Genomic DNA, 462,955 nt, shown 5'->3' with positions numbered 1-462,955 from the left:
AACCTGTGCCCTGCATGAGGGAGTGAGAGTGCAGCCTTTGGGCTTGCCAGGGCAGGGATGTCATGGATCTAGCAGGGATATCATGGATCTAGCAGGGATATCACAGCTCCAGAGCCCCCAGTTCTTGCTGTGGGTTTCCTCAGGCAGGTCCCTGCCTCTCCCCTGCTCACTCCTCTCCCCCACAGCACGTTCCTCTGCAGGAGTCGATGGCACAGCAGTGACAAGGACAAACGTGACCCCAGAGCGAGCAGGGTCCCCTCTCACCCCGTCCCCACGGTCCTCTGAGAGGTTAAAACACTCCACAGCACACGAAAGGCACGAGGTGCCCACATCCTGCCCGGTGGGAGCTGCAGGAACAGCACAGAGAGGAGCTCCAATCTAATCTCGCATCTATAAACAGCTTGTGTTGCTTTTTATGAGCAGCTGAATCCAAGAGTGGGAATTGAAAGCAGCTGCTGCTCGGGGACTGCGCAGGAACGAGCGAGTGGCGGCTGAAGCCGAAGAACCATCCAGGCAGCCCATCCTGCCCGGGCTCCATCCCAACCAAGTCACCCCCTGCCCCCCAGGGACCGCTCACCCCGTGCCATGAGGGTGGAGGTGGCACCTGGCCCAGCAATACCTGTTCTTTGCCCGTTTTCCTCCTCCCTTGCTGAGTCACCAAGCCTCAACTTCCAGGAAACCTTCAACACTAGACCTTTGGATCTGTCCGTGATCCAGAATGTTTTTGATGTTCTATCTGATGTTTTGGGGTTTTTCTGATGACCCTCACCCCCAAGTCTGAGCTCTTGCCTCACATTCCCTGCCTTTTCCCCTTTCTCCATGGGAATATCCTGTTACCCCCCCAGAGCTGGGGGGGACCGAGGGGGTCTCCTCCGGCCACCTCGTCGATGAATTGCCCGGAGCCAAAGCAGACAAAGCACGCCAGGGAGGAAGGACTTCATTTAATGAGCCAGAAAAACTGAAAACAATAACTTAAGGTTTCAAAGCAGGTTGCAGATGCCTTGGGCACACACACACACACACACACACGGAGAGCAAGGAGTGGTGGCTCATGTGGAGCGTCTTGTGGAGAAGGACACGGATGGAGGGACCTCGCTCATCGTGGTGGTGCTCAGGTGGCTCCAAACATTCCCAAGAGCCTGGGAGACAAGCAGGAGAGGGCCCAATGCAGTGAGTCTGCTCTCCTCCCCAGATAAACCCAAAATGTCAATGGCTGTCATTCCATACCAGTAAAAAATGGGGTTTTATGCAAATAGTTTGGTGAAGGATTAAATCTCCCGGCAGCGTTGGCCACCCAACCACCTCTGTGGCTGAGCTGATGAGCAGGAGAGAAATGGATTAAAAAGAAAATAAAAAGGATGCTGAACATTCCAAGTTCAGACTTCTGTCTGTGTCCATTTTAATCTTCTGATGTTTAAAGAGATTTGGGGGCGGGGAGAGATTTTTAAATGTTTCATTTGTGTATTTAGTAGTATCTGAAGGTCATTTTTATGTCTCTTTTTTTTTTCCCCTGCTGCTTCACACAGCTGAGGGGAGGAGAAACATTTAAGGAAAGTAAATAGATAACAAACCATAACAAATTGGGAAGGGGGGGGCTGGGGCCAACCAGCAATTTGGATTTTCCTGAAAATTGAATAGATCTCAGAGGGATAATTCACCCTAAAAGAAACCTGTTTTCCTCAAGGCAGACTTAAAACTGGCAGGAGTTACGAATGAGACTCCTTCTCATCAGCACAGCTTTTTGTGCCTCCAGAGCTGAGGCTGTTCCACTGCAGCTTTGGGGTTTGGTTCCTCTCTGCCCCTGCCTGTTCCGTACAGGAGCTCCAATTTCCGAGGAGTGAGACCCCAGGAACTCACCTTTCAGCCAGACATGATGTGCTTGACAAAAGCTGAGGAGAGATGAGAGTGTGAGAGGTCAGGGGACGGTGGGAGCTGGGGGTGCAGCAGGGGGGACCCCCAGCTGGGACACCCCAAGGATGCCAGGACTGGCATCTTCCCATTTTTTGTGTGCCACCCCCAACCTGGTTAAAGGGACGCCAACCCTGACAGATGAGCTGGTAGAATTATCCCCAGTTCTCTGAGGCCAAGGGAAATGGGTCCCCTCTTTTCCTCAACACTCTCCAATTTTAGTGATTCCCAAATTTACACCCCCCCCCTTCCAGATTTTCACCCTCTTGGAGCCGTGAGCGATCCAGGTCTCCAAATGTTCCCAATTAGCCTCTGCTGGGAAAGGTGCTGGCTTTGTTTATTTTTGAGAGCTTACAACAAAACAGTGCCAAAACCAGGGACAAAACCATCCTGAAACCCTTGGAAACGTGCTGGCTTCAGCTGCTTTTCCTGGAAATCCCTGGCAGGATTGCTTTGTTCCTGCCTTGTTCCCACCCCAGCTGACTTGTCTCAGGAAGGGCCATCCACACCTCCCTCCTGGTGATCAGCAATGTCACAGAACCATGGAATCATTCAGGCTGGAAAAGACTTCTAAGATCATTGATTCCAACCGGGATTTTTCATCCCAAGACAAGACAGTCGTGTCTGAGATGGCCCCAGTGGGAATCTCTCACTCTCACCTTCATAGTTGATACAGCCATTGGCATCTTCCTGCCCTGCCATCAGCTGCTCCACCTCGCTCTCCGTCATCTTCTCCCCTGCCAGAGGAGGATGGGGAGGGGTGAGGGGAAGGGTTCTGGGCCTGCCAGGACCTTCCAGTCCTTATCCCAGAAAGCCAAAGCCACCAGAGGAAAGGAAACAATGGGATTAGAGAGGGAGCTGTGTGCCCACAGAGATCGTGGGGAGAGGATCAAGCTGTCTGATAAGTTGAGGATGGTCTGGACTCTCCACCTCCCCCAGGTTACACCTGAAGCTGCAGCACGAGAAGAGGCCACACAGTCAGAAGGGTCTCTGTGACACAAGCCCAGCCCCTTGCCCAGGGTGGTGGCCCTTGCCCAGGGTGGTGGCCCTTGCCCAGGGTGGTGGCCCTTGCCCTGCTGCCCCCCTGGGCCAGCCCGTACCCAGCGTGACCAGCACGTGGCGCAGCTCGGCCCCCATCACCATCCCGTTGCCCTCCTTGTCGAAGACCCGCAGCCCCTCCACGAAGTCCTCGAAGGTGCCCTGCTCCTTGTTGCGGGTGAAGTGCTGCAGGATGGGCAGGAAGGTCTCGAAGTCCAGCATCTTTGTGTTCATCTCTGGAAGGGAAGGCGGGGTCGGGGGTGCGTTTTGTGTCACGGGATGTTCCGAGCGGGAAGGGACCCCCCGAGGATCGTTGAGTCTGACTGGGATGTGAATGTGGATCAAAGCCTACAGCCTTGGCTTTACAAGCACCAGGCTCTGGGGCTGAACTCAGCCTCTGGGAGCCTCCTGCTCACGAGGAGATGGGACTGTTCTATTACACTTGAGACTGGAAGATCCATATGAGGAATCAGATATTAACATCAGGGGACTGCACAGACACCCCTGATATCAGCCCAAAAATTAAAGCAGCGGGTGGGTCCTCTGGCCCCAGGGCTATGTGGCTGTGCTGGGACTGGTCAGGTCACACCAGCTTGTACCAGTTCAGGTACAAAGCATCATTTGCCGCCATCCCTGGGCGAGCACCGCCTATCCCTTCTGTCAGCCGTGGTATGGAGAAGGGGAGTGAAGGAATTATCCAGGAATGAAGCCCGTCTGCATAATTTCCCTCCCCATTCCTTCACCTTGCCGGGTTGTTCCTACAGGGATCATACCCTCTGCTGGCAGCCAGGGAGCTCAGGGATTCCTTGTCCCACCCTGCCCCCCGGTTTGCTCGTCACCTTCTGGTTTGGGCTTGCCCAGCACCTTCAGGACCTCGGCGTTGGTGGGGTTGTGGCCGAGTGCCCGCAGGACGTCCCCGCACTGCCCGTAGCTGATCTGCATCGTCCCCGCCGCCGTCCGGTCAAACAGCCCGAAGGCTTCTCTGAACTCTGCGCGGAGGAAGCGCTCGGATGGCCCCGGCCGTGCCCACCCCATCTCCCACTCCAGCGAAGAGGGCGACACGCGTGTGTGTGTGGGGTGGGTGCCCTCTGAACGCTGTGCGGGCTTGGAGGCTGCCGGGCTCCTTGCAGGAGCCGCTCAGCTGCCCGAGCAGGTTTTGTCACCTGTGAGGAGGTGGCCGGGTGACCTCCTGGATCCCTGCAGGAGGACATCCCTGCTCATCCCCTTTCCCACCGGGATCTCCCCTCTCTGGAGCTATCCCTGCATCGCCAGAGGCTGCTCCTCCCACCAGAACCCCCGACTTTGACCCAGGGGCTGCATCTCGCCCCGTGAATGAAAAATTCCCTTTCCCTGCCAGGCTCTGGATCCCGCTGGGCTTTCCCTCGGGAGGGGATTTGATGTGCGGGGCCTCGGCTCTCATGTCTGTGGTTGAAAAACTACCTGGAAAAAGGGATTGCCCGTTTCTAAGGGAGAAACTGAGCTCGGCACTTACCTTCGATCTGCTCTGCTGTGAATTCAATCTGCGAAGAGAAGGCGACAGAGCTGGGCGTGAGGGGGGTGTTACTGCCCGGGGGAACGAAGGGGCTCTCCCATCCCTTTGGATCTCCCCCTCCCCTGGCTCGGGGCAGGAGCCGTATCCATGCCCAGATCCCTGTGGAAAGCACCGCCAGCAGCAGAGCAGGGATGCTCAGACCACAGTCAGGGCTATTTTTTGAGTGGAAAGGATGTTATTTTAAGGCCTGATCCCCAGTTCAAGTGATTAAACAGCCCCCGTGCTGAGCCTGCTCTTAATGGCTCTCCTGCCACAGCTCCGGCTCAAAAATGTGACTATCCCGGGGAATCACGGAAAAAAAGCGAGATCCCGTTGTGGATCTTGGATAAAAGAGGCTCTTTTATGTGGAGGAGGCAACACAGGCAACAAAATACTTCAGGACGCAGACGGTGGGTGGCAGGGAAGGGTTTTATCGCTGCTGGGGCCCCGACACGGAGTCTCAGCGGGAGCTGTGGGGGTTCCACTGCACACCCGGAGCTCTGGGCTGGATGGAGAAGCTGGGCTGGGTGGAGAAGAATAAAACATCTTCCCCCCAACCACCACCAAGTGAGGAGAGCATCGCTCCCAGCCTGCTGCATCCACACCGTCCAGCAGCTTTCCCCTCCCGAGCCTGGCTCCCAGCCTGGCTCCCAAGCCTGGCTCCCAGCCTGGCTGATGCCTTTTGTGCGGCGCTTTGCACCGCCCGCGCCCGGCAGATGACGGGCACGGAGGAAGACGGTGACGTCTTCGTTCCTCACTCACCTTCACGCTCTTGGGATCGAAGGCGGGCTCCCGGCATGGCTCCGAGCCCGCTTTGCCCGATTCCTTCTTGGGGTCGGGTTTCTTGAGCGGCATCGCCGGGATTTGTGGAGGTGCTGGGGAGGGGGGGAGCTCCTGGCGCCCGGCGAGGGAAGGGAACGGAGGGATGAAAGGCAAAGGCTGCTCCTTCCCTTATATACGGAGCCCAGTCCTCAGCCCGGAGGGGCAGGCCAGCTGCTGGAGCAACTGCTACTTACTATAAAAGGAAGAAAACTCAAACGAGAGGGGCCCCAATTTGACAATTGCCCATTGTCATCGCCTCCTGGCTCCGAGGAGCCACCCCCACCCCCTCCTCAGCTGCAACAGGGGGGACGTGTCCCCCTCCAGCACCTGCAGCGGGTGGGCTGCTCGCTAATGACCACTGAAAACCTAAACTCAGACGGCCACGGGGGCCTGGCAAGGAAACAGCAACGTGATGGCTGAGAAACCTGCCGGGATACCCATGGGGAAAGTGTCTCTTTCCAGAGGGGGCTGGGGCTGCAGAGCCCTTTTAAGTCCAGGATTCATGAACTGCTCCTCCAAAGGAGCTCAAAACTCTCTGAATGATCCCCCCCCTCGTTCTTAGAGTCTGGTTTGCCCCATTGTCTTCCCAGGGTTGGATTGTGCCCTGGAAAAGGCCACGCTGTAGGTGCTCACCTCCCTTGGGGTGGGTGATGAGGTCATGCAAATGATGGCCAAAGCCAGCACTGAATTCACCAGTTCGGGGCCTTTCCCAGCCCTGCACCACCCATCCCAAGCGTCCCCAAAACCTGCAGGGCAGATGGGATCCCCTTTTGGCTCCCCTCCAGTCACAGGGCAGGCTCCAGTGGGAGCTATTCCTGCTCTCACCCTCCCCTCCCAACTGTTTGAAGACCCATGGAATGGGCAGGAGAACTCATCCCAGGAAATGGGGCTCCAGCCATCCCAAACCATCAACTGAAACATGGCCAGGCTGTACCAGGGCACAGGAGGAGGAAAATGCTCTCAGGCACACGGTGGGATTGTTCAGGTGTCCTGTGCAGGGACTTGAGGATGTTTGTGGCTCCCTTCCAACTCGGGATATTCTGGGAAAACCCATCCCAAGTTTGCACTGGGATCCAAGAGCTGATGTTCTGGTAACAGGAGCAAATGGACAAGAAGTGATTTACAGCAGATGAGAGTGTCCTCTGTGCTGTGGAGGTGCTGCTCAGCCTCGTCTCCCTGAGCAGCACGGGCTTGAGTTGGGCTCAGGGATGGTTGGAAGCCTCTGGGTGGAACAGAATCCTGGGGGATGTTGTTAGTCCTGGTGCCAGAGCTACGAGGTCTCGGTGCTGGCTGGAGCCTGAGCCGTTATATTTTTACATCAACATACATAAACACATTCTATATGTGTGTATTTAAGTGCTGTTTATACACAGCTATAGAAAATGCCATTATATTTGTATTTTTAGTGGCTCAGTCTTGGCACGAGCAGGCAGATCTAATCCTGCTGCTCGGGAGCTGACACAGGGCCAGGAGAGATGGGAATGGGGGTGTCACCAGCTCAGCCCTGTGCTCAGAACTCCCCCCAGTCTCTTCCTCGCTGAAGGCAGAGGCTGAGCCATCACCAGCCGGGTTAGGAGGGTCACTCAGGAGGAGGAGGAGCAGCCACAGATAGCTGGGATTCGCTGCTGTCACCTCCTGATTGCTGTGGGGGCTCGGGGAGCTGAGGGGGCTGGATGGGTGTCATTTGCAATCATTGCTTTCCAGAGCTCTCTAGAATATAACAAGTTCATTTAGCAAAAAAAAACCAAACACAACAACCCAGCCTGGTTTTTTTTGCTAAGTGTGAACTCGGAGCCTGGGTCGGGTTTCGCCTGGGAAATCAAGGGAATCAAATTGCCCCCGAGCTGCCTCCCCCTCAGCATCCGTCTGTGACTCCGAAATAACCTCGCCCCAGCTCCATCCTCCCTCCTCGGCAGCCCCTGGGTCAGAAACGAGACCCAGCAAAGCCTTCAGGAAACGTTCATCCCGCCGTTTGGCTGCTCATCCCTCCGTGCCCGAGCAGCATCCCGAGGATCCCAGAGCGGTGCCCTGGGCCGTGTCACACCCACGCCGTGGGCCGGCCCGTGGCTAAATTGGGCTGGGGAGACGGGCAGCTGCCCGAGATGCCCCTAATCCCTGCTTGGTTTCCACGGCAGGGCTTGTTTTCCCGTCTGAATGGATCAGCGGGAGCCCCTCCCGTGCCCTGTCCTTTGGATTTTCCCTGCTCCCTCGGCCGCTGACGCTCCTTCCCCTGCCACGGGAGCCCAGCAGAGCCCTGACCCTCCACGCAGCCACAGGGGCTCGTGGCAGGGACCAGGAAAGGCCCGAGGAGGCTCCGGGGGCTCTGCTGCTCCCTGCGGGATTGTGGCGCTCACGGATCCCACGGAGGGAGAGGCCCGGGCTGGGAGCTGCTCCCCCTGGGATTTGACACCGGGCTGTGGAATTTCAGCCTCATCCCGCCAAGGATGACCTGCCCAGGGAACGAGGACCCCCCTCTTTGTGCCCCATTTCCCCCGGGGGGCTGCTGGGGGGGTCACAAGGTGTGGGAGCTGGCGGGGTGGTGGGAGCTGGCTGGGAATCGGCGTGACCCCAAAAGGCAGGGGACGGCCCTGGGCCTCCGTGGGGGGATGCAGGGACAAGGGATGGCTCTGACAAGGGGGACCAGCTCTGACACGAGGCCCAAGGACCCCCCAGCTGGGTGGGACCCCATGCAGGTGGCAGCTCCCTCCGTGTCCCTGCTCAGCTGATGGAGCCTCCAGCCCCTCTCTGCAGGAGCCCCAGTGCAGACGAGCAGTGAGGTCACAGCAGGGACCTGGGGGAGCAGGACTGACACCAGCACATCTCCCCAGCACACCCCCCAAGCCCTAGAGAAGGAAAAGGGTTAAACTGGTGCCTGCCTGGAAGACATCCCATCTCACGAGCATCAGCTCGAGGTGCTCTCACGTGCTTGCACCCTCTGCCTCCAGTCACCTCCCCGGGATATTCCCCACCTTCCCCGGGCTCCTCGGGACCACTCCTGGGCTGGAGGGGACCGGGGAGTGTGGGGGCAAGGGGAGGATGCTGTGACAGCTGAAAAATGAGCCACCAGGCAGTGAGAGAAGTTTCTGAAAAGAGAAGAGGAATCTGCCCTGAATGAAGAGGATTTTAGCACCTAGGGCTAAGCCAATAAACCTCTGCCGTCCCCATCCGAACGGGAATTGTTTGCACACGCTCCAGGAGCTGCTTAAAGCTGGCGAGACACGGAGAGGGAATAGGATCAAGCGCTGTGGGGGGGAGAAACCCCCCCTGCCCGGAGAGCCTGCGAGCAGATCCCGAAAGTGCTGCCAGGGCAGTGCCCACCGGGACAGGGGGCTCGCCCCGGGGCTCCCAGGGACGGGCTGTGCCCCCGCTGCCACCTCACCTCGGCGGGGCCAGGGAGGCGCTCCCAGAGGATGCTCTGTCCTGCTGAACGCACCAGCCCTCTCCGTCACCCACGGCCTGGGGCTGGCAGCGGTCCCTGAGGTCCCCGTCGAGTGGCACGGTGGCACTATGGAGGCGTCCGTCCCCGTGGGAGGTGTCACGGTGGCTCTCCTCTGCTGCTGCCTGCTGAGCTCTGCGTGGGCTCTGGTAAGTCTGCGTGGCCCCGTGGGCTGCTCCGGTCCCGTCTCCCGGCTCTGAACGTCGCTGGTTGTGCCGCCCTCCCCCGTCGGGGCTGGGTGTGCTCCGGGCTGCACGTCCCGCTCCGCGGAGCTGCAGGGCAGGGAGGGGAGGGGAGGGCAGAGCATCTCCACTCCCGCTAAAAGCTTTCCAGCAGCCGTGGAAGCACCGTGGAGTGATGGCTCATCCATTTCTTGGACGCTCCCAGGGCAGGGGTCAGCGCCTCGCGGGTGTTGGGGAACGGAGCGGGCGTTTACGGTCAGAGCAGGGGGGGTGAGGCCAGGGCAGAGCTGGGCACAGCCAGGGTGACTCCCAAAGCCAGGCCCTCACCTTGCTGGGGCACCCCCAGGACCCCAACTCCTGCTCTACACCCCTCACGAGTCTCCCATCCACCCACCCAGAACGTGGATGGGGGTCCAGGTCTCCTCTCCGGGTCTGGAGCTGGAAGTGTTCCCATTGACAGTGGGCAGACCAGGCAGAGCAAACCCCCTCCATTCTCGCTCCTTCTCACTCCCAAAACTGTTTCCTCGTCCCAGCTCCAAATTCCTTGGAGCATCTCAGCCCAGAACATCCCAAAAGACGTGTGGTGTGACCAGGAGGCTGAAGGTGTCCCAGGCAGCACCATCTGCCCCACCCAGCTCCAGGCACTGGGCACCCACTGCCTTGCACCCACTTTGACCGAGGGGTCACTTGGGTTTTGCTCGGGGCAGGTGGACCCTGACGACGTTCTCACCAAAGAAGAGCAGATCTATCTGCTGGTGGAAGCCAAGGAGAAGTGTCAGAGGGACATCAAGGCCCAGCTGGAGAAGAGCAGAGGTATTGTCCCTCCCTGGGCACGGTCAGCCAGCCCTGGCAGAGCGGGTCACACCCCGGGAAATGCTGTCCCCTGCAGGGGAGTGGGATGGGGCCAGGGACATGTGGCTGCTGAGGGTTTGTGGAGCTCCTGGCTGCTCTGGGTGCAATCAGGTGCTAATCAAGCCATCACCCTGAGGAGCCAGCACTGGCTGCAGCGTTTTCCAGACAGCCCCAGGTACACAGCAAATGAGAGCTGTGGAGGAGCTTCCACCCTGGAAGAGGTGGGATGGGATGGGATGGGATGGGATGGGATGTGTCCCCCTCCCTGGCTCCCCCAGCTCTGCAGCCCAGGGCTGACGTGTGGCAGCGTTTTCCTCTCCCTGGGGAAGGCGGAGGTTGCTCTGAGGCCCCCATGGGAGATGTGAGATGTGTCTTTTTGGCCAGACACCAGCTGCCCTCCGGAGTGGGACGGGATCATCTGCTGGCCACGGGGCTCCCCCAGCCAGGAGGTGTCGGTGCCCTGCCCCGACTACATCTACGACTTCAACCATAAAGGTGAGTGCTTGAACCTCACCTCGGGGACGATCCAGGGAGCAGGGACGTGTCAGGGCATCCCCCGGGTGGGTCCTGCCGCTGTCCCAGCGCCCTTTGCCGTCCCCAGGTCACGCCTACAGGTACTGCAGTGCCTACGGCACCTGGGCCATGGCCCTCAGCATCAACAAGACCTGGGCCAACTACACTGAGTGCGCTCTGCTCTTCTCCTCCGAGGGCCGGAGCCGTGAGAAGGTGACCTCGCCTGACAAAGGGGTGGGAGGGGGACTGAGCCTGCCCCAAAGGCCAGGGGGATTGCTGGGAGAGGGGGGCTCTTCCCGCTCCACTCCCCAAACCAGCCCTGCCCCACCCTGCACTCCCAGCCCGGGGGTGGGGGGTCCTGGCTGTGAGGGGGTCGTGGAGCTCATCCCTTCTCCTGCAGGAGGTGTTTGACCGCCTGCACCTGATGTACACGGTGGGCTACTCCATCTCCCTGGCCTCCCTCATCGTCGCCGTCTGCATCCTCTCCTACTTCAAGTAAGGATGGGCCAAAGCCCCAAACCCCTGTGGGGAGAACCCTCCTGGCTCCCACTGCCCCCACACACAGCCCCTGAGGAGGGGGGGCAGCCCTACGGGAATGGGAAGTGACCCCAGGCCCAGCACAGACACCACACAATTTCCCAGCTCCATCTGCTCCACCCTGCTCTTGGAAGGGATGGACAACCCCACCTGCCCACACAGCTGGTTTCTGTGCCCACTGCAGGGCTGACACCCTGGGCCCACCCCTGGGACCCCCCATTGCTGAGCCCGGGTGTGATGAGTTTGCTGGGCTCGTGTCACGTCCCCCTCCGCAGGCGCCTGCACTGCACCCGGAATTACATCCACGTCCACCTCTTCACCTCCTTCATCTGCCGGGCCCTCAGCATCTTCGTGAAGGACGTGGTGCTCTACTCAGGCCCCCTGGCCAGCGAGACCGACAGGATGAGGGAGGACGACTTCAAGGCTGGAATGGGACCCTCGCAGGGACAACGGAGCCACCTGGCAAGTGGGACCTGCCCTGGGACCGCAGGCAGGATGGGGGGAAAGGGGATTTTGGAGCTCTGGTGCAAGGGATGTGCGTGGGACCCTCCCAGCTCGGGGCTGTGCTGCTCAGGGGGAGGGGATGAAGGGCCACCTTTGGCTCTGCCCGGCTCCTCCCCATCCTGGTTGGTGCCACTGTTGGTCTGGAGTTTGTGTCCTGGTACAGGGGATGCCTGTGCTGTGGGAGGTACTGGAATTTCCCAGGGTGGATGGAGGTCTCTGCAAGGGGAACACGGGGCACAGCTGAGTCAGAGAGCAAAAGCCATCAGGTTTTGCTCTTGGGGACCAGCCTGACACGGGCACCTCTCTGTCTGCATTCACAGGTTGGCTGCAAGGTGGTGGTGACTCTCTTCCTCTACTTTCTGGCCACCAACCACTACTGGATCCTGGTGGAAGGTCTCTACCTGCACAGCCTCATCTTCATGGCCTTCCTCTCCAACAAGAGCTACCTGTGGGTGCTCATCATCATCGGCTGGGGTGAGCACAGGGCCCAGCCCGGGAGCGTGAGAGCCCGGGGAAGGGCAGTGGGATGCAGGAACCACTTTGATCTGCAAATGTGACGCTTCATCCCTCACTCCTCACTCTGGTCCTGCCCCTCCAGGTCTCCCTGCTGTGTTTGTGTCCGTCTGGGCCAGCGTCAGGGCCTCGCTGGCCGACACTCAGTACGTAACAGCCCCCTTCTGGGGGGGGAAAGGGGGGTTCCCGGTGCCAGCAAAGTGTCTGTGGGCACCAGGTGTTCAGCAGGAATTTGGGGATGAGGTGGGTGTTGGCTGGGGGAACAGGGAGCCATCAGCCAGCCGATGTCAGGTTTCTCCAAGGTGTTTCTTTACTGGTCTTCTCAGGTGCTGGGACCTCAGTGCGGGCAACATGAAGTGGATTTATCAGGTGCCCATCTTGGCTGCCATCGTGGTAAGAATCACAGAATCACAGCAACACTTGGGTTGGGAAACACCCCTGAGTGCAACCTTTGAGCGATCCCCACCTGGTCAGCGAGTGCCACGTCCAGTCCTTCCTCGGACACCTCCAGGGCTGGGGACTCCAAACCTCCCTGGGGCTGTGTGGGCAGACCCAAGGGTGCTGTGGGCAACACCCACACCGGGTGTCTGTTGGCAGGTGAACTTCTTCCTCTTCCTCAACATCGTCCGGGTTTTGGCCTCCAAGCTCTGGGAGACCCCCACGGGCAAGCTGGACCCCCGGCAGCAGTACAGGCAAGTGCTGGCAGCAGCAACCCCTGCCTGGCTCCTGTCCTGCCTGCTCGGCCCCACCAGCTCCCAGAGGGCTGTGAATGAGCAGCAGAGGTGTGGGAAGGGCTGGACGAGGGAAGGGGAGCAGCAGGGGGGTTGAAACCCAGCTCAGGAGCCCAAGCTCTGCCTGCTCCCATCTCCAAGCCCTCCAGCAGGTCCCAGCTAACGCCTCCCACGTTTGCTCCTCCCAGGAAGCTGCTCAAGTCCACGCTGGTGCTGATGCCGCTTTTTGGAGTCCACTACGTGGTGTTCATGGCCATGCCCTACACCGAGGTCTCCGGGGTCCTGTGGCAGATCCAGATGCACTACGAGATGCTCTTTAACTCCTCTCAGGTGCGTGGCCCTCTCCAAGCCCCCCCCGGTGCTGCTCCTCCAGGGAGAACATCCCAGCTCAAGGCCTCAAACTCCACCTCTTTGGGTCTCTTGGCAGGGTTTCTTCGTGGCTTTCATCTACTGCTTTTGCAACGGGGAGGTGAGTGAGAAGTGCGGGCAGCTGAGCTCCCTCTTTCAACCCCTGCAGGGCTGGGGATGTTCACACGTAGCCCCGGGATGGGATAACCACCAAAAAACTGGATCCGTCCCTCTCAGTAGGAGTTGGAGGGAAGGGGAAGGGGAAGAGGAAGGAGAAGGGGAAAGGCTGTTTCGCTGTGTCTGGGCACAGCAGCCCTCTCCCCTCTCTCCCTCAGGTGCAGGCAGAGATCAAGAAAGCCCATTTTCGGAGGCTCCTGGCGCTGGACGTGGGGCAGAAGGGCCGTGCCGGGCGCTGCTGCTGCTCCAGGCCGATCCCCCACGGCCCCCCGAGCTGCAGCTCCAGCCTGGCGGGGCAGGGGCTGGGGGGGAACCGGCGGGGGCTGCTGCTCCCGGCCCGCCCCAGCCTGCCGGGATTCATCCCCAGCTCGGGATACACCCCCGGCTCCTGCCCCTCCCATCACCTCCCGCACTGCCCCACCCAGGAGATGAGCCAGAAAACCCGGGGGGAAAACACGGTGGATCTGACGGACCTGACTCAGTGCCACCCAAACCTCACCAAGGAGCTGGAGACGATGCTGTGAAGGGGACGGGGGTGACCCCAAGCGCCTTTCCCAGCTGTGCCTGGAGAGATGAAGATGCTGATCCTCACGCTTCGGGCTCCTTCTTGCATGGAGAGCCAGGGTAGGGAGAGCAGCTGGAACATCCCAGCTCTTTCTCCCTCGCAGCCAAGGGACCTCGTGCTCTCACTCCTCCCTTCCTACCTGGCTCCCAAAAACGAGCCATAAACCCCTCCTTTCCCTCCACTGATGCGATGTCTGTGCGTGCAAAGTCTGAGTCTTCAGCAGGAAACACCCCTGCTCCCTCTCCTGGGTGTGGAAAGCCCAAATTCCATGAGCCCACAGTCCTGCCTCTGGAGCACCAGCCCCGGTGTTTTCCAGCCTGGGAGAGCACAGAGTGCAGCCCAGCCTGTGGATGGGGAGAACAGGGAGCAGGAATCACTGGGATAAGGTGGGCTGAGGGAGGCAGGACAGGTTTCATGGCCTGGAAGGGTGCAGGAAATGCCTGGATCCCCTTCACACTTCATCCATGAACTCATCACAGGCCCCTGCATGCAAGAGTTGTGGCCCTGTCACCTCCCTGCAGGCTAAAAATGAATAAAGAGAGTCTGTCTGGCTTGTTCCCATCCTTGTGTTCCATCATGGACTCGGCAACAGATGAATTAAACACATTTATGGGTTTATACCATGGGTGGGAAGAGACCTCAAAGCCCATCTTGTTCCAACCCAAATCACAGGATCCCAGAATTGTTTGGGTTGGATGGGACCCTGCAGATCCTCCATTCCTACCCCCTGCCACAGGCAGAGACACCTTCCACCAGCCCAGGTTGCTCCAAGCCCCATCCAACCTGGCTTTGGACACTTCCAGGGCTTCCCCACCCTCCCAGGGGGACAAGAGGCAGAGAGGGGACTGATGTGTGGGCACAGAGCCCCAGGATGGCATTTACAAGGGATTTGCTCAGCTGGGTGCGTGCCCTGGTCTCTCTGGAAGACACCAGCAGAGCTGCCACTGCAAGGAGAAAATTCCCTCTGGAATGCTGCTCACACTGCTCCCTTGTTCTGTGGGGATGGGATCAACCCTCCTGTGGATCTAACACAGCCCTGAGAGCTGACACTGGTAGCTCTCTGTCACTGCTCACTATTTACTCACTCGACTCCCAGGAGCCTCCTGGCAGCTGAGAGAGGGGTGAGGAATTTCAGCAATCCTACAAAGAGCAGAGGGAAGTGTTAAAAAGAAGGGGAGAAGCCCAAGCATAGCCCCCCCGTCCCCAGGACCAGTTCCCAGTGGCAGGGAGCTGGGAAGGGAGGGAGCAGATGGCACCTTCAGACTACGCAGCTATTTTTAAATTTTGTTTTGAGGGGGCCCAAATCATCACTTGGGGTCAGTTCCCATGAAAATCAGATCTTTCCAGGTCTTGCCAGAGACCCCATGAAGAGCTGGGATGAGTCCCCATGTCCTGGGCTGTTATCCCTCCCTCTCATAAAGGGGAGAAAAAAATCTATTTCCCCTGGAAGCTTTGGAGCCAAAACAGGGCTTGTGAAACAATTTGGGGTGAAAGATACTGAGAAAACCCACAGGAAGTCTTTTATCAGCTACAACCCACAACTCCTGGTGGAAGAGAGACACACACAGAGTCAAATCCCCAGGCAGTCAAATTCCCAGTTCTCCATCCACAAGCCAGAGCAGCCAGAGGAGGTGGAGGATAAAAAGCACATGCTTTTTGTATTTTTGTACCAGTAATAAAACATTTACTAGAGCAAGCAGAAAGTAAATGCACAGCTGATAAAGAAAACATCACAATGTCACAAAACCCCTGACAGCTTCTGATACTTCTTCCAAGTGGAAACGAGCCAGCAGTGGGTGCTGACAACGTTCCAAACAGAAAAGTTCTTCCCTACCTCGTGGCAAAAAAAAAAACCAAACAAACAAAAAACCCCCCCAAAAAACAAACAACAAAACCAAAAACAACCAAGTTAAAAAACGGAGAATAATACACACAACGAGTTAAAAATGGGCAAGCAAGATTTGACAGATTTCCTACACGTGTTCAACGTGGGGCCAGATCTGAGCTGGTTCATTTCATTCATTGCTTTTTTGGGCTCTCCCCAAAGGCTTCTGAGCAGCAGATCCCTGAATTTCTGAGTGAAGCCTCTGCCTTCAGCAACACTTCCTGGGGGGCTCCAGCCTCTGATTGTTGGGGGGTGTGTACATTGTTTTCCCTTTTTTTTTTTCTGCTTTTAATCTGAAGAAAGCACTCAGCCCTCTCAGAACAGAGGGTGCATAGGCACAGCAGAGGGACAGGTTTGCTATGCAGGCTTCCAGCAGAATGAAGGATATCAGGGAAGAAGAGGCTGTTTGAAAGATAAAAAAAATAGCTGGGCAATGGGAGTGGGACTGATGTACTGACCACAAACAAGCCAGGGAGTCCAACCTACACTGCAGGTGAATTTGTGGTTTGCTGGGTTGGAGAAGGATCCCTTGAACAGCTTCATAAAAAATAAAACAAAGGGAAAGAAAAATTCAACTTGCTCCAATCCCACCTTCAGCAACGCAAATCGACGCGTTCTTAGTTGATGGGGAGAGGGAGAAAGGGCACCCAGGAGGCCAAATTGTTTGGGAATCAGAGCAAATGTGAAGAGGAGATGGGGGAAGAACTCACCATACTGACCAAACTGCCGAGGGATTAATGTCTAACAGGCAGGTCCTGAGCATCTCTAGGTGGACTGCACTGGTTTGTAAATGCGAACGCTGGTTAAGAGAAGACTGATTTATACTTGTATGCACAGCAGTTTCTCGACGTTCCCAGGGGCTGAAACAGCTTCCTTTGGTCGAGAAGATCTGTTGGAATCCAGCAGAGTCACTGGAGCACTGACTGTCTGAAGCAGAACCCAGGGAGCTTTGCCAAAACGACTTCTCTGACTGCGCGTCGTGTGTGCACGTCACGAGTGGGTCTGTCCGCAGATGAACCGGCCCGGGGTGTGGGTGAACCTCACGGTTTCCTCCTCCTCCCCCAGCTGCTCAACAATCAGTTCCCAAAAAAAAAAAAAAAAAAACCCAAACAAAAACCCCTAAGAAATCCTCTGGGAAAAGACAACACTACCTGCCGAGATTCCAGGCTGTGAAACCGCAGCTTTTAACTGTCCCACCGGCTCTTCTTGCGTTTGGGGGGCTCCGGCACCGCGAAACCGTCTGTCTTGCTGTCCCGGCTGTTGGCGTCCTTCCTGCTCTCGCCATTCCTGCCCTCGCTGCTGTTCCTGCTGTCCCCGTTGTTGCGGCCTCCCGGGAAGTCGCTGAAGTGCCGGCCGCCCTCTCCGTGGCGATGGATGACGTCGCCGTGCCGGCCGCCCTCGCCGTGCCGGGGAGCGTCGCCCCCGTGCCGGCCACCGCCCTCGCCGTGGCGCTGGACGTCGTTGTAGCGGCCGCCACCGCCCTCGGCACGGCCACCACCGCCCTCGGCACGGCCACCACCGCCACCACCACCGCCTTCCCCGCGCCGCGGGCCCTCGTTGTGGCGACTGTTCCGGTTGTCGTTGTACCGTTCTCTGGCGACGCCGCCACCGATTCCGCCTTCCCGGCTGTTGGCGCTGGCACTCGCGCTGTTGTTGAAGCCCTGAGCTCCACTGGGGAAGGTGGGCACGCTGCTCAAGGTCCCCGTGCTGGTGAAGCCCGGGACGCCCTTGGTGGCCGCCGCGGCGGGGCCGTCGGGGGTGGGCGCGTTCTGCTGCGCCGAGCCGGTGGGGACGGAGTTGAGGCTCCCGGCGCTGGTCCAGCCGCTGGCACCGGCGGCAGAGCTCCCGGTCTTTTGGTTGTTCAGACTGGCAGCCACGAAGTGGCTCTTGTACTGGGACTGCAGGACAGGGGAGGGAGAGGAAAGAGAGCAGGTTTGCCTTTGTGCTGCACTGCAGAGTGGGGAGCGGTCGCGGGTTCATGGGCCTGGCTTGGGTGGTGGGGATCCCCCAGGAAACACAGTTCCTGGAAAAATCCTGGAGTGATTACAATCCTGCTGTGCTTATGAATATAGAATTAGTAATGGGCATCTGCTACCACACCACAGAAAGAAGGGAGCTAATTTAAAGAAGTGTTAATCTTCACACGGAAGAGAAGGAGTTTCTCTGTCCCCCCTTTCTTTGACTGCACTTACACTATTGCTGCTAAGCAACCTCAGCAAGAGCAAGCCAAGCAGCAGAACCCAGGAGGGAAAAAGAGCAAAGAGGCAGCAGAAAACAAAGCAAGTTTGGCAAATCTGTGCAAGTTTGTTCAGTCCAGCCTGCTCACCATCCCACCATTCTCACTGCAACGCTCCAAGTGACACGGTCACAACCTGCCAAGCTCAACTGCCCTGAAATCCCTACTGCGTTTTCAGGGGAGAAAACGAGCCCAAGGGATGGAACCAACCTGGAAAGCTGCTTTCATTGCTGTCAGCCTGTCCCCCATGGCCCCCGTGGATGGCTTGTAGGCCTCGTAGTTACTCATCACGCTGTTGTTGTTTCCACGGTCCTGTGGGAAACAGAGGGAAAGTGCAGAGGTTTATCCCACACAAGACACTCAATCCAAATCTACCTTGACCCTGCACCCAGGGAATTCATCCACTAAGGATGAGAGAATTCTGGGAGGCCTGACAGCAGGACCATGACCTCGAGGACCACAAAGTGAGGGAGCCCTGAGTCTTAAGAGACTCACAGGTAACAGTGGAACTGCAGTTTCCAGCCCCTACAGCCCAACTAAAAGTAAAATGGAATCAAATGGGAGGTTTTCATCCAGGTCCCAGCCAGGACAAAGTGTGAACGAGGCTCCAGCTGTGGCTTTTGGGGAGATGCTGGACATGGAAGTGTCCAAGGCCACGCTGGATGGAACCCTGAGCAACCCAGCCCAGTGGAAGGTGTCCCTGCCCATGGCAGGGGTGGGACTGGATGAGCTTGAAGGTCCCTTCCCACCCAAGCCATTGTGGGATTCTGTGCCATGTTTTCAACAGCTCTGCCCCTGCACACACTGGCAATGAGCTCGTTTCCTGGCACAGATGTGCCTTAATGAGCATCCCCAGTGCTGCAAGATTTTTTTCCTGCCAAGAATCAGCCTGGAAATGGCTTTTCAAGTCATTTATTAGCATTTCTTTTGCAGCAACAGCCTATTTTGGGAAGAACCTCCAAACCTTGTGGATTCACTCTGGCCCTAAGGAGGGCAGCTCTTGGCAAGGGGAGAACAGCACAGGGGAGTTTCACTGGAGATATTTGATACCAACCCCGAAAGATGCTGAGCTGTGAGAGCCTGGAAAGCACGGGCTGTAAATCCAGCACCGAGACTTTTTAAATTAAAGAGGAATCAATACCAAGTGTAACAATTCCAAGAGTCTGCAAAACAACCTCTTCAGCATCTCTACTTACAGCATTTTCTGAGCCCAGCCCGGGGCGTTCCCGGTAGCCCAAGCCACCACCACCAATATTCAGCTTCTTGCCCTTCCCTCCTTTGAACCGGGATTTTCGGAACCAGGGGTTCTGCAACCAAAAAAAAAAAGGACAAATGCATGTAATGAGGCTCAGAAAAGAAGGATTTGGAGCATTCCAAAATAAAATTTAAAAAAAAATATAAATACTGTTTTCTGTTCAACCACACAGCTGCTGGAGACAGTTCTGTCAAGTGGCTCTGAAGATTTTTGCTACAAATGCTTTCCATGAAAACTGATTTTATGCCCTCCACTTTCATTCATGCTCTGCCTCACAAATTCTGTCCCTTCTGCTGCTTCTGTACCTCAGAAAAAGTATTTCTTCTGGCAGCTGCTGTCCAAGCTGCTTGGCAATGCAGCCACAGGCATGCTAATCCATCTCTGAATTTGGGAATTACCAAAAAGCCTTTGCTCTCTTGCAGTTATACACAGGCAGCAAAAGACAAGAAATTAAAGAGCTGATGAGTTCAGTGGCACAAGCACAACTGCTCTGCAGCTACCTGTCATCCCTATATATAGCAAACCTGCCAGAGGGCACTGCCAAGCACATGGAATGATCAAGCAACAAGAGGGAACGGCCCTGTAATTGTTTTCTAGCTTAGCTTTCAACTCAGCTGCATCTCCCAGGTGCCTGAATAAAAGCACATCGAAAATCTGATTGGAATGAGACACTGGCATCAGCCAGATTACAGCTCCTAACTTCCCAGGCAGTGCCTGGCCCCAAAATAGATCACCTACCGTGCTCCAAAATATCCATGGATTCTTCCAAAGGCCATTAACCCCCCCAGGAAGCCATTCCTTTAAAACAGGACACTGCCAGCACACGACGGAGCCAGAAACAAGGCCCCCATCTCCTGATTTTGCGCCGGTCACGGAACGAACCTTCCTCTAACTCCTCCATACCTGCATTGCCAGGTCCAACAGCTCTTTGGAGACGTGCTGATTGGCACCTTCCAGGTTTCTGACGAGGTCCCCAGCGAAGTTGCTGTCCTTGGGGGTCAGCAGAGTGTAGGCCACGCCCTTCTCACCGGCGCGGCCGGTGCGGCCGATCCTGTGGGTGTGGGTGTCGATGTCCCGAGCCACGTCGTAGTTGATGACGGTCTTGATGGAAGGGATGTCCAACCCTCGAGCTGGTGACATAAGGGTAAGTGGGGTTATCTCCAGTTAACTCACAGCAATCCCACTCACACCAGTTTGTCACCTCGTTCTGCTCCAGCACAACAAAGGAGTTCCCACAGGAACCCACCTCGGTTGATAAACCTTTCCCTGGCTTCAAGGTCAGGCTGGAAGGGGCTTGGAGCAACCTGGGCTAGTGGAAGGTGTCCCTGCCCGTGGCAGGGAGTGGAATGAGATGAGTTTTAAGGTTCCTTCCAACCCAAACCATTCTGTGGTTCTAAAACTCTGAAGTGCAGCAATGCCTTCTCTAACTTTCACATAAATTACACCAATCCCCAAATTCCCAGGGCTGGAAAAGGAAGGGATCTCTTTATATGGCTGTTTTTCCAAGGAAGGCAGAGGGCTGTATCAAAGGACACCAACATTCACTCTTTGTTCAGCAAACATCTGGGTACAGAAGCTGCTCTGGTGCAGGTTTCAGGTGTGTTCAGCTCTTCATTTAAACTTGTATAACGTCAGCTAATGAACAAATAGCAACAACTTCCTTGAGACACAGCTCATTTTCCTTCTGTATATTAAAAAATATACAGACTAATTCAGGCCTCATTAGGAGACTGACGCTGTGTAATTCACAGGCTCGTGGTGTCACTCCTGGGGGTGTCCTGTGCAGCACAGGACAGGAGTTGGATTTGATGATCCTCCCAGCTCAGGATATTTTATGATTCTGAAAAGCACCCAGAACACAATACCCTGAAAATGCAGAAGCCAACCCAGTTGCCTCCCACCGAAAAACACTTTCACTGCCTTTCCCCCCCCCCGATCCCCATGGCTCGTCCGTCCCCAGCGCGTCACCCACCTGCCACGTCGGTGGCCACCAGGATGGGGATGCCCTTTTTCTTGAACTCTGAGATGACTTTGTTCCTCTCGCTCTGGTCCATGTCCCCGTGGAGCAGCCCCAGGTTGTGATCCTCCTGCTTGAGGTTGTTGGCCAGTTCTTCGGCGTTGGCCTTCTTGGTGACGAACAGGAGGACGCTGCCCGAGGACGTGAACTCCACGAGGCGCCGGGTCAGCCAGTTCCACTTGCTGGGGCCAGAGGGGAAGATCTCCACGATCTGAGTGACGTCTTCGTTTGCCTGGAGGGGAGAAATGTCCCCTCAGAGTCAGGGAGAGGGGGAGGGACAAGCTCTGAGTTGGATTTTTCTGGGAAGGGTTTAATTTTTATGCAGGTCGGTATTATTTAATTCAAGGATGATGCTCCCATGATACAGCAATGATTTAGAGCTAAGAATTAAAACCCCTGTGACTGAGCTGGGAAAGCTGTTTCTTTTCATAAGCAAAATTTCCCAGGAAGAAGGGGTTTTGGGCAGCCATTATTTTTTTATTATTAAAAAAAAAAATATCATCATATTCCTGAGGGAAAAAATAAAAAATACAGAGAACTGGTTAAAAGAGAAATGTTCTGAAGGCATCCTGTGAAATTTCTCAACAGTTTTCATATACAATAGGCAAAGTTTCTCTAGAGCAAGTTTCTCTCTGCCCACTTCATCAGCTTCCCACCAAATCCTCAGCCTGCTGATAGTTCAGCTGCTACTGTCAAGCAAGTCCAGCATCAACATTCCCACTGAAAGACATTACAACTTAAGCATCAAATCCTTAACTGCAAAATAAAGCTTCCACCACTACATTTGTTGGAAGAAAGGTCAATAAAATAAAATAAAAAAAAAACACCCACAAAACTTCAGTGTTTTGTTTTTGTTAAGCACGAAGTATTAACTCTTAACTATAAGTGGTGATTACTGCAGTTTGACTTCAATCTCAGAGAAGAGAAATGGAGCAATTCACTGCTCTGATTGTCTCACAGGTGCCATGGAATTACCTCTCCAATGTCTCCCTGCACAACCCGGATGGGGTCGATCAGAATATCCCGGGCCAACTTCTCGATCTTCTTACGGAACGTGGCACTGAACAGGAGAGCTGGAATGGAAAAACAAGCTCTGAAACAGAAGCTTGCCCTCAGAACTGTGAAAACACAGCTCAGGGGTTGTGAGCAGGGACCTGGATTCCTGAGGAATCTGGAGGTTGAGCTCTGTTTTCCAGGTTATCAATCGCTACCACAACGCCTCAAAGCGTGGGAAGGCGTTTCCTGGCGTCTGGAACGCTGATAATTCATGGCACTGCTGGGAACTTTCCCCCCCTGGCAGCTCAGAACACTGAATTTCCAGGCATAGGGTGAGGAATTCAGCTCATCTTTCCTCTGTGTGCAGTCAGTGGAGCAGTTGAATGCCCACCAGTCACGAGTGCTCCCTCCCCACGCTCAGAGTCACACCAGGGGACTTTGGCAAGAGTGGTGTCCAGAACTGGAAATCCACGCTCTGCTCCAGGCTCTGAACTGCTACCCCAGGCACCCCAGAGCCTCCTTTGCCTCTCAGGAAGGTTATTTTGAGCCATTTACTCACTCTGTCTGTCGGGGCGCACGTGGCTCGCGATTGATCTGACCTGATACTCTGGAAGGGAGAAGAAACGATGCTCTAATCACCAACATCACTGGTTAATTAGAATAACTCAAAAGGCAGCTTCACTGCCTGATTGAACAGACAGCCACAGGATGGAGGAGTGCCTCTCACTCAGGATTTCACTTCCCAGTCCCACTAAGATGGGACTGGACAGCCCTGCTCTCCAAAAGCTCGGTTCAGTACGTACCAAAGCCCATATCAAACATCCTGTCAGCTTCATCAAACACCAGGTAAGTGACTCTTTGAAGGTTCGTGGCTTTCTTCTTCACATGATCAATCAAACGACCCTGTTAAGGAAAAAAAAACACCCCAAACGACAAGTTTTTAAAGTGTATTTTTTAAAATGTTGTTGGAGCACTTCACTGCTTTTCACCCTCACTTACCAGAGACTTAGAACAGAAAATATCTCAAGGCTTCAGTTTAGAAATGTCAGTATTCAAATCATAGAAAGATTCCTAAAACTCTCATCAACTATGCCTGACAAGCTGAACTTACAGCTGTTTTTTCAAGGTTAACAGTTTAACAATTTTCCATTCTTCCTTATAATTAAATTTCAAATGTGAACCACCTACTTAACCCCCCAAGTTTGGGTGAGGGAGTTTCCCATACTTTTCTTTTCTTGCCTGGCACCAAATAAACAGCCACAACAAAACTTTCTCCAACCATTTTTTGCTCAGTTGTGCCCAAATTCATAACAGTGTCTGCAATAAGCAGAACCAGCTGCCAGTGGTGCTTGTTTATACCCCTTGCTCAGCACCAACACCCACCCTGACTCAACGTTTCAACCCCGCAGCGTTACTGCCACTGGCCCCACACGGATTCAGGAAGATGGCACTCAAGTTCATGACATATTGGGAATTCTCTTTGTGAATTTTAAGGCAATCAGCAGCTGGCATTTTGCCCAATTGACACAAGTAGACCTCGCTGTAACCTCTTCAGCTTCTCTTGGGAGAAGATTAAACCCGACGCATTTGCACCTCAACACCTCGTTGATCAGAGAACAAATTCTGCATCACCATGGAACCAAAGATCTGCCTCAGCTTCGGGTAAGCAGGAAAAGCTGCCCTGTGTGCACACAGGTACTTACAGGGGTGCAGACCACGATCTCTGCCCCCTCCTGCAGGGCTTTGGCTTGTTCCCACATGCTGCCCCCTCCGTACACGGCCACGGAGCGCAGGTTGTAGGCCTTGCCGAAGCGCTTGCACTCCGAGTGGATCTGGGAATGGGCAACAAACACACCACAGTCAGCTCTGAGAAAACACACACTCCACCTCCTGAAATACACCTTGCAGCTAAGAACTTGACCAAATTGTTCTGAAATCCTCAGGGCTCAATATTTGAACACGTGGGGATCATTTGTAGTCATCAGAGAAACCTCTTTGTGGGCATCCAACTGCAGGCTCTATCTTTTTGCACGTTCAGTTTGTAGCAATGGATCCACAGCATCCTTATCCTCGAAAATAACATGGGAGCACCGTGCAAAAATTCAGAATTTCAGATTTGCCCTGATCCTTCAAGACAAAGGTGCAGGGAAGAGCTGCCAGCTGGAGCCAACGCTACTCACGCTCAGAGCAGTAGTTTTTTTAAAACACTTTTAAAACAGCTTCTCTGATAATTTTTTTTTTTTTTTTTGCCCAGAATTTTGCCTTCTCCTCCAAGGACTCTGGATGGCACACACACACCCAGGAATGCCACACACCTACCTGTTGGCAGAGCTCTCTGGTGGGGCAGACGATGACTGCGATGGGGCCGTCCCCTGGCTCCAGCTCCTTCTGATCCATGATGTGAATCAGCATGGGCCAGATGAAAGCTGCCGTCTTCCCACTCCCAGTCTTAGCTATCCCAATCATGTCCCTGCCACTCAGTGCAACTGGAACACCCTAAAAAGGAGGAGATTCTCAGCCCATATCATGCCTAGCTCGGCATTTCCTCGTGCTGGACTTGCCATGAAATCTCTGGGAACCAGAGGAAAGCACAGCATGGAGGGAGGGCAGCAACAACACGTCGATGCTTACACAATTTTACTGCCAAGTTTTAGGGGTTGGAAGCCATTTCCATGTTGGACTGTTGGTGCCCTGTCTGAAATCAATGTTTGGGCCCAGGGACACAGTCACAGGTACACAAATGCACCTTGTGCAGTTCTAAGGACACTAAAAGTTCTCAGAGCCTGTTCTTTCTGCAGCCACTCTGAGTGCTGAAGGCCTCACTTCACCCCCACTGCTGCTCCAAGGACCTCTCCACCACAGGTTTTTACAAATATTAAGGCCTAAGGTCCTGAAATGCATCCCTTGGACACAGCATCACACCCTTTTGTTTGCAGGGCTCTTCAAGGAATGAATTTGTCAGTGGATGGCTCTTTATTCAGCTACTGCTATGGTTATTTTGAATATAATTTCTAAAGAAAACCAAAACACAAACCCCTCCCAAAGCTTTCATACATTTCTGTATAGTTTTCTTTAGATGTTAGAGCTGTAGCAACACTCACCTGACACTGTATTGGAGTGGGTTGGGTATACTCTGATTTCCTAATTTGATGCATAAGTTGCTCATCAAACCCAAAATGAGCAAAACTACTGCCAGGCCTTGGAGGAGCAGCACCAGAGACCTTGGAAACACAAGCAGAGCTTTGTTTATGGGACAGCAAGAGAAAAAACAAAGAGCAATCTGCACAAAGAATAAAAAATAAAATGGCATCTCTGCCTCTGAAAATGGATTTTTACTTTATAAACGAATGCAAATTCCAGAGGAGTTGTGTAAATAGGACTTGCAGGTATGAAAATTTAGACTAAGTATCAATCAACACGAGCTACTAAACATCACAATTACCTCCTTGTATAATTGGTGTTCTTCCCCAAATAATTCCCTTCATAGAAAGTCACCCCAGTAACATGTCATAAATGGTAAAAGAACTCATTTTTGCCTATCATTTTTCCAGTTTTAATTCCTGCCTCTGGAGTTCTTTATTCCCAGTGCAACCACACACCTGGCAATCCTCACTGCCCACCAACCCAGAGGAGACTTTCAAGAAATCAGAGTCACTGCAGGTGTGTGAGAGGCTTGGAGTTCCCTGTGCAAACCCCCATTAAAACTAAGATTATCCAGAAGAAATGGGAGGGAAAAGCTGGTGGGAGGACAGTTTTGTGAGCAGCTCACCCGGAGGTTCAGCTTGTGCCGCAGCTCCACCACCTGCTGGGGGGTGAGGCTGGTGATCTCCTCGTGCTCATCGTAGAAATTCTTCTCAAAGGGGGGGTATTCAATCTGCAAGGGAATTAATTACTGAGTTAGTCCAGATTCAAGATTCCTTTCTTTCTGAAGCTCTTAATTGTCTGCAAGTGCATTCCTTTAACAGGAAGCCATTTCAAGCACCTCTGATGTGATGTGCCTACGACAGCACCGAACTGTCACGGGACCCTCTCAGCTCCCGCTTTCTGGAACGCCTCAAACAGGACAAAAGGGAGTAAAACCCCTTCCTACCTCGGAGTGGTCAATAGGTGGAAGAGGATCAATGATTTTTTTGGAGGGTGCAATGGGGTTGCCATCACTGTCATACTCCAGGTTGTCCTCCTCCTCCTCCTGCACCACGCCAGCAGTGGGGTTCTCGGCCATGTAGCGAAAATAGGCTTCCTGCAGCGAAACAGATCAGCACAATCACCCACAGTGGCACGGAAAAATCACTGCTGTTTGGTTAGAGTGATGTAAATGCTACGTGGCTGTTTGCTTTCACACCCACCACTGAGGAAAAAAAAACAATTTCACTAGAACTGATTCTTTCAACAAGCACCAAGAGATCTGTCCAGAAGGACAGCAAAGTACCAACGAGAACAACTCTGGTGTCAGCCAGGCCACAAAGTGCTTCTAAAAAAACCCAAGCTACTCTTACATGTGTGCTTAACAACTCCTTCCACTGAGTCTTGTTATGTTTACAAGGGAATCTACTCTTATTTCCCATGAACAAAGCTCAAACGCTGCAGGTTTCTAACCAGAGAACACAACGTTACCAACACATGATCCTTGTGTTTTTTGAACACACCATGGCAGTTTCTTCACTTCCCCTGTCTCGACTCTAAGAAATGGAAATGTATCTATTTTTCATTGAGGCAGTCAGCAACAAACGTGAAAGAAACTATTTCAGAAGAGTCCTTCAACACACGCCCAAGTTCAGTCCCTGTCACCACTGTCACACGCCACCCTCACGGCTCACAAAGATGTCTCTGTGTCTCAGAATCCTCCTGGCACACCAGGACTTTCTCCTGGAGAAAACACCAGTCTCACTTGACTTGAAGCAAACACTTAAGATCAGATTTTTAAAGCGAGGTTCAATTAAAAATATAGGCATTTACTCCTCTGGCTTTTCCCTTTTCCTGGCTGATTATCCCTCAGCTATTCCCACAACAGACTGGAACAACAGCTGTCTCCAAGTGGAAGTCACCTCTGCTCCAACTCTGGCACAGCCACACTCCCTTTGGAAGCAAAGGCCTTGAGGTCACACAGCCCTGCCAAGCTCTGCATTAACGCCAGGAGCACAGGAATTACGTGTCAGCAGTAAGGTATGTTTTGAAATGAAGTCTTTCCTCTTCACTAATTCTATTGGTTACAATCCTCAGGAAGAACTGGAGCTCCTCTGGGAACGAAGAGCAAAAAGCCTGATTCTTGCCCTTAACAGACACTAAATTCCACTGCAAGTCACCTCCACACTCCAACAGCCTCTCCCTGTGTCAAACAGTAGGTGACTGTGCTCTGGGTGAAACCCTCAGATACTGAAAAACCTGTACAGGAAGCTGAAGTTCAAACTGACTGAAAGAAAATCTTCTTAAATGAATGCAATTGTCCCCTAATATTCTTCTTGAAACACCTAGAAGGGTGGAGAGGCACAGGGTGACCACTAGAGCTTGAATTGTCCGGGTACTGTGAGTGATAACTGGAGTTTTGTTTGTGCCTTGCAGTTGTGTGTTTGGAGAGGGAAAGTAAAAGAAAACAAAACAACAACAACCAAAAAAAAAAAAAAAAAAAAAAAGAAAAGATAGAAAGACTGCATAGGAACTCACTTGGTCATCTTCCTCTTCAATGTCATCTCGAATACCCCTGGAAAAACAAGCGGAGAAAAAAAAACTTCCCTGCAAGTGTTCCACAGACTCAGCTGCACAAGTTGCATCTGATTTTAGTGCTGAGCTCCAGATTCCGTGGAAGACACAACACTAACAACATTTATAACCCCAACCCCTGGAGTTCTGGCATCTGGTGCCAACCATAACAGCGACCCTGCAAAGGCTTCTCTTTAATTCTAGCAAGGAGACCGAAAGGTTGGGGCTCCGTCTTCCCAGCAGAGGCCACAGCAAAGATCATCCTGGTCTAAAGCTCTTGAGGCTACAGAAGTCCCATAACTGAAGAGGAATAGGAGCCAGGAAGTGCAAATCCAGTTCAGAACTTCCCCAGGTGGTGATTTGGAGCCAGTGTTGTGTTTCAGGACCGTGTGTGATCTGATCAACCCCATGCAATGCAAGATCTACCAATCTATCTGACATTTCTATCAAAAAAAAATCAACAGCATAACTATCTCCCTTGCTGAAAACAGCTGCAAAAAATTTAAAACTGCTTTTGAACTCCAAATTTAGTGTCCCAATTATCACCTGCTACCTAATATATCAGCTCTAAATGTCTTAAAACCCAGTTGAAGTTTGGAAGAATCTCCAGGACTCAGGCACGGCAGCACCGAGTTCCTCTGCTCACATAACTGCAATTTTTAAGCTGAACCATCCTGATCTTTCCAAGGGTGTGGGAAGAAGAAGAGCTATCCAGGCTGCTCTGGGAGGTGGCAGGAGGACAATGTGCTGCCCCAATTTCTGTGGCCTAGAAAGGCTTCTTGTGTAGGATAACTGAGCGTTGTTGCAGTTTACCCCGGGATGCTGCCGTGGATCCTTCCCTCCTGTCATCCCATTTTTACAGCACAAAAAGCTTTGCCCACAGGGAATATCATGCACTGTTTAATGCTGTTTATTTATTAGGTGTGTGTTGTGCTGTCTAAAGAACAACCATCAGCAACAGAAGGCATCAGAATTCTGTCAGCACCGCATGAGACAGGCAGGGATGGGAATGAGAAAACAGGACTTACTTAACGTTCTTTTTTTCTTTGTCTTTATCTTCCAGCCTCTTCATGTCTCGAGCAGCTTGATCCTAACAGGTCATAAAATTATCATATGTTAAAAAGACCGAGATGATAAAACGTGGAAGGGAAAAATGTTCCTACATAACTAGACCATTATGGCACGGAGATGACACCTTTTGGGTTAAACTTGCCTGTGTTTCAGATCTGATTATCCTAAATTGATTCTCCTGCTAATACCTTTGAATTTATATACTCCTTAAGTTTGTGGCAGTGCTGTTGAAAAAATACATTCCCCATATTCCTCCTGAAAACACTGGGCTAAAAACAGACCCACAGCTAAGAAACAGCCCGTGATGAATACAAATAATTAACATTCTGGTGGTGGAAAAGGCAGAAAACCTCAATCTGATATCCAGAGACAGGCACAGCTCTGCATTGCATTGCTCTGACGTGCTCAGAGCAGTCAAGTTGTTGTAAATCACATCCCCCCCCTCCCTGCCTAACCCACCTAACACCTAAAAACCGAATTTAAACGAGGTGTTTCCAGCTGCCAAAGCCCCTGAGTGGCATTTGCTGCTCCTGATTTTGTGGCCACACCAACGAACAAACATTTCCCCAGCCGGGTCTTGCCTCCACTTCAGCCATGAAAGCCTCCAGAGGGTCATCATCGCTGTCAGAGTCCGCTGACTTGGAATGGAACTGCTGCCGGGTGGGGGAATTCTCGGCGGGAATGTAGGGCAATTCCACATTGCTGGAATCTTCCTCCTCATCCTCAAAGTACCTGAAAAGAAACGACCAACAGCCCACTCAGCACGCAGTTCACAGCACTGTGCTGCCTTTCGTGGCTTCTGGGTGAGTCAAGGTTCCCACAGGGATAACAAAAGTCAGGATGGACAGCTGAGATTTATTCATTTATTTACAATTATTTATGTCATAAGCTCGAAGTGGTTGCAGGACAAAGAGAAAAACTGATCTTCTTGAGTGACTCTCCTATGTTGGTGGACATGGGATGCTTTTCTGACCCCACTCCCTTCCAGATTTCATGGAATGGTTTCAGTTGGAAGAGACCTTAAAGTCCATCCAGTCTCACCCCCTGCCATGGGCAGGGACACCTTCCACCAGCCCAGGTTGCTCCAACCTGGCCTTGGACACTTCCAGGGATCCAGGGGCAGCCACAGCTTCTCTGGGCAACCTGTGCCAGGGCCTGCCCACCCTCCCAGCCAGGAATTCCTTCCCAATATCCTTGGCTCCAACTCTGAACATACCACAGAGTGAATAAGCTTGAGCAGACTGGGGCTCAGCTGGGATACGTTCTAGAGAGGGGAAAGCTTTGCTAAATCCAAGGAATGATTGTACTCACGCATTCTCTTCATCAAAATTCGCTCTCTTTGACCCAATTTTGTAGAAGGAAGGCAGCTGAGGAGGCCCTGACTTGGCAAAGGCTGCCGAGGACCCGGCTGTGCCGAAAGCGCTGTGGGACTGCTGGGACAGCTTGGGCTCCTCTTTCTTCCCAGGGGTTATGGCAAATCCACCAAACCCAAAGCCTCTCTTAGTGCCAGGCCCACCTTTGTTCCAATTCATGATGCCCCCAGTGGACCTGGTCAAACGAGGAAAGACAAAAATCAATGCCCTTTGTGCTCCAGGAAGTTAGAGATGATTTTCACCATTTTCCTTGTTAGTGGATCACGCCAGCTCTGGAAAAGGGAGTGACAAGTTTGATCTGTTTCCCACAAAGGATTTGGCTCTGTACTTGCCAGTGGGAAAACATCCACAATTCCAGAGACAAAAAAAAAACAACCAAGTGCTTGTCTTCTGAAAAGAAAGGTCACGTCCCTCAAGGCTTTCTTCAGCATATTGAAGATGTTACCTGTCCTGTCTGTTTGCAGCCCAAGACAAACAACCCCAGGGCCAAAACTTTGAACACCATGAGGAATGAGAGATGAAAAGTCAGCTCCTGTTTTGCACGGCCACCCAGTCCCATCCTTGAGTGTAAACATCCTCTCCTACCTACGTTTTTCAAACCATATTTTAAATGCTCCACATAACAATCTGCCCAGAGATTGATTTTCTAAGGTGAAGACTGAACTGATATATTAAGATTTAGAGTTTCCATTCTGTATAACTTAATTATCTGCCTGGTCTAGTAAATCATACCTGTAAGGCACTAAACAGCAAGGCACCCACAGCTTTGCAGTGCAATAGAATCAGCTGTCCAAAGGCTACAAGTCTCTTTAAACAACAAATCCTCTCACTGAGAATCCTCGGTGAGATCAGAACTCGTGGGCAAGAGAAACAACTTCCCAATAATCCAAAGGTAAACAGTGCTGCTGCTCCCTGTGCTGAACATTTACCAGCTTGGGACTTGCTCAATAAACCCCGAGCCTAGAGCAGAGCTCAGGAGCGGATTTTGGGGCAGAATTCTGCAGTTCAGCTCGGCACGACAGGGGCTGACCCTGGAGCCCTGACACACCCTGTGGCCTTCCCACCTGCGGGTCTGCGGCAGCTCCAAATGTGCCCCAGAAGGGTGAGAGGCGGAGCTGCACTCCTGCTGCTGACAGGAGAACCTTTCACGTTAAAACTCTCGAGTTAAAGCCTGCCTGCAAGGATCCTTCCTCACCGTACTCATCAACCTTCTTTCCCCCCTCCCGCCACTGCGGAAAATAAGGAAAACCACCTTTTTTACGGCCGTGGAGCCGCGAAAGCACAAGACTCGCTCAGCCTGCCCGCGGAGCCAGCGGCGAGCGAGCACAGGGACCACGGGCCAGCTCCCGAGGCTCCTCTTCCCCGCGGCCGCCGCTCCGCGGGAGGAGCTCCCAAGGCGCGGACCCTTCCCCGGAGCCCTCCCCGGGGCCGCGCCGCGCCCGAGTGGCGGTGGGCCGAGCGCGCAGGCAGGGCCGGGAGGCGCTGGACCGGGCGCTGCGCGGGGCCCTTCCCGCCCGCGGGGCCGCGGCGCGGGGCGGGCCCTTTGTGCGGGGCAGGCCCGGGCCGCCCGCGCCCGCTGCCAGGCCGCGGTACCGGCAGCTCCGGCGCGGGGTGGGGCCCGGCGGGGACGGCTTTGCGGCCCCGCTGCCCTCGGTGCCCGCCCGGGGCCCCCTCACTCACCCGCCGGCCCCGCAGCCGCCGCCGCCACTGCCCCGGTTACCGGGGCGGGGGGTGGAGTCGCGACGCGCCGACGCGCCCACGCACGGCACGCGGGGTGACGCGCGCGGCGCGTGCGCGCTGCCCGCGGGTGAAGCCGCGCCCAAGTGTGGGCGCCCGGAGCGGGCAAAGGCGGGAGCGGGGAGAACTGGGAGAAAAGCGGGGGGTAACCGGCACCGGCGGCCCCCTGGCCGCGCCGCCCACCCGGTGCTTCCCGCGTGGTTCTGCCGCCCGCGGGGCTGGGGCTCCCCTGCCCGCCCTCCCCGCGCCCACGCGGGTGTGTCCGCGCAGCCCCGCACATGCGGCGGGGGCCGTGCCGCGCATGCGCCGCGGGCCGGCGGGCGCGGAGCGGCGGGCGGGGGCCGGGCCCGTGACTCAGGTGAGGCGGCCCCGCGGCCCGGCCGGGGGCGCTCGGGGTTGTTGGGGTCGGGCCCTGCGGGGATGGCACACCCCGCTCCCGCATCCCTGGGCCGCGTTCGCCCCCTCCCCGGGTGCCCGCGGTGCCCGCGGCAGGCGCAGCCCGGCGCGGAGGGCACGGCCTGTGCCGAGCCCCGGGGGTGCAGGGAAGGCAGGGCGCTGGTTTTGTGTCGTTTAACCGTGACTCGTGTCCCGGGAAGGAGCCGGGAGCTGTGCTGGGAGCGGCGGGATCACGGGCGGCACCTGTGGGGGTCACGGTGAGGGCCCGGCCCTTCTGCTGAGCCGGGTCTGGACTCGAGATTTATTTACAGGCGGGTGAATGTTCTGCTCGGGGAGCAGCAGCAGCAGCAGCGCTGTTTATTTACCTGCGGGTTATGGTGAAGTTGTTTCTGTCGGCAGTGAGTCCCGGGCAGCCCGTGTGGACATCGCGGAGGGAACCCGTCCCTCGGTGGGGTGTGGAGCGTGCAGGGCCCGCCAGGGCATTTTCTGCTTCCTGGAGTTTGTGCTTGGAACCTGTTCTGAGGGAATGCTGAGCTGGGGGGGGGTGCTCCAGCTTCCAGCCGCCTCCAGCTCAAACGTGTCCTTGGAATGGGCCGCAGTTTATTTTCCGGGAAGCTGCTTGGAGCTGTGGGGTCTTCTGAAAGTGGTTGTGCTCGGACAGTCTCGAAATTCTCCCTGTGAAACTGGTGTGGTTTGGTCGAGCAGGTGGCTCCGTTGTCCAGGTGGTTTTTAACCTCTGAGTGCAAATTCTGTCCTATTTAAATTGTGGTTTGGTTTTTTTTTCTGTTTAAATTCACATCGGATTGCGAGGTGTCCACACAATGGTCTTGGGCTCTGCCTCGTGCTTTTTGCATCTTGTTTGAACGTTCTGTGAACGTGTTCTGTGCAGGTTTGGCTGGATGAGGAGCCTTTGACAGAGGGGTTTATTTTAGCTGTCCTTGTCATCCTCATCACACAGCGGGTTCCCTGTGTGAGAGCTGGTCAAATTTAGAAACCATTCCGAGTTTGGAAGAGCACACTCTCATTAACATTCGGGTTCCCGCTCGGCTCTGGTTGCTGGAGGGAGTAAATTGAGCCTCCCAGCCCAGCCTGGTGCAGCTGATCCTCCTGGTGCAGCAGCAGGGTCAGAGCTGCCTTTTGGGGCTCCTTTTTCAGACCCTGGAGAAACTCCTCGTTGTGGGGCTGGGATTGTTTTGAGATCAAGCAGAAAAGATAGGAAGCTGAGGGGAAAAAAAGGTGGTGGCTGATCCGGGGAGAGCTTTGGGCTCGTGAGTCCCAGTTTACTCTGTTGGTTTAGGGACTGTTTTTTTTTTAATTATGGTTGTGAACTCCCAACAAAAGGTCTTTGTTTCTAAGCAGAGCTCGTGCTGGGACAGTTTGGGACCTGGTTCTGAGCAGGCAGCCTAGAAAAATCACAGATGGGCACTTTGCAACTAAGAGGCTATCAGAGCATCACTGAAATTAATCTTAAGTGCAGTTCAGGGTTTACTGCTGCTCTGACACACTGGTTGAGCTGCCTGTGTCTAATTGCTAATTAATAACAACTGTAGGCACAGAGTGTGCTCTCAGAAGTGAGCTGGCAGTGCTGGCTGGGAGATGCTAATGGAGAGGCAGTTTTAGAGTGGAACATTTCTGCTTCCAAACTTGCTCATCTGAGCAGCGTGGCCAGATGGGAATTTGCTGCTGCCACAAGCAATCCCTCCTTCAAAGTTAGCTTTTCTTTTAGCAGTAGTCACTTTATAGAGAAAATGGCAAGATCAGACAGGGGTTTATTTTCTCTCTCTGGTCTGACCCTGGTAGTGTTTTCAGATAGCTCATGGGAGTTGGGGATTGTAATGGTGTGATGTAACAAAACTGATAAGGGCTCTATGCAGTGATTGATTTGATTTTTTATTTTTTTTTCCAGTGAAAATGAAGAATTTCTATCTTTTTCTTGCTGTCCTGTTCATCCCGTGGAGCTTTACTTTGGCAAAGTACGATGAATTCGAGGATGGGGATGACATCATGGAATATGATGATAACGACTTCGCCGAATTTGAGGATGTGAATGAAGATGCAGTCACAGAGTCTCCCCAGAGGATCATCACTACAGAAGATGATGAAGAAGAAGCCACTGTAGAGCTGGAAGGTCAGGATGAGAATCAGGAAGACTTTGATGATGCAGACACGCAGGTAAGGCCTCATCTCCTGTCTCTGTGTTTCCTGATAGTGTCTCTCCCTTTCTCACCTTGTCTTTCTGGATTTTACTTCCTGGGCTTGGGATTTTCACGCTGTTTGTGTTTTTGTCCTTTAGGAAGGTGACACTGAGAGTGAACCATATGATGATGAGGAGTTTGAAGGCTATGAAGAGAAACCAGATGCATCTCATAGCAAAAACAAAGACCCCATAACGATAGTTAACGTAGGTACAACTGTTGATCTGCTTTATAGATGGAGTTGCATCAGTTATTTTCTCAAGGCAGTGTGCCAGGAGCGTCACTGGGGTACTGATGTGCACTTGCAGTGGTGGTACAGTGATAACAGAACGGTCAATTAATCTCTGAGGTGCCAAGGTCAGGAAGGCTTCCCTGCTGTTTCTGTTGCCTCACACAGGTCCCTGCTCACCTTCAGAACAGCTGGGAGAGTTACTACATGGAGATCCTGATGGTCACAGGGCTCCTGGCTTACATCATGAACTACATCATCGGCAAGAACAAAAACAACCGGCTGGCTCATGCCTGGTTCAACACCCACAGGGAGCTGCTGGAAAGTAACTTTGCTCTTGTGGGTGAGTTCCATAATGACAAAGTTCTGGTATTTGGGTTTAGACCATGTGGGCTGTAGCAAATCCTTTTCTGTGATGTGGTGTGAGCTTCCAAGCCTTCTGGTGAGCTTTTAGGTTGCAGTTCTGTCTCACTGCTCTTTTTTCCTCCAGGGGATGATGGCACTAATAAAGAAGCTACAAGCACTGGGAAGCTAAATCAAGAAAATGAACACATATATAACCTGTGGTGCTCTGGGAGGGTGTGCTGTGAAGGAATGCTCATCCAGCTGAAGGTAAGGATGGGGGAGTTGGTGGGGCTGTTTCCCTGTCACCAGTTATCAGGTTCTAGAGGCTTTTCCATTCCGGTGTGAGCAACAAGCCCAGCCTGGCTCTTGTGCTCCCGTTCAGACACAGAGCTCTGAACGTGCAAACACCGAAGCCAAACTGCATAATTAAATACCTGCACAGGCCCATATTGTGCCCACCAAAGTAGGTGAGAGTGAGTGCTGTTCTGTGCGTTTACCAAGCTGTGTTTTTAGTTCCTCAAGAGGCAAGACCTGCTGAACGTGCTGGCGCGCATGATGAGGCCGGCGTCGGACCAAGTGGTACGTACCGAGCCCTGCAGGTCAGCTGGGATGAACCTGCAGTCCTTGGGTTCTGCCCCTGCTGCTTTCGGTTGTTCCAGGTGATTTCTGGGGTGTTCCACGTCTTCCAGGTCAGCAGCTCTTGAAACAATCTGGAAAGGATTGGTTGTGTTTCTTTCCTGCCCGTGAAATGCAGATTGCTGATGGCTGGAAATCTGGTTTGCCTGCGGGCTTTATCTTTTGAGTGGTTTGGTGAGCAGTCAGTTGTGACTCGAGGCCTCAGCTTGATAAAAAGTGGTTTTACAATCTGAAATACTTAATGATTGTTCTTCTCTCTGCTCAGTGTTTAATCCATGTGTTGGTCTGGATATTACATCCTGCAGTGTTACTCTTTACTTTCTCCCCTGCTCTTGGAGAGCATAAATGCCAGGAGAGGTTCCATTTGGAAGAGCAGTGGCTGTGTGCACTGTGAATTCTCTTTGCATTTATCTATAGCTGTATTTACTTCTATCTATTGAGAATATTTAATTGCAAATTACTTGTACAGCTCTGCTGTTCTAGTCCCTGTCATTACACCACAGCACTGAACTAAGTGCTCAATCTGATTAATAAGCTCCCTTACTTTAAGACACTCTGGGAAGCTTTGGATCAGCCACCTCCCTCTTAGCTGTGCCTGACCTTGCTTAGTGTTTGCTCTTAGGAATCAGTGTCAGACCCTGCAATCTGCTCAGGGCTAATAACCTCCTGTTTCCCCAGCAAATAAAAGTGACAATGAACGATGAGGACATGGACACGTACGTGTTTGCTGTTGGAACCAGAAAAGCACTGGTGAGACTTCAGAAGGAGATGCAGGACCTGGTATGTACCTGCATGTTGATAAATAACAGCATGTAAGAACCAACAACCTGCAGATTCATTGTTTTCTTGGGAACAGCTGGAAACTTGTGACTGACCTGTTGGAATCTGTGGGGGAAAGACATTTTCATCTGCTGGATGAAAGTCTCATGGAATGAGAGGTTGGAAGTGTGAGAGCTGCAGTGGAAAGCAGCTCGTTTAGGAGGGGGCTGTGGTGTATTGGCAGGACACACAAATGTCACTTCACCTCATTTAATCTGCACAAACGGCTTTTTCAGGGCTTGAAAAGTAAACTTCATTAGGGATCTGTGAAGTGGAAAATGTGGGTCATCTGTTTTTATGTGATCTGAAATGGAAGCTTTCCATATGTTCCACCCCTGAAGCTTGCAAAGAATCCAGTGATAACAAGCAGTGCTTTGCAAATCTTTTCTCTCAAGTAACAGCAGCTGGAGTGTGGTTGGGAGGATGCCAGCTTTTGTTATCAGTGTGAGCAAAAATGCCTTAATCCAACTTGGAGCATTCCAGCGTGGCTGGATTGGAATTGGTTTATCTTTTTTTTTCCTGAAAGTGCTGACTGCTGAAGGGAAATACCAACTTAAAGGCTGTCGATGCTTCGTGCTTTGCTTTGTTTGAAATGTCCCCAGCCAGGCTCGGTGACTGAGTGTATTTTTTATTATTCCTTTTCTGATACTTTCAGGGGTCGGTCTGATAAGATGCTTTTACAGGCTTTGGGTTTATTTTGCTTTCTCATTGTTCTCTTGGAAACAGAGCGAGTTCTGCAGTGATAAACCCAAGTCTGGTGCAAAATATGGGCTTCCAGATTCACTGGCCATCTTGTCGGAGATGGGAGAGGTCACGGAGGGAATGATGGACGCCAAGGTAAACTGGAATGAATTCATGCAGATATTCCTTGGAAACCCTGGCACTTACAGCCTGTGGGACAAGGTTCTGACCTCTGTGTCCTGTGAGCATCACAGGAAAGCCAAATGGCCCTGGTGGGGGGAAATCAAGACCCTAGTGAAGCATGAGGGCTGGGACAGGGATGTAATTCTCTTTATTCCTTTCTTACATCACAGCTGTTAATCTGTCCTGAATTGCAGACTGAAAACTGCCTTTCAAAGCCTGGGAGCAGCTTCACCAGCCAGCTGAAGTTGCAACCCCCTGGGGTGGGCAGACAGGCTGGCAGACCCCTGTGGAGTGGGGAGGCTGCAGATGGATTGGGGTTGGGCAAAACTGACCCCGCTTTCTCTTTCAGATGATACATTTCCTCACACACTACGCCGACAAGATCGAGTCCGTCCAATTCTCGGACCAGTTCTCCGGTCCAAAACTTATGCAAGAGTAGGTACAAAGCCAGATCTCTGCCCCCCAGTAGGTTTTGTAACCCCAAATAAAACAGAGGCCACCTAACTCGTTTGCATTTTGAAAGCTGCTGGCCTGCCCACCTCTGCTGTTTCTCTGAGCCTCCCGTTCCAGAGGTGTTTTCCTGCTGCTTCCCGATTGCCAAGTGGTGGGAGATCTAATCTGAATTATCACGTGGGTTTGTGCAAGGGTGTGTTATGCTCACAGGCATATAAATAACTGATCTCTATCCAAACTTGAGACTCTCCTCCAAAAAAAGGAACAGATTTTGATTTAATTGTCAGACAGCAGCGTGTGCACCTTGTGCTGAAATTGGGGAGGATCTGTGAAATGTAGGCCTGAGTTTCTCACACGAGAAGACTGTGGGATTTTGGGCAGTGAAGGCTTGAATTCTTTACAAGATGTTTTGTTTTCCTAGCACGTTTTATGGATCTCTAGTGGTATAAACAACAGGATGTGTAAAAGTGAGTGTAATTCAAAATGTGCAGGCCTCCTCAGTACTCCCCTGACAGTCAGATGGGCTGGTGCTGCATGTTCTTCCATTCATGCCTTTTCCCTGCACACCTGGGAGTAAAACACTTCAGCAATCTGAAGAGTTTGAAATTTAACTTTCCAAGTGTCTCTTGGTTCTTGATGAGGTTTTCCCTAACGATGTCAATTATGGTTTTTTTGCCACTCATTCCAAACACTTTTTTCTCTCCTCCAGGGAGGGCCAGCTCACAAAACTGCCCGAAACTAAAAAGACACTTTTGTTTACATTTAACGGTAAGAGAACTGGGGTCTGTGTGTGTGTGTGTCTGGGGGAGTGCTGGGCTCTATTTGTGCAAGTCACCTGCTCCAGTTCTGTCATCTGTGGAGCAATAAGGAGGGAGCGTTACAGCAGGTAGAAAAGTGCTGCCAGTCTCTCTGAACAAGTAACTCTTTCTTGCAGTGCCTGGTTCAGGCAACACTTCCCCAAAGGACATGGAGTCTTTGCTGCCTCTGATGAGCATGGTCATCTACTCCATTGACAAAGCCAAGAAGTTCCGGCTGAACAGAGAAGTGAGTCTCGTCTTTTTGTGTCTGCTGAATGCTGTGGGAAATTGCAGCCTTTACCACTGGATCCTTCGGATCAGGAGCGTCACGTTTCACGTGGGACTGCTGGAGATGCTGCTGGTGGGGAAATCTGTGTAAACTATTATTTATTTATTTATTTATTTATTTATTTTCTCCACGGAAAGGGCAAACAGAAAGCTGACAAGAACAGGGCACGTGTGGAGGAGAACTTCCTGAAGCTGACCCACGTGCAGAGACAGGAGGCTGCCCAGTCCCGCCGCGAGGAGAAGAAACGGGCGGAGAAGGAGCGGATCATGAACGAGGAGGATCCCGAGAAGCAGCGGCGGCTGGAGGTGAGGGGGGTGCTCAGGCTGGCACAGGCTGCTGCCACACTCCTGTGGGCACAGCAGCAGGGCACACTGTGATTTGTTTGCTGGAGGGCAGGCAGCTGTCAGGGGATTCACTGCTGCTCTCTGAAACAGGGCAGCCCCTCACTCTGAAACCAGCTGGAAGGGGAACATCTCCCAGCTTCCTTGGGCATGCAGTGACAGGACAAGGGGAAAGGCTTTAAGCTGAAGGAGGGTAGATTTACACTGGATATTGGGCAGGAATTCTTCCCTTTGAGGGTGAGCAGGCCCTGGCACAGGTTGCCCAGAGAAGCTGTGGCTGCCCCAGCCCTGGCAGTGCCCAAGGCCAGGTTGGACAGGGCTTGGAGCAACCTGGGCTGGTGGAAGGTGTCCCTGCCCTTTCTGGGATTCTGTGACTTCCCTGCTGGTTAAACATGGGGAGACTGAGGCACAGCTGCAGTGTGACTTGTCTGAACCAAAGGCAGGATGGTGGAGCCTGTGCTGGCTGGAGCATCAAAGAGGGCTGTGCTTCCCCTTAGACTTGGGGGAAAGGTTTTGTCTTTGTGGGGACCCTGCCCTGCCCCTGAGGAGCCAGGCAGGGAGGTGAACCCAGAACTGGGAGCTTTGTTTGGCTCTGAAATGCTCCACTTGCTCTTTGAGGAGATCCCTGATGTTTCTTCCCCCCTCTGTCCTTGCCCACAGGAAGCTGCTCTGCGGCGGGAGCAGAAGAAGCTGGAGAAGAAGCAGATGAAGATGAAGCAAATCAAAGTGAAAGCCATGTGAGGAGGAGCCACCTGGGGAACTGTAATTCACGGGTACCAAGAGCTCTGTAACTCCATAATCCTCTGCTTCTTTGAGCACTCGTAGCCATTGAGAGAAAAGTCCTTGCATTGGTGTTACTTATTTAAGTATTACAGCAACATGCAGGTGTGTGTGGGAGAGCTTTGTCTCGGCACTCCTTATTCCAGGGGGTAAAAAAGTTTTGCTATTTGTCCGTTTAAAAAACAAACAAACAAACAAACAAAAATTTGCGATATTCTTGAATGCTCTTTTGTCATTTGTTCTTTAAAAAAAAAAAAACCAGAAGGTTGTAAACCTGTCCAACGTGTGCCGGTAACATAATTCATGCTTTGGTTTTAAAACTTTGGGGTTTGGTGAAGTGGGAGGGGAGAATGGGGGGGGAAAAAACTTTAAAAGGGGAGGAAAACTGCACAATAAACACTTACTGTGCATTTATTTGCATCAAGGCACAAAACTTAGAGCCTTCCATACACAGTATGGATTCTTCAGGGATTTAAGCCCAGTAGAAGTGATTTTTTTATTTTCCTTTTTTTTGTACAAACAAGGGCCTGAAGCAGTACTGGGTCACCTGTGGGCATGACTGGCTTATGGATAGAACACAGGGATGGGCAGAACCGAGGGAGTGGAATACAGGGATAGTTTCCAGCCAGCTTTCCTTGGCTGTTTTCAGCTGTTCAGACACTTCTCTGCTCAGTGGTCACTGGAAGGCTTTGAATCCAAAGGGGGAGAAGGAGGTGAATGCCCCGTGCAGGCACTTTGCTGGGAGAGCTCTGCATTTTATAAATGCTGCCTATCCAGAAGGCATTTTAATCGTTGCTTGTGCCAGGCTTTGAACAGCTGTGTGGGGAAACAGTGTCTTGGCATTTTCCTGTTCAATACCTGGTGCAAACTTGGTTCTGAGGCAGTAAGAAAGAGCTGCTGTTGAAACAGCAACTGTTCAAACTTGTTCCACCATGGGATGCTTCACCCTGATTGAAATGCAAATGTCTGTGACCTGATACATGCAAATACAGTCATTTTATAAGGGTTGGTGAAAATATTTAAAACCAAAACTCATGTAGAGTGTGTGGAATTTTAGCACTATTTAGCTTGAAAGATTAATTACAGTGTTGTTTCACAGAGTTCTCGGAAAGGAATTAACTACTTTGTGCTCTTCTGAGTAAGTGGACAGCTCTCCTGAAGTCCCATCCACTTGTGGGCCGTGGCAGCTAATTTTGTAATATGAACATTCAAATGAACAATCTAAAGAGTAAAATATAATTGAAACACTGCACTTGCCTACTTTACTTGGCTCGACTCAGCGGTCCTTTTATTTGGCAGGAGCTCAAAAGCCTCGTTTGTCCTGGGTAGGTTTTGGTGCAGGTTTTGCCCATCCAGGAAGGTTTCTCTCCCCTGAGGCAGGGATGGTGGAGATGGAGGATTTGCCCCTGGGGGTTTAAGGATGGGGTTTGTGGGTTCCCTGTGCCTGAGGACTGAGGGGGACAGAGCTTGGGCCACTGAGGGACCCGCAGAATCTGAGAGGCTGAAAAAGACCCCCAAGATCCTCGAGCCCACCTTGTCCCTCAGCCCAGAGCACTGAGTGCCACAGCCCGTCCTTCCTCCTCCAGGGGTGGGGACTCCAAACCTCCCAAGGCCTAACAGCCCTTTGCAGGAAGAAATTCCTCCTGATGTCCAACCTGCCCCTCCCCTGGCACAGCTGGAGGCCGTTCCCTCTCCTCCTGTCCCTTGTTCCCTGGGAGCAGAGCCCGGCTCCCCCTCCTGTCGAGGGAGTTGCAGAGCCAGCAGGTCCCCCCTGCGCCTCCTCCTCCCCTCCCCTCAGGGACCCAACATGGCGGCGGCCCCCCTCTCCTTCGAGCGCGGGAGGCGCGGACGCGGCGTCACGCTCGCGGGCCGGCGCGGTGACGTCACGCGCAGCGCGTCCCGCCGGTGAGCGGCGGCCGCAGCCTGAGGGGTCCGTGAGGGGCCCGGGGGGGGCACCGGGGAGGGGTCGGGACTTGGGGAGGGGTCGGACCTTTCTGAGGGCTCCGCGCGGCCCTTACCGGGATCACCGCTCCCCTGGGGCCCCTCCCGCGCTGGGGCCGGCTGAGGGGCTCAGGGGGACGTAGCGGGGTGTCGGTGATTAGTGTGGGCGCCGGGCACCGGGCGGGTGAGGGGCCCCGGGGGAGGGGTTCAGGGTGTGGGTGCTTTGTGAGGGCACCGGGCGGTGCTTACCGGGGTCACCGCTCCCCTGAGGGGCGGGTGAGGGGCCCAAGGGTGCGTGCTCGGGGTGCCGGTGCTTTGTGAGGGCTCCTGAGCGGTGCGGGTCACTCCGAGGCGTGTAACGGGCCCTGGGTGCGTGCTCGGGGTGCCGGTGCTTTGTGAGGGCTCCTGAGGGTGCTCACCGGGGTTACCGCTCCCCTGGGTGGGTGTTCGGGGTGGGGGTGCTTTGTGAGGGCTCCTGACGGTGCTCACCGGTGTTAACGCTCCCCTGGGTGGGTGTTCGGGGTGGGGGTGCTTTGTGAGGGCTCCTGACGGTGCTCACCGGGATCACCGCTCCCCTGAGGGGCGGGGGCTGCTGGGCAAGGCGGGCGAGGGGCCTTGAGGGTATTCGGGGGTCTCGCTACTTCATGAGGGCTCCGGGCGGTTCCTGCCGGGGCTGTGGGTCTGTGAGGGGCCGGGGGGTGCCCGGGGGTGACACTTGGACGCCGCGCTGTGTTCCCCGCAGGTTTCCCACCCTTTCTGCTGCTCGCGGTGCCACAGCGGCGGCCCCCATGTCTTTCCTTGTAAGTAAACCCGAGCGCATACGGGTGAGTGTTTGAAGACCTTCCAGCTTTCCCCGCGGGTCGGTGGGACGAGCTTTGCGCGGAGGGGGCCGGGCCTGGAGAGCACCGGGAGAGGCGCAGGGATGGGTGTTAAAAAAACACCGTGCTAAAGGGTTTATTGCTGCGCACGGATCTCCTTGGTGTGCAGTGGGGCCTTGTAGTGAAGAAAAAAAAGCGCTGCAATGCTGTTGATTTTCAGCTTTTCTTTAAGAAGTGGCCGCCTCACCTGTGTCACCTGTTTGAGTTTGGTTTTTCCCTTCACTTCGCTTGCAAAGTTAAACTCAAAGTTAAGCTTTGTTTGATCCTGCTTTTTTTAAGTGAGGAGGTTTCCTGCAGCAAAGCCACTTTTAATGCCTTAAAATGACACAAGTTTTGAGCTGTTATCACCTAAAGACTCCTTGGTGCTTTCTAGGACTGGCTTCCCTTGTGCTAAAAAAGCATGAACTGTTTTTGAAATTATTTTGCCAAGTAGACAGATTCTGCCCTGGGAGTGTTTGTGATTTATTGCTTAACACTAACATCACGATCAACACTCTGCAAGCTTAAAATTGCATATTTTATTATATATTATGTGTCTAGATAATTTTTTTTCTTTGAATTACAGCCTTGGGTAGTGGTAGAAACGTTCCTAATGCTGTGAATTGCAAACACGAATTCTGGGAGAGAGCAACAGCTTTAAAATCTTTATGTTCTAATTTTACATTCAATCAGTAGACATGTAACCAAGATATTTAAATCCTCTGAGATAATCACCTCGTTGAACTTGTCTGAATGATTAAAATGGCGTTAATTTTATTGCATTTTAAGTGCATGTTGGTTGGCAGTAACTGATTCTCTTATGGTGGTTTTTTTTTTGGTGGGGAAGGGGGAAAAGAAATTTGTCTGCAGATGGAATAACTGCTGATGTGGAGGGTTTTTCTCTCTTTCAGCGGTGGGTGTCTGAGAAGTTCATTGTTGAGGGTTTAAGAGAGTTTGAGCTGTTTGGAGGTAAGTTTTCTACCCTCCTTAGATTACCTTGTTAGAAATGTTTCATTTTAGCTGTTCATTTGGTAGCAAAGATGTGTCTTAAGACTAAAAGAGGTGATTAAAGCTGGTTGTAGCACCAAGTCTGGTTGTTCAAGCTGGCCAAGCACAGAAATTTAGTGTGGAAGTGCCCTTTGGAAATCAGTTCCATGTTGATGACTGGGCTATTTTTATTCTGTATTTCTTAGCATAACCACTTTTTTTTTTTTTTTTTTCCTCATGCAAAAGGTGGACTTGGAGTTTGGGAAAGTTAATTATGATTTTCTGAGTAAAAGTGGATTTTGAAACTGCTGATGGCTCCCCAGTGTGCCTGCAGAGAGCTGATGGGTTTGTGCTCTGCCTTTGTGCATAAAACCCCAAAATTGCCAGGAGGCAGAACTCCTGATCAATGGGCATGGAAAAAAAAATCAGCATAGGAAATATGTCTAGACCTTGAGCTTTCAGGAGGAGTGGAAGAATTTTTATTACTTGGAATAATTTTCGATAGTTTCTTCTGTATTTAAAGTGTCATCTTTGAACGTGTTTAAAATCATAAGGAGTTTAGGTTGGAAGAGACCTTTAAAGATCATGAGCAGGGACATGGCAGGGGGATATTTAGGGCTATAATTAAAAAAAAAAAAAAGCCACATTTCTGTCAAATAGATGAACAAGTAGCACTGCTTGACCCTCTCTGATTCCCACACGTGTATTGAAATTCTACATGTAAATTAAATGTCTGTGTATAAAACAAAAGCGCTGTGTCTGTTTGGTATCAGCAAGTGTCGTGGAGGGTTGTTTACTGAGTTTTCCAGCTATATTTGAATGGGTATCTGCTGAACACAACATGGTGAACAATTAATTTCTTTACTCCAGAGCAGCCTCCGGGTGACTCTCGGAGAAAAGTAAGTGACTTGTGCAGGCTGTGGTGCTGTGGTTCATTGCATGGAGATTATTCCTTGTGGAAGTTTGATTTTTTTTTTTCCTTAAATTTTATTTTTCTTAGTTGTATATCTCATCTCTGTATTTAGCTCTACGAGTGTGGACACAGGTTTCACCCTGGAGTGCAGATTTTGGTGTGTGGTTTTTCAAGCTCTCTGTGACGTGCCAAAAAAAATTGGAACTCGGGCTCTCGGATTTGTGTTGTCATCCCCTCTCCCCCCTCAGCCCCTGAAGGGTCTCTTTTTGAGGTGATTTAGATCTGATTCTTCAGAGAACGAAGGAAGGGGTTAGTTTGGTGGTCATTTTCAGGGACAATTCCATGCCTGATTTGCCTCCTAAAAAGTAAAATCACTCCCAGACAGGGGGTGTTCAAAAACGTAGAGCCACAAAAACGTGGCAGTGGAAAGCTTTGCCTTGGTGGTGTTTGTTCTCCAGGCCCTGATCACTCTCTGCTTCATAATGAGCACATAAAATAGCACAACTGACAATGCAATATTTTTGTCTAAATGATTCCCCACCTCCCCACACCACACTGAAACATCTCCCTGTGTAGGTGTTGCTCCAGTTGAAGTTAATTACAAAACACGAATTAAGTGTGATTTGATTAGAACTCTGTCAGTTCAAGCTTCTTATAAGCCATTTTTGTGCCAGTGCCAGTAATTTACTGGCACAAACAAAGCTGAAAATAGGAGATGTATTTGGAGTGCTCTGTATAAAATTGAGTGAATTCACACCTTTTTTAAATGGCTGAGTGTTACACATATGCTGGGCTGGAAGCAAGTTGAGATTAGCATCTGTTTTGGGTTTGTTAAAGTGTTCACTTGGGGTTTGGACACTTGTGCTGATTCTCATTTTGAATTTTATATCTAAATAAAAGCCTTTTTTTTTTTTTCCCCAGCAGGGCTGTAGAAAAAAGCAAATAATTTTTTGTTGCTTGTGCTGAAAGCGAGCGAGGGAATGAGGAGGTGGAGAGGAAGGCAGCAGAACAACCCCGATGTTCCCTCTTCCTAACTCAGGGCAATGCCATTTGGCAAATGCAGGTCCTTGCAAGCATCACATAACACCGAGATTGTGCTGTGGCATTTATACCAGTGGTTGCCTTCCAAAGATTAATTTCCTTTAAATCCATCTCAAATTCAGATCAGCTCCAGGAGCTGTAAAAGCCAGCTGTGACTGAATGCTGTGCCATAAAGCTGCTTCATGTTGCAGCTGCTTTTGCCTTTGACCATACACCAAAAGTTCTCCTGTGTGAAACCACCGAAGAGCTTTTTGCAGTATCTCATAAATGACATTTCAGTTTAACTTCCTTTTGTTTTGAAAACTCTTGTATGGTGTGGATAAGTTTCTGGTAGAGCTCCTTTTGCATTAACTCTGTTGTTGGTCACTGCTAACACGAGGAGAGGTGAGTGAAGACCTCCTGCTGGAAGACTTAAAAAGAGAATTTACAGCATTTTCCCATGACTGTACAGCCTACACCATTAATAAGATTCAATTTCTTTAATTCTCTGCATCTGTTTTGTTGGCTTATGCTCTACCTGGAGTGGACTTTAATCAAGCAAACCATTTACATGTCGCTCAAGTGTCTCACCCGCTGTCACCGCTCCATAACTGCTTCCAACAGCCCCCTGCTTCCATCATCCCCTTGGTGGTGCCTTTTCTTGCTTCAGAGGTTTCCATCTGCCTGTGTGCCTCTCCTGGCAGTCTTGCTGCTGACAGGACTGTGTGAAATTGCTGCAAGGAGTCGTGGATGATAGCAGTTGAGATCAGAACTGACTCTTTTAGCAGCAGTTTGAAATCCTGAGTGGGAAGTTGCTGCCTGTTCTGAGCCAAGGGGGCAGCACTGCAGTCTTAGGGCTAGGAGAAAGGATTTGGGAGTGCTGGTGCTGAGACAGGAGTGAGTTGTTTGAGCTGAAATTATACCCTAGCACTGGTCACAAATCTTAATTTCTGCAGCTGGGGACCCAGAGGGAATTTGCAGCAAATTCCTGTCTGTGCTCTTTGCATGTACCCCTTGTTAGGTAGAACAGCCAGTTCCTTGTTTTCCAGCTGTCACTGTGTTGTTTCCATCTTTGAGTGGTGGAAATAAAAAAAAAGGGAGTTTGCTGTGGCACCAGGAAAAGGCACAAACCTTTTCTGCTTCATGTACCACGAGGAAAGGTCTGATAAAGGGCACTTGCAGTTGATGAAGAATGAGGTGGAAAAATTGAGCTGGCGTTCCAAATGTCAGGAGGAGTTAATGTGCTGGAAATTGGAGATAACTAAACACGATTTTTTAGACCCCAAATAAATTCTAATCCCCATTTGGATGCATTCCTGGGGACTTTGGAATTTGAGGGAGTTGGAAGGCATAAAGGAACTTGGTAAGAATGTCGGGAGTTTATCATCTGCAAAATCCTGCTTGGGAGGATTTATGTGTGTGTAAATGAGGCAGAAAGCTTTCTGTCAGATGGAGTGAGGGAAAGCTGACAGGAATGCTGCTTCCCCATGTGCTGGGGGGGCTTTTTTTATCCCTTTTTCCCCCCTCCAAACCTTTTTTTTTTTGTCTGTAAGCACTAAATGCTTTGCAATTTTTGCTTTCATTTGGAGCTTCTCTTTCCACACGTGTCTGATTTTCTTCATCCCTTGTGCCATTCAAGCAGCTTCAGCTCTGCTGGGCTTATCCCAGGTGAAAACCAGGAGCTCCAGCATCCACCAGGAACTGCCACGAGGAAGGGAAGTGCTGGGAAGAAGCTTCCCTTTGGCTCTTGCCCAGGCAACAGGATGGTGGCACAGCAGTTTGTAATTAATGGGAAAAAAAGGCAGTTATACCTTAAAGCAGCACTCAGGCTCTCCTGGGAAATAATAATTGGCTTTATCCAAATATCCTGGAATAAATTCTGGCTTACAGTGATTAACAACCAACCTGCTACTTGTTTTGTAACATAGCTGTCTGGATCTTCTGAAATGAGGCATCTCCTGAATTCCAATTGATAAATGACTATTAAAGAGTATTGTAACAGCAATTAAATCCTCTTCTGCATTCAGTACTGCCACTGTTTTGAGGTGTGTGGTGACATAAGGCACAGATGATTTTTCCAGCAGGTGATCTTTCTTTCTTTTGACCTGACTTCCTTCTTTTTTTGCCCCCAGACCAATGAGGCGAGCTCCGAGTCGATAGCTCCTTCCCCTAAAAGGGACACCATGAGCAACTTCCTGCCAGACAGCAGCTGCTACGAGTTGCTCACTATCATAGGTAAAACCAACCTGGACAGATTGTTGGCCTTTTCTTGACTGATTGCTTATTTTTGACGTTGGGTGTCTGTCATCTTTGGTTTTTGAACTCACTGGTTGAAAACCAGTCCTAAAGGTTTTCAACTGGGAGGCGGGTTAGTGATACTGGGGGTGCAGTTCAGTCAGCAAAACCAGCCTGAAACCTGTCCTTGGTGGTCTTAAATCACTTTATTTCTACCTCAGTCTTGACTTTGAAGGACAGGATAATATTACTGGCTGGGAGGATTCCTCTCGGTGGGGTGCCTGCCAAGGAAAGTGGTATCTGATGGAACCATTACTCCTTTTCATGAGGCCAGAAATAGCTTCGGTAAATGAGTGTAAATGTGATTGAAGGGTCAATGGCCGGAGGAGTTGTGCAGAGGGCTGTGGTTCCAGCAGTGCTGCTGAAGCTTTAATGCCTTTCCTTTCAGGCAGAGGCTTTGAAGACCTGATGGTTGTGAACCTGGCCAGGTACAAACCCACCGGAGAGTACGTCACCGTCAGGAGGGTGAACCTGGAGGCCTGCACCAACGAGATGGTCACGTTCCTGCAGGTAACCCCAAGCTGAGGAGAGGACAGAGACAGCCAGAGCTGTGCTTATCACTACTGCAGTCACGTTTCTGCATTTACTAAACCTAATCTAAACATATTTTTTTTATTTTTTATTATTATTTCAGGGGGAACTTCACGTTTCCAAGCTCTTCAACCACCCGAACATCGTGCCATACAAAGCAACTTTCATAGCTGACAACGAGCTGTGGGTTGTGACATCTTTCATGGCCTATGGTAGGTGGAGAGGGGGTACCTTTGCCTGACTGTGTGAAATGAAAAGAAATGGAAGAGAGGAGGGATCCTTGGGGCTTTTGTTCTGACAGGTGGTGTTTTGTTTCTTTTCAGGCTCTGCAAAGGATTTAATCTGTACCCATTTTATGGATGGGATGAGTGAACTGGCCATTGCATATATCCTCCAAGGTGTACTGAAAGCACTTGACTACATCCACCACATGGGCTATGTACACAGGTATTAAAAAAAATAAATTGATCCATTTCCCTTCTTTTGGAATGTCTTGGAAATAACTGCTCAGAGTAGAGCAGAGAGGATGATTCAGGAGGCACTGGACACATTCAGCTTTGTATTACTTTGCTGTTGGAGCAGATCAGTTGGATACTCATGGGAGGTGATATCACTGGCCTTACCAAGCTGCAGGGAAGTGTCACTGTGGAACAGACTTATCCTGAAATCCCAATCCATAAGCTTTAGTCCTGCATTTCTCCCTGCCACAGAAACATTCTTTGGGAACGTGCAGAGGAGGTGAAGAGAGTCCTGTTAATGTTTGTAGAAGTGGTGCCAGGTGGTGGTTTAGGAGTCTCAGTGTCCTGGGAGGGGGCTGATCAGCTGTTGTCCTGTGAATTCCCTGCCCAGTGAATAAAGGCAGGGAACCTGACTGTTCTTCCCTTCTTTTCCCAGGAGTGTTAAAGCCAGCCACATCCTGATCTCTGTGGATGGGAAGGTGTACCTGTCTGGCCTGAGGAGTAACCTGAGTATGATCAACCACGGGCAGCGACTCAAAGTCGTTCATGACTTCCCCAAATACAGCATCAAAGTGCTGCCTTGGCTCAGCCCTGAGGTCTTGCAGCAGGTGTGTTTAAAAAACCCTGCTTGTGTTTAGTGATCTGTGGTATCTGTGTGATGTTCTGAGTTCTTAGGGCACCTTCAGGAGGTGTGAGGGGGGGGACATGACAAAACCCCCAGAGTCACTTTTTCTTGGGATGAGCTCTATCCTTTTTTTTCTGTCCTTTTTGCCTCAAAACAAGTGGTTTATTTTAGGTACCTCTACAGATTGTCTCATTAGCAAAGTGTCACATCAGGTGCCAGTTACCCCAAGGCAGATGCCATCCCTACTGGCTGGCTGGTTGCAGTTGCACAAATGTTGCCCTTAACTGTGTGCCTTAACAATCCAAACCACCCCACCACAGCCCACCAGTCTATCTGTGGGCTGTCCTATTCCTGCTGATCCTCTGGGTTTGCTGCCTTGCACACCAAATCACGGGGACTGCCCAGTCAAGTCCCCAGGGCTGATTTTCCTTTTCCCCTTTTCACGCAGAACCTCCAGGGTTACGATGCAAAATCCGACATTTACAGCGTGGGGATAACGGCCTGTGAGCTGGCAAACGGCCACGTCCCGTTCAAAGACATGCCTTCCACTCAGGTAAGGTTTGCTTTGGCAGCTGCTCCTTTCCCATCCTGTATCCTGGCACGTGGAGTGCTCGGCTGGGCTGTGAAGAGTGATGGGTGCTGTGCCTGTGGGAGTGGGGGAGTCTCAGCTGTCTCGCTTCCTGCGTGTGTGACAGTTGCTTGTGCCCCGCTCTTCCAGATGCTCTTGGAAAAGCTGAACGGAACCGTCCCCTGCCTGCTGGACACCACCACAATCCCTGCTGATGAGTTGACTATGAAGACCTCCCGTTCCAGCGCTAATTACGGGATGGGCGAGAGCACGGCCGTGGGCAACGCGCGAGCGGCCAACGGGGAGCCGGCCCTGCACCCCTATCTGCGCACCTTCTCCACCTACTTCCATAACTTTGTGGAGCAGTGCCTGCAGAGGAACCCCGACTTCAGGTAAAGCCAGGGCAAAGCTGCTCTTCACACCTGCTTGAGCTGTGGGAGGCAGCAAAGTTCAGAGGGTTATTTCCCAAAGTTGTGCTCTGTCCACCGAGGAGAGCAGTCCAAGTACATAAAACAGAGCAGTGTTAACACTTGGAGCACTTTCTAGGAGAAAGGATTCCTTGACACCCTTCTTTGGGGACTGGAATGGTGCTGCACATCAAGAAAACAAAGTGAACAACTTGAGTTTCTGGCCCCTGTAAGACCATTTTTACCCAGTTCCCATCACTCTGCTCTTCAGCCAGCAGAGAATAATGATAGGAAGGGATCAAGAGCTGCATTTTCCTCTGTAGTGAGGGCAGGGTGATCTGTAGCCATGACAGACTTCTCTGGCATGTCCCACTGCTCAGAAACTGTCCTTGGCCAGAGGTCAGGGGGAGCAAGTAGGTAACTGGAAGGTTAGAAAGAAGGTTGAACTCACCTCACATAATCCATTATGTGATATTAAATACTTAATAACTGTGCTACTGGTGCCAAAAGAAATAGAAGTGGGAGAGGCAGGAAGGACTGGTCTGTTCTTTTTTCTACTCCCTGATCAAAGACTGCCACATTTTCTTGTGTGCTTACTTGATTGTCCCTCCCTTCTGCAGGCCAAGCGCAGGCACCCTGCTCAGTCACCCCTTCTTCAAGCAGGTAAGGAACTAATTTATCTGCAGTTGTCTTGCTGTGCCACTGAACCCGAGGGTGGGCCTGTTGAGTTGCTGGATTCTCTGATCTGAAGGACTCAGGTTGGTGGCTGCAGTGCAGGGTGGTGATCCCTGGGGCACGCACGGGCTGTTGCTGAAGCGTCTCTTACCTAACAGGGCTTGTCCATCTGCCTGTCCCACGTGCTACATCAGCACTTCCCCCACAGGCTGTTGAGTTCTGGGGTGTGGGCAGTTCTGAGCTGGTCCAGATGAGCGAGGGATGCGTTTCCTGGCGGGTGTTGCTGCCTGGGTGAGGAGCAGCACCCGAGCAGGGGGGTTCTCTCCGCTCTGTGCAGATCAAGCGCCGCGCGTCCGAAGCACTCCCCGAACTCCTGCGCCCCGTCACCCCCATCACCAACCTGGAAGGGACACAGCCCCAGGATCCCAGTGGCATCTTTGGGTTGGTGTCAAATCTGGAGCAGCTGGATGTGGATGACTGGGAGTTCTAGAAGAACAGGGACGACACTCGAGTTCTGGAGGAGCTCTCTGGGCACTGTTATTTATTGGTCCTGCTCATAAAAGCTGAGGAATGTTACACACAGGAGTTTACAGGTCCTTGGGAAGGAACTTCATCTGCCTGTTTACTTGAGAAGTAGCCTGGAAACATGGACAGACCTGAGCTGGGAAAGCATCAACCCAGGGAACTGTGGAGTATTCCAGATGGTGCAGTGCCCAGAGCCCCCAGCCTTGTGGCTGAGCACCGGTAGATCACTTGAGGGGGTTGAGTTTGTGTAGTCTCTATTTATGTGTTTCTAAAAATCACTGGCTTCCTCTTATCACAGCTGAGGCTGCATGTCCCTACCCTCTGTGGTTCTTTCTCTTTCAAGGGTGCCTTAGAGTTGAGGGGAGGTGGGCAGCTCTTAGTTTTGGGCATTCTCTTAGAACTAGTCAGATTCCTGTTGCCACAGGACAAGTTTTGATGGGGACACAAAGGGATTATGTTCTTAAGTTACTGCTTTGTGATGGAAAATGGGAGATCAAAGCCAAGCCGGTGCCATTCCAGGCACTCTTGCTGCACTGGGCATTCCTCTGCAGCACTGAGCTGTGCCAGTTCTGGACAGGGCTTTTGAAGACCCCTCTCTCAATGGTGAGCACTCTGAACTCCAGGTCAGACAGGACCTTCCAGCCTCCCCTCCCAGCTGCCCATGTCACCAGAGCAGTGGATGCCTGGACCACGAACCAGCCGTTTTATCCCCAGCCAGTTGAACCTCATGCTATCTGGGCTGGTTTCACAGCACACAGCCCTCTTACCAGCTTGTTCTCAGTGATTTACCCTGGCAGAGAGGAAAAGTAAGTTGATTTTCCTGCTAAATCCTCTTGCTGATGACTCCTGTACAGCACTGAACTTCACCCTTCCCTTACCACTGCTCTTCTGCCTTCCCTGACTGACTGACAGGTCAGAGCTGCTCACGTGGCTCCCTGTGATTCCTGCCTGTGTGACTCTGCCCTTCCCCCATCCCACAGCATTTGGGGGGTGTTTTTTTTGGAGGTGTATTTAAAGCTTTTAGTTTGACTTTTCCAAGGACCACCGGTGCTGGAGGTCGTCTGCTCTTCACTGCAGCACTGAGAATCCCCGTGGAGGTGCCGTCGATGGCAGGAGTGGTGCTGGCAACAGGTCCTCCTTGTGTTTATAAACTGTACTTGAACCCAGAAAAAAGTTTGTTACTCTAGTTTTTTTGCCAAAAAACAAATAAAACATTTCTGATGTTGTTTTGTTTTTTTAAGTCTGCTGTTTCTGCAGGATGATGGGAGTGAATCAGAGGGTGGCACAGGCTGGCTGTGCATACTTGCTCTTATCTTCATACAGGTCACCAGTTCACTGCAGCTGCCTTCATGTTTCAGAGACATAATTCAGCGAAATCAAGAAGCTGCAAACACCTGCACTTGCTCTTTTCTGAAACCTTCAGTGAAACCCTTCTCCCAGCACAGGGGTGTTTGTAAGCTCAGGCCATTTCCTCCCCAGGATCAGGTTTGTCTCCTGATTTAATCTTGTTAGGGTAAGTGGATCTTCATTTCTTGGTTTGCTATGAAGTCTGCAGTTTGTAAAACTCCTTAGCAGGACTGAAGCCCTGCTACTTAAAGTCAGAAAAAGCACAGTATCACTTGCCAGGAAACCTTTTGGGGCTGAGTGAATGATGGTTGGGGCTGGGTTTTCTCACAAACAGGGCTGATTCAAGAGGTGTGTTCCATCCCTCATGAGCTCTAATAACCAAGACAGGAGGGCATAAATCCCCAATAGCTGCAGTGCTGCAGCCTCTTTTCCCCTGAGCTGGCATTTTTAGGGTGAAGGATGAACTTCATGCCAGTTCATATTTCTCCTCCCTGTCCCTGTTTGCAGCTTTGCTCCATGCTCAGAGATTATGGATTTAAACTAACTTGGGTAGTTTTATGCTTACACAGCAGCAGGATCACCACAGCTCTGAGTCTGACCTTACCTGTTCTGCCAGAGCAGTGAACAAGAGGTCCAGTACAGGTGGACACTGTTGGATACACAACCCCTGGCTCCACCTGGGAGGGTGTTTAGTTTTTTTTCTCCTACAAAAACTTTATTCAATTATTTACAAAACAGGCTGCTCTGCTACTGCGGATCCTCGCTGTGGTCCGACTGCTGCTCCTCCTCTTCCTCCCCTTTGTGTTTTTCCAGTTTTGCCATGAGCTCTGGAAAACAGGAACAGGCAGGATGAGCTGTTAGTCCATCACTGCATTACTGATGGCACAAGCTGCTCCCCTGGCACATCCCCTTCTCTGCAGAACTCACTCCCTGAATTCCCCCCAGACCCTCCCAGGCCAGGATTTAATCTCTCCTGGCACTAACAAAGCTCTGCTGGCAGCCAAGAGCTCTGAGCTCCAGGCCCAGCACCAGGAAGGTCCCTGAGGAGCTGGTGTCTCTCCCTCCCCAGGTGGGTGGTACCTTTTGCAGGGTTGAAGACCCCGTTGGTTTGTTTGTCACAGACGTAGCAGCGCTGGGATTTGCGGTAGTGCTGGAGGGCACAGCTCTCACAGAAGTAGTGCCTGCACCTGGAGGGACACACAGGGCTCACTGCAAGCCATCACCACACACAGTCACCCGGGGCTGGAGGCAGGAATTAGACTGCTGGTGCCCAGGGGAGGCAAAAGGGAGCTGCAGGCAGAGCTTCCCCTGCACACAGACACCAGTGACCTGTTCTGACACAGGCACCGGGACAGCCAGCAGTGTGGGAGAGGGCTGCCCTCAGCCTCCTCCTCCTCCTCACCAAGCTCTTGGCTTCCCCATGCCCCCATTTCTCTGCCATTCCAGGAGGAATGAAGGCATGACAAAATCCCAAGGCTGAGGGGAAATACTGTGTAACGAGTCAGCATCTGTGAAAATCTAAAAGTGCCTGAACAGGGGCTTGAGATCCCTTCCAAGGGGATGCTCCAGATGCAGCTGAGGCTCCCTGGTTCTCAGAGGACTCCCCACCCACCAGAAAGCCATGGCAGACAACAAGCAGGTTCCACCCCCAGCCTGTGGGCAGTGTTTGCCTCAACTCATGGGGCTGAATCCACAGCAGACACAGCTCCAAACCACCACTCACTTGGTGACCACGGGGTTCTTGAAGGAACCTCTGCAGATGAAGCATTTGAAAGGCATGTCCTCCTCATCGCTGCTCACCTCGTAGTTCTCCTCGTCTGCAGAAGAGAGAGTGAACCAGAGCAGAGCAAGAGCAGCCAGCCCAGCCCAGCCCATGTGTGGGGCATGGAATATTAAAGATGGGGATGGCACAGCAGGTGGGACTGAATCTGTGCTGGAAACAATGGAGTTCTGGCATCTGGGAGTTGCTGATGGCAGTCACACATGTGGGCCTGGGCTATAATTAGGACTAATGAGCCAGCGGGCCTGGTGCTCATCTCACAAGAGCAAATTCTTTTCTCCCTCACCCACTCACTGCTATAAAGAGAAACATCCTCCAGCCCCCTCATGGTTTTCAGACTTTCTTCCAAACCAGCTGCCACCAAAACTCTGGCTCCAACTGAAGAGAGAGCACCCTCCTCCCCCCCAGCTGCACAACAACCCTCACCAACCTGGGCCACTGAGTGAGAAAAGGGAACAGTCACAGCCCCTGGGCATCTGTGGGACAGCTCCAGCTCCACAAACCCACTCAACAGCAGGGCTCTCCTGTCACAGAGCCACAGGGGAAATCCCCCTCCTGAGTGGGGTCAGTGGCTGTCCGAAAGCAGCAAAGCCAAGCTTATCCCGCAGCAGGGAGTTCCACAGCTTGGGAATAACGAGCCCTTTGCTGTCCACACTGCACACCCCCCGGGCTGGATTAATACTGGCCAGAAATCCATGATAAAAGGCAGGATGTGGTGTCCTCCTCCCCCCAGGGGTGCCGTACCGTTGACCCCGTAGCGCCCCTCGTCCAGCTCCCGCTCGATCTGCCAGCCGTGCTTGTAGTCCGAGCGGTCGTGCAGGAACTTGCAGCTGTCTGAGCAGCACAGGGAGAAGAGAAATTACCAGCCAGGCTGGGAGGGCATAGTTTGTTACCAGCACACCTCATTCCTGAGCTCTGCCCAGCAGGTGAACCTCGGTTATTCCCTGCTCCAGGGCAGTGCCAAGCTCCTGGAGCAGGTATGGGATCACCCTCCGTGTGCCACAGGGACAGTGCCAGCAGTCACACACGTGGGAAGTGGGATAAGGAACGGGAAACCCCATCCCTCCCGTGGCCTCAGTGGACCCACATACCTGTGGGAATCCCAGGACTCCCACTGTGGGTCTCAGCACCACAAAAGGGGCTCACAGCTGGACTGGATCCCTTTGCAGACCTGCTGCAGCACTGTTCCAGCTGCAGGGACGACCCACTCACCCCCAAAGCCACAGAACCCCGTCTCCTTGTAGTCCTTGCAGATATCAGGCTGGTAGTCCCACCGCACCGTGGCCCGAAGGTGCTCCGGAGCACGGATGGGGCCTTTCCTGGAAGGAGGGAGAGGGCTCAGGGTCCCTGCACAGCAGCCCTGGAGCAGGGCCTGGCCAGAACCAGACACCAGCCCTGCCAGACAGACAGAAACCGGCAGTGACAGCAAAGTTGAAGCCCCAAAGAGGTGCCTTTGGGATGGTCCCAGTTCCCCCAGGCTCATCCCAACCCACCTGACCATTCCTGAAGAGGCATTTCCCATGGACGTGTCCTTGGGCTTCACGTACTTCTGGTAGTTGTTAATGCCACGGTAAATTTTATCATCTTCCTTTCCTCTCAGCTCCTGGGAGAGCAAAAAGATAAAGGATCAGGAGAGCTTCATGGCACTCATCAGCTTTCCTCACTCTCCCTTCCCGCCCTACCCTCCTTAACACCAAGATGCCAACAAAACCACAGAACTCCCCTCTTTGCAAGGGTTGCACTCCTGGTTTTTCAACTTCCCGGGGAAGCAGAGACTCCAACTCTTGCTGGTGTGCAGAAGGGGATGAGTAAAAGTCCTGCTGCAGAGCACCAGCCCCTCAGAGCAAGGCTGACTCACCTCCTGGATTTTCTGGCTGCGCTCGAAGATGGCCTGGGCGTCCTTCTCCTTCTCCGTGTCCAGCTCGTACACTGCTGTGGCTCCCATGTCTTCTGGGCCCACAGGTTTCTGAAAAGCAAGGAAAACTTGGGACAAGAGCGGAGGGAAAACCTGGCCAAGTCTGGGAGCTCCCTGGCTACCTGCAGGGATGTCAAGGAGCAAGAACTGCACACACCTGATTTACCTTCTATCGGTTTCTGCCATCCCTGGGCACCTGCCCAGGAGAATCCCCCATGGGCTGGAGGCCAATTCCCCACTGCTCCCAAACTTTAGGCTGCAGTCAGGAAACACTTGGCCTCATTTTACTCCTTTTGCAGCCCCAGCTCAGCTGGAAGCTGCACTCAGCTCTGCCACGTCCAACCCTTCAACCATGGGACCATCCTACCCACACAGGGGATGGCACATCTGAACTTCTGACCCGGCTGGGGGCGGCCCAAATTCACTTTTAACGCAGTGATCTGGTTTAGATTCCTCTTTAATGGACTGAACCAGACACCTCCTCCTAGGTCTTATCAGATCTTCAGGAACAGCTGCACAGAAACCAAAGAATAATTACAGCCAGCCTCCATTAAACACAAATCCAACCCTCCAGAAGCTTCTGGAGATCAAAGCTGTCACCTCCTCTTGTGCCTTCCCATTCTCTCCAGCAAGGAGGGCAAACAAGGAGCCCTCTGGGAGCAGCTAAAGCAGTGAATAATCACAGCAGGAGGTTATTTTCATATTTGCCTCTAATGTGACAAGGAGACCTGAGGACAGCCAGGAATTATTCCCATTTACACAGAGAACACACAGTAAGGAAAGAGCTGTGAGGAGGAACATATATGGATACCTTCTTCTAATCCTGCTGATACCCTGCCCAGGCTGATGCTGATGGGCAAAACGTCACTGGATCAAGAGGGAACCAAGAGTAAAATCTACTGAGGAGGGCAATTTGTGCCCAAACTTCAGAGCTGATTTCTCTCCAGCCCCGCTGGAGACCAGGATACCTCACCCATCAACCCCAAGAAAGCAGTGACCTCTCTGCAGCTCTTACTCCACCAGGAGTCACAGGGACAAAGATGGGAGCACCTCCTACGTCACCTCGAGTTCCCTGGGAAGGAAGGAGGCCCAACACTGAACACACAAACCCAACAGCTGGGCAAAGCTGAGCCAAGTGCTCCCTCTCCTGAAAATTCCGTGCAACGTTGGGCAAGTCCAGTGGCATCCTGGGGTTTCAATTCCCACCTCCAGGAGGGAAGGGCCGACCTCTGATGGCCCCCAGTGGAAGGAGGGACTGTCAGAACAAACCCACCACGCTGTGCTTGGCTGCTGAGATAAAGATATCCAGAGGTAAAAAAAGAGGGAATGGCTGCTCCCACGCTCCCAAATCCTCTCTCTCAAGTGTGAGGTGACAGCCCAGCACCCCCTCAGCCCGTCCTTACCGCCGACCTGGTGGATCTGTAGGTGACCCCGATGTCCTTGGCAGGGTCCTCGTCCTCGCTGCTGCTCGGGGCGTACTCCGGCCTGTCCCTGGGGCACCTGCGGGTCTGAGGGGCGACAGGGCAGGCACTGGGGGTGGAAGGGCCCAGCACTGGGTCTGGCAGGCCCTGCCGTGCCCCCTGGGCGCTCCCCTTACCTTCTGGATCATGGGGTTGGGCGTCTCCCGCCGCCGCTCCTTCCTCACCACCGCGCTGGCCTCCTCGTCCCCGCTGCTCCCTGCGGGCACAGCCCGGCCTCAGGCTCTGCCTCCCCCAGGCAGGGCCCTTCACCCCCCCGGCACCAGAACCACACCGAATAAACGTCCTGAGCTGGGGGGACCCACAAGGATCGTCCAGTCCAACTTCGGGCTCTGCACAGACACCCCAACAATCCCCCCCTGTCCCTCAGAGCGTTGTCCAAACCCTCCTGGAGCTCTGGCAGCCTTGGGGCTGTGCCCATCACCCTGGGGAGCCTGTTCAGTGCCAACCACCCTCTGGGGAAGAACCTTTCCCTGAGATCCAACCTGACCTGCCCTGACACAGCCCCAGGGGTCCTTTTCTCCCCCTGTTCCACACGGACACAGACTGAGGAGGGCGGCCGGGCCCCTCCGTGTGGGCAGCGCTGGGGGCGGCACCAGGCTCTGCCTCGCCTCCCCAGCGCACCGGCGCTGCCCGGCCCGGCTCCCCGCGCCCCCGGGGTGCCCCCAGCGCTCACCCTGCTCCTGGTCGCTGCCGGGCCGCTTCCTCCGTCCCCTGCCCGCGGCCCGGACCCGCTTCTTGAACACGAAGCTGCAGACTCCGCTCTCCTCCGCCATCATGTGCCACCGACACTGCGGGCTGGCGGATAGAGCGGCACGGGGGGTGACCGGCGCGGGCAGCGCCCCCTGCGGGCCCGGAGGGCGCAGGGCCCCGGGGGGCGCCAGGCTGGGCCGGGGTCCTTGGACCGCTCCCCGATCCCAATCCTCGATCCCCGATCCCTCCTTGCACCCCCCCTGCTCCTCCCCGTGGCCCCCGAGCCCGGCAGCCGGGGTGGTTTTTCCGCATTTCCCCGCCGGCTCCCGCGGGCCCGGCGGGTTTCCATGGCAACGGGGACGCCGCCGGGTCCCAGCGCCCCCCGGACCCCTCGGGTGGGCACGGGGGGGACCCCGGACCAGGGGCCTGCACAGGACAGGGGGTGTGCCCTGGCACGGCCCATCCGGGGGGGTGAGTGTGCACGTGTGTGTGTGAACATGTGTGTGAACATGTGTATGTGTACATGTGTGTGTATGTGCGTGTGCGTGTGTGTCCGACACGTGTGTGTGCTATTTGGGCAATGCAGAGTGACGGAGCTGGTAAATCACATCCCTGCTGCCTCCTTGCCCGGTAAACACTGCCAGAAATTCCCCAATTGTGCTTTTTTTTTTTGTACGGGGAGTTGCAGGCAAAGCGCACACGGAGCACCTGGCTCTGCCCCTGGGCTCAGACTTTGGGCCACCTCCAGCCGGCGTTTGGCTCTTTCCACACTGTGTCCCGGAGCCAAACAGGAATATTTGCTCCTGCATCATCATTATCAAAGCTGTTCCCACCTCTCCACCGCGTATTTTCCTTCTTGGATCCCCCTCTGAGGGGGGTTGGGAGGTTTAAGGTGAAGCCCTCAAGGTTCCTGCTGCCTCAGGTCCATCCTGGCTTCCTTACCTCCCTGAAACCACCTCTGAGTTCCCTCCAGGATTTAACTATTAATATTTAACTTATTTATTCCTGATGTTTTACCTCGTTCCCGGGGAAATCCCAGCCCTCCAAACCCCGGGGGAAGCCTCCTTCACTGTCCGAGCAGCGCTTTTGCTCGCCCCGTGAGCCCCTGCCCTGGCAGATCCATCACCCACAGCTCCCACGCCCCGCTCACCGGCGATCCGTGGAATAAAACCTGGATTTCTGGAGCTATCACCGCCCAGCTCTGCTCCCCCCGGGAGGTGAAGAGTGGGGAGCAACGGGATTCCCCTTTCTGCAGCTGCCTGATAAGATTCTCCCTCTGCAAACAGTTTGTTGAGGAGCGTGTGTTGGGGAGGGGAAATTCGGCTTTCACCGACCCCTGAGGGGACGGATCCTTTGGGATGCTTGGGGGAAACCTTCCATGAGCGGGTGGGTGAGCCCGAGGCCGCTTCCAAAGTCTGGAGCGAAGCCAGTCAGGAGGGAGGGGGAGAGGATGGAAAAGCTAATTACGATGTGTGTGTGTGGGGTAATTACACCCACTCCGCCAGAGAGCGGGAAGAGACCCTCGTGGGGTCGGCAGCGCTGAGCCGGGGAGGGGCTGCGGGGGTCGGGGCAGGGGGAGCTGGGGGGAGGAGGAGGAGGAGGAGAGAGGGGCTGGGGAAGGTTTGGGGTTCGAGCTTGGCTGCACACAAAGGAGCGAGCGGCTGAAGACGCTTGGGCGCCGGGAGCCAATCGCTGGCGCGGCCCCGCGATAAAAAGCGCTGCGAGGCGGCGGAGGCAGCGCAGGAAGCGGCTCCCGCTCCCACAGCCCCGGCCCCTGAGGCGGGAGAGGGGCGGCCAAAGATCCGGCACCGGCACGGACCCTCCCTGAGCCCCCCGCTCGGCATCCCCCCAAGGCGCATGGTGAGCTGCGGGAGAACAACGGGATGGGCAGGCGGCGGCGGGAGAGACAATGATGGTCCCTGGAAATGTGGGGGGTTCATCCATCCATCCATCCATCCATCCATCCCCACCGCGGGGGGTTCGGGGGGTGGGAGAGCTGGCGGGGGATAAGAACGATGGGCGGGAGGCCGGGGAGAAAGGGATGGAGAGGAGGGAGGGAGGGATGCAAAGGCAGCGAGAGAACCCCGGGAAGCGGCACCGCTGGAGCCAAGCGGGAGACGGGGGGTTCATCCCCCCCTCCCCTCGACCCCCGGGAGGAGGAGGAACCATCCGGGCGCACCGGGAACTTTCCGCTCTGGGAGGAGGCTCGGCCGAGGTGGTCGCTGGAGGAAGGTTTGATGGGGGGGTCTCAAGGTGGGGGGGGCTGTTCTAGGCCGGGGTCAGGTGGGGGCAAAGAGGCGCTGCCGGAGCTCCTGTTGGGGGGCGATGCTGTGGGAGGGGGGGCGAGCCCCCCGTGCCCGGTGTGAGCCGGGGGGGCGAGGGGCTGGTCCCCTCCGGATCGAGCACAGGCCTGTGCTGGCTGGATCCGCTGCCAGGGGTGTCCGGGGGTGCAAATCTGGGGGCTTCCCCTCCCCATTCGGGCTGTAATTCGCTCTTTGTTGTGCGCTGCAGTACGGGCTGGACAGATCCATTTTATTAAGCTGATCAGAAAGAGTAGAGATGGAAGAAAAACCTGTTAGATCCCGACTGCCTCATCCCCCCCTTGGTTAATGCCTGCTAATTCCCGGTGGTGTGTCTCCTACCGCCTCCTCCAGCCTGGATTTAAACCTTTCCAGCGACAGGTCTTTCATCACTTCCCTGGGGAGGCTGTTGCATGACTGTGAGATTTAATAACAACACAAATGCCCCAAGCTCTGACATAACCCTTAACAGGCAGGGATCTCCCAGGGCTTCACAAAGGAGAGCAGCTCTGTTTTCACTGGGGAGGGGAGAGGGGAGGGAGAAAAGGGAACAGAAAAAATGAAATTAATTGTCCACTGCCACCCAAAAAATTAGCAGCAGAGTTGGGAATCAAGCCCAGTTTGGTGCTGTAACTATCGTGTTTTGAGCCTTAATCCCCTTGGATCACTTGAAACCAGCTAAGCTACCTTGTAGATCCCATTTTCTGCTGATTTTTGTTCGGGGGGGTGGCCACCAGTTTCCAAAAAAAAACCAAACGTGATAATTCAGCCTTGAAAACTGCGCTTTGTCCACCGAAGGCGTCGTGTGAGGGCTCTCGCAGGGCAGACATCTGGTGCCTCAGCTGAGCCCTCGTGCATTTAGGGCCAGGAGCAGCAAGCACATCTGCAGAATTATTAACACAGATCACAAAACAATTGCGGGGCAAGAGACCAAGCTTGGTCTGAGGCAGCCCCAGTGCCGATGTCCTTTTTAAACGGGAGAGGCAAATTCCCGGTTCTGAAGCGAGGGCCGGTCAGAACCAACCCCTTGGGCTTTGCAAAGGGACTGGATGCATCTTCTTCTTCTTTTTCTTTTTTATTTTTGGCAGCTCAAAACTAGGTTCCTGACCTTTTTTGGTCAACAAAAATCCCACGAGACTTCTCATCAGGGAAGGGAGTTCCTCTTCTGGTTTCCTTCTGGTGGGTCAGTCCTGTGAGGCTTCCACTCCCCGTCAGGTCCCGTGTGGGGATGGAGTTCTTATGTTCCTTTTCTCTCCCTCTCAGGGTTGTTGGCCATCACCAGACAGCTGCTTTTCCCCCCAGAGGTGCCTTCTGCCTTTCCCTTCCCAGTTAAATCATTTTTATGAGCCATCTGGGGTGGGTTGCAGCGCTTACCTCGCTGTTGGCCAGAGCTCTGAGGTGGAGAAGGTTCAATCTGGGGGAAGGGATTACTGCAACATCGATGTTAAGCACACTTTAGACGTATTTCTCGCTCCTCTGGGGCGCCCATAACCCTCTCCATGTGGCCAGCTCGGGGTTTTCAGGCCCTGGATGCTCGAAGGGGAAGGATGGAGGGGAAGGCTGGAAAGAGGGCAGCTCACAAAGAGAGGTCTTCGGAGAGATTTAACTGCAATTACGATTTTTGGTGGCTTTTTTAATTGCACACTCTGCATTTGGACAGCAAACAGCGGCTCTTGTAGGGGTTGTGTGGAGGCAGGGACTGTGGAAAGGGGCTGTGCTGTGTTTTGGGGTGCCTGGAACGGGGTTCACTCTTGCTCTTGCTGCACCTGCAGGTGGTGAAACAGCAAAAACTCTTGGGGGGAGTCTCAGGGTTGGCTCAACCCCAAAATCAAGGTTGGAAAAGCCCTCTGAGATCACAGAGTCCAACCATTCCCCCAGCACTGACCCACGTCCCCAGTGCTTTAAAATCCCTCCAGGGATGGGGACCCCACCCTAGGAAGTGCCAGTGCAAGGTGTGGTGGATAACAGGTGATATTCCACGAGAGGAAATCGGCCAAAGTCACATTTACAGGTTTGTGTGTGAGGAAAGAGGAGATTACAGGCAATTCCAGACCCATTAATTGGAGCACAAGGAAAGGTTGGTTCCTAGAACAGGTCTTGGAAGAGCAGTCAAAGATGTGCTGTTGGGAAGCAGAATAAAGTGCTGGGTGGTTTTTTAACACAGATCATGTCAGGTTGGCTCAGTGCCTTCCTCAGAGATGAAAAATGACTTGTGAAACAACAGGACCTCGTGGGGCAGAGCCCCAAGGAAATGATTATTTTAGGTGGAGAGAGGACAGGGAAAAGAGAGAGCAAAATGGAAGGAGGACACCTGGCTCCAGATGTTTTCAGGGGGAGTTTTGTACCAGAATTCCAAGCTCTGAGATCCCCTGCAGTGTGGAGAGGCCAGGTCAGCTCACCTGCCCATATCAGGCCACCAGAGCAGGGACAGGGAACAGTTTGAAAGGGATTGGCTTCTCCTGCTAAAAGCAAGGCTGATGAGGAATGTGATTTATCCTCGTGAATCCCACCGAGAGGCAAATCTGTGGTGGAAGAAGAACTGGGGGCTTGATGTGTGATGGTAAATGGATGTGCACTTATGGGGGAAACCAGGTGGAGAGTGGTTTATGGGAGAGATAATGGGAAAGCTGGAAAGGGGAGGGGAAGAAGCAGGAACTGCTGTTTGCCTGCTGTGTTTATGTGCAGCAGGTCTGTCCTGCCCCTCATCAGTGCCACCCTGCAGAGCTTCCAAGGTTTCTTCTGCCTCATGTCCAGCCTGAACCTCCCAACCTGCAGTTTTTGTTCTGGCACTACTGAGGATTTGTCTCTGCCTGGAAAAGGCTCTTCATATCCCCCCCAGCAGTGTTTTCTGCTCCATCTGAGCTCCTAGAGAGACAGGAGCTCCCAGGGAGCAGGCACTCCCATCAGACCGTGATTTTTAATGGATGCCATTAAACATGGCCAGGATCCCAGGAATGGCCTGCCCTGTGCCTCAATTTCTGCTCCTGGAGAGCCAGTGAATCCCTGGAGCACCCTCCTGGTCCATCTTCCAGCCCAGTCCCTCTGGCCCTGTTCCTTCCAGCTCCTCCCCAGGGGAGAGCAGCCGAGGCAGGGGTGAAGGTGGGTGGGCAGGGGCTTCCCTCGGGCTCCCCCATTGTTGCCCTGACAAAGGCAGGCCTGTTCCTCCCCACAACTGTTCCTTGTCAGCATCCCTCAGCATTTGGGCTGCAGATTTCCTGCCCACTGGCAGCCTTTCAACAGGCAGCCCGGGCACGGGACGTGGCTGGAAAGGGGATTAGAGGAGCGGGGTGGTGGAAGGGTGTGCTGGGCCCAGGGGTGCAGGGACAGGGCCACCCCCCCAGGAGTGGGATGAGCAGGGTAGTGATATTCATGATATTCCCAGAATATCCAGATATTCCTCCCTTGGCTGTCCTCCACCCTGTGCCAACCCAGCAGGGACCTGCCCTGGCTCCCAAATATTGGGGAGGTCAAGTGGGTTGGCTCAAAGCCAAGAGCTGGAGATGAATGAAGGGCTTGCAGGGCTAAACCCAGAGCTGTGACCGCTGGGCTGGCTCCATCATCCCCCTGTGCCCCTTCCCTGGCACTGCTGGGCTGGTTCTGGCTCTCTCCTGTTCCGTGCTGGCTCTTCACACTCTTTTGTTTCATAGTGTGGGTCAACCGTGAGACCCCTCAGGCTGCAGAAACAGGGGCAGATGGGCAGTGAGCTGGGTGATTCCCAGGCTCTGGAGAAAGGTTTTTCCCTCTCCTCTTCCCCTCCTGCTCACCCTGTCCTGCTGACAGGGACCACGGGCTGGGCTGGCCGTGGAGCTGCAGGGTCGGTGCTTGTCCTGGGTGAGTGGGTTTTGCTAATCCTGCCCGTGATCTTGGGCACATCCAGCCCCACATCCAGCCCCACATCCAGCCCCACTGCCCACATTTCCTGGGGGGAAGCCCCCCTGGCAGCCCCTCCAAGGTGTGGAGCCCCTGGGGATACTCCGTGTCCTGGGGGGGATGGAGGAGGAAGGAGCCCGGATCCCCCCCCCACGCCAGGCTGTGCCTTTGGGAAAGCCCCTGCCGTGGTGGAGTGATCCCTGCAGGAAACACACCCTTCCCAGGGCTGGAATGGGAACCAGATGGCAGAGAGGGGCCTCTGGCAGTCCCGCTGCTTCCCCAGGCAGGAAACGCGGCGGCTGCCGGAGAGCCACGGCCAGCGCCGGGCTGGGGCCCACTGGGAGCTGCTGGGTGGGCACTGGGGGCACTGGGAGCTGCTGGGTGGGCACTGGGAGCTGCTGGGTGGGCAGTGGGGGCAGCCAGGGTGACCCCACTGGAGAGGGGAAGGGGGGAGAGGCTCCCTGCACCCGTCCTGGCCGTGGGAAACGCGATCCTTGGGAGGCACGTGGTGATGGGGGAGTTTCCTTGAGAGGCCACACCAGATGTTCCCTGTCCCTGCATCTGCCCCGGTGTCAGGCAGGGAGGTGAGAGGGGATGGGGCTGTTAGGGAAAAGCTCTGTGATGGAGAGGCTTCTGGGAGGAATGTTGGCCTTCCTCCCTCCAAACTGTTCCCTGCTCAGGGCTGAAAGGCAGCCGAGCGCTGCTCCAGCTGCTCCACATGGCAGCAGGCACGTGTGCCCTCTGGATGCTGGACAAATTCCAACCCCAGCTCAAACACCAGCTCACTGAGATCACCCAGAAAGCCCCCAGAGCAGGAGCAGCAGCTGCTGGTGGTGACCTGGGCAGCAGAACTGGTAGGTCAAGCACCAAGTGCATCCCGCTGGCTGTGGTGCCACACCGAGATCCACCTCCCTGTGCTGCCATCAGCGCTCCCAGCAGGAGCTGCTCCATCTCCCTGGGTGGATGGCAGGAGCCCAGATCCCCTGGAGAAAGGTCTTATTGTCCCCACCAGCCGTCAGTCGCTCCCAGGAGGGGCAGAAAGGACGGAGGTTGGAAGGCAAAGGGGTTTTCACCTTGCCCTGAGCAGGTGGAAGAAACCGAGTGTTTATCACAGAGTCACAGCTGGTTTGGGCTGGGGAAGGGACCTCAAAGCTCATCTGGATCCAACCCCCTGCCCTGGGCAGGGACACCTTCCACTAGGCCAGGTTATGGGGGATGATGGAAGGAGTGGGAAAACCGAGGGCAGAGCGTGGCTGGGGTTGGGGAGGAGAGGGAGGGGAGCAGGGGGTGGACAAACATTCGTGTCACGGGTCGGGGTGGAGGTGAAAGGCAGGTGGGAAGGAGGAGGGTTGTGCATCCGTGTCAGAGGCGTGTGTGGGACGGGCACAGCGGGTTTTTGTGGGTTCCTCAGGTGCCCCTCTGGCCTGAGCTGGGCTGTAGGCACCTGGCAGACCCCGGGGGAGTGGAGGGAAGGTCCTGCCCCAGGGAACGGGGGGCAGAGAGGGGCTGTGGGTTTGGGGAGCGGCCCCAGCAGGCTCTGGGCTCGGCAGCAGCTGCCTGAGAGCGAGCTGGGAGAGCAGGAAATAACAAGCAAACCGCAGAGGGACGGGAAATGAGCTGGGTAAAACAGAGCAGTGCCTCAGATGAGCTGCAAAGTGTTGGTGATGAGGGCTCTGCAGCCCCCCGGGGACCTGGCACACAAAGGTCCATCAACTCCGAGAGCAGCCGCGAATTTTGGGTGCTTTGCAAGCCTGCTGTGGGTTGTTTGGCAGCCAAAGAGCCCTCCAAAACCCAGGGCGTGTTTGCAAATGTCCCAGTGAGGTGGGCATTGAGGAGACACCCCCAGCCCTCCACCCCGGCCCTCGGGGCTCTCTCGGGGTCTGTCCCAGCCCTTGGGAGGTTTTGGAGATGAGGATATGAGGCCGAGGGGGGTCAGCAGGAGATGAGAGCAGCCTCAGGCAGGAGAGGGGGTGCTGGTTTTCCATCCCCCAGCTCCTCCCCATCATTGCAGAGCTGCACCTTCCCCCTCCTCCTCCCTGCTCTGCCCCTACCTTCGCACAACCCCACACCTTGTGTGTGCAAACCAGGGCTGATCTCCCACGGGTGTTTGTTTTGAAGGTAAAGTGTGGCGGGGGGGGAAAAACCCCTGAGTGCCTTTTCAGCTATTTTTTTTTTTACCAGAAGGGGCGATTTGCAGTGCTGGTGGTTTTCTTTCAGTGCTGGTCCCTGTCAGCCCCATCCTCAGGGCACTCAGCACATCACACGAGGCTCACAGGGCTCAGCCTGAAGGTGACGTGGGTTCCCCAGGGAAGAGACAAAATCCCCATCCCTCGCTCTGCTGAGCTGTGATCAGCGAGACTGTTCTGGGCTAAAATTAGACTGAAATCACAGTCCTTCCTCCAGCAACACCAGTCATTTAGTGGCTGCTTTAGTGAAACAGGGGGCATGGGTTTTGCTGCCTCCACGTGTGGGGTTGGGGCAGAAGCCATCCCATCACCTCCTGCTCACGTTCCCAGCAGTCCTCTCCCATCCCAGCCCAAAATCTTTGTATGGCATTACCTTTGTATGGGATTAGAGGACTGGTGCTACTGAGCTCAGGGCCCCAGATTGCAGAATCCCAGGCTGGTTTGGGTTGGAAGGAACCTTAAAGTCCATCTCATTCCACCCTCCTGCCATGGGCAGGGACACCTTCCACTAGGCCAGGGTGCTCAGAGTCCCAAACTCTCCAGCTTCCCATCACAGCATTCCAGACTCTCATCTCCTGTCTGTTGGTCCATTCTGGTGTTCCTGAACAACCTCTTGGCTCCCTCCAGAACCCCCCCAGACCGACGAGGCCGCTCTGAGCCTGCAGAGAAAGCCGAGCACCCGCCCCGTCCTGCAGAGCTTTGGGGTGATGAAACCAACCCCGCTGCTGTCAACATTTCCTTCCAGGTGTTGCAAGAAGACCGTCTTAGACACCTCCCCGGGGGAACATCGACCCACAGACTTCAAGCTCAGGCCTAGAGAGACGGAGGAGGGGAAGGAGCCATGTTCCAGGCCGCGGGAGCCGCCAGCCCACCCCCCACCCACGTATGTAGATCCCGCGGCTCGGGTGGGAATCTCAGCCCGGTTTTGGTTCTCAGGGAGGGAGGGCTGTGAACAGGAGCTGTGCTGCTGGCCTGACACCTCGGGGTGACCAAAGGCACGGCCACTGCTGCTCAAACAGCAGAGCTGGGGACAGGGACGTTCCAGCAGAAGGTGCTGTTCGCTGAGCACGCTCAGGCTCGGGGCCATCCGCAGCTCTCACCCCGCTCTCATCTCCAGTTGCCTCTGTTTGTTTGTGTTTCCATGGCTTTCCGTGAGCACAACTGAGAGCATTCGAGCTGCTTAGGACTGCAGCGAGATGGAAAAACATAAAGGCTCAAGAACATCTCCTGCTGGGACAGGATACGGCCCTTCCCCCGAGGGGAGATCGATCAGATAGGGAAGAGATGTTGAGCCTGCTCCGGGCCAGGAGGCTGCCGAGAAGAGAAGTGCCGAGCCAGAGCCGAGGTGGTTTGCTGCAGCCTTGGGAACGGATGTGTCCCAGCTCCAGAGGGGCAGCGCCTTCCTTAGCTCTGCCTCAGCTGAGCCTGGAGTTTAAAGCTGAGGGTGTTTAAATCCCGGCCCCGGGAGAGCCCCCGCGGTTGTTCCGCCGCTCCCGGGGGATGCAACCAGTGTTACACGGCCTGGCTGCCCCTGTCCCACTGCTGACTTTGGCTCCTGCCCCCAGCCTCGTGGGAGGGAGAGGAAAATCACGTCCCTGACCTCAGTCGGGGAGAGCAGCTGGGAAACGTCTGAGGAGGCAGCTGGGCCAGGGGAGAGCTTCCTGCGCGGCTCTCTCGGACAAACTGTTGCCAAAAATACGGAGGAGGAACGGCGGGAAGGGCAGAGGAGGAGGAACAGGGAGTGGGGGATCAGCCTGGGGGCAGACAGGGGCACCACTGGTCAGGCAGAGCCAAGCAGCAGTGAGGGGAAGGACGAGGACAGTGGGGTGACAGTGCCCCAACCCTGGCAACAAGCAGTGCAGAGGGTGAGCCAGCTCTGTGATGGCCTCTTTGATCCCAGCAGTTTGAAGGAAGGAGGGAGAATTTCCACCAGTGCAAAGGTGGGGGAAACACTCCCAGGTGCAGTCGGTGCGGGGAGGGTGAGGAGGGGAGCAGGGTGGGGGATTTGGGAAGAGAGGAGCTGTTGCAGCTGCAGACGAAGGAGCATTTACCAAGGCCCTGCCCTGAAATCCTGGGGCACAGGTAGAGCCACCTCAGCCTTTGGACGTGCACGGGGGTGGCACTGGGCAGTCCAGGACAGTGATCACTGCCTGCAGGTGGTGAGGGGCAGGGGACAGTTCTTACCCTGCAGTGCCCATGCTGCGACATCTGGATCCATGTGTGGGTGCTGCTGCCACCACAAAACAGCTCTGCCATGGAACACACAGAGCTGTGCCGTGATCCTGTTGGATAAGAGAACAGGCTGCTGTGCCCCTGGAGGTTCCACAGCTGCTGGTGCTCCATTCCTTCTCTGCAAAATGTCCGTGGTTTTCCCTCTTTCTGCATTTCCCTCTCTTCCATCTCTCTTTGGGAGGAGCAGCACAGCACAGGCAGCAACTCACACACCAGGACCTGACAGATGTCGTGGCCCCTGGGCAAGCGAGTTCAGGGACGGTCACAGTGCTGTGACAGGGGCTGGTGTGCCCCGGGGTCCTGCAGAGCAGCTGCCTGTGCCACTCCTCCTCCCCTCCTCCAGCACAGCTCAGTGTAAGGCCAAGCTCTCATTTTGATTTCTCTTCTTCCCTTTTCAGGAGGCAAAGAGCAGCTCAGGAGGCAGCACAGTGCAGCGCTCCAAGGTACCCGGGATTTTATCACATCATATACAGTGGGTTGGGTTGGGAAGGGACCTTAAAGATCACCCAGTTCCACCCCCTGCCATGGGAAAAGCACGTTCCACTATCCCAGGTTGCTCCAAGCCCCGTCCAACCTGGCCTGGGACACTTCCAGGGATGGGGCAGCCACAGCTCCTCTGTGTCAGTGCCTCATCCTACTGATTCATGGCAGGGGAGAAGGACCAAAAACTCCAGGCCCAAGCACCAACCCAGCCCAGCATCAGTGGGGTGGCCTGGGGAGGGGGACACGAGGCTGCTTCACTCTCACCAACGCTCCAGGAGTGCCAGCGCAAACAGCAGGGCAGAGAGCTGTGATGGGAGCCAGGCACGGGAATCCCACACCCCTTCCTGATCCCGTTGTCTCCCTCTGGTGTCCCCCTGGCCAGTCGTTCAGCCTGAAGGCTCAGGTGAAGGAGATGTGCTCTGCCTGCCAGAAAACCGTGTACCCCATGGAGCGGCTGGTGGCCGACAAGTTCGTCTTCCACAACTCCTGCTTCTGCTGCAAGCACTGCCACACCAAGCTCAGGTGAGCCGGGCTGTGCTGGGCCTGGCTGGGGGAAACCCTTCCAAACACTGCACCTCCTCTTCCCTCTCCCATATCAGAGCTCCTCTCTGGTGCCTAAAGAAAGGTTTCTCTGCCCCCCTGCTCCCAAGCCTCAGCTAAATCCCAGCTGGCATGGAAGGGGAGATGCTTTTCCCCCCGAGAGCAGCCCCAGGGTAACACGGAGCTGAGGCAGAGCCCCCTCCCAGAGGGGGATCCCCCCTCTTTACAGACCTGCTCACAGCAGCCCCCACCATCCCGCACTGGGGTTTGCCCTAAGGGTCTCCTCCTGCGCTTTCCCTCCTGTTCCCTGCCCCATCCTGGTGTCCCCAAGCCCCAGATCCCCTGTTCCTGTCTAACCCTGCCCTCCCCCCGCAGCCTGGGCAGCTACGCCGCCCTCCACGGCGAGTTCTACTGCAAGCCCCACTTCCAGCAGCTCTTCAAGAGTAAAGGCAACTACGACGAGGGCTTCGGGCGCAAGCAGCACAAGGAGCTGTGGGTGCACAAGGAGGTGGAGAGCGGCACCAAGACGGCCTGAGCGGGGCCAGCCCCGCCCCGCTGGATCCCAGCAGAGCCCGAGCGAGCTGAGCTGCACGAACTGAGCTGATGGGAAGCAGGACCTGGGGGAGGGCAGGGCAGGGAAGGGAAGGGAAGGGAGGGTAAGGGGGCAGCCACCCAGCTTTGGGGGTGCTCAGAGGGGTCCTGCAGGTCGCCAGGACAGGGCAGAAGTGACGGGGTGCAGCCCCCTGAGCTGAAGCCTTCTCTCTTCAGGCCCCTCTGCCCCTTGAGATCAGACCAGAAAAGCACTTGTCCCATCCCATCCTCCCCACCCTGGGACCCCCCAACCCTGTTCATGGAAAAGGAGATGATCTGGGGGCTTAACCAGCAGAGCTCCTGCCATCCCCCCCATCCTGCCTTGCTGGGGGCTCTTTGCTTTGCATCAGCTCAGTTCAGCTGGGGTGGCTCAGCCTCCTGCCCTGCGACTGTGTAACAGTGTCTGTCTTTTTTATATTTGCCTTCCACTGGTACGTCGTGCTCCGGGGCCTCCCTCGGCGGCTCCGCCTCGCACCGCGCCCGTGCGCTCTTTTATTTTTGTAATACAAGGTTTCCCAGGCTTCCCGGCCTTGTCCTGTGCTCCCAGGGTGTCTGGGGAGGGTGGGGAGGTGTGGTCAGGCCCCCCTCTGGCTGCCCAGGTGATGTGGAAGGAGCCTCTGTCCGTGCAGGATCAAGGAATTATTGCTGGGTGTTTGGGAGTAATAATAGGACTGAGGTGGTGAGGGAAGGGAGGGAAGGAGGGAATCCACCTCTTTTCAGAGGGGTCCTGCAGGCCACAAGGGGCAGAGGTAACAGGGTTGCAGCCCCCAGACCAAAACCATTCTCTCTTCATGCCCCTCTCCCCCCTGAGATCAGAGCAGAAGCTCCTGCCCCCCACGGGACCCCCAGGTCTTTGGGGAGCAAACCCAGGATTTCAAACTGCACCCCCCTGGATCCACCCCATAGCCAATTTTTGGACAGCACAGTCCACACAAATTGATGAGCCCAGCAAGGCCTGCCAGGTGGGAGAGCCAAATGCAGGAAAACCAGGGAAAGTGGGTGAGTCTGGTTTTAATGATTTACCTCCTTCCTCCACCCACGGGTTTGTAAGATCAGATTGAACGAGAAAGTGTTTCCATGTCTTTCAAATTCTACAGAAATTTGGCTTTTCAGAGTGCCCCAGCAGAGCCAACAGCCCATGACAGCCCCTGTTCCATCACTGACTGATGCCATCAGCTCCAGAGAGCACGTCCTGTCTGGGAAAACCCAGACACAGCCACGGAAAGGGGAGATGAGGATGGAAGAGGGAGAGGGATGGGGATGGTTCATCCACAGGAGAAAGGGATGGCACACAGGAGCCTGATGTTGGACATGTTTTTCCCCTTTTTTTTTGTACTTAAGGGCTTTTTAAAGGGCTCCTGGGTGGGATTCACACGACCAGCACAGTCGGGCTGGTGATGCCGCCAGGTTGGGGCCCCTTCCTCGGCCCCTTCCTTCCTAAGCCGGCCCCGAAAATGAAAGCAGAGCTCTCTGTTCCTCTTCCTGCCTCTCAGGACCAGCAGCATTTCCTGCTTCCCGAGGGACTGCCCACAGGGAAACCCCAGTGGTGACACACTCAGGGAGATGCTTTGAGCTCATCTTACCTCCCCTACATTCCAGAGGTGCCGTGTAGATTTCCTCGGAGGGATCAGAAGCAGCACTACAGAAAGTCCAGCTTAAAATGCCTCCAACTGGGAGGTTTTGGCAAGACAAGTTTAAAAAAAAAAAATAATCCCAGAACATTGTTCCTTTGTCTCTAAAGTTGAGCTAAAATCCAGCTGATTTTATGATGAGAGCAGAACCCTCCTTTCCAAATTCCACCCCCCCAGCAAACTTCTGGATAACACTCACAGAAAACCTTCTGAGCACTCACAGGGACTTCTCACTGCACTTTCTCCCTTCAAATCTCCATCTCTAAGCACAAGGTCCACGTTTTGTCCCTTCAGCCTCCCCTGACCAGCAGTTCAATCTGCAGGGATGGAGTCACCGGGATTTGGGATGTTCTGACTCCACATCTGGGGTAAGATTGGCAGAGCACAAGAATTCCAGCCAGCAGGTTCATGTAAAAAATGCTGTTTGAAGGGGAAAAAAAAATGAATCAGTAAGAATCCATATAAATCCATAAACACCCATACCATCCAGATGTCCAAGAGCACCAGGCAGGGATCAGAACCAGTGACACAAGAGAGGATCGTGCCAGCATTTCCTGGATAAAATATAATGCAACTCTCCCCCCACCCTGCCAATATTAAACCCAGAAGTCATCATTCCTGGTTCAGACTTTGCTATCCCAACACAGAGAGCCCCAGCAGTGCAGCACAGCCAAGCTCTGCAGAGATTATTTGAATTCCATTTGCCTCAGAAGTGGATTTGGAGAGAGGGAACTCACCTTAAGTCCTTCCCTTGGGCCACAAATCACAAGAAATAAAAAGGCAATCGAGGGGTTTTGCTGCATTTCTTCTGTGCTTTAGGCAGTGTTTTGGGGCTGATCATTTCTACCTTTGAGACTCCAGGTGTTTTTTTTCCCCCTCCCAGTCCCTGCTCAACCACCACAGGACAGGTGGGATTCTTGGGGTGTCCCGTGCAGGGCCTCGATGATCCCCGTGGGTCCCTTCCAGCTCAGGAGATTCTGTGGGGAAGATTCCAGCCAGGAATGCACACTCTGGATTCTGTGGGGAAGATTCCAGCCAGGAATGCACACTCTGGATTCTGTGGGAAGCAGAATTACTTGTGGAGCTTCTTATTTTTGAGGGGGGTGAGCAGGAGGGGAGTCCAGGACAAAACCAGACCATCAGACAAGGCTGAGAGGTGAATCCCACACCAGTGAACAGCCCAGGTGGAAAAGAGGGAAGAACCTCCTCAGGTGAAGGTAACAAAGAAGTCCCAAGTTCCTCCTTCAGCAAAGGCAGGGTTTGGGGGTTCTTACACACAGGGAGGGTGTCAGGAGGTGGTTTATTTCTGGTTCCACCAGACATTTTCCTTCTGGGATGACTCCACTTGATGGTTCTCATCTGTCCTGGCACAGCCCCAAGCCCCACACACGTGCTTGGCTCATTGAAGGGTTTCTGTTGCATCAGCTGGTCAAGCCCTTAATCCTGATTTGTTCACATTTCACATGGACAAACATTTCAGGATTTAACTGACAACAACCATGGCCTGGGAAAAGGATCAGTGGTCAGGGCTGGGGAGGCCAGTTCCTCCAGGGACCCTGGTGACACTCAGGCACTGCTCAAGTGGTGGTGACATCAAAGAGCAAAAAAACCCAGCTGGAAAAAAAACCAGAGCCTGAAAATCTCTGGAGATGTGGTTCCCCATTCTCTTGCCTTTCTCAGGGACAGCAAAGCTTCTCCTGCCCCAAATGACTGGTATAGTCAATGCAAGACCATCCAGATTGCTCAGGGACAGCCCTGGGGAGGGCACACACTCACCTGACCCAAGAGGTGACATCACAAACAGGACATTTCTCCATCTGTCCCACGGGAGAAACTCCAGAAAGGAAAAACTTCCTCCTTCATTTAAGGTCCCTGGTGGGAAGGAAAACCAGTTAATGGCTTTGTTGACTTACCCTGAGGGGCACCACTTCCACAGAAGTAAGAGACACCGGACTGCAACAACCACCAGCAGCACAGGCTTTCATATAAATGATAATTTTATTGTAAATAAAACGATACATTGGCCTGGCTTTGCACTGCAAGCCCCCGGTCGGAATATAGAGACTACTGGGTCAGGGTCTTCTGCACAATCCAGGTTAAAGCCATTTCTCCCTGCTCTGCACCGTTGATGGGGAGGATAAAATCCCCTTTTCTCCACCTCTGACCTCACTCAGCTCCCCTTTGCCCACCCAAATCCATGCTTACACAACAGGAATGTTGGTGTTTATGGGGCAAGTTATGCCAGCTCTGGGCACTTGGAAACATTGTGTGTCACCTGAGCAGGTACCAGCTTCCCCCTTGGGCAATTTGTGTTGGTAATTAAATTAATTAACGGCAGCAGGAGCTGTTTGGAGCATCAAGTCCTTTGGAATATGGCTCCAAAAATGAAATAAATCCAGATTGCTGCAGCCTCCTGCCACAAGAACGGGCAAAGCTCAGATCTTCTGGAGAGCAAGCAGATAACCTGGAATGCACAGAATCGTCACACCAAGCCCCAAATGCCACCAGTTTGTTTCCTAACAAACTCAGGGACAACCAAATCCCCCGAGTTCCTCTCTGATGGGAGTCTCAGACACTTTTCTGCCCAGTTTCAACCGTTTCAGGACACTGGGACTCTGTGTCAAACAGAATATCCTCCATTTCTGCAGCACCTTCCATCAAGGATCCCAAAACTCAACATTCCCTGGATTATCCCTCCCTGGGAGGAACAGCAGGAATCTCCACGTGACATTTGGAGTGGACACAACAGCTTATTGTCAGCCTGGCACTCCTCCCTCCACCCTCCCCTGAACGAGTTTTATTCCCAGTTTTTCCCAATTCTGCCAGCATAAAGAGGCCAGATGTAATTCAGGTTTGAGGTAGAATTACATTTTCTGTCCACTTGCAACTCTTTTGCTGCCCATGGGATCAATCAGTCCCAAGTCATTCACCGGAGCAGAGCACTCAGGACTCCAGATCTTCCTTTTCCAGAGGGCTGTGAGGAAACAAAGGAGCATTTGGGGGCTTGGCTTCTACTCGTTATAAACCATCAGCAAATTCTCTGCAAAACCAGCTGCTTTTTTTTCCTTTTTAAATTCATAAAGGCGTCAAAATTTATTTCCCCTCCTCCTCCCTCCCTCCCCACCCCCCTTTCCCCCCCTTTCCCCGTAACAGTCGATATATATAAAAATCATCAAATATGATCTTTTTTTTTTTAAACGATATAAATAAAAAAAAAAAAAAAAGTATGAGGCATCACCGTTTACATGATGTAAAAAGAGCTAAAAAAGAGCGATATAAACTACATTCATAAAAGTGCATCTCCAAACAGACAAGGGAATGCTTTGGCTTCTTCCTGTGCCCAACGCTGGGCTGGAGGGGGGTTCCAAACACAAGTCCAAGCTGGCACCCCGTTGTTCTCTGTCACTGGACAGCTATTTCATTCCATTTACTACAGGCTGGAATATAGGTGGGACACACAGAGTAGGCACATCTCAGCACAGGGAAGGGCCATCAGTCCCTGGGGGCTCTTTGCTCTGCTCTGGAACAGCCTCCCGTTGAGGCGGATGAGGTAAAAGAGCCACGGCGGGTCCTGAGGATTGAGCTGCTCTGAAAAGGTTTAAAAAGGTGACACCATTTCCTCATGCCCTGTCCTCTCCCAGAACACAGCCTGGTGGGATAACAGGGAAAAAATCATGGGAGGAGGTGTCAGTTTGGTGAGGAAAAGCCAAGGAGAGAGAGAGAGAGAGAGAAACCCCCCCAGACGTCCCCATCACCGCAGGGTGGAGGGTGGCGAGTCAAGATCCCAATCTTTGGTATATTCAGGTGCTGGAAAAACACTTCAGACTCTTAAATCCTTTCAGGACTTTTGGTTGTTTGGGGTTTTTAGGGTTTTTTCCTTTTTTTTTTTTTTTTTTAAATTCAACACAGTATTTATCGTGTGTTCAAGGAGCTTGGTTTCATTAAAAGTTTGCCTTATCCTGCCATCAGCATTCACTTAAAAACTTAATTTTACTGCATTATGAAGCAATTTTCAAGTTTTTATGGGGGAGAGGAGTGGAGGTGTGTGGAGCCTTAATGTGGTTCCCAATACAAGAGCAGAACACCTTGATTGTTGCCTTATAAAGCAACATTTTAGCTAATTAACATTTGCTTTTCTCAGTTTCATTTCTCAGAGGTAACTTAGAATTACTCCACGAATCCTCAGCACTTAAAAACTGATGGTCTTTTATGAGTGACACACAGATTATTGGTGCCCAAACCAACTGAGAGGGTTTGAGGGCATCAGGAACTCACTCCTCAGACTCGTGGTACCTCTCAAAAGCAAAATCACTTGGGTATGTTTTGCTGGCACCTCTGTGGGGATCTCCAGGTAATTTTAGATATTCTCTCTGGTTCCTTGTTTGACTAAACTCCTAAAAAGCTTATTTAAATTGGGCATTTATGGAAGTCTTAAAATAACCACTTGCATACCCATAAAACAAACCCCACCGAAGGGCTGAGCTCGATCCCAACTTCCTGTGCACAAAAAAAACAACCGAGTGTCCAGCTAATTTACCCACGAAAAAACCTCCATTTTCCATTAGTCAGGTGCTCAAAGAAAGGCTGAAGGAAATTCCTGGGCACCAGATGGACTATCTTTGGTTTAAAGGATGGCACAACGTCACCAGGCAGAAAGAGGGATGGATGCAGCAGGAAACTCCTCTGCACAACTCCCTCCCCAGAGGGGTTTTGTTTGGACCCAGCAGCCCCAGGGAGAGAAGCAGGAGCACAGATTTGCTGGCTATGAGGACACAAACTGACACTGCCTCAATGCTGGGGCAGATCAAGCCTTGGAAATCGAGCTCTGGATTTTCCAGCATCAGCAGGAGAGTCCTTCCCTCAGGCCCCGGAGCGATTGCACTCTGCTGAAACTTTTCTGATTATCCTGACATTTGGCTAGAAAGACCTCCCTCACCCCCACCCCAAAAATCCATGGGCTCATTATAAAACATCACTATTCACATACTTCTGAATCAGTATTTTCTGTGAACACCTTCAGATGCTGAATACTTAAGAAGAAAAATATATCCTACTATAGCGAGTGCATGCTCCATGACACATGGCTTTGGGCTGGATCCAGGGACTGGAGACACCTCTGGAGCCCCTGGCTGGAAAGCAGGGATTCAAACAGACAAGAGCTGCTCTGGAGGCTGTTGGTTGTTTCTGTTCTGCAGAGTGGAGCTCTCCCAGTTCCCACCTGGGTTCAGATTTCTTCCCCTTCCCCTTCCCGGGCCTGCAGGAGGTCACATCCAGCTGCAAGGTCAGGGCAAAAAAAAAAAAAAATCCAGCCGTTGGCAGGATGAACATCAGTCCAGCACACTTAAGGAATCAGGCACGAGAGCAGACCCCCAAGTTCCTTGGCATGACTTCCCCAAAGGACTAGGCCAGCCGAGTCGGCGTTTCGAAGACGCGGCACCGCGACGGGCGGTGGCGACGAGACCGGACGGGGCCCGGAGAGCGAGGGAGGTAATTCAGTACTGGAGCTGTGCAAACTGGTGTCTGAGCAGCTCTTCAGCAGAGGGTCTGTGCCTGGCTTCCACAAAGATCTGCTTTAGGAAGTCCCGGCAGTGTTCTGATATGTGGGAGGGCAGCTGGGGGTTGGTGGGTTGGGTGGCGATTTTGAAGATGGCGGCCATGGCTTCGTACTCGGCCCAGGGGGGTTTCTCCGTCAGCATTTCCACCACGGTGCAGCCCAGGCTCCTGGGAAAGCAGGCAGGACAAACACAAGTGAGGATTGAGTCAGGGAGAGCTCCCAAGCAGCCAACAGCGAGGTGCAGCTCTGGGAGCGGCTCTGAAATGGGGTGGGTGCTCAGCAAACCCCCACGGGTGCTCCAGCTCAGAGCCAGAGCTGCCAGCACTGCTGCCCTCCCTGCTGCCAGGAGAGCAGGGAAGTGCTGAGCCAGGGGGACTGGTCCTACTGGGGCTCTGGGAGGTGCCATCTGTCCTGCTCCCCTCTGCTCAAACTCTCAGGAAACATTTGTGTTAGCAGGAGACAGGACATCAAAAGCATTTACAGAATCGGAGAATGCTTTGGGTTGGAAGGGACCTTAAATCTCACCTTGTTCCACACCCCTCCACTAGATAAGGTTGCTCAGGTGCTCGACTTGCTGAGTTTTTAACCAAGGTGAAGCAAATCAGAGCTCACAAAGCCATTTCAGCAAAAGCCCTTCCTCAGTCACAACCTTGGAATGCCCACGTGGGGGAAAAAAAAAAACCACCCAACCTAATAATACCTTCACAAGAAACCAAGCATCAGTCAAAAAATAATTAAAGCTGTAACAGCTCCTAACTGGGAAGGTTGTAAGTCAAGTCCCAGTGGGACAGATGCATCATTACCTTAAAGGAAAAATTCCTTGGAAAGTTAATGGGGCTCTGCAGGCTCCTTCAAGGCAAGAACACGATTCTGGGGACATGGCTGAGCCACCTTTCTGAGGCAAACGTGACACCAATCCCTTCCCAGGGAAGATGGTCCTGCAGCACTGCAGTGATTGGGTTTTATTCCAAAAGGATTAATTGCTTCCTCCAGGCCATGGATGAAGCAAAAGCAGTCAGGGAACTTTTAATATCCAGTGCTGTGTTTTTATCACATCTTCCCGTTCAAAAGGCAAAACTGCCTCCTCTACCTTTAAACTAAACCCTCTATTTTGAGGTGAAAAACAAGGAAAAGACATTTTCAGAGGCAGGCTCGCCTCAACTGCCAAGGCAAGGAAGGGAAGGAATTAATACAAGAGGAATATGCAAGAACCGATTTCTTGACAAGGTTTAAAAAAATCCAACGTGAAAATTTTACGCCGTTTTTCAGCCATTTCAGACTTACTCGAGGAGAGAGTACAGCAAATGCAAACCATGTGTGCTGAAGTGCTGGGGGTTTGCTCAAAAAGCAAGCAGGGATATATTATTGTTTAGACTGATTTATACCGTTTAAGCAGATCCGGTTTCTTTAAGACATTCAGCAAACAGCAGGAATGTTTTTCATGTCAAGTCACTCCAGCAATAACAAATAGCTCACATATTCTGCTGTTTAGGAAAAAAGAAGACTGGAGAGGGGGCCTGCAGCGGTGGCTCAGAGCCAGGTGGATGGATCTGTTACGTTTCTGAGCCCCTGGGCCATCCACATCCACCCTGGGACCGACTGAGCTGGAAAATTCTGCCCCCCCGAAATAATGGTTGGGATTGTAGGGACTGGAGCCTGGCCAACGGCAGCGACTCTTTGATGGGAATGGACCAATGTCAGCAGCAAGAGGAAATCCACAACTGCATCAGCCCAGGGGGAAGGGCACGTGCTCCACTCTCTCCCCAAGCATCCCAACTGGAGGAGTCTGCAGAGCTTAACTCTTTCCACACGAGACATTTCCACTCCCTGCTCGTTCAGGGAACAGGCCTTGCTTTACTGTGGAGGCACAAACAGACCTTTTGTCGCTGTTGCTCAGTTTAGTTTTCTAATCCCACCTTTTTAAGGCCTCCAAACCCAACATTTTGGCACAGGACCATTCTGCTCTTCCGATAGAGGCTGTTTCTTGGCTGTGCCAATAATAGCACAGCCACAGTTTCCATTCATGCAGATCATCCCTGATCTGACCTGGATCTTTTGTGTTATTGCAGGTTTGGGCATCTTTCCTTTTAAGCTCAAATTCTATTCATTTCCAGTACTTTTTAAGCATAACTTATTTTAGAACTAAATGAATGGGCTCTCCCTAAACAACCTTCAGTTGTTCTTCTAAGGGATATCACAGAATCCCCTACATCAGAAGGGACCTACAAAAATCATCAACCCCACTCCTGGCCCTGCACAAGACACCTCGAGAAGGCATAAGAAGGATAACAATGCTGCACCAGTCAGAGAGCAAAAAACCAGCTGTCAGTTCAAGGGAGGAACGAGTGGAAGCTGTTCCTGAAAAGCTAAAGGAGTAGCTGGGTGCTGGCACCGCAAAGCACAGCCTCGAGTTCAAACCAACAACTTCACTTTGGCTTTCCGCTTCTGATCCAGCCAAAAGAGTGAGATTGGATTTAGGGATGGCAGAATTGACCTGGTTCCAGATAAAGTGATCTACCAAAGGCTCACCAAACGTCCGCTTTCCTGCCGTAGCCTTCCCCGCTGATCACCTCCGGGCTCATCCAGTACGGGGTGCCGGTGACGGAGCGGATGCCTGTCCCAGACATGCAGATTGTCTGCAGCCGTTTGCTGGCCCCAAAGTCCCCCAGCTTCACGTTGCCAGCAGAGTCCCGGAGAATATTGGCTCCTGCACAAAAACAAAAGCCGAGGAGCAGCTGTTTCCACGCGATCCAAGCTGTTGGATCCGCTTATCCGACCCGAGACACCCCTGCTCGTGGGATGGTTCCTTCCCCGTTAAGCCTCAGGTGAACTGCTGAACATCATTTTCTTTAGTTCAGGCTGCGGACAAGCCAATTGCTAATGGTTGTAAATGGGAAAAAAAAAACTTCAGGGAAAAACACGAGGAAGTGAAGGGGGGGAGGGAAATGAAAGCTGAGTCAGCACCGGCATTGTTACAGCGCCTGTAAACAGCTCGGGCAGCCTTGCAGGGCCCCCCAGGCCACAGGCTGAGAGAGAACAGAGCTGTGGAGAGAAGGATTTTATTGGGATGCTGCTTTGGTGAGTGCAAGCATCGCTCTCTGGTCAGCTGGGTAACAGATGTAGCCAATTAAACCACTTTGAACTCCTACAATAAACAAGTCAATCTTCACTTTACTTGGTCAGAGGTCCTGGACATGAAGCACCAGGGAAAAAAGAAAACTTTAGAGCTTAGGTTTGTATGTGGACACAAACTGAGGTTTAGACACCAAAACCAATTCTTCCTTTCAAAGCTATTATGAGATCAAGGACCCCATGTTGGCATTATCTGGTGTATGCCTGCATGAAACCTGCAGCCACCAACCCTCCTGGTCCCTCCAGGGCACAGAAAAGTCTGTGTGGTGTCTGCCACATCTGCTGACAGTCACTCCTAAGGAGACTGGCTGGCTCCAGGGGGTTATACTGGGAAGAGGAAGATGAAGGACTAATCAGAGGCTTTATGTGGAAGATTGGAGGTTTCTCACCCAGAGGAGGCAGGAGAGCCACAAGGGCCTGAGGTCAGCAGGACTGCTAAGAGCAGGCATGGAGCCCTTATGGCAGCTGGAATGCCAACCACCAAGCTGGGATGAAATCAGATGGGAATCTACAAGTGGATGTAAGACCGAAATGGGATAAACTGAGCAAAGCCACATTCAGAAGCCCCAGCCAGGATACCAAATTCTTAACCCTTGGTCTCTTTACAAGAGTTTCTTTAGCACGTGGCACATCTCAATCAGCAGCTGATCTCACCCTTTATGTCCCTGTGCACAATCATGTTGCTGTGAAGGTAGGAGACCCCCTCGAGGATCTGCCGGGTGTATTTGCGGGTGACGTTTTCCGTGAGGGCTCCGTACGCCTTCAGCTGGTCCTTCACCGACCCCTGCACCGAAAGCAAACAGAAAAAGTTGGCAAAGAAATGACAGACCCACTGATCTTTGCAGCCTCCATTCAATTCCCACGAGCCATGGGTGTGTTATACACCCAACCAGCCCAGGAATGAGTTCTGGCCTCTTCTAAAGCCTTCTCGCCCTAAGGAGTCCTTTTAGAGAAAGGCAAGGACAGGTTTTATGGCAAAAATAGCTCAAGGAGGTTCTGTCTGCTTCCTCCATGCTGGTACAACTGGTTGTGAAGACAAGCAATAAAACAGTTCAGCAGATTGATCCAGGTCCAAAGTCTCTTTTTTTTTTTGCAGGGTCAGTTTTAGCCTCATTTGCTGGACCACGACTGTAATTCAGTTATTATGATTTACAAGCTGGTCCAAGTCCTCTGGAGTACTTTGGTAGGACAAATTTAGACTGAACAAAAGAACTGGCTTTAGTGATTAATAAAGAGAATGTATTTCAAGTACAAGACACTGAAGGGAAAAAAAAAAAACCAAACCAAAGAGGTTGCTTGGGCATAAATAAAATTAAAGTGGTGGCATTATAACCCACGATGAGAAGGAGCAGCCCTGAGAGGGTTTAAGGTGGATGACACAGTCAGGGGGATCACAGTAACTAATAAACCAACTACCAAACTCCACAAATCTCCCTCTGTGATCCATGAGCGTGCTGCTTGTGCCAGCTCTTACCCCTGGCATGTACTCCATGAAGATGGTCAAGGTCTTCTCTGCCCGGTCCCGTAAGCAGCCGTAATATTGGACGATGCGCTCGTGCTGGAGGTTCTTCAGCAGCTGAATTTCACACTCCAGGGCACTCACTTCCTATGGATGTTGCAGGAGAAAATAAGGTTGCAGTCCCAGGAAATAGCCCATCCTAATAAATTTGTCATGCCACCGGCAGGATGAAACTACCACTGCCCTGAAAAGTCTGATCCACGGCACTGGAAAAGGCAAACAATGCCAGTGGTTCACGATGAATCCTCACTGTAGCATCAGCAGCTAAGGACAGGTGTAAAACAAAGGCAGTATCATATATGGATTTAGTACCAGAAAAACTTTGTTCCTTGTCTTGATTTTCTTCACCCACAACACAGCTATAACCTCACTTCTCACACAGCAATTTCAGATGGAATCACAGACGTTTGTTGCCCAGGAAAAGTCTCAAGTTCTTGCTGAATCTTCCTGGATCAGTTATTCCAGCTCAGAGTGAATTTGTTCAGTAGTGGGAAACTGGTACATTGTTGAAACACAAGCAAGAACCCAACAGCCATTCCAGCTATCCCATAACTTCAAGGTGCCCTTTCCCATCTCCACTGTTTCTAATGGGTTGTCACATCCCTCTTCTTGATTAATTTACACAGCACAGCTCAATTTGTTTTAAGGACAGGGAGAATTCAGAAGTGAAAACTGGTAATTCACACACTTGATACAGGGTGTACCATATAAACCCAGAAGTGGGTTTTGCAAGTGCAAGCAGCTTTTTTTGCTCAAAAAATTGAAAAAAAAAACAACTAGTCTTTTTGGGTTTAGTTTCATTCACATCCATGTCTAACCAGGAACACAGGGTAGTCTACCATTCCTCAAGTAACCTGGCAACAAACCAGAAAGCTGAGAAGGGAGAGCCAAAAAACGAAGCCAGAAAATGGATTTTAGTTTCAGGCTGAAGTTAATAACACAAAAAAGTAACTTTTTTTAAATGGCTCCTATTCCTCTCCACGTGACTCGAAACCCTCGCAGGAACTAAAAGAAGCCTCCAGTTTTTAAGGACAAGCAGATGAGGGCATTTTGCAGGATTTTAGAAGGTGAGATGAGTGTTACCTTGCTCGTTTCAGGGCTCTCTGGATCGAACTGGACCTGCTTGGCTGCGAGTTCCCTGCCCGTGTCCACGTCATAGCACAAATACACGCGGCCGAAGGCGCCCTGGCCCAGCAGCTTCCCTCGGCGCCAGTTTATGGGAGCACTTGGAGCTAAAAGAGAACAGCAGGTGGATTCTATTAACCCACTACTTTAAGAGATGGTTCAGCACTTAAAGAGCATCTTCCAGCTGCTGGATCAGCCTTGGTAAATCAATCCCGCCCAGCCGGGAATGGTTTTACACTTCTGGGACAACCTGAAGGACGTTGTTCTGAGGTCTTTGCCAAGGTGGCCCGAGGTTCCTTCTCCTGTGGGAAGGATCTCACTGCAAAGCTCCCTCTACAGCAGAAAAATTAAAGTCATAATTCCCTACCAGACAGTGATAAAGCTGGGGCTGTAAGGTTAGCACAGCCTGTGCACCTTCTTTAGCTGCTCAACGATCAGATTCCAATAAAAATACACACCAGACCCAGCTAAAGCAGCCACCTCCAACCCCAGCAGGAGGTTACATCCACAGGGAATTAGGACTCCTCACATTCCATGGGCAGCAGTCTCCTGACCCCAGAGATCAATACCCGAGGCCAGTTTTCCAGACTGCCCCAAATCCCCAAGCACATCACTCAAAAACCGGTGCTTCAGCCCCAACTTGGAAAGCAACACTCCCAGTCTCCTGCAGTGCAATGCATCCAATTCTGTTGTATCTCACAAGAAACTCTCAAAAACAAAGACAGGAACCAGCCATCTGGACAGTGTGAAAATACAGAAGAGCTGCGAGATTAGCTTTGCCACGTCTAATTTAATCAGATTTCCTGCCAGTCGGTATTTTAGTGTTGCAAGCACACTCCTCATTCTGATCCCTAAATTATTGGATGGGATATCTCAAGTTCATTAGTAAAGACTTATGTTCCATTTCTTTTTTTTTAATAATAGAAAGTTGTCCAAAGAACCAACTCAGGGATGCTATTAAAACAGGAGGAAATCTTTCTACTAAAGAGCAAGTGAAATATATACAGTATTACACAGTAAAGTAAGTGTAGCCTGACTACAAATGTTAATGTATCAAGAAAATAAACAAGCCTGTCTGGCTGTTTTAAAGAGCCCTGAAAAGACTGAATGTAGGGGTTTTTTTTAACTTTCTGAGCTGAATTTCTGAGGCTTCCTAAAGCAAAAACCACCTCCCCGTGGAGAAGAAAACAGAGAAGAAAAAGACGACACGTCCTGCAGGTGACACAAACCGGCCTCAAAACCACAACGAAGGTAACGATGTGGGAACCACGGTCATCTGTAGGGTCTGGAGCTGGCTGAGGGGGGTCAGGGAGCGCTCACATTTGGTGGGGATGTTCCTCTCCTGCACCCCCAGGGCGTTCTCGCTGTCGGCGCTGCGCAGGCGGCCCCGCGGGTCCAGGTACTGCAGGGCCAGGCCCAGGTTCTCCCCGTTGGTGCTCAGGGAGCGGCTGGAAGGGACCAAGGTGAACAAATTCCCCTGGTGACGCCGTATCCTGGGAAAAGTCCTCCGGCCTAAGGGGGAAAAAGGCATTTTAAATAGAAGCTTGCAAGTGGAAGGTGGTGGTTGGAGAGCAAGGAGAAGGGAGGAAAAAAAAAAAACCCCCACGAGATGCAAAAATGTAACAGTTCGGGGCTGACGCTGCCTGAGTTCAGTTTGGCTCTGGATCATTCCCAAAGCAGAAGGCAGAGAACACTTTGTGATGTCCTCAGTGCTGTGGTGCAAAGATGTGAACTTGCCTTCCAAAGCACAAATGTGAGGTTTACAGGGTACCACACAAGATCTGACGACTCCCAGAATGACTTTCTAGATAACGTGCCCGGACTTGGAAATAAAAACCATAAACAGAGATTATGGTGACTTGCACCTCATGAAATTTCGAGAGGGCAATTTGCATAAAGCCATCTGAGGAGCAGAGATGTCATTCTTTAAGTCCCTGCTATATTTAAAAGACCCAGAAAGAAGTCTGTGTTGTGAATTAGCAAAGAATAATGAATCCCTGAGGTAGGAACCTGCTACATATGGCCAAGGAAACAACCCTGTGCACTGCCCCAGCCCACCCTGGATACTCCCAGAAAGCACAAAGTCAACAGAGAATTACAAAGTAAACCAAGAATTACAAAGTAAACCAAGAATTACAAAGTAAACCAAGAATTACAAAGTAAACCAAGAATTACAAACAAACCATAGAGTGTCTCCATGAAGATGAGGCATCATGCACAGCACCATCAACTCCAGCACTCACTGCAAGGCCCAGGGCTCTTCCAGGCTCTTCAGCTGGGAATTACACTCATCCCTAGAGGATGCCATCGCCTCACCTTGTATTTCCAGCCTGGAATGGGAGGTCTGAGAACAACAACTCACCATCGTTGTAGTCCTTGTGCTGCATGGAGACGTTGTAGCGCCGAGGGTAAGTCCCACCCTTCCCTGCCTTGTCGTAGATCTGATTCTCCCGGTCTGCAGGGAGAGGCAAGGACACAAGATAAGTTTACCCTCCCATGCCAACATTTTCCTGGAGCAGCAGGGTTTTAGGAAGAGGTAACAAACAACTCTATGGCTTTTCAGAGCAACCCTTGCAGCAGGACGTACCTGAGAACTCCTGTCTGTTATCAGGAAAGCTTTGGGCCCTCGACATCCGGGACTTCCGAAAAGAGGGACTGGTAAAGAAAGAAGGCAAGAGTAAGTTTGGCATAAAAGCACACATTACCTCCAGGAATTAGCTTGGAGGAATTCTAAAAACATGCTGAAGCCCAGTGTTGCATGTGCTGGGAAGCCACATTTGCTATTCAAGTTAAGAGAACCTCTGGCTGCCCATCAAGCCACACCAACAGCACAGAAAGGGAAGAGAAAGACCCAGAGCATCAAACTGTGACAAATTCTTCATCAGAGAAAGAGCCTCCCTTATTTACCTCTGGAATTAATTCTGTATCTTGCAGGACATAGCAATCTAGTTCAATGATCTATTTGGGGTATTTTTTTGTCATTTTATTTTTTAAGTGAACCAGTAAAGCCTTGTCTAAAAGAGTTTTGAATCCTCTGCAGCCAGATGTTCTCAGAGTGTTGGCTCCACACAGACTGCTCACTTTAGAACTCAATATTTAACACAGAAAGCCACTGAAGCACCAGTTTTGTTGGTCTGTGGTTTTGCCAGAAAATAAAACAGCCTGAAGACAGAGTTAATTCTCTTTAAGAAATATATTGGGATATGTAGGAAATAAGTTCTTGTTTTCTCCAAGAAAAATTATGAGATGGAAAGCAGACTTTTGCCTGAGTACAACTGGTATTTTTAATCAGAGCACACACATCCCTACCAGTCTGTACATTTGTACCTGTCTGCTGACCTGTCCAAGGACTGGCAGCTTCCTGACACCGAGTTTTCAGCACTGCTTAGAGGGTCCAGCATCTGCAAGACAGAAGAAATCACAAGGCAACATCAGTGCAGTCCAGTGCAAGAGCAAGAGGAGCCCACTGCTGCTTGTCTGGAGGAAGTCCAGCTGAAGAGGGGAGTTTAAGCCTTTTTAAATGCACATTTTTCCCTTATATCCAATGGAAATTGAGTTCCTATCAAATCTGAGACACTGCTTTAAGTGTTGAAAGGACTCTGGTGTGACAAATGGAAGTTTAGGTCAGCCTTGTGCTGCATTTTGGTCCCAGCTGCCTCCAGGAACAGGCTGTGCTGCTGCATTGCTGCCTCCACCTGCGAGCTGCCCTTTGGCCTCACTTCCTACTTTTCTGAATGGAGAGCAGACTTTCAAAAGCAAGAGGGTCACACAAAGCTGGCAATAGGAAAACCTGAGCACATGTGTGTGACAGCCCTAAAACTGCTCAGTCAGTGGAGAGGCAATGCCCAGCACACGCAGCAACTGCTTCTGGCAACCCGAAGGCTCTGGATTTACACAGCTGCAATCTGAAGCAGTTTAAATGCACAAAGCAGAATCCCAGAATGGTTTGGGTTGGAAAAAGGACCTCAGAGATCATCCACTTCCACCTCCTGCTGTGGGCAGGGACACCTTCCACTAGTGCAGGTTGCTCAGAGCTCCATCCAACCTGGATTTGAACGCTTCCAGGGACGGGGCGGCCACAACTCTCAGGGCAATGTGTTCCAGTGTGCAGATGCTGGTGAATATTGGGGAGTGAAAAAAGAGGGCCCAGATCCCAGTAGAGCTCCTTAACAAGCTAGACTTGTTTTTTTCCCCCCCCTCTCATGCTGATACTCACACACTGCTCGTTGGTCTCTGGGATGAACTCCCCCTCGCTGTTGATGCTGGTGTAGGAGCCCTGGCGAGCGATTCGCTGCTGCCTCTCGGGAACGTACCCCGGAGGGGGGGAACTCCTGCCCGTGTTCTGGGAGCCTGGGAGAAGGAGATTCCCTTTAGATTCCTGCTGCTGGAATGAGACTGCACGTGCACACACACAAAATCTAAGTATCTCTTCTAACAGCAGGCCTCCAGCTCCACGACCACACGGTAGGTCTGGAGCGATCCCGAGAGCCTGGACAGGAACCAGGAGGGGTCACATCGAAAACAAACTGTTTGATGAGCACCTCTACTGACAGTTCAGACACTACATGATTACTGGTGGAGCTCCTAACCTCTTCTGCTCCACTTTCTGAGGGTGATTTCAGTACCTCAGGGAAGGTAGAGGATTCCAGGAATCCCTGGCTTTTGAGTATGAACTTCGTTGCCGATCTCCACTAAACAAAGCACTTGTCAGGGTAACCAACCTTTGTGTCTTTGTTCTAAGTTTGCATCAGTCAGGATAATTTCTGAGTGACAGCACACTCCTGCTAGTCAGCATCAGCTGAGCAACTTCAGTGGCACGTGGGAGCACTGTTACCTTTGGAAATAACCCCCAAATTTCTGGTTTACTGCGAGAAAAACCAAACTGTGCGGTCGGTTTGGGCGAAACCACGTGGAGGTCAACTCTGCAATTCCTGTTAACTGGATAACTGGATGGACAGAGAGTATGTTTAGGGGCCAAAGGATGAGGAAAACAGTTTAATCATCTATTAATGGCACTACCTAAAGCGTTTCTGTTGTGCTACCTACTGAGAGAAGCTTCAGCCCTAGGATTTACTTTTTCCTTGCAGATCTCAAAGAAGATGAAACTTTAGACACGGGAAGAAACAAAACCCCCTTTCTGCAGTGACTTCTCCACCTGCAGCTCCCACTGTGAGCTCCTAGAACTGCTGTGGTCCAGCCAATCTACTCGAGGTCACCCATGAAGTCAGGGACAGCAGCTGAGGATCAGCTCTCAAGCTGTGCCTTTTTTTTACAGCGCTGCCTTTAATTAACTGTGTGTACTCAGGTGCTGGGAAAGATGGGTGAAGATCAGCAGATATCCTCCCAAGGAAAATATTTTCTACTGGAGTTGCTGTAATAAAGGGGGAAGGCAGGAGAGATCTGGAAAGCAGAGATCATTTTAGAGGGTTGAAAAGCAGAGCACACACTTTTGGGAGGACTGCACAAAGAACAACAGTGCTGGCACGACTTAGGAGAGCGTGGGGAGTGAACCACGTGGGAAAAAGGGATTTACAGAGCTGTGGAACCATTAAGGGTGGTGAAGAGCTCTGAGATCACCACCCTGAGACCACAACCTGCCCTTCAAGAGCTGCCACCCGGTTTTCCAAGCAGCTCCACGGGCCTCCTGGAGTGGTGTGGAGATAAAGCCGGGAGCACTTTCACTCCTTCCGCCACAATCCAGGGCTGGCCCCGAGCGAGCCCAGGCCCTGCTGGCACCGGCCCAGCCGCTCTTGTGGAAAGGCCCCCAGCCCTGGGCAGGAAAAGGAAGTCGGCACTAAATCCATGGATATCAAAGGAAGTGAGTGGAAAAAACACAAGCGCTGCCAGAATGCTTAGCAACTTTTTTTTTTTTTTGGTTTTCTTCATCCCCCTCACTCCCCCTTTTAAATCAAAGTTATCTTTACTTCCAAACCTCTGAACTGGGGACAGCAGGCTCGAGGCCTGGGCACCCTGGAGCACAGGAACTGCATGGATCTCTGGGAAAAGCTTTTGCTGGGCACTGCTTTGCACTCTCACTGCACCACGTGGTAAGAACAGGAGAGTTGCTGTGCCTGAAAATCCGGGAAAAGGGGCCCATCCCTCTCCCAAATCAAAGACAGGGAAAGAGGAGGAAGAAGAAATCGATGCAAGACCGAGCTGTTGCCAAATGACCAGCAGACCTCTGACAGGAATGGAACTCTCCATAAGGAGCAGGCTGGTTCTTTGAGACCTCCAGAAAACTAAACTAATGCTTTCTTGAGTGATGAATGACAGAGAGCATCCACCAGCTGGGATGAGAGGAAAGAGTCTGTACAACTGGGACACAGAAGGGGCCTCTTGTTACTACACAGTTTACCCATGACAGACACTCACTGCAGTCTATTGGCTTTGGCACCATGATCTGGATACCTCAGGATGCCAATAAAGGAGAAATACATGTATTAAATAAAATATTTTTGGCACTGAAATTGTCTGTGTAAAAGGAACCGTGGTGTTCAGACGTGCGTGGCCAGCACTGCTCTCTTCACAGGACCCAGGAACGCTGCTCTTTTTTAGGCACATTCACTTCAAACCAGGGAGGATGGGAAAACTCTCTTTGTCCCTGTTTCAGTCACGTCCTTCACTCAGCACTTCTTTGTTTGTTTGCTGCTTCAGAAAAGCAAACTCTACAAAAGGGGACCAGCAGATTCCTGGCAGGACAAACTCATCCTCTGCTTCTCTTCCCAGCAAAATGTACCTCTTCTCACTTGCAAAGCAGCAGCAATTTACACAGAACACCATCTTCATGCTCTCTCACCTTCCTCCTGCTCTTTCACTGCTCGCTGATCTTCACTCCAAGGAGTTAAATCCTAAATCACAGATTTCTTTTGGTTTTGGACCTGTGTACCTTTGAAGCTGCTTCAGATGTTTTGGTTTTTGATATAATAAGTTATATTTTTGAGCGTCCCTCAAGCACAGGTTTGAGTAGTGCTGCTCAGACAAATCTACCAGAGGTAGAAGTAAAAATTACAGGAGTCTTACATGGATCTTTCCACTGAAGAGTTCACTGAGCTCAGAGAAACCCAAATGAGACAAAGGTACGCAATAACCTGACTTATCTTATTATCTTTTGTTATTACACCTCTGATATTCACCTTGTGCTCTACTCATCTGCTAATTCCAGGAGTGAAAGGTTAGGGAAGTCAGGATGTAGGAGACACTGGTTGGATATGTAGGAGTAATTCCTTGATTCCAAGTAAAATGTTTGATTACAGGAGTCAGGAGAGATTCCAGAGCCCAACATTAAAAAAAAAAAAAATCCTATCTAGGTTTCATGAACTGAAATTGCCAAGGTAAATAAAAACTTTCATGGACTCACTCCAGCTTTCCAAATTTCTAACCACAATGGATCTGGCTTTGGGACATCCCTTTAGCAGCTCCTCAGCTGTTCAACAGCTCAGTAAGGAACTGAAAAATTCCACTGTAAACACACGAAAAGCTTTTGCAAACCAACTGCCCCGTCCTGGAATGACCTTTTGATTTCTCCTGGCTCTCACAAACGCCATCCCATAAACATTAGTGCCCCAAATGACACATTTCACCAAACAAAACCCTGCAGAGGTGGCACAAATACTCACTGACAGACAGATGCCTACTTCTGGGTTCTGGCTGCTGGTAGGGTGTGCTCACATCCCCCACAGACTGGGAAGTTTTAATCCTGACTTGTTTGGGCAGTCCAGAATGGGGTGAAGAACTGGTCTGTTGGGGAAAATGAGAAGAGGAAAATAAAATGAGACTGAGGAGTTCAAGTAGCCTGGTCACAGTTCTAAAAGCATCATCATGTTTAGGAGTAAGAAAGAAGCTGAGCAAAAGTTCCAGAGCCTGAAATCTTATTAACTTCAGAAATCACCAAGGCAGTAAAAGAGCAAGGTTTATAATTCTGGTCCAACAACTGGAGCAAGGCACTGTGCAGCCTCAGGGGCAGGATTTGGAAGTCTCAGTGTCTGCCTGCCATTAACAGGTACCTGTGGGACACACACAGGGCTCACATCACCCCCCGAGATCAGAACACAGAGGAATCTGCAATTTCCATCAGCCATCCTCACCAGCAGAGAGAAATTCTGAATCCTGCACTCTTTCAGAATCAACCTGACTCCCCACAACCCTCACAATTCAGACCATCCAAGTGATGTTCAATTCTGCAGATTTAAGAGCACCAAGAGTTTGGAGAGGCCAAGATGAATTTATTCATCCTTCCATGAAATTGCCTAGGTATTATCTAATTAATGATCATTTTTCCACAGTGCCTTCACCTCATTCAAAGCAGGAAGAGGAATGAGACACTCAAACCTCCCCCAGCCAATGAGATCCTGTGTCAATACCTGGAGACACTTTCAATTTTAATCTTGACCCAACACACCGAGTTTTACAAGAGGATATGATAATATTCCCTTCCTCTGGTGTTCCAGAATTCATCTTAACTTCTTTAACTGAGATGAACAGAACCAAGAAACACCCTGAGGAAATTAATCCTGGCCCGTGAAAATGATTTCAACATGACTTGGTCAAACAAGGTGTGAGGCCACACAACCCAAAATTAAAAGTATTGAATAGCTGCTCATTTAATAAGCACATCCACTTGCATGAGTAAGGATTTAAATCACATCAACTCCACCATGAAAAGGTTTATGGGAGCTGAATAAAGGGTGCTGATGTGGACAGAGTGGCTTTAGGTGTTCAACTTTACCAGCTCTCCCCATTGGATTCCAAACAGGAGGAAAGGATTGACAACAGGATGAGCTGCTTGATGAAAAAAAAAAAACAAAACACAAAAGAACCACAGAAAGAGGCACAAGAAAATGAATCTGAACACTGTTCACTTGGTACAAGTGAAACAGTTACTGCTGTAAAGTTAATTTGTGCCAAAGTCACGGCATTACCTTTCCATCCTCAGAAGAAGAAGAAAAGAGAGCACAACCAAAACAAAAAATCTGCATCCTGTACTTCAGGAAAAATAATGCTTCCCCCCTGCCCTTCAGTGGGATGAGATCATGCAGCCAAGAAACCTCCTCCAGCCTTGTGGGCTCTCCTGTCAGGCCACCCTGAGCTGCAGAGGAAGCTGGAGGAGAGGGGGTGGAAACAGTGGCACTCACTGAAGGCTTTGCTGTTTGTTTGTACTTGGAGCCAAAGAGGAAAAAAAGCAGCTCATTAAAAGGGTTAATTAAAAGGGCAACACCACAGGAGTAGCTGGGGTGGGATGGGGGATGCAAAGGTAGGTTGGTTATCATTTAACACCTGCTTTTGTGGCCTGACAGAGGGTTGGGAAAGGGGGGTTGTTTGACTGTGTGACACCAAAAGCTGAGGTCACCTTTCCCAGGCTGTTTCCTGACAGCACAGAACCAATTCTGGCTCCACCAGGTCACATCAAAGGCCTTCTTGCCAAGTATTGTCTTCAGGACAGGCAGCAGTAAATGCTCAGCACAAGGAACAGCATCATCCCCTCCTACCCCTTCCCAGTCCTTTGGGAAAGGGCTGTTAACACTCCTGAAGGCCCCTGTATTTCCATGAACATGGATTATCACATTAAAAACTAGCAAGAAGTGTATTTGAGTCCCCCTGACAGTTCCAAGAATCCTAGGTGGGATTATTTCTCAAGCCTGAGCTGCTCCCCAGCCTGCAGAACTTGAATAGGGATGAACATCTGAGATCCACAAGCTGTTCCCAACAGAGCAGCTTTTTGTGTCACACTCTTCAGAGAATTTGGTTCATTTGCAAATCAAATATCTGAGCTATCAAGGTTTTTTTTGGTTTGAAAAGCTGTGTGACCTTAATTCTGAAAAAGGAAAAAAAAAAAAAAGAGAGATATTGGATGAGGGAAAACTTTTCCAGTCCCAGATCAGGACTAAGGGAAACTTCAGGCTCTTTTTGCACTCCTCAGCTTGCAGATAAATTCACTGTCCAAAAGGGGCATCTTTGGGAGCCTGGTTTAAAGATTTACTTCTCATGACATCATCTTTTCTGCTGAAAAAAAAAAAAGGTAAAAAAGCAAACTACATTGACACTCACTCCTGTGGTACAGGAGAGTGAACCAGGACAATCAACCCCAAAAATTGGGTGGGAATACACCATTATTAATCAAAGGTAACTTGGTTTCCACAGGGTAAGGCTGGATTTAATGGAATTAGGCTGCTGAAAAATCCCTGGGAGCTGTCCCCAAGCTAAAGGGAAGAAAGGCTAAAGAGTGATTTTACTGATCATTGTTACTGCCACTGTGTTTCAGAAACTTAAAGGTAAAAAAAACCCCTTCCTTTTGCTGCAGTCACAGGGGTTGGTACCTACATGGTTTCTGTCCTGGGACAGCAATAATATTCTAAGGCTTTTCACATTAGAGCTTCTGTCTAAGAGATCCACAGCTTTATCCAGGTCATCTTGGTTTTTCAGAGGGATAGAGAGCTGCAAAAGAAAGACAAGGGAAAAAAAAATCATTAGAAAAGTCAGAAAAAATTAAGTTTATTTCCACAACAGGTGTTTCAGAAAAATATCAGAATATAAGCCAGGACTCTGAATGCCCACAAATTTTCATTCCAGTACTGTCTCACTGTCCCCTTTCTAATGAGCTTTTTCCTCCCATGCTGACCCTGTGCAAATTTCTCTAAAGCACCAGCCACAAAAAATATTAATTGCTACCTGAATTTGCTGTTTGCAAAGAACAAGTCAGGGACTTGTCAGTCCCTGACTCCCTGATGAGAACGTGGTCTCAGAGCACTTATGAATTCAGACCTACTGATCAAGTGAAAATTGGGTTTCAGAGAGAAAGAAGAAGACTTTGAAAGAGGGAATCAAATTAGAATTTGAAACTTGTAAGAAATCAGGCTCAGACACCCTCTGTTCTACAGCCCAAAATGGGAATGTTATTAACCCTGGAGAACTCTCATTTCTGTCCCACTCTCACTGGTGAATGGGGGGTCTGCATCTCCCTCATTAGGGATGCAGTTCCAAACAGTGGCAGGGCAACACCACAACAATAAAAACAAAGGGAAAACCAGCGTGCCCAGGGTGAGAAGGCCACCAAAATACTTTGGATTATTAACATGGACTACCCAAGTTCCTGAGAGACAAATGCTGTTCCCTGTGTCACTTCATTTCACCAGTGACAGCCCCCCTGAAACTCCCTCTGCTCTTGGACTCCCCTTGTTCTCTGGGCAACAAGATCTCCCTGCAAGAGTTGCTTTCAACCATAAAATACTTTAAATAACCACTTTGACTTCCCCAAAGGAGTCTCTCAACCACCACCAGTGCCAGGGAGCAAGAGCTGCTGTCGGTACAACACACACAGCACGGTGATGCTCTATCAGTGCTGCATTGAAGGGAGAACTGAAAATTCAATTTACAGGCACAGAGTTTGGGAGGGGGAGGTGTGATCCTGAGGCCCTGGGGGCTCTGTACCTCGTTGTTCATGTAGTGGAGGTCCAGGGGCTGCCCAAAGGCTGTTTTCACTTTCTGCTGCACGTCCTCGTAGCGCACGGGCCGGACAAACGGGATAATCCTGGAATGACAGAGAATCCCCGGCTGAAATCAGAAATACACCTCACACACTGCCATCAAACCAGGGGGCTGAGCCATTCAAAACACATCTGAATGCTCTCCTTTCATCCTCAGGCAGGTAAGTGAGGCTCTCAAATTTAAATTTACGTGTGCTGTTTCGGTCAGGAATTATTGATCCCTGGCCCGTTTCCAGTGGTTCGTCAAAATGCAATTTTCAGCTGAAGATTTCAAATAGAAACCCTTTGTCCCTGGGCAGAGAAATATTCTTTGCTGAATTAGTGGCTTTCCCAAAATAGGATACAAATGTCCTGTGCACCTTGGCTTAAAAAATACTGCCTTGGGCAACAAAACACGCTCAGGGAGAGTTGAATTAAAAGCTGCAGAGGCCAAAAGAATAAAAAATTTAAGTATCCGAGTACCTGAACTCAAAATTCACTCCCTAATCATCTCCAAAATGCATTTGATATTAAAAGTTTCAACAAATATTCCCACAGTAAAGTTAGTCCTGAACTCCTGAGGGAAGATAACAGCAGCAAATCCTCTGTCCCAAAGGTGGGCTGTGCCCTGAGCTCCACGTCTGCTCCCTGCATGCTCAGGTCAGACATCTGCAAACATCTGAATCATGGACTCACTACACTGGCTTGCCAGTTTTCCATCAAATCATGGCATGGTTTGGGTTGTTCCATCAGCCCTGGGTATCCTTTCAGGAGATGCAGCTGTTGTTTTTAATAGCCCTTGTGTTAATTGGCTTCCTCAGCTCCTTCCTAGGAAAAGCTCATCTTGCTACCAGTCCTCCAACACCCAGCTATTTGGGAATAATTGTGCTTGTTAAAAAGCAGCCCCCACAACAACATTTTCTACATATCCCTAAGAAACCCATCCATGAAATCACAGTGCCCCTGGCAGCACACAAATGTCATTTAGCTCTCAGGGCCTTACAAAGGCTCCCATTCTGCACTCAGGGCATTCCAAAGCAGAGCTGTTCTCAGGTGCCACAAACCCCGTTAACTGCGAAACTCCTCCAGCACAAAATCCTGGACTGCAGGGTTTGAGGAGCCCATTCCTGCCTGACCACCTTAAATATTTGTGGTCAGCTCTGGCAGCTGCTGGGAAGCCAAGCACACACACTCACATTCTGGTGCAGGCTCCCTGTCTGTAACTGCACACCGTGCTGGGAGCGGGGAATTGGGCTGAGGGGAACTGCATAATTACAGCAACACACAATCAACCTTTTCATTTTCATGGCACTTCAGAGAAAAAAAAACCAAAAAAACCAAACCTTTCTTCCCCCAACTCTTGGTGCCACCTGAAATGCACCCAGGGTTGAAGATGGGCAAGATGAGAAGCTCGTGGGGACAGATTTTGGTGCTGAGTTCCTTCATCCCGGCACGGGGTGACCCAAAATTGTGACGTGTCCCACTGTGCCTCTGCTCTGTCCACACAAACCCCCAGCCCACCAGGGTGCTGAGAAGATCTCTGACAAAGGAGGCAGCAGATCCCAGTGAGGATGAGTTTTAAAACTTTCTCCCCAGGCACCAAAAGTCAGGGTTGTTTTAGGGACGGGATTCACAGCGTAGGGTTTTGGTGAAAGAAACAACTTCGAGGTTTGAGGAAGATCACAAATTACTCTCCACTGCCTGCTTTGCCAACGAAGAATGCTTCTGCTTTCCTAACAGAAATCCCAAAATGTTTTGAGAGTTCCTCTCAGTGCTATGGCAAAGTAAGAGGCTTCATGAGACCTACTTTTAATTATCCAGGCAATTTTAATCCACGGCAAACAACGCTGTGAAAACTGAAAACTGCCATTTCGGTTGTTTCCGCCTTTTTCTTGTAAAAGAATGTCTCTCCAAACCAAAACAACAAAAACTTTTACACCAATGAAAAAAAATAAAATAAAAAAATCTTCCCTTGCTCTGTATCTGTTGCTCAATCACAGCAGGACAGTGATAGCAACAGGGCATCAGGAAGTGAGAAACTAGAAAAGAATGACCCTGATTTGATCAGCTTCATTTGGTTTGAGTTAAATAAACCGAAATGGGAACGTGTAGGAAGTTTCAGGCTGAATTTATTTCAGGCTGGGCAGCTGCAGTTCACTGGCAGATAGGTATTATGGAAATAAATCAGTGTTTTATGACACGCTGATCTCTAAAAATAACCAAGCTGTGTGTGACCTGTTTGTTAAAGGCCTTCACTGGGTGATTTTCATTCAGGAAAAAGAAAAGTGAAGCCAACAAAATATTCCACCTAAATTGCTGGTGACTGAACCATTCCCTTAAGAGAAGAATCAAAGCAGTGAGGGCCAACTTACCTTCGCTCCCCATTGTGCTCAAACTTTATCCTGACGTCATTCTGCAGGAGAAGGAACAAGAGGTGAGTTCACAACCACACTCTGCCACTCAAAAGCATCAGAACAGGATTTCAATATGATTTGAATTTCTTCATGGAAGTTGAAGTAGACTGTGGGAACGAGTGGCTGGTGTATTTTTCAGAGAAAGGGAAGGAAAGGGGTAAAAACTAAGCTGTAATTTTTGTTAACTGTCACTGAAACAGAGGACACTTTAAGGAAAATTAAAACACCCTTAACACTGTGTGGGAAAAAATATGAAATTGAGTCCTAACTGCTGATTCATCTCAACTGAAGTTAATTTTTTTTGAGCACTCAAAGCAAAGATGGGAAAGAAGAGAGATAAAGGGAATGTGTACATTCTCTATTCTTATTCCTACTTTTTATTCTTATACCTATTTCTTATCCTATTTGCTATTCTTCATTCTTAACACACGGCCCAAATCTCTTCTGTCAACATGCTCAACTTTCAACTCTGGACATCGAAGTTCAAATCCCAATTTAGGTCAGAAAGATAAAAATAAAAGGGGAAAAAATAAAATAAAATAAATAAATCTGCTCTGATAAGGCTCCATAATTCCTGCTGCACAATTTCTGTGGTTGGAATAGATGAAGCCATCTGTGAAAGCCTCAGACAATAGGCAATCATACATCTAGGAACTTCCAAAAAAAAAAAAAAAAAAAAAAAAAAAAAAAAAGGTCAGGAAATGCTCTTTAGCTGGAGGAAGTTTCTGGCAGGCCCAGTGGTCAAGAATTCAGTTCAAAGGGCTGGGATTCCTGCAGGGAATGGATCAGGGAGAAGGAGCTTCCCAGTGCCAGCAACGACCCCCTGCAGGTGGGTAATTCACAGGTAACTTTAAAAAGTGATGTTTTTTAGATGTGGGAAGGGAAAGAACTTACTCTAGAATGACTCCAAAATGAAAGAATCTCATGAGAATTGAGCAGTAAGGGAAAAATGCAGCAAACAGCACAATAATATCCTATAAAAGATGCCCCACCAGCCAATTCCTGATGGAACAGTTGTTTTAGGCATATTGGATGGAGGAATGATCCCTTTTTATCAGGATTTCAGGGAAGGAAGGCTCTAGATTAGGTTGGTTGTTTTTTTAATGTTAGACTGTTCTAAGTAGCCCAGTCTGAGGGAACTAAACAGGACTGTTTGGATGAAATGGGAATTTAAGTCATCCTTCAGATTAAATTTCTGACCTCAAGATGTGGTTTAGGTCCTGGAACAGCCAAGTAACACAGCTCTCATTAATTAAAATTACACAACAATTAAAAAGATCTTCAGGGCTCTTTGGAGACTTGCTGGTACCTAAACAAACTAAAATCACTCCAGAACCTGTAATCTAGAAGAAAGGGAAGGGGGGGATGGAATTTGGCATTCACCTCCCGCTGGTTTTTCCACAAGGATCAGACACTGGTCATTCGTGTCTTATTTTTTAAAGATCTAAGAAAAAGGTGTTCAAAGTGATCTTCAAAAGGTGTTCAAAGTGATCTGAGTGTTCACATTCCAGAAACTCGAGGAGTGAAGCTTTCCAGTGCTTTCCCTGGAAAGCAGGGAGCCCATCAATTTTTAAATTAAGACATATAAACTCTCCTAAGAGACGAGTAAAAAGGCCAATCCGAGTTTAGTACCTCAGCTCAGCTCCAGTTTTGTGTCATAAATCACAGTTACAGGGTTTGATTTAAGACATCCCCCGAATTCAAAGCGATTTTGGGGAGGGTTTTGTTCTCCTCCATCCATGGATTTGTCCAGCCCATTCTGGGAAATCCCAGAGTCCAGCTGAACAAGCAGATTACGAGCAGGTAAAACATAAGGAAGACAACCAAAACCTCCAGGGATCCAGGGGCAACCTGGCACCCTGCCAGGCAGGAATTCCTTCCCATTATCCCATCCATCCCTGCCCTCTGGGAATTTAAAGCCAGTCCTGGCACTACACTAAGCCAGGCACCCCCTGTGACATCAGGATGTAGAAATTAAGGCAGTTTTCTCACCGGAATTTTTTTTTCTTCCACGGCAGAGGCACACTGGGTCGTTATTGCAGGGCTGCCCAGGAGGGGGGGGCTGCTGGCGTTGTGTTTTTTCTTGGAGAGGAATAAAATAATTTAAAAAAAAAAAAAAAAGGCAATTTTAAAATTTTTACACTCGGTACATTTTTTTTTTTTAGCTGATCAGACCAAACAGCAGCACAAACACATGCAGGGGGAAGGGAGGATACTCAGATGTTGCAAATTATCAAAAATATATAAAAATATTAAAAATACATAATATTACATATATATCATTATATATAGCTTTTAATTTTATATAGCTAAACCAACACAAAATACACAATTTTAATATAATTTCTATATTATATAAAATCGTATTTATTCTAGCACATATTTAGATTGCAATATTAATTAGTATCATTATATTATAATGTTATTTAGTAATTTTTATTGTATTTCTACTATATCAGAAAATTATTTTTATATAATAGACAATACATATACTATGTCTAATATAATATATTTTATATATATAAAATCTATATTTTATATATATTATAGATTTATATATATAAATATATATTTATATATTTTTATATATTATAGATTTAAATATATATAAATATATATTTAGATATTTTTATATATATTATAGATTTAAATATATATAAATAAATATATATTTATATATTTTTATATATATTATAGATTTAAATATATTTTATATATTTTAATAGCATAGATAATATATTTTAATAAAACCTTATACATTATAATAATTTCAATATACATTATGAAAATACACTATTAATATCTATTATTAACATACGTTATCACTATATATTCTATATTATATTCTAATATAACATAGAAAATGAAAATTTCATGAAAATGAAATTTTCCCCTCTTTCCCCCCCAGCCTGAGCAGGATGAGGGAGTTACTCCTGTCAGCAGATCCTCTGTCCCTTCTTTCCCCATTTCCCCACTCCAGGTGCTCCCTGGAGGGTGCCATCACCTGTTTGTTGGGGTGAGCAGTGTCCTTGTTCTTCATGGTGTCATACCCAGGCAGCCTGTGACGTCTGCTCATCTGGAGAGCCACCAGGTCCTTCATGATGGATTTCAAGGCCTCCTGTTCATCTGCCAGGCACAAGAAGTTCCAGGAATAAGCGCTCACAGAACAACAAAGCTTTTCAGGACTAAAACGTCCCTCTAATTGTGTTTAAAAAGCTTCACAACAAACAGTCCCACCTGAGCAGACACCATTTTTTCTTGGATGTACTACTGGTTAAAAATTACTTTCTAGAGTGAAGATTCCTGATCTAACCAATTTCATGTGTCCTCTCCCACTGCCTGTTAGTTTTGAGAGAGAAGTGGATTTATTTAGCAGAACTTTGAAATCTAGAGGGCAAAAAAAGACATGAAAGGAGGGGAATGCTCAGTAACTGTGATGGATGGTGCAAAAAGGCCTAAAAGCCACGGAAAAGAATCTTTTGCTTTAGCAGGGATAATGATCCCCAAATTCTTTGAAACTGGAAAAGGTAAAAGAAGATTCCATGTGAAGTTTTGTCCAAAGTGGGACCGCCCTGGCCACTCTGCCCCAGGCACTGCCACAACCCAACAAAGCAGCATCAGATGCCTCACTTTGCTCCTGGATTGCCCAGCTGGTGTCTCACCCAGCAAGAGGTTTTTGGGGATAAAGTGTTGTCTCCTTGGCAAATACACCCAGGGAAACCCTTCCTGATTCACTTCCAGTGACTCCATCAGCTCTCAACGCCCCCAGCAGAACCTGCCCTTTCTAAACGAGTCTGGGTGGATTTGGCCACTAGTTCTGAATGTAAAGCTGTTTGTTTTCTTTTTTTTTATTATTTTTGGAGGTGATGAGAGCCCCCATCAGTTATCACAGCCCCAATCATGACAGCGTGTCAGGTGTGCAGTGCTTGGAATTCACAATTCCTCCCAAAATCCCGATCGCTTTGAGGAGTTTGACTCGAAAAGAGCCATTTTTGGAAGCTGACTTGTAAACAACTGAAACGTCATTTTTAACAATCCACCACTCACTCACTCACTCCTGACTCTGGTTTGATGGGTAATGGTTTGCATTTGGAAGAGCTGTCCTGGGAACAGCTGCTGAACATTAAATGATGGACTGAGTCGCATCTGCATTTCCCTGTGCAAGGCACTCACTGGGACTATTTGTTTCTGCAGTTTCATGGCGTGTGTTTGTTGGTGAGTGTCTCCAAAGCAGCCAGGGGATGTTTTATGCACAGATTGGCTTCATAATTCATCAATGTCTGAATAACAAAGCGGATTTTCGCAATGCTTAAAGATGACAGATGTGGGATGTGCACACAGCCCGTGGAGCAGCCAGGGAGCAAATGCTCCTAAAAGGAAAAATGGGGGAAAAAATATACCTATTTGTGAGGAAGAATCATCCAAAGAAGTCCCAGGGAGAAGTCACACTGACAATATCTTTGCTACAACAAGTAGTTTCTGCCCAGGTGTGCTTTAACTTTCATAGGATCACAGAATCATAGGGGAGTTTGGGTGGGAAGGGACCTCAAAGCCCATCCAGTTCCACCTTCCAGGGACACCTTCCATTAGCCCAGGGTGCTCCAAGCCCCGTCCAACCTGGCCTTGGACACTTCCAGGGATCCAGGGGCAGCCACAGCTTCTCTGGGCAACCTGTGCCAGGGCCTGCCCACCTTCCCAGCCAGGAATTCCTTCCCAGTATCCCATCTATCCCCCCTAGTCCTGTGACTCCAGGCCTTTGTAAATATTCTCTCTCCATCTTTCCTGTTGTCTCCCTTCAGGTCCTCACAATTAGGTGAGTCCTAACTCAGTCCAGAGACTACCCAAGTTCTGAGGTCCATCCTGTGTGGACTTCACACTCTCCTACCAAAGCCCAGAAACATCCCCCATGGAGGGGAACAAACCTCCCAGTGCATCTGCAGAAGGTGTAAATTAGAGTAAAACTCTTAAAAAAAAAAAACCAAAGCAGAGCAGACAAAGTTAAAAAAAAAATAATAAAAAAATCAGAATCAAACCCCATCAAATCTCTGCTGTCCAAGACAAGCCAAATGAGACAATAAGCACATTGTGGCAGTGGAGAAGGGAGAGCACTCCTTGAAATTCCAACTGCACGGAAAAGGAGCGAGGAGTGTCATAACACAACCAGAGCAGGAGGCTGCTTTTGGAGGAGCACATGGGCCAAAGGAAATAATTGCTGGGATCTATCTCAGCACCAAGTAACCCCTTGTGGGAGGAAAACGTGAAAAAAACAGTTGTGAATGAAGCTAAAGTTCCAGGTAGGTAAAGCACAACTTTTTCTTTTTTTAAAAAAATACTGTTTCCAGCTTCCCATTTAACCTCTTACCTCACTGGAGTGTCTCCAACTCACTTGTGTTCTTTGATTTGGATTGATATTGAGCACAGCCTTGGAGTCACCTGGCAGACAAAGGCTGTAACTGTGCACAACAAAACACTCCAGCCTACGGATTGGCACATCCCTGGAGTTCCCACCACCCAAAACACACCGGGAAGAGCCGGGGGACAAGTTTTCCACTCCGGTGCAGTTTGGGTTTGGCCACATCCCAGGAGGAGGAAGAAGAGCTTGTGTTGGCAGCACTCCTTTGGGCAAGAAGAAAACCAGCTATGAAAGCAGTTTGGAACTGAGGGCTCCTGACAAGAAATCAGCTCAAAGGGTATGTCTGTGAATAAGAGTTCCCCTCGAAACGGGAGCATCACTGGAAAATCAGGATAAACGCTGACAATGGTTGCCTACAGGTGTTTGATCCCAAATTCCAGGCTGGGTGAGACTCATTTGTGTGAGGACCTGGGCACAGAGGACAGGCATCCAACCAACTCTGTGTGTCTCTTAATACAGATTGTAGCTTGGGACGTGGAGAATTTATTTATGAGCTGAATTTACAACCTATTGAACTCCTAAGGGCAGCACCTGGGAGCAGCAGAGCTCCAGGAGGGTTTGGACAACGCTCTCAGGCACAGGGTGGGATTGTGGGGGTGCCCTGTGCAGGGCCAGGGGTTGGACTGGATGATCCTTGTGGGTCCCTCCTGGTTCAGGATATTCTAGAATTCTATAAACCCCAGGCAGTGCCCTGTAAGGTCACTGCAAACTCACTTTTCTCTGTGCCAAAGCTGAAATGTGACCTATTTCCACAAAACTGGAACAGTCAACGTTCTCTCAAAGGCGATGGAACAACTTCAGGTGAGTTTGAATCTTATTATACATTTTCTAGCAGCTTTTAGTACCAAACCATCTATCCTATAATTCACCCCTGTGTTGACGAGGTAGGAAACGACGGAGCATTTATCTTTTAAAAACATCCAGTCAAACACTGATCTGAGGTTGTGAGGGGAAAAATCACCTCCAGTTTAGGACAGCACCGTGCTGGATTTAATGCTGAGGAGCATGAATGCTCCTTTATTTCCCTCAAAACAGAGGATTGCCACAGATTGACTCGGAAAAGCACACGGGGCAGCATCACATTAATCACACAATGCAGAAGTTGCTACAAACCAAAACGAAGCAATTCTTGGGAGGGCACTGAGAGCCCCTGTTTTGCCTGGTCTCCAGCAGGTCTGGGAAACACAAGTTCTGCTTTGTGCGGCAAAGATGTTGTCCAGGAAATGCTTTTCATGTTTGAAAAACTCCGCTCCAGGATTTTTCTGACATCGATAAAAGCGAATTGCTGCTCCCAGAGAAAGCTGTTCCCTCCCCCCACGAGGCATTTATTTCAACGAGTCCCTGGCTTCTGACACGGGTCTGAGCGAGTCAGAAAACGGAAAGTCTTTCGAAAAGAATAAAAAATGAAATAATAATAATAAAAAAACAGAGAAAGCATCTGCACATGGGTAAAAACAGGAAGTCTGTGAACCCCTCTAACCCAGGATGGTGTTTTCTTTAGTGTGATAATGATGCCACGTTAGTTTAGGAGAGAAAAAAGGGAATAAATCTCTGTTATCTTCCCCCACAACAGCAAAGCTGGTTGGGTCGAGCCACCGGCAGATCCAGGGGGCAACGAGGAAATTTTAGACAAGAACTCTTGGAAAGTTTCATTTTGAGCCCTTTGCTGTGGGTGGTTTTAGTGGCACCAAAGTGCTGTTCTGCCTGGTTTTTAGGAAATCACAAGTGACTGGTGTGCAGAGTGAGATGAAAAATCAGACTACTACGGACACGGTAAATGTGGGATGTATTTAGGGTCCCTCTTCTCCCCAAGAAGTTCAAAGGAAAAGACTGGGATTTGGGATTTGAGCTGGTCCTGAGCTGCAGGCTCAGCTCTGTCCCTCCCCCCGGGTGTCACGGAGCTGTGGCCGTGGGTGAAGCCAAGGGAAGGAAGTGACACAGGCAGGAAAACCGAGCGGGACCGAGGGAACGCCGGGATGGGGACGGAGCGGGGCCTGCCCAGAGCGCCCACCCCTCACTGCCCAGCCCTGCCAGCACGGGGAGCTCGTGTTTCCACCCACCAGAACAAGATATCTGCATGTGAAAGCCTGCCAAGGAGGTGTCTGGAGGGAAATAATCCTCAGGCATTGCCCTGGGAGGGCAAGGTTGGAGAATGGCTGCAGGTGAGTTCTAGCGACACCAACCACTCCACGTGCCCCTCAGAGTGGGCCGTGAAGCACAAGATGCAAGGAAAGCAGAGCCCATTATCCATTATTAATTGGATTATCTGAGCCCAGCTGCCCAATAAACTCAGGTTTTTCCCACGGTAAGGGGTGTGCAGCTGTCCCAGGGCACACACGATGCTGTAAGTCCATGAAACTGGGCCTGTTCATTCTGCACTCGCGTGTTTACAAACACACACTGGCAAATGGAAATCCAGCCTCTTCCCTCCCAACAATTTTAAGCTCATGAACCACCTGCCTTGGTTCTGTAGAGGAGGTACAGAGAGATAATCCTGTACCTCAGAGAATTCTAGTGATGGACCTGCACGGATTCGTTGTATTTACCAAATCAAACCAGAGCAGAGGGACCAAAGCTGCTGTAGCTTAGCTCTGAGCAACATTTATGGGATATCCCATAAAGCAATGCTTTATGAATTAAAAATATAAGAACTACTTATGCATACAGACTAAATGAAGGACAGGCTCAGAAAACTCAACTTGGTTGTAGGGAAGAAACACTGAAGTTGTACCCATGAAGCCAAGAAACTCCAGACTTACAACAGGAGTAACTCCCTTGCCCATCCATATGCAGATATGAGTAAGTTCTGGTTCAGAGCAATTAAGAATTTAATTCCAGCACATGAAACCTCTCTTTAAACTGAAAAGGGAATTAGAAGACACCCCCTCCTCCATAAGCAGTTTTTTACAAAGGACATACAGTCCCAATCCAAATTAACTTGAGTTAATCAACCAATTTCAGTCATAGCAACTCCTCGCAGCAACATTTTCCCCTTAAAAAAAAAAAAAAACACACAAAAACGAGTTCCTCCAGACTTCTGTGCTTGTTTTTACGTGTGGAAGCTCCATAAAGAAAATACTGCTCTGATGGACTCCCGAGCCTCAATTAACACCAAAAACTCCCTCGATTAATCCGAAGCCCATCAACTCCCGTGCCAGGGAGAGCCAACCTGACTCAGGGGGGCTGCAGGAGCTCCCCGAGCCCGAGCGGGCCAAGTTTAGCAAAGCAAGCCCCGGGGCAGCAGCCTCGACCCCGGAGCGCGGGGTGGGTTGAAAGGGGTGGCACGGTGCTCCCCGCAAACACGCGATTTTTTTAAAAACCATTTTAACCAAATCCTTGGAAAAAAATAAAACACAAACCCACCATTTCCCGGCGGCGCTGCGGGTGCCGCGGTAGGTCCCGGCCCGGGCCGGGCCGCAGCGGAGCCGCGGGGACCCCCCCACCCCGGCCCATCCATGGCGGAGGGCGCATCGCCCCCTCCCCTCCCTTCCCTGCCCTCCTGCCCCGCTCCCCCGGCCGGTTGCTCACCCATGTCTGCGGGCGGCGGGCGCTGCGGGTCGGCGCTGTCACCGCCGCGGCTCCATGGCGGCCGGGCCGATGGCGGCGGGGAAGGAGGGAGGGAGGGAGGGCTCAGAGCCGCCGCGGCCGCCACATTCCCAGGCCCCGCCGCGCCGCCGCCGCCGCCTCCTCCTCCTCCTCTTCCCGGGGCGGGGCGCGGGGGGCCCGCGGTGCCTCCCGGCCCGTCGCGGGGTCCCCTCACGGGGCTCCCCTCACGGTCGGTGTCCCCCGCCCGCCCCCCGGCCCCGCACAAACAAACCCGCTCGGCGCCCGCCGCGCACCCGCGGCCGCCTCCTGCCAATCACGGCGCCACGCGCCGCCCGCCCGCCAATCGGCGCCCGCCCGGCGGCGCCGCGGGCCAATGGGAGCGCGGGGAGGTGCATGCCCCGCCCCTTCGACTGTCAATCACCCGGTGCGTTGAGGGCAAGGACACGCCCCCTTTGTCCTCTCGCCACGCCCACTGGGCTGTCAATCAAAATGATTGACAGAAAGACCACGCCCCCTCGGCCGGGTCCTAAAGCCCGGTGTCAAACGCACCTTAATTAGGGACTCGTTAACGGAGCTTAATTAATCCTTTCCCAGCCTCAGAATATTCACCGCTGGCGCACCGAGTGATTTAGCAATGGTAATTCCGAATCTGTGATTTCTGTCTGGTTTTGAGCTTTGGGGTAAGAATAAGCTATTTCTGACTTTGGGAAACTGAATATTCTGGGAGAGACTCTGAACATCAAATCCGGGCTCCTGAGGCCACAACTTGCAGGTGTCCCGGAGGAGGGACAGGTCCCGAGCTCTCTGACCCTGCTGGTTTCTCTCCTCTCAAGCACAGCTTGGCAATGAGTTTAATTGGAAGCCTTCAAACCCCCTCATTTCATTTTCTCCCCAGTCCTGTTTCTAAGCCCTGCAATCACACACTGTGTTAAAATCAAGCTCTGGCTCCAACCTGCAGCAGTGACCTCCAGCCTGGTGTGTCTGGAGTTCAGCATTTCCTCCCCTTTCATTCAGGGGTTGATCTTAATAAGAAAGTGTTTTTGCTCTCAGGAGTGGAACTACTGACCTGCCACAATTTCACTCACTTGATGATGATTTTCTTTCAGCTTCAGCATTTTGCTTTGCCCAGCCAGTTTGAACACAGAGACCACAAGCAGGGTGGATTATTGCTGAAAAAGTGACACTAAATACAAACAACCTCCAAGAGAAACCTCAAACAAACCAATCAACCAACCAAACACAACAGATTTTTCACAGATTTTAGGGCAAAGGGTTGATTGTCCAACCTAACCCAGGAATTCTACTCGAAATTCATAGAAATCAGGAATGATTTGGGCTGGAAGGGACCTTAAAGATCCTTCCAAAGTGACATCCAGCCTCCAGCTGCTCTCTCCCACCTCCTGCTCCCATTCCACCTGTGGGTTGATGTTTTTCCCAGTGCCTTTTCCACCCGAGGAGCAGCAGAAGAGGGGGGGTTTGTTGTTTTAAAGAAGAAGCCCAGCCCCTCTTCCCGGGGGCCACCCTGCTGCTGGGAAAGCCACCTGGAGCAGATGTTCCAGCAGCTGCTTTTCAATCTGACACTGGATAAGCTGCATTTCTTCTCCCAGCCAGGAGGGGAGAAGCAGATTGGAGGGGGAAATCGCTCAAAGGTGTGGGCAAGTGGAGGAATCTGAACCCACACAGCAGGAGGAATTTGGGATTTAGCCAAGGGATGACAACATTACGTGTGATATCATTGTTTTTTTGGTTGTTTTTTTTTTTAAGTGTCTAGATGGGGGAATAAAAAGATCTTGTGGTGACACAGAAATAGGTGAAGGAATGTTTTGATCCACAGATTCAGCCTCGGAGAGGAAGAGGCTGTGGGAAAAGCCAATAACCTGACTTTGAATCAAGGAATATCCTGAGCTGGGACCCACAAGGATCATCCAGTCCAATCCTGCACAGACACCCCAACAATCCCCCCCTGTCCCTCAGAGCGTTGTCCAAACCTTCCTGGAGCTCTGGCAGCCTTTTAATTAAGTAATAGTGCCCTCTTCCCTGGAATTGTCTCTGTAAATACATCACAGAGATAATCATATCTCCTTCCAGTCTTCATTGCGATAGAAATCCAGCCACTCTCCCTTCCTAACACAAGCTCTGTATTTGTGGTGTCTTCCCTGTTCCAAGCTGACCTCCTCTCTCCTTTGACAGCATCATTGCTGACCTTGGAACCACTCTTGGACATTCTTTGTTTCACAGCTTCGTGGTGGCTCCTCACTATCCTTAATCAACCCCTAAACTAAACCCCAGTTTCCTCTCCTCACTGGTTTCCAAGTAAAAACACTCCCAAATTCCTCCTCGTCCCTAAATTTCCCCTCCTGGCACTCTCTGCTGTTACATTTAATCTCCTCTCATCTCCACTTCTCACTCTTTCAAAGCCATCAAATCTCCAGGATATTCCAGTTCCTCCTCATTATCGAAGCCTGGCACTTTTATTCATCACCATTGATTTGATTTTAATTCTCACTCTTTGTGCCAAGGTCATTATAAAAAAAGGCTTTTCCTAAGAGAGGGAAGAGCCTCTACAAATTCTCCACTGATTCCAAACCACTCCATCATCACCTCCCCAGCTGATATTCCTGTCCATCTCTTGCAGTTCTTACATGTTTGCACATAAAACTCTCAGCTGAAGTTCCTGTTGAGTGGGACTGATTCCATGTCCCTCGTGGAGAAACTCGGTTTATTTAAGTCCAAGAGATATTAGAGCAGGAGCTGCAGTTTGGGACAGGAGCCAGGAGCTCCCAGCAGATGGTAGGAGACACCCACTCCAGAAAAACTTACTCTTCCCATCTCCAACTGCCCAGGGAGTCTGGATTTCACTGAAGCTTTTCCCTTCCTCCCCCCCTTCAGCAAATTGAAAATAGAGTGATTTGTCCTTAACAGCTCATCACTTCACCCACCTGTCAAGGCTAATGTGTAAAGCAACAATTTTATCTGCTGGTTTCCCCATTTTCCAGACATTCTCACATCACTATCTACATGAGGTGCCATCAGGACTTTTTTTGGACCACTACAGACCCTCACACCCTTTTTTTTCCCCCCCCTGTCTTACAAGCTGGTAGATCCTTCCTGAACAGGAATCCAAGTTTCTACCAAAATAGACACCCCTATTTTGTATAACTGGAGAAGAAAAGTGTAATTCTTTTTTTTTCACCTTAATGCTGTGCTAGTTTTGTGCATAACCAGAGAATCCTAGAACGGTTTGGGATGGAAGGGAGCTTAAAGATCACCCAGTGCCACCCCCTGCCATGGGTAGGGACACCTCCCACTAGCCCAGGTTGCTCCAACCTGGCCTTGACCTTCCAAAACTGCAAAAAACCAAAGTTTCACTCCTCCAAACACACTCAAACTCTATTTATTCAGATTGTTTGAGGCCATTTAATGTAGAATCATCAGCACAGATGTGCATGGACACTGTCCAGGAGCTCCTACATTTCCAGGCAGCCCCATTTTGTTTTAAAAGAACTTTTAAAACAGAGGCCTGATGGTTTAATGCTGGAGGGAGAAAAGGAAGTGTAATCCCTATTTTGGGGATTTAAGGGCACTGCCCACAGAGACAGCGACTCGTTAAAAGTTACTCAGGAAGTCTGGAGCGGACCTTTGGGATTTACCTCCTGGCATCTTCCCCCAGTGTCTTAATCACTCTGCCATCGTCTTATTTTCTATTTTGGTGGTGTTTCCATTTGCTGATGCGTACCTGACTCAAGGAGCCTCTTTTCCTTGCTATCAGATGAGCTATTTCTCCTTTCCTTCCTGTTTCCCTTCTTGTTTAGGTAGACACATCCTTCCTGGGGAGCTGAGCAGGCTCCCTGTCCCAAGCCAAAACTTCCTTGTTCTACATCTTGGACTCCCCAGCCAGAAAAAAGTGGGGGAGGAGGAGAAACGCTGTAAATAGAATAAGAGAAGCCCAGAATGGTTTGGGTTGGGAGGGAACTTAAAAAGCTCATCCAGTGCCCACGGGCAGGGACGTTTCCCACCAGCCCAGGTTGCTCCAATCCCTGTCCCATTCCCGAGGAACGTGCCTGGCTGTGGACACATTCCAGCAGAGGGGGCTCTGAAGCTGGATAAAAACCAGGAGCCTTTCTGCTCGAGGAGTGGTAAAATGAAGGAGGAAGGCTGTTAAAAATATTGGATATTTTCGAGAGCAGCACTGATGAAAAAGCACACAATGAAATGCTCGGTAGAGTCACAAGCCCCCAAATCATTTCAGGCACCACTTTTTCCTCCACCACCTCTTGCTGTGTTACCATGGAGGTTTTCTTTCATTTTTAAGCATTTTCAAGCCATCATTTACTGCTCAGTGATTAAGGATGTGCTTTTCACCTAACATTTGGTGTCAGAGCAGTGACTTTCCCAAGGTCCCAGAGCACCCCAGCTGTGCCAGATGTTGGTTTCCCTCAATCCTCACAGAAGAGAGAACCTCTGCTTGTCTCTTTTTCTACCCACACACCTCTGCAGGGCTTTTTGGCACCTGTTTTGCCTCCCCATCACCTACCAGTCCACGACTTCTTTCCACCAGCAGCTCCAATTTCCACAGGTCGTCTCCTCCCCCCAGAGTGGAAGCTGAGAAGGTTTCTCTGGAGAATTCCACAGATCCAAGGGGAAAAATAATCTAGGAGGATGCAACTACAATTCTAGGGTAAAGGACAAACAGTTCTTAGAAGAAAAGCATCTTTTCCAAACAGGGATTATCAGAACAAAGTCCATATATAGCTGAAAACCCACTGCAGCATCTTCACAGGCAACTCTTTCCACTGTGGACATGAAGCTTAATAAGCTTTTATTTCCAAGCCCAGTACACAAAGAATTAGAAAGAAACCCAACAATTTAGTTGAGCTAGAGTTAATCTAAATACTCAGTGAAGTCATCAGTCCTGCCTGCCAAAGCCTAAGGTACAAATTTCCAAGCTTTGCCACCCCCTTTTCCACCTCAGTCCCAGTTCCAGCTACGACACCAGTGAGGAAAAACACCCTTTAACAGAGGTCACCCTGCACAGGAGAGGCTTAAAAGCTACACAAGTGTCCACTTGCTTTGTCTTCAATTTGCCTGTATTCAAAACCCCCTCAGAGACCAATTATTTGAATTTAAAAAACACCCCTCACCTCCAAAATGAAAACATGCAAGCAGGTAATTCCCACTTGTTGTGCAGGGAACAAGCAAAGGAGTGGGAAAACATCAGCACGAACAACACTGGGGTACAGCAGGTTTTTAAGAGGGTAAATGTTTAAAGTGCAGCTGCATCACCCACTCTGCTGAGCTCTTAATAATATCATTATTTGGGGTAATTTGCAACTTAAGAGCAGCTGGAATTGTGGAGTTTGTCGGGGTGCTGATGGCAGATCAGCACATTTCAGCTTTGCAGAGGCAAGACAGAGCTCCTTTTTTGGAGCAGCAAACTCCACCCAGAGCAAAGGCAGCTCCTTTTCAGGGCCCTTTTCAGCTCCCCGGGGTTCAATTCACCACACAGCGAACTGCAGTCGGTCTACAAATGTTCTGTTTTTATTACAAAGTATGAAAGGCAAGAAAATACCGTACCTAATACACAGGAGGCTGGAACTTCGAAAAGGGGTTAAAAAATCCGAATAAAACTACATTAAGGAAGCGGGGAAAACAGCATAAAAGGATGCAACATTCCACTTTTCAAGCGAGGTCAGAAAATTGCCTTAAAATTTACAGTTTTAACAACGCAGTTCCATAAACTCAGGTGTTCAAATCCACTGTAACAAACCCTTTTGTGTTCTCTCCATAAAAATAAAGGGATATGGGGTGGGGGATGACACTGCAGTTATCCATGTCAATGAGTAGCAGGATAATAGGATTCCTCTAGGACAGGAGAGGAGCGAAGTTGCAGGTGGAGGAAAGAAGGACAGGAGTAAAAACTACTATTGCTTGAACATACTCGAGCGAGGACGAGAAGTCAGGGATCTCAGATGGGTGTTTGTACAATCATGCTACAAAGATTACACCTTCAGGAAGTTACCACGGGGGGAGAGAGAGCAGAAGGGAGAACACACAGAAAAAAGTAAAACATCTCCTACTCAGCTACTGGTAACGAAAAAATGCTTAAATTACATTTTACACCGCTAGCAACCCAAGTGGGGAATAAAATAATAATAAAAAAAAAAAACAAAACAAAACCAAACAAAACAACAACAAAGGTTCCTTGTAAATAGTAGATTTCTCAGTTCCTGTTTCCCAGGTTTGTCAGGAAAAGCAAGACATCTCTGCTCAGCTGCTCTGTCCTTCCCTGGGTCTTGCCTTTGTGCCTCGTTCAGATCCATCCTCAGCTCTAAGAGGGGGCTGCACTCCCACCTTTTGCCAGCAGGATCCGAGGGATCAGAGCTGGACCACGGGCTTCCAGCTGCTCATGGCCACACTATTTAGTCAGGAAATAGCTGGTTTTTTTCTTAATTTCATCAGGTTTTCTGAAAAGAAATAACTCCATGGGGTTTTTTTTGTTTTGTTTTGTTTACTTTAAATCAGTTTTATGACTGTGGAAGTTCTCGCTTGATGCTGAGTATCAGAGGCTGCACAAAAGGCCACCATGGCAGACACACAACTGTCACCTAAAACAGGCAGCAGCAACTCTCAGTGTTTTCATTTTTGCCTCTGGTGTCTGCCATGAATCACCAGGTGAGCCTCCAGTGACTGCTATTTAGTTGTAATTTTAATTACTGCTTTTTTTCCAGAGCTGGTGAAAGGTGCTAATCAGAAGTTCTGAACATCTCTTCCTTAAAAAAAAAACCAAAAAGAGTCAGGGGCATCCCAAACTCCCCTCAATACCCTTGAGAATGAGACATTTCTGACCCCTCTCAGGTAAGCAGGGGATGTGCAGCTGCATCACCAAGTGCTCTTAAAGTGCCCCAGACAACGAATTCCCTGCATTCTCTGCAAAGATCAAGAGGAAACTGGGGCAGAGTTGACAGCACCTGCCCCTTCCACGACTGATTTTTGGGCACCTCTGGACAATAAAGAAGACAGGGCTGCTCTGGAATATTGCTGGGAGAGCAGAAGGCAGGGAATCCACGGCAGAGAGAACCTGTGCTCACTGGCAGGGATTTCAGTTTTCTGAATTTTTAGGCAGCAGCTGCAGATTTTTGCTCTCACAAAAATAAGTTATCCAAAGAATCCAGCGACATCCTTCCACAGCCAACCTGTCACTGCTGCCACCGTGTTCAGGTGGTGGAAGAGGAGATTCCCAAGGAGAAGGGGCTCTGGGGGTGACACCAGCACTGCATCCCTTGGGTTGGTCTTACAGGGTGGTGTCAGGCTTAGAGCACGAAGCTTCAGTTTAACATTTACAGTCTTGTCAAGCGCTCATGTTTTTGGTTTTTCAGTAGAAACAAAGGAGGGTCCACTCTGACCACAGCCCAGGATTTTGGTGGCTGTTGTATTGAATGTTTTCTACGCAACACAGACAAACTCCTACCATAAAAGGGCTGAGGAAAAGATGACTCTCCTCCTAAAATCTCACCAAAAATATACTTGTTAAAGTGCCATCTGCAAGAGGACGAAACTGACACGCTCAGCTCTTCATTTCCATCTCAAACAAGGCCCGAGCACATCTGTGAGTTCCGTGCATGGGACCCCTCCCCTCACCTGGGCTCTGCACTCATCGACGCTCGAGGCTGATGCAGCTTCCCCACTGCACCACCAGGCAAAAATAGAGCTTTTTTACTATTATCCAGAACATTCAGGAGAGTAATTACAGCTAAGTTTTGAAAGGATCATTAAGTCTGACTTATGAGAGGCGATGCCTCCCCCGTTCAGCACCTCTCAAGGTTCCACAAGGAACAACCTGCATTATCGATCTCCTTTCGCATCTGAAGCCACCGTGTCTTCCCTCCAAACAGATTGTCAAAGCACTCAAATCCTCGCCTCTCAAATCCCTGCACACACAAGTACAATTCCCAGAGATGGAGGCTCCCAAAGCCCACCTCATGCAGATAATTAACAGAGCTGCCACCACACTACACACGGTTCAACATCCACCCCTGTTGGCTGCGGGTTTTCACCTCACTGACGAGTTTTACATCATCAAGATCCCCCCCCCCACCTTAGCAGAGCCAACAGGTTGCCCAGATCAGAGCAGGAACCTGTGGAAAGCTTGGTTTCAAAAAGAATATAACAACCAAACAATAGTTTAGTGCCTTGGATTAATTAACAGAACTACTGAAGTCACAGAGAAGAATTTCTGTCCCAGATCAGGCAGGCCTGGACCAACATCAGCAGGTGCTTTTCTGCTGGGCTCGCTCTTTCCTTAATGTTACTTGAGACTCAAAAGATAGGAGGCATTTTGCAAGCAGTTGTTCTACATTCTCTGCTCCTGCACCAAATAATCGAAATGAAATATAGAATTATTTCTTTTTATAAACTTTGAGGGGGAAAATGATGATTATGGGGGGTTTATACACCCAATCTACTCGATTGTTGGTAAGTCTCAGGGTTTATTTTATCTGGCAGATGAACCTGAACCAGAGCATTCCCTACCCTGCCACTGTCAGCAGGTGCTGGCAAGAGGGCACCAAAGTCTCTCCCTTCCTTGCCTATCTGGAAGTGCCATTTACACTACAGAACATCTCCCCCACGGGGATTTTCACGTCTTTTCAGTCATTAACCTTTCAAGTGACTTCTTTGAAGCTATTTTAAGTATCATTTCCCTGTGCCCAAACAGTCTCCAGTGATTTCAAATGTAATTTCATGTGAAGAATGACAATGGATGACGATGCCCAAAGCAATATGCTGGAGATCCAGAAGGTATCAAACAAACAGGATCCAGGCTTTATTTAGAACCCACTGGAGCCCACAAGATTCCTTCACTTGCCTTTGACAAGTCTGGAATAAGCACCCAATTCCACAAATAAGACTTCAAGCAGTTTTGTTGTGGATGGAGGACTGACAGTGGATCCTCTTCAGGTCCATAACAGGATTGTTTTCCAACAGAAGGACAATCTACCTGGCTGTTCAGACTGAGTCCCTTCTCATCCTCTTAGTGTAACACATTTTATTCCTCTGGGAATAAACTGCCTTTGTCCTTCAGTGTAACCTATGGAGTCTTTTAATGACTTCAACTAAATTATCTGATACCTTTTTTAAAGCACAACACAATTACAAAAGATGCATTTTTCAGCTAAGCAAGGGAAACATTCATCTCTGACTCGTGCAGAAAGGGGGCACAGAAAGCCCTAATGCTGCAGGTACTTCCCTCTTGGTAACACAGCACGTTATCCCTACCACTTGTAATTAAACAATGCATGACAAGCCTGTATTTCAGATGAGGCCTAAAGCTGTGAATGCCATCAGATGCTCCCGCTAAGAACATCCCAATTTTCACTTCAGATTTTTTTTCCAGATTCTGAGGAAGTTCTGCTGCAAACAGTGGTAATTCAGTGTTTGGGTAACACTGCTCTGACATCTTGCTGAAACCTGTCTGTGGAACACACCACTCCCAGCACTGCTTGCTGGTAAAAAAGACTGACCTTCAAGTCCAAAGCAGCTCTGTCAGAAATCCCCTGACTGAACACAGAGCGTGGCTGACAAAGCATCAGCTGGAGCCGGGGAAGAGTCTCTTGGTTCTCTGAGATCAAAAGGCGTGATGGGCTAAAGCTGTCCCTAATGAATTCCTATCAAATTCCTGAGGCAATGCTTTCCTGCTGCCTGCAGAAGGAGTATTTCTGGATGGCCAGGATGACAAACCCTCGCAGGTTCTGTTCTGTGTTTGACAGCGTTCCCAGTGCCAGCCTCCCAACTCAACTCTGCATCAACTGACAGGATCCAGCTTTGCCAGTGTCCTGCTATTTATAAACTGCCTCCAGCTGCAGGTGAATACTCATTAGGTGGAAAGACAATGCTGATAGTTTCTGACATTTACATGCAAACTGGGCTGCACACCCTTCCAGAGCAGCTCTGGCTGTCATGTCTTCATTTGGAGAGCACTGCAGAGCTTTTATCCCAGTTATCTGTGGTACATTAAGACTTCAACAAAAGATTTTTATCTGGCCTAATCCACTCAGCTCTGATTGAGAAGTATTAATGTAGAGCAATCCACTCTTCCAAAGAGCAGCTCTCGGGCACAGCCCCGAAAGTCAGGAGAGGGTGACAAGTGCCAAACCTTGGTCTCACAATGGCTCAGTTTCTTTCCTTCTAAATCCACCTTTGTGCACTCCATTAGGGAATAATTCCTTTCAGAGGGAGCTTTCTGCTGGAGAGCAGACCAGCTTTTCTGACCCACCTCAGTCATTCAACCAGACCTGACAGTTCAAAGTGAAAAAGAAAACACTCGATAAAACATCGCTCTGCACTCCCTTCAAGACCTCCCAGAACACAACAGGCCAAGCACAAAGCAAGCTCCAAGGTCCAGGCTAACCACAAAATCCTGCTCAGGTTGTTTGCCAAGCAAGCAAGCTACAAAGTGTGGAACCATTTTATTTTGGTTTAGATGATAATAAGTTTTCCGAGGGGAAATCATTTGACTGGAAGTTCCAACCCCAAGTCCATCACAAATATATATATATTTTTTTTTTCCCCCAGGAATTGTTACCTCCTGGGAGCTTTATGTCATGCATGGATCTTCTTTCTGCCACCTCCCACCGTTCTGTTTGCTACCACAACTGCAGGGGGACACACACACAAACTCAGCTCTACATTTAAAAATAAGGCCTTACCATAGTAACAACTGCCTTGAGCGTCGGGAAAAGTGTAAAGAAAATTGTGCAACAAGTTACTTGTACTTCACAGCACCAGGAAATTCTGCCCAGCTTCACCAGGTACAGGGTGAACAGTTAGTTCTGGCAGGCCTTTACTGCCAGGGAGCCTGAAGTGTCACTGTGGTTTGTGTCCGTGAACAGGTCCTGCTGTGGGCGTGTGCAAGTGGCTCACATATCAAAAGTAAGAATCAGGGAGAAAAAAACCACCTTACTCAATAGAAAGTTAGCCCAATATATAAAAAACATACAAACGTTTAAACAGTGTAGAGGCAGCGACAACAGGAATGAGAAAGATTCCTGCCAAGGTGGCTGTTACATCAATGTCTTTTTTTTTTCTTTCCCCCCCCCCCTTGTTTTGCACCTGCAAATCTATTTTAAACTGGTTGATGTGCTGCCCCAGCTGGCTGACAAACACATGGACATATGCAGCAACTTAAAAGCCTGCAAGCTTATTAATACAGTCAACAAACAAATATACAGAACTTTTACTGAGGGAGGGGGGGAAAAAGAATTCAACAAGAAAACCAGAACCCAGAAGGTCCAAGAGGCTCAGCACGTCTCTGCATTTTTAGAGTCTTGAGAGGCAGGAGACACCTGCCATGATCCTTGTAACAGTTCCTTGTAACAGCAGATGCAAAGCAACAACAGATACTGGCCACTTGACTGGTGGTGTTCTTACTTGAGAGGGGAGGGGAATGATACAGCCCTGCCTCAGGGGGGCACAGCAGCAGAGTTAGACCCTCAGGATCTCCAGGCAGTTGTTGTAGCAGATGGCTATCCAGTCTGGCTGGGTGGATGCCCACTGTACGTTGTTGATCTCTCCCTCTGCTGTGTAGGCCAGGATGGGGTCCTCAATGGCACGAGGCATCTGCTGGATGTCCCAGATGAGAGCCTGGTGATCGTCAGCTGCACGGGGAGGAGAAGGTTGGAGGTGGAGTCACAGCGTAACAACATCCCCACCTGTGGCTACAAACAGGCTCAAGGGGCCAGGCAGGATAAGGCTGTTGCAGCCCTGGTCCATATTCCAGCCAGAAACACAGCACCCAAGCTCCAACAAATAAACTGGGATCCTAACAAATTATCCAGGACAGAGCTGACAAACAAAAGACCAGTGGGACTCAGCTGAAAATGTTTAAGAACTGGACTAAAAAAAAAAACCTAAGGAGCATTAAATAAGGCTTAGCCAGAGCAGATGCACAGTTTGGGCACTGGGCTTGTGATTTCCACACAATAAACTCCAGTAGGTGTCTATTTCCATAAAAATTTAGGAAAGTCACTAATAAACAGCTTCTAAAGTATAAGTATTCTTTAACCAAAGGCAGGCAGAGAACTGCATAACCTTTTGGAGGGAGAGGATTTTGCAAATGCAGTGAAAGAATCGACTGGCCCAGTAAGATGACGCTCACCTGCTGTGCAGATGTGGCAGGAGGAATGAGGTGCCCAAGCAATTCCATTTACACACGCTCTGTGGTTGTTTAACCTGGCTACAGGAGTGCAGGGAACTCTCACATCTAGAATCACAACCTTCAGAAACAAAACACAACTGAATTAATAAACTGCACAGTTAAATAATTTAAAAATATGTTTAAATACATTTAAAATATTTTTAATATTTACAAATCATTTTAATAGCCTTAAGGCCATTTTTAATATTGAAAAAAAAATTTGTTAGTAATTTTTTTCAAAAAACTAAGTATTTTGAGCTCAGGTTTTAAATATGGCTCTGAAAGAGGAAGGGTATCACTCTTCCTGAAGGATGCAGCTGGCAAGGAAATATTGCTCCCAAAGAACAGCTTCTGGAGGGTCAGTGTGTGGTGTGTCCCAAAAGGACTCAGATCTCCCAGGGGGTTTGTGAGTTATGCCACAAATTGTGGTAAACAACTTGTTCTTCCCTTCAGCAGCCCGGGTGACAAACTGAACACTGAGCTGGGAAACAACAAGGTGACTGAAATTTGATGTGAAAATTATTGCCCAGCTGCTCACCTCTTACCAAGCAGCTGAAATACAAATGAGCCAAATAATGCCAAAGTCACTTCTACAACTCCTCAGTGCACCAAGAACCGGTCCTCAATCCCAGCCCGGGCACTGCCACCACCACCTTGTTGTAAACAACGATGAAATAACACCGAGCCACAAAATTCCCAACTCCAGCAGAGGAGCTGGGCCCTCACCTCCATCCCATCCATGGCCATGGTGGCCAGGTAGTTGGGATCCTGCTTATTCCAGCAGAGGCGCAGCAGGGGGTGGTGCTGGGGGTCCTCGTAGATGATGGTGCTGTGCTCCAGGTGGCGCAGGTCGAACATCCGCACCGAGCCGTCCGCTCCCACCGAGGCAAACATGTCCCTGCCGCCCCCGGCGCGGCTGAAGGCGATGTCATACACCTGCACACACACACAGCACCCAGCTCCAGACCCCAGCAGAAATTATGGGATGTTTGGTATATTACTGGATGTGAGTGTTAATAGGTTAACATGGGGGAGAATTTTGCAAGTTGTTTATTGCAAGTTGGTTTCAAGTCCAGTTCTGTCTCATTTGCCTAAAATATTCCAGAGCACAACCTGGTAAAACGAGAGTCTATGAGGAGTAAAAAGAGTAGTTTCAATTGCCAACAGCATTTAAGTATTCAAAACTGTATCTTAACATTAAATAAGTGATCTTTTCGGATCATTACATTTTTCACTGTTCCTTTTCTGTTCCTTTTCTACTGCTTTAAGAAGAGTCAATGCCAACAATCCAAACCCCCCATCACCTCTTTGTCGTGTGCAATCAGCTGGGTCTTCACGTGGCCAGAGACCAAATTTACTCTTCCCAGAACCTGTCCTGTCTCCAGACCCCAAATAGTGCAGGTTGTGTCAATACTTGAGGTACCTGGAACAACAACAACAAAAAAAACACCCAACCTTCTGTTAGCAAAATTAATATTATCCCAAATGATTTAATCACTTCCTGGATTAATGTAATATCCCCCAACATCTACAGATCAAAATAGCCACGAGAATAGAATTAAACCCAAGAATGTCAAACAGCCAACAGCCCTCCATGCATTTCAATGACCCAAACCTTTTAGCTGCAGAAATAGCCTTCCACACAGGAATAAAGGGTAAATAGCTCATGTCTGCTTCTTCCATCTATTCAGAAGCCTGATATGCAAGTCTGAGATGAACTTTCCCATCCTGCCCATCTCCTGTGCACGCCAAACCCAAAATTCAATCAGCATCGTGATAGCGTGTTATTATTAATTGACTGTTGCCCTGGACTGAAGGTGGGGTTTGCAGTAAAGCTCTTAAGAGATGAGAGATGTTAACACACACAAAAAAATAAATCATGTAGTAAATAATTACTAAGACATATTATCACTGTTAATCTCTGGGCAAATCCCCCTGACATAAATGGCTGTTCTCTTCTGGGAAACAAAAACCTCTGGATCACTCATCTTGGATTCACAATTTGGCCCGCAGGCTATAATTAAAGCTCAAGTGTTCAGCCCCCTCCTCCAACTGAATTAAGGGCTCCTGGCTCTCCTGCTGCTGATGAAATGGTTTCACTAACCACAGAGTCTCTCCACCCCAGAACATGCTGAAATAAGTCACAGGAGTTGATGCACATCCTTACTCAGCACTGCAATGGCCCTGAGGGGCAAGACTCCCTGTCCCCAAACAGGGAACATCCCTAGCCCAACCTGAGTGACCCATCTGTCGTGGAGAGGGCACCTTCCAATCCAACCCAAAATAAAAAGCCTCCATGAGGTGATAATTGTAATTTTTTAGACATTTTTAAGCTGAGACAATGGCAGTGTCTGTGATGCAGCAGCTGGCCCACTGGTTAGTTACCAGAATAACCAGTCACAATGTCAGGCACGGCCCAGACTCCACCAGCCTAAATTCAGTGGGGTGCTGAAAGAGCAGCCTCACCCAGCAGGTAAGGATCCACTTCATTCCAGTCAAATGAAGTCAGGGGAGCACAGAAATCCGAGTTCTTGTTGTTGTTCAGCAAACATTCCAGCCGGGTCTCGGTTTCACCCACCTTTGAGAGAAAACGAAACACATCTGACTTCACCAGCAACATCACCTGACTCGCTCCACTGGCACAAAACACAGGGCAGTTAATCCTGGGTTTTTAACTCTCAGCTTTACATCCTAAAGCTCTGGAAAACACAACCCTCATCTCCAACTTCAGTAAGCTGATTAAAGCAGCAACCACCGTGGTACTTTTGCTTCTCCCACAGGCTTGGTATTTGGCCACGTTATTGCAGCAAAGAAAATCTTGAAATGAATGAATGAGAACGAGATCAACGTGCAGCACAACTGATGCCATGGTTCATCTTCTCCCAGGGAGGATTTACTCACCCTCCACACCCGCAGGTAGTCCCCACTAGTGGCCAACAGGTCAGGATAGACCCCCTTGGTGTCTGGGATCCACATCAGCTTTGTGGTGGGGTAGGGGTGATCAAAGGTGTTCCTGCAGATGAATTCCGAGCTCTCTTCGTCCAAACCAACGAGCTGCACCTGTGAGAAACCAGATTTCGAAGAGGGCATTTTATCAAAACATTAATTTTTTAAGACTGAGAAAGTCAAGAAAGTAAAATAGAACCCAAACCTTAAAAAAAAAAAAAAAAAAAAAATCAGGAAGCTAAAATAGTTACTTAATTCAAGTGTTTTGTATGAAAAGACCAACAGACAAGAAACCATCTCCACGCAGCCCGGTCATGACAACACCTGAAGTGACGCCTGAGGTCCCAGACATGACGTTATTAGAAAAATATTGACAGGCCAGAAGGTGCTCAGAGAACAAGGGGTGCTGGGAGGATGAGTGGAAGCTGCAGTGATGCTGCCCAAACACAAACACCGTGGGGACAACTCACTGCAATTAACTCTGTAAGCTGCTCACAGTGGGAACTTCCCAGGACTTTCCACACAGCAGCTTCCTCCTGCCTTAATGGGCTTTTTAAAGAGATGTTTCTCTGGGAAAACCCTAAATATTCTGGGATAAGCAACGGTGGTTAATGGAGGACGTATTTAACTAGATTGGAAATCTACCATATTTTTTCCCCCCACCTAACAAAATAACCAGTGTTTCAGTGGATCTTTAATATCTGCAGCTTTATGAGCCCATTTAGAGATGCCCCCACCACAATGAGAAGCTCCATCCTTTCCATCCCAGAACAAACACTAAAAGACACATCCTCCTAAAAGCCGTGCTTTCTGCCTTGCCCTCTCTTTATTACAACTACTCCTTGTTATCCTTCACACACCCCCAGTATAAATCAGTCCAAAAAAATCTGCCTGTCTTCTGAAGTGATTGACAAATAGCTTTCTAACTCCTTCAGGGATCAGAAATACTAAGAGGATTTGACAAAGGAAGCAAATTGTCCTTGGTGATAGAAAAATCTGGTGGCAAGGTCGGGATCAGAAGACAAATGACCTCTAATCATTTCTCCTCTGCTTATGCTGTTTGCAGCTCAGCACCAGTGCTTTAAGCCCACACAAAGCAATCAACGTGCTCATCACCAGAAGCAAATCTCGAACCAGCAAAGGGCCCCCACTTTTCACTGGGGGTGATGGAGATGTTCCTGAGCTGCAGATTCACGTTTAACCCTTCCAGATAATCCAAGTCTTTATCCACAGAAAGCTTAATTGCAAATGAATCTCAGCAATAAAGTGCCTTTAATCAGCATTCCTTAACTTCTGAAAAAAATCACCAACACGAATCAGGCTCGGAACTAAACAGTGCAGAATTTGGGAACAGCTTCTTTGTCTCACATGGTTTGAGGAACAGTGAAGTAAGTTCTCAGTATTTAAAAAAAAAAAAAAAACCAAACTACAACTCTTTAATCCAATTAGTAACTACCAAGAGCGACATTTCACCATTACTTCAGGGTCATGTACAATCAGAAAGATGTCACTGCAACCAATTAATCTTTGAAGTGCAATCAATCTTTCTCTGCAATGCTAAATCTTAACAGCAGAAATGACCTCCTGGCAAAACGAACCCCCCTGAACCCTCTTTGGTCTTGCAGATAAATCCCAAAATCAGCCTTTCCCAATGTTTTCCACAGGTCGTTCCTGATCCATGAAGCCACAGCACTTCCCTAATCCAAGAAGTTTAGGAAACACCACTTCAAATAGTTTAATTCTTCCACCTGGAGCATCTCCCTTCTCGTGCCAGTGATTCCATCAGCAAAGGTGCACAAGCTGGAACAAAACTCCTTTGGGGTTCAAACAGTTCTTGGAAGGGCTCACAGGGGCTGGAGGTGTCTGGGAATTGGGGATAGCAGGGAATTAGGCTTTGGCAGCCAACAGATCCGAGTTCTCCACAAAGCAAGAGGTGTAAACCAGCCATTTTATGTAACTTGTGGGTACTTCAAACTCTGGTAATTACAACACAAACAGAAAATCAGAGACAAACAAGAAAAAAAAAAAATTCTCTTTCTTTCCCTGTAATTCCCTCCCAGCGAGCACTTCTGCTGCAACAAACACTTGGGTATTAAAGTCTTTTTAAAAGCAACTCTAAATCAGAAGAGTAATTTGGTTAGATTTTAAGCAAGCTAGGCTGTTCCAGACTGTTTTTGTTAATAAGGAAGAAAGGCAGGTATTTGGAACAAACCATTGCAACACCAGGAACAGAAATGCAACTGGGGCCCTGTCAGTGCAAAGAGAAAGCTGAGAGGAAAATCACTTTTCATTATCCTTTTAATTAGTGCCAACTGCACCTATAAAGTGTGTTTTGATGTCAGAAGCTGCAATATAAACCATCTCAACCGTGAAGGGCAAACGATGTGCAGAAGGACAAAACTTCACACCCACTCTGTAAAAAATCTTAAGATTCCTGTTAAGCCCAGAAGTGAGGCTGTAAAACCAGCTGCTCCTTTGGAGCACGGTGGAATATTTATTGAAATTGGGAAGCTTCAGTTCCTTCCCTTTGCTCCTTTAGTTATAGCACTAACACAGAGAGAAGCTGAAAGGGTTTAAAACTCCTGTGCAGGACCTGCCCAAGAGTTCCCAGTGTGGAGCATCAAACCATTCCCTGAATGTTCCATCACCCTCTGAAGGGCTCAGCAATTTCCATTGGGCAGGGAAATCCCACTCCCAGGAGCGTTCTGGTCCCCAAAGGAAAGCAGAAACAACATCAAAACACCCAGCAATAACAACACTTTCAATTAGCCAAGACAGCTCCCTGTTAACTGTCTCCATATAAAAAAAGCATCAAACAAGAAAACCACCATAGAAAGACAGGAGGAAAAAAAAAAATCACTCTGAAGTATCAGAGACACAGCAAAGTGAAGGTTGTGTTCCACTGCATTTATTGTACAGGTTTAATTTTTAATCACATCCCACCCCTGCTTCTCCAGGAGCAGCATCCAGACCCATCTCATCCCCACACAGGGAGTTTTCCAGCTCTTTACACCACTCGGACCTCCCAGCATGTGGTGCCTCTGTGGACTGAAGGCAACAGAATCGTTATTGCTGGAGCTCGGAGGTCAAGAGGAGCCCTGGGGAATATTTACAGGCAGCAATAATTTACATAGTCCTACACAGTTTCTGCCTGCTACAGCTGCGAGTGTGAAGGGCAGGAGGGAGGGGTTGACTCAGCTGCTTTACACTCGAAGCCTGAGCTGAAAAGCAGATCTGACCTCACTGAAACCGAGGGCAACCCCGGGGAACGCTCCAAACTTCAAGAGGAGAAGGCAGCATAAAAATATAAATCCCCTCATTAACCAGCGCTGCCACCTCCAAGCAACAAACTGTTGGCAGGTTTGCTGCTTCAGCTCCTCAGAGCACAGGCTACAGGAACGTTTTCAAGCTGGTCTTCAAACAAAAGGCACCTAAGAGGTGTCACCCCTGTCCCTCCCTCACCCCAGCCCTGCCCAGGGCCCAGTCCCCAACTTTCTGACAGCATTTTCCACGACAAAGCCACGTGATGTCAACACACAAACCCCTCAGTTTCACACAAATTTCTGCATGCCCTGTGACTTCATCCATCTCCCCATCCCTCTTTTATTTCTCAGCTCAGCACCTCAAAGTCTGCTCAGAAGTGGCTGCGTTGAGCTGGCTGAGAGGAAGGCACAGCCTCTGTCACCTGTGTGAGGTGAAACGCTGAAGATAAAATCTCACGCCTCATTACACCCTCCTGCTCAGGGAAAACGGCTGAGGAGAGCACTGGAAGTGGGTTATATACTTTGGAAAAAAAAAAAAAGTTATCGCACGGGAGTCCCCGACAGCGGGGAAATACAACCAGAAAAAGCACATTCCCAACACAGTCTGAGGAGGGCTGGGGTTGGAAGGGACCTCTGGAGATCATCCAGGCCAAGCCCACTGCCCAGGCAGGGTCACCTGGAGCAGGTGACACAGGGAAGTGTCCTGGGGGAAGCTGGAATATCTCCAGACAGGGGGATTCACACCCTCCCTGAGCATCCCATCCTGTTCCAGCGCTCTGCCACCCTCCATGGGAAGGAGTTCTTCCACATGGCAGAAGTCGAACTTCCTTAAATATATATATATATATATATATTTATGCACAAACTTTAGTCCCGGCCACGAGCTCCTCGCCTCACCCTCACTCACCCCTTCCCCCCTCGCAGCCCTTTGCACCGCACAGCCCTCGCAGCACGCCGTGCCTGCGTGACCCAAACATCACCATCACCATCATCATCATCACCATCATCATCATCACCATCACCATCACCATCATCACCACCGCCGTTCCCGGAGCTCAGGGGCCAACCCCAGCCCCGTAGCAAGCGGCGTTACCCCCAAAAAAACCCAGCAGCGGGGAGGAGACCCCCGGGTCTGCCGCACCCCCTGCACCTCGGGGGGCTCTGGGGGTGCCCAGCCGCCCCCTCCCCACGACCCTGGGGCCCCCCACCTTGTTGTTGTACTCCTCCACGAAGCTGCCCAGCGCCAGGCGGAACCGCTTGTCGGGCCGGACGCTCCAGTTCATGGCGTACACGGTCCATGGCGCCTCGTACTTGTAGATCTCCTTCCGCTTGCCGTGCAGCGACATGGCTGGGCCGGGGGGCCGCCCGCGGGCTGGGGGAGCGGGGCGGCGGCGGCGGCGGCGGCGCGGGGGCTCAGCGGGGCAGGCCCGGCCCGGCCCCCGCGGCGGCGGCGGCGGCGGGGCAGGCTGTGCTGGGCTGTGCTGGGTTGGGTTGGGCTGTGCTGGGCTGGGCTGTGCTGGGCTCGGCCCCCCGAGCCGGTCCCGCTGCGGCCCCGCCGGCGCTGAGCCCGTCCGGGACTCGGCCCCTCACACAACGGGAGCGGAAGCCACGCGGGGAGCCCCGCCCGCCGCGCGCCGGTTGGTTGCTCTGCCTGTCACTCAGAGCCAATAGGACGCCCATTGGTCGATTCGCCCGCCCGTTCGGCCCGCCCCGGTTCGCTATTGGTCCGTTTGCCCTTCATTCAGAACAGGGGCTCACGCTCCGGCCGGGGTGAGCTATGGCTGCCCTTGGCTCCGCCCTCTGAGGGCGGGGCCGAGCATTCTCGACATCTTATTGGCTGCCGTGGGTCGCAGTGGGTGGAGGCGGGATCTTGAGCCCGTATCGGCGGTTGATTGGCTGAGAGCGATGTCAGTCACGCCAGCCCGCGGCGGGCGGGGCCACTCTGGGACCCGGGTTCGAGTCCCGCCCCCGCCCGGTGGCGGACGGGGCAGGGCTCGGCCCTAATTAACCGGAGCTTAATTACGGCGGTTATTTTTGGAAGCGGCGGCAGCAGCATCACTGGCGCGTGCCCGACGCCTTATTGGGGGAAGGGGGACTCCTTGCTGGGGTTCAGCACCCCGGGATGGATCAGCCCGGGGGTGGGGACGGGGAGGGCTGGTTTAACCCACGATGGGGTTCCTCGCCTCTCGGGGGCCATGTGGGATCCGTGGTCGACGATCCTGGGTCCATCCCCCTAAAGGAGCGGTCCCAGCCTCCCAGGAGCCGTGCCCGCTCACAGGGGATGCCAGGGGAGGTTGGGTCTTTGGGAAGGGCTGTGCCCATCGAAGCCCCACTCGCTGCAAGGACCCTTGATGTGATCTTTGCCGAGTAATTCCTTCTCAATGGGACGCAGCCGAGGCTCGGCAGAGCTTTGGAACAGCTTTTCTACACCAGCAGCCAGCTGTGCATGAGAAATGGTCTTGCAAACACACCTCAGGCAAAGCCCCCCACCACGGCTCCCTCCTTGACCTGTCAGAGCTGCACATGTGCTCCTTCAGCCCCACACTCCCTGGATGAAGCACCGGGGTTTGAACATAACCTTTTTTTGGGGAGGTCTTGCCAGATTTATCCCTTTACACCGCCAGGAACGAACAACGAATTCCCAGGCGCTCCCACCGAGCAGAACCCTCACCCCGGCGTCAGGTGCCAAAAACATCTTTATTAGCAAAGTGTACACTAAAACTCCAGAGAAAGAGCTGCTCACAGTTTGACTACTCTCGAGGGGAGCTCGATACATGACTTGAGCTGGCGGCCTAGGACTGTCACAGCATCTACCCGAGCGGCAGAGGAGGCGGCGGCGCTATGGGGGCTGCTCCTACGGGAATGCTGCCGGGAGAGAGGGGCTGGCCGGGAGGGGGAAAGCACCTATCAAACCTTTTATCAAAAGAGAGAAGCTGGCAGGGAGGGCTGGACAGGAGGAGGTGTCCAGGGGGGCTTTTCAGCTCTCTTGGGATTGTGCTTTTGAGTGTTGTGCTTTACGCCCGGGCCGGTCGGTGACCGGTTGGATTCGTCCGGGGGAGGTGTGGGGAGGTGTCGGTGGGGTTTGCTGGAGGAGTCAGTGCCCCGGTGGGGCTCGTGCTGAAGCATTGCAGTGGCAGGGGCTGTTGGCCCTTAGTTTCTCAGTGGCAGTCAAGTAGGACAAGCTCCTGCCCCCTGTCCTTGCCCTGGGCTTCCCGCCTGCAGCTCCCCACGGAGCACCCCGTGGAGATCTCCCCCTCCTCCTGTGCTGACCACCCTTCCTGCAGCGCCCACGGGCTCTGCTGGGCTAAGCCTGCTACCAACCCACGGTCCCTGCTCCACAGAGCTCCCAGCACAGCTGAGAGCCGTGGATTCGCCCTCCTGTGGTCGCTGTGGTCACTTGGCTCGTGCCATTCTGGAGAGGAAGCCTTGGCAAGGACGAGGCGGTGGGTACCTTTCGGCCTAACCAGCTCCTTGGTGGCTGGAAGAGCTGTTCTGGGTTGGCTATAATGTGCAAATGAAACCTACTCTATTTGGGAACCGCTGGAAAACGTCGACCTCGGGATCCGGCCACGCTACGCTTCCTTTCACGGTGGCAGAAGACAGCTACAAATGATACCCCTGAGCCAATGGCATCGTCCAACGTCTTACCCTTGCAGTCAAAATCGACATCAACTGACCCAGCTCGCAGTTGAGGTTCCTCCTGACCTGCCCTGCAGTCTCTAACTTCCAGGAAGCACCGGGTCGGAGAGGTGTCTCTGAATGTCCTGGTGCTCGGAAGGTGCCTCCAAGTGCTCGGGGAGGGAAGGGAAGCGAGAGCCCCTCAAGAGTCCCTGGGTGCTTGGTGCCCTTTGGTGGGGGGGCTCTGGGCTGGGGAGAGGCGGCGAGTGCTGCTCCTGCTCCGAGTGGGCTGGCATGGTTTTGTCGGATGAGCCGGAGAGGTGCATCCCGCTCGACAAGGAGTCCCTGGATTTCAAGTGGAACTTTTCTACCTCCGTGTAGCTCGGGCTCTGGTGGGAAAGGAGGGAATCCAGTGGGTTATGGTAGAAGCAAAACAAAGCAGCCACGCTTTCTGTTCATCAGCCTCGGAGCCTCACCAAGCTCCGAGCCCCAAAATGTCATTTGTCGCTTGAGGCTCAGAGTAGAGGAACCCCCTCCCCTCCCTGCTGGTGGGGCAGCCTGGCAGTGCTGGGGGTGGCAGCTGTGCCCAAAATCAGCCATGCACTGGGAAAATCTACTCCCACATCAAGTCCAGCGGGCTTTGCCTGGGCCCCTGTGAGCGTTTGGCTGTGCTTTGCCTGCAGGGAGCTCAGATCCAGCTGCCCAGGGGGCTGAGCCAGGAGGGGTGACCTTACCTGCTCCTGGGGCGCCGTCTCCTCGTCCTCCAGAGGCGCACAGGGGGTGAGGGGCTCCAGGCTCCGCGGGAGGATCCCGTACATGGCCAGGTTTTGGGAGGACGGCGAGATGGGGCTGTAGGCGGGGGGCACTTGGGACAGCTGGCGCTGCAGGAGCTGCAGGATTATACTGATGTCTGATGACATCCTGGACTCCAGCCTGGGGACAGAGCAGCCCAGTGTCAGTGCAGTGCATCCCCCTGCATCCCTGGGCCGGGCAGGGGAGGCACTGGGGAGGAGGTGCCCGCCCTGCTGCCCGAGGGGGGGATGATGCTTTGCCTGCTGCTCGCTGAGGTTTTTAGAGAGAGCTTCAAACCAGAGAGATCAATCCTGCCCTCACTCTCCTGCCATCCTCAATCATCCTCTGCCCAGTTCTGTGTGGAGCCAAAGTGGGATCTGGAGTGGGGATTTGAAAAAGGCTAAAACTACCCTGGAGGGGGGAAAAAAATTGCAATGGTTTGTTTTAATCTGGATCAATTGTCCAGGCCAGGAGCTTGTGCTGACAGATGGAGCGGGGCAGGTTGGTGCCAACCATTTTTAACTGAGGAATAGAAGGAAATGGAAAAGTAGGAATGTTTTCCTTCTGCTTGGACCCTCACTGACACGAGCAGCTCTGGCAGGAGCGGGCACAGCCCCCCTTGCAGGGCATGGTCATGACATCACTTCCAGAGGGGCAGATCTGTCCCCCAGTGCTGGGCTGGTGCATTGGTGAGTCACCTAAACATGGGTGTGTGAGCTCAACACGGGCAGCAGAGCCCACAGAGCTCACATGGGTTCTGCCTGGGGACCTTAAACCTGCACCTTCAGTGTGGGCTCTTCCCCCTTGTTCAAAAATCACAGAACAGTTGGGGTTGGAAGGGACCTTAAAGGTCACCCAGTCCCACCTCCTGCCATGGGCAGGGACACCTTCCACCAGACCAGGTTGCTCCAACTTGCCCTTGGACACTTCCAGGGATCCAGGGGCAGCCACAGCTTCTCTGGGCAACCTGTGCCAGGGCATCCCCACCCTCACAGTAAGGAATATTTTCTAATATTTAATCTAAACCTCCTCTCTGTCAGTTTGAAAAATCCTGTGTTTTTTCTTATTTAGAGAGCAACAATGTGCATGAGGCTTGTTTGCTCGAGCAGGAGGACGCCTGTAGCTCTCTGCAGCAGGAAGGGGAGGCCTGCAGAGGGCTCAGGCCATGCCTGTGGGTGGTTTTATGTCCCTGACTGCGCTGAGTTTGGAAGCAGCGGCAAAGTGACAGATCCCAGGGGTGGTGACGCTGCGGCAGATCCCAGGGATGGTGACAGATCCCAGGGGTGGTGACGCTGTGGCAGATCCCAGGGGTGGTGACAGATCCCAGGGGTGGTGGCACAGGGGCAGACAAGGGGCTGGGCTGCAGTCAGGGCCAGGACTTGCCCTTTGAGAAGCTGCTGCATTCGCAAAGCGCTCCCACCACCTCCATTGGCATTGCTGCCACCACACAGCCCGCTGTGGCCACTCAGAGAAAGCAGAAGGTGATGGCCCTGAGTCCCCCTGGGTCCTCCGTGACCCTGCTCCCCGTGGAGCTGCCCACCTGCTGAGCTGGGCCTGCAGGAGCTCCAGCCTGGACTCGATCTGCCCTGCTCTGCAGTCTCCGGGCAGGGGCCCGTCCCGTGAGCTCTGCACCAGCGAGATGTGCTGCAGGGGCTCCGGGGCAGGGTTGGGCCGCCGGTCCTCCCAGAAGGTGAACATGTTGGGGATGTCCAGGGGGGTGGCTGGAAGGAGAGGAGACACCTCAGCGCTTCTGCTTCTGTCTTGCATCCTCCAGCCCCGCTGGCGTGGAGGTGCTCCAGAGTCCATCACCCTGACACACGTGGAGAGCCATCCCCTGACACACGTGGTGCTCAGGGAGACTCCACCACCCTGACACCTGAGGGGCTTATGGGGATCCATCCCCCCCTGGCACCCAAGGTGCTCATTGACAGGCCATCGCACCGGCACACCACACAACCATGGAAGTCATTTGGCCCCTTGGAGCAGCCCCAAAGGGGTGCTGGGAGAAGCTACAGGGCACAGGAGGGACAGAGCAGATGCAGCTGGGGACAAAAGGCAGCAAAAACCCTCGGTACCAGCGTGGCTCCCCTCAGATCCGTGTCCCACCCTTGGCTCTGCCCCCAGACAAGGCCCCCCCACGCCCAAACCTCTCTGAGCAGCCTCCTGCCAGCTTTGGCTGCAGCCAGGGGTACCTGCATAGGACTGGCTGCTCTCTGCCCTTTGCTTCCCAACCTCCGCGTCGTCCGCTCTGGTGGTGACGAGGCTGAGGGAGGGCAGAGCGAGCTCGTCCTTTTTGGGCGTGGGGAAGGGCTCAGCTTTCACAGGGCTGCCGGTCTTGGCCTCGTCGTCGCTGGCCTGGGAGCAGGGAGAGGTGCTGCTGCCCACGTCGTCCCACTGGTCCTTCCCCAGCGGGTCCTGCGGGTTGGTGAGCTCTGAGTAGGTGTGATACTGCTCTGCATCAGAGATGCCCGTGTCTGGGTCTGTGGGACAGCACAACAGGTTAATTTGGGCAGTGCCAGCATCAGCCCCCATCCCTTGCGGGGTGCCTGTAGGGCCGGGGGCATCCTAAGGGGAGAGACAGCAGGGAGGGAAAGTTTGGGTGGTCTGCAGGGCACCAGCCAGAGCAGTGATTGAAGGATGATCCCACTGCCCAGCCCTCCCTGTGCTGATCCCGTGGACTCACCGGGCTTGCTGGGCGGGCAGGGCGAGTGCTTGCGGCGCCGGGCCCGGCGGTGGGTGCAGTCGAAGTCCTCGCTGAGGGGGGAGCGGGGAACGCTGTCTGCCTGAGGGAGGAGAGGGGCTGGTCACCAGGGAAAGGCTGGGGACTTGCCCAGGCTGGAGCAGTCCCGGGGATGATTGACAAGTGCTGCAGAGCAGAATATCACTGGCATGGCTTGTGGGGCCACCTCTTCCGAAGAAGGTGCAGTATGCACCTGCTGGGCTATGGGGGATGGGATCATAACCACGCAGACAGTGCCTTGGGAAATGTGGCTGCTGGCCAATCCACCCCCCAAAGTGAGTGAGGAGCACCTGTGGACATCCCTGTTTCTGCCCTCCCACTCGCCAAACTCCAGGCATTGCCCACACTCCTGGCCGGGGCAGCCCTGGCACTCACGTCTCGCAGGTTGAAGGTGATCTCCAGGTTGCTCCAGAAGTTGTCAGAGAAGGCTGGGTACATGTCCAAGACCTCCAGCAGGTCCTCACGCTGGATCTTGTGCAGGTCGCAGTAGGTCAGGGCCCTCACGTCGGCGTTGGACTTGCCTGGGCGGGCGTAGAGGCTGATGGGCTCCCCAAAGATGTCGTTCTTCCCTGTGCCAAGAGGCAGCTCGTTAGGGACAAGTGGGCACCCCCCTCCCCAGCCCGAGCAGCCCCTCACTTTGGGATTCACAAACAAGGGGATACCCAGTAACCCTGACCCTCACTGGGGACACTGGGGATAACGCTGTGAAAGCCATCGCTGATGGGGACACCAACCAGGGCAGTGGGTCATCAGTGATGGCTGGGCCATGCCTTGATCTCCTCACTCCTTTGTGGCCTCTCCCTGGTGTCTCCTAGGGGTCCCTCATTCCCTGTCCACTGGTGTGGTGACCAGGACGAGTAGAAGTCCCTTGACTTGATCTCTTCTCTGTGGTGACAAGGGATAGGGCCCATGGGAATGGCCTGAAGTTGTGTCAGGGGAGGTTTAGGTTGGATATTAAAAAAGTTCTTCCCCCAGAGGGTGGTTGGCACTGAAGAGGCTCCCCAGGGCAGTGGGCACAGCCCCAAGGCTGCCAGAGCTCCAGGAGGGTTTGGACAACGCTCTGGGGGACAGGGTGGGATTGTTGGGATGTCTGTGCAGGGCCTGGAGTTGGACTGGATGATCCTTGGGGGTCCCTTCACACTCAGCATATTCTGTCATTCTGTGACCCTCACCTGCCACTCTTTTTCTACTGCTCCCTGCCCACCCCCCTTTGCCCCTCGCCCACCACCCCTCGCCCTCTCGGCAAGGAAAGGACTTCTCCACCTAGGATGGCCACCACGATGTCTTCCCGGAGGATCTCGATGGAACCCCTGGAGATGAAGTAGAGCGTGGTCAGGACGTCCCCGTAGTGCACCAGGGTGTCCCCGGGCGGGGCGTGGGTCGTCTTGAACTTCATGGCCAGGGCTCTCAGGCAGCCCTTGCTGGCTCCTCGGAAAGCCTTGCAGTTCTGGAGCAGCGTGCGGTTGAGGTGCAGGCAGATGTCGGCCTGCAGGCAGTCGGGGAAGCCCTTCAGCACCTGTGGAGAGCGAGGGGGAGATGCCATCACACCACTGTCCACTGTCCCCGGGCAGGAACAGCCCACGGGACACGCAGGGTGACAGCGCACAAAGCTGGGGACAAGACAGGTTGGACAGGGCTTGGAGCAACCTGGTCTAGTGGAAGCTGCCTGAGTGGAACAAGACGAGCTTTAAGGTCCCTTTAAGGTCCCCTTCCAACCCAAACCATCCTATGATCTTTTGATCTTCCCCTGGTGGATCCCTGCCTGCCTGTCACTGGCTTTTACTGCTCGTGGCTGGGGACAAAAACACTCCCAAGCAATAAATAACAGTAACCAGATCAATCTCTTTATACCCACTGGTGGCATATCCCCCTTTTCATCTTTACACCCACTAATCTTGGCTGAACAAGAGCACAAACTGGCACAAGGAGCACAAAAACCTTAATTAAACAGCACCTGCCTGAATGCCAAGAAGCAGCAGCAGCAGCAACAGCACAGGACAGTTGTGTGCAGCAACAGCTAAATATACCTGTGCAAATACCTCGTGGTGAACAAAAGCTGAACCTGAAGGTGAAATCAAGGGAAAACTCGCAATATGGACAAAGCTGCTGCCACCAATGACTCATGGTGCCACGGTGAAATCCACCTGGGATGGGGTTTTTTTAAGGAGAGCAGCATATGGCTCTGGGGTCCCCCCTCGCTGTCCTCTCCACTGGTGGCCAAATCTGGAAAAACCATGCTGGGGCTGCTGAGCACGACTTGTTCTTGGCTCCATCCTGCTCTCCCGGGCTGGCAGCAGTGCCTTGGTTTCCCTACTGGGAAATCAGGGGCGGCTGGATTGATCGAGCTGGGGGGTGATTGATTAGGTCGTGTTGTGTCTCAGCAGCAGCCGGCAGGAATTGGTGCGAGCGGTGGCACGTCAGGCACAGCTCTCACAGGGGATTTGTGTCCTGAGTTTGCACTGTTCTTGATAGGGTGCCATGGCTTTGCTTCTAATTATTGCCACTGATGTCCAGCCCGTGTTGTCTCCTCTGGGGGAAAAGACCTCAAAGCTCTCCCAGCAGCAAACCCCCAGATGCTGCCCAGTTGTTTAATGTGGCAGCAGCAGCTTAAGATGGAGAGGTTGAATTCATACAAATCTACATCCTGATGGTGCTCACGGATGGAGGAGAATCAAATCTTATGAAAAAAAGGAGCATGAACCGGGAACGAGTGGGCTAATGACCTGCCCAGGGCCAAGAGAAGGGAAACACCAGGTCTCATCTCTCTCCTTGCCTCATCCTTTCTCATTCCTCTGCCTTCCTGCACTGAATCCTGTGGCCATGAGCCAAGTCCAGCCACCTCGGCCCCAGCCCAGGACTCCTTGGCCAAGCCCCCTCCCCAGTCCTGTGGAAGCCCGGGCGCCGTCGGCACGAGCCTTCCCGCCAGGCCGGGAGCCACGGCGCCTCTCCAGCGCAGCTCCGCCATTGATCCCCCCCTTTGCTAACAAACAGCTGCCTCTCTGGGCTCTAATTAAAATGGATCGAGGTTTATTTAAATGCCCTCCTTTCCCTGCTGCGAGAGCAGGATGCACTTTGCTTAGCAACCGGCGGTGTGGAGAGGAGCTGGATCGATACCTGCTCCGCGGCTCTGACACCGACAGGCACCGGCCTGAAAGTGCTCGGCGCCGATGGGGCCTCCGAGCTCCTCGCCAAACCCGCTCTCTGGCCAAGAAGTGACCTCATGCAACCTCTGGGTAGGTGTGGAGGAGTGGGCAGAAAAAGGGGAGAAGGAGAAAGGGAGGTGCAGGAGGTGGGTGATCAAAGAGCCTGCCTCCAGCCTCCCAAGCCTTCTAACTCCTCTCTACCCTGGTTGAAAGGTTGGAAGTGTTTGGGCGGACCCACATCCAGACTCCAGGTTGTTCAGGGCGAGGCGCCGTGAGGACACGTGGCCTCCCTGCCCCGCACTCACCGCGTTCATGTCGATGCCGTTGGTGTAGGACCAGGCGTGTTGGAAATACTCCTCCAGGCGCTGGCGCAGCGGGTTGGGGATCTGGTGGAAGCGGATGAACTCCTTGACCCGCAGCATCTGCGTGTGGTAGCGGGCAGTGCCCGAGTACAGGCGCTGGATGATGGCAGAGACGTTTCCAAAGATGCTGGCGTACATCAGAGCTGCAAGGAGAGGGCAGGACTCAGTGGGGGGATGCACGTCCAGCTGCATCAGACCCGGAACAGCAGATTTCCACACCCCCTATCTCCCACGGGCCCAGAACCGGGAGGTTTCTGCAAACCCGCATTTCTATCACGCCATCCATTTGTCTGCGCAGAAGAGGCACAGGTGGAGGGAGATGCTCTGCTTGAACCCCCCATGCTCTCCCCATTTCCCCTTGAGCAGCCCCTCCAAACTCCAAACCGGGGACGGGCACAGCGGGACACGCGCAGGCACTCACAGCCAATGAGCATGACGCAGATGGAGAAGATCTTCTCGGAGTTGGTGTTGGGCGACACGTTGCCGAACCCCACGCTGGTGAGGCTGCTGAAGGTGAAGTAGAGGGCGGTGACGTATTTGTCCTTGATGGACGGGCCGGAGGAGAGGTCGCTGTCGTTGTAGCGCTTGCCGATCTGGTCGCCCAGGTTGTCCAGCCAGCCGATCTTGTGCTCCATGTAGGGCCTCTCCACGTTGCCGATGGCGTACCAGATGCAGGCGAGCCAGTGGGCGATGAGGGCGAAGGTGCACATGAGCAGGAAGAGCACGGCCGCTCCGTACTCGGAGTAGCGGTCCAGCTTGCGGGCCACGCGCACCAGGCGCAGCAACCGGGCGGTCTTCAGGAGGCCAATGAGGGTGGTGGTCTGCAGGGGAGGGGGGAGAAGCCTCAGGGGCAAGGGAAAGGGTAAATCTGGCCATATATCCTTCCTTTGAAGGATATAAATGCATTTCTAGAGCGTGAATCACCTTGTCCTGGAGGTGACCTCTGAACGAGGTCAGGTGAGTCATGCCACGTCCTGAGCGTAAAGGCAACAAGCTCTGGGATTACAGGTGAGCAAGTGAGAGCAGCCAAGGCCAGCCCCATGTTTCCTCCTGCGCCCTCACCTTGCCAACCATTGCTCCCAAAGCAGCTGCCTTTCACTCCCAGATGTGGGGCCTCCAGGTAGTGCAGTAGCCACAGGGCCATTCCACTGCCAGCACTTTGAGTCTGGCTGGCAATGCAACCTCAAATTCAGCCTCACTGGAGTGTGGGACCAGTCCCTAAACAATCCCCCAGCCTGCTCTGCTGGCTCAGCCCCAGCAAGGGGAGAGGGTCCAGTTAGACACTGTCTAGGTCCCAGCTGCCTAATAAAAACCTGTCATGACATTCTTGTCCATCCTCCAACTAAAGCACCCCCGCCCCTCCTGGGTTTAGCCACCCACCAGTTGCATCAGTAACCATCCACATCCCTCTCTTTCTCTCCCTGTCCACCCAGGGGCCCCCTCAGACCGTACCTCGTCGGAGCCGGAGCGGAAGATGAGCAGGTCAAAGGGGATGGCGGCGACCATGTCGATGAGGAACCACCCCTTGAAGTAGTGGATGGCGATCTTGCCAGGGTGGCTCACCACCTCGTCGTTGATGTTGACGTAGGTGGTGCGGAAGTTGATGACGATGTCCACGATGAACATGATGTCCACGATGAGGTCAATGATGTTGAGCGGGTCGCAGGTGTAGCTGCAGTCCCAGCGCTTCTCCTCCACCTGCTCCTCGTTGAGCAGGAAGGCGGCCGAGTAGGGGGTGAAGACGGCTGTGTAGATGACCAGCAGGAGGATGAGCCAGTCCCACACGGCCTTGAAGGGGCTGTAGTGCAGGATGGTCCATCGGTGGATGCGCGGCGCCTGCAGCTTGTACTCGGGGAGCACGTCAGCACCCAGGGACAGCACCTGCCAGGAGACGGGTGTGAGAAGGATGGGAGACCTGGAGAGAGGCTGGATAAGGCCAGGAACCAGGCAAAGGGCTCCCACATGCTGGCAGAGCAGCCAGGAGCACACAGTACATTTCCTACACCCTTTTCACCTTTGTTGGCTTCATATGTTTGTCCAGGGGGCCACAGGGTGAGTTGCCCACTGTGGCTGACACCGAGGTGTGCCCGGCTCCTTGTCTGTCTCTGATGGTCAGAGCACCCTTGGGGCAGCTGTTTCTCTGCTCTGTGCCCTTCTGAGCCTTCCATGCCAGCAGAGAGCAAAGTGCCTCCTGCCGTGCCTCACTGCCCTCGGCTCAGTGCCACCACCTCGGGAGCTGCTGGATGTCCCTGGCACGGGGTTACAGGGATGGGCAGCTTGGAGATGCAGCTTGGAGATCCCATGGCTGTGCCATGGCCTGGCCTCGAGGGTTACAGCACGTCAGGCATCCCCCAAGCCTTGCACCGTGCCTTTCTTGGTCCCAGCATGGACCTTTCTCCTGGATGTCCCTCTGGTACAGTCATCCTCGGAGCAGAGGGGGCAGCTTGGGCCACCCACAGCACAAACTCAGGCGGTGCCCATTTCCCATCTGAACATGCCCAGGGAAGGGGTCACCTGTGGCCACCAACGTGCAAACACCACCTCAAGCGTGCAGGCACCCCCCTCTCCATGCTGCCACGTGCCCCCAGGTGTCTCTGATCTCATGGGGACACACTCACAGCTCCAGTGAGTCCCCCACACGTCCCAGGCCTGTCCCAGCTCCCCCCTCCAGGGCCAGTGCCAGCTTCTGAAGCCTGGGGACACCACACAAGGCCCTGGGGACAGGAAAGCTGGGGCTACTTTGGGTGCTGAGGGGTGGGTGGTGGCATGAAGGGGCTTATCTAGGGGGTAGCCAGATCCCCCCTGCCTGCCTCTGCTGCTCTATTGTGCCCTGGTGTCCCTGTGGTGCCGGGCACCAGTGCCAGCTGCAGAGGAGGGTGAGGGGCACCTCAGGGCTGTCTCCCAGCACCGAGCCCTAAACGGGACCTCCTTGCCTGGCTGTGAAGGAGAGGAGAGAGAGGAGAGAGGAGAGAGGAGAGAGGAGAGAGGAGAGAGGAGAGAGGAGGATCCACGTGTCCCGAGGCAACGGTGGTGGGCACCACCGCTGACGGGCATCACCACGGCTCTGACAACAAACAGACCTGCAAGAAGGCTCCGACCCTTCCCGCGCTGCCAGGAAGGATCCTGCATCTCGCTCAAGCGCTTCCCGAGGGCTCCAGGCGCTGCGAGCTGGAGCGGATCCACCCCTGGCAGCCCCGTCCCCGGCGGGGGTCCCGCGTCCCGGGGGTGTCCCCCCTGCCCCTCTCCTACCTGCCTGCAGCTCGCCCGGCGCCCCAGGCGGCAGCTGACCCTCGGGCTCCGGGTGTCCACCATGGGGGCCCCCACGCCCACGCACCCGGGCAGCGACCGGCACGGCGGGCGCAGCGCTCGGGCCGTGGCATCGCCCACGCAGGCACGCAGGCACTCGGCCAGGCGGGCGGGAGACATGCGGCTGCGAAGGGCATTCGGGAGCCCGGCGTGGATTAATCAAACCCGGTCGATGGCGGGGCCCCCGTGGGGGACAGGGAGCGCCAATGGAGCGGCGGGAGCCGTCGACGTCCGCCGGCGGACGGAGAGGGGAGGGATTGGAAAAAGTGACCCGAGCGCAATCGTTGGAGGGCGGAGGGGAGCGAGGCGCTGGATGGGCTCGGGGACCGCGCTCCCGTGGGGATGGCGGGGAAAGGGGGCGAGGAGGCACCGGTGAAACCGTGATCCCCAAACTAAGGTGCACCCAGAAGACCTGGGATAGACTCCTACACCTTGTGTCTGGGAAAACCAGCAACGCTCACACCCTCAGCAGCTGAATCCTCACCTGCCTGACTGGGGGCAGCTCTATGAGGCTAGTTGTGAGTTCAGGCCCCCAAATGCTGCTCTCTTGTGCTGGGGGCACCTGCCCTGCCCCTCATCCCTGCTCCTGGCACACACATCTCGTGGCAGAAGCAAGAGCAGGTCAAGACCTGTTGTTTTCCAGGCAGGAATTAATTCAAATTAAAAAAACTCACAACCCCAAAGATCCGAGACAGAAAAGGGTAAAGAAACAACCTGCAAAAGAGCATCCAAACCAACGCAGAGCCAGGGAGGGAGCCGCTGCAGCCTTGTCCCTCTCTGCCCATGGGTGGGGGTTTGGGAGGGCTGTGGGTGTCACCCTTGGGTGGCCTGGGTGGCCCCGGGAGTCTCCATAGGTGGCAGTGCCAGCTGCCCCCCATGGTGATCCCGTGGATGCCCCTTTCCACTCCTCCTTCCCCCTACACTTACCGGCTTGAGCCGCAGCCGCAGGCTCATGGTGCTGGGTCTGGGTGCTGGGTGCTGGGTCTGGGTGCTGGGTGCTGGGTGCTGGGTCTGGGTGCTGGGTGCTGGGCAGTGAGCGAGGGAGCTGCAGCACGGAGGAGGAGGAGGAGGAGGAGGAGGAGGGAGGAGGGAGCAGGGTGTGTGAGGGCTGCGGGTGACAGAGGGGGGGAGGCTCCCATGACCCGGGCTGACCCAGGCCATGTGCCCCGTGGTGCCCGGCACCCATGTGCCTTCCTTGTGCCTTGCCCTCTGCTGGGGACGGGGACACTGGGCTGGAGAGAGGGGGGGCACTGCAGAGTCGCCAGGAGACCCTCAAGCACGAGGGGCTGGGCAGGATCAGGCCCACGGTGCTGGCTGCAGAGCAGGCAGGCACTGACCTGGCGTCCCTCCCAGCCCGTATCCTGACACAGCTCAGCCCCCCATCCCTGCCCAGCTCCACCAGCACCCTTGGGGCAGTTCAGGGGCACTGGGACACACACCATCTGCAACAGGAGCCCAGCCTGGTGACACCGACCCCACAGCATCCCCATGTGCCTCCAGCTGTGCCCCAGAGACACAGCCCCGACAGGCTGAGCCCAGCACATTCACTGCACTCATGACCTGCTGAGGGGCCAGAGCACCCCAAACAGCCCCTGTCTCCTCTCCCTGTCCCCACCAGCAGGTATTTTTAGACTCTGTTAGTGCTGTCTCGCTGCTGTTTCTGCCTCACCATGAATTATTTATCAGCCAGGAGAGGGGAGCTCTGGCTTGGTGGGAGGTGCAGGGGATGTTGGGGTGAGAACAGGGAGGATGCCTGGGTCCCCCGTGGAAGGGGGAGATATGGAGGGGAGAAGAGGTCCATCCTGTCCTGTCCTGTCCCATCCCATCCTATCCCATCCCATCTGGAGACTGAAGGTGAAGGGAAGATCAGCCTTTGTGCACTGTGGGGTCCTGCAGGGAGCCGTCAGCTGCAATCCTGTCACACCACAACCAGCTACTGTCCCCACACCGAGTGGCCACCACCACCGTGGCACTGTCACCCCAGTGTGGACAGCGGTCCTTGTTGGGGGGGGTGTCCCGTGTGGTGGGGACAGGGCGTGGAGGCTTTTCTGTGGTCACACGGGCTGCGTTAGCATCAGATTTGCCCTGGGCTTGCTGCTGGCAGCAGTGGGAGTTGCCCTTGGATGTATTTCCCGCCGTGCCTCAGTTTCCCCGCAGGTCGGAGCTCCCTGCTGGGCACTGCGGGACACAGCGGCGCCTTTCCCGCACTCCCGCACACGTCAGTGCAGTGCCGGGCGCGCCCCTTTCGGTGACACCGCACGGCCACGCGTGTCGCCGGCAGCGACAGGCAGTGCCACACGTGTCGGTGACGGTGCAGTGCCACCTGCTGTCTCCCGGGGGATCTGGTGGCCCTCGGCGTGGCCACCTTTGCTCCCGGCGTGGGGTGCCCAGGCAAGCACCTCAGGACCAGCAGTGCCCTGAGGGCTCCATCCCTGGCTCTGGGGGCAGGAAGAGAGGCCAGAGCCTCCCCCCTCCAAACGAAGCCACGCAAACATTCACACACGTGTCCCCTTCAAGGCCACCATCACACCACGAGCAGTCCGTGCTGGTGTTCCCCCAGCCACAAATTACCAGAAATATTCATTAAAGGGAATAAAAAGAGCATTTCAGCCATTCAGAAGAGAGAAAAACCCAGACACAGGGGTGCTGGCATTTCCTAGGGCGGAATCTCCAGGTATCGACTCCACTCTCCGCTCCTTTTCTCTGAAAGCCACAGGAGCGGTTGTGACCGTCCCCCAGCAGCAACACCACGACCCCCACCACTGCCCTGGTGGCCTCCCAGTGCCCACGTTACCTGCGTGACCTTCTCGGTGACGTTCTGGGTGCGCTCCATCACCTTGTGGGGAGCGATGATCTCGATCTCCGTGGTGGAGCCCGAGCGGTGCTTCTCCAGGTTGAACTCCACGAAGTTGAGGGTGAACTGGGGGATCTGGCTGATGGTCCGGTACTTCATGAGGTCCGAGTCCGAGGTGGAGTTCGGGGGGTTGGGTTTGACGTGGGAAGCCTCTGCAAAGAGGATGGAGAGGAGCGTTGAGGAGGAGCGGTGTGAGCAGGAGCTGACCGACCTGCAGAGCCCCCCACCTCACTCTGGGACCTCCAGGAACTGGGGACCACCACAAGGTGCCACCAGAAGGTGCCAATGTCTGCCTGGCCATGAAGGCTTGGCTTCCTCAGGGTGGCTCAGGCGTGGGATGCCTGACCCGAGACGCCTGAGAGGGGGCTGCTTTTCTGACACATCACCCGTCCTTCTACCATCAAATGTCCTTCAGGGGGTCCTTCAGGCATCCAATACCCTTTGCTATCCCTGAAAACTCTGGCAGGTTAGGGACCAGCCCCAAAGAGACCTATCAGGGAGGGATGCCACAACTGGCAAGAAAACAGATGAAGGAGGAGGTTATTGTCCTCCACCCCTGCCTGACCAACACAGCTCCTGAGCTGCTGCCTTGGTTTTTGGCCACCAAACTGAGTAGGAGTTGGATGATGTCCCCACTCAGGTGTATCCTCCACCCCCATGCTCCAGGTAGGGAGGTCAGAGCTTTGTCTGGAAGAAGGGCTGTCATGGGGCTGGATCCTGACAGTTTTCCCTGGGGACCTGCCTCTCTGGGTCACCCCAGGGCAGGACCAGGAAGGAAGCCCTGGAGGTTCATGGCCATTGTCACGGATGGGAGCACTTACCCACACCCAGGGCTCCAGGATCATCCCCAAGCACCGTACCCAGAGTGTCCCCACCTTTCCATCTCCTACAGGCAGGGCAGGGTTGTGTTTTCAGTTTTCTACCCCTTGTGCTCTGACATTGACCCAAGTGGTGTTGTGGGCAGGAGGTGTCTGAAGACATTGTGAAGGTGCTGGTGAGCAGCAGCTGCCACCCTTCTCCCTGCTCATTCCCCTGCCCTTCCTCTACGTTGTGTCCCCTCCTGAGGGGCCATAACCTGTGACTATTTGAGGATCATGATCCTCCACCCCGTTTTCTCATGCCAGACACCACAGACCGATCTCTGTCCATCCCCAGTTACTGAAGCTTCTCTTTCCTGACCTTAACCTAACTTGTCATCATCACTCTCATCAGAACAAGAGGTCTGGAGGTCAACACCATGATGGAGGAAAGCTCCCTCCATCCCTCCAGACTGGCCTGGCCAGTGTCTCATCCACCTCCAACACATGGACACAGCTGACACTGCACATGCCTGCAGATCCCTTCCCTCCCTCCCAGGGAGGTGGGATGGTGTCAGGATTCCCCTCATGTGGGGCAGCCCAACGCAACCTCACACGGTCTCACATCTCACACGCAGCGCCGTGGACGGCTCCACCCGCAGAGCAGCACCTGCCTACGCAGGGAATCGCCTGGAGTCCAGTGGATCTGGGGGAGAAGACCCCATCTCACCTCCTCTTTGCAGAGGAAAAGCAGGTGCAGGGCAAGAGACCAAGACCAAGACCTCCCCCCCCAACAAGACGTGCCGGGGCCATCGCCCAGGGCCCGCAGAAAACCGACAGCTCCGGGGGTTTTCCCCTACCTGAGTTTGCCCTCCTTTCCCTGAATTTTCTCTGGAACTCAGACCTCGCAGCCTCAAAGTTGTCCAAGGAGGAGACCCTGCGGAGGCTGTGGAAGCTGCCCCCGGGGCGAGACCGAAAGAAACCCCACGCGGGGTACGACCCTTGTGGGCCCGGCACGGGAGGCTCTTGTTTCGGGGACGAGTGTTGTAGGGTGGGGTCGGCCTCCAGGCTCGGCCTCCGCTCCTTTTCCAGGAGGGATTCGGTCTCTGACTGCATACAGTTCTCCTTGGGCGATGTCTTCAAGTCCCTCAAAATCAGGGAGTCACCACCAGGCTTTAAGACAGCCAGGAGAAAGCGTTGTATTAGAAGGAGTCCCCGCGTGCTGGGGGAGGAAGGAGAGGGAGCCGGGGAGGTGAGAGGAGGGGCAGAGGGCTGGGAAGCGCTGCAGTTCCCGGGGTCACCTCCAACCGGGACCAGGACCCGCTTTGGAGTGGGGACACCGAGTCCCTGGGGGCCTCCTTCCAGCTCCCACCGGAGGCTGGGGTGGCCACGGGGTGTTCGCAAGGCGATGCTGCACAGCTGGGAAGCAGAGCAAGAGAAGAGCAGAGCCCAGGGACAGGCTTGCCTGGAGTTCCTGCCTGGCCATGCGCTTCTCTGAGGTGTCCCTACGACCCACACTGGGCCTGCCCTCCCCTCACCTGCTGCGAGAGCTGAGGCCACCCCCGAGGGTCAGTGCCCAGGGTCCTGTGCTGGTGTCTATGGGAGAGGATGTGCTCTGCACCAGGAGGCACTGCAGGAGCTGCTGGGTTTGCAAATCTGGCCATATTGGTCCTCCTCCTCCTCCAGCCACCCTTAGCCATGGCTAAACCTTTTTTCCCTGGAGACCTAAAGAGTTTCCAGCCTTTAATGGCTTCTGCGGTGGGGTGCACCCAGCAAACACCTTCTGGAGCAGAACCCCCTGGGACTGTGCCCCTCCAATCACACCCGTGGGAGGGACTGTGGCACTTCTCACCACCCCTAAGGACTTTAGGGCGGGTTTTAGGAGGGGCTGGCTGCCCCTGGAGCTGCAGGGCTACCCCTACTTGATCATCGGGTTGTCCTCAATCCACATCTTCCATGTGTATGTGTGTGCACCTGGAACACCCCAGTGCACTGCACAGCTTCAGCCTGGGGGTACCCAGAGCCTTCAGCAGCGCTGCTGTCTGTAGGAGTGACATACCCACAGTATCTGACAACATGACACGCTTTCAACCTGCCACAAGCACAGCCTCTGAGAAGACAGGCACCTTTTGTCCCTCGGATCTGTAATTTTGGGAAGCAGCTTTACCCAGGCTGTCTGGATGCACCCAGCACGGTGAGAACCTGGCACATGAAGCCTCCTGCCCACAGCCTCAAGCTGCAGCATTGCAGAAACAACACTTTGACTGGAGGTACCCGGAGCACTTGTGGCAGTCAAGAAGCCACCGAGAACAACAGTCTCTAAAGAGGTCCCACCAACAGTTTTTCAGCGTCAGCAGTGACAGCATCACCCTCCGTCACGGGAAGCACAGTCTTTGCTGCAGGGCTGAGAAGCCGGATCTGCCTGCACTGCCAGGAAAGCCACGGGGAAATGAGCCTGCCAGTCCCTGCTCAGAGCACACCTGCTCCTCTCTCCTACAGCCACCAGCACGTCCCCTCCTCGAGGCGAGGGACAGCTCCCTGGAGCTCCGCCATCCACCGTGGAGCCAGGCCTTTTCCTCCCAGCTTCGGCAGCTCGGCACATCTCCCGCTCCCCCCGCCAGCCACGGCCCGGCAGAGCAGCACCAGCTCCATCCCACGCCGCCAAAGCACCGCGCTCACCACCAGCCCTCGCCGGGGCCAGCGCTCGGCACTGACCCGGCACCGGGGCCCTACCGCCGGATACGGCCCGAGCCAGAGCAGCCGAGGGACAGCGGGATGGGGAGAGCGAGGAGAAGCGCTGGGACCTGGCCTGAGGCGTGGGCTGATATCAGACAAAGGCTACGGTTACCTTTCCATAGTCAATGGCTACTCCATCAAACTCACTGGTGGGCAGAGAGTCCCGCTGGATTTTGAGTCGCCGCAGGGACGGGAGACTAAACTTCAAACTCCTACTTTGACCTTGTTAGAAAGAAAAAAAAAAAAAAAAAACAAAACACAAGAGAGAAAGATGTAACCTATCTGCACGTGACGGCTGGAGCGAGGCGGGGCAGGGGGAGAGGGGCTACGGAGAGCTCGGGGTGGCTTTGGGGGATGCACATGCCATGAGGCCCTTCCTCCTGCAACACGCCTGCTATTCCCACGCCATCACATCACCGTGTGCTCGAGGCAGACCCTGACCTGGCAGAAAGCACCACTGAGCCGGAGGAGAGTCCCCTACAACCGCAGATGCAAGACAGGAAAGGTGCAGAGCATCCCTAAGCCAATTAGAGAGGTTAAAGCCACTTAAGGGATTTCGGACCCGGAGGAAATCGAGCCCCTAAATCTCCTTGGTGGAACTTAAGGAGGAAAAAGACCACACAGTAGAGGCTGTAAGTTAGAAAGGCATTGAAAAAAAGCAGTTCTAGCAATTTTGTTCTTGGAGTTGTTCTGGATTTTCACCACACAAGAGGGACCAGGAGACCACCTCGCCGGGGACTGGGGCTGGGGCAAGGTCAGCCAGGGCTGCAAGGAGCTGTGAGAGAGGTTCAGGAGGGGAAGGGCCCAGACGTGGAGAGGGACTGGCAGTGCCCACAGTTGTGACACCCAATGCAAAGTCACTTCTCTAATGACACAGAGGAGACCGTGGCCTCCTGCTGCTCAGAGCTGGTGTGAGCACCACCCTCAGGGCCTGGGTCAGCCCTGGGGCTCTTCTGACCCCCAGCAGCACCAACTGTGCTCACTAACCCCACCAAAAGCGGCCAGAACCCCGAGGCACGCGACACGAGCTCCACAAGCACATTTTCCTCTGGGCAAAAAGCGGCACACGGAGGAGCTGTTTGGTTTTGGCAGGATCAGCTCCCCACGCTGAGCCCCAACACACCACCGAGCCACCCTGACGGGCTCCCAACCTGCCAGCTCCCCGAAAATGCCTCCACTGGTGGCACTGCTCACCCCATCCCCACTGCCCAGAGCAAAGCATCCGCCTTTCCCTGTGCACCAGTGAACCAGGGACCGGCAATGCAGCCGCCTGTGGCCGTGTAATTAAAGACTGAGTCACAGAACCCGTTCTTGAGAGCATGGCCTGGGCTGCAGCCAGCAGCTCTGGCCTCTCCACACTCCCCATCACCAGAGTGGGAAACCCAAGAAACCCCCCTCAGGATGCACGGCACAACCTCCAGTGCAGGGAAAAGACAGGTACCCTTTATTTGGGTGCCTTCTGCCAAAGGGGGATGGAGTGTGGATGCATCATGTGTTGGGATGTACACAGAGGTAAGGGGGCTGCAAAGCAACGCTGGTGCTGGGATTCAGGATTTCCTCAGCAGTTCATGCATAGAGGCCAACTGGTACTAAAGCAACACACCAAAAGTATGGATCTCATCACTCGAGAGACGTAGGGACACACGCAGAGGTGATCTGAGCATTCACACTCGCGTGTCCCATGTGTGCATGTCTGGCCTGAGCACACACAAACCCACATAAAACTCCACTGGCACCCACTGCCACGCACACAGACACCTGAGTGGCTCTGGGGTGCAGAGATGCCCCGAGTGGGAATGCACTGAAACTCACATCACTGCACCAGTACAAGGGGCACTTGTCCCCATCAATCAATCCTAGCTCTGATCCCGGTCCCTCTGTGCCACCCCACGAGCCATGGGGGCACAGACCCACAGCTTTACTTTGAGGCCTGCCCAAAGCATCCCCACAGCACCCCACATCCCCAGGGAGTGTTGGCATGAAGGTGGATGTGGGATTATTTCCCTGACTCTCTGAGGTGACGAGCACCAGGGGCCCTACAGCGGCTGGAGATTTGGATGCTACAGCTTCTTGTCGCCAGGTCTAACAGCTGCATCTGCATCCCCTCGAGAGCCTCACCACGGCGTCCCTTTGATCCAGCCTTCCCAAAAAAGGAATCTGAGTTTTCCGCTGCCTCCTGAAAGCCTCACAAAACCCTGGAATGAGCCTGGCACGGCCGGGAACAGCCCCAAGCCGGGGCAGGCTGAGCCATCACAGTGCAACCATCCTTGTGCCACCGGCCTGCGGTGACATCCCCAGAGCACAGCCACGCTGGTGGTGACATCGAGTGCCCCCTGGCCCTCCTGGTGACCCTGCACACAGGCCCTGTCCCACACCAGCACCAGCCAGCGTGGAATATGGAAAGGATGCAGCAAGACAGGCGGTTCACAGAGGGTCTCTATGGTTCCACTTGCAGCAAGAGACACCCACTCCTTAAAAATGCACCATCCCACGCAGGGCGTCAGTCCCCAACCCTGGTCCCATGTCCCCCAGCTTTCAGGAGGTCTGTGTGGGCACGTGTGAGTGAGGGGAGCACAGCTGGCCCAAACAGCCTTTTCCCACCCAGCTGGTGCTTGGCAGGACCGGTCCCTGAGCGGGCAGAGCTGTGGCTGTGCCCAAACACGATCCTCTTCCCACGCACGATCCTACCCAGCTGTGGCCGCATCCTTCAGCCCCCCACGAGCTCCCGAGAAAACCACGGGATGGGGGTAGCCCTGAGGATGCTGGGCTGCCTCTCCCACATCCCCAGCACCCCTGGTGCCACCCACCTTTGCTCCAGGTCTGCGACAGGCGGTGGTGCAGGCTCCGGCCGCCGCTCTTGGCGACGAGCTGGGCCAGGTCCTCGAAGTTGAGGATGAACATGATGACGACGCCTTCCTCGTTCTTCACCGGCACCACGTCCACCAGGCAGCGGAAACACGAGGCTGCCGAGCAGAGACAGGGCTCAGGAGGGGCTGCACGGGGCTTGCTGCCCACCCACCACCCCAGCACAAAACACTTTTGGCAGAAGGGTGTTTTTTAAGCCCTGCCATGGGTGTAATCCCTGCTGGTGGGAGGCGGAGGATCTGGAAGGGGATCTGAGCCCTGGGAAAGGGCAGAATCCCTGAAAGCATCTCAGCTCACACTGATCACATCTCTTTTTTTCTGTTCCAGACAGTCATTTATATTAATGTACTTGTGAGCAGCAATTAAAGAGTGAGTAATTAAGAACTCAGGAAGTCCCAGGTAGTGGTTTAACCTCATTAAGCATCCTGCTTGTAATCATGCTGCAGCTAATTGCCCTGCAATCATCAGGCAGTTTTTGGGGACTGGATAGGGGGTGGGCCGCAGGTCTTTCCCAAAGCACAAGCGGAGGATACAGCGGAGCTCCCACCTCCTTTGCCAGTTTTATTCCCCTAAAACCCTTCAAAACCCCTACCCAAGGGTATAATCACTACACCTCCCTTCCTTGAGCTGTCTCCTGCTGCTTTGCCACTGGTGGGAGCGGGACCCCCTGAGCCACAGCCCCTCTGGCAAACCCCCTGACCATTCCCAGGCTCCGATCCCCAAACCTCCTAGAGATGTCGGAGCACCCAGGCACCGCTCGGGCCGGCACGGAGCAGAGCCACCTCCTCCCACGGCGCTTTTTGCCCCGTGCAGATCCCTGCCCTGGCCTTTCCCCCTGGCTCTGCTCCCCAGGGATTAGCGGCTCGGGCAGGGATGCGCTGCCAGCCCGATCCGAGCGCTCTCCCGCTCCGGCCGTGGCCACGCTCCAGCCGGGAGGGGGATGTCGGCTTCTGTGCGTATAATTTTAAGGAGCTCAGGGCCTCCCGTAATCAGCAGCAGATGGCCGGCATCGGGCAACTTCAAAATCTGCCGTGACGTCAGGGATGTGCACATCCACGGACACACACGCGCGGGCACAAGAACGGGCAAGAAACGGATACGGTGAAATCTGTTTAAAGAGCCCGGGATTATTTCTTTCTCCTTGTCTTTATTTCGCCCGTCGTTCCCCCTCGGGGGAGGGGAAATCCACTTAAACGTGTGAGCTGGGCGGGAGGGAGGGGCTTTCTGGCAGATGAAGCCGTTTGGAAGGGCCGTGCGGGCTCGTTACCTGTGTGTGTGTGTGTGGTGAGGGGGACAGGAAGAAAGGAGCCCTTTTCCCTCCCTTTGTCGGGATTTTTGGGGATCTGAAGATCAGTGGTGTCCCAGAGGTGATGCTGAGTGAGTGAGGTGTCCCACGTGGTGTTAAGGTGGCACCCACGGGGATGCCACAGCTCTGGTGGTGTGTGCACAGGTTGAACCTTCTCACCTGTGCTCGTGATGCCCAGTGGCACTGGATACTTCCTCCTTTGCTGTGTTAGGAAATGAGTTGTTTTTTGTGGTTTTTTTTTTCCCCACAGGTGATTTTGAAGCATCACCGACTTCCCAGAACCCTCACTGTTCACTGGTGTGGGTAGCCATGAGCTCCATGGTTCCCCAGTGCACCAGGAATCCTGATCCAAAAGGCCTGATCCTGGCTCAGGTGCTCTGCCCTCCTGCATCCCTTCACTGCTTCACTTTTCCTTCCTGAGCTCCTCCGTGGCAGGCCCTGTGTGGCGTGGGAAGGGTTAATCCCACGGCCAATGCTGAACAGCTGAAAACTGGGCCCAGTTACATCCAGTTGGAGGAATAGAAGGAGCAGCTGGGAGGTGGTTGGGGCTGGGTTGGAGAGGCAGCTGGTGCCTGGTTTGATCCTACAAATCTGGGAGGTGCTGAGCCTGAGCAGCCCTGGCCAATGTCGCTGTGAGCCCCTCGCTGATCCCTTATTAAATTAAATAAAACAGACTATTTCTGTTGGAAGGGACCTACAGTGATCATATAGTCCAACTGCCTGGCCAATTCAGGGCTGAACAAAAGTTAATTGGGTGTGGGACCCTCCAAAACCAGGGGAACCACCCCAAAACCAGCCCTGCCAGGCTCGGCCCCAGGAGGGACCCCAACCCCACTCCCATCCTCGTTCCTCGATCGACTGTCCCCATCCATCTGCCTGTCTCTTCCCCTCAGCTGTTCAGCTAATCTGTCTCCATCCATCTAATTTTATCCAGCCACCAAATGATCTCTTGGAGGAGCCCTGGGGGCATTCACAACCTGCCTGTGCTCCGTGGTCACCTCCGTGGGGGTGTCTGTGCCAACCGGGGGTGAAACCCAGAGTGGGCGCCGCAGGGTGGGCTCGATGTGTGAGATAAGGCTTGGGTGGTGGTTTGGAGGGTCCCACAGCCAACGTGGTGGGTCTGTATGAGCTGGGAGAACCCCCTTCATCCCTTAAACCCCTGGCTTTGATCTTCCCAACAACCCAGCCCACCTCCCCCGGGTTGAGGTTTGCGCTTTGCTGACCCACCGCGTGTCTCCCGACCTTGATAAAAGGGAGCACTTAATAACATTAAAAATGTCATCGTTGGGGGCCCTCCCTCCCCTCCCCTCCCTTCCCCATCCCTCTTTATCCCCCTCAGCCGCCGGTGGTTAATGCCTGTGTCGGTATCATCGGTATTAAACTAATCAACAGGACACGGGGGGTTTCCGAGAGCTGGACACGAACCAGTATTGTTATGAATATTAAAAAAGCAGGTTATTAATCTGCCCTCCGAGCTCTTACCCGAGGCCTGCCCTGCCCTCCCCCCCGGGCCGGGAGATTTAATCTGCGGGGTCTCATGGCCGAGTGGCTAAATCTATAGTGGTATTATATAAAGGAGCAGAGGAGAGGGGCTGGGAAGGGCACGGAGGGGACGGGGACAGGGGTGGGGGCAGAGCCACGCTCTGGGGCTGGCTGGCTTGCCCTGGGAGATGCTTGGAGATGCTTGGAGGGGCCAGGCTGTGCTCCCGTCCTGTCCTGGGATAAATCAGTGTCAGGGCTGCGTGGAACTTCAAAGGGAAGCGCAGATTGCTGGGAGGCCCCAAAGCCAATCCCTGAGGTGGGGTGGAAAATAATGGAGGTGGGGGCTGAGCCAGAGGGAGATGGGTCACCCTTGGGGTCTGGGGGGAGCCCCCACACCGGGGTCTGCACCCTCCCTGTGCTGGGAGGGGATGTGCACCACGGGGTCTGCTCCAGCCCCTCATCCCACACCCAGACAGGGCACTTGGGAGACTGAAACCCGCTGGGACAGCAGACCAGTGAAAATGACCTTATTAAGTAACGGCAGAGGGATGGAGGTTCCCTGTGTGTGGTGAGGAAGGGCAGGGATTCCTGCACTTACAGGACTCGCCGGTTGGAAGCAGCACTGGAGGAGGAAAACCAGGAGTGTCAGGAGGCTGAGGGTACCCACCAACAGCACGGCCATAGGATGGATCCAGGCCCAGAGAGGATGGTTTGGGTGCAGGTGGAAGGATGCTCTGATCCCCAGGAGCCAAAAGGGGTCCTGGATCAATGCAGGGGTTTGGCAAAACGCAGCTTAACCTCCTCTGCAAGCCCAGTGAGTGGCCACACCCAGGCCCTCGGTCCTTCCCCTGCTAAATCCCTGCTGGCTGCAGGAATTAGTCCAGCTCAGAGCAGGGCTCTGTGGCCAAAGCTGCAGCACTGACAGCATTTCCTGGGGCTATCCGGCCATCCCAAGGGCCCTGTATCCATGGGACATGGGGACACCTCCCACTGGGGGTACCACAGTTGGTGAGGATGAGGATGGAGTGCCAGGGCAAGGATTTCAGGAAAAAGCCTCCTGGGCAGCATCCCTGGGGGCGCTGGGGATGCTCTGGACCTGCCCTTCCATTCATGGGACATCAGGTCCAAGCAAAAAAGCATCTGAGGAGCAGCAGAGGATGGAAAATGTGCCTCTTCCAGCTTTGTGCCCAAGTCACACCATCCCCAGGGCGCAAGAGTGGCATTATTGCCCCAGGGCAACCACAGTGGCTGGAGCTGTGGCACAGCCGTGCTGAGGACGGAGGAGTTGGCTCCTCAGAGCGGGACCTCCAGGACCAGTGTTTGCCACTGTGAGGAGGGATGTTTACAAGTCCCCATCTGGATTTGGGCCATGGTGTCCGTCCCTTTTTTGAGGTCACAGCCTGACCCTTCAAGGCACACAAAGCAAACAGCCCCAGCTCGGCGTAAACCGCAGGGCTTTGTGCAAGCCAAGAGCTCAAGTTGGGGCTGGGGTTTGTCAGCTGGTTGTGCTTCCCTGCTCCTCCACCACCCAGGAATTCCCATCTGTCCTGCCTTGTCCAGCAGAGGCTCCCTAGGGATGCCAGCACCACCAAATCCCAGCCCTGACAGTGCCAGGACCCAGCAGCTGCTGGTGGGATTTGTCCTCCCGCTCCCAGTGCAGCCACTGGGTGCGTCACACGTTGCTGTTTACAGAGCTGTACCGAGGAACCCTGGCTGGATCCATCCCCCCTGCCTCAGCCAGGCTTCCTGGCTGCTGGAGAGGTGACTGCTGCACCAGGGGTGTGCCCTGGGCTGGGAACATGTCACATGAGTCCCCTGTCCTCTTGGGGTGCAGTGACACCCCCCAGCCCATGTCTGCCTGATCCCAGGCCCTAATCCCCATTCCCAAGGGCCTGATCCAAACTGCTCCTGCTGGAGGGGACAAGCAGTGGGCTCTGCCCGGGAGGGGATGGGATGGAGGGGCTGGGGCTGCCCCACCAGCAGCTCTGTCTGTCTCAGCCACATCTCCCCTTTCATATTCATCAGCATCACATTCATGCAGATTAACTGGAGCGGGTGCCACCAGCTGCCGCTGCTCAGGCCATGCCAGCACCGTGGTGCCTGGCACCTGTGGCCACTGGCACCGCTCTGAGGACCCTGGGAGCTCTTACCAGTGGCTTTGCTCCAAAGCACATCACCCCTGGGCAGAAAAACCTCAGGCCTGGATGCAGCTCGACTCCACCAGCCCTTCAGCATCACCCCCAGGGGATGCTGGGGGTGTTTCAGCTCCCCCTGGCCACAGTGGCAGTGTGTCCCCAGGGCTGGCAGCTGTGGCTGCTCGAGCTGATCCCGTGCTGACCCTCCTGTCTGGGGCAGCCCCAGCTGTGGAGCATCTTGTAAGGAAATTAACTTTCCACTGATCTCTCAGCTTTGAGCTGGGGATTAGAGCCCACATGCACTGCGGACAGGCTCTCCCCTTGTTCCAAGGCCTTTTTGGGGCTGCTGTGGCAGGGAGGGACAGCTGCCCTGGCTGGGCTGGGCCCATCTTCCCTAACTTGATTCTTGGCTCCATTTCGTCCACCCAGAGGTGGGCTTGCCATTGGCACCCCTGGATCTTTTGGCTCTGTTTATAATTAGCTGACAACAGCATGGGCACCCAGGTGGGGCCCGAGCAGCCAGGCTGTCCATGGGGACACACACATCACCCCATCGCTCAGCATCCTCCTGGCCATGGGCAGAGCCACCCACTTGGGCACCCTATTCCCACCTCCCTCCCTCCATCCCATCCATCCATCCATCCATCCATCCATCCATCCATCCATCCATCCATCCCTCCACCCACCCATCCCACCCCAGCCCTGCCACGGGGTGGGGGTAGGAGGCTCCGAAGGGCAGATTTGGGGGATATAATTTTGCCTCTTGTCAACCAGAGAGGCGAGGAAACAACCCCGGGAAGCCGCAGAGCCGGGAGTACCGCAGTAATAAACAGCAGGTCGAGGCTGGAGATTGGTGCTGCCGGTCTGAAAAGGAGGACAGGCGGGTTCGGAGCCTCCGCCGGCTAATTAAGCAGCAGCTCCTGTAATGCAAAGGCCTTTTCTTTGCCGATAAGACCCATTTATAATGGGCTGAGCGGTTGCAGGCTGAGTGCTGGGGGGAAACAATTGGAAAGCGTATTGCTGGTGGGGCCGGGTTTTAAAAATAGACATGAAGGGTTTGCTTCTGGGCTTTTTTTTTTTTTTTTTAACCACCCCCCCTCTTCCCTCTTTTTTAATAAAAAAGAGAAGAAAGCAGCTCAGAGCTCCAATGAGAGTTCCCCGTGGCCTAGGGGAAGAGCAGGGCTCCGAGGACAGCACCGAGCATCCCGTGAGCCCAGCAGGAATGCTTCAAAGCAGGGAGGATGGTGATGGATCAGGCTCGCAGCCAAGGAGTCCCCGGGGACGGATGGGGAAACTATCCCGAGGGAGGGAGGGGGGACAGGGCTGCACACGCTGTCCTTGCCACGGCCACGCACTGGCGCTGGGGTGGGAGCAGGGGGACAGCGTGTGCCGCCTCTCCTGGGCTGTGCTGGGCTCCAGCCAGGCCCTGAAACCGCAGCGGCCAAGGGGGGACTCGCACCCAGCCCTGGCACCGCTCCCGGCCCCGCTCCACCCGGGAACGGCCCCGCGGGAAGAGCCTCGAGGAGCGGCCCCATCCTGACACGGTGCAGGGTCCGGCCCTGCCGGGATAACACGCAGGGGTGCTGCCAGCGGATAACTCCGGGGCTGATAGGCTGGCACCTGGATGCCAGCCCGGCAGATAGGGTCTGGGAGGGAGGCCAGGACACACCACGGGTCCCGGCCCCCAAGATAGGGTGCTGGGCTGGCAGCCAGGGCTCCCTGCCTGCTCCTTCCCCTTGCTTCCAGCTGGTTCTCCTCCGGGAGCTGCCGGCAGGGCGGTGCTCAGGGCCAAGTCCCCGTCAATACGATCTGAAGCCACGGGAAAGCTCCACAGGTCAAAAAAAAAAAAAAGGAGGAAACACTTCATATTTTTAACCTCCCGTGAGCACCCGACCTGCGTTCCCCCCGCCCCTGGGAGCCCTGGCCACTGCTGTTTTGCGGCATCGAGCACTAAATATTTATTTAACTTCCTGCCGTATTAGAACTAATCACTCGCATTTTCCATCAAAGCTTCATTTTCATCTTAACGTAATTCCATCTGTGCACGCACAGCCGCATCCTGCCCGCTGGAAAGGCAGCTCCAAGGCCGGCGGCCGCACCGGCTCTCGGCAGAGATGGGGGTTCTGTCTCACCTCATCTTGGAGCACAGACTGGGAGATGCATGTCCCTGCCTGGCTCCTCCGTGGGCTTCCCATGGGATCCTCGTTCGTGACGCAGGGATCCCACCAGCAATGCCGTTTCTTGCCCTGGGAGCCCTGAGCTGTCACCAAGGGCCTGAAGACAGCCTGATTCCCAAATAACCTGGCAGTGTCATCCATCCCTCAAGGTCCCAGTGCCCACTGTGCTCCATCACAGCAGAGTTGGCTCCATCCCACCATGGATTCGCCCTCAGCAAAGCCCCGAGTCCGAGTGCAATCCCGGTAGCATCACACCCCACCTGCCTCCCACCACCGACAGCCCCAAACCCAGGGCAGGTGACACCTCCCACCACGGGATCACCCCGAAGAGCGGCTCTTACTGTCTTTGCGGTAGTAGAGGATCTCCAGCTTGCACTCCTCGGAGCCGAGCAGGGCCTGGGTGAGCTGGGCGATGGAGCTCTTGGTGGTGTCGGGGCCGGTGAGGAAGTCGCAGGTGCAGGGGCGCTGCATCACCTCCACGCGGGAGTACCCGAACATCTCGCAGAAGCCGTCGTTGCAGTAGATGATGGCGCAGTTCTCCATCTGGGCGTTGGCGATGAGGAACTTGCGGTCTGCGGGGAGGCAGGAGAGCACACCAGGCTTGGGGTGGGGGGGTGGTGGTGGTGGTGGTGGTGGGGACCCACGGGGACTGGGGACAGCCTGGGAGGATGGGGGAGGTGGTGGTGGGGGGGGTGCTTGGGATTTTTGGTGCCACCCACTGTGGGGCTTGTGCAGGGCCAGGCTCCCCGGGGACACCGGTGACAGGTCTGGGGGGAGGATGGCTGACGTCATCCCACACCGCCCCGGGTGCTGCTCAGCTCTTCAGAGAGAGACAATGTCCCCAGCTTCGTGTGAATTGCTGACTGTGGGGATGGGAGGGGTTCCCAGCAGAGGCAGTTTTTGCTGGGGTTGGCCAATCCATCCAGCCTTGACATCTCACCGCTGGCATGTGGGGACTCTCTGCTGTCTCAAACATGGGCAATCTGTCCCTGACCAGCACTGCAGCCTCTGTCCCTTCCCAGGAGCTTATCAGGGACCTGAGTTATCTCAGAGACTTTCCACCCTTGCTCAGATTTGACTGAAGTCAGGCAAGGGGCAAGAGGAGGAGTGAGTGTGAGGCTTGGTTTCGTGGGAAGCCAGGTGAAACCCATCAGTAATGATTCTCCCAGTGTGAAATCCAGACCCTGCTGGTCTGCACAACCCCAGTGCTCAAAAAGAAAAGGTTCAGGTGGATAAGAGGGGAAACTGAGGCAGGGAGTGGTGCTGCCCCATCCCCTCCTGGTGCTGCAGCCACCTGGGCTGGGGCTGGACTCGCTGCCGTGCCAGGATATGTGGCAGTGCTGTGCAGCCCACGTCATCCAGCCCATATGGAGCCACTTCCATCCTTATCCTGCAGGAGACCCAGCCTGGAGCTGTGATTTGGTTGGATTTTGGGGCTTTTTTCAAGGATATCAGGGGGTGCTGAGCTGGGAAGGACCTTCTCTGGGACAGGTTTGCCGGGGAGACAGGGGGCTGTGGATGCTGATGCGATGGATGCCATGCCCCCGCCCAGCAGCATCTCCCTCAGTGTTTGGCATCAACTCTGGGCTGGAGCCAGAGGCAGGTCAGAGCAGAGGGTCCATTTGGAGGCTGCCTCCCAGTCCAGACCCCAATTAATCTCCTGGATTACCCAGGAATGGCATCTGCAGCCTGCATGTTCCAGAGCCCTGCTGTGCTCCAGCCTCACCAGGAATTTCACCCAAATGCAGGAGAAACCTCTGCACGGCTGTGGCACCCAGAGCTGGGACACAGTAGGGTGGGGAGACCCCTCTCAGGCACATCAGGGCTCTCCCCACATCACCTACAGAGTCCCAGCTCCGGAGGACACCTCCCGGTAAAACTGGTGTCCCCAGGGATGCTGCACGGGTCTCCTGCTTCATCCCACCCTGTGACAGCCCTTGGTGGCCCTTTGTGGGGGACTCCCACTCCGGCACCTTTCCCTTTCCCACACAGGGCTGACGCCGGCGCCGACGCTGCAAACACCACAAAGCACCACACACAAACGTTCCCCAGCTCTCTCTTCCCGATCCTTCTCTATCCAAATCGCTTTGCCGGCTGGGAGGCGGCACAAGGAGGGGACCTTCCCCTAAAGCCCCACTCCTGGGGCACGCTCCTCATCTGTGATGAACAGTTCCCCCATCCAGTGTCAGCCCCATGGGCCGGATCCAGGCTGGATCCAGGCTGGGCTGGTGCAGGACAGGATTTACGGGGCTGGCAGGGCGCCGGAGCAAGCTGAGCTCAGCTCAGGGATGTGACCAAGGCCGGGATGGGAAGGAGCTGCAGAGCCAGGTCTCCTTGGGGGTGTTTTCACCCCCACTTTGCCCTCTGCCTTGCCCTCAGCTGAAGATTTGCCCTTGGTCCTACAGGGGCTCTGGACTCACCAGGTGCCGCTGCGCCCTGGGAGCTGCAGTGGAGGGGGTGAGGGCACCCACAAGCAGGGAAGGACCTGCTGCCTGTGGCAGTGTCGGGTGTGCTGGTTTTGTGTCTCCCCACACCTGTCACAGCACGAAACTGCCGCGGGGGAGCGTGGGGTGATGTTTCGGCAGAACCCAGCCGGTGCCCGACATGGCTGGCAGGGAGCGGGCAGGGAGCGGGGCAGGGATGAGGGGGCCTGGCTCCATCCCCACTGGCACACCTCGGCGCCTGCCCCCGCTGCTCCCCAGCCGCCGCTTCCTGGGGAGGGGAACTGATAGGAACCAGGGACAGTTTTTCTCACTTTCCTTCCCCAGGGTCACGTCAGTCACAGCCAGGGCAGGCAGTGCAGATCCGGCAGGGATGGCAGCGCCGGGGACGTTTGCCCACCCGGGAAACTCAGACGGGGGAGAAAACCCACAGCGAGCCGGGGCAGTGGGAGGTGCGCAGCCCCAGCACCCCACAGCAGCCCCCCGAGCTCAGCTTCTGGGGGGACCCCAGTCCCTCGGTCCCCTCCCCTCATCCCCAGCAGTGTGGGGGGGACCCAGCCCCGTCGGGGTGCCCAGACAGCTCTGCCGCCCGGCAGAGCCCCCGCAGCCCCCACCCAGGCACACGCAAACCCCAGCGCTCCCCGATGTGCGCGGGCTCTTCGCTGTATTTGACACGAAAACCAGCCCAAAAATTCATATAAAGGGATTACTCGGAGCAACAGCAAATGGCAACATTTCACCAGGGACGGCGGCCGCCGAGAGCGCGGAGTTGAAGGCAAACAGGCAGCGAGCCCGGCTGCGCTGGGGTACACCCCGTCCCCCCAGCACAGCCGGCCGGGACCCCCTCCCCGCCACCCCGGGGACCCCCTCCCAGCCCGGGGGCTGCGGGGGTCGCGGTGTCCCCGGCTCCCGAGGGAACACCGGCGCCGGGATCGCTCGTCCCCTTGCGTCGCGCTGTCTATAAATACCCGCGGGGACACTGCCTGGCTGTCGCCCACCCCTCTCCCCGCTCCGGGAGGTCACAGGGGGCCCCTCCGTGCCCTGCGGGACACCCTCCCGCCTTCCTCCCCTGCTTCTCCCGCTGCTCTCCGAAGTTGGAGGCCGCCCCGGCCGCGGTGGGAGGAAGCGTGGGGGCGGGGAGCGGAGCGGGACCGGGGCGGGGGGAGGGAAGAGGGTGCGGTACTCACTTTGTCCTTCAAATTTGCGGATGATGGTGTCCAGGTAGGTGTTTTGCGGGGCCACATGGCCCCGGCGCACCGGCATCGCTCCGCTGCGCTCTGCGCGCTGCCGGGAGCGGCGGAACTTGCCGCGGGCGCGGCGGGGAGAGCGCGGCCCGGCCCCGGGGCGGCTCGGCACGGCCCGGCACGGCGCGGCCCTGCTCCGCCTCACCCCAGGGCTGGCCGAGCTCTGGAGCCCAGCCGGCCCGGGGCTCCCATGCTCCCGGTGGCCGGAAGGGGAACCTCCGCCTGCCCTGTCGCACCAGCCCCGGGCGGGGGCGGCCGGGGAGGATGAGGATGGGAGGGGGAAGCGGGGGAGGGGGGGAAAGAAGGGGGAGGACCTGCTGGAGAGGGGAGAAAATAATAGAATAAAATAATAAGAGTAGAAATCCCCCAAAGTGCTTAGTCACTGCTGCCCCGGCCTCTGCCGGAGGCTCTGGGAGCCCGTCAGCAGCAACAGCTGCCGGCTGGGGCGCACTCCCGGCGCCCCCTGGCTCCCCTGGGCCCTCGGCATCCCCGGCACTCGGCACGGCCCCACCCGGCCCTGGGGGCGGGGGTGCCCTGGGCGGGGCGGGGGAGCAGGTGGGTGCTGGGGTGCTGGAGGTGGGGGTCCCTGGGGGCTGGGATGGGGTGATGGGGGTTCTGGAGGGCTGGGGGTGGAGGAAGATTTGGGGTAGCGGGGACAGGGAGTGATGGGGAGGTGGAGGAAGAGTCCTTGGCAGGAGGGTGGGATGGGGGTTGGGGTGGGTGTAGATGGGGTCCTTGGGGGCTGGGATGGGGTGTGTTTGGGGAGGGTGGAGGTGAGGTCTTCGGGGGGCTTGGTCAGGGAGTGATAAGAGAGTGGAAAAGGAGTCCTTGGGAGGCTGGGACAGGGGATGATGAGGGGATGTAGGTGGGGTCCTTGGGGTGCTGGTTTAGGGAATGGGGGTGATATGGTGAGGAAATGGGCGTGGGAGCTTTGGGATGCTGGGACAAGGGGTGATGGGGAGTGGAGGGAGGGTCCTTGGGGGTGAGGGGTGCTGGGGGTGGAGATGGGGTCCTTGGGGTGCTGGGACAGGGGATGCTGAAGGGTTGGGGTTCTGGGACAGAAGATTGTGCTGGGAGGAGGGAAGTTGGTGGGAGTGCAGGTGAAGGGTACTGGGGGCACTGGGGAAAGGGGTGGTGAGGAAAGGGTGCTGGGGGTGCCGGGGGCTGAGGAATGGGGCTGGGGAGGAGGGTGGTGGAGGAGAGGGTGGTGGGGGGCCCTGGATGCCGGGGGTGGCAGAGGAGGGATGCCGGGGTGCAGGGGTGGTGGGTAGAGGGGGCGTGCAGGTGGTGCTGAGGTGCAGGGGGTGGTGCGGGGGAGGAGGAGATGCAGAGGTGCAGAGGCAGAGGAGGGTGTGCCGACGGGGGAAGGTGTTGGAGGGGGGGATGTCTGTGGCTGCACGGGTGCAGAAGCAGAGGAAGAGGGTGCTGAGGGGTGCGGGGTGCAGAGGAGGGGGTGCAGAAGCGCGGGTCGGCAGAGAAGGGGGGTGCTGGGGGGTGAAAAAGAGGAGGCAGAGGGGCAGAAGCGTGGGTGCAGGGCCGGGGGGGGTTGGGAATGCCGAGGGGTGCTGGGTGCCGGTCAAGGTGTTCCTGGGGGTCCCGGGGTGCCGGGAAGGAGGTCAGGGTGTTCCCGGGGTGCCGGGGTATCGGGTGCCGTGGGTCGGGCGGGGCCCGCACCCGGCGCTGTCCACTCCCGATGGTGCTGAAGGGGCGGGCGGGGCGGGCGGGAGGGGGGGCTGGCTGCTAGTTTTGGGAGGGGGTTGGCATGGGGGGACCCGGACTGGCACAGGACTCTGTGGGCACGAAGTGTCCTTGAGGGACATGGAGCATCCCGGGGGTCCTGAGAACTCTGGAGGGTCCGAGGGGTCCTAGGAGCTCTGGTGGACATGGAGAATCCAGGAGGTCCCAGGGTTCTGGGGCCACAGAGATTCCCACGGGCTCTGTAAGGCACAGGGGTCCTGGTGGGTCTCCAGGTCTCGGTGGGACATCGGGGTCCCACAGCGATGCTGCCCTGCTAGACCAGATGTTCAGACCTAGCCCCAAGTTCAGCTCTTCTCCTGCCCACCTCTCTGTGTCCCTCTGGGGTGGAGGCCAAGGGGACCAGGTCCTTTTCCCTCCTAAGAAATCCCCTCTGGACAAACCCCTTCTCCTGTGCCCACTGCTGTGGGCAGTGTCCACTGAGGGGCTTTCTATTATTATTTTGTTATGCATGATTTTTCAGGCATGAAATTGGTCTAAGAGGATTACGGTCCATTATCATCAGCAGGAGTGTTTTGCGGGGATTTTCAATTAATAAATATTCCAGTGCACCTCAGCAATGCCCATGGGGACCAGGCCATGCCCGTGGGGCTCTTGACCCTGCCCGGGTTCCTCCTGTCCCTGGGCCAGCAAAGCAAGCGGATGAGCAGAGCCAGGTGCCCTTTCAGGCCCATTTCAGAGCCTCAGCACTGCTTTTATCTCTGTCTCTCAGAGAAGTCAGCCTTCCCCAGCGGAGAAAAACTTGTTCTATTGTTGAAGAGGGTGAAAAACCCATTATCTCCCCCCATCCACTCTGCACACTGCCTCTGCCGTGATTTACTGCGAGTCGTGGAGGATGTTTTGCTCTATATTACACAGATGCAGCTTAATAGCATGGGGGAGGGAGAGGGACACAGAGTCCAGACTCCTGCCTTCTCTGTTTTCTTGTTGATATACTGTGTGACTCAAGGGAGACAGCTCTGTGCCGCAATTTCCTCGCTGGAAAATGGGGACATTGGTCACTCGGCCCGGCGAAACCTTGCCGAGATTCCTGGATGCCCAGTCCTGCAGGGGGAAAGCAAACTATTATTACTACAGCTAATATGATAATAATTATGATTATTAATCACCAGGCAGCCAGGATTTAAGGTTGGCCTCCTGCCCTCCTCTCATCCCATTAATCAGTCCGGGATGTTCGTGGGCGCGTCACGTGGACGCGGATGTGTCTGACGACAAGGGCACATGAGGGCTCACCCCTGGGGAGGGGGTCTGCAGAGTGGGGGGCTCTGGGCATAGGGCAGGACACAACCCCCAACCTCTCAGCCCCTCAGCCAGGGCTGGGCCTGTGCACTGACCCCTGGAAGGCTTGTCCTGCTCTGGGCCTGCCACTTTTGATCCCCCTTTCTCTTGCCAGGGAGCCTCATCCCATCACGTGGCTGATGGAAGAGCCTCTCTTACCACCCCTCTTCCCCACACAGCCCTCGCAGATGGAGTTGAGTCATGTCATTCCCTTTCAGGCTATTATTCACTAAGCTCCAGGAGCCTCCTGGTGCACCCATGGCTCTTCCAGTCCCCCCCCCCTCCTCCTCCTGGCTCTCCCAGTTCCCTCAGTACATCCTTCCAGAGCCAGGTCATCCACCCGGCTGCTGGTCCATGCCCTGCCTCCCTGCCCTCTTCAGAGCACTTTATGCCCAGACTTCTTTCAATTCCCTGGGTTTTAAGCATATGCTTGCAGTTAATCCCGTGCTTACATTTTGTCCCAAATAGGAAAAATTGGGGTTTTCGGGCAAATTCTCCTGCTGTTCAAGACAGCTGAAGGGCTCCCTGTAATTCAACTGAGCAGTAATCCTCTCTCCCTGCCCTGCCTCCTCCTCCTCCCTCACTCAGTTCTTCCCTTACCTCCTCCTCCTCTTCTTCCTCCTTCTTGAGCGTTTTTGAGGTTTTGCTCCTTTCACCTTCTTTTCTTCCTTCCCACACCCCGGGGAATCAGTGGGAAACCACTCAGTCTCCAAGGGCAAAGGAGACCGGGGTGCTTCCCAAGGGTGTCCTCCCATTCCCTGCTCCTGCAGCACAAGTGCCTAAGGAACCACCTGGGAGTGCAGGGAATTAGAATCTGTGCAGGAATCATCACCCACCCAGCAAGGGGCTGCCCTGGGCAGGCACTGGCACATCGGGCAAGGGGGCACAGCCGTGAAATGGGGGGTGGATTTAGGGTGGGAGGTGTGGGGATGGAGGGGATGGGAGCCCACTGGAATCCCAGCACGGCAGCTGTCGCCTGGTGCTTGCCAGGAGAAGTGTTTGCCAACTGAGAGACGACATTTCTCCACATTTCTGTAATTAGAGCCACACTGCAAACACAGCTGGGAAGGGAGAGACGGGGCTCTCGTGGTCCCCAAAGCTCCTTGCAGCCACCAGGGCTGTCCCCAGGCACGCTCGGGTGTCCGGCTGCCTGGCACTGCTCACGCCCCTGCTTTGCCCTTCACTTTTGGAAGATGCTCCAGGGATGTGACAGGGGAGGGAGGAATCGGGGCTGTAAATTTATTTCGCAGGGGGAAGGATGCTCCTCGTCCTGGCTCCCTCCTCTACCCCACCACTCCAAACCCTGATGTGTTTTTCCAGGCTCTCAGCTCCACGCTGTTTGTTTGCTGAGTACAAAACCTGAAAAAAAAAAAAAACCCACCCAAACCAAACAAAGCTAAAATGTGAGGCCAAAATGAACCTTTACAGCAGCTCGGGCCTTCCACCACACCAACCCTGGGGGTGGGGGGAGCTGCAAACCTGGGAAGGACTCAGTGACATTAAAATAAGTCATAGGTGTTGTTTCCTGACAAGAGCCACTTCCTGCTCTCTTGGAAGTGGCAGGGAAAAACTACGGAGATTCTGCTCTGGGATGGGGCCCACCTGGCTCAGAGCAGCCACCCTGGCATCCTGCCTGTCCTCACTGCACAGGGGGGGAAACTGAGGCACGGGGCAGGCTCGTGACTCACCTGCCAGGAGGATGGATGGGGCACTCGGGCTGCAATAACTCACGGGGATGCTGCAGGGACAACATCGGGAGTGTGGGGGGGGTCATTTGGGCTGGATCTGGCCCTGTCCCCCTTGGTGGGGAATTCTAACCAAGCCATGGGACTGGGGGGAGTCTGAACCTGCTCAGAGAGGGCAATATGGGGTCTCCCACTTGCCCCTCACCCCCAAATCCACCTCTACCCCCCTCAGCCCTGCTCCAGCAGCAGGGAGGGAAGGATGGTGCCAGTCAGGTTTTGCAGGGGCTGAAGCCACGAGCTGCAGGGATGGGGCATCCCCAGACCCTACCACAGCTCACCCCATCCCTCCCACACTTCTGCTGTCCCCTGGGACTCCCCCAGCACCACCTCCTCCCTCTCCCCTGCCCGGGGTGGCCCCCGCTGATGGCCCCCAGCTGCTGCCAAGCTGTGGCTGCATATTTCCAGGCGCTCCTTGTCCCTGGGGAAGGGGAATGTGAGGAACGCGGCCCCACTCACCCTGTCTGCTCCTGCCCGGCCACCCGCCGGCTAAGAATAGACCTGACTTGGCCAGGCCCTGCCAGCACCGAGGGGCAGAGGGGAGTTGAGACCCCCCCCCACCCAGCCACCTTCCTGTGGTGGATAATAAACCTAAAAACCACCAGAAAATGGGTTTGTGTGGTGCCCAAAGGGTGCCTCAGCTGGTGAAGGGAACCCCAGAGTGTTCCTTGCTTTGAATTCATGTGATCTTCCAGCAAATCTCCTCCCTGGGAGCTTCAAGTACAGGCAGGGGGTGCAGAGCAGCCCCCCCAAGCCTGAGGACCCAGTGCTTCCTGAGCTCCCCTCCAGGAGTTCTGTGGATCGAGGGGGAATCTCTTCCTTTTTTTTTCCTGCTTTTACGTTTCTTCTTCTCTCCTCAGGGAGTGATTTCGCTGAGCCTCCTAATTTCGGCAGCAAGCATGATGCAGGAGCCAGAAGGCAGCAAAATCTCTCCAGATGTTATCGCAGCGGGGAAGGGAAATCATCCTGGGTTTAAAGGTATCTTGTAAAACATTGCTGCCGGCTTGGCAGAGCCCTGGGGCCACCAGCCGGCCCTCACTGCCCTCAAAAGCATCACCCAGACCCCCCACCCAGCCCAGCTGAGCTCAAGGTGGGACCTTCAGCCTCCCCTCGGGCTGGACTTGGTGTCCAGCCCCATCTCCTGGGCGGACTTTGGACCCGTGTTGGAGGTAACCCGGTGTCCAACCCCATCCCATCTGCCGCGTGGACCTTGGACCCGTGCTGAGGGTTGGCCGGTGGCCAATCCCACCTGCAGCACGGACCTTGGACCTGTGCTGAGGGCAACCCGCTGTCTGCCCCTGTCTTCTGCGAGGAGGGTGGGCCTGGGTTGTCTGCCTGCCTGGGAGCAGGGGGTCACAGCTCAGGGCACCCATCACTCATCCCTGCAGCTGCACCCTGTCCACTGCAGGACAGACCCGGCTCCTCTGTGGATTCTCTGGTGTGTAACGAGGGCTGAGCCTGCTCTGCAGTCCCTGAGTGACAATGTTCCGTGTGGCTCTTTTCTATTTTTTTTCTTTTTTTTCCCCAATCCTCTCCTCCAGAAAGCAATTTTCATGAAACTTGCAGGATCTTGATGATCTCGGAGACCTCTTTTCCTCCACTAACGGGGCAGAAAGGAGCCGGGGAGCTCCAAAATTACCGGCGAAGGAGCTGAGCTGGATGGAGCACACCTGCACCAGCCTGCTTTCCCAGGCTCAAAATACACTTGGCTCCAAACCCAGCCCTCACCGTGCCAGGTCTCTGCTCTGTGAGCATCGCCCTGGTGGGAAGGGGGGAGAGGAGGGAGCCTGGTGTGCCGGGACATAAAGCAGACGCAGCAGGACGTGGCTGTGGGAAGGACACGGCGGGGAGAGCCGGCGGCTGGGGCTGCTGCTCCCCGGCTGTCACCTCGGGGTGTCACCTCCCCGTGGGCATCCTGAGCTCGGAGGAGGACGCGAAGCAAACAAACACCCGAGCGTGGGCGGGCAGGCACCTGCCTCCTGCTCCTCTGCCAGGTGATGGGAGCCGCTCCCAGGCCTCCCATTCCCGGCGTGAGGCATGACCGAGGGCAGAGGCCATCGGATGGGAGCGGGGAGGGCGGCGGGTGGATCATCCCAGATCCCCTCATTTCCCCTGCCGCTCCGGGCTGCAGCAGATCGCAGCTCTTTAAGGCTGCAATAATCCCCGGCCTGGGATTAGTTTTGCACCTAATCACCGCAGAACAAATACGAAGTTTTATTTACAGAAGCAGAAGAAAGTCGGGCCCGGGGCCGGGGAGGGGGAGCTGGAGGGGGGGGCCTCAGGCGCGGCTGATCCCAAGATAATCAGGAGCTGGAGGGCGGGAGGCGATCGCTGACCTTGGACCCCCCTCCCGGGCTCTTACGTAAATGAGTGTCATCGAGTGCCGGAGTCACAGCAGTCCTGAGCTCCAGCCCTGTCCCAGCTCGGGCTTGGTGACCCCTCCCAACCCTTTGAACAGTTCATGCCTGGACTTTGGGGGTTTCTGGCCCTGATCCAGCCCCTTCCTTAGGCATGTGCTTCACAGGGAACCCACGAGCTGTCAGCTGTGATGGGAGCCACGAATCTGGGGGGAGGGGGGATGGAGATGCTGTGAGGGGATGCTGAGCTTTCACTCTGGGGATGGGGGAAGTTGGGTGCTGAGGGTGTATTGCCCCAAAACTGGGCTGGTTCCACGGGGATTTGTGTTTGCACCAGGTTGGGGTGGCAGCTGGAGAGCCCCTGCCCCACTGAGATCCCAGCCCACCCGCAAGAAGGAGCTGAGCTGCCGCTCGGAGGGTGCCAAGACATGGGTTTATTTTTCATCCATGCAAACGAACAGCCTGGCAGAGGCAAACCAGGGGGAAGAACATACTCTGTCCCTCCCCAAACTGTCCTCTTTGACTCAAGTCTCTGTGTCTTTGCCCACAGGTCAGAGTTGGCTGGTGGGTGAGCAGGCTGGGCCAGCTCCTGCCCTGGGCACAGGGGCAGCTCGTGACGGCTCCGTGCCTGCCGGCGCCGGAATTTCTCTTTCCCCCGATGCAGACATCGACAAATAAATAGCTCTTCTCTGCTTTGGCTCTTGCATAGTGGAAAGAAATGTCTGACCTGATAGGAGAGAGGAGTCCTGGGCTGTGGAAACCCATGGCTTTGTTGGCAAGTGTGCCCGTGGCGTGGCTGCCAGCCTGGCCAAGCGCCCGTGCTTGCACCCTGCCCGTGCTGCCCCGCTGGTGGCTGCCTTATTTCAGTTCCATTTCTGAGCTGGATTTGAAGGCCTTTCTCCTGGACAAGGAGAACTTGACGCCGAAGAAGATGGTGGTGATCAGGAAGACGAGTGCCAGGGCCAGCAGGACCCAGGCGCCTGCCGAGGCTTGACTTTTGGTCAGGGACATTCCCAGGAAATCAGTTTTGCTGGAGCCATCTGTGGCTGGAGTGGCTGGAAAAGGGAGAAATGAGAGATGTGGTGAGTGTGGTGGCTTTGGGCTGTGGTATGTTGGGTCACCAGCTCTGCCTTGCTGGTGTTTTGGATGCCCTTTAGACTCAGCTCCAGGAGGAATCAAGGAGAAACATCCAAACGCCCTGTGGGTTTTGGGGTGGCCAGGGGGGTCACCAAGACAGGTCCATCTCATCCTGGCCCTGGTGAGGGCCGAGCTCTGCCCCATCATGGGCCTGCTGTGCTTGGCATACCTGAGTAAGGAGTCCAGCTGTACTCAGGCCAGCCCAGGACCTCCCCGTTCTTCTCATTCTCCTTCTCCAGCCATGTCATGAGCGGCTCGAAGTAGCTCATCAGGGCCTCTGCTGACATGTTGGGCTGCCCCGTGATGAGCTGCATGGCCTCAGGCCATGGCTTGCTGAAGCCCAGCTTCAGGGCATCCCTGTGGCAGGAGAAACGAGCTCCAGTGGGTTCCCCATCACCCTCTTGGCCACCAGCCCTTCCCTTTTCCCCGGGGGCTCTTGGTGTCAGCAGCCCTGGGTACAGTCTGTACCCTCAGGACCGCAGGGCTGCCAGCCCAAGGCACAAGGAGGGAGGTTTAGCTTGTGGGTAAAGGGGGGATGGCAGGGATTAGAAGCCCAGCCTGATGCAGAGCAGTTCCTGGGTGAAAGGGTTAATTTTGCAGGTGCTTCTCCTGAAGCAAGGGGGTTGTTTTCCCTAAGGAAATGGGGGCTGGGAGGAGGAGGAGGAGGAGGAGGAGGAGGAGGAGGAGGAGGAGGAGGAGGAGGAGGGAGGGAGCCTTCCACCTGCCAGGGGCCCAGCTACCATCTAGTGGCTGCTTTTGCAATCACAGCCCCAGTGCCCAGCCCAAGGTGCCCCCTGCCCCAGGCACCCCCTGCCCACACCCCAGGGGCTGGAGCATCCCACGCTTGGGCGGGGGTGGGAGGGATGAGCAGGGGCTGCGCTGCCTCCTGACTTTCTGGGCTGGGTTGAAGGTATCTGGGAACATAAACCCCTTGGCTCTGCCCTGCCCACACACATACCCCAGGATCTTCCCAGCCTCCTGGGACTGGTAGATGTCACAGGTGTGCAGGGGACCCATGTGCCCCGCTGCGCTACAGAGAGCCTGGTGGAATTGGAACTGGATCACGAAGCTGACAAAGTACCTGGTGGAGAGGGATGAGGAGATGGGAATAGACCCTGCTGGTGCCCAGCACCCTCAGGATGGTGCCACCAGGTATCCCACCAGCCAGGAAAAAAGGTGCTACTGCTGGCACCTGAACTGGAGGCCCTGCCTCTGTGTCCCAAGTGGTGTCCCTCGAGCCCCAGCCCTGCTTGCTCACCTGATGTAGGGGACGTTGGCAGGGATGTGAAACTTTGAGCCGGGGTCAAAGTCATCTTCAGACCTCACTGCTGGTGGGCACAAGCCCTGGTATTTTATCCTGGGCCAGAGAGGGAGAGTTAGCCCAGCATGGGGAGAAGAGGGTGAAGTAAAATGGGAGGGGACACCACGGGACAGTGTGAGGGGTTGTGAATCCCAGGGTGTCCCATTGCAGCCAACTGGACCACAGGGAAAAAACACCCAGTGGGACGAAGGCCAAGGCCTTGCCCTAGAGATGGCTGTGAATTCAGTCATACCTGAGGTTCCACCACTCCTTGTTGTACTCGTCGTCCTTGATCCGCCCATCAAACACCTTCCAGCGCCACTGGTCCATGAGGTACCCGAAGGGCAGGAAGGCGATTTTGTCCAGGGCGATGCTCATCAGGTAGTTAATGTCACTCTCTGCCCAGGGCGTGGAGGTGTGAGCAGGGCAGTGCTGCACCCATCCCTCCACCCTGGATGGGTCATTCTGCCCCACAGCAGGGTGTCCCCAGCAGGTCCTGAGCCCTCCATGCACACAAAGCCACCATGTATGTCCCTGACCCCTTCCACCCTGCCCAGGCCCTCCTGACCCTCTGCATTTCTGGCTGTTCCCACCAGCGTGTGGTGCCTCCCTCCCAGCTCACCTTGGTTTTCCATGACTTCATCCAGCAGGTTGATGCTGTGCAGGTGTTTGGGGGTGGAGACGGACAAGGCCATGACGTCCCCGACGGCCTCGTGGAAGCCAGGATTGGCCCCATCCCGGAAGGAGATGGGCTGGTCCTTGTACTGCAGGAAGTACTGGACGTGGCCCATCTCGTGGTGCACCGTGATCAGGTCGTCCATGTTCACCACCGTGCACTGCTTGATCCTGCACCAGGACAGGGGGGTCAGGGGAGAAGGGAGGGCAGTGCTGCTGTGAAGATCTCCGGGATACATCACGTCCCCTTGAGCTGTTTTTCCCTTTGGCCTCCCTTTCCATGCGCCCCCACCCCACGTGTGATGCCAGGCTGGGCTGGTCCTGCTCCGTGGGTTTGGTCTCTCTCTTCTCCTGCATCTCCTGCTGACCCTACCCCTTCCCTGTCCCTTTCCATTGGGTTTTTCGTTCTCCAGGGTAGGGAAGGCAGTGACTGCCCTCCATCCACCGCGGGGGCCCCCGCCAGCAGTGCCAGCACTTTGGGTGGCAGAGGCAGTGCCATAGCGGGGGTGCCACAGCCACAGGGCAGGAGACGCTGCAGTGGCATCAGCCCACGTGCCCTTGTTCTACAGAGATGCCTCTCCCTGCCCCAGCACCACACGAGGCGTGGCCACCACCTGCTCCCCACGGGCACCTGAAGTCCTTGCGGTTGTAGAAGTCCCAGGCCGAGGCGTGACACACGACCTCCCGCCCGTCCGACGGCTTCTCGATCATGGACTTGTCCCAGAACTCCTGGGGCATGGGGATGAGGCCCAGGGAGGTAAAGAAACGATCTGACTCTTCAAACATCCTCTTGGGTGTCCAGCCCTGGGGAGAGAGCAGGACCTGGTGAGGGGTGATGGGAGTTCCAGGGGCTGTGGGAAGGATGGGAAGCCAGGGATAACCTTGTTGTTCTGGGCAGAGGGATCTTTGGGAACCAACTGGAGCTGGATCCAGCCACTACACATCCAGGTGGGGAGAGAATACAGTTGAGGCGTGGATTTTTTTTTTTGGCAACAGCCAAAAGGTGCTGGGTCCCAAGGGGCTTCCCCAGAGCAGCCTGGAAAAGCACTGACCTGGTTTTTCATGGCTGGGGTGGCATCCACCTTGGTGGCATCCGGGAAAGGTATCACCAGGTCGAAAATGTTGGACCACGACTGAGCCCACATGTTGCCTGGGAAATGCAGGAGGATGACAGGAGGAAGACAGGGAGAGGAGAGCAAAAGGAACCAGTTATTCCTTTCTCCTGCACAGCTGGACCACCCTGCCTGGTCCCTGCCCTGTCAGGATCCCTGCCCTGCCTGCACATCCATGCTGCCCTTCCCTGGGGCGGACTGCCTTCTGCACACCCATTCCGTGGGACCTCGGCCCTTCAGCCAGAGCTGAACAGACACCAGCCCCAGCTCTTGGCATGAGCCAGAGCCACCCATTCCTGGTGGGAGACACGGCCCATCCTCACCTAGCAGATGAGCAGGGATGGGCCCCCTCAGGTTTACGTGCTCTGCACCGTACTTCTTGTAGAGGGCCCGGCGTACGTAGGCGTGCAGGTGGAGGTACAGGGGCTGCAGCTGCAGGTACAGCCTCTCCAGGTCTTCCTCGAAGGTGGGTGTCTCATACAGGGATCTCCAGTAGGCCCCATTGTCTGTGTAACCTGTGTAACCAGGGCAAGAGCAGAAGCTGTCAGACACCGCCCTTCTGGGGCAAAGTCTTGTTTTGCTGCTCAGGCACCCCAGGTCCCTCCATATCTACGAGACAACAAAGCTCATGGGATTAAGTGGGACCTCCACACTTTTAGGATTACGACCCCCAGCTGGGTGAAGAGCCCAGTCCTCTGCTCACAGGGGGTTAGGACCGTGGGGTGGGCTCCGAGGGAGCGGGGCACTGACCGTTGAGCATGGCTGCCTTGTTGCTCAGCTCCACGTATCGCTTGTAGCTGTTCCTCATCTTCTTCCCAGAGGCATCCCTCCAGCCCTTCCAGGCAAAGAGGAGCTCGTCATAGTCCCGAGAGGTGGCCATGATGTCTGTGAGGTCTGAGGAGAGAGCAACGAGGCTGAAGTGGTGCTCTCAGCTGAGCTGGGCTGACACAGTGGAGCAAGAGCCAATGTGCTGCTCATGGGCCATCACAGAGGAGGTGGAAGGACCCTTCATGCCCTTTCTTCATGCCCTCATTAAAAAATCCCCCTTTCTGGGCCTGGGCAGGTGCCTCCCAGGACACCCTGCCAGATCTTACCAGGATCCAGTGGGAGGCAGGTTTTGTCGTCTCTGCAGACCTTGGCCACGCTGTACGTGGTCTCCATGTCTGAGAGGAGGGTGTTATACTGCAAAGGAAATCATGTAAACAGGTTATCCTTGCTCCTGACATTGGACAATGCCACAGCCCACTGAGGGGTGCTCAGGTGTTGTCCTCTGGTCCCTTCCAAGGCCAAGTGTGACCCCAAACAGAGGCAACAAGGGGACCTTGGGGCCAACAAGCAAAGTGCCGTTGTCCCCCAAACATCCAGGCCCCACTGAAGCCTGGGAAAGGCAAACTTTGGGTGGGAAAACCTGGAGATGAGGCTCTTGGCTTTGTGTAGAAGGCACCAAGCTGTCACCTTTTTCAAGGGCAGGGCGTGGCTGCCCAATGGAACCTCCTAAATTTTGGGGGGAGCCTGTGTCTCCACACAGGGCAGTGGCAAGGGACACCCCAACCCACTCTGTCCCCTTGCTGCTCACCTCCCTCAGCTCATCCTCAGGCAGGGCTGCCCTCTCGATGACACTCAGCTTCTTGAGGATGCGGGTGACGCTTTGGTCCTGGAAGTCGGAGGTGTCAAACTGCCTGGCCCTCATGCCGTAATCAAGGGTGTGCTTGGACATGGCCAAGTTCTTCTCCAGCTACGAGGACAGCAGAGGAGTTACTCTGAGATCCCCAAGACCCAGGCCATCACCAGAAACGTCACCTGGCACCCCACGAGTGACACCCTCCCCATGGAGGAGGTGGTTCCGTGGTACCCCATGGAACGCTGAGGGTGCTCATGGAAAAGGGTGAGAATGTTCCCCCTGGGCGAGGGGCAGAGGCTGCCCTGGTTTTCAGAGCAACTCCTGGGGCTCCAGCTGCCTGCCCTGGCTGTTGGCTTTCCCTGCACAGCCCCGGGGTCGTTCCCATACCATGACCTCCTTGTTGTGGTCGGTGATGTTGGTGTTGTAGGCCCAGGATGCCTCGGTGTAGGCGTTCCACACCACCTCGGCCGTGCTGTTGTACTCGGCCAGGAACTCTTTGGCTTGTGCTTCATCTGTTATTTTGTCTAGAGGAGGAGATAAATGGGGGAGGAGAGGTGGGGGAAGGTCAGGAGAAGCAAGAGAACTATCCCGTGGAGAAGCTGATGGCATTGCCACAGTGGTACGTCAGTGGCACCTGCTTCCTGGGAAGCAACACCCTGTAAGACTCTGCCAGAGCTGGTTATTCCTGCCATGACAACCACCCCACCCACTGCAGAGACCTCTGTCAGCACTTAGGATTAGTGGTGTCCCTTAGGGACATCTTCCTGCCCCTCCCCAGCCCCGGGATGGAGCTGCAGCCTTACCGATGCCTTCGGGGTAGCCTTCAGGGAGAGGGGGTTGCCAATCAAAGTCAGGCCAGCCCAGCACCTCGTTGGTCTTGTTGTTCTGCTCCTGAAGCCACTTGGTGACAGGGCTGAAGTACTCCAGGAGGGGCCCAGCATCCATCTTATTCGTGCCAGTGAGGTTGTACAGGATGTCCTGCCACGACTGGGAAGACCCAGCTTTCAACACTTCCCTGCAGAGCAGTGGGACAGCGAGAGCCAACATGAGGCCAGGGGATGGAGGGGAGAGAAGCAGTGATGGTATCTCAGCATCACAAGGGTTGAAGGTGCTATTCCTTCAGGAGTGGGACATGAATGTGGGAACTGCCTCTGGAGCCACCACCTGCGTGTGGGGACTGAGGGCTGACTCCTCATCACAAACTCCTGCATTTAACACCCAGGGAGTCATCAGGGACCAAATGTGCTTTAGTGGCCTCTTGTCTGGGTGGGAGCTCATGGCAGGGACAAGAGTAGTACTCTGGTGAGGACCACTCACCCCACCATGAGTGGGGATGCTTCCATGTATTTCCATCCACTCATCCATCCATCCATCCATCCATCCATCCATCCATCCATCCATCCATCCATCCATCCACAAAGCTGTTTCTCCAGCCATCTCCACAGCCACTTTTTGCTTCCTTCCTTTCTTCTTCCCTGCCTTTGCACTCCACCAGCTTCCACGCACACATCTACCCACGGGGAGCATCCTGACCCCCTTCTGTCCCCACCTGAGCTTGTCTCCAGCCTCTCTGGACTCGTAGATGTCGCAGGTGTGCAGGGGACCGCTGTGGCCGGCCGCCTGGCACAGCGCCTTGTGAAACTGGAACTGCAGGATGAAGCTCACAAAGTACCTGCCAAGGGAGCCCAGGAAGGTCAGGACTGGGGGGGCAAAGGGAAGCAGGCGAGATCCCAGAGCTCAAGGCCATCACTCGTGGTCTCAAGCGCTGAGTGATCTCCGTGTCTCGAGCCGGAGCAGCATGTCCCAGTCCCTTCCCCCACAGAGCTGAGCCCCCACCCACTGCACCCCAAAACTCAGTCCCCCTTGCCAACACTTCCTCTACCTGATGTAAGGGGTGTTCCCAGGGATGTGGTACTTTGCTCCAGGGTCAAAGTTGCTCTCATTCCTTGAGACTGGGGCACAGATACCCTGGTATTTGGTTCTGCAGACAACAGAGGACAGCAGCATGAGCATGCAAATAATAAGGGATCAGAAGAATCGAGGCAGGCAATGGGAAGGGATGGTACAATGCTGAGGAAATCTGGCCAATTAGAGTGTGATTCCATGTATTTCTATCCATCCATCCACTCATCTACCCATCCGTCCCACCCACCCATCTATCCGTTGTTCTCCAGCCATCTCCACTGCTACTTTTCCCTTTTTTTCCTTCCTTTCCTCTTTCCTGCCCACCTTCCTTGCACACCCCCACCCCCCTGGGTGGCTGTCCTCTACCTCAGGTACCACCAGTCGTAGTTGTAGCGGCTGGGGGGCGTGTGGCCACTGAACACGTTCCAGCGCCACTGGTCGATGAGGTAGCCGAAGGGTAGGAAGGCAATCTTCTCCAGGGCCATCTTCAGCAGGTAGTTGATGTCGCTCTCTGTGGAAAACAGAGCCTGAACCAGGCTGGGAAGGAGCCTGGATAGACAAGGCTACGGCCACCAGGTGGGTAAGAAGGCGAGCAGGTCTGGGTGAGAACTGGGCACGGCGTCTCAACATTTCCCCCCCGAGAAAACCTGGGGAAGGAAGGTTGGGGAAGGATCTGCTGGAGGAGACTCAGCTGAAGCTGTGGGGTCAGAGAGGGGTTGGCAGCGCTGCCTGAGGGGCCACTGGCTGCCACCACTATGGTAGCCCGCCTGCCAAGGGCTGGCTGGCCGGGCAGCCGTGGCTCGAGGCGGGGACCATCTGCTCCGTGGTGTTTGTGCAGCGCTGGCCCAACTCTCTTGGCTGCTGAGATGTCTTTCTCATCATAAAACGCATTTAATGACGCGGCAGGAGGATCCCAGCACCGTCCCTCTTCCGCCAAGCAGAGCCTGGGGCAGCTCAGGTTCCTCTGCCGCCGTCTGCTCCGATGTGGCGGCTGAGAGACGTCGGGAGGGGGCACAGGCTCCTGCCAAGGCAGGCAGTGCCCTGCAGGGACAAGTCCTGCTCTGCCTCTGCCCCTGACTGTCCCCGTGACTGTGCATGGAAGCGCTCGGTGCCACCTCCGCAGAGCCGCACCGGGAGCTCCCGCGGTGGATGTTTCTTGGTGAGGGAGGGAGGGAGGAATGCTGGAAAGGTCAAAGCCAATCGAGCACAAAGATGTTGTTTGCAGGTTTGGGGGCTCTGATGGAGAAGGGAAAGGCACAGATGAGCTCTGGAGAGCATCCTCCCTGTCCTCAGGGGTGAAGAGGATGGAGCCAAGAAGGGTTTTCTACAAAGGCCCACGGAGACAGGAAGAGGTTGTGGATGGGCCCATGGAGACAAAATAGGTCCTGCATGGACCCATGGAGACAAAATAGGTCCTAGAAGGACCCATGGAGATAAGAAGGGCTTGTGCATGGACCTATGGATACAAAATAGGTCCTACATGGACCTATGCAGACAAAATAGGTCCTGCAAGGACCTATGGAGATGAGAAGGGGTTTTGCCTGCTCTGGACTGTATTGCCAGACTGCAGCCCACCCTGGCATCTCCCAAACCCTTCCTGGTGCCACAGGCAGTGCCTGAGCCCTCCCAGGCCACACAGTTCCGTGGGGTGGCTGCTGTACCTTCGTCCTGAGTGACACTGCTGAGGAGACCGATTTTCTGGAGGTGGCTGGGGGTGGAGACAGACAGGGACAGGACATCACCGATGGCCTCGTGGAAGCCAGGGTTGGCCCCGCTGCGGAAGGAGACGGGCTGGTCCTTGTACTGCAGGTAGTACTGGATGTGGCCCATCTCGTGGTGCACCGTGAACAGCTGCTCCATGGTCACCGACGTGCACTGCTTGATCCTGCCGGGTGAAAACAGCACTGCCTGAGCTGGGTGAGGGACCATGGCTGTCTGTGCTCACCCTCCACAGCAAGGACCCTCCACAGTCCTGGAGCAGGTGACAGTAGCCCATGGATTAAGGGAAAGACCCAGTGGAGGGGAAGGCAGGACAGTGTGGTCACCCAAGACCTTGTCTCAGGCTGGGCTGCAGGGCCAGGCTGCGGGTCCCCAAAGAGGTGACCACCAAGGGGGATGGAGGAGGGTCTTACTCTACAGCCCTGTGCCCTGGTGCCCCCTCAGACCTGAAGTCCTTGCGGTTGTAGAAGTCCCAGGCCGAGGCGTGACACACCACCTCCCGCCCATCCGTCGGCTTCTCCAGCATGGACTTGTCCCAGAATTCGGGGGGCATCTCCAGCAGCCCCAGGGAGGTGAAGAACTCCTCCGAGACCCGGAACATGTGGGTGGCATTCCAGCCCTGGTGGGCAGCAGGCAGGGGGTTATGGCTGAGGAAGGGGCTGCCCATGCCCAGGGCACTGCCCCTGGTGCTCTCCCAGCACCACAGGGATGAATTGAATCATTCCAAGGGATCAAGGTCCAGCCCCTCTCACTGTGATGGGGAGTCCCAGTCCCAGCACTGGTGTGGACCCCTAAGAAGCACCGAGCAATGGTGCTGGTGCCCAGCAGGGACAGGAGAAGGGAGCAGGGCTGATGCCTCAGGGGTACTCAGAGCTGTGTGATGGTGTGGACACAGCCCCCAACACTGGGACTGGCACCCATCCCACTGCACTGCCCTTCCTCTTTGCCCACCCACTTCCAGGGACAAAGTGAGGTTATTTCTTTGTCCCTTCCCCTCTGGACGTGGCTTTTCTGCTGTCCCCTATGCAGGTAAACCACTCCCATGGGGTCAATGTCATGGGCCAGCCTTGGGCAACACCCCCATTTTTTTGCCCCTGCTGTCCCCAGTGAGTCCCTCAGCCCATCACCTGCTGCACCATGGTGCTCGTGACATCAAGGTTGGGCTTCTCAGGGTAGGGCACCATCAGGTCATAGATGTTGTTCCACTGCTGAGCCCACATGTTCCCTGAGAAGAGAAAACAGCTGGAGCAGAGCTGGTGGTAGCTCTGTGTGCCCCTCCGGCCCCACCAGCACCTCTGGGCAGAGGCTGGGGGTGGTCCCGTCTCTTACCCAGGAGGTGAGCAGGGATGGGACCCCTCAGGTTGATGTATTTGGGGCCGTAGCGGTCATAGAGCTTCCTCCGGACGAAGGCGTGCAGGTTGAGGTAGAGCGGCTCCAGCTGCGTGTAGATACTCTCCAGGTCCTCCTCAAAGGTGTCTGAGTCGTACCAGGAGCGCCAGTAGCTGCCTGTGTCCTTGAATCCTACCAGGGAGATAGGGATGGCCTCTGGCTCCAGCCCCCCAGAGGCTGCCCCAAAATCTGGGCTCAGGGACCATCAGTAGGATTTTTGCCCCTTTCCCCGTAGTGCCGGCACCAGGGAAAATGGAAACTGGATCTGCGGCTGTGTGCAGGGTGAGGGAGAGCAGCAGGGCATTGTCCCAGCCCCAGTTCCCACCCCTGACCCCTGACCACCCCCCGTGTGCCCCCCTGGGTTTGTACCATCTGCCGAATAGGCCTCGTTGCTCAGGTTCACGAAGGCCTCGTACTTGGCGCGCAGCGGGTTCCCCGCGGCGTTGTGCCACCCCTCCCAGGCATAGAGCAGCTTCCTGTAGCTGCGGGACGTGGCCATGATGTCCGAGAGGTCTGGGACAGAGGGGACAAGCAGGACATGAGAGAGGGATGGGAGGAGAGGGCACATCCCGCAGTGGCTCTGCAGAGATGCCACCACCACCATCAGCACATCGGACCAGTCCTCACCCTGGGACAACCCCGATGAACGTGGGGGGGATCTGCCAATCCCAACCCACCGAGGGTGTGGGGACCATGGGGTGCTCTGCACCCTGCAGGGTCGAGGGGAACAGGGGCCATACCTGGCTCCAGATCCCAGCAGGTGCCGTTGGGCAGGCACACCTTGGCCGTGGAGTAGATCTTGTCCATGTCGCTGAGGATGGTGTTGTACTGTGGGAAAGGAAAAGGTGTTGGGGTTGGAAGGGGGGACGGGAATGAGCCTTCAGGAGGGATCCACAGGCTGTGTGTGCCCGGAGGGATGCAGAGAAGGATGGCTGTGTTTACACAGCACGGTTTCGGTGAGATAAGTGTGTTATCACTCCGGGTTTTTGCACCCATGGCAGGGTGGGAGCAGGGAGGCTCTCTGGGACAGACAATCCCTGCAGAGTGGTGTTCTGGAGAGGGGCTGTTTATAAAGCTGTTTGTCAGCGGGGCCACGGCACAGCCTGTTTATCTAAACGGGTTAAAAAAAACAGCAGAAGAAAAGCAGGAGGAGGAGGAGGAGGAGGGGGATTTATTTCTGTTGTGAACTTCAACAACAGCAAACAATAGCAACAGGAGGTTTCCTGGAACATGCCCGGGAAACCCATTCCCAGGGAAGGAAATTCCTCTGCTCTCTCTCTCTCTCTCTCTGCTCCCATCCCTCTGCTCCAGCTGGGCGGAGGGGACGGGGATGGGGACGGTGGCGGCTGTGGGATGGAGCTGCCCAGGGATGGGCGAGACATGACTGATGGGCAGGGAGGAGACACGATGCTCTCTGTTATTTGGGAGAAGGCAGGGATGGGTTTCCCGGAAGGAACCGGCGCCGACAGTTCTCCGGAAAGGATTGTATCCCTGGGCTTTGCCAGGGCTTCGGTGGGAACGGCTGTCGGGGAGCCACGGGTCGGGACGGAGGGGACGGTCCCTGCGCTGGTGCAGAGGTGGGTGCCCGCCAGCCTCAGCCCGGGCAATATTTTCGTGCACAGAAATGAAAATTCAGGGCAAACTGCCCTGAAAGCTCGGGACCGAGACGGGGAAGTCTCGGGGTGTCCCGATGTCCCTCGCACGGAACTGTGTCACCAAGGCATTCCTTGCCTCGCTGGCGGCTCAGCAGCCGGGTGGCTGCAGCAGCCCTGCTTTTCAGGGGGCTGCATCCCTAAGGAGCGCCGAGGGGTCGGCAGAGCTGGCCCTGGCGGTGGGCACAGCCTGGCTGGTCTCCAGGTGACGCCCAAGGCTCTCTGTGTAAGCAGGAAATCTCCAGTTCCCGCCGGGATAGCTCCAAGATGAGGTTAGGGCTGGCACCCCACAGCCCTGGGTGATATCACCCCATCTCCCCCCTCCCTCACTGTCTTCCCTGTGCAGAGGGCAGTGACACCCTCTAAAATACAGCAGAGTCTGGGTGCTTGATAAAAATCCCCCCAAGGGGTTTCACAGCACCCAGCAACACCCCCAGAGCTTCACTGACACCTCACCTACCTGCTCTCTCTTTTCCAGGGGCAGGTTGGAGGGTCCCAGGGTCTGGATGGAGCCGATGATTTTCCTCAGCTGTGGGTCTGTGAAGTTGGTCCAGATGTTGCCATAGAGCTCCTTGGCTTTCTTCCCCCACAGCTCCGTGAAGTTCTGCTCCTTCAGCGACGCCTGGACCTGCAGGGCAGGAGGGGACATAGGGGCTCAGGACCAGCCCTGGGACTTGCCAACCACCCAGGCCGTGGTTTGGGGAGCTGGGTCAGAGCCACAAGGGTCTGTGGGAGTCAGAAGTGATGGGATGTGAGGTGACAGGCAGGGCTGTCCCCAGTCCATGGCATCCACAGATAGAGACATCGCTTCCAGCCCACACGGCAGAGTCTGCAGCCCCTGCTCGCCTGCAGCGCTCCTGATGAACACCCACTAATGTGGCCTTTGAGGATCTTTTGGAGGCAGCTCTGGGGTCTTGTGGCCCAGATGGGGTGGGAATGCTGGGATTGGGTGTCCAGGCCATGTGGGCAGGGTGTCCAGGTGCTCCTGGGCTGGCTCTGGCAGCTGCCAGACCCCGGTTGCAGAAGGAGCTCTGAGGTCTGCCTTCAATTTATTCCTATTCCTGCTTGTTTCTCACCTTTGCAGGAGCCCAAATGAAAACTGCCAAGATGCCCTATTTGCTTTTCTCCCTCCTGTACCTCCTTCCTGAGTCTGTACATTTTTATTTCTATACATTTCTCTTTGGGGTGTCTGCACCCTGTGCCCTGTAAGTGCCTTATCTGGGCTTCCCCTTGCAGAGGGGCACCCCATTCCTTCTGAGCCCTGAGTTTTGGGTCCCTCTGCCACCCATCTGCCTGTCCCAACCTCTCTTCTCAGGCCTGTGGGGCGTCAGGGAGCTCCCTGGGGGGTTATTTAGGCAGCTGGAGCTGTGGCCATGATTTTGGGACAGGGTGAATTGCAGATGGTCACATCCCAGTGTCAGCTGTATTTTTGGGAAATGGAGTTTTTGAGAGTGTCCCGGCCCAGGCAGTGCACAGGCCGGAGTGAGACCGTGCAGAGCTCCTGGTTGGTGTCCGTGTGCCAGCCCGGTGTGATTTATGGAGCTCATTAGCTGTGACTCGTGGCATTTTTAGCCCGGCTCCAACACGCCTGGTTTGTTTTATTTTAATCTCCACATTCCCTCAGCTGGCAGCGGGGAGGGAAGGGAGTCGTGGAGCAGCAGGGTTGGAGCTGCCCGGGGCAGACACACCCACGCAGCCCTAGGACAGGGTGGTGGGAATGCCAGAGGTGCCAGGTGCAGCCCAGCAGCAGGCTCCCACCCTTCCCTTGGGCATCCCAGTGCCCACAGCATCACTCCAGGTACCAACCACCCCCAATCCCTCAGCATGCCAGGATGTGCCAGCCCCACGGACACCCTGCTCTTGCATCACCCCACTGAACAGGGGACATCTTTACCCCTCCCCAGACCCTGCACAGAGCTGGGGGAGCAGGAGGAAGCAGAGTCCAGCTGTGTTTTGTCTTCTCCTTGAACAGGCGCCTGCGTTTGGTCGAGTGAATCACACCCTAAACTCTCCTGACAGCTTCGGTGGAGCGAGTTGAGCCCAGCGGTGCTGCCCAAGACCCCCTCACTGTGGCCATGCCCTCCAGCCCTGGCCCTTTGCCTCCACAGCTGGGACCTCTCTCTTGGGGGGCTGCCCCTGTGCATGGCTCACAGGCCCCTGGACATCAGCAGACCCCCAAATCTCCCACCCTACTCTCTCCCTGCTCCTGGTGAAGACTCAGGATGCAGCCCAGGAAACTGGGACTGCCCTGCCCCAGACACCAAGAGAAACTCTGCACCCATGAGCAGCTCACAAACCCCAAACACCATCACCAGCCTCTCGCCCAGAGCCCCAGCTTGCAGGAGATGGTTCATCTGTCTGTCCAGAATCCCTCCATCCATCCCTGCCCCTTGCCTTCAGCCTCCTTCCTGCCATGTCACTTTGTCCCAGGGCCACCCTTCATGGCAGGTCCTGGAGCTGCCCATGCCATGTTGGTCTGACTCAGCCCCTCTTGTGTTATAGCCCAAGGCTTCCCCAAATCTCCTAAATTCAGCCTTTTGGGTGCTGCTGCCCAGCTGTTCATCCTTTAGCAGTCAGTGCCTCCCCATCCCACCACACTCCCTTCTGCCCCATCGTGGCCTGACCTCAGGAGTTTGGATCCCCACCTCGACCTGGGCTGGCTTAGGAGCCTTGACATCACAGGCAGCTCCTGGATGATCCTCACACATTGAATAGCACAGAAAAGGGTGAAAGCTGGCCTGGAAATACCTTTTGAGAAAAGCCTTTTTGAGAAAAGGTGCTCTCCTGGCCCTAACCTTGGACTCAGCACGGCTGGGATGCTCCTGCTCTGCCCCAGGGTCCCTGACCCCACCACACCTGGAGCCAAGGCTGGGTGCCTGCCCAGACATCACATCAGCTCGCCAAAAAAAAAGGGCTGAAGGGGAACATGGGCCCTCTCGGGTGTCCTGCCAAGTTGGCAGTGGCTGGAGCTGGCAGCGATCTTTCCCCCTGAGCAGGAAGACGTGTTTCCTTCCTGCACGGGGCACACTGTGCTCCCGTCCCCACAGACCTGGGGGGTTCAGGGCTGTGTGGTGGCCCTCGGGTGACACTGGGGTCCCTGAACACACCTATGGGTGTGTGAGCTGCACCTATAGCTGTAGGGGTGGCAGGTGTATCCCTGAGCTACACGTGGTGACACGTCCATGACCCCGTGCCGGGGCCACCAGCAGCTCCTTGGGCACAGCAGGATCCAGGGAAACCTCCACAGCCTGCCCGGGCACTGCCATCCCCTGGCCTGGTCTGAGGTGCAGCTTGCCCAAGTGAGAGTAACCCCTGGGTCTCTCCAGCTCCCTGACCCACTAAATCCAGCCTGAACACACGGAAAACCCCTGGGAAAACACGCACATGGCCTGTGGGATGCACATACAGTTGGTCCCCACAGGGACTCTGCCTGCACGTAGCTGGGCTGATGTCTCATTCCCAGCAGCCTGGAGTGCTTTCCCAAAGCTGGTTTCGTCCCCATGGGCTGGGGACACATGCACAAGGGATGGCAGCCTCAGTCACGATGCCACCCAGTTGCCTGTGTGCTTTGGGCTCCTGGACTCTGCCCCAGACTGCAACCCCCGGCACCGGGACGTGGTGACAGCAGGCAGGGATGGGGACAGGGACACTTGACACCTGACCCTGGTCTGGGAAGGAGTGGGGGGAAGGAAAGTGGAAGGTGCTGGGAGTAAGGAATCATCTCTAAAAATAACCTGGACTCCGTTTCGGGACCAGAGCTGTCACTCTGGGGCACAGCCTCTCCAAGAGCCAATCTGTGGCAAACCCCTGCGATCCCCGGACTACAAGTCCCAGCCCTGGTTTGCCATCCCGAGGCGCCGAGGCAGGAGCCCCGCAGGGAGGGAGGAAGGGAAGCGCAGCAAGTGCCTCCACACCCCGCCCCAACCCCCGCCAGCCCCCCGGCTCTGGGGGTCGCCCCTGTTGGTGGCATCGCCCCCTCCCACCCCCGTCCCGCCACCCACCTGCAGAGCAGCGTTTTCCTCCGTCAGGTTGGTGTTGTAATTCCAGCTGGCCGAGACGCTCTCGAAGAAGACGAGCTCGGCCGTGCTGTTGTAGTCCCCGGCGAAGACCACGGCCCCGTCCTCGGTGCTGGGACGGTTGGGGGGCTCGGGCTGGGCCCGAAGGGTACCTGCCAGGCTGAGCCAGAGCAGCAGCCCCAGCGCTGGGGGCATCGCGGCGGGAGCGCTGCACGGAGCGCGGGGAAGGGGGGCCCGTTCGGTGCCTTCCGAGACAGCTTTGCCTCCGCTGCCGGCTGCTTATAAGCCAGCAGCCTTCGCGCAAACCCTGCCCACCGAGCCTGCCTCCCCTCGCAGATAAGACCGGAGCATTCTGCTTTCCCTTCGGCGGCTCCGAGGCTTGCAGGGAAGGAGCGGGGAGCGAGCGCTGCCTTGGGGTGCAAAGTCCCTTTGGCTCCCGGCCCTGCCGGGAGGGAAGGGGAAGGGGCTGGGACAGGAGGGAGGGAAGGAGATGGAGGAGAATCGAGAGGAGAATCAAGGGAAAGGCAGAAAAAAAAAAAAAGGGGGGGAAGGCTGGGGTGGAGGGGGTGGGTGGGAGGCAGCTCCATCCCTGCAGGGTCCCGGTCCCCTCCCGGTTTGACGCGGGGGGATCCAGCTCAACTGGTCCACGGGGCTTGGCAGGACACCTCCCCCCCTCACACTGGCATCACGCGGCCGGTGCCCCTTGGCAGCACCTCGGCCACCCACCACAGGGCACAAGGACAAGGGAAGGAGGGAAAACACTCCTGTGGGACACAGCCAAGGTCCACCTCACGCTGCTTCCTGCCGGAGTGACCCCCTTCCCGGCACAGCCTCGTTTTTCCAAGGAACTGAGTGTTTCTCCTGGCTGTGAGGGGAATCACATCTCATCACACCAAGTGTTGTGGACTTGGAGGAATTAGGCTGATGAGAAAGAAGTAACAAAGAGTTCCTTCAAAATGAAAACCAGACCCATGTCGGTGGGCTTGATAGTTCCTTTCTCTTTTTTTTTGTTTTGTTTTGTTTTGTTTTCTGTTTAATACACTAAATCCCTTTTCCCCAGGGCCTGACCTCAGCCCTGGGAACTGTGCCTGGGCTGAGCTTAGGCCCTGGGTTGGCTGAGCCCATCACTCCTTGTTGGGACAAGCACCCCATAAGGACACAGCAGACACCTGCCACGGAGGGGGAGCTTCTTTTGGGGGCAGAGAGGGAAGCCCCTTGACTTTTTGACCCTGCTGGGAGCTGTGAAGCAGCTGAGCACCCCCATGACCCCTTAGGGTGAGCCCAGGGGGTGACTCCATGGGGACAGCATGGTCCCTTGACAAGAGGCAAGTCCTCCTGCCAGGACTGGGGACTCTGCAGGGTGTGCAGGGCCATTTCCAGAAAAAAAGGGACTTAGGAGACTGCAACACTGATGTCTATTAAACCTCCTGCCAAAAATCACGACTTCCCACCCTGCCCTACCACCCACCACCTGCACAGGCCGACCTGGACACCCAAAAATCCTTCATCCCCCTGACCCCAATCCCATAGGGGAACACCAACAACACTGGCACCACCTGTGAGCCTGGACACCATGGAGCTGGGGGCAAAGACAGCCTCTACCTGCAGTCCCCCCTTGCTGGCCCCTTTCCCCACCAGTCACAGCTCTGTGGAAATTCCAGTCTACTGGGAAGCTGGAAAAAAAAATGGTTGGTTTGGCTCCAGTTTGGCTGGAGCCCAAGCGCCGATGAATGGAGATTTCCTGAGCCCCTCCAGCCTCCGTTTCCAGCTGCGCCAGGGAGGGGTTTTCCCGGCTCTGGGTCACTGTGGTGGAGTCTCCAGCACCAGTGGGGGTTTTGGGACAGCAGCGAGGCTGAAACAGTCTGTGCAGTGTCACTGGTGTCTCCCAGCCAGGGAGGCCTTTTCCAAGGTGGATGTGTCCAGTGGGTGATTCTGCAGGGGAAGGGCAGCTCTCTGTCTCTTCACACGTGAACATCAACCAGGGTTGGTGTGAGAGGGGCTGAAGCTGCTGCTGCTGCTGCTGCTGCTGCAGGACTTTGTTCTGGGGAAGAGGTGCCTCTTCAAGGGCTGCATCTCCAAGGGTGCCCACGGCTCTGTGTCATCCATGCTACAAAACTCCAGCTGGGATCAGGCAGAAAAATATCCCGCACGAAGGAGAGCGCTGGCAGGTGATGTGATTGTTGGCCCAGGAAGGCAGAGCTGGCAGATGCCCGTTGGTGCCTCTGTGCTGCCCCAAATCCATCCTGGGGCACCAAGAATGGGCTCAGAGACCCCCGTGGGCACCCTGCAGGAGCAGGAGGATCTATCCCTGCTCCCCTCACCCCTCTCAGGGGTGCTGGGATGGGTCATGGGCACCCATCTGCTCCCAGCACGCAGGGTACCCAGGGCTGCCAGCACCACGGACCAGAGGGACAGGAATACCGAGGGATGTGAGAAATGCGTTGCCACGGAGACGGATGCCGAACCGCTCGGGGGGACGCGGGCTCGGGGGACGATGCCGGGCGAGACGTGGCGTCCCCTGCGACTGCCCTAGCCCGGGAGGAGGCTCCCCATCGTTTTTCATCGCCATCATCCCTGCCCGCAGACTTTGCCCTCCCCCTGCCCGGGTGCGTGTGCGTGGACACGCGTGCCATGGCCGGACTGTCACACGACGAGGAGCACGACTTGCTCTCAGCGTTTCTGATCAGCTCCTTGGCTTGCCAGACCTGCAAAATCTCCCTGCCCACAGTGCTGCGAGGGGCACTCGCTGGTGCAAGCCAGAATCCCCAAAATAAGGAAATAGGGAGTTTTGACAGTGTTTCTTAGGGGAGGTGCAAGGTGTTGTCCGTGAGTGTGGTGTGATGGGAGAGGGGGAGCAGGAGTGGTGGAGCAAAGGTGAGGGGATCTGGGGATGGTCCAGGTGCTGGCTGGGAAGATTTTGTGATTTATCTGCTTATATCCCAGCCCTAAGACACCTACATGGTGATGCTTAAGATGATTTTCCCCTTCTTTTATTATAAACCACATTTTTGGCTTCCCCACCCCATTTCTCAGAGGGTTCAAGGGTGCTTCAAGACTTCTGATTGAGGAACCAAGGAGCTTCTGGAGGGGAGAGAAAGGATTGCCTTTTGGTGAGAAAGGATTCCTTCCTGATTTAAACCTAAAAAGAGGTTTTTTTTAAATGGGATGTGCAGCTTTGTGTGTCACTTTTCCCAGTGGCTGTGGTTTCGTGGGCACGGCCACTCCTGCCCCCGCTGGTACAAATCACTGCATGGAGAATTTTCTCCTCCCTCTCCAGACCCCGAGTTTAAAGGCTGTTGCTTTATTTACTGATGAATTCAATCAATTATCATGGTGTATAATTCACTAAGCCGCTTTCCCAGCTGTGGTGACGCTGCCACGAGGGAGACGGGAAAAATCACCTCTCCAGTCCAAATTTTTCATCTAAACAAACAGCTTTTATTCTGATCTTCCAAAAAAAAAAAAAAGAAAAGAAAAAAAAAAAAAAAAAGCAACGGGATTTTTGCCATTTATTTCAGACCTGTGCTTGCTAAAATAATTTTGAACCTTTACAGTAACTACTGAGGCCTCGATGTCACCTGGATTTGGGGACTGCGACAGCAGGAGGGGTCCAGGAGTCCTCACTCCTGCTGTCTGACTGCAAAAGGTCTGCAAAAAGCAGAGGGGTTTTGCAATGTTGTGGGGCTGTTTCCAGCCTTTCCCTGGATGAGGGATGTGTTTAAAGCCTGGCATGTCCCCTTTTGCCTGGGGATGGGGGACAATGGGAGCTCACCCCGGCCCCGGAGCAGTGAGTGCTGCTTTATCACCAGAAGTGCACACTCAGTGTGATGAAGAAAAGCTTTTCAGCAGAAAGTTCCTTATCATCACAGTTTCCACCCCACCCCTAAAAAAAAACAAACAAACAACAACCCCATGCTTTCCAGCACAGTTCTGCCCTAGGACAAGGGTTTATTGTCCCGGGAAAGCTGGTCCTGGTGCAGGTGTGGGGACACACGTGAGCTGGGCTGGCAGTACGGGCACCCCACAGGGGGACCAGGTGTTTTGCCCAGCTGGGCAGCTCCGTGGGGCCAGAGGTGGATGGGAAGGGGATGGAGACGTGGTTTCCACCATCAGATCTCTTCAGCCTTAATCCCCAGACTGGGACCAGTGCCAGTAGCCCAGGCACGTGCCCACTGCAAGGGGGGCCCCGAGGATGTGCAATGACGCTACAAGGTCCTGGATACGTGGTGTGCCAGGGGCAGTGGTGGGCTCAGGGTCCCTAAATGATGCCCATGTTTTGGGAGAGTCCTAAATAAAGGCAAGACCCTGATAGTCCAGCCCCTGGGGAGCCGCCAGCCACAGCGCAGGAGATGTGCAGAGTGCCGGGCACGCGGCCAGGAGCATCACAGGGTGAGAAGTAAAAACCCGGCCAGAAACCATCCTTAGTTCTTTGTCCTTCATCCTTCATCTGTCCTCCTTCATCCCTCCTCACTCCTCCTTCATCTCTCATCCTTCATCCCCCCTCCTTCATCCTTCAACCCTCCATCCTCACCAGCCAGCCAGAGCCGGGCACTGATACCAGGTGAGCAAAGAGGACAAAGAGTTCCCTTCCCTCTGCAACCATCAGCCCAATAAAACATGGCAAAGTCCATTATTCCCCTAGTTGTTCCTTTTTTTTTTTTTTTTTTTTTTTTTTTCCCCTCAGTTCTTTAATAACCGAAAACAATCCCGGCCCCGAGGCGAGCGAGCGTGACTGTTCCGGGAGCATTAATCATCCCCCGGGAGCCCGGCGCGGGTTATCGCCGCTGTTTATCCAGCCTGCTATTAAAAAACCACCATAAACGCGCCTTCAGCCTCTCCTGAAAGAGATTAAGTGTTCGCACGGGCTGCGCCGCGATCGTATCGCCCGCCCCGCTCAGCAAAGTTCTGCTCCCGGCAAGGAGGAGGATGGGGTGGCTTTAATTGCTGCCAGGAGGAGAACCAGAGCCTCTTCCAGCTGGGAAGGAGCCAAGTTCTTCGTCCCAGCAGGGAATCACCTATTTTTCAGCCTTCCCAGCGCCCTGGGGAATTGGGGATCAATCGCCCTTCATGTGACACAGTGCTTAGTCCCGAGCCACCCCTCAGCCACCCTCTTGGCGGCCACGGGGCCTTCCAACACGACTGCTATTTATTTTCTCTCTTATATTTAGTGAAAACCTGTCTATTTTGCCTCAGGTTTGGGGTTTCTCACGGAACAGCAGCAGCTGAGGTTGTTTCAGGCAGCAGCTCGGCTCCTCCGAGGCAGCTGGGCTCTGGAATCGCAATCCTCCAGAGAGACATCTTGCAGATTAGCATTTCTTAGCAATAAAAATTCGATTTAGGATGGAGAAAAAAAAAAAAAAAAACAAACGACAAAAACACCAAAAACACACCAACAACTCAAAACCAACCAACCAAAAAAAGTTAGATCAGCAAAATGTTTATTTGATAATCTGTGGTGGAGGGAGGGGAAGACACCTGCACCAGGGTAGGGGGGAGCAGCTGGGGAAGGACAGGAACTGCTGGTTTTACCATGAATTATCAGTTAATGGTGCTCCTGCCAATCCCTGGGTGCTTCATGACAAACCTGGAGCAGGTGCCAGGCTGATAACTGGGTAGCTGGAGCAGCACCCTCTGAGCCACTTCAGCTCACTGACTCTGGAGGAAGCTGTGCCAGCCCAGAGCAACCCTGAGCATCCCACAGCATTCCTGAGCAGCCCTGAGCAGCCCCAAGCATCCCTGGGCATGCCTGAGCATCCCTGAACATTCCTGAACAGTCTCAAGCATCCCTGAGCACCCCTGAGCAGCACCAAGGAGTCCTGAGCATTCCTGGCCATCCCTGAGCATCCCTGACCATCCCTGAGTTGCCCCAAGCACCCCCTGGTCCTGAAGATCCACACCAGGGCATCCAGCACTGCCTCTGCTCCCCGACTGGCACGTTCCCATCCCAGCAGGATTTCATTACCACCAGCACGGGGAAAGCTCAGGCAGATTTAATAAAGCCTTTATGCCCCTGGCAATGCCTTTAATTAAAGAGCTGGTTACAAATGGCTGCTGCTCCCTGGTGAGGAACTCAGCAGTGAAGGGGCTCGTTTGTCCTTAGATTGGCTGCCACTGAGGCCCCTCAGCAAACACAGCCATTGTCCCTGCAGTGTGGATGGGACAAGATCCATGTCCATGTGATCCTGAAGGACTGAGGGCTGCTCTGTCTCTTTGGCTGCTGGAAGTTGAGATGGTTCAGCTGGACGCAGTTATAAACATTTCTAAAGCTGTTTGGTATTGGGTTACACAGGGCTGCTCTCAGCAGGGCCAAGCTTTATGTCTTGCCAAGTATCCTAGAGGATGAACCCCCAAATCTCATCCCCTTTGAGGCTCTTCCCAAGGCTCTCAGCTGGGCTGTGGTGGAGGGAATTCTGCCCCTGCCCTGCCCAGCCACTGCCATCCCATCCCAGCCACAGCCAGCCCGCCCCAACCACGGCACAGCCTGAGGGATCCAGATCTGCAGTTTATGGTGGCTTTTATGGCTTTAGCAGATTAACTCTGGTAATTCATTTCCCAGCCAGTGATAAAGCCTGAGGAGAGGCCGGAATTTGATAGCGGGTCCTCTGGTAGGGCCGTATCCCACGTACCACACCCCACCTCCCGCTGCCACCCGTGGGCAAAGCTCCAGGGTGGTGGCTCCAGGACTCTGCCCTGGGGCTGCAGCAGGGCCTGGACTTTGCTGTTGATGTGTCAGGTCTCCATCCATCAGGCTCTGGAGATTTCAGCTCTGCTGAATCACACCCCTGGTGGTGAGCTTGCAGCTCCTGAGGTTTGTGCCCCGTGAAACAGGTCCCTGGTGGAGGTGGGGGAGAAGGAGAATGTGATGGGGATGTTGGGAGGAACCCCAGCAGGGGTTTTGGGGTGTCTTTGCTCAGGGGGGTCTGGGTGGGTGAGAGCAGCCCAAGGGAAGGGTTGGGGGAGCAGCGCTGCACCCCAACAGAGGAGGTTACACCTGATCTCCTGCATCAGGGGAGCACCAGATCCCACCAGCCGTTCCAGGTCCCAGGATGCTCTGACACCCGTGGGTGGTCTGGGGCAGAGGGTACTCCGGTCCCTTTGGGGATCCAGCCTCAAGGATGCTGCCGATCCCACCCGGTCCGTACCTGGTCCCTCTGGCTCCCACGGGTGATCCAGGGCCGAGGATGCTCCAGGTTCTCCGGGCGGGCGGTCCCTCCCTCCCCAGGGCGCTGCGCGCCGCGGGCTCCTGCTGACATCTAGTGGTGTCACACACGGGGACAGACACAGGGACACAGGGACACACGGACAGACACAGGGACACGGACACCAGACGGACACAGACACGGTCGGGGGGACGGGGGCGGTCCGGGGGTGATCCTCACCCCGGCGCTCAGCGCTGCATCCCCCGGGGGTCCCTGCCCGCAGCCGGGTCAGGAGGAGCCGGGATGGAGACGCTCCCCATCTCCCCCCATCTCGCCCCATTTCCCCTTATATCCCTTCTCCAGGCTTTTCTCCCGCAGGAATATCCCATGGGGAGCACAGGATGTGCCCGGTTGTGCTGGGGGGTCTCCTATGGGGCAGATCGGGGTGGATGGGGGGTCCCTGGGAGACATGTGCCCCCTCTGCCATGCCCTGAGCCACAGACCCATCCAAGAAGGGGATGTCTCCCAGTATGTCCCCAGTATGTGCTGCTGGGGGTGCAGGGACGAGCCAGACCCACACAAGGTTCAAACACAAATTAAATGGTGGCAAAGCCCCTGTTCAGGGGACAGACCCCGGGGTTGATCCAGTGGGGTTTGGGGGGTCCTGATTTGGAGATGGGGTGTCACAGGGTGCAGGGGCTCAGGTGGATGCCTGGCACAGATTAAGCGGGGGTCACACGCACTGCACTCAGTTCCTTGGGGACTGTCCCTGGAATACACAGATCCCCCTTTCATGGTGACCCCCCCCTCTGTTTTGCAGCCCCTCCTGCAGTGACACCCTCCCTCTGCAGCCATGCTGGGGGTGCAGCCCCCCCTCGCTTTGCCATCACTCCGTTGCCTTGCCAACACCGTGGCCCTGTCCCTGCTCAGACACTGTCACCGCTGGGCCTGGCGCAGGCGGCACCACCCGGCACCCACAGGTAGGGTTGGGGGCCCGGGGGGGCTGCGTGGGTGTCTGTCTCCAACCCCCTCCCCAATACATCACTCAACCCCCCCCCGATATGAACTGGAGTGAGCCCTCTCTCCTGCATGAGCCCACAGCCCCCCTCGAGAGCAGAGACACCCCCTGAGACCCCCCCACCGGGATTTTGGAGGGCTATGGGATGTGCCCACAGCATCCCCCTCCCCAGGTCACCAGGGGGGGTGGTTTAAGCAGAAAAAACCAACCCTCCCCACCCAAAAAAGGGCAGCACTTGGGAGAGGGGGACAGGGTTTGTGTTTGGGGATGCAGCTGTGGGTGGGAGGGGACAGGCAGGTCCCCATCCTGGGATGGGCTGCAGAACGAGTTTGGTCACTTCCAGCTTTCCTGGCGCTCAGCTGTGGCTAACGGGCAACTCAGAAGATCCCACTCCCAACAGACACTCCCCGTGTCCCCCTGCCAATCCCAGTGGTTGGGGGGGGTGTCATTCCCTGCCCCTCCATCCTCAGTGCTGCTGGGGACGGGGTTGACCCCCTGTGTGAGTGCCAGCAGGGCCAGATGTTTGCATCTGGTGGTGGGAGGACGTGTGGGCAGGACAAGGGCAAGCTTTTGGGACCCCCGCGGGTACCAACAGCCCCACGGCGGCGTGGTGAGGGTTTGGGGGTGGCTGTTGTGCTGCGAGAGGAGCCTGTGCCTGTGCCCTCTCCCCAGCCTGGTCCCCCTGCCCGTCCCACAGAGCAGCCCATGGCCCCGGGCGGTGAGGCTGGACACGGGCAGGCAGCCTTTGCAGTGCAACTTAATGGGATAAACCAATTCCCTTAACCCACTTATCTGGCTGATCCAATAAAGGTGGCTGGGAATAAAGTGTGTGCGTGGTCTTAATGCATCCCACCCCACCCACCCCACCTCCGCTCTCCCCCCAGTCCTGGCAGCACCGTGGCTCGGTCTGCCCGGTGCTCCTCCCCAGAGGCAGCAGGGCTGGGGCACAGGGGGGGACCCTGGGGCTGGGACCTGCTGGCCCTGGGTGACAAGAACCAGGAGAGGTGGCTGTGGCAGTGGTGGAGGTGGCTCTGATCCATCGGGGGATAACCCAGCACAAAGCTGGACGCAGGTGCAGGTGGGTTGTGGGGGCCATGGGATGGGTGTCTGGTGTGGCTGTGGTTGGGTAGCACGTCTGTCCTTTCCCCCCTAGCACGGGGGTTCGCTCAGCCCCCAGGGGCCATTGCTTTTGTCACAGAGGGGGTCCCCAGCAGCCTTGCTCATCCTTGCACTGCCTTCCTCTGTGTCAGGGTTTGGGGGTTGTTGTGGGGCTCTGGGGCTGGGTGAGCTGGGGAGGGGGCGAGGGTGGGACATGGGATAGGCATGGAGTGGGAGGGATGGAGATGGAGGGACGGGGATGGAGAAAAAGGGATAGAGGAACAAGAACGGAGGGACAGGCATGGAGGGACCAGGATGGAGGGCTGGGGATGGGGGGGCTGGTGCGGTTGGAGGGCTGGGGCAGGAGAAATGGGGCAGGCAGGGCACAGGTAGGTGCAGGAGGGTTGGGAGGAAGGACGGGAGCAGGTTGACGGGGCAGGAGGGTTGGGCAGGGGAGCAGGAGCAGGCAGGAGGGTTGGGAGGAAGGACAGGAGCAGGAACAGGGGCAGGAGCACAGGGACGGGTGTGCCGTGGCTGCCGGGAGCCACTTCCAGGTGCGGGTGACGCAGCCACACCAGGAAGCTCCGGCTCCTCGGCAGGTGAGGGCGGGGCGGAGGTGCCGGACAGTGCCCACGGCTGGACCCTCCCTGCCCCAGGTCCGGCCGGCCGGGACCCCGCGGGGCCACCGCGGCTCCGCTGCCCGCCGGCCGCTCTGTGTCCCCGCAGGCTCCATGGACGGGGCGCCGCCGCCCGCCAGCCCCGCCGGGCTCTCGGCGTTCGTGGCCGTGTCGCAGCTGCTCGGCTTGACCCTCCTGGCCACCACGGGCGCCTGGCTGGGCCGGTACCGGGGCGGCGTGGCCTGGCACAGCCCCCTGCAGTTCAACGCCCACCCCCTGTGCATGGTGCTGGGCATGGTGTTCCTCCAAGGTGACGGTGAGCAGCCCCTGTCCCGCCTGCAGCGTCTAAAAACGCCCTGGAGATGCGGCTGGGCAGGGAGAGAAGGGGGCAAATCGGTGGTAAATGACACAGGGAAGATGCTCCGGGACTCCCTCCCCACCCGTGTGTGGCCCCCCCGGGGCGATGGGGGGAGGCGGGGGGCGGCAGGGGATGCTCATGTGTGGTTCTCTCCGCAGCTCTCCTGGTGTACCGGGTGTTCAGGCACGAAGCCAAGCGCTCCACCAAGGCCCTGCACGCTCTGCTGCACGGCCTGGCCCTGGTCATCGCCCTCGTGGGTGAGCGTGGGGCTGGGGGAGGCCGGGTGGGGCAGGATGTGACTGACCCCCGTGTGGTGACGGGCTCCTCTCCGCAGGCATCATCGCCGTCTTCGAGTCCCACCGGGCCAAGGGCATCCCCGACATGTACAGCCTACACTCCTGGTGTGGGATGGCTGCCTTCGTGCTCTACCTCCTGCAGGTGAGGGCTGGGGAGCCCCCCATCCGGGGGATAAAGGGACACTGCAGCACCCTGTGACATCCCTGTGTCCCCACAGTGGCTCTTGGGCTGTGGTTTCTTCCTGTTCCCCGGTGCCTCCTTCTCGCTGCGAGGCCGGTACAAGCCCCAGCACATCTTCTTTGGTGTCACCCTCTTCGTCCTCTCCATCGCCTGCTGCTTGCTGGGCATCACTGAGATGCTCCTCTTCAAAATCAGGTGGGTGACCAAGCTGGGGGGGGGGAGGGTGGCCCCCCAGACCATCCTGACCCTCAGCAATTGGCTGCTCCAGCCCCCTGGGGCAGAGTCTGGCCCCTGCTCAGGCTGTGGCTCTTAAATCTCCCCTGGAGGCCTTTAGTTCTGCTGCTGCTGAGTCACTTCCCAGATGATGTTTAACAAGGGCTGGATCCTGTGACAGCTTTCTGTGGGGATGGGAATACGTTACCAGTGACACCTCCCTGCAGCTGGCTGTTTGCAGAACCTTCCTGGGACGCTCATGTCCCCAAGGCCTCTGCCCTCACAGCTGGAGGGCACAGTGATGTCCCCAATGGCAGACTGGGGTCCCCCCCAGCCCCAGGACTGTGGGGACAGGGCTATGGGGCACCCCAGGAGTCATTTCCCTCTGGCTGGGGCAGCACATCTGGCAGGGAAGGTGCTGAGCCACCACTGTAGGACTGTGCTGTCACCGAGAGCGTGAAGGATGAGGATGAGGATGGGGTCCCAGCCAGGGGAGGGACAGACCACTCAAACCCTGAGGCTTGAGCATCCCCCTCCATCCCTGCAGCGATTCTTACAGCCACTTTGTGCCTGAGGGCGTCCTGGCCAACACCCTGGGGGTGATGTTGGTGGCCTTTGGGCTGGTGGTGGGCTACGTGGTGACACGGGAGGAGTGGAAGCGCCCGCCGCTGGCCGAGGAGCTGGCCCTCTCCATGGACTTCAAGACCCTGACGGAGGGAGACAGCCCAGGTGGCGGCAGCCAGTGACACCCCCAGCTCCCTGATCCCTGGCACAGGCTCCTCACGGTGTCAGGGTGACGAGGACAGCTGGGGAAGGACACGCTCTCGGTGCAGCGCTGCCCACTGGACTCAGCCTTGCTTGGCCTTAGCTCTGCCCTGCGCAGCCCCCGGTGCCCCCCGAGCCTGCCCCAGCCCTGTGGGGATGGCAGTGCCACAGGGAGGGCCAGGGGCAGGGGCTGGAAGCAGTGCTGGGGCACGAATTTTGGGGGTCTCCAGGCTCTGCCCTGCTCCGGGGACAGGGGGTGGGAGCGCAGATTGCCCCGCTGTGAGCAGCCCAATCCCACAGCCCGCCCCACTCCCGATGGGCAGAGGGGATGTTTGGGATTTCCCACTCCCTGGGGATTTCCCATGCCCTCCAGCACAGCCACAGCCACACATAGGGGCTGCTCCCCACAAAGAGCTCCCAGGGGGTTTGGAGTGACCCGGTGTCTGCGCAGGTTCAGCAGCTTCGTGTCCGAAATGTTTTCCCCTCGTGTGAGGTGTGTTGTCTGCTCAGTGGATGCTCCCATTGTAATAAATGTTTGCAGCTAACCTGTCCTTCTCCTGTCTGTATCCCCAGATCGTTGTTTTGGGGGACACCAGAGTTCCCACATGGGAGCTGGGAGAGGGTGGCTGGGAGAGGAGCCGCCTAAGGGGCTGGGGAAGGTGGGTGGCTCAGAGTTTGGAGTGGCATTGTCAATTGGTGGCTGTGTGAGGGACCCCGTGGGGACATCTCCAGGATCTGGCTGTGCACTGATGTGCCCATGGAAGAGGAGGAGACCCACTGCAACAAGGAGGTGCATCCCTGAGATGGGAGCTCGCCTCTGTGGAAAGCAGCCCCCTTCTGGGTTACAGCACAGGCAGCTGTGGGGGTGAAGCTCCAACATCCCAGTGCTCCAAAGCAGAGACCCCAGCAAAGCCCAGACTGGGGGATTTTGCTCCCCATAGGCCACATCCTTGCAGCGTGGTGTGTCCAGCCCAGCCCAGCACTGAGGACTGGATGGTCACAGCTGTGAGGGGTGTTTGGGTGCAAAACCCGGCCCTGGGCTCGGGCAGGGATGAAGTGAGGGGACCCTCAGAGAGAGCTGCAGGGCTCCAGTGTCCACAGCACCAGGCTGTGCTTTCCCAACTTAACCCAGAAATCTTGGGAGGGTGGGCAGGCCCTGGCACAGATTGCCCAGAGAAGCTGTGGCTGCCCCTGGATCCCTGGAAGTGTCCAAGGCCAGGTTGGACAGGGCTTGGAACAACCTGGGCTGGTGGAAGGTGTCCCTGCCCATGGCTGGGGGTGGAACTGGATGGGCTTTAAGGTCCCTTCCAATACGAACCATTCTGTGATTCTATGATGATGAAAACTCTCTGATGGAGACCCAACCCTTGGACCATCATTTCCACACCAAGAAGCATCAGAACACTCCTCCACTCAGCCCTGTGTGGGAAAAACAGCAGCCCAGACACCATTTCCAAGTGTTAACCATTTATAAATAAGTACATTTTTTCATACATACAGTTTTCATTGTACAGATTACAATCTGTATACATTGGGGGGGGGGGGAATGCATTCTTTTGAACTTTTCACATCTATCTCACAGCTCACATGTACAGACAAGAAAACTCTGCTCAAGCAAATACAGCAAAGGAAAAAATATGTTTTCTTCTTTCCTTAGAGATGAGAGGCAAAGGCCTCCGCTGTCGGCAGGGGCTGCTCTTCCCACTGCACAATATCACAACTGTGTGGTGTTCAATATATCAGTAGAGAGAACAGAACATGCATTGGATAATATACTGTACAGAGAGAAAGTCCTTTACATCAGAATTATAGAAAAGCTAAAGGAAAATTTTTTAAGTGTCTTAAAGATCTTCCCAGCAAGTGTCTCGGAGGATGGCAAACCGGGGAATCGTACAAAGCACAAGGCGGGTGTACTGGACGTGTTTGTACCCAACTCAGATCCTCTCGGATGTGAAGACAGAAGGGAGACTGGACGCTGAATGCAACACCATGGCAAAGAAAAGGCTGGACAGGGTGAGCCCCGGCAGCACTGGCAGAGTCCACACGAGTCTCTGGGTTAGCGGTGGGGCGACAGAAGGGGCTGCACGTAGCACACAGTGCTGCTCTCAGTGCCTGGCTGAGCAGTGCACAGCCAGGCACACCCGTGGTGACCCAGTTCCCACCCACCCATCCCGACCCCACCGCAGGAGACGCCTCACCGCCGTCCCCGACAGCGTCACCCGAAGGGACAAAGTCTTTTGGCAGAGCAGCCCCTCTGTTTTCACGCCCACACGATGCGATCCCGTCGGATGGGACCCGGCTGCTGACTCCCCAGTACCGTGACAGCTGGAAAACAGGCAGGAGGAAGGATACAGCGGGCGGGCTGGGGGTCTGTTGGCTTTCCCGGTGACGCCGTGCTCCTCTCGGGGCCGGTCTGTCCCAGCTGCACGTCAGGAGTTGGACACGAACGCATCTTTGCTAAAGAATTGAGCCCTTAGTGGTTTATATTAGAAAAAAAGGAGTTTGACTGAATGAAAATCCAGCAATTATTCACACAAAGCTGAAAAAAAAAAAAAAAAAACAACCGAAAACGCAGATTCACTTTCGAACCATTGTGCTTTGTGTCCAACACACACACCGCCGGACTGCGCGGGGCGAAGGCATCGATCCACAGAGGTCCCAGCGGGTCCAGCAGCTCTTCCCCTAAGCCCTTGGTTAGACACTGATATCCTGGTAGAAGAGTTCTCTTGAATTCCCAAGCCTAAAGCAAAAGCACAACCACCAAGGAGCTCCCGACAGCTCACCACGGGCCGCCCCCCAGGCGAGGAAGGCGGAGGACGAGCAGGCACGACGGCTTGCTTGGTTCTCTAGATAAGGCGGAGCTGGCACTTCGGTTTTAGCTAAACTTCTCCTGGGTAACCCTGAATACACAGCAACCTTTGTGAAGGGGACTGAATCGCTCCCAGTTTAGTACCCACCCTGCTTTCCGCACCTGATCCCAGCGTGCTCCCCCGTTCGCACCAGCCACGCGGTTTCCTCACAGCCACGTCAAAGGAAAATAACCAAAAAAAAAGTTCAGTGCTCCAACAGCCCCAGCTGGGCACTGGTGCCACAGCAGATGGACAGACAGACAGACAGATAAATGCCTCGGGTCGTCGGAGCCGGCACAGCCCCCCCCAAACAGCAACACAGAGAAGGCAGCTCAGGCTGTGCCTTCTTTGGAGATGGATCCCAAAGGATCTGCCTGTAAAACCCTCCCTTTCCTAAGCACTTCAATGCCCTCTCAAGACTGTGTTCAAAGCCCTACACTACCACTCCCAGCCTGGCTGGAGGGGACCCTGCAGAGCTCCCCACCAGGTGGGTGTCCCCTCCCCTGGGACCACAGCATCCTCCTGACCTGGGAGACAAAGAAAGAGCCGATGAATTCCCACTGAGGGATGGCACAGACACCCAGAGCTGATGCTGGGAGAGATGACTCCAGCTCTGCGGAGGCACACCTGGCTCTTGGAGCGGCCACAGGTGAGGATGAGAGACACTTGGTGGGAAGGTTGTCTGAAGAAAGGGGTTGACCTCAGCATCACCTTTGGCATCACCTTCCCTGTGCACCCCAAGAACTGAACCCGGAGTTTCAATGTCATCAAGAACCTGCTTTAACTCGGTGCATCCAAGAATCCTGCACTCACTTGAAGATGGGGCTCGCCAGCCCTGCCACTGAAGCCAGAAGGGGATGGAGGCACCAGCTGGCAGCACTGTCCTGCATCTTAATTACCCAAAGAGTAATTAAATACATAGCATGGACAGACAGGACAGCACCATGTCTGAAACTCTGGATGTGATCCCCCAACGCAGCCCAGGCCTGTCAGACCTGGATCCAAGAGCAGAGGATGAAAGGCCCTTGGGTGAGATCCAACCTCATGCTCCTCCGAGTGTAACAGGACCATGGCAGCACCAGACAGAACAACCTGCTTCTCCTCCTGCCAAGCCCAAATCATGACTCTGAAGACACAGGGGAGTGTGTAAGAACAGCTTTTCCAGGGAGAGATGTGCTCCTTACCCACCCGGCGACCACAGCAGCCATCCTGCCTCGACTGTCCCCTAAGGGAATTGCTGGGGAAGTGCTTTAAAACCGCTGCAAATAATTTCGTATTCAAAAATTACTCAATCTGTTGATGCTTATATACAGGAGTCAGTTCTTGTGCTATAAATGTTATGATTCATTGCTTCGTTTCTTTTCTTTTTTCTCCTTTCTTTTTTTGAAAAATACACTTAAGAGACAAGAGCTGTTTTTGCTATTTTTCTAATGAAGACACTACTCACGCTTAAATATCCAGTATTTATCATAGTAACAAATTCAAACAGTAAAGTGCACCCATTTACAGAGAGAACAGATGGAAAACCATTAGTGCAAGAATTCTGTGAAAAATGTTAACACGTGGAATTGTGAAAAAAACCTGCACGCCGCAGTGTTTTAAGCCTTCTTCAGCTTGGTGTTCGTGTTGGAAAGTGTGAGCTGTTTTCATCTTCCCTTAAAACATCTTCATAAACCCAAAAGTTACACACAAGAAGTGCCGTGAGGGGACGTTTTGAAGGACAGGACTGGGAGCACAAGGCAGTGAGCGGTGAAAGCAAAGCATGGGCAGCTCTCCCATCGCTGCTCTCGGACCATCCCGCCGGCACCTCGGCGGGGAGAACCGGAGCGCGGCCGCAGCGCGCCTCGCTCGGCCGGAAAAAAAACAGGGATGGGGCTGAATTTGGTTACTTTTTCCTTTCAAAGGAGCAACTGAAGGTAGGAAGCCACTCTGGCAGAAAGCTGGAGGGCGGGAGGCGCTGAGCAAAGCGACTGGTGCAGCTCCAGACCCAGGGAAACGTGTGCCAGCCACGGGCGCACGGCAAGCGGAGGAGAAACCGGCTATTCCTTACAAAGCAGGACGTGCTGCTTCAAAAAAGAGAGGGAGAAAGAAAACCATCGCACCCCCTTTGCAAGGAGAGGAACAGTGCAGGGAGCTGGGTGTCCCCACGGCCGTGGGGGACTCGCCCCACCGAGGGGGTCCCAGTCTGGCTTTACAGAGCCCTGTGGTAAAGCAAAGAGTCAGCGCTGGGTCGCACCTCAAGGAAGAAAACACCAACCTCAATCCAAATACCGGCTTGGACAAAGACCAAATAGCCCAAAATCGCCAAAACTCATCGAGGAAACACTCCCCTGAACGCTCTCCATGTGTCTATGAGACACAAGCCCCCATCACCCCCAAGGTCTGCACGTCCCAGCTCGCTCTGAGCGAATTAGGCAACAAAACAGCAACGAGATGCGCTGAGCCACACACAGGGGAAAAAACAAAAAGCCCCATCAAAGCCAGGGTTTGCTTAAGGAGTTTGGGACCCAGTCCTGAGCTGGTGGGAATGGCTGCAGCTGCAGTGAAGTGGCGCTGGGATGTGCTCACCGACACCAGCCGAGGTTGGAGCCCGTGATTTGGTTCAAGAAGTCTTGCAATCGATTCACATTTAGCCCTTTGGAGACCCCGGAAGGTGTCGCTCCCCTGCTCAGCACTGAGATCGCTCCCAAGAGTTTGATATGAGTGAGGTTCGGCATCGGGCAACAGGCACTAAAGTTTGCTTTAAAACAAGCTACAGGGTTATCGCTCTCCCCCTCCCCGGCATCCCACCCTTCGCCCTCAGGAACGGAAAAGGCGGATTAGAAACCCACCAGGAACAAGGGAATCGGTAAAAGGAAGTTCTTCCCCACCACTCCCCCCCCGAACCCAAAAGAAATTTTCGCTGAGTAACGGAAAAATGACTGAAAATACTATAAAAAGGATCTTGGAACCGGCCCCTGCTTTTCACATTGTCCTGATGTGATTTGCATTTGGTTAAAAACCCCAGGAATAACAGAAAAAAAAACCCAACAAAATGAAGAATGTCCTGAAATAGGTAACATAAATAAATTATAAATAGGTCTCTTTTAACTACAGCTCCTCTAAAAGCAAAACATGGTTTTCTACCATGTCCCGCTCTGGAACACAGCACTGCTTTCCAGGATTTTGGGAAGGGATCTTAGAGAGGTGCAGCCCTTGCTACAGCCCTGGCTCTCTGGTGGGAGCGAGCTGGAGGGAAGGGATGCTGCAGGGCTGCGATTGCAGAGGGACCCTTTCTCTTTTGGGGCCCACTGTGCCATGTTCTGCATCCTCATCATTACAAAATTAAAAAATTAATTAAAAATTGCAATTTTCTTTCTCCTTGAATACCATTTTTTTGTTTTTCCTCACAAGTGATGAATCACCCCCACCAAATGAAGGCCCCAGCACTGAACCGCCCCGGTGCAAACGCTGCGTGTGAGGTGCAAGTTTGCCAGTGGTGTGAGGAAGTTGGTGCAACCCCGGTTCACACACAAGAGGTTCCTGGGCAATTCTCCTGGCTGATCAAAACATGTTAACAAAGGGCCAACCTTAAGCCCTCAATGCTTGTAGAACGTCCCAGAGCAACGAAATCAGTGTAGGGGGCACCCGGCGGGCACTTGGAAAGCAGCAAAGTGATCCCCACCCCAGCACCGATGACGAGGTTAAGGAAGGAGGGAATCCAACTGGGATTAAAATGCTGGAAATCAGCGGAATCGGGACGGGTGTCGTGCATAGCTACTGGTGTTACATCACATCACCCTCAGCCCTTGCTCGCCGAGGGTAATTTTGCTCTTTGGGGCAAAGAGCCAAACGGCCTGGCTGGCACGGGGAGCCGCGGACGCAGCCTTGGGAAAGGCTCCTGTGATCCCTAGGAAATCCCGTCAGAATTGAGTAAGAGCTCATCGAGACAAAAGAAAACCGGATTTAAATCGAAGGCGATTGTCTCTTGAAAAAGAGCTGGTTACCTCCCGCTGCGTAGGGATATCTCTGGGCCACCCCGCGCCACGGACTAAGATATCCTGGTTGGAACTTTGCTGGAATTGGGCAAACGATACTGGCTCGGCTGATGTTGGCTTCACGGTCAGCTGGGGAACGAAAGGGCTGGAGCACGTGCATGGCTGTCTGACCACCACACAAAGTACCGGAGAAACTTGGTCATGTAGCTACCAGAGAGAAATAAAAATAATAATAATAATAATAATAATTATAATAATTAATAATAATAATAATAATAATATGCATGGAAATCAAGCTTGGAAGTGTGTGCTGAAAACATGAGGGTCTTACTCCAACAAGCGTCTTTTACACATTAGACTCCACAAATGGTCTCTTTGGTTTGATTGGGGACGTCTGCCCTTGCCTGGAGTCCCTGGAGAGCTGCCTGTACAGGTTATCCTGGTAGGCCTGCGCCACGGGCAGCGTCCTTGCCACCTTGACGTCGGGGTACGAGGAGGCTTGGGTGACTCTCTCCAGGAGGTCTCCCCGGGACCCATTGGCCAGCATCCCATGGGGGCTGTAATAGTCTTCCTCTAGCAAATGGCCATTCTGTGCATTGTTGGTTTTGTTATAAAAGGCAATGTTGCTGATTGAAGAGGGCGGGCTAAAGGATTCCGGCTGGGGCAGATTGCCAGGAGACGTGGGGCTAATGACAGTGTCCACTGACGACACGGCCCAGGTCCGGTTCTGCTGATGGAGGTGGGGGTACTGCTGAGTCCGAGCGGTTTTATCTATGATTCCCATGAAGGGCGTGGTCCGGGAGCGGGCCGGCTCGCTGGGATAACCCCCCTGCGTGGGGGACACCGGAGAGAGCTCGTCGCACGATCTGTCGTAGGCCGGCTTGAGGGGAATCTCCATTTGCTGAATCGAGGCAGAAGGGCGGAAGTTGGGCGTCAGGTTGGAGGTGGAGGAGATGCTATTGCTGGAGGGGGAGAAGCGCAGGCCCACGCTCTGAGAGTGGAGTAGCGGCCTGGGAGTCGGCGGGTGAGGCTTGATTTCGCTGGGATTCACTGAGATGGGCCTTCTTATGAGATGGGACACATCTGGAGAGCCCAGCTGGTTGGCGGGGAGGGGCGAGCGCTCCAGGTCGAGCTTGGAGTGGCACACGGGATAGTAGGAAGCGGACTGGCTCCGCCCGATCTGAGGTGTCTGGCTGTACCTCATCCCCCCTCTGTAGGCCGAGGACGGTCTCTGGGGAAGGTCTTCCTTGGCCAGCCCTCCGTGCTGGCAGATGGCCCCGGCGCTGAGGCTCGCCTGCACGTGCTGCACGGGCCTGCTGTCGCCCACGATGCCCCCGATGGAGCCCTGGTAGACCAGCCTGCTCTGGGTGACCCCCATGTCCCCCGACGACGACTGGTACTTGCTGGCCATCGAGTGGGCCACCTGGCTGTAGGCCCCGGTGGGGATGACGGTGCTGGAGTGGACGGCGGAGCTGGGCTGGTTGCTCCTCACGATCTGCGCCTTGGCCGGCTGCAGCCTCAGCCCCTGCTGCGGCACGGCCACGGGGAGCTGCGGCATCTGGAAGGATCTCTGCGTCATCTTGGAGAGCGGAGACTTGGGCCTGCCGGGGAGCTGGGTGACCCCGCTGGGCTCCTGCTGGTAGCGCACCGGGGAGCCCGACTGTGACCTGTAGACGCTCATGCTCTCTGCCGGGGGGCTGGCACGGTACTGGGGGCCTCTGCGGAGAGGAGAGGGCGGTGGGCTCTGATATTCCTTCCCTTGGCTCCCCACGGGAGGTGGGCTGAAGCGGTACGTGGAGCCCTGGTGAGCCGGGGACGTGTGTGGAGGACTGGGCCTGTAATGTGAGTTTTGGTGCGTCGGAGACAGAGCAGGGGACGTGGACTGGTAGCCCTGCCTGGTCGGGGACCCCACGGAGCTGTTGGACCTGAAATCAAAGACCTGATGAGAGCCAAGAGGTGAGCCGGAGATATAGGCCGAGTCCCTGTGAGCTGGGGACGGGGGTGGGCTCTGGATGATGGGCAGCCCTTGGTTTGGCCTGGACTCTGTCTGCAGGCCAATGGAAACGTTTTCTACGTCCTGCTCGAGGTACTCCTCCTCGAAGATGTCCTGCACAGAGTACAGCTCTTCGTGCTGGGCTTCGGGTTCCGGCTCTGCCGAGAGCGGCGGCGGCTGCTGCTGCTGCTGCTGCACCTGCCTGCACTCCTCCTCCACCCGCAGCAGCAGCCGCTGGATCTCACGGTTGTTGGGACACAGCTTGATGGCCTCGTTCAGGTCCTCCAGGGCTGCTGAAAACTGCCTGCTCGACAAAGGGACAGAAATGAGAACTGAAGTTACTCTGGATTGGAATGGAGCCGCTTTCAGAGGCTCCAGAGGAGGGTAAGTGGCTTGTCTGTGCTAGCGAGGGAGATGTTTGTCATTGCTGCCGCTTGCTGTGCCTCTCACACTCTGCCATATGTGCCTCCCTCGGGTTTAGTTTATCCAAACTGAAGGAAAATTCTGGAGAAGAGGGGAACACAGTCCTGAGAGGGCACAACCCAGCCTAGAAAACACACCTGCACTCTGTGATGTGCATTAGGACTGATGAATTACTGCCCTCAGCACCTCCCTGAGCTTCACCTCAGCGTGAGCAAAGGGGACACCAACATGTCGCTCACCACGAGCTCGGCTCAGCGCTGCTGTAAACAAGCTCTGACAGAGCTGCAACCACTCACGCCAGTGAAAATCCAACTTCTGCCTGATGCCAAGACCACACAGCGTCAGGGCTGGCTCCAGAGCTCAGGGGCTCCCACGGGTCAGCGCTCTGGGCATGGCTTGTCTCTCCAATTTTGCAATGGATTTGTCCAACTCCCTTGGAACGAAGGGATTGAGCAACGTGCCGGAGGCTGTGAGCTGCCTGGGGAAGCCTCTGTGAGGGAAAGGCCAGCCTGAGAGGTGGGGGCTGGGGAAGGGAATTGTCATTTACAGGGGCACTCCCTGCTTTGGAGCAACCCTGTGTGTTTGAACATGACTGTCACCTGGGAAAACCCACCCAGATGGGAAAACACTCCCATCAGTGAACCCCCCACCAGCACTGCCCAACACCAGCCTAATCTTCTGCACAAGCAAAAAGGCCAAGTGGAGGAAGGAGAAGCCTCCTCCTCTCCAGGCTGTGTGAGCCCAGAGGTGCTGCTGGGCACAGACTGGGACAGGGAGAAGCAAAGCTGAAGTGGTGACATCTTCTGCTGGACAGACCAGGGGACTAAGGGATATCATCTGGAGGGGAACATGGGTCTTAAGGTCCCTTGCAAGTGTTTTAGGAACAAAGGAGTTCAGGAAATTGTTAAAGGAAAGGCATGAGGTGCGTGTGGCTCAGCTCACAGGGCTCCTCTGTGGAACAGAAGGTCATGGCTTCACCTCCCTCATCAGGACTTGGTGCACCTGCACCAGCTGGGCCAGGAACCCTGTTCCACACTTGCCTCCAGCATGGAAGGTCAAATGGTGGTGTCTGCTGAGCGGGGATGTTTGCACAGGTGGGCTCACACACTCCCTGCAGGGCCCTGTGAGGGGTTTTGGCTGCTGTTTAAACTACGACTGCAACAACAGCGGGCCCAGCCCTCAGGAACAGCACTTACAGGCAGCCCCCCTGCTCATTTAGGAACGGCAAGTGAACCTGATCTCACGTGTTTTAGCCCTCAGAGAGCTGAACAAGGGGGATCCCAGGGCTGCAGCTCTCCAGGAGCTGGTTGCAGTGCTCTGAGCACGGCTTTGTCTGGACACTCCCCGGCCGGCGCCTGCCTGGAGCCACTGCACAGCTGGTCAGCAGCATCTGCCTGGCAGAAAGGGCTGCAGGACAGAGAGGGGACCACCACGAGGAATGAGTCTGCCCTCTTGCACAACACAGGCCATGAGTCATATTTTGCTTCAGGTCCAAGTTGTGGCTGAGCTAAAGCATCCTCTGAAAAAAAGAACACCCCACTCTGATGTCCAGGTTTCTAAGATGTCCAGATAAAGTTCCACTAAGACAAACCTCTCGAAACGCTTCCATTCAGAATTCACCAATTGAGGGAGGGGGTTACTTTGGAGTTTGAGAAGTTTGTAATCTCATTAATGAACATTCCTTGGCCATTTCTTCCCACGGGGGCACTGTGTGGCTTTGCAGGGTGGGTGGCCACGCTGGGGTGGCCAGGTTTGCAGAGATCAGCCCCTCACACCTTCCTCTCTGTCCCTCCTCACCTGCTGCTGCGTTTGGCCCTTGCTCTTGCATAGTAAGCTTCGTAAGACTTCGGTTTCAGCTCCAGAGCCTTAGTGGCAAACTCCTCCGCCATCCCAAAATCCTGCCATGACAACAGATGTTGCAGGTCAGTGACTGAGCATAAAATAAATATAAAATAAAAATAAATATAAATATAGAAATAAAAATAAATACAGCTTGGGAAGAAAGCAATCTTAATATGGGTTTGGTTCTTTGCACACAGCATGGTGAATTTGATGGTACTGGAATGTTTCACGTGGGTTCAAACATCATTTACAGCCACAGAGTTATGATGGCATGTCCAAAAAAATCCTCAGCCCTCTGGTAACAACCTTGCTGTCCTCACTCAGAGAGGCCTGTGTGACACTGGTTCTGTTCTCATTGTCCTCAACAAGTGCATGCAAATCCCTCTCCACCAACCTACAGCCCTGAGGAAACATCTGGTCTCGCAGAGGCTGGAATGTTATCTCATGAAGGATTTTTTTTTCCACAGTTAAAAGCCACAGGAAAGCTTTCCCACGCCCTCCCCCTCCCTCTCTGCACCACACTGACATTCTTCAAGGGACTGATGAAAACTGTCTGTGAAAGACAGGACTGTGGTGTCTCAGTGACCTGTCTGGCAAAGGCCTCCTATCAGTGCCACCACTCTCCCCTGCACCTCACTTGGGAGGATATTTTGGGAGCAGGCAGCGTGGGATGGGACTGCTCTAGGTGCTTTCCAGTGGCAGAGCCACGAGACCAGACTGTCAGCTCTGGTTCAGACCTCGCTGCTGTCCTCCCCTGCCTTGTCCCAAAAACTTCACATCCCACTAAGCTCAGCTTAGCTGAAGCTCAGCCCTTGTGAAGAAGAACTCTTCCCCTGTGGAGAGGATTCCATTTCCCAGCTAAACTTTGGATTGCTGACTTGGGCTATGACCTGAGCAGCTCTGGGAGAAAAGGAACAGTGCTGCTCCTGATTTGTTCAAAAACATGGGAAGACAACTCTTGCTACGGGGATGCCCTGCCTGGGGAAACTCCTACTTCTATTTGTACCTTCAGTAGCAGTTACTGAGGAGATATTGCCCAACAGACTCAAGTGGGAATGTAGTCAAGACTTTTATGGTCTCTTCTACAGGTGCAAAAACTGCAGGAGCAATTAAAACCCTCTGAAGTTTTCTCGCACCAGACCTTGCATTCCCCAATTAAGGGTAAATCAAAAATCTTGTCCTTAAAATCACAGGGCAAGAGCTGGAGTGGCTTAGCTGTGAGTTGGTTGGTTTAAAGTCAAGTTTCACACTTCTTCTCCAAACTGTGTTTGTTCACCAGCATTAAGGTTTTACTCCCATTGCCTTCCATCCTTCTTCCTCACACCTTAAGAAGGTGTCACAAAACCTCCCTCCCCTCCAGTGTAACCTTTGCTGGCTCATGGGCAGAGATGTCACTTTCTGAGTTTAAGGGGACTTTAATTTGTGGAGGTGAAAGCCCCTGCATGCCAAGCCAGGGGAGGTGGCACTTGTCTGCTGGCAGAACAGGCATCTGCACGAGCTGCTCTGGATGCTGCCAGATTGGAATGGGGAGAGTGACAGGGATCTGGCAGTTCTGGGAGGAGAGGGAGTCTTGTGGGGGTGTTTCTGGATGAGTCACTGCCCTGGGGAAGTGCAAACCCCCTAAGCATATGCTCCTTCATTTGAAATTAATTAGTATTCAAAGGAGCACATCTCCTGGCTCCTCCTCACCGCTGCCCCAGAAAGCTGGAAAATGCCTCCACCCCCATGTGACGACGTGGAACACCATCATCAAAAAGGGAGCAATAAAAAATTCAAAGGGCTATAAACACAGCAATGAATTCTTAATCACCTGAAACGAATATTAAATCATTACTGCTTTTGAAGCATAAAATGCCAGTGCCCTGTGAAGGACAACCAGGTGGGACAGAGGAGAGATCTGAGAGGTCAGGGCACGAGCAGGGATGGAAGGACAAGTCTCTGCAGAGGCACAAGGGTGGCAGGTTGGGCTTAAGGCCACGAAAAGAGAGGGGGGGACTTACATTCATTTTCCTTCGACACCGGGAGAGGTTGAGGAGCAGTGACACCTTCAGCTCACGGAAGGTTTTCAGGTCTTCTCCAAACCCTTCCCTGGGGAATTTCTTCAGAGCGTACTGGTAGCGCTGGGCGGCCTCTTTCACTTTACCTTTCTATTAGAAGGAAAAGAAGTCAAAACACACCCTGGGGTTGAGTTTGCTTCCCTGCAGAGAACTCACCCGCCAGCCCCAGGAATGTTTTAGGTGCTCAAGGAAACACAACTCAGCTATTTAGTTCTTTTTCTAGAAAAGGAAAGCCGGAACATTTGATCAAGGGAACATCTCAGGTGGAAAGGCAGATGCCTTGTGCAAGTTGAGATCTCCCACTTGGTACAGAGCTGTCACACTGCAGCAGGAAACACAGCAGAACTGGTGTTAACTCGATACAACTCCATCTGGTTCCTGGTTGGATGGTCTTTTGGGCTGGGTGATCCCATTCCTGGAGAACACCCTCCACCCAAAGCTTTAAGAGTAAAGGAATAGGAATTGTGGGACTTTTGGGTGGAGCTCTGGGGCTCAGAGAAGCCTCTGCAAACAGCAAAGACAAATGTTACAGCACTGACATGGCCCTGAACTTGGACAAACAGGTTGAGATCCACCTCCCTGAACTTCAGGTGCCTAAAAATCAGGTGTCCACAGCCAAGTCTGGTAACTGGGTTCCTTTTATAGTTATTGGGACGCCACAGTCACCTTCAAAGGTGACTCATCTTTGCTATTTTGGGCACTTAATTTGGGGATGGGACGATGGGAGCCCTGAAGGGGGGCAGCCACCCAGCCAGGGTGAGAGAAAGAGGGCAGGATGGGATCTGGGACACAAACCGTTCCTGATGACCCAGACACAAATTTCGCAGCTATGAATAGTGACTTTTAAAAACTTGTAGACTCAGGTTTCTCAGCTGTATCGTGTATCTCTGGCAGATAACTCCTGTTACAATGCCAGCTTTGCATATTTCCTGCTTCACCCTTCGAGCCTCACAGTGAATCACTGTTGTACTTGCACATTTTCTGTGTGTGTGTGTGCAGATCTCCAGGTTTTTAAAGATCGGCTTAAAATAAACACGGAGCAAGAAAGACACTCCAACTGCAGCAGTGGAATGTCTCCCACGGGCCACAGGACACGACAGAGCCAGCTGTGTCCTGACAATCTGTCTTCGCTGCAAAAAGTTTCTTCCAGGAGTTTTTCTGGGATATTCTGTTCCCATTGCCCTGTTCCCCAGCAGTGAGCACACCAGGTAAGGACAAGGCTGCCAGATCTGATGCAATGGCAGCAGCAGCACTGCCAGCAAACACTTGGGTTCTGGAGTTTTCAAAGAGGAGACGAGGTGCTGGCTCAAATCCAGAGCGACTTGGCCTTGCTTCAGCTTTGTTACAGATCTGGGCAATCATTCCCCCCCTTCCCCAACCCCACTAACCAAAACCAAACGGTTTGGGACACGAGAAATGCTTTTGACCTGCCACAGGTTAAGGAGGCAGCACATCAGAACCATGGTTTGGAGAAGACCAAGCGCTGTCCCAACACAGGCAAAACCTCCCAGCCAAGAGATGCTGCAAACTGCATCTGCTCCCTTTCCCCAAACCCACTCTCCTCACCTTATAGAACATGTCTCCCTCCTCCATCAGCTTGCTCAACAGGATGATCATGATGTCTGGTTTGGAGGTTGCCATCGCCCATGTTGCTGGACCTGTAGTGTACAGGATGCATGATGGGTAAAGAACTCATACAATGCAAGGGTGGTAAGGAAGCTGGGTGGAAAAAAATACCCTGGGGTGGGAATTTCTGCTGGAGAGAACAACTTGGCATGGTCAAAGGGCAGAGTGCTCCAAATGATCGAGCTGATAGTTCCTCTGGCACTTTAAAAATTAATGTCACCCCCACTGCACTGGTTTTATTTTGCAGTGATTAAATCCAATCCCAGTGGTCTGGGAAAGGATGGAGCCGTTTCCACAAGAGGGCAGTGCTGAATGTGGAACTGGCTCGGATGGGGGGGAAACAAACCGTATTTAAAAGGAGAAATCAGAGTGGTTACATAAAAGCCTTTCTAAATTAAAATCTCTGGAAGTGTGCTGGGGAACCTGCAGTTCGGCTGTCGATGACAGGCGGTTTGTGGTTAAGTGGATTGTGATTTCCAGCTTCACAGGACGTGAAAGACTAGAGTAGAAAATCCATTAAGGCAGAAAATACGACAAAGGGAAGGTCCTGTCTAAGTGCTGCTGGTGCTGAGGGCATCGTGGGGATGGGGACACTCTGCCTCTGCACAGGGGCCACCCTGCAGAGCCAGCTCTGATCTCAAGCACTAATACTGGGAGGGAAGGGGTGGCAAAAATCTGGGGGCAGCTCATTAGTGTGGGTGAAGAATTAAGTCAACAATATTCCATAAGTATATTCAGTACGTTTGGGGGGGAAGGAGGTTAGTTTTTGAGTTCAAGTTATTCTCTGCAACAGTCATTAAAAAAATTATTTGAAGGTGAGGTAAATTAAAAAGATTAGAGGTGTTGGGGACGCATGCAGGCTAAATCAAACAGGAGAAAGCAAGGCTGACAAAGCTATCAGATCGAAGCTGATGCTGACAGCAATGAGATATACCTCGTGGGCGACTCGGTAACGTCTGACAACCTTCAAAGAAAGGAGAAAACAAAAAGTTGTAGGAGAGAGGGGGGAAAAAAAATGGATGAAGGTGAAAAAAAAAAAAAAAAAAAAGAAAGGAAAAAAGCAGCTGTGAGAGGCAGGCAGCAAGGAAGCCAATGCACCAGCAAAATCCCCTTTCACAGGAAAACGTAACGTGAGCGGCTGTGTGGCGCAGTGCAGGTACACTGAGGTCTGGAAGCATACACAGAGCGAGTGAACGCAGCAGCTCACAGCAAGGCATGGACAGAGTACACTTGTCGACTCAGACTAGTAAAGATAGAAAAAGCATTACCAGAGGAAAGACCTTGCCAAAGAGACAGTTGTTTATTGATTAACTTTCGCTAAGTAATACGACAGCAAAAATTAAATAAAAATATATATAAAAATAATAGTCCCCGCCTGAGTAGGAAGCAGGCAGGGCTGACCCGCTGGCTGAGGCTGCCTCAGGGTTATACTCGTGTTTTTTAGGATGCCAGCCCCACTGCTCGAGTCCTGCCTGAGCACAGAGCCGATGGCAGAGTCCCCTTGTCCCTACCTATCTTTGCTCCTTTCTTCAGGAGGGTGACGACGACCGAGGTGTTGCGGCAGCCGACTGCCCTGTCCAGGGGCCGCATCCCGCTGTAGTCGACGTGCTCAATCATGGCCCCGTGGTCCACCAGGAACTGAACCTGCAAGGAGAAGCCCAACAGTCAGTCCTGCTCCTGGGAGAGACCTACATGAGGTGCTGGGGATGTAGGACCAGCAAAAGCTTGTTCTGCTCCACTGCCTGGGCTAAGAACACCTCCATGGGGTCTGAGGGCATGTTATGGGAGGAAGTTCTGCCCCTCTACTTCACTCTGGTGAGACCCCACCTGGAGTGGTCCAGAGGTCCCCAGGGGTCCCCAGCACAGGAAGGACATGGACTTGTTGGAGTAAGGCCAGAGGAGGCCATGGAGATGCTCCAAGGGCTGGAGCTCCTCAGCTCTGGAGCCAGGCTGGGAGAGCTGGGGAGTTCACCTGGAGAAGAGAAGGCTCTAAGGAGACCTGAGATTCCCTTCTAGTGACTAAAGGGGCTCCAACAGAGCTGGAGAGGGACTCTGGACAAAAGCCTGGAGTGACAGGACAAGAGGGAGTGACTTCAAACTGCAAGAGAGTAGGCTTAGATGGGATATTGGGATGAAATTCTTCCCTGTAAGGGTAGTGAGGGGCTGGAACGGAACTCCCAGAGAAGCTGTGGCTGCCCAATCCCTGGAAGTGTTCAAGGCCCGGTTGGATGGGGCTTGGAGTAACCTGGGCAGGTGGAAGGTGTCCCTGCCCATGGCAGGAGGGGGGTTGATGGTCTTTATGGTTCCTTCCCACCCACCCCACTGCGTGATTCTCCGATCACCCTCTGTGGGAACACCTGCACGTACGAAGGATCAGGACCTTCCGTGCTTATTGCTACACCAAGCTGAACTGTACAGTTCTTCTGGCTTTTACCCCAACTGCCCATTTTCTTCTCTGGGTGTGTCCCAGGCCACTCACCACCTCTGCATCACCGTAGAAGGCCGCCAGGTCCAGCGGCGTGCGCCCGTTCTTATCCGCGTGGTCGGTGGCAGCTCCGTTCTCCACCAGGGAACGCACCACGGGCAGGTGGCCCTTCAGGCAGGCCCAGCTCAGGGCTGTCAACCCCTCCTTGTCCATCAGAGAAATGGAGGCACCTGAAAGGACAAGCATCAGTTTCACTTCAGAGCTCTCTGTGCCGTTGAGCACCGCGAACCATCCGCTCGGCGACGACAGCTTGTTTTCGGAGAGCTCTTGTACCTAATTATTAATTCCTTTATTAACATTTCTCCCACCACAGATCCCACCCTCCGTGGCGACTTCAAATGCACCGGTGGGAACTGTGGTAAACGAGTTGATTCACACCGAGCTGCAAACTTTTTCGCACCTACCTCTGTGGGCTTTCCTGGCAAACATCTGAGCAGCAGGGTGGATCTGACATCCCTCGCCTGAGACATCAATCTTTCTTTATTTTTTTTTTCTTATTTAATCCAACCCCATTCCAGCCCGTGTGAGTCAGAGATGAAGACCATTTTGCTGCTTCAGCAGGTCACCACGGGGAACTAAGTCAATTCAGCTCGGTTCTCCTAAAAAAGCACATATTTTCCCCTCTTCACTCCCCTCCCCTTTACCCAAAACGACACCGTTTCCAGCAGTATTTCTCCCTGAACTTTACCCAACATAAATACAACGTTGTGGGATAAACTCCTGCCAACTGCAAGCCAAGGAGAGAGGGACTTGACGTTTTCTTGGATGAGGGAACGGCGCTGCCATACCAACGGGTCAGTGCTGCTCCACACGGCATATGGATACAGAGAGGAGAGCTGAACAGCAGCTTCAAGTGAACACTCCTCTTCATGGCACGAAGATAGCTCCTGTTGCCATGGCACAGAGCGTGCAAGGATGATCCACACCAGCTCTGCTCCCCCGAGGAGCTGCAGCTACCTGCAGGATGCTCCTGCCAGCAGCTGGCAGGAATTGCTGCTGCAGTGGTTTTCTCCTGGAGGTAAACTCCAAACTTCCCAGCATGAGGTCTTTCCTGGCTCCAGAAGAACGCTCAGCAAGAGGGGGAGGGATGTGAATTTCCCAAAGGGTCCTGCTCATCCTGGTTAAAGTGTCTCCCGTTCGCTCACGCTGCCCAGCTGGCCAGCAGGGTGAGAGGGCTCCCTGCTGGCACAGGGGGCTGTTTGTGGAGGGAAATAACATGGCAATGTTTTCTCCAGGAGTGTTCAGAAGCCCCTGCCCAGCCCTGAGCTGTCAGCACAGTGGGGAGTGTCAGTGAGGGAGGTGACAGAGGGGAGGGGACAATCAGGAGTGCCAAGGGGGGGACACGGCAGCTCCAAGGTGCAGGCCAAGGGGTGACAACTTAGAATCACAGACTCATTTAGGTTGGAAAGGACCTTTAAGATCATCAAATCCAACTGTTCCCCCAATACTGCCAAGCACTAACCCATGTCCCCAGGTGCCACACCTTTAAATCTCTTAAATCCCTCCAGGGATGGTGACTCCACCACTGTCCTGGTCAGGCTGTTGTAGGACTTGACAACCCTTTCAGTGAAGAAATTCTCCCTAATATCCAAACTAAACTTCCCTTGGAGAAATATGAGGCTGTTTCCTCTTGTCCTGCTGCTTGTTACAGGGAGCAGAGCCTGACTTCACCTTGGTTCCACCCTCCTTCCTTCCACTCAAACCATCAAAGTCTTCCCTTGTGTTCTCCCTCTGACTCTTCTGGAGCAGGTGAGAAAGGTCCTGAAGTAAGAGGGAAATCCTGGAAAGCCATGGCATCACTCAGCCTTCCCACTTGCCAGTGGAAAGTCACTCAGTTCCACAGGGTGACAGGGACAGACTCCAGGGTATCCCTGCAGTGCCAGCTGAAGGGCTGAGCGAGCAGATTAACACACACCACCTCAGAAATGCCAAGAGGCTGCTCCAAGGCAGGCTGGGCATGACCTTCAGGCAAACACCAAGCTCCAGAGACAGCCCTGACTCCCAGCAGAACCTCTGCTTGACTCCAAAGGCATCCTTCATCCTTCAGGGATCCCTGACTTATTTAGCACCGAGGCAGCCAGACAGGAAAACAAACGGATGGTTTTGAGGCCAAGTGGCTTAAGGTGATCCCATGGGACTGATCCATCCTGCAGCGATTTTGGCTGGGAAAACCCAGTTTGCTTCTGGGAAGGGTTGGGCTGCTCCTTCCCTAAAAAAACCCAACAAGCTAAATGCAAGAGTTCATCACAGTCTGGGTTGGAAGGGACCATAATCTGGGTTGGAGGATGCACCCAAAGCTGCAGTGCCCGCTCAGGGTGACCCCGAGGCAGCAAAAACATCAAGGGGTTGCTTTTTGCAGGAAAACAAGATTCAGAATCAAGCTCCCTCCAACAGGAACGAGCACCAGGAATTATTTTGCTCCGTGTCACACTGATCCATATAAATACCAGCTTTAGCAGAGCTGCCACCAGGGAAGTTTAATTCCCTGCTCACACCCCCATCACTTCGGGGTGTTAAGCGGTGGGTAACTCCAAAAATTGGGGTTTCCAATTGATTGATGACTCCAACTCTGTTAATGAAACAAGTTTACAAATGCTGACTGTGTTAATCAAGTACAGTCAAATGAGATTTGCTTTGCAACACACTAATTAATGCTTATGGCTTATGATTCACACAGTTTTGGTTTTAATGAAACACTGAGTGGGACTGGCAAAGCCATTTTAATTAAAATACTCCACATTTCACTGCACTCTGCCCAAGACTGAGTTAACTTTTCAGGACCACTGTGTTACACTGTATGTAGTGGAGTTTATTAAGCTATTTACAAGAGGGGACCTTTAAAAGCAAAAATTTTCATATTTTTGACTTCTTGGACTCCCAGTGTCCAAAGAGCCAGAGAAATATTATGTGCATTTACTGGTAATTCCATAGCTCAGATCAGATTATCTGGTATTTTCATCCTCCTCTGAACCACTGAGTCTTAAGCAACATGCACAGTTCTCAAGTCTGGTAAAAAAAAAAAAAAAAATCACTTATTTTAAGCCTTTTAACACAGACTCAGTCAAGCTGTGAAAGGGGCCATGTTTCATCTCAAAGATGGAGAGTGTTAATTTGAGATTTAAAAATAACAGCACACCAGAAAAGAATTAATTGAATTAATTCCTAAGAAGCTCAAACTGATCTTGGTCACACCCCTGCACAGGTTACAGCACTGAATCCCACTGGCTGTGGCTCAGGACAGACAGGCAGGCAATGGGAAACTTGTTCTTGGCAATTTTACAGTGAAAAAATATTCTTAAAACTACTACATAAAATATTCAAGTGTCTCACTTTTTGGCTAAGACAGGGCACTTACAAGATGAAGAAAATATCCCTTCCCAAAGAGGGATCTTACCTGGAACAAAAGTATCAAATAACAATACAAGAATTAAAGGCTACTTCTAGGAAACAAAAATTAAAAGATCCCCCAACCAAACCAAACCAAATTGGTACAAATAGATTTTGTACAAAAAAAAAATTGTACAAAATAGAAGACAAAGAAGTCTCAAAAGAAGTTCAGCAATAGGAGCTGATGGTGTTCCCATGGGTTGCTCTGACTCACCTCCAGTACATTCAGCAGAACTAAGCAAAACTGAGCCACGCTGGCTGAGTAAGTCCCAGTGAGGGAGAGTTATCAGCCACTGCAAGGGCTGAGCAGAGGGAAGCTGTGGGTGCAGAGCTGCAGAGCTCCCTCCAAAAGAATTCTGATTTATTTTCAGCCAATCCACCAACCCTTTGTTCCTCGTCCTGGACACAGGGTGGTTACAACCCCCACCCTGACACCACAAACTCCAGCCGTGCAGGAGCCAGTGAGGTGGGACTCGCCAGCACTCCAGGAACCCCCCAAGACGTGCTCTAACCTTGTGCAAGCAGGAACTCCACGGTGCCCAGGTGCCCCTCGGACGCTGCCATCATCAGCGGCGTCCTGCCCTGCTTGTCTGCCATGTTCACGTCGGCGCCGTGCGTCAGCAGGAGATCCACGATCTGCAACACACAGAGCCGGCACACACGTTGCACAGGGAGACCCAGCTGGGGAAGGGGCCAGAGGAGAGGAAGAGCAGGGCAGGACCCATGTCCTAAAAGCTCACAGCCCTCAAGGCCCTCTGGGGTTGCTGCTGGGAGATTAGGGACTGGGAGAAGCAACGGTGGTGTAAGGGCAGGAAAAATGACCTTCTAAGTCAGGAGCGACCCATTTGCTTCCCAAATGGTGAGATAACCAGAGAAGCTGGGGCTGCCCCATCCCTGCAAGCGCCCAAGGCCAGGTTGGACAGGGCTTGGAGCAACCTGGGCTAGTGGAAGATGTCCCTACCTATGGTAGGGGGTTGGAACTGGATGGTCTTTAAGTCCGTTCCAATCCAACCTATTCCATGATTCCATGATAATACAGGACTTAAAGCAAAGCTGTCTGCAGCCAACAAGACCTCGGGGTGACTGGAGCATCAACATCACTTCTCCTCGCTCTGCTCATTCCCCCACAAGAGCTGGGGCTCCACTTCCCCACCCCTGGGGCTGTCCCGAGGAGCGAGGGAGCCGCTCACCTGCCAGTGGCCCTGCCTGACGGCGCTGAAGAGCGGGACGACCCCGCGGCGGTTGGGCTGCGCCACGGCCGCCCCCTGCTCCAGGAGCAGCCGGCACACCTCCAGCTTCCCGCGCCCGGCCGCCGCCGTCAGAGCTGCGGGAGAGAGGACAGCGGTCAAGGGGAGGAGCTGTGCACTCAGCAGAGCGTTCTCCTCCCTGCAGATGGGTCTTTCTGATGGACACCCAAAAGCCACGGGGCCTGAAACGCCAAACGCATCCCACGACAGATGAAATGGACAATGGAAAAGTGAGGTGTAGGTGAGGTTAAAGGTGTAGGTGATGTAGATGAGGTTCAGGTACGGCTGCAAAGAGATGTGGAGTCCCATCACACTAAACCTTCACCATTTTCCTCACTGCCAAGGCCATGGGGTCTGAGTAGGGGCTCCATATCCAGAAAAAACACAGGTCTTCAGGTACTTGTCAAGACCTTCTTCAACCTGTCCTTGACTCATGCCACCAGGGTGACAAGGGAGGAAATGAGGGATCAAGCAGTGAGCACCAACAGCTCCCTGACAGACACTCATGTCAGTCACATCTGTGGCTTTTCCCTGTCCAAACAAGCACAGGGCAGTGTAATTCACATGGAGGACTCTTTATTTTCCACATCCCACTTTAGCCTGTGGATGTTTGAAACCAGAGAAAGATCTGGAAAGCAAGAGAGGATGAATATGTTCACCTGTTCTCCAAGAAAAATGTTAAATCTGGGCTTTTTTTTCTGGTCAGGGCTGACCCTACCAGCCAGGATCTTTGTGCAAACCCAAAATTATCTGCTCACAATATCACAGGTGGGCTGAAGCAACAGCTGAGAGCTCCTTCCCTGACAAAATGTGCTCTGTTAACTCCCCAAGTATGGCTGGGTTAGAGAAGACACATTCCATCTGAAAATAGTTCCAAGTTCAGGACCTGCCGGTGACTCGTTTCGGTGTTAATTTTAGACTTCTTGGTTCCTCCCTCTCCCTAACTTTCTGTGCACTTCAGCACAGCCCCCCTGGCTCCACGCTCTGCTGCTTCTGGTAGGAGTTGGAGCAGAAGGTGGGAGTCTATTTCTGCCTGACGTCGCTTGTTTTTTCCTTTGAAGTACATTTCTGTGGGCTGGCTGATTACGAGGTGTTGATGGCTTTCCAACTGCAACACTGTTAATGCCGGGGGATTTAATTAATTCTCCATTCTGCTCCACGTTATGGTTGAGTTGTCTTCTCTTGGAGCTGAGAGACACCAAGAGTTAAAAGAAAAGTCATCTCGCTGCCACGAGCAGAACGTTCTGCAAAATCTATAATCAGATCCATGTGGGTTTTCAACGTAAGCTACAAATACAGAAGGAGGCAGAGGGATTGGAATGCAGGGCTCTGGGTTCTATTTCTGAAACCTGCCTGCACTTGAAATGTTGCAGGTTAATTTTGAGGTATTTCACGTCAAAATGACTTATGTTTGCAACAATGAGAATACTGTAAATCACTTCAGGGTTTGGCGTTCGTCGTGAAATGTTCTTTGGAGAAGCCTTTACTGAAACAGGATGATTTGATCCATGGTTTCTCCACTCTCCCTTGAAATCCCTTCTGCCTGCACTGACATCTCTTTTTGCTGCTGTGCTCCTCAGAGTCCAAGAAACTGGTGTGGAAATGTGGCTCCAGCCTGTCCTCTGCAGCTCCAACTCCAGGGAAAAGCTCCTGTGCTGCTGAGCAGCCAGACCTTGCTCCCTCAGGAAGGTTCCACACTGATGAGCTGGATTTGCCTCCTGCTGCTGAGAAAAACCCATCCAAGCTTGTCTTGTATGGTGCACAGATACCTAAATCCTCATAAAGGGAGAAACTCAGCCCAGCTGGACCCCAGAGCCCATTAAGGTACACCCAGACCTCACCAGTGGGAAGGTTTGACTGGAGAAGCCCCCGTGGTCCCTCACCTGCCCTAAGCTGGACAGGTTGCTGCTCCAGCACTCAAAGCAAAGCAGTTGTTGACATCCTGTGGGTCACCTCAAGCCCAGAGCACTTATCCTGTGGTTGGTATCCAAGTCCAAATGCTCAATTAACCTAATTCTTGAAGAACTCTAGGACTACCTGCTTCTTTCAGCACTCCTTAGATGGACTCATCAACCTTACAACGGCTTTTAGTCTATAAAGCACACATGACACGAGGTAAGGCTGTGCCTGTGTGTGAAAGGAGATTGGAAAAGCCAAGGAAAGGTGATGAGAGGAACTAAAAGAGATGGAAATGGGTTGGTTTGAAGTTTTACTGTCTGCCAGGCAGCTCCCGTGGCCCAGCACAGCCAAGGTGAGTCCACCCAGCCCAGGATCCTGGGCTGGCAAACAGGAATGTTCATTTTGCACGAGGATGCAGTGCCAGGAGGACAACTCACCGTGCAACAACCAAGTCCTGGCATAAACACCACAGAACAACCGCTGGGTTTCTCAAAACACAGCTCAACCAAAACCTGAGACCAGGGTCAGGTGTGGACGTGCCCGTCTCCACCAAGCCACAGCCTCCGACACCAGGGATCTGCCACAGCACATTCTGCCTTTGCTTCTCTTTCTTAGGAAAAAAACAACTTTATCTGGGGAAGGAATCATTCAGGTGCTGCTCTCCAGCACGTGTATCTGTTTCACAGCCTGGCAGCAACACAAACGGCTCGACGGAGCCGCTCTTTGCACCTCCGACTCTTGAGGGACTGAGCACAAGCGACTCAGATACTTTTCTGCTGGGTTTTGCATTAGTTTTGTCCCAGGGGGAAACACTCCATCTGGAGCTGGCTACAGTGTGCTGTCAGCAATTCCTAAAATTATGATGTCACTTGGCACTGCCATTTGGATGATATCAGGCTGATATCACTAAGCCAAGCACTCGGCTCTGCTCTGAGGAAGATTAGACACGAGCAACAAGTATCAAAAACCAGACAACCAGGATTCAGAGTTTCAAAGGAGGTGATTGCTATTTTTAGGTGGAAACCAGCATTCCTCTTCAAATTTATTTAAACTCTCTATTTACCTTTGGGGAAATAATAATAATACAATAATGTGAGAGTCATGAGTTTCATACAAACTTACAGACTTGTTCCATGCAGACCAAAGTCTGCTCAGTTTGGTGGTTGGCTCACTTTCCCATCTTCCCAATTTTAATGGGATAAATGGATACTACTCCTGAGGTGGCCCCTCAATTTGTGCGTGATTTGTGAATCACAAATCCACGTTCCCAGCTGTCCCAGTTACTGAGAAAACCCTTCCTGACAGAGAAACTCCCAGATGCCTGGTTAGTCCAGCTTCTGGCATTGCTGGGGGCAGAGGTATGGGAAGGGGAACAACAGAGATGGAAGCAGGCAGGTTGGGAATGTCAGAGCCATTTCACTCGGCTGATTCCACACCCATTCCTTTTTATCTCCCACGACACCCCAGGGCACTTTGAAATTGCTCATTTGTATCTGTTGCCCTTATTTCCTCTAATAATAATGGCCCCATGATTCAGTTATATTCCCATGGGGACAGGAGTTGGCTCCTTCCCCCAGTGCCCTGCCTGGGGCAGCCTGGCCACTCCCTGGGCTCTTCCCACGACACCTCATCCCTCAAGCTCTGCCCTCTGGAGCTCAGGGCAGTGCTCTCTGGCACACTCCATTCATCACACGGCTCTAATAAGGCCACATTTTCAAAGGCACAGGTACAAACCAGCTCAAAAGACAACCCTGCCCCCTCCAAAGCACAACCAACCAGCGAGCCACACTCCAGCCTCCCTCTGTCCCCTTGGATCGTGTCATTTTTAAGCAAAGCTGACAGAATCACCAGCCAGGAACATCACCTGGGTGTATGAACCTGACAGCAGCATTACCAGTGATGCAAGTGGAGCGGTGAGTTGAGTGCAAATGACAGAGGATAATATTTATGAGGTGGCTGGAGTTAAAAGCAAACAACTCCGTGCTGGAACGTCTCAAGAAACGGAGATGTCAGCAGAGCAGAAGGGATGGATGGCTGCCTTTGTTTTGGGAGAAGTCAGGAAAGGAGGGATTTTGTGTTGTACCCATCAATGCAGAAAAGCAGGACTGCATTAAAGTGTACTTGTTTAACTACCAGGTGCTAAATAATGAGGAGATTTCAGGAAATCAATGGATAATTTAACAACCATAGTGCTGCATGTAATGGGGAGAGGGAGAGAGAAACAGGGAGATGCTTTGGATAAATATGCCCAATATCAAGAGAGAAAGAGCAGAACTGAGTGTCCATCTCATGTTTCAGGGAAATCAGTGACCTGGTCAGAGTGCTGAGTGCCTCACACTCCTGAAAAGAGCCAGGAGCTGCAGCAGCTCAGAATTTTCAAACCCCAAACTTCTCTGTTTTCCTTAAGTTGAGTGCAAAGCTCCACCCTGGCCCCTGTAAATCACCTGGCATCAAACCATAGGAACTGATCCTTCTCCATCAAAGCAATGCCTGGGATCAGGGATGCATCAGGGACAGGGAGCCCATAAAAACAAACACAAACATGCACAAAGAAGCTACAGCATCCACAGGAATCACCTGTCTCTCCCCAAAGGCTGTCAAAGCTGTTGATCTGTGCTCTCTCCACCTCCTCTTCATCTTTTTCTGGAAGATCGAGCAGGTAGGAGACGATCTGAAACAAAACGACGTGTCAGCTCCTGAACTTGGCTCTGAGGTGGATGGAAAGTCCTGACACCTCAACACAAACTGCTGGGAATGCACAGAGGGGAGGGAACAGTCTATGCCTGGCACCCTGAGCTCAAGGAAATATCAATCACCGAACCTGTACAAGCAAAAAAAAACACCCCACCCCAATGTCTTGATGAGCCCCAGCAGGATCAGTTCCCTCTGTGTCTAGAGATGACCCAGTGTGCAGTGGATGCCTCTCCAGGAAGAGGTGAGGCTGTGAGGAGGTATTTGATTGAAGAGAAACCCATTCTCAGCAAAGGAGAAGGAACAGGGTCTGCCATGGGCAGCTGGGGCTGGTGGCAGTGGTTGGCTCAGTAGTGCTGGGTTAATGCTTAGACTTGACCTTAAAGACCTTTTCCAACCTAAACGATTCCATGCATCATTTTCCCACCACAGATCTTTGCCAGGATGGCAGGAGGAAGCCCTTTGGCTCCTCCCTCCCCCAACACACAGACCAAAGCTACATGGTCTCCCACTCCCTGGCCACGCCGGAGGAGCAACGCGCTGCTCATCCAGCTTATCCTCAGAAGTTTATTCCAAACATTTATTCCAACAACTTAAGGGCTTGTTACTCTCCCTCTCTCAGAAACCAGCCTAGAGATATTGACTCCACCTCCACAACCTTCTCTGGCCAACATTTTGGCCAGGAAGGAGTCATCCCTTGGTTCCCCTCCCCGCAGAGGTCGTGTGGGTCCTACCTCGGTGTAGCCCATGCTGGCGGCGGCGATCAGGGCCTGCTGGATGGCGTGGCTCTTCTTGAACACCCCCTGCTGCTGCCCAGCCATGCTCCAGTCACACTGGATCAAGAACTTCACCACCTCCAAGTGTCCTCTGAGGGCGGCGTGGACCAGGGCACACTGACCGTTCTTGTCCAGATGATCCACCTTGAACAGAGACGGCAAAATGCAGTTCAACCAAATCTTTGCCTCTTCTGAGTTTCCAGCCCCAGCTCCAGAGCAAAGCCACGTGTGCAAAACGGGCATTTTTCTGGTAAACTGTCCCTTCCACGACCATAAAACAACCATTCCCAAGGCAACACCCCGGGCTCTGGCATGCTCTTGGCCACAAGGGTTTGCTTTGGGGAAGGTACCGTTATTTTTTTAGCTGTCTTCGGTTTTCTTCAGACTCAAAGGCTGCAAAAGCATTTTTCCCTTTGAGGCCTGAAGTCCAGCAATCGAATTTTCTTGTGGGTTGAAATCACACACACTGATACCATCTCCTTTAGCCAAATCCACAGGAGGAAAATCAGCCTGTTTTTCAGATGCCAATTCTTTTGAGAGACCCAGAAGTGCCTCAGCCTGCAGTTGGATGTAACGTGAACCCAGTGCAGGCACAGTCAGTGGGACACAGAGACAGTGCTTGGCAGCCCTGGAGGAACTTATTTAGTTATATCTCAGGGCATGGTTTCCACTTGATGCCTGAATACATCAGCTGGGATTTCTAGGTCCTATCTCAATACCAAGAACTTGGAGAACACAGGAAAGGAAGATCAGTTATAGTTCTCCTGCTGGTGAACCCCTTCAGTGCTCTGCATTTCTCATAAAAATAGGATATTATTATTATTTTAATATATTTTACTAATATTAATTCACAGAATCTCAGACTGGTTTGGGTTGGAGGGTACCTTAAAGCTCATCCAGTTCCACTATTGGGATGCTCAAGGAAAGCTGAGAGTGGCAGGAGTTCTGTCACCAAACTCTCTCAAAATATCCCAACAAAAGCAAAATCCTTTTTTCCCTTCATGCTGTCCTCGCATTATTACAGACAACACAACCCAGCAAGATCCAAACAATCCCTCAGTCATCTTGACTTTCATACCAAAACTACACAAACCCATATTTTGCCTTTTGAACTGAAACTAAACATACAGAGAAACCACAAATTGTTTCCAGCAGGCTCCACTTCAAAAAATCAGCACAATTTTCTTCTTCAACGAAGTATTTCAAGTTGACTCATTATATACAATTAAAACTCCAAACACTCGCCACAAAGCCAAACAAAAGGGTTTTTTCTGGGACGAGTCTGATGGAAGTTTTTGGAAAAACGTGTCTCGAGGAGATACTTAAAGAACGTTTTGTGCTGGAGAGGCGTTGCCACTTTAACGTCGTGAGGTTTCAACGATTTCTCCAGGACGTCCCTCTGCAGGTCACCAGCGCAGCTCCTACCTCAGACCTGAATTCCACACACTACTACTACTGATTTTCAGCAGTTCCTTAGCTTTGGTGTCAACATGGGAGTTTTAAAGCCACCGTGTTTCAGCAAAAAGCCCAGCCCAAAAGGCTCCACTGCTCCCTCAGCCAGCGCTCCATGTCCTGCCCGCAGCTCCCGCCCCGCCTTGCGCGGACGTGGAGCAGCTGAGATCACCTTTTCAGGGCTCGGCGGCCACTTTACCTTGGCCCTTTTCTTGCACAGCAGCACCACAATGCTCAGGAATCCGGCGGCGGCCGCGTAGCCCAGGGGGGTCAGGCCGCTCTCCGAGGCGGCGTCGACGTTGGCCCCGAACTCCAGGAGCAAAGCCACCATCTCGGCGTAGCCCAGGTGGGACTGCACGCACAGGACGGGGGCGTTGTTCAGAACTTCCGTCCTGTAATTCACGTTTGCGCCTCCCAGAATCAGCAGCCGACTGACCTGCAGCGGGGGGGAAGGAGAGCAGCTGGCTGAGGGTTTTGGAGAGACGGGAGTTTGTTGTCAGGGTGACGACAGAACGTACACCAAGGCCCTCTGCACATCGCCAAACAAACAGCAGAGGACGTGAAATGCTGAGTAAAAACCACTTGCCCAATAGATGGTCCCGTTTTAGGTAGATGGAGCAGTTTAATCTGTCCCTGAGTGGTTGACAAGTGGTTTGAGTGGTGCAGCCTCCCTTTGTTTGGGAACAAAGTCACTCCAGCCCTGCTGCAGCAGCTGCAGACACGGCGCCTCGCCCCAGGATGGGGGCTGAAAACACACAGCTGGAGAGAACTGTGCTCAGCATCCTTCCTGTGGGATCCTCCCTAGGGCTGGCTTTGGTGAGCCCTGCATGGCTCCCTCTGCTCTCAGCAGCCATGGAAAAGGCTCCACCTGAGTGGCAAGGAAGGGACTTGGGGACAGGGTTCACCTAATATGGACAGGGAGGAGCTGGGGACAAACATCCTTCTACATGAGGACCAACTCCAAACCTGTATCCCTGTCTGGAATCCTTTCTGCTGTAGAGATGGGGTCATTTTAAGTCAACACATTCATCCTTAAAAACCCAACAAAGGTGTCTGAACCAGCACATGGGCATGTGGGTTTGGTGTCACCTCTGACTTCGTGCCTGTCTAAGCCAGAGCCCTTTATGCCAAATTCCATCAACAGTTGTTTCATTCCACATCTCTGAAGAGGAAAACCCTCATTTTAGACAGGTACAAACTCTCTATTCTCTCCTTGTAATTAAAAGAGACTCCTGGTCAAAGCAGCAGAGTTGAGGGATCATCCCAGACAGTAAAACATCCCAACTGGACTCATGGCCTCTCCCCACCTCAGGACAAACATCCAGGAAGCTGCTCAGCCTGGACAGGGCACTGTCATGGACAGGGAGCTCCAGTGGATCCTCTGTGTGTGGTTACTGCTCATCACTGGAGCTTCTTGTGCCACCCCAGCCCTCCCTCCCCTCCTCCTGTACCTTTATGTTCGGGGTGTAGAGATTTCTCAGGGATGCCAAAGCCATGGAAAGTCCTTCAGTACTGTAGGAGATCCAAAGCCCTTGGAGGATGGAGGAAGACACCCCAACTTTTTTACTCAGCCCCTAAAAAAAAAAAGAGAAGATGACTCAGATCTAAGCTCACAAATCTGCTCCATTACATCAGGCAGATCCTCCTGGACTTTGGACTTCGAAGAATTTCAGGACAATAATGGCTACACACAAGATAACACAACGATTTGCCACATCTGACCTTTGCAATCAGTTAAAAAGCTTGTAGGAAAAGAGCCTGTAAAGGTTTTGTAGCCATTTCCAAGGTCTAGGAAAGGCAGGATTAAACTGTGAGCAACCAGGATCCATTCAACCACAGCCTGGAGCAGTATTGTCCCATCTCACCTCCAACCTTTCCGGCTGGTGTCCATGATCAGGTTATACATAATACATACAAAGTCTGATGTTTTCCAGAAAGATTCCAAAATATGAAATATTTTCCAGCATCACTAACTGGTAGAGCACAGAACTGCAGGTCTCTCCCTCCTATGCAAAGAGCCATAACTGCTCTGCAGCCAACAGATGGGAGCGAACAGCTGGATGGAAGAGGACAGGGATGGGATTGCAGCTCCAGGAAGGAGCTTGGCTGCGTGCTGTGCTGGCTGTGTGATGTGGGTACACCCTAAATGTTGCTGTTCTGATCGATTTCCCACTAAACCCTGCTGTTTCCATGGGAACTGCACAGACACCCTTAATTCTGTTTTGACATGCAAACCCTGATTTCCACTTCCTCGCACACTGGGGGGGTCACTTGTATCCCTGCAAAACAGCAGGATCACACTTCCAGGTTGCAGGACTGAGAGGTGGGAACTAAACCAGCAGCAAAAAGTGGGCTTGTTTCCTCTTAAGGAAGATGTGCAGGAATCGCATCCCAACCCAAGCCTGTAATTCCGACGTGTGGAAGACGCTCCGCAGCATCGCTCCAGCCGTCAACAGATTTGTCACTTGGAGCAGTTTTATCACCAAAAGAAGCAACAGATTACACAAGCTCTTATAAATAACAAGCCCCATGTGCTTGTTCCCTTAAAATTCAGGCAGCTAAACTGAGGAAAAGATCTGCTTGTGCTGAGAGGGAGAAGAGAGCTCAGGAATTTGAGCCACTGCTAAATGCAGATTTGGAAATGACACAACGCAGGACATGAAAGGTCAAGATTAAATTTCATGAATTCAGGATGGTGTAATTGAGAAATGGGAAACAATTTTATAATAAACGGTTAAAGTTATTTAAAAATTGTTATACTACTATCAAGCCCATAAATAAGGTGTTTGAGTCACCATGAGGAACAAGGAAAAGGGTAGATATTTTGAGAACAGCCCTCTGAAGATAATCACAGATGCTATAAAAATCTTAACTGTTGCATTAGAATATATATGCTCAGATATTAGTGCAAGACCTAAAAGGTGACATTTATCCTTTAAAGAAAAAATACATTCAACACCATTAGCACTCAGTTGCTGAAAAAAACCCTGCACTATTTCTCATTTTACAGCTTGTATCTTCCTTTTGTAATTCCCTTTTCAGAACTGTACAGGTTGAATCCTTCAGCAAAAGCAAATTTCAGTGTGATACAACATCAAACCCAAATACTCCCAGTGGTTTCCACTTCACTGGGATCATCCAAAACGGGATCAAGGCACAGCCATTTGAATAACTTTGCCAACCTTCACAACCCCAGTGTTCAAATAGTTGGTTTCTTCTGTCCTGCCTGGTTTGCAGCTGTCAGCACCTTTAATTTTTAACTTACCACTTCCTCTGCTCTTTGGCCATTGGCACCTTATGGAATCCCAGATTGGTTTGGTTTGGAAGAGACCTCAAAGACCATCTCATTCCACCCCCTGCCATGGGCAGGGACACCTTCCACTAGCCCAGGTTGCTCAAAGCATCACCCATCTCTGGATTACTGACATTTTAACTAATTTAAAGATTAAATTAAAGCCTCCTCTTTGCTTGATTTGCAAAACATACGTCAGCCTGAAGTTTGGGTCCTCTTGTATGACAACTGCACATTTCTCTTTGTGCCCTTTCCCTCCATGCCAGGCTTTCCAAGCTGGCTTTCCATATGCTCCTGTTAAGACTGGTAACTGATTAAAAATATTAAAACATTTGTATTCCCCCCCCCCAAAAAAAAAAAAACCTGTTTGAGGATGTTTGTGTTTAAAAGAGAAAAGGAGCAGATCTCAGCCAGCAAGCGAAGAGGGGAATGTGAAAGTGCCTTCCCACCAAGGTGTCAGGTCAGCACCTGAATTTTTACACCTGGGAACTCCAAGTGTTCCATCATCACCTTGTCAAGGTACCAGAGGATTCAAACTAGTAAGGATAGGGGAAGGATGAAGAAATTTTCTGCACTGTTTTATCAAAGTCTGTCTCTATACCCAGGTCTCAGTCTCTGAACAAAATGCTTTAGCCCTGTTCTAATCCTCTCCTGGCTTTCTGGGTAAATAAAATGGAATTACAACAGCATCAGGCCTCTATAAATACCTTCAAAATTAGGATCTTTGTGTCTGCAGAAAGCTGCTGCTATAATATGGGAACTTGAGGAAAAACATCCTGAATTGATGACCTGACATGTTCCCTACTTGGCAGAAAACCCAGGGCCACGCTAGTAATGCTTCAGCAAAAGATCAGACAGAAAGAAAAGCCTGAATGGAAAAAATGCTTGTTTAGAAACAAATGGAGTTGGTAACAACAGGCAAAGAGTCTGTGCTTGTACTCTAGGAAATATTTTGTTTAGAGAATGCTCAAGCTCTTAAACATGGTCTGTAATATTCCAGCCTAATGCCTCCTTCAGAAACTAATGCAGCTCTTGTTTTGCTCAGTAAACACTCACAAATCCTCAGTAAACACTTGTTAAAGTAAGGAACAAAAATAAATCTATTCAAGGAAAAGCAAAAAGACTAAGTTACAGCTTGTAATCCAGCTAATTCAAACCCTTCCAAAGCTCTGTGGTACTTCCAACCAACATTCTGGTATGGTTTTCTGTCACTGGTCTTCCTGCAGTGTTGGACACCCAAGGATTTTGCTGAGTGATGAGGCACAGAAGGCTGGACTGACATTTCTCATATGCTAATTGGCTTTTTCTACTATTGTAAATATTGCTCAATTAAACCTGGAATCTGCAGACAGCTCAGAAATGAAAACTGTCCTTTCCTCAGAGGCTGAATCTTTGTCATTGGGAGTGGAAGTGTGAAATGGAGAAGGTTTGGAACCAGACTCGGATCCAAATGGCAGCTGAGCAGTAAAGTCAGGGCTAAATTTGGCCTTGGGAATGTAACTCAAAATGTGAAATGATACCCTGAGGGTAAAGTGCTGAGCTGGGGTTCTTCCCTTCGGATACAGCCTTGTTTTTACTGGTGTTAAGCACCCACAGATCCCAAAAGTTGTAAGAAATTCTGTATTTCCCGTGAGCTTAAAAATCCATCCTCTTAATTTCGATCCTCTGGTACCTGGGCAGGCAGGAAGAATGATAATTAATTTATGGGTCATATTGATGCTCACACCTGAGTTTGCCTTTTAACTACCCAGCTCTTAAATGCCTGTGTGAAGAGGAACATGGAGCCCATGTCAACAACCAGCAAATTTCCCCTCTACAACCGAAATTTTGCGTTGGATTCTTCAGAACGGCTTTTAAAAGCTTTCTCTTTTCTAGATGCTGTCACAAGAACTCATCTTACAGGGGAAGAAACCTCTTAGGGTGGAGAGCAATTTTAGGGAAAGGAGACTTATCTGCTGCATTTACAGTCTGAAGGAGGGTTTAATTTCAAGCTTTTCTTAGATACCACTGCCAATTTTCCCAACTTCTCCTCGCTCCAGCAGCCTCAGGCAATCACACTCTTACACCAACCCCACGACAAGACACGGCTGAGCACTGCCAGTGCTGGGGACGAGCTTGGTGTTAAAGTCTTCATTTGAATTTTTTTGTTACCTTAAAAATATGTGCTTTGAGAATGTGATGTCCCAGTTCAATAGTTTGCTGCCGGTTTAATTTTCCTTCTTGTCGGGAAAACCAGAAGGCAAGTAGGGTGTGGCCACTCCTGAAATCAGAAGAAAGAGTGTGTTAGTTTTCTTGTTGCACCAACAAAACAACTTTTGAGGACAATTTTGTGCCCCTGCTAATCCTTCAAGCTCATCCAGCTTTGGGAAACAGAGGTGGAAGGATTCTCACTTGTAAAGCACCAATTAATTGTAAACACTGATAGCTCAAAGCACCCCAAACATTGGAGGGCAGCAAAGAAAACCCACCCCAACATATTTCCTATGAGCAGATGTAAATTTGCAAACAGCAGAGGCACAATTCCATGAAAAAATGAAGTGTTACTTTTCTAGTCATTTCACAAAGAACCACACTTGGAGTCACTAGAAAATGCCATATTTAGAATATCCACACTTGGAAAAAAATGTCCTTTAAATGACACCTGCACTCTGCACCCTCTGCCAGTCCTGCACTGCAGGTTTATTTCCTTGTAAACACATTCTCCAAACACTCCTTCCCAACACGTTCTCCAGTAATAAAGATGCTTCTGGCCATGACCTACCAGGCTGACAACCAAAGCAAATTAACTGAGCTACACACCAAGCCCTGTTTAAGGCAAAATATAATAAACCAGACAACAACTTCCATTGCTGAAGGTCATTTTTATTGACTTTTTTAAGCATTTACAGACTTGTAACACTGCAAGTCCAACATGGCTGAATCTTCTCAAAAGATGAGAGATGCTGATTCTCCACAGACACACAAAACACACAGGGTGCAAAAATGTGAAGTTTTAATGTAATTTCTGGGCAAACCAGCAAATAGCTGCCCCTGCAGGAGATGCAGCAAGCAGGGCAGGAGCTGCTGAGGCTCCATGCTGGGACCTCAGTGGGCTGTGTCTGCTGTTCCCTCAGTTTTACCAACAAAATTATATTCCTCCTTAAGCCCCTGGGTGCTCCCAAGGGAGCCCTTTTAACCCACTTCATTTCTGGAACTGCATAAAAATGTGACTACTCTAAAAGCAATCAAACCCCTTCCAGCCAAGGAAAATAAAATATGAGATCAACCGTGGCTTTAAAAGGGCTTTTAAGGACAGGGAATGTTATTAGCTCATCCCTGTCTGGTAAAGCAAAGAAATCCTGGGGATGGCCAAACGTCAAGTAAATATTACAGAGGATAGAAGCTTTCACAACCGTGGGGATTTACCAGCTCATCCACATCCAGGGGGAATGATTCCCCACGTAAGAATAAACTAAAAGAAGAAAAGAATAAAAGCACAATCCTTGTAAATGCCCTGGTCAGGTGTCTGGCAAGGTCCTCCCCCCCCGCCCTGCCAGTGAATCTCCTTTAGGACCGGTAAAACATGGATTCATGTCAGTGGGGCCTGGGGATGCTCTGCCAGCCCTCGTGGTGCTGGGAGGACGTGGATGTGCCCACTGGAGGGGTGGGATGAGAAACAAATCACCTTTTTCTTACGAGGCAGGGCTTGATCCTCAGGTTTGGGCAGGAGGAAGAGCACCACAGCCCTTTTACAGGTAATTAACTCTTGCACTGGTGAGGAATCGTGTTGTGCCTCGTTCCACAATGCAACTCAATTTACAGAGGCACCACCAACTCAAGATATCATCTTCATCCTTAGGGTGAGTTGAGCACCAAAAGGAAGTGAGGAAACCCCCTATTTCTGCCTGGCAAGCTGCTCTCCACACCCTGGCCTGGCACGAGGCCTGTGCCGGGATCCCATCGCTCCACACCTCCCATCCACGGGGAAGGAGAAGCCTCTCCAGATGGTGACTCTGCCCAGCACAACAAGAGCTTTGGTGCCTCAGCTGAAGCTTCAGATCCGTGAGGATGCCTCTGTGCACGGGGCAGTGCCTCCCATCCCACACGTCTGCGCTGTGAGAATTCCCCAAATAGCACCAACAGAAGGGACAAAGCACAGAAAAAAGCTGGGACAACAGAAGGGCCTTGGAAGTGGTTGTAGCACCTTGAGTTAACCACAGCTTGTTGCCTTCGACTTCCTTTGGCTCTTCCCCTCTTCGGGATGGCAGGAGGACACCAGGTCACAGCCTTTTGGAGGAGACAGACAAATGCATTTACACTCCAGGAGCGCCCGTGGGAGGGAGGAACGGATCAGAAGGAAAACAAGTGACTGAAGCACAGCTTGAGCGTTGCAAAGTACAGCTGGAAGTCAAAGGGAGCAGCAACTGCTGGGTTTTATTTGGCCCCATTCAGCCAGATTATGGAAACCTGTAGAGCTGGATGAGCTTTAAGGTCCCTTCCAGTTCCATCAGCTCCTTCCCTTTGTGAGGATCAGGAACCACATCCTTCTGCTCCAGAGCCCAGAGTGGCTGCACACAGGGAGCCTTCAGCCACCACCCTGTGCTTCGTGTTCCACACCACAGGAGAGCAAATAATACCAGTTGTTCACCTGCTGGTGGAGAACTCCTTGATAACCTGAATGGAGCAGTAACTGCATTAATCCCACGCATGAGCTGAAGATCCAGAAGCTTCTGGAGTGCCTGTTCTTCGCAGCAGGAGCTGAAGTGCAGCTCCCTCCTGACACGCCAGCCCAGGTTCCACAGTCAGCTCCTAAACTGCTTTTCAGCTGCAGTTGGAAGGGTATTTGACTAAATTTATTTACAGACATGACTTTGCTGTTATGAATAAGGTATGTACAAACTATTCCAGAATAAAGTACAGGATTCATGAGTAATAGCTTAGCTCTGCAAAGCTTCCCAGACCTTGGCTTTGGGCTGGTTGATAAACACTTGCAGTCACTTGTTCTGTCAGTGTTAACTGGAAACTAAACCAGACTGCAAGAGCACAGTTTGTTTTTTTAACTATTTTTCCTTTTTTTTTAATAATACAGGAGAGTGGCAGTAATGATTTCTACATCAGGGAGCTCGGTGAAATGATTTGCTTTGAGTTTCACCACTGCCGAGTTCATCATCAGAGATTTTTCTATTTTTAATGCAAGATTCTTTTTTTGTGAGTGAAAAATTAATAGCCCTGCCAGCTCAGTTTCTGCAGCTTTTGTCTGCTCTCAGTGCCTGTATCGACTCCTGGAATGGCCAGGGCTTTCTGCCTGGATGGGCACATACGTGTGTATATATATAAATATATATATATATATGTAAAAAAGACATAAACCACATCCCTAAAATGACATTGCCCCTTGTGTCACAGATGGAAGGGGACAAGGTGTCACCAATAAAAAGATTAAAGGGTGTAACATCACTCCAGCATTAAGGCATTGCAGCATCAGAGTAAAACACAGGTAAATAAACCAAATGACAATCGGTCCTGTTCACCTCTGAACCCCCCAAATTCCCTGATTTACACCCCTATCTCCCTTCTTCCAGCTAACCCCAGGAAAACATTCCAAAAGCAAGAGATCTGACCCTGTGCCCAGCGAATCTGGTCTTCCAGAAGACCTCTAATTCACATTCTGCTCAGCCCTGCAGAGTGCAATGTTTTAACTCCAGTGCAGAGACTCCTGTGTGCTCTGACAAAACCTGGAGCCTCCTCCCTTGCAGAGGGATGTCCAGATGTCCATCCTGGCTGCAGAAAGACCAAGCTCAGCTCCATGAGCTCCTCCTGAAGGATCAGTTCATCACCGAAGCTGATTTACTGATTTTTGTGACGCAGCTCCCCTCTGATGTTACAACTTGCCAATTAACTTGGAAGGAATTAACATTTTAAAAGAAAATCCCAGCAAACCAGAGAATGTTCTTCAGCACATGACAGTCTTTCCTACAGACTCAAAACACTGGTTTAATTTGCTGAGCTAACTGGGACAGGCAAGTTCAAAGCCAAGAAAAACTTTCCTGTCCCTTGGGTCAGATCTCATTGCAGCAAGAGAAGCTGTGAAATATCTGCTCGAACACCATCACCCTGCCCAGAAGTAACTGAGGACACAGCAGTGGGTGTGCTACCAATTCCAGCTGCTGCAGGAACTGCAGACACACTTCCTGCTGAGTGGGACAAGGATCCCAAGCCAGCAGGGCTGCTGCTTTGCTGTCTTCACCATAACACACTCACACCATCATCGTGACAATTCACAACCCAGAGGAACATCTCATGGCCTCAATCATACACTAGAAATCCATCAGCTGTGGGCAATAAACATGACATTTCCAGGCTAAATGGGAAAACAAATGATTATCTAGGCCTATTTTTAATAGTACAGGTGATAAGGCTCAATCTGTACATCAACAGACACGTGGGTCAGACTTGTACCCAAGTGACAGAACAGAGAGAGGACAAGAGGGAAAGGCTGGAGTTGTGTCAGGGGAGGGTTAGGCTGGATATTAGGAATGGCAGCTGGCTTATCCTTAAGAGCAGTTTTAATTTAAGTAACAGCATCCTTGGCAATGAAGGATTTAAAAGCATCTGACATCTCACAGCATCAACAGGCTCACTGGATGGTTCTTCACTGCCAGGGTGTGACTGAACTCCAGTAAATCCAACACAGCTACGGTCCCACTCAACATCCAGAGGGATGGGCTCAAGAAATCCAAGCTCCCAAGGCAGCCAGCACTGCCTGGCCCCACATCCCTGGCCCCAGATGGGCACAGGAGGCTGATGGAATGTTTGTGGAACAGCCAGGAGAGGAACCACCACCACCTCCAGTGTTAGGAGATGCTTTAGAGCATGTGTGGATGTGGCACTTGGGGACATGGGTGGCCTTGGCAGTGCTGGGTTCACGACTGGACTTGATCATCTTAGAGGGCTTTCCCATCCTGAAAGATTCTCTGATTTGTCCTTAATGACTCCTAATTTTGAAGGAGCTGGAAAGCTTCCCTACCCCTCTGACATGGCACTAACAGCACCCACAGCCATATCACTCAGGGAGAAAGTTTATTCCAGAAACCTTCCAGGATGGAATAGCAACAGCTGCCTACTAAAAATCCCCTGGGCACAAACCATGCTGCAGCCTCATTTTATCAGATGATGTTACATACTTGGCTTATCACAGGGAAGGAGTTTGGCTGGAGTTTATCCAGGATAACAGAGCTGCACCCATCTCAGGAGATGATCCTGGAGAACCTCCACACTCCATGAAACAACAGCAGCAGTGCCAGAACTGCCAGGAGAAGCAGCAAAGAGGAAAAGCAGCCGGCTCTGATGGCACACCCTTCAGATTTAAGGTAACAGAAGATACTTCCAATGATTTAAACATACAGAACAAAAAAAGGAAGGATAAAGGAGGGGAAAAAAAGCATTTTCAAAGGCTTAGAGGCCCTGACTTAATGAGATTTAAAAAAGCAGATCCTGAGAGCAAAGATGCAATTCCCATGTCTCTCTGTTCAGTCCATGAGGCTTTTCTGAAATCTGCTGGTTGCCAGGAACAGATTACTTTATATTCAGAGAAAAGAAACCTTGTCCAAGAGCAGTGTGAAAAGACTCCTGGCATATTTAATAAATATGTTGGATGGGTAAAATGAATAACAACATCTTTCAGAAAAGTCTCCAGTGACTCCACAGTTAACAGAGAGAGAGGAGATCTCAAAAGACCAGCGGTGATACATTTTCTGTTCTCATTCAGTCTGACACAATTTAAAATACATGGAATCAAAGAAGAACAGGGAATGTGATTTGGAAGTGCTTTGACCAGGAGTCAATGACCATGTAAGCAGCAGATGGAACAAATCAAGACTGCTCTCTCCTGCACTGCTGAAAGATGGGTTTGCTCTGAAAGCAGGTCTTTAGATTTGTGGAATGAAATAACAGGAAGAAATTAAGTCACATTTCTTTCTTTGATCAGCACTGATAACACCTCCAATTAACTCTGCCCCTCACTTCTCAGTGCCACAGGATGGATTATTCCCTGAATATTTTCTCCCATTTAGATGAGAAAATGGCCCAGAATACGGAAGTTTATGGTCCAGAAGAAAAAGAACAGATTTTATGAGGACAGTAACTCAAGACACTAAATATATTCAAGCCCTTCTGCATCCCAATGCTGAGGTTGCATGTCTAATGAGCCAGTTAAAATGAGCAGCTCTCCTGATGTCCTTTATGGTGGCAGTGATCACATCTGCTCTCCATCTCATCTGTCATCATTTATAATCTGTCTCCCATTTCTCCTCTTCCAACTGACGCTGCAGCTGCAGCTCTGACCACAGTTCAGGGGAAAACCTGCAGCTAAGTCACTTCCCTGCCCTGCTAAGTCCCTGTCACAGCTGCCCAACTTGCTGCCAATGGCTTTAATAACTTATTTTTAGGCTCTGATTTCTGTATGAAATTAGAAAGGGGCTCCATGAGGCCTGGACAGGGACTTTGGACAAGGGCCTGGATGGACAGGACAAGGGGGAATGGCTTCAAACTGACAAGAGGGTAGGTTTAGATTGGATATTGGGAAGAAATTCTTCCCTGTGAGGGTGGGCAGGCCCTGGCACAGGTTGCCCAGAGAAGCTGTGGCTGCCCCTGGATCCCTGGAAGTGTCCAAGGCCGGGATGGACAGAGTTTGAAGCAACCTGGGCTTGTGGAAGGTGTGGCACAGGGTGGGACCCTTCCAACCCAAACCATCCCATGACTCTATAACTAGAATTAACATCTAGAGATGCACACAACAGGTTTCCTACACTCACTTTGTTGAGCTATTGCCCATTCCTTTAACATTTCAAAATGTACTGGGTTCCAAGTCATGGCATCAGAAAGATTTATTCTGGAAGACATATGGGAAGCCTAAAAGTTCTATTCTCAGAGTCAGCACTCCATGAGGTCTCTACTGCCTGATGAACAGATTGGGTTTGCCCTTCTAATTAATGGGAGGACACGATGATGGATTCTTCTTTGTAAGTCAGAAATATGGCTCTCACTATGGTCTGCCTGAGGGGTAAATTAAGACAGTAAACATTGTCCTGTCATGCTATGGGTGTAGAGGAAGCCCTGCCCCAAATGGCAGCTCAGCCACCACTTCCACCACACTCCACAATCCTGCCAAAATTAGAGCAGTGGAAACCTTCTTAAACCACCAGATCCCGTGGTGATTTGGGAATTAATTGCACTAACTCAGCACAGGCCTTGTACAAGTGCAGACCAGACAGCAGGGTGGGAAAGGAATAACCTGAGCCCAGCCCCACGGCCGGGGATGGCAAAACAACAAATGACAACACGTCCCTCCTGGCTGTGCTGATGCTGCCTGTGGGGATGCTCAGAAAGCCCAGTGAGAGCTCCAACACATGCAGAGCTACAAGACTGGCACTCTGGAGCCATGAAAATGCCATTAAAGAGGTAATTCCCAGGGTAAAGCAATGCTAAATTCTGATGGCAGCAACAGCAGTGCTCACACCCCGCTGCACCTCGAGAGGTGGGGCTGCTGCCAACTGCTTTGGAAAACCTGATCCTTCCACTCCAGCCCCACAGGGTGCCAAGGGGCACTGCATTATTTTTAACCTTCTGCCCAAGTAAATAAGGAATTCAAATAAATCCTAACCCCATCGTTCTGCCTCACCTTGAATTCAAACAGTGCCGTTGCTTCGCCGAGCGAAATCCATCCCACGTGGACGCAGAGAAAACACTGAAGACATACCCTGGGTTTTGGTGAACACTCCATCATTTCAGCTAACAATCAAGCTGAGTGTATTTTAAGAGCTTTTCAGAATCTCATAATACAAAAGAGGAAGAAAATCAACTAATCCATGCACCATAATGCCCAAGTGGACTGAACTGGGGGTAATTTTTAAGGAGCTGATGTGTAATGTGAGAACCCACCCCCATTTAAAGCTGTTTGTTGTATTCCTGAATTGTTGTAAATACCATTTTCACCGATTTCTTTTCCCCCAAACTTTCTAAATTAATTACCTTTAGACTGGGGATTATTATTTGTCAGTCAGATCAATCATTCCACCAAAATGAAACAAAAATCCCCGATTTTCCTCTAACTCCTTCGCTCTGTCATTTTTGCTGGGGAATACATAAAAACATTAATTTCTGGTAGGAAAAGTCTCCACTTGCAACGTGCTCCAGAGAGAAAAAGGAAAATGCAAAATACCTAGAGAGGATTGTACTAAAAGACAGCTCTGGCAGAAACCATGGCAACTCGGGTGGTGGAGGAGAAGCTGCATCCTTCTGCCTGTTAATCCCTTCAGGGTGCCTTGATTTGGGGTTTCAGGGACAGATTGGGTCAGACTGGATGCAGAAGAGAAGAGGTCAGGAGATGCCCTCTCAACCATGGAGCCACCAGTACTTCTCCTGGTTCATTTTTTGGTGGTATCCTTGACGATTATGATTTTTTTTTTCCTACAAAATTCCATGAGCAGGAGCTGCCTGATAAAGCCCTGGCTCACTGAAGAGGGTATTTTATTGCAGAGAATTGATTCCTCATGCAGGATTTCCAAGCTTGGGTTTCACAGCTGCATCAGCCCAGTGGTGCCAAGCGTTGAACAAGGCACCATCACCCCGATCCTGAGTGATGCCCAAAGCCTGCTGGGTATCTCCACCACCTGAGCATTCAGCTCTTCTGGAAACCCAGACACAGATTTTTGGGGGTTTCAGAATAACAACCTTATCTGTAGGATCCATGAGAACAGCTTGGCACCTCCAGGCAGTGAAAATGTCCTGTGGGGAGCAGGATATTCCTGAAGTTCTCCACCTGGAGACCATCCTCCACCGTCACGTTGGTGGCTCCCATCCTCGCCGCTCTCGCTCTTCTTATGGAAGGTAAAATATGAGCTGCTGTGCCCATCAGATGGTAAATCCAGAGTAAGTGCAAGGAGCCAGAAGCAGAGCAGAGCCTTTGCCATGTAAAGGAACAGCAAACAGGAGCAAACCTACTGTGAAGGCACCACCTCTGGATCTTCCCATCTCCTCCAAGTCCCTTCCCAGAGCAGCGTGTCCATACCCAGGTGGCCCTGGAGCCCAGGGACTGCCCTCCAGGCAGCAGAGGGGACCAGATATGAGGTTCAGCTCATCCCAGCCAACAGCTAAACCAGGCTGGATGAACTTTTTCGAGGATTAAAGGAGATCGGAGCGCCCACCTGAGCAACAGACGTGGGGATGGCAAGCACCTAAAATCAGGTGAGGCCTGGCTTCACAGAGCCAGGGGTGAAGCACCTGAGGGGAAGGTCTAAAATGCCTCATTTTGCTACGATCCCATGGATGCTGGGACATGCCCAAGCAGCACCAAGAGCCTGATTCTTCAGCCACCAGCACCAGCACACACAGCGTTGGGTGGTCCACTACCACCCTGAGATGTAAAAGCCCAAACTGAGTTGCTCATATGCAGGCCAACAGCACTGAGAGATTCTTCCTGGAGTATCTTTTTCCTTCCTCAGCATTCCTGTGCAAGAAAAACAAAGCTCTGAATCTACCTCAAACCCCTGTGTGTTGGGTAGAAGAGCAGGCTGGAGAGATTCATCTCCTCCAGCTTTATCTGTCAAAACTGGAGACATCTCCTGGGGAGCCCATCACCCCAAGATCCCTCATAAATCAGCTGGAGATGCTTCCCAGGCATTCCTGCTCTGACCTACTGCAGCCTGTTAGCTCAGGATGAAATGAATCACTCTAATTTCTCTCCTCTGACTATAAAGCACGTCTAGACAAGTAACTCAGATGTTGATACTTAAATCTGGATAAAGTAATTTCACTTTTGGGGTCCATATCCGACTGCAGCTCTCCTACTGCCTTGCCAGGGCAGACAACTTCCCTTCTGTCTCTCTCACGGTCCCTTCAGCAGCAGCACAGGGATAAAACATTTTATTAGTGTTATAAAAGCATGGAAAAAAATTGCATGGAAGTTTCTGATTAAATCCGCACAGCAGCACAACATCAGAGAGGAATTTAGGTTAAGAAACAAGAGTGTTAAGAGGGAATGTGCAATAAGAACCATTTTCATGGTGCACCAGTCACAAAGGATTGGGTCTTTTTCCTAAAATGTTTTATGTTATTTGTCAAGGAAGCTGTTTGGTTCACAGCGCTGCCCTGACAGGCCGGGGAGGTCGTTACTGCAATGCTGGTTAAACGCTCTGACAAAGCCTCCGTGGTGTCCTGTGTTAAACAACAAAGAGGGCTGAGGGGGGATGGCAGAGAGAACTCCCCTTCAGAGCCAATTAGCCTGTGCTTTGGACAGCAAAGGCACGGTGAGGGTTCAAAGAAGAGGGTCAACCAAAAACCCAGAGGATGGAGATCTGCTGTTTATCTTAAAAGCATGGAAAAATGGGATCATTCCTGGACATCGTGTTCCTCCTCCTCCCCTCTCCCCTCTTTTCCCAGCTTCTGACAACACGTGAACTCACTCTCTAATGAAACCAGGAAGATTATCCCAGCTGCAGTTCCAGGGACACGAGGCCCATTATCCCAATTTCCTTCGTAACGGCCTCACACCTGGACACTCTGTCAGGGTCAGTCAATTAAAAGCAGCTTCACAAACCCACATTTCACTTCACAGCTCTTCTTGTGGGGGGGAAAAAAAAACATCAGCTCAGCAACCTGACTCTTCATGTGTTGACAGGGCAAGGTCAAACAGCTCCACGTCGACGGCGCTGTACGACCAACCCCGGGAGTGCTCCGGACGGTTGTCACGTCCTCTCAATTCCCAGGGAATCAAGCTGGCTGTGAACAAACCAGACACAGGCAAATTTTCACAGGCTACTGCTGTGAGCTCTGTCAGTGGCCAGCTCTGCTTCTCCCCGGAGAAACGAAAGGAAAAAATCATTACTTCTCTCGATCGTCGCTAAGGGTTGCCGTGCTCCGAGCTCGGCATCTCAGGATCAGCTGGACAGGAGGATTTTGAGGAGCGCCGTGGCTGAATCTCAGGGGTCCCTCTCTATTAATCACTGAATTGTATCCTGTTTCATTAGTCACCATCAGAGCACAATCCAATTAGCACACATTTTACACCACAGATATTTATTAAGCCTTCATTACACACGGGCTCGTGCTCAGGGCAGCCTGTTGATGCGCTGGAAGTTCTTTCTGCCAGCGGGAAGGGAGGCAAGTTGGGTCAGCTCTGCAGGGATTCCCTGCTTGCACAGAGAGCGAGGGGCCCCCATAAGCTTTAGAGTCACCATTAATTTCTCAGGATAATGGCACATATAGGATGAAAAGTAATGCCTGAAAGTCCCCAGAATGGTCTTGAGGGCAGCGTGACGTGTTCGCGATGCTCAGGAAAGGCAGCACCAAACTGGAACGCTGAGCAGAAATTCATCTGGTGGCTTGTCGAGTGAAAACAGGCAGATTTATGCCTTTGTGCTAAAAATCACACGTGGCTGCATACTTGGTTTCAGTGCAAAACCACCTCTGTTGAGCAGAGAACTATCTGGTGACTTGTTGAGTGAAGACAGGTGGATTTGTGCCTTCCCCATCAATAAAATCGCACGTGGTTGGACGCTTGGTTTCAGTGCAAAACCACCCAAAATGCTGCACATTTTTGAGTTCCCCTCTGAGTCTGGTATTCTCAGAGTGCCCTTTCCCACTGCTGTGAGGATGAAGAGAATTCCTGGACCCAGAGAACCACAGTTACCCCCAGTTACCTGGCCGAGCCCACGGGTACCACCCACAGCACCCAACAATTGCCAGGCTGTCCCCTCACCCAGCTGATAACAAGCTCTTACAGCCAGGCCAGACAACACCAGCAGCACCAGATGGGAGTGACTGGGAGGCAGAAAGCTCTCAGCTCCACGGGTGTAAGCACTGACAGACACTGCAAACAGGGTGGAACAGCATCACGTGGTGACAAGCACTTAATGGCTCCGAGGAAGGATATCAGATAACTCACTGACTGATCTAAAGGCACCTGCTGCTGTGAGATGCTTTAACAAAGGGCTCACTCGACAGGAATATTGTCAGAACCTACTAAAACCAAGAAAATGCCCATTGGGAGGAGCTATTTAGTGTTTTTCTACTGCAGCCTGTTTACCTCAAAATTTGAAGAGGTAAATTACTCTGACACCACTAACAGCCACAGCTGCTTTGATCAGCCAGGTGCTGACCAGCTCCAGCAGATCCCATCAGATTGTCTTCAAGAGGAACCATCAGGTCTGGGAGAGGCACTGACACAGCCTTGAATCCCAGTGTTTCCCTGATTTTTATAATCACATTTTAAGAAATGGACGGACAAAACAGAGCAAAGCTTGTGGGGATAAAGTTACAGTCAGAGTCTGTTTCCACTCTGCAGCAGAAACAAAGATAGCGTTGTTAATAACCATCATTGGGTTTAGAGAATATAAATCCAACTGTGATTAAATTCTGTTCCCTGTGAGCTAAGCCAGGGACTCAGCTGCTGTCAGGACAAGAGATTACAGATGCATTTAACAGGCCAAAATCACTACAGCCCAATTCTGCCCCTTATTTTGTTTTCAAATAGACATTTAGTAGGACTATGAGGAACACAACCTGAAAGAGAAGGCAACTGCAAAAGACACGTCCACACACTCATCTTTCACCTCCTTATCCTCCACTTGTGATGGAGTTTTGATGCGCAACCTTGTGAAATGAAACAATTCAGCTGACAGTGTGAGACCAACAACCTGAGTAAGCTCTGATTTCTCAGAGCATTCGCTTACCTAGGATCACAAAGAAACTTGGTCTTTTCACCTTCTTCTCTCCAAATAAGCCATTCTCGGAAAGAGGGGTGAACAAACATTCGCGTCATATCTCTACGTTTGATAAGAAACATAGAAAGGTTCTCCATCCTCTGCTGAAAGTCCTCCCACTCCAAAGTGCCCTCAATGTTACCTGCGTTAATGGCCTGAAAAATATGTTCGTCTGTTAACGGGTGCAGAGAAGCCACTGCCACATTCAAGAGGGGCATGACCCGCTCAAAGGAAGACTGTGTTGGGAACTTCATATTGCACTGCAGCAGGTACACCTCGGACAGGGACACGGGCACCACCTTGTAGCTGGAGCTTTTTAGCACCAGGTATCCCTTCTCTATGAGATCAAAAGTGAGTTTCAGGTACAGGTAGGACCCCTGGCTCAAGGTCTTGAGGTGAGAGCTGAGCTTGCCGAACGTGGTGTTGTCCATTTTGCCGTTGAGCGAGATGTTGTTCTGGATCTCCGAGCTGCTGTGGATCCGGTGGAGGATGTAAGCCTGCAGGTCCTGGTCGATGGCTTCGTTCTCTTCCAGTCTATCCAAAAATATTCTGTGGAAGGGCAACAGCTTAATTATTTCCTACAAAGAAAGGAAAGAAAAAAAAAAAGACGCTCATGCTGGGTTTCTTATTCATTAAAGCACATTTAATTTCTATTACAATGGCACCTCTGAGACTCCTTTAAGGCCTTCCATCAGGGCGAGCAGTTTGTGCCCTCAGGACCTCAGCCTCATCTATAATCAAGTAGGTTGTGTGTGAAACATGACTGAAATAAATAATGAAGGATATTTCCTAACACTGATGATGCTTCTCCAAAGAAACCAAAGATCACCAAAGGCCTTTCCAAAGCCCCCCACGGGCTTTCAGCCACTGTGAGGAGATCAGAAATGGTGCAACAGACCTGGAGAAGCCAGGGCAGACCCTGAAGAAGACATCAGCTCTCCAAGAAAATAAAGAGAGAGAGCACAGTGAAGAGAAAAAGCAGCAGTGAAGAACACAGGGCTGCAAAAAACCCTAATTAAATGAGGAATTCAAGCCAGCAGGATGCAATTTGCTTACAATTACAAAAAAAAGATTTCTTTCAAATGATATTTAATCTGCATTACTGAGCAGAAAAACCAGACTCCAGCATTGTACAGAAGATATCCTGTGCTCTCCTGGATCTTGGGGAGCAGACAGTCCAGCAGAGAGATGTGTCCTCTCCTGGATCTTGGGGAAGCAGCTGCCATTCCCAGTGACAAGGACAGTGTACAGGGTCTGGCTGCCCTGCTGGGGCTGGAACCAGACTCAGCTCCTTGCCAGGAGGGCCACAGTGAATCAACCTGTGGATCTCAGCAAATATTAGCAAACCTCAGTAAAACTGGTTAATGGAGCTCGTTAAAAATGAACTCCACAGCTCTGTGCTAACGAAGAAATGGCTAATGATGAAAAAATGAGCACCAGAGAGCTGCAGACAGGCCTTTCTGCCTGGAGCAGCCGGGCCAGCTGCAGAGCAGCTCCGAGCTGGCTCCCAAATGTGGGTCCCATCCTCCTCCGGGCTCCTGGCTCGCATGCTCAGTGGGAATGTTCCCATCCATGATGGTGCAAATCAAGCAGCCCTACTGAGAAACCTGGAAAGAACAGATCTGCCCCAGCTGGGTCACTGTGTTTGCTTCCCAGCCCCCTCTATTCAGATGAGCAGTTGAGCCAACAAAGTTCAGCTTGATCCTTCTGCCAGAAGAGTCAAGATGAAGAGGTTGAAGGTAAAAACCTGCCCAGCTGCAAACTAAAATAAAACCACTTAAGAATAACCCAAACAACACTCAGCTTAGAGCTTCAGCACCTGCTCACCACAGCCCTTTCGAGCTGGATAACGTCTTGGCCTGACACTGAGTCCTCCAGGCTGAAATGATCACACTTAGGGTATGAAATCTGAATTCCTCTGCTCTTCCACATGGAGAAGAGGATGCTCTCAAGCTGCACAATCTGACAGACATCAGGCCCTGCCCTCCTAATGGTTCAGTGAGTTAAGAGCCTGCTGGCATGTGAGCTGTGTCACAAAATGATCTCAACCATTTGCTGATGAACATTTATTGACACGAAAAGGCAACGCTGGATTAGATCCATCCAAAGCTGTGGAGTGAGTTTGGGGACGTGGATGCAAATCCAAAAAATTAAAAAGCCAAAAGGATAATATGAAATCAAAGGTCTTGAGCAAATCCAGACATCCATCTTTATCTAAGCCCATCATGACAATGGTTTATCACTATTTTGGGTCTCATTGTACCTGTAGACTTGTCCTGACTGTCACTACCAGCTTCAGCCAGGAAGGAAATTTTCCAATCATTTTGCTCAGGAATGATACTATGGTGTCTCCATAATCTGGCTTGTGGAATTCAGCCTCGTTTAAACCATCAATTAGTATAATGAAATCTTCATCAGGGATCTTCCTCTCTGGAAGACAGAAAAAGAAATCATTTATTGGAAAGGCTACAGACACATGACCATAACGTACTGCAAAGTCACCACAGTGTTTTAAAGCATCATCAGATATTGCTGAAGAAGGAACAAAATCACAACAATACATTAACTGCTTATTGCAAGGGACCTTTCCAGGTCATCTTGTTCCACCCCACCTTCCATCAGAGCAGGTCCAAAATGGCCTTGAAAAATCCTATAAAAAGCAAATCATGGACTTTTTAAACAGGGGTTTTTGGCTGCTGGAGAATACAAGTAACCCAGGTGGTGCAAACAGTGCAGTCAGTGTTTCTATGTTCTCCTATTTAGCTTCCTTGTCATTAAAAATATATATTTTTATATATATATATTTGAGAAATGTGAATCTTTCTCAGTGACTCTCACCATTAACAGCTGAGCAATAACTTCGTCCCAGTAGCATTAAAACCTCAACAGCACCTTGTAAAAGACCTGCTGATGTATTTACAGAGTCTTAAATGTTATATATCTTAGAACCAATTTCCAGACACCGTTCATCTTGTTAGAGAACACTTGGTGCAAATGAACTTCACAGCACTCCGGACCAGCAAGGTTGAAAGATGGGAGTCCTGGTCCACTGGAGCTGTGTTGAGTGCAGAGCCCAAGAGGAAAGAAAATAAGGTTTTATGTTACCTTTTTTTCAGAATTTAGGACCAGAATTTTCAGAATTTAGGGGGTCAACCTGCCTGACAAAAAAAAAATAAGCATCCTCTGCAAAGCTCTGAATTCAAGGGCTGGAATTCAAATACCTCCCAAGGAGCTGCTGTAACAACCAGGAATTATTTTCCTCTAGAGCAGAGCTCCCAAATGTATCTTTTTTTCTTTGTTCTTTTTGCCAGGAGTGTTGGTAGGGAAGAGCAGCCACGCTCCTCCCACAGTGACATTTCTCCGTGCCAGGAAAACCAAGAGCTGTCGTGCTGTGAGGGTTCTTCATGTGCCTTGTGCCTGCTGGAACCAGGTGGGTTTAGACCCAGCTGCTGCTGCTCAGAGCTTGGAACACAGCTTTGAGGAGCTGCTCTGAACATCAGGGCTTTGAATCTGGTAGGAAGCTGCCACCTATTCCACATTGCATCCTCCACTGAGGAGTGTAGGGTGGTAAAACAAAATCATCCGAAGTTATTTTTTTGCGGCCGAGATGCAGCCCAGCCACGGTGATAAAACATCACTCTGCAGGACAACAGAGCCCTGAACCCTGCAATGCTCTGACAGTCTTCATGGCAACCAGCAAAGATCTTAAATTTAGCAATTGTCACGATGAATTACTTATAACTTGCGGAGGGAAGAAAGGAAAGAAGACAAAATCAATGCCGCATTAGAAAAAGCTCTGTAATCAGGATAAGGTTTGTCACCAGCTCCCCCCAGAAGCTTTACACAGGGTGTCTATCGACTTTTATGGCATCAGTCCTTTGGTGAAAGCTTCAGATTCTCTGAAGCCCGCTGAAGAGTGGCAGGGAAAGGGAAAAAAGCCACCCCTACACAACTAAATCAGAACACGTTGCTGTAACCACCGCTGTGCGTGGAAATTGTTGCTCGTTTTCACCTTCAGAGCTGTGAGGGCAGGTTTGGGATATGGAAGGAGGCAAGAAAAGGGAAAGACAAGTGTTTCTTCTACAGCCCTGAACAGGAGGAGAAGAGGGGTGCTTAACCCCTGGCTTTCCAACAATCAGAGAATCACACAGAATGAATGGGTCAGGTTGGAAGGGACCACTGGGCTCTGGGATGACCTCACAGCAGCCTTTAAGTACCTAAGAGAGCTGGAGAGAGACCTGGGACAAGGGCCTGGAGGGACAGGAGAAGGGGAAATGGCTTCCCACTGCCAGAGGGAAGGGTTAGATGGGATATTAGGAAGAAATCCTTCCCTGTGAGGGTGGGCAGGCCCTGGCACAGGTTGCCCAGAGAAGCTGTGGCTGCCCCTGGATCCCTGGAAGTGTCCAAGGCCAGGCTGGACGGGGCTTGGAGCAACCCGGGCTGGTGGAAGGTGTCCCTGCCCATGGCTGGAGGTTGGGACTGCCTGATGTCAGAGGTCCCTCCCAACCCAAACCACGACATAACTGCTGACAGGTCCTTCCTCCTCTTGGGCAACAAAGACCAGGCCAATTTCCGGGGCCCGAAGAGAAACGGGGATCACTCCAAGCAACCCCCCCCAAAGCTGTGCAACGAGGCGGTCTTTAACATCCCTTCCAACCAAAACTCCGTGGTCCTCCAGATCCCACCCGGGAGATGAACCCACCGCTTCATTTCAACGCCCAGACGCGACTTTAAAACAACAACAACAACAACAACAAAACAGGGGTGTGGGAGCTCAGGTCAAGCCCAGGCCGGTACCTTTGTGCAGGTTCTCCAGGGGCTCCAGGACGCCCCTGCGGAAGGAGGCCATGGGGTCCTGGACGCAGGAGCGCAGGCTGAGCAGGCTCTGCAGGTGGGGCTCGCGCAGCAGCTGCTCCCGGTAGGCCACGAACTGCGGGGAGCGGCACAGCAGGGCGGCCACGTTGTGCACGAACTCGGGCACCAGGCAGGTGTAGGCGTTGTCGGCCTGGCAGTAGTGATAGGCCACGACCTGTGGATAGAACAGAACAAAAAAAAAAATTAAATAATAATAATAATAAAAAAAAATAAAGGTGTCTTGGCTGGAGCTGCCACAGCAGCATCAGCAGCGCTTCCTCCTCAGCGAGCCTGATGCGCCCTGGCAGGTGGAGTCTTTAGGAGCAGCGAGTGTTAACCACCCGTGACAAGAATCCAGACGAATCAGTTGGGGGAGAAAAAAAAAACCAGGCGCTGATCCTGAGAAATGACCGGGCCTGCCACTCGGGGAGTAAATGAAATTAAGCTGTAGCTGCTCGTGGAGATGGACAGTGACAGTAGTTGACATCCCCGAAGTGCTCCAAGCTCTGTTTAAGGACTTGGTGCTGCTAATAACTTGTGATTGTTTTCCTGAACTTATTTTTTATGTGCTGGTTTTTTTCCCCGTGTCAAGCTCTGTGCAAGCAGCAGGGAGCACTCACTGAGTCCATCATGGCGAGGTAGTGCCTGGGAATGACAGATTCCCGTGATCCGGGGGTGGGGGTGGGAATGTCAGGCTCACTGTACATTACTCATCCACTGTGAACCTGGTCTTCATTCAAAAAATCAATTCAATTAAATAAAAAAAAAGGAAAAATCTCCTCTTTTCCCAGCTTTCCCCTGATTTTTCCAGCTCAGCAAACTCTGCTAGAACCTGCTACATTCTGCCCATTTATTAAAAAAAACAGCAAACTAGTGATACCGTCTCAGGCCAAGCTGCCAACTTGCCTGTTTTCTTTTGCAATATAAAAAAGGCCCTCAAAAATCTCTCTCTGCTTGTAAATCCCTGGGGAAGCTGCTCTGGCACCGCTCCAGCTCCTCCTGCTCCCTGGCTGGCTCCAGCCTCGAGCACATCCCATTTGGGACGAGGCTCTGCCAGGGCACAAAGCTTTTCTCCAGCTCCCATTCACTCGGTTTTTCCTTTCAAATGTCACCCACTATCCAAAAATATCCCGGCGAGGCAGGTGGGAGCAGTTCTGTACTGAAAGCACCACTGCCCTGGAGCACACTTAGCACAGAATATTGCCAAATAAATGGCATTTTTGAACTTGGGAAGGACATTATGGCTGAGGAGATGCTGTGGCCTCTCTGGAGCTCCTGGGAGCTCAGATGAAACACCCCCAAGGTTTTGGACACGATGAAGGTTTTCTGGCTCTCCACCTGCAATACCCAGCCTTTGGACCTCAGCAGGCTCCAGGGTGGCCAAGGATGGTACCAAGGAGTGAAAACATCAGGCTGTGGCGTCCTCACCTACTGCTGGCTCAGCACCTAGCTTTTAATTTTCAATATGAAATTACCACCAGTAATTTCCTTTCCCAGTCAAAACGAGGTGTGACACGTGGAGAGATGAGAAAGCTGGGCTGTTATTTCAAGCATCAAGCCCTAATACATGTGTTTAAGCTTTAATGGATACCTCCAAATTCCTCACTGAATTCTTCCTACCAGCCAGTTAAAATATAATTAATTCCCTTAGAGAACAGCACTGGGTAAAGTAGTAATAATAAAGGTAGTGATTTCTTTTCAACAATCCTATTTCTTTGGGGATTATAACTTGTGAATTTCACAGAATAAAGTTCTTTCAACAGCCATTCCTTGATATCAGGTTCCAGTAACAAAAACCAAATTACTCTGATTTCCTACACAATAGGTGCATAGACACAAAAATAAAGCCTCTTTTAATGAGAGGCCAATTAACTTCCTCTAGGAATCTGAAGAGTCCTGCCATGGAAAAAGGGACACACGTAACACTTACGAAGGGAATGGTCCCCACCAGATTTTGGGGGACACATACAGTGACAACCCAATCAATTTAATGCTCTTCATGTAAATTATGGTTGAATTTGATGATCTTAGAGGTCTTTTCCAATCTTAACAATTCCATGATTCGTGATCCTTGTGCTGGATTTACTGGTGTATTGACCGAGCCTTAACCAGCAGGATAAACGCAATGCTCGAGGGGTGGAACTGAAGCTAAACCAGTAAACAAGGAAGATTTTGGGAAAGCCACCAAAAGAAAGGCATTATGATGTTCTCAGAAGCACAACTTGCTCCAGAACTTCATCTTGATGTTATTTATTCTCCGTGACATTTTCTTTATCTTCAGATCACACACGAGAGGCTGCCAAAAGCCGGTGCTGCAAGTGGAGCCTGGCACTGGAAATCGGGCTGGGAGTTGGGCTCCTCACTTACACAGAGCTGGGTGGGAAACACTTTTCTCACCCTGTAAAACTTCCCAAGGTCTCAAACCCTGTTCCACCCTCGGGAATGAGAGAGGGGGTTGATGGGAGAAGGGAATGGAAGAGCCTCCAGGGTGGAGGTTGGTGTTGATGGGGCTCACCCTGAACTGGCTCAAATCCTGTTCCTTCTCCCCTGTATTTGGTGAACTCCTTTAATATTCCCACTAATGCTCCAGGGAAGGTCCCTTTCCAATTATTTCACCCTTTTAATTATTAATTATTAACTTTAATAATTGCTCTGGGTTCCAGGAAGAGGGATGGATGCATTACCAACTCCACTGCTTAGGATCCTCTTCTAAGAAATGGGAGACCACGTCCAGACCTCACTCAGCATCTGAAACAACCACTCTCTGTGCTAATCTTGATTCTGGGGTGGTTTTGGTCTCTCCTCCTTTTGCTTGACTGGGTAAGGCAAAAAGTACATCCAAGGAATAAAGAAAAAAAAAAAAAGAACTTGCATAGCCTGGAAATGAACTTTTCATTGGAAAAGATGTGCTCTCTTCAATAAAAGCTTCGCTTTCAACAGATCTAATAACTTTGCCTTAAATAACTCCTTGAACAAGTTCCAACCATCCCTTATCATAAACAAAATCCTTGAATTAAACATGTAATTTTATCTAGAAACTGTATTACAATAAATGAAATCACCAGGCAGCAGCATGTGGTTCCAAAGGTATGGATGTTGCGATCAGCAAACATTTATTTGTGCCTGATAGAATTTAAGATGTAATTTTTCTAACCGCAGTTTCAATTTGGTCTTTGTCATCCCATTGCACTAAGCACTATAAACACTAAATTAAGACTTTCAGAACTTTTAAACCTTGGTTTGTCAAAGGATGTTTACAAAGCTGGAAGCCGAAAAATTCCTTGCTTTAAAGTTTGATTAAATTTAAATCACTGGATTGTGAGCATTAAGTAAGCAAGGGCCTATAAGCAACCCCACAGCAAGAAGTGGATTACAAAGGATGGGAAAGTAACACCTAGATCAAGAGGAGTGTTCAAAGTACCTGTTCATGTCATTTTTAAGGGCTGAGAACGCAGTTTTGACAAGCTGAGTGACTCCATGCTGAGAAACCAAGGTGTTATGGTTCCTAGATTAAATATCAAATGCCCAAAGTTACAAACTTGTATCAGTTCCTTTCTTGCTTGAAAAGGACCTGCAAAATAATTCACACTTGTATGATGAGTTATTTTCCTTGCAGTGATCACCTCCTCCCCTAAACTGATGTGGAGAGTGCAGCTGGCTGCACACCAAAGCAGCACATTTATCATGGGTTTTTTGGTAGCTCTTTTTTTTTTTTTTCAAACATTAATTATGTGTTACAAGGCTTGAGAAACACCAGACAGGGGGATGGCAGAGCACTGCCTCAAACAGACCACGGCCAACACGACCCCATCACCTCCTGAAGTGGGGTCAGGGAGCCCCAAAACATTCATTTACTCAGAAATGACACAAACTTCAGCTTCATGACGGTCAAAGCAGAATTATTAATTATTATTTATATTCCCTCCAGGTGTTAAGCCCAGTAGGTCTTCAGGATTGTCCTTTCCCAACCCTTTCAACACCAGCCATCCTTTCTGCCACAACCATTTCCCCTCTCTCCCTTCATCCAGCCTCGTGTAATCTTCACCTTCCTGCTGTCCCCACCCTTCCTGCCCTCACTCCATTCAGGTTCACTCCTTCCCCCACCCCTTTCCTGGATTCAGGACTTGGTCCCAGTGTCCCATCCTGACACACAGATGCCCTGTACACCTTCCTGCAGCTCTTCTCCCCACACCAAGATCCTTTTCTGACCCATGGCCATGCACACCACGCTCCAGAACTCCGAGACCAAGCTCCTGATTCCACCTGGCTTGGGATAAGCTGGACAGAGATGGAAGGATTCCTTGAACTTGGGGAGAAAAGGGAAACATCCTCACATAGCTCAAGACTTAGGGAACCAGTTGCTGGAAGAAGGATGTTAAAAGCAAAACAGCTATTCCAAGGATAATGGAAAATGCTGGTGGGGAGAGGAGGAGAAGAGCTGCATGAACACAGCAGGAGGAAGAGGTCAGAGAGGGCACAGGAGAGGGGAAAAAAACGAGGCACAAAAGAGAATGTGTGGAAGTTATAAAGTACAGAGGGTGAGAAGGGAGTGAACTGTGAAGAAGGAAAAGAAAAAAGAGAGAAGGAGAGGAAATGACATGGCAGGAGAGGCAGGAGATGACAGTAACAGGGGAAAGGCTGAAGGACAGCGGGAACATCAAAGGGGCTGGAGACGGCTCAAGGGAAATAAGTTATTTTTGATTATTAGGACAGGCCAATTTTAAGCAGTTCCCCAGCACTACTTGTGAAAAAGAATCTCCTCCATTTAGGCAGCATTCCTTTGCCATCACACCTCTGCCATGGTTTGTCTTGGCTTCCTTCTGCAAGTGTAATGCAAGGAGTCTGTTCTACCAGCCCCCCTTGGCACAACCTCAGACCCCTGAGCTCACAGCAACAACCCCTCCCTCCAGGGCTCCTGAAGGGCTTCAACACTGCATTTCAACCATATTTCTGCACCTAACAAGATTTATCTTCTCTTGACCCACACAAAACAGCTTCAAACAACTGCAGTGAACGCTCTGACCTGACACAACGCCACGTGCCAGGCCCAACCCTGGCTGTGATAATGGGAATGGCCACCAGCAATGCTGCATTTTATCCACTGCACATGACTGTGACCCAGTATGTGGCACACGGTGACCCAGTTTATTGGGAATGCTCATTACTTTTACACAGCTGAGTGTGCTGGGAAATGCCCTGGGAAACTCATTAGTGTTGCAGGGCACAGAGGCTCAGCAGGAATGAATCCCTCCACCTCTGGGTAAGGCAGGAGCACTCTCCCTTTCCTTTTCTATGCCTGCAGCAATGACAGTGGTGCTCTGGTTGTGGCTTGGAGGATGGGGGGAAGAGCCTGTGGAGCCACCAGCCATGCTCAGCATCAGCCAAATGCACTAATGCAGTGGATGTGCAGCTCCTCCACCAGCTGCTCTGCATGGGGTAGGACCCATTAGCGCAGCAGAGCTGGGCTTGATTCAGGTCCATTTGTTTAAGTGCTGCTGCCACGAGCCACCACAGAGCATCCAGAAACCCAAAGAATGGAGCTGTTCAATGGTTGAGTTCAAACTGGGCAGCCAATCCATTAAAAACGCTGGGAGAGTAAAGGATTGACCTTCAGGGAAAATGGGGGATGTGACTGTAACAAGAGAGAGGACACAGCTCAGGCTTCTTCCTTTGAGCTGAACTCATCTCCCCTTGGGCTACTGCAGCTCTGAACGGGGCTGGTGCCTCTTGCTGAAAGGCAAAGGTCACCCAGGACACCTATTTGTGGGTCAGCATTTTTCAGCACAGGCTGGGGTTGTGGGAAAGCCTCTCATCTCATTTCTCTGAGGTGAAGGACCAGCTCTGGACAAGCCAGGTGAAGTCCCCATCCCTGGAGGGAATTAAAGGCTGGGTGGACTTGGCACTTTGGGACACGGGTTAGTGGTGGCCTTGGCAATGCTGGGGGAATGGTTGAACTCGATGGCCTTAAGGATCTTTTCCAACCTAAACAATTCCATAGTTCCAAAGTCACGCTGCAGCCCAAGTCACCACACATGGCCCAGGAGCATTTGGAGACAGAAAGGTGGCACTGCAGGACAGCCATGTGGTGTCTCTGGCCAGAAGAAGTCAAATCAGAAGGATTTTAACAGATAAAAAGATTAAACCGTAAAAAGGTTGAACAAACACAGCACAAGGAGGGAGAGCTCTGGAGTGCTGCCTTTGTCTGAGATCGTAGCTGGGTGTTGCAATGGGAGTAGTTTTATTCATGACTTCTCTGAGAGTTTGCCAAGATCTGCTGAGACAACTGCTCTTGTCCTCCTGCCCTGAAAAATCTCTCTGCTCCATGCTATGGTAGAAGTCCCTCCCAGGATGGGATGGAGGAAAAGGCACGGATATCTCCCCAGCAAGGACTGCTCCTAAGCCCACTGCTGACTGCTGGGGCTGATCCACACCCCCACAACTGGTGGGATGCCCGTCAGCATTCATGTCTCAGCTCCTCCTCAGAGGCAGGAGAAGCCAACGAGTGAAGGGGAAAAAAAGGAATTGTGCCAGCTCAGTTCCCAACAAGAGGATTAATGTTACCTTTAAAATTAGGAAATTAATTCACAGAGCTCTGCTAAAGCAGCTATGAACATGGCCACATTATTTAATATTTTCCTTGCAAGGAAATGGGAGGCAAGGCATTTACATCCTGATGCCTCAAGTTTTCTGGCACGTTGCTTTATCCCTGTTTAAATGCCAGCCTGGAACACAAAGCCAAGCCCAACCTTGAACTGACCCTGGGGTGGCAGCAAGACTTGGAATTTTCCCTTTTAGAAATAGTGTCTTTCTAAATTGATCACTACTAGATGATCTTTAAGGTCCCTTCCAACTCAAACCATATCCAAAATCAGCACTAGGAGCTGGAACAGGATGGCCAGAGCAGACTGGGGGGATACTTCAGGTGAATTATACAAAGGCAGTGCTGTACTTCCACTGTTTTCTCCACTAATCTCCACAGGGCCTCACCATCCTCACAGCCAAGAATTCCTTCCCAATATCTAATCCAAGTCTCTTCTCTTTTTAGTCATGGATGACTTCAAACTGCCCCCTGAGACTACAACACAACGGTGCTCTTTTCCAGCATGGCAGGACTGAGTGGAGCTCCTGCTTGGTCATCTGCAGTTACTTATTTCTAAAATTAATGATTTGTTCATCTCTGACATTAAGAGAGAAACGCAACCTCTGCCCCCAAGAACTCAGTGCACGAAAACCAGGCAGAAAAGTACAACCCTGAATAATCCAGAGGAGGAGAAGCAACTGTTCACCTTTCATTTCTGTCATCACAGGCACACAACTTCTGAATTTTGGGATAAGTGACATTTTCGGAGGGAAGGGAGTGGGTGAGAGGACGCCGAGCTTCCCACCAGCATTCTGGAGCCTGAGCCAACCATTACCTAAGGCTGTTTGTATATTATTAATCTGCTTTCGTAAGGATCTGCAGTTCTCCAGCACAACAACCTCAGCCCAACCTGAGAACAGCCCCCTCTGCTCAGTGCACGCAGAGGTGGAACATCTGCACGCAGCTTCATCCAGCTCCTCACAGATGGTTCATCTGTCTCCAGAAACATTCCCCACAATTGTGGTTGTCCATCACTGTCAACACCTTCTTCCCTGCTTCAGTTCTGGCTCCTAGTCTTAATGCAACTATAAAACATACATGTCCAAGGAATGCTCTTCCAACCACACTGACCAACGGGTCCTTCCTTCACTTTTTCGGGTTCTTTTTCCTTCAGCCACTTGAACAAAAGCTGTTTAAGAGGCCATTAACAACTCTTTCTTTGTTCCACAGCTACAGACACAGGAATATGCTGCTCTTCTCTCCCTTCCTCCTGCACCAAAGGACATTCCACACCTTTTTCCCCCTTCTTTTCTTTGCTATTTTGGAAAGCCTTTAGCTCACCTACGTAAAGGTTTTCCTAAACTGTCCCTTGCTGGAGAATGTGGCATCAGACACTCAGATTAAGCACCTAAATTATTTTAACTATTTTTACTGTTGTCTACCATTCAGTGGTTTTGCTCTGGTGAGAGCTCAGCATCTTCAGAGCCTTGGAATTGTCCTGGTCTCCGACACGTGTGATGGGCTTTCTGAACGAGGCGATGGCGGGCAGAACAAAGGGCTCCACGCTGTTATTTTAATGGATTTTCAATTCTGTTGCCAGGTCAGTTAATCCTTTTTCCCCTCAGTGTCACTCAGAGGCTTCAAGCCCCACAGCTGGGGAGGAACAGGGAGTGTTTGTTTTATCCAGGAGGACATCACACGGCACGGCTCCTTCCAAGCAAATCAATTTATCCACTGCTGACAGCAAGGAGTCCTCGGTGCTGATGCTGAGTTGTGCTACTCAGGAGGTTACTACGAGTGCACTGAGCACACAACTCCCAGCTATCAATTTGACAAACACCCTTAACCATTTTATTTGCCTTTATTTTTTCATCCTGAGGCTCGGTAATCCATCAAACTCACGGCCTGGAGCGTGCTGCACGGCCCTTCTCTGGAAGGGGCTCTGGTGCAATAAAACCAAATTGTTGATTAATGATAAAGAACCATCAGTGGGAACGTGGAGCTCCAAAAAAAAAAAAAAAAAAAAAAAAGAAGGAATAAAAACCTGAACAAATAATAATAAAAAAATTTTCTTGTACTTTCAGAATTATTTCCCAAATAATCAACCACTACCACCTGGTTTTTGTGTTTCTTCCAGCGCCAGGAGTCCACGGACCATTATCTGCAGGGATCCTTTAACATCCAGGGAAAGGGAGGCAGGCAGAGGAGGTGCTGGTCTCCAAGGATCCCAGCAAGGCTCAGAGCAACGCTGGGAACAGGCCCAAGGTCTCCGAATGCTGAATCAAGCGCCGCCGCTCTGACTCATCCCAGGAATTGTTCGCGGAACACGAGGGAATTTTCGGAAGTTCCGCGTGCTGCGTCAGCAGTTTGAGCAGAAGAAGGGATTCCAAGAGCTCTAAGGTCAACTCATCAGCCTTGGCACTGATCCCTTCATCAGGGCCTGGTGTCTGGGAGCCGGTGATGGTTATTTCTGGAATCTACACTTACGCTAGTGGAGATTTCCTGGGAGATGAACAATCTTTACTCTCAGTGTGTAATCCTGCTGCAGGCACGAGGGGCAGGACATCTCCCACCCTCAGCTGTTGGGTTCTGACACCAACACGCTGGATTTATTCGGGAAAAAAAATGCTGGCCAAGGGGATGAGCAGGGCTTTAAAACCCTTTCCTAAAGGCGCCTGCACTCAAGGTAAAACAACCTATTTCTGTTTAAATGTTGGCTGTTAAAGATTGTTTCTTGCTCTTTTCTCCAGTGATCAGAGATGCCAAAAAGCTTCAGGGAGTGATCTATGCCGTGGATGTGACAGAATGTTTGAAAGAGCCATATCCCTTACCTTTTCCAGGAGGAAAGTGAAGCTAAAACTGCATCCATTTCTCAGTTACGTACCCAGCAGGATGACTTAAGCACTCAGGGGAAGAAAGCTGAGATAGATGAGGTATTTTAAGCAGAGACAGCACATTTTACTGCCCTTTCTGGGAGTCTGCAATGCTTCAGATTTGCAAGGAGTACGATGACTAATGTGTTCTGAACAAAACCAGACCTGGGCATCGCATTCCTTTCAAGAACTCCACGTGGAAGAGGAGAGGATCAAGCCCTTAATATTTATTTACGCAGCTACCACACTCTCCCTGCCTGGCCATCTGGGTCAGCAGGAAAGCAGACAGGACAAGACAGTATCTGGCACAAAAAGCCAAGCAAAACACGTCCTGGTAATAATTTAGAACAAAGACTTTGCTTGTTATTTTCCTCTCCAAAGCAGGAGCAAGCACAGGAAAGCATTAACTGCTCCCATCCCCCCAAAAGGGGTAGGAGGAGAGAGAGCAAACTCCTCGGATTTCAAAGGAATAGAATGGCACCTTCCCACCACCACAGAATTAGGGTTAAACCTCAGCAATACAATAAAATTCAAGCTGTAAATCTCACGGGCACAAGTGACAGTGTTCCATATGTTCCACACAATCCACTCCTGCCGGAGCAGCAAGTGATTTGTGTATTGCTCCAAGGGCTGTGATCTTCCAAAAAACACCTAAGTGCACACACACAGCAGCAGCACTCAGCCTGGGCCTCCTCCCCACCACACAGTACCTGCCCCTTTCCAACAAAACACTGCTCAAACTCCGGGCAATTTTGTTCTCACTGCTGAAGAAAAACCACAATTATTCTGGTAATAACCGCGTCATATCCTGACACTTGTCAGGAGAAAGCAGGATGGCTGGGAAAGGCAAACCCTCAAGAGTAGCAGGGGAGCGTATTTGATGTAGTTTGAATTCGAATTTCGTTTCAGAGAAACAACTTCCCAGGGTAATAAAACTCCTTCCAGAGGTCTCTCTGGAGGCTCCCGGGGGAGTCGTCGGAGCGTGCGTGTGTTCTCCAGCGCACCGAGGGATTTGAAGTCAGAGGGCTTCCATTCAAAATGACATTTTCCCAAGGCCCCCAGAAGAGTCCAGAGATGGATATTTTTCCATACCTGTGAGGCCAATCTCCTCATGGCCTCCTCCTGGCGCCGGCGCATCTCAGGGGTGCCCGGGCAGCTCCCGCTGGTGATGGACGGGTGAGCAGAAGGTGGCTGGGTCAGGGGCAGCTCTCGGTTGGCATCCACATCTACACAAGGAAAAGAGGTTGGGAATTGCCACAGGACAAGCACTGACAGGTTTATTACAGAGCAGGCAGCTCCTAAGCATGGTAGTTAAAATAACTCCCACAAACACCCTGGTTTGGATTTCAGGGGTTTCCAGGACAGAGGTTCCCCAGGAAACTGCTTTTTGGAGCAGCAGTTTTGGGAAGGACCTTTAAGATACAGCTTTGAGGCTGTTTGAGTTCAAGCAGTGTTTGGACAATGCCCTCAGGCCCATGGTGGGATTTTTGGGGTGTCCTCTGCAGGGTCAGGAGTTGGACTGGATGATCCTGACACGTCCCTTCCAACTCAGCATATTCTAGGATTATTCATCTTCTCCACTGTAATTTCACTGGCTTTAAAATAACGACAATAATGGAGGGAACTGGGCACTCTGGAAGGCTCTGCCTTCAGGTTTGGTGGATTTGAGTGCAGAGCTCTCCTGCTCTGCACTTCTGCCAACAGACCTTCCCTCGTTATGAGCAATCGCTGGTTAATTTGGTTCCAAGTCCTCCTTCAGCACAGACAGCCAATTTTTCTGAATTATGGGCCTATTTTCTAACATAAATAAACGGAGAGCCCCAGCTAACACAGCCATCTGAAGCCCATTAATGTAATCAGGGGGAGAGGAGCAGGAGCAGCACCAGGATCTGGAAAAGGCTTGCAAGCAAATAATAAATTACCCTGGAATCATCTCTGGCAAGTTTAACTGTGTTCTGTTGCATTTTAGCTGCTTCTTTTGCCTGGCAACCAGAAACTGGCTTTACCAGCAGATTGCTACCACAGCCCATCCACCTGGCCTTTGTGGGTAACATTCCCAACCCACACTTATTTTCACTCCTAGGTACCCACACAGAGGATTTTTGAACGACACCAAGACATGCAGCACTTGCTGATGTCTAATTACTGTTATTTTGGGAAGGTTTTAAGAACACCACCACTCTGAAGTGCAGGCTGTGCTGGCACAGGGTTCTCCTGACTGGATTTGCTGCAGTGCATCCCTGAGCTTGACTGGAAAATCATCATGCAAACAATGACCCATTTAATGGCAAACAACAGAGGAGGAGGAGGCTGCCTCCATAATTAAACCCTGAGCATTAGAATGAGGCACATCCTTGGTTCTGAGCCTGCAACACCACTGTCACCTGGATTAATTTTCTGAGACAGGAATTAGAAGGATGAGGCTGTACTGAAGCCGCTTTACTAATGCTGATTGCACAACTGCTGTAGCAGAGTCAGACCACCTGATTAGTACTTATTATTAAACATAAATTTTACTAAGCATAACAGATTCTTTTTCAGCACGTGGAAAAAGAAACAACAAAGAAACTTATAGTAGAATCAGAGATGAATCATAGAATATCCTCAGTTGGAAGGGACCTACAAAGATCTTAGAGAATAATTATCTTCTATACCTAAACTAGGACTTGTGATCTCTTTAGGAAAAAAAAAAAAAAAAAAAGCCAAATTAAATACTGATTATGAAGCTTTCCATCCCAATAACTAACACTGAGGAACCATTCAGCTTTCAACTTCATGGACACACCAGACTGTGAACTGAACAATGTGTCAGGATCTTCATCCTTCGTGCATGAAAGGGTGCAGGGCCCCTTCTCAGGGGAGAAACCCAGCTTTTAGTCCAGAAAGAGTTAAGCCCAGTGGTCTCTTTAATCTCCACAATCCCCCTCAGCAGACTGGGGACACACACACACAGTTGGTGCACTGCAGAGCTGCAGTTAAAATATAGAAACAAGCCCTGCCTTTCACTACACATTGTTCATTTAGCTCTGACAAGTGACACTATTGAACATGCCAACCCCCGGTGACATTTCAGCTCCTCCGACAGGGCAAGAGCCCTGCACTCCAGTAAACAGATTTAACTGCAGCTTCTCTGAGGTATAGTGACCTACATCCTCAAAGATACCTTCAGGTACCTCACCCCAGTATTTTTAGTCCTGTCTCACTCACTTACTGAGAGCTGAGTGATTTTAAAATGCTGTCATCCCCACCTACAAACCTGCCAGCACGGGGTGATGGGAACTGGATGGGACCGCGGCAGGGAGAGCAAACCTGGGTGCTGAGCCTGCACGGGCTTGTGACCCACCCTGAACATTTATACCATGATACACTGAGATAATCCACTCTGGAAGGACAATGCACTGGCATGGACTTGAAATCAGAGAATACTGGCTGCCTCATCTTGCTGGAGATGGGGTGACTGGACTGGATGACCTTTAAAGGTCCCTTCCAGCCCAAGCCATTCTGTGCTTCTACAATTCTAAAACTGGAGTCTTCCCAATCAGAGAAAATCTGTGATTGTTTCTAAGCCAGAGAAATCAGAGGCAGACTGTTTTGATTCCTCAAAAAGCAGCTTTGGAACAGCAGCCCCATGAGCAGAACCTAAAGGGGTTACAAGAGACCTGGAGAGGGAATTTACACAAGGACAGGGAGGGGCAGGACATGGGGGAACAGCCTCGAGCTGGAGGAGGGTATTTGGATATTGGGAAGAATTTATTCCCTGTGAGGGTGGTGAGGGGCTGGAATGGAATTCCCAGAGAAGCTGTGGCTGCCCCACCCTGGAAGTGCCCAAGGCCAGGTTGGACAGGGCTTGGAGCAACCCAGGCTGGTGGAAGGTGTCCCTGCCCGTGGCTGGAGGTTGGAACTATTTGATGCCTGAGGTCTCTCCCAACCCAAACCACGACATAATTGCCGACAGATCCTTCCTCCTCTCGGCAACAAGGACCAGGCCCGAAGAGAAGCGGGGATCACTCCAGGCAACCCCCCCAAGCTGTGCCCCCCCTGCCCCGTGCCCCATGCTCTGTACTCACGCTTCGGGGAGGCGTGGGGGCTGTCCGAGGCGATCTGCCTCATGCGGGTGCCGTGGCAGCTGAGCGCCACCAGCCTGGAGATGATGGCGGTCTTGCCGAAGCCGATGTTGCCGACGATCACCACGCCCCGGTTGACGCTGGCGTTGGAGCTCTGGAGCTGCGCGTCGATCTCGTGGAACACCCAGTCGCGGCCCACGAACACGGACTCGGTGGTGATGCTGGGCACCTCGAAGAGCAGCGGCTTCAGGGAGATGTCGGGGGGTCTGTAGGGCGCGAACCGCACTGCGGAGGGAGACACGGGGAGGGAACGTCACCGTCTGCGTTGGCGGGGGAAAGCGGGGTTTGGGGGTGATGTTTCATCTCCCCCAGGAATCTTTTCATCTCAGAAGGTGAAAAGGACACTCATGTCCTTAGGTTTGTTGTTAAAGCAGCTGCTGTATTTACAGGAGCACAGGATATGCTGAGTTGGGAGGGACCCGCAAGGACCGTCCAGTCCAACCCCTGGCCCTGCACAGACACCCCAACAATCCCTCCCTGTCCCTCAGAGCGTTGTCCAAACCCTCCTGGAGCTCTGGCAGCCTTGGGGCTGTGCCCACTGCCCTAGGGAGCCTGTTCAGTGCCAACCACCCTCTGGGGGAAGAACCTTTCCCTGATTTCCAACCTAACCCTTTCCTGACAGAACTCCAGGCCATTCCCTTGGGTCCTGTCCCTGGTCCCCACAGAGCAGAGCTCAGTGCCTGCCCTTCCTCTTCCCTTCCCAAGGAAGTTGTAACTGCAATGAGATCTTCCCTCAGGCTCCTCTTATTGTCCTGGTTTCAGTGGGGAAGATTTAATTTCTTCTCAGCAGCTGTCCCAGAGCTGTGTTTTGGATTTGTTTTTTTCTAAGTTGCGTCTGTCCCAAATCAAGGACTTTGTTTTTCCTCTTGTCTCTTGCTCTGCCAGGGAGAAGGTGCACAAAGGAAACTGGGAGATGGCAGAGCTGGGACAGGTAACCCAAACTGCCCACACCATGGAATATCCTGCCCAGTCTATAAACTGGGGGGAATTGCTGGGAAAAGGCTGATCTGGGTTTGGGAAGTGGGTTCTGGCATCAGTCAGCAGGTGCATTGTGAATCTCTTGTTTTTCCCCTCTTTATTATCACTATTATTATTATTTACCATTATTCAGATTATTGTATTTTACTTTACTTTCAATTATTAAACTGTTCTTATCTCAACCTACAAGTTTTACTTTGATCCTCCTCCCCATTCCACCGGGGTGTGGGGGGAAGAGAGGGAGGATTGAGCGAGAGGCTCCGTGGTGCTTCATCTCCAGCTGGGCTCATTCACAGCATTTTCCACCAAAGGAGTTCAGAGGATTTTACAGGACGAAGTAGCTCAGAACTGGGGGAAAAAGTGTGGCTGGAGAAATTAATTTTCTCGTTTAAACCCACCATAATTAAAGGCTCCAGGCAGAACACCAGGCTCTGCACGGCATCCCCTGGGAGACGGGATGGTCTGTTCGATCCAGACACACAGCGTCTGTTCACCTGCTCAATCCAACGAGCACAGAACAACCTCAGCACCCACAAGTGCTAAATCAATCTGAGCAAAGTTATTTCAGCGCTCCCAAAGTAAATAAGTGAAACCAGACTGCCGACAGGATGTTCCTGTTTGGCAATTAAAAACACCGGCTTGTTTCACAAGGAAACATGATGTTGCAAAGCAACCTGAAGTTAAGAAAGAGGCAGAGTAAAAAATACCTTCCCCTCACAGACCACGTGTGCTGGGGCACTGCCAGCACCTAAAAACGTGGATATTGATTGCGTTCCTTTTCCCATTTTTTTAATGCATTAGATCATAATAAAATATACAGCAAAATCCAAACCAGCCTTGAAACGTTTTCAGGAACATTTGAGGGTGAAGGGAGAGGGTATTTCCCACTGTTTCCATCTGGCATGAGCTATCCAGGGAATGCATATCTAAAGAGCAATGACTGCACAGACATGGTGCAAAGATGCTCTCAGGTGGGAATTGGAAGAAGGGACCAATTCTCCCAGGTCTCTTCTCCCAGGTACCAAGGGACAGGACAAGAGGAAATAACCTCAAGTTGTGCCAGGGGAGGTTTACATTGGGTATTAGGGGGGATTTCTTTTTCAGACACAGAATCAGAGAATCATTCAGGTTGGGAAATACCTCCAAGATCACTTATCTACCTCTATCCAACCTCCTGGTTCTTCCAACACCACCACTCACTGAGCAGAGCAAAGCCAAGCCCTTCTCCTGCCACCCTGGGGGGGGGACATTTCACCGCTTCAGGCTTTGCAATCCCAGGGCTCCTGCAGGGCAGGGGGTGCTGGTGAGAATCTCACCAGTGAGGAAACACTCAAAATGAGCCTCACTGGTTTGGAGAGGAGTGCTGAGAACATGCTTTTTGTCCCACCAGCCACCAAACCCCCTCCACGTGCCAGCAGGAGACATTTATTTCACCGCGCCGCGTTTGGAAGACAAACGTTCCCCTCGCTGGACTGTCAGAAATGTTCAGGAATAATTTAAGACTGCGTTGACTAATTGCAGCCCCCGTGCCAGATCCTCATTAATTCCCAGTCCTGTCTGCTGAACCACTCAAAAATCCTCCTTGGCACTCTTTATTTTACAACCCTCAGTGCCAGTGGTCCCCGGGAAAGGCACAAACACAGGGGGAAGGTTCTGGAGCTCCAGGGGAATTTCTGTGCTCAAAGAGTTCAAAAAATACCCCAGATCACAAGGAAAGAAGAGGGGAGAAGGGAAGCTGCACCAGAGCTTCAGTATTTATTAATTAATTAAAGGATAAGCTAATGGAAATGCTCTGAACAGCAGGAAAGGAAGGTTCAGGGTACAGGGTGAGGATGTGCAGGCACATTTTGGATGAACATCACCAGCTGCTGACTTCAGTGCTTGTGAAAATCAAAGGATGTGAATAAGCTGCCTTCCCATCCTTGAAAATTTGTCAAACACTTGCTGGGATTCATATTGCTTCAAATGAAGCACTTTATACAACTGAAGCCAGAGTACCACAGAAAATACTCCTAATTTCTGATAATACCTTGATATAAATCAAACCCACACTTTCCCTGGGAATGAGGGTGTGGAGTGGGACAGAACAAGGTCTGAGAGAGGAAAATCTTCATGAGACTTGATGAAACACTGTGCAAGTTCTGTAGGGCCCAAACTAAACTCAGACCCCAAAGCTGAGGCACTGCCTCCCATACCCATCCTGGTTCTCAAAATTTCAGCTCAATCAACCCAAATCCAAGTGTTATCATGTGCACAATTGGAAAAAGCAACTGAGATGGAAAAGAGCAGGAGCATAATCAGAGAAAGGCCTGTCCTGCTTTACACCCTATGCTACACAAAGTGGATTCTTAGTTATTTTAGTCGTTGAAAGGCTCTAAAATGCCTGTTCAGAAACCATGTTTTACACACTCCTCTAATGCTAAACCATTTTTTAGTGTTTTTAAGAAGCACATGAAACTCTCCTGCCCAAGAGCTGATGGCATCAAACACACACCACGAGGAAAATCCCTTGAAATTTATAAAAGACAATTTAAGGAAAACAAAAACTGCCTTCACCATCCCATCAAAAACCTGTCACTGGGATGAATCCTTGTCGTGCTCTTTGTGCTGGGATTGCTCAACTACTCCCCTGGTTAAAAGAATGGATTTAACACAAAATAGCACTGACAGTCTCCCATTTAGTGTCTCTCTCTGGGATTTTGGAACACTGGGAATAACCAGTGGGTTGTAACATGTCCCTCGACACTGGGCCAGGAATGGCTTTGCTATTTCAGCCCAGTGCCAAGACCAGAGACATTAAAATTAAACCCAAGTTTAGGATTTCCAGCTGGAACAAAGAGCTGCTGTTTGTAACAGCCCAGACTGATGTAATTTCACAGCAATATCTGCAACACGAAGCATTCTGGGGGGGAGAAGCCCCCTCCTCACAAATTCATTTCAATAAAAATACTTCCAAATAGTGATGGTTTGGGGTTTTTTTTCCACATTCTCTTCTTCTCCCTCTCTTTTTCAAAACAGCAAAGCACCTCAACCAGGATCAGAAACAAATTCCAAAAAAAAACCCCGAAACGCTGCTGTTATTCTCATGCAACTGTCACAAAAAAGGGAAGGGTGGGGGAAAAAGAAGAACAAAAAGCAGAAAGAAAATATGTAGTGCTACAAGGGTTTTAAAAGTGTGTCTGGAAAACAATTCGATTCTGTTCCTACAATAAAGTTGAATGTTTTGGATGCAATCACTGCAAATTACGCAGCCTTGGCAAGCTGCTGCCTCCCAACATATGGAAATTTGGTCTGTCAAACTTCGCTTTCTTCACTCACTGCCTGCTAATGCATTTCTAGAACTGCCTCCCCAGGCAGGGGATTTCATTCCAAACTGCCATCCACAGCTCCCAAACCCAGTTTTTCGGGGGGCTCATTCCATGGTACAAAGCCCAGTCAGGTTGGAGCAGGTTGTGCATGTGGGTGAGAACCTGATCTGTGTCCTTCAGCTCCCCAGCTCCTCACTCCAGGATGGTGGCACTTGCTCAAAAAAACCCCCCAGAGAACAGGGAAGTTTCATGTATGGCCAAAAGAAACCCATTTTCTATGTACAGGGGAGAATAAACCAGGCACAGAAAACAACCTGAAAATATCCCAAATGAGCTTTCTCAGCCACTTGTTCATCTGTGCAATGACAAATGATGGGATGAAGCATTAACTCAATGCTCTGCTGTCCCAGTGACAGCTTGAGCATGTGGCCAAAGACTGAGCTCAGATTAAAGGGGGGGATGGAAGTTGTAGGGTGGGCTGAAATCCCAAGGACATGGAGCAAATGGTGCTGGAGCCGCCTGGGAATAAACAAAACACTAAAATGTCAGCCCTGGCTCCTCTTCTCATTGCTAACATCTTGTCTGTGGAATTTGCCAGGAAGAAGCACAGAAATCTCCCCTCTCAAAAGGCCTTTCACAAGGCAAAGGGCTGCCTGAATATGGGCATTGTGACCATCCCTACAAGGGACACACTGGGACAGTGGCCCTGTCACTGTGCTGGGCTCTTTCCCCACTGGCACCCTGCAAAATGCAAAGGGGGTTGCTGCAAACCTTGGCTTCTGATTGGAAAAAAAATAAAAAGGAAGTAAAAATAATAGTAGTTCATTCAAATTTCTGATTTTTTATAAATTAGAAAAGTATTAACCCCATGGGGACCAGAGATTGGCTGAGAGAGCTGGGGGTGTCCAGCCTGGAGAAGAGAAGTCTCTGGGAAGACTTTGGAGGCCCTTCCAGTGCCTGAAGGGGTTCCAAGAGAACTGGAGAAGGACTTGGGACAAGGGCCTGGAGGGACAGGACAAGTGGGAATGGCTTCAAACTGAGTGTAGATTTAGTTTGGATATTGGGAAGGAGTTCTTCCCTGTGGGAGTGGGTGAGGGCCTGGAATGGGATTCCCAGAGAAGCTGTGGCTGCCCCTGGATCCCTGGGAATGTCCAAGGCCAGGCTGGATGGGGCTTGGAGCAACCTGGGACGGTGGAGAAGGTGTCCCTGCGTGGCACGGGGTGATCTTTAAGGTCCCTTCCAGCCCAAAGGACTCTGGGATTCTGACTTCCCCGTGGATGTAGACAAAGCAGGGGCAATCCAATCTCCCCACCCCACGACTGGGAACTCCCAGAGCTGAGTTCTCACCTCTCAGGTCCTGCTGTGCCCGGGCGCCGGCCACGCTCTGGCGCGGCATGCGGAGCGAGGTGCGCAGGGGGGTGTGTCTCTGCTCGTCCAGGTAGGCCAGGTCCTCCAGGTGGGCCGAGCTGGTGGCTGCCAGGAGAGAGCAAAGAACTGCATCACACCCAGGCTTTCCATTTCACGCTCTGGTTATGGGATTTTTCAGCAAAATACACAGTTAAAACCCAGTTAAAACCACCCTGAGCCAACAGAGCTGAGATCATCAACCGATTGCTCCTTAGCCAGGAGTAAAGAAGCGTTCTGGTGACTTCTTCCTCATGCCCTGTTGGTGTCTGCTCTGGTTTGGCCTGTTGATGCCCTCAAATAAAAGCAGGCACCTGGAAAATGGGAGATGTGGAGTCTCTTACAGCTGATCTCGCTCCTCTCCCCGTCACAAACCCGGCCACGTCTGTGCAAGGCTGACACAGACACTCAGCACCTCCTGCTACGTAAAAGACAACTCACCACTGCAGGTCATGCTGGAGCCCACAACCTCCTCTTCAATTATTCTACAGCTACTTCATTCGGATATTAACATTTATCTGTCCCTAAAGCCAGAATTAGTGGCAGGAAAATTAAACTTTTAACGGCCCAGCAAAAAAAACAAAAAAAATACATGAATAAGTGAGGAAAATATTATCTGAACTAAAGAAGATAACTCTGCTGTTCCAACGTGACTTGCTCATGGGAGAATTTAGTTTTCTTTACAATGCTGGATTAAATAGGAATAATTTACTGGTCTCTGCTGAAGGTGCCATCACTACATGGATAAGCTCAGTTGGAGCAGACTAGAGCTAACACTGGCCACAAAGCTGCTGCCATGGTGATGACTGGAAAATAGGAGAAAATGTGGCTTAACAAAACAAATTTGGACTCCTTGCATCTGAATTTACCCATTATTCTGCCGTTTCAGACCCCTGTCAGCCAAGGAATTTACAGAGTATTATAAAGCAAAGGAATGAAAACTTCATTGCATGAAATAATCTTTCCAATTAGAAACAGAAAACTTTAAAATCAGTCTTTGCAGGTCACCAGCTCTGCTCTTGTTCTGATAACCATTTCCAAAATTCACATTAAAATTTAACCCATGGAAATTGGTCCTGGGCTGCTCAGCACTCTGTATGCAGTACTGCTTCTATTTCTTTGAGTTTTCAGCCAATTACCACAACAAAATTATTATTTTAAATTGAGCTAATTCATTAAATGACTTTTCCAAAGGCTGCCTGTGAAGCTGACGTTAATTATTCGCTGGGAATTGGGTAAATATTTTGATACAGCTCTGCAGAGTCACTCAGGGCACCGGACTTGGGGTCCTTCCTCCCCGAGACCCAACACAAGATGCAACAATTCAACAAAACTGAAAGGCAGAACATTTCAAAACTAAGGGAAACACTTTTTTTCCCATACAATTCTTAATGACCACGTAAATACCTCTACAGGATGGTGCTGCAGTCAAAAATTAAGCAAGATTCAGGCTCTAATAAAGGTGGGGAGAAGGGGCAGTATTTTTTAATGCTGTTCTTCAAACTTTCCAAGTTTTAAGAAAGAGAGTAAGAGAGACAGAGGACAAAAGATAAACAAGAGGAGAAGGAAAAAAAAAAAAAAGAAAAGGAGGATAAACCCATCAAGGCCTGTTTTTAGAAGTCCTTCATGCTCCTTTACTCGTGCAAAGTTGATTAGATGCTGACTGTGAAGGATCGATTAGAGCTGAGATGATGCAATTCCAGAAGGGGCTTTAGCAGGGTTATTTTCTGTGGGCACTGAGCTCTCAGCATCACCCTCAGGGTCACTCCTGCCTGGCCCCTGAAAAGTGCCTTCTGCATCGCAATTTCTGTCCAGTTTTGCAGTGTCACTGAGCCAGAGGATCCGCAGGGGAAGAGCAGCCTCACTGCAGCACCCCCAGGAAGCTCTGAAGTGTCCTGAGGGTACCCTGGAGCCTGGCATCACCTTCCTCCTGCAGCCCTCATCCCTCCACCCATGCCAGCCTGGTCTTGTGGAGACATCCCTGCCCACAGCAGGGGGATGGACTGGATGACTTAGAAGTCCCTCCCAACCCACCACCCCTCCAAGGCTCTTCAAGGAAAGCCCATCAGCAGCTCTGCTTGCTCCAGAACAAGAACCATTTCATTTCCTGGGAAAAAAATCCATCCTGACAGGGCATTTTATTTTCCTTTTAGTTATCTGAAGAGTCTCATTTCCACCTCTGTCCTGCCTGTGAGATGAGCACCAGCTGTGACCCCAGATGTTTTGCTGGCCCTACAAGAAGTGAGGAGTTATTTCTCAGCAGCCCAAAACCAGGCTCCCTTCCCACCTTCATCATCATCACCATCTACAACAGAGGAGACTCTCACACAGTGCCTGTTTGCAGATCCATTTCAGTTTTGCTATGGGTTATTTTCCCAGTTGTCAGTTAACTCAGAGCTCAGGGTGAACTGAGATTTATCTTCCTGATTTAGAACTGAGGAATAATTAAAGAGATCTAAGGCCAGAGGAACTGGGAGCAATTTTTTTTTCCTGAGAACAGGCTTCAGCACTTCAAAAATTATGCAAGATCAATTTATCTTAGAAAATATAATATTAAACTGTTGAAAGCTTCCCCTCAATCCTGAACCTTATCCCACGTAATGAGACACAGTGACTGCAGATAAAACACCACAGAGGGGAAAAGTGTCTCCTCAGAAATAATATTTGCATACTGCAGATGCAATTCTCCCAGGGAAACGGCAAATAGTGGCAGATAATTCAGTGTCAATGTACTATTTGAGCAACAAATACAAACCAACCTGAGCTGAAATTGGTTATTTGGCAGCCCAGGGAGGGGGTGGACTCTGCAGATGGGGTCTCTGGGGGGAGATGGGGAGAGGGCAGGGGGGTGTTGCTGCTCTTGTCTGAGGGAAGGGATTCAGTTCACCTTAAAGGTCATCTCATTCCACCCCCCTGCCAGGGCCATGTTCCCAAAAGGACAGGATTTACAGGCATTTCTGCAAACCCTGCCCTCAGAGCCAACAATACCTGCAACAATAATGGTTTCAAACTGAGAGGGCAGGGTTAGATGGGATGTTGGGAAGGAATTGTTGGCTGTGAGGGTGGGCAGGCCCTGGCACAGGTTGCCCAGAGAAGTTGTGGCTGCTCCTGGATCCCTGGAAGTGTCCAAGGCCAGGTTGGACGGGGCTTGGAGCAACCTGGAATAATGGAAGATGTTCCTGCCCATGGCAGGGGGGTGGAACTGAATCATCTTTAAGGTCCCTTCCAACCCAAACCGCTCTGTGATTCTGTGATTCCCTGAGAATTCCATTCAAGTTTGTCACTAATAATACATTTGCTGCTATTTTATACTCTCCAACAGGAAAAAGAGCAGAGCTGGTATATTATATAAGGGCATTTTAATTCCCTATTAATATTTAAACAGACCTTATAAACCATGCCTGTGGTCTGGGTAACACAAGATTTCACGTTTCGTTTCACGGGTGACGGGAATAGAACGGGACGTTCTTTGTGTCCACGAAATGCAAACTTCCCTACGAAATCTCTGTTCCTTCAAAGACCTGAATGTCCAACTCCAACACCAAGGGTCACCCTTCCACAGCACAGTTCCCCTTCCCATTCCAAGGTAGTGTTTTGCCATGCTGGCTGCCTGGGCAAACAAAAAAAGCAGCGCCCTTCCCAGCTGACAAGGAATTAATGCCAGAAAATTCCCTAATAATGTTTATAATATTCCTAATATTCCCTGTGGTAACTCAGCACTGCTCACCAGACGTGCTCCCACACCTGGGCTTTTAAAAAATATCACATGTATGGTAACCCCTGAATCTGAGAGATTTACCAAGACCTGCATGTGCTCTGCCAAATCCCACTCTGGTATTTACAGGAGCCTGAAGTGTTGTTATTTTTCATTTTGGGGTGTTTTTTACTAGAAAAAAAAAGTGGGTTTAACTGTTTTTAAAGTGCTTTTAACTGTTTGTTTTTTAACTGAAGATACATTACGTGACAAAGTGCAAGATGAGATTAATCACAGAATCACAAGATGGTTTGGGTTGGAAGGAACCTTAAAGATCATCCAGTTCCACCCCCCTGCCACGGGCAGGGACACCTCCCACCAGCCCAGGTTGCTCCAGTCTGGCCTTGGACACTTCCAGGGATCCAGGGGCAGCCACAGCTTCTCTGGGCAACCTGTGCCAGGGCCTGCCCACCCTCCCAGGAAAGATTATGTGTTGTAAGAGCTGCTCCCAGTTGTAACCTGCTCGCAGACAGCAGGGACACGTTACAGTCAGTGACTGCTCTTTGCAAGCTGCAGTGAGAAAGAACATTTTTGTGCTGTTTTGGAAGATATTCTGGGAGAATCTTAAAGGAAAAAAAAAAAAGAATGAAAAAGGAAGAAAAAAAAGCTTACACGAGGTGTAAGCGCTGCCATGCTTTGGTTCCCAAGAACAGACTTTGTTTGTACACAAATTCAACTGGATTTGAAAAAAAAAGAGACAAGAAAAAATAAGACAAGAAGGGCCTGTTTTAGCAAAGCTGTGATCTCATGATTACCTTCAAATGTGGAATTACCATGGAATGCCACTAAAAGAAAGGCAGCTTTCCACCCAGCCACGCTTTGCCTCCACACTGGCGACCTTGAGGTTATAAATTAATATATACCAATTTTCTGGAGGGTTCATTTTCAGTTGGATTAGTCAGCTAATCTGGTTTATCAAGTGGTTATCCCATGTGTGGAGCTGGAGCAAGGACATGGAATTGGCAGCTCAGGATTAACTCTTTGGGCAATGGCTTAAATCAACCCCGAAGCTACACCTGGATTCCCCTTCCCATCATTCAAGCACAAAGATAACAAGGTTAAATGGTCTGGGGAAAAACATCCACATAAATCCATTCTAAACCAAGAATTTTCTGGTGCCACAAGCTTACAGGAGCCAATATGTGAGGATTTGGTGATAAAAGTTTAAGGCACATCTTGAATTCCTGTCCACAGTCACCACCACGATTTATCCTGGGACATGAATGGTGTCAGCTGACATAGGAAGCAGCAAAAACTCCCCCCAAAAAAGAAATCCAGAAGGAAAAGGTGTTTCTGAACCTTGCTGGATAGTCTTCTCTTGAAATAGTTATTTGTCTCTGAATGCACCAAGCAAGGCAACAACTCTGAAAGTCAATTAAACCAGAACACGTGTATTTAAATTCACAGTGCCCAACCCACCCTGTTTGCTCTGGAAGGTGTTTGCACCGTGTCACTTATGAGAAATTATTCCAAAGCAACCAGGCTGTGCAAGCAGAGCTTTCCAGGTTTTTCCCCATCCCCTCTTTCCAGTCTGAAATGCAGGTTTTTCAGCCTGTGCTGCACCCCCGTGCTCGGGCTGTTGGTACTCCAGCATCTCGAAATCTCATTTCCACATCGCTTTCAGGTCTGTGACTGGCCAAAGTGGGATTAAAAAGGGAACCTAATCCAGTTATGCAACACAGCCTGGTTTACCAAGGGATGCTGATTTAACACCCAGCATCCTGGGATATCTCTCAGTTCCATCCCTGGACTTTCTGGAGCAGCATTCCTGCTGCCAGGCAACAGGAGAATCCACAGGGACTCGGAATTCAAAGCCTGGATTTCTCCATGTGCTTATACAGACACACCAACACCAGAATGTTTTACCTCAGAGAAGTCACCCAGCAAGGAAAAAAATATGGGGCAATAAAGGGAAGGGGAATAATTCCAGGCAAGCAGTTTTAATATTTTTAATCCCATCTCTCGTTTCTGCCCTGCTGTCACCAGCTTCAGGGGGACACTCAGCAGGCCGGGAAAACACATCAGTGAGGCATGGCACAGCATCATTTTGGAATGTTTCAAACAGCAGACGGGAATTTAAATTAAAATAATCTTGGCTTGACGCCAAGACAAAAGATTTTCATCGTCAGTAAGTCCCAGGTGCTGTGAGGTGTGAGGACACCTGTGTGCTGAGATGTTCGGGGCAAAGGCCACCACGAGAGGTGGGACCCAGAGCCAACCTTGTGTAGGCAGAAAATCCCATCATTCTCTTAACTCCAAAGCTCTTAGGATCTTCAGAGAAGATCAGACACTTGATTTTACTCACAATGAATCCTTTAAAATAGTAGAAATGGCTGTGATGCCTCGGCACTTTAAACCTGAGGTATGTGCATTGCAACGACAGCAAAGAACCTTTTCTTTTTGAACATATTCTCCAATAATCTTACGGTTGTACAGTTCTGTCACAGAGGGACCACAAAGTGCTGAAGAGGGGCCACAAACTGCTGAAATAACCACTGAGCATCATCAGAACCAGGAATTTTCCATTTAGAAACAACAAGCCAAACAAACAGACCATTTCTGTCCCTCTTAAGGACGATGACTCCAAGAAAGGAGATTTCTCCTGGGATAAGGAGGACACACACGAAGGGCTGGGACAAGAGGGTGCTGTGTGACCTAAAGGCACAAACACGGCTTTCTTACCTGCTACTGAATTTGGCCGTGGCATAAGGTAAAGAGGAATGGACTGCACTGACTGGGACAGGACGGTCTCCAGGTTCCTCTCGGGGATTTTGTTGAGGCTGTAGGTGGAGGCCGTCATGTTCTCGTCCACGCGGTACAGGCAGGAGTCCATGCTGGATTTCTGGGACTGCCAAGGCTTCAGGTTTCCTCCAGATCCCAGCTCTTTGCTGCTCTCCCCTCCATACTTAGTGCGTTCCACATTTTCGGAGTAACTCGTCAGAGTGGCTGGAAGGGAGAGGGATGATAAACAAAGTGAGTAACAAAGCAGGAACGGCTGAGCACGCGCCGCTCAACGCCCGAGCCAGAACTGAGCTCCATCAGACTTTCCACATCCACATAAATCAGAGATTATGGATTTCAGCTTAATGATACTGTTGCTGCTTACGACTTCTAAAAGGACATTTAAGCTCTCGTGTTTTGGCTCATACTGTTAAAAGCCATTTGTAATTACAGAGAGTATTAAATATTCTGTGCAGCGCTGGGTTCAAATGCCCCATTCCAGAAAGAGCAGGAATTGCCAGGGAAGAAACATTATCAAGGCTCCTCCTGTCTTTTCATCTGCACTGTAGTTGTGACCTTTGCAGGAGGTGTTTGCAGGAGTTTCTAACCCTGCCAGTCCCCACCGACCTGCCTGAACCACCAGCTCCATGGATTAGTTCGGTTCAGAAGCTGAACCCCTCATCTTATTTGACTGACAGCAGGTTTTTTTATGAAGCTTTAACTGTAATCCACCCATTTTCCCTTAGATTATTTCATTTTACAGATGAGGAGAGCATTGCTGCATTGACTTTCACGTTGGGAAGTGGCAATACTATTGATCCACACCACCAGCAGCTTCTCCCTGTTGGTATTTTCTCTTCTGGATCCTGATGAGGTTTCCCACTGGCTGTAACTCCCTATTTCTATGGTTTTATTTCTCACTGTTGGGTTTCTTGCCTGTGCAGTGGGAGCAGCATCTTTGCATCCCACCAAATGTTCCAAAATTTAGTTGTTTGCAACTTATTTTGAAATTCAAAACCAGCACATGCAACTGCTAAGAAATGGTATTTGTTTGTTGGCATTTGAACATAGGTTTGCTGTCAGGTAAACATATTTACAATTCAGGATAAGAAAATTAGATAAAAACAGAAAACAGATGTTCACAGACTTCTCTTGCTCCTTCAAATTCCTTAAGAAATACGTGTGAAATGGTTTTCTAGAAAAATCTCCATTTCAAAGTCTGGGTCTGCAGGGCAGGCAGACTATGTTGTCTATTTACAGGGAAAAGAAAAAAATCCATTGATCCATTAAAATCCATTAATTTTAAAAGCCTATCTCAGTATGTGTCTAATTAATCTTTGTAGAAACAAATCAGCAGCTGCCATCAGTCATCTTCCAACACATCATATTGAGGAAAAACAAAATAACTATGTGTCAAAATAAGTTTTCTCTAAATGAAGCAACAAAAAAAAAAAAGAAAAAAAAAAAAGAGCTAATAAGTCCTGCTGGCCCCTTTTCTAATTGACAATTTGTGTTCATTTGAAACATAATTTTCACTGGTTTACGCTAACGCTGCTTTATGTGCAAACTCGTCACTGAATCAGGTATTTAGGATTGTTCCCTGTGGATTAATTTACCTGCTGAACAGCCCTGGATGATCTAAGTGCTGCTACACAGGCTGAAGTGATGGTTCTGTGCATTTAATCTCTTCCAGGAGTCACGTTAAAACAAAATAATTTTAATTTTAGTTAAAAGGAGAAAGCATCAGGTTAGTTCTGAGTCAGCAACGTGAACTGACACACCAAGCACGTCTTGGGGGGATAAAACTTATCCCCAGTGTGCCTCTAATTTGAGAAAATTCACATTATCTGCAGCTACTAAGGCTGATGCAGTTTGGTGTTCAGCAGGGAAAAGTTGGGAGTGCCAAGCTGGCAAACACAATGGAAGTGCAAAGGTTTGGGCAGTCCTGAGAGGGTCAGGGAGTTGGACACAATGATCATTGTAGCTTCCCTTCCACTGAAATATTTTATTCTTATTCTCATTCTTATTCTATTCCATTCCGCTCCATCCCAATCTAGTCTGATGGAGTGAGAGGAAAAGGCCTCAAGTTGCACCAGGGAAGGTTCAGGTTGGATATCAGGGAAAATTCCTTCCCTGAAAGGGTGGTCAAGACCTAGAACAGACTGCCCAGGGCACCAGTGGAGGCACCACCCCTGGAAAGTGTTCCAAATGCATGGATGTGGCACCTGGGGACAGTGCAGCAGGGCTGGAATTAGCTGCTCTGTAAGGTCCCTTCCAACTCAACCCACCTATAATTCCGTGACTTTCAAACTCAAGGACACGTTGTCAACCAAAAGCTCAAAAAAAAATGCAACCTTTGACAGACACTGTGCTCTGAAGCAAGGAGGAGATAAACTGATGACCTCCAATCCATCAAAGAGCAGGAATTTTTGCCTTGAGCCACCCGCTGGGAGGCACGTCCTTCAACCCCACGACTGCGCCGTGCATCAGGTGACGTGATGGGACACGTTACACCAGGGCACGAGGAGAGGCCACGGGAGAACACCTGAGGCTCTTCCACAGCCAAATCCAGCCCAGAAGCACAACCCTGGTGTTAAAAAAAAAAGCAGCCCCTTGCCAGGCCCAGGCCCTGCTTCCTGGGATCACACCGACCACGGCACGTGCTGGTGGCTGCTGGGGGTAGATGAGACCTTGCAGGGATGGAGTAAGATGGGGCAGCGTGTGAGTCACACCCAGAACAGGAGGAACCTGATGGGCACAAACAGCTGAGGTTCTCCATAGCACAGGGATATAAATACAGACGTGTGTGCATAAATATCTGTGTATTTATAGACGTGGAGATGTGTCTCCAGTCTCCACTGGCGCAGTCTCACACTGTGCAGCGTGAAAATACACAGAATTTGAAGCATCTAAACCATCTGAGTGCTGTAAAATGTATTAAGGGATGGGAAGCCCTTTGGGTGAGAGGGCATAGGCAGCATGGTGCCCCTCTGCAATCCTGCCCTCAGCTTCCACAGAATCACAGAATATGCTGAGTTGGGAGGGACCCACAAGGATCATCCAGTCCAACTCCTCAGCCCTGCAGAGGACTTATCCCCAAGAGTCCCACCTTGTGCCCCAGAGGATCATCCAAACCCTCCTGGAGCTCTGGCAGCCTTGGGGCCGTGCCCACTGCCCTGGGGAGCCTGTTCAGTGCCAACCACCCTCTGGGGGAAGAAGATCCAACCTGAGCCTGCCCTGACACAGCTCCAGCCATTCCCTGGGTGCTGTCCCTGCTCCCCCAGAGCAGAGCTCAGTCCTGCCCCTCCTCTGCCCCTGCCCAGGCAGTTGTGACTGCAGGGAGGTCTCCCCTCAGTCTCCTCTTCCCCAGCTGAACACACCAAGTGCCCTCAGTGTCCTCACACGGCCTCAAATCAAGGCCCTTCCCCATCCTCGTTCTCCCAGGATTTGCTGCATCTCTGATCCCCAAGATCCCCACCCACTGCCTGCACAAGCACCACCTGCACCAGCTCTGAGGGGCACATCTGAAGCCACTTGGGACTGTCATGTCAGGAGGGAACACACTCCAGAGATCCTGGAGTCATTTCCCACCTTGCTTTGAGCGCTCAAGATTCACTCCTGCATTTCCTTGGCAGAGGACTCGCCCGTGTCAAACTTTCCTTTCCCAGCTCGGCTCGTTTCCCTGGGTAAAACATTCTGATTGGAACTTTTTGCAAGTATTTTTATTTCTTTGGGGAAATACCAGAGCTGAACAGCAGCAGCAGCAGCCCCCCAAGACAGCACCTCAGTCACTGCAGACAGCACCACACTGCTCCGAGACTTTCATGTATTTACAGGCCACAGATTTTATTTCTCATTTAGCTGCAAGCTGGCCTAAGCCCTGGGGCAGGAGCCTTTCAACTGAGCTTGTCTCCAGCCAAACACACGAGGGGATTTTTGCCATCCCATCCAATTCTCCTCCAGGCAAAGACCACGCCTGGCAAACATCAACCTTTACCTTCCCCTGCCAGCTGGAACTGCAGAAGAGTTTTCTGCGGGTCCCACCTGACGATGACCAACAGCGGTAACGTTAATTAAATGTAAAGATTTACAGTGTCTCAAGCAGGAAGCAGGGATTTTGTTGCTTCAAAGAACTAACTGCAGCAAAGCAAGGAGCTTTAATATTCTGCCCTGCAACGAGCTCCAAACCCAGGCTGAATTAACCTCGTTTCCCTCGTCTCCAGCACCACTTGCCTCATCGCATCAGAGACGGCCCAGCCAACATGTGCGAGTTGGCAAGGAGTGAAATAAATTTTTTACCCTGATCTACATAAGCCTTCATAAACTCAGCCACAGAGGGACACACCTAAATATAGCCACGTCGGCCCAGACCGCTCCAGCTGCCAAACAGACAAATTTGGCAGGCAGGAAGCATCAGTCCAAACCTTTCCCGAGGGAAGGAGGTCACACGCAGCCCGTGCCCCAGCAACCCTGGAGCACCTTTAGAACATTATAGTCTTTGCTGGACACCACCAGCCAGAGGGTTTAAGGCATATCCATGTAAAAAAAATAAAAAGAAACCCCAAAAATGTTTCAGTCTGCCCTGCTCAAGGCTTGAGGTCAAAATCCACACGGCTCGCCGGAGGTTTGACTTCTCTTTCAACGCAAATCTCAAATAAGAGGAAAAAAACCCACAAATTAAAATCACTGGTTTAATTCATATAAACAATCCTGTAAAGAGACAGAGATTAAAACAGGTGAAGCCATTTCTGTGCCAAGCCTGGAGGTTTTATAAATCAAGGTGAGCACACGAAAGGTCTTGAAACATAATGAAAAACACGTTGAGAGCAGCAGCACGCTGACCCTAAATCAGTTCTGCTCTAAATCTGAGTCCCCTGCTGCACTGGCTGCCAAGTGGGATGAGGAATGGGATGAGGAATGGGATGAGGAATGGGAATGAAGAATGGGATGAGGAATTGGATGAAGAATGGGATGAGGAATGGGATGAAGAATGGGTTGAAGAATGGGATGAGGAATGGGATGAGGAATGGGATGAAGAATGGGATGAAGAATGGGATGAAGAATGGGATGAGGAATTGGATGAAGAACGGGGATGAGGAATGGGATGAATGCCTCCCAGGCTTCATACCTGCCTGCTCCTCAGGCCAGAAATGCAAGCAGCACTTCAACAGAGCCAGACCCTCCCACCATCAGGAGCCCAAATCCCTGCAAACACCATGAGACAGAAGAGCTCAGCCCAGCTTCAGTTTATAAACTGCAGCTTATCACTGGCAGAAACAAAGCAATAGATGCTGTTAAGCACAGTCCACTACTGTAAACATGAAATAAATCTGTTAAAAAGGTCCCAAATCTAACACAGAGGTAACAGTCTTAATGGCTGATTTACAAAAACATCATAAAAACCCCAACAAGACACTGAGGGGCTGGAGCGTGTCCAGGGAGGGGAACTGAGCTGGGAAGGGGCTGGAGCAGCAGGAGCAGCTGAGGGAGCTGGGGGGGCTCAGCCTGGAAAAAAGGAGGCTCAGGGGGGCCCTTCTAGCTCTGCAACAAGCCCAAATGGAAGCTGGCTGGATTTAAAAAAGGATCTGTAATTCTCAGAAATCTTATTCATTATTAACAGAGCATTTCATAATACTGATGAGAATGTCAGAATTCAAATGCTTTAACTGTAAGATCACAAAAATATTTAACCTGAGATAAATTTATCTTGATGTGCCTCTGGAGCTGCTCTTTGTTCCTTTCTCAAAGCAGTTAAAGTTGCAAACAAACCCATCTTGTTTTATTGTCAGCAGCATCTATTCTGCTTAGCAGGCACTTAGGTGAATTTATTAACAAACCTATTTTTAACCCATGAACACATAAATCTGTCGAAAGCAGCATCTTGATAAAAGCTCAGGAATCAGAGGAAAAAAACAGCACAAAAAGACTAAGAGGGAAAAGCTACATGCCAGGGACTCCCAGGAGGGGACAGGGCTCCTTTACATGTCGTTTTTCATTTAATAAATCCACAAAATCTAAGTGAAGGCGACTGGTCCACACGGTATCAGAGCTGTGCACGTCACCAGGGCAGGAGGATTTCCACAGCTCACCTGCCTTCCCTTTAAGCTGCTTTTCCAACATACCTGTGTCCCTGCTCAGGATGATCCCCTGACAAGCCAGCAGGGAACAGAGTGTAGATCATCACAGGGCTCAGCATGAAGGAGAAGTGTGGCCCCATTTCATCTGGGGCTCAGTGACAGCACTTCTATGGGAAGATGCCACATGGAAAACAGACTTTTCCTTTCCTTCCCTCAAGAAGCTGCTCCTAATGGCATCAAGTGCTGCTTTGAGCATCACCTGGGTAAGCTCTGCACAGTGGCAAGAAATGCCTGCTGGTCCATTCTGCAGGATTGTTAAGATTGGTGAAGATTTTCCCCTATTCTGCTGAATTCCAGCAGCAAAGCTCCCGAGCCCACCTCGGTGGGGCCGTGAGGTGCAAAGTTCCCCCGGAGCAGCACTTGGTTCTCTGACCAGTTTTCTTTTCAGTAGCAGATTTCTGAACATTAACAGTTGGCTGCTTTGACACAGCGAGAGCCAAAAAAATCCTGGAAGCTGTTCAGGGGTTACAGTCAGGTCAGGATTTTCACCAGCCATCCTGTTTTACACGGAGAGGATTCTGTGGCATCCAGGAGAAAGGGCCGAGTTGCTCCTGCCTCTCTCTCCTCTTGGCTCCCCTCCTGCCCCCTTCCCCACTGCTTTTCTTTTACAAATAAGGAATACCTGAATGTAAAGATCTGGACTTTGTAATGTTTTTTTTCAGACTGAGCTTCCCTTTAACCGTGGAGGCTCAAAAATTTCAAAGTAAGTCTGTTTTAAGCCAATTGATGCATTTATTAAAGCCATGAAACAGTCCCTGCACTGTGCAGATCAGAGACAGGACACACTTGTTCTCCAATAACTGAAATTATGTAAGAGGTGACATAGAAAGGGACAGGAATAACTCCAGGAGGACAAGTCATCAGAGAAAACCTGACTGGTTAAGATTCAGTCTTGACATCCAGACTACAACATCAAAACTCTGTCCACCTTGGTGGATAGTTAAGAAGAGCATGAGGTGGGTTTTGCTTCCTACAGGTGGACAATTTGTCTCCTCCCCGGTGCAAACAATTCCAGGGAATCGCTGTCATGCTGGGAGCACCTTTCACACCTGTGCACACCCAATTCCCATCCCAGTGGGAGGGGAGTGGCCAAACTGCACTCACCTCCCATGGGGAACAGCCTCAACTTTGCTGCCACTGACCTTACACCTGCAGGACAGGGTGAGGATGCACAAAATCAGGCTTTGGGGAAAACCTCCCGATTTTTTCGCTGCTGGAAAGCCTGGCTGGAGAAGAGCTTTTTTCCACACCGTTTGTTACAGCTGTTCAGCTTCTGTCAAACGCCAGGAGAAGGTGCTGAAAATGTTATTGTCAAAATAAAGGGGGAGAGGAAACAAGGGAGGAAAGAAGCCCTTGTCTTCCTTGGAGTGAAAACACTGGCAGAGGAAAGCCTTGAAAAGTGCTTCCCCTATCCCCCAGCAGCTCATTTTGACATGACTTTTCCATCTGGGATGCATTAACATAGCCTTGGGATAAGCCACCTTCTATTATTTCCAAAGTTTCCACGGGAAAATCTTAAGATCCCGACAGGAGAACCTCTAAGAGAGAATCTTCCTTGTGAAAGGTGAAGCAAAATGTATCAGATTTAAAAACTAATTCCTACAGACCTACTGAACAGAGGGCAGGGCTGGGAGTCAAGAGCAAAAGGGTTCAACACCTCATCGTGCCAGGAACTGGGATGGTGCTGATGCTTCTCTGCCACCCAGGTGAAGCACAAAGGCCACCCAGAACCCCTCTGGCTTTCACATGGACAAGCAAGTCCAGATGAAACCAAACTGCACAGCACTCAATGACTTCCCTGCCTCAGGCTGGCACCTGCCAACCCCACTCGAGGCCAGTCCAGCCCAAAACCAACACGCAGCGCCCACAGACCTCGCTGGGAAGAGCAGCTGGAAAAGCACAGAACACACTTTGGTTGGTTGTTTTGGGTTTTTCTGCCAGTTCTGCCACTCCACTTCAGGCTTTGCTCAGGTCTTGAGACCCAAGGGACAGCTGGGTTCAAACACCCACATCTACTCACCATGATGCTCCAGCCCAGCCCAGCTTAGCGGGGTGGCTGCAGGAAGAAGGTGCAGCTCTGATGGTGGGACACGGTGAGCACAGAACTGAGGGGGTGGGATCCTGCAGTGACTCTTCCCAAGGATTCATTAACCTACTTTGGCAGCAGCTCAGAATAGCTCACCCATTTGCATTTTAAGATCATGCAGGCAGAAGCGCTGCAAGGGTTGCTGTGGCATCCAGGAGCTGAACTAAGCCCTGATTTCCTGATCAGCCAAGCAAAATATTAATCACTAGTGCAACAAACCTCCCAAAATTATCAACCTGCCTTTCTTCTTCTTTTTTTAAACACTGCATGAACTGCTGGCGAAGTAAAATCTTCTTAGGCTGGAGAAATACTCAACATACAACACACGGCAGGGACAACCAAGTGAGGGCCATCCTGCCTGGTGTCACAGACACATTCATGTTCTCCCATTCCAGCTATTAAACAGAAATTAATCTGTGCATGTTATTTTCTCCAGATTCCTTACACTTACAACCTACAGACCACCCAAGGGAAAAACCTGCTAGAGCACCTGGATATTTGTGCTGATTTAACCCAGCTCTGCCCAAGGCTTCCTCTTTCACCATATAAATAAGGACCAAAAGTAAATTAATCGATGCAAAATTATCAACCTCTTACCTCCCAGTTTTCACCAGCTACTATGTAAGGTCCAGTTCACCTTGGTCACTGCAGTTTTAACTTGAATAGTGCAAAACCACCCCCCTAATTCGCAAATACAGGAGTATTACCTAAATAATATCTATTATCTAAATAGAGTGCTGCATCCAGCTCTGGGGTCCCAACATAAGAAGGATGTGGATCTGCTGGAGCATGTCCAGAGGAGGCCATGGAGATGCCAAGAGGGCTGGGAGCCCCTCTGCTCTGGAGACAGGCTGGGAGAGTTGGGATTGTTTGGCCTGGGGAAAGGAAAGCTCCAGGGAGACCTTAAAGCCCTTTCCAGGGCCTAGAGGGGCTCCAGGAGAGCTGGAGAGGGACTTGGGACAAGGGCCTGGAGGGACAGGACAAAGGGGAATGGTTTCCCACTGCCAGAGGGCAGGGTTAGATGGGATACTGGGAAGGAATTGTTCTCTGAGGGGCTGGAATTCCTAGAAAAGCTGTGGCTTCCTCATCCCTGGAAGTATCCCAGGCCAGGTTGGACAGGGCTTGGAGCAACCTGGGCCAGTGGAAGGTTAGAGGGTTCTGTGTAAGCCCCTGGAACTGAATGATCTTGAAGATGCCCTCCAACCCAAACCATCCTGGGATTCCATGGCTGTAAACCAAGCCCATCCCAGGACACTCCCGTGGACGAGGAGCACTCCGGCCGGGCACTCACCGATGATGCCGCTGTCCCGGCTCTCCAGGGTGGAGGTGGGGCTGGTGACGGCTCCGTAGGTGCAGTCCTTGGCCGTGACACTGGTGCTGACAGGAGGGAGGGTGGAGCAGGGGCTGCTGGCGGGCGGCGAGGCCGTGCTGCTGGTCAGGGTGGAGCAGGGGCTGATGCGCTGCGTCACCGCCGAGCTCTGCAAGGGAGGGGGGACACGTCACACACTGTGAGGGCTCCTTCACAGCTCACACTCGGCCTGCTCCGTGTGGGGAAGGCAAAAAGTGCTTTACTGGTTCAAAACCTCCCCTGGGCCACCCCCCACCTGTGGCAAACAGACGCTGGGCTTGTTTTCTCCTTCGGAGATCCCAACTTCCACATTGGAACCACGGAACCATAACTAGTGGTGTTTACCACAAGCTTGATGCCATACTTGATCAGGAATTTTTTTTAATTGGAAGCTTAAAGAAAAAGGCAAAAATCATGACAGAAAGCTAAATTCTGAGCTTCTGTTGAAGTGGAGATCTCCCAGCGGGAAGCACACGGTGGGATCTCACCTTCATCTACAGCACGAAACATCACATCCAGGAAATCCTACAAAGACCTCTGGGCTGCTTCCATCTGCCCAGATCCCTCTGTGGGGCTGCAGGTTTTATTGTGCTCTATAAATGTTGTATTCCCTTCTTTCGTGGTGACCACAGAGAGCACGTGCAAACTGCAGAACAGGCCTGACACCCAAGTTTATTTCCTCCTCGCTGTTCCGTATCTGAAGCTTAAAAAACTGTCTAGGATGGACTTTTGCAAGCAGAACATGGGAAAGATTTACCAGTTTTTCAATTAGAAGGCAGTTACTGTGTGCAGCTAGCAGGAAGAATCCTACTTTATCCAACAGGAGTTGTAAAAATCCTGACTCGGAGTGTGACCGCCCCAGTGCCGGAGGCAACAACGGAGCATCCCCGGCAGTGGAGGGGGGGACGGGGCAGCCCCTCTGCTCTCAGGCCAGGGAGAGGGGAAGAATCGATGTCAACTCAATTACAGAGCATCCCAAACGTGGATCAGCACATCAGGGAGGCAGTGCCAATGTCACAGCTCTGCCCGAGGGGCTGTGTGTTTGACACAGAGATCCCAACAGGGCGGACAACGAAGCGGGTGGGGGTTTCCAGGAGGATTTATAATCTCCCTCCGGTATCCAGCGGGGTTGGCCTCTTCTCCCAGGGAACAAGGGACAGGGTAAGAGCCTCAAGCTGAGCCAGAGGAGAGGAGAGTTGGAAACAAGGGAAAATTTCATCGCTGAAAGAGTGGTCAGGCACTGGAAGGGGCTGCCCAGGGCACTGGCAGGGTCACCACCCTTGGAACTGTTCAGACAACAAGCAGATGAGGCCCTCTGTGATATGCTCCAGTGGGCATGGGGGGCTTCAGCCAAAGGTTGGACTTGATCATCTTGGAGGTCTTTTCCAGACTTAATGATGCTGTGATTCTAAAATACCCCAGAACAGGATGGCTGCCAACACACCATCACCCCTCAAACCACTCAGGAGAGGCAAACCAAGGCTCTGCTCTCCCCATCCCATCTGCAGTGCCACTGCTGGATCCCACTTATTGTTATTTTCCATTCTTTCACGTTCTTGGCACCTACCAACACTTTCCCTTTTTCCCCAGTGCCTTCCAGCAACTGCAGGCAAGCTGAGTGCTCTGGGAATTCTGGCTGCCTGCATGTTCTGGTTTCACACGTTTGTTACATCACCCATCACGAGCCTTCTCTCCCCATGAACCTTCCCCATCTCCTCAGATGTCTAAACACCCTCCTGGTTTTTCTAAATCTGCTTGGAATTCTGCAACATTAGTTCTGCTCGTTCTAGAGGCCAAATTAAAAACTACTTGTGTGTCAGTATTCAAAGCAAATATTGCAGCATTTTTTTTCCAACCTTGCCTTGGGACATTTCCAGGGATCCAGGGGCAGCCACAGCTGCTCTGGGCAACCTGTGCCAGGTAGATGATCTCCAGAGGTGCCTTCCAACCTTAAACTACAGCATCTAAAAGTTCCATCAGCTCACATGTGGGACCTTCCAGAACATGAAGCCTTATGACTGTTATAAATTCCTTAGGGTGAAGTTATTCTGTGTCTTTTTTTTTTTTTTTAACTGTCATTTTAAACAAATCCCCACTGAAACTTATCTCAGTGCCAAATAACATCCACTAACTTTAAATCACAGAAAACACTGCACTTTAAAGCAAATTAAAATTCAGTGCAAGGATGGTACACTCATCCTCCCTCCAGCTGATAACACTATTGTTTCATGAAATGCCAGAAGTGATAGAAGTTCCTTTATTTGCAGTTTTATCAATGCAGCTCCTGAAGAACAAGCTCCTTGCAGCTGGAAATAATAAAGTAACATGGTATATCACTTGGCATTGATTGACATGTTTTATTTTTGTATTGATATAGAAAAATGTTCCTCTGTGCGAGTTTTAAATATAAATTTCCATTGACAGAACATTCTGTATTATTATTGCTGCTGTTTCATCTGTCACATTTTCACTAAGCTTTGAAAAATTACCCTGTTCTGCCAGAGCTTTTGGTGTCCTTTGTGCTGCTCTGGCAGCCAGAAAAGAGTTTCCCAAAAAGTAGGGGGGAAAGGATTTAATCTTCAGCATTTGGGATCTCTCAATAAGGAAATCACCATTAAGAGACAGAAAACATACTAAATAATTGCAATCTGGATTAGAGATTATATCCTTGGACACATTCAAAATAAGGCAACATGGAGATGAACAGATTGGGGCTGTTTCAGTGCAAACATCTCCATCCCTCACCTTCCCTCCAGCTCAAGCACTGGCGAGATGGCAAATAATTATTGCCTGAGAAGGAAAAGCATGGCTGGAATAACAAGCAGCAGCTTCTGATCCAAGGAACGTTCTCTTTGCCCAGCCCCTGCAAATTAACGCATTAAAACCTACCCAATTGTCAAAGTCTCAATCAGATTTTAATTAATCAGTGAGTAATAGAAGAATTTATCTTTGCAAATCCCATAAGTGTCTCACTGTGTGATTTTCAACACGACTTGATGTAGGGTAGCAGAAGAAACTGGATTTGGGAAGGAGACTTGGAGAGGTTTTCCCAAGATTTGCTGCAATTCAGAAGCAACTTCAGCTTGGACGGGATCTGTGTCCTGGCACAGCCAGGGGGACATGGAAGAGTCAGAGGAGGGCCCCAAAAATGTGGGATGGGTAGGGCTGAGCTAGGAGGAGGAGAGGGCAATGGAGAGGAGGAAGAGGTAAAATTGATGGAGAGGAGGAGGAAGAGGAGGAGGAGAGGCTGATGGAGAAAAGGAAGAGGCATGAGGAGGATGAGACGCTGATGGAGAGGAGGAGGAGGAGGAGGAGAGGCTGATGGAGAAGGTTCATTCAGCCTGGAGAAGGGACACCTACACTGGACCCAGGCACAGCTGCAGCCTTCCACTGTCTGCAGGGGTTTGGAGAGATGACACAACCCCGCTCCTCTCAGAGGTGAAAAGAGGGAAAGGACAAGAAGCGACAGTCACGGGTTCTACCAAGGAAATTTTCTATTAGAGGAAAAAAGTTCTGCACAGCTGAAGTGGCTGACCCTGGGAGAGGCTGACCCTGGGACAGAGAGCCCATGGATTCTCCACCCATGGAGATCTCCAAACCCTGCCTGGACATGCCCTGAGCACCACAGTCCCTCCCTGCACCCAGCCCTGCCTCCAGCTGGGGGGGTGGATGGGATGGGATGACTCCCGAGGTCACTTCTAACCTTGAGTATTCCACCATTCTGGGCAAGTGCTGACAGCAGGAGACGTTCACAAAGAAAGGAAAAAATTAACTTGGTAATTGAGGAACCAGCCTCTCTTTATCTTCTTCAGCACATGAATAGCATTCTGGAAAACTTTTTCATGCAAAAATTAGCACACAGCCCAAGATACCAATCTATTTTAGAGGACAACTCTCTGCTGTTTCTCTTTAGATTTTTCTTTTATTTATTCTCCAAAGACATCTTTGGCTTTAGAGAAAAGATGGGAATTTAATTTTTGTCAAAAGGCAACAACAAAAGGAACCATTTATAGTAGAAAGCTCGGCTTGGCTTTGAAGTATTCAGTTCAAATAGGTGCCTGTTAAAAGGACATTTTCTAGCCCAGTGTATAGTAAAGTCCATTTCAAATCCATCACAACTTGCATTAAAAAAAATTGAATGAAAGTGTTAAAATATGCGTGTGTTAAAGGCAAAAACTGGACTAAACTACATTTCTTGGCTCTCAAGCAAACTTTAGCCCAGGAGATCAAAAACCTTTTGTGTCAGTCAAGCCAACCTGGCCTTGGACACTCCCAGGGATGGGGCAGTCATGGTCCTGTGCTGAGGACAGGCTCTTCCTGGCTGCCACTTTTCACCACCTCTTCTCTTAAGGAATTCAGGTCCTCTGAATTACACCTGTGTTAAATATCTGAGTGACCTGTGCAGAGTCACACGATGACTGCTAAAACAAGACAGAATTACAAGTGTTTGCTGAGTTTCATCCTCTTCTGTTACATACTGGACTATCCACCTGTCAATTAGAAAAAAAAAATGGGGATGCAAAATGTCTCCTGGTTTCATTCTCCTCTCACCAACACTGTGAATTGTCCAGGTTTGAGGAGAAGGAGGGAGAAATTCAGGCTCAGGCAGTTTCCACAAAATCTGTATCACAGCCTGGAGGATTTCTGCTTTCCAGCCAGCCAGGGGGATTGTAACAAGCTCCATCACAATAAAGATTTTATGATTTGCCTTCTCTACCTGTTTTCAAGCATGAAATCACCTTGTTGGGCAAACACGAGCAAGAACTGTGACTATCTGTAAAATCAGGCTATTACCCCGTCCCTCCACCTCGTGCAGAGCCCGGGAGCCTTTATGTAACACCACTAAAGCACTCCTGAAAACACCACCACAGCGAAGACAGAGGCAAGAACAGCTTATTTTGGTCACTGTAAGCTGATTAGAAACGCTGCCCACTCCTGCACTTGCGGCAGCAGAGGAACAACAGAAGCCTTTTCGCTGATCCCTGACCCGCATCCCGCTGCTCCGCGGGGATGAGTCACTGCAGGACGAGGGGACACAGCCTTTAGCACCAGCACCACTAGGAGACACTTGCCTGCCGTGGAATCAGGCAATAACCACCCTCTGCCGTGCTCCAGAGAGATCCCAACCAGCAGGGATCAGGGTGGGGGGTCGTACCTGGTTCTCGTCCTGCACCTCCATGCTGTACTGGGGCCCTGGCTGAACCTCCGTGACTTTCTCTCCGAGGAGGAAGCCCAGGCGAGTCATGAGTGTGTTTGCTGCCTCATCTACGGATGGAGGGGGTCCCAGCTCCTGCTCAGTATCACCTAAACGGGAAGAAAACCAGATTCAGACAGGAATTTGTTTCACCTTGGCTGCTGCCCGGTGGTTTCGCCGACCCAACGCCGCTACCTCTTCCCGCTGCGCCCTCGGGGATCCGGCTTTTCGGGTTATTCATGTTGCTCAAGCCTGTTTTACCATGCTGTGCTGGTCATTCACTTCAGGTCATGCATTGCCAATGTGTGTTTTTTCCAAGGGTTAGCTGTAGTTCCTCCTCTCACTGCTTGTTATTTTCTCCCAAGGAAGCAAACCCAGGCATCCTGCTGTCCCACGGCACGTCCACCAGAGAATGAGATTGCCCAGAGAGTGTTTGCTCTCCTCCCTCACACAGAAACTGCCTGCAAGTTACTCCCAGAGAAGACAAGACTACAGGTGCCCGTTTGGAAAGGATTCCATGAGCTTCCAGACCTGTGCTATTGAGTGCTTAAGAGGAAAGACCAGGACAGAAAATCCATGTGCACCTTCCACTGTCACCTGCTGTCCCCAAACATGCTCATGGTCATACAGCAAATCAAGCCTCTCCAGACACCAACACACCCTGCTGGGCCATGACTCGAAAGTCCACCTGCCAATTCCCCATCAAGTCTATAAAACAGACCAAAACCAACATTCCAGATAGTTTTTCCCGATTTTTTTCCACCACCTGAAGGAAAAGTGGGACAGAAAAGCTCCCAGCTAGCAATGCACACCAGGAAAGGGCCAGGCATGGATACTGGCACTTCTGTATCCATTTAATTTTATAACAAAAACCTGTGGAGGTTTTAAACTCGCATTCTCACACATAAGTTGGGCTCTGAAAGTCAAGCTCACACCAGCAGCAGGGTTAAACCTGAAGGTCAAGATTTTGCCACGTTACACTGAAGCAATACCGTGCTTAGTGCAGTTGTAGGAGGCTAATTAGGATTTGCAATTAGTCTACAGTTAATTATTCATCTGATAATGTACAATCTGGAAGAGAGCCCGTCTCCATTTCCCAGCTCTGCCCTGGTTTGGGCTGCAGCTCCAGTAAAAGGATGTTACCTTAACATAAAATACTCCTTTTTGATAACTGCAACTGAAACCCACAAATCACACGGCGTGGGATACACACAAAACCTCGGGAAATTAAAACCAGTTGCTTCCAGAAATTCCCATTTACTCCCACAATGGAAGTTTACAGCAGTTTTCTGGTGTGTCACTACTGCAAAATTAAAAACCCCAGAGCGCCTCCCGTGCAACCACGGCTGCTGTTCCTACAGCACCAGCTCTGGGAGCTGAGCATCTGCAACAGTCCTTCCACGGTGGCTTCACTCTTATGAAAATGGATGATACAGTAGGATCACAGAAGGCTTCCTTGAAGTTATTGAATCCCCATTGTACTGCTGGAACCGATGCTGACGTGAATCCGATAGATTTAAGAGAGACAAATTTAGATGGATGGCCCAATTTGCTGAACTGCTGACCACCCACAGTCAGTCTGGGGGCATTCACTGTCTCTGGGAGCCCAAGCCAGAACAGAGACACTTACGTAAAATGAAAATTAGGGAGACTTTTGTTTCCAAGGTTATTTTTCTTTCCTTGCAAAAGGAAGAACTTTTAGACTTTACCCTAAATAGCTGTACCCAGGATATGGAGGTTCTGAATCATTACAAGTTTATTGTGCATTCCCCTGCATTCTGGCTCCAGAACCAGGACATTAATGATACTCAAATAGTGCTGGCTTACACATCTGGGCAGAAAGGAAGAGCTGGATCTACCTCTGCCCTGCCCACCTGGGAGGATTTAGGAGTGCCCAGGTGATGCTGGGGCAGCTGCAGGGCACTGGGCACAGCCAGTTTCCTTCAGCTCAGCATTGGGAACTACTCCCAAACCAAACTCACTCCTTGGAGGTTGAGTTTAAACTCGTCCTTAAACCTCTCTTTTTTTTTTACTACCCCTAAGAAAACCCCACCAGGCACAAAACTGGCTTTCACCTGCAAAATAAAGAAAAGTCCAAGCTTATCCAGGTCACTGCATTGGAACATGGAAGATACAGAGGATAAGAACTGTCTGCTTTGATAACAGCCCTAATGGCAGGGGGGTTGGAACCACAACATCTCTGGGGTCCCTTCAATCCAAACCGTTCTCTGATTGCAATTCAGAGAATCATGGAAATGTCTGGGTTGGAAGGGACCTTAAAGACCATTCAGCTCCACTCCCCTGCCATGGTAGGGACATCTTCCACCAGCCCAGGGTGCTCCAAGCCCCGTCCAACCTGGCCTTGGACACTTCCAGGGATCCAGGGGCAGCCACAGCTTCTCTGGGCAACCTGTGCCAGGGCCTGCCCACCCTCCCAGCCAAGAATTCCTTCCCAATATCCCACCTAAACCTGCCCTCCTTCAGCTTAAAGCCATTCCCCCTTGTCCCATCACTCCATGCTCACTCCCTGTGAGACGCTGCTCATGGCTCACGGTATCAACAGCTGAGCTCTGAGAGCTCCACATTTCATGCAGAACTCTCAATTTTATTTTATTACAACCTGGCTTTCAAAGTGCAGATAACTCTGAGCATAAGCAAAGCTCCATTGTACTGGATTATTCCCTCCTTAGGTCTCAAAAAACACGTGCAGTTGTTTAACTGAGTGCTGAAGAACAGACAGCACAGCTCTGAGGTGCTTTGAATGGGTATTATGGAAAGAAGCTGTAAGTTGCCTTTCAGGGCTGACAGTAAGACCTAATACTCTCTTCCTAAGTTCAAGGAAAGGGTATAAGTGGTTTGTTTTTTTTCCTCCCTTCCCACGTGTGCCATCCAGTTGGTGCCGCAGCCACATCTTACACTCACTCCAGCACACTCGGTTCCTCCAGCCTCACCAGGGAAATCTGAGCACAGAGCTGATAACAGAACTGGCCTGAGGTATTTTTAGCTGCTCTGACACCACTGCTATAACCAGCTACAGCAGCTCAAACACACCCCCCAGTCAACTCCAGCTAGCAACCTCTGGTGTATCAACAGCCAGCAACACCCTGCCCAGCTGTGCACATGCAAACCCCAAACCCATCAGTGGATCCAACATGCTCATGGCCTGAATCAGCTCACGTGCCTCTGCATCAACAGTCAGTAACATTAAACCAACAGCCAACTGCTCAGTGCCAGGAGTTTTAAAGAAGAATTAAAAAACCCTCCCTGACTCAATGCATGTGCACGAGGGGGTTTTAAGAGTTCTGTGTGACCTGCTGTCCCTTTATGTTCAGCTGAAAGCTTATATTTGTATATAAACACACATAAAACTACAGGAGGAAAGGGCTCCTGACTTTCCCTTCTGCTTGTCCTGCTCTGGATCACTCCATGCATGGAGCAGTGTTACATCTGCAGGCTCTGAGTTCCTGTTCCCACTGTTCTTAACGCTCTGGGAGATAAAAATGCCACACAACCTAAACACAGGCAGTGTTTTATTCCAAAAGGACACCCTGCTTCACATCTCTTTGAGAGCTTTTATCCATTTCTGCCACAAAATCCTGCAGTTACCTGTTTTTTCCAAAGATTAGGGATTAAAAGAAGTATCCTTTAACCCCATTTTTATTACTACCTAAAATTCAATTGCGTATTTCACACAATCTTTTATTATTACCTTTCACTTTTTAGAGGATACCTTTAATTTCTGTACAGCTCACTAAGAAAGACTCTGAATGTCTTATTTTTGAGTTCTTTCGGTTTTGCAGTGCAAAGGAAGGCTGGCTGCTTACATTTTTCTTACCAAAAAAAAAATAATAAATAATCCCTGTACTCCTTGGACAAATTACCTCTGCTTCTAACCAGGCTGGAGCTTTGGAGACTAATCTGTCTTGGAGCTGTTCATGGATTTTTATTTATGTCATTAGAAATAAGCAATTCCCTTGCAATATGTTTGTGCTCTGCAGGCTGGATCCGTGATGAAAGTCCTTGGACCTGCAGCAAACAGCTCGTAAATCTCTTGACTCTGGTACCTGAAATGCTGACTCCAGGTTTGGAGCACTTGCCTTCCAATTAAACACAGCAAATTCCAAGTGGGGAAAAGTTTCCCTATTAAATTTTTGGGGGAATAACTTTTAGTGATGTTTAGAAAAGGCATTGGTCATGTGGGTGGTGACAGAGCATCTCCACCACCAACCTGCCTGAGAGCTCCTCCCCTGCCTGACGCTGCAAGAACCATTTTCAAACATTACACTTCACTAATCATTAACAATAATTAAACCCAACATTCAATTATTTAGACACTTCAAAAAGAGTGGAGATACCCAAGGCTCACACATGCACCTTTTTTCCCTCTATTTTAAACAGCTGCAGCAGATCCCAGCAGTGCACACCCCCACACTTGCCAGCTACTTCTGCCACCCTTTTTAAGTTAATGACTTTTATTCTTTAACCCAGCCGCAAAAATGCAAATTAGAAACGTTACAACCTGAGCCTGTCAAGCAATTTCTACCCCCTGGATCCTTCCTCCCTTCACAAAAAAATTCAACCCACTTTGAGCACGTCAGCAGAGCTCTGCCATTCGCCCTGGAATTTATCTGATTTAGGGCATTTAGGAGCAATTTTAGGGAGCCTGGCAGCTCTTTCACACGTCTTACCTACAAATACCCTTCGGGTTTTTGGAAGGAGTCAACTCTTTAACACCTCTGTCAGCGTCACAGGCAGCAGGATGGAGTTTATAGGTGCTCATAAAGTTCCTTGAAAATCAAATATATCATTTCACAACAGTTATTGGGTTCGCTCTTTTCAAGAAACCACTCAAAAGGTACAATGTTTTTGCACATGATCATTTTCAAACAGTGTTTCTGTTCCCTCCTTTCAATTCCTACATGAAAGCTGCCACATATTTCAGCTGCAATTGCTTACAAGCAAATGAAATTTCTTTATGATTTATTTGATAATTCTGGGACTGATTTGATAGGCACCATCATCTAATTCCAGATAAACGATGGAGGGCAGTGCCCCCGGGAGACACTAACAATGAGCCTGTACTCCAGAGAATATTTTGGGTTTAATGGCTGTACTTTGACTTCCAAAACATCTGAAATCTATTTCAGTGAGTGTCTAACAAGAAGAAATGGGTAACAGTTCCCTAAGTGGCACCATCCCTGAATTTGCCTGAATACGAGCCTGAATCATCTTAAAAAAATGAATAATTCTTAAATTAGCCAAGAGAAAAATAGAATAGTTCTGTGCAAAGAGCAGGCACCTATGGAAGGGCAGATATAAATGATACCATTTTGGATTTTGATCTTCAATTACATAACTGCAGAGTTTTATCTAACAACTTCCCTCTCTCCATGTGACCCGAATCTGTCCCGTTATTATGTACATCTGCTTTAAATTATTCTGGATACACTTGAGCCGTATTTGGAAAACGTCCTTGACCATTCCTGCCTATCCCCCTAATCTCAGAATTAATGGAAGATTTTTTTTGTTATTAGTCTTGTTTGCATCGAGAAGAGAACTTTTTTTTGAAAACCACTGAGGGATGAAGGCTGCCCATCCCCATCACTGTAAATGTCTATTTTTGTACTGCTGCACCTCCAATCCTGGGGTTGGTTTGGGCCCCTCAGGATAAGAAGGACATGGAGGGGCTGGAGCAGAAGGAGCTGAGGGAGCTGGGGGGGCTCAGCCTGGAGAAAAGGAGGCTCAGGGGGGACCTTCTGGCTCTGCAATCCCTGACAGGAGGGGGGAGCTGGGGGGGGTCGGGCTCTGCTCCCAGGGAACAGGGACAGGAGGAGAGGGAACGGCCTCCAGCTGTGCCAGGGGAGGGTTAGGTTGGATATCAGGGAAGTTTCTTCACCAAAAGGGTTGTCCAGCCCTGGAACAGGTGGAGTCCCCATCCCTGGCAGTGCTCAGAAAAACATGGACTTGATGATCTTACAGGTCTTTTCCAACCTTAACAATTCTATGATTCAAATATTAATAGTTCTGTGAGAGCAACAAGAAACAGCCTGACCAATCCCACCACAGACAAGTGGCAGAGTAAATATATTCTCCTGGATATTGAGCCCAGAGCCCTCTCCTTTTTCAAAAGAAATTCTCCTCATCCCAGTACCTAAATCCTGCTCCCTCCCCACCTCCTTTCCTGATGATGTCCTTTAATATTCCTTCAGCCCTTTAATATTCCTTCAAGTGGATTGTCAGAAAGACGGTTATTTTTAATCCCAAACCCTTCTGAGCCAGAGCAGGCAGTGACTGGAACTTCACTGCTCTCACAAGGATCTAATTCCACGCATTTCATGTTCTGGAGATAAAAAAACACCTCTGCATGTGCAGGGGGATGAGTTTTCCTGGGGTTCAGGTCCTATTTAAGGACCACGAAAATGGGAATGGGGGGAAATGAGGAGGTATTCAGGGCACTTATCACAGAATAATATGACATAGAGAGAAAAAAAAAGGCCATAATTATAATAAATATGAGCCTGGGCAAGTGGAACATCTCCTGAAAGCAGGATTACACTTCGATCTGAGCTCTTTACCAAATTAAGGACACGAGGATGGAAGCACCAAGTCCCCCACTGATGGAAAGCACAGATGAAATTATTTCTTCCTTTACAGTTTTTGCATTTTAGCTCTAAAACAACCCCTGGCCATAAACACAGGTCTGTGCTTCCGGCTCTGAACACTCATCACTGATTGATTAAAGGCCTTGGCTCCTAAATAAAGCTGTTTGGGTGTTTATTTTTAGGGCTTTCAACTGACCTTTTATTCCAGACAGGTTTGAGGCTGGTGTTTTACGCTCTCAGTGATGCAGAGGGGGGCACAGCATCAAAAAAGAACAAATCCTCCCTTAAGTACTATTTGCTTGCTAAAATCTCTTTTTCATTTTACTATATTAGGCACGTTGCATCATATACACCTAAATAATTTCTTTAATTTCAGCAACTGGTTTTCAAAACCTCTCACATTCCCTCCTCCTCCTCCCATTTCCCTCTTCCTCCTCCCATTTCTCACATCATAAAACTGATAGAAATCTCACAGGAATTTTGCAGAACCTGCTCCCTCATGGTCAGGCCAAGCCTGCCCCACTAACAGGGGCAAAAAAATACATATATTTATTTTCATGTATTATGTATAAAACATCATATTTCCATCAATGTGTAAGATCCATTTAGATTTCCATCTGCAAAGCCCACACACTCCTTTCCATCCTCAGCAGCTACAACAGGGGCAGAGGCAGCTCAGACCCTTTTTTGCCCCCACAAGGCAGCAAACAGCCCCAATTTCAGCACTTTGAGAAGAAAAATTTACAAAAGGGCGTTCTGACAAGCAACTTTCCTTCTCCCAAAATGGTTTTGCCAGGTCAAAACCCAGTGAGTGTATCATGAGCCAAATCTTTATTGGTTATGACTTTCCTGTCCCCTTTGACCACTGTTAACTGGGAGGTCGTGGGGTTGCAGCTGAGCAAGAGACAATGACAGCACAAAGGCCTTGTCATTACCTGATCTGATCTATCAGCACATCCCCAGAGCACATTAATTAAAAGCAAATCAGGCTAAACTGTGACTTGTTGCATTTGCAACGCTGGCAGTAATCTCAAAAACCCACTACAGCCATTATGGATCTAAATGAGATTTCCAAAGTTCTACTTGGGTATAAAAACTACTACAGAGATGGAATAATTGTTGTTACCAGCTTTTAGAATACCAAGCCAGGCTGGAACAACCTGGGCTAGTGCCAAGTGTCCCTGCCCATGACAGGGGGTGGGACTGGATGAGCTGTAAGGTCCCTTCCAATCCAAATCATTGCATGATTCTCTTAATTCCTTTCCGTGCTGTTTTCAAACAGAACCAATGTGTGTAGGGCTGTTCCAACATCCCTTCAGTGACTGGAGAAGGGAAGACTACTCTCCATATGGATGAGATCCATTTCAAATTTACTGTTTCTCTAAAGCACGAACTACGTCAGTGAAAATCGTACCCCACTCAAACAACCCCCCCCCCTGCAGCAGGGTGAAGTTACACAGCACAGAATCTGCAACTTCACCCATAAAATCTGCTACAGTCTCAGATCAAAGACAATTTTGGAGCCTGCAGTAAGTTCCTGACCACTGGAGGAATTGTACCAGCCCGGTACAACCAGTGCTCCCCCAGTAAGGCTGTGCTTTCAAACTGGCACCCGGCCAAAGTGTTCCGATTCAAAGGGATCGTTTCCAAGCGACTTGGGAGTCAAATAATTAGTGACATAAAACATCAAAAATTCTGCTTAATGAAGCAGAAAATCTACTGTGGTCCAGGAGGTCAGGAGCAAATTGATCTCCTTTCTTCAGGGTCCCGGAGAACTGAGCACAGGGGAGGGGGCAAACCCGATTTCACAAGGGCAACAACAGCCAGGCTGGAGAGAGGATAAAGAAGTTCTTGTTCTGAAGGCCTGGGGAGGGTGAGGAAGTCAAGGCAACTGGCAGGAGAGCACCAGTCACGGTGTGGCTTTCAGAGAGCTGCATATTTGCACTCAGGAGCAGCTCTCCATGGCATCGCTCAAGCTCAAGGACTCTCACCGGCTCGGCTCGTGTGGGCACTGGGACACGGGAACCAGGCCTAGGAAAGGATGGAGCACTTCCCTACCAATGCAACCAGCCTTCCTCCTCCTGTTTTAGCTGGTAAAAGCAATATGGAGGGGTTTGCCTCCATAAAATGCTGAAACAAAATGACAGCAGCCCCAAAACATCGTGGGGAAAGAAGTGGAGTTACTGAGCGCTTCCCTCTGGAGTATCTGGGAATAAATATCTGAGCCAGGGGGAGAAAAGGAGGACTGGTTACTCCCATCAGTCACTAATTAACACAACCATCATCTCCTCCCTTTCTGCCTCCCTTAGCATCCCAGGATTTCCACTTAGGGCAGGCATAAACACGAGGCAAAGCCCAACTTCTAATTAAACTCTGCCTAAAGAGCTCCTGAAGACCTCTGAAAAGCTAAAATGGAAGATGAGGTTTTTAAAGACATTGAGAGCATTGTAAGCAAGAATCCAAAGGCTACTGGGACAGGGCTGTCACCACCAGGTCAGGTTGTCACCACCCCAGGACCAGCCTAGCAGATGCTGAGTGGGAACAGCGTCCCCACAAGATGAACAAGGCTGAAATGAATCCCCAAATCTAGTTTGACAGGCAGGATCCTCCCCAAATTGGAGGTACTGAAGGCTCTTTTCTCCAAAAGAAGGGAAAACAAAGAGGCAATGATTTAGTTTTGGCCAGAATTGGTAATTATAAAATGCAAGTGCAGACCAGAGCTCCTGTGACACTTGAGGAAGACACTGAGAAACACCAGAGCCTTCAGCACCGAGTGGGCAGCACTGCTGGGAGTTCAAAGGGCACATTTTACCATTCTGCCAGCAATAAATTGAGATCCTGAAGGTGGAAAAACAGCTGAAAATTTCACTTGGATGACAGTGGCAGCAGATGCCTTTGATTACCAAGTGTAATAAATTGTCCAAAGGAAATTAAGCAGAAGGCAAACAGGAGAGAGAGATTTGTTACCTGAGACCTGGGTGGGGGGGGAATCCATTGCAACTTTTCAATGTGATTTCTGGACCTGAGACAGGAGACTTTGGACCTGTGCAGAATCTGTCAGGTCTGAGATAAATCAATGTCCTGTGATCTCAGCCAGAGCTGAAACTGCTGCAGAGTGAAATTCCAGGTAAGTTATCCATCATTAGAAGGTTCCAGTGACTCTGGTGGAAGACAGGGTGATGTTCTATTATTAGCCATGTCTCTGTTTCATCCATAAGAGATAACTTTGTTTTAGAGGTGGATGTATTTGGCCAACAAAGGAGCTGAAGATGGAGCCCTTTGCAGAAGAGGTGATTTGAGGCATCTGAGCAAGCAGAGACAGTGCTGGAGATCTGCACTGGGCTCAGAGTCCAGGACCTGCCATCATCCCATGCACCTCATCCACTGCAACTTGCTGGATTCCCTGGGATCCATCTGGATGGGCAGCCAGAGGGGGAGGCTGCAGGAACTTCTGCTGCTGAAGTACCTGATGTGCAACACACCATCCAGGTTGACATCTCTGGCAGCAGCCACAACACCTGGAAGTTCTTCACATTAATGGAATTTGGATCCTTTAAGAGCCCTTTGCCCCCCTTTTTCCCTTTTTATTTTTGCCCCCAGAGAGATGAACCCAAACCCTGGGTGGTAAGGGAAGTTGGATGTTCCCAGATCACATCAGGAAGCTTCCAGAATACCACAATATCTCCAGTTATTTAACAGCTAGAACACATGGCAATAATCTATGGGATTCATATCATTTTAATTTCTTCTCTTGAGCATCTCCCCTTTGACAAGATGACTCAATAAACCCTAAATTCTGAACCCAGTCACTGTTCTCCAAACTCGATGCTACCTGACAGCAAGTGGTGTGTGGCCAATCCCAAACGGATTCACACCTGGAATTCTACCAATTCCTTCAGCATTCCTCTCTCAGAACCAGAACTTCAGACCGGGGTGGGGCTTGTTTTGTTGATCCAGGAGTTGATTCTGAAGCTGTTTCCACCCCTTGATACGGCAGAAGGAACCAGCACCGTCCTCCCAAGAGCAGCGCGAGGGAAGTCAATCGCTACCATGGCAACCGATGTGCCAAATCACTGCTCTTCTGCAATCAGGGCTGATCACAACCATTTCCCATTCCCTTCAGGTCAGTGGGCTTGGCAATGCTGGGACAACCACAAGATTCAACAGCAAAACCCTCTGTCAGACCACGGCTGGGTTTGACTATTCCCTCTCCTTCCCCCAGTCCATCGCTGTCCAGTGTCACAGAGATCGGACCAGGAAACTGCTGGCTGAAATTTTGTGGGCATTTTTGCCTCTCTGCCTGTTATTTTTTCGCCATGAAACATCAGAGTACAATGCCTGGTTCCTGCATTCCCTCTGAAAGAGCTTTTTCCAACACCTGAGGGGTGTTTTGTTGCGTTCAGGGGGATTGTGTAAGACGAGAAATACACATTTTACGTGATGAAAAGAAAGCAGCAGCAGCAAGCAGAGGGCAAGCTCGACGATTCTTCAACCAAAGGAAGAGAAAAAGGAGTGATGAGATGAACACAAATGCTGCTGAGATGGTAGATCACCCCTCTCTGTTTGTGGTGGCAGCACCGCCGTGATTCCTAACTCAATCAGGGCTGGAAACAGATGCCTGGCAGCCTCATGTGGAACAAGCAAACAGCCCCTGACCAGACACTCAACATTTGTGTCCCAAAATTTCCCAGAGAAGGAGTTAATCAAATTAAAAGATAATGTCATAACATACTTAGCCTTTGGAACACAGAGACAAGGTAATAAATCACACAAAACGCAACTGCAAACATTAATCTGAGGGGAAAAGGCCGTTACCTGAAAGCACCATCCATCTCTGACCATTTCCAAGAGCTTTCCTGAGCACTTAGAAGTCAAAACATGTTTTAGCTACCACGAGTAACAAAAAGCAGCTCAACAAAGAAAGATGTCTCCATTAAGTCACTGAGTCACAGAGTTGTTTGGGTAGAAGGGACTTAAAGATCATCCAGTGCCACTCCCTGCCATGGGCAGGGACACCTTCCACCAGCCCAGGGTGCTCCAAGCCACGTCCAACCCGGCCGTGGACACTTCCAGGGATCCAGGAGCAGCCACAGCTTCTCTGGGCAACCTGTGCCAGGGCCTGCCCACCCTCCCAGGGTAGAAACAAGGAATCAATTCCTTCTCCTCCACTGACATTCCAAGGCAGAAAGTGCTGGATTGAACCCTGAACAACCACTGCAATCAAAAGAACATTTACAGAAATATAACTCTGGTACAAATGGGTTTCTCAAAGCCACGAAGCAGCTTGTTTTGTCATCGTCAGAGATGCAACAACTATAAAATGTGGGCCAATTTCTGCTTTCACCTCGACAGATTTAATTAATTTTTAGCCACCTACACTCTTTCCTCCAAACAACGAATGTAATTTTAAAAAAAAAAAAAATTATACCAAGCTTTAAAACTTTACCACGTCCTTGCTATTAAAACTTCCCTCAAAAGACACTCAGCACCTTGATGTTCTCTCTTTTTCCTCGAAGTTGGAACGTCGGGAGCGCGTCACCCCACACGCTGACTCACCCTGGAGATGTCACAACCAATCCTCCCCCCCAGAGCACGAGAGGCCACTGGTGGCACCGTGGTTGCTCAGGAAACCACCTCCCTGGAATGTGCTGAAATCTGCCTGAAGCCTTAAAATAAACATTTTGGTATTGGGCAGAACTTCGCCTCTCTCGGCATCACCTCCAACTGAAATCGTCATTCCTGGGTGCAGAGCAGATAATGTTCTCTTTTCTTTGCTAGTTAGGGGTTTTTAAACTGCCTTTAAGCAGATAATTAATTACATTTCTTGTCAGGGGATCGTGTTACAAACCCCTCCACCTCCACTCCACTGCCAGGCAGACCTCCAGCCTAATCTTCTTCCTTCTTTCAACTCACGCCATCGTTCCAGGAGATGCTCAGGGTTTAGCTCTGTGTGCTGATCCTTCACAGGACACACATGTTTTAGAAGGGGTTAGAGTAAGTCTAACACTGAAGAAAGGAGCTGTATTTCCTTGGAAAACTGACTGCAGGCAGTGCCTGAAGCTTTGCCATGATCCAGGGTAGGACTCAGCCCCTCTTCCTCCACCAGGAGCTGGACCCTACACCCAGACTCAAAGTCTTTTGGTCCCTACAAGTTGTCCACATCTTTGTTCTTTCTTTTCTTCTTCACACAAGGATTCCTCCCCCCTCAACCACTTGCTTCCTTCCAATGTCTCATCTCCTGAGCTCCTTCAATCCAACCTTCCAGCCCAGCAAAACCTCCAGCCACTTCCACAGCAGGATCCATAGATCCAGGCAGATTCCTTCCAGGAACAGCTTCAGAAACCCTTCCCCAACAGATTCCTCCCTATTCCAAGTACATTTGGGGACTGGCTTAGTAGTGGTCTTAGCAGAGTTGGGTTTATGGCTGAACTTTATGATTTTAAAGGTCTTCTCCAATCTAAATCATTCCCTGACTCCACTGTGACAACCCCCCTGCTGTCACTTTTCCCCCTTCCTTAACAACGCTTCATGTTCCTTTAATGACACTTCAAGGCAGTACAAAACTCCCCTTTTCCTTTCAGATCACTCCACTGTCAGCAAGAAGAAATCTAACAGCAAAAAAAAAAAAAAAAATTAAAGAAATTGCAGATCCCACTGCCAGAGCCCATCCCTGGGCTTGGCAGGAGTCCTGCCCTTCAAAGCTGGGGCAGAGGGAGACGCACGTGCAAGGCTCTGGAATTGATGCTTTTCAAGCCAAACTTACAATTCAGTTATAATTCTCTGTGGATGCAATCCTAATAAGTTTATAATTATTAACAATTATAAACATGAGAGCAGAAGCCATTCAGTTAGGAAGAAAGGGCTGCAGCAGCACAATTTTAATTGTAATTCATGGTGATTGCAAAAGGAGCAGCACTTTTCAAGGCAACTGTGGCCTCAAAGGAGGCACTGCCAAGCACGGGGACTGTCTTTTTATTTCCTAAGACAACTCCTCTTTCAGACACAATACATTAAAGAAAGCCCACATTCCAAATTTGGACACCATTCAATCAATCCCTCCAATTTTGGGTGCTCCTCAAGTCCACCAGCCACAGAAATTAACACCCTGATTCCACAGAGCCATTTATCAGCATGACCTTGGCTACCGTAGCTGCAGATTTCAGAGGCAGATGTCCCACATTTCCACACCATTTCCACACATCCAGCACCCCTTCAGCCCATCCAAAACCTGTCGTGAGCGTGGATCCCCCTTGGCTCGTAACAGGGGAAAACCAGGGCAGGGAATTCACCACAAAAACCCACCCAAACACTTCGCTGCTGCTTTCCAGCCTCCTCCCCAACCCCTCCAAGCCCTCCCCCAGGTTGCCACTTCCAAGTTAGGAAGAAGCTGGGAACTGATCCTGAGATTCCAGGCCCTCACTTCACACATCTGCTGGGTCTGCCCGGGCTCGGGGTGGGGATTTCGGCAGCGCCTGCCCCAGCCAGAGGATGGGAACGGGGTTAAGCCAGGAAGGGACATGACCCACTTCTATTTATGTTTCAACCAGAGGCCTCGAGCAAGATGAATACTTTCAGAGCAACTACTACAGGATGCATAAATCAAACAGTGTTTCTTTAAAAAATAAAATAATAGTAAAAAAAAAACCACCACCACCACCATCAATCCCCCCCCAGTATCCCCAGCTGCAGGTTACGAGGTCCCACAGTTTTGTTTTCTAAGCTGATTTAATGATATTTCTGAAATGCAGGGTTTATTGCAGCCCCTCTGCAGAGCAGCATTAAAAATGAAATTTAAAGCAGTGAGTTTACTGGCTCTTTTTTTATCCTCTCTAAATTATTCCGAGGGGAGAGCGGCCACACGCAGAACGGAGAGAAACGAACGTGAAAGGGGCAACAATTCGGAATTAATACTTGTTCAGGTTTCCAAACCAGTGAGAATGGGCTGGGGAAGGTCCAATTGACCATCTTTAAAAATCCTTCTGGCTGGGATTGCCTGCTCTCTCCCCTGTTCCCGCAGAGCCTTCGCAAGGGGCTTACCGGGGCAGAAAGCATCAACGTCCAACTTCTGGGCTGCAGAGAGGGTTGGGGAGCCAAGCTCAGACTCTGGGATTCGAGGGCTCTCCACAAACTTTGCTTTCCTCAAAGGGGCTAAAGGAGAAGGAGGGGAGAGAGAGAGAGAGAGAGAGAGGTCATGAGTAAGGGAAATAGCAAGCAACAGATGGAAGCACTTAACTAAACGACACTGTCAGACTCATATCAGGTTACTCTTTTTTTTTCTTTTTTTTTTTGCCAGGGAAAAAAAAAATTATCTGCATTCTTCACAAAGGAGATGGCTCTTGGTTAAACTTTCAAACTGCACAGGCTGACTTGAAAGTGTGTGAGCACCGAGGCACATTCCTGATACTCTAAAACACTTCCTTTTCTCCCCTACTTTATTAATTTTTTATTTTTTTTTTTATAGGAAGCAAATGAGCCTGGATTCAGCAGCTGCAGAAAAGCAAAGATCACAGAGAGGTACACAGAGCCCCATCAGGGTTTAAGATATTTAACTCTAAATATCTGAACTGAACACACAAATGCTGTGTTCAGTAATGGTTTCCTTTAATGTATAATTTAGATTTCAAAACATTCTCAGTGTTGGAACAAACAGGTCTGGTGTTCAACACAAAAGAGCAGAGCAAAGCTAATGCTGCCCAAGCCAAGAACAAGCACTTCACTTTTATCCTTGCAAATCTAGAGGAGATCAAGAGACTTAATAAAGAACCAGGGAAAAGGTAAAAGCATCCGTAACAAAGCAGTATTGACCACTAGTTAATAGAAAAATGGGATTTTCTACATGTTTTAACAGCCTGGACTCTAAAAGACATGAAATTCTGCACAACATTCCTTTGGGATAAAATTAACTAAAATAAAAGTGGTTTAGTAAAAGTCTTTAAACACACTCCTGCCAGACCAGAGAAACAGAACTAGAGAATAAGTTCTAAGCAGAGATTATTATACTGCATTTCCAAGTGAAACTCTCGTGCCTGTTACATTGAAAGGCTAATTTGAAAAGCCACTCAGCAGCAGTTCTGGGGGTCAGCAGCTTCTGCCCCTCCGTTTACATAAATTACACTTACAGTTCCCTGTCCCACAAATTAAATTTGGGCTCTGAAACCAAAGATGGGGGGTTGTTCTTGTGCATCTCCTGCAATAAAAGCTCCACGGGGCAGGGAATGACCTCAGAGGCAGCAATAAATCTGTGCCAGATCCCGAAGCAAGGAAAACATTTGAGTATCAAGATCACTGCCACAGCCTGAAAACTGTTTAGAATAATTACCCTGCAGTGGCCAATCCTGCAATATTTCATTCATAATTGCAATTTTAATAAATATGGTTATTTCAAATGTTTTGCCACGGTCCCCCAGTAACAGTCATTTTTTTATAATATATATTAGGAATAGCCCATCTTTTCCTTTCTTTATCATTTCTGGCTGTTCCCAGGACCACACATCACCCCCATGCACACGTGGTTGTGCTCTGAAATATCAAACTAGCAGATGTCAATGGCTGTGATGGGATTGTCACCAGAAGGCCCTGCACTACAGTTTATTGCAAAAATAGAGGAAGGCGAATTTTAATAAACAAAGAGAAGGAGATGGTGCCACTACAGCACTTGCTGTGTGGGCACACAAGCCCAGAAAGGGCAGGACCTGCACCTTTGGAGAGATCCAGCACTGAACAGGTTGGCTCCCCCCTGTAAAGGATCAATCAGCGTGGGTTTTATTTCTGCATCTCCTCTGGATCTCCTTTTACTCCTCACCGAGGGGCCCATCCCATCAATTCCTGCCTTCTCCACAGAACTGACTGAGGACAGCACAACTGATCAGCTCATGAGCTCACTGTACTGCAAGTTCAGGCAAAAACATCATTTTGTTGTGTTTCAGAGAATGGGTTGAGTTGGAAGGACCTTAAAGACCACCCAGTTCCACCCCCCACACCTTCCACTACACCAGGATGCTCCAAGCCCTGTCCAAGCTGCACCTATTTTATATTTTTATTCCCTAAAAAGCATGGCTTTAGCCTTAAAAAACATGTTTCCACCAGCCAAGACACACCTTGTAAACATGACTCACACACAAGAGTTCACTTTAAAAAGGCTCAAGTCAATTCAATCCTCTCTGCCCAGCTGCAGGTTGGGAAAAGCCACAGAGCAAAAGCCTCTGTTATTTCAAATATCCTGAACCTGCAAAAGACAAAAAACTCCTCCTAAATCACATGTAACCTGTTTAGAGGAAAGGAGGATTTTCACATACAAGAATTAAGCCCCCCCTGACTCATGTCCAAATGAAGATTATCCTGCCAGAGTCAGATTTGGGCATTCCTGGGATAAACAACAAACTGAAACGTGGTGAGCTCAGAAATCTGGTTTGACACTCTTCAGCCTCATGTTAATTGATCTCTTTATAAAATAAAGTGACTTTTTAGGCCCAACGGTTTGCCTTGGTCCTGAACTCCCTCCTTTGGTACAAACTTAACAAAAGCATGAAAGAACCATCTGAAGTGCTCTGTACCTGCTCAGTCCTCATTCCTGCAAGATTTCCTGGATGGCACAGACCAACCCCAGGCCTTAAACAGCGTCAAAACAGCCCTTCCTGTTACACAACTGCAGGTTTTCGAGCAGAGAACGTTATGTCTTCCAAAAAAAAACCACTGGGGAAAAAGGGCATGTGCAATAATAACCAGCTATAACAATGTAAGGGATTAAGGGAAGGTGGCAGCCTTTGGCAACACCGGCTTCCAGAACTGCAAAATGAGCGTTTAACTCAGAAAAAAACGTGTTGATTACGTGGAATCAAGACCCAGTCTGTGTCCCTGGGGTCCCACCACCCATCACCACCGACAGCCCAGGAGCTGATGGGCACAGCCCGGGCTCTGTGCCCACCCCTGTGCCCAAGGGCTGGATGACAATCAGCAGGCTGGCATCAGATGGGAAGTGACTTGTAGCACCAGCGCAGGAACTTCGATTTCACAGGCTGAGAAGTTGTTTCAAACCATTTACTGCACGTTTTCGGGGCGAGTTCCGCAGTTCTTAGCGAGATTAATCCCCATCAGCGGCAGAGCCAGCAGAGCAAAACTGAAAATCCTTCTGTCAGTGCAAATAAAAGTCTCATTTCACTTTGCCAGCAACTCTTCCCGTGCAAGGAAAGCGATGCTAATTCCAGGGTAGGAATTAAGCACATAATGCAAAACAATTAGAGAGGGGCCAGCAGTCAGAAAGTTTAATTAGCTGCTCGTTTATGGCACTCTCTGCAGCAGGTCTTGTGTCTTCCAGAGGGGACAAGAATTCCTCCCTGGTGAGGCCCTGGCACAGGTTGCCCAGAGAAGCTGTGGCTGCCCCTGGATCCCTGGAAGTGTCCAAGGCCAGGTTGGATAAATTTGGAGCAACCTGGTCTAGTGGAAGGTGTCCCTGCCCATGGCAGGGGGTGGCACTGGATGATCTTTAGGGTCCCTTCCAACCCAAACCATCCTGAGATTCCATAATAAACTAACACTGGGGAAAGTATTTCAACACAAGCTGCAAGAGCAGCAGCCTGGCTGTTTTAAGAGTCTCTTTAAAACCAGAGATTATTTGGAAAGTCCTGTTTCCACCTGGCAAACACAAACCACCAGCCCCATTCATAACATCCCTCAAACCTTCCCACCCTCACCAGTGGCTGCTGAGGCTCCTTTCCCGAGGCTGGATGAGCAGTTTGGGAGAGCTCTGTGGCCCCTCCAACAGGAAAACACTTCAAATCCAGGGATCTGCTGATGGTTTATCCTTTTCAACATCTGCTTGGAGCACTGGGATCAATTCAGTACTGTTTGTGATCAATGCCAAGCATCTACTGCCACATCAAACCAACCCTAAATAAAATCAGGATGTGCTTATTCTCTCTGAATAATCATTTTATCTCTAGCAGCACCAAGTTCTCCTTCAGCCCATTGAGCTCCCTAATTCTATTGCATTTTCCCTGACACCATTTCATTGTCACATAATTTATAGATGAGTTAGTATTTTAATTAGAAGAAGGCTTTTCTTTAGATTAAAAGGCATTGATAAAAGGAAATTATCACGGATTAGCAAAAGGCTTCAGCTCTGAAATTCAGTTTGAGCTCTGGCAGGAGTGTTTCACCAACAAGGGGTTATTAACACCTTAATGAGCTGATTGAACAAGGCTTTATTTGGGCAGATCTGAACTCACAGCGTGGTTTGACTACAATGTATACACACCTGCACCTTTTTCTGTGCTTACACCCCTAAAGATACACATAAATTTATCCATGGACAAGGAAGATGCTGGAGGAAACAACTCTTTTCCCATCCCATGGATGATGGATTGATCCATCCCAGGGTTCCTGGGAGCCTCTCCATGCACCAGCTCCTTCCATGCATTAGGAAAATGGCCATTACTGCCCAAACTGCATTAACACAAACCACTGCAGCTTTTTACTCACAGACTTTATCCCTACAAAATACAAACAAGGTGTGGCCACGTGCCTGGATTCTCCTGATTCCCTCCTGCAGCAGGTCCTGGGCAGAGTCTGGCCAAGGAGCTCGGCTCAAAATCAGCTTTTCTGCCCAGCTTTGTCCTCTCTGCATCTCACACAGCTGAATTTCACCTGTACTTTGAACCTCCCTCTGCCACAAGAGGAAGAACTAATGAAATTTGCTCTCTTTGTGTAAAAATACTGGTTTTACCACCACTAAAAAGGTGAAAAGGTGCCAGGAATGACGGACACGAGTGAACCTCTCTGCATTTCACAGAATGGTTTGGGTGGGAAGAGACCTTGAAGAGTTCCTTAAAGTTCCACCCCCTGCCATGATGGGGTTGGGGGATTTTATCACACATTCAACTCTTGTGACTGCTGAATATTGTATTTTTAATTATGGTAATTATCAGAGGATGCTGAGGGGTCAGAACAGACCCTAAAGATCACCCAGTCCCACCCCCTGCCATGGGAAGGGACATCTCCACTAGAGCAGGTCGGCCTTATCCAACCTGCCTTTGAACAATTCCAGGGGTGGGGCAGCCACAACCTCCACAACCCTCTTGATGACACAAAACAAGTGCTTGAATTAAACCCTCCAAATGTCCCCAAGTTTTCCAAAACCCCTGCCCTGCCACGGGCAGGGACACCTTCCACCAGCCCAGGGTGCTCCAAGCCCCGTCCAACCTGGCCTTGGACACTCCCAGGGATCCAGGGGCAGCCACAGCTTCTCTGGGCAACCTGAAAAAATAACATCCCAGCTGTGTGTACTTCAGGATTTTAAGCCTAAATCAAAAAGAATAATTAAAATTCAAACAGTGGCAATACCTACAGTAAAGGTTGACATCCTCTTTACATAACCCAGCACTATTTTACAGAATCCGTTGTGTAACAGGTTTGTTGTTTTTTTTTTTCCCTCTTCTATTCTTTGAGCCCATAAAAAGCTTTTTTGAATTCCAATTTGCCAGCCTCTCTCCTTCTCATCCCACGTTATCGCAGCAGCGAGGGCAGGGCAGCACAGACAAGTGGGGAGAACAATGTGTTGTCTGAAAACATCACACTTGTTCCAAAACTTTCGGAAAACGTGTTTAGTTTGGGAGATAAGGCCCTGAAAATAAAGAGAAAACTGCAGGAAATGATGGTGGGAAGAGGAAGAGAATAAAAAAAAAAGCAGGAAGAGAATCCAGCGAGCTGGTAATGGATAGGAACAGCAACGGGAAAGGAACGCTCAAAAAAGCAACTACCTTAATGTAAAAGTTCTTTAAAATGCAGACATCTAGAGCAGGAAGGTTTTGCCTGTTACTGCTTCTGAAATTTATTTTTTCTTTGGAAAAAAAATGAGGCATATCCTACTGCAGAAGAGTGGATTCTGCAGTCCTGTGGGACCACAGACACCTCCTGGAACATTCTTTCCCCCCCTCTGTCTCTCCCCAGGTGATCAATGCACAGAAAGCATCAGCAAGTCACAGCAGTGATGTTACAAAAGAGTGTTCAGCGACCTCAGAATGGAACAACTCTTCTGAACAAAGTGTCTTAAATAAATTATAACTCCTCCTACTGAAAATGTTATAAACCCTCCCAAATAAAACCAAATAACTGATCAAAACTGACGTCTGTATGAACAGACATTTCTGATCAGTGCTCAAGGGAGAAGATCCCCTGGTTTTGAAAGGCTTGTGTTTTAAATATATGCAGAATAAAACCAATACAGATTTCTGCCTGGACTGTTCAATAATGGCCAGTACAACAAAATTCCCAATAAATTTGTGTATTCAGAGAGAAAATAACTCTGCCTAAAACAACCTGTCTGCAGCCAGTGCCTCCAGAAGGAATTCAGCTCAATTCTCACTTTGCTTATGACTACACCAAGAATTTTCTGTCATTTAGAGTAAATGGTAGTTTTTAAATCCAACTTCTCGCTGCTGGAGACACCAGGGCACCAAAGTGCCCTCTCTCCCAGTCAGCCAAAATGATTTGGTTTAGGTTGCACCAGTGGGAGCATCCCAGTGAACCTGCTGAGCAGCTGGAATATTCTGGCAAGCCTTTGGGAAGGAAGCTGCTCCCATTAATGCTCCCAGAAAGAAGAAACCACCCTCTCTTTCCCTCTAGATAAGGTTTTTTTTTCCCCCAACATGGGCTGCCAAGAAGTCTTTATCCCCGCAGGGGAGAGCTTTGAGGAGAAGGAAGTTGTTTAATTAACATCCAGACATGGCAGGAGGAGGAGATGGGACTTTCATCTTCCCATCCAGACTTGTCAAGTGGCTTTTGACTCCTCGGAGCTGAGGCACAGTGTACACTTCCCCCTGTCATTGCCCATCCAAAATTCTTCTTTTCAGCATCTCCTGAAGCCTTTTAAAATTGCCTTTTTTAGTAGAAATTCCTCATCTTGTGACTCAAGGTGGAAACCTGTGCATGAGAGGAGGAGGATGAAAGAGGAGAAAGGGAGGCAGCACCGCTTGCTCCACTTCTCTGTGTCATCTTGTTATGAAAACAAGCAATCTCCCCCCTGATATTTTCCATAAATTTCTGTTGCAGTCGGTTTTCCTTTTCAAGTTTCAGACTTTGTACTGAAGAAAAACAAAACAGTGACTGCAGACTTGGGACTACGGGACGAAACCCACGTCATGAAAATTTGAAGCCTACGTAAGATCTGCTCAAATACCCCCCCCAAAAATGCTCCCACGTGGCAGAAACAGGGTAGAGCTGGAGGGGATAATGTTCCTCAGCCCCTCACATCCCTTTTCCCAACAGTTTTATTTCATTAAATGTTAAATTCCATACAGATGAGAGGACAAGGCTACAAAACACGAGCACTGAATTGCGTTATTCCCATTCAGTCTCCCACTACCCTGAAGTTCTTTCAGTAATTCAGTGACTCAAATATTGCAGTGGCACTAAAAATGAGGAAAACTGTCCTAAAGTACCTGGATCTACCATAAAGGACATTTAGTCTAAAGACAACAGCAAAGAGCTCGGCCACTTCAATCAGGTCCCAGGAAACCTGGTAATTCAGGATTAGAAAGAACCAATTTCACCAATTTCTGAACATAAAGCCCAACTCATCCAAACAGAGTGCTCGGATTTCAACTCTAATGACAGAAATCAGAACCTAATTAATTATCTACTGAAGCAAAGGCATTTTCCTCTCCTCAAGGAAGCTGATGGTAAGACGGAGCCCAGAGAAAACCGCCCGGTGCCACAGTGACCCCAGCACGGGATTTGGGTGGTTTGGGGTTTCTTAAAAAGGTCTGTGCTGAGCCTGTCAGGCTGTAGAAACCTGACTGAACGTTAGCAAAGCTTAACTTAGCCCAAGGCACGACAAAAAAGGAAAATATATTTAACTTCTGATTCTTCCCACAGAGCAAGTGCAATACAATCACTTCCAAAACGCAGCTGTGGCTGCCTCTGCATCCCTGGAAGTGTCCAAGGCCAGGTTGGACGGGGCTTGGAGCAACCTGGGCTGGTGGAAGGTGTCCCTGCCCATGGCAGGGGTAGACCTGGATCATCTCTAAGGTCCCTTCCAACCTAAGCCATTCCATGACTCAACGATTACCCCTTCCCTTCAGATCTATTTTCTATTAACATGTTCCACACACACAGCAGGGTCTGGAGTTTCTCAGAGCTCCTTCGGAGCACCTGATGCCACAAGAACCACCTGCTGTTAGGGAGGTTATAGACAAGAGGTTACCCAGCAGAGACAGATAACTCAGCATCCTGGAACACCTCCTGCTCCTCAGGCCTCGTCCCAGTTTGCTTTTATGACCAGAGACACACCAACCTCTCTCTGCCACCCCTTTCCCTGCGGCCCCTGCTGCCCCTTGTAAGGTGAATAATCTGCCCCTGATTTCAGTCTGCTCCGAATCCCCCTGCAATCAGAGCAGGAAAAAAATTAATACCTGCACTACAGGCTTAGGAGGGAACCGAAAAAGAAGAGCAGAAAGGAGTTCTTCGCCCTCGACAGCGCCGAGAGAACGCTGCTAAGCGTTTTACAAGCGGCCAAGAACGATCAAAGGCGGGGATCGAATTATACAGGCAAATTAAACGGGAACAGGAGTGGTGGGGCCAAGGCCAGCAGCAAGCCCGGGCTGCACATAAACAAAATCTCAGTCATTCTCCCCTAAGATCATACCAAGATAGTGTAACCATGAAAGAGAGGAGGGTAAACTGTAAAATATCCCACTACTCCCAGCCCAAGTAATCCCAAGTCAGAGCACGTGAGAGGATGGATCCTGTTCACCACATAAGCCTGTTTATGACCAGGATTACACAGCTCCAAGCCAACATCAATTCACTGCTTGATAACAGCATTTAAAATAAAGGCAAGGGATGTGACTGGAGAAGGTAATTTTATTTCTGTGCTAAAACTAATTTAGGTGGGTTAGCTGGTACCAGCAGAGCTGTAATTACACTGACACAGATGCAAAACTGTTCCATTCATATGAAACTGGATTTAGGATCCGTATTTCTTTGCTGGTAGGAACCTCACAGAATATTCTGCCCTTAAAATGCAGCTGCTTATCTGGCAAGGCACAAGCCTGAATTAGCTGCTCTTGCTTGTGAACACTTGAAAACCTGCATTATGCTCCATTTAAAAGGTGGGGTTTACCTCAGGAAATCGCTAATTCAGCTGCCTTTAGTTTTCAGTAATTGATTTGCTCTTCAAATTCTTCATTTCCTTGTAAAATTAAAGGAGCTGTCAGAAGTTTCTGTTTGGAGAAGTGATGACTGCTCATCAGCCTTCCCTTCCACGAAGGAGGAGCAGCCAGGACCACGTGGCATGCCTGGAGGACTTAATTAAAACATCTGATGGCCACGTGAGGACCTGTGTGAACACAGACAGTCTGAGCAGACCCACTGGCACCAACAGCTCCTCAGCACCAGGGGGTTCTACACCCAAAATCTCTACAAGGAATGTGCATCCCGGGAGTGAGGACATCCCACAGAGGAGCAGGGCTGGTTCTTGAAGTGAATGGGAAGGCAGCACTCTCAGGGTGTCTCTTCCCAAGCTGAAGGAGCAACAGCCCTGGAATGCAACAAGGCCAGGAGCATTTATCGACACCAAGCTGGTGCCTTCCCTTCGAAAAACACTTTCTCACTTACACCTACTCACTTCCACGGCTGAGAAGATAAAAAGAGAAGCATAACAGGGATAAAACCTGTATCCTCCTAAGCCTGCCTTCAGCTCTGCTGAGAAAAATCCTTGTAGAAATTCCAAGTTTCGACCTCCCGCGACCCGCAAACGGCACCAAACCAAAGGGACCCCAACTCCTTCCACCCCTGGATCTCCACACACGTGGTGTGGCTGCCTGGTCTCCTAAAATGCAGCCACAGGTGCCTCTGTGTGCCTGAGAAGAATCAAGCTCCATTATGTACTAAAGCAAGGCAGGAAGAAATAAAGAGCTAAAAATCAGCCTGTAATGCAAGAGCGATGCTCAGTCCAGCGCCAACATTCAGATTTTTATAATTTATATATATATATATTTACACATATAATCTTTAGATTATAAATATCTACCTATGTTTTTATACATTACCCAATATTTAGATTTATATAATTCACATTTTACTGTTGTTCCTATGAACAACCTGCTGGATAAGCCAAAGATCCACTGGAGACCATGGGTTTTGCTGCTCCTCCTCACCTCAACTCAGTTCTTCCCTGCACCTTCAGCACCCTCAGCTCCCCTTCCTCACTTCATGGATATCAAGTTTGCCCATGCTGGATTTATGGAGAAAAATCACAGAAATGCTGTGAAAGGATGAAACAGCAAACCCAGAAGGCGTAAGACCAGCCCACATCCTTGACCTCCTCGTGAACTATCGCGACACCCCAACACATCCTGTGACCTCAAAGGTACAGGAACAACCTTTGTTTGCTTAAGAGGGGAAATTTTAAGTCACTGGGAGCAAACAATGCTGGGTTTAAATTAGCAGCTGCTAACCTGGGTTTACCAGAGCTGGAAATTACGTTTCCTCTGCTGAAAATGTATGGTCTCAGACACTGTAAAACAAAAGGCACTACAGCCCTCAAACAAACCTCACCCGAAGCTCAGCCATAAACGTGTGATTATCCTGTAATGAACTATTTACAGTGCAAACCCACCTACTTCTGAAATCAAACTCTACACAATGCTGTGCATTAAGTCCTGTTTTGATGCAAACACGAAGGCAGGGATTTAATCCTGTGGCAAAACCCAAGTGGGCCGTGCAATGCTCAGGTGGTTCCTGCTCGGCAGGGCTGGCTTAGCTGGGAAGCAGAACAAGGCATTTCTAAACACAACAAGGTATTTAGAGATGCATAAATGGTTTCTGTCCAAAGATAAACTCTAAGCAGTGTGGTACAAGCTACAGCTCAGCCCATATGTAGTGTAGCAGTGCCTGCTTTCCCAGAAGATGATGGGGAGTTGCTGCTCCTCATCCCCTTACACAACCTGCCCTCGGATTAATTGGGTAGCAAGAATTTGTCTGTTTTCCAGAGCACCAGCAACAGGTCCAGCACCACATCATTTAACTTGTGCAAAACATTAAAAAAAAACGGAAAAGCTTTTAGAAATGTTCTAATCTTTCAGAACATTTCCATTTTCCACTGCCATGGCTCTAACCTGGCTGACCAGGCTGGTCTTGGACACGATTCCAAAAGCATCTTTTCTAACTTGGGTGGGGAGGATAGAGGAAGAAGATAAAGAAATTATAATGGGGTGTTTAAGAAATCCTGACAAATAATTGTCTATCCAGACCTGAAGCAGCACCTGCTGAGGCATCAGGCTCAGTGCAATCTGCAGTGCTCAGGCACAGAGCTCCAAACAAGCCACGGGAGCCCTTTCAAAACCAGGGTTCAGGCTGTGACAGACAGTCCAGACCTGTGGGTCCTGTCAGACACGGTGACAGTCACAACATGGCACATGTCAGGACCCTCAATATCTGCTTTAATAAATACAGAGGTACTGAACCAAATAAATACTGGAAGTGAGGATTTCTTTTTTTTTTTCCCTTTGGTCAAAGTATCATTCCAAGCCAGTTTGGGTTAATTTGTTTTCTCATTTCACTGAGCTGAGGGATGTTCCTTCTCTGTTGACAGGAAGAATGCCCATCTCCACCTGCAGCATAAAAACCTCAGGCCATCAGCTGCAGCTCAACAAAGCGGGTGCTTAGAGGGGGATTATTTTGCCTGTTAAAAAAGCTGATGCTGGAATAAGAAAGCAGCTTGTTCGGAAATGTATACGCACAATATGTACTTGGAAATGAACCAAGAACCGTATTTTGGTAACAGACAATATGTTATTTCTTAATGAACTGCATGGAGGAGGGATGGATTATACTACTGCACATTTTGAGGTGCAAGAGAGTTGTTGGTGAAGGTTTCTGGCAACACAAGGTACACAGGTAATATCCAAAACACAGCTGGGCCAAAGGCATCCTGGATAAAATTCCAAATAAACTTAAACCAGCAATAAATCATAGAATCCCAGGATGGTTTGGCTTGGAAGGACCTTAAAGACCATCTCATTCCAACACCTTCCACCAGCCCAGGTTGCTCCAAGCCCTGTCCAACCTGGCCTTGGACACTTCCAGGGATCCAGGGGCAGCCACAGCTTCTCTGGGCAACCTGTGCCAGGGCCTCCTCACCCTCACAAGGAGCAATTTCTTCCCAGTATCCCATCTAACCATGGCAGTTTGAAGCCATTTATCCTTGTCCTGTCACCACATGGCCTTGTAAAAATTCCCTCTCCATCTCTTTTGTAGCCTCTTTATCCAGGAATGGAATTACACAGCACCAACAGCTACTCAAGGGATGTCACCCTGGAGCAAGGAAAGAGATGCCAAGTGCCAAGGAAAGGTCCAGAGCCAAAGATCCAGCTCAATCCTCAACCTCCAGTCTGGTTTGGGCACTGGTCAGGGATCTGTGATGAGAATCCAGCATATGGTTCTGCAATGACCCACCAGAAACCTGCTCATGTGCTGCTGGAACGTTTCATGAGTGGCATCAACCCAAAGCTGGTGACAAGACTTTGAATCTCTCTGAGCCTGCCCAGGGCCTCCTGCAGGATTAGAGCCAACCAGGTGCAGATCCCACCAAAAATCAACTTCTGCCAAGGTAATGGTGAGCTTTGGGCAAGGGACCCAACCCAAGAGCCCAACGTGCTCATGAGGACACAGGGAGAGGTTTCCAAAACAGGCTGCCCTGCTGTGACAGAAGTAGGAGATGGTGGCTTTTCCCCAGAAAACAAGCAGCCCAGGAGGACACAAGGGCTTATTCCAAACAGAATCCTGTGAAGGCTCTGCTCAGGACACCTCCCAGGGCAGGTTCCAGGAGCAGGAGGAGGAAAGGCGTAGCCAAGGGAAGAGCCATGGCCTGATTTGACTCCACAGGAGGCTTCCTACACCACCTCCTCCTGCTATAGAAACCTCTTAGCTACGTCTAAAAATTCAAATTCTCACACACCAGAAGTGTAATCGTGACAGATGCTCCATTTTGTGCAGCCCCAGTGTGAAATAAGGACAATTTCTATCCCCGAGCCTCTGAAGAGCCACGGAGGTTCACGACTGGTTTTTTTTTTGCCTTTTTAACATTATCTGCACTACAGAAACTTTTGGGGTTCTTCCTTTGTTTAAGCATCTCCAGCATGATGGGAAAGGCAGAGCTGTTCTCACCTTTTCCCAGCTCCAGGGCTGTGATGACATGTTTACCACATCCTCTGCAAGGCTGAGCAGTCCAACAACCTCGATGCAAATAAATACAATCCGTGGGAAGAGCAAATTCTAAAGGTTCTGCAGGGCTGGTGGGCAGGCAGCAACCTCACCAACACCGAGGGAAAATGTGGGATTTTCTGCATCTCTCCCTTGCAATTCCTACTCTGTCAATATGGTGTCAAAACAAGACAGAATGGGGTTTGTCTTATAAACAGCACTGGGGCAAATCCAACCTAGAACTGGTCTTTCAAAAGCCAATAAATATAAGTCGGTTTTTTCCTTGCTTTCATTAAAAAAAAAATATAAAAATTACATCCAAACTATGCAGAAATCAATGCAAAAACATCATGAGTTTGACAGATCTCCAGCAAACAAAAGCCCCTCCACGCAGGATTTGGCTGAATTCCAAAAGTTACAAACAGACATACTATTTATCTGCATAAATTTCAGAGCTCCACAAAACTGAAGTGGGAAACTTTCCCACTTCACACGAAGAGTTCTGTTGGTTTAATAAAGATAAATGTGCGTCTGTGGGCACACAGGGGCACGCTCATCCACCTGTTTCATCTCTGCAAGCCCAGTTGGTTTCCATTTAAGTGTGTGCCTTGTCAAAACAAATCACAAGTCCAAAAATAAGGGACGAAGAATCCCAAAAATGGATAGTAAGAACTGGCACACCAGGGGAAAAAAAATACTCAGCGCACGTTACCGTAACTCGAACGGGATCCTCCTCCTCCTCCAGCAGGTTCATTGCTGGAGGCAAAATCCCAGACAATCTGAGGTTGGAAAAGACCTCCAGGACCATGGAGATCAATCTGTGCCCGATCTCCATCTCGTCCCCCAGCCCAGAGCACTGAGTGCCACGTCCAGTCCTGCCTTGGATACATCCAAGGATGTGACTCCACCACCTCCCTGGGCAGCTCCTTGAGTGCCTGACAGCCCTTTCCATGGAAAAATTCCTCCTGAGGCATCGGGGTTTGTCACGTGAAGGGTTTAAGACAGGACTGAAAAGCCACTGTGCCCAAAGCACGACCAAGTGTTGCTTCTCTGTGCGTGTCAGGTCGGTTTTTAAAATCAATAATTCTGATAAAATACAAGCTTTCTACTTGTGAAACCTCCAGACAGCTGCAGATTGCATGGCAACAGGGGAAATTCAATGGAAAATGAATTGTGCCCTGAGAAAGCACATCATGCACCTTGAAACCCCCTGAATGTGGAGGCACTTTCCAGGTAAGTGGGTCCCTTGGCTCTGCTGTGCATCCCGAGATGCAGAGTGGGCCTCCCACCCAACCTCCACTCCTACACAGAAACAGGATTTTCACATCAGTGCCGTGCCCACAGTATGACAGAGAATTCAATAAAAAGAAATGCAAGCACACTGCAAACGTTATGGTATAAAAATACCTTAAAAAGGGCAAAAGCTGTCCTGCCACCAACAATTTTAAGCACAAAAATTAGCTGCAGCATGAGCACCAGGCACTTCCACAGCTTCTCCTCAAATCACACCTTGATAACGACTGATTATTTGTGTTTCGAGCAGCACTGAATTAAAACCCTCACTCTTTTCAGTGAAAAGCAAATATCTCCCCCTCTCAGCACATGGGGGTTTTATAACCCATTCAAATCTCATTTGTGGTCATTTTGGAATAGAGAAGGAAAACCTTATCTCAATCCTATTGTTCTAACATCTTAAAAACAAACCACTTGGTATCTGTAGCATTTTCAGCTCATTCCCCCAGCAGATCCACTCCAGCAAATGCCGAGAAATGGAATTTTTTCTCACCGCACATTCATTTTGTTTCGTGGGAGAAATTCTGCTCACACCCCAGCGAGGAGGTGACAAACTCAGGATTATGTAAAAACTATTGCAACAACAGCAACTACAAGGCAAATAACCAGCAGCAGCATCACCCCCCTTCCTGACACCAAATCCCTCCTAGTAATGGCTTCCTTGCCAAGCAGGAGCCCCAGAATCCCTCATTGCACATCGATTTCCTGCAGTCAGAGGAGGCCGAAGGAACACCAAACATAATTCCACTCAAAGTCCAGGCAGCACCACAAAGTGGCCAAATACTCACAGGGCTTTGTCTGCTCTCCCCCATCCCCTGCGCGTGCAGCCCGGCGAGCGGAGTCGGCCAGGCTGGGAATTCAGGGCTCCCAGTGCCTGGAGAGCAGCACTCCAGCCTGGATCCTCCTCTGGTGCCCCCCTCTCCCCGGCGCCGGCTCCATCCTGCTGCTCCCCACGTCAGGATGATGTTACAGGTGACACCTCCCGCTGCTGATGTCAAGCTCCGCTCCCAAAAGCACAACCGCCCGGCTCCCTGCGGGCGCCCGCCGCCCCTCCGAGCGTCACCTCCGCATCTTCTGGGGGCCACCCAGCGGCTCCAGGAGGATTCTGGAGAAGCTCCGTGGCCACACAGAGCCTTCCCCTCTTCGCCAAGTCCCCCCCCCGAGCTGCTTGAATTCCTTCCGGAACGCTGCAGCAAACGCAGCCTTTACGCCTCCCTTGGGGGGCAAACCGAAGGATTTCTACGGTTTCTTTCTGTGGCGCAGCTTTAATTTGCTCTTTTTTTTTTTTTTCCTAGAGCCAAGTGCTGAAGGAGCAGGGAAATAAAGGAGCAGGAGGCAGGAGTGAGTGGTTCAGGGATGCTCTCCCGGAGTAAGCCGGGGGGCTGGCGATGCAGCCCAGGACCGGAGCTGATGAATGGTGCAGTGCTGCTGTTGGCATGGCAACTAAGGGGAAAAAAAGCAGCACCATATAAGGAGTTGTCACATGGATTCTGGGAACAATTTATACTAAAAGGCTCTAAGCCCTTGGATGCTTTAAAGCTGCAGCAGCCCCTTCTTGGTGGGCACAGGTTTCATTGTTCACACTGAAGGAATGGGCACAAAGCTCCCAGCACACGGTTGTGTCCAGCCTGGACCACATCTGCCCTGGGAGAGTTGTGCCAAAACACGATGAAAGAACATGGTTTTGCAGCATGCTCAAATAACTGGAATTAAAATAATTCAATTTATCAATTAAGGGAAGTGGCCAGATGATAATAATGACTCAAATGAACGTCTGTGATAACGTGGGTACCACCGAGCCCTCCCAGAGCCACACAGGTGAGGAGCTCTGCCCACACAGAGCGAGGCTGAGATGAGCCAAACTGCAGCACCATCAGGTGGCTGAGAGCCTGAGTGGCACTGCCACCAACACAGATGCTGCCACTGCTCCCAGGGACAGGAAAAACATCCCCAAATCAACCTCCAACCCAACCGCTGCTGGGCAAGGAAGGCTGGTGGTGCCCACAGAGCATCTCCAGGTACAGCAGAGCAGGGAAAGCCAACTGACAGACAGCTGCCACAGCAAGCTGTGAGCAAGGCCAGGGTTTGTATTCCACGTGCAGCAAGGAGCAGGAAAACCACACTACTTTCCACAATCATCATCAGCTTTTCTCTTGACACACAAAGAGACAGTGCACTGGGATCGAGAGGATCAAACACCAACACAGACTGCACTTCTGGAGTCTGTGCTCAGCAACTGAAACCTTAACATTTAAAAATCCTTCCCACTGATGTGGGACTCCGTTGTATTTGAACAAACAGAGAAACTCAGACTGGTTTGGGTTGGAGGGGATCTTAAATCATCCAGTGCCACCACCTGCCACGGGCAGGGACACCTTCCACTAGCCCAGGTTGCTCTCAGCCCTGTCCAACCTGGCCTTGGACACTTCCAGGGATCCAGGGGCAGCCACAGCTTCTCTGGGCAAGCTGTGCCAGGGCCTCCCCCACCCTCACATGGCAGAATCATCATTAAGGTTGGAAAAGACCTTCAAGATTATGAAATCCAACCATCAACGCCAGCACCACCCTCACGTTCCAGCACTAAACCATGTCCTCAAATGCCACATCCACACGTCTTTTGAACGCTTCCAGGAGCGGTGACTCCACTGCTTCCCACATGTGCCAGCCCAGCTGGTTTCCCCCCCACCAAAAGCACTCCCACCCCTGAAGATGTGCCTCATCATCTCTCACGCTGCCACCCAGCCGAGCTGGTGCATCACTTTGGAGAGAGAGAGAGAGAGAGAACAAGTGGTCCCGGGGGCTGCAATCATTAATCTGGGCTTGTCAGCACTGAACAAGAAACAATTAAAAGTTTTTAAGTAGAGAGAGCTCAGCTTTTTAATCCCACAGTTACGATTAGCATGGAGAATATTGAACCACTTGCTGAAGACACGGAGAAGGGAGATGGGACAATCCTCATGGCTATTCCCAAGAGATGCAGGAGGGATGGGGAGGTGACAAGATGCCAGCACTACAAATGACAGGGGTGATGGTGGCACAGGGGATGTTGTGGGTCCTTACTGCTGTCACTGTAAGTCTCCACCCTGCTCTGCCCTGATCTGAAGGATTTAGTCAAAGAATACACACATTTTCTTCAGCAAAGAGGCTGCTGTTAACTGCCTGAACACACCTAGGAATAGTCCCACTCACTCCTGTGAAGTTTATTCTCAGGGAAAACTTCCCACATTCCCAAAGCACAAGGGAGGAACGTTCTCAAAGCAGAGGGTTTGCCATGAAACCAGTTCCCTGGGCCCATGCCTTTGAAGACACTAATTCACAAGAAAGCAGCTAATTCACAGCAGATCCAGGAGGGATGAAGCCTCTGAGAATCCAAACCGAAGCATCTAGGCCAGGTTTTCCTTAGAAAAACACCATTTCTTTCCTAAATTTCCTGCTAATATCCCCCCCCACCTCCACCACCTCCTCCCTCTGAGCACACACGTGCTCTTTCTAAGAGAATCCTAACGCTTGCAATCTGTCATTCAACGGGAGGGGGGGAAAAAAAAAATAGCAAGAGCCAAGCAGAGCGATGAATAAAATTATCCCTGCGCATATAAATGTGCAATATGTAAATGAACACTCCTTCCCCAGGAGGAGGAGGAGGAGTGGGGTGCGGCACAGGGCTTTGTGTGAACCCTCTGCACGTGCTGGGTTGCACAGGAATGGAAGAAACCATCGGGAGCTGGGATTTTTTTCAGCCCAATATCTCATTTATTAACCTAACAGGAGTATTTTTGGTGCCGATTCGTGAAAGAACTTGGAGACATTCATCCCCTAAGCACCCTCCTGGAAAGCAATGCTGTCCTCAAGGCAGGTATAGAGCATTATTTTCAATGCAGCCATGGTTTTGAGGAAGAAATAATAACACACTTGTCATGTATGGTAGAATATTTAACCCCATTGTTTCGAAAGCAGTCGCTCTCTGTTCAACAAACACGGCGACTTTTCAGTGGTAATTTCATTCCAGACACAAAACAAAATGGTGTCTTCACTTACTTATCCTGGGCTGGGAGGTTCTGCTTTCTTTTTATTATGTATTTTTCACATTACACTTGCTAATAAAGCCACCGTTGTTAAAAAAAAAAAATATATTAAACAACATCAATTGAGGTTAAATGTGCTGATTTTAAATATGTTCTCAGCCAGTGCTAAACAAGAGGTGACACAGGCAGGAGGGGAGAGCTGATTACTTATGCTGCCTATTACTTCACCCCTCAGAGCCACAATGACCTTAGTTTTCTTAATCACCAGACTATTCAGCAGAGTGGAAATTGCACCCACATGGAATATTTATCACCCTCTGAATCCAGCCAAGTCTCCATACCCAGCAAACCCAGATACCAACACGTGAGTGACCTCAGCTCCTCTGGACAGAAAACCAACACCCTGTGGAATGTGTTCCTGGGGCTTTTTACCAAAAACAGACATTTTAACTTTTCTGTGGATGAAAAGCTGACTTGGTTCCCAATCAGCTAGATTAAGAACTTTAAAAGTTTATATTATCATAGAATCATGGAATGGTTTGGGTGGCAAAGGATCTTAAAGATCCAGTGCCACCCCCTGTCATGGGCAGGGACACCTCCCACCAGCCCAGGTTGCTCCAACCTGGCCTTGGACACTTCCAGGGATCCAGGGGCAGCCACAGCTTCTCTGGGTAACCTGTGCCAGGGCCTGCCCACTCTCACAGAGAACAATTTCTTTCTTATATCTAACCTAAATTTCCCCTATTCCAGTTTTAACTCATTCCCCTTTATCCTCTCACTACAGTTCCTGAGGAAGAGACCCTGTCTGGCTTCCCTGTATCCCCTTCAGATACAATCAGGCTGCTGCAAATATCTGGTAAATGGTCTCAGGAATTAAAGCTTTAGGAAAAAAAAATTAAATATAAGAGACAATGAAGATTTTTATGTAGCAAACAGTCCCATCCTCTCCCCAGCCCCTCTGCAGATATGGAATTATGACAGGAATGGGGTAGTCCTTACATGAATGTCTGCAAGGAGCAAACAGCATGAAAAGCCCCTACAATTGGATAAATTCTCGACAATTTTCCATGCTCTGAAGGTCCCTTTGAAAAATCCATGTGGCAACTGTCAGGCAGACAAAAGCCTCTCTTTGTAACTTCAGTCTCCCAGAATCACCCTCATCCCTCCTCCAGCAGAAATCACTGCTCTTATTGTGTAGGATTAACCACTGGAGAGCAGAACGAGACACAGGAGAGGAGGAAACCATCAGAGAATCACAGAAACACGGAATATCCGGAGCTGGAAGGGACCCACAAGGATCCTCACAGCCAGTGAGCCTGGGCAGAACCTCTCTGTGCATTCACTGTTCAGCTCCTGGCGCCTTATTTTCATCTGAAAGCTCCCACAGTCACATGAAGATTTTTGAATCAAGTTGCTTATCAATTCTGCCAGGTTTGGAGTGTGCTGTGATAGCATTTACCAGGCTGCTGTAAAATCAGGGAGGCTTATGGGGTGAAACTGGGGAGAAACACATCAAAAAACAGCTCAAGCTGTGAAGTTGTCTTCCCAAATCTAATATTAACTCCAAATTTTCTTTATGTTTTCGATCATGCTGGTTTACTGATCAATAGAACTGATGAGGGTCTTTATAATCTGGCAGTCAATGTCCCCTAGCAAAAAATAAACCCCCAACTTTTCATCTGTTGTTAAATGTCATTCCCCAGCCATCTCATCCAAGGGAATGGCATCAAGTTGTGCTGGGGAGCTTTAGGTTGGATCTCAGGGAAAGGTTCTTCCCCCAGAGGGTGGTTGGCACTGAACAGGCTCCCCAGGGCAGTGGGCACAGCCCCAAGGCTGCCAGAGCTCCAGGAGGGTTTGGACAACGCTCTGAGGGACAGGGTGGGGATTGTTGGGGTGTCTGTGCAGGGCCAGGGGTTGGATCGATGATCCATTGTGGGTCCCTTACAACTCAGGATATTCTATGACTCTTTCTGCTGCTGAGGGCTATTTTTCCTTTCTAAATCTCTCAGATTAGTAGTAAATAAGAGCCAGACAACAAGGAATAGTTGAGGAAATGTTGACAAATACTCTGAACAACAAAGAGCAGAAGCGCTGCTTTCCCTGCTCCTTTCCACGTCACCCTATGAGAGCAAACAAATTCCTGTCACAACTGCAGGAGGGTGGAAAACAAACTCCTTCCTTTTACAGTGTCAAGAGTAAATTAAACTAATAATTTAAAAAATCTACTCCACCAATGCAAGGAAACACATCCTGAATTCAAAGTGTATCGGGAGCTCTGCCGGAGCCATCGAGACAGGGACGTGCAGAGCATGAGCAGGGGTTGGTACATGGGCCTGGCTCCAGCTGGAACAGGAGATCCCAAACAGATGGAAAAGGGAAAGTATGCAAGCAGAAGGCAGATGTAGTCACCTTCCCAACCCATTTCCAATGGAGTTCTGGGTGTCACCCCAAAATGGACCTCTGAACAAATCTGGGAGCCTGCACTTTTCTTCTCTTGCTTCTGTGCAATAACAATTATATCAGCATTTCACTGCCACCATCCTGCTTTGTACCCAACCTTTCCAGGTCTGCATTTCACAGCATATCACGTCCAGATCACACTGACAGAGGAATGTTTCACCAGGTGAACACCTGCAGCTCTAGCCCACCCTATGTGAGGGTGAGCACAGGCTCCAGTGAGCTGCCCAACCCCTGGGGTTTGTAGGAATCCTCATCCCTCTCCTCGAATTTACCACCTGCAAGAGCCACTGCTGGAATTCCAGGTCTTTTGAGGAACTACTGGGATGCTCCAAAGAGCAGCCCTGCCCAATCATGGAATTGTGACTCTGCCACAACTCAGAATCCTCTCCCTCTTGTTCTCAATTTCTCCTTTCAACAGCGGGCAGGGGAAACAAAAGGCACCAAGTGTATCAGAGCTCCCCAGTAGGTCAGATTATAGACAGGAAAAATGCTTTTTGGAGGTTTCCCTCAGTACAAGCACAGGACAATGGCTGCTTTTTCTTAAAGGTGGACACAGAGTGGGGTCAGATTTTAGGCAAGACACAAGTTTTTCAAACTGTTACCAGTAGAAACACTTTTTTTCCAGGCTTTTATACGGATGCTGCACTCTAAGTGCTTCTGAAAATCCAACTACTTCACCATCTCTAGGTGTTCAAACCACAATCCCAGTAAATCAGATAAACAAAACAGTTTCAAAATATGCATGAATTACCAAAAAAAAAAAAAAAAGATCACTTTGCTGTAGAAGTTTATCGTTTCTCTGATGTTCTCTCAGCATTCAAAATTTAAAGCATCAAGATCTTTGAAATTACTGCACAGCGGAAGTGTTAGAAAAACCACAACACAAAGCTGAACCAAAACACACTCTGCTAGAAATTTCTCAAAAACTAGAGAACATTTGTAAACCAGAGAGATCTTTTTCAGAACAGAAAGATTTCTCTGTCGGCACGAAATCCAATCCATCCCTGCGTTTGACCAAAGCAGCTGCTTTAACAAACGAGGGAATGACTTGGATACAGAAGCCTCTTTCTTACAGATTTTTGCACCAACGGACCTTTAAAAGCCCCAGTGAAGTTCATTAAAGTCCTTACCAGTTAACTTCTTCACAGGTTGGAGCCGAACACTGATAGACTGATGTGTGAGTAAGGGGGAGGATGGAAGGGAGCGGGACATGCCCTCCATAATCCGAATGTGCTGCATACCTTCGGTCACTGGGAGAGGAGGAATAGCGTAGTCAGGTTCAAAAGCACAGTCGTTCTCTGTGGAGGTGCCTGGTGGGGAGAGGAAAAAGCCAAATGAACTGGTTAGAAACCAAGGGAGAGAGGATCCTGTTTTGTCATTTCAAGGCAGGGATCGGTGCCCTGCGGCAGAGTCGCCTCGCTGGCTGCTTTCCTGTGTTCCTCTTGACCAGCCCTGACACTTCCCTTAAAGAAATTATACTTTGGAACAGCATCTCAGCACCCCTCTCTACAAGATGAACAGCAGAACCATGAAGAATTTCTTTCAGTATTCTTAATTTGTCTGTCAAGAGTCTGAGAGTCGCCGGTTTTCAACACAGCGATCATCACCAAACCGATGGCTTTTATAGATTGTGGGTTTCTAATAAAAAACTCTTCCAGTTGAATTGAATTTCAAAATGAGGACCTTCAGCCCCAAAAGAATCCCAATCCCCAAATAAAATGAAAGGACAAAAGCCTCCAATAACAAGCACCAGCTCCAACTCTCCCCAGAGACACACAAAGCCCATGTGGGGGTCACATCACTGAAGATCCACATGTAAGACACAAAATAACATGAAAACAAGTGGAGATAGAACAATAAAAGCACATTTTGCTAATTGGTGCAATCAATATTAATGACAAATGAAGGGCAGGTGCTCCAGATCAGCAAGAGTCAGGAGCCAGAAGGTTCCTCCCATTAGCTGCAGACACGGAAAGCTCGGGGTCAAGGACACCTGGATCTCCACCTCTCATCAGTAAGATGAACAACCTAACCCAGACTACTAATAATTCATCTGCAAAACCAACTTGAAACTGTTAACATGAACATTTCATTACTAACAATGTGAGAAGGCCACACTTCTGCCACAGCATTACGAGACGGATTTTGGCTTTTAAGTGCCTGCTGATGTTTTCCCTCCACAAAGACATTCCTTATTGGATTTCCACTGGATAACTGTGCTGTTCTCAATGGCTTGTGAGAATATGTTCACAAGAGAAAATGTAACTGCTGGACAGAGGACCTGAACTTGCTGCTGACTCTGCCAGCCCGGTCAGGCTCCCTGGGAGCTGCAGGGAAGACAAACCAGCACTGCTGCCAAAACTGGTGCCAACAAAACCAGCCTACAACAGGTTTTCAAAGTGCATTTGGCACCAGGCATGAAAAAAAAAAAATTGCCACCACTGATTTTGATTCTTAAAAACAGTTTGAATTGCCTCAGGTTAGATTTTAGGGAACAATAAACCAGGGGCATCTCCTGCACCTTAAGGTCTAGGAAAGACCTCTGAGTCCACGTGTATTTCACTGGATATTACGGTGTAAGCTCCCAGTGTCTTTCATCAATCTGCCTAAAATCAAGGGCAGGATTTTATACAGGAATAAAGTAACTATTGGCAAAGCTTTCAGTAGCATTTTCCCTCTTAAAATTCAAATGCTTCACAACAAAACAGCGAACTCGCAAAACTCCCACAAGGTTACCACCTTCATTCCACAGATGTCAAAATTCCTCTCTGCCCCTTGGCAGAGTAAATGAACACACACACAGAGTCACTGAAACAGTCTGAAATTTGTTCTGGTGAGAAAGAACATTGGGTTTATCAAACCCTGGAATCAGGGATCATTCATGGCTGAACTGGAACTTGGGCAGTTTGCCTACAGAATACACTTAAATAGAATGTTACTGCAAAGTGCATATTTGAACTAATTAACTATTTCTTGGAGTTCTACAAGATATAATCACAGAATTGTTCAGGTTGGAAAAGACCTTTAAGATCATCAAGTCCAATCATCCACCAGCACCATCATCATGTTCACCACAAAACCGTGTCAAGTGCCACATCCACACATTTTTCAAACACTTGCAGGGATGGTGACTCGACCACTTCCCTGAGCAGCCTGTGCCAGGGCTGGACAACCCCTTCCAGGAGAACAATGTTCTTAATATCCATCCTAAACCTCTCCTGGCACAACTCGAGGCTGTTTCCTCTTGTCCTGCCAACGAAGCTTTGCAGACACTGTGACACTTGAGCATCGCAAGGCAAACGTGGAACAGCAAGAAGACAGCTGCCCCATTTCAGTTGGATGCTTTATCCAAGGATAATAAACCCCCTTAACCCACCAGCATGGAAAATACCCACTAACATGTGCAGTGATGGGGACAGAGCAGGGCAAAGTTAAATACAATATTTCTATGGAGCACAGAGACTCCTTCCACACTGCAGAAAGTCTGCATCTACAACTGCACCCACTGACCCCAAGGGAAACATGCAGCTCAGAAGCTCGTTTCTCCAAGAACTTGGAAGCTTTTTTGACCCTTTTTTCCCCTCTTATGGTGACACTTCTTGCTAGTTACTGCAGTTCCTTGACCCACTCAACAGGAACAGGTTTAGTGATTCTTGGACAAGGATTTGCAACAAATCTGCCCAAACTCACCCCCTTTCCCAGAGCAGGGAAGATCCCGAATATCCAGGCTGAAAGGGAACCTGAGAGAGCAGGGAGTGTGCAAGGAGTGTTGGAGGTAGCTCCCAGCAGCAACTCTGCTGCTCTACCCTGTAACAAGAAACCACATGGGCCAGACACAGGGAAGGACATCACAGGGGGCCCTGTGAGGCTCAGCCTCCAGCAGTAACACAACAGCATCTTTATCTGAGCTCAGAAAACCTGGGGAAGAGCAATATCAGGGTTCATTCTGCACCCTGATGCACAGCTCCTTGTACACAAGTGGCCACAGGGTGTATGAGCAGCTGCAAATTCCCTGGCTCCTTCCTGATTTTATTTTCACTCTATTTTAAAAGGAGGAAGTTTAAAATAAGAAATTTAAAAGCAGTAATTAAAAGATCCTATGTGAGCAGAGCAAGCTGACACTTCTCAGGGGTTTTAACTCCCGGTTCTGGTCGTAGCTTCCACTCAGTCATTTCACCCGGGCAATGCTGGAATACTGCCAGAAAAGAACAACACTCTGGAGAAAAAGCTTCCATAATAAGTCATTAGGACACCATGACAACAACAGGCTCGAACCTAAATGAAAGGAAAATTATCGCTGCAATCCCAATGAGAAAATGAGTCAATGCACGTAAGCACCTACTAGAGCCCTGCTTCCCAAAAATGCTGCTCAGTCTCAAAGCTGTGTGAAAATACAGCATTTGCACAATCCTCACAAATGAGAAAATGCTTAAAAACTAAGTAAAGCTGTTTCAAAGGACACCTAAGCCAGCAGAGATCTAAGAGCTGGTGCTGTCAGGGACAGAAATCCCCATTACACGGCTCTGTGTGCTGTTAACCACCAAACCTACTCTGAGTGATGGGTACTCAACAAAGAGTTTGTACAATTGTTATTTTAGTAATATAAAACCTATTTTTAGCACTGTCTTCCTCAGACCTTTCGCCCTGTTCCTGCAGGATGAAGGAAACCAAAGCTGAAGATGAAACATGGGGTTGTTCAGCCCCCGGGCAGGTACACACGGGTCCTTCTCCATCCCATCCCAGGGTTTGGAGAGGGATAACCTGGTTATGGAGAACCTGCCAGGCTCCCAACTTTGCCATCAGGGGGAAAGCAAGTGGAAATTTGGAAACCAAGTGTTGGTTGGGGCTGCCACGAGCTGAAGAACTCCAGCACCACGAGCTCCCGTGGTCCCTCCAGGTGGAACACAGAGACACCGCGCTCTGCAGGTGCCAGGAATTCCTGCTGAGCCAGGAATTCGGATAAACTCCCTCAACCTCACACACACTGCCTGTTCTGGGCACCTCAGCCCGTTTCTGGGCAACAACCACGGGCACAAAGTCCTTCAGATCACACAGTTTGGACGAGAAAACACGAGACGTGGGAGGCACCGAAGGTGAACACACGAGACGAGTCCCCCGAGGCAGAACAACACTCAGGTTTTACCTTGCCCAGCTCGGCTCTGACGGGAGTCTACACTTGCCTGTCTTCGGTCTGGTGGCTCCTCGTTCCCTCCATCTGCATGAGAACCAAAACAGCACAAGTAGAACATCATAGTGGACAGGTCAGGCAGATGCAACTTTTCCTTGAGTCCCATCACCTATCTCGGGAGAAGGGCAGGGCAAAAGGTCCCTCTGGCAGGTTGGAAGTGGGGAAACCGCTGCCCGACTCGGCTGCTCCTTCCAGCTTCTCCCCAGCTCACTGCACATGGAATCCGTGAGGTCCTTGGGATAGCAGGATTTTAATTGCTCCTACTGACCCCCCCCGGACCATTTGAATGAAATAGGAACCAAATTCAACGAAAATTGTGCATCTTCAGCGAGTTCCTCCACTTCGGTCCGTTATTATCTCAAAATATAAAAATACCGAGCATTGGAATAAAGAGCTCTAGGAGAGGAGGGAAAAAAAAAATGGAACTATGAAATTTGAAACTGTGTCCCTCTAAAATTATTTGTCAGCTAAAAGCTGGGAAGAACAGAGCCTCTCGTTACATCATCTCGAAACTCTTTAGGGAAGCAGCCACAGCTCAGAAATCCCCAACCCATCTGGAGAAATACAGAGTGGGACACTGGGTGCAATATTATACAATTAATTACAGGCTGCTCTTCATTGATCAACTGACCAGATTAGAAACAATAGATTCACCCATCAATACAGATGCTCGAGTACATGGGATTTCTGGCAGCTGGGAGCACAGAGAAGCCCAGCTCTGCACACTGGGGAAACAGCAAAGCCAGGGGTTTCAAATGCAGGATGTATTTCCAGTGGTTCTTATCCCTTATGGCAGGGGAAGGGGGAAGCTTCCAGAATCTTTAAAAGTAAGTTTTGAATTCTTAAACAGCTGTTTAAAACCTCAATAGTCGGGTTTAGCATCGAAGCTTTTTGATGCTACTGAAAGCAGCTGCACTCTGATATATTTATAACTCTGGATATCTCTAAAGGAGTTATTTGTTGGAGGGTCCTGCAATGCCACAAAGTAATTTAACTTTATCAACTCCTTTTACATGTGAGTTATGTCTGGCTTGAAGGGAATTGCAGCACAAGAGCAGAACTGATACGGAGATCAAAAATTTCAGTCTACCCCACCCCAAAATAAAAAAAAAAAAAGTAGGATCTCAGCCCAGGCTGGAGGATGTTTTTTGTTTTGTCTCCCCTTCCCAGCCCTCAGTTCCACTGAAGCCCCTCTCAGGCACCTTGAACAGGTGCCAGCAAGGCCGTTTTCTGTCACCTTTGCATCTTTCCCTGCTGACAAAGCAGCTGCACGTGAAGGTCATTCAGCTGCAGCAACCCAGAGTATCAATTTATACCAACTGCTCCCTCCCCCAGAAGGCATCGACTGCCAGGAGTCAGGGGGGCCACAGGCCATGACACTTCCCCTGCTCCCTTCTCCACTCTGGTTGCCAGAAGGATGTGACACTGCAACCACCACTGGCTTGGGCAGGGCTGTGCACAGAGCTCACATCATCACCATCATCATCATCAATATCACTAAATGCCCACAGCCATGAACTCCCACGGTCAACCTCTAAGCCACGGAGAAAACAAAAACCTCTGAGCTCTGAACATAAATCCAAATGCAAAATAATTATAAGGGCTGAATGTTGCAAAATAAGAGGAAGTCCCAGCACTAAAATCAGGAGTAAAACCCTGTATTTGTCCAAAGCCACCTGATCATCAGCAAAAGACAAACTTCATCCCTGGAAGTGTCCAAGGCCAGGTTGGACGGGGCTTGGAGCAACCTGGTCTAGTGGAAGGTGTCCCTGCCCATGGTAGGGGGTGGAATGGGATAAGCTTTAAGGTCCCTTCCAACCCATCCCAAGTCTGGGATCTCTGATGATTCTATGAATCAATCTCTTTGATCACCTGGAGAGAGAACACCTCTCCTGTACCATCACCTGGGTCTATCAAACCCAGCCTGGAGACAGGACACGCTCGTCCTTGTTGGTCCGCAATTTTCCCGGGATAAACACGGTTTTTCCTTGCAGAATAGTGGTTTATTCCATTTCCACCTGCGATATGGGCCAGAAATAACTCGGTGGAAGGTGGGTTTGGGCAGCAGCTGCTCCCCAACACGCTCCAACACCCAATGGTGGAACACAGAACGGTGACAACGCTCCGCCAAAGCCGTCGGGGTGGAGAAGAGGAACAGCTGCACAGGAGCCAGAGTCTGGGACACATCCCAGCAACTTACACGATGTGTGAGGGGGGGGAGAGAAAGCCCACAGCAAATTAACTCCCTGAACGAATTTAGGAGGGTGGGAGAGGTAAAAATAAACCGGATGATTCAGCAGATATTAAATCGTCAGTCGACACACGGGCGCTGCTGCATCCGCAGCGAAGGTGGAGCTTGGGGGAAACCCAGGGCTCAGCCTGGTGGGCTCACCCTCATCCTGGGGCTTTTGAGGAATAGTTTAAGAAGTCCCCCAGCCAGTGGGTAGCTCTCCCTGTGACAGAGGTCCAGCAGGGCAGGCTGGGCATAACCCAGGGGTTCACTGTAAGGCTGTCCCACAGGCTCAGGGTTGTTTTGGGAAGCCCTTTACCCTCTGCCCACAGACCACCAACCCTCCCACCTGCCCTGCCCTGCACAGTCAAGTAAAAACAGTGGAAAACACGCAGCATCCTGCAGCAGATCCAGGCAGGAGGGATCCTCCAAGGTGGGAAAGAAGAAATGAAAAATACCTGGGATAAAATACACAAAAATACCAACAAATCAATGCCAGGGAGTGGAGCAGGCTGGCACCTGCAGAATGAACAAGTATGGTGAAAGGAACAGCCCCAGTTAAGAGCTGAACCACTGAACTATTTCATTTTTTATCCTCTCTTTGCTACAAATCAGAATGTTGAGCACACCCTGCTCCTGGCAGTGGAGGATCAAGGTTACCAGGGAACAACAGCACACATAATTGAAGAGTTATCTTCACATAGATGCAAAAAAAAAGGGAAATTACTGTTGCTAAGGGAATATTAATTCTCACGTTTTTCAAACTTTCAAGTGCTCGAATTTACAGCCTTGATAAAGTCCATCTCTGTGTGCACATCAGGGCTCTGTCACCCCAACAACACTCCCAGTTATTTTATTATTTATTATGCATGATTTTAGGCAGTTGTTAGTATTTGCTTCAGCAATTACTATTATTTATAGACATGACCTACTATTTGGACAATGGTTTGGGGACAGTATCACTCGTGAAGTTCAATCAACTCAGTTGCTGTAACGATTGTCAACGTGGTGAAACACCAGAGTTATTGACAAACAACCCCCACCATCCCTGATTCCAACAGCTAAAAGAGGTCACCAGCAGCAAATCATTTGTGAAATCATTGCTGGAGAACACAGCTGTCTGTGTTAATTTAAAATAAAGATCAGGACAGACCGAGAGGAACCTGGTTAAGGAGCTTTTACAGAAGTTGTAACAAGAAACAGGAAACATTCTTCACAAATGCCCAGGGAAGTGAATAATATAGTAAATATTACATTGTAAATAGTAAATATTGACTCAGTAATCTATATTCTCTTGCACCTTGCCACGAGAGGCAGGAAAACTTCTGTGATTTTTTTTAAATCTCAATGTTAAGTCCATTAAGACTCACACATTATCTTAATTTCCAAAAGATGCTGTCTCATCAGTGTCTGGCATTCCTGCAGCTGGGATGCTGGAACCTGGGGTCAGAAACCCAAAAAAGTTCCTGGTTCTGTGGTAAGCCCAGAGTAAACAGTCATGGTTATTAATCCTTTCCCTCACTTCCAAAGGGATTAAGGAATCTCAGGGATCATGGTTAGTCACAGCTTCAGCAGAGCAGCCTCTCCTACTGTAAACGGGTCTCAGGAACACTCCCTGCTTCCCCTTCTCCCCCATCCCCACCCCACCACTTCTCCACTAAACCAATGACACAACAAACCCTCCCCAATACACACAACCACTGGATTCTTTGAACGGGAAAAGAAAATCCCAAGGGTTTCAGCATTCCTGAACAAATCCACTGCACAAAGCACCGCGTGGCCATCAGCACGAGGGGGCTGCAAACGGGAGCCAGACCCCTCTGCACCGGCACATCTCATCCCAGCAAACCCCACAGCCCTTCCAATGTGATGTCAGCAAATCCCACAGCCCCTCCAGTGTGATGTCAGCAAATCCCACAGCCCCTCCAATGTGATGTCAGCAAATCCCACAGCCCCTCCAATGTGATGTCAGCAAATCCCACAGCCCCTCCAATGTGATGTCAGCAAATCCCACAGCCCCTCCAATGTGATCCCAGCAGACCCCACAGCCCCTCTGGCAGCACCTCCCGCCAGGTGTTCCCATTTAAAGGCAAACACAACGAGTTTTATACAAAATCAAGTGCCAGCAGCCCAGCATTCCTGGTTTCCTATTTCATTTCCGCCCCACACCGTGACTAAAACATCTCCCCAGACCTTTGATGTGACAAGGCAGTTTTGAAGGCAGATAATCCGAGCTGGGTGAGGCTGCTCCAGCACACCGGGAAATCCGCAGCGGAGCTGGCAGAGCTCCACTGGAAGAGCTTGATCAATAGTTTTAAATCCATATCCTAACAAAACCGTGCCTGGAAAAGGCAGGAGACTCACACAAAGCCAGCCCAGCCGTTAGGAAGGGCTCCGATCCCAGCCCAGCCCGGCATCCCTGCGGATGGAAAGCTCCGTGAGCGCGGCACAGGCGATGCGGCTCCCGACTGCCATCGTGCTCCCAGAACACACACAGGGGGGAAAATAAACCCCCAAAATAAATAAATCAATCAATCAAACCACCCTGGGAGGGTGGGAGCCCGCTGGAATGATCCCGGAGCTGCCGGAGCCAGCGCTGGCTCCGACCCTGGAGCCGCCGCAGCGATGCCGGCGTAGGACAGGGAGTTGCAAATCTTGTTCTCAGCGATCCCGATGGATTCCAGCCTGGTGAGGAATGACACGTGCCAAACGAGCCTCCTGCTGCTCTCCCGGGGTGAGCTGCGCCTGGAAAGGGGCAAAGCGTTCCCAACCGGAGCAGGAGGGGGAAAGGGGGGGCTCGGTCTGGGACTGGAAAGTTATTTTGATCAAAAATCCTTCCGGATTGTTTAGTTTGTGAGGGGGTTTTCTGCCTCAGAAAACAAGTATTAAAATTATTATTATGCTCAAATTGATTCTTAGAATAGAGTAATATAAATACTATTATTTTTGTTGTTGTTGTTATAAAATTAGCATTGTGGTAAAAATTGGTGTTATAATTAAAAATAGCGTTACTATTAAAATCCGTGCTATGGTTAAAATTAGTTATGATGATAATAGAAATCATTAAGGACTGAATAAAATTATTAATGCACCTATCCCAGCTAAAATAATTCCCTGGTGGGAGTGTTGGGGTGAAGGGGGGGCTGGGGGTGGCTGTGGGTGTTGAGTTTTTCTGATGGAACTCTAGGACAGACCTGGGTTATTAATCACTGTACCATTAAAATCCAGCTCCCCAACCACTTCTCAACAAGCTGAATCCCTTAGCACAGAATCATTTGGCTTGGAAAAGGCCTCCAAGTCCATCCTGTGCCCCATCCCCACCTTGTCCCCCAGCCCAGAGCACTGAGTGCCACATCCAGTGCTTTCCTTGGACACCTCCAGGGCTGGGCACTCCAAACCTCCATGGGCAGCCCCTGCCAAGGCCTGAGCACCCTTTCCAGGAAGAAATTCCTCCTCAGGTCCAACCTGAGGTGTTTTTCCCCTCAATCACATCCCTGCCCTGATACAAAAACCCACCCAACAAAGCACTAAAAGCTTTTCTGCTGGGTACAGTCTGTTATGGAAAGCAGTGGGAGATGGAAGTCACAAAAATGTTTTCCTAATTATAATATTGCATTTATTAATTGTTGATCCATGGGCCATCAAGAGACTTTCTTCCTTTTTTGCAAACAACCTGCCAGTATTTTAAAAATGGAAATGCCAGGCTGTGTTTTGAAACACTTTAGCTAAATTGGAAAATTAATACACATTTAAGTCAGATCGGGGTTTTAGCTCATTATATGGTAAATACAGTCCCAGTGGCCACCAGAGCAGTGAGCAAATGCAGAGTCAGCACTGCCATGGGTATGGACTGACTTCAGCTGAGTTCATGGCTTGAAAATAACTTGGAATATCATAAAATGGTCAACATTATGAACAGATACTGCTGAGTCCTGGCTTTAGCAGGCCTGATGGAGAGCAGAAACCTGGGGTCATTCCCATGTTGGTAACACACCCAAAGACCAGGACACAAGTGCTCATTATCCCATTACTGCTTAGCAAACTACATGACAGATTTTACCCATAAGTATAAAAAAATTATATGTGCACTTTATACTTGAGGGCAGTTCAAAATGCCATTAGTTAAGTATCTTATCTAAATTTATAAACAAAAGGCAGCTCCCCTAAGTACCCACATCTACCTCAGCTCAGTAATCAGTGATCTCCAGTGGAGAAAGCAATCCTTCTACACAGGAGATGGAAAACACAGTGATAAGACATTTATTTCAGATAAAATATCTGCTTTGCTATCGAACCAGAGAGGCTGATAACTCACCCAGAGCACCATTTGTCAAAACATTATTACTGCACCATTTTGCATTTTACTTCTAAACTTTCAGCTTTGTTCTGACAAGCAGATGAAGACCTTTTGTTCCCAAACCATGAGACAAGCACAAGATAAATGAGGTTAACAGGTAAAATGAGGTATGTGGCCTCCACAGACTGCTCACCTGGACCTCTTCTGCTCTGAATTTTTCTTCCTTTAAAGCAACCTGCACCACCAGCACTGCCCGGGCAACTTCCCTAAGCCCACGGGGTCATTCCCAAGTGACAGGCTCTTCATTAGCAAATCAGCATTCTATCATGCAACAAAAATGTAAAACCCTGACCTGAGGAACACACTTTGGGAGCCAAACTTCAGCACCTGCAGCGCAGACAACCCCTGCACTCGCAGTTTGGAGTTGCTGAGAGTTACCTTACAGGAAACCTTGTTGAAGATGCCCATAATTCAGTGTTTGGGAAGAGCCAGCCAGCTGGAGAAGTCACCCTGAAGTATTTAAACACTGGGACAGTGTCAGCCCTGCTGCAGCACAGAGAGATGGGACCATTCCTTTGCAGAAACCACAGAATCACTGGGGTTGGAAAGGCCCTCTAAGATCCTCCAGTCCAACCATCCCCCAGCACTGCTCCATGTCCCCAAAGTGCCACATCCACAGGGCTTTTAACACAGGGCTTCCCACTCCCTGCTGGGATTATCCCTGTTGTTATCTCAACCACAGGTTGAGGAAAACCACCCTCACAAGTGCCTGGAGGAACAGAAAGCCCCATCCCCAGGCACCCTGTGCTCACCCACCCAAGCCTTGCCACCTCCCACGCCCTCATGGGCTCTTTCCCACTCTGCCCAAACGTGCCTCAGGATTTCTCCAGCTCCTGGTAAAGCTGCCTCAAGACACAATGCCCAGAACACCTTCCATGGGGGGGAAACACAACTTCCATTATCCTTATTCCCCAACACGTAACCCAGAGCTAAAAGTTGAGCAGAAAGGTATGAAAACAAACGAGTCTTCGCTGGCACTGAAGCACAAATTGTTCCTTTTCTGGCAGCAGAACAGAATGTCATCCTGGCCCTTGGGAAGACGTGGCCTCCTGCATTCTGGGATAAGGAGAACTTAGTGTCAAACTGGATTAGCCCAGAATTAAAGCTGGTGAGACACAAAGGGAACGAGTTTTGAGGTGTTTCATCTTTCAATCGGAAGAGATGTAATAATAAATATGTATGAGTGGGGAAAAGAGGCAGGAAAACATAAAAACAAGCAGAGTATTTCCAAATATCAAGGAACAACTCGACAGACAGTCCAGTTTCTCATTTTTCAAACCTCATTCCAAGGTGGGAAAACCCTTTGTTCTGTATGGGAAGGCTCTAGGGGGAAAGTGGAAGTGGGTGATGAGGGAAGGAGGCTCGGCCATGACTGACTCCTGAATTCCGTCCCTATCATCACTGACTCCACTTGCTGCCACTCTCCATCTGTAAGTTACAAAATACTTGTAAGGCTCTAATAGGGCTGTCTGAGACCTTCAGCAACCACAAGCATTTCCAGCTTAAAATAAAAACCATGACAGATAGACTAATTATTCCAACTGACTCACTGTGTTAAAATGCAATTAACCAAAAACAATTCACACCCTATATTACATATTATTTTCTTAACTGCCACCACAAACCAAATTTTGCCTTTGCATTTGTGTTGTGTGTCCCTCTAATTGAAAGTTCAAATGGCATTTTTAGAACAGCTGAGTGGTCATCTGTCCTAAAATTAGTTGAGAAAATTGGTACAAGTGACTGAAGCTCAAAATAGTCGAGGCTGCTGCCGGCACTCAGAGATCCCTGCACAGCGACGGAACGGGAGCAGGGAAAGGGGTTTATTAGGGATTCAAAGTCCTATTGTGTAAGGAAAAGGCTCTGAAATCCCCTAAGCCCATAAGTGACATATTGAAAATATCATTTTGGCCTTGGATGAACCCGTAGGAATCCAAAGGCCGTCCAAGGTCTTCCCCTGGGAATTCCCCGGAGCGCTGCATCCCTGGGATCTTGGGAATGCTCCCCTCATGTCAGTGCTGTCCAGTACCTGGGGATGAAGGGCAGAGAGTGCAGGGGCAAAGCCAAGCCTGTGGGCATGGGAATGCTCCACAGGACATGGGCAGACCCTGCTGCTGCCTCTGAGATGCGTCTGTGCCACCTCCCTCGGAAAGGAGCTCGTGGCGAGGTGAGGGTGGGTCAGGCAGCAAATGATAGGATACAAGGGGAAATACCCTCAAGTTCTGCCAGGGGAGCTTCAGGGTGGATAACAGGGAAAATTCCTTCACCCAAAGAGTGGCCAAGTGGCCAGAGGTGGAGTCACCCTCCCTGGAAGGGCTCAAAACATGAGCGAACGTGGCACTTGGCGCTGCGGTTCAGCGGGCACAGTGGGATGCAGTCAAAGCTTGGGCTTGATGATCTTGGAAGTCTTATCCAACCTCAATCAAAACACAAGCAAAATCCCAAGTGAAATATTCTAAGGACTTGCAAAGGCTTAAGTTAACCCTGGTTTTAGAATTTAAACCTTTTTATCTTGTATAACCCCAGTACACCATATTTTAGAGTCAGAGTTGCTATGGCCAGCTGAGTCCTTCCTACACCTTCAATTAGCTTCACAGCTACCAAAACACTAATTTTTCCACACAAAACTGAGGAGTCAGTGCTGCTGATGCTCCTCAAGTGATTTTTCCAAGCTCTAAGAGTAAATTTTGTGACAGTCAGCAACGGTGTCCAGGTACGAGTCCCTTCTTCCACCCGTGGACCACAACGCTCCACCTACCCAAGGCACTTAATTCAATTACCTTGGTCAACCCTATTGATTCATCTATGACTTATGCAGGAAATTGATTTTTGGCAGAGCATTCCAGCACATTTGTAGTAGGATCTGGCACCATTAAAGGAGATCTTCCAGTTTGACACGTGCATGTGATAATCACTGTGGTAGTGTCACAATTAAATGTGCTGGGACAGGCTGGTCTAAAACTCTTCTCACTCTCCCACAATAATCATAGAAGTATTTAGCATTAGAAGGGACCTCAAAGGCCATCTAGTAAATGATGAGGGGTTTAGTACTGAAAAAAAGTCATTTACCTACGGTCTGAGTCTGAATGAGCCAGTGAAATGACAGGGGGAAAAAAATCCTATCTGAAAACCTTTTATTTCTCAGCATTTCTTTGCTTTCTCACATATATAACAGTGGGTATTATTTCCATCAGCAGCTCGTGCTGCATTCTGCACTCTCATACTGCAGTGGAATTAACTCTCCCATCCCAGCACCATCCACGTTTTTAGAAACACATCAGTACTTTTTATCAAAGTTATTTCAACCCAAAGCAACCAAAATCCTTCTTCCAGTCTGTTATCTCCTGGAATCCTAATCACTACATTTCAGAAGTTGTACTTAAGCACAACAGTAGGAATAATGCAACCCAAACATCCTCAGGAATCATCACTCTTAGTGGCTCTACTCTGCAATGGAAAAACCTTCCCAGATGCTCAGTCACCATTTATGGCCTCTGATCATAAACACCACTCGTTTTCCTACTTTGGGACAATCAGACAGTAAAATATAAAGGCAGGTTAACAGTTCTACTTAGTTGGAAGAATGAGTAATTACTTCTAAAAAAATGATTTCCCAGACACTCCTCAAGCTGCAGCAGCACTAGAGGTGCACACAACATTCACAAACACTCACAGACAGGGTTTTAATGGAATTAAATACTGACAAAATTCTGCCCCAAGATCAAATTCAAAAGGAAGAGCAACACGGGAATTTGCAGTGTCACTTTGCACCAGCGTGGATTTCCATCCATGAGACTATTCCTAGATATTCATCCATGAATTTTAGGTGACATTTCCCAACTCCACACAGTCCAAAGCTGCATCACGATGGAAGGCTCATCCCAAGTGTGGAAAAACGCTGAATTTAGGTAGGAACAACACAAGAGGGTTGCAGAGCCCAGGCATAAATCTCACTAATTAATACAATTACAGAAGCTCTTTATAGTAATTTTATTTTGATTTATCAACCAGGAGGCACAATCAATCCAGTCCTAGTGCGTTACCCGTGATGGCTTCTAAATATTTTTTGCCAATTAAAATGATGTCGGGGATTACTCAAACCCTGGTAGGTAAGAAACACTCCCTTCTGCTCCATCATTTCTAAAGGAGAAGGAAAACAGTCCCAGACAAGGACAAAGAGGTGCTGGAGTGAAAGAAAACAATTTTAGAAACAAAGAGCATCAATATTCCAGCAGATTCTGCTTCGTAAACTCTCCGTTTGAAAGGGTATTTTGTGAAGTAAAAAACCTGTTCTTCAAAGAAATGCAAGTCATGGAGCACAGATCAATACCCAGCCTGTCCTCAAAGACAAGGGGAAGTTTACCCTGGTCATATAATCCCATTAATGTGCTCAGAAACAAAAAAAAATCCCTTCCTGGTTAGAGAGAACATAAAAAAACCCCTACAAATAAATATTCTTACAGAGAGAGAAAATGGCATCAGAACCAACTATGAAGTTATTTATATGGGCAATAATCAATAGCTTAAATGCAAATAATTTTAAAATGAGTGAAAGTAAAAAAATAATTGCCTTAAGGTAAAAACCTGCCACTTTTTTTGGGGGGGGAGAGGAGAGAAAAAAATAATTTAAAAATTGGTGAAAGCACTTTGTTTTCACATCTCTGCTGCTTCTCAGCACCACAGAAGCAGCTGACAACAGCAGATGGCACAAAATTCAAACCCAGAATCTTTCAGGGGTGAGGTGAAACCTCCCCATGCCAGGAAACGGTGCAAGGAAAAGTCAGGAAGAGCAGGACATGGCTGGGGGACATTCCAGCAGGGATGGGGAATCATGAACCTCTCCTGCAGAAAGCTGAGGAGGAGGAAAATTTCCTTAACCAGCGTTTGTGTAATGTGGCAAAACCCACTAAATTTCCAAAACATGGCCCGATCTTTGACGTTTCACACGCTGAAGTTGGCTATCTGGGACTGCCCATTCCCAGCAGGAACAGAAAGAAGATTCCCATCCAAAGCTGGAGATGAGTTCTGTGGGTAAAACCACCCAGGTGTCTCGGTGGCTGCTGCAGGAACTCCTCAGGCAAAGGGGACACGGAGAACCCTCGGTGCCACAGCAGAGCACAGATGACACAGCACAGCCCCAACTCCCCCACCATCAAACTGGGCACCTCTCACACCACAAGAACAACCCAAAACAGGATTGAGCCTGGCCAAGAAAACCCCCTTTCTATGATAAAATTAAGATTAAACCCAGGTGGGGTGGTGGTTGGTGGTCCCTCTGCAGACTCTCTCACCTTGTTGTGCCGCACACGGACCATTTAACCTCGCCTCATTTTCTGGCTAACCTTTTATTTCTTTGATTTATTTCTCTATCCTCACCAGCTTTCAGGACTGTAAGGGTTACAGGGGGGCACTTTGCACCAGAATAACTTTGCTGCTAAGCTCTGCAGCCCCTCCCTTTCCCCAGGTACCTCCGTGCTCACCGCTCCTGTTACCTCTGTGGGACTGAGCCGAGCCCACCTGCAGATGCATCAACATCACCCAAACCAACAGTTTAGTGGTTAAACTGTACCATGACCACATGGACAATGCTCATGGTGGAATTGCTGAGGTGTCCTGTGCAAGGCCAGCCCCGTCCAACTCAGGCCATTCCATGATTCTATGATAGTGTTGATTTATATCATTAAATACATCTGTAATTGTGCTGTGCCTGGGCTCAACAGTGACTTGACACTCCCTCTGCCATCACCACTTAATCAGCTGTTCTGCCTCCCCCTTGCTGCCCCACTACCTGGATGAGCTGTAAATTATCTGCTAAAAAAGGTTGTGTATACATATCTTTGTTTTGCTTGGCAATTGCAACTTGAGACTGTTGAGCGTTTCATTTAATGAGGCCAAGTTTTGCATAGCATTACATTATGTAAAATAATTACACTTTAAAAATTACTGCTATGCACAAGATTATGGAGAAACCTGTTAGTGCTAAAATTATTCTATTTCTGTAGACAAACTTTGAAGTTTATTAATGAAAGTTTGCAGAGAAACAGCTGTTCTGCTGATTAAATAAATTATCACTAAGTTTTTGTGGTGCTTTCACAAGCAGGCTATTAAAGAGTGAGACAGACTAATTAGGGAAAACCCATGAAATGAGTTTGGGTTGGATATAGGGGAAAAAATTCTTCCCTGGGAGGGTGGGGAGGTCCTGTCACAGGTTGCCCAGAGAAGCTGTGGCTGCCCCTGGATCCCTGGAAGTGTCCAAGGCCAGGCTGGACGACATTTGAATTTGCTTTAGAAAATTTAGATGAGGAAGAGAATTAGGAAAGTACAAAAAACCATCCTTGATGAAATGAGAGAGAGTTTTGCAGCTTTGGAGCCTGTTTCCAAATTGACAGGAGGTCACAGGCAGAGAATAAAAAGGAAGGGTGAAAGGAAAGGGGGAAAAGAAGGGGAGAAGAGAAAAAAACACTGCACAAACAAAAAAGAAAACCCTGAACAAGTGCTCCAATTTCTTTTTCCTGCCCCAGAAAGCTCCACATGTGGTGGCAGTGTGGAAGGCAGGACAGCATCAGCTCTCCAAGCTGATGGTGTGTTATCACCCATTAGCACCCAGGGCTGGACACCATCAGCCAGCAGTGGAAGGTCAAAAATAATAACTGTGAATGCCTCAAGAAAGGCTGATGGACCTTTAAGCTTAGTCATAAACCTGGAACAAGATTTGATGGAGCAGCAATAAAATCCAAAGGTTTCCAGCAAAGATGGAGCAGAAATGAAAAGGAGGGAAACTTAACCTGAATACCTAATGACTAAATCATATGTCAGAGCGTTTTGGCTTTATGGGCAGGTACAAATTCATCTGATTATCAAATTCTCTTCAGGCTTTCACAGACCCAGCTTCTTTAAAAGCAAGAACACATCCTAACTCAAGAGCTTTGCTCTCTGTAATAGAAACATTAGGAAAGCCTGTACCTCGCTCTCCCTGACCTACAGAGGACTGCAAAGCTAATGCCAAAAATGATCCGTTTTCTGAGAGGCAATTTTCCAGCCTCTCACAAAGAGAGGACAAGGCAGAGCTGGGCAAGGAGCCAGCACACACTGCCACAGTCAGGTGGGGCAAGGCCTTTTCCTGATGGGCAACTGAGTGACAATGTACAGATCTCTATGCGTATGTGTATATGCATCTGTATATAGAGAGATTCATATTGCCAGTTTTCTACTCGAGAATTACTTCTCTTGCATTTAAAGACTAATGTTAAAATCCAGGAGGCCCATCAGACACCCCAGCCTGACTCCCTGCAGCGTGGAAGCCTCATATTTCATTCATTTCTGTTTGACTGAAGCTATCTGCTCCTCTGTCACCAGAAAAGCACTTCCATTCAATTATTCATCCCGTTGAAGCCTTTCCTCATCATTTCCCGTTCCCACTGCAGTTGGTGCTCTATGTTATATATCCCTGGAGTAGCCTTATGGTGCCCTTGTCCTCATCAGAGCACTGCACAGCACAGTTAAAGTCAGCTCCCTCCTCCTGAGAAGCTCACAGCCAGAACTCCTGATCATCCAGGGTGTGACATTTCGTTCCCTGCAGCCTGTTGTGGCTTTCCTTATTCTCCCTTTTTGCAATGCTGACGTCAGCCCTGCCTGCAGCGCAGCCCACTGACCTCACCCCTATCTTGCATCAAACCCACCTCACTCAGCCTCCTTAGGCTTGTTCCACACACATAATCAGAGACTTCATTACCCTTTTCTGCTCAGCATCAGACTGGAAACGTGACCTTTCTGCCATCACTGCTGCCCAAGACAGGATTTTCTGATTTGTAAGTACACACACGCAGCCCTCTGTGTACGGCCTCCAACCTGATTATCTGCTATAAACTATCCCACTGAGAGCAGGATCAAACAGTCCTCACTTTCCCTCTCACTCTGAGTCTTTGAAAACGGTGACTTTTACCAAAATCAAACCCATACACAACCCCAGCAAAGCTCCACGTGAGCCACGTCAGCCTTCACATCCCTCCTGGCTGACAGAGATTTGCTTAACCTCGGACTGCAAGATCATTTGAAATATCTTCTTAAACAAAACTTAAAAGCCCCAAACTCCTCCACTGACAAAACCCAGTGCATTTATGGAGAACCTACAAATCCATCTGCTTCTGGAGGTGTTTTGCATCCAGGTGCTTTATGGCACTGGCAGGAGCTGCTGAGCTGCCCTCCCACGGCTCCAGCACCCTGGATGGGGTTAAGGACGGAGTCTGGCACTACAAGGAATGTGCCAAACTTTTTAAAAGAGGAGGAAAGTGAAAAAAATGAAGCTGTAAACTGCCAACAGCTTGGACTGTGGTGATCCTCTGAGTGACACTATAACCACCCCAGAAATGTAAAACTGTGCACGTGAATAAAAGCAGGCAGAGCATCAGCCCCAGTTCCCTCATCAAACACTCATATGTTTAATCAGAACAGGGAAAACGGGAAACAGAACTTAAGGAAAACAAATGGGAAGACTTGGTAAAGGTTTGTGAGCCCCCAACTAGCAGCAATCAGCTCTGTGAGGTGGGAGAGGCAGTGAGTTATCCTTCTATCCCCCTCATTCTGTCAGAATGTACACATCTTTATCTGTTTACAAGGGCTTTAAACACAGATGTTGACAAATAACCCCCTTCCTATTCCATAGAACTTTCATGGTGTTTCTGAATTTAAATCCCACTGAACAATCAAAACTGAAGTAACTCCTACTCTTAAAACACGAGCACCCTGCACTGCTCCTTCAAATGGAACTCATCCACTTCATGGTCCCCGTGGACAGTGGCAAAAAAGCTGGGAAAAATCTCCAGTAAATAATATGGCCCCAAATAACAGCACAGTTGCTGCTCTCCCAGGATCACCAGAAAAACCCCAATCCTTTTAATGGACCTAAACTGCTTATCCAGCAACACACCCTGTAATCCAGCTGCATCCCTGCACTGATACAGCCCAACCGCTCTCCTGGGAGAGAGAGAGAGAGCTCAATTCCAGGGAGATGAGAGGCCTCCCACACCTAATCCCCACAGCGACATTTATGGACAAAACAGCAGGCCCTGGGTTGCCCTGGCAAGTGGAGGGATTTGCACAACGTGCCACGAGCTCACCCAGTCCCCATCACACCCCCAGCACGTGTCACCTGCCTCCCCCACCTCCAAACTTCCCAGCACACGGAGCTGCCTCCTCTGCTCCTGCCTCCTCCTTGTCCCTCCTGGCTGGGCAGGAAAAAAAAAAGGAGATGACTGCAGTAAAACTAAAACTCCTTGCCTGTTCTTGCTCAATAAAATCGTTAACAGAGTCCTTTTTAAGACTGCACCCCAAAGCACAAACCACCTTTTCTGCCAAGCAGTGAGTGATGCCACTGTGAACTTTTTGCTGAATTCCCATTAAAACATGAAGTGCCTTGAGAGTCCTTCCCATCATTAGTGGGATGGATTAAAACCCCTGTGAGGTTTTTTTTTGCTTATAAAAATCTGCAATCTCTTCTGGCTGTACCCTGAACAACTTTTCATGAGCACTGAAACTTCCTGAATGGAGATGCTCCTGTTGTTCCTTGGTTACCCCTGACCAATCAGCAAGAGTGCAACCAAAGCTGGTAAGAGAATAAAGGGATTTTTTACAATCAGTGTAGAAGAATATACATACATTTTTTAGATTTGCATCTCTATTTACCCTTTCACACTGCAGTATCTTCAACAAATGCAGCATGAATTACTGGAAGATTTCTTCTGCATGAAGATGGATATTTTCATTAAGCTTCACACTGCTTTGCTTTTAAATAAAAATGAACACTGTCCAGGTAATAACCTACTTCAAATGTATTTATTTTGTTTTCTAAGGACTAAAGAATCTCTTCCCTGTGATTTAAGAAGATCCACAGGATTTCTAAGTTCTACACATCAGTATAATACTACTGTGTGTTCAGTTTCTCAGGGGTTGGAGGGGAGAAGATAACAAGGAAAAATAACAATCTGTGCACATTCGGTGTTAGTTTGATCTGGTTTTATATAAAAATAGCATCATGTTTCTACCTAACTCTTCTTGCATTTGTGAAGTCACACAGCTGTTGGAGCAATTAGTGAAAATTAAGTCTTTGCAATAGCTGCATCTTGGATTTAGGTTACCCAGAACACTCCAATATGTTACACAACCACACTCAATCCTTTCCTCTTAATTGACACCAGGCATTACCAGGCCAGTAATTATATTTATTCATCTCCATTAAAGGACAGAGGGATACTGACTGGCTGCACAGTTCAGTCTACAGATTCCTTATTACTCCTGGTAGTACAACAAGAACAAATCAATCCCTGGACCATCTTCTAGAGCTCCATTTCAGTCTGTAAACAGCGAAAACACTCAGGATGCCAAAAAAGAAAATAACTTTGCTTTGCACAGATCTCCATTTACCCTCTACTTGAGTCACATAACAGCAGAATTTAGAAACCCATGCTGTTATTATTTTTTTTCTTATTATTATTTGCCTTTTAGGTGAAGTACTCTGGAACTGTGTGTCCTCCACCTCAGACCCCGGGGCTCACAGAGCAGCCCACGCTGGGACCCTGGTGCTCAGCAGGTCCAACCCTCCCACTCACAGCAACTCCAATTTACACCGGGTCACTTGGGGTTTTGCTCTTCGCAATTCTGACCTTTTTTTTTGGTGACTTGTTTACGAGAAGCCGCTCAGAGCAAGTCACCTGTGGCTGACTCACCTTCCCCTCTCACAGTGCCAAAGACAACTTGTGGAGTCACCAACATCAACCAAGCCAGATGATCCCAAAATGAAGAAATTAAAGCCTCGAGTTGCTAACAGATGTTAAGCTGAATCTCACAAAAGAAAAAAAAAAATATAGTTGTATCCACACTGCTACAGTTGTTGCACAAAATGCTGTTTATTTTGGGGTTTATTTAAAATACACGTTCACTACCTCAGTGTTCTGCATCAAGCACTGTGGACACTGAATATCTGTGCTATAAATTTTATATAGAAGTTATATTGGCTTCCTCCAAGATTGTTTGTATCTCTGTCATGTTTATAGTGCCACATAAAAATACTCTGTTTAATTAAACTGGTAATATGTTTTATTACCTTGATTACTTGATGGCATTTAGGGAAGTATTGTTCACAAGAGACGAAGGGGATATTTTTGCTCCCCCAAAAAAATCAATTTTGACATTTGATCCTTCTGAAGAAGGTGAGAATTACGAATCTGTGACAAAGCAGGGGAGGCAACACAGTAAATTCACTGCTTTCAGGGGTTGTGCCTGTCACACCCCCACCAACCACCCCAGAAAAATGCCATTTATACAACCAGAGTCCACGCAAAGGAATCTGCACAAGCAGCAGCACAACTATGTGCTCAGACAGCTTCTCTGCCATGAATTACTCGGAGGGAATTTTCTTTTCAAGGAAGAATAATTGACCACCATAAATCTTCGCCACGGTGTGCACAGACACCTGGGCTGCAGGAAATGTTCAGCTCAGGAGAGCTCAGCCCTGCTGAGGTGCTGAGGGTTCCAGCATCAGAAAGCCATGGAATGGAGCAGAGCTCTGCTTCTTTTCATGGTTTTCTATTATTTAGCATTGCTGCTGCTCTGAAGGGAAGAGATTTGGCTGCAAGACTTGAAGATAGAGGGGGGAAAAAAAAAAAAATTCAACTGACGCAAGAAGCCTTTCGCCTGAGGGCAGATAAAATATGGATAAGTTCTACTGAGGTCATTGATTTTTAGTTTTTTGTTATTATCAACTCAACATATTTTTTGTTTGGTCTGTTCCTTTGAAAAATAAACTGTTCTTCTGGCCCTGGGGGCAGGCTGGGAGAGCTGGGAGTGTTCAGCCTGGAGGAGAGAGGGCTCTGGGGAGACCTGAGAGCCCCTTCCAGTGCCTAAAGGGGTTCTGAGAAAGGTGGAGAGGGACTTGGGACAAGGGCCTGGAGAGACAGGACAAGGGGGGATGGTTTCCCACTGCCAGAGGGCAGGGTTAGATGGGATATTGGGAAGGAATTCTTCCCTGGGAGGGTGGGCAGGCCCTGGCACAGGTTGCCCAGAGAAGCTGTGGCTGCCCCTGGATCCCTGGAAGTGTCCAAGGCCAGGCTGGATGGAGCTTGGAGCACCCTGGGCTGGTGGAAGGTGTCCCTGCCTATGGCAGGGGGGTGAAATGAGATGATCTGTAAGGTCCCTTCCAACCCAAACCACTCTGGGATTCCAGGATTGATGATAACTGCCCATATTCTCCCAGCTGCTCCAAACTACCACTCCATAATTCTCCTGCATCCTCAGACCTTCTCCCAGCTGGATCACTGTTCCACACGCCCACCTAACCAAGAAGGTGTAAATGTTTCTAATCACCTTTTTTTTTTTCTTTCCTTTCCCTTCCTCCTCTTCAAACATTAAAAATAAAGCCCTGCACACTCATCCTTGTGGATCTTCTGTCCAAACAGGGACCTGTGAGTAAGATGATGAGCTCCCAGGGATGCCACAAAAGCTCCTCCTTGGGCCCCCGTTAAGTTTTTACGGCTCAGCCAAGGAAATCAACTTTACAATGAAAGACCATAATAGGCAAAACTTGCAGCAACAGCACCTGACACAAAAAAATAAAATAAAATAAAAACTTCACAAAGTGGTGAAGGGTTTTGCTGGGCAATTATTTTCTGGCGGGGAGGGTTTGCAGCTTCTTCATGAGGAGCAGCTCCGATCTCTGCTCTGGGTGAGCAGGGACAGCACCCAGGGAAGGGCTGGAGCTGTGTCAGGGGAGGTTTAATTTGGATCTCAGGGAAAGGTTCTTCCCCCAGAGGGTGGTTGGCACTGAACAGGCTCCCCAGGGCAGTGGGCACAGCCCCAAGGCTGCCAGAGCTCCAGGAGGGTTTGGACAACGCTCTGAGGGACAGGGGGGGATTGTTGGGGTGTCTGTGCAGGGCTAGGAGTTGGACTGGATGGTCCTTGGGGATCCCTCCCAGCTCAGGATATCCCATGATTCTGTGATTCCACAACAATCCCCACAGAAATCAGCGTGGCTTATCTAATCCACACCCTGACAACACCAACTTTTACTGCACAAGTAAAATCCTCCCTTTTACTGCCCCTCAGCCTATGCTGCCAAGTGACATTTCCCCTCATCACAGCGACCTTCTGGGCCACGTTTTCCATTTCAGACATCAATTCCACAGTCCACATCCAGTAACAAATCTCGAGGCTGCTGACCTGAGCTGTTCAAGAGCTTCCAGACAAGACAACTGAGCTGGTTTTTTGAGGTTTTTTTTTCCTGTTATGAAAGTCTTTGCACTTCAAAGAAAGCAGAAATAGCCATTTTCGCTCTCTTAAGTAAATCTGAAGTCTTGAAAACAACTTCTAAAATTAATATATTCTGCATTATTCTGACAGAACCTAACTGAAGAAAAACTTTGCAATCCAACACCTACCATCAGTGTAGGTGTTGACAATGAGTTTTCTGGGATATATCCAACAACTATTTTTCAGTGACATCATAGAACACCCTGAGTTGGAAGGGACTCACACTTACTTGATTTATCCTTACAATGGGACTGTTCTAACCTAAAAATTGAGTTTCTTGCCTCACATCTCACTGAATCAGCATCTCCCAGAGATAACAACCTTATATAATGGTTTCTGTTACCACACCTTAAAAATTATTTAGTATATTAGTTATTCACCTATCTTATAGGACACATACAGATTGTGTTTTTAAATTAAATATCAAGGTCCTTCCAAGCAGTCTGGCTGTTGAATTTTTTTACTGCACGTCACGAGCTCTTCAAAAACTTCTACTTTTTATTGTATTGCTTACAATTAAAAAAATATTACCAGCGTAAAATGTGATTAGTGGACCAGCAGAAAGCAGCAAATCAACTCCTCAGAGTGATGGTAAAGACAATATCTCTGTTCTGATATTATGTATAGAAATATTTCATGGTGAATGCTAGAAACTGCACCTCACTTCCCTAAATATCACAGCTCAGTGGGAATCACGCCCAAGGAATTGTTTCACCTAAAATTCCAGCACACCCTCTTGCCACCAGGCTCTGCTTCTCCTGCAAACATGCACAGCCCTCAAGAGGGCTTTGAAATAAATTAAAGCTTGCAATATTAAGAACACACGATATTAAACCATTTAAAATTTAAAACCTCTCCCTGGCCTGTACTTTTTAGATCAAAAGGGATAAATATCAAAGGCACCGTGAGAACCTGCACCGTTCACATTGCGGGGCCCATTATAGGAAATGTCAGCACAAAAGTCTCAATCAGTCTGACTTCACACTCCCATAAATTTCTGTGTCCCAGAGTGTTGCACAAGACAAAACTTAAAAGGAAAATATTTTACCACAATTCAGGCTTTGGAAACGTGTAAAGTGTGAAACTCTTTGGCCTTAAAGCCACACCACTCACCCTTTTTTTTCCCCATTTCACCCCCTTTTTCCATTTCCATTTCACAGGGGTGATACCTGGATTTTTTTTAACCTTTCCTATTTCTCCTTTAGGAAATGTTTCCTTAGACCAGGATAAAAAGACCTTTGTCACCAGGTTGGGGATAAAAACAAGTACAAACACCAATATATTTATACACTCCAGAAATGCAGGAATGTTTCAGATGAGCACTCCCAGGATCCCAGAATGGTTTGGGTTGGAAGAGACCTCACAGATCATCTGCTTCCAATCCTTTTCCATAGGCAGGGACACTTTCCATTAGCTCCAAGACCCATCTAACCTGGCCTTGGACACTTCCAGGGATCCAGGGGCAGCCACAGCTTCTCTGACTTTTTTGTGAGGTTTTTTAGCAGCTCAGGCTTAAAAAACAACTCTCGGAGCTGTGACTGTTTTAAGCTTAACGGAATAACTTGAAACTTGGGGGTTTCTGTTGTGGTTTTTTTTTAATGGAAGATTTCAAGCCCTTAATCTGTGCTTTGCCCACATAACCCATGGAATACCCCTGGGATAATCTGCTCCTAAACCCCACACCAGGGCTGTGCAGCGAGAGCATTCAGAACTGAGATGAAGGTTTTCAGGATAAGAAGAAACTGGGAGATGTAACACCCAGAGGGGGTGTCTGGTTGATGCCACCATCGCTCTTAAAACTTCATTTGAGCTCTTAAATAAAACAAAACCAGGCAATGGACACCCTTGCTTCTCCCATTCCTTCCCAGGGCTGTGAGAGAACAGATAAACTCATTATTGCTGCACTTTGCCACGGAGATGATTCACCTTCTCTTGTTTCAGCTGCAAATCTCAGTTATGTAACAACTAAAAGACATAAAATGGCTATAAATAAGGACAAGCAGATTTCTGACAATATGTAGAATATCCAGATGTGCTCTTGCTGTTGCTGTAAAGCACTACACATCTGATGCATCAACCTCATTTTAGGCCAGAGCTACCAGTAAGTGGCATCTGAAAAAATATGATGGTTCAGGCATAGAGAAGAAGTAAAAATGTCCTTGTATTCAGAATATTTAAGTGAACCAAGAAATATGCACTACAGAGCATTACTAAATTCAAACTGGGGCTACTCACTGCAGTAAATAAGGGGTGGGGAACAGGAATGCAGGATAAATGAATCGATCAGAACAAGAGTGAGTGAATAAAGAGGTGATTCTACTTCAGTAATGTAAGTAAAAACATTAAAACGCGCAGTCATCAATTTATAAACAAAACAAACTTCTTAAATACAATATTGAAACTGTCTGGGATTTTAAGAAGTCAATATTTTCACCACAAAAATAAATATTTATTCAAGTTCCTGAACAAACACAGGACGTTAATCCCTCTGCTCTCCTTCCCTTCCCTCTCCAGATCCAAGAGCATGTTCTCAATAAATACATATAAATACACATTCCCCCACCTTTTGGCTATCCAGGTATTGCCATTTACAGGTGATAAACCACCAGATCAGAAACCTTCAAAGTCTACAAGCCAAAGCCAGCGACTTCTCCTCCTTGCTAAGTTTCACAGCAATGTTATTGCTGCCATTGTTTAATGACCTAAATAATCCAAACTTAATTATCTCTGTGTACATAAGCTCACCATAATGTCAGTCAGGCTTTACCTAAGCCTTCCCATCTCCATGTCCTTGGGATCCTCATCCCAATCCCAATCTCCCTTCTTCCTTCCTCGCTGTGCAAGGAGAGGTTTTTGTATTTGATTTGGAAAAGCAAGGCAGTAATAATTTAAATCCTTGTTATCCACGCAGCAAACCAACCACTGCACTGTGTCATCAATAAAATATGGAATGTTCTTTCCCATGGTTTTCCACATCCCAGCCAAGACTCCCCACTTAACTATCTCTGGCCTTATTATCCACACAAAACCAAATTACCAAACAAGAAGGTGGAGAGGAGCAGAAGGAAAGGAGGAAGAGACATGCAGGGTGTGTTTCATTCCAAAAAGAATGTGATTGTCATAACTCATCATTTCAAAGACACTCTACATGTAAACCAGCATTTCCACAAGACACCTACCTCATAAACACAGGAGGCAGAACATTTTCATGTGCTTTTTAAACTCAGAAAAAGGCCACAGAGTTGTTAAAATTTGTCAGTGTTTGAATTTGTTTACATATTTAACTGTGCTCTGACACCTTTAACTGCCTCCTGAAGAAAAAGGGGAAAAACAAGGTCCCCAAGCACTGCTGACCTCAAGCTTTCCTCCTGTTTCCTCCCTCCTTCAGGGATGGAAACCCACCTGGGGATTACACTGAGGGTTATTCCTGCCTGAACTCCGGCACCTTTGTGACCATCTCCAAGGCAGCAGAGCAGGAGATGCTGGAGCAGGTGCCAGGTGGGCACTGGAGATGCTGGAACAGCCAACACCTTCCCATCCCTCCATCCCCTATCAACTTGCCACCTCTTAAAAATGAGCACTGAAAGTCCCTTTTTGTTTGTAACAACCCCAAACCCAGCAAATCTGGCAGCATGAAATCACTTCAGGTTGATTGCTCCACGTCTGCACTTCCCTGCTTTGCCTCAGCTGCTCAATTATTTAAAAGTGTGAGCTGTGAACTTTCAGGTTTTATAAAGGAAAAGAGATGCAAACTCCTCCTGAGTAAAACTTCCATCAGGGAAAGAGCACTGGTGGTATTTGTGCTCTGTCAGGCCCCCCACGGAGCCAACCATCTGTCTGGGGTAAAACCAGCAATATGGAAACATCCTAATTAATGGAGGAAAAATAGCAATTTGGCTTAAGAGGCTTTGGCATTTCATAAACACACTTAAGTCCATCCATTTAGCGTCCAAGTTCCTCTCTCTCTTTGGGGAAGGTCATTTGAGCACAGAGGAATTATGGATTTGTTTGGGTTATTGAGGGAGAGAGCTGGTCAATGAGATGCTCAGCACCTTCCAAAAAGTTACTGGGGTTTTTTTCCCACCCCCCACTCCTTGCTATATTTTAAGGTAAAAACTTCCTCTTTCAGGAGGAGAGAGTGGGCTCTGGGACTCCCCAGTCTTATCAGTCAGGAAAAGCCATCAAAACAGACCCCACCCCAGGGCTCACAAGGCTACCCAGAGCAACTGCAAAATTAAAAAAGGATTCTTTGCCTCTGCAAGCATGTTTGTGTTTATTTTGATTACTGCAGTGCTTGGAAGCCTGAACTGAAATCAGGGTCCTACTGTGTTGGCAGCTTGTACAAAAACACAGCAAGAAAACACCCCTGTCAAAATAAATTTATTAGCTTTAGTCCTTCTCCTAGCAGAGCCACTGTCAGCATTCCTGCCCAGGAATTTCAGACATGAGACAAGAGGGGCTTTTCCCTGGCATGTACAGGAAATCAGAAATCAGATAAAACCAACATCTGGGTTATTCTGGAGCAGAATGAATCTTAAATTTTAAGTTCAGGCATCAGTGGCACAGATCTGTACCTTCATCATCTCCAGCCTGTTATTTGTCACTGGGAAGAAGCAGGTACGTGTAATTTGGGGTAGGATTCATCTCACCTATTTCACAGGGGAAAAAGTGGCATCTTTGTTTCTATTAATATCAAGTGACTCTTTTATCCAGAGACACCCACACTGAGGATGTAAAACTGAGGATGTAAATCAAATCCAACACCCCTTCTTTTTTTTTTTTGATGTGGGAAGGTCATTGCACAACAAGACAAATATCTGGAGTAAAAAAACTGTGCTGCTAATAATATTGGGAAATCAGACGTATTTTATTCATTAATTTTAAAATAAATTTGAACTATTTCAGCTTTGTACAGCTGGGCACTGAAAGGGAGGCCCACAGGAGTCTCCCATGTCATAGCAGGGTAAAACAGATGCCATCAACAAGCCCACAGGTTTGTGTAAACATGGATTTCAACGTTATCACAGGGGGCCTCCTGCTCACAGATCCTCTCCAAGCTCTGCACGGGGCACATCTGGCCTTGCTCAGCTCAGTTCACAGCACACAACACACAGTTTAAGCCTTCAATTACTAATTTCTACTAAAAATGTTTCCAGGTTATAAAAGCCCTCTGGCCCCCAGCCTTGGGCTCGCCTTGGCAAAGGTGCCCCAGAGCTCTCTGGAGCTAAATATGCTAAATATTAGATGAACAAGGAAGCCCCACTAGTTAGATCATAAGATTTTCTGTCAAGAATGTACTGGTTACTTGATAATTATGAATATTTCTGTTCATACCTAATGAGAAATTCCTAAGCACATCAATAGAGCAAGTTACTCTAGGTCCACAGTCACCTTAATTAAAATTCTTATACAGAGCTGCTGCAAATTAAAAAGTGAGATTTCTTCAGATAACCCAGCTCAGAAATAAGAGGGAGCCATTCAGGTGTTACAGGCACTCATTTCAGGATTCAGCCTGTGATAAATCAGCACTGGTGCCAAGCAGAGGTACAAAACACCAACAGACTTGGTCTTAGAAAGTTGACATTAACCTCTTGTGCCCTGTGAAGCCTCAAAACTTGCATGCAAAACCCTCCCACACTGACAACCAACCAAGAAACAGGTATATTATACATGAATGCATTAAAATTGCATGAAGAAATAGAAATAATTTTCCAGAATACATTTTTTTTGTTATCCTATTGAATTTAAAAGGAACTAGGTAGAATTTAAAAGGCACTAAGGGAGAAGATCAGATTTAAAATTAATTTAATCCAGTCACTTAAAAAAGGCAGGTAATCACACAGCAGGATTTTCAGAAGTGGCTCAGAAGCCTCCATGTCCCTCCTCATCCCATAGTGAAAAACTGCTGGGAATTCAACAAATGTAAAGTTGTAGAATCTTAGAATGGTTTGGGTTGGAAGGGGAACTTAAAGCTCTTCTCATTCCACCTCCTTTTTAAGATCCTGTATTTTCTTTTGTCTATTTAGGATCTAAGAATTATTTATTTTTTTTAGATTTAGAGAATCAAGGAATGGTTTGGGTTGGAAAGGAGCTTAAAGATCACCCAGTGCCACCCCCTGCCATGGGCAGGGACACCTTCCACCAGCCCAGGATGCTCCAACCTGGCCTTGGACACTTCCAGGGATCCAGGGGCAGCCACAGCTTCTCTGGGCCAGTGAGGTTATGGATTTCTAAATAAAGGGGTTTTTTAAACAGCCCCCCACACACAAAGAATTTATTTATCCCAACTCCAGACTGGATCGATTTGTTTAACACACTGAAAACTCCCCTTTCACTCTAAGCTTGTCCCACCAAACCAGCCCTTCACCTTTCTGCAATGATAACTCTGGAAGTGCTGCAACATTCCATATGGGAAACACTTCTCTCAGGGAAAACAGGAAGAAAATTCAGAAAACTGGCTCGAATTAATAAACAAATTATTACAACAAGGCCTGCCATTATGTACTTACAGAGTGGCCTCTGTTTCATTGGATTTTTGTCTCCCTGATTTCCCTGAAGGGAATGCTTTTTATGCCTCTGAAGAAAACAGTGTTGGCACCTCAGCGATCAGAATGAGCATTTCAATGTGAACAACTTCAAGGAATATTTTAAAATAGAAGATTAAGTGGATGACTCAATCATATAAACCAGACAAGAACAACATGATGAATAAATCATTTAAATGCACTATTAATTCCTGTGGTATCAGGGAAAGAGAGTGGTTTAATATAAGTTAAAAGCAGACTAATTTGTATTCAGTATACAATTAAATTCAGGGATTAATGTGTCACTTGAAGTGGCAGCAAAAAGAAATACAAATATAAATTAAATGCCTCCTTTTAAATCAGTATATTGGGACTCTGAGATAACCCACAATCTTCATTTCTCACTCTAAGAACAGACCCAAGGTGCAGTTCCTCAGATTAGCTTTGTCTCTCAACAAGCAGTAACAGCCTCAGAGGAGGTGAGGGTTCATAATCATTCTGAATTCACTTAAAAGGTTTCCAAACCTGTTTAAATGACACAAATCACCTTCTGCTGAGACCTGGACACCTTGTTGAACGTTCTTGTAAAATCACATCCCCAGCTGACTTAGATTTGGGGGTTTTTTTTTGTATGCTAAGAGAATATGGGTCATTTCTACACCCATCTCATCCTCAGAAAGAAAATTACATAAAAGGAAACATAAATCCTTCCACTCTCAGAATGATCTCGCAGCAAAAAATTTCCACAATTCCCTCAAATAGGTCATTTAAAGATGGGAGCTTTAGCAAAAATTATCCATGACTTATCTAAAAATATTTCTGATACTAAAAAAAAAAAAGAAATTAAAAAAAAAATTAAAAACACCAGTCCTCACAGACATGCTGAGAGGAGAAGTTCATGCAAGAACAGGCTGAGGAGGAGAAACTCCTCAAGAGATGCAGCTTAAAAATCAATCCTCTTACAAGGGGAAGATAATTTTTTCCTTTAAAAGCATTAGTAAGTACCAGGCACTTGCTCTTCTTAAGGAAAAAGAGGAAGAGCAACTCCAAAAAGAGTATGTAATGATGGCATTCCAGACTGATCCCAGGCACCTGGCACAGGAAGAGGTTGCTGGAGGAAAGAGTTGATTTTAACCTTTACTGAATTGTGTTTGGTCATACCTGCATCCATCACTGCAGGTTTTATACAACAGTGGTTAGTGCATAAAAATCCCTCAGAAATAAAGATATGACTCATATTACCTGGAATATAACCCTAGGATGGAGTGCTATGGATTCAACATCTGTCAATGGAATAAACAACTGCAAAAATCTGCACCAGCGCTTCCCAGGGACAAGTCACACTGAATAGAAATAGTATTTATCTTTAGGAACTGGGGAGGGGGGGGGGGGGGAAGTGATATGGAAAAATCTCACATCCTGGGGGGAGAATGAAGTAAAGGCACACTGAGACTAAGAGGGATTAATAATATTGGGGAATGTGATGAAAATGGAGCTGGTTAACAGGCACCTAAGGCCAGCAGGTTTGTTTCATTTTATTTGGGAATGCTCCCACCACACTGCAAGAGGGAACACGGGAACATCTCCAGCCAGTGCAAAAGTGCTTGATATCCAAAAGTTTGTTTGAAGAGCAAAAAGGTTCTGCACAAGGAGCACAGAATCAGTGGCAGCCTCAGATCCTGCTTTATAAGATCCCTTCCTTCTTGTGAAAACCTAGGAAACTGCAGAGTGTTTCTTAACTGTGATTAAACACCAAAATGAAATTAAAAAGTAAAAAAATCAGCAGTAGTGAAGTCCCAGAAACTTCTTCACCACCACCTGACAGACCTTTATTAAAGCTGCTTCACCTCCACCACCACAGCAGCTCCTCAAGGTTGGCATTTCAGAGCCTCTCAGGCTCAAATCATCCTGGGATGTGGTCCTTAAAGCCCAGGAGCATCTGCATCTCTCATCCAAAGCTGCCTCATCTATTATTCTAAAGCTTCCTTGAGAGGAATAACTCCATCCCTCCCACCTGCCATCACACCTCATCCATCTCTCTCTGTATTCTTTGCCTCTCACTTTTGTTAACCGTGGAGCTGAAAAAAATCAAACCTGTTGAAAATGAAATTTAACCAGGTTAACAGCTCAGTAATACCTTCTGCCATCCTCACCTGGCCTTTTAGCATCACATCTGGGAGCTTAAACACAAAATGAAATCATGGGACAACAAGATTATACAAGGGAACCGGGAACAGATTCCCTGCTCTTCCACACAGCAATTAATAATTCCTCCTTCCATGCTATCTTATAATAACCAAAGGACACCCAGAAGAATCTTCCTTTGAATTTTTTTTTTTTTTGGTGTGGGATTTGGCAGAAAACTCCTGCTCCCTCTGCTGGCTCAGCCTCAGCAAAGCAGCGATATTTCATCCCAAACCTGTCAGTGAATGCCTGAGAGCCCCTTGCAGAGCCTAAAGGGGCTCCAGGAGAGCTGGAGAGGGACTGGGGACAAGGGGAATGGCTTCCCACTGCCAGAGGGCAGGGTTAAGATGGGATATTGGGAAGGAATCTTCCCTGGGAGGGTGGGCAGGCCCTGGCACAGGTTGCCCAGAGAAGCTGTGGCTGCCCCTGGATCCCTGGAAGTGTCCAAGGCCAGGTTGGAGCAACCTGGGCTGGTGGGAGGTGTCCCTGCCCATGGCAGGGGGTGTTGGAATGAGATTGTCTTGAAGGTCTCTTCCAACCCAAACTACTCTGGGATTCTTTGACTCCTGCCTTAAACCAAACATTACACAGAAGACCCCAGAATTCCACGAGCTCTGGTCAGATCCTGCTTTCTGCCAGCACAGCATTCCATGGAAACTATCACAGAGAACCTCCAGCAGTGAGATCACAGCTCAGACCCCCCTTCCCCCCAGGAAAAGGTTCCAGGTAAGCTGGGAGAGAGGAAAGGTGGTTGATAGGGCTGACCCTGCCCAAGGACAGAGCTCTGAAGGGGAAGAGGCACAACCCCCAAACACCACCATCCCAGAGCCCTTCCAGCTCAGGAATCCCTTCCCTGGGGATTGCACAACAGATGCCCACAGAAAGGACCACTTTAAAAGCCTTTTTCTTTTTCCCTCAAAGAAAGTCTCTGGGGGTTAAAAGCTCTGAGCAACTCGAGGACAGCAGAAGGGAGATGGCTCTGTAATGGAGCAGGAGGACAAATCAACCCCTGCATTTCCAGGAGACTTGGGGGCATTAATCTCAGCAATCAGATCTGGAGAACTGCTGATGAAGGGAGGGTTTGAGGAGGATTATGGCTGATACAGAAGAAGCTGAGAAAGGAATCACTGACCTAGAGATAAATCTTGGATAAAAACCAGCAAATAGAAATATGCCTGAAAAAACCCACGTGGATGGCTGAGGGAAGAGGACTGTTTGGGGATGCAGGGGTTGAAATGAAATATGGGGAGAAGAGCCAAAGAAAGAAGCATCTCCCAGCAGCTGGATCCTGCAGAACACCCAGGGCCTGCCTTCCTCTCCTTTTCACCCATTTGAAACAAGTAAAACCAGCAGCACAGCAGAAATACATCGAATATTTTCCTCTCACCTCCACCAAACTTATGTGCCTAATTTTACAATCTAACCTATTTGAGCAAGTGGGACAGAGTGTGAAGATTAATTCATGCCTTTTCTTCTGGGGAAGGTAAAAAGAATAGAACATTTTAATCTTGGTTACAGGCTACTTTAGTAAAAAGGGGGGAACTAAGTGAGAGCTGTATCTGTATTCAAGCAGTAAATATATCTGATACTCACAGCTGCCTTTCACACATTTTTTAAGAGAACAGAACCACCTAAGCGGGGAAAAATGATTTAGAAGTTCCCAAAATTTAAGCCTCATGGTGAACAGCATTTCAGAGACAGGGAGACCCTGCTCCATCATAAAAAACCAGACATTAAGAAACACGGCGCTCTGCCAATTCCTCCATGAAAAATAAAGCAAAAAAACTGGGAATACTGAGGAAAACGACAAGATTATGAGTATTCAAGATTTAACAGAAAGAAAATGTAAGTTGAAATATTCCAGAGCCTAGAAATAATGCAGTAAAATGCAGTAATCCGGTGAGGCGAAATGCTTTTTAAATAAAGGAGGCAAGACATGCTGTAAAGCAAAAATAAAAGGGTTTTATAAACGTACCACAGTTAAGGAAGTTAGAAGAGGAAGGTCAAAGAAAGGAGGAAGCTTAAAATATGGCTCTGAAAAACCTTGCATATACAAATTTATTCAAGAGTATCACATAGCACCACGAGATGGAATTGGGCAACACTGAGAAAGGGACAACAAATGCCTCTCTAAAACATCTGTGTTTGATGAAAGCACAAGAGATAAAGAACAAGGAAATAAATTAAACCTCAGGAGGGCGAAGAAAGCCACGAAGAGGATGTGGGAACAAAACTCCCTGAGTGGTGGTACAGGTAATAAAGTCACTTTGAGGGCTGTGGAAACACAAGAGGAAGGTGAGGGCACCCATGGGTGTCTCCCTCAGACCAGGAGGGAGGTGGCCCCAGTCCCCACACGTGTTCTTGCAGCTGGGGAGGAGCTGCTGGGTGGAAATGTTGGCTGACAGAGGTGGATGAGCCCCTGCTCCTCACACAGGAGCATCAACCAACACAAGCTGATAAACAGGGGAGAATGGCTGAGTCACTTAATAAAGAAATTATCAACACAGAACCAGTCAAATAAGAATTATTTATGAGCTATAAAACAAGCTAGGTTGTATCTGTGGTGTTGTCATTAAAATAAAAAGGAGTGTTTGTGAATCAGAAGGAAATAAATACATATTAGGGTAATACAGGCTGCTAAAATTCCCTCTAAGACAGCAGTTGCAGGAGAGAAGCAGAAGCTTTATTGACCAAGCATCTTGGACTTGTCTGGGAAGATAGTCTGGTTTATGAACAAGACAGATTCTGACCAAATAAATCCAAATAGAAAGAAGCAAACCCTGAGCCTGTACACACACATCTTCCCCATCCACTGCCCGCTTCAGAAGGAACACACTGAACTCCAGAAACACAAAACAAACTTTCAGGAAGGGCCAGTTCGTGCTTAACAAACTCAAGGACAAACTTCCCTGTGGTCAGAGGATTTGTCAACATACTCAAGAGACTTGTTTAAAAATGGATTTATGGAAACCCAGCAAACTCTGTGGATGAAAAGGGCCTGAGTTATTCAGGATTCAGTACCATGATACTTTTGAGTATCAAAAAAGTACCTCACTTCTAACACCTCCTTAAATGAAGTTACCTGACATCTGTAGGGCCCACCAGCTGGATCTCATCACTCAGCAATTTCTTTCAGAAATGGAATCGAAAAAGCAATTGTGACCCTCCAACTCTTTTTGGGGCAAAAATCATCCTCAGACCTCCAAAAGAGATCAGGTAGATGTGAAAGTGCCTGGAGTTCTGGCCAAGCAGTAATGAGACCTTCACAGAAATGCTTTTTATCTTCCAAAGGTAGGAATCAAAGGAGAAGAGCATTTGACAGGGGCTCTTTCAGTCCTGGAATTAAAATATAAAGTGGCAGGTTCCAAAAGGCCCTATAAATACATTGGAAGTGAGAAGTAATTGGGTCTTCTGTGAACCAGGAAAGAAGAACAGGTTTTAAAAAACCCTGCACCAAAAATACTCGGAATGACAGGCAGGCTCCTGGCTGGGAAGCTCCAGATAAAAATTGTGCATTTTATCGTTAAGAACAAGCAAGATATAATTCCTAACTAACTCAGAAGAGAAAAGCAGGCCCTTTGGGCTAAGGATTACATGCCTCAGATAAATTTAACATGCAAAAGAAAAAAAAAGAAAAAAAAAGAAAAGATTACTTTAAAACCTCTCTCAGTCTCTGCCAGAAATAAAAGGCACAAATTCCTGGGCTTACACCTCACAAAGTGATCAGAAATATAAAACCAAACAAAACCTGCGGTTTTGCAGCTGAATTTCACCAGGTTCTGAAGGGAATCTGAAGTCTTACAGTGGTATTAATTTAATGTGATAATGGAAGAAGGAAATAGTCCATCTGCTTGTAAAAGAACCAGGATAACTGTAATAGGTGGAATGATTGGATCCATTACATGGGCTTATTTCCCTAACAGGATCCTGGAATGGATCCATGAGTGCATTGCTGTGATGTGCACTACTGGAATACACACCCAGAGCAAAGAATGATTAGAACAAGCAAGAAAACTGCAGATAAATATGAGGCAGGTCCTTGATAAACAAATAAAAACAGAGAACCTTCCAGAATATGGATTCAGAGAACAGAACTGCCCTGGAATGGCTCAGTTAGGGGGAAAGGAGCCTCAAACACTCTGAGAAGCAGCAGGGAGAAGGTGTTTCTGCCTGGTGTCAATGCACCTGCCTGCCCTGGCCACAATCATCCTGCTGGATCTTCAGCCAGAAGGAATAACAGGATGGAGCAAAGCACAGTCCTTTGACACTCTAAAACAAACACATCCTACATAAATATAACTCTGGATACAAACATGAGTCAGGGAAAACTCGTTATGCCTGCATCTCCCTAAATTAATTTACACTGGAAAAAAACAAGGTAATCTGTAACCCCGCTCAGCTCCCATTTCAGCGCTGCAGACGCTGCCTGGCAGCTTTGTGGAATATCCATTTATGTCAGAAGGAAATACAGCCTAATCAAAACACTATTGCAGGCATAATGTGTCCTCAAGGCATTACTGTAAACCATCCTGAGTGCCCTTGAGTCACAGGAGAATTTCTGTTAAGACGAGAGATTAAATATGTGCTCGCACACGTGGACTGAGCTGCACATCCAGCACCGTGAAACCCCCAGGAGTGGAGCTCTGAAAGGACACCCAGAATTAACCACAGGGCACTCCACAGTCTGATGCTGCAGTGGAAACTCATTTATTTTAAGTGGCATTACTGCATGCAACTGTATGTTCAGATGTATGTAATTGTATTCTTCTAATATAAATATTTTGTGTGTTCCTGGACCACAACACCATCGAGCACCAAAGGGGAAAACCCACCCTGGCTGAGTCAAAATAAATGCTAACCACAGTTCTTAAGAGAATTTGCTCAGCAGTTTCTGAAGGAGGAAATAATAAGAAGGCATTTTACTGCTACCACTACCAGTGTTCTTTTAATCAGGGAGAACGATCAAAACCACATCACAGCACCTCGGAATTGTTAGCTTGACTCCACTGCCCCTGTTTGGGAACTGCTACTGCAAATGAAAGGCACAGCAATTTCAAAGGGCCACTGTGCTCACTTGGATCCCCCAAGAAAAGAACACAATACCTTTAACCTGCTTCAAAGGTTTTATTCCCACACTGAGATGCAGGAAATGAAGAAACACACACACATTTCACCCTGAGACAGCTGGGTGGCCCATCACCCACCCACAGAACCTTAACTCAGCACATGGCAGGTGAATTTTCCTTTTCAGGCACACCTGAAACCTCCACCAGATGGATTTTTCCCCAACACAGAACTCAGGACTTGGGAGTTTATTCCCAGTTCTCAGAGATGGGCGTAGCTCTGAGGCCACAGGGCAAAGCAGAGCCCCAAAACCATCAGGGAGGCTTCATTTCCAGCCTCTAATGAACATTCTAAATCACTGCAATGATATACAAACTCAAAATGTCGATAAATACCTCATCTTTTTAAAGCACCTGAACGAGGGAAAGTCCCAAACCCTTCAGTGTCCCCATGGAAAATCCAACCAGTGGAGGCAACACTGGTGGAGGCACCTGAAGGTCTGCACTGCCCACGTGAAAATTAAGGAGTTAAAGAGAATGAAACACCTGGACCCAGGTTTCAGACTGGTAAATTTACTGTGTGGGTGAGGAGGCCCTGGCACAGCTTGCCCAGAGAAGCTGTGGCTGCCCCTGGATCCCTGGAAGTGTCCAAGGCCAGAACTGCAAAGCAAATAAAGCGAATTTTAGGCTTATAATCCTGCATGCAACACAGAAATGTATGTGGAAGATGAACAGATTTTTTTCTTACTGTGTATCAAAGAATTACAGAATTCAATATATTTATTTTTAAAAATCTAGGCAGCAATCAATTCATCTAATGTTCTGTTACAGTTTGATGGCTTATCTGAAAAATTGTTTTCCAGTAGAGGGATGTTTTCCATTTAGTCACTGTTAACATAACAAACCTGATCATCTCCTTCTCCTACTCCCTCTCCTGCCCTGAAGACTGTCAAATGGAATTCTCAACAAAGCAACTTTATTTCAAAGGCAGAACTGTAATAAATTAAACATACAGTACAGTCATCAGGCATTAGAAGAAACCTCATCTGTTCAATTCTGTCGTGTTATTTTTCAATATATGAGTAAGGAAACCCCAACTCCTCTGCCTCGCCCAGGGACAGACGTCACATTTTCCACTCACAAAACAACAAACCCGTATTTGCAGGGCTGTGCATGTGCAAGAGCCTCAGCAGGCAAGAGGAAGAGGGCCTGATAACAGAGCAGAGATCCACACCAAGTTCAAAACCAGGATGAACTTCTCATGACAAATGTCTTCAGCATCAACCAGGACAACCAGGATTCCCACCACACGTTAGAAGTGGGGGGACAAATTCTGGCAGTGTGAGAAACACACAATAACTACCTTCACCCAAAGGAAAACAGCCCCTTTTTCCCCTGAATTTATCACCACATCCTCACTCGTGGTTTCCCAAGGAACATCCATAGGCACTATTTACACAGATGCACGAGCACAAATAAACACTGTATCCCAAAATATTTAAAATGCGCTGCCAGATGGCTTTTAAAAAAAAAAAAATCAAAATGAAAGATCTAATTAAAAGCTCTTACCCTGCCAACGCTCCATTTTTGGAAATAACCACCAAAGTTAAATAAAAACGTTTTTTTTTCAAGCCTATCAATATTTTTGTAATGTTTTGCTTCACAGTTGCAGTCTCCCCCAATCTCCATCACAGATCAAACAGGCCAAGCCACATCAACCAATGCTAACTGTAAACTCCTTTCTTGGGATGGTGGAGAAAGGAGACTGACAGAAATGATGACCAAATTTGGGCAATTACTCTTTTGATTCCACCTCTCTCTCCCTCCTGTTTACAAATTAAAAAAAAAAAAAAAAAAACAAATAAAAGAAATTGCTGCTGCCATCACCAGTTTGGTCTGTGATAAAGCAGATTTCACCGCCCCAAGTAATCACAGGCATTTTAAGAGGGGGGAAAAAGAAGTTGTTTTCTTATTTTCTTATTTTCCACAACTGAAACACATTGTTTGTTGACGTTTGTTTACTCCTTGTTTTTCCCTACCTCTTACCTCCCCAGTAAAACCCGATGATGGTTTGCATATATTTTAAATAAATACACACAGATTTTCAACTGTTAAAATCACAGCACAGAATTAAGATGAGGTGTGATGATGTTTGGAGCCTACAGGATCATCCACTGAGTCCATGTGGCTCGTTAACAAGAAGAAAGCCCAAAGCACCTCTGAGAGGGGGCTGGTTGTAGATCTGTCACTGTCCCACACACCAGCAGGTGATGGTTACTTACCACTGGACCTGTTTTTGCGGTTCGACTTCCCTCCTGTAAGCAGCATCTTGAGACTGTTTCGAAACATGGTGAGAGCCCGTGCCACTTGGTGTATCCCAAACGCTGCAAAAAGCAGAAGAGAGGGACAAAAAAATCATTAAAAACCAGCTCAGATTTGGACAACAGGAAACGGTTATGGAGAAGTGGTTAAAAAAAAAAGTTAAAACCAAGAGGAAAATCTTAAAGTGATGAAAAATTACTTTGCCAATACAGCCTCTAACAATAAAAATCAACATCCACACAAAGCCCACTGGTTCAGTTTGTTCTCAGTTATCCAGGCTGTTTCCAGCACCTGCCTATTTTGTCAAACAGTTTAACTGAGTTATCATCCCCCTGAAGGGGGAAAGACTCAGCATTTTGCAAACTGGCCTCCATTTCCCACCTCTGTTAAAGCCAAAGCCATCAGAAGGAGTTGCTGCCCTTCCTGTTGCTCAGGAAATCAATCCTGCTGACAGAAACCTCAACTGCAGCCCTTGGTTGGCTGTCAAATTCTTCACTGAGTTGAATAAACTGCCATGAGGAGACAAGTCACTCAAACCCAGAGTAACTGATGCAAAAAAATCAAACAGAAACATTATCCCCATATTCTCCTTGCTCTGTATGTCTTGGGAAAAAAAAAAAAAAATAGAAAAAGGTTGTCTGAGTGCTGCTGAAGATAAAAGAGTGTCTGGGATCACCAGGCACAGTGACAGCCTGTGCTGGGGAACAGCCACTTATTAAAGCAGGTAAAGCATCAAAACACCTCCAACAAAAGCAGCTCCAAACCAGACCAAAAGGATTGTAAAGAGTCTTTGATCAGGACATACAATAAACCACAATTTTCCTTCTATTGTACACACGATCTTCCACAGTTACAAGGCAACACATTCATCTTGTAGAAATAAATAATGACATTTTCCCCATGTAACAATATTAGGTTCCTCTTGGAGGACTGCTCAGTAAATGCCATCTTGAGTTTCTTCATTTATCTGATATTTACAAGTCTATTAATACGATAATACCCAGTTCAAAGAGCTTTCTATGTATATTTAAAGCCACTGAAAGTCCTTTTAATGTGATTTATTCACAGAGAGACACCAGCATCCCAGAAGCACACACATCCCAAACCCCAGGCAGCACAGAGGGGTGACAGCAACTTCCAGCCTGTCCTGACTTCCACAAGTTCCCACCCACTTACCAGCTCTCACAACACTTAAATCCTGAGTAAGATTTTCACATCACAGAGTAGCAGGTTCAACAGGTGACCAAAACCAGCTGCTGGTTTCCATTTTCATGCACAACCACGTCCTTTTTTTTTTTTGGCTTTTGAGCAAATGTGGTCACAGCTCTTCCTCTGTTCACTAACGCTAAGCCAGAAATAACATTTAAAAATAAGCACTCTAAATTAAAAATTCTGTTGCTGATATTAGTTGGTGGAATTAGAAGGATTAACCAGCAATCAGAATTACAGTATTAGGAGGAGCTGGATCAGGCCTTTTTTCACCCCCAAACAAGCTCCTCAGTGCATCTCCCAGCCCAGGTTAATTCCCTGTGCCAGCAGAAGCAAAAGCTGCAGGAATCTGATGGGGATCCTTCACATCTCCACTGCCACGGGATAACTGTCATCAATTCAGGCAACCAGGAGCTACTACACTTTATTGGTAATTCATCCTCTCACTTGTGACTGGACCAAACCTAATGAAGACTTGTGTGAGTCTCCAAACAGCATCAGCAGGTGAATAAAAAGGTACAATCCCTACCACGCCTTTTTACAACAAACAGCTCGAGAAATCTTCTGCTTTATGTCCAGACACTCTGCCATGTGCTGTTTCATCCTCTAAGAAATCTAAATTTCAACGAAATACACCATCTACAGCAGTTTCTGGAGCACAAATATGATGAGGGGTGGGGAAACAAAACCCAAAGGCAAGAAGGGGGGTGGTGGTGGAGGCAGATTGAGCACTGCAACCTTACCCTGAGCACTAAATCCCAACAAATCTGTGACATCTCATTAAATCCTCGGGGATGACTAAGGCCTATTGCTCTGTTTTCTTAATTTTAAGACAAGAGTTTGTAGACAGGCTGCAAAAACCACTTCACGTTTTGGGTGGTCACACGTTATTACAGCCCACAGAAGTCGGTTTGGCTTCTTTTTATAGAGAGAGATTGTCTGTCAGACACGGAATTACAAAATCAAAGCAATTTTTGGTGGTTGTTTTTGCCAGTAGAAAGCTATTTTCCTCTTCTCTGATCACCTCACTAAAAATAAAATTATTTCTTTATAGAAAGCTGATTAGCAAAGCTAAGCTCTTGTTCAAAAGAGTGTTTGATGTCCAGTGAGTCGGACAAATATCGCTGAGCCACTGCTGGCAAGTTTTGTGCACGTTAATAAGAGGAGCTATTAAATGTATATCCTCAGATTAGAACCCTGGGTTTTTTCCACAAGTTTCTAACTACAAAAGGAGGAAGGCAATGCAACAAGTCATACGTGAAAAGCACATTTCTTAAGAATTTTATTTCCCCTTTAAAGATTTCAGTTCCTTTCTCGCCTCCCCAGTGAAAAAACCCACAAGGGACAGGCTTTGGTAGGAAATAAAACCATTGTAAACATTTTTGGTGCTCTGAACAATTTAAAAGCAACAGATTGGAAATTTTAGCCAGGAGAAAGCCCAACCAGGCTTGCCTGTGCTTTACAATGATGCTCTCAAATTTCACCAGCACAGCCTGAGCACAGGCACTGCAGAGTTTTAACTCAGTGGGTGAAAAGGACAACCTAACAACGAAAAAAAAAAAGCCCATATTGCCAAACTGGAGGTGGTTCAACAGTTCTGGCAGCTGCCTCTTCAGATATTAATTTGTGGTTGAAGAGTGAAGCCCAAGCCTGTGCACAGGAACAGCTCTGTGCCAGCCCAAGGGATCCCATTAGCTCCCTGTCTGGGTCAGGCAGCAGCAAATTAAAGACCCAATTTGCTTCCAGGACCTTCATAATACTCAACAGAATTTTATGAGCACTATGGAGTCAAAAATTCTCAAATCATTATGTTGATAGATAAAGTAAAAGTATTAGCAACACGTATTTTTCATAGAGAATCTCACTGCTCATTCCTTTTCTCACCTCCTTTGTCCACTTCAGAAGATCCTGAGGCATCACATTCCCTCAGTAAACCCTCCCTCAATTCCCAAAAAGAAGGATGGAAAGAAATAAATTTTTTTTAAAGGAATGATTCCTTATGTGTTTTTCAAAAACAAACAAACAAAACCCCCCAAAACAAACAAAGTCCTTTGAGAGAAACTCTACCATTATGCAAAATAACAGAAAAACTCATTACTCATAAAATATTCTATCTCAAAGGTTTCTGGGAGCACAAGATTCTCTCTCTTCATGAAGAAAGCTGAACTCACCACAGCAGAAATTAATAAGTGTGCATAATAAGTATCTTATATTAAGATGCCAAAAAAGGGAACCTTTCTGAGCGTTAGTTTTCAGGATTTAACAACATGTAAAGCCTAAATTAACATTTTTGTGAACAGAAAAATCTAACCTTTCATAAATTAGTGAACTGCTTTCAAAGAGCAGTCAAGCTTCAGGAAGGAAGAGGTAACAAGGACTTTTTTTTTTTTTTTAATACAAGTGACAGATTTATAAAGCTAATTATCACAAGATGAAAGGAACTGAAAAATGAAAGGAAAATACGCAACAGAGTTTGGTTTTTGAGCATTTACTCCACATACAACTCATATTGGACACAGAAATCTGTTTACATTTGCCTGTAACTGCTGCCAGACTGAAACTTCTCATGCTCCTCCAATTAATTATTCAGCGTTTAACCTGAACTCTCATTTTAAACTGTGGTGAAATTCAAGAGGATGCTTTGAGAGGCAGCCTGATGACGGGGACTAGAGAACATTTAAAGCCACACTCTGCTCACAGGAGGACTGGCACTGTCACGTGGCATCACTGAGAGCCATCAGGGTCTGGCAGAGGCTCCCTGAACTCCACAATGATCAAATCCAGTAAACTTGGCCTCCCAGAACACTCTGACTCACCACAGGAGTGGGGAATAACTGATCACAACAACACTGAAGTCAAAGGAAATACATATTTGTAAGCTGGGTCCGTGAGTGCTTAAAACACACAGGAGCAAAATTCAGAGATGAAATATTTCCAGGAACTTCAGGAATGAAAACAGCATTGTTGTGACCTAGCAAGCACGCCAAGAACTTCGAGGATTATTTGGAAATAGGAAACCAACAAAGGAATTAGAAGGACTAAACCCTACCAATTAGAGGTCTTTAAGCAATTAAGAGTTTATTAAACGAAGTTCTCTAAACTAATAGGCTTTAGAACCAGTGAATGTGAACAAAAATGAATTGTTTGATGTTTGTTCCCTCACAGAAGCCTGAAGACTGATAATTGTGATGGGGGGCTTGACATGTCCATCCCCTCGGGGCCTTCCTCAAATACTTGGAGGCATCTGGACTGTCTTTCCAACAGATCCTGCACTGGAACTCGTGCTCTCCCCTGTCCTCCTGATATGCCCCCACTTTCTTTGCCTTCTCCAGCTACCTTTGATGGAAATACATGAACATACATCCATAAAACACCCAACAGCATCCCCACTGGAAAGTCACGTTTCACGAGGAAGCCGCTTCAATCCCCACTTTCATTTTATCAAACAAAGCAGCTGTTAATGCTCCAGTTAAAAAGCAATTCTGAGAGCATGACATGGTAACAGTCCCGTGTTTGTGGAGTTCCCAACAACAGCCCCAAGGGGAATGTGGCCAGACCTATTTCTTGATGAGTCTGTGGTGATTGTGTGCACTTTAAGTCCGTGGTGTTCGTGTTCAGGGTAGTTTTTATACAGTCAGAGCCCGAGAGGAAGGAGACAAGCACTGTTATTATGAAAACCCACACAGTTTAGTCTGAGGAACAGCTCACTTTGGTGCTGTGCTTGGAAAACAGCACTTCCAGAGGGAAAATGACCTCGGCCAGGGAGGCAGGAGGACACCACCAGAAAGGTGCATCCCTCAGCTCTGTCCAGGTTCGAGTTCCTCATCCTCTGTTAACAGGGGATTGTTTTTCCTTTTGTCTGGAACAGTCATGCTTTGAGTAAGAAGGCTGGAGAACAAAAGCACAACTGCTCCAGGAGAGATGCCACTGACAGACAGTTTATGACTCACCCCGAGTTCAGAGGAACTCACCACTCTCAACAACAATCAGCAGATAACCCTGCCAACCACAGAATACCAACTAATACACTCTGCAACCTTAATTCTCAAAGTCTGAACTCACTCTTCTGAGAAAAAGGATTTGATCCAGCAATACTTTTTATTTAAGTGTTGGGATTTGCCACCTACTTAAAGTAAGATCAGAAACTCTACAGAAAGAATCACTCACGAGGAGAAAGTCAAAAAGTCAGAACCAGTTCTCTCTTCAACATGCAAATGTGGTGACCTTGAAATTGAGGAAATTTAATTTTGAACGGGGCTCTGTCATTTTGCATAACCCGGTTTCTAATTCTGGATTAATGACACAGACAATTCCTGAGGGACACTTCCAGTCTCCATATCCAATGTCAATTATGGAGCCTTGGAGAACAATGATAACCACACAGGAGTCAGGAATGCCATCACCTCATTGTCAGGCAGGGCTTTTAGTGCCTTCTGCGCTGCCCACAACAACTAAAATCATTGATTTGGTTGTAAATATTATTAGTAGCTGCCTCCACCAACAACCACGTGAACAGGTACTTAAGCTTGAAATAAAACCTGGCACAATCCTGCACAAGTTTGAGTCTAATTAAACTGCCTTGGAAGGAATTTTAAGGCACTTCCTACAGCTGGAATCAACAACCCTCGCTCTGCCAGGACCAACAATGCTGATTCTGCCCCAAAAAGCCACCACAAGACTGAAGTGCAGCGAGATTCTTGCATTTCAGCTTTTGGCAAAGACACTGAGCAGCCAAAAACCCATCAGTCAAAACCACACCAGCTCCAAACTGCACATTCTGTTTGAGGTTCCCTTCAATCTGCAGTTACTTTTGAAGATGTACTGGTGTGACAGAAAAATGAAAACAAAAAAACTAGGCAATGTATAAAGTGTTGGGAAATGTTATAGCACTTCACTACTTATACATCAGAGGAAATCTGAATTATTTTCTTAATTTTTAAATAATCAAAAATACATCTTAAATACAAACCTACTCAAGAAGCTGCTGTTAAGCCTGTTCTGCAAACCTGCCCAAGTCTCAAGAATATTCAATATAGAAGTCAAGTTCAATCCATTGGCAAGCACTGGAGACTTTCTCTGAACATAGAATATTTTGGATTCTGTATTAAAAAAGCCTTGAAAGAGTTAAGATACTGAAGTACATTTCTACAGAATACAGTGTCCCTATTATACATTTTGTTTGCAAATAACTATCAATATTTTAGTTAGAATGAACTCAACAACATAAAAACCTACATGTGGTTTTATTACATCTTTTTTACTGTTGAACACCTCCAGTAGGGAAAGGCAGAGAATGATCAAACACCAATATGTGAAAACCCCTACATCTTTTTCTCTAAATACAGAAACAATCAGGATAAAAATCAGTAAAACTGATATAGGAAGACAATGCCCCTCCTGCTCCACGTTCCAATTCCAGGTGATCACAAATCAACAAAGAAACAACAGAAGACAACTGGAATTGTATTTAAACAGCTCAATAACTCCTGCAAAGAAAACTGGGACTGGAAGAAGGAAAAATTCTCCTACCTTGATATTTTTAGATGAGTTAAATCTCTAGTAAAAAGTGTCCTCCTCCATTCACTGCGAGTCCTGAAAGACATAAAAAAACCACGAGAGAATTTAGCAGCATCTTCTCAGCACCCTCTGTGCCCCACACCGGCCACATGCACTGAGCTACAACGATCCCAACCCAGGAATAAACCCACCAATTTCCCACAGGATTATTGTGTAAGCACCAGGCAGCCCCTGCTCTTTAGCCTAACAATTCTAAAAGTGAATGCTCCTGCTCTTAAATCTGTTAAATCAATACTAATTTCAGGCACTTGCCTCTTCCCTCTCACCACTTTTCAACCAGGAGGAGAAGAAAAGCAGATAAATTTCCCTTTGACACACATCACATAATACACTACTTAACAAGTAGTATGTTAATTCCAAGTATTTCCCTTCATCCCAGCAAGTTCTCCTGTTAAAATCCTGCAGCCTCCCCACTGTTTTTTTTTAAAACTCAATCCTTACATAAACACAAATCCCAGGAGGGATCCAGCACTAAATCAAGGGTTCAGTACTTGGCCCTTTGCTCTGTCATCACATACTTAGAACAAGTTCATCAACAAAAAGCCACGAGAAATGTATCTTGTAACTTATTGAGAAAGACCAGAGCAGCTACTTTATTCCCAGCCTGTGTTTTATTTGTGCTGACGATGTTGTCTTACAGCCTCCACCAATCCACTGTTTCAGAAATCTCATTTTGAGAACCAGCAAATAGAAGGAAATACAGACACATCTCATTTGTCACCAAACAAACAAACACCCAAAAAATCCAAGTACACTGAGGCCACCTTAAATTTGCAAGTTTAAAGCAAAGCAGAATAATTGCTCAGCCACTTCAGTGAGCTTTTTTATGCTACTGCAAGAGGATGCTGAGAAGTAAATGACAGCTTTATTTGGGATTCACAGCGCTCCTACAACCATAACAGCAAACTTCTCCACTGGTCTTGTATGAATAATTTTGTATATAAAACTGTAAGACATTCCATAAATTCATGGAGTGATCCCATCTCGCTTCTCAGGGCTGCCAATTACCTCCTTGTGGAAAAATAACTGAAGAGCCAGAGAGCAGCACAGCCATTCCCTGGGACAGGGGTGGAAACACAGCTCATCCCACTGGTCACAAATCAGGTGCTTGCAAACACCTCAGGTGAGTGAGTGAAATTCTTTCTTTCAAAACAAGCAACCTCACAATTTTTGGAAAACCAAAAACATTCCCGGAATAACTAAAAATAACTCCTTATAAATGTTTCCAGTCTGCTGCCATCTATCTCCTTACTCCACCTCTTAATGTGATACCCTGTAAAACAAAGAGCAGCACTGGCCTGAGCTGGGGGAGCTGCAGCCCCATCATCTCTGCTCAGAGCTCCCCATCTGCATTCCCAGAGCGGATCTGATGAATCTGCATTGAGCTTTTCAACAGCAGAGCTTTCATCTGCTCCCAGGATTACATTAGAAATCTTTATGTGAATGCAGCAGATATTAGTGGGTTGTCAATAAAAGCTGAATGTCATTAAAGTGCTTTTATTCTTTAAATGCCTTTAACCCTCTAATTATATTTGGAAATTCCGCTATTGAACTGTATGAAAGTTATAAATCCTGACATGTTGTATCACAACAAATACATTCAGGCTAATATACAAACAGTTCTGGGGGCAGGGGAGAATCAATTTTAGAATTATTCCCTCTTGATTAAACACATAAATCTCAACGGGTGTGTTTCAATCACCAGCAACATTCACTCAGTGTTTCTGCAGAGTTTGGGGGGGTTAAAACCTCTGGGCTGTGGTACTGCTGCAAGTCATAATAAACATCTTTAAGAAAAATAAAATTAGTCCTTTTCATCATATCAGCATTGTTTTTCCAAGTTCTCTTGGACTTGGCAGGGAGAAGGGAACAGTCCTTACATCTTAACTCCTTTACCTCCCAACCCAGTGAGTGACTCTGCTGTGCTGGTTTCCTCCCCACACGAGGTGGGAGTCGGGCACAAACAGTCCCTGTCCTGCCAACTCCACGACTGCCCCGGGCTCCAGACTCCCCCTGCCTCTGCCCATCAGTGGAGGAGCCAACTGCTGCCAACTGGGAATTCTGCCCACGAAAATCCGACGAGGAATTGCCAGCCAGCGAGTCCCGATCGCCATCCGGGTTTGCAAATGCCAAACGGGACCGAGGAACAGGAACATTCCTGATTTCCACAATAAAAAAAACCAGTTTGAGGATTGCTTTTAAAAACAGAATCAGGTAATTATGTCAGGGGACAGCACAACCAGAAACAAAACCCACTGAGAATGTCAGGAGGCCCTTCTGTGATAGAGAAGAGCAGGAAAACACTTCACCCACAGATCCCTTTGCTGACTTTGCTTTGGAACAACCCTCAGCCCAGAGAAATATCGACTCAACTGCACAATTCCTACACCATGTTTACCTTCTCACTGTACCAGAAATCATCCACTTTAAAGAGTTTTTTGATAACTCTCTGCATTTGGGATCTTTTCCCCTCCTCACACCATTTGTGAATGGAGCCCTCGTGCCCAGAGATGCTCGAAGGGCTGTGAATGAACAGACATGACATAATTTCCAGTGTTAATTTCCATCAAAAAGCACAAGTTAGCAATAATGTCACCAAAACCAAGTGAGCAAACACTTAAGAAATACAAGAATGAAGGTTCAGCATGCTCAGAAGAGGAGTTAAGTAGCTCAGACACAAAGATCTGCAGGCCTGAGGTCTCAAATAATTTCTTGCTTATACAACTGTGTAGGCAATAACAACTGAATTCTTCTGCAGAAGAACGTGTTAAAAACAACCAAAGTGAAAAACAGCAAAAAGACACGCATTTACCACCCCTGTAACATCACATTTGCCTTCCACTATTTCTTAAAAAGAGCTTTTCCTATATTTTCTTAAATATATGAGGTTATGGTTTGCGAGTTAAACTCCATTTCTAAATATGCCAGGGCATGAGAGCACCAAAAAGGCATAAAATCGAAGCCAGCTGAGTGACTGCCTGAAAGTAGGGCTCCTAATTCATACAGAAATAATTGCAACAGGTAAGAATGGTTTATGAAAAAAAAAAAATCCCAGTATTTTCAACACTTTTAGGTGTCAGAATTGAGCACCTTAAAAGCTTCCACCCAGACAACCTGAGTAGAGCTGGAAAGAGGGACAGTCTGAAATGAAACCAGAGCATCTGAATTCCCATTAAGAAGTCTGTTGAGATCTCTCAAGCTGAACCCTCCTATATTTGAAAATAGTGAACATCAGGATTGAGAAACTCCCAAGAGGTTGAAAAAAACCCCTAGTTTTCTATTTATTGTAAACAAAGGAACCTTTTCTCCCCATAACTGAGGCAAACAGGTAAAAATTCCCAGCAATTCTGCAAAGCTAATTGAGACTGAAGCCTCTGGACCAAACCTAGCACAGGTCACATGTCCCCTGATCTCAACAGTTTAATTATATTTTCCCAGAGAAATTAACAACTTACTCATACTTTTATCAACAGAACATTAATACACAGACATTAAACACAATGACCATCTGTCTTTGAAAACCAAAACTACCCCAGTGATCAGAACATGCTGCTCAACCAGTCCTGCTGGAAAGCAAAGGCTCTGAAATGGTCTCATGAATAGGGATTTCCATCTTTAAATGAGGTTATTTTTCTAGTTTTGGCTGTCAGATGCACCAGCTGGTATTCATCTGATAAACTGAGTAAGCTTGGATGGTATTCTAAAATCAAATCACATCACAGTTTCAATTCTTTGCACATACATATACGTTGGAAACGAAATACATACTGACAAAAATAGTCCTTATTCCAGTTCTATCTCACATAAATTCATTTTTTAAGCAAAACATGTGTTTTACTGATGCCTGTCGTGTAACAAATCAAAGATCAGACAAATGGCAATATTCTTTAAATTTACAGCCATGTAAAAATGACTGACCTAATTTGACTGAGGACTAATCTGGAAAACAAGTCTCATGTTTCCATCTTGATAAAGAGCTTGTCTTCTTAACCTCATATTCTCTAATTAAAAGTAAGATTTGAATCATATGTTACCATACATAATGACTGTACTTACACAGTTCATTACACAGGAACATACACCATTGATAAATCAAGAATTGCACAAATAAAACCATCCAACACATCACTCTGGTCCAGAATTAGATACATCTTGGCTGATTTTCAAGAGTATTAAGCAAGAATCCACTCTACCATATTCTAAGTTGGCAACAGTTTCTTCATGATCATCACTCTAAATAACTACGGGAAAGCATCCAGACATCAATGGAATTATGGAAAAGAAAAAAAAAAATCAGAAAATTGGCCATACTTTAAATTAAAGAGTTTTTTGCTTACCTCATGTGCCTAAAAAAAAAAAAAAAAAAGAAAGAAAGAAAAAAGGAAGAAACTGCCCTTTGTGTTAAATCCAGATGACATTCCCATTCTGCTCTTACCAACTCAGACTCCTGGTTTCACATGAAAATTATAAGGAGTTCCCACTGTATTTTCTGCTCCACAAATAGTTCCAAGCTATTAATGGATGATCCCATTTCTCAGCATCTTAACAACATTTATCCAAATTTATAAACTTATTTATTTACCACCTTTTCCCCAGCGATCTGGGGGGCAGGAGCTGTCGCTGCTTTGTTGTTGCAGTGCCTGGTGCTCCCCAACCCTCACCTCTGTCATTCCTTCAGCCTCTTAATTACCATCTCATGTTTAATAACTCTGAACTCCATCCCATGTTTTAATAACTGAACACAACCTGTCTGTTCACCCCCTCTGCTCTATCTCAGATCGGTCGCTATTTATTAACCAGCTGCTCTGGGCCCTGAACTCCCAAACATGCCCATGTGACCAGAAAATGATGGGATTCTGGGAAGAATAAACCAAGAAAAATATTGTCCTTCCAGAGTAATTCAGGGTTAGGAGACTCATTGCAATGCTCTGACTTTTCACAGATGTAAATAACTGGAAGAGGAGACTTCATGGCCAGCAGATACCACGGGCACTGAAAGGGCATCAAACACAGCAGGCCTTTGGAACATCCCAAGCCTGTTCCCATCTTCCCAATGCTGCTGCAAGCTTTGCCAGGGATTTCAGTAAGAACTGAACAGAATAACACTGCTGGAACACATGCAACCCAAGCTGGTCTACTGGAAGGTGCCCCTGCCCATGGAAGGGGTTGCAAGTAGATGATCTTCAAGGTTCCTTCCAACCCAAGCCATCCTGGGGTTTTAACAGATTTAAGGATGAACTTTCTAAGGTTCAGGAGTGTCATTTGCCTCACAGCTTTATCCCAAGGGTTCACATTTACATCCCTATGTCCACACACCACCACCACTGCTGATGCTGTGCCAGACAGGTAAGGAAGGAGGTTGGGAAGCAGCTGGGAACAGGCAGGGTCTGGCTGGAGATGGCTCCAGAATGGACTAGAGTAAAGATTCCCTCATCCCTCCGCTCTATTTTTGGGTTTGATCTGCTTTTTGGTGTTGTTTTTCTTTTAATTCCTGCTAGAACTGGGCTCAGTTTCCACAAGTTTGTCTCACTGAGCTTTTGTCTGAAAGGACACGTGCACAGGAGCTGCTCTGGCAGGGAACTTGCTCCCAACCTCAGGAGGCACCTCAGGAGCTGCCACTGGGCTTCTTCAGCTCAGAAGCCTCTGAGGATGTAAAATGACCCCTGAGGATATAAAATAACCCCTGAGGATATAAAACACCCACTCCAAAACCCCTTAACCAGCTCCTGCGGAACAAACCAATTTCAAAGAAACGTCAAAACCTTTTCTCTGCTCCTTCAGAAACTGCAACAAGTACTCAAACACAGCCCTTCTTCCCAGCCTGTTTTCCCCTTTGTAAATACACCATGTGGAAACATGTGAAGATGAAAACAATTATCAGGAGAGAGAAGCAAGTGCAGATGGGGGAAGAAACTGGAAAAATGAAAAGGATGGGAGGGGGGAGAAAGGAATCTTTAAAGGAGGCAGAGGGTAAAAGGAGGGGTCTTTTTAACAGAAATACTACAAGTAGCTCAAATATTTTATTTGAATTCATTTGTTTTTATATTGCCAGAGGACAGAATGATCTACAGTTGAAGGAAACAAAAGTAACATCCTGCTGACAGCTTTCTCAGGGAGAAGTACGTGTCCCTATACAAAGTCAATCAAACATATTGTGCAGTCACAGGTTCCTCCTCAAACATTTCTTGTACTCAGCAAAATCAATAATACCAAGGTTTAACACACACAACCAACCTGGGCTTTTGAGTTAAAACAGAGGGAAGACAGAAAGAAATAAAGGATTTTTCATCTGTGAATCCACACTTAGAATAAAAAGAACAGTGTTTTTTTGTGTTGTTAACAGTCTGCTAACACTACAGACCAGATCTCTGAGTGAAACACAGCAAAGGAAGGAGGATTTAAGTAAGACTTTGTTTTATTTGACTTTCATTTATTTGATAGCTGGCAAACTATTCCTTGCAAGGAAACTGGGACTTGGCAGAAGAAGTGGATATTCCGCTTCAAGTCACTTCTTCAAACCTTCCAACAAGAGAACACACAGAGGAATAAGTACTTGAAGGAAAGGGCTTATTTATACACCTTTTATCTTTTATGATGTATGTAAGTGATATTTAATATAGGCCTGACTACTTCAGACAATGTGTTTAAATTACAAGTTATAAATGAAGCCATTGTATGAGCAATGAAATTACAGCACATAACAGGCTTCAAAAGAATCCAGTGTTGGACACACGAGCTCCATTCCATCCTGTCCTCCTTAGCCAAAAACAAGCAGGGGGGGCATCTGGTTTCATCCTGCACTGGGCAGGAAAAGTGGAGATATGAAGAGTTACAGTTCTGGTAAGAAGAAGAATTGTGGTTCTTCTGCTTTGTGCAGTGAGAGCTGAAAGCTCAGTGAGATTCTTTTAACTGCAGAAACGAGCTAATCTTTAAGCAAACTGTTATGGGACCATAAAGGACTCGAGCCACGAGGAGATAAAACAGTAACAGGCAGAAAATATTCACAGGGAGAGAACCCAAGTGAGCTGGGCACTTCCCAAACCCCAGGCTGAGCTACTTGCAGTGTGAGTCCTGCAAACTGCATCACCACAGCTTAAGGAGTCGGCTGGAATACCAAGCAGCCTCTGAACTTCTCCCAACTGCAAACCAAAGCACGGTGGCCTCAGGAGCATTGCCTTTGGCTCAGGTGTGCTTCAGTCACTTCAGCAGGCTGGTACAGCAGCATTTTGGGAAACCTGACCTGCAACTTGCTTTGTTCCATATCCCACATCCCTCCTGCCTCCTCCTCTGCTCGGTCCCTCCAGTGTTTCACACCAGTGGAGGTGGGTGCTGGTGATGCTGCAGTTCTGCTGCTCTCCTGAGTCACTCCAGTCCCAGAATGCTTGGGGACACTGCTACCCTTCATTTTGGGACAGGAAGTGCTCTGTCCATGACTCATGGTCAGAGACAAGGGATATGTGTATCAAAATTAAAGATAACACAGCAGAGCTGATACTGCAGCACTGGTTTGGTTTTGAGACAAAGCCTTCACACCCTCCCCCATTTAACTTTAATAAAACTCCAGCAGGCAAGGGTGAGATTTCTTCATGAAGTTGCATAACTATAAAAACAATCTGATTTTTTTAACGACTATCTATAGCCTGTCATATGGAGGAAATCTAAATGCCTCCTAGAGATGGAGAGGCTGCATGTTTTTCTCTCCATTTGGAACACAAACCATTGCAACTGGCATGTACAATCAACAACAATTCATGTCCTCGTTCATTTAGGCAAATCCCAAATCCTACCCACTTCTTGGCATTGCAGAGGGTGCACAACCAAGGGAAAAAAAGAAGGAACAGTAGAAAAAACTGATTTGTTTTTCTTCTGAAGCCTATAGTATCTGAATACCTGAACTGAGAGGACCAGTCAAGGAATAATCCACACCCACTCACACTGTTTCCTCTCTAAAGCCATCAGGTAGATTTGCTGATGAGAGCAGGGAGACCCAAATCTTACCTTTACCTACATCTTCTTTCTCCTGTGGCAGCATCACTAACTCTTACACTACTCTAACATTACTCTTGCATTACTCATGGCTTGGAAGGAACAGAAGTGTTACCAAGACTGCAAAGATTCTCTTTGTAGAGCAGAATTCCACATTCCACAGCAGTAACTGCATCCTATATCCATACACATACACCCCCCCACTTCCACCCAAATTCTTATTCCAGAGCAGGGAGAACTCAGGGCTTGAGGAATCCCCTTTGGTTTAATTCCCACTTTGGTCTTAGCCCTAAACAGCAGCACAGTCTCACCCCTTGGCTCCAGCTAACAAAGCCAAAATCTCTGATTCACCTTTATTACGCTCTGGAACAATGTCGATTAAGAAACAATGGTCTCAAAATTTCCTCAGGCGAGTTCTGCAGGAAAACATTTCTGACATCAAGATGTGTTACAGCAAATACAGCAACTGCTGTGCCTCTATCACCATCCATATCAGAAAGGCTTTTTTTCTTTTAACAAGAATGAGTCTGAAACACGAAAAACAGTTTAATGTTCACGGTGTTGTAGCTCGATTGGATTATCTTAAACCTAAATCGAGTATGGATATCACATTTTCCAAAGTTTACTGCTTTTAAAGCAAAATAATGCAAACAATACTGCAGAAAGCACTTCAGAACAGTCTTAACACAAGTCCAAAAAAAGGCATATTTCCTCAGCTACCACAGAGAGCTTTTATGTTGTATAAACACACACAGGGAAGGCGAAGGAGGAAGGACTCTGTTGTTGGCTTTTGGGCCCTGGCTATTAAAGCAATATTCCCAATCCCCAGTGCCCAGCTGTGTGATGTGTTCATTTAACACGTTAACCTTTACAGATCACAAGACCCAAAGAACAAATCCCTCCTTAACCCACGAGTGAAGCAGCTCCCCAGCTCAGGGGCACCTCCCAGGAATGGAGCCAAGGCAAGAACAGGAGATAGATACTAAAAAAACCCAAGAAAAGTGGCACAGCCTTACTTTCAGCAGTGATTTAAAGGGTGTATTGCATCATTCTGTGAGATACACACGGTGTGTGCCTACATTTTACTTCAAATTTGCACTTTGTTTACTCTGGTTTTAAAACACATCTCTTTCCCCTCTCCTCCACCACTCCACATAAGTCATTCCACATCTCTGATCATCCCTGCCCTGCTCTAAGTCTTCCCCAGCTCTAAAATATCTTCTAGAAAATGAGCCAACCAACCCTCACAGTCTTCAGGAGGTGGCCATTCCAAAAGTCTCCACGATGCTTTGAGTTATTCACCCCTTCTCTCCTATTAATCCCCAACATTTCTCACTGAGATTCCTTTGCTTTGTTTAGATTTCAAAGCTGCCAAGCTCTGAGCTGATGTTTCCATGGCTCCACTACTCATAATCCCAAGATCCTCTACTGAGCAGTAACAGTCAGTTTAAAACCCTAATTCTCTAGAACTTGCACTTGTTTTTCCAGCATTTAAGATTTATCTGTGTTGCATTTCATTCACTGTTATTAATTAGTAATTAAAGACTTAAGGCCCTTCTGCAGCTCTTCAGCCATCCCTTGGTTTTACTGCACTGAGTCTGTATCACCTCCAGCCCTCCTCGTGTTTGAGCCCATTAATTAGCAGGATCCTTCAGGGCTTGGTGCCAAATTCTCCAGGTGACATCCCTCTGCAATGACAGCTGAGCATTTATTTCTCTCCTCGTTTCCATCTTAGCCCATTACTCTCCATGACAAGACTCTCTCATGCTGTGCCCACTCAAGTTTTCTAAAATGTCTTGGGTGAAAAACTTTGGATGAAACCGTTGAAAATCCAAGTGGATTATGTCAACTGGATCCTCTCCTCCAGGATTTGCTGGCCCCTCCAGAACCTCACGTGGTCCAGAAAGCAGGAATTCCCTCTACAAAGCCCACTTTTCCTGGATTTATCCATCTAAGCAGCACAAAGGGTGAAGCAACACACGGATATGGAGGTACCACAACGTGACTCCATCTTCCTAAACCCACGAGCCAGACTGAAGAGTTTCCATCTGCTGGGATCATTTTCCACTTCCCCCAGAAGAAACTGATGAATCCAAACACATTTCTTTCAGAACTTGACCATAAGGAGCCAAAACACCTGCTCTCCACCCAAAATCCTGTCCACAGAGCCCGCTGTCCTAATGGCTGATCACGACTACGCTGCAGAACTCAACCAACTTCCATTTTCAAATCAAGTTAAAGCAGTGAAGTGTTATAACTGATATTTCAGCCCCTGTTATTCTTACAATAATGTAGGTTTTCATTCAAAAATTTAAAAAAAAATTGATTACGTTAAAAACCTCCATCAGGAGACACTCAGATACTCACACTGATCCTCAGCAACATTATTCTCCCCTGGTAAAAGCAGTATCTTCTCTCCTTTACCCCTAAAACAAGCAAGATGCTCCTCACTTACACAGTGTGGAGCCTTGGTGGTGCCTCAAACACCACCTGAAGTGGGAACATCACAAAGCAACCCTCGAGGGACAACCAACACACTGCCCTGGGCACTGCCAGAGGCAACTGGAAACGAGATTCTCGTTGGCACTGATGGGTTGTGAGCAATCTGATGTTCTTCAAAGAAATCCAACACAAAGGTAACTCTCTCCCACCACATTTCACTTAAAACACAAATGCAGAATTTTTCCTGAGTCAATTAAGCGTCGAAAGTTCCACCAAACAACAGAAAAGGCATAAAAGTGTCTCCCAGGAAAATGTCTTGCTTTAGTTTATTTGTAAGTCAAGTCATTTTATATTAACCAAACCACTGAGCCACTACAATGTCCCTTCATAGCAACTGATACAGATCTCAAAAATTCCTTTAAGGTGAAACCATTACAATAATAAAGGAAAGCACAGGAAAACTGCCAGCTAAGAAATCACTTCTCTCCTCTAAAGAGTCCAGGCAGTTACAGATCGTAACAAATGAAGGTTGCAGAAAGAAAAAAAACCCTTCCCTCTCCCAGTGAGCTCACTCTGCAGAGCTGATAGCGTGTGTTTGCCTTTGGTTTTCCGGGTATAGGAAGTTCATTTCCTCCACTGCTCTCACAGCCCCCCTCAGGAGAGGTTCACACAGCAACAATGAGCAGGGAAAAAAAAAAAAATAAATAAAAAAAGAAAAGAAAAAGAAAAATAAGAAAGTCCCAACTGAGTCAACACTGAACCTAAAATTATTCCTTCGGTGTCAAGCTGAGGTCCCTCCTGTTAAGAGGTTACTCTGCTCATGAGTGACTTTATGTACAATAATTAGTTTTAACACACTAATAATATACACTGGCACAAATAGTGAGGGTTCACTGTAGCCCCTGTGCTACTCAAGGAAAGCAAGGATTGTTCCACAGAATAAAGAGGTTTTCTGAAGCTCGCTCCATATTTAAAGGGGAAAGATGAAACATTTCCACAGTCTAAAATATTGCTAAAGCACAGGTCAGGGGATATTCCTTAATATCGCTCCACCACAGCAATCCTCAGCAAAGAAAAATGCACAGTATAAATAGATACTGAGCAACAAACCAGGTAACTAATCATTTTTTTAAAAGTTTACAAACTAGAATTTAAAGTCGTAACTGAGCAGTCAATCTATCCCAATGTGTAACTTACTGGCTGAGCAAAAAACAATATTAAAAATTCAGAACTGGTAGCAGGCATTTGATTTTTAAATTATGGCCACACCGAATTAAAACCAGTGCAAACCCACTTAATGATGTCAAACACCACCAGCGTGGTCCTGTTCAAATGACAGAGAAACACCACGAAGAGCGGCGTTTCAGCTGTAGAATGATGAACTTAAACTACAGTTTCTTTCATTTGAGAGTAGCTTTTTTCTCTCCAGACTCCACCAGCCTGCTCAAGTTCGGAGCGTTGCTGCCAGAATGCAACAAATTCCTCACACTTTCTGCTTTTAAAGGTGCAACTCCACGTTGCCACTTTCCCTTCACGCACCAGGGAGCTGTGATCCGGCACCGGGATCTGCAGGAAAACCATCCCCATCCGTCTGCAGCTGCAGTTTGTCATCACTTCAGCACAGGAATCCTACCCCAAGCACATTTTTAATGGGGAATATCAACTTTAAAAGAGTATCACACATAAAAATATGCGTTCTTCTAAAAGAAGTGATTCTTTCACACAACAGCTCTGCCCACAGCACCAAAACTTACAGAAAAACAAACTTCTGAACTTCTGCTCCTGTCAGATTTGTGCAGACCTGGTTCACAGGATACCACTATAAACTGTACCCAGAATTATTACTTTCCCTACATGGATTTGAATAATGCATCAATATGCAAAAATATAATACAGGCTCAGTGTTAAGTCCAGGTCATTTGACAGCACAGAATTAGATCCCTAACTTGAGATCCTCCCAGAAAGTTATTACTGCTACAGACTTCATATTATATGACTCCATTGCAACAATTAATAAATCAGATCTGTCAGCAGGGTCAGAAAAAAAAAGTCCTTCACGAGCTGTTTTTGCTCCAAACTCCACGTGCTTTAAGCACTCACTCCACACTGGCAGTAAAGTTGAACACTTAGCTTAATTTATGTAAGCAAAATTAAAATAACTGCACCCCTGAAGTAATTAAAACAGAGGAAGATAAGGAATGAATTTCAATATTATTAGCAACACCCTTTCTCTCTAACTCTCAATTATACTTGTTTGTATAAAAACATTTGTGTCAGGGCACATTTTATTAGCTTGCTCTGAAACATCTGTAGAAAACTCAGGCAGCAATTAGACAGATTAATGTCTAATACTGAAGAGTAATTCACTGCATTCCACAGTGCCAGCTAAGAAATGCTACTCAGTCCTCTCCAAATGTGCCCTTGCTCCATTTTACATTTATATTCCAGTGGAATATAAATTATGGCTATAAATACATACACACAGAGAACATTTTTAAACAGTTGAGTACATCCAATTGCTCGAAAAAGGGGAATGTAAAATTCTCTATTAAAGTTTGCAATCAACTAGACACAGAGCCCCAAAGATCTTAACACAGATGCACATAAACAATATGGTAAATTCAGAACTTGGGGAGGAAAAAAAGGCAGGAAGATTTAGCAGCTTCTAAATATTGAGCTAATAATTACAGATGTGAAAATCCACTAAAAATCCACGGAGAAGACGCTGCTTAGAGCAAAGGGTGACCTACAGAATCTTTACTCCCAGGATGCCTAGAAAAATAATGCTGATTGGCATTCCAGTTCAGTCTCAAGCCCCTGCCCTGCAGATAAAAGAAATGCATCTGTAATATCAGGCAATTTTCATCTGAATCAAACACACAACTGCAAATTTCATCAAACACACAACTTACTTTCCCTACAGCTCAGCCCCAGCAGCAAAATAACACCCCTCCCTTCACCCACTGCCCCACATCCATAATGCCAACACAAATTCTGGGGGAAAAGCATCCTAAATAATGTTTCAAATTCTCATCCTCACATTTCTTTGCAACATTAAAATCATTATTTTAAATCCAAGCTGCCGTGGAAAGGGCAATATGGATGCATTCAAGGAGAAAAAGCAGCTGCACGTTCATCCATCATTGGACAAGTCACCCCAAGTGCAGTGATCTGTCCTATTCACAACATGTTGACTGGCATCTGTAGCACAGGTATAAGTGTGTCAAAATCCTGTTTGACTTTTAAATCACTCAACCAAGTCAGTCTTAATCCTCAGATAAGCTTTTGTTCTCCCTAACCTCTCCAGGAGGAGACTGGGAGCCTTTATCACACGAGCTTTTCAAAACACATTATTATTAAGCTCCCCACTTTTCAGTCACTCTTCCCACCAGCCTATCTGCATACTTATTTACATGGCAATTATCTATTCAGGAAGCACATTTACAAATTCAGAAACATCTTGTTGCTGCTCTCCCTCTCAATTTCATCTTGCGCTAATTGAGTTCTCCTGCAATAATTTATTTTCTCATCTTCCTTCACCCTCAGGACGCGCGAGACGCTTCTGAGAAATACAAACCTTGGTATTTACAGACCTGCAACTCACAGCAAGGGAGAAGAAAACAACATTACTCTCATACCCTGGCAGTGTGTTGACCCCTCTCACACATGTGCAGGGTCATCATGACAGACAGCATTTCACGAGGGATCCAGGGATGCTGGAAAAAGGGGGAGATTGCCATCCCAAAAAAAAAGATTTTTCACCTTCCTAAAAGACACAGAGAAGAAGTCAGAGCTCCCTGAAAACAGACCCCTTTGGAATGGGGATGCCAACCAGGCATTTTTCTGGGAGAGCTCCCAGGATGAAGGACAAGCAGCACAGATTTGCTCAGCCCAAAGATGTTTTGAGGGCGATGCTACAAATACCAAACCCACCACTCGGGGGGGGTCTCCCAGTCCTGCCCACCAGCACGGACTGGCGCTCCCTCTGGAAGAAAAATCACTTCCCATACACTTACTTAATTGTCACATCTATTTAATTAGCTGGAGACCAGGCAGAAACACTTTTCCACGGCTGCTTTGCCTGGTTTTAATGATTTAAAAGGTTCCAGGAAGCTCTGCGAGTGGATGGAAGAGAAGAGCGGGGAGGAGTGTCGGTGTGTGCGATCATTTACTGAAATCCCTCCCACTGCTAATGAGCAGAAGGCTGAAAAACCCCCCAAGCGGGGAGAGCTGGGAGGCTTCACGTGAAAGGTTTGATTTCAGAAGATCTTTCAGACCAAACCAGTGGTGTTCGTGCAGCAGGTCCCACCCAAGGCTCTGCTGCACCAGCAGCACCCGAGGGACCAGAGATCAATCCCTGGCCCTGGCTCCTCCATCCCAACAACGCTGCGGAGATAAAACAACAGCAGGATGAGAAGGGGGAGGGAGGAGGAAGAGGAAGAGCACAAATAAAGGAAGGAAAAACCAACCTGATGTTCCCTCTAATGAGTAATATGCAAAAGCTCCCCATCTGATGATATCTACACCGGTAAACACAACCTTCGGAGGGGAAACAAAACACACTTCAAAAAAGAAAAAAAAAAAAAAACAAAACAAACATCAGGTTCTCTCTTGAGCTTTCTTACAACATTTCCACGCTGTTTCACTTTTATTTTTTTGCCCATAGGATCTCCACATGTTATGTTATGTAGCCAAACCCTGCTAGCAGGCTGCACACAGATAAAACCTATTTCCCAAAGGAAAACCTGGAATTCGCAGGGGGATGCAAATAACGGAACACGAAACCCGGAGACGGCTTTCCTTTATCTAAAAAGCAGCCAGCTGTAAATATTGCATCTTTCCATCAAATTAGGCACAGCAAACATGTAAGCCAAGTGATTAATATTTTAAGTGGTTTCTTGTTTGGAAGAAGATAGTAAAATTCAATTTTATGGAGTATTTGTACTTTCGATAATCATTTCCTATTTGTGTTGTATCAAAAAATAAAACAAAATAAAATCAGATCAACTCCCATTATTCAAGCACTTCAGACACAACAACTCGACAGCGGGACTGGAAACTCAGGCTTTTCCAAGAGGGAGCAAGGACACACAATGCTTTCTGCTGGGACTCTTTTTTAGTTATATTTAATGAGGTGTTACAGAGCATCTTAAAAATACAAAAAAAGCCTCCTACATAACAATTATGTAGTTCCTTTGAATTATCCAAAATAATTCCAGGCTGCCACTGAACTTTTCTTCCTACACAGGCCCTCCAGAACATTTGAAAACGATGCCATTTGCCTTCATGTACACAGAACTACATCAAACAAAGAGCTATTTCTGCCCAAGCACCCCCAAGTTGTGTCCAAGATTATTTTATACATAATATTATATGTGTTACTGTGGGCTTGTTTTTTAAACTCTTCCAAGCTTGGTTTAGTCACATCTATTACACACTGAAGTCACAGAGCCACACTCTGCACTGAGTTAGAAAAAGCTCCAGAATTTCTTCTCTACTGTTGTTGTTTATGAAATGGGGGATGTTATTTTTGATTACTTTAGTCAAGGCTTAATTATTGGTAAGTTATAGCTTTAACGTTTATAAGCACTTTTTTATATAAGAAAGCACCCAAATAAACTGTTGCAAACCAGCTACATTAGTAAGAAAGCAAAAAAATGGAGACAAGGGAGCAAATTTCAGCTCAGTTTTCCACGTTATGGTGGTGGCACAGAACAAGAAGTCTCAGAAAACTGAAACCATTTGGAAGTTCAGCCCAGATTTGGGAAATCCCACAAACAAAACCAGCCTTGACAGTCAGGAAACAAGTGCTTTGTTACAGCCATGGCTTTGTCAGCCCCAATTTCAAGGAGATTTGGGGTTTGCTTCCTATGGAGAACTCAACAGTCTCCACATTCAGCCACAGATGTGGAACCAAAATGAGTGTTTTCTCTGATAAAGATGACTGGGAGGTAAAAAAAAAAAGTGAGAATCCTTATAAAACACATTATGTACTGCACCTATCAAGTTCTAAAATAGGACAACATATCAAAAATAGTACTTGATCTAAATTAATTGCAAAAATCACATGCTCTTTCTGATGATAGATTTTAAAGGGCAAAGGACATTTACCATCAAAATGAAACATATATAGAGTTTTTCAAGGCATTCTGCTCAGTTCCCACTAACAGCCATTATTTCTGCTCCTAAAGCACAGTGCTAGAGGCTCAAGTGGAGACTGTTCTCCCCCAAACCCAACCTGCTCAATCTCACCCTTAATCACATCCTGCAGTTCACGCCACAACCGCTCACTTCTCACGCGTAACATTAATATTTATTCAAATCCTCTCGCAAAACTTATCTAGAAATCAGGCAGTCAACAACTTGTCACGCTTTATGCTGTTGGGGTTTTATTATTTATTTATTTATTTATTTTTCTTCCTGGCTATCCACAGAGAGTCTGAGCTCAGAAGATGGAATAGCAGGCCTGCTGCCAGCAGACTTCCTGCGCTCCGAGCTCGGAGCATATGGATAAGCTCTTAATACAATACAGAAAGACACTTCTTGAACGCAGGCAGGCAGGACTGGCTTGGCACACAAGTTCAGCACAAGTGTCTAGACCGTGAGCAAACCGCCCCCAGATATAAATCTTGGGGGATCTGCAGCACAGACGGGTGACAAGGAGAGATTTAAGCCACCCGAAATTCCCCAAGCGCGGATTCCGGGCAGCAGAGCGCATCAGATGCGGGAACACAGGTGGCACGTGCGGCATGTGAGAAGGGTAAATCCCTGCATACCACACCCAGAGCTGAACTGGGTGATTATCAGCACTAAAAGATTGCTCTGCATATTGTATTGCTCTTTAATTGAGGGGAAAAAACCAGCCCAGAGCACGCACGTGGAAAACGCGGGACGGAAAGAGTCGTCCCTCGGAAGGTTTGGGCGGTCGCTGAGTTTCCTGATAATGATGAGTAGCTAAATAAGCTTATGTCATATGATCTAATCTGCCTTTAAAGATGGTTTTATCCAAACTTGGAGAGGCCTCCATTTAGGATGAATGTTGCTTTGCAGCACTGCTTGTGCTGGAGTCAAAAGGCTTTGATTACCCAAAACCACACCTGTTGTGGTTTCACCCCAGCCAAGCCCACGACACCTGAAAAACACCAGAAGAGGTGACAGCCAGACCCTTGTAGGGCCTGATCTGCCTTTCCAAGTGCAAAACTGCCTGGCTGTGAAGACAAAAGCAATGCAGGAGTTTGAAGTTAATCATAATAGCTTTCTTAATGCAGAATTTTAATTGTCACCAAGAAACATGAGGGAACATACGGGACACACAGTTACACCAGGTACCTAAAAATCATATCCTGGACTTGGTTTACCGAAGTGCTTAAATTTCTCACAAAAACTATCTGATTTAGGTGACTATTCCAAAACATATCTGTCTAACTTAAACTGTATTTCCAAACAGAAACAGCTTGGTAAACAGATTAAACAACCACATTCAGGCACTTATTCAATAACATTTAATAACATTTATTAACTCACTTTAAAAACTTGCACACGTACCCATCAATTTCAACACTGACCTCCGTTCCCAAAGATCCAAACTCCAGCAGCACAACATGGAAAACTGGCTCGGTGCAAGGACTATGGATGCATTCAGCAGGCTTGGACAGAGTCTGTATTGACCAGACTGGACATTTACAAGAGGCAGAAGCAGTGGAAAAAAAAAAAGTCGACAAAGAAATCAGAGTCTGAAGCAAAGCTCAGCTATTTTATGAGGATTCCTGAAGCTACAGCTGTGCTGGGGGTGGGAAGATCCTGGCAAAGGCCCCATGCAAAGACAATGTACACGAGAGCAGCTACATCATCTACCCAGACAACCTGATAAAGGCCAACAAAAGCCCTCTTTGAAAACTTATCTGTGTCTGTGCAGGAATTTTCTCCACACTGATACATAGTGTGGTCAGGGGCTGAGCAAGTCTGCAGCAAGGACTCGGGTCTAAACAATTCCCCCTCTTCATCTCCCTTGCTCTGCATGCAGGCAAATAACATTTTTCAATTGTCATTTCAGACGTTTTACAGCACTTTGTGCTGCTCCTGTTTTTCCTGTGTTTGTTCTGCTGCCCGTTTTTATTCAGAATACAGTCTGAGGAATCAGCCCCTTCACATTCCAAGCTTCCCATATTCCAAGATCCCTTCGAATCCAGCTCTTCCTTCCTACCCCTGCAGCCCCCTTGAAAGCAAGATGCCATCCACAGGTTTCACCAGCACATTCAATTCCTCCATCCAGGTTACTAAGCAACCTGTTAACCAGCCCTGCATCCACTGAAGGGCACTTCTGAACCTTCCACACCCAACTTCTCACACGAAGAATACCACAAAGGCCACACCGAGGCAAAAGGGGAACGGGGAATTTTTCACCTCGTTACAAAGCTGTTTTCTCATCGTTTTACAGCAGCAGTTTGTTAGCGGTGCCAAAAAGATGTGGAACTGAGATCTTTCAGTTCCCACCGGGCAAAGCCTAAACCAAATCGACAGAGAGCTCCGTTATCCAGCCTTTTAAAATCATTCCTCAGTTTCGTGGACCAACCGAGCCGAGATTTACGTAATCCCAAAAAAAAAGCCACTTTTTTTTAGAGCCTGGGAGCTGGTCTAGCAGCATCACAGCCCATACTCCCCTGACTTACTCCCCTCACACTTTCTCTCAAATGCCAGCGACCAAAAACCTCGGCAGAGCTTCCCCCCACCACCACCACCACGACCGAAAATACTTCTCAAGGGGGCAAAAATAAATCCTTGCATCTCCTTGCCTTTGGAAACGTAACACTGCTTTAGAACGACGCCATTTGGCCTGTGATCACAACTTGTAACTGGCAAGAACTCCCACTGTTATTACTTTTTGGGATAACTGCTACCCACATAGTGCCAGATGGTCCCTTCCACCTCTGCTGAGGAGGTGGAGCAGCTCTGCCTGCTGTCAGCAGTGCAGCTTCTTGGGTTTTTTAAATCAAGATATAGATGATATTGCCAGTCTGAAGCGAAAAGAGGGTGGGCACATGTAGCTCCACCGCAGCTTAAGGCTTCAAAGAACAATATTCCCTTTTTCCATGGTGCCTGTTACACTAAATCCCCACTCCTGGAGGCAAAACACCAAGGGATGTCTTGGTATTAACCAAAGGTTGCTGCCAGTGGAAAGCTGCTCTCAAAGATTTCGATCAAACACGAATGTTCTGGCTGTGAAGTTGAGTTGATCATACTAAAAACCGTGTGGAGCAGCAGGAAACTGAGTCAGGGTCCTCTAATCAAATCTTACACTGAAAATTAAACAGGAAAATTATGTGAATAAGAAGAAAAAAAATCCCCTTTAAACAAGCAAACTGGAGATTTGTCCCCTCATAAAATATTAATTATCTATTAAACTAAGATTACTCAGAACTGCAAAAGCTGCTAGGAAAGATAAACAACATTAGACCACAACTTAAGTAACTACAGAAATAAGAGATTAGGCAACACACAGCTACATTTACAGAAGGCCTGCCTGAACCCAGATCATTTTGCAAATACCCTTAAAAACACAGTCACAGAACAGCACCATGGCCTGCACAGTGGGGTAAGGCAGCAAAACCTGCAGGTAAGCATTCATCTGGATCATTCAGAACACAACATCCACGTGCATTTGCACCCCTTCCCAGGCTCAGTTTAACAACTCCCATAAAAGTCACACACACACACTCTTTTGGCTCTCTCCTCCAATCACACAGATTTCTAAAATCTAACCTAACACTATTTTACTCCTGTTTTCCCCTCTCTCAGAACCCCCCCCCATGTTCTATGCCGTAAAATCTCTGCAGGATGGAAAGTTGTTTTATCTCTTTGCCCACTAATCTGCCCTTTGCTGAAGACTTTTCCTGTGCAGCGCTTGCAGGAGGAGCAGCCTCGTTAAGCCCATCCCAATTATCTGCTCAGCCATTCCCCCTCCTGCTCCCAGACCTGCACCAGGCACTGAGCAGAGCCATGGAAACAGGAATGTGGGTGCTCTTCTGAAGGAACCTGGAGAAGCAGGAGTGGCACAGGGGGCTTAGACCTGAGAGGACATCACTTTTTTGAGCAATTCCAAGCAATTCCACTCTGGCATCCCTCGGTCCTGGTGAGCTCAACCCCCCTGATATCTCTCAGCGTTAAAAACATGGAACTCATTCCTACAAAAGCGCTTTGTGCCTTTATCTCCTTGTTCCCCGAGCCTCTTCACATCGTTATCTGGAACATTAAGGGCACCCTACTATCAAAAAATAGTTTCTAGACAGAGAATAATCCCACGGGAGAGAAAGGGAGATAAGGCAAAAAGGGAAAAATCAGCTCTTATTAAAGATGTAAATAGAAGGACTAACCACAGGAATACACACACTCCATTGTTCAGGGCACTCTGGCTGCACATTTCTTGTTATTTCCTCATTAAAAAATGACAACTTTATGAGAACCAGCCCCAGAAGAGAAAATGGCAGCAGGTCATTTTTAAGTGATGGCAAAAGGCATCACCAGAATCTGCAGCACCAGACTGGTGGGACCAAACAGGCCTGGTAACTCCAGTTAAGTGATCAGCTCCACCAGTGACTCATTTCAGGGCAAGAACACCAGGAATAATCAGAGTAAAATGTGATTATTCTTTCTACCTTAGACACCCAGACATCTGGTTCAGCACAGCTGAGAGACCAGGAGCTTTCAGCAGGAATCACCAGCTGGGTGATGCCACAGACAGGTAGAACTTCCTCAAAGAGCAACAAAAGCTTGTTTTGTTTTGTGTTGCTTCCCTAAAATAATAAATGAAATACACCTGTTTCCATTTAACGACTGCAGAAAGAACCTAAATCCTCCAATATTTATCCTTCTACACACAGGAACAGGGCTCAATTCACACTTCAGTGCCTTCTCCCAGTTTTCCCTGCATTTTTTCTTTACTTCATTGGAAATAAAGTTTCATAAACTGAGCCAGAAGCAGCCACTGGAAATGCTAAGCAATGGCATCGAGCAATCAATATTTCTATTATTATTAATATTTAAGCCAACTGTTAAAACACTGACCACAGGATTCAGCTCAATCAGCTTCACACTCCACAATTCAAGGGTGACTGCTTTATTTTAAAAGCATTTTGCTTAAATAACCAAATGTACCAAAATATTATTGTACCTGCCCTGGAAATCACAGACACATGAAGGGAAAAAGGAAATAAACACCCAAAATATTTAAAAGTACAAAAGTAAACAAGAAGCTCCCCTACCATACAACACAAATTAACCATCTCTTTTCTCACCCTCCCTAATTAATAACAAATTCCCAGTGTGACGTGTATTGCAAATAAGGATTCATTCTACCCAAAATATTCTTTCATTAATGAGATCATTAAAAATCTCAACTTTGAGATCACTACAATTCAACCATAATTAGCCATTAAAGCTGATGTAAGTAAAAATAAGGCAATTAAATATTCACCAATAATGTGAAGAACCTGGAGGAAAACAACATATTTACCCTATTCACTGTTATTTGGGAATTTTACCCAACTCAAGCTATTTTGTATTTTAATCTATAAAATATTCCCTCCAAATTAGGATGAAAGATGCAGTTCAACTATTCAGCTGAATTTCAGCAGTGATGTGATACAAGTTTTAAGTATTACACACTGTAAAATCTGCAAAGTGTCACTGAGCTCTGAAAACCCAAGTGAGCTGTTCCAATGGCAAAAGAAAACAAAACAAACCCCAAAAGAACATATGGAAAACTGGATGTAAAGCCAAATAACTCCTCATGACAACCAGATCTCTGCTGTCTCCCGTGCAACTGGCTCTACAAGAAATTGTTCTATATTTACAGATAAAAATAAAATAAAATAAATAAATAAATAAATAAACACCAAAAGTGTAGGAAGGAGCAGCAGGAAAGCTTGTCTCCATCCTTCCAGGCCCTGGGATAAGGGACAAGGGCAGCCACACACTTGGTATTTGCACACACTCCCAGCTCGGCGAGGAACAAACGCAGCTTTGAGCCTGCTCTGCTTTGATCGGCACAACAAGGTCACAAAGGCTCATCAGATGACTCCTCAGTAACTTCTGTGAAACGGGGGCACCCTGAATGGCACTGCTTGTGGTGCAAGAAAGGGTCATTCATCCAGCCCGGGACCTCCACTTGGGACACACCACTCCATTCTCCCTCCTTTAAGGACAAGCGAACAATTAACGAACAATTAACGGGCAACAAGTCGCTCCAAGACTCCCAGAGGATGAGGAGGAAAAGATCTCCCACGACAAACCCCTCCCCAGCCAAACAGCAAAACCGACAGCCAGCCCAGCCCCTCGCCCTGCAGAGCTCCCAGGGAAGATGCTCCTTCAGTCACCAATATGTTCTTTTCATAAAGGACAAATAAATAACAAATACTGGTAAGAGCCGAAATGTCAACACGCGTGATTCATCGCTGCCTTCATCAGCGATGCCAGCTGAGGAGAGAACACCGCTCTCCCAGATTACTTCCCTGCCATCAGCTCCCACAGCATCTTCCTGAGAGGCACCAGGGCCCGAGATTTGGCGTGTGGAGACCTGTGTGTGTAGGAATAGCAATGTGAATTCACCGGGATCCTGCGTGTTCCTCAAGGATCTTAACGTGTGCCTCTGCCAAATTAGCTCTTAAGGATTCCTACCTCAGGTTACTTCTTCACCAGAGCTGAATAACTCTCACCTTTGCAAAGCAGCAGGATTGGTGGAAGGGGATTTAAAAAAAAAAAAAAAGAAAAAGAAGCCACTCAAATTTTAAATTTCAAAAAAAAAAAAGCAACATTTTTTGTAAATAAGCCCTTCCCTCCGAGCAGGAAAAAGCTTCGAAAATATTATAAAAATGACTGAGGAAGCAAAACTTAAGAGCAAGGTTTGCTTTGTGCAGAAGGCACACAAACCCAACCATTACACACGTTTTATAAAAGCCATGAATAAGTAATGATTCCTTTGAAATCAAACAATGACGCAAACGTGGCACAAACCCAAACTCGAGTCAAATAAGAACAAGGTACTTTTTGATGTTTTATCATTACTAATTAATGTTCTCTCTCAGAGGTTTTTTTCAAGATGGAGTTTCTCATGCCACAATAGAAATTCTGTTATTTGACAGCTTTTGGAAAGGTATGGAGTAAGTGCTGCCCAGGAAGAAATCCAGAGTGCTCAGGGAACTCAACAGATTATTCCAAGATTTCTCCTCCTGAGGAGCTGAAATTCCACTGCCCCATTGCCAAAGCACCCAGAACACACAGTGTTTTTATTCTCAACCCAGTAACTTCTCCTCTCCCATCAGAATCCCACAGCCAATTCCAGGCTAAATTCCTCCCAAGTGTTTCCTGTATCCTCATCATTAAACTAGATCCTTTCATCCCAGACAGCTGAAGTAGAACCTCAAGGAACTCCATCACATGGGGCAGCTTCACATGGGATAATTCCAAGGCTAGGCTCTAAATTCTCAATTTCCCCCTTCTTGATATAAGTACACAAAACAAGCTACTACCTCCTCTAATTAATGTAGAGTTTGTGTTTCAATTAATTAATTTTTAAATGAATGTAAAGCAAACAGCTGGATTTTAGCCCTAATACAACAATGGCACTGGAATCACTCTAAGTGACATAACTAGAGTCTGATTTTTCAAAGCTCATAAAATCCAATAGAAAAGTAAATCAGAGATGAATCATGCAGTTGAATGGATCAAATATCTGCAGGTGCAGTGAGCTCCAAACGCTCATTTACCTCCAGTGAGCACATTCTCCACCTTCAAGTTCAAATGAAGGGGTCACTCTGGGCTGGTTTGGGCTGGGAGGGAGTTCATTTTCTTCACAGTAGCTCATATGGGGTCATGTTTCGGATGAAGACATCGAGTACAAGAGTCAACCAAGCAGTTCTGCTCCCACTGATGGCGTGGAAACCTCCCACAGCCCTTACTGGTAACGCCACGATGTCCTGTGTCACCACAGAGCTTGTGCCTGTCCCAGGGATGCCAAAAGAATTCCTAGAGGTTGGCACATATTTATCACACTGGAAACACAGAGCAAAACACCCTGAAATTACAGATGGGGCTGATCACAGGGATTACAATCAGTGATGTAACAAAAGCTGGATGACTGTTAGTATTTGTGTAGTAGTAAACATAAATAAACCAGGTGCACCACGAGGTGCCATCCTAAGGCCTTGTGCAATACTCCAGACACAAATTCCCAGCTGGCATCAACCACTCAGAGCTCAGAGCAGCCACGAAGGACAGACTATTTCCTACTCCTGCACTCCCCTCCTGCCACCCTCGTGTTCCCCAGGTCAAGTTCAGTTTATTGATCCAGCGAGAAACGAACTCCACTAAATAAAGAGCTGTCATTCACCCAGCAGCTGCTCAAGGGTTTGACACAGGACCAGAGAGAGGGGCCCCAACGCTGTGGGTGGGAGAACAGGGAGGGGAGGTCACTGCTCCAGCAGCAGGACTTGCAATCAGCTCTGCCTCAGCAAGAAACGACCCTCAGAGCCATTTGCCTGTCTGGACGTCAAAGGAAATCATCTTGCCCTATCTGCTCGAAAGGAAATTCATCCTCAAAAGTCGAAAGGAATCAATGTGGACACATGAAAAAGACAAGAGAGCAGGATTTTGGTTTTGGGAAAAAAAATAAAATTGAAAGCAAAGTATTTTTTTTCAATAGTGCACCACGTGGGATTACAGGTGTTACCACAGCCTCTCAGCTGACCACGAGCTCAACCACCTCTAGAAAAGGAAAACTGAGAGCAAACACAAGACACATAATCTTTCTCTTCTTTTAATGAGAAAAACCATGCATGAAGTTGGGAGGGTCTCAGGTTTCTTTTTTGATATACCAAGGGGCTGGTTTTAGAGTTTTCTGGCTGCCTTCTTATTGTTTTCCTTTTGCTACCTCATAGAAAGGTACAATACACCATCACAAACTTAAACAAGCATCCTGAAATTAAACAAACTATAAGATCATAAACTTTTAAATATATATTTATAAACTTATATATATAAACATAAACAAATATATACGATAAATAACTTAATACATCACAAAGCAGGCCTTGCATTAAAGTGTTCTTCTGGAAACTTATATATAAGCCCAAACCTGATGAGCTCACAGAGTACACAATGCTGTGTGGGATCCACATTTGGGCCTTACATAGTTTGCATTTATGGCCATTAATATTGATAAACGAGAATTTGCAAGCAGGAAGTCAGGGATGCTCGTCTGTAATGTGTTAAAAAATTCATCTTTTAAAAATTCCCTGCACATACCAGGCATGCTCATGGATTTCTCAACATCAACATATATATCACTGGTTTCCAAAGGTTTAATTGAAAGTAAACCTAGTGTATGTAACCTGAAACATTAAGAGGTAACTTAGTACCTTAGAAGACATATTTTTGGTCAGAATATGCATTTCAATTAAAAACAATCCAAAAGCTCACACAGGATCATGGGAAAACCAATGGAAAAGACAGAGAGAGATGAGACCAAGACAGGAATTGCCACAACGCAATCAATACCGATAAGGAGTTTATTGTCTAAAATTATATTACTCAGCCAATTACACTGAATGTGTAACCAGTAATTCACACTGTAATTACCAGCCTACATCGCAGGTCCAGTCTGCTCCAATGTTCTACCACCACAGCCAAGATCCAAACAGGATACGACCCTGCCACTCCTCTCCACTCCAAGGAAACCGGGGGAATTTGGAGTACACACACTCTTTTGCATTTATGATGCCCTCAGCACGAGTTACTACAAAAAAGAAGCCCAACTCTTTATTTTCTTAGAAGCCTCAGAGTCATAATGGCCACAGACCTCAAAGTGTTCAAAATCTTCACCAAAGCATTACTGCGTTTTTGTTCCACCTGACAGTTCGTTTGCAGAGCCAAAAAAAAAAAAAAAAAATGAGATTTTGATATGGCAAGTTGCAATATATTGCATTTCCTCAATTCGACTGCAGGTCCATCATGCATTTCCTAGATAAACATTCCTCCACACCAACTACCCATGATCTAAGGTGTCTCTCCCCACCCATCAAAAGCCTCATGTGACCGGAGCCAGCAAATCCTCTTCAATACATTCTCGCCAAAAGCCACTTTTTTTTTTTTTTCTTTTTTACACCAGCTCCTTTTCCCTTTCCGATTCACACCTTAGCAATGGATGCTTCCAGGTGCAGGTCTGATGTTCACGTTTCGAGGAACCAGATAAGAAAAACAGACAACACCCACCCTCGAGCCTCTGGCAGGAATCATTGCCGGCTCAGCCTGAGCTGTGCTGCAGGCAGGGTCTCCTGGCCATGTTGTTGTTCTCCACGGCACGTTCGCCGTATTCCTCCTCCTCCTCCTCCCAATCCAACGCGAATTCGCCTTCGCTCCTGTGCTGCGGCTCCGCCGCGCTCCCCCAGCAGCGCTAATTAACCTTCATTACTTATTTAAACCCGCCAGATATTCCCTTTTTGCCCCGCGCTGTTTTTCACCTGTGTAAAAAAACCCCCCGCACCGACGCATCACCCTCTAAACCAGCTCGCCAACATCGCCTGCCGAACTTCCCAACACAAACAGGGAGGGGGACGAGGAGGCTGCCTTTCCCCTCGCAGAACGCCCCATCCATCCGAGCTCCGTCTGCCTCATCATCCCGCACGGCTTTTTTGCGTCTCAGCCCCCCCAGCCACCAGCCCACGCGTGTAACAGAGAGGGCTGGCTGCGGTGTGTGTCATTAGACTCCACACACGCCTTACTCACCCCTCGGGGGAGGGGGCTGAGCCCTCGCCGTGCCCGCAGCGCGGGGGGCGAGCGCGGGGTGTGCTCGCCCTTCTCACGTGTGCGGTACCTGCGGCACCTCCCGGTAAACACGGGGCGAGGGCCGGTTCCGCAGGGCGGGATGAGCACCCCTTTCGAACAAAACAGGCGGTTTCCCATTCAAAAGAGGGAATTTGTTGGGGGGGGGGGAGACGACGGACGGACTCGCAACCGACCGCGCCTTTCCCGGCGCTCGCCGCATCCCGAGCGGTATCAGCGAGGCACCCCCAGCCCCGGGGGGCGCGGGGGAAAAGCCCCCCCTATCCCGCCCCAACCCTTCCCCCGCCCGCGGGAGGGGCGTGGTGGGGTCTCGCCGCGACCCCCACCCACCCACCCACCCGCGACACCGACACATCGCGGGGCGTCGCCCGCTCACCGCGAGCGTGTCCCCCCGCAGCCTGTACCCACGGGGGGGGGGGACGACACACCCGCACACTCCCACTCCCCCTCCCCGGTGCCCCGCCGGTCCTTACCTGGCGCGGGGCGGGGGGGGCTCCCGGCGGCCCCGCACCGAGCGCGGCTGCTCCTCCCTCCCTCCTCGCCTGGCTCTCTCACCGCATCGCCGGGAGCCGCCGCCGCCGGGGCGAGCGCGCGCCCGAAGGGGAGGGGACGGGCAGGAGAAGGGAAGGGAAGGGAGGGGAGGGAAGGGGGGCGGCCGGGCTCGCCCCTCCCCGGCGGCGCCGCCGCGGCGGCTCCTTCACCGCCCGCCCGCCACAGCGCCCCCTCCGTCCGTCCGTCCGTCCGTCCGTGCCCGCCGCGGCCTCCCAGGGGAGCGCCGGCCAACCCTCCTCCTCCTCCTCCTCCTCCTGCCCGCAGCCCCGCTCCGCTTCCCTCGCTCGGTCGCTCCGAGCGCGCCGCCGCCGCCGCCTCTTCCGCGGGAGCGCGCGCGGAGGGCGGGGAGGGGAGGCGGGAGGGAGCGGCGCGCGCGTCCCCGCGGCTCCCCGCGCGCTCCCGCGCTCCCCGCCCCCCTCCCACCACTGGCGCGCGGGAGGTGTTTTGGGGGGGCGTGGCCGAGCGCGTATTCATGAGGTAGGCGTGGCCATGCAAAACGCGACCTGCGCGGGGGGGGGGCGGGCGCTGCGGGGACCGCGCGTTCCGTTCCCATCGCTTCGCTTCCCATCGCATCCCATCGCATCCCATCCCATCCCCTTCCCTGCCCTCCGCCGCCCGTACCTGGCGCGGCCGCGCTCCCACGCGCGATCGGCCGCGGGCGAGCAGCGCCCGCACCCAGGGGGCGGCAGAAACTTGGGCGGGCCCCGCCGGGGATGGAGCGGGGATCGCGGCGGCGGCGGGCGGGGAGAGGCTGGACGGGCCCCGGCCGGGTGCGCTCGCAGCCCAGGAAGCCGGTGGTACCCTGGGCTCATCCCCAGCAGGGCCAGGGAGGTGGTTCTGACCCATTCAGGTGAGACCTCACCTGCGGTGCTGTCTCCAGCTCTGTCTGTCCAAGGACATGGAGCTGTTGGAGCGAGCCCAGAGGAGGCACCAGGATGGGCAGAGGGATGGAGCAGCTCTGCTGGGAGGAAAGGCTGGGAGTGCTGGGATTGTTCAGCCTGGAGAAGCTTCAGGGTGACCTAATTGTGGCCTTTCAGTATCTGAGAGGAGCTGACAAGAAAGATGGAGAGAGACTGTTTACAAGGGTCTGGAGTGACGTGCCAAGGAGGAATGGCTTCACGCTGACAGAGGGCAGGATTAGAGGGGATATTGGGAAAAAAGCCTTCCCTATGAAGGTGGGACATTGGCACAGGTTGTGTAGGGAATTTGGGGCTACCCCATCCCTGGAAGTGTCCAAGGCCACGTTGGACAGGGCTTGGATCAACGTGGTCTTGTGGTAGGTGTCCCTGCCCATGGCAGAGGGGTTGGAATGAGATGATCTTCAAGGTCGCCTTCCAGCCCAAACCATCCTGGGATTACTCTGTGAGCTGTGGGAAGGGTGTCCTGCAAAGCACGAAGCAGGAGACGCTTCCCAGGGGAAGCTCTGTGGGACCTCAGGTGGCTCCGGGCTCTGTCAGTGCTTGTGGCAGGGCTGAGACACCAGAGCCACCCCTGAGGGCTGAACCTGTCCCTGCAGGGACCTCCAGGCCCCCTCATCCCTTTGCCAAAGGGGTGTTCGGGCAGTGACACATCCCGAGGTGATGGAACAGGATGGCCCCAGTGCCCCTGTGCTGCTCCAGGTACCTCTGCTGTGACAACACCTCCACTGCCTTCTGCAGCTTCTGCTCTAAAAAGGAGACTTCTGGGAATAATACCTGGAAACCAAAACGTTTTACTCATCCTCCCCTGTGAGAGATCAGACACAGCTGAAGACACGGACGAAAGGAACACGCAGGAAATGCTGTATTATGTGTTAAAGCTAATATAAACATTTATTTAAATTATTTAAATAGCATAAGGTACACATTGAAACCAGCAATCCCATCAGCATCTTGGCACTGCTTAATTGGCCACATGAATGCTGACAGAAAGTTGGTTCTCTCATCAAACTAAAAATCAACATTATTTTCCCTCAACAAAGTATACGTCGTAAACAGAAATTTGTTTGTTTAGCTGGATATTTCCCTTTAAGAAAACTAATATTTATGTCTTAGTCAAGGAAATAATCTTTTTAGTCCAGTACAAAATGTTCCCTTTAATTAAATTAAAGTATCTCCACTCCCAAGGGATGGATGCCTCGTTAAACCTCCTGGGTGCAGATTGCTTGCCTCCATCTCACCCCAGAACAGTAAAGAGCTTTACATCACATCTGCCCACAGTGCCAAATTAATCACCAAATAAATTAAGCAACAGGGTAATCTTCAGTTGTGAGTCAAGAAAATGACTTATACAAGAAATAAACTGCAATAGAAAGAAACCTACCTGGGAAGCATTAACAAAAACAGTAGCACTGGGGTGGGGTTTTTTGTGTATTTGTATGAACAAGAGGCCAAGTTTCTGGATTTGTGCTTGGATCAGAGTGAGTGCAAATATATCCCCCCCATCATCTGTCAGTGCAGGGTTTTGCCTTCACAGGAGAGCAGCACCTCAGCAAACAGTGCAACCAGCACTTGAACAACAAATTACAGTAGGGAAATCTTCCAGGAATATTTCCTTCTAAATCTGTAGCCTCCTGCCTCTCTCATTACTTCCAGCACAAATGCTTTCTGGAATTGCTTATCTTCTGCTGCCCTTTAGTCTTTTTAAACCACATGTACTGAGGGCATCTCATAGCCAGAATAATTCCCATTTTTCCTTCAGCAACTTATTAGCATAGCAAATCACTGGCTGTGCACAGTTACAGTTCCAAGGAGGAATAATAGTTCCACCTACAAGAAAAATATTCTCAGAGCTGATGTCAACTGCTTGTATCTGTATCCATATCATTCCTAAGAAAACAGATTTCAAGCCACAGGTTAGTGAAAGGGAGGGAGCATCTGGTGCTTCCAGTACGGAGCTGAGAATCCCAGAATCACTGAGGCTGCAAAACACCTCCCAGAGCTTTCAAGCCCAACCTGTGCCTGATCCCCACTTTGTCCCCCAGTCCAGAGCATTGAGTGCCATGTCCAGTTGTTCCCTGGACACCTCCAGGGATGGGGACTCACCACCTCCCAGTGCCTGACAACCCTTTTGGTGAAGAAATTCCTCCTGATGTCCAGCCTAAAAGAATTCAAAGGGAATGAGATAATGGCAAAAGAACAGCTTCCCCACGGGACGAGTGTCTAAATATTTAGTTATTGGTGTCCAATTTAAACCTTGTGTTAGTCACAGGTGAGAAAACTCCAGTGGACCCGTGCAGGGCCCATTTCCCACCCTGCCCTGTGTGGCTGTGGCCAAAAAGCGCACGGGCAGGGGTGTAAAAAGGTTCCCCAAGTGTCCTCTGATAGTGTTTGGGGCTTTAGGACTTCGTGAGGCACCTGGGACTCCCAGCTATTGATGCTTCACACGCTGGCTCTTATACTGGTACCAGTATAAGATGGTCAAGTCACCCCTTGGGTTTGAAGTCCTGAGGCAGAGGATTGGGAAGAAACCACCCATGTTTTGCACTGCTGACAGACTCCCCTGCGCTTAGCAGGGAGCCAGATCCCGCTGGAACACGGGGGTTTGCTCTGGGACACATGGAATGCTGAGCTCCTGGATCCAGATATTTGCACTTCTGTAGGAAAACAGCAGCAACCTGCCCAGTGCTCTGAGCTGGAGTCACTCTGTGCCTGTGCAGGAGCACAGCTACAGGTATTTCAGGAATATCAGCACCAGCCACCTACAGCATTTAAAGATTCACTGAGGTCTGAAGAGTGTGAGAGGGGAATTTCAGGATCACCATTCCGAGTTGGGACAGGAAATCCAATCCGAGTTCCCTTTCGGTCACATCCACACCTCGTTAGACCTTCCCGTTATTAACCACTCCTTCAAACAGCTCTTTGGTGAACCTGGCAGAGCCAAAAACTTCCCATAAAAACCTCAGCCAGCTCTTTGTGTTTGTACTGCAAACTGCCACGGGGTTTGCACAACAGCAAAGACAAAATTGGGCTGTAATAAACAAGATGTTGTCTCTTAAATAGCCAGAATCCCTCCAGGAAGCTATAAAAACACTGGGTCTCTTTAAATCATCTGCACCACCAGATCGTCTCCCAGATCAGCTCTATTGAGTGTGACCATATAAAAAAAATAAATACTGCTTAGAATATTTGTTATCTAAGAAATATTTGCCTGTGGAGGAAATATTGCGGTGTAATCCTGTAAATGCGAGATACTAATTTCCTTCACACTTCAGCAGTCTGAAGGAACACAGGGCCTGCCATCCCCTCAGTAACTAATGAAAGGCAGAGTTATTTGTGTAGCCTGGGGATTTACAAATAAATTTGATTTTTTTTTTTTTCAGAAGAAAAGGGAGATTTCTGTTTCTCTGGCTGTTTCATTTTAATTTTTTGCAAGTTTTGGCAAGAGCACCTTGAGCTGGGGATAACTGACTGTAGCTTGTCTAAAGCTAAATAAATGTGTGCTTTATGACCCTTCTCCCACCACCAGCATTGCATTTTAATGCCAACATTACCCTTCATCTCAGCAACAGCTGAAACTGCGGCTTGCTAACAGCTCCAGAGAAGGAAAAAGAGTGATAGGATGAGTATAAATAGCTTTATTTCCCTGTATACACCTGTTTTGAAGGGACCAGGCACCATGAAAGGAACTCCAAAACAGGCAGTGGAGAGTCCTTAATCCACCAAGCAAACACACACCTCACTGCACAGTCTAAAAGAAGACACCAGTTCTTACAAGAACATCATTGTATGCCAAACTCTTAACTGCAGTTTTGAAAGAGAGTTTATGCAGGTGGTAATTTAGCAACAATACCACTCTCACCATGTTCTACCCTCTTGTAAGTTTAAAGGCTTTCCTTCTTGTCCTCCAAGGGCATGGAGGGATAGGACAAGCGGAAACAGCTTTAAATTGAAAGGGGGGGTGGATTTGGATTAGGTAGTGGGAAGAAATTCATCACAGGGTAAACAGCCCTCAGTTGTGAACATCTTTCTAACTGGACCTTCTGCTCTGCTCGTGTCACAGAATTAACATGCTCTTTGTAGACAAAAAAAAAGACCAGAATTCATATATTCACTAGGCCAGCTTGCAGTATTTCCCCTTTCAGTTGTGCCAGGAGCAGCTCAGCTCAGTCTGAGTTCAGGAATCACTGTGAAGCTGCAAACAGCCACCACACCAGTGGGCACTGGGGTAGGAAAAGCTTCACACCGTGTTCTGCAGCTCTGGCACAGCTATTTATAACCTCTGTGCAGTGGCTACTGTAAGGATTTGGGATTACATGTGATGTTTATAGTACTGGATCAAGATAAAGATACACTGGGAGCAGCTGGAAACTGCATTTCCAGTTTGTCTGCGTCCAGTAATTAAAATTCCAGCACATTATCCTTTGTAATTTATGTTCCAGCGTTCTGGAAGGATACTATATATGGACTGTGCTTTGTTGTGATGGGCTCGAGACACAGGCAGGACAAGCCTCACTGGCAGGACAACTGTTATAGCTGGAAAAATTAGAAAAGCTTTGCTGGTTGCGAGTTGTTGGGGTGGTTTTTTTTAGCTTTTGCTACTTCTGCAGAGTTCAGACAAATTTGCACCCAAAAAACACCCTTCATGCTCTTATTACTCCAATCAGAAGATATTACTGCTACTAATAAATCCTGTCCAGACTGAAGCACCAAGAAAAAAAGATGTTTCTGTTATTTATTGTCAATCCCACCTCTCCTCTTGTTCCTCAGGGGAAGGAACATGTTTAGCCCAAAGATAACCACCTTCAGGTCTGTGTAAGGTCAAGAGGAGAGAGGAGAAACTGTCCTGTTCTCTGGGACTGCAGTGAGCAGGACAAGTGCTTAAAATGAACAGGGATGATCCCAGTTGGAAATCAGGACTAATTTTCTAATTGCAGGGATAGTTAAGCATTGGAATAGCCCATGTGTGATGACAGATACCATCATCCATGGACACCTGCAAGGACAGAAGGATTTGGGTCAGAAGTGAGCTTAAATCTCGTTCCACAGCTGGAGCTGTGTCAGGGGAGGGTCAGGTTGGATCTCAGGGAAAGGTTCTTCCCCTAGAGGGTGGTTGGCACTGAACAGGCTCCCCAGGGCAGTGGGCACAGCCCCAAGGCTGCCAGAGCTCCAGGAGGGTTTGGACAACGCCCTGAGGGACATGGGGGGATTTTTGGGATGCCTGTGCAGAGCCAGGGGCTGGACTGGATGATCCTTGGGGGTCCCTCCCAGCTCAGGAGATTCTATGAAGATAAGATCACTCACCTCCACAACCAGACTCAGGAAACCCTCAGAAAAAAACCCATTCTAAAGCAACAATAAATAACGTAAAAGGCAACAAAATAAGTGAGGCTACTTGGAGTAAATCCGTCAGAAGTTGGAGAAGTTGATTTAATGGGCTGTATTTTAAAGGGCACAGTTTAATCATAGCCATTTTTATGAAGGGAAAAAGCTTTGGTTCACTCGATTTGTTTCTGTCAAATCCACTGTAGCTCGTAGCGGTGATGGAATAAACGGTATTTAGTGAAGCTGCTAAAGCAGTCCCGTGTATTGAATTAACCCCACGCCGTGCTCAGGAACACGTCAGGTCCTGTTCCAGCAGAGCACGTCCCTGAGCCACCTGAACAGTAAATCACTGCAGATTTAGGTTTATTTCTTGCCTGCTCCAAAATCCAAAGTGCCATAAGAGCAGTGGGCTGAGCAGTTGTTTCGTTATTATTTCGTTACCTGAACAGCAGCGCTGATGAGGGGGGAAAGGCACAGTAAGGTGAGGGGACAGCACTGAAATACCACTTCCTTCCCTCTCTCTGGATTTTTATTTAGGATACTGCTGGACTGGGTCAGGGTTCTTCCCCCATCCTCAGGGGGTGGTAAAGACATGATCTTTAGTGCTTGGTTTAGATGGAGCTGATGATCTCAGTGAAGATCCAGTCAGCGCTCAGGTCCACAGAGTTCTGAGATCCCTCAGCTCCCACAGACACCAGTGACAGAAACCACCAGGTCCTGCAGGATCTCAGCAGGAAAAGGGGAAGTCCCACCCATCCAAAATCAGCTCCGAGTTAAACCACCATAAAAAGGGAAGGGGATATCTCCATCCAGAGTTCAGACTCAGCAGCTGCTGAATTCGATGTGGGAATATTTTAAAAGCATTATCCCTATCTCCAGGAGGATCTTCCACCTCTGATGCACTATCCCAAGAGGGCATCATTATCATGAACCACAGCAAAGCTCCAAATCCTTTTTTCATGACATTCCTAAACGGTTTGCTCCACCCTGATTCATTTTAGGAAACTGATATCAGACAGCTGTGAAAATACACCCTGTAAAGCACTCTCATATTACAAACCTGCTGGCAGAATTTGCACTTTTTTTGTTTTCCTCCCAAGGGAATACAGATTGTTGTTTATCCCACTTTTCAGAAGGCCCATGAACCAAAAGGTAACCTTCTCCTAATTCCCACCACTGGCATTGTTCAGTAGGTGTGGACTGATGGAACATTTTGGCTCGTGAATCGGAGAAGCAGCTGCCTCTGAAACATGTGTGGGCTGCACTGAAGAGTTTTTCTTATTATGAAAGGGGTGTGGGTCTTTCCTTTCATGAAAAGGCTCATCATTGTTACTGTTCTCTTCAGCATCTACTGTCACCACCACTGCACTTGTCACCTGACAGCTCCCTGTCACCAGCAGATAGCTCTGGGTCTGCAGAGCTCAGGTTCTCACCCCACTGGAAACACTTAAAGCCTGTTTTTTTTCCAGAATTGTGTATCCTAAGGGCAGGAAAACAACCAAGCTGCAGTTTGCTGGGCCTGTTAACACTCTTCTGCTTTGTACATCCTCCCCACAGCTCTGGTGCTGCACTGAAACACCCTCCCCACGCTCCTTGTGCTGCTGGTGGTGATTTCCACCCCAGCACTGCCTGGGGTTCAGTGACAGATCCCTCTGCTGCAGACATCGGCACCCCAGGATGTGGCACAGGACCTCCTGAGTTGGAAGAGACCCCCAAGGATCAGCAAAGTCCAATTCCTGGCCCTGCCCAGGACACCCCAACAATCCCACCCTCTTCCTGAGAGCGTTGCCCAAACAATCCTGGAGCTCTGGCAGCCTTGGGGCCGTGCCCACTGCCCTGAACCTGAATCTTCAGGGCAAGTGACCCTACAGACATCCTCAAGCTGAATTTCCAATGTGGAAAACAATGTTTTGATGCTAAAGCTCCCATCCCAGCTGGCTGTGAGCACTCACTATCCCAATCCTTGCCCCTCTCACCCCTATTCCTGCATGGATACTTAACAGCAGCCCACGCACCCGAGCCCTTCCCTCCTCCTGGTCCAGATGTGATGCCTGCAGCTTGGAAACAAAGTTTGGAAATGGACTTACAACTTTAACTAGGAACCCTGGAGAGCTACAGGTTGTTTCTGCTGCCACCAGACTCCCTGTGTGCTTCTGGCAAAGGATCCAGGAATATCTCCGACCTATCTGCATTAAAACGCATCCTGGGATGGGCAGGATGGGAAGGGCTCTCCTCTGTCACAGCACTAAGGCCCTGCCACTGCTGTTTTAGCCAGAAGCAGAGTGAGAGAAACGTTTGCCTGAAGTACATGTATCCCTCAGGATGCCAAAAAACATGGAATGTTGTTTCTGAATCGTAGAATCACAGAATGTCCTGAGTTGGAAGGGATCCACGAGGATCATCCAGTCCAGCTCCTGGCCCTGCACAGACACCCCAACGATCCCACCCTGTGCCTCAGAGCGTTGTCCAAACACTCCCTGAGCTCTGATCAAGATCTGATCCCTGTGCCATCTTGCAGGGATCCTGAGAATTTGGGGATTGGCTACTGAGGTGGAAGAGCTGCACTAGAGGTGCTCTGCTGCTTTGAGCCTAGGAACGATTTCCACGTGGAATTCTCTCTGGGAATGCTACTGCTTTCCTCAGCATCCCATCCCAGTTGCTTTTGAAGTCCACAGAGGGCTGTGAGGGAGTGGAAGCAGTGACAGTGTGGCTCGTGCCTCTCAGGAGCCTTTCTGGAGGTTTCTTCCCTCCACAAGAGTGAATGTGACAGACCAAACCACTCAGTGCACAACCAGTGACTGCCTGGCACTCCAGAAGGAGCTGAAGCCTGGACAATTCAGGCCACCTTTGGAGCCCTTCAGCTCATGCCTAGAGCTTTCTCATGCCATTTTTTCCATCATGAATATCTGTTGTGTAACAGCAGATGCTTTGCAGTTAATTTTTTTTTTCTTTTTTTTAAGGTAAGTCATATTTGAACGGAATCAAAAATAAGCAGGAGCTAAAATATCTGCAGTGCTGGGGCTGTGCCAAACACCCACAGATTCTGTACCCTGTACTCAAGCCTTGTCAAGTAGCTCAGCACATCTTTATTCTAATCATTTACTTTCATTTCATGCCTAGCAGAGAATTGTCTTGATTACTCAAGCAAAGCACAGCAAGAAAAGCAGAGAAAACATTTGGTCAGCTTTGGGTTCCTGATGCTGCTGGTGGAGCTCGAGCTTCCACAGCCCCTTACAGTGAAAGATTTCGGGGGGGTGTGCAGTGATCACACAGCTCCTGACACTTCTTCCACCAGATCTGCTCAGTCAGTGGTCAGGTAACTCCAAAAAGAGAGGCAGCAAGAGCTGCTGGAGGTTACAGAATGACCTGAGCAGCTGAGAAAAGCCAGGGGGCTGTAACTCTTTGGGCAATGCAATTCCAGACAGGGCTTTCAGTTACTGTCACCATCCTGACCATGGACATCCTGGAGGGGACTAAGTGTATCCCTGCACAGACAGCATTTGGTTATGTGACAAAATCACGGATTCATGGAATTTCTAAGGTTGGAAAAGACCTTTAAGTTCATCAAGTCCAACCATCACCTCAGCATCACCACTGTACCATGTCCTCAAGTGCCACATCCACTTGTTTTTGAACACTCACAGGGATGGTGACTCCACCACTGCCCTGGACAGTCCATTTAAATGTTTTACAACCCCTTCCATGACAAGATTTTCTCTAATTACTAATCTAAACCTCCCCTGGCACAACTAGAGGCCATTTCCTCTTGTCCTGTCAAAGGCAAAGGCACTTGGAGCACATTATAAGGATGAGCTTTATAGAACACTCATGTCACATGCACACAGGAGCACAGAGGGAGATGGGCAGGCAGAATCCCAGGGATTTAATGAGGGGAATGGGGCCCCCAGCCCTGTTCTGCTCCCTGGCCACTCCTGGAAAAGGAGCTGCAGCATCCTTGGCTGTTGGGTGAAAGGCATTTGGAGACCCCACCACCAGCATCAGCCTCTACAGACAGGTCCCTGCAGCCTTCTGCTCACGTTCCCAGGGGACCAGCATCACCATGGGAACATTTCTGAAGTGGTTAGGAAGAGTTCAGAAATCACTGTTCTAATGAGAACGGGCGCAGAGTGTGAGGAGACTCCATCTAATGAAATCAGGTCTTCAGGAAACTTAATCATTAACAAAAGCCTGTGCTGTTGTCAAGAGCTGAAGGGGCTACTTCATTCCTGCCATCCAGACTGAGGGATTCACCAGCACTCCCTGGGCCATTTCCAGCATGAAACCAAGCTGAAACCAAAACCCCCACAAAGGCTCCCAAGGATGGTCACTGCACCTACGAAGGGTGTTGCTACACTGGATTTTGAGAAGGTGTTGTAAGTCAGTCCTCTGGCAGAGCCAGAGGGAAGGGGGAAACAGGGGAAAAAGAAGATGGCAAATTAAAAAAACAAGGTGGCAAAACCCCCCTAAAAGCTCCCAGGCAATGACAACAGTACCCTCCAGCTCTCAGAGCAGCCACAGCCCTGGGGACACCTGCTGTTGTACCGGCAGGACCTGGTGCAGATGAAGCTGCTTATTCCCCTTGGAGCTCCCTAATAATCTCTCTGCTGCAGCAAACCACTCTAAACTCATGAAGATATGGAAGTGCAATACCTTCATCCACTGCCTTTAATGCACTCTGCCCAAAGAGATCAGCAGCAGCTGAAGGGGAGGGAGGGAACTCCCCCCAGCCAGGTTTGCTCCTCTCCTGACAAAGGGCGCATGGAAAATGCTCCCCTCGAGGAGGCTCTGCAAGTGGAGCTGCTCTTTGTATCCATTCCAGTTTGGAATTCAGAATGTTTCTCTACTCAGTCACCATGGCAGAAGGTCATAATATGTTTTCCAGCTCTCCTTCTGGTGCAAGCATCCCACTCAACAGCAACAGCCCCTCGCAGGGAACGCCAGTCAGCTTCTTGCTCGGGTTCATTGCCTTTACAATTTTTGTACTGCTGGATAATTCTATTTAAGATTTTAGGAGCAAGTTTAAGGAGACAGACACGAATCTTTTTACAAGAAAGACTTCTAAGAAAGAGCTAACTAGCTAGTGGAGGCAGCACAGCCCCAAGCATGGCAACAGCAGAGAGCAGAGGAGCCAACATTTTCAGAAGTGTTCTGTTTTTACCTCTTCTCCTGATGTCAGCGGGCAGAGTTTTTTTCCCCAGGGCCAAGAATGAACCTTGAGAACGCAGGTAGGAGAGCAGGAGGGTCCAGAGCTCTGTAAGGCTGAGCTAACACACACACTCTCTACAGGTTTATAAAGACTGACTGCATGCACAAAGTATATCAAGAGTTTGCTTTGATTTTCAAGCCCATGTGGCACCAGGACACTTCTCCCAGAGGTGTAGAAACACTCATCCAAGGGCATTCTGGGCTCTCAGATACAGCAGGAAGCTTTCAAGCAGAGCCTGAATACTGAGAGTCACTGTAAAGGGCATGAGGTAACAATAGCACAGAGGCAGCAAAGTTGGGAAGAGCATAAAACACAGTAAAAGCGAGTTTTAAGGACACAGAGATGGAAACAATCCAAGGGAACAATTCCTTTTCTACCAAGTAACCTACTTGGATGCAAAATGAAAAGAATACATCTTTGCCACTTGCAGAATAAAGACGCTTGCCTTGACCAGGTGATGTGTGATGAGAGAATAATCATAATTTTTTTCCATCTGGAGCTCAAACAGACCAGAAACACCCAAAGAGGTTTGTCCCAATCAGAGTCAGGAGAAAGGTAATAAAAAAAAAAAAAAACCAAAAAACAAAACATCTCAGCCTGTTTTTCCTATAGATTCACTTTCCTCATTCCCCAGGTTCCAGAACCCTGGAATGGTTTGGGTTGTAATGCTAATATTTACAGGGGATGGGGATCATTCCCATTCCTGCTCGGTGATGTCCAGCATTCAGGTCTCTGGCAGAGGAAAGGAGAGCTGTCCTGGTTGTCCCTCCCAGCACCCCCATCAGGATGCCCAGGGAGCACTGACTGCACCGAAACAAAGAACTCCACGATAACAATCCCAGCTCAAAGGTGGAGTTTGGAACAAAGGGAAAGGCAAGAGCAAGGCAAAGTCAAACAGGAAATCTGTAAACTGGGAAATGCTGAGGATTCCCACGCTGCAGAGCACGGGCCTGGCCACCAACAAAGGTTACCCCGAGCTGGTCAGGATGAGTCCTTTCATCCAGAGACCTGGAATTAGAACCCCACTGCAACACTAATGCCCTGCTGTGGGCAGTGCCTGGAGCTCCTCCATCCCACCCTCTTGGGCTGTCCTACCCCCAGCAGCCATTTCCACACAGGTGGCTCAACGTTCTAATATCCAGTTAATGATTGACTCCTTAAGTGTTCCTGAGGCCACGTTGTTAATAAACCTGCAAAAGAGTGTGACCTGGGAGGCAAAAGTAACCTTGCAGTCCAGCTTTGGGAGCAATAACTCCAGGGGTTGTGTCCTGAAAAAGTTCGGGTGCAGTAGATGAAAGGTGAAATCAAAGGTGAGAACAATTAACTTGGAAAAAAAAACCCAGCAAAGATCACCAAATGATTCAAGAGCTTAAAGTTAAGGTGGTCCTGAAAGGAAGAAGCCTAAAACAGGATTCAGAACTGAGCAGGAACTAGAATATTCCTATGGGGAATAGGCTGTGATTTCTGTGTGTTCTGGTGGAATGTTGGGGAATAAATAGAGGCTCCTGGTAGCTTGGTGGCATGATTTGATCAAGGCTGGATTTATCAGAATAGGAAAATGTAAAAAAAAAACCCTCAGATTCTGACAAACTCAGATGGAAACACTCATTTACTGAGGCAGCAGGACAATTGTCCTTCTCTCTTTGCTGGAGAAGGCCTGGCAGGAGGTACAGGGAGCCCAAGTTGGATTGGTGGGAGAGAGGAGCTTCCCCAAGGGACACACAGGGACAGTTTTTGCTGGAGTTTGAATTATTTTTTTTCCAATTATTACTCTTTTTGAGCATAAGGCAGATCATTCTCACACCTCACACCTTGGGGAATATCTGACCAGAGCTTCTTGGGAGCCACAGAGCAGGGTACAACAGCTGAGCCCAAACTACCATAGAAAAGAACCAACCCAGGAAATTTAGAATTTATATACTTCTTTTTTTTGGTACAGCAAAAAGTTACACTTCCAAGTTTTAATGTCACCTTCCAAAAGCATTCCAATTATCATCCCTTACCTTATTCCTGCCTGGAAATGGCTTTTGGAGCCTTACAGGGTGTCCGATTCAGTCAGGGGAGTGGTTTTTGAACGACTTCCAGGAGAGCCATTAAAGTTCCTTCTTGGCTGCCTTCAGAACCTGCTGCAACTTTCAGCTCTGAGAGACCTCTGTGTGTGTGTGTGAACAGAAAAGGAGCCAGTTAAAGAGGAAAACATCCCTCAGATGTGCAGCACAACAGCAGCAAAGTGTTAATTCTCATCATGCATTTGATGTGCAGCTATAGAAATAATATTTATGGCACTTGAGAAGCTTTAGGGGGAAAAAAAGAAAAACGAAGAAAAAAATAGCACCAGGAAAACCATTTCCAAACGGCAATATTTGAGAATGATCTCATATTAAAAAAAAAAAAAAAAGATTAAGTGCAGCAAAATGTGTAACTAGAAATAAGAGAAAGAGTGAAATGCCTTAAGATGTAGTATTTGAGGAATATAAGAACAGGTTTTGCCAAGAATTATTCACATACATCTGCACAACCCCCATCCATCTATTTTTACTTTTTTTTTTTTTTTTTTTTGTGGGCCAATAAAGAGCTGTGTATTGTCAGTCCTAAAAATAAGACCTTAAGGTTTGAAAACCATTTGTATCACAGCACAGAAAATAATGATTTTGTTCAAACCACCCTTTTCTCAGCTGTGTTAGACTGAGGGCACAGTGCAACCTTTTCCTCACCTTCATGAAGAACAAGGAGAAACACACCAGTAAAAGGGTTGGATGGTCATAATCAAAGGCCACCTTCACCTGGTTTTCCTGGATTTGCATCCTAAAACTCTTTTCTCTGGGGATTTTACATCCCAAGTGAGGAGTTCTACCCTGCACTCCCTTGCCTCCAAAGCCCACTGTAAATCCCAGAGCCACCTGAAGAAATGTCCATCTGCTTAATTGTTTGCCCTCATTGTTGGCTTCTGCCAGTGTTGCCTTCCCTGAATACCATTTGCTCTAATTAATTAGTTAATTAGCTTTCAGAACCTCTCCTGGAGATCAGGTAAGGGTACCTGAATGGCCATCCTACAGACAGGCTTAATAATGGCTTAGGAAAAGAAATGTTCACTTCTCTCCTGACAGGCAAGCTTCAAAAATTAGGGATATTTCTCCAAAGTAGGTTCTCAAACACACATTTATAACTGGCCATAAAAGCTCAGAGGTGATTGTCCTGGGGGAGGGACAGAGATTACGTGGGCCAAGGTGAGGCACCAGGTCTTACCTGACAAAGACAACCCCATGTGGGCCATGTTTGGACTGTCCTGCACCCACACTGCCTCTTTTATATTCCCTTTCAACGCAGGAAAAACCCCTAACCTGACAGATGCTGATAGTACACTCCCAAATCTCCCTATTTACATGCTGGAGTGTTACTGGTGTTGACAGAACCCTTCTCCAGTGGCTGCCACCAGACCAGTCGTTTATTCAGCCAACACTGTTCAAACACAGGTTGTTTATTCAGTTGCCAGTTGACATTTCCTACAGTTTGGTTAATCCACAGCAGGGACCCCGACAGGTGAGAGGGGGGCACATTAACCCCCCTGTGAGAGCTCCCCCAGCCCTTCCCACCTGGTTATGGCACAAGGGATAATTTTAGCAGCATTCCCTTTTATTTTCCTCTCTGCTCAGGACGGCAAATGCCAAACTTTCTGGGGATGCTTCGAGAGCTCACTTGCCATGAACAGCTGCAGAGCTGCTCCAGCCCTGGAATCCCAGCACAGGGAGCACATGGAGCTGTTGGAGCGAGTCCAGGGGAGGCACCAGGATGATCAGAGGGATGGAGCAGCTCTGCTGGGAGAGATGGGATTGTTCAGCCTGGAGAAGATTCAGGGTGACCTGATTGTGGACCTAATTCCAAGACCTGAAGGAAACTACAAGAAACATGGAGAGAGACTGTTTATAAGGAGAGACAGGAAAAGGGTTCAAACTGACAGAGAGTAGGTTTAGATTAGTTATTGGGAACAAATTCTTCCCTGTGAGGGTGGTCAGGCCCTGGCACAGGTTGCCCAGAGAAGCTGTGGCTGCCCCTGGATCCCTGGAAGTGTCCAAGGCCAGGCTGGACAGGGCTTGGAGCAACCTGGAACAGTGGAAGGTGTCCCTGCCCATGGCAAGGGGTGGCACTGGATGGCCTTTAGGGTCCATTCCAACACAAACCATCCTGATTCCATGCCCCACGAGCCATACACTGACCTCATGATGAGCAACGAAAATAAAAGCCATGGATTCTGGATCAGAGCGCTGAGCACTGTCGGGACAGCGCTGAGGGCAGGAGCTGCCGGTCGATGGGATATTTCATGCAGTAAAGGTTTCTCCCCTTTTCCCTCACTTCCCACTGGCTTCCCAGATGCTATTTTGCTGCGTGTTCAGCACAGATCTGTTCAGTGCTGTCAAGAAGCCAAAGGTTTTCACACCAGCCACTGAGCCACGTCTGCCACGGCAGCGCTGGAAATGTCCTGGCTCCACGCTGGGCTGCGACAGCACAGTGTAAACACCACTGCAGGCACGCAGGTTAAAGGAATAATGAGCAGGGAACAGCTGGAGACACGAGTCCACTGCAGCATTCCCTCTGCTTCACACAGGGAGTTATTCCAGCTCACGGAATTCCTGCAGCAGGAACATGGATGTGGCCGGTGTGTGCTTGGCCCCGTGACAGCAACAACCTGACAGGTGATGGAAGTGAAAACAAGACAGCTCAGGCCTAAATGATGAATGAAATCAAACAGGAGGCTCAAATCTCTCGTTTCCTGAGCTTAAACTTTGCAATTCTAACGCCATTTTCGTTGGTTTAATGTCATTTTCTACAGTCTTTTGGTTTGTTGTTTAGAGGAATAGGAAGAGTAAATTGTCTCTCTCTCCTCCCTGCTCCATCCCCGATAGGAGAATTGGAAGGTGTCAGAAAATCTTGACAAAAATATTACTATTATTATTATTATTATTATATTTCCCTTACTTTCAATATTTTTTTTTTAGAGAAGGATTCAATTAGTTTATTTTTATTTCATTTCAACTGTACTTGGAAAAAGTTCGCTTCCAAACACGTCTTCAGGCTTTTGCAGAGTGAGCTTTCCCTCCTGACATACACACACACTTCCCTACTATTTTCCAGATATTTCCAATTGGAAGACGGTACAAATATGTGGGAAAGGCTGTCAAGCTTTGGAACGCTTTCCAAATGAAAAATAACTCTGGGTTTTGAAAGCAACGCTTGCCAGGTGTTAAATGTTTGATGCGTTCATTTTTAAAGTGACAGCGTGACCCGGGGGCTGTTTTTGAGGCTATTTTGGTACAAAATGTCAGGTTCCTGCTCTGAAGAAGCTCCAGAGCTCTTCAAGACCAACAGCCACTTTTCCAGAACGGGAAAAGAGGAGGGAATGGCAACACCTTCCACTCTCAGCTGGACCATGGGGTTGGAGAACACCAGTCTCAGCAACACAGACATGGGGCCTTTTCCAACCTGAATTTCCAACCTTAATTTCCAACCTGTGATTATCTTAAAGCTCTGTGCTAAAAGACATCATAATTTAAGAGTAGCTGATGCTTCTTTTTCCCTTTATCAAGCATCCAGTGCAGATCTGTGTGATTACACGATGAATTATGCAGTAATAATATGACCCTGCCACAAAAATGGAAAGTCAGTGGGCAGTCTGTAAACTCCAAGTTTTCCTAAAAAACAACCTGTAAATATCTGCAGGGGAAGCAGCATCCTTGGAAAACAATGAGTCATACAGCTTTTTTTTTTATATTATTATTATTATTTTCCCTGACATCCTGAGCACAACAAGGAGCTAACATGGGGAGTTAGCTGCTAGCATGTTTGTCTTACACCGACTGCTTCATGTCTGAGAAGAAAAGGAATCCTTTACAGATAAATATTTGTCCTGGTTCTTTTTTTTTTATTATTATTATTTATTTTTCCCTTGGATGAAACACTCTCATTTGCAGTCACTTATTCCCTGTGTGTCCTGGCTTTTGATGCTGTGTTTCTCTCGCTCAAAAAAATCACTAAACCAACAGTTTGCCATGAAGAGAACCCCATATAACCTGGAATGTGTTTGGATGATCACAGAGGGAGGGACCAGCACACAGAAAGGGCACAGAATGTAAATATAATTCAGTCCAAGGTGTGTGTCTGAGCAGGAGGGGTTCTCCCAGTAACCCAGACTGGGCACCACACTGATCTACAGGTGGATCCTTTTAACCAGGTGGCATCATCACATACAGAATAAATTAGGGGCAGGTTTTCCACAGCAATCACCACCTGGCACTGCTGTGACTCTCCTGGGCAAATATTCCAAAACAAACTCGTAGAGTCCTGATTCACCAGATGTTTGGTGTGTTTTTTGAAATCAGGTCCTGACTCTGCAGTGGGAATGGAGGGACAGGAGTGACAAGGAACCAGCACTGTGTGAGCAATATGTGATGTTTAATGAGCATTAACTCACTGGATAAAGAAAGAAAATTCTACAATAAATAAAGGACAACCTGCTTTATACAGGCAGGACGCCTTTCCACACCAAGTGCAGCTCCTGGCCCTGCCCAGGACACCCCAACAATCCCACCCTGTGCCTGAGCAGAAAGGGGCTCAAGGAAGGGAACTGAGTATTAAAAGCTTCAATCTGGGAAAAATAAATAATGTAATAAGCATATTCATACCTCATCACGTTGGTGTTGAATCTCTAACCTCACTGTGATCAAGTATTTAAAATACAGGTAATAATTTGAATGTAGACTTTAATTCACAGAATCCCAGAATGGTTTAGATTGGAAGAGACCTTAAAGCACATCCAGTGCCACCCCCTGCCATGGGCAGGGACACCTCCCACTAGCCCAGGTTGCTCCAAGCCCCATCCAAGCTGACCTTGGACACTTCCAGGAATGGGGCACAGCTTTTCTGGGCATGAATTCCTTGCCACTCTACCCTTTATAATTTACAGATAAACTATTCAGGCAGAATGCCTCCAGAAGTATAAAACAGAGCAGATTTTAAATTGGATTGACAGTGCTGGCCATTCACAAGCAGCCAGAATCCACTCACGGACACACAGGCTGTGGATAAACGGGAAATTGTTACCTTGAGAGCTGTCAGTCCCTCACCAACATTTACTCCAGGAGATTAAAAGACCCACTTAGAGCTGACAACAGGCTGGATTGAAGCTGTATGAGTTTAGACCCTGCTCTGCCTCAGTGAGGCTGCGACTCACACAGCTGATTAAATGAACGCCGGGCAGTTATTGGGAAGGTAATAAAAATCTATTCTCTCAAAACAACAAAGATCAGCTCTCACAATCTGTTTGCCAAGTAGGTGGGATATGAAATTACTTCCCCCTGACAATGAGCATTCCAGGGGGACAGAAAGGGCACAGCACAACGTAACAGGAAATTTGAAATAAGAGCACACGGGGCATTTTTAAGTGTCACCGTTTGTTAGCACTGACATATGTGACTAATCACAGTCCCTTTAGGGTTGATGTTAAGTTTGTCATTTTTACAGGGATTGACTAATGTTAAATATCACTGTGGGCAGGTGTGATTGTTATTTAAAAGGGAATTGATACAAGATAGGAAGGGCCACGGTCTCCAGTAGGTGTAACAAGCTGGTACTGCCCCTTTCAGGGCAGCAGAATGACGCCAAATTAAATTATAGAATCACCATGAGTTGCAGGTGACCTTAAAAATCATTTTGTTCCAACTCCCTGCCACGGACAGGGACACCTTCCACTAGACCAGGTTGCTCAAATCATCTAGGAAGCTTCTTGCTGTACCCAAACAAACTCACATGCTGTTAAAAAATCCCACAAACAAACCCAACAAAAACTGCTCAAGCAAAGATAAATGTTTGCATCTGCCTCAAGAAGCACGGGCACAAATTAATCTCAGGCTTTGGGATGTATAAAATTCCACAGCCAAAGTTAGGGGCTTGCCCTTGAGTTAAGAAGATCCATGAAGTGGATTGTCACAGTCTTAATGATTTCCTATACTTCATTAATTCACATCCTCCCTACCAGCAGGCTGTTATCCAAATCCCTCCTAAGTACAGGGAAGATAAGACAGAAGGAACCAGCACCAGAGCAGGAATTGTCAGAAACTTCCAAAGAACATCTCAACACCTGCGTTTTGGGAGGCTCGTCCTGGAACACGACATTGGATCAGCTGCAGACCTGGGAAGTGAAGGATGCAGCTCTTTCCACCCGGGGCAGATGGTGTGCCTTTAATTACTCCTCAGCATCACGTGTTGAATACAACATTTTTTTATTTATTTTTGGTAAATAAACGGACTGTTGTCCTCGCCTTCCTATGAATGTTCCCACACTGAGCATTCACGTGAGGGAAAGCAAAGAGGGGGGGCGAACGAAAATCCCCACAAAACAGGGACCTTTCTGTTGTACTCCACAGCAATTATTTCCCACCAAAAAAGACCAAAGTTGACAGAATGAACATATGATCAGAATCCTGGGCAATATTAAAAAGCCCTGGCTGCCTTTCCTAGTTACAGGAGCACAGGAGCAGGTTGCTTGGTAACAGCTCCAGCCACGATCCGCTCGGAAATCAGCCATAAAAGCAACTCCCATGCCATTGCAGCGTTGCTACAGCAACGTGCACAAGTGATGGATCCCAAGTTAGAGACACACCTTAAGCAAGAATATGTTTCCTCTCATTTTAACCACTTTCCAGCCCATAAATACGTGGAGTCTGCCATCCCAAACAGCTCCCAGCAAGGCTGGCTCCCCCGGGGGGGGGTTTGTCGGCATCCGCAGCGCTGGAGGATGTGCACGTGTAGGAGAGCAATTAGCAAGGGGGGAGAGAAATAAAACGTGATGTCTGCAGCCCTGGAGTGTGCAGCAGCTCATCAAACCCTGAGGGGCAGGCACAGAACGTGTCACTGCACCCCACAGGGTGTGAAGGAGCAGAGAGGGAGGGGTCTCTCTCTCTGGTGGGATGAGCTGCAGTGAGGCCGCAGCAGGGACCGAGTGCCAGCAGGGCTGGGCTTTTGGAAAACCCAGGGTGCAGCAGAGGTGCTGCAGGCTCACCTGTGCCAGATGGAGGTGGGATCTTCACCCTGGGAGACATCTACAGCAGAGCTGCTGCCACCTCAGCCCAATGGTTTGGGTTGGAAGGCACCCTAAAGATCATCCACCCCACCCCTACCTGGGCAGGGACATCTTCCACCAGCCCAGGTTGCTCCAAGCCCTGTCCAGCCTGGCCTTGGACACTTCCAGGGATGCAGGGGCAGCTGCAACTTCTCTGGGCAACCTGTGCGAGGGTCTCCTCACCCTCCCAGGGATAATTCCTTCCCAGTATCCCATCTATCCCTGCCCTCTGGCAGTGGGAGCCATTCTCTGTGTCCTGTCCCTCCATCCCTTGTCCCCACTCCCTCTCCAGCTCTCCTGGAGCCCCTTTAGGCCCTGCAAGGGGCTCTCAGGTCTCCCTGGATCTTCTCTTCTCCAGGTGACCCCTCCCAGCTCTCCCAGCCTGGCTCCAGAGCAGAGAGGGGCTCCAGCCCTCTGAACACATAAACTAACTCAAAAAGCTGCCATGTCCTAAAAACCCAGTCTGATGGGGGGAAGACTTTTCTTCAACCACATGGAAGAGTAAGTTTATTGGCCCCTAGAAGTAAGTTTTCACCCTGAAGCACAAATTAGGTGGGTTTGCAGCACATCAGCCTTAACCCAGTGTGCAATTCCTCCACTTCCAGCAGCTGCCATCCACCACACAGCGATCCTGCCACGAACCCAGACACACACCTTGACAGGGAACTTCACTTTTCAAAGTCAATCAGTGCCAGCGTGTAACGATGTCGGGTCCGTGTTTGTCTCGCTGCCATTCCCAGATCCTCAGGCAAGTACCAAGTGCAAAGGATGAGCACAGACACGGAGCTCCCCTGTCTGAGCCGCCACACGCCAGGGACTGACAGCTGAGAACCACGGGGGTTAACAAAAGCTGAGTTCTTTTTTTTTTTTCTTCCTGAAAACGTCTAAAACGGCCCCACGAACCGAAATTATAAAATAATTATACTCCGCCTTGAGCTGAACACAAAAAGGTTATTCACTACAAAGCCCTAGCAACCATCTTAGCCTTAAAGGAAAAAGAAAGCAGACTGCCAAAGCAGTAATGAAATGACACACAACTGTTAATTTCATGTCTGTTTTTCAGAGGTCTGTAATAATAACCAGTAATTCCTTACAAAGCATCCATTCTTGTTCCCTAATTCCCACCTAGGGATATTAAAAGGCTTAACCATTCCCTGGCTGTGTCTTTTAGGAAGATAATGGCCACTTCAGTGCTTAAGGAGAAATATGCATATCTTTCCTAAGGGGAAAAAATCGAACTGATAAGGCCCTATGGAAGTGCTCAGGTGAGTCCAAAGGGCTGAGCAGGACCAGCAGTGACACCTGGACAGGCAGATCCATTTCTTGCATGGCCCAGTGTGTGTGGCAGTTTGGTGGCCTCAGCTCAGTGCTCTGGAGCAGAAGGTCACCTTGCAGAGCCTCGACAGTCTGAGCAGAAAAGAATGAGACCTGCCCTACCCCAGCCAAAGCTGCACAGGTTTATGCTGCAATTAGCTGGAAATGCACAATTTCACCATCACCATTTGTGTGTCTTCCAGGAGGACATGTATTTATTACCGAGTAAACAGAGATGTGAAAATAACAGCGCAGGCAGCAGGATTAGGAACGGCTCCTGTAATTTGCTGCGGCGCGATGTTACCGCATAATCGAAGAGAATTCAGCTCCAGGAGCACAAATCTCTGTGCAGCTCCTGTGATCAGCCACTTGGGAGAAGGAACTGCCTCCAAACATCGATCCTGCTGCCTGACTCAGGGCTGACATGGCCAGGTCTGCTGGTCTCCCCCAGCTGCCTCCGATGGACGTGGGAATAAACCGGGATACGAAGGTACCGGTGGTGTCAAAACCACCCCCCAAACCTACTCACATATGGTCCCTACTCGACACAAACAGATGCAGGCACACAAACATGGTGAGATTTAAGGGGGAATCTTCGGTGAGCAGCCACTCCACAGGAATTTATCCAGCACTCATCCAATTCCCTCGGCATCCAGCACAGCCTGCTGCAGTTTTTGGGTACAAACGCTGCCTCCTTAGGACCAGGCAAAGAAAGAGGCTCCTGGTTTGAGCTGGGGAAGCCTGAGTGGACTCAGGTAGGGTGGTGGCTGCACTGGCTCAGCCCTGGGGCTCCAGGGCTGAGCTCCAGGTTCCCTCTGCACAGGGCAGGTACAAGCCCTTCATCATCAGGATGCAACGATCCAACCCTCTCTCTCAGCAGTGACTCTGGTCAGTCCATGGTGCTGGACAAAACATCAGCCCTCCCTCATCTTCCAACCCCAACCATTCCCTGACTCCACGGGTTTGATCCCCAGTGCCAATTTCAGCCCCATGTTCCCTAGGAATTCCAAAATATAACCTACAGCACAACACCACAACCACCCTCTATCACTCTATGCTGCTTAATAAGCAATTCAATGAGCATTATATTTTTATTTACATCTGAAAGAGCTGCAGTAAAATATTCTGGGCAGGCTATGCATAAATACATGAAATTGCTCCTACTTCACTAATGAACTATTGTGTGTAATAAAATTAATCTCATTCCACCCATGATAGATCTGGTTTAATTTTTGAAGCAGGGAAATTTAGACACATGTAATTTGCGGAAGGAGGGAGCCAAAATTCAAGAGATTCGCTTTAAACCAATCAGGCAGTTGTTTTATTTATATAGCACCCTTCAGAAAAATTATCTGAAGGCACTTTACAATGCAAAAATAACTCTACTTGGCAAACTTCCAGGAGGGCTGATGCTGACCGTGCCTTCAGACACTGCTTGGATCCAAATGGGTTCCTTAAGTCAGGCATTTTCTACCCAAATTTGCTTTATATCCTGTAGTTACGACTGCAGCCACTCCACACAGGTATTTTTTGGGCAGCTCAGGCACACAGCTTGCCTGCTGGCCTGTAGACCTTCCTCTCCCAGCTTTTGGGACAACAGTCCTCCCTGCCGTGATCCACGCAGGGCTCTCAGTTATTTTTTTTCCCCTGCATTTGAGGAAGAGATGGGAGGAGACAGGAAGCTGCCCGAGCCCTCTCTGCATTCTGCATGCTCTGGTGCAACACAGGGCCGTGTGTGCTGTGACAGATGAGCTGCAGAACCGAAGCTCTCACGAAGCTTTATGTAAAATACTCCCACGGCAGCCTGAAAAGCAAAGCCGAGCTCCCGGAAACGCGGCGCGGCTCTGAAGCTGAGCCTCAGGAAAGAAACACAGCCCTCCACTGACTTGTGCCAGCAAGCCCTGCACGTTTTCATTATTTATAGAGAGCTGGAGCCGAGCACAGCGACGTGCAGGAGGTGAAATGCACTGTACAAACAAGAGGCAGCTCCGAAAAATGCACCAGAGGAGCTCGCGAACCAACACGGAACACACGGGGCGGTGTCTGGAGCTGGAAAGTGCCTGGGATAGGGTCAGTCTTGGGGAGAATTCTCAGAAAAAACAGGGTCTTGGTGAACTCTGCTTGGGCAAGCACATGGAATGGCTTAGAACAAAGGGAAAAGCACAAAGCAACAGGGAGAAGGGTGGGAGAGAGAAAAGGATCGGGAACTCTGCAGGACTTGGGAAGCTGAAGGAGACACATTGGGAGAGAGCACTCAACAGCACCTTGATGAAATGGATCATAAAATGGAACATGGAACGGTGTGGATCAAGAATCTGCACCTGAATTCAGCAGCACAATATAATTTAAACAAAGAGAAGAGAACCCTGGCATGGTCGGTCGATGTTTTGCTTTTCATTTCGAATTAGAGAGAGACCCAGCAGTGAATCTGAAGTTTAAAGCTGTGCCCATGACATGGCACTTCAAAATAAACCCCGTAGCACTGGGTTTTAATTTATGCATCGTCATACAGGATTAGTTTCACACATTTGTATTTTCCATGTGGCTTTGTCTCCTCCCTGAAGGAGCTGCTGGGATTAAGCTCAAGCTGAAATTCAGCCTCAGCTGTCATAATCATCACTACAAGAACATCTCCCAGGCATTACAATGAGATGGAGAGGCAGATCCTCAACAGGTGCAATGCAACAAGTACATTAATTCTGCATAAATTTATGCCAAGTTTTTTTTTTTTCCAAGTATTTGTCCACCTTCTGGATAAAACCTTGTGTGCACCACAGACAGACTTGATTAACAGAGGCCTCCCCTGCAAAAGCATTTCATTGAGTACCTTCACCAACCTGGTGCCCCTCCCCCAGGGTGGGACACACAACTGATGACTGGACCCAAAATCCTCCCCATGAGGAGCGATATCCCTACAATCGTTAAGACCTTGACTACAGCATTATCTTTGCTGCCTGAAGACATCACCCTTCTCTTATCTCCACTCTGCATAAAATCCTTTGTTAAACCCTGATCTCCCAGTAGTTTCTGTGCTGAGCACGAAGAGCTCCTGGCTCTGGGTGAGGAAAAACCACTCCAGCACTAACTGTGTTCAGAAGGTCAAAGACACAGAATTGAGGTTTCTGTGTGTACAGCACTTGTGTTTATACAATAAGGTGTGTATTTAAAGGTGAAAAGCAGGATCTGTCGAGTAGTTTAACTCTCCAGTTCCTTGCTGGTACCACTCTGCCAGGTATCCACAGTATTTTTCCACTCATCACATACTATGAAAATATGTGATCCGGTGGGGGAGGAAAAAAAAAAGATTGGCAATTGTTGGCATTGACCCAAAAAGCATCACAGGACAGAGCTTAAATAGCAGACAGTAAAGCCAGCCCAGGATCAGGACCTGCAGCATTCCAAGAGAGGCCCTGGCACAGGCTGCCCAGAGAAGCTGTGGCTGCCCCTGGATCCCTGGAAGTGTCCAAGGCCAGGTTGGACGGGGCTTGGAGCAACCTGTTCTAGTGGGAGGTGTCCCTGCCCACAGCAGGGGATGGGAGTGGATGGTGTTTAAGGCCCCTTCCAACCCAAACCACTCTGTGATTCTGTGATCCTTGAGGGGCAAGAGCTCCTGTCTTCTGGCTGTTGTCAAATTCCAACAACAGGGACTCTCTGCTTTTCCCAAAAAATCCAGACACCACCAGTGAATTGACCAGTACCAGTTTCCCTCTCTGAAAGATGATGTCTCCAAGCTCCTGTGAAGTTTCTCCCAACACATTTAACACCTAATTTGGAAATGAAAAACATACCCAGAGCCCTTTTTTCCCCACCAGGAAAGTTTGCCAATCCCTGTGGTACAACATGCACCCCATGGAATTGTCAGTGCTGCCTCTGCTACTTGGGAACAGAAGTTATGAGGTGCAAAGCTAGAAGGGGTGAGGAAAATGAGGAACCAATCCTCCTTCCTTCTGCAGGGGGGTTACTCCCAATATTTTGGGGGGGAATGATGCTCAGCAAGCTGGGAATGTGCCACACCAGGGGAAGGGACAACTTGTGAGTTATCAGAGTGCCAAAACACGCATCAATTTGTCAGACAGAATTTACAACTCATTCAAGAGATTCAGAATTCCCCTTTTTCTCTTCCCAGGTGAGGTGGCCGGGACAGGAGAGGAGGAGGTGACAGAGCACAGAATAGCTGGGGACAAAAAAGCTTGTCCATGCCAAAGTCTCCTTTTCTGGTGGAAGCTGAGGGGATTTTCCTGCACTTGAGAGTTTTCCCACTGTTTTTGGTTTGGTTTGGTTTTTGGTTGGTTGAAGGCATGTTGTTCAACAGAGCCCTTTCCAGTCTTTTCTGGGAAGAACATCCTACTTTGGGGAAGTTTCATCCAACAACCACTAAAAGAAGGGAAAGCAAAGGAATGGAAACCAAGAGGCTCGGTCACCTCAGCAACACTGGCCTTTTTTTTTATGAGTACAGGATAAATTAGACTCTTGTGGGGATTTTTCTCCAAAAAAGCACATTTTGTGCATATTTACATTCATGCCCTGTGTACCTATAAGACTCAAGCCTGTAGCAGCCTCCCTGCTTGTGAAAACATTACACATAAAATGTTTAGTGGGCTTGGAAACATTTTGGGAATCACTTTCAGAGGCCTGTAAGCAAGACACAGAAAATGAACTCAATACCCACAGGGGTTTTAACATTTCTGTTTGCCTCTCCTTGTAACCTCCCTGAAAACACCTCAGGCAGGGGGGGGAAAAATCCAGAAAAATATATTGCATTGGGGTCAGAAGGATGTAGCTCATTTGTCTGTTGTTAATGAAGTGAATGCAGAATTTATAATTGAGCAAAACTAGAACATGACTGACTCAGCCCATGTCACAAACTGACACAACCACTGAACATCCTGTTTATTGTTTTTAAAGTATATTTTCTCCACTCGCTGACTGATGCTCCATTAAAATTCTTGAGGCCATACCAAAAGGAAATTCTGCCAAAAGCTGCCCATTAACAAGCAATTAATATACAAGCTTTAAAGTACAAGGTTGCTCATGCCATCCCACAGAAAATATTCTTTGCCTGCTATTTCTCACTGGAGACATTTTCTGACAGAACGTTCTATCCCTGCCAGGGATTTCGGAACGGAGCCTGTAATTCTCAAGAAGAATAAAGTCTATACTTGCTCGTTCTCAAAATACTTGATTAAACTTTAATCTTAAAGGCTGTTTTCTGGCCCAGTTAACAACTGATGTAGTAACAGAAATGACACCATTAGCTCTGCAGCATCTGCCAGCTCTCAGACCAGGGGAACAAGGCCATTTAAATAAATATATCCTGAAAATGTGACTTGTAACGTGAGGATTTTGGGGGGTGGGAGGGGATACCACTTGGGGTTTGCACCGTCAGCGTTTATGACGTGGTCTCACTACACCCACCAGGCAATAAAATCCTGCCTTACACAGTAACATTTCTTTGCAGTGGTGATTCTCAACACGGGGAGCTGCAGAGATGGAAACAGCCTGTGCAGAAGTCTGCTGCTCCACATGTGAGGGCAAGGGAGGATGGGAGAGGCAGAAACAGTTCTGCATTTCAGTTCCCAGCCATAATAGCTACTCACAAGGACTGGTTTATTCCTTCACCAAGACAGGCTGAAGGTCTGAACTGGATTCCCCTCTGCTCAGGGTTCACACCACACACTGGTCCCATCCTTACCCAGCCATGAACCTGCACAGCACAGCCAGAGCACAAAACCCCATCAAAAGGGCACCAACACAACTCCACATTCCTCAGAGGACAAAAGGATTGTTGTGGTTTCTGAGCAAAATATAGCTCATAACCAACAGCACCAAATTGTGTGTTTTGCCTGGTACAAAATAGTTTGAGGCCGGCAGCAATTACTGGCCCATATCTCAGTCCTGCAGTGCTGGAGCTCCTCCAGCTGCTCCAGCCAGACCTGCCAAGTGTCACTCCTGGAAATTGAAGCCTCTAAGTTTTTTTGGCTCCAACCAGCAAAACCCCAAAGGCCTCATTGCCCCAGAGTTCTCATCAAGCTCCGTGTCCAGTGACCTTTATCGTTGTCAGGGGACAAGTAAAGGCTCTTCGTGACAACCTGATTTTTGGGGTGAGCTGCTGCACACACCCCTTGCCCACTGCCCTGTTCACAATGACAGGGCTCCTGCAGCACACAGAGACATTTGCTCACTCCTCTGCCTTCCTTGCTCCTGGCAACAACCAGTCACAGGTTTCCTGAGCCCGTGTTGCATTATAAGACCATTGTATTATTCAGCAGGAACTGCTGGACCCACCCTCTGTTCATGTGGAGAATCCCTTCCTCCACCTATTTATTCCTTTATCCTCCATGGGGCCACTTCCATCTTTTAATTACATGGCATTTCATTAGTTTATTCATCAAAATGAACAGAAACTCTTGGGATAAAATTCAGTGGATCAAACATTGATTCATTTTAATTACCTTGAGATAGACATGAATTAAATATATTTCTTCCATTTCTAAACACTATGCCTTGTCTTCTAATGAATTGTTTTAAAAGCAGCTTACTCTCACTCCTCCTTTTCAGAATTTTAAGTGTAGTATGATTAAAGTACCGAGATGTAGTTTTGTTTTAGCCAGCAGGATCTGATTATTCAAGCAGCCTGCAATGAAGTGCTACTGTTCAACTTTGTGTTTACCTCCAGCTTTCCTGAACTCATTTGTATTTGCACTTCAGTTCACACGGGAGAACCCAGCCTTACAACACGATAAACAAGTTGTGATCCTCTAAGAATATACCCATTCCCAGATGGTGAAACAACAACAACAAAAAAACCGAAACCAGATCTTCATGTGAAGATCCAGCTCTTAAAAGATTCCCCCCCAAGGCAGTGGGGAGGCCTGCACAAAGCATGAACACAAATACCATGACATTCTGGTTTTCCCAAATACCGCTCTTCTCGGCTTCCTTCGAGTCCCTGCCGTGGCCGCACCGTAATTTGGAAGAAAACAACCGACTGTTCCACTTCAGAAACAATCTGAATTCAAGAGTGACTCTCCAGCGAGTCAGGTGAGGCCTGTTGCTGTTGTGGAAGACTTTACATCACTTTGATAAGACTCTCCAACCCACACTTGCACCTGTGTGTGCAGCACTGCTGCCTCTCAGCTCAGGCCACCCTTGCAAACCAGGTCACGAACCTCATACCCATTAGCCTGATGTGACATTTTAAATACATGCCATTCCAAAAGGGCCCGACAGGGCTGAGACCTCCCATTTTCATAGCCCTGAGCTGGATTTTGCGGTGTTTATCGCTAAAATAAAGCTGCACAAAGCAGAAGGCCGGGCTTTGAAAACCATTTGATGCTGCTGGCTCAGGGGGCACGCTGGAGACGTTTTGCCACACAAGAATTCTAAAAGCATCTTAGGGAAGGCAGAGCTTCCTCTCAGGGCATGTTCCTGATTACATGCACCGCAGGACAGCAATTTTATAATGGTATCTCTGACTTATGGGTGTTGCACACTGGATATTCTCTTTATGATGCATCACACACACACACACAGACAAGGAGGAGAAAGATATAATGCAGAGCACAGACTGACGTGGAAATCCAGAGAGTCAGGGGTGGGATAGAGCAAATGGAACAGCAGCCTCAGTGGTGTTGCTTATCTGAAGAGAAAGCAACTTTAAATCATGTGGGTAACACCAGTTGGTTCTCATCTGGTAGTTCTTTGCCTTTGTCATTTGCCCAGCACAACTCCTCGAGCGAGACAGGGAAAACTCACTCCTGAAATAAAACAGACACAGAGGGGAAGGCAGGGGCAAAGAAGAGGGAAAAAAAAAAAAAAGGCAGCTAAAGATTCAATTTGAAACAAAAAGGCGAGCGGTTAAACGGTCAATTCTACATCCGTGATGGTATCAGGTCTGTAACGAACTAAAGTTAATAAAATCAGCTTAATTTCAGTGGGGAAAGAGAGCAGGGCCCTCGTTTTGCACCGAAATGTGCCGTAAGTGTGGCTGGTGTGCACGGGCTGAGCAGATGTTGCTCCCAGATCCCTCCTCTTTGTGCACTGCAGATTACAGGCCAGATTTACAGCAGTATTTGGGGACTTAAGCACATTAGTGAGCGTCACATGGGATGGGCAGGAATGCCAGCCAAGGATACACCTCTTATTTAGGTTACATTACCACAGCCCTGGAGGATCTCCTGAGCTTGTGTCTTTAACTCCTCCAGGGCAGTGGGATCTGTATTTCATGAATCCACACCCAGGATGAGGAGGACACGAAGGAAACAGCCACGGCTGCACCGACACAGGAAGGGCATTTCTGTTACTCTGACACCTCATACCCCTGGGCAGTATTCCCCCTCTGCCTAATTAATATTTTTCAACATTTGAAGATTATTTTTTTTCCTGCTGCAACAAGAGGTTGCATGAAGAGTGAAGAGGAAACCGTGGGCTGACCTCAACAAACAAGAAAATTCCAAATTACGCGATGCCACCGAGCTCTGAAAACCTGACATAAAATATTAAGAACAGTGGAGGTGACCTAAGGGCAAAGGAAAGGTTTCAAATATAACAAGTCTTTGCTGGTATCTATGCTGCCCTTTTGTTCTTTTGCCCTTGTTAGCAGGACAAAGCCCAGTGTGTGCCAGAGGGGTCACAGAGCAGTGTCTGTGCCACCACATGTAACGGAGTCACTGTAGTTTGAATATATCAAGATATTCATAAAACTCCTTTTTCCACAGCTAAATAAGACCCCCTGAGTTTAGGAAGGTGTGTAGCTCTGTGCCTGCTCACCACTCACTGATGCTGCACTGTGCTTTCTCTGAAAGGCAGCAGGACAGGTCTTGGACATTTCCAGGGATCCAGGGGCAGCCACAGCTTCTCTGGGCAGCCTGTGCCAGGGCCCCACCACCGTCACAGCCAAAAATTCTTTCCCAAAATCCCATTTATCCCTGCCCTCTGGCAGTGGGAAGCCATTCCCCCTTGTCCTGGCACTCCATTCCTTGTCCAACATCCCTCTCCATCTGTCTTGGAGCCCTTTTAGGCACTGGAAGGGGCTCTCTAAGATCTCCTTGGAGCCTTCTCTCCTCCAGGTGAACACCCCCAGCTCTCTCATCATCCTTAAGCCCCCAGGTTTATGCACTTCAGCCTTTCAGAAAATTCGCACCAGGCACAAATCAGAAAAGAGAAGAGCCAGCAATGAACCCAAAACCCACCAGAGGGAACCCCCTGATGCTCCCAAAGTGCTTCCCAGGCTCCTGAGGAAAAAAAAAAAAAATAAAGCTTCCCTACAATAATCTGCTTCAAGAAAAATAATCAGGTAATCAGTTTGACCTTAATCATATGAAGTGGGGAGATTAGCCCAACGTCCAAAAAGATGAGGTAGTCTGGCCTCTCTTAGGCTGTTTCAGCCCACCCTGGGCCACCCTTTCTTTTTTAGCCACTTCCTGGTCGTTAAAAAGGCAACAAATAGTCCTAAGAATAAATGTAAGCGATCACTTAAGTGAGTAAGTCCTGAAGGGTCATGGCCAGGGTCAGTCTTGCTCCGTTCCATGGCTGAACAGATGATACCCTGAAACCTGAGAGTGGAGCTGTTTTGAGACAAAGCTGGGAGCGTTACAAGCCCCGGTGACAGGCAGCTGGTGGCAATTTCATTTAATTCCTGACATCCACGAATTAAAGGAATGAGCATGGGGAAAAATAGATTCGCACCACCCAAGATCAGAACGAGCTGTGAAAACCACTCAGAGCAATCAATCAGTTCATAGAGGGCCAGAAGCTGGGTGAAATGGGATCTTTTAAGTGGATAACTGGCTGTGAATAGCTCAGGTGAGCTCATCTCTGAGCTGCTCTGTCACCCCCATCCCCCTCATCGCCAGGTAATTGTGGGAGTGTGGTTGTTTCAAACTCCCCTGCAGGCAGTAAATCTTGTTTTGCTCCTGCCAGCGTTGTCAAAGCCACTGTCAGGTGCTCCTTAAAGGTGTGTGTGGGTACACACAGCGATCAAGTCACCTCTTAGCCTTCTTTTCAATTAGGCTGAAGAAGTTAATCTCCTTAAACCTCACATCATTAGTGCTTGTTTTCCAGGACCTGGATTATTTTTGTGGCCCTTCTCTGAACTCTCTTTAGTGTTTCCATGTCCTTTAAGAAAAGGGATGAAAAGCAGATACAACCTCTTCTCCCTCATCTCGCCAGTTCATGGCAGAAGCAAAAGAGAAACTTCTTGATATTTATTTTTGGGTATCCAAGGGCCATCTTAACCTTTTTTTTTTTCCCCCTTTCCTTCTCTTTTTGAGGCAGCAGTGTATTCTAGAGAGGCTTTTAATTTCTTCCAGGACATTTTCATTCATCTTCACACGCAGTAGGCAGAGTAGAAACTCTTTCTTTAGTACTTTATCATCACTTGAGGGAGATAAAATGACCCCTTGATCTGAGTTCTTGCCTCTAGTACTTTTCTATCAGGAGTTTTGTTGATACCACTACGTACAGCACTGATTTGTAGGAGATAATACAATTAATAAACAAGGGAAAGAACATTGAGACAAAGTGTTTTTTAGGCCCCCAGGCAACGAACAGACCAACCTCATTTCTGCCTTACTGATGGAAATACATTCATACACAGTACTGTGAGCACGGTATTGTCTCTGTAATTATGATATTAAAATAGAAAATTTGTGTCTATTTTTATTATCCTAGATTATCAAATCCTAAATACAGACTTAATGCCGTGACACACTTCATTTTAGTTTGTGAACAAGACTACAATCAAGCTATCACAGAATCAGCTGTGCTTTCATGCCTTTAATGTGCTTTGCAGGATGTGGCTCTTGAATTGCAGGTGGTGCTGAGCATCAGCTTCCCCGGGAGATGGAGTGGGAAACGCTGACATTTACAGGCTGAGCTCCCCCTGCAGAGGTACCAGCACACAGACTGGCCCCAGCAGGCTCTCAGGGATGCAACCAGACTGCATTTGGCCCCTGGGGAGTGACTCCAGCAGGTTCACTCGGGCTTCCTGATAGGGAAAATATTCCCAGGTGCTGGCACGTCACGGCTCTTAAAATATGAGATCACTGAGAGTGCCTACGTTAAGAAACTCAGATTCTGACATTTTCTTAGGTATCTTTGATTCTTTCTGAGAAATGTCATCATGGCACTTTGTTAAAGACTGCATTCTGCTCCATAGCCTGAGTTTTGCTCTTAGCACTTCTGATTTATCCCCCTGGTTTCCCTGAGAATGCAGCTCCCATTATCTCCTCCGGTGCACAGCTATTTTTACAGCCCAGTTGGAATATTCTCTCCAGAAACCTGCAAACAGCTCCCTGGCTCAGCTGCTCTACCTTTCTCTCACATTACCCCTCCTGTGTTTCCAGTTTGGCTGAGCACCAGTGACTGAACATTTGGTAAGATGGTTTTGTGGGCAGCAAATAAATCTGCAGGTGTGCAGAGAGCTCCCAAGCACTCAAGGATGGGTTCTGTCTCTGAAATGCAGCTCCAGATAGAAGATAAGGTAGAACTGTACTAAATCCACCAGATTTCTCACTTAGAAAGTTTTTTTAGCATCAGCAACTTTAAAATCCACCCCCCTCCAGGTAAATCAGGCATATTAACCAGTCCTACAAACAGAGGGAATCACGATATGAAACCACAAAGCCAAACTATTTCCACGTGGTTCAACCAACCACATGGAAGATGTCCATGAGGAACCTTCTCTTCCCTCTTCCCTACAAGGCAGGAGCATGGTTTTGTTCTGCACATATTGAGTCATCCAGTTCCTGTACTCACCTTGTGGTGTCACTCTCAGGCGTGTTAGGACAAGGTCGAGCCCTCAGGAATAGCTGGCACAGGGCACAGCCCCCTTTTAGGATTAGAATTCAACCAAACTACAGAGATCATTGTGCTGGCTCAACAACCTGCTTGGTTAAACCAACCTTTATATCCAGTCTGGAATGGTGAGCACCAGGATGGGTTTGCCATTCTCAGGAGAAACAGAGTGCAAATGAGTGAAGATGAAGATGAGGACTGTCCCAAAAGCTGGAACACTGTGACCTGAGCAAGCTTAGCCAAAGGGAGCTCAGTCCATCCCCAGTGATCCACGTGGCTCTGCACTCCCAGCCTGCTCCCTGTGTTGTGCTGGTGAGGCTGAGGACATCTGCTCACACACTGATCCCAAAACGTTTCAACTTATTCTTTCAGCAAAGACTCTGTGACTCATCAGGGTCTACAGATTGCTCAGAAAAGCACATGCATTCTGTCCACAGTGTATTTTGGATTCTGACAATATCTTACATTACTGGGATCACACTCCTAATTTCCTGTCTATGGAACTAACACTCTGCTAGACCTTCATGCCACTAATTACTTGATAATGAACAGACCAAATTTATTTCAGAGAGCGGGCAGTTTTGCAACCACAAATCTTTGATTTGCCACCAAGACAGCCTTCCTTTGAACAGAATCCATTCTAATAGCACAAATGTTCCTGGCTTCAGTCAGCTGCTGTGGGGTAGGAAGCACAGGAAAGACAGAAGTTCATCAGCAAATGCTCCACATGTGAGGGAAATGCCACACAAGACGGATCCAGAGTCCCAGATGGACAGAACCACTGCAGTGGGTGTTAGGAGTTATTTCCACTTCAATATATTAAGTCTGAGAGTAGTTTAAAGTTCTCAAGGCCAGGTTGGACGGGGCTTGGAGCAACCTGGGACAGTGGGAGGTGTCCCTGCCCATGGCAGGGGGTGCAACTGGATGGGCTCTGAGGTCCCTCCCAACCTAAACCATTCCATGGTTCTAAGCTGGCCATCTCTAAATTGCATAACCTTTATTTCAACATTTAATCCACGTCTTTTAAAGGCATCCTCAAAGTCATATCTGCTCCCTGCACCCCCACAAGCAGAATTCCTGCTGCCAGCCCTTAAAGTATTATTTACAACTGAGTAACACTCACAAGCCTCTAGAAGGATTAGGCCCCTGTAGCCCACTTGCTGTTTAAATACAGTAAAAGGCTGTGACTACCCCTAATTGCTCACTAAGCATCGACAGCTATTCAGGGGAGCATCTGGAGCCTCTTCTGCTTCATGCATCATCAAAATAATTCTCAGCTCGAGTCTGAATGCTGGTCTTTATTACTGGCAATTATGTAAGAGGCAGAGAGATCACATTACAAATTTTAGAGCCAAGCTGAAATTGGTAAAGATGGCAGTTAAATCATCTGTTGATTTGCAGATTGGGCTGCTTTGATATGGAGTCACCAGAAGTAAATTTAGAAATCTGCAGGGCCAGTTTGTGCAGCCCCCCGGCCTCTGGCTTGTGATGTGCTAATAGGTTGTTAAATGAACTAAAATGGGAAAACTAAAGCAGTGAGAAGGAAACATCCAGAAAGAAACATCCAGAAAGAACAGCAGGATGTGGTGGTGTTGTACTGAAAGAAGTGGATCTGTTTGCAGCTGTTACCCTTCCTGTCAATAATTTAAAAGCCTAAAGGGCAGAGGGGAAAACCAAGCAGCTTTTGGGAGGACCAGAGCATTGTACAGTGGCTCCAGGATGTAAATTAAGAGTTTCCTTGGCAGGCAAATCCACTCATTCAGGCAGGTGCAAACTGTAATATTTATGGGCAAGCCTGTGAATCTGTTGCTTATATTTCTGAGAAGGTGTGCAGAACTATTGCCACCCACTGCACTGGAGTTCACCCTGCAAACAAATGGGACTTGCAGCCTGGGTCTGACAGCACAATTCCTGCCAGAAATGGGGTAAATGTTACAGAAATTAGCACGTTTTGAAGACTTTTGATCAAATTTTAAGTTCTTCCATTAACTTCAGGAAAAAAAAATCTTGGTTCTGACCCAGTTAAACTACTAATAAATGCTAGAAAGGCAAATTTTGGAGCACAGATTCAAATCAAGGGGCATTGAGAGAAACTTAAGAGTTTCTTTTATTCACTTGTTTTGGGGGCAGTGCAGAGTCCCAGCCAAGATGCAAAAACCAGACCAAAAAAAAAAAGCATCATACAAATATAAGACCCCAAACTACAGAAAAATTTGTTTCCTAATTGAGCAGTATTTCTTACCTTCCTGATTTTTAGTGGGTTTTAACTTCCACCACAGTTTTCCAAGGAATTGCACATTCATTTAACTCCTGACTCAGGGCTTAGCTCTGGTTTCAGAGCCACACTAATACACAGAGGGCACTTTTGTAAAGTGTGCAGATTCCCAGGGTGCAAATTCCCAGTGGGTTCAGTTTTCCTCACAAGTAAGGCAAGGGGAAGAGGAACTCCATGAAAAACATTATTTTCATGGATTTCTATCTCTAGGGTTTAGCAGTGGGAATCTTTAATAGGATCACAGAATGGTTGGAGTAGGAAGGGACCTTAAAGATCCTCCAGTTCCACCCATGGGCAGGGACACCTTCCACTAGCTCAGGTTTCTCCAAGCCCTGTCCAGCCTGGCCTTGGACACTTCCAGGGATCCAGGGGCAGCCACAGCTTCTCTGGGCAACCTGTGCCAGGGCCTGCCCACCTTCACAGGGAAGAATTCCCTCCCAATATCCCATTTCCTCTGGCAGTGGGAAGCCATTCCCCTTTGTCTTGCCACTCCATCCTCTTATAAATGTCTCTCTCCATCTTTCCCGTAGGTCCTCTTGAGGTTCTGGGAGGCCACAATGAGGTCATCCCCTAAACCTTCTCTTCTGCAGGGTGAAAAAGTACCCTAGTGAGCTCCAACAAACCACTGCAGTGTTTGTTGTTTGTATTTACCACGTTTATTGCATCACCAGGCCAGGTAATTATTCTCATCAGTGGTGAGCTGAGTCATTCAGTGGATTGACCTTTTCATCACGTGATGCACCTCATAGAAAATTCAGATTATAAACAGCCCAGACATGAGGTCATATCAGCCAGGTGCACAGCATAGAAGTTACTTGTAGCACATCTGAGACAACAGAAGAGGGGACTCTCAGGGTTAAAATGCATTAAACATGAAAACTCGGTGCTGCATCTCTCATCAGAGCGTGAGATTCCCCCAAACAGACACGGCTCATGGCAAAGGTTAATCTCTTTTCCAAAACATTGCTTGGTAGCTTCACTGAACTCTTGTCTTAATCCAAAGTACCCTTGAAAGTTCTGTGGTAGACTTCAGAAAAATGGTCAAAGTACATTAACACGAGGAGCTCTTTGGGAAATCTCCATTTATTTATTGATTTACCAGCTGGCAACCCAGAGAATAAAAGCCAGGAAGGGCTGAATCTTCCAGAGGAGTTCCCAGGAGAGCTCAACCACGCTGACCATGCCCAGCTGCATCTGAGCACTCAGGGTGGTTACGTTTCTTGCTTGTGCCTGAAGCCCCTGGAGAGCTTCAAACATGACATATTCCTTACCCACACGCCTGGGAAACAGAATTTCAGGGAGGAAATTTCACTGAGGCAGAAAAAGAGGGAGGAAACCTCGGTTCCAGTCTGCTGAAAGCCAGATCCCTGCACTCCTGTGCCAGTCCCCCCAGCTACAACTGCAGGAACTTCCTGCTCACCAGGATTTCTTTACACTCCGTGGAAAGTGAACTCTGTAGGCAGGAAAACTGGAGAATAGGCAGGAAAACTGGAGAATTCCAGAACCCCCCTCTAGAGGCAACAGTTTAGTGGCTGGTGTGTTCATATGGAGATAATCCCAGTTCTACATCCTGAGTAAGCAGCCTGTGTGCTAAACCACTTGATAAAAAGATGGAGTTGGGATGTTGCTTCCATGCCTTCCCGAGGTTTTTATGGGACAGAGAGTGGCCATCATTCCCAGAGAGGGATAAAGGGTGTGAGCTGCTGTTTCTGATGTGGAAACCTGTGTGTTCTCCAGTGTGAAATTAAGCCTGTGGAGTAAACACCCTCTGTGTGGTTGGGTCTGTTCTCAAAACAGGTCACTCCATTTAGGTCAGAGTCATTCCCACAGTGCACACTGTTGGAAAATGCAGGTGATATTCCTTTGGCTTGGCTGGATTCAGGCTGTCCTGTTCTCCAAAGCAGAGCAATCTTACCTGGACTTGGCACACACCAAACACAGGTGGATGTTCTGGCCCTCCCTTTTGAGTGGCACAGCTCTTGTATTTGGGTTTTTGATGCCTAATTCTGATGGCAGTTTGCATTGGACTGCTCAGCTCCCAACCCTGCTGCTATTTTGGTTGTTACACTGCCATCATCAGTGGAGCAGGTGAACAAAATAACACACATTTATCGTTTCTGACCCGTGGGGTTTTTCCCCAGCATACTTCCAGTGACAGGGGAGGGATATAGATATATTTTACAGCTTTTAATAAAATATAAAGTTCATGAAGTCCATGGGGGTTGGACTGGGGTGATCTTTGGAGATCCCTTCCAACCCAAACTATTCTATGATGACATCCCAGTAAATAATTATTTACACGTGATGTTTTTGATGGATTTAAGTGGAACAAGATCTCCAAGGAAGCCCTGTAGTGAGCTGAGCCTGGTTCTAGAGGAATCAAACTCCCTGTGGTTGAGAATCTTCCAGATCCAGCCTTTTTTCCCTTCCAGGCTGTGTCAACATCCAGAGCTGTGTTTGCTCAGGGTTTCAGGAAAGGGCTGGGCCATTCACACTTCTTTCATGATCAGAACAGAGTGACAGGCAGGGATCCAGAGGGATCCAGTGACAGGAGAGTTTCACAGGAGTCTTACCAGATAGCTTAAAATATGTGGATGTTTTATGTCAACATGCCAGGGGTCTTCTGTGCCAACAAATATATTTGCCTTGTACATATTTCATGTATTATACTACCTGATAAGTCTTTTACATCATGCAGCTTTTTGTGGAACAAAGATTACCCTCCAGATATTTCTATTTATCTGACTTGGAAACTATTTGGTGGGGATTCAGACTGTTTGCATTGTTTAATACTTATTTCCAGAAGAAACATGCCTGTTTATTAAATAAGCTTTCTTGGAGCTGTTGAGCTCATTCAGTAGCCCTCAATGAATGAAGCAATCTCCTGGTTCATCATTCCTTTCCCACCAAAGCTTCAGTATTTTTAATTTCCAGTGCACAGTATTTGTCTAGACATTTGTTCTGCCGTTCCAAAAGTGAAATGGGAGATGTTTTATGCATTGCTAACTGAATAAAAATATATCCACCTATACCTTTAAACCACAGGACAGATGAATTCAGTCTTCCACTTGTCCTCACATTTCCCTCCCTCTCATTCTGCCTGGTACAGGTAATGGATGTACTTCCACTAGACAAAGTAGTCCATGTTTCTGTCTTAATTATCCACCCTCTATCTCCTCTCCACTTAATTTTCTTCCCTCTATCCCCTTCCACTTAATTAACTATCCCTTATCCCCCACCCCCTCCATGCTATTACTACGTATTTGGGACTGTGAAAAGAGTATTTTAATTTTCTTTTTTTTCTTTCTTTCTTTTTTCTTTTTTTTTTTTTTTCCCCCAGATAAACGATAATGGAGCTTCTTTGTGACTGATTTGTGAACAACAGCTCCCTCTAGTCCTTGTCCTGCTCCGTTTGTTGCCAGCGGGGAGTTCAAACTCAAACAAATCTCCCCCAGTGCAAAGATTGATCTTGGTGCCTCCCTTCTGCATTCTGACACACTGTGTTTATGATTCTCATCCCGAACCGAAAGCCAAATGGAACTAAAACACTGGAACTAAGTATGTTAAAACGGGCTGTGAGATTAGAAGATTATGCACACTTTATGGTCTCAGCTTAAACAAACATCTAAAGTATCTGGGTAAAAGAAAGGAAATTACAATGCCCCTGAGAAAAAAAAGAGTCTAAATCATTTTAGAGCTGAATAATGTGGTTCTTATTTTCTAATCTGAGGATACAGAACACAGTTCTTTGTCTCTGTTGGCTGAAGTTTAGACCCCAAGCCAGCAACTGAGCACGTGTAGCTGTTTGGAGTTTTTCATCTCTACTCTGCTCTTGGTTTGTACCACACCTTGGGATAAATTCCCTGCCCCTCCAGACCCAAAGTTGCATCAACCAGAGCTTGGAGGTATCACCAAACACTTGGAAGGAGACCTCCAGCAACAGGGAAGATCCAGGTTGTGGAATCCCCATCCCTGGAAGTGTCCAAGGCCAGGTTGGACGGGGCTTGGAGCAACCTGGGCTGGTGGAAGGTGTCCCTGCCCATGGCAGGGGGTGGAACTGCATGAGCTTTAAGGTCCCTTCCAACCCAAACCATTCTGTGGTTCTGTTTAAACTTTCCTGAGATGTTCAAACAACAGTGAGGCCATGGCAGGGCTTACCAAAGACCTCCTTGGGTACCAAAACATTTTAAACCAGGCTTAATCCTGTAGTTAGCACTGCAGTGAAGTGAGTTATGTGTTCCTAGATGAGTTATGTGTTCTTAGCTATTTTATTTGTCGGAGAGCAAGAGCTGTGGTTGAAAGCTCTGAAGTTACAAAAATAAAATGTGAAGGGAATGTGCAAAGTTTTTATGCTAAGCAGTTAATCACTGAACAAGTTGTTAACATTGTGGTAAACGCTCCATCCTGCAGAATATTTACATAAGATCTGACTAAATTAGAACACTTAGACCACAAAACCTGCACCTAACAACAAACAAAATACCTCCAAGCAAACCAAGACCACACAGAACAAATAATCAGAAATAAAGTTGGAAAGCAGTGAGGTTGGGAGCTCATCCCTGGAAGTGTCCAAGGCCAGGGCATGGAGCAAGCTGGGCTAGTGGAAAGTGTCCCTGCCCGTGGCAAGGGGGTGGAAGGAGATGATCTTTAAGGTCCCTTCCAACCCAAACCATCCTAATCCAGGACTAGATGGACCCTCCTCCACTGCTGTGCCACCTGCCAGCAGGCAGTGGCTGCTGAATAAACCAATATCCTTTCTCCCCCAGAATAAACCCCAGTTATATTCCAAGAATGAAGAGAAAAATTCGTCAGAATATTTTAAGAAAACCCGGCCTCATCTACCAACTATCACTGATAAAGATGTAAATTCTGTGAAATTAAAAAAAAAAAAAAATTCTAGTTTCATTACAATAACCCTGAGCTAATCCTTTTCTCTGCAGTAATTTTTTCCTTTAAACTTCTGAGATCTGCAAGATGTGTCATAACAAGTTTTAAGAAAAAAAAAAAGAAAGAAAAAGACCAGGAACATTTCACTAATCCAAATGGCAAAATATTTTGTACTTCTGACTGAAATGGTGCTACACCAGTAAAAGATAAAGCAACATTTCGAATGTACAATTGTGGTAGAGCTTAACAAAATAATCCTCATTAAAATATGCAAGTTACTACGGAAAATAATTGTAATCAGGGAAGTGTTTGGCAGAATCAAATGAGAGAGATCTGAAGAGACAGAACTCCAGGAAGAATTAACAATAATATTGATTTTCACATGGAGGTGTTTTCGTATTTATCACTGTTTGACAGTGGCCCTACAGAAGATGTTTAAAACAGCCTTTTATAGCTGGATTGTTTGGCATTTTATCTTCTTCCATGGAAGTTTTTCCTTCTTTCTTTCCCCAGAAGGTTCTGCAATCTTTGTTCTGAGCCATGAAAAGGAAGATTACACGTGCACAGAATTTGCCAGACTGTGAGTAATGGATGTGTTGGTACTTGCTGCAGCTCTTTGACTCCATCTCTCTGTGTACATATAAATAAACCCCAAACCCTCCTCTTGCACATCCTATTCCAGCTCCCTCTACTAAAGGCCCATGAAATATGGGAAAGGAACGTTTTGCTGCCATTAAAATTAAGGCTATCAATGTAGTTTCTGTATTTGAGTCGGTTTTATGTTCCCCTGGTCCTACACAGGTATATATTATAGGAAATATATTTCTTTTTAAACCCTTGCTCAGGGAATGAATGTAGATCTAAATGTGAACTCTCTGAACCTGCAAGAGAAAAGGGGCTTTAGGAGTCCCTCGTAGCACTTCATTAATATAAATAAGATTAAGGTGCTTATATAGCAAAATATAAGGGTGCTGCCTTTATAAAAGCTTCTGAAAAGGGATTTTACTTTCAAATACTGCTCTTTAGACCAAGCCAAAGAAGTGCTGTGCCCATGAAGCAGGGCAATGCAGTCAGACATAACCTGGGGAGTATTTACAGGACTCCACCAACAATCCCCTGCCCTGTCTCCTCTTCCAGCTCTGTGCATCCAAAGATGTTAAACCACATTGTGCAAACACATCTGTCTGTGACTGATAGAAGAAATTGGATGTGGATGACATTTTTTATGTCATATCCAATTTTTTTTCCCCCTTTTGGATTAACACAACTTTTTAAATTCCAAGCTGAAAGACTCAAACCAGTGGCTCTCCCACTTCCCTTTGCACATCAGTCTCGCCTTCCTGCTCCCAGTCTTTCTACTCCAAGGCTGCAGCTGAATTATCTCCAGGAGCTTGTTATACTCTTCCCCTGAACTGTGTGAGCAGGGGTGTGATGTGCTAATTTGAAAACCTTGCAGCCTTCAGCACTCAATATTTGTATTTGAGCACCCAGCAGCACAAAAGGCGACTTGGGCTTTATCTCTCTGTGAGGAGTTCGTGAAAGAGCAGAATTAATTTTCGGGTGGGGGGGGTTGTTGACAAATGGATACACCCAAATGCAAAATGCTGAATTAATGACAAAGGTCATGCCTGGCCTCTGGGATACAGAGGGCAGAATTGTTCAGTGGGAGAGGGAATATATGAAGTGTTTCATCACCGCCCCACCACGACTGGGCGTGAATGGCTCACATTGTAGTTCCCCCCTGATGGCATTAACATGCAAAAGGTCAAAATGAGTCCAAATTAGACCTGCCAGTTAACAGATCTAATAAACTGGACTGGGAACAGTCACTTGTGGGGCTGGTCATGTCATGTGGGTGCTTTCACTTTTATTGGTGTACCAATCATGTCACTCGGGCAAGTCAGCTGTGAAATAAGAGATGGGTTCCAGAAGGCCTTGATGTGTGCAGGGGAAAGTCCCACACTCCAAGAAAAGAACCTGGATAAAATGCAAACAAAAAGATTGGAAAAGCAGCTCGTTGTGTGGAAAAATCTGCTTTCCTACATGTTTAACAGCTTGGAGGAGAGAGAAGAGAAGGGGATTTCTATTTAGGGATGTGCATGTGTTTTCTTTCTGCTATTTTCCTTTTTATCTTTTTTTTTTTCTCTCCTCAGAGGTGGAGATGCTCCATCACCTCTTCCTGTTCTAGACCCTCACAAACGAGAGTTCTGGAAGTGAACGTGGATCTGTCCTCAAATCTTCTGGGAACAGACCAGGCCTTCCATTTCCTATTATAGACAATTTATCAGTGAAGCAGAAGTTGAAACACAACACAAGCTTTAAAAAAAAAAAAAAACCCAAAAGTCAGGAAAAGTGTTCCTGACCCAAATAAATTTAAATTTTAATTTAAAGTCACCTCAGGTGAGTACTGGCTGCATTAAACCAAGTAATTTTTCCCACTATTAGAAATAGCAAACTGGATGGATGCTTTGTAATTTAATCTTCCTTTCCTCATAGAAACAAATTAATTTAATAAAAAAACAAACAAACAAAAAAGTTCCCAAATGGAGTTCCCACTTGCATTTTTAGATAATTTTTAAACTGCCACAGAATGGAAGATTTAAATTAGAATGACGCCTTTAACTGTGAACTTTGTCTTAGTAAATCAGGTGAAATGGTTTCGTGGTGTGATCCAGGACACCCAAAATTACTTGTGGAAGAAGGAACCCTGGGAAATGCTTCTCAGTTAATTGGGATCCACGGGATCAAAGGGCAGAGATAAAGCACTTCTTCCCTGCAGAGCCCAGCAAAGTTCTCCAGGCTTTTAGTGACAACAGCATCCAGTCCATATTCCAGGCCACTTCACAGTTGGTTGAGATAAGAAGGGCAATTTAAAACAAATTATTTGTGTTTAAAATACATTTTTTTTAAAAAAAGAGGTTAATTTTATCAAAGCAACAAATAAATCCTCCATCATTTACATAACAGCCGTTAAACAAGTCCTGACCTAACAATGTGCTGGAGCAAATTCTCAGCAAACAATGTGAGGTTTGCCAGGATTAGCTAAGCAGTTGATTGTTTCGGTGAAGTCAGGCAGCCCCAGTGCCAGGAGGCTGCTTTTTAAAGGGATATATTCCATTTTGGAGCGTTTTTTGAGCTTCAAATATTTATAGAGCAGAGATGGTTCACCAACTCTGGGAGCAGATGGGTGGTTTCTCTCCCCTTGAGGGAGACTGTGGGCTCCCCACACACCATGAATAGTCAAGGCTCAGGTGTCGTGTTTTTAAAGTTTCAGAGAGGAAATGGAAAAGGTCCTTTTCTAATTCTCATTTGCTGCGTGTTTGCATTCCTTCAACTCAAACCCAGCGCCGTTCAGCAGAAATAATTATCTTTAAATTAAGCTCAGACCCCTTTAAGCGTGCATTCATGGAGGTCTGAGGTAATCCCACTTACATCAGCGTTATTTCATGCCTTTGACTCAATTTAGAACAGAAAATAGGCCTCAGGTATTTGGGGAAAAAGTACAGTCAAAATTAACCAGTGCCCTGATCTTGTAACCGTGTAAGGACAAAATCTCCTTTCCATTCAAAGCTTCAGTGACATCAACCCGGAGTCTCCCGAGCCCAGGACTCCTCTCCTCAGTCCCCCAGTCTCTTGCAGAGAGGATCAGTTGTCTTTCCCTGTCCTTCCAGACAAGTTAAAAAAAAAAAAAAATAGAGAGCAGCACAAAAATAAAGCAAAACTAAATATTACTGTGGGCTCTGCTGGAGGGAACTGTGTTTGTCTGAAGGGAAAAATGTCACTTTTCCTTTAATTTATCAGCAATAAGGAGTTCAAAGGAAAGATTATCTTAAAGGTCCATCCCTGTGACCTCCCTGTTCTTTTCCTACTGCATTGGCATGGAATCACAGGATGGGTTGGGTTGGAAGGGACCTTAAAGCCCATTCATTCCCACCCCCTGCCATGGGCAGGGACACCTTCCACCAGCCCAGGTAGCTCCAAGCCTTGTCCAACCTGGCCTTGGACACTTCCAGGGACAGATTGAGGATTTATTCACCACATTGCTGATATATATATATATTCTACCTTCATCTTTTCTTCCTCTCCCCTTCACACCCAGCCACGCTTCCCTGAGCATTTCACATTCCTCTCTGCCCCTCACAATCTGTTCCTCACTCTTCCTCCACCTTCCCAAGGACTTTGCCTCTTTACAGCACCCGGGGGTTCATTTGCATGTGAATGAGAAGCTCAGGCATAGGAAGTGATTTAGGTAAAGGATGAGTTTTAGCAGACACAAAGCTGAATCCAGCCATCTTATCTTCCACCTGAGGGTCCCAAGCACAGGTTTTATTTTCCATTCCAGACGGTGTTTGAGGCTGGGACAGCTCTGCTCCTGCTGGGGCCGTGGGCAATGAGGCAGCTGTGAGAAATAACACGGCCATTTTTCTTTCTTTGCTGTCACCACCTTGGAATTACCACTTTCACTGACTTCAGGAACTCTCAAATTGCCATCCAGAGGGCAAACATCTTGTTTTGAAGAAGAGAAAGTAAACCTCAAACTTCTCTAGACCAATGAGATCGCTACAGCCCCAGTTTACCCTTGCACTATTATTTTTTTATGATGCCTTGGAGTTAGAGGTAAAATATTTATCATCTCGATCATATTTGAGTGCATAGCAGACCAAAAGAAGTACAGGAAAAACTAAATGTAACAGGAAATGTTGCCTTCTGCGCCGTGTCTTGGTGAATTCTTAAGCTGCTCCTAAGTTTCTGCATGGTTTGTCACAGTAAAAGCAGTTTGAGGACATACCCACAGTAAAACATGGGCCAGCAGTCCTGGAGAGAGCAGGCATTGTAAAAACAGCATTACAATTGGAAATGGGAAATAAATACATCCAAGAGCACCCATGGAGCAAGAAGAAACACGATAAAGCAGCCCCAGGCTGTGTGAATGTTAAAGGTCTGCTGTGTGAATGAGCAGGACTGGAGTGCAAACACCTCCTTGGGATGAAAGGCAAACACTCACTGAAGTGCCAAGGGATAGAGCAGGGCTGGGAGAATCCCACTGGCTGAGATTCCACGCTGCAGGAACGGGAACAGCCTCTACCAGAGGGGTTTGATCTGAGTGATCCACCCGAAAATGAATCAGGCTGGGGGAGAGAGATTTGGTTTCTCTACCTGCACATTATGTTATTGTCTGTGGATTAAAGGTTGGGTTGCATGAGGCAGTTCCAGAGGAAGGCACAAGAAGGGGCTGCCTCTCACTTGTTGAGCAGTCAGGGATCTGTCCTGGAACATGAGCAGGCAACTTGGATTCTGCACTAAACAAGACAGAATTTTATGGAATCCCAGAATGGTTTGGGTTGGAGGGGACCTTAAAGCTCATCCAGTGCCACCCCCTGCCATGGGCAGAGGCACCTCCCACCAGCCCAGGTTACTCCAAGCCCCGTCCAGCCTGGCCTTGGACACTTCCAGGGATCCAGGGACTGCCACAGCTTCTCTGGGAAATCCATTTTAGTGCCTCCCCACCCTCCCAGGGAAGAATTTCTTCCCAAAATCCCACCTAAAAGCCAATAATTTGTAGTCATCTCCTGAGATTCATCGCATTTCCTAATATTTTATGAGACATTTTTTGTAGCACAACAACAAGAATCTCTAAAACTTCTCTCTCTCTTCTTTTTTTTTTTTTTTTTTGGTGTTTCCAGAACATATGGTTTGTGTATAAATGTTAACATGCAGCGAGTTTGTTGCAGGGTGCCCTGGAGGATTAGAACAAGCCTCAGACCTCCCCCAGAGTGTGTATTAAAAAAAAAAAAAAAATCAGCTCAGCTTCACATCCAAACTGGGGCAGATCAAAGTGCTCGCTCCACGTTCACATTACTGGGTAATAAGCAAGGGAGATAAAATCCTTAAAACTGAAAAATGCCTTTTCTTACTCCACATAACGAAACCCCCCCTCAGACAAGCTGGCAAAGCAATCACTGCTGGTTGCACAGAGGTGGGTCCTCCTGGAACCACGAATTCACCAAAGCAGGGGCCAGGTGGGGCAGAGCTCATTCCAGGAAGGAGGTAAATATTAATTGGCTTTCTAGGTGCCTCTGCACCAGTTAGTAATATCTATTAGTGTTCCTCACATGTCCTTACACACATCCTACCAGACAAGCTGGATTGATTTGCTGTCTCTGTGCCAGAGACGCTCATGAATAAATTCATATTGTTAACAAGAAACGTCCTGGAATTAGAATTGCCAATAACTGGCTGTGCCATTACATCGATAGCAGGGTAATACTCTTAAGCCACTCCAAACCTGTGCTAAACACTCAATACAAAAGTCAAACAGCATTTTGACAGGTAGTTAGTAGTTTTTGTGTTTTTTTTTCCTTAATTTTGCATGCAGATCTTGGCTTTCAGCAAGGCTGTGCCAGAAAATCAAGTGAAGCTGCATTCGAGAACAGGAAGAGATCTCAGAGGAGAAGGAGTTTAACACAGTGCTCTCATCTCAGCCCAGATCACAGAGGTCTTGGGACAAAAAACCCAACAAAATAGGAATTATTCCAGCCCAGGCATTTCTCAGCCACCTTTCAATCACATTGATCCACACTGATCTCCCAGGAAAATGTGGGCTCCTTTAGAGCAAGCAAATTGAGTGGTTGATCCCTTCTGCACCATGGAAGGGCCCCTTTGAGGTCCAGAGGGAAAAGCTTTTGTTCCATTCACTATTCAACCATGGAAGGTACTGGCCACACCAGCCAGTTTAAGGGAAGCACTAGCCAGGCTCCCACTATTCTGGGACACAGGAACACATTTAGTGGAATATATTTAGCACAAGCTGAGAGACTCTGCTTGGAAGAAGTTGTGTTATGAACTTTGACCTGTCTTTTAAAGAAAGGGCTACAATTTTTCTTATTTCAAGTGTTTTTATGTACCTGGAAATACACAGGAAAGTTAACAGCCCTTCTATCTACACCTTCATCACCCACATGTGACTTTCAGCTGATTCTTCAAGAGACACTGAAAACCCCTCGAGAGGGAGATGGTGTTTGAATCCTGATGCTTCTCCTACAAGTCACACACTCAGCTGCTGTATCCCTGAACATTCATAAACACCACTGAGGCTTTAACCAGCTTTCCTGACATTTGTGGGGTTTATTGTTACAGAGTTGGAGGCAAGACAATAAATTCCTCAGCATGACAGAGTCCACCACAAGCCACCAGTGTGTTCCTCGGGCACTGCTGCCCATGGCTAACAGCAGAGTCACAGGACTTGCCCTTTCATTCCCTCCCAAGGCTTCCCTTTGGGATAGATCCCATTAAACCAGCAGAGAGTCCTTTAAGCTCAGCTTCTTGATGTGCTCCAGACACAATCAGAAGTTCGAGCGAAGAGACACAGCTTTTGTCAAAGTTATTTTTAATGGTTTGCTTGTCCTATTTTCTGCCTCTGATCTAAATACAGTCATTTCTGTGGCTGCAGAGCCTTTCAAACAGAGGCAGGATGGAGGAGCAATAGGTTTCCCTGCTGTTCTCTGTAATCAACAAGCTGCTCCCTCTGTCTCAAGAAACTGCTTAAGCAATTAGATCCCCGAGATTGTATCAGGAAAAACATCTCTGTTCCCAGCTTTGCTGCAAATAAACCAACTGTCTGCATTTTGGTGTTTGTCAGCTATCCCAGGGGACGTGGCAGACAGCTAAAGAGAAGTTTCAGATGGAAACTTTTGTCTTCAAAACAGAAGGGGAGGCAGGGCTGGGGGTGTCACGTTGAGTTGGAGGTGACGGTTCAGAGGGAAGGAACATCCAGAGGTTTCTGGATATTCATCTCTCCTGCTATGGCAACTCCCTTCTCTTGAGTCTCCTCAGTGTCCTGATGGCATGAGGTGGAGTTAGTAATGGCAGCTGGAAATTTAGGGGGACACATGCCAGGACACAGAAGAAAAGATAATCCAAGGGCAGACTGGAGAGAAACTCAAAGGCAGGGACACCTTCCACCAGCCCAGGTTGCTCCAAATTTATCCAGCCTGGCCTTGGACACTTCCAGGGAAGGGGCAGCCACAGCTCCACTGGAAAACCTGAGCCAGTGCCTCCCCACATGGAACAATTCCTTCCCAATATCCCACCTAACCCTGCCCTCTGTCAATGGGAAGCCATTCCCCCTTTTCCCACCCGTGCAAAAATCACAAAATCATTAAGGATTGGAAAAGGCACAATTTTCTAGAGTTTGGTTCAGATTAAAACAAGATCTTTGCTGTGAAGTGCTGAAAGATTTAATCAGCCAACCCACAGCAATTAGTAGGGGAACGCTGAATTTTGCAGGGAACATAAACTAATAGGTAAGAGAAATGATTCAATGACCAAAACCAACCCAAACATGAAAGGAGATGAAATTCTTGCAAGAATTCAAATGGGGAGGAGAGGAGGAACATGAGCAGGATGAATTTTAGCATTCAGGAAGGTGAAACCCTAGAGCTAAAAGAACAGCCGTGCTGATTATTCTGATTATTCTTTGATTTCACCCTCACTTATGTCAGCATGCTTTTTTCCCTTTTCTTTTTTTTTTCCTTAAGCACTATTCTTGCTGTGCCAATTTTAGTTCATTCTAAATGAAGATTATCAGTGATGTTACACCACTGTAAGTTCAGGTTTTAAGTGCATTTTCACAATGTGGCCCCTTTCTTTATCAAGAGTTTGAAGGTATTCACAACAAGACTTGGTTTGGGGGTTTTATTCATTTCCAGACACGTTCTGCAGTGGTTGTTAAACACTTTGGTGCACCATGGCTGTTGAGGCTCCTCAGTGAGTTGTATAATTTTCAACTTACTCCTTGCAAGCGAGCACTTAAAAATACAAATTAAACCAACCCACCCTCGGATAATAACATGAAAATGAACCCCCAGAGAGGATGTAAGTAGGTCTATGATATACACACCCCAACCCAGTGTAGGCTGTGTAAAAATGCCGGCCCTGCACCCAGGCAGAGAGCAGCTGATGCCAGTTTTGTTCCCCCAGTCTTTAAAGGCAGATAATTTATCAGTGAAATCCTGTGTACTTGGGGCCCTGCCAGCCCTTGTTCATTTAAATTCCTGGCTTGCCCCCAGCTCGGGGAAGTGATTCACATTTCCCAAACCTTCCCCAAATCCCGTCCTCGTGGAATCCTTTCAGCTTCCCCTCCGTGCTCGCTGACAGGGATCTCATCCAGACACAATTCCTGAAGGATTTCTGGGAGCCAGGACAGAAAGAGGGGATGGGACATTAAGCAATGAAAGAACTCAGTGGAACCTTGTCCCAGGTTTGGTGAGAGGGCAATATCAGCAACAGAACTTTGGCTTCTTGGTACTGAAATGTGTGGGGAGGATCTCTTGAGTTTTTGGTTTAGTTTGGATGGTTTTTTTTTCTTTTCCATGCCCATGGGAAGCTGGGATTTTGCCTCTTTGGAAGCTTTTGTTCCACACCTTCCTTTAGCCAGATGTGCTGATTTCTCTACAAGGTGATGATGGTGTTAAGGAAAGAGATGGACACGCTCGACAACCCAAAAAAAGCATCCTCAGAAAGATTTCCAAACACTATTCTTGAATTTTAATGCACAAATTCTATTCTTTCATTGTTACTGCCAAGTTTCCACGACCCAGGGGAGTTCAAGTCATGGTCAGGACCCTGCTCTGTAGGTAAATAAGCACTAAACCAAGGTATTTTAGCAAGTTATAATAGAAATTGGCTTCTCCAGAGTCATGCAAACCTCTTGACTTCCCTTGGAGTGCTTGGTGGGAGTTTAAATCCCCACTTCTCCCCACCCCTTCTGGTACAGGCAGGCAAGAAACAAGGTTTGCACCTGCCCCACGTGCACACAGTTGGGGTTTGAAGCTTGGAATTTAAAGTAAAGCCCGAATTCAAGTCCAGTTTGGCAGCTCAGAGCAGCCTGCTGACACATTCCACACAGGGAGAAGCTGCAAGGCTCCTTCCCTCCCCACCAGCATCTTAAAACCGGGATGAAGCACAGAGAGGAATAATTACCAGAGTATTTAGAGTAATTAAGACTAAGTTGTGTTTCTTTCTGGAGGTGTTTTATATCCTACTGCTGTACTTTCAGGGTATTATTTGTGATGCATTGCTGGTGACGCCAGAAGCTTCTCAAACATATGGCTAGGTGCCCTTTTCAGCATTTCGACTCATCTAAATAAATAATTCAATGTGCCAGAGTCTTCCCTATCAACCAGGAGAAGATGCACAATCTGCTAGAAGTGTCTTTCTCAAATTATTTGCAGTAAACAGTGTACATTCCCCATCTGATGCCTTCAGGCCTTGCTTACTCACAGAAAAAAAAAAAAAAAAAGTAAATTATTTCCCAGGATGCTCTGACAGAGTGTTCACCAGCAAAACTATTTTCTAGATGATTGATTTGCCACTATGCTGTAAAATACACAGGAACAGAAAGCCTCTTACTTAGGCTCAGATTGGCAGTGACTCACTGAAAGGCTGGAGGAGAACACCATCGTGGCTTGAGAGGTACAAAAGGAACACAGGAATTTAGGGGGAAAGGGTGGAGAAAGAGGCAGCAACAAAGAACAGTTTGAGGACCTTTTATAAACACATTCAAGCAGAGAATATTACAGCACAAAGAGGACCCCAACCCAGTTCCAGCCTCTCTTATTCAGAGCACCCCCAAACCAGCCAAACAAAAATAAAAGGTGTTTTGATCCAAAGTCCTGTGTAGGATAAATTCAAGGCTAAGGGTGATGCTGCCTCTGTTCACAGGCTGGCTGGCCCTGCCTCTTCCTACTTCCAGCTTTTAAAAGGATTATGGTAATTCCCAGAAACACCATTAGTAGCCTTAAGGCAGCTTTTACCAAGCCTGGATTTACATCCAGCATCCAGCTCCTGCATTCTGGAAGAGCACATGTACAAAAATCCCTCCCCTCAGCCATTGTCCCTCTCCCTACCCACACAAATGCACTTTATACACCTATTTTTTGGGCCTCTGATCAGTGGGATAGAGCCCTCTCCATCTCTTGGAGTGAGGGCTACTCTCCCACGCCAGCAATGCTGTACAGTGTATTTACAGGGGGAAATAATTATTAATTTCTATAGTTTCATTATTGGCAGCTGGCACTTTAATTACAGAGGCAAAATGCAAACAAAACACTTGTTTGTCGAGAGCGAGACAAAATGAACGTTTTGTCCTGAGGGTTGATTGGATTCACTGTTTTTTTTTAAAAAGTGCTCAATTAGAGTGGAAATTTGGGGGAGGCAAAATCAATTTCCCCCCTGGAACACAGCCAGGATGCTGCCTTTTATTTTTTGGCAGCTACAAATGCCACGAAATCTTCAGTACCCACAGGTGGTCAAGATATCTTTGCTGCATCTCCCTGAGAACTGGCACTTTTAGAGGCAGCTCATCCCTCTTCCATGATCTGTTTTAGGAAAGCTTCACACACCATCTCCTTCTGCACCTGGTTCCCCACAGTTCCTCAGGATTTTCCCTGGAGACCTTCCATCTAGGAAATTCACCCCTTGTTTTTCATACTAGTGATTGTTATCTACACTGCAGTCCTTCCAAAAGCCTCACACACACAGTTCTGCATTTTACATCCACAGTTTTAATGGCACCATCTCTTTATTTCTCTTAATTGCTGCTTGGTAGTTGCCTCTGCTCCTGTTTAATCAGTATCTGACACTTGCTTTCTTCCTCATCTTCACTAATATTCACCGAGACAGACACATTTCTCTGCTGGGACCTGCCAAGTTCCACTTCCAACCTTCTTTCTTTCCTTTTTAGAAGGGTGTTACCTCAGGAAAATTCAAAATCTAAGAGAACACCCTCAACATCCTCCCTCCCTCTTGGAGATGCTGAACCCTCACAATGGGCCAGCAGTTGTGAGTCCCCCTAGCAAGGAAGATTAGTATCACAGACAACATTAATTGTGAAAGTAATTCAGAGATGGTAAGTGAACTTCATTCAGTAAATCAGATATTTGGGTAGGAACAGCCACATGAGATTATTCTGGTGTCCCCCCCCTCCATCCCAGCCTCTTTGTTGAGGCTCCAATCCATTTAATGTGAGAAATGTCAGTGAAATGCAGGGATAAATGTCTGTACAGCCACGAGACAGGTTGTCACCAGAGCAGCTTTCTCTCAGGCTGCATTTAGTTCTGGCATCCCCCTGTAATTGGGCTCCAGGCAGTCACCAAGGGGGAGAACACAGATTTAGGGTTTATATACAGGCAACAGCACAAATTCACAGAGTCAAGTCTTTATCATGGACTGCACCACCTTTAAAAACAAATACTTGGTGAATTCTGAGACTGAGCTGCAGGCTGATTATCAGGAAAAAAGGTTAAAAAAAAGTAGCAGAAATACAGAATTTCCAGTTACCTTCTATTTACGTCCCATCCTCTCTGCTTTCTGCTGAGTTACAGCAATTCACAATTCCTCGTTTCTCCGTCAGGCTCTTCAACCCACACAGAACCAGCAAAGTATTCCCAAGCAGACAGACCCTCCCCTTCAAAAACCAGCCAGTGAACTGGTGTTGTGCAGCTTCCTTACAGGTGTACCTCAAACCACACCTGATCCTCATCCCCTTCTCCACACCCCAGTGCCAAGCAGTTCGTTGCCTTGTTGTCTCCCAGTTATTTAAATTACCATCACACTGGGTTTGGCAGCTTCACCAAAGTCACCTGTGCTCACACTGCTCACCTGTGTGAGATTACAAGATTTTCTTAGAGGATTTTGGGATTGTATGTCTGGAAAAAAATGCACCTGGAATGACAGAGGAATGAGATCTGCAAGGACTTTTTTGACTGTGATAACTGAAATGAGTACAGACAGATCCCTTCCAGCTTCCCTGGTCAATGCTAACAAGTCACCCACTCCTTTCAGTAGTCCTGGCAGTGATGAATTAGGGAATCTTAATTAAACTAAGGGTGAAAATGAGGGGTTTGATGAGGCTTTTTGCCAGCCCTCCTCCTTATGGTAAGGATCCCAACCCTCATGAAGGCTTTCCTTGGCTTGGTGAATACTATTTCCATCATCCTGAGAGATCCTTCATTATTCCACTCATTTCAGGCGTGCAGGCAAGGGAGAGTTACAATCCATTTGTGGTGCTGTCAAATGTGACCAAGTCAGAGGGTCAGCACTCAGGACATGTCAAATTAAACCCCATTTTCCCTTGTCTTGCCTTGTTACAAACTGCAAAACTGCAGATGAAACTTCCCAGTTAATTGGCAGGCAAACTCCTCACGGAGCTGGGACCGTGTTCTGCACCTTGCAAGGCTCTCTGGAATGACATTTTTGATGGTTTTAAATTCATAAGACCATCCTTTCACTGGAGCATCAGGGCTGTAGTTGAGCTGCTCTAAAAAAAGGTCGCATCAGCTGATCCAGTGGCTGCTTGTGGTTTGTCTGAAGTCTTTCATCAGTCATCCAGAAACTGCAGGGACAGTGATTTCCAGTCCTGACTGTCTCGAGGTTGGGAGGGATTTTAATTAGAACCCAGGCTAGGAGATGCTGGACTCTTATGATTCCTTTCTAGTCTTGCCATTTTGAGATATTCTGTTTAAAATAATACTGACATCGTGATAAGAATAATTCCTTTTCTTTTGTTGATGTTGTATGAGTACCCTTACAATTAGTGGGTATTTCTGGCTTCATTGTGGCTGAACATCACTAAAAACAAGACAAAACAACTGAAAAAAACCATCAGTCCAGATGAGAAAACAAAAAGTAAAGTAATACTTTCAGATGCAGCACATAAACCACCTGTGGTGCATCAGGACCTGGCAGTTCCACAACTTTAACTCTCATTTTGATTGTCCATTATAATAAATAATTTTAAAACCTTTCCATTTGCCATTCAGAAGGCTGAGTGCAGCTCCAGTGCCAGCTGAAGTCAGTGATTAATTCCACACTTCCAAAAAATCAGGCAAAAGAAGGGGGATTAATCTCTGCTCATTTGAGACACCCCCAGTACAAAGCCAACATCAGTTGGCCACGATTTTTTTAAGGCCTGTGCAGAGAAAAAGGCAGGTCTGAGATACAGGAATATTCTGTTCTAGGTGTGGTTCATCTCACCTTGCAAAAGGTGACTTAAACTGGTCACAGGAGCCTCGTTACAGAGCCCCTCGTCTTTTTAAGGGCGTAAGTAGGCAATCCGTAAATACCTTGGGAAAAGCTGGGTTCAGGTGTGAGATACCAAGGAAGAGGTGAGAGGATTAAGTGTGGGATCTGCTTTCCTGGGCAGGACTAGGGCATGGTGCAGCAGGACAGAACTACAGCCAGAACGAGCCTGGTTTCTGAGCAACCTCGATTTTCTGTAAACCACCCAACAATACGTGGTCAAACACGCTCTAAATTAGCCCAGCTCCCTCTCCTGTTAACAAAAGCCCAGCTCATCCACGCGGAATGTTAACTGCAAGCAGGAGAAACAGTACCAAAACGCTGGAAAATCTGATTTGCCATCATTTCCCCTCTCCAAAAAAATAAAAATATCAGGGATTGGAGCGACAGCTTTAGTGTCAAACCATACGAGGCTGCAGCCAGAGGTTCCAGATGGCCTGGCTGAAAACTCCCCTCAGGAGGCTGTCGGCAACAGGCAGCAGGAAAGAGAAACCACTTCCAAACAAACACTTCAGAGAGAATAGTGAATTAAAGCACGGAGCCGCCGGGGGGAGTTCGGTGCCGCTTTTCGCAGTCGCTCGTTTGGTTGGTCATTCGAATATTTCGGTGCAGAATCACTCGCGTTCAGTTTCGAAGCAATTGTGCCTCTGGATGGGTGAGTCAGTCCACTCCATGTAAACAGAGCACAGGAGGAGGAACAAAGCAGCAGTGCCCCAAAGGGGGAACTGCTCAGAGGTGGAGCTGCACGGGCAAGGATGAGGCTTTGATCCTGTATTTATGAAAATTTACCATCAGTGCCGTCCTGCTCTTTGCATCGTTTAACCCTCCACCCGTGCAGGTCCCTCTGTTCCTGTGGCTTGGATGGGGGACAGGGATGAAATGGAGGAGCCTCTGGCTCCATGAGACCTTTGGGAATAAAAAAACCAACCCTGTCCACCCCCTTCACATCAGCCCAAGCCCAAAGGGGTGGCAGAGGCTGCCTCGTGCTCCGGGTGCCATCCTGGGAGGAAGAGGGAAAAGACCCTGAGCTGAAACCACCACCTGGAAATGCCACCTTTGTGCATCTCTCCTCTTTCAGCTTGGGCTGGCCTTGGAAATGACAAATCCCAAGGGCAGGTGCCACACTCTCCCAGGTGGATCTCAGGACGTGTTACTCCAGGTTTAAGTTCAGTTGTACCCCTAGGCTGGAGTTCAGCTGTACTCCTAAGTTTGAGTTCAATTATCCTTCCAAAAGTTCGACTGGTATTAGCACAAAATCATTATTAAATCCATATAAATCTCTGAGGTTCTGGTCATTTTCCCCTATGTACAAATTTTATTTTAGAAGCAAACTGCTTTAAAAGAAAAAAGATCTTGAAGTGAGTTACAACCTGAGATTTGTCTTAACTGCAGCTGCTTTAAATGAAACAAGTCTTTCAAATATGAAGTAATAGATGAGTAAAATTTAATGGCAAAACCAGTTTACAAGTCATTTTGCTATTAAGAGTAATCCAAAGCTGTACTGTGTCTTAAGTATTTCCTCACTTGTCCAGTTCTTTAAGCATTTCCATGCTTTTATTCCTTTACAAAGCATTCCCTTTGCTTTTTCTAGCTCTATTAAATTGTGTGTCTAATCAGTGTTAAAATGGGAAAGCTTTATTAATCCTGGTTGCCTTTCTCTGAGTGCTCAAGACAGCCTAAAGCAGAGGAAAATGAAAGCCAGCTTTGGAGCTTAGAACTCATTTCTACAAAATTCTTGTTTAATTGTTCTCATTAAATATGCACCATCTCATGAATTGGCAAGAGGGACATGGATATAAAAGAAACACATTAAACATCAAAAAAGGAGGAGGAAAAAAAATTCAGGAAAGGCAAGTTTCAGAAATTAGGAAAATTTACATGATATCAAGTGTACAGTAAAGATATTTAATTGAAGTTCTCCACAAAAACAATGAGCAGTGAAGAGGAAAAAAGAAACCCCCCACAGTGTACAAGTTCTGGCTGTTGGGCTTTAGCCCTTTAATTCTTTAAAAGTCTCTTGCAGTAAAACTCGATCGGTTACGGGTTTGGCTTTCTGGCCCTCCCCTGATTATTCAGTTCAATAAGATGTTAAATTGTTTTTAACCAGCATTTATGAGCTCTTTTTCCTGGCAGATCTAAGAAGGAGGCTGGCATCTTGTTAAAGACTTTATTCATTTAATAAGGCTGTTGTTCTCATCTAGCTCTGTTTTAACAAAGTCACTGTGTTTTCTTTCCTTTGAGGAAATTCTACATCCCCATCCAGTTTAACAGAGCAAGGCATTGACATATGCAAAGCAAGGCAAGGAGCTGGGTTAATCTTTGAGATGTAATCACAAACTCTATGAAAAAATGCTTTGCCTTCCCTTGCAAGGTGGTTTTGGACCCTGTGGGTTAGAAAGTGGAGCACCTACTCACAGCGGGGCCCTGTGATGTCAAAGAGCAGAGCTGCATCAAACATCCAGGAGGAGCCCCAAGCTCTTTTCCACACCAGGTTCGGTGTCTGAGCAAATAAAAAGAGAAGCCTCATCCTTTGAGGAAACTTCCTGGGGTTGTTTCTCCTCTCAGGGTTCAAGATCTAGAACCCCATCAAGCCGTTGGATTTTTAGGTGTCTGCCCTCACTGAGCTCAGAAGGACGTTGGGACTCCTATTTTAAAAAAAAAAATCCCTAATTTTAATTTTCATTTTCATTTCTTTTACCTTACATTGCAGACAGGAATTTTAAAGAGGTGCTGGTGGTAATGATTAAAAAAATCTGTCTTCAGCAGCCTGGAACAGTCTTTGTTCTTCAGCAGTTTCAGTCTCTGCCCCCTCTTCTGTCCCTTCAAACCCTGTTTTGCCTTGCAGCTTTTTCCTGAACGTGACCATTAGTCAGGATCCATAAAATATCTTCAACCCTCCAGTACTTCTAAGTTCTTAACTACCTACCCTGGACTGTGCTCTGTGAACAATAGGGGATTTAAACAAATTAATGAGAAGGAAAGAAACAATTTTAAAGGTGGTTATGATATTTATATGAACTTTATTTGCTTATTGATACTTATTTCTATCACCTGACTCAGGGATCACTCACTTCCACGTCTGAGCACAACTCAAAGTTTATATTTGTCCTTTGCCTTGTAATTGTAAATCTGCTGCCTGCAAAGTTCCTGCCCACAACCTTCACTTTGACCTTCAGGTTAGACCCCCCCATTGCCCAGATATTTTATCCATTTTCCATTAGAAAGATATTTCTCTTTGTCTTTGTCTCTTTGTAATGGGTATTTAACCAAAGCAAACTTCATATTTAGATAAGTTGTGTAGACAATGATTATTGGCTAAAAAGAGATTAACTCCCCGTTCCTGATGGAAATGCTACTGAATCGTGTTACAGAACAGGGACTCCTGTCCCTCAGCCAACAGAAAGGCTTCTATTTCCTTCAAAGCTTGAAATAAAATGGAAATAAAAGCAGAAGGAAACTTTCTCTCCAATAAATCATTTATTACCCTCACCATGACAATATTCTCCAGAGTGTGAATTTCCCTTCTTTGGCCAAACCAGCCGCTTCTCCTTCACCTTCCAGGTTCTACCCCTATTACAACCCATTGCCCATGATCAGCGAGCAGAAAAATGAGAATGCATCTTCTAAATCGACATTTTCCCAGTGACTGACAGGTATTTGCTGCCTTGCAGATCCGTTTACCGAGGGGCTGGTGATGAGCTACGAGACCGTGATGCTGCTGCCAGGGAGAGCTTGCTGGTCACAGGAAAAATATATCACATATAACCAGGATTTTAAAGGCCTGGGAACAAAGCTAAATGCCAAGGGAGTTGTTTCGTTCTGGTAGCAAGGCTCCAGCTCCCGTGTTTGATAACGCAGCTCGTGTTCTCCGAGCTGGAGGAGTCTCGCTCCTTCTGCTGGACGTGCTGCCCTCTCCGCGGGTTTTTGCCCAAGGAGAGCTCCTCGGGTTGTGTCAGCTGGGGCTGCAGTGACACCTAGTAACTGCCTGCCTAATTACAGGCTTCCCCGGGCTCTATCCCGTCAGCTCCAGCAGGGAGGAATTCCTCATCCTCAGCAGGGCTTGCCTTTCCTTTCCCAGAGTTCTCGCCTTCCAGAGCTGAAGCACCGCACCGAGAGACAGCGACTTTTTCATGCTGGCACACTCCTTAGAGTATAAAATCTTGCTTTGAATCGTAGATTTTAATTAATCAGCGATAGTGTCACTTCTAAACAGACCTCCCTGCTTTCCACATCTTACACTACCCCCCCAAATGGCCGCTGTGCCAGCGGGTCATTCCCCAGAAGAGCTCCACCTGTTATTGTACAAACTACATCGACCTGTTATTTAAGAGTTAATAATACTATAGATCTGACAAGCCCATCAAAAAGAAAACTGCTTTTTTTTCTGTATTGTAAATAATTACTGTATTGTAAAACACTGTATGATAGTAAATAATAACTAATCTAAGCAAGTAAATAATAACTAATCTAAACTAATCTGCAAGTTTTCCGTGATTTGCAACCAGTGACTTGAAAAGTTTTTCCACACGTTAAAACTCACCAACAGGACTGTGAGGATTACAAAGTTCCCCTTTTAGGCAAAAAGGCACTGAGGCACTGAAGTGTTTAGAAGTTTATGTGTGATGAGGAGAACCATACTTCCACCTTACACTTTCCCACAGTAATTCCAACTGTACAAACGAAGGCTACATCAATTAACAAACAGCCTTTGAACGCTGAGGAAGCTGCTGTACCCTCAGCTGGGCAGCAGAACCGAGTTCACAAGGGCTTGTGCAGGTGCCTCAGAGAGCAGAACAGCAGGCTGGCAGTGCAGATAATTGGCAATCAAAATAATTATTCAGTGATTGTTCTCTACTTCCAAGCTTAAGAGAAAGCAAGGGCTTTTCATCTTGTTAACTTCAGTTAGGTTTTTCCCCTGTTGATGAAGAAAGGAATTCTAAACCACTCTTCGTTCTTCATTTACAGATCCTGACTCTTAAGGAAAACAGTTAAAACTCTCATGACCTTGGAATTCCACCGAGAACCCTTTGTATCAAGTACCTTTTTCATTGTTTTTTTTACACTCCTACTTTTCTCCCGCTTTAATTAAAGCCAAAACAAGTGTGTTTACATCACACAGTGCTTTTTGCAGTCCTACTGTTGTCTTTAAAAGTCCCAAACGCTGACAGCTAATTACTTTCAAAGACCAAGAGGTCAAGGTAACTGGTAGTGAAGTCAACTTGGCATTTCTACTGATTATATCCCAAAACTGCCTCACCTAATTGGAAACAGTTGGCCACTGAGCTGGGATTTTAAGTAACCTCCTCTAACCTTGAGAAATCACAAGCCATGGAGATGCCTGTGGTCCCTTTGCTGTGTGTTTGGAGTCACATATAACACTGACATTCTTTGCTTCTGAGGTTTCTCCTGATTAGGGTTTGTGGTTTTAAAGTGACGTGATCCTGTCCACAGCTTCCAGCCAAGGGGGGCCAGAGCACGCTTTCACTTCTGGGATTGAACATATGTGACAACAACCATCGAGTGTTTTGCCTCAGCTGGAGTGGGATGAACTTTATCAGTGGAGTTCTTGCATTTAACATTCCCTAACAACTCACGTGGCCTGGACAAAGAGGGGATTTTCTTTTGTTTTAGAAGGCAGAAGGAAAGCAGTTACTCAGATCTTGACCTGAATGCTGACACACAGAGTTGAATCTATGCAAAACAACCAGAAAAATAAATACTGCTGTTGTTTGGAAGCAAAACTAGGAAAGAGCCTGGAGGCTTCACTGTACTGTACAGATATGTGTACCTCAGCAAAAAACCTGGATTGATGAGTACAAATTTGCTGTATCAATTCTTTTAAGCCAGGCTTCTTCTGGACCTTCTGAACTCTTGTCTGATCACATCTCCTAACTTCTCACTTCCACGTGAAGCTGAAATATATTACTTGATACATTATTATTCTCTCTACTGTGTGTGATGAGAGGGTATAATTTTGTAAATTTTAAGGGACTTAATATCCCCTATGCTGCTGGTTAACAGTGTGCTGGTTATTGTCTGTCACTGGAAACCTGATCCACACTCGTGGCTGCACTCACTGGTCTCCACACTGGGCCTTACAAGCTTTGTACTGACTGCATGAAATAAGAGATGACAATTAAGCACGAACTCTACATGATAATTTGACCCATAACCATCCCAAGTGAGGAGCATCCAGTGCATCTGAGATTATTCCTGAACAAAAATTCCTTACTTAGCAGATACTGCATACACAGAACGTTTGCATTCCTCCCTGATCCAGCACAGATTAATAACTTCTGAGTCAGACCCAGGCCTGGCTCCTGGGAACGAGGAAACAAAGATCTTGTGGCGACTCGTTTTGCACAAACTGGTTGTTTTCAGAGGAGTGGTTTTTTTACCAGGGGGTGAAATGAAAACAGCTGCCAAGTGCAATTTGCTTCAAAACCTCGGCCACCGGTCACAGCCCGGACACGTCGGAGGCTCTGCAGAGCCCTGATCTTTGCTGCAGCCTCTGAGCTGCTTCTTGCTCCTGAGCATTTAACACCGAATTCTCACCTCCACAAGGTGGCAAAGAGCAGCTCAGCCCAGCAGGCTCCTCACTCTCCACTCATGGCTTGCTACAGCTTGAAGACAAAGCAGCCGTGTGTCTTCAGCTGGGCACGATGGATTCTGCTCTGCCCGTGCCACGAGGCTCCCAAATATCCTGGAGAGCTTCCCACACTCTGGGGATAGCAGGACCGTCTCAGTGCAGATGATGTGAACAGCTTAGGGCTGGTTCTACCCATCAGAATGGAGGGAATCAGCCCCTGAGGGCACGATTCTACTCACCAGCAGGTGTGATGCAGACACTGCAGCTCGTTCAGCTGCCCCCAGGCTCCTGGTTTTATTTAGGAGAACAGAACGGGGCACTTTAGGTCACTGTTCACCTGACCCAGTTTAGACCTGGCAGTGCCCAGAGAGAGCATCAGAGCTGACACAATTGGAGCCTCAGGCTGTGCCAGCGCTGAGTGACTCGGGTTTAGCAGATGAAGCCCACCCTGGGGTCTGGGTGTGGTGTGCTGCACTCATCACACACGCTACAAACCTCTGAAAAGAAAGTAAACTTCTGAAAAGAAAATAAACTTCTGAAAATATGAAAATAAAGGCGATGTTTCCCTTCCAAGCCCTCACGCCAGCCTTGTGATCCAGGGGCTGATGGGCAGCTCACCTGCCAGTGACTAATTTTAGAGTGTCCTCGTTGCCTTCCCTCTGTCTGATCCCTCAGTATTCAGCAGGGAAATTAAAGGGGATTAAAATAACGAGGCTGTTTCGTATCCTTCTCCAGATGAACCCAGCCTGAACCAGAGCTCATGGAATTTTCTAGTGGCTGCCTTAAAAGGGTGTGCTCAATTCAAGTTCAGAGGAGTAGATAAAAGGTGGAGACTCTTCATCTAAGTGAGAAAGGGCCTTTGGTTACTACAAGCTGTTGCTATTTGCCCCAGAGGCCGCATTTCTTTCCGATTAAAAAGTAAATAAATAAAGCACATTCTGAGCTTCACTGTTTCACATCAGCAGTGCAAGTTTCACTGGGCTTCCTTTGAAGACAAACCACCTACCTGAATTCAGGTCAGGGCACCCTGAGAGCATTTAAGCTCCAGGAGGAGGATGACTCCAGTGTCCTTTCCCTGCTGCAGTGCGGGGTCACCGGTGTTATTTCCACTGCTGTTTGCAATTAAAGGGAGCAGCCCCCCCTGAGCTCCTCTCACCTCTTGGGTGAAAAACAAAAGAAGCCTCTGTGTGGGATCAGTGCCCTTGCCAGGAGGGTGTTGTGGCTGCTCCAGGAGGGATGCTCCACGAGCTACGGGATGGAGCAGGCTCTGCTGGAGTGCAGCCCCCTCTCCCAGTCCTCAGTGAGAAGTTTCTTGAGGAAGAAATTGTTCTCTGTGAGGAGGGGTGAGGCCCTGGCACAGGTTGCCCAAAGAAGCTGTGGCTGCCCGTGGATCCCTGGAAGTGTCCAAGGCCAGGTTGGAGCAACCTGGGATAGAGGAAGGTGTCCCTGCCCGTGGCAGGGGGTGGGACTGGATGGGCTTGAAGGTCCCTCCCAACCCAAACCATTCCAGTATTTTATGAAACAGAAACTCCAGTGCTTTCCCAAGGACCCTGCTCCACCTGACACCTTCATCGACCTCAGGAGTCAGCCACAAATAAATGCTGCCCTTTCTCCTTCATCTTCTCCCTCCAGCCAACTCTTCCAACCAACCAGCAGAGCAAAGCCATCATATCCAAAAAAAACCAAGGGATCAATACAACATCCCCCTCACCTGGGCAGCCTTGGAGTCTCCCCTGCTGGAGGCAGGTTGAGTGTCATTTCAGCTTTGTTTCCTACTTGTCAGGGACACAGGGAAAAGACAACTTTCGTTTTTCCCATATAAAAGGGAAAAAAAAAAAAGGTAGAAAATAAGTGGGGAAGGAAATTTTATTTCCAAGCTTCTAAAAGGATCTTACAAACCACAGAGAGTAAAAAAAAAATGCAAAACTATATATATATATTATATATATATAATTGACAGGGTCCTTTTAAGCAATTCTTCACATTATCTAATGGTGATAGGAGATACCACGTAACCATATATGTGTTTTCCTGTAATCCTGATCACTGCCAACAGCTGACAAAACTCTTCTCAGACAACATTTCCCCTAGACTGTACAGATTCCTTTTCTTGAAAGCAAAGGAGAAGAAGGAAAGAAAACAAATTAATCAAGGAGAAACAACAAAAAAAAAAAGAAACTCTCTTAAGGGAGGTGTTCCAGGTTGGGCCGTGAGAGAGCCCAACACCTCCTGCATGGCTGTGGGACCTCATTCCCAGCCCTGGCACTCCAGGGCATGGATTTTCCTCTAGCAAGGATAATTCTCCACCATCCCAGCCATACCTCCTGTGTTCCCACCCTGCCCAGGGTCTCATCATTTCTCCAAATGAACCCCAACCCTGCCCAGCTGCACCCCCTGACCTCAGCACCGCTCCTCGCTCTCTCCTGCCTGCCAATCCTGACCTCAACACCTTTATTCCTTAGGACTTCTGAACACCTCTGCCTGTCCAGAAGGACTTCATCCTGGACCTCCATCCCCAGCAACAGCACAGCCTCAAGCTCAGCATCCCTCCTGCTATTCCAAGCATCCCAGCAGCAGGAATGCCAGCTATGCTGGGGATGAGGAGGGATTCACACTCAGCTTTTCAGGATCTATAGCACTCACATCAAGAAGCCTGTGGACAGAACCAACAGCTCCAAAACAGAGAGGACCTCAGGAAATAAATGCAAAGAAAGCTGAGAGAGAAACAGAGCCGGGGCGGCTCCGTGAGCTCCAGATTCTTCCTCACCCTGAAACGTTGTGGCAGCTTTTGGACATTGCCAAAAAGTAAACAAAAACCCCAATGGTCCCTTGTTCCCCCATCCCACCCCCCAACAGTTTCTTAAACACTTAATGTCCAGCTTAAGTGAAATCAACAGATTTTAAAATCCACACAGGTGGCAGAAAAGAGAGTTACAAAAATCTGCTTGTTCCCGTTGCTGCAGCAAAACCAACCCCAGCTCGAGCCTTGGAGGCAGAGGGCTCAAGGCAACATCTCCTGTAGGGCTGTGCCACCCCACTTCAGAGCTCCAAGGGGCTCTTTGGGTCCCATTCCCAGCAGGGAACCCCCCTTGGGGCCCAAACTACTCTGGCTGTCTCCAGGCATCCTGTCCTGGGGATGCTGCTGCCGGCAGCTGATGGAGGAGGATGGCTCAGCCCAGGGCGCTCCTGCTCCTTCCTGCA

General features: G+C 49.5%; 14 protein-coding genes and 1 long non-coding RNA gene across 33 annotated transcripts; 7 read left to right on the top strand and 8 right to left on the bottom strand.

Annotated features, from left to right (window-relative positions):
* Positions 1-921: 921 nt before the first annotated feature.
* On the bottom strand, positions 922-5,495 carry LOC126646410 (myosin light chain, embryonic). 2 transcript variants are annotated; one of them, XM_050327751.1, is made up of 7 exons: positions 5,240-5,495; positions 4,439-4,466; positions 3,786-3,935; positions 3,009-3,182; positions 2,568-2,645; positions 1,858-1,889; positions 922-1,139 (listed from the first exon to the last, which is right to left on the bottom strand). In XM_050327751.1, the coding sequence occupies exons 1-6, from the start codon at positions 5,330-5,332 to the stop codon at positions 1,861-1,863; spliced, it is 552 nt and encodes a 183-aa protein (XP_050183708.1). In that variant the 5' UTR covers positions 5,333-5,495; the 3' UTR covers positions 922-1,139; positions 1,858-1,860. The 2 variants fall into 2 exon arrangements, with proteins under 2 accessions (XP_050183708.1, XP_050183707.1); XM_050327750.1 differs by lacking the exon at positions 1,858-1,889.
* A 3,311-nt stretch (positions 5,496-8,806) lies between these two features.
* Positions 8,807-10,410, top strand: LOC126646239 (uncharacterized; the record flags this gene model as incomplete). The annotated part of the gene is made up of 3 exons (XM_050327441.1): positions 8,807-8,874; positions 9,123-9,730; positions 10,154-10,410. Coding segments are annotated over exons 1-3 (933 nt in total), but the record flags the coding sequence as incomplete, so codon positions are not given.
* On the top strand, positions 10,389-13,788 carry LOC126646383 (parathyroid hormone/parathyroid hormone-related peptide receptor-like). The gene is made up of 10 exons (XM_050327713.1): positions 10,389-10,495; positions 10,683-10,777; positions 11,095-11,281; positions 11,644-11,797; positions 11,922-11,982; positions 12,163-12,229; positions 12,434-12,532; positions 12,760-12,897; positions 12,995-13,036; positions 13,251-13,788. The coding sequence occupies exons 1-10, from the start codon at positions 10,412-10,414 to the stop codon at positions 13,614-13,616; spliced, it is 1,293 nt and encodes a 430-aa protein (XP_050183670.1). The 5' UTR covers positions 10,389-10,411; the 3' UTR covers positions 13,617-13,788.
* Positions 13,789-15,287: 1,499 nt separating this feature from the next.
* DDX42 (DEAD-box helicase 42) lies at positions 15,288-31,927 on the bottom strand. 3 transcript variants are annotated; one of them, XM_050327606.1, is made up of 19 exons: positions 31,440-31,586; positions 30,126-30,362; positions 29,396-29,546; positions 28,772-28,833; positions 27,708-27,744; positions 26,137-26,286; positions 25,816-25,920; positions 25,148-25,267; positions 24,366-24,542; positions 23,750-23,878; positions 22,850-22,949; positions 22,606-22,653; positions 22,026-22,123; positions 21,006-21,282; positions 19,937-20,163; positions 18,975-19,085; positions 17,989-18,090; positions 16,694-17,440; positions 15,288-16,544 (listed from the first exon to the last, which is right to left on the bottom strand). In XM_050327606.1, exons 2-18 carry the CDS (start codon positions 30,344-30,346, stop codon positions 16,727-16,729), a joined length of 2,829 nt encoding a protein of 942 aa, XP_050183563.1. In that variant the 5' UTR covers positions 30,347-30,362; positions 31,440-31,586; the 3' UTR covers positions 15,288-16,544; positions 16,694-16,726. The 3 variants fall into 3 exon arrangements, with proteins under 3 accessions (XP_050183563.1, XP_050183562.1, XP_050183561.1); XM_050327605.1 differs by lacking the exon at positions 31,440-31,586 and adding an exon at positions 31,868-31,927 and having other exon boundaries at positions 15,288-17,440; XM_050327604.1 differs by having other exon boundaries at positions 15,288-17,440; positions 31,440-31,585.
* Positions 31,928-32,125: 198 nt separating this feature from the next.
* Positions 32,126-41,320, top strand: CCDC47 (coiled-coil domain containing 47). Its single transcript, XM_050327727.1, has 13 exons — positions 32,126-32,282; positions 34,227-34,492; positions 34,614-34,721; positions 34,913-35,087; positions 35,235-35,356; positions 35,603-35,668; positions 36,404-36,505; positions 37,271-37,381; positions 37,758-37,843; positions 38,571-38,629; positions 38,796-38,905; positions 39,085-39,252; positions 39,949-41,320. Exons 2-13 carry the CDS (start codon positions 34,232-34,234, stop codon positions 40,027-40,029), a joined length of 1,449 nt encoding a protein of 482 aa, XP_050183684.1. The 5' UTR covers positions 32,126-32,282; positions 34,227-34,231; the 3' UTR covers positions 40,030-41,320.
* Positions 41,321-41,948: 628 nt separating this feature from the next.
* STRADA (STE20 related adaptor alpha) lies at positions 41,949-53,108 on the top strand. 4 transcript variants are annotated; one of them, XM_050327708.1, is made up of 13 exons: positions 41,949-41,998; positions 42,752-42,833; positions 43,778-43,835; positions 44,724-44,752; positions 47,919-48,021; positions 48,470-48,591; positions 48,716-48,824; positions 48,936-49,059; positions 49,507-49,678; positions 50,144-50,248; positions 50,414-50,655; positions 51,291-51,333; positions 51,683-53,108. In XM_050327708.1, the coding sequence occupies exons 2-13, from the start codon at positions 42,798-42,800 to the stop codon at positions 51,833-51,835; spliced, it is 1,296 nt and encodes a 431-aa protein (XP_050183665.1). In that variant the 5' UTR covers positions 41,949-41,998; positions 42,752-42,797; the 3' UTR covers positions 51,836-53,108. The 4 variants fall into 4 exon arrangements, with proteins under 4 accessions (XP_050183665.1, XP_050183669.1, XP_050183668.1 ...); XM_050327710.1 differs by lacking the exon at positions 41,949-41,998 and having other exon boundaries at positions 42,758-42,809; XM_050327712.1 differs by lacking the exons at positions 41,949-41,998; positions 44,724-44,752 and having other exon boundaries at positions 42,752-42,809.
* Positions 53,109-53,910: 802 nt separating this feature from the next.
* On the bottom strand, positions 53,911-59,233 carry LOC126646401 (E3 ubiquitin-protein ligase RNF113A-like). Its single transcript, XM_050327739.1, has 10 exons — positions 59,067-59,233; positions 58,510-58,589; positions 58,316-58,420; positions 56,856-56,963; positions 56,491-56,600; positions 56,210-56,316; positions 55,742-55,831; positions 54,941-55,034; positions 54,298-54,404; positions 53,911-54,044 (listed from the first exon to the last, which is right to left on the bottom strand). The coding sequence occupies exons 1-10, from the start codon at positions 59,167-59,169 to the stop codon at positions 53,965-53,967; spliced, it is 984 nt and encodes a 327-aa protein (XP_050183696.1). The 5' UTR covers positions 59,170-59,233; the 3' UTR covers positions 53,911-53,964.
* Positions 59,234-60,776: 1,543 nt separating this feature from the next.
* On the top strand, positions 60,777-71,321 carry LIMD2 (LIM domain containing 2). 2 transcript variants are annotated; one of them, XM_050327775.1, is made up of 5 exons: positions 60,777-60,943; positions 68,185-68,322; positions 70,070-70,114; positions 70,537-70,676; positions 71,070-71,321. In XM_050327775.1, exons 2-5 carry the CDS (start codon positions 68,281-68,283, stop codon positions 71,227-71,229), a joined length of 387 nt encoding a protein of 128 aa, XP_050183732.1. In that variant the 5' UTR covers positions 60,777-60,943; positions 68,185-68,280; the 3' UTR covers positions 71,230-71,321. The 2 variants fall into 2 exon arrangements, with proteins under 2 accessions (XP_050183732.1, XP_050183733.1); XM_050327776.1 differs by lacking the exon at positions 60,777-60,943 and adding an exon at positions 61,219-61,315.
* A 5,578-nt stretch (positions 71,322-76,899) lies between these two features.
* MAP3K3 (mitogen-activated protein kinase kinase kinase 3) lies at positions 76,900-107,339 on the bottom strand. 3 transcript variants are annotated; one of them, XM_050327674.1, is made up of 17 exons: positions 107,061-107,339; positions 101,124-101,245; positions 100,112-100,201; positions 98,078-98,118; positions 95,671-95,770; positions 94,564-94,677; positions 91,863-91,983; positions 88,463-88,596; positions 87,574-87,647; positions 86,834-86,901; positions 86,609-86,701; positions 85,567-85,758; positions 84,205-84,353; positions 83,077-83,208; positions 82,257-82,386; positions 81,000-81,177; positions 76,900-78,637 (listed from the first exon to the last, which is right to left on the bottom strand). In XM_050327674.1, the coding sequence occupies exons 1-17, from the start codon at positions 107,062-107,064 to the stop codon at positions 78,409-78,411; spliced, it is 1,971 nt and encodes a 656-aa protein (XP_050183631.1). In that variant the 5' UTR covers positions 107,065-107,339; the 3' UTR covers positions 76,900-78,408. The 3 variants fall into 3 exon arrangements, with proteins under 3 accessions (XP_050183631.1, XP_050183632.1, XP_050183633.1); XM_050327675.1 differs by having other exon boundaries at positions 87,586-87,647; XM_050327676.1 differs by having other exon boundaries at positions 91,881-91,983.
* A 5,254-nt stretch (positions 107,340-112,593) lies between these two features.
* On the bottom strand, positions 112,594-126,894 carry DCAF7 (DDB1 and CUL4 associated factor 7). Its single transcript, XM_050327736.1, has 7 exons — positions 126,686-126,894; positions 122,170-122,328; positions 121,735-121,846; positions 120,573-120,691; positions 119,995-120,204; positions 119,230-119,347; positions 112,594-118,729 (listed from the first exon to the last, which is right to left on the bottom strand). The coding sequence occupies exons 1-7, from the start codon at positions 126,821-126,823 to the stop codon at positions 118,557-118,559; spliced, it is 1,029 nt and encodes a 342-aa protein (XP_050183693.1). The 5' UTR covers positions 126,824-126,894; the 3' UTR covers positions 112,594-118,556.
* Positions 126,895-128,155: 1,261 nt separating this feature from the next.
* KCNH6 (potassium voltage-gated channel subfamily H member 6) lies at positions 128,156-159,637 on the bottom strand. Of its 3 annotated transcripts, XM_050327589.1 has the most exons (16): positions 159,419-159,637; positions 156,132-156,362; positions 148,633-148,788; positions 145,938-146,047; positions 143,950-144,262; positions 142,233-142,444; positions 137,585-138,013; positions 136,554-136,953; positions 136,076-136,275; positions 133,891-134,143; positions 133,003-133,196; positions 132,571-132,670; positions 132,080-132,367; positions 131,428-131,608; positions 129,830-130,028; positions 128,156-129,484 (listed from the first exon to the last, which is right to left on the bottom strand). In XM_050327589.1, the coding sequence occupies exons 1-16, from the start codon at positions 159,492-159,494 to the stop codon at positions 129,197-129,199; spliced, it is 3,630 nt and encodes a 1,209-aa protein (XP_050183546.1). In that variant the 5' UTR covers positions 159,495-159,637; the 3' UTR covers positions 128,156-129,196. The 3 variants fall into 3 exon arrangements, with proteins under 3 accessions (XP_050183546.1, XP_050183547.1, XP_050183548.1); XM_050327590.1 differs by lacking the exons at positions 143,950-144,262; positions 145,938-146,047; XM_050327591.1 differs by lacking the exons at positions 143,950-144,262; positions 148,633-148,788; positions 156,132-156,362; positions 159,419-159,637 and having other exon boundaries at positions 145,938-146,041.
* On the top strand, positions 159,414-167,285 carry LOC126646433 (uncharacterized). 2 transcript variants are annotated; one of them, XR_007630291.1, is made up of 4 exons: positions 159,414-159,452; positions 165,111-165,228; positions 165,817-165,986; positions 167,158-167,285. It is a non-coding gene; the product is annotated as an uncharacterized LOC126646433 (long non-coding RNA). The 2 variants fall into 2 exon arrangements; XR_007630290.1 differs by having other exon boundaries at positions 165,111-165,986.
* Positions 167,286-167,356: 71 nt separating this feature from the next.
* ACE (angiotensin I converting enzyme) lies at positions 167,357-183,369 on the bottom strand. The gene is made up of 25 exons (XM_050327588.1): positions 183,119-183,369; positions 179,578-179,745; positions 178,206-178,293; positions 177,835-177,978; positions 177,406-177,597; positions 177,204-177,301; positions 176,523-176,695; positions 176,019-176,242; positions 174,724-174,868; positions 174,335-174,433; positions 174,002-174,124; positions 173,256-173,467; positions 172,840-172,976; positions 172,408-172,566; positions 171,926-172,013; positions 171,582-171,725; positions 171,155-171,346; positions 170,772-170,869; positions 170,351-170,523; positions 169,667-169,890; positions 169,298-169,442; positions 169,003-169,101; positions 168,703-168,825; positions 167,914-168,101; positions 167,357-167,662 (listed from the first exon to the last, which is right to left on the bottom strand). The coding sequence occupies exons 1-25, from the start codon at positions 183,326-183,328 to the stop codon at positions 167,466-167,468; spliced, it is 3,843 nt and encodes a 1,280-aa protein (XP_050183545.1). The 5' UTR covers positions 183,329-183,369; the 3' UTR covers positions 167,357-167,465.
* An 8,901-nt stretch (positions 183,370-192,270) lies between these two features.
* LOC126646406 (transmembrane ascorbate-dependent reductase CYB561) lies at positions 192,271-195,363 on the top strand. Its single transcript, XM_050327745.1, has 6 exons — positions 192,271-192,368; positions 193,115-193,321; positions 193,522-193,620; positions 193,698-193,801; positions 193,878-194,035; positions 194,601-195,363. Exons 2-6 carry the CDS (start codon positions 193,120-193,122, stop codon positions 194,797-194,799), a joined length of 762 nt encoding a protein of 253 aa, XP_050183702.1. The 5' UTR covers positions 192,271-192,368; positions 193,115-193,119; the 3' UTR covers positions 194,800-195,363.
* A 905-nt stretch (positions 195,364-196,268) lies between these two features.
* TANC2 (tetratricopeptide repeat, ankyrin repeat and coiled-coil containing 2) lies at positions 196,269-398,325 on the bottom strand. 7 transcript variants are annotated; one of them, XR_007630274.1, is made up of 30 exons: positions 398,176-398,325; positions 370,394-370,456; positions 363,616-363,717; positions 327,632-327,703; positions 323,619-323,798; positions 301,553-301,663; positions 286,875-287,023; positions 281,663-281,849; positions 272,110-272,373; positions 265,617-265,742; positions 259,927-260,208; positions 256,952-257,085; positions 246,350-246,581; positions 243,816-243,982; positions 241,523-242,130; positions 228,966-229,074; positions 224,974-225,096; positions 223,722-223,958; positions 222,029-222,214; positions 221,181-221,274; positions 216,648-216,781; positions 215,970-216,093; positions 212,065-212,240; positions 211,097-211,229; positions 210,520-210,549; positions 209,526-209,617; positions 207,903-208,049; positions 205,858-205,958; positions 198,152-203,941; positions 196,269-198,119 (listed from the first exon to the last, which is right to left on the bottom strand). XR_007630274.1 is itself a non-coding variant. In XM_050327573.1 (29 exons), the coding sequence occupies exons 3-29, from the start codon at positions 363,680-363,682 to the stop codon at positions 201,991-201,993; spliced, it is 6,216 nt and encodes a 2,071-aa protein (XP_050183530.1). In that variant the 5' UTR covers positions 363,683-363,717; positions 370,394-370,456; positions 398,176-398,325; the 3' UTR covers positions 196,269-201,990. The 7 variants fall into 7 exon arrangements, 6 of the variants coding, with proteins under 6 accessions (XP_050183530.1, XP_050183533.1, XP_050183531.1 ...); XM_050327573.1 differs by having other exon boundaries at positions 196,269-203,941; XM_050327576.1 differs by having other exon boundaries at positions 196,269-203,941; positions 323,730-323,798.
* Positions 398,326-462,955: the final 64,630 nt, after the last annotated feature.

The sequence above is a fragment of the Myiozetetes cayanensis genome, unplaced genomic scaffold (genome assembly GCF_022539395.1).
Source record: "Myiozetetes cayanensis isolate MyiCay16 unplaced genomic scaffold, myiCay2020 scf34, whole genome shotgun sequence".
NCBI lineage: Eukaryota > Metazoa > Chordata > Aves > Passeriformes > Tyrannidae > Myiozetetes > Myiozetetes cayanensis.
Note: the sequence above shows the minus strand (reverse complement) of the source record. Positions and strands in the feature narration are given on the sequence as shown.

Bases quoted from the DNA above. Each gene is read 5' to 3' on its own strand.
- LIMD2 (XM_050327775.1), top strand. From the start codon at position 68,281: ATGTTCCAGGCCGCGGGAGCCGCCAGCCCACCCCCCACCCAC. The intron at 68,323-70,069 runs GTATGTAGATCC...TTCCCTTTTCAG, and splicing joins CCAGCCCACCCCCCACCCAC to GAGGCAAAGAGCAGCTCAGG. The intron at 70,115-70,536 runs GTACCCGGGATT...CCCCCTGGCCAG, and splicing joins GCACAGTGCAGCGCTCCAAG to TCGTTCAGCCTGAAGGCTCA.
- LOC126646383 (XM_050327713.1), top strand. From the start codon at position 10,412: ATGGCCCTCAGCATCAACAAGACCTGGGCCAACTACACTGAGTGCGCT. The intron at 11,282-11,643 runs GCAAGTGGGACC...CTGCATTCACAG, and splicing joins AGGGACAACGGAGCCACCTG to GTTGGCTGCAAGGTGGTGGT. The intron at 12,533-12,759 runs GTGCTGGCAGCA...CCTCCCAGGAAG, and splicing joins CCCGGCAGCAGTACAGGCAA to CTGCTCAAGTCCACGCTGGT.
- LOC126646401 (XM_050327739.1), bottom strand. From the start codon at position 59,169: ATGATGGCGGAGGAGAGCGGAGTCTGCAGCTTCGTGTTCAAGAAGCGG. The intron at 56,964-58,315 runs GTAAGGACGGGC...CTTGCTTTTCAG, and splicing joins ACAGATCCACCAGGTCGGCG to AAACCTGTGGGCCCAGAAGA. The intron at 55,832-56,209 runs GTGAGTGGGTCG...TGTGCTGCTCAG, and splicing joins GGGGTTCTGTGGCTTTGGGG to ACAGCTGCAAGTTCCTGCAC.
- KCNH6 (XM_050327589.1), bottom strand. From the start codon at position 159,494: ATGCCGGTGCGCCGGGGCCATGTGGCCCCGCAAAACACCTACCTGGAC. The intron at 142,445-143,949 runs GTAGGGGAAAAC...TCCTCTTTGCAG, and splicing joins GGAAAGGAGGGCAAACTCAG to AGGCTTCCCACGTCAAACCC. The intron at 136,276-136,553 runs GTGAGTGCCTGC...CTCTCCTTGCAG, and splicing joins CTGCGTCATGCTCATTGGCT to CTCTGATGTACGCCAGCATC.
- ACE (XM_050327588.1), bottom strand. From the start codon at position 183,328: ATGCCCCCAGCGCTGGGGCTGCTGCTCTGGCTCAGCCTGGCAGGTACC. The intron at 177,598-177,834 runs GTACAAACCCAG...TCTCCCTGGTAG, and splicing joins CGAGGCCTATTCGGCAGATG to GATTCAAGGACACAGGCAGC. The intron at 176,243-176,522 runs GTCTGAGGGGGC...TTCACCCGGCAG, and splicing joins TACAACCGCAAGGACTTCAG to GATCAAGCAGTGCACGTCGG.
- LOC126646406 (XM_050327745.1), top strand. From the start codon at position 193,120: ATGGACGGGGCGCCGCCGCCCGCCAGCCCCGCCGGGCTCTCGGCGTTC. The intron at 193,322-193,521 runs GTGAGCAGCCCC...TTCTCTCCGCAG, and splicing joins GGTGTTCCTCCAAGGTGACG to CTCTCCTGGTGTACCGGGTG. The intron at 193,802-193,877 runs GTGAGGGCTGGG...GTGTCCCCACAG, and splicing joins TCGTGCTCTACCTCCTGCAG to TGGCTCTTGGGCTGTGGTTT.
- CCDC47 (XM_050327727.1), top strand. From the start codon at position 34,232: ATGAAGAATTTCTATCTTTTTCTTGCTGTCCTGTTCATCCCGTGGAGC. The intron at 34,493-34,613 runs GTAAGGCCTCAT...TTTGTCCTTTAG, and splicing joins TTGATGATGCAGACACGCAG to GAAGGTGACACTGAGAGTGA. The intron at 39,253-39,948 runs GTGAGGGGGGTG...CCTTGCCCACAG, and splicing joins AGAAGCAGCGGCGGCTGGAG to GAAGCTGCTCTGCGGCGGGA.
- MAP3K3 (XM_050327674.1), bottom strand. The intron at 98,119-100,111 runs GTGAGAAAACTG...CTTCTCCTGCAG, and splicing joins TGGAAGAAAAAAAAATTCCG to AATGACGTCAGGATAAAGTT. The intron at 84,354-85,566 runs GTGAGCGCTCCC...GTTCTCTTTTAG, and splicing joins GAGGAACATCCCCACCAAAT to CTCCAAGTGCTCCCATAAAC.
- STRADA (XM_050327708.1), top strand. From the start codon at position 42,798: ATGTCTTTCCTTGTAAGTAAACCCGAGCGCATACGG. The intron at 42,834-43,777 runs GTGAGTGTTTGA...TCTCTCTTTCAG, and splicing joins GTAAACCCGAGCGCATACGG to CGGTGGGTGTCTGAGAAGTT. The intron at 50,249-50,413 runs GTAAGGTTTGCT...CCGCTCTTCCAG, and splicing joins AAGACATGCCTTCCACTCAG to ATGCTCTTGGAAAAGCTGAA.
- TANC2 (XM_050327573.1), bottom strand. From the start codon at position 363,682: ATGTTTCGAAACAGTCTCAAGATGCTGCTTACAGGAGGGAAGTCGAAC. The intron at 243,983-246,349 runs GTACCGGCCTGG...TCTGTCTTCCAG, and splicing joins CCTGGAGAACCTGCACAAAG to AGAGGAAGATCCCTGATGAA. The intron at 203,942-205,857 runs GTGAGGAGGGAC...TTTGTCGAGCAG, and splicing joins AGGGCCAAACGCAGCAGCAG to GCAGTTTTCAGCAGCCCTGG.
- DDX42 (XM_050327605.1), bottom strand. From the start codon at position 30,346: ATGAATTGGAACAAAGGTGGGCCTGGCACTAAGAGAGGCTTTGGGTTT. The intron at 27,745-28,771 runs GTAAGTCCTGTT...TTGTTTTTCCAG, and splicing joins AAAGAAAAAAAGAACGTTAA to GGGTATTCGAGATGACATTG. The intron at 18,091-18,974 runs GTAAGTAGAGAT...TGTTTCCCACAG, and splicing joins GGCTGGGCTCAGAAAATGCT to GACCGTGGAAACAACAACAG.
- LOC126646410 (XM_050327750.1), bottom strand. From the start codon at position 5,332: ATGCCGCTCAAGAAACCCGACCCCAAGAAGGAATCGGGCAAAGCGGGC. The intron at 3,183-3,785 runs GTGACGAGCAAA...CTTCCCTTCCAG, and splicing joins GGGCAAGCCCAAACCAGAAG to AGATGAACACAAAGATGCTG. The intron at 2,646-3,008 runs GTACGGGCTGGC...CTCCTCTGGCAG, and splicing joins CCACGTGCTGGTCACGCTGG to GGGAGAAGATGACGGAGAGC.
- DCAF7 (XM_050327736.1), bottom strand. From the start codon at position 126,823: ATGTCGCTGCACGGCAAGCGGAAGGAGATCTACAAGTACGAGGCGCCA. The intron at 122,329-126,685 runs GTGGGGGGCCCC...GGTTTCTCACAG, and splicing joins TGGAGGAGTACAACAACAAG to GTGCAGCTCGTTGGTTTGGA. The intron at 121,847-122,169 runs GTGAGTAAATCC...TTTCTCTCAAAG, and splicing joins ACTACCTGCGGGTGTGGAGG to GTGGGTGAAACCGAGACCCG.